Source organism: Mustela erminea, chromosome 17, assembly GCF_009829155.1.
Source record: "Mustela erminea isolate mMusErm1 chromosome 17, mMusErm1.Pri, whole genome shotgun sequence".
NCBI classification, from domain to species: Eukaryota; Metazoa; Chordata; class Mammalia; order Carnivora; family Mustelidae; genus Mustela; species Mustela erminea.
In genome coordinates, this window is record NC_045630.1 from 11,599,822 (window position 1) to 12,136,681 (window position 536,860).

Here is a 536,860-nt window from a genome sequence, read left to right on the forward strand (position 1 = left end):
TCTTTGGAATTATTGATGTGAGTGGAGCTTACAACAGAATTTTTTTTTTAATCAGGAGAAGCTGGAGTTTGATTTTTCTCTCAACAAGGTTTTCAGGCAAGCTGGTAAAAGATGATCAAAGTCGCAATCACTGTCTCTTGCTCAAAGTTCTGCCAAACCTTTGCCCACCTGACTTAGTCCCTTGCAAAATCTCCCAGGATTAAAATCAAATTCTCACAGGTCGCTTTGGGTAAAGTGTAATAACGAGAAGTTGAGGAAAGAAAGGAATCACGTCAGACCCGGGCTGGTCTGAACTGAGGTCTGCTGGCCGGAACGGACATAAGGGTCCCAGAGAGGAGCTCACCTCGGTGGACGGCAAGTGTGGCCAGCTGACAGCTTGCAAACGGGTAGAAAGAGAACTAGAAAACACATTCAGGGCCCTGTGTCCTTCTTGCTGGTCTGGGCGCCGGGGTGACAGAGTTCGTGGGGAAGTAGAGGCAGACAAATTTGAACGGAGTGATGAGGAAGAGGTGCTCTACGCACTGAGGCAATTAAGGGGGGAGGAGAATGGGGCTGAAGAGACTGCAAAGGCCCTGAGGCCCTCCAGACCTTGTGGCAAAAGGAGGATGAGCCCGAACACACAGAGATAAGACCTGTTCCACGTACAGGAGCCGCGCTGCCCACCCCCCCCTGCCCCTCTTCCCACAGCCCTGCCTTCTCCTTCCCCCTCACCCGTCACCTACACTGACTCAAGCTGGAAACACAGGGCCAGTCACGGAGGGGAGTCATTCGTCGCCCAAGACAATGGTGGAAGGAACACAAACATGTTAGAGAGACAGCCACACGTGCTGGGCGATGGCTGGTATCACCTCCAAGGAAGGCCAGAGGCTATGGCAAGCCTGCCCTCCTGTTCCCTCAGTTCCTCCAACCCCTCCAACCCCTCCCAGTTATTAAATCCAGAAACCCAGATGTCATCCTTGACACCTGCCTTTCTTCCCTCCTCCCCCCATGAAATCCTTCACCAAATCTTGCCAGCGTCACAGGGAAAGTTCTCCCAAATCCGCCCCCTGGCTCCCTGGCCACCTGTGTGCCCCTGCCTCGTTCTGGTGACTCCAGGGCAGGAGCAGAAGGGGATACCCTTAGACATCCAGGAGGGGCGGGACAGGTGACCACGGCAAAGGGGTGCCCGAGGCCAGCGGGGGAAGCAGAGCCCGAGACAGGTAGAGGGAGCGGGTGCTTGTGATTTACCTTAGGGTTATTCTCAGGGAAATCCTGTAAGGGAGGAAGGAAAGGTCAGATAGGAACAGGGAAAGGGAGCACCAGGCAAGGAAGTGGTCAAGCCCAACTCGGGTGAGGATGGGGTCTCAGATAAGGTCTAATTCAGGTGATGACGGGGGTCTCAGGTTAGGACTAACTCAGGTGAAGAACGTGATCTTAGGTAAGTAGTCACATGAAGTATGTGGTCTCGGGTGCGGGTCTGATGCGGGTGAAGATAGGATCTCCAGTAAAGTCTTAGAGGTGAAGAATGCGATCTTAGGTAGATCCTCCTCAGGTGAAGATAAGATCACGGGCCGGCTAACTCAGGTGAAAAAGGCGATCTCAGGTAAAGTCTAACTCAGGCGAAGAATGCCGTCTTAGGTCAAGTCTAAGTCAAGCGAAGGGTGTGGCCTTAGATAAGTCTGACTCAGGTGAAGTTGGGGTCCCGGGGAAGGAATAACTCAGGGGAGGGGAGTGGTCTCAGGGAAAGGCTGCTGCAGGGGTGCTCTGGGATGTAACCTGCCCTGAGGCCCGGGGCCGGCGTTTGTGCCCCCCTCCCAGTCAGTCAGTGTCCGGAGCTGCCCCTTCTTTGCGGGGAAGAGGGTTTGGGACTCTCAGCTGGGCAGCTCCCTGGGCAAGGGGAGGCAAAAGGGCTGCTGTGGGCTGTCAGCTGTGGGCCCTCAGCAGCTGGGAGGAGGGTCTGGGTACCACCGCCTCTGGAACAGAGGCACAGCCAAGATTTCTTCTGCAAAGCGCGTACATGGGAGAGTTCGGATGATAAAAGGAAATGGAAGAATGAGGCTACGTGAGGGTAGAAGGGAGTTACACTTAATGCCTTTTTCTTTTTTTTTTTTTTTTTTTTTTTTTTTTTTTTTTTTTTTTTGAAAAGAAACACACCCTAGAGTCAGAATTTGGAGTTAGTGAAATGAAGAAGCAAGGGCTCCTTCTGGCTGTGACAAGATGACAGCCACGCCCACTCCAGCGTCATCCTGGCTTATCTGGACCCGGGAAGAGCTTCACGCTGTGGTGACTTCTCCCGCAGAGGAGGGGGGCCTCCCCAGTGTCTGCTTTTCTCTGAATCTGGCCATAAGAGGGGTCAGAGAGCCCTTTTAGAAAAGGACATTTTTCTCTATCATCTGCCTGCCCCACGACCTCCTGCTTTGTGGCACCATGGCCACATCTGTGCCTGGGACATTCCCCAATCCCAAATGTCCCTGGACTGTGTGTGCTCTGGGCTTTGTCTTCACCCTTCCTTGCTGATCTGCTCTTGGCTCGTTCCCACTGGCAAGAGACGCCTTCAGCAAGTTGGTGTGATTCCTTTCCCGGCCATACCATCTACCCTTCCTGAGTAGTACCAACCTGTATAGCCCCCAAGTACCATGATGGAGTCCCGAGCACTTTCAGGAGCTCCTGGCCACCTCCTCCCCTGGCAGCTACCATCCAAGGCTTGTACAATATATTTTACTCACCATCTGTGGTTGGCCAACCGGGAGATATGAAAGAGACAATAACATGTCGTGGCTCCTTGGTTGCAAGGAGCTGACCCAACAAAAGGAGACGTTTGTTTAAGGACTCTCAGCTCACAGAGTAGATATTCAGTGTCCCACACTCCCCCACCCACCCTGCTCCCTAATCCGTTGCTTTGACCTCAGCAGCTTTCACATCTGGGACCACTGACCCTGGAAACTATCAGCTCCTGAGTGCAGAACAGGCTGCCAGGAAGCGCTCCCATGGTGCCCTCTGGAGGCCGTGGCTGGGTATAACCTCCCAGACGACAGGAACTCCCTAAAGCCTGCAGAAGGAAAGAATGCAACCAGCCAGAGCCCCAGGGTATGATGCCAAGGAGGTGATTAGGACCCTCTCCCCAGTGTATACACAACATGAATCACTCTGACACCCGGAGAAAGTTATGTGTGCACTTCACGTGCTTTAGGGGTAATCAGCCCGTCTGGAGGTCTTCTGACTTTAATGGTCTCTCGCCACTACTTTTCTATACATTCACCCCCTGGGTCACCCATTCAGGAGGAAACAACGTTGAGTCTTACAGGGAGTTGCCACCGTGGTTAAAGCGTCCCACCAAGAGGCGGGGGAAATCCTGGCCCTATTCTCTGTTCCCTTCTCCCACATAGGAAGTCCATAGACCCTCTCGCATTGATGCCACGAATGGTAGTGGGTGCTTGTGATTTACCTTAGGGTTATTCTACCCTCACGTAGCCTCATTCTTCCGTTTCCTTTTATCATGTTTATTCAGCATTTAGTAAATGGCAGGTACCATGGGAAGTACTAGGTGATACAATGTGGCATTTGTGGGCTTGGGGGAGGAGCGCACATGGGTCCACTTAATGGGCACACATGTCATTAAACCGTGCTATTTGCTGAGAGGGCACCGGATGTTCTAGAGTAGCTAGCAGAAGGACGTTACTTGCAGGTCTGGGAAGGTTTCTGTAAACAGGTGAGGTCTGAGCTGCCCTTTGAGAGGTGAATGGAATTAGACAGGCAGAGGGGAGGGGTAAGGAAGAGGCTGCTGGATGGCGGGGACAGTCAGGCAGACTCCTGAAGGCAAGAAAGAGCTGGTCTTGTCTGGAGAACGGGCTGCTGGGGCCCCAGGGAGCACCCACCTACCTGGTCTCCATCCTAAGAGCAATCACAAAACACCAAATGATTTTAAGCAAGCTGTTGTGGATGCTTGAGGGAAAGAAAGCGAATATTTAGGGAGGAGGCTAGGCAAAAGGGAGATCTGGATGGAGAGAGAAGTGGCGGTGGGGAGGAGTGGGTGATCTAGGGAGTATTCCGGGCTTGAAGGTCTCGGTAAGGGGGCGGAGCTGGGGAACAGCCCCGCGACTCTGGCGTGTTCACGTCCCTCTGTCGCTCGCACTTACCACAAACGACCTGCTACCGTCACCGTCCTCCTAAGCCGTGATGTCAGCAGGTCGGGGACCTTGTTTTTCACCGCCTACATCGGGTGCCCCATGAATGCTTGCTGGGTGCGGCTCTGTTCCAGGTTCTGTAGTTCTGAAGTCCCCCGGGAGGTGGCAGCACGCGAACACCAGCAGGCCACTGCCCCCTCCACACCGCGCCCCCACCCCCACCTGCGCTTTGTCTCCTGCAGCCCTGGCTTTTGATCCCCCTGCGGAATTTTTCTCCCATCCCAATTCCCAGAGAAGACCTCTTTCCCAGCCTTTCTGTGCTGCCTCTGTGGTGGGTGTCACTTCGCTGGGGAACTTTGCCTGTGTGGCCAGGGCCGTGGTTTTCCCGAAGCTTCGTGGTCCCGGTTCCCGCCTTGCACAGAGCACGCAGGGGAAGCCGATCGATGGCGCGGGACGGTTCTTCTCTCCTCCGGGTGCTGCAGCCGGGGCATCCTAGACCGCGTCTACACCAGCCTTCCCAGTCATATCAAGGGCAGGTGGCAAGACCCAGGTATGGAATGCCTCACCCAAGTCAGAGGGTAGGTTTGGGCCTAGGAAAGGGGGTTTAGGGTGAGTATGGCCAGAGAGAGGGGAAGCCCGCTCCTGAAAGGCGTTGGGAGGCGGTGCGGCGGGGCAGGGGTGGCGCGGGAGGGGGGAGCAGGCTCAAAGGCCCCCACCGGAGGAGGACCGACTGGCAGGACTGACTCCTCCTCCCTGGGTATGGAAGGAGGAAGGGTGTTAGGCAGATAAAAAGTACACGGAACAAAGACCTAGAGAGGGACACAGGAAGTTGAAGGTCAGTTTAGGGACACATGGTGGGGGGGGGACGGGGGGGGGGGGACGGAGGGTTCTGACCACCTCTATTTTGACCTTAGTGTGTACCTTTTAAGTGATCAAGTTCTTCTCTCCAGCTTCTCTCTTAACTCAGGCAAACACCCCCAGTGGGAACCACAAGTACCCTCCAAGCAGTAGGGACTGCCCTGGCCAGCAAGACCCCATATGACCACCCCAAGACAGTGATTGATCTGACCTTCCCTGGCCACCTGAGCGGACCCACTGACCTTTGTCTCACATTGTCCTTATATAAACCTAGATGTATTTTCAGCACTTTGGAGACCATCTTTCAGATGCTAGTCTGCTGTCTTCCCGCCATTGGCCTTGCTAAAATAAATCCCTTTCCTGTTTCACTCTGCTCTCCGCCTTTGATTTTGTCCGCAAAGAGGGAGCCACTGAACCTGGTCTGTCTGGAACCTCTGGAGTCAGGGGCTCCCACCCCCAAAGCCCCAGCTATAGGAGGATCACAGGTCAGATTCCAGAACCATCTTACCTAGTGCTGGGGATTGATTTCTATAGACTAGTGGAAACGTCTGGGGCCATATGTGACATGCAGGACTCTATCCATCATCGTTCAGTCTTTGTCACTAAGGGAACATGGGGTGAAGGGCTTCGCTGTGTGGGAGACACAGCAAGGTCTCCCGGCCCAACCGCTGCTGTTCTCTGCCAAATGCTCATGGCTCAGTGCTGCCCCCCCAAACCTTTTAAAATATTTTATTTATTTATTTGTGCCTTAGATGGGGATTTGGGAGTTTTTAGACCATATCGATGGCACTTGAATCGGCTATCTCAGCTGGAGAGAGGACAGAGAGGGAAGCAACCCGACGCAGGACTGGCAGAGGAGGAGGAGGACACGGGGCGCGGCGACAGCAGCCAGACTGACGGGCGGGAAAGCGGGCAGGTGTGGTGTATGGACGCGGACGCAGGAGAGGCCGTCTCGGGTGTGGAGGCGTCAGAGATGCCAGGAACCACAGGGACTCATGGCCTTTGCGGAGGCAGGTGCAGGGGAGGGTGGGGTACGGGCTGTGGGGGCTGAGGGAGCAGAGCAAAGTGCAGCTCTTGGAAACTCTGCTCTGTAGGGAGGGGAGAGGGGTGGGAACCAGAGACCGCGGCTGCCCTCGGGCGATGAGGACATCCCTGACTTTGCAACTCGCTCTGATTTCCCGCTCGCTCAGCATCCTTCTGCGTCTACCCGGATTCCAAAGTCACGTGGCCCACGGGCCAGAGCCACTCTGACTTAAGAAGCTGGCAGGCTAGTTGCTCGGCCATCCCCTCTAGAATGGGGTTGGCTCCCGAAAGCTTGCTGAACTGCAAACCGCTCCGGCAAGGTCAATGTGGAATTGCCACCTTCAAGAGGCTGGATTGCGTGGCGGTCTCCATGCCGGGGCTGCCTCTCTCCCGCCTTTCTCCAGCTGTCCCTCCGACACACACGACTTGTTTTCATTCCCACACAACCTCTGAGACTCAGTTCAGGCTTCCCTCCAGAAAGCCTTCCGGCAAAGAAACATCGGGTTGAAATTGCCTAGGGAACGAGAGGACAGGAAATCCATCCTTGGGAAGCAGTATTTTCTGGATGTTTGCACGCCAGGTGGGACAGTTGTGCAAAAAGGACCCTGTCCTTGAAGAGCGTGCATGGCGGCTCTCCGATCACCTCCTTCGACGTTCGGAAGAGGAATGGTGGTTACATTCGGCCTCCGTGCTCTCAAAATTATTTTTTCATCCTCGGGGCTGGCACACGGTGCACAGTGCATCTTTGTTGAATAGATGAATGAGCCTTTATTATGGGACTTGGGATTTTCTAGTTTGTATGTGTCATTTTTCTCCTCTAGATTGTGAGCTCCTGTGTCTCCCATCTGTATCAGAGAGCACAGAGCTTTGCACAGAGTAGGTACCAAGAAATGTTTATTGGCTGGAAGAATTTCTAATCTGCGTAAGAACATGCATGCGCACCCACCCACGCGGGTATTTTAAACTTGCCTCCTCCCTCCCCCACATTATTTTTTCCATAGGAAACCAGGTGAAAAACCCATTTCTTGTTATTGGTTTTTAATGGGCCTGAATGTTTCTGCAGGCTTCCTCAGCACGGTGCTCTGGCCCCCACCAACAGGCTCCCTCTGCCTCCACAGAGCTTCAGAGGGATGTGAGAAGTAGTAACACCCGTGTGTGTGTGTGTGTGTGTGTGTGTGTGTGTGTGTGTGTGTGTGTGTGGTGGGTGGGGGAGTGGGCGGTCCACACGAGGGCACGCAGAGTTGCTCTGAGAAGTGGGGAACCGGTTGGTAGAGACCCAGCTGTGCACCTGCTGGGGGTGGGGGTGTGGTAAGGTCTTCGGACGCTGCCCAGCCGACCTGCAAGTTTAACTTTATTAAATTCGCCCGCGAGTATGTTCATTTTACCCATCGGTCACAAAAGGGAGACACCCAGTGGGTACTGGTCTAGGCAACTCTGCCCTTTTGCACAGACAGAACTCCCCTGCCTCCTCCGACTTTTTCTGCTTGCCATGGAAACGGGTTTCTCTAAGGAAGGATGAGGTTTTCAGGCAAGGTTAAGTGGGAGGATGAGTATTTTAATATATATATTTTTTGCCCCTAGAGGTGGAATGAGCCTATCAAAGAACAGAAGGCAGGTCCTCAGTGCCATAGGTGATTTCATTTTGGAAGTTCTCCGTGATGCTGGGAAACTGGGTCAGAGCAAGGATGACAGCCCCTCACACCTGCTTGGTGAGCTCAGGTCCCCTAAAGGCTTTGTCTTCTTTGGTGACCAGCCCTCCAGCCTTGACCCCGCCCCTTTCCCCCACCCTGGGAACGAGCACCAGTGGCTCATGAACTTGACTTCAGCTTGCGTTCTTACTGCTTCCCAGGTTTGTGGGTGACGCCAAATATAGTTCAAGGTCAAAGCCAGGGAAGGGAGTGCCCTGCGTGGCGGTTCTCGCTTCTGGGCTTCCTGCCTCTGGCTCCGACTGACTCCACAAACAGGGGTGGAAAAGCCTTCCACTTTAATGATCCATAGCATGAATTTCTTCGGACTAGCCTGATTTCTTTCCTGCTCTCTTTGGAGGGAAGGGGAGAGTTGTTCAAAAGCACGTTGTGTTTATTCCCAAGGAAAAGAGCTGGCTTCCTCTTTAGTTCTTTTTCTGCTCTTTTGTTATTCGTAAATTCCAACGCTCCAGCCACCAGCTAGGCAAATTTACAAGTTATTATTAGCAGCTATGTGGAAACCTCACAGTGGAAATGTTTTCTGATAGAAGCACGGGGACGTCCTTTGTTAAATTATTTCAGAAAAACTTCCTTGCTTTGCTGAGTTCCAGCTGCTCTCTGTTCCCCCAGCTCATGGGCAGTCGCTTATAGCTTCGAGAACTGGCCTTTTATTCAGGCACCCTGTTCATAGTGGTTGCTTCTAGGTGGTGGGAAGGCAGGTTGTAAAGTTGTACTTAGACAATTCTGTGACTTTGTCAGAAACAAAAGAAAAGCCCTAAAATCTGTTGCTTTCCATCCTCTTACAGAGGTGATGCTGGGTCTGTTGCTCTCTCCCCTCCCGAGCAGTTTCCTCTGAGCACAGGGAGATCTCTGTGTTCCGGTTTTCCCACCTAACAACCGTGTTTGCCAGCCATTCTTGCTAGACCTGGAAGAGAACCACCGATGCTAAAGATTAAACAACAAAATAAGGAGATCGAGTGTCCCCAGGGACCTCTCTGCTGAGCCCCACCATAGATGACTAGTGTTGTCCAGTGGCTTTGCTCGGTTCCCAGGGAGAAGCAGGCTCAGGAGGTGGGCAGAACCTACAGGACCTGCGGGGAGGGGGCGAACTCGGGGTGCGGGGGAGCGGGGGGGGGGCGGGTATGATGGCGCATTGCTTGATACTGAGGGAGCTGAGGACATGGGGCTGAAGTGTTGATTCCAGAGCCTCAGGTTCTAGTTAGACTTAATTTTTTTTTTTTTAAGATTTTATTTATTTATTTATTTAAAAAAAATTTTTTTTTAAGGATTTTATTTATTTATTTGACAGACAGAGATCACAAGTAGACAGAGAAGCAGGCAGAGAGTGAGGAGGAAGCAGGCTCCCTGCTGAACAGAGAGCCTGATGAGGGGCTCAATCCCAGGACCCTGAGATCATGACCTGAGCCCAAGGCAGAGGCTTAGCCCATTGAGCCACCCAGGCACCCTGAATCCTTTCATATTTTCAAAAGCATTTCTAGGCTGTAAGTTTGCTAACAGTATTTCTCAATATTCCATAGCATAACTGGTGTTCGAAGCCAGTTTCAGGGTATCCTAATTCTACTACCCATCATGCTAGCTGTTCCCATGGCCCTTTGTTGCCTTCAAGCTGGTCGAGTGTCTGGGCGTCACTGGTATATACCAACCACTCAGTCCCTAGAGTCCCCAGGGTTTCTGAAGCAAGCCTCCATGCACAGTGGTCCAGCTAGCTGCACCCAAGAATTCTTGGGGTTCCAGCGGTCTTCCCATGTGATTCAGAGTTGAGTTATTGGTGACACTCATGGAATTGCTCAGAAATGGAAAAATCCCTGATATGTGTGTCCTGTGCATTGGAGGGGCGGGGACTTGGGGGGCATTGGGAGGGGCAGCCTTCATTTTCATAGCTCAGTAAATTTCCCCCAAATAATATCCGCTTCTAACATTTAGCACTGGAGCGAAAACCAGTAATCTAAAATCTTGACCAGCAGGAGCAGAGGGAAAAGGGTTGGTAACATAGCGTTTTCTTGTATCGCAATGGAACTTGATTGTTGCTGTGGGACTTTATTTTTAGAGAAATGGAGAGTGTCTGGACGGGGCTATGGTTAAAATTTTTGTCCTCCTTTCTGTAAGATAATAATTCATTATACACATAGAGTATTGTACAAATCCTTCTGATGTTCCTAAATCCTCATATACAGGAAAGTTGAAACAAGAACTCTCTTAAAATAGCAGCCTTCTCTTGCACACTTTGAGAGTATTTTAGAAGTCAGCCTATCCTCACTGATGCTTACACAATCTTTTCTCAGATAGTCAAATTAGAGACTTCACGACTTTCCTTTCTGTGAACTATGGGGGCCATTTGACCACTTCTCTGAAGAGACACAGAGACACATTATAACTATTTGTCATGAAAAAAAAAAAAAAAAAACTTGAGAGTTTATCAGTGGTCCCTGACATTTGTGTTTTAATATACCTCGCCATTAGATGGCAGTGTAGTAACAGACATGACAATTTGGGGCCTCTGGTCACCCATTTTAAATAAGCTGGTCTGGTAGAATTGTCTACTAGACTCCATGGAAAGTCAGATGGGGACTGATGCTATGAACTTACTCGTGGAAGCACTGTTACCTCCAGGTCTGGAATAATTATCATGTTTTGTTTGTTTGTTTTTAGAAGGTTTTATTTATTTGAGAGAGAGAGCACAAGCAGAGGGAGCTGGCAGAGGGAGAGGGAGAAGCAGGCTCCCTGCTGAGCAGGACTGTGCATTGAGGACCTGAGGACCCTGGGATCATGACGTGAGCGGAAGGCAGATGCCTAACCTACTGAGCCCTCCCAGGCTCAGAACAGCTTTGGACTTCACTACTTTTAAAGATTTGGATGTCCAAATGTATAATTTATCACTGCTCCCTGATATCAAATACAAGTACGTATCTTTCCATGAGAATTTAATTTCCTTGGGACGCCTGGGTGGCTCAGTTGGTTGGGCAGCTGCCTTCGACTCAGGTAATGATCCCGGTGTCCTGGGATCGAGTCCCACATTGGGCTCCTTGCTCAGCAGGGAGCCTGCTTCTCCCTCTGCCTCTGCCTGCCCCTCTGTCTGCCTGTGCTCACTCTCTCTCTCGGACAAATAAATAAAATCTTAAAAAAAAAAAAAAAGAATTTAATTTCCTCTTCCTCACGTCGATGTTCTCCTTCGTTGATGCTTAAGAAGCAAGCAAGGCTAGGGTTTGGCAGCTCCTCTCCCACATGACGTGTGACCTGGACAGGAAGCGGTGGCTTTTCTTGTCTTCTGTCCCTCCTCAGTATTAACAGACCCCTGCTCTCTGACGTTGGTGTCTTCCTTCTGCCACAGCTCAGAGGGCGTTGTCAGGGATTCTGTGCCCTGAGACGACAAAAGAAAACCAGGCCAAGGGGACTTACATGGAAATGTAAACATTTTGAGGAATGGCAGGTTTGGCTTCATTTCTCATGCGCTTCAGATTCTCCAAACAATATTAGAAAGCGAATGGAGCTCTCCATGGCTGGCAGAAGACAACACCCAAAAAAAATCCGATGAGACCTAGTTTCTGTAAAGATAGTCCAAGAAGAAAACAAAATCCTCAGCAATGGAGAAAACAGAGCAGCTTTGCATGTAGGAGTTTTCCACCTTAGGAACCAGGGTGACAGATGGTATCTCCGATGGGCCCCGGGGGTGTAGCTCTGCAGATGCCATTCACCTGTTTGGGTTCTCACTCCTCACCGCCCCCCTGCCCCCACCACATTCAGTCTCCTTTAGGACACGGGCCCTGTGGAACTGTCATTCACTGGGTCACTGCCAAGGGCCCCTGTTGCTGCTGCTCAGCGACAGGCTGTTACGCACCGCCCCTTTCTGTTGTAATTGTCACTGTCAGGAACCAGCCCGGCACACCCTGAGCCTGGGGTGCTCACCTGCCTGGCCCTGGGCTCTGAGTCAGGCCCATCCTCACCACCCTGGGGTAAGATGTCAAAGCCAGAGGAGCAAAATCCTAGACACCACCCCCTTCACCTGACCTACCCTTGCCAGCTCCCAGGAAGGCTTCTGCCATCCCAGATGGCTACTGACGCCCCCTCTGTTCCCTTCCTGTGGAGTGGCCTCACTATCCTAGATTCTGCTGTCTTCAGGCGCTAGAGAGGGGAGCCCAGCTCTGGGGCCACAGAGGCCATGCTCCTCGTGGGGCCGCAGTGTCTTTGCCAGCATCCCGGCATCAGGGAGGACCTGCAGGAGTGGAGATGGGTTTAGGCCTGAAAATAGGGCCGCCCTGCCTCCCGGGGCCACTCTAGCCAGCCGTCTGTGTTCCCACTCTGAGGAACACACACCCACCTTTCTCCCCCATCTGTTAGGAAATCACTTTTCCCAGAAAGCAGGTGCTTCCTCAGGCCCTGAGAACCCTATTGTCCTGCCCCTGGGCACATGTCTGGGGCCACACTACCAGGGATATTCCTATGGGAGGCGGAGCCTTCATTCTGCTCTCTTCTTTATCACGGCTCTACCCGGGGGCCTTATCTTCAGCCATGTCACGTGGGGCCTCCAGATATAGACCATATATAGCAATAAAATTTATTGCATTATAATTGCATGCAGTGGTATGTGGGTGAGTGTTTAATAATCAGCTTTGGGTGGGGAAGTGAGAGAAAGCTCTAACTTGCGACATTTGCTCAATTCCGCTGCAGAAATACCCTCCCCATGGCCAATCGCAAGCTACCAGTGTGATATTCCAGAACTTGGGAGCTGGGAAGACACACAGCAGCTCCAGCCCACCACTGACAGATGCGAGTTACCAGAGCTTCTCTGGTCTTATTCCAAATCCAGACAGGTCTAGGAGGTGAGGAGGTCAGATGGTATTTTTTTTAATGGTGTCATAATACTTACTGTTGAATATTAAGAATTACAAACTATAGCTTTTACTTGAAAATGCAAATTTAAAAATATGCAGAGGTGGCTCAGTTGACAGTCTGCCTTGGGCTCAGGTCGTGATTCCAGAGTCCTGGGATCGAGCCCCACTTCAGGCTCCTTGCTCAGCGGGCAGCCTGCTTCTCCCTCTGCCCCTGACTCTGCTCATGGTCTCTCTCTCTCTCTCAAGTAAATAAATAAAGTCTTTTAAAAAATTAAAATTAAAAAATAAAAAAGTATGCATTAGTTTTCCATACTCTATGAGATATGATCTCAAAATGATGAGAAGCTGAACTCGAAGCGAGTTGGTAACACCATTAATAGGTGAATACTAACACTGTTTTCATGTGAGGGCCATGTACTCAGAGTGGCATGCCTGGACACTTCCTGAGGGCCGATGGTATTACTCCCACCTTATAGACGACTCTCACGTGCCCCACGCCAGTGGCTGGTTGAATAGTATAGTCATTTGAGGCACGTGTCGCACAGACCATATGCAGCTTTTCAAAGGAAATGTCCAGAACCTGGTTTTCACAGCCCTTAGAAACCCTCACCTGTGAAGGGATAGAGAAGGTTCCAGAAAAAGGAGGGCGGGGGCATTTGTTAGGAAAGCCATGACTGCACTGGCCTCTCCAGGAGGGATGGGGCTGGGGCAGCTCAGGTCCTGTGAGAGAAGGCCCACCCTGGGACCTGCGTTTTCGGAGCGGCTCAGAGAGCTCCAGCAGCAGTCTTGGCAGTGGGAGGAAGTAGAGAAAAAAGAAAACAGGGCTTCATTTGGGCAAGAACTGCACCCCGCAGAGAGCGGGGACCAACCTGCATGGGACTGGGGATGGAGGCAGCAGGCCAGCCCAGGTCTGGAATTTGATCCAAGAGTTGGCCTGAGACGTAAGGGGATAAGGAAAGCCTGGTGGGGGTTTAGAGGGTAATGTGTGTTGGGGGGGCAGCCAACAATCTGAGGATGGCATCTGGGTGCCTAAATGAGGCTGAAACAAACCAACAAGCAGACCCAGGAAAGAGTCCATTCAACTATGTGTCATGGGGTCCCCTGACCCCTGCTCCCTCCCACTCAGCGGGGCGAGGACTGCTGTGAAGCCCCACCTTGGAATGAATCTTATAGTGTCACTCTGCTGGATTCTTGGCCCAGCACCTAATTTCTGAAACAAGACTGTGTTTCTGATTTGAACCTCCGTCCATAGGATGACCTCATACCTCAGAGCCAGCAGAAAAAATTCTGGAGTTCATGGGGTTTTTTCATTGAAGGGCAGGAGCGAGCGATCCCTGTGAAATATTTTGAAGGAGCCGCGGGTGACAAAAATAAAGCTGCTTTTGGATCGAGTCTGAAGAGCCGCGCCGGTGCGTTGTGGGTTTGGTGCTGGAAGGGAGCGGCCGGCCTCTGGGCCCAGCCTCCTCCGCAGAGCCCCTGGGGGCGGGCCCTGCGGTATCGGAGCCGCTGGGAGGAGCCGGGCCAGCCCCAGGCGACTCCATGGGAGGGGTCACTTCAACCGACTCTGAACTGTGGTAAAGGCTGAGTTTAAAAATGCAACTTTCAATAAGAGGAGACGTTTGCAGACGGAGTCACCGCCTGAGTCAAACATCCCCTGGGACAGATTCCCACTCCCATCTGTGGTCTGTGCGAATCTTCTCCCAGCCCCCTCCCTGGCTCACAAGGGGTGGGGATCGAACACGCACCCTCCCGGCACCTCCCGGCCCAGCCTCCTGCAGAAGCCAGCTCTCCGACCGACCCCACTAACCAGATCGCGCCCTGGGACGTGTCCGAGGCGGAGGGAGAGACCGCCGGGCTTGCAGGCCGGGACTGGTTCCTGTTTGCTGACTCTGCTCCCGGGGACACGCGTCCAGCTCCTCGGGGATGGAGTCTGGATAAAAGATGTTAATAGAAAGCGGAATTAACGTGCAACAAACACCCGTAAGCATGCTGCCGGGGCGGCGGCTGCGGAGATCTTGGGGTCTTGTCGGCGGCGCCGCGCAAGGGCTGGAATTTTTGCTCCGCTCTAGGCGCTGGGACGTTTGCACAGCGCGCGCGTGCGCGCGTTTGCGGGCGGGTGTGTGTGTGTGTGTGTGTGTGTGTGTGTGTGTGTGTCCGTCCGCGGGCTGCAGCTGGTGTTGATGGGGCAGGAGCGCTGAGTCACTGGCCGTTCAGTGGCTCTTACATCACGTTTCATTGTCCTTTCTTCCTTTCCAGGCTTTTAAGGGCTCTTTCAGTGTTTTTGTTTGGCTGCGTGTTTGTCTCTAGCTTAGCTCCGGCTGGAAATCGGGGTGTAAAATCCGAAAGGCCTCGGGCTTCTGCGCAAAGCCGCGCGGAGGGGCCTGGGCCCCGCGGCAGCTGAGAATGCCCAGCACCCCAGTTCCTCGCTCGCGGGGCGCCCAGCCACTGAGGCGGCAGGTGCCGCGGGCGGGGCGGGGATGGGGGTGGGGGTGGGGGGCTCTCCCTGCTGTGCGGGTCTGAACTGGGGCTGATGAGTTTCACAGTGCCCGTTTTCGTTGTTGTTCAGGCCCCCTTTTAGCCCAAGTGTAACAGGTGGTGTTAATTATCTGTGTGACATAAATTCTTGGAGAGCTGGCCTCTGCAGAGGGCCTTACACATTTGTTTAAAGGACTGTTTGACCCAACAAGCTTGCCACTGCACTGAAAAAAAAAAATTGGTTATAAGAATACCTATTCATTATGGAAAAGTTGGGGGCGTAAACAAAAAAGCTTAAGGGATAAATAAAAACTATCCATAATCCATCACTGGTTGGGGGAGAAATGATCGCTGTTAACATTTTCATATGTAATTTTTCAATGTTTTTCCTATATATGAACTGATATACACATACATTTTACATATTTGGATCCATATTGTACATTGTTTTTAATATCCTATGAATATATTCTTTTTTTTTTTTAAAGATTTTATTTATTTGACAGACAGAGATCACAATTAGGCCGAGAGGCAGGCAGAGAGAGAGGAGGAAGCAGGCTCCCTGCAGAGCAGAGAGCCCGGGCTCTATCCCAGGACGCTGGGATCATGACCTGAGCCTAAGGCGGAGGCTTTAACCCACTGAGCCACCCAGGCGCCCCACCTATGAATATATTCTTAGTCCTTAAACCATATTCTAGAAGCGCTACAAATTAGCCTGGTGTCAGCAAAGAGATGTTGTTATGTCTTTGATTGTTTTCTCTGAGGTCAATTCATTTCTTTCTTTCTTTTTTTTTTTTTTAAGACTTTATTTATTTGACAGAGAGAGATCACAAGTAGGCAGAGAGGCAGGCAGAGAGAGAGAGAGAGGAGGAAGCAGGCTCCCTGCTGAGCAGAGAGCCCCATGCGGGACTCGATCCCAGGACCCTGAGATCAAGACCTGAGCCGAAGGCAGCGGCTTAACCCACTGAGCCACCCAGGCGCCCAATTCATTTCTATTTGTAGGATCTTTCTCTTGCCAAGATAGCCTTCCCCATCAAGTCCCACCTCTGTGGGGTTGCTGAAGGATTTGGGGTAACCATCTCTTTTTCTCTTGGCTGCTGAGAAATTCCCAATGGGCATCTATCCAGGTCAGGGATTCTCAAACTGGAGGGCCCAGCAGAACCTTCTGGAAGGCTCAAAAGAGGGTGCTGAGCTTCATCCCCACAGCTTCAGATTCAGCAGGGCTGGTGGAATGGTGGGCTGAGCTCCCCAGTAGCATGGCTGGTGCCTGCCCTCCACTGAGACTACCGATCGTCAATTTGATTACTCCAAGTCCCCTCCTGGTGTTCTTGGCTACTTGTCTTTTCCGTTAGACTCTTTATCTTGTCTCCAGGCCCTTGCCTTTTTTTTTTTTTTTAAGAATTATTTATTTATTTTAGAGAGAGAACGCATAAGTAGGGAGAGGGGCAGAGAGAGACAAGCAGACACTGCACGGCACATAGAGCTCCACGTGGGGTTCAATCCCAGGACCCCGAGATCATCACCTGAGCTGAAAGCAGACTCTTAGCTGACTGAGCCACCCAGGCACCCCTCCAGAGCCCTTGACTTTAACTGCTACTTATGCTGTTCCCTCGTTATGTCACCCATGCATACAGAGGACATAAATAGTTTCTGTTTTTTTTTTTTTAAAGATTTTATTAAATTTTTTTTGAGAGAGAGAGAGCGAGCTCATGGCCAAGTAGGGGGAAGGGCAGAGGGAGAGGGGGAAGCAGACTCCCTGCTGAGCAGGGAGCCCTGGGGGCTGGATATCAGGACTCCCGGGGATCATGACCTGAGCAGAACCTAGATGCTCAACCGACCGAGCCACCCAGGTGCCCCCAGAAACAGTTTCTTAATGGAGGATGGGAACCCAAGTGTTTGGAGGGCCTCCCAGTAGCCTCCCAGTACCCGAGTGTGGAGGCCAGAATGATCTGTCCTTCGACGTCACCGCATCACATTCTGCTGGAGAGCTGACTCGAAAGGAAATGCACAGACGCCCAGACGATTTGTTAGAGGAAGTGACACATTATCCTCTCCCAACATCTGGTAATTCCTGAAAGACAGTCAGTCCCGATAACAGCGCCGCTCCCCAGAAGCCTGTGCCTTCTCTTCTGGGGGAGGTGTGTGTGGGGGGCAACCAGGGAGAACAGAGTCTATTTTTGGTGTCAGCCCCCAGGTGGGGGGGGTGGTGGGGGGAGGCCTGAGGAGGCCTGAGGAGGGGGAGCAGGGTCACCAGTGCCACAGTTCTGCTCTGTGAGCCAGCAACACACACTTCCTTCCTGTCTGAACAGCAGCCTCTGAAGTTCCAAATCCTCCAAGAGAACTGAAAGGAATGAAAAATGCCATCCTGGGCCGGAAGGGCTGGACACAAGGGCAGATGGACCGATGACCCGGGGAGAGGAGATTGGGCAGAACACCAGGTTGAGGTTGCAGCAAAGAAGACCAGAGCTGGGTCAGGTCAAGTGGCCGTCCATCATGTACAATGATGACTCAGAAGGACCCAGAAGGGTCTGGCTGCCCCTGGGCTGGGAAATGCACACTAGCTTTTCGGCCCCAAGGCAAAATGCCACATGCAGACAGAATAGGAGGGGGCAGTGAGTGGGGTGCCTAACTTTCCCAGGTTCATTGATGTCACATAGGTGAGGAGAAGCAAAATCTTGAACTCCGAGATTGGGAGAGGGGTGGGTATCTCCGGACTGACCCCTGTTTGGCATCTAGACCAAAGGAGCCACCTGACATCAAGGTCTGAGAGAAGCTAGTCATGTTCTCCTTAAATTAGCGCAGGCCTGGAGGAGGGGTGGGGCGGACAGGGGTGGGGAGGGCACCTCGGCCTCGGGATCCAAGGGCATTTGTGGGGCCAGGCCCTGGTTTTGTTTCAGCCAGAGCACTCTGGTGAAAGCATCCTGGGAATCTGGCCTGCAAACAGAAAGAGCATTTCCTTGTGTGGGTTTCCTGTTTAGGTCTGCGTAGAAACCCAGAGGATCGCGTGGCCTCGTAAATCCTCTAGACATTACTGATAGAGACGCTCTGGCTAGAGGCCATGGGAAACTTGCGCCCAAACAGAAGGGGTGGAGAGCACATTCACTCTTGGGATTCTGGGTGGGTTTCAGGCGTCATGTTTTGGGATCTGTAAATAGAGGGGGTTGGGGTAGCAGGCATGATCATCAAGGTCCTTCCCAGCTATGACCTCAGATTCCACTTTTCCCTGGAGGGTCACTGAGCTCTCGCTGTCCAGCTCCGTAACGGGGGGTCTGCCGGGCTGCTCACCCAACAGAAGCTCCACGAAAGCTTCAGGCAAAGAATCAGGAAGTTGTTCTAAAAGATCCTTTAGGTTCCTTCACAGAAAGAGGGTACTTTTGAACTCTGGTAATTCCCAGACTTTCCTAAACACATAGTTTATTCCAAAAATGACAGACACCAAGATCAGGAGCGTTGTGGCAGCCTTGCTTCTGGGTTTTGGCCCAAAGCAAGTTTACGGAGCAGACCCCAACCAAGGTGCTACATAAAGTGTGTGTTAGGAGACACTGCCCAATTTCAGGGCTTTTAGAAACTTTCTTAAAACTCAGTTTCTGCATCTGGCAAATGGGCATTCGGCGTGTTGGCTTAAGGGAAGGAGCCATGTTTTCATTTTTACTCTAAAGCTGAACCCCTAGATTCTCTGGCACATTCTACATGGAGTCTGACCAGGCCTTAGTAAAGCTAGGAAAGTGATTGAGCAAGAATAGGATTTCTGGCCAAAGTTTCTTGGGTCCACCATGCTTTGTCCTAGTGACGATGTTTTCCTTGTCTTACCCCTCTGTGTTTTCTTGTTTCCTCCTTTGTCCCTGTTAACATCTTTAAAAAAAATAATAATAATATATATTTGTCATGAGGACCTGTCCTTTTTCAGGGGGGAAAGTACTACAATGATACTGGAATAACACAAGGTTCAGCTCCTTAGTCTGGAAAAACAACTTTTTAGTAAGTTAATTGGATTTTCTACCAAAATGTGGATAAAGCCACTTACACAGTAATATTTCCCAAGACAAGTATGCTCCGTTAGAGTTCAGCAGTGCTCTAGTCTTAGTTCTCTCAGGCAAGAATTGTGATGTTTGTAACCCCACTCCCTCAGTCATGTTCTTACAGGTAGACAAATCTGCAAAGAAAAAGTTCTTCCTAGGTCCCATTCTGCCATTTATTTCCCAAATTTTGCTTTTTATATATCTGAGATATATCCTTTTCCTCTACTGACTCTGAACTGGGTTTTCGCTCATGGTGTGGGAGGAGGGTAAAACGATACAAAGTTCTAAGTTTCCTGGGTCAGCCCTCCCTAGAACACTGGTTCCAAGGAAAGTATTTTCAAAGGGGATTCCTGTGGCCCAATATGCCTGGCAAATGCTGCTGACTTTGAGAGACTCTGATGTGTTCAGAGCTCGGGAAATTCATGCAATAAAGAGACGTGTTTTCCCAGTACTTCAGGATCTCAGTATTTCCCAAACTTTTCTGATTCAGAAAAACTCTTTTTATACTCTATCTATAGGATCTGATGACAAAAGAAGGAGTAAGTGTTCCACGGGACACACTTTGAGAAATGTTCCTTTCAGCCGAAAGGTAAAGTTTACTGTCTTATATTTCGTGCCTGGGGGTATAGAGAGAGATAGGTATCAGTATGTAATGGGAAAGTTTCTGCTCTTTTCAGAATTTTAGCAGGCAACAGATGAAGATGAGTGTAGTTATGGAGAATTTTCCGTAAAAGAAATATTAGAAAAGAAACACACTGAAATTTCATTTGTGGCTACTGGTGGCTGGTGGAATGACAGGCATTTTTTTTTTCCCTTCTTCCTATCTTTGTTTGACCCATATCTTTAACGATGAACACGAATTAGTTTTGTATGTGGGGTGAGAAACAAAATAAACTTTATTTTTTATTTTTATTATTTTTTAAAGATTTTATTTATTTGTTTTATTGTATTTGTTTGAGGGAGGGAGCACAAGCAGGGAGAAGCATCAGAGGGGCAGGGAGAAGCAGACTCCCCGCCGAACAGGGAGTCCAATGCAGAACTTGATCGCAGGACCCTGGGATCATGACCTGAGCTTAACGCAGAAACTTTACCAACAGAGCCATCCAGGTGCTGGTACATAAACTATATTTTTAAAAGAAGCATCACTATCTGAGGTGCCTGGGTGGCTGACTCTGATTTTGACTCAGGTCATGATCTCAGAGTCGTAAGGTTGAGCCCCAAATAAGGTTCCATGCTGGGTGTGGAGTCTGGTTGAGATTCCCTCTCTCCCTCTGCATTCCTTACCCCCAGCTCTCTCTCTCTCTCTCTCTCAAAGAAAGAAGAATCATCAATATTCAAGGTTTTTTCCATTTGTTCTTAAAATACCCAATTTTCTACAGAAAAGCTACTGGGTATGTCCTCCTACACCAGTCATTTCTCCCAGTGTGTTTGGGGTCTGCAAGCCCCTGTCTGCTAATGTTCTGGGGTCTGTCCTTGGAGTATATAAGCTCCTTCAGATTTGAGAGGAAGTCAAGCCGTGCATGCTCGGTGGGAGGGTCAACCCAAGAGCAGGAACTGGCCCAGTTGAGCCACCATCCTCTGTTGTTACTGGATCATGTATCCAAGAAGGAAAAGTTGGCATATCAGTCAAAATTCTTGGTTGCAACCAACGGGAATCTTCCGACTGACCTGAGCAGAAGAGTTTATTGGAAGAGTATGTGCAGCTTGCAGAATTGGTGGAAGGGCTCGAGAACCAGGTGACTGGAAATGAACAAAATCACAGGAGGAGAGCACAGCCGAGATCTTCACACAGGGTGGTCTGCTCAGGATGCGGCCACTGGTGCCATCACTGCTGGACACTTGTCATAGTGCCGCTGGGCTCTGCCACCTCCAATACTAATGGCCTAGCTGTTGGACGCTCAGGTCTACCACATCATGTCCCAGACAGGGCCTCTGAATGGCTGAGCCCAGAAGATGTGATAGTTTCCTAGTTACTGGGGCAAAGATAAAAACTCTGTCCTCTTTGGCTTCTTCTTCTTCTTCTTTTTTTTTTTTTTTTTTAAAGATTTTATATAGTTATTTGAGAGAGAGAGAGTGCACAGTGTAGGAGAGGGGCAGCAGGAGAGGGAGAAGCAGAAGCCCTGTTGAGCAGGGAGCCCATATGGGGCTCGATCCTGTGACACTGTAATCAGGACCTGAGCCGGAGGCAGATGCTTAACCAACTGAGCCACCCAGGCACCCCTCTTTGGCTTCTAAATTCGGGGAAGGAGTCCTGCCTTCCCTCTCTTCTGGGGCTCCCCTCATACAGGAAGTTCATTTATAAGCTTGGTAGGCAAAATGACCAACATGCCTAATATATTCTGTAAAAGGGCTGCTAGGCTCTTGGAGAGACAAGGCAAACAGAACCAGCCACGTCCAGAGGCCATCTCACCCTCTGGAGCTGTGCAATGAACGGCCTTCTCTCCACTTGGGTTCCTAAGACGGAAAAACTTTTCAGTCAGTTGCCCCTCAAGAAGAAAAGACTTCTTAATAAAAACCGCACTAAGCAATAAGACAAGAATTAGCATTTTGCAGAGGAACCAGGAGGCAAGTGTGGAAGTCCTATCTGACTCGGTCACTCTGTGAGTCAGCCACATGGATTGCCTGTAGGGCACCGACCGAGAGAAATGGAGGAATAACCAAGCGCTGGAAGGATTGCTTTTTTTTCTCTGAAGAACTTACGGCTTAGGGAAGCTGATTACATAGATAATGACTTCAGAGAAAGGCCTTATAATCACAGGAATGGGAAAGGAGTAGACAGTGGGAACGTGGATCTTTCACTGACTTCCTCATCCGGGAACATCTCTTTCTGCTCGAGAGTGTCCAAACATTGGGATTGAGTCCAGAGACTAAAAGATGAGGTCCAGACAGAGAGTCAACAAGACTGTGTCTGCTGTTAAAATCTTAGATGGGCTTGATCACGGCTGAGTTTGGAGTCTTAAGAGTATAACTGGAAATCAGGGATTAAAAAATGAGAAAAATCCCTTTGTTTTGGAACTAATATGGAGATGATTTTCTTGGAGTAAGTAAGGTAACCTTGAGAACCTCAGGAAGTTGACTTTATGTAAAATGTCTATCTTATCATAATTTTCCATGGCAAATTGTTTCTCTTTTGCTTATTGCCTGTCAAGACACTTGCATAGCTTCCATTATTGATGGGATCTTTTTTTTTTTTTTTTTTTAAGATTTTATGTATTTATGTGTGAGAGAGAGAGGGAGAGATCATGAGCAGGGGTGAGGGGCAGAGGGAGAAGCAGACTCTCCGCTGATTAGGGAGCCCGACACAGGACAATTGGCTGGTCCCCAGGACCATGACCCGAGCTGAAGGCAACTGAGCCACCCAGGTGCCAGTGGATGGGACCTTTGAGGACCATCAGTATCTTCAGCGAGAGGGTGTTTTCCACCTCATGTGAGCAGACTCTTCCGTCGAACTGGGACCAAGACTATACTTCCCAGAAAGGCAAAGAAGAAAACAAACCAAGTTCATTTCCTTAGGTAGAAGAAGTTCTTACACATTTGGCAGTGGGGTCTGAGTCTTCCTAGAAATGCATTCTCAGAAGAGAAGCCGAGGTCTTTAGGAATGTGAGAAAGCTCCTTTCAACAGCATAATTATGTGCAGGTCTTCCATCACCTGGAACTAGATTCCGCTGGCATAATCAAGATTTAACGATCTGTTGTAAGAACACCAAATGGGTAATGAAAAGTGAAGAAATGTTTAAGAACTCAAGGGGTCTGTTGGAACTGGAGGCCCATCTGTTCCTGGGAAGGTCGAGACAAGGCACGTGATGCCTCTTTCTGTAACTCCAACATTTCTCCACGGAAACCTTTGAAGGAAAAAGGTCGCAAAAGAGTAGATTGAGGGACTGAAGTGGAGACGGTGTGGGAGGGTGGAGGGGATGTTCCACTTTTCCCTTCACTGTACAGGCTGTTGGGAACAGGTGTTCTGTAAACCAGATTGGAAGGAATTTCTAGAGTCCAGTGTGAGGATAATGGCCTTTCACCTTCAGCTGTGCCCTTGGGAGACTGGACAGTGAAGAGTAAGCAGAAGATCTCAAGGAAGAGCCTGTTGGCAAAACTACACGGACGAAGGAGCATGGGGACAGGGACTGTGTTTGTGCTCATGCTCTCTGTAACACTTCGTATCTCGGGCCAGGGCCCAGGAATTGAGTGTAGGCACAGAGCGTCTTCGTTCTCAGTTGTGTTAAAACGTGGCGCCTGTAATCAGATGACTCCGGTGTCGTCCTACTTCCGCCCCTTCTAGTGGCTGTGTGACTTTAAGAAATGACCTAACCTTTCCGTGTCTTAGTTTTACTACTTAAAAAAGGAAGAGAAGACTACGACCTGCATTACAGGATTTTCATGAGTATTAAATATGTTAATTCACGTGAAGTCCTTAGAGCAGTCCCCGGCACAGGAAGAACTGTAATCAAATAACTGTGTGATACACGTCAGGCTTCAACCATACTATAGCTATTAGCTTGTGCTAAAACGAGGGTGACATTTCTAATCTACAAAGCTTTCATAGGACATCTAGGTAAACTTTCATTTAGATTAAGCTCAGAAAATGCCACAGCCCCTTACTTCCGTGTGACTAAAGTTCCTCACGCGTCTCTGTGGCGGGAATCATTAACTCACACCCAGAATACTGAGAGATTGCGAGTGTAAAAACCTTATCAGCAGTAAATTCTTTGTTTCATTAAAGTCTTCCCTAAGCAGCTGAGCGACACAGTTGAAAAGCAGCTGTCCTGGGTCTGAATATTTAGGATCCTTAAAGAGGAGTTCTCCAGAGCAGAGATACCGTGGTTCTCCCAGTGCCTCTCACACATGTCTCCCCAGGATTGGGGGAGAACTTGAGAATGTGTAAATTCACGTTTTTGTGGACTAACATTTTAGTTTTTTAAAAGTCACTTGTTTCCCTGACTGGGGTCTGTCAGAATTGCTTTTCCTTTACAAGGTGTTGGTGTGAAAGGAATTTGAGGAATGTTGGTGGGGTAGACAGGACATGGGCTTTGAAACCAGACAGATCCATGTTCCCACTCTGTCTCTAAATGTACTCTCTGGGAGACCCGGGACAAATTACTTGGCCTCTCTGAGCGAGCTTTCATGGCCTCATCTGTAAAATGGCGATAAGAAGACATCTATAAAATGGCTGCCCACTCCTCTCTGTAAATTATTGAACACATAAAACTTCTCTCCCACTATTCTCTCCCTTAAAGAAAGAAGAGAGGACTTACTCTGCTTTCTTGAAGGCAAGTAAAGAGAGACTCAATTGAGGCATGAGTTGGGCTTGTCCTGGAGACCCAGGGATTCAGACAGGGGTGGTGTGATCGGCCGAATGCCCCTCCCGCCCCCACCCCCACCCCTGGTCCAGGTGACCCCTAGATGCAGCCCAGAGCACCCTCATGAGAGCCAGGCATGGCAGACCAAAGAGGCGAAGGAGTGTGACCAGAGAAACAGATTGGAGGGATGTTGCCCCAAGCCAACGGACGCCTGTAGCGTCCAAACCTCAGGAGGGAGCGCTGGCCGGTCAACACCTTCATTTCAGCCTGCTGCAACCGACTTCAGAGTCTCAGTCTCCAGAACTGGGAGAGAGAGAGGAGGAAGCAGGCTCCCCGCTGAGCAGAGGGCCCGATGCGGGGCTCAATCCCAGGACCCAGAGATCATGACCTGAGCCGAAGTCAGTGGCTTAACCCACTGAGCCGACCCAGTCACCCAGACACTCTGGCATTATTCTTTTAAACAGATTCAAATGGTGGTTGTAGGGCAGTCACCTGGTATGGTCTTGCTAGGCGTGGGGCAGGATGCTGCTGTGGGGAACAGCCCTGACAGGCAGAGACTCTCCAGAAGGAAGGCCATAGATATCCCCAACATTTGGGCTTTCAAATTTGGCATCCCCCAAATAGAAATGGATATGTTTTCTCTCCTCTCCGTGTCACCCCTCACCACAGCATCCTGGCCCTTCCTAGGGGTGGCATCACGTGACCGATGATGGAACGGAAGGAATGTTTTGTGGATCTTGGGGCCTGTCCCCATTGCAGAGCCAGTTAGAGAAGGTAACCTAAAATCCATGTCAGTTGTACAGGGATTTTTATAAAGAAGAGGACGTCTTACCTTCCCAACTCTGGCTCTTCTGCAAATGTTACATCATCATGTCCTTAGAACATTAAACATGAGAGCCATATTCTGCTCATCAGTGTCTTGGGCAATGGGCTTGCATGTAAAACATAGACGATGATTTTGTGCTGACTCAGTAAAATTGCTCCTTTACACGTAAACCTTCTCTTCTTTCTAGGCATTCAAAGCACACAAGAGACATTATCTGGTTATCTCCCAACACTTGTGCTGGGTGGGTAAGTAGCAGGTGTCATTATTGTCTCCATCCCATCAATACACACAGATCCCTTTCCTGGGGATTATTTGCCAGAAGCCCCACTGGCAAAAGGAGCCTCTAGAAAGAAAGTGACTGGAGTCTGAATTTAAAAAAGAGAGCTTCCGACTGAGGCAACTTCAGGCCCCAGTACTGGGATAATTCCAATTTCAGGCATTCTTGGACCAAGGAGGCATGAAAAGTTATTTATCTTTCTTTGTGGGTGTAGAGAGGGAATGGGGTAGCAGATGATTTATTTAAATCAGTTCAACTGTTGGTACCATTTAAATGTTCAGCATCTGGGGGCGCCTGGGAGGTTCAGTTGGTTAAGCCTCTGACTCTTGATTTCAGCTCAGGTCATGATCTCGGGGTCACGGGATCGAGCCCTGTGTCAGCTTAAGACTCTCTTTGGCCCTCCCCACTTTCTCCCTTTCTCTTAAATAAATAAATAAATAAATCTTTAAACAAATAAAAATAAATAAGCGTTCAGCATCTGCAGGGAACTTTGGTATATATTTCTTTACCTGATGGCAGTGGCGTTACTAAGCATAACTCACTAGGGTGAGACCAGCAACAAAATCTGGAGTAGGAATGTGATTCTACTTTTCGGCTAGTAGAAGCACTTCTGCTATGGTGATGAAACCATTTAGCACTGCAAAGGTTGGGGTTAGGAGAAGGTCTTAATTTTTTGAATCTGTAGAGTAGGCACAATATTTACGTTAACCCATGGCTAGGAGGATAAAAGGTCATGTACATGAATATAAACAGGTAAAATGCTATAGAAAAACAAGATATTAGGAAGGTTGGACCAATACAAGTATAGGCCTTGATGCCTTAATACAGGGTTGTATTTTCTTTTCTTTTTTAAGATTTTATTTATTTTTCTGACAGAGAGAGAGAGAGCACAAGTAGGGGGAGCTACAGGCAGAGGCAGAGGGAGAAGCAGACTCCCCGCTGAGCAGGGAGTCCGATGTGGGACTCGATCCCAGGACCCAGAATCATGACCCGAGTCAAAGGCAGATGCTTAACAACTGAGCCACCCAAGTGCCGGGGTCATATTTTCTTCTAATGAGTCTATTTCCAATGAGGCGTCAGTGCCAGGAACATGCCTTTAAATCTGTACATTATTATCTCCCCAGAAAAATCAGGAGAAGAGAAAGTGAAGAGAGGAAAGCAGGCCTGGGGCTACAGATATATCAGAAATTTTTATAAAAAATGTGTCAGGTATGAACTCTAGTGTGTGTGCTGGAATTCAAGTGTCTATCTTGTAGGGGGCAGGAGGCTTAGACAATCAAGCTTTCCTGCGCTTTCTGGAATGTGGACCCTTTGCTGAGGATCTACTAGGTAAAGAATTCCACAGGAAGTGTTTGTTGAGTTACTCATAGCTAGAACTTAGCTGTGGGTAGGCCAGATCTCACTGCGCATCGGTGCCGTCTCTCCAGCCAGATGTGCGTACATTAACTCAAGTGCAAACCACGAGATCTGAACTTGAACCTTTAAAATGGCCACCAGTTCCACCGTTCTTGTTTACTAGGACTGGGAGTCCTCGTCAGAGACAGGACCCAGGAGGGATAATGGCGAGAAACCCAAAGGGATATCCACTTTAAAATAGCATCTAAGGCACCGAAAGAATTCTGGAGCTCGGAATCAGCCCCTTACCTCATAGCAACATGTACAGGCTTCCAGAGTTAAATGCAGATCAGATTGGAATGTATGGGCTTCTATTTTTTGGTAATGACACGTTATGAGTAGAAGGGGGGCAATTTTCTTGGACATTCCTCTAAAACCAATGCACTTGCAGTGGCTGTTTTTGGTTTTTGAAGCTATCTGAACCAGCCAGGGCTCACTGCCCTCTCTGGACGCCAGGACACTGGGCCACATAGGCCCTTTGTCCAAGGACTATCATTAAAAGCAATAATCATTCCTTTCACTCGCATATGTTAGCCTCTTTGCGAAGCAGTCAAAAAAAGCAGATTTTCGTGCCTTGTTCTTGTTTTTTTTCCCCTCTCCTGAAGTAATTTAATGATAACATTAGAAAAACAAGTATCTAAAATATCATCTCGGGCCCTCGCTCCGCCTCCAAGTTGGAAGGATCTTGTAAGGAAGGAATGAAATGTGTCTGTTCCTCTCATCTGACTTTGAAAAATCCATATCCTATAACCTGAAAAGGAAAAATAAACAGGGCCCGTGAAATTCTGTGACAAAAAGGAATGAGAATGTTCTTTAAACACACGCGCGTGCGCACACACACAACACACAAAACAAGACTGAACTGTGTTCTCTACAAGTTTGAAGGCAACATTTGCCAAAATCTGTTTTCTGGAAACTTTCCCCTAGACCTGGCTCCCACCAAGTGGCTTGGCTGCAGGACACAGGCTTGGAAGACTGTGGTTTGGAATGTGTGAATGTTAAACTCAGACATTGTTCCTTCTTTGTAACAGCAACACGCCTTTGGTTCTGGCCGTGTCTAGGCTAGGCTCTCTGGTCCTGCCTGGTTTCGTGTCTTGCAGCAGGTCAGTGCTGCCAAGGAGGTCTTGGTACTTTCGGATCGTTTTCTTTCTGACCAGCACTCGCCCCTTTCTCACGATGCCCTTGAGAACCTTGAGGACGCGATTTCCATGTTGAAATGCAGAAATGACCGCGTGAACGGAAAATGACTTGCGGGAGGCCACACAGCAAGCTGGAAGAAGAGTCTGGAATGGGATTCGGAATTCCCACGCCCTCCCCGGGTCTGTAAACCGGGTCCCCTAAGCAAGGTTTCCTAAGACGCTGAGCCCGTAAACACGTGCTGACCCACAGGCAAGCAGCTGAGACCCCAGACTGCGAGTCCCCACGGGGACGGATGCCTCGGTGGGATGATGATTCTGGTGGGGGCGGAATGGCCACGAATTATCCTGGATTATTCTAATTTAGGACGCATTATCATTCCGAGAGAACACGGGTAACATTCCACCTGATCGCTGCTGTGAGATTTGCTCAGCAAATGACAAACATAAGGTATGTTATAGGGACATGTCATGTATGTTGTGTCTTGTCCTTAAGAACAAGACACAGGAAGTAATAGAATCAGTGGGTATTGTATTGGGGGAGCTGTCTTCGAGAGGCACCACTACGCCATTATTGATCCTGTCGTTCCCTGGGTCATGTTTTTAATCATGTGATGTATGACCTGTGACCTGAGACAGAGTGGGGGTGTCACCACAGGGACATGGTCTGTATAACAATCAGCCAGATTACCCACCTGCTGCAACGGGAGACATGCTGCCCCTGGGAAGGAGGCAAATGCTGAAGTCACTTTTCCTGGATCTTGTTGGTGAGCAGATCCCTCTGCCTCAGTGGCATGTAGAACCGTTTAGGAAGAAAGTGGAAATGTGCGTGTAGATGAGGAGAGTGCGCTGAAGAGTGTATAGAGGGGAGCGTGGTGGCCTGAGAGACTGGGCATTCTCTGCAAAATGCTTCCTAATTCCAGGAAGGCTTCCTGATGAAGGAGGGTGTGGAAGGCAGTGTGGGACACAGGAAAGGATCAGCGGGTGACAACGAGCCAGGGCAGTGGGAGGTCAGGGAGGACCAAGGATACTGTCAGCAGTCATCTTTGTCTAAAATGAAAACCAGAGCCACACCTGTATTATTTAGAGCTTGTTGTATGCATACATTTTCTAAGTGAATTGTTTGTAGATGCTTTATGGTATCGGTTATTTTTATACTATTTCTGTGTGGTTCATAAAATCAGATTAAAACCATCTCTTGTTTCTATTTTTTAATGTCTTATTTATCTGAGAGAGAGTGAGAGAGAGAGACAGAGTGAGGGGAGGTGTAGAGGCAGAGGGAGAGAGAGAATCCTCAAGCAGATTGCATGCTGAGTGTGGAGCTGGATGTGGGGCTCAATCCCGGGACCCTGAGAGCATGACCTGAGCTGAAACCAAGACTTGGATGCTGAACTGGCAGGCACCTAGGTGCCCCTGAATACTACACTTTAAATGGGTGAAATTGTATGGTATGTGAATTATATTTCAATAAAGCTGTTTAAAGAAAAGTGGTTGGTTGTCCCTATTCTCTCTGCTACCCAAGAAAATATTTTCTGGACTTGAGAATGCCAGACATGTTTCAAGGTGGGGGTATCACACTAAAACCAGAGATACTGAATAAAATTCTTCCTCACTGAATGCTGGTCCATGTATCACCTCTTCTGTTCATCAGCCTCTAGTCTCCTGGCAGCCCCTTTAGTGGAAAATTACAAGTCTTCTCTAAAGAATCTGTCCAGCCTTGAGAAACGATCTGATGACCCCTGTATGGGTGGGGGAGAGGTGTGTCTTCTGATGACATGTCCTGGCTATGTGGCTCTGCAGCGTGACCCATGGTTCACAAGCCCCACATATGCATACAGAGTCCAATCTGTTTCTTCATATGCTTTTCTTACAAATAAGTGGGCATCCAGAAGTCCCCAGACATTTGAGGAAAACATACGAAAACAGAATACGAAACAGAAAACACACAAACAGGAAAAGCTATTTGGATGAATCAGAGATGAGGGGAGAATAATAATTCAAAAGAAAAGCTGTAATTAGTACCCTCTGAGTGATAAGGGAAGATTTTAAACTCATGAAGTTAGACTAGGATACTACTAGAAAAAAATAAAAAAGAAAGAAACACCCAGGGTGGTTTTCTAGAGCATAGGGCTATGAGCTGCAAATAAGAAGGGCCTGCTGAGTGCCTACCAGGTCAAAGGGAGATAGAGTCACACCAAGGCACAGCCACAGGAAACTTCAGAAGACTGAAGACAGGGAAAAGCCTCCAGGAGAAGAAAACAATATGAAATACATAGAGAATCAGGAATCAGAGCAGCAACCATTCTCCTCAGTCTCCCTGGAAGTCAGAACACCATGGAACAATGTCCTCAAAATTCTGACGGAAAGCAACCTCAAACCTAGAATTTTATACCCAGACACACTCTCAGTTAAATGTGGAGGTAGGTTAAGGATCTTTTCAGACATATAAGTTTTCCAAGTTTTCTTCACTGAAAAGGAAGATAATCCCAAAGAGGAAGATATGGGATCCCTGGAACAGAAGATCCAACCCAGAGGAAGTTCAGGGAATCCTCTGGATGATGGGAAAAGAAGAGTCCAAGATGACAGCTTACAGAGCAACCCATCCTGATAGAAGTAGATCAGGAGTTTCCAGGAAAGGCTTCTTCACGAAGATGAGATTAATGGATGAAATTCATAGTGGGGGGCTAATAGCAAAGACCTGAAATTGACAAATGACAAGGGAGCAAGATAAGCCTCCTTTTTAGAAATATGGAAGTAATCATTAGAAGGATCTGTCAAAAGTGTTGCCGCTACTGTGTAGAAAACAAAGGTGGATTCAGAAAAATGCTGATTTTCATAATAGGCCTTATAAATTGCTCGTTTTCAAAATTACATGCAAGCATCATTTGGATAAAAATAAAAGCGAGTTCCAGGTTTGAGTCCTGGTAGAGTTTCCCCCACCCCTCAAAAAAAAGGCGACAACAATGAGAAAATGAACAGCTGGATTAAAAATAGGCCAAAGCCCTTAACAGACATCTGACTGAAGGTGATCTACACATGGCAAACAAGCTGATGAAGAAATGCTTCATATCCTCTGTCTTCAGGGAAATGCAAATTAAAACAATAACTCCGCTACATGCGTATTAGAATGGCCACACTCCAGATCACCGATGGTGCCAAGTGCTGTTAAGGATGTGGATGGGTAGAAAACCTCATTCATTGCTGGTGGGGCTGCAAAATGGTGTGACTCCTTTGTAAAACAGTTTGGCAGCTTCTTGCAAAATTAAATGCAGCAATCATGCTCCCTGGTATTTAGCCAGAGGAGGTGAGAACTTATGTCCACGCAAAAACGTATGCACAGATGTGTACTGGAGCTTTATTCAAGAGTGCCCAAACTGGAAGCAAACAAGATGTCCTTCAGCAGGTGACTGGATACATAAGCTGGGGTCCATCCAGACAATGGGCTATCATTAAGCACTAAAAAGAAATGAAGCCATGAAAAGAAACTGGAGAGCCTGAAATGCACATTACCAAGTGAAAGAAGCCAATCTGAAAAGGCTACACAGGGCATCACCCCAACTCTGTGACATTCTGGAAAAGGCAAAGACAGTGGAAGATCAGTGGTGGCCAGGGGTGGGGGAGGGGCCCAGAAGGCACCTAGGGCAGTAATACTACTCCGTGTGATAACATAATAGGTGATACATGTCATTATATATTTGTCAAAACTCATAGAATGTCCAACATCAGGAATGAACCCTAATGTCAACTATAGACTTTGGGTGATAATGACGTGTCTGTGTAGGTTTGTCACTTGTAACAAGTGTCCCATTCTGTGGGAGGCTGTGTGTGTGTGTTGGTGGGGGGTGGTTCAGGGAACATATGGGAAATCTGTACCTTTTTACTTTTAAGTTTCATTATTTATTTATTTAAAATTTTAAAGATTTATTTATTATTTTGAGAGAGAGAGAGTGGGGCAGGGCAGAGGGAGAGAAAAAGTCCCAAACAGACTCTCTGCTGAGCACAGAGTCCAACATGGTCGATCTTAGACCCTGAGATCATGACCTGAGCCGAAATCAAGAGTCCCATGCTCAACCGACTGAGCCACCCAGGCACCCCCATCTATTTAATTTCTCTAAACGTGGTCTCCACACCCAATGGAAGGCTTGAACTCAGGACCCTGAGCTCAAGAGTCACATACTCTACCCATTGATCCATCCTGGCACCCATAGAAATCTGTACGTTTTGCTCAATTTTGCTATGACCCTGAAAATGCTGCAGAAAAGAAAGCCACTAAAATGGATGAGTAGGGGCACCTGGGTGGCTCAATCAGTTAAGCATCTGCCTTTGGCTCAGGTCATGATCTCAAGGTTGAGGAATCCAGTACCTAGTCAGGGTCCCTGCTCAGTGGAGAGTCTGTTTCTCCCTCTGCCGCTCACCCTGTGCATGCTCTCTCTCTCTTTCTCTCTCTCTCTCTATCTCTCTCAAATAAATAAATAAATCTTTAAAAACAAAAAAAACCAACCCAAAACATGAGTGAATACATTTAAGAAAAAGAATAAAATGGATGACTACGGCCCTAATCTACCGAGCAGGTACTACTCTGGAAAAGAAGGAGAAAAAACCATAGCTATTTTGAAAACATGTATCTAAAGCTCGTTCTAGAACTTGGTGTCCTGGGTGGGGTAATGCCTACAGTCCCCTCACAGCAGTGTCCAGGCACAGCCAGTTCTGCCCCAGCGTGCTGTCCACCCCTCACGGTGCAGGGCCTTTCCTCCACTCATCTGCAGAGACTTGGGATGGCCTTAGAGCACTAATATTATTTAGAATAACATGGAGTCTTTACACTGAAAGGGGCTTAAAAGAGGTTAAGTAGGAACTCATTGTTTAACACATGACAGTCCTGGGGCTCAGAGAAGATAAGGATATTCAAGGTAGAGAAGATCTGGGGGCAGAATGTGTTTGCCATCCATCGGCTCATGGACCCAAGGAAGATGTGATGGTAGCGTCCCTGTGTTACAGATGAGGGGAGAGAGGCTTTGGGGTTTGCCAGAATCTGCTCTGACAGCGGAGCAGCTGGTCTACCCTCGCACCTGTCTGCATAGGAATAAAGCTGCTTAGTGACTGTATTGCTTGGTCATTTGTTGTGAATTTTAACCTCACACTGGGCAGTTCATCCCTTCCCACGGCTGTTTTCCAGCTTCCCCACTCCAGCTCTACCTTGCTCTGAAAGTGCCCTCCTGTAATCAAAGTGACTGAATTTTTGTCTCATCCCAGCATTCTGAACGCTTCTTGTCGACAGCCACTCTAATGTCTCCTTGATTCACGTCCAAATATGTCACCCAAAAAGATTTACCTGAAAACCTGATGCTTCATTCATTCATTGCTGTATTTTTTTTCAAGATTTTATTTATTTATTTGAGAGAGAGAGAGAGAGAGAGAGCATGAGCAGGGGGAGGGGCAGAGAAGGAGAGGGAAGCAGGCTCCCTGCTGAGCAGAAGTCTGACTCGGGGCTCCAACCCAGGACCCTGAAGTCATGACCTGAGCCGAAGGCAGACATTTAACCGACTAAGCCACCCAGGCGCCCTGATTTATTACTTCTTTCAGCAAATACTGAGTACTGACCGTGGGCGAGGCCTTGGTGTACAGTGAGTCTAGCAGATGAGCAGGTCCTGCACTTCTGGGGGAAAGACAGATGTGAAATAAGCCATCTGATTGATCCTTAGAATTACAAGGACCTGAGATAAGAACACACAAGGGTTTGTGTGCTAAGAGCCTAAACCTGTGTGGCCGGAGTGTGGTCCATGAACAAGAATGTGGGAAGACATGAGGTTCCACAATTAAACTGAAATCTGATCAGGCAGGACCTAGGAGGCCATGTAAGGAAGTTTTATTTTCTGCTGGATGCAAGGAGAAGCCAGAGACGGTTTTACAGTATGTTTTAAAGACCTCCCAGGCCACGGTGGGGAGCACAGGAGAAGGGGCCGGGAGGAGAACAAGTTGCAGTGTTCCAGTTGAGAGGTCGTGGGGCCCTGGGGACGGAGAGCCATGGACAGATCTGTGAAGCGCGCGGAGAGTGGGATCGGTGGCATTTGGTAACGGGTTAGCTCTTATGAGCAAAAAGAGGAGGAAGTTTGCAAAGATGACTCCTGGGTTTGTGACTTTAGCACAGGAACAGATGGTAGTTCCATTTATTCAGATAAGGAGGATGGGAGGAGGAGGCTCCCGAGCTCGATTTTGGACCAGTTGAGTGTGAGATAGCTGAGGAGGCAGTTGGCTGTGTGAGCCTGGAGCTCAGAAGAAAGGTCTGGGCTGGAGATAAAAATATGGGAGTTAACAGCCTTGGGGTGATATTTAAAGCTGTGGGACTGGGTGAGATCACCGGGTGGGGGGGCAAGTGTAGGGAGAGCAGGGACACTCTCCCCTCCCCCTCCTCAAGGAGAAGAGAGCCGATGGCCTCTAATGACAGAGCTGGAGGGGAGGAGGAAGAGCTGGCAGCGGGATGAGCCTGGGCAGGAGGGAGGAGAGGGGCGTGGCTCATGGAAAGGCCTGGGGCCAGTTTCAACACTGGTGCAGACAACTGTGCTGAATGCCAGTGAGTGTCCAGCGGAGACCAGCAAAGGACTGGTTTTGGCATTGGGACAGTGGATGCTAAACCTTCCTCCCATCCTCCCAGAACCCCGACTGCGGGCATCTCCCGATTGTGTGCTCAGCCATGACACACTGGTCTAAGGTTAACCGTGGTGGGAGCACTCACACACTTAACCAACACTGTGGACCTTAACAAACACTGTGAAGAGGGGCACTTCCTGTAATGAACAAATCCAAGGAGACTAACAGCCCTACAATGTACTACATGTTAATTAATTGACTTTAAATAAAATATTTATTTTTTTCTTGGAGAGACACCCTTAGCACCGTGACTCCATTCGTAGCAGAATGAAAAGGGAACCAACCTTCTCTGCTCTCTCTGGTCCTTACAGAACGCTTTCAGAACTTTTTCCATGAAAATAAATGGTCTTCCAAGAAACCAGCTGAGTGTCAAAGCTTCCCTTGAAGGGAGCTTTTACCTTTGCCACAGGGCTTTCTAAAGTCTTAGACTTTTAGTCACTAATCTTCACAAATTTGATGCAGACCAACAGGAAAAAAATTCAGTGTGGTCATATGAGGAATTTCTTCCAACTCTGAGCGAGCCGTAAGAAATTCCAGGAAGCATAAGCAGCAAACCACACTTCATTTACTCCTGGGTTTATTTACTTGGTAGAAATAATCATTAGAAGATTCCAGAATTCAGGGGCTGAGAGTTGACATTTTCACCATCTTGCTTTTTCATTTAAAAGAGAAATGCTTGCTATTCCATGAATATGTAGATAAGAAAATTAACTGGAAGGTGGAAAGTTTGACATTTTCAACATGATGACAACTGGATTAGATCATTTGGTAAACAAGCTAATTATTAGATACTCAGGTGTTAAGATAAAATCACGTTTTAGCCATGACTGGTAGTCACAGACTTGAGTCTTGGTCTTGCCGTAAAGTGAACCAAAGATTGACCCGAATGCACTGCAGACTTACAACCTTAAAGAAGTCAGCGTGCAGACCTAGCCCAGACGGTTCTGAAAGCTTGTTGTTTGACATGTTTTTACTCCAAACACACAGCAATGACCAACGGAATTTATCAAGCCGAAAAACTAAATAAACACTTCCGTCGCCCAGAATTGGGACAGAAACACAAAGCTGTGAGGGAAGTGGATCCCACAAGCTTCCTGGGCTCTAGGTCTGGAATTGGCAATATTAGCCAGAATTTGGATTTTTCCAAAGTAAATTAAAATAAGATTTCTGTGCCGAGATCAGAGACTGAAGCCAGGCTCCCTGCTTGAAGCCAGAGGCAGAGGCAGGCTCTTCCTACTCATGAAAAAAAAAAAAAATTCTGCTATTTTCTGCCTGGCCTACAGCTTTCAGCAAACTGGGGACTTAAGGGAGAGAGCACCCAGACAGAACACTGCCACGTGACTAGGAAGGGAAGCAGTCCATCGCCTGGCTCGGTACCCAGACCTGGGTTGTCCTCAGTATCAGTATCAGTATCAGTATCAGTATCAGTATCACTGTGGGCCACATTTCTGAAGCTCCATTAGTAGACTGGTCTGAACTGGCATCTAGGGAGCCAAGGGCAGGATGAAGGCAATCAGAAAACCCCACTAGACAGGGAGGGGAAAGCACGGGTGGTAGAGGGGAGAAGAGGAAAAGAGGCAGAGAGAGGGAATGCAAGCCCGTTCTCCAAATGATCTCCACCCAAACCCAGTGCTGAGAAAGGTAGCCAACAAAATGAAACACAAATTGATTCCCCTTGACACTAATTCTATGGCTCCTTCGGGGAAGAGGTATAACATGTTTAGAACATTCAGGATACATGAAGGAAGAGCTTCCATTTTAAAAAGAGCCAGAACATGAGAAGAAAAAGACCAGCATGAATCGAGTCAGGACGCACGGGTACTGAAAAGCATGACTTAGAAACCTTGGAAATGAAAAATAGAGTGATCAAGGGACTTCTGGGTGGCTTAGTCCTTAAGCGTCTGCTTTTGACTTAGGTCATGATCCTGGGGTCCTGGGATCAAGCCCTGCATTGGGCTCCCTGCTCGGCGGGGAGCCTGTTTCTCCCTCTCCCTCTCTCCCTGATTGTGTTCCCTCTCTTGTGGTCTCTTTCTCTCTCTCTCTGTGTCAAATAAATAAAATCTTAAAAAAGGAAAAAAGAAAAATAGAGCAATCAAAACAAAAGTCTAATAGATAAGCTAAGCTCTAGACAGGAAGGAGTTCAAGAGAAAATTAGGGAATTGGAAAGAATGCTGAGGACCTCCCTGAGAAATCAGGACAGTGACAGGGGATGAAAATGTAGGGGGGCAGATAAGAGAGAGGATGGGCTGATGGTCCCCTGCCTGCATCCATGACAGGAAGACTGAGCCCTGTGGTGGGAAGCAGTTCCCAAGAGGTACTGGCTCAGGATTTTCTATAATTAACCATTTGAGGTCTGAGGTGGGAGGGTCTATACTGCATACAAGAGACATATTTAAAACAAAACAATACAGAGAAATAAAAAATGAAGGAATAGAAAATGATTCACAGCAGAAATATATATTTTTAAAGATTTTATTTTTAAGAAGTCTTTACATACAACCTGGGGCTTGAATTTAGAACTCTGAGACCAAGAATCACATGTTTTACTGACTGAGCCAGCCAGGCACCCCACACAGTAAAAATACTAACAAAAAGAAAGCTGATATGGCTATCTTCATATCAGATGCAATAAAATTTAAAAACATAAAACATTAATAACAACCAAGAGGGACAAAAGATATATTAACACAACATGCTTCATAACATACAGTCATAAGCCTGTAGGCACCTCAACAACTGGCCATATTACAGAGAAATTTACCAATCCATGATAACGGTAAAAGATTTTAAGACACTTCTCACAGCTCTAGCAGAATAAAAAAATTAACAACTACCCAGAATATCTGAACATAAGATTTTAAAATTTGATCAAATCAAGTATTGAATATGTATAATACTCTGAACCAATCAAATGAAGAATCTATACAGTGTATTCTTTTAAGCTATCAATGGAACTTTTACAAAAGAAATTTATCACAATATTAGATTAAAAAGGTAGTCTCGACAAATTTTTAAGAGATTGATATCTTACAAACCATAATCTGACTAGAACTCAACTAAACCAACATCAACACTAAAAATGTAATTTAAATTTCTGCATGTTTTGAAGATTTTATTTATTTGAAAGAAAGAGAGAGTGAGAGAGAGAGAGCATGAGTGGTGGGAGGGGGCGAGGGAGAAGCAGACTCCCTACTGAGCAGATTGCTCGACGCAAGGTTGGACCCCAGGATTGAGATCATGACCTGAGCCGAAGGCAGACACTTAACTGACTGAGCCAGACAGACACCCCAATTTCCACATGTTTTGAAGTTTACAAATTCACAACCAAATAACTCCAGGCTAAAAAGGAAATCAAGATGAAAGTTACAAAAATGAATCATGAAGTATCTAGTGGTAAATATCTGTCCTTAAATGTATTTAAGAAAACCAGATTGGGGGTGCCTGGGTGGCTCAGTGGGTTGAGGCCTCTGCCTTCAGCTCGGGTCATGATCCCAGGGTCCTGGGATCGAGCCCCACATCGGGCTCTCTGCTCGGCGGGAAGCCTGCTTCCTCCTCTCTCTGCCTGCCTCTCTGCCTACTTGTGATCTCTGTCTGTCAAATAAATAAATAAATAAAATCTTAAAAAATAATCAGAGAAAGCTTTATTAAAAAAAAAAAAAAGAAAACCAGATTGAAAATAAACAAGTTAATCATCCAACATAAGAGGTAGAAAAATCATAGCGGGGCCACCTGGGTGGCTCAGTGGGTTAAACGTCCGCCTTCAGCTCCGGTCATGATCTCAGGGTCCTGGGATTGAGTCCCGCACTGGGGTCCCCACTCAGCAGGGAGTCTGCTTCTCTCTCTCCCTCTGCCTCCTCCCTTCTGCTCATGTTCTCTCTCTTTCTCTCTCCAATGATTAAATAAAATCTTAAAAAAGAAAGAAAGGAAGGAAGGAAGAAGAGTAGGAAAGAAAGAGAAAGAAAGAAAGGAAGGAAAGAATTGTAGAGTAAGAAATGAAGAGTGGAGAAGGAAGGTGTATTAGTTAGTTTCTTAGGGCCACCATAACAAAGGACCACCAACTGGGTGGCCTGAGCAACAGAAATATATTGTCTCTCAGTCTCTCAGTTCTGGAGTCCAGAAATCTGAGACTCAGGTAGAGGCAGGGCCATGCCCCTTCTGAAGGTGTGGTGGAAGGAATGTTCCAGGCTCCTTGCTGGCTCTGGTAGCCTTGTAGGCACCTCGCTCCAATTCTCTGCACCTGGCATTCCTGTGGGTCTTCACAACTTCTTCCCTCTGTCCAAATTTCCCTCCTCTTATAAGGACACCAGTCATGTTGGATTAATGGCCCATTCTACACCAGTTTGACCTCATGACACCCTGACTAATCACACCTGCAATGACCCTTATTTCCAAATAAGGTACATTAGGAGGTACAGGGAGTTAGCTTCCATTTTTGGGAGAGAGATGGGGCACAATTTGACCCATCACGGAAAGCATGGATAAAAATAAGAGCAGAAAAGGCTGAACTAGAAAGCAAGTCCGTAGAAGAAATAAATACAACCAAAAGTTATTAGAAAAACGTGTAGCATGACTACACAGTCTTTAACAAGACTGATCAAACATAAAGGCTTAAACACACAATATTAGGAGTTAGGAGGAAGATACAGACTGGGTTTATAAAGTCACAAGTCACTGCACCCTGAAAATGAACACTGTGAGTAACTTCATGCCAACCAGACTGAAAAGTTAAATAACGTGGATCATTTTCTTGAAGATATATAGTAGTAATTTGATGGGAAATTCGGAGTCCCATTTGATGTGCAAATTCCTATAGCAATCTTTCCCTTTGAATGGATCCTGACTGGATAGTCAGTGCTCTCTTCTGGAGTTCATGTTTTAGAAAAAGAAAATAAAACAAAAGTGAGAAAGAATGTGTAATTGAATAACGGACTATGTCAAATGAAGGCCAGTTCCACTCACTTAACCTAGCGGTTCATCTTACCTGGTTTCATACAACAATGACAGCAGTCTTGTAGCAACAGGCCAGCAAAGGAAAAGTGACATCGGTTGGATTTAAGGGCTCCTGCACAAATATGGCTGTGGAGTTCACCCATATACTTAATACACAATCCAAACTCACATTTATTTTAAAACCCATTCTGTAAATCTTGGACAGGGTAGCGTTTCAATCTGTTTTAAAGACTTGGATGGGGGCGCCTGGGTGTCTCAGGCATTAAGTGTCTGCCTTCGGCTCAGGTCATGATCCCAGGTCGGGGGATTCAGCCCCACATTGGGCTCCCCACTCTGGGAGAGGCCTGCTTCTCCCTCTCCCACTCCCTCTGCTCATGTTCTCTCTCTCTCTTGCCTTGTCTCTCTCTGTCAAATAAATAAATGAAATCTTTAAAAAAAAAAAAAGGACTTGGTTGGGTAGATGACCATATAATATCCTTATTTATAATAGCTACATCTTTTCTCTTGACTTGTACTGGACACTATTTTCAGGCTTTTATTTTTATTTTTTAATTTAATTTATTTTATTTTTTACTATTTAGTTATTTATTTATTTGAGATTGAGAGAGAGAGAGAGAGAGAGTTAGAGAGTGGGGCACCAGCAAAGGTAGAGGGAGAGAAAAAGTCTTACGCAGGCTCCATGCCCAGTGCAGAGCCCGAAGAGGGATTTGATCTCACAACCCTGACATCATGACCTGAGCCGAAACCAAGAGTCAGATGCTAAACTGCCCGAACCACGCAGGTGCACCTATTTTCAGGTTTTCAGAGGAAAACCAAGGGACGGAGAAATGTGCTCGTAGCCCGTGGGGGGCTGTGAAGTTAGAAAAACAATTTCTAGGATCTTTTCATTTTAACCATTAAATAAACATTTAGTGCCCCTGTTCACACGGAGCACGTATGTTTACCTGCTCTAATCTTTTTCTGCGGTTATAAAAATATACGAGTAAGAAAATGATAATGGGGCTGCTGACAGATGCTTTGGCACAGCTGCGGACGACGTATTTCTCTCTATATTCATAGTCACTCTCGAGATAGAGATCTGCAAACCTGCCAAGCTGGTATTCCACGGACGCTCTATTTTCTGTCTGCTTCTTAACAAGGGACTCCATATTCCTCGTACGATCTGCATTTTACTTTAACTACCGGGTTCTTGGCTTTGCTGCTTTCATACTGATTTTTCAGTTTCAGACTCCGACTTGCTTCCCCTCCCCCATCCCTGAAAGGCCCTGCCATTTTATTTATTGTTTACTGAAGTGAGGCTCTCACTCGGGTTTTCACCCATGACAGCCTTTTCCCAAAGCGGACCCAATTAGTCGAGTCATTCTTCAGCTCCACTTAAAAGCCAGAGTTAAGTGCAAATACAATCGCTTCCCTTTTATCTGCTTTGCTTCTCATATATGATGTAAAGTATCAAAAATTACCAAAAGAAACCACAAAAACTCTCACGAGCCAAAGCAGTCCCGAGAAGGAAGCGAGCGGAAGGCATCCCACTTGCGGATTTCAAACTATACTACAAGGCCGTGGTAATCAAAACAGTATGGGATTGGCATTAAAATAGACACATAGACCAATGGAACAGAATCAGAAGCCCCAGAAATAGACCATGTACATCCGGTCTAGTAATATTTAACAAGACAGCCAAGTATAGTCAATGGGGAAAGGATAGTCTTTTCAATAAATAGTGCTGGAAGGGCGCCTAGATGGCTCAGTTGGTTAAGTGTCTGCCCTTAGGGCAGGTCATGATCCCAGAGTTGGGAGTTCGAGCCCCGGATTGGGCTCCCTGCTCAGTGGGAAGTTTGCTTCTCCCTCTGCCCTTTACCCAGCTTGTGCTCTCTCTCTCTCCCTCACAAATAAATAAATAAAATCTCTTTTAAAAAATGGTGTTGGAAAAACATGATTAACACCTGCAGAAAAATGAAATTGGACTCCTATCTTACACAACTAAGAATTAAACAAAAGACCTGAAATCATAAAACTCGTAGAGGAAAACATAGGGGGAAGATCTCCTTGACATTGGTCTTCATGATATTTTGACAAAACACAGACAACAAAAGCCGAGATAAATAAGCAAGACTATAGCAAACGAAAAAGCTTCTTTACAACCAAAGAAACAAGTAACAAGATGGCAGGACAAACTATGGAATGGGAGGAAACGTTTGGCAGTTTTCTGTCTGATAAGGTGTTCATATCCAACACTTATAAACAACTCATATAACTCAGTAGCAAACAATTAAAAAAAAAAAGGGGGCAGAGGGACTAAAGAGACTTTGTCCCAAAGAAGACTTGCAGATGGCCAGCAGGCACACGAAAAGGTGTTTGACATCACTCATCATCAGGGAAATGCAAATTGAAACCAGTGGGCTGTCATCTCACACCTGTTGAGACGACTATCATCAAAGAGACAAGAGACAAGTATTGGCGGAGGATGTGTAGAGAAGGGATCCTCGGGTACAGTTGGTGGGAATGTAGACTGGTGCAGCCGCCGTGCACGAAGATAGGGAGGTTCCTCAGTGAACTTCGCAGAAGTTAACATCTTCTGGAGCAACTAACTAACATAAAAACTGTTTCAGTAGATTAAGAAGGGTTACATAGGGGTGCCTGGGTGGCTCAGTGGGTTAAAGCCTCTGCCTTCGGCGCAGGTCATGATCCCAGGGTCCTGGGATCGAGCCCTGTATTGGGCTCTCTGCTCAGCAGGGAGCCTGCTTCCTCCTCTCTCTCTGCCTGCTTCTCTGCCTACTTGTGATCTCTGTCTGTCAAATAAATAAATAAAATCTTAAAAAAAAAAAAAAAAGAACGTTTACATATCCATGGCCCAAATCATGTTCAACAAGTAAAAACTAAAACTATGCTAAATATTTGAACTTTTCGTCAGTATTCCCTAAGTGAAAAGGAATTCTTCCCTATTCATCTACCCACAATAGAAGGTAAATTTCAAAACCTGGAAGGACTTTCAAAGCATATCGATATCTTTATCAGGTTTATAGTAATTTTAAGACCTTTGTAATAGAAGCTACAGGTAAAATAAAAGCATACTAGCACTCACTGAAAATTTTTGTTGAAGAAAATAAAATAAAGTAGAGCTACTGTATGATCCAGCAATCCCACTTCTGGATATGTATCCAAGGAAATGGAAAACAGAATTTTGAGAGAAATCTGCCCGCCTGTGTTTAGTGGAGCACTATTCACAATAGCCGAGGTATGGAAACAACCTCATTGTCTGTCAACAGATGGAAGGATATAGAAGATATGATATATACATGATATATAATATGTGATATATGACCATATATATCACATGGTATATAATATCACACGTATATATACTATTTAGCCATGAGAAAGAAGGAAATCCTGCCATTTGGAACCACATGGGTGGGCCTTGAAGGTATTATAGTAAGAGAAAAAAGTCAGACAGAGAAAGACAAATCCTGGATATCACTTATGTGTGGAATCTAAAAATGCCAAACTCATGGAAGAAGAGAGTAGAATGGTGTAGAATGCTGGTTAGCACAGGTGCTGGGGAATTGGGAAAGAGGGAAACATTGGTCAAAGGGTGCAAACTTTCAGGTATCAGACGGATTAGTTCTGGGGATCTAATGTACGGATTATGGTTAACAATACTATATCACATACTTGACAGTGGCTAAGAGAGTATATCTGGAATGCTCTCACCCCGAAACAGAAATGGGCAGTATGCGACATGATGGGGATGTTAGCTAATGTTAAGTGGTGATCATTTTGCAGTCAATAAGTTTATCGAATATTGCACACCTTTAACTTACACAATGTTATCTGTCAGGGAAGTTGGGGGAGGGGCAAAATCTAGTTATTGTTTTTGGGGTGGTGGTGGTGGCTTTTAATTTTTTAAAACATTTTTTGGGGGATGTCTTAGAATTATGTAATGCTCAGGAGCACGTTATAAGGTGGTTGGGCTGTGGTTTCTCTTCAGAACTAATCTCACTATTCCATTTTCTGCACACACACAGCTGTCCCCAGACCTTTGCTTGTGTCCATCACCCCACCTGGAAATTCATGTCTCCTTTTTCCCTCTTATTCAGTTGCTAAAGAAGCGGAGACTGGGGCCCTGACTCACCCAAGGTCACACAGTGAGGGCATAACCGAGCCTACAGATGATCTCTGGACTCTTGGTTTTCAGGGATTTCCTACCACACCCCACTCTGCCTTTCAAGGATTTGTTATTTGAACTTCTAAAGCCTATTTCAGAGAATTTCTTGAAAACTGCAAATAGAACTATTCTGTCCCTTTTTGAAGTTTTACATGCTTTCATTGTACCTCTCTTAGGATGCTTATCACCTTTTATTTTGTGTTATGATGATTTGAGAACACACCTTTTCTCCCCTCTGGGAAGCATGGAGCTCCCTGACTACTGGCATTTGCTTGATTCATTCTGTGTCTTCATGTCACCTGCTCGTATCAGTAGGTCCTCAGTGTGTATTTGTTAAAGCAATCAAATCCCGGTGGGATTTGGGAAACTTGTCGTCACAGGAAACATATAGGAACCAGCTGCAGCAACACACCAATGTGTTTGGGGGATTCTTTGATGCTCGGCTATCCTGCCTTTCGCTTCACACTTCCCTGGCTCTAGGCCTGCACTGCCCAAGAGAACTTTCTAGAATGAAGGAAATGTTTAATATCTGTGCTGTCCAGGGACGCCTGGGTGGCTCAGTGGGTTGGGCCTCTGCCTTTGGCTCTGGTCGCGATCTCAGGGTCCTGGGATCGATCTCCTCATTGGGCTCTCTACTCGGCGGGGAGCCCACTTCCGCCTCTCTCTCTGCCTGCCTCTCTGCCTGCTTGTGATCTCTGTCAAATAAATAAATAAAAATCTTTTAAAAAGAATCTGCACTGTCCAAAATGCTACCCGCCAGCTACGTATAGCCGTTGAACATCTGAATGTGGCGAGACTGAAGAACTGAACACTTAATTTTATTTAATTGTGATGAATTTATATTTGAATAGGTATGTGTGACTAGTGTCTACCATATTGGATAGTTCTAGACTGTCTTGGCAGCCCATTTGTATAAATCAACTTGTCTTGTCCCTGTGAACTGGATTGCATAATTGCCTCCTTAGTGAGAAATGATACTCTTGTCCTTCAGGCTCTGAGCTTCCTGATTCCACACTTGATGTCCTTCCTTCCGTGCCAGGAGAAAGATGAAACTTACAAAGTTTTTCCTGGGAATTCTGGGTGGCTCAGTCAGTGAAGAGTCTGCCTTTGGCTCAGGTCATGATCCCAGCATCCTGGGATCAAGTCCTGCGTCGGGCTCCTTTTCCCTCTGCAACTTCACCTGCTTGTGCTCTCTCTCTGACAAATAAATAAGTTAAATCTTAAAAAAAATAACAAAGCTTTTCCTGAGGAGGCCAGTCTTCACTGACCACCCTTGCCTCCCATCCTGACTCCATCTGCAATGCAGAGATATAATGCTGGCTGCCATTTTGAATTTTAGTATTTCCTAAATAGATCACAAACTTCTTTCATGCAAGGACCACCCATTCCGTATTATCCAGATCATCTCTGGTGCCTGTCATAGAGTCAGCTATATTGTAAATGTTCTATAAATACTGATCAATTGATTGATTGAAGGTAGACAAAAGGAATCTAGTATGAGCAGGAAAAGTTTCTGAGACGTAGAAGGGATGGGGTGTCTTATCTCGGGATTTACTTAGCACCCTAAAAATTACAGGTCTTTTAGAAATTATTTCTCTTGGGGCGCCTAGGTGGTTCACCCGGTTAAGTGGCCAACTCTTGATTTCAGCTCTGGTCATGATCTCAGGGTCCTAGGTTCGAGCCCTGAGTCAGGCTCTGTACTCAGCGGGGAGTCTGCTGGCGGATTCTCTCTCTCTGCCTTTCCCCCTGATTGTGCCCCCCCTAAAATAAACAAATAAATATTTTAAAAAGAAATTATTTCTTATTTCCTATAATTTTTTTTTTATTGCAAACACCCTTTAGAATTATTTTTCCAGTCATCTAAGGAATTCAGTGCAAACCCTTTCTCGGGTGGATGGGGGGATGGGTGAAATAGGCGATGGGGATTAAGGAGTGCACCTGTCATGACCGACACGGGGTGATGGATGGAAGTGCTGAATCACTATATTGTACACCTGAGACCGATATTACATGGTATACTAACTAATTGGAATTTAAGTAAAAACTTAAAAAAAAGCCACTTTTCTCTGAGTACCTATGTGACAAAATCTGTTATCTGTTTTGAATGTATTCCTTTCTAATAGGGTTTTCCATCATAGGAACTTTCTAACGACATGGACGAGCTTTGTTTTAGAGAATTGCCTGAGACGTTGAGGGGTTGCTAGAAGCCCCAAACAGCACATTTGGTGGAACCGGGGTTAGAGTGTGGCTGTCTGGCTGTCTGTTTGTTTATTTTTTTTTATTATAAAGATTTTATTTATTTATTTGTCGGAGAGAGAACACAGCAGGGGGAGCGACAGGCAGAGGGAGAAGCTGGTCCCCGCTGAGCTGGGAGCCCAATGCGGGACTCGATCCCTGGACTCTGGGATCATGACCTGAGCTGAAGGCAGATAGATGCTTTAACCAGTGGAGCCACCCAGGCACCCTGACTATTTAAAACCTCCCCTGGAAGGTAGGCTCTTGAACACATACAATGTTTTCCTTCCTTGGTGATGAGGAAATTGAACAAAAGTCCCTATGTCTCTGAAAGTACTTTGGCTCACCTTTCCCTCGTCCTCCCAAATTACACTTTAGCAAAACTGGACTCCTGGAGGAATCGAACTTATGGCAAAATTCCTGCTGACCACACCCTGGGTGAGACCGCCACGGGTCGGGAAGGCCCAAGGCTTTAACTCTCACTCCTGCGCAGCCACGTGGCGGCCTGCCTGCACTCCAGCCACTCGCTCACGGTGCCCAAAATGTGAAACGAAAATAAGGAGCTAGAGGGAGTTGTCCTTGTGGGACAAGAATGTCAGCTGGCACCGTTTCATCACATTTTTCCAGCTATTTTGACATGTGTTATATAAGGGAGCCGATTCCAAGACAAAACAAAAAATGAAAGCCTTCTGACTACGGAAGTGCAAACAGAGTAAATTAGATCTGGCTTTTCCTTTTAACTTTTTATTTACATAGGATGGGTTTGTTGAAGCAATGGCTTTTGACGTCTATGCAGCCACAAGTCTAGTGTGGTAGTCCCCCTGACTTACTATCTGTTGCTCATTTTTATTCCTGCAAACTTCCATAAGTTTCAAATATGTTTTCAATTTGCTGAAAATTCTTACGAATCCTTTGCACACATGCATATGTACAATAAATCACTTTTATAGGACCAATCAAATCCGGCATTCTTTTATAGCTCACGGTGGTTCAGAGTTTGAAGGCCGTGGCCTTGTTCTGAGCTTCAACTTGAGGTTCACAAAATAGGTGGGTCAAAGGTAAAGGTTCTGTTTACAGGTTTTTGACCAGACTCATCTAGATTTAGTTCGGAGTGACACAGAGAAAGTGACTCATCCCCATTCTGGCTCATCCCCATTTCTATCAGGGCTAAGGGAGACTATATAACCGATGTAGAAATAACAAAGGTGACACTGATCTGGTCATTGCTGGTGGCGTGCTACTGGTATAAAGTTACCTTGAAAATGCCCACGGGGTCCAAAGGAGACTTGCATTTCTAACCTCTCTCCTGAACTCTAGGGTCATTTGTATCATTTCTACTTGAGTGCCTGACTGTCTTAAACATAACATAGGAGAAGGAACTCTCAGTGCTACACCCCTGAAACTTGCTACCCCCCACCCCGTCTGCCCCATTTCAGTTCGCAGCATCGTTACGCGCCCGGCTGGTCATTCTGAGAGTTTTGACAAACGTGCACAGTCTGTAAGGTACACATTTTGACAAATGTACACCAGCATAATTAAGACATGGAATTGTTCCATTATCCTAAAATATGCCCCCGGACTTTGTATTAGGTGTCCTTCCTCTTGCTTCCAGCCTTGGAAACCATTCAACCATGTGCTGTCTCTCTGGTCTTTTCCAGAATGTTATGTAAGCAAAATCGTACAGTTTTCATCTTCTTTCTGGTTCCATCACTTATCAGTATGTATTTGAGATTCATTCATGTCGGAGCGTGTTTCAATACATCATTCCCTCTCATTGCCCCGTAGTAGCCCTCAGTATGGAATACCGTATTCCGTGGAGTAGTCGTGGTATGGATTACCGTATTCCGTGGAGTACTATTCAGTGGTGCCACAGCTGCCCATCCACTCGCCCACTGAACGGCCTTTACGTTGTTTCCAGGTTTTGGTGATGATAAACAGAACTGTTAGGAACATTGACTTACGTGCTTTGAGTGAACATAAATTTTCATTTCTCTCTGGGTAAATAGGAGTGGCACTGTTAAGTTGTATGGTAAGTATATTTTTAATTTTATAAGGAACTGCCAAACTGTTTTCCGGAGTGGCTGTACCATTTTACATTCCCACTGGCACTGTGTAAGAGATCCGGTTTCTTTTATTTTTCAAATAAAAATAAAGTGTGTAATGATATCTGTTGTGGTTTTAACTTGCATTTCCTTAGTGGCTAATGACGTCAAACATCTTTTTGTGTGCTTATTTGCCATTCATATATCTGCTTTAGTGAAGAGTCCAAGTCCTTTGCTGTTTTCCAGTTGGATTGTTTGTCTTCTGATGGTTGAGTTTAAAAGGTTTTTAATAGTATGGCTAGAAGTCCTTTGTTTTTTTTGTTTTTTTTTTTTTAATGTGTGGTTTGCAAATATGTTCTCCCAGTCGCTACCTTGCCTTTTAAAAAATATTTTATTTTTTCGAACTGTTTTGGTTCATAGCAACATTGAGCAGAAAGTACACAGATTTCTCACATGCCCCCTGCGTGCCCTACCCCGCCCCTGGCACACACACAGCCTCCCCAACCAGAGCGGGACACTTATTACAAGTGACGAACCTACACAGACACGTCATTATCATCCAAAGTCCATAGTTGACATTAGGGTCCACTCCTGGTGTTGGATATTCTGTGAGTTTTGACAAATATATAATGACATGTTTCCACCATTATGTTATCACACAGAGTAGTATTACTGCCCTAGGAGCCCTCTGGGCCCCTCCCCCAACCCCTGGCCACCACTGATCTTCCACTGTCTTTGCCTTTTCCAGAATGTCACAGAGTTGGGGTGATGCCCTGTGTAACCTTTTCAGATTGGCTTCTTTCACTTAGTAATGTGCATTTCATGTTCTCCTATGTCCCTTCATGGTTTCATTTCTTTTTAGCGCTAAATGATAGCCCATTGTCTGGATGGACCCCAGCTTATATACCCGTTCACCCGCCGAAGCATGTCTGGGTTGTTTCCAAGTTTTGGCAATTAAACTTGCTCTAAATTTATAACAGCACTTTCCTCATCAGAAGTTTGCAGGCTGGCGGGGCTGTGGGTCAAAGTCCTCTCCCACCACAACAGCCAGGGGTTTGTTGGCATGTGACCAAAGCAAGGCCAATCAGAGGCACAGAGCAGAAGTTTTTAATTTTAATGAAGTCCAGCTTATTAATTCTTTCGTGCTGTATGTAAAAAGTCATTGGCGTACCCAAGGTCATCTATGTTTTCTCCTGTATTATCTTCCAGGAATATTATAGTTTGTGTTACAGTTTTAGGTCTGTGATCCATTTTGAGTTAATTTTTTTGTGAAGAGTGTGAGGTCTGTGTCTAGACTCATTATTTTGCATGTCAATCTATAGTTGTTTCAGTACCATTTGCTGGAAAGACTATTCTCCATTGTATTTTGCTTGGTCCCTTGTCAAAGGTAAGTTGAATATATATATTATACGTATATAATACATATATTCAATTTTCTTCTTTAGTCTATTGATGTGATGGCCTACATTAATTGATTCTCAAATGTTGAACCAGTTTTGCATACTTCAGATAAATCCCACTTGGTCATGGGGTATAATGTTTTTTAGGCATTATTGAATTCTATTTGCTAATATTTTGTTGAGGATTTTTACATCTATGTTCATGAGAGATATTGGTCTGTAGTTTTCTTTCTTGTGATGACTTTGTCTGTTTTGGTATTTAAAAGATGTTAGTCTCAGAATATGAATTAGGAAACATTCCCTTTTTCAGAAGTCATATCTTCTGAAAGAGATTGTAGAGAATTAGTACAATTTCTTCCTTAAATGTTTGGTAGAGTTCACCAGTAAGTCCATCTGGGCCTGGTGCTTTCTATTTTAGAAAGTTATTAAGTATTGATGCAAATTCTTCAAAAGGTCTATTCAGATGTTTGTTTCTTCTTGTGTGAGTTTTGGCAGATGGCACCCTTCAGGGAATGGGACCGTTTCATCTAGATTGTTTAATTTGTGGGCACAGAGTTGTTCATAGTATTCCTTCATTATCTTTTTAAGAGATCTTATGTTAGATTTAATTTGCTCTTCTTTTTCTTGCTTTTCAAGGTGGAAGCTTCGATTGTGATTTTAGATCTTTCTCTTTTTCTAATATATGCATGCAATGTTACAAATACTGCTTTCTATTGAGATATCCTCAAGTACAGAGATTCCTTCTAATAAGTCTATCGAAGGCATTCTTCTTTCTGTTACTCTGGTTTTCTTTAATTTCTAGCATTTCTTTTTGGTCCTTTCTTAGAATTTGCATATCTCTACTTACTTTGCTTAGCCATCATTGCCTACTGTCTACTTCCTCTATTAGACACCTAACATATTTCATCCTAGTTGCTTTAAATCCTGAGCGGATAATTCCAACACCCCTGCCATATCTGAGTCTAGTTATGATGCTTGCTCTGTCTCTTCCAACTGTGTTTTCTGTCTTATGCTGTGTAAATTTTTCTCAGTGGGCAGACCTGAAGTACTGGGAAGTATTGTAAATAGGCTTTTTAAAAAAGACTTTATTTATCTAAGGGGCTCCTGGGTGGCTCAGTCTGCTAAGTGCCCGCCTTCAGCTCAGGTCATGATCTCAGGGTCCTGGGATTGAGTCCTGCATGAGGCTCCCTGCTCAGTGGAGAGCCTGCTTCTCCCTCTCCTTCAACCTCTCTTCCCTGCTCTTGCTCTCTCTTACTCTATCTCAAATAAATAAATAAATAAATAAATAAATATCTTAAAAAAAAAAAGATTTTATCTCCCTCTGAATGGGTCCACCTGACGTTTTTACCCCCAAACTTGTTCACATTGAGTCTCCAGTACTTTGTCAATTACAGTTCCGGTTCCTATACAGGTTCTTGTTTATGGGCTTCCCCTCAGATAAGGTATGATTCTCTGCATTCACCTATCTCTCACTCCAATTTTTGTGGGCAGCAGTTTGTCTTGTGACCTCACTCCTCTTATGAGTCTATTAAAAAACAAATTTTAACTAGTAAATGTAAAGATCTGACTGTCTTTATTCAACAGTTCATGAGTTGGGAATCCTACCTAGCAAGTAGAAAGAAGGTCCAAGAGCTTTACAAAATGGAAGGTTTTTATAGGCCGAAGGGAAATGGATTAGGAAGTGGAGAGCAGATTATTTCAGGTAAGCTCCCTGCCTTCCCTTTGGAGAAGGCAGGGGTCTCATCATGCGGATGATGACCTCACTAGTGCCTCCAGGAAGCTCCAGACAGGTTTGAGATTCCACTCATTGGAGAGGCTGAAACTGTTTTAGGATAGGTATTAAGTCTTGGTGGGGCTTAGCACGAGTGACTCCATTTTGGGCCTGTTGTTTCTTTTTAACAGATCTGAGAACACCAGTTGACTTTTTACTTTGTTCAGCTCTGTGCTTGTTGTTAGGATTGAATTTCCAAGCTTCTTACATACTGGACTGGTGATGCCCTGTCTATTAATCCTCTACATTTTCTCTGAGAAAGTGTTTCTTAATTTTCTCCAAGGGTAGAAATTCTTAATTTTAATGAAGTCCGTATCTTCTTTTATGGATCACGTTTTTATGTGCTATAGCTAAGAAATCTATGCCCGACTCAAGGTCATAAATATTTTCTTCTGTTTTCTTCCAGCAGAGTGCTGTTTTTAAGGTGTAAATCAGATCACACCACTCCCTAGCTTAAAAGTCTCCAAGGATTTTCCCTTATATTTAGAATAAAAGTCTAAATTCTTATTCCTAATTGACAAAGCACTGTGCGCAAGGTCTTGCCTTGGGCTTCTTCTCTGACCTCTGCCTCCTACCCCTTTCTCCTTCATTCACTCCACTCCAGCCACATTTGCTTTCTTGCTCTTCTTCATACCCTCCTTGGAGCCCTTGTTCTTGCTGTCACCTCCGTCTGGATAACTCCCTTTGTTAATAAGGGCCCAAGGGTACAAAAGCACCTGCCTCTGGGGATCCCATATAGAAACGTTTTGGCAACTGGCTGCTGATAAAATCCAAAGGCAGAGAGACGAGTAAGGAATTTATTTCAAAGAAGACAACAGTAGAAAGATAGCAGACTAGTGTCTCAAAGACTGTCTCCAAAGTGCTGAAGAGTCTTCTAAAGTGTTTATATAAAGAAAGTGTGGTACAAAGTTCCTTGGGTCCATGCAGGTGAGCAGCAAAGATCAGGTCGATCATTGTCTTGGGTGAGTCGCCAAGAGGTCTTGCTGGCTTGAGGCAGCCCCTATTGCTGGAGGGGATGGTTTCAGTTCCCATGGGGAGATGTTTGCCTGGAGGGTCTTTTGCTGAAGTTAAGAGATAAGCTGAGAAGAAGAATTTAATCAATTAGAAGGTACAGACTGAGGTCAGAATGGAGGTGGCTGATGGTGGCTTTTCACAAGGCTCACTTCTCAATGTTTAGGATTCGGCTCAAATACCACCTCCTCTGGGAGGCTCCCTTCCACCAGTCTGTCTAAAATAGGACCCAGCTTTCACTTGCGATCCTGCTCTCTCTCTTTACTTTCTTTCTAGCACTTATTGTTATCTGGAGTTACTTCATTTATTTGATTGCTTGTTTTCTTGCCTACCCGTGCCCCTAAAATGTAAGTTCTTTAAGGGCGAAGGATCCTCTGTTCCGTTTACTAGTATGTTTGCTGAGTCAAGAATGATATCTGATATAGAACATTTGCTTAGTAAATACATGTTGAAAAAATGAATTACATGTTCCTGAAGACTGTATCTAAAATGTGGGGAAACACAAAATATAAACTTTGGCATAAAGGAGAAGTGTGAGATAAGAACCGAGTGGGGTTTGTTTTGAAGCAAAAAAAAAGAATGGAAATTTTCAGCAGGGCTCTGGAGAGAGGAAGTCTGTTGGGCAGGGACACCGCCAGTTCCAAAGAATGGTGACCCGGGCTTGATTCCCGCCTGCAAACAGTGTCTACGCAGAGACTTTCAGCAGCTGAAGCCCACTGCCTTCCTCTAGGGCAAGAGTTCTCTCAGGACCTTGAGCTTAGTGCAATTTTTAGGGACCCTTCTGAGCTTCATATTTTTGCCTCTAGCTTAATTATTGACAGGGACAGTATCTTTTGATCCATAATTAATGGTTTGATTAGTATTAGCATCAAGATAGACATATAGCTCAATGGATAAAATTGAGGGTCCACAAATAAACTCTTACATTTATGATCAGTTGATTTCCCAAGAATGCCAAGACAGCTCAGCGGGGGAAGGAATAGTCTTTTCAACAAACGGTGTAAGGACAACAGGATATTCACATGCAAGAGAATGAATTGGATCCCCACCTCACACCATTCACAAAATGGATCATATCAAAATGAACTGAACACTACACAACTCTTAGAAGAAAGCACAGTGGTAAATCCGTATGACCTTGGGTTAGCCAGTCGTTTCTTAGATATGATACAATGGAGTCTTATTTGAACATAAAAGGGGAATGATCGGGGCACCTGGGTAGCTCAGTTGTTAAGCATCTGTCTTCGGCTCAGGTCCCATGACCTGAGGGCTCCCTGCTCAGCAGGGTGTTTGCTTCTTCCTCTGCCTCTTCCTCTGCTCCTCCCCCCAACTTGTGTACACGCATTCTCTCTCTCTCTCTTTTAAATAAATAAACAAAATCTTAAAAAAATAAAGGGGGAATGATTCACACTACATACTGGTACATACTACCACATGGATGCATCTGGAAAGCATGTTATGTGAATGGAACCAGCCACAAGAGACCACGTATTTTGTCACTCTGTGTCCAGAATAGACAAATGTATATAGAAAGAAAGTACATCAGCGATTGCCTAAGGCTGAGGGAATGGGAGAGGGGGTTAGGGAGGGGATACCTTTCTGAGGGACAGCAATTTCTAAAATTATTGATGATTGCACACTCCTGTGAAGTTGCTAAAACCATTGAATTGTACACTTAATGTAGGTGGTGAGTATCGTGTGCGAATGATACCTCGTAAAGCTAATGCTAAATGATTTTAAGTAGAAATGTGTGCCTGGTGGGGTGCTCAAGGGCACAGTTGGTTAAGCGTCCAACTCTTGGTTTTGGCCCAGGTCATGGTCTCAGGGTCTGGGGGTCGAGCCCCGTGTCCAGCTCCGCACTCGGCACAGAGTCTGCTTAAGGTTCTCTCTCCCTCTCCCTCTGCTCCAATGCCTGGCTCACTCTCTCTCAAATAAATAAATAAATCTAAAAAAAAAATGAGAGAGTCATGCCTGGTTTCAGTATCGCATTCCCCTCTCCCCCTCCAATTACTGAACAACGTCCATGTGCTACGTGCTCAGATGCCAAGACAGATAAACCACGCCGCTGCCTTTGAGCATCTGAACGCACACTTAAGTAAAGAATGCAGACACTTCAACACAGAAATTCAAATTCAAGCAAAGTGCTGTAGGATTCAGGAAGGCAGAGCAAGTTACCATGCCTGAAATATTAGAGAAGAGTTCAGAGAAGGTGATGGACAAGTAGGGGTTTGCTAGACTATGAAAGAAGAAAGAGGGGTCTTGGGAGGAGGGTGTCCAGGCTCAGAGAGCAGAGTGTGCGAAGGCAGGAAATCCCAGGAAAGCCTGGAGTGTTCGGGGGAAGAGCGCATTCACTTGACAAGAGGGTGCGTAGACTGGCAGAGTGAAGAGGTTAGTCAGAATGATCAGCAAAGCTAGGCTGACGGAACCAACCATGGATGAAATCCCAGCTTTACCTGACAGGCAAAGGGCAGCCAGATAAACAAGCCAATCAGCCTCTCAGAAGGAAAGTAACTCTGCAGACAGTGCACGAGGGGGCTGAGCAAGGAGAGGCAGGAGGCAGGGAAGCTGGTCCAGAGGCTCTTGCCAGACATGACAAGGGAGGGAGCGCTGGGAACGGTGCTGGCCTGAGACAGGCTGATGGGATGTGGGAGTGGTTGCCCTAGACAGAGGCGTCTGAGATGATGGGAGTGTCTAACCTCAGGGGTGGGGTGGCTGGAGGCTCAGTTCCCTGCCACCGCGGTGTGGCGAGAGGGCAGGTGTGACCAGAGGACACCATGTTGGATGTGGAATGTGCTATGCCTGCAAGATGTCTAGATGGCATGTCCGGGTGGTTGGACAAGGTACCTGGAGCTCGGGGGGAAGAAGCTCAGCCCCAAAGACACAGATCTGGGAGTCTGTCTTCTTTCCTTCCTTTCGGTTTTATTTATTTATTTTTGGATCGAGAGAGAGAGAGGGAGAGAGGGAGAACATGAGCAGGGGGCGAGGCAGAGGGAGAAGGAGAAGGAGACTCCTCATTGAGCAGGGAGCCCAATGCAGGACTTGATCCCAGCACCCCAGGATCATGACCTGAGCTGAAGGCAGATGCTTAACCTACCAAGCCACTCAGGTGCCCCCAGATTTGGGAGTCTTAGTCTATAGGTGGACACTTTAGTCTCAAATCAGATGCATCACGCAAGGAAAATATATTGGATCAAAACAGGAGGGACCTAAATGGGAGACCCACTTGAAGATGCGACAGAGAAGGGACCATTTGGGGCAGGAAGAGGCCCGCAGGGAAGGGCCGTGGGGAAATCTGAAGAAGGGGTGGTAGCCATCCCTAAGGAGAGAAAAAAGGATGAAGCTGGTCCTGAGAAGGCTGAGAACAAGAGGAATGTGTCGAAATGCTCGAGACCAGGAGGCTGGGAGCAGGACCGTGGCCGCCATGGGTGTGTGGTTGTTATGGTGGGAAGAACAGGGAGCTTGGAGACCTTCCACTGTCTTGTAACCTTGCCTACTAGTGGTCTTTCTAAAATCACTTTTTGATATTTGTGTTACAGTATAGAGATCATCAATAACAAACAAGCAGTAGCCTTCTTTAAAGTGTTAGAGAATGCCTTTGGAAGTTTATAGCTGGAAAAAAAAAAAGGTGTTTTTTTTTTTGTTAGAATAGGAATTAGAACGCAGACATTGAAATATGTCGAAGTATTTTTGTTGTGGTGGTGAATAGTCCTCGAATTGTTTCTGCACTCCTTTTCCTGCTTTTTCTACCTGCAAATCCCTCTGCACTTGGGAGACTGGCTTGTATTTCCTTGAATTACGCACAGCCTGAAGGAAGGTGCTACCCATGGAGGTATTTTGTCTTATGCAGCAAATCACTTTGGAATAAACCATGCCAGCTGACAAGTGCCAACACGGTCCCATGGGTTTCCTGAAGGTCACGTGACCAACGTGCTTGTGAAAAGGTGTCATTTCCAGGAGACTGGTTAATTACAGTGTTAACAGAGCATCGTGTGGGACGAAGTAAAAAACATGGCTCCTTGTGGGCTAGCCGAGGCTCAACGAGAGATCGGTTGTGTGACCCTGGCCAGGTCATTGTTGTGTCCTTGGTTTGGTCTCTTCATCGGTAATCATGTGTAAAAAGAAGGGCTGGATAGGAATCAATGATCCTGGGACTTATCTGGGGGTTCTTGTTAAATATATAAACTCCTGGCCATACCCCCCACCCACCGGACTAGCCTCTATCAACTGAACGTGGAAAGTGCAAGTGTAACTGGAGCTCTCTGAAGCCCCTCTAGCCAGCAAACCAACCGGACATTTCCCTGATGCCCTGGCCCGAGTGAGTCACTGCTGGGAGGTTTGTTGGAAGCGCTGGGTAGAAATATGCATTAGGGGGCGCCTGAGTGGCTCAGTGGGTTAAAGCCTCTGCTGTGGGCTCATGTCATGATCTCAGGGTCCTGGGATTGCCCCGCATTCCTGCATCAGGCTCTCTGCTCAGCGGGAAGTCTGCTCCCCCCTCTCTCTCTGCCTGCCTCTCTGCCTCCTTGTGATCTCTGTCTGTCAAATAAATAAATAAAATCTTAAAAAATATATGCATTAGGATGGCCATTCCTGAGCTGGTCACTTATGCCTACGGAGCGTGGCGTGGCCTAAGGAAGAAGCCACTGAACAGTGTGGCCCCTCCATGTCTGCCTCCCCTTCCTCTGCTGACCCCGGACACGGTCCTTGGGGGACGTGGGCACTGGGGCATGGAGGGAGAGACTGGCAAGGCACTGAGGAATGTATTCTATGTGACGGCGTTGCGCCTTGAAAACACAGCGATGTCACCCAGCATTCTCCCTGCAAACAGAAGGCTGGTCTTTTCGTTATTTCAGTCCATTCAGAATGGTGTTCCTCATTAGGGTCTCCTGAAAGCTCTGTCCAGAAGAGCATCTTTAAGCACCCACTGGATAGCCACGAAGCCACCGAAATAGGCATCATTTCCACTCTGCCGAAGCTTCCCATCAGGGTAGAAAAACATGTCGAAGGGCAGACAAACAGAGCTGCAGGACACGGTCAAACATAAACAGAGACCTTACCCAGCAAATACACGTAATTTGAAATATTGACATTCTGAACTGGGAATCGGAGTGGTTCTTATGTTCTGGGCTAAGATGGTTGGAGCCGTCCAAGGAAGGGCACCAGATTCACTACCCTCTGTAGAGATTGGATTATTTCCTCTTCTCCAGTCACCCTCTTTCTACATTTCAGATTTTAAGCGAGCTCATTAATGTTGATCAAGCTTGTTCTAATTTCCAAGATGTTACACACTGGGGATACAAAAAAGTTGCCATTCAGTGACTAAACAATGACAAGTATTGGGAAAATCCCACAGCTTGTCACCAATATCGGGAACCCTTCTTGTGAATCCAAGAGGTCCAAACTCCAAATAAGCATGTAAATGTTTGGATCACTGTCTAAAGTCAACTTGGTCTCCAAGGCTTACCCAGGATTAGTTAAAAGCCCAAACTAGTTTATTCCTTGGGAATTGCCTTAATTGTCTTATTGTAAATTAATTGGATTTTTTTTTTTTTTTTGGGGTCAGATGAGCTGATCTCATTTTGACTGGAAGCTGTTTTTTCCTTCTCTTTCTATTTGTGGGAAGCAGCAGGCCTAAGTAGATCAGCACTGCAGTTTGTGTGTATGGATACCTAATGTTTCATTTTCAGGCATTTTTAGGTAGGAAAATTCTGGATGTGATTCTGTCCGCAAAGTCCAACGCAAACCTTCCGTGAGTCTATGTTCAATATCTCTGACTTTAGAGGTCATCTTTTAGAAACAGCCGGGTCTCTGGCTCATCGGTCCCTCTGAAGATCTGTTATGAAAATAGCAGTGAGCCAGGGCAGAGAAAGTGGACCTTGAATCCTCAAGATGTTTCCCAAGGACCTAAAGACTACAACAACCAACATCTTTACGCCATTTAATTGTGCTCACAGCAAAAAGCTGCCTACTGAAGATTGGATGCATTCGGTCAAGGACATAATAAACATTTTTTCCATATGTTGGCTGAAACTTTATGGACCTATAATTTGATTTTCTGAGATGTAATTTGATTTCACTCGCTGCCTTAATTCTAGATTTGCCTTACGGCAAGCAATAAATTGGGTCTTACCCCAGCCTTGTCCAAAAGGCTTTCTTAACGCCCCCAAGCTGCATGAGATACCTCTTCTCAGAGCTCCCAAAATACTCTACCCATTTCAATATTGCTATTTCTTTCTTCTTTCATAACCATAATTATCTTTATTTATCTGACTCCACTACTAGACTGTGAGATTCTTGAGGAAGCAATATTAAATTGTTTATCTCTTCCTTGCTTGGCACAAGACAGATGTTTAACAAAACTTATTTATTTATTTATTTAGAGATAATTTATTTGCGAGATAGACAGAGACAGAGAGAGCACAAGCCGGGGGAGGGGTGGAGGCAGACGGACAAGCAGACTCCCTGCTTGTCCCATCCCGTACCCTGAGATCATGACCCCGCCGAAGGCAGAGGCTCAACCGACTCAGCCACCCAGACCGTCCTAACAAATGCTTTTTATTTTTTTTTAATTTATTTTATTTTTTTAAAAGATTTTATTTATGTGTTTGACAGAGATCACAAGTAGGCAGAGAGGCAGGCAGAGAGAGGAGGGAAAGCAGGCTCCCTGCTGAGCAAAGAGCCTGACGTGGGGCTGGATCCCAGGACCCTGGGATCATGATCTGAGCCAAAGGCAAAAAGGCTTAACCCACTGAGCCATCCAGGTGCCCCAACAAACACTTTTCAAATACATCGTTGAATACACAGGTGCATGTATGTGTGAATGAATAATGGTTCAAGGATAAACCAATCACAGCGCAGCAGGATTTAGCAGTCCTGTGGGGGTGACAGAAATCCCCGTCTATGAGGGACAACCAAGGATTGGTTATCAAAGGTGATTTAGATCCCATTTTTAGTATATGTGCTGCCGAAGCGAGCACTGATTTAGATCCCATACAGGCTATGCATGCGGCGCCTGGGTGTCTCAGTCAGTTGGTTAAGTAGCCGACTCTTGATTTCAGCTCGGGTCTTGATCTCGGGGTCTTGAGTTCAAGCCCTGCACTGGGTTCCACGCTGGGTGTGGAGCCTACTTAAAAAAAAAAAAAGAAAGAAAGTATGATTCTGTGTCATGAATTCTATTTTGGAGAGATGAGCTCTGGAGAAGGTAGGGTCAAGGGAGGATAGGTGAGGACATAGAGGCAAATCGAGGGGTATCAGGCCGAGCAGGGGGAACAGTGGGCCTTTGACTCCATGTGACTGAGACCCGGGGAAGCAAGAGCAAGAGAGTAAGTGGGAGGGTACGGGGTCTGGGACCTGGGGAGCCTTCTAGATGAGAGACTTTGGTCCCCAGGCATTTGTCACATCATTGGGAAAAAATGGTGAAGGGTTGGGACCTTTGGCATTGGTCTAGAAGCCCTGCCTGGGGCTCAGGGGGCTGTCACAACTGTCACCAGGCAGATGGACCCCCAGTGATTCATCCTGCAGGAGGAGGACAAGTGTCCACTGTCACCTGTCACAGTGAACACAGCAATTTAAGTCACTGGATTCCATGAAAAAGAAACTTCTAAACCCTGAAATTAATTCCCTGCTTCATTAATTTCCTTTTTAATTTTATTTTTTGATCTCTTTAATTTATTTAAAAAATATTTCATTTTTTTGTTGGACACAGAGAGACAGCAAGGAGATACAAGCAGGGAAGAGGGAGAAGCAGGTTACCTTTTGAGCAGGGATTCTGATGCGGGGCTGGATCCCAGGACCCTGGGATCGTGACCTGAGCCTAAGGCAGATGCCTAATGACTGAGACCCCCGGGCACCCCTGCTCTATTTATTTTCTAATGCTGAACTTTGGTAGTCTCCTTCTCTTTGCCACAAGAATCTACACACACACACACACACACTCACACGCGTGCGCGCCTATGGGCACACTTTCAGTTCCTGCAAGCTCGCCGCTTACAATTGAAACACTGATTCAGGCATTGATAAGGAACCCAGGGAGCAGGTATGTGACCCCAGGACAAAGTCTGCATATGTTATGGTCAGATCAGAAATGCAGAAGGAAGAATGAGGTTTATTTCTTGCAAAAGAGGTGGTTCCTATGGATGAAAATAACGCCCCAGGGAGTCCCACCAAAACGGCAGGGATTTGATCCAAAAAGTAAATTATCAGGACAAGTTAAAGCAGAGTAGAATTATCGAGCCTCGACGGGGCCTGCCTGTGCATGGCTAAGGTATAATTTAACACAGACCGACGTATGCTTTCTCGTTACAGAGCATGTGGTTGTCTGGGCTTGATGATGGTCTGCGTTTCTGTTTTAGATAAAAATTGGAGCTTCCCTAGGCTGATGCGGTAGCCTGTTCAGAGCCAGCGGACCTTGGAGCGGGAGTGCGGAGGGAGGTCAGCTTCTATCCACGGTGGCTGATGGGCTGCTCTCAGGCGATGGTGACCTCAGATCTTGAATCATTCCTGCCACTTTTACTAATAAATATCTCACCCCGTGCGTGTTTCTGGGCATCGGGTGATCGGGCTTGCTCTCTGTTCCACTTACTGAGTGCCGCTCAGAAACCACACTGGGTTAGCTGCAGACAGCCTTGGCCATGGCGCAGGGAAAATGGTCTTATTTCCTTACATTTTAAGGCCAAGGCTTGGGCTGGTAAGAAGAGGATTATGCCAGACCCATGTTATTTCCTTTTGCGCCGATGGGAGCAGGATATATGGCTGTGGGTGGTGGAGAATGGACGGTGGGGGACAGAGGAGTGGCCCTTATGAACATGAATAAGGCCGACGATTCTAGATTCTACCTCCCAAGCTACCCTAAGCCAGAAGCTGAGAGGCTGGCAATACTATTATTAGCCCATTGAAAATTCCTAAACAACGCTTATCGGTGACTTCTTATCGACTCAAGGACGTCCTCAGGGGTAAGTTCTTTATCAGCAATTCAGACAAAGATATTGAAAGTATTCACTAAATTTGGAGAGGGCCCCCATTTGCAGGGAGGGGATGCCATCAACTTGAATCTTAGCAACAGAAAGTGGCATGACTTTGGAAAACCAGAAATTTTGTCTATGAAAACCAAAACTGGCTCTTCATCTCAGCAGAGACAAAATGCATGTTAAAATCCTTGGGAGTCAGGGGGGTCAACCCAAGGGGGCCATGAGACCAAAGTGTCACGAACACAGGACAAAGTGCTCCCCCATCAGGCCATAAACTAAACGAGTTAGCGACGCCGTACCATAATTAAAACAATTCGCTGTGATCGAGGCCAGATGCAGGGGGTATACCACACCAACACCAGAGATCATCTCTTTGTGGTCTTTAGCATTCTTAGGACCTGGAGTTCATTTGTTATGATCCTACTTTAAAAAGACCAAACAGTCTAGACAAAGACCCTCATGGTGATGGTAGACGTGACACACAGAAGGATAAGGAAAGCAGGAGCTCCTCACAGCGGAGATGCCGCTGGGGCCCTGCCTTCGGTGTCCCCGACTCGAGATAGCATGGATAGATCTTCGGTATGATTTTTCAACTCCCTCCTGCGGGGTCAGATTTTTACAACTCAGCTTTCCTGAATCATGAAAAAATAGGTAAGCTGCCGGGCTAAAATTAGCCGCTAATTATTTGCGGAGCACTTCCCTATCAGGTTCTCCTCGTGCTTGCCCTACTTTGCTTTGTCCCTGGCTGTAGACACCATTTATCTTTTTAAACAATGGCAGAATGACAGCATCACTTTCTGGGCCTGAGATGCAGGCTTCTTTGGTACTGATTCCAGCCAATTACTGCTCTCCGCTAAAATGCTAACCTGTAAATGAGAGAGGGAGCAAACCCAAGGTTCTTGGCCCACATTTCTGGCCATTAGACGTTCCTGGTAGCAACGTCTGGTGCTGGTCTGGGTGAGGGCAACCTCCTCCGGCCTCCTTGGTGCCCTGTGCACCCCCTCTGTCGGTTTATTATATTTCCATACGTGCTTCTGATTATCTGTTTGTGCCCTAGATAATCAAATTTCATTGTACATCAGATCTCCTGGGGATCCCATGAAAACCCAGATTCTGGCTCAGGAGGCTTGGGGTGGGGCTCGAGAGTCAGAAGTCCATGCTGTTCGTCCTGCGGAAAGCACCAGCACCTCCTTCAAAGCAGGGCAAAGGTCTTTTGATTTTTTTTTTTTTAAGATTTATTTATTTATTTATTTGCAAGCGAGAGAGAGAGAGAGAGAGAGAGAGAGCAAGCATGTGCTTGAGCAGGGGGGAGGGGCAGAGGGTCAAGCAGACTCCCCACTGAGCAGGGAGTCCCCTGCAGGGCTGGATCCCAGGACCCCAGGATCATAACTCAAGCTGGAGGCAGACAGTTAACCAACTGAGTCACCCAGGCACCCTCTTTTTCCTCTCTCTCTCTTTTAAAGCTTTCTGTTGAGTGTAACTTACATTCAGAAAGGTGTACAAATTATCGTATTTCCCCAAATGAAACACTCTTGTGTAATCAGCCCCCTCTTCCCCCTGCTGAAGAATTAAACGTGCCCCGTCCGGTCACCATGTTTCTCCAAGGATAGATGGAATCTGATCTCTTTCACTTTTGCTGTTCCCTACAATACCCAGTGAATGCACTTGGCCACGACCCTTCGTTCAGGGACACATGAGGTTTTCTGGGATAGATACCTACACCCAGCCTGAGTTCGATTTCAGTGGCAGTCTGGTGCTCCACAGGAACATGAGGGCTTTCTATCTCTTTGAGGACAGGAAGATTTGGCCTTCAGATGGCTTTCGTCTAAGGAGTCAAAGGCTGATGAATGATTGATAAATGCTGCCAACAGTCTTTAAGTTGTTTGACTTTTTCTTGTTGTCAAGCTGAAACAGAGAAACTGTGACCAGTGTCCCTTCAGAACCTGAAGTAGCTTCGTTTTTTGCATAAAGTCTAAATTTAGAAACTATGACCCAGCAATTTGTTGAGAGGAAGTAGGCCTGGAGTTTGAAGAAATTCTAATTCTAATTAAAGAAATTCTAATATTCTACTTTAGAACCTGAGGAGCGTTTCCTGAAAATGGGATGGGTGAACTGCTGTCTACTGTCCTGAGGGAAAATACCCCTACTGCTAATTAGGGACAATAATTTGGCCAGGACTGGGGTTCCTTTTTTTTTTTTTTTTTAAAGATTTTATTTATTTATTTATTTGACAGACAGAGATCACAAGTAGACAGAGAGGCAAGCAGAGAGAGAGGAGAGGAAGCAGGCTCCCTGCTGAGCAGAGAGCCCAATGTGGGGCTCGATCCCAGGACCCTGAGATCATGACCTGAGCCGAAGGCAGAGGCTTAACCCACTGAGCCACCCAGGCGCCCTAGGACTGGGGTTCCTAAAGCAGTATAGGGCAACAGCGTTCTTCTGGGCTTTTCCAACTGCGAATCTGCTCAGCTCTTCAGATGGGTTATGCTACAGGTGTTTACAGCACACAGAAGATGCACCCAAAGATGTCTTTGCCCATAGTGGTAGGACTACACGGCCGAAAAAAACAATGTGTCTTGTGAAAACATGACTCAAGCTTTGATAATTCCATTGATGAAAGATTTACAATGGACTCTGTCCCAGATTCTAATTTCACCATTATCTATAACTGCAGATACTGAAATCTTCCTTGGAACCCACCGCTACCAAAGAGTTCTTTGAATTAATAATTGTAAAAGGACATGAATTTCCTAAGTATCTGCAGGTAATTTTTGTGTATAAGATTATTTATGACTTTACAAGGCTGCTTGTTGAGGGATCCATTTTCAAATGATTGCTGGCGTATTCTTATTGGTCTCCAATTGTTGTGATTAAATGGGAAATAGATGATACTTTCCTTTCTAATTCGAGCAAATTCCCTGGAGATAACCCCCAATCTAAATTTCCTGCACAAGCTGGCTTGGCAGGCCCACTGCAAACATTGGTGTCCAAGCACTCCTTAAGTAAGATCGAAGCTGGTATGTAAAAATACACAGTATTCAGGAGGCCAGCACTTGGTTCTAGACATCTGAGGGATTAGCACGCAGATTAGTAAAATGATCCGTGTACACATTAAGGCACATGCATTGTCGGGAAGCTGTGTTAGGGTTATGAGAGTCGTTTCTTTTTCACGTGCATGTGTTCACTTAGAGAAGGTGCCTCTGTTACTAGATGCAACCAGAGCTCATCTAATCATTGGAAAAGATCCGCTGGGGGCATATCATATGTCAAGGGCTATAGCAGGTGCCAAGGACATGGACATGAGTGCGAGCAGTTCCCGTCCTGCCATGATCCACGGTCTACCTGGGAAGACAGAAGGATAAGCAAACGTTGGCAGTTAGGGTGAGAGCTTTCAAGATGCTGCGTCCTGTTTTTATAAAGAGTGACTAACCCAGAACTCAACACAGTAAATACTCCAGTGAAGAATGCATATCCTCTAATATAGGAATGTTCTAAGAGGGTCCAGTGGGGACCTAAAGGGGAATACTTATCAACCCAGCCTGGGGTGGCAGGGGGGGGTGGGGGAGGCCAAAATCAGGGAAGTCTTCATAGAGGAAAAAATAAATTGCTGGTGTGGTAGGCTGGGTAACAGCCTCCCAACGATATCTGTGTCCTATCTCCAGCACATGTGATACGTAAGGAGCAAAAGGGACTTTTGCAGATAGGACTGACTTGAGATGACTTGAGATGGGGGGGATTAAGTAGGTGGGCCCCATGTAGTCATGGGGTCCTTATGGGAGAGATGCAAGGGGGTCTGAGTCCACAGGAGGTGAGAGAGAAGCCTGGGGGATTCTGCCTTCGAGCTTCCAGAAAGAACCAGCCTTGGTGATCTCCTCGACTGAAGAGTTAATGAGATTGACTTTAGACTTCTAACCTCTGAGACTTTGAGATAATAAAATGTATTGTTTCAGGCTGCTAGGTTTGTAGTAATCTGTCACAGTAGCAATAGGAAACCAAGACACCAGTTCACTCATTCCCTGGAACCCGCCCTTCCCGGTGATTTCCTATACACGCAGAGACTCACCCAGGGCTGTGGTCTCTCAGCCCGATGCCCTTTCTTCCAGGGACTTGGACCCTACCTCAGTCAGTCGCTGTGTTCTCCAGTGTCCCCCCGTGACATGACTCATGACCGCAGGTCCTTGTAACTTTCACTCTCCAGGCTCCCATTCTGACCGCCACTTCCTGTTTGTCCAGCACTCTCTCTAGAGCCCGGGGCCCGTGATCCTGCGGTCCCGCTGGATCCTCCCATCCCCTGGCCCCACCACCTGTTCACTGTCCTTCACCCCCGATGTCCCCGCTTCCCTCCTAACCCGATTTAGATTTCTTGGGCAAGCATCACAAGCATTCCCTTGCCTCTCTCTCGCGTTGCCCTTTATTTGCTTGCCAAAATTCCACCCCTGCTTACATCCGATTTTCTGCCTACACCTTGTCTGCCCTGGGACAGCTGCGGGCGACCGAAGAAACATACAGCCATGCTGCTGGGTCTAACTTCACCCCCTCCCCTTCTCCCCAGCTAACACACCCCTCCCTCTCCTCACCCCTACCCTGCTTCTGATCTCAGGAAATGGGCAGTCAGCAGAAGGCTCCCGCGTGCTCCCACGGTCGCCCCTCGCCGCCTTCTGCTCTCCTCCCCACACGGGCTCGTCCACGCCCCGCTGTGACTCCCGGTGGGCTGTCTGTGCTCCTGTCACAAGCCAACCGCTCCATTCCTGCACCAGCTCCCGCCCTCTGTCCTCTGCTTGGGAGCAGCGCTCCTCACATGACTTCCGTCCTCTCCAATGTGGTCATTTCTCATCTTGGATTTGGGGTCATCCCTGTGTCAGAGCAAAACCCCTCTTGTTCTCTGTTTTCTCTCCTTCCGTTCCTCTCGAACCCACTCTGGTCAGGCTTTCTTTCCCACTGCTTCCCGGAGATAGCTCTGGTGGAAGGAGTCTGCGACTCTGGCTGCCAAACCCAGTGGTCAGGCCCCATCAGAGTTCACTTTCTGGAAGCGCTTGACACAGCGATCACACCTTCTTTCTTGAAACGCGGTTTTACTGTGGTTTCCGGGATACTCTTTCTTGATTCTCCTGCTCAGCTGATGACGACTCTCTGTTTCCATGTGTCTCCCCAACCTCTAGACACCTGGAGACCCTGGGTTCAGGCCTTCTCTGGCTCTACCCACTCCCCAGGGATCTCATCCAGACACACACTTTTTGGATGCTCACTGCTCCCACATTTGTATCTCCCATTTTTAAAAAAGTTTTATTTATTTATTTGAGAAAGAGAGAGAGAGCGTGAGCAGGGAGGGGTAGAGGGAGAAGGAGAGATTCTCAAGCAGGCTCCGTGCTGAGCGTGGAACTCAGTGCAGGGCTCGATCCCACGATCCTGAGATCATGACTGGAGCCACAATCAAGAGTCAGACGCTCAACTGACTGAGTCACATATGCGCCCCTGTATTTCCCTTTTGAACCTCCACTTATTTTTTTTAAAGATTTTATTTATTTATTTGACAGAGAAAGATATCACAAGTAGGCAGAGAGACAGAGAGGGAGTGGGGGAAGCAGGCTCCCCACTGAGCAGAGAGCCCAATGCGGGACTCCATCCCAGGACGCTGGGATCATGACTTGGGCTGGACGCAGAGACTTTAACCCAGGCGCCCTGAACCTCCACTTTTAACATCTAGCCGCTACCTCGACATCCCTCCTTGGATGGCTAAGAGGCAGATCAAAAGTCTGAGGCTGAGCTCCTGCTTGCGGCCTCCGCTCTGGTGATGGACCACTACCCTTACTCCAGCTGGGGGGTTCCTGGCCTCAGGAGATGGCCAGTCCATCCCTCCAGAGCCTCCAGCCTCAGTTTTGACTCTCCTCTTCTACGCACATCCTCGTCTAATCCATCAGCAAGTTCGGTCAGCTGTGTCTTCATGATTCCTCAGGACCCAAGCACTAACCACCACCTCTGTGTCTGCTACAAGCACGGAGAGTCCAAGTCCTCTCAGCCCCGCTCTCCTGGGTTCCTGCACTGGCCTCATTGTTGATCTCCTTGTTTCCACCCTGGCTCCCTGTCCCAGCAAGAAGGCTCCCTTTTCAACGTAGAAGCCATTTAACAAACATTGATTTATTTACTTATTTTAAAAATTTTATTCATTTATATAAGAGAGAGAGCAGGCAAGCAGGGGCCGAGGGAGCCCCATGTGCATCTCAATCCCAGGACCGTGGGATCGTGACCTGAGCCAAAAGCAACCGCTTAACTGACTGAGGCACCCCAGTGTCCCTTAACAAGTATTTATTGATGGAACATGGGCTCTGTCTGAGTGGCGAGGGCCTGTCACGTGTCTGCTATATCTCTAGATGCCAAACTCTCAAGGCCAAAAGGCTGAAAATGGTCTGCCCCTTTGACCTCTTGTGCTCCAAGCACACCAGTCCCCTTCGGTCCTTCGAAGAAGCCAAGCACGCCCCTACCCCCAGGACTTGTATGGGGGGTTCACTCTGCCTGGAATGTACACACCGCCAGCTTTCTCACTTCTCTCTGGGCTCATGGAATCAGAGAGAACTTTGGAAAATAGCACTGTCTTACCTGCAAGCCCAGCACTCCCTGCCCCCATCCTCCCCTGGATACTTCCACGCAACATTCATTTATGCTCTGACAATATTATTGTATATTTACTTGTGGATCCATTCATGGCTTGAGTCCCTCCGCTAGAATATAAAGTCCATGAGAGCAGGAATTTGAGGTTTTTTTGCTCACTGCCAAATTCCCAGTGCTTAGAATACTTTCTGGCATGTGGTAGATGTTCCCTAAATACTTGAGGAAGAATGTATAGGTTTGGCAGATAAAATACGGGATGTCTAGTTACTCTGGACTTTCAAATGAAAGACACATGAATTGTTTAGTAGCAGGGTTTCCCATGGAATATTTGGACATACTTACACTAAAAAATTATTGGTTGTTTATTAGAAACTTAAATTTATTTGTGTGTCCTGTATTTCTCTTTACTTAAGATGGCAATTCTATGAACGAATGAATACTTAATGAGGGTCTTGAAGAATCTTCCGGAGGAAGACAAAAGCTAAGAAAAGACCTTCTGACAAAAGAGTGAATTTGCAGAGTGCACAGGTGTGAAGGCAATAGCAGCACTCATTCAGAGAAGAGGAATTTTGAAAGACTGGCCTATTCTCAACTCTGCCAGAATTACTTTGTTGGAAACTGGAATTTGAAAGGGTCAGTTTCAACACTTGGATGGAACATAAGTCTCATCTTTATAGAGGGGTGATATTAAAAGTTTATAGGAAATTCAGAGGACAGAATCTTTGCTTCTTCACTACACTTCTGTTGCGGGGAAGGAAATACAAAATACCATGAGAGCATCTGGGGGTGGAGGAAGACATGTTTTTGCTGTTTCAACCTTGGAATTACGCGAAGCCCCATCCACAGCCACCACATTATTAACACCGCTGATATTCCTAGGCCCATGTCTCTGGGCGAAGTTTCCTCCCTTATAATGGAGGACGTTATGTGCCAATTAAATCTTTTAGCCCGCGAGAGATGTGGTGACACACAGTGATGTTACCGTGTGGTGTCCGTAGGCCTCTTCAAGACTGAGGCACTCATTTACCCCACTGTCAGGAGTGTTGATGACTGGCTGCTCTGGTCTGAATGATTTTCTGTGAATTGCCATTGGCCAAAGAGAACCACCTTGCCCAAGTCATGCCCTCGATCTAGGTGGTCCCCAACCCAGCTGAGAACTCACTATGGGACCTGCTGAGACCCGCACCAAGATGACAGAACAGCTCATGTCCTCCCTCTCTCAGTCTTTCATCCCTCTCTCCTCTTCATGTTGATCTCATGACACTCCTCCCTTTATAAATCCAGTGTATGCTGATTCCTGACTCAGAGCCTGCTTCTTGGACAGCTTGACCCAGGATGGTTGGTTTCGGGAATGATCTGAAGAAGCCAGCTCTAAAATGGATCTGGAGCTGGGTTACTAACAAGTCCCCAGCCACTGGTTCTTCCCCCTCAGCTCACACCTAAGGATCATGGAGGGTCTCTCTGACCTGTTGATGGGGAGGGAAAAGGTGATGCTGAACTCGCGGGGTCTGCTTGGAGTTTGGATTCAAGATGAAAAGGGACCCTTCTGCACTACTCTGGAGGGAGACCCAGAAAAACAACGAAGGACATCTTACCAGTTGGCAGATTTCTGGAGAGTGTTCACATCTACTCCCAATGATTAGTTTCCCTGACAATGTTAGAAGATTGGAGGCAGAGACATTTGTAGAAGAGACATGCTGATGGACCAACAGGCATGACCTGGAGCACGAAGTGTTTTGAATCCTACAGTTCATGCCCAGCAGAGAACATCCACCTTGGACAAGTTCCAGAACCAAGGAGAAGTAACAACAATGGATAGTCATCAGCCACACCAGTGATGGCTCAGTGGGTACGTGGACAGATAACCTTGGTGGCAGGGATGGAGGCTATGCATGAGCTCAGAAGTGTGGGCTCTCACTCAACAGGGCTGGTCTGGAACTGCCAAATATCCAACCTACCAGCAACATAAGCCCACTCTGAGTCCCCCGTGCAGCCCCATCTTTCAAGGAGACCCTTTAGCCACTTGGTGCCAGGTTAACTACACTGGACCCCTTCTACGTTAGAAGTGGTGGCAATTAATCTTGGCAGGAATCAGTACATCCATATGCCCTATCAGTCTGAGGACCCACCTTATAGCAAAAGGAATATCAAAGTGGACACACAACCATGGGATGAACTGAACCTTGCCAGCCTGCTAGAGGGGTGGGATGGTCTTTGAAGGGGCAGCCAAGGCTCGGGCTTGGAGACAATAGCCAGCCAGGATGGGGTATCATCCACCAGGTTGCAGATCATACCCCGAATCAGCGAGCACTGTGTGGTGCTAGGTCCCCAGAGGGAAGAATATGCGGGTCTGGGAAACAGTGTGACGACAGGAACGGCTGTGTTTGTCATCACCGTCGGTGACTAATGGGAATGTGTACTTTCTGTCCTGGTGACTCTGGACGCTGTGGTCTTAGAGGTCTTGTACCTAGAGGGGGATCCACTTCCATTAGCAAACACAGCAATTGTTCCTTGAAACGTTAAGCTATAGCTGCTGCCCAATCACTTCAGGCTCCTGATTGTGAGAGTCAAGAAAAGAAAAAGAAATCATCATCCTGGAATGTGGCGTATTGGGGACACAGCAGGGGTCGTCGACTGTGATCCTCAGAAGGAGGTGGGGCTGCTGATACACATGGAGAAAAATATGCTTGGAAACCACATTGCCTCCGGGAGAATTTCCTTGTATGCCTTTTCCCAATGTCGATGGGAACATAAGGAATAGCTTGGAGGACCACAGGGGAAGAAAGGGAAAACTGAATGTGAAGAAATCAGAGAGGGAGACAAACCATCAGAGACTCTGCACTCCAGGAGATAAACTGAGGGTTGTAGAAGGGAGGGGTGTGGGGGGATGGGTAACTGGCTGATGGGCATTAAGGAGAGTACGTATTGCATGGAACACTGGGTGTTATACGCAACTGATGAATCGTTGAGCACTACATCAAATTAATAATAATAATAATAATAATAATAATAATAACACCACAGTCACAGCTTGAGAAGGGCATGACAACCAGGGTCTCAGGGTGAGAGTCAAGGGCACCCTACAAAGTAAGCCACCAAGACCAACAGAGCTGCTAACCAAGGGTGAGAGGACTCTAGAACAGGTGGTAGAAAAGGGAAATGACCTGTTGACACCCAAGGATCCATTGCTCTGGTGACAGAAGTTGCAGTGTTTCCTCTTTTAAATTTTCCAGAAAAAGAACCAGTCTGAGTCCTGTTTGCAGAACTTGCTTTACAAAGAAACGAATGCAGGCAGTTAGTAGTTAATCCTGGCATATACTGTCCTCATCTTCCCTTCGGGACGGAGATACCATTTCTCCAGCTGTTGGAAGTGCTGGCAGCTGAAGGCTCTCAGCTGAGTCACTCTCCAGAAATGCTCTTAGTCCCTCGCCCAAGAACATACCCTTCCAGGGGCCAGTTTCCAACCAAAGGCCGATAGATGCAGGTTACGAATGTCTAACCCCTGGGCGTCAAGGTGGGACCAGACAGGCTCTGCATGGGTCCCCTTGAGCCGCAGCCCGGCTTTTACGCACCCCACTTCAGCTCCTTCCTCTACTTCTTTCGCTTGCCATTGGTGCTGATCCCAAAGACACTCCCCAGTGAACTTCCTGCACACAAATCTGTTTCACACAATCTTCCCCTATATCCCAGGGGATGTGACCTAAGAAAACATTGTTGCAAATTTCGCATAATTTATGGCCAGGCAGAGTGAAATAATATGAGGAACAAGCTGGGGAAAGAGTCATTATCTGATAATTCACAAAGGAAATGGCACAGAGGCATTGGGCGAATAGCGCTGAGAGATAAGGAGAGTGTTGCTGGGTTGAGCTTTCCAGATGGGGACAAGACTCCCTGTTGAGACTGTTTCTAGAAAAGAATCAGAGTGACAGTGGGTGAAATGGAAGGTTTGGACCATGAGGATTATACGAGGCAATGCCCTAGGAGAGGATGTATCAGAGACATCTCTGTCCTACATCCTCTCAGCCCACCTTTTTATCCTAGCCATCGATACGACTGGTGTGATGTGGCTCACATCTTCGTCGATGAGAACGTCCTCAGTATCATGCAGGTGCAACCAGAAACACACCTCTCGGTTTTGTTAACAGCATCACAAGTCATGAAAAGGAAAGTGATAGGCTCAGATTAATCAAATATCCACCCAAGCCATAAAGCCTCCATGGTTGTATTTTAAAAAGGCTCTTGTCTTCTGTACCTCGGGCCCAAGATTTAATAATAAGGATACAGAGCTACAACACATAGTAATGCCAGAGTCAGAGCCCTAATAGGGACGAGTGTTCCCTGGGACACAGAAAGCAAACCTTGGTTTGGATGAACTAGAGAAGCTTGAGCCTCCCAACTCCCCTGAACTCTCCAGGTTGGCGGAAGTCACTCGCCACCCATGCTAGGGAAACCTCTTCTCTCCTAGAGAGACTTCAGAGAACTTGCTTGAGGCTCTTGACTCATAGATGAATGTCCTCCTCCAGATCTCCTCCTGTTGCCTTTTGTTGCCTCTAGATCTGACTATAGGTACTGACGAGAAATGGGAAGGCATAACTAGAGGTGGAACTTGAGGGAGTTGGGCTAAGGAGGGCAGGATCTAAAGCTGGGGGCGGTGGGCCCGGGGGAATTCATTGACCTGAGAGTGTTCTGTGATTAGGAGTTCCATTCAAATCAGTTCTAATATGTTCTAGGGTTGCTCAGACATATTGGCCGACCTGTGGTAAATGCAGTCAAGATGCTGGAACTATCTTCTAGAGTATTGAGAAGGACGTTAGACAGCTCGAGGAGATAGAAATATAGGAATGGATTTATTATATGGTATAGAGGACCCATCCCTGAGCATGCAGTCCATGGAACCTTCACTCCCCTGAAGCAATAGGGATGTGCTAATGAGGGCCCCCAGCTTCTCTGAGAAGCCCAGTGATGGTTATCTTCCACGGGGCGGAAGTAACTATGGGAGATTCTGCCATGGAACTGGGCTCTCCGGTAGGAATGGAGGTGAGAGGATTCTGGAATAGCAGAGCCCAGGCGTAGCACTGGACAGACATGGGCAGGGTGGATGTCACAGAGCCGGGCAGTAAAGGCAGAACCTAAAACAGGGGCCTCTTCTCACAGAGTTTTGTGGCACTGGCTAATACATTGACCACTGCGACTCTGGAGAGGCAAGACAGACGGATAGCTGACTGAGATGCTTCTTCACTCACATAACCAGAAAAACTCGAGAGCTCGGTGAGCGGAAGGCTAACATCAACTGCAAAAGGGGAAAATCACGACCCGTCATCCAGTTTCCAGATCTGACCTAGTTCTCACTCACTGAGGCCACTGACTGAAGAGAGGACCAGGACCACTTGAGAAAGGAGCCTATGAAGCCACTACAGGAATAGACATCATTTCCCCTAACTCTTCCCGCATTCTTCCATGACCTGTGATCATGTGCCAGCAGCATAGAGAAGGAAAAGGGAAATTGCCAGACATTGAGGGGGGTGGTTATTGGATATAAGGGACTCGAAATACCATTACAATCCCCTAGTCACGGTAGAAACTCATGGAAGCCAGGTGATAAATGGAATCCTGCATAAGCCCATCTGACATTGGGTCTAGTGAGTCTGCAGACCCTCCTGTGGTTACTGTCCCAGTCCCCAAGTGCATAATTTGGATGCATGTACCTAAGAGCGAGCAGAATTCTTACACTGAAATTCCAATCAATGGAGTACGAGCTATTATGGTAGGAAGGAACACATGGACGTCCTTAAACCTGCTCCCCTTCCAGCCAAGATAGTAAATCAGAAGCAATTATGTATCCCGAGGAGAACTGTGCAGATAAGCCATGGGATGCAAAGGTAGTTGCTTCCATCACATCTGCATTCAATCCACCTGTACGGCCCTTGTGGAGACCAGATGGACTAAGGCAGGTGGTGACCAGGGCTTCCCAGCAGCTCCTGTTGTACCAGATGTTATATCTTTATTGCAGTGTACTACACTACTGGCTGGCTCTTGAAGGACAGCTGTGGATGTGGGAAACGCACTCTTTCTAGCCTGCCAGTGGCAAAGGAAGAGCAGGACCAATTTGGCTTCACGAGGCAGCCACCGTCTTGCCATAGGGTTGTGCTCACTCTTTTTCCTTTCATGACTACACAGCCCACAAGCACCTGGACCATTTTGATCATCCATGGACGCGGGCTATCATGCTGAGCTCTTAGATTAATAACATCACACTCATTTTGATTCGGAGAGCAGGAATTAATGCAGTTTTTTTTTAAAGATTTTATTTATTTATTTGACAGACAGAGATCACAAGTAGGCAGAGAGGCAGGCAGAGAGAAAGGAGGAAGCAGGCTCCCTGCTGAGCAGAGAGCCCGATGCGGGGCTTGATCCCAGGACCCTGGGATCATGACCTGAGCTGAAGGCAGAGGCTTAACCCACTGAGCCACCCAGGAGCCCCTAATGCAGATTTTGAATGCCCTAGTCAAACACATGCGCGTCAAAGGATGGGAGATCGTCTATACCGCAAGGACTCACGGGTGGAAGTCGATGTGACTGTAGACAAGCTCCAAAGATTTACAGCCACCTTCCACCGAGGTTAAGAAAACTACTGGGGAGATTGGGTCCTGTTATTGTAATTCACCTGTAACGGACAATATACGGAAAAGGTCCAGAGAGGGTGGTCTATAGTAGCCTTTCATGTGTTTACTGAGGTGCTTCCTGATTTTTAGGGTTGGCCCCAGATCTTCTCCAGTTAAGGAACAAACGAGCGCGAGGCAACAGAAAAACCTCAGAAATACACATCTGTTGTTGTGTTGGGCATAATTCTCTAGTTGTTGGAAATGGCATGGTTTCCTTACAAGTGGGTAAACAGCCGCTGTTACGTTGAGACACAAACATCGGGGGGTGGGGTGGGAAGACGCATAAAACAATAGGAAGGAGTGTGCAATCAGATGTGAGAACTGGCACCACACCGCAGGTCAGAAGAGGACGCCTGAGTCGGCACTGGGGTGGTGGGGTCCCCGGGAAGCAGGGATGCCCAAGGAAAGACGGGGAGAGGGAAAGCATGGAGGGAAGGGGGAACTGAGAGCAGGTGAGTGTGGGAAAGAGGGAGGAGTGGGGTGTGTAAAAGGCAGATGCAAGAAAGAATAGAACAAAAGACACTGTGACATTCATTGGAAGAATGTCTAAGCTGAGTGATACCAAAAGACTGAGCTGCCTCAAAAAAATTATGAATGCCTTTCCCAATACAAAATCAATTGTTTCTGGGGAAAGATGGTCCCAAAATTCTCTTGAAATTTTGTTTTCACAAGTGACTTTTATCACTTTGCTTTTAGAGCAAGTATTCTAGACATCTTGTAAAATACAAATTCATGGGGAAAAAGAATGCAACCCGCAATTGTACCCTTCAGAGATTAATTGCATCAAAATGTTGATGTTTACCATCCAAAGTTTTTGTGTGCATGTATTCTGTTTTAATAAAAACAGGATCGTGCTGCGTAAGAGAATTTCTTTTCAAAAGGCATGGCTTTCATCCGGGAGAAGAACAGTAGTCCTTCCCTCAAATCACATTCAATTTCTAAAAGGAAGTCAATGGACGACAGAAAATCCCTTCTGGGATTATTTTTTATTTGAATCCTCCACATCCTATTTTCTTCTTCTGGAATGTGCTGTATCACCGCCGTGCGAAGCCAGGGCTGGGTCAGGCTCTTTCCTGCTGCCGAGCTCCGCGGTCCCTGCCATGTGATGCTACCAGTGGCTTGCTACAGCTGACCCAAATATTTAATTTATTTTTATGGAGCCTTTTTCTGGAACAAGAAAAAAAAAAAAAACAATAGTGTTGGGGGCTATCTTCCACAAGATGTGAGAAGGAAGCGGTGTCAGTCTTGGAGAATGCCGGTGCTCCCACCAGGCCCTGATGGCAGGGGTCTGCGGCTCAGGGCCTGTATCTGCACCGTGGTCCTATTTAAGACCGGCCAGAGGCCAGGGAACAAATGGGGTGTATCTAATGACTCCATGTCATCTTGCCTTCGTATTAACTGTGAGATTTCGAGCGGGTTACTGAAGTTCTCTGAGCGTCCGCTCCCTTTCATCAGCTAATGGAAATAATACCCCTGCTGGGCCGTAGTGGAGAGCACCAAGTAAGACTGTATGAGCAGAGAGCAGGCATTTCCTCCCCAGGGGCAGAAACAACAAACCACTCATTCTGCAAACTTGTGCCCTGCCAGTAAGAGGGTTTATGGGGAAAAAAACAGGATTAAGACTGGTGGCTGAAGAACCCATGTAACTTTGTTGCCAAAGGACTAATGATAATGATCCCCACCCTAATACAATGCCCTCGAGTTACACTCCTCCTTAAAAAAAAAACTAAGTAGGGGTGCCTGTGTGGGCTCATCGGTTAAGCTTCTGACTCGTGATTTTGGCTCAGGTCACAATCTCAGGGGCGTGAGATCAAGCCCTGTATTGGGCTCCACACTCAGTGCGGAGTCTGTTTCAGATTCTGTCTCTGGCTCTGCCCCTCCCCGGCCTCGGGCGCCTCTCCCTTCCTAAAATAAATAAAACTTCTTAAAAATAGTAAGTGTAACTTGCCTTTAAGGAGAGGGGATGGCTGTTTGATGGAAAAGGGTATGACTAAGACTAGATGCCGCCAAGTTATGGAGATGAGGGTGAGTTGCACTCAGATTGAGGAAAGCTTCCCGGTGAGCACATCCCAGACAGAGCCAAGAGGAAGACAGCGGGGTGAATGGGCACCTTGTTCAGCGCTGGATGACTTCATGACTTCCGGTGATTAAACTGATTAAATAGTGTGCATTGAACTGTAAAATATTAACATGTGTACCCTGAGCTGCAAAATGTTGACATGAAAATCACATACGAATCAAAGCAATCTCAGTTATGTCTATATCTCCCTACTTACCATTCATATATGAGCTAATTTGCATTACATACCTAGCAGTCGGAGCAGAGCAGACTGCACTTGGTCCAGAGGCTGGCTCGTTGCAGATGCTCCTGGATGATTGTGAAATCATTGCCATCATCATTAGGCTCATACGCATCATCAAAATGATCATCATATGTATGAATTCTCTCTAGTCGGGAATTCGGAAGAGAGAAGAAAGTTAATATATAGAACCAGCATACAAGGGACCATAAGGAGAAACCATCCTAAAACAAGATTTTGACCCCAACCAGAGGCTTAGTGTAAGTTCCTGTTAAAGTAGGAACCGGTTGTAGGAAGCTGGCAGTTTTGAATTCCAGCTGAGAGTGACAAGTGAGAGTAGAACCAGATGACTTTGGGGATATATCCACACGGAGGTTGGAATTCAGCATTTCTCACAGAATCTTCTTGTGGCAAAATGGTACGGGTTGGGTTTATGTAGTGTCCAAAATGGGGAACACAATGGGGCTCTCTGATTTTATTTTTATCAGTCATCGACTAAGATGGGATTGTGAGTAAGGGGAAACTGAGTCTAAGCCCTCTGTTCTACATACTTTCAGATTCAACATTTATTGCAAAAGGTCATGGAAAAATAGAGAGCTATGAAATTTTGTGGTAGGAGGCAATAATGATGTTAAGGTCTAAAAACCAATTAGACTTCACTTAGAGTCTTCTTCAAATATTAATAAGAGCCTCTATATCACAATCTACTTAGTGTCACATTAGTTCAACTCTGCTTACACAAACCCTTGTCCCAGGTTGTGTTGGAGAAACAAGAGGGCCCGAATGGTGGAAAGGATCAGGGGTTGGTAGTACTTGGTTTCTAGAAACTATCTGTAAATGGTATAACACAAAAGTATGGACTTAGACATTCAAGAACCAGGAAATTCCAGAGTTAAGGTTCTTTTTTTTTTTTTAAGATTTTATTTATTTGACAGAGAGAGAGATCACAAGTAGGCAGAGAGGCAGGCAGAGAGAAGGGGGAAGCAGGCTCCCCGCTGAGGAGAGAGCCCAATGCGGGGCTCGATTCCAGGACCCTGAGATCATGACCTGAGCCCAAAGCAGAGGCTTGCTTAACCCACTGAGCCACCCAGACGCCCCAGAGTTAAGGTTCTTATACTGATTTACTATGTAGCACATTTAACATGGTTTATAATAGGCCTTGAAGAGAGCAACCATAATGTGTTAAGCTATAATAAACCACTGGAAGGGAAAGTGGGAAGACTCACTTAAGCCTGAAGAGATTGAATGAGTCTTGCTATGAAAATCTTTGGAATCTCTTATACTTTGATCATGTATATTCCTTACCCATAGGCTTCATTACTATCATTTTTTTCTGGGTTTAGATAGAAGGCATACCAAAAGAAAAAGTGATTGTTTTGCTGAAGTCAAATTCCTAAATTAAAATTTTTTTTCAATCAGGAAGCCTTAAGTCAAAGTTCTTGCAAAAACCTATAAAATGTTCTATTTTGTGCTTGTTCTTAAATACATTATTTAAATCTTCATGACTTTAGATTGGCTTGATTTCCCCCCCTTCCTCCACTGGGAGTACATTCCTGCCAAGTTGGAAGTTTGTAACAATCATTTTTGAATGACACAAATGCTAAAAAAATCTCAACTGTCTGTCTGCAATAGGAAAAATTGTATTTCTTTCACCATTGTTTTACTGCAAGCTCATGAAGCTATTTTTATAAAACTATTTTTTTTTCCACGGGGGAAGAAAGTTCAGTACAAATATGTTGACTTAAAACCTGAAGTAGATTTTTCTAGGAAGGTCTTCAACAGATGAGTGACTATATTATAGTTTTAAATAATATTACTCTAAAATATTTTTGGTTTTGATTTTCACTGACTTGAATGATTTGGGCAAGGTGACTGGTCTTTCTAAATTTCCTTTTCACAAAGTAAAACTGACTATAGTTTATGTAATAGACTGCAGTAACTATTGTTATTTGTCGGTCTGGCAAGACTTCCCAACACCTTTGTGGGATTAGTATTTCCTGCCCTAGGAGTCCTTCCCTGGGATATCTTGATTTGCAGCCTAAAGAGGAACAGCGTTGCCTCTGAAGTTGGGTGCTACAAGCATATGAAGGCATGGGTGGGTGGGTAGGAGGGTGGGGACGTGGCCATCTTCATCATGAGCTAAAGCCCGTCTATAACAGAAGAGGATAAAATCGAGCAAACCAGAAATCAGCAACATATGGGCAGATAGTGGTGGTGAAGCCAGTGTAGCGCTTGTGAGTAGGCAAGGGGAATGAGACATTCCTTGTCTTCTTTCCAGTTCCAGGAGGTCCCTGAGGTCCAGATCAATCCTTTTGATCTACGAGGTACCCCATTATCCAGAGCCTTATGAACTAAGACGCTTAGCTTTGGATGCTAAGCAAAATGTAGAGTTACATTTCTGATATCTGCAACCCAATGAGTCATACACAACACAATGTCTCTTAATTCTGTTGCATAGAGTTGTATATAGGACAATTGTTCTCAAACCTGAGTATGCATCAGAGTCACCTGGGTGGGGAGGAGGGCTCGTTAAAACAGGGCTGGGCACCATTCTTGGAATTTTGGATTCTGTCAATCTGGGGTGGAGCCCTGAGAATTTTTATTTCTTTCTTTTTTTTTTTTTTAAGTTTTATTTATTTGAAAGAGCGAGAGCGCACGTGCGCATGAGTGGGTGGGTGGGGCAGAGAGAGAGGGAGAAGCTGCCTCCTTGTTGAGCAGGGAGCCTGACACAGGGCTGAATCCTAGGACCCTGAGATCATGACCTGAGCTGAAGGCAGACTCTTAACAGACTGAGTCACTCAGGATCCCTGAGAATTTGTTTTTCTAACAAGTTCCCAAGTGATGTTCATACTGTTGGTCCAGAGATGCTGGTGAAGGGTTAACATGGACCTTTATGCATCCACAGCTCCTAAGTAAGGGGTATTCTCATTAAGCAATGAACTCCCCATCATAGAATGTGTTCAGGAAACAGCTGGATGAAAAATTTTCAGGAATTATGCAGGAGAAAAATTATATCACAGTGAAAAATTGTGAAAAATTTTTCACAGTGAAAAATTATATCACAGTTGTGAAAAATTATATCACAGTGATATTTTATGATTTTTAAAAATTTCTTCTAGGTGTGAGCAAAGGATTAAAAGAACACTCCATCTGATTCTTCCAAATAAAAGAGAAACACAGGAAAACTGAGTGTGTTCTTGCCACAAAATTAGACTTTTTTAGTAAACTAAGTACTGTTAAGTATTTCCGTATTGACTTTGGGAAAAATACACTGGTATTGTTTATCCTGCTCTGCAGTAAATCAGCAAATACACATTTAGCCCCTATTCAAGTTTGCTAATAAAGCAGATTTATTTTGTCCTCATTCCCAAAACCCATGTAATAATTGTACAAATTTTATAACACATTACATAACACACATGATATATACATGATTATATACATGACATATACATGGTAGACACAGGATAATATACATGATATACATGATAACTATAGCCACAGCTTATTTTAGAAAATATTAAAAATTCTAACTTGAGGAGGCAATTGATTTTTTACCAGTTCTGGGAGGACAGTCTTGCCACCGTTACCAATGGTTAAACCTAATGGTTAGTCTGCCAGAAATATCATGAGTGTGTGGGGGGGAAGCCTTTGTTTCCTTTTAAAACTTTTTAAAAAGGCAGAGTGTATTGAACAAATGTGATAATGACAATCTTGTAGCTTTATTAGGAATGGTTATATTTTTATTGTGTTGCGACCACCTTTTAGGGTGATTTCTTTATTTCTAGCATGGGGATTGTCCATTTTTGAGTAATATACTCTTATATGCAGCTAGTGGAATCAGGATGGACATTTCTATTGTGGGGCAATGTCTTTGATGTACTGTTGTTAAATGTGTTGAATCTCACCTCTGAGTGACCATTTCTTAGAAACCATTCTTAGAGGTATGAGTGTCAGTAATAATTCTTTGATAAAGAAATGTGATACAACAGATTACTGTCTTTGTGTTTTGAGACTTCAAAAGTTTAACCAGGCTATATGAGTCTCACGATACTTTTTTTAAAAGAAAGTAATGAAAATGAAATAAATGTCAATATGCATGCTTTTGAAATTGTACGTATATGGATCTGTAACCTACTAGCTTTGCCACTTTGGCCAAATCTCCAGCTTCCTCAAGCTCCCACAAGCTCAGTTTTCTCATCTGGAAAATGCAGAGTTTGGATTGGATGTTCTCTGTATTCCTTTTAAAGCTAACATTCCACAGTCTTGTGGGGGTGGGGTAGCATAATGATTCATCAAGTTTTCTTTAAACATATCTCAGTTTATAGAAGTTCCTAGAATTCAGGAGCTGGATCCGTTCCACACCTTTCTTTAGGAAATGGAGGCGCAAGAGAAAATGAGCAGTACGGGACTAAACTTCACAGGGAATGGTTACTTCAGAAAAGGAGAAAATCTGAAACTCTAGAGCAGGGCGGAAATCTGTGTATCAGAACTGCGGGTGTGTTGGAGAAGTGGTCGGGGAAGACTGGTGTGACCCGTTATTTATGGACGTCCTCGTGGCTCCAAAAGCAGCAGATCGCTGTGGTTTTTCCATGGAATTTCACCATATGCTCTGTGGCAGCTACATTATTAACTCTTTTATATATGGGGACATGGAAATAATACAAGACCATCATTTCAGCAGTTTTATTCAATGAGTCAGTGTTAAACATCAGATTTAAAAGCTTGATTTTAAAAAATATTTTATTTATTTATTTGACAGAGACAGAGAGAGAGAGAAGAGAGGACACAAGCAGGGGAAGCGACAGGCAGAGGGAAAAGCAGGCTCTCCACTGAGAGAATCAGGACTTGATCCCAGGACCCGGAGATCATGACTTGAGCCAAAGGCAGATGCTTAACAGACTAAGCCACCCAGATGCCCAGATACTGGAAAATTAAAGTAGAGGGCCAGTGTTAGCTGAGTTTCCTTTCTTATCAACATGAAAACTAACTTTAAAGGAAATAATTGTGGGGGAACGTTGCGTTCTCACTATTTACAAAAGAAACCATTCAAAGCACTCCGCCAGCTCACTTCCAACTGCTGTTGAAAATAAAAAAACAAACTCAGAATCACAAATGAGATTTGGTACAGTTAAATATAAACCAACATAATTTGTGTGAGCGCAATTAAAATGACAGGTAAACCGTGTGTCAGTAAATGCAAGATAGAGAAGATTTTGTGCAGAAAGTCAATATACATTAAGTCTGGGTTTCCTGGTTTGAAAGGGATTAACTAAACTCAATAGAAGTAAAGCCAAAGAAAACATACACTTCATCTGTGGAGACAGAGAAAATGCTTAAATTTCTCTTGGTGATGGCATATGGCTAGAGGATAATCAGATCCTTGCAGGGATCTGTTCTTACATATTCACTTAATGATATAAAACACCCAGTCTTTACCACTCTTTTGAGCCTCCTGGCGTAATTCACAGCAGATAAAAGAAACACTTCCTTTGGCAACTTTTAGCTCTCTAGCCAGAGAATCTGCTGTTTGATATATTTAATAAAACAGTGAAGCTTGATATTGAATTTCTACAGAGCAGAAATATCCCAAGAATGCCCAGAGAAAAAATAAATAAGAATATGATTCTAGTAGAGGAATTGAGACAAACGTGAAGATGGAGGGACATCAAAGTAGAAATAAATTAGACTAGTTTCACATTCTAAACATTTTAAATTACTGGGAATTTATTTTATGTTGGCATCAATTTGGAAGATCATACGTCTGCAAATCTACAATATAACATAAAAAAGGAATTGTTTATATCTTAAAATGGATTATTGAAATATGCTTGGCTATCTTTTATTGTCACATTTATAAATGGATTTGTACAATAATTGTGGCTATAGGAACTGCTTTGATAAAGCCTACAGTTTGGGCACGATAAATTTACAAGGCTAGAGGAAAGCGAGAGAGGGCCCAGAGGAGTGGAGGGAGATTCAGCAGACCATGCCTGCAGCATATGGGATGGTCAACAAAATGGAACTTAGGATCAGCCTCTGTAGGCTTCCTTCCACACTCTGTATCACTTACCCAGGATCCTCATATGGCTTCACGTGTCTGCCCAGAAGAACACAGTTGCATTAGCGATATGTTCTTTCTGTATTCTTGATGCTGTAGCACTGGTGGCCTTGTGGGCCTGGGGAACTCCTCTTTCCAGAGTTAAGCAATTTCTGGAGATAACAACCTGCCTGTCAGCACACTTTCGATATGCAAACCATACCCTGCCACTCATTTTCTTTGACCACGCTTCAGCCTGGGACACTATCCTGTCCTAATCACCACGGGGCCAGGTACTGGACAACAGGACATTATCCCTAGAGCCCAGGGCCTGCCAAAAACCATTCAGACTCTTATCATACGTTTGTAGTGCTTGCTTTCCTTGCTTCTCCCATTCCTTTCTGTGTTAAGGACAATAAAAGCTCCTGCCCACGGCCCCCCTCTCCTTACTTGCTCATCTTACTTTGGTACTGCCCTGTGTGGACCTGTACTGTGTGGGATGGTGTGGCGTGGCTCCTATTCCTAGGGGATAGTGAATATAATAAAAAATTTAAAAATTCTTCCTTCGTTGTAATCATTTTCCTACTTGGTCAAAATAAGCCCCAGGGACCTTTGTAGAACAACTGTGTTAAGCAAATATACTGAGCTTTTCAACTTTCCACCTAGACTGTTGCAACTTAACCGATTTCTCCAAGGTTCCCTGTTAACCTGTTATGTCCTACAGTCCCTAGGACAACTGACCCTCACTATCTTCACTCAGTATTAATGATGCTTTGACTATGATGTTGCAGTGGACTGTTCTTGATGGCCCCGCAAAATTTCCTATTCTTTTGGAAAATGAGAAATTTTTCCTTTCTCCCCAGATTAGTCCTTGGTTAGTCCTTTCTCTGTCCGATGGATAAGTGTGCAATCAAACGAAGTCAGCTGGGTATGGTTTCTTGACTTTTGGTCCTTGCATCATTTGACCCAAGGATCAAAAATGTTGGAGCCTGGGTTCCTGGGTGGCTCAGTTGGTTAAGTGTCTGCCTTTGGATCAGGTCATGATTTCAGGGATCCTGGGATCAAGTCCTGCATTAGGCTCCCTGCTCAGTGGAGAGTCTGCTTCTCCTTCTGCATCTGCCTCTTCTCACCACTTGTGCTTGTGTTCTCTCTCTCTCCCTCAAATAAATAAATAAAATATTTTTTAAAAAGTTGGAGGGGTGCCTGGGTAGCTCAGGCAATTAAGCATCTGCCTTTGGCTCAGGTCCTGATCCCAGGGTCCTGGGATGGAGCCCTGCACCAGGCTCCTTGCTCAGTGGGGAGCCTGCTTCTCCCTCTCCCCTCGGCTCATGCCCTCTCTCTCTTGCTATCTCTTTCTCCCATATAAATACATAAAATCTTAAAAAATAAAAAGTTGGAGCTAATTTGCCCTGTGATTAGCACCTAGAAGGAATGACCAGTTCTTGCCAACTGGATTTTATAGCTAGACCAATGATTCTGCCTTTCCTTTGATTTTGTGCACTATCTCGGAAGCTCACAGCAAACCCCTTCCAGCATTGGTTTCCGTTACTTGCAACCACAAAAATCCCAACCAATACTCATGGATACAGGGAATAGAACACTTCATGCAAACGTGACATGCAAACGTGCAAAAGTAAATTCACAGAGATTCCTGAAAGTTCAGGACATGTCAAGAGAGTTTACGTGTGAAAGTATTTTATAAAACATAAAGTGGTCAGTTGCACTGGCCTCTCGTCCTTCTGCTCTCCTTTCTCACCCCACCCCTTACTCTAAACCAAACGCCAGACTTTGGTACAGACACACAGGTTGAAGGATAACTTATTGGCCATTCTGTATCTGCGGAGAGAAACCGTATGCTGAGCTGAAATGTTTGGTATCTGCAGTCAGGTTCCTTCCGGACTCCTCCCTCTGGAAAGCCAGAGAAAGGAGATGGAACCTGAGCCCCCATCAGGATGGAGACTCACCCAGGACTTTCCCATCCCTTATGGAAGGGTGAGGTTGCTGCTGTGATAAACATTCCCCATCTCCTTTTCACAGGCCTTTCCCCCTACCCATTCTGTGACTTTCTGAGAGGTCCTGTGATTCTGCCTGGATCTAAGGGACTGAGGTAGACAAATTTATGCTTTGAGGCAAACCATCTCTTTTGCTGTGTCCCTTTTGATCTTTTGCTTCACATCTGGTGGATATGACTGTCCACCCAGAGGAGTGAAAAGGTCTGAGATTCAAGTCCAGGTTCCAGGAGAAAAATGTGAAGTAAGCTTTTGGGTCTCTTTAGGTTTGAGGCTACTCAGACTGAATTTGAGTTCTCTGCTAGGAGATGGGACCAAAGCTCCAGTCAATGATAAGGTGACTTGCTGTATTTTTTGAGCATGGATTTGTCGTGGGAATGTCATGAACAGGGGTGGAATTTGGGAATTTGGGCTGTCCTGGCATTCGAGTAAAATCTCATCCTTAATAACTCATCCTCAGGTCAGTCAGTACACATTATCTGTGGTTTCCAGCAGTCGGCCATTCTAATGCTTAGACTCCGTGCCCTGTGGTTTGGCCTCTTGACATCTGAAACATCACCTCCCATATCCTTAACATCATACTATCACACCCACGTAATTAAAAAAAAATATTTTATTTATATATGTGTGAGAGAGAGAGCAACAGGGAGCATGAGCGGGGGAGGAGAGGGAGAAGCAGGCTCCTGGCTGAGCAGGGAGCCTGATGTGGGATTTGATCCAGGACCCGGGATCATGACCAAAGCCGAAGAGAGACTTAATCCACTGAGTCCCTGAGGAGCCCTCCCCACGACCATGTAATTTTTATTATCCATGTGGTAGATGGGGAAATGGACACAGTTGTTCCTAGTTTTCCATATCTGTGGCCTGTATCATGTGTCTTCATCCATTCTGAGAAGTTCATTTTCCTACTCTCTGAATCTAGGTGGGACCAGTGACTTTGCTCAGGCCAAGATGATACGGGGGCAGCGAATGCTGTGCCAGTTCCAACACATTTAGAGGCCTGTGTGCTTCTCCTTGTTGTATAGGGACTCTTGCCTTTGCCATGTGAACAAGTCCTGGCTAGCTTGCTGGAAAATGTGAGACCATGTGGATAGGAGCTCAGTTGTGCCAGGTAAGGCTCTGGACATATTCGAAAGCCCACCCACCATCGACAAAACTGACCTATAGCTGGCCCAGCATAAGAACCACTAAGCAGAGCCAAAGCTGCTGGCTCTAGTGTCTCGAGCTGTAGAAAAGTTTGCATTAAGCTGTGAAATTTTGGAGTGGTTTGTTATATAATAGCCCCAATTGCCGACTGGTAAAATATGTTATTTATTATTCATAATAAAAAATAGACTTATCTAGCAATAAAGCCAAACCTGAAGTCAACAAGATCTGGGGTGTCTGGGTGGTTCAGTCAGTTAAGCGTCAGACTCTTGGTTTCAGCTCAGGTCATGATCTCAGGGTTGTGGGATCGAGCCCTGAGCCGAGCTCTGCCCTCGGCCTGAGAGTCCACTTGAGATTCTTGCCCTCTGCCTCTCCCCCTTCTCATGCATGCTCTCTCTCTCCATCTCAAATAAATATATAAAAACTTAAAAAAAAAAAAAAAAGGCAGTAAGATCCTTATCGCTGGACTCTCCAAGCAAAGGCTTTGTGATTCCTATGCTGTGCCTGGGAAATAATGATCCTAGTAGCATTTTCAATTCCATGATCCCAAAAATCTGTTTTACGATAGTTTTATTTCTCTATAATTCTAAATGCAACATTCAAAAACATATTGAATATTTAACATAAATAAAACATTCAAAACATTTTGTTTTCTTCTTTCCATACATGAAACATCTGTGCATTAGCATGAAAATATCCCAAGTTAGTAAAGAACCTGTTGAGGGTGGATTGAAAAAAGCCAACTGGTCATGTGCAGACAGAGTAACAGAAGTGAAAAATTCTGGGACGCCTGGGTGGCTCAGTCGTTATGTGTCTGCCTTCAGCTCAGGTCATGATCCCAGGGTCCTGGGATCGAGCCCCGCATCGGGCTCCCTGCTTGGCAGGAAGCCTGGTTCTTCCTCTCCCACTCCCCCTGCTTGTGTTCCCTCTCTCTCTGTGCCTCTGCCAAATAAACAAATCTTTAAAAAAAAAAAAAAAAAAAGAAGTGATAAATTCTGATGCTCAGGCATCGACTTCTAATTCTAAGCCATGGTAATGTCTTTAGTATCTTCCCACCATTGCTACAGAACTTCAGGAAGTTGCTTACCCTTGAGTTTTGGTTTCATGATCAGTACGATGGGCAGGATGGTCTTCCCTCCTGAGATCTGGTGTAAGCTAATCACGTATTTCTTCCAAAGAGTGGAGAACTCAAGATAAATTACATATACATATAAAGTACTACCACATGAAGTCTCCCAAGCAGAAAATCCAAGTAAATATATCACTTAAGCCATGAATATCCCCAATCAAAAGTGTCGTTGAAGAAATAATCAGGTTAAAACATGAATGATCAAGCTGAATTAATCATAAGATATTAATTACTGTAGACAATTGTAACATGTCTATACAGAAAGCGAAGGGAAATAGGAGTTTTTAGAACTTTCAAGAGAAGAGATGTAAGTGAATGGTACTAACATGGCGTCTAGCATAAATAACCGCTCAGAGCAAGTTTCCCGACAAACAGACTTGCTTAGTCATCCATTGGATTTTAATTTTTTTCTGAAATAAAATGATTAAGTTGTCCATGCCACCAAATTTCATGATGTATATTTGAGGATTATGTGTATTTCACATCCATAATTATTTACATTCTCACGATTCTTTAAAATGTTAGTCGTGAAAACACGCAGCCCCAGAACCTACTGTCATAACCATTTCTAAGTGTACAGTTCAGTAGCATTAAATATACTCACCTTGCATTCTGGTGGTTTCTAAAGAATTAATGATGGGTGAAATGTCACAAAGGTGGGAGCATCAGAAAAATATTTTAAAGCCGCTGCATACATGCGAGCTTAAGGCTTTGAACGGTTGAATCAAAAATGCGGCCAAACTGTGACTCTTATTTTGTAGGAGAATTGTCCCTGGGAATGTTTATGCAGAGGCTGCGTGACTCCTGAATTGGGTAAGATAATGATTTTTCCAGCTCAGAAATGTCAACGCTTGCTGCCTTGAATCCTGCTCGTGTGTTCCCTGATCACGGACTCCCCACAACAAGTCTATGCCAGCAAGCCTCAGGGCCCACCCTGTGAGGCTGCATGAGCCCTTGAGCCCCCAGAATCCCTACTGCGGTTTCCTTTTCCCTCGTGACGTTGTTCGAGTAGATGCCACTAGGGAGTTGGCGAAGCTTCTCTTCGTTCTGTCGCTATGGCCTATGGTGTCTGGCTGACTGGGTCCCGGCTCCAGCTCTGCCACCGCCTTTCACACGTGTTTCCTTATCTGGAGATAATAATGCCGCCTAGTTGGAGGTGATGCCATGAGGTCCAAAGAAAGGATGCAAGAAGAATGTTCGGGATGGACTCCCCACAAAGTATTTGCTCTGATTTTTCCATTTCTCACCGCCCTGTGGAATGTCCCAGGCATAGAGCTTTACTTCCTCCTTCTCCCAGTCACCATTTTGTTGGAAAAAATGACACGCTTGGCCTTCTCTTCTTTCAGCCCTGTCCCCACTGGATGAGGGAGTTCATCGAAATCTACAGGCATGGGCGAGTCAGGCTAACTTCATGCTGTTTGTCCCAACTCACGGACTTCACAGGAGCATATGTGAAATCATGCATTTCTTCCCCCGAGATTAGTTATGTCTAATACGTATTTTAAACTCTATATTTATTTATGATGGCGAAAAGGAAAGGAAGGTAGTGGGAAGGTAAGGGAGAAAAAAGGGAAAGACAGAAGGGAGAAGGCCAGGAAAGAGAAACGGTGTTAAAGTGGGGGAGGGAAGGAAGGCAGAAGAAAAGGGGAAAGTTGCAGATAAACAGAAACGGCTGGGAAATTTACATCGGCAGAGTTTGAAGTGAGGGGAGTGTAGAAATAAGGAGCAGCAAGAAAAAGCAGAGGAGAGAATGGCTTCTAGTCTCAAACCTCATGGCGTTGGAAGCATGATTGGCATACAGGCAGTGATCAATATATACATACTGAATGGAAGTGTTTAGAAGGGACTGAGGTGGGTAGCTTCAGTTGAAAGTGTCCTTGAGGACCACATTTGCCTCCTGATGGTTCTTTGGGCTGAGGATCTTATTCCCTGGCTGTCTCTTCCAGTGATTTTCCCTTAAAAGGCCAATTTGCTTGTAAGGAAGAAATTGTTGTTTGGACTTTAGCTCAAAGTAATAAGAATCCTCACTCTGGTGGTCAGGTCAATCCCAGCTTTGGATTGCATCTGCCCTGTGAAACATGTTTCCCAACTTCACCCTAAGCCAAAGCAGCGTTCAGACTGTTGAAGGTGTCAGAAGTCATGGTAGGATAGCAAGGGAGGTAGCTTTAGGCAAGTGGCATCAGTCCATGGCTGTTCCAGTCCCAACGCATGCCAGCACCAATCACCCTTGGGCTCTGCTCCATCGAGGACCTTACTATGGCAAGCCCAGCCTTACGGTGCACACCAGCAGTTCTGACCATTAGGTAGCAAGATTGTGATATAGGTGCTTGCTTCTGCATGTGGGGTCTAGTGGACCCAAAGGCACATTTGGCTTCCAGACACCTCAGAAATCTTCTACCTGACCCTTATTCTATGTCATGCCCAACTTGGCATCTTGGGTTTGGGTTTCTGTTCCAATTCTCTGCTGAAACTGGAGTCTGTTGCTTCTTGGCCAAGACTCGGAATCTCTTAAAGGCTCTTGCCTCTGTCTCCTCTTCTCACCTCTTTTACTAACCAATGCCACCCTAACCTAGAAGGACCACTATCATCTATAGTCTTGGCATCCATCTGACAACCATAGCTGCTTCCTCTAAGACATGGCTCTACCCAATCCCATCCTCATGGAATCAGCCACTTGCAAGATAATTCACCTACACAAGATTTCATTTAGCCACGCTCAGATTTGGTTATCGGTTCCGCAGTCCCTTCTGGAGGGCCTGATTCTTCTGTCCCAGCATGCTTCCTGCAGTACTGAAGCTGGCTTTCTCTTTCTTCCCTATTTGGAAAAATCCCCTCTGTCTTCTCTGTTGTGTGAGTAATCCAAAGCTTACCAAAAAGCATATTCTCATTCAGTTTCTCAGAGAAATGTCTCTGCTTCTTCACCTCCTACCGGCTAACCTTCCTCTTCCAACTAAAAGAACACTAATAATATGGTGATATCTTTGCTTACCCTTTATGTCTTTGGAGGATTTGTACAGTGAAGGTTGAACATTATCTACTTACACTTTGTGCTCTGTTCCTAGTGCAGTTTGGGGGCTTGGTAAATGATGATTGAGGAATGAGTATTAGAACAGTTTAACAATGGTTTATTAAAAACTGGGAATGGTTGCTCCAGTATCCTGGTTAATGGTTAGCTACCACGTTTGTGAGATGGTTAATTCCAACTTAAGTGTCAAGATTAATGAGGACAAAGTAGTGATTGCTTTTCAGAGACATTTTTATTATCTGTTATTCTTTTTTAAAAATATATTTATTTCTTTATTTTTATTTGAGAGACAGAGAGCACAGGGGGGAGGGGCAAAGGGAGAGAAGCAGACTCCCTACTGAGCTTGAAGTCCAACCCAGAGCTCCATCCTACGACCCTGAGATCATGACCTGAGCTGAAATCAAGCATCAGCTGGCCGACTGAGTAAGCGACCCAGGTGCCCCTGTGATCTGCTATTCTTAAAACTACCTATCTTATCTTATTTTTTAATTTTTAAATCTTAATTCCATGGTAATTGTCATAAGTGTTGTATTAGTTTCAGGTGTACAATATGACGACTCATCACGTCCATCCATCAGCTGCTCATCACCGCAGGTGCACTGCTTCATCTCCACCACCTGTTCCACCCCTTCCCCCACCACCCTCTTCCACCCAATCCCCCCTCTGGTAACCAGCGTTTTATGCTCTAGAGTTAAGAGTCCGTTTCTTGATTTGTCTTTTATTTTCCTTTGTTTGTTTGTTTTGTTTCTTAAATTCCATGTATGAGTGAAATCATGTGGTATTTGTCTTTCTCTGACTGACTTATTTCCCTTAGCTTTCTAGTTCCAACCATTTGTTGCAACTGGGAAGAGTTCATGAGTTCATTCTTTTTATGACTGAGTAGTACTCCATCGTAGATACTTACCGTCTCTTCTTTATCTATTCATCTCTCAATGGATACTCGGGCTTCTTTCATAATTTGGCTATTATAGATAATGCTGCAATAAACATAGGGGTGCATATACCTTTCAGAATTAGTGTTTTTATAATTTGGGGGTAAATCCCTAGTAGAGGAATTACTGGATCATATGATAATTTTATTTTTAATTTTTTGAGGAACTTCTGTACTGTTTCCACAGTGGCTGCACCAGTTTGCATTCCCACCAGTCGTGCATGAATGTTCCTTTTCCTCCACATCCTCACCATCCATCCATTGTTTCTTGTATTGTTGATTTTAGCCTTTTTGATGGCGCGAGGTGATCACTCACTGTAGTCTTGATTTGCCTTTCCCTGATGATCAGTGATGTTGAGTATCTTTTCATGTGTCTGTTGGACATCTGGATGTCTTCTTTGGAGAGGACAAAGTAGTAGTTTATTACTGCCTAGACAATTTATCGTTACGCAGAGAAATTATCTGCCCCACAGTTATCCTTGGTATCTTGCACTGGGCTCGTCATTAAATCATGATCTCACAGGCAGGGTGAACAAAAAGGTATGGATGGTTCAGAGAAAATTCAGCTCCATTGCTGAGATAATAAACCAGTAGTGATCAGTTGTTTATATAGGGTAACATGTTATCGTTATGAGAAAGAAAATTTCAAAGACCAAGGATATCTAATGTTAGAGTAGAGTAAAAGACTTAATGTGGCTCTTCTAATATCAGTCCCTAATATTCTCTAGCTTTTTCCCTGACCGATGCCATGCTAGTTTCTGAAGAAGTGGTTGGGACGAGTCCAAGTTTTGATACTTACAAAGATTTTTATATTGTTTCTTATCGTCTGCGTGGACTCTTGCTTGTATTTTATGACGTTGGGGGACTTTTTTTAATTTGAGAAAACCCCTCTTGATATCTCAGACTTCATTTTCCTGAATTTTCATTTCCTTTATTCTCATGAACGCCTGGGGTGCTCTGGATACCATCCTATTTGAGGGTTTATGTCTTGATACTTTTTTATTATTATTATTGTTACATTTTTTATCATGAGGAACATTGCTGACAGAGCCTTATTTCATTTGGCTTGTAAGTGTTGATGCTGCTACCCTCTGGGTCAGAGAGAGGTCACAGTCTGTTCTAAAACAGAATCACAGGCTCCGCCATATGATTGTGGGCTTAATTAGTCCCCCGTCCTGGTGTGGAAGCACTGAATCTTTGTGCTGAATGGAGCCTGGAGAGTGCATCTGTTCTGGGCCTTTTACCTTCTGGCAGGTGGATTCCAAACTATTCAAGAGAAATGGCTGTTGAAATTGGCTTGAAATGACTGTTTTTAAGAACTTCAGAGATTATAAGTCCACTATCTCTCTTTGTGTCTGATTTTGGGGTCTGCCATCCTGATAATGAAGTTTCTCTGTTTTTCTATCTGAAATAAATTCTATTTTAATAAAACTATTCTCTCTGGTTTAATTCTTCTTTACACGGGGAATAATTGACCAAAATTCCTGCAAGAGAATGTCTTCTATGATTTAAGGTTATAATGAAGTCATTTTAGTTTTCCCTTCTTTTGTTTAGACAATAGGGCTTAATCTAATTATTAATCAGGTAACTGATACTAGTTTCTCCAAACTTTGCTATGAGGTAGCTAGCGAAGTATTTTAGTGCTCAGGCTTTCTAATGATCTCGTCTGGCTAGTAATTCTGACCTTCCTGCCTATCAGTCCTATAACCCTGTGGAAGCTACTTAAATTCTCTAGTCCTTTGTCATATGGGTATGTTATGGACTGAATTTTGTGTCTTCACCTCCTCTCCCCCTCCCCCATTCATACATTCAAATCCTAACTTCCAATGTGATGGTCTTAGGGGGTGGAGTTTATGGGAGGGGATTAGGTCACCAGGTGGAGCCCTCCTGGGGGGATCAGTACCCTTATACTGGACACATGAGAGAGAGGTTCTTCCTCTCTCTCCTCGGCTCTCCACCATGTAAAGATACCCGCAAGACATTACCCATCTGCAAACCAGTAAGGGTGCTTCACCAGGAAGTGGATCTGCCAGCATCTTGATCTTAGACTTCTTGGCCTCCAGAACTGTGAGAAACAAATGTTTGTTGTTTAACACCTTCCTCCCCGCCTCCACCCCCAGTCTGTGTTAATTTGCTATAGCAGCTTGAGCTGAGGGAAATAATGGTGTAGTTTCAGCCCTATCAAGGTAAGATCATTCCATGAATGCAGGAACTCAGTTTGGTGTTGACCTAGAAGACACTCAGTGTTCACTGCCATTGCTGCTGCTCTATGTCCACAATACGGCAGAGGACATTTGGTTTCCCCAAACTTAATTACCGAAAGTTTTTTTTCTGTCTTTCAAAAATTTTGTAGACAAACCATCTGCCTTTCTCGAAGAAGAGTGTCTTTGTTACTTTATGCTTTAGGAATTTGGGTGTTATAATGTTAGGATGATAGGATTTTTTTTTTTAATTTAAATTCAGTCAGCCAACATCTAGGACATCGTTAGTTTCAGATGTAGAGTTTAGTAATTTATCAGTTGTGTATAACACCCAGGGCTCATCACATCATGCGCCCTCCTTAATGCTCATCGGCCAATTACCCAATCCCTCCACCACCTCCCCTCCAGCAACCCTCAGTTTGTTCCTATAGTTAAAAGTCTCTCATGGATGGTTTGTTTCCCTCTCTGATGACTTCCCATTCAGTTTTCCCTCCCTTCCCCTGTGATCCTTTGCACTGTTTCTTATATTCCACATATGAATGAAGCTGTATGATAATTGTCTTTCTCTGACTTATTTCGCTCAGCATAATACCCTCTAGTTCCATCCACATCAGTGTAAATTGTAAATATTCATCCTTTCTTTCTTTCTTTTTTTTATTTTTTACGATTTTTATTTATTTATTTGGCAGGCAGAGATTACAAATAGGCAGAGAGGCAGGCAGAGAGAGAAAGGAGGAAGCAGGTTCCCTGCTGAGCAGAGAGCCCAGTGTGGGGCTCGATCCCAGGGCCCTGGGATCCTGACCTCAGCCAAAGGCAGAGGCTTTAACCCACTGAGCCATCCAGGTGCCCCACTTTTTTTTTTTTTTTTTAAGATTTTATTTATTTATTTGACAGAGATCACAAGTAGGCAGAGAGGCAGGCAGAGAGAGAGAAGAAGGCAGGTTTTCTGCTGAGCAGAGAGCCTGATGCTGGGCTTGATCCCAGGATCATGGGATCATATTCATCCCTAATATTCATCCTTTCTAATGGCTGAGTAATATTCACTTGTATATATGAACCACATCTTCTTCATCCATTCATCTGTCGATGAACATCTTGGCTCTTTCCATAGTTTGGCTATTGTGGACATTACTGCTATAAACATTCAGGTGTCCATGCCCCTTCGGATCACTACATTTGTATCTTTAGGGTAAATACCCAGAAGTGCGATTGCTGGGCCATAGGGTAGCTCTTCTTTTAACTTTTTGAGGAAACTCCATACTGTTTTCCAGAGTGGCTGCATCATCTTGCATTCCCACCAATAGTGTAAGAGGCTTCCCCTTTCTCTGCAACCTTTGTCAACATCTGTTGCTTCCTGACTAGTTAATTTTAGCCATTTTGACTGGTGTGAGGTGGTATCTCATTCTGGTTTTGATTTGTATTTCTCTGACGGCTAGTGATGTTGAGCATTTTTTCATGTGTCTGGTGGCCATATCTTCTTTGGAGAAATGTCTGTTCATGTCTTCTGCCCATTTCTTTACTGTATTGTTTTTTGGGTGTTGAGTTTGGCAAATTCTCTATAGGTCTCAGATAGTAGCCATTTATCTGATATGCCAAGATTCTAAAAAACGCTTCCTCAGGGCCCTTGTACCTGTCGTCAAGCTCCAGAAGAGTGACAGCACTACTTCTCTTCTCAGGGATATTTCTCAGTAGGCAGTTCAATAGGGAGGCTCTTTCCTTAGGAAAAGGTCTCTTCATTTCCCTCTTGGTTAGGAAGAGAGAGTGCCTGCCCCCAGTTCTCTTGTGGGAGTTAGACACTACAGACAAAACCTGAGAGAAGGTAGCATACAGTTCCTGGTACTAGGTGCTGATGAATCAGATAAAATAAATGTGGCAGTTACCAACATTTATATTTTGTTCTAGTTACTACTTTAGCATGACCAATAATCTCCAAATGTAGCAGCTTAACACAGTCATCTTATTAGATTCATCGATCCTGGGCACCAGAAATGGGAAAAGGTATAGTGAAGATGGCTTGTGTTCTCCACAATGACCAGAGCCTCAGCTGGGAAGACTCGAGGTCTTGGTTGGAATGATTGACAGCTGGGGGTTGGAATCCTCCAGAGGCATCTGCAGACAGATGTCTGGAAGTTGATGCTGCCTAGAGCTGTTGACTGTGTTGTGTCTGCATGGGTTTCTTTTATGGCTTGGGCTCTCTCCTTGAATGGCAGCCCTGGGGACAGCTGGAATTGTTATAATACTTGAACATCTTACATGACAGTGCAGGATTCTTGTGATGGTATTCCAATGGGCCAGGTGAGGCTACCAGCCTGGGACGTGAAATGGTCACTTCCACTAGCTCCTACTTTTAACAAAGGAACCACTAAGACTGCCTAGATTCAATGTGAAGGGATACAGACCCAACCTCTTGATGAGAAGAGTGTTGAAAAATTTGTGATGTGTTTTTTCAAACATCATATATAGTATTTAAGTGTTTTTTTTTTTTAAGGTTTTATTTATTTATTTGACACAGAGAGAGACAGGGAGAGAGGGAACACAAGCCAGGGCCGATGGAGATGGAGAGGGAGAGGGAGAAGAAGAAGCAGAAGCAGGCTCCCTGCTGAGCAGGAAGCAGAACCCTGGGATCATGACCTGCGCTGAAGGCAGCCACTTAAGGACTGAGCCACCCAGGTGCTGCTATAGTATTTAAATTCTTAAACCTATTTGAGACCACCTAAGGGAATGGGTGTAGTTAGAAGAGAGGGAAGGCTTAAAGACTGGTCCCTGGAGCATCCCACTTTTAGAAAGCAGAAAGAAAAGGAGGCCCTGCCAAAGCAGACTGAGAAGGAGTGGCAAGTGAGGTAGGAGAAAAATCAGGAAAGCGTAAAAGCAGAGTAAAAAAAATTGTTTCAGAAATTAACAAGGCAGTAAACAAGTGTTGGAGAGGATGTGGAGAAAGGGGAACCCTCTTCCACTGTTGGTGGAAATGCAAGTTGGTGCAGCTACTTTGGAAAACAGTGTGGAGATTCCTGAAGAGATTAAAAATAGAGCTACCCTATGACCCTGCAATTGCACTCCTGGGCATTTACCCCAAAGATACAGATGTAGTGAAAAGAAGGGTCATCTGTACCCCAATATTCATAGCAGCAATGGCCACAGTCTCCAAACTGTGGAAAGACTCAAGATGCCCTTCAATAGATGAATGGATAAAGAAGATGTGGTCCATATATACAATGGAATATTATGCCTCCATCAGAAAGGATGAATACCCAACTTTTGTATTAACATGGATGGGACTGGAGGAGATTCTGCTGAGTGAAATTGGTCAAGCACAGAGAGTCAATTATCGTATGGTTTCACTTACTTGTGGAGCATAAGGAATAACACAGAGGACACTGGAAGTTGTAGAGCAGAAGTGAGTTGGGGGAAATCGGAGGGGGAGAGGAACCATGAGAGACTGTGGACTCTGGGAAACAAACTGAGGGTTTTGTGGGGGTGGGGGGTGGGATATTGGGTGAGCCTGGTAGTGGGTATTAAGGAGGGCATGTATTGCATGGAGCACTGGGTGTGGTGCACAAACAATGAATCTTGGAACACTGAAAAAAATTAAATTAAAAAAAAAAAGGAAAGGTGTTTTATTTAAGGGGGGCGATCAGTCCTGTTGAGTACCTCTAAAAGGTCACATGAAAAGTAGGCTTAGGATCAATGATCATTGGCTTTGGTAAGATGGAAGTCCCTTCTAACCTGGACCTGGATAATTTCCATGTGTGGTAACTGGATTCTCCAATTCTCACTTCTTCAGCTGCCAGCCCCTGGGTGTAGGCCGTGTCACCTCCAGTGTCACCTCAGGCCTGAGAGGAACACACTGGCTTCATGGGCTTGGGTTTTGTCATCACATATGGCCACGGAGTCTTGCCAAATGTTCCCTGTTGGTGGAATTTACAAGAGAAGACCACCTCTATTCTTAGAGTTCAAATTTCCTAAATAGGTCCAATAGTGAACACTATCTATACAGTAATGTTTGATCCAAAGCACATTTTTGAAAATTCCATTTATGGTAGAGCTTGTTTATGCAGAGCTCAAATGAGAAGTTTAAGCAAGAGATTTAAAGATAGATAAGATCCATTGATGAGCAAATGGGACATTAGTCTGTGAACCTAATTAAAGTTGCCCTAGATGAGTAGGGTTTGGTTGGTTGGTTTTTTCACCTTTTTGAGGGATTAAAAACAAAATAAATCTGAAAAGAGAGGAGTGAAAATTTCTCCTATGTTAAAATCAGGCACTTCAAAACCACTTAATGTTTGTTCAGAGATAAAACATTTGTTTTATCTTTTTTTTTTTTTTTTTTGTGGCAGTTTGGGTAAAACCTTGTTCTCCCTTGTCTGTATCCTCAGCCCTGCTATCACCTGTGAAATCATTTCCCAGAATTATGGTTCCCTTGGTTCAAATACATAGGTGATTTCTGGTTACCCCGACACATTATACCGGTTTCCCTCTTTTGCCTGAATGTCCATTTCTAAGGCCCAACTATGTGAACAGACAACTCTATTTTCCAGCTTCTTGGTTACAGTAGAATTCTGCACTTTCAGACGACACTTGTGTCATCTTTAAAACCCTGGGCCCTCGGGGCACCTGCTTGGCTTGTTTGGTTAAGCGGCGGGCTCAGGTCATGGTCCTGGGGTCCTGGGGTCCTGGGATCTAGCCTCGCATTGGGCTCCCTACTCAGTGGAGCGCCTCCTTCTCCCTCTCCCTCTGCCTGCCACTCTGCCTACTTGTGCTCTCTTTATCTCTCTGTCAAATAAATACATAAAATCTTTAAAAAAAAAAAAAAACCCAAACCAAACCAAACCAAAAAACCCTGGGCTCTGGGACTCCCTGGCTGTCTTCACTTAGTTGGTAAAGGATGTGATTCTTGATCTTGGGGTTGTACGTTTGAACCCCATGTTAGGTGTAGAGATTGCTTAAAAATAAAATCTAAAAATAAATGCATGAATAAATACACAAATAAAACAAACCACGGGCCCTGGCATGAACTGGGTGGGCCTGGTGTTGACCCACAGGTCCTTGGTCACTTGCTAGCTATGGATCTAAGTTCCCTAGACCTTGTTTTCTCGTCTATGACATGGAGATGATAATTTTTCTACATCCTATGCTTATGATGATTGAATAGAATAATGTGTCCAAAGGACTCAGGACAGTGTTTACCCACTGCCAGTGTTCTGTAAAGGAAGCAATTATTAATTACAAAGTCTGCCTTTTTCATAAGGTAAAGCCTTTGCAGTTGGTGTTGCTCACATTGGGAGCCAGATGTAAAGTGAGGACAAGTGGGGTTTCAACCTCAGAGAGTGATAAAGCAGGTCGATCATTTGCAGTGTCAGGATGTGCTGTGTGGAAAGGGGATGTGATATGGCATGCCCCAGACTTTGGGCCCTGCTCTCCTCCAGCCATCATTCTGGAGTAAGACACAGCAAGGTAAGGGTAGGGTTGGTGGTTACAAATATTTGCTGGTGCCTGGATTCTCTTGCTCTTAGGTTAGAATCAGAGGAGTAGATAGATGAAAAGAGCTTGCATTGGAGCCTGGGATTAGGGGCTCCTGTCTTGTCCTCCTTTTTTCACTCTACTCTCTTCTGGTCCCATTCCGTCTTTTCTTTCCTGAACGGTCTGAATAATTCCCAGCACCTTCCTATAAAACTTCTGATGATAATTTCAAAAAGATTGCGTACATCTGATCTGCAGGTCCCTGAGCAGAATTTCACAAAGAACTCCTCCAGGCTCCTTTCCCAGAGAACACCATGCCACTCCGGCTTCCCAGGAACACTTCAAGCGCTGTGGGGCTGCTGGGGCTGCGCCTTTCTTTGGCTTAAGACCGGTTTCATTAACAAGCATGTTCACACTTCAACCGGAACATTTAAAATAACACCCGCACAATGTGTTTAGTGCCTAGTTAATTATTAAGTCTCTGAGCTTGAATTATTCAAGCCAAATTGATTGGGTTCAACCTTCTTCCTTCTCTTTGTGCCTTTTTTTTTTTTTAAATAAAAATAAGTCCTCCCCTTGACTGTCTAAATAATGTGGAAAAGGTTATTAAGCAACCATCAATACCCTGGACTGTGGGTGGTACCCAACTGCTAACAGAATAGGTAGAGAGGACTGGCAGATTTACTGTTCTGTTAAAAAACATGTATCTGTATCTCACATACTTCCCCCGTTAATTAGTATTCATGGAAACCTCCCATATTTAGGTTCTTTTAAGCTTGTCTTTACAGTTATTTTCAAGTTGGATAGGTAAGTATCTTGGAGTCAGTTCTATGGTGGAAAAGCTGAAGAAAGGGCTTCTTTCTTGGCTACCCCACCTCAAGGTCAAATGGGATTGTTAAAATGTCTTGGCTTCACTATTAGCAACCATGTTGTTGAAGAACCTTTGTTGAGCCGAAGAGATGTTTATAGTATATTGCTAGGTGAAAAGAGGAGGCGATAAACCTCTCTCATTTTGTATCATTTTGTTAAAATGCGTGGGAAGAAGCCTTGCATAACCAACACCAAAACATTATTATCTGTGTTAGGATTAAACATTTCGTTTTTCTTTTATTACTTGTATAATTAGACAACACACACACATAGACGTCATGGCTAGAAATGATTCACCTTTTGTCTAAGAGTCACTCATGTGTTAACAGCACATGGGAAATAATACTGTCCTTATTTAAGCCAGGCTAGTGTAGACGTCGCAACTGTAGATTTCACGGGAAATTCATAGTGTTTTGTGGATCACAGAAACTTGAATGATTTCCGTTAGCCTTCATTTCTTAGATTTCATTTCTAGTTGCGCCTCAGCTTCCATATTACTAAGAGGTAAAAAAGATGCAGTTGTGGGCATTAGCAGAAAACATAACTGGCCCATGGGCATAGGCAGGAATATAAAATAATTATATTTCAGAGGAAAATTATAAAGGAGATGGCAATTTTGAGAGGAAATGACAGAAACGCAGTGACCCAGTTTGGTGATACATTGCACTGCGGGGCCTTCCATGAGAAATTAGTAAACAGGTCTCTTCTGAAATCAAGACTAGAAAACACCTGGAAGACCCTAAATGCTTCAATGCGTCAGGGGCCGTGGCAGCCGAACGACTTGCCGCTGCTGCCCAGCATCTGCAGTGCCACTGGGGCACACGTGCGGGGCGCGCGCATGTGTGCGTGTGCGCGCACGCGGGGGCCGGAGGTTCGAAGCCCACGGAGCCCGGTCCGGACTCCCCGCATCTGCTGAACCCCTGGCGGGGGACGAGCAGGCAGCAGCTGGAGTGGTTCCGGAGGAGGAAAGCCAGTGGTGCGCGCAGGGAAAGTTTCGGGAGGAGAGATGGGCATTGTGCCCTTGGCACACACTCTCCCGAATAGGACGGTAGCGCCCACAAGTGTGTCCCTGCATTTGTCCTGGGAATGACACACGAAGCGGTGTAATTAGACACCCGGGGAACTGCCAGTCGGCTGAGCTCAGGCACCGCATTTGGCGGGGCGGGTGGTGCGCAGGTGAGGGGCGGTAAGAGAGGCACGGTCCTCCGCAGGTCGGGGGGAAGCCTGACGCCGGCTGCTCCTGGAGGGCGCCCCTCCACCCCCAAACCCAGAGCAAACGCGCGAGGCAGGTGGTGCTCCGAGCGCGCCGGGCCAGGCCCGCTGGCGGTCCGCACGAGAGGCCTCCGCGGGTCCTCCTGCATCCCTGCGTTCCACGTCGCGGTGGCCACGGCCCCGCCGGCTCCGGCCGTCCTGTTGGGATGGGGGTGCAACGGCCCGCGGCCCGCTGAGGCCTCCGCTCTGCTCCGCGCGGGCGCGGGACCGACCCCCGCTGGGCCCGCGGACTCGGACTCGAGGGGGACGGCGCACGGAGGGGGCGGTGCGCTCGCGCGCGCCCGCGGCCGGGTCGCCATATTGGATCCGGGCGCGGCGGCGCGCTTCGGGCCGGCGCGCGCGCGGCGGGGGCTGGGGGAGCCTCGCGGAGCCCAGGGCGCGAGCGCGCCAGGCCGGGAAGGCGGGGGAGGGGTGGGACGGAGAGGAAGGGAGTGGCTGCGAGCCGGGCTGCCGCAGCCTCTGCTCGCCTCAGCGGCGGCACCCACCCCTCCTCCTGCGCCTCGTCGGGGAAAGATGCCCTTAGCCCCGGGGCGTGAAGAAGGGGGAGAAGGAGCCGCCAGCGTCCTCTGAATCCGGACCCCCCCAACCCCTCGCCCGCCCCGCGCCAGGGCGTCGGGAGCCTGGGGCGGCCGAGGGGGGAGAGCGGCTGTCCGCCCCGCGCGGCGCAGGCCCCCGGCCGGCGACCCCCGCCATGGGGCGGGCGCGGGCGGCCGAGTAGCCGCAGCCCCCGGAGCCGGGGCGAGCGCCGCCGCAGCCCGCGCTCCCGTCCCGGCCGCGCCGCGCGTCAGGCCCCGGCAGACGCTGCGAGGGAGATGAGGAGTTTCGACCGGAATCCGCGGGAGAGACGACTCGCCGCGGAGCCGTGAGGAGGAGGACGCCGGGAGGAGAAAGGAAGAGCGTCCTCCGGGCGGGACCGGGCGGGCGGCGAGCCGAGGGGCTGCCTCGGGGACCTCGCCCCCTCCCCGGCCGCCGCCGCCGCCGCGCCGCCGCGCCGCCGCCGCCGCCGCCGCCGCCGCCGCCGCCGCCGCCGCCGCCGGGGCGCTCTCCCAGCGGCGGGCGGCCGCCTTTGCAGCAGCGCCGAGCTTTTCCCTCCCCCATGTACCTTCTGGGGCTTTCCTCCCTTTTCCGTCTTCCTCCTTCCCGGGAAGTGAATTGCTGATGCGGATCGGACCCGATTCATTAATGATGCAGCCGGATTCGTTGCGGGATTGTGTTGCACGAGCTGAATTTTGAATGAAGGAGAAGAGTTGTATTTTGTTTTCTTCTTCTTCTTCTTCTTTTTTTAAAGAAGTCCTGACTCTTTGGTTCGCTGTACTTTTAATTATTATTTTATTTAAATATACGACTTAATTGTATTATTCTTTTTAAGATGTTTTAGAGATCTATTTTATGGTAACTTTCCCTCCCGATACATGCATCTGTGCGGAATCGAAGACGCTTCGGTGACGGGAGCTTCCTGGCGTGTCGGGGTGTCATTCCGTACCTGCCGTGCACGACAGTGGTGTGCGGGACGAAGGGTTTATTTTTAAAACTGCACCTTGTAACATTTAGAATCCCACACTCGTAGTGCAAACCATAATACTCACTGAAGGGAAAAGCGGCGGACCCCGAAGCAAACATGTCCGGGGAAGTGCGTTTGAGGCAGTTGGAGCAGTTCATCTTGGACGGGCCCGCTCAGACCAATGGGCAGTGCTTCAGTGTGGAGACGCTGTTGGATATACTCATCTGCCTTTATGATGAATGCAATAATTCTCCGCTGCGAAGAGAGAAGAACATTCTTGAATACCTGGAATGGGGTGAGTTTGTATTTTTCACTAAGCTCCCTGGAGGTGGGCGCTGGGCTTTAATGTCGCAGGGGAGTTACCGTGAGTAAGCTGTCCACTCTCATCAGTCTGTAGATAGGCAGATAGATGGTCCGTGTACCATGTGTTTATAACCGAGACTCAAATAATGGGTATGGTACGTACATTTAAATGGATGTGCCATGAAGGTATAGATACCAATTATTCAAGATTTTTTTTTTTTTTTTTGGCTAAGTTTTTGGCAGATATTTTCCCAAGAGTAAAACCGTGCGATTCAATTATTGCCTTGGTTTAAGGTGGAATTTAGGAGGAAGAACTTACGTTTAGAGGTCTATAGTAAGAGATTTTGAACAATTCTGTGATGAGCAAAATGGATTACTGCTCACGCCTAACGCATGGCGGAATAACACACATTCAGCTGAAAGGTATTTATTGGTGGAAGCATTCCTTCCCGGTCTTTGGAAATCACTCTTGAAAAGGGGAGGAGATAGTCAAACAAACGTCTTAGGTCAACAAGAACTGGAAGGTGGTGATCTCGGGGATTTGTTTTCATCTCCCTGTGGTACAAGCAAAGGAAGCTACTAAACATGGGCTTTCCCAAAACTGTCATGTTCTTCAGATAGCATGACATAATAGTTAAAAAATTTTGTGATAGTAGTTGGTGGAGAATGTTTGGGAACAGCTCCCACTTGAGGGTTAGACGGACTATAAATTTAATGCAGATCTAAACCGGTGAGATTTTTGTCTCCATTTCCCGAAGAGATGTGATTTCGAAGACCCGCTGTAGTGCCATAGATCAGAGATGAGCGGAGCCGCTCCATGTGACCTTCAGGCTTGAAGGCTTGGTTTAAGTTCTGCTTCCCGTGTTACACGCGAGCACATTCCAACATCCAGCGGCTCTGTTGGAACAACACACATCACCACCCACACCTGTGTTGGTACACCGGCTTTTGAGGAGTATTTGCTAAAGAAGTGTTTGTACCTTTGGAATATTAATAATTATAGTTTGTTGGAAAATGTTTGTCCTGAAATGTCTTTGTTCCCAAGTAAAGCTGTATTTTCTTGAAGTAAAAGTCAAGTGGTGACTATTTTGTTCATTTATTTTTTTATTTGAAATTTATGAAAAATTAGTTGGTTAGGTAGATAACTCATTCAAGATGGCCTATAGATAATAACTTTATGCAACTTGCCAGTATCAGAAGTTTTCTAACAAGTTGATGTCATGAGGTATTTAAAAATGTGTGTGTGTGTGTGTGTGTATGTGTGTATGTGTGTATGTATGTCTTTATAAATGTGAACAGGATGATTTTTACAAACAGACCGCCAGGCTTATACTAAGAATTCTTATACTAAGAATTCTAAACTATCTTCTCTCTTAAGACTGAGACAGTTTTGATTGACTTTGGTACTGGTTTCATATGTTTTTTATTTTTATTTGTAGAGTAAAATATTTTGCAAAACGTATGTTGTTTTGCATTCCATGTTTCCTAGATTCAGAGATTTTCTTTTTTTTTTTAGTGTTTTGAAAATTTAAAGAAAGAGTTTAGGTACTTTTAGAATTTCAGTTCTTGAATTAAGTACCATAGGGACACCCTTGACTATGATCACGATTATCATTTAGTAACTGTTCTTTCTCATCTACAAAATGATGGGAGAACTCTGTGTGTGTACCAGTAATAAATATGATTTTAAAATTGTGGTAAAAGAAAACCGTATCCTCAGTTGCCTTTTGGTTGAGTTTACATAGTTTCATGCAAGAAGGTATTTTGCTGTTTTACTAGAATAATTTATATTTTTTCACCAAAGATGTTTTCTTGGATTTTGTTTCTTATATCTCTATTAAAAAACTTGCTTATGCATATTTAGTTTAAGCCAAAAGTCAAGTAAGTATTTGGCCAAATATACTTTATTTTTCTTAATATGTTTTGAGTATTTCAAACCAGGGACTTTGCACAGTTTAAAGTAGGTTAAGTTTCAGTGGTATCCTTCGTATTTTGCCTCCTTAGTAAGTCTGACAGGATGTAACAAAAATGTACAGTCTCCAGTAAACTTGTGTTGTTTTTCTTAGTAGTAGAGAAAAAGAGTCTAGAATTTTTAAGGAATTAGTACGCTGTTGGGGTAGGCAGTGTCTAGTCAGGCATTTTTAAGTGTGAGGTCTCAAAAGTGGGAGTTAACAACCATAGACATTTGGGTAAGGACTAAGAAAAAGTTAAGAATGGAAAAGCTGTCAAAAGGTGTATCTTGAGTGATGTATTTATTATTTTTAAGTTATTTGAGAATTTAGGTTAAGAATGACAGTCTGTTCCTCCATTTAAGTATTGAAATAAATCAGTTGTTGTTTGCGTTGAACTTGATTGCTACATTTTGGGGATATGTCCTATGTTATTCTTATCATCTAACATTATATAAAGAACAGATGAAGTTTCCAGATAGTGAAATGACTTCAATTTAATTTCTTAAACATTATTTTTTTGGTTGGTATTGGAAATTTATAGGGATTGTTCATTGGGCTTAAATATGATAATTCTGATTTGCGTTAAATGATACACTTTTTAGTTTGAGTTTTAAAAGACTCAGTGTTTGCAACAGTAGAGCAGTAATAGTTAAATACTCTGTATTACATGGTGTATATTTGTGTTTGGCTGTTTACATTAATGAATGTTGCCATCTAGTTATGCCTTATTTTTATGGTGATGATAGGCAACTTTAAAAAATGGAGTCAGCCAAGGTTCTGTCTGCCTTGCTTCCTTTCTATAAGTTTCACTTTATTCCTAGTTATGGTCCATTTCACTTTTACATTGGTATAGTTAATGTTTTGTTCATTACAGTATCATGACAAAAACAACTGATATTTTACTCAGATTTGTTTTTTTTTGGTCGGGAGGAGGGCAGCATTCCTTGCTTGTGCTGATGGCTTGAGGGAGGAAATAAGTAAAGTTTTAGAGAGGAAGAAGAAATTAAGGCAGTGAGCAATAGAGCAAGGGGATAAGAGTATCTTAAGGCCATGGACCACTTAGATTTAATAATATATATTTTCTAGTTATATCCAGTAAGATTTGAAAGACTTTTGTGTCCTTGTTTTTTAACTGGTGAAATGATAATGGTTTGAATGTTTGTTTATGAAGTAATAGTTTTGATGTCAGTAGTATATAACCCTAGAGTAAGTTACAATACAGTTGTGAAAGTGAGAATAACATTTATATTATAAACTTATTTGCTAACAGTGACTAAAATGAGTGCATATTTCATTGAATTGGCTACCCTCTACTTTAAAATAGGAAATTGGAATTTTAGGGTATTCTTTACCAACTTACTTAAAGAATACATGTAGGATAATGTTACTCAATACAAAAGAAGCAAGCAAGGCTATCTATATACTTTTTTTGATGGTTTCTGAATCTTGCACTTTGTAATATTTCACTTAAAATTATCCTTAATATAATTTTATAGGTTATTTAGTGTATTCACACAAATATATCTAAATGATTAATAATAAGCTTGTTACTAGAGCACTTCAGTGGGTACTGTGGTTTAAACTTTTCACTGGGGTAGTTTTAAAGGTAATTCACATTTTTTCAGGTGTGGGTCAATTAAGTGAGGTGGAAATGCCTTCTTTAGAAGTATCTGAATCTTTTCTAGGACACCTGGTTCTTCATATCTGTGGCTCCTTACTAGCTTTATGTTAGTAGAATTTGTCATACCAAACCATCAAAGTGTTCGTTTCGTACAGATGATTAAGTTTATTTTTAAGTCCTCAGGATTGTCGTAAATGTCATTGGAGATACAGAGTGGGCACTTGTTTCCTTTATACTACTCATCTATTATTCTTTTCCTAAGAACGATAGTGAGCAAGTAGAATTTTTTGACCTAATACAATGCTGGTATGTGGTAGAAGCAAGTTCAATAAGTAGTGGCTATTTCTTTAGCATTTCCATTTGTTTCTGTTTTTAATAGAAGTATAGCTAACACAGTATTATTTTCAGGTGTGCAATACAGTGATTCAGCAATCTTATACATTACTCAGTGCTCATCAAGATAAAACTACTCTTAATTCCTTTTATCTGTTTCACCCATACCTCCCATCCAACTTCCCTCTGGCAACCACCACTTTGTTCTGTGTCGAAGAGTCTGTTTTGTTGGTTTGTTTCTTTTGCATTCATTTGTTTTATTTCTTACATTCCATATATGAGTGAAATCATTTGATATTGTGTGTGTGTCTCTCTCTTTGAAGAATTTATTGCTCTGTGAGAATGGGCATGTTAGGAGTAACAGTTTAAGAATTTTAGGAATTTATTTTTCATATGGATATGTAGGGCATACCTTAGTATAGCAGTGTAAAAACGAATAGCATAATGTTGGCAATTTTCTGAAATATTTCATAATTCCTGGGAGTTGATTAATATTATAGAGTAAGCCCAGGCTATTTTAGGGTAAAGGAACCAAACTTGGTATGAATTAATAATCTACTCCTCAGTGGCAGTCAAAAAATTGCTTTGAAATCCTTTCTCCTTTGGCACTCTTATTGCCAGTATGTTGTATATAATGGTCCATTGTATTTCATCCTATTGATTTTGATGGATTTTAAAGTCAATTTACTAAGTCCAACCAGCATTTAAAATTAAATAGACCAGGATAGAAAATGTCAATGACATCATGTTTAGAAAGAATAAGTATTTTCATGCAAAACTCTTGTGTCTTCCTGTATTTCTACTATAGATTTGAAACTCTAGTGTAGATGAAGAAAAGTTTGAAGATGAGCTTATAGATGAAAAAAAGTTTGAAACTCTAGTGTAGATGAAGCTAAAATATGTTGTTTGACAGCAAAAGGATTAGAGACCAAGTTCCTTCCCCCGCCCCCCCAAAACTACACAGGATAAATTTAGGGACAGACTTAAGAATTTAAAGAAGAGGAATTTAGGGAGGAGCAAGAAACTTTGAAGGAGGGATGGAGAACGGGAGAAAGGATGACTGATAAAAATGAGCATGAATATAGTGTTTTCCTGGGTTGCTACTTAAGTCTGCACTGTGAATAGGTATGTTTAGTTCACAAGAACTTAGTGAACAGAGAAATTGACTTCACGCCTTTGTTTTGTTTTCGTTTTTTTTTTTTTTTTAAAAGATTTTATTTATTTGACAGAGAAAGAGAGATTGCAAGTAGGGAGAGAGGCAGGCAGAGAGAGGTGGGGGAAGCAGGCTCCCTGCCGAGCAGAGAGCCCTATGCGGGGCTCAATCCCAGGACCCTGAGATCATGACCCGAGCCAGAGGCAGAGCCTTAACCCACTGAGCCACCCAGGCGCCCCAACTTTACTCCTTTGTATTGTGTGAGTCTTTGATGGTTCATTTCTTTTTCCTTTGACGTTTTTCCTTCTCTGACTTTGGGGTCCTGGATGTTGGCTAATTGATTGTCAGAGTTGGAAGTTTGTTGAACATGAGGGATGATCATATGACTTGTAGATATTGGTATTAGTTTTTTGGTTATATCTTCCCGTTACTTCAGATGAACTCTAGAGTAGATGCAAGTGAGAAGGATTTGCTGCTTCCATCAATTTTCTGTCCCTTCCTACTCATGAAACTACCAGTGGGAGTGACTTCAAGTTTTCAGAAGCTATGGCCAAGAATTGCTCCGCTGCTTTCACTGTATGTTAATGCGTCAAGAATTTCTTTACATAATTTTTGTTTTTGAATGACCTCACTGTAAATATAGGTCATCCCAGATGTAGGAATGGCGATTTTTTTGTTATCACTGCATACAAAACTCCTTTGTAGGTCGAGAGAATTTCTTTCTCTTCCCCACTGATGTCCATCAGAGCACTTGGATCACTCTTCCCAGTATTTGCTTTGTTCTTTCTTCCTAGTGTCCACCTCTTTTCCAGTTAGTACATGGGGAATGGCTAACCTTATATTGGCTAACCCCCTTTCTAATGCTTCTTTAGCTGCTGCTGTAGGAAGGCAGCACTTTAGCTCTTGTGGTAACAGAAGGTATGAAGATCTGGCTCCCCCCTCTCCCATCTTGCTGTTTGACCCTTAATTTTTTCCTCCTATGAACTGTTTGGTTCTATTTTGGAATTAGGGCTTCTTCACTCTAGCCCCATCCCTAGTTTCAAAATGTGTTCTGGAAACCCAGGGGATATTAATAGGTGCTTAGTGGTAAGGGAGGGAAGGGAGATGTTTATGTGGCTAAATAAATTTGAGAAGCTATTTTAAACAAAATTAAACATCAGAAATACTGCCAGTTATCCTAGAAGTTGTACAGTTGGTATGATTATAGAACCATATTTTTAAAGAATATCTGGAAGATGTATGGCAACCAGTGTTCCATGGAATACTCTTTGGGAAATGCACTTTCAGTACGAGGTCATGGTATTCCTTGTATGAGGATTAGAAAGAGAGATAATTTTGGGATACTGTGTGGTTTGAGAGAGAATCTGAATCAGAATAAATTTTCTTTTACTTAGTGGTTGTGGATTTTTAATTGTCCATTGTGCGATAGTCATGCGAACTGAGAGAGAAACTTGATCGTGGTGGTCTAGCACAAGTGTGATGGTGATGAACAAGTACATCTAGGAAAAGCACCTTATAAAGTAGAGTGAAATTAGATACAGAGTAATCAACCAATGCTGTCAGCTCCTACAGTCTTTGAAATTACTGAGAAGACTATTTATGACCTTTTCTTGGTCTAATTAAACTTGCTTTTCAAGTATAAGAACTCACAGTAAATACAGAAATTCTCACTTTATCTTTTGTAGCTTTAGTTACTATAGTTGTTTATACGTTGCAAAAGTGTTTACCTGAAATAGTTTTATTCATTACTTAGTGATATTTAAGAGGAAAAGATCAATGACTTGGCCAGTTTTAGAATTCATTACCATACTAACTGTTGTTTTTGTAAGTTACAGTGTTTTAACTAAGCTATTGGTTTCAGACTGTTGAACTAGTGTGGAATTTCCATATTACCCATAACATATGTATGAAGCTATGGGTTTCAAGTGCCAGCACCTATTTATATCTGATGTAAAGAAACCAGAAAATACAATCCTTTTATTAAAGAGAAAAACATACATAAATAGGCATACCTTGGAGATACTGAGGGTTTGGTTCCAGACCACTGCAATAAAGTAAATATCCTAATAAACTGATTCAAATGATTTTTTTTTGGTTTTCCAGTGCATATAAAGGTTATGTTTACATTACTGTGGTCTACTAAATGTGCAATAGCATTATATCTTAAAAAAGGACATACCTTAATTAAAAAAAGCTTTATTGTTTAAAAATGGTAGCCATCATGTGAGTTTTCAGCGAGTTGCAATCTTTTTGCGGCTGGGAGGTCTTGCCTCCATGTTGGTGACTGCTGACTGGTCAGGGTGGTGGGTGCTAAAGGTTGGGGTGGCCGTGGCGATTTCTTAAAACAACAATGAGTTTGCCTCATTTCATAAAGGATTTCTCTGTAGCATGTGATGTTGTTTGATAGCATTGGAGCTATGGGAAAATTTCTTTCAGAACTGGAGTCAGTCCTCTCAAACCCTGCTGCTGTCTTATCAACTTAGTTTATGGGATATTCCGAACCTTTGTTGTTGTTTCAATGATCTTCACAGCATCTCCAGCAGAAGTACATTCCATCTAAGAAACCACTTTCCTTGCGCCTCCATGAGAAGCAACTTCATCCGTTCGGTCCCATCGTGAGTTTGCAGCCCGTCCGTGCCGTCCTCGGGCTCCGCTCCTGATTCTCGTTCTCCTGCTCTTTCCTCCCCTTCTGCAGTGACTTCCTTCCCTGAAGTCTTGAACCCCTCAGAGTCCTCCCTGAGGGCTGCAGTCAACTGCCTCCAAACCCCTGTGAATGTTGATATTTTGACGACTTCCCATGAATCACAGATGTTCATAATGGCATCTAGAGTAGATGAAACAGAAAGGTGAATCCTTTCCAGAAGGTTTTTTATTTTCTTTGCCCAGATCTGTCAGAGGAATCATGCTCTGTGACAGCTGTAGCCAAATGAAATGTAGTTCTTCAGTATTAAGACTTGAAAGTGCAAATTACTTCATGATCCATGGGCTTAGAATGGATGTTCTGTTAGTGGTCATGAAAACAACACTAAGCTCATTGCCCGGCTCCGTCAGAGCTCTTGGGTGCCCAGGTGCATTGTCAGTGAGCAGTAATGTTTTGAAAGGAATCTTTTTTCTGAGTAGTGGGTCTAAACAGTGGGCTTAAAAATCTTCAGTAAACCAGGTTGTAAACAAATGTACTGTCATCCAGGCCTTGTTACTCTGGTCACAGAGCACAGGCAGAGTAGATTTGGCATTCTTCTTAAGGGTCCTAGGATTTCTGGAATGGCACTGGAGCGCTGGCTTCCCCTTAAAGTCACCAGCTGCACGAGCCCCTCACAGGAGAGTCAGCCTGCCCTTCGAAGCTTTGAAGCTAGAAATTGACTTCTCTCTGGTTGTGAAAGTTCTAGATGGCATCTTCCAGGGCAAGGCTGTTTCATCGACATTGAAATCTGATGTTGCATGTGGCCGCCTTCATGACTTCTCGGAGCTGGATCTTCTGGAGAACTTGCTGCAGTTTCTTCGTCAGCGCCTGCTGCTTCAACTTGCACTTCGAAGTGTCCAGACGACTTCTTTCCTGAAGCCTTGTGAATCAGTCTCTGCCAGGGTCAGACTTTCTTCTGTGGCTCCCTCACCTCTCTGAGCCTTCCCAGAGTTCAGTCAGGGCCTTGCTCTGGGTGAGGCTTTGGCTTAAGGGAATGTTGGCTGATGGCTATGTTGGCAGAAGGCTGATGGCTCTTCTGTCCAGACCACCGAAACGTCCTCCGTATGCGCTGTAAAGCTGTTTCGCTCTCTTCTCATTCGTGTGTTCACTGGAGTAGCACGTGTAGTTTACTTCAAGAACTTTTTCTTTGCTTTCATAAGTTGGCTGTTTGGTACAAGAGGCCTGGGTTTTGGCACGTCTTGGCTACCAACATGACTTCCTCACCCAGGTAAATCATTCCTGGTTACGATTTAAAGTGAGAGGAGGCTTTTCCTTTCACTAGAACACTTAGAGGCCATTGTAGGGTTTTTCACCAGCCTAATTTCAGTACTGTCGCATCCCATCATGGAGAATAGGGAGGCCCAGGGAGGGGGACAGAGACTGGGCGATGGCCTGTTGGTGGAGCAGTCAGAACACACACATTTATCGGCTGAGTTCTCCGTCTTCTGCAGGCAAGGTTCGCAGTGCTCCTAAACAGTTACAACAGTAACATCACAGATTACTGGTCCCTGGATCACCACAACAAATGTGATAATGAAAAGTTTGAAATACAGCAAAATGTGACACAGACACAAAACAAATGCTTTTGGAATAATGGTGCTGATGTAATGTTGCCATATATCTTCAATTCGGAAAAAAAAAAGAAAAAGAGAAATAAAGACTATCTTGGAAGCACAATAACCTGATGCTATGTCACAGTGCCTTTGACATTCACTTCATATCACCTTATCTCGTAGGCATTTCATCATCTCACGTGGTCACAAGAAGGCTGCGTACAGCACAATGAGATATTTTGAGAGACTCCGTTTACAGCCATTATAACTTTTATTACAGTATAGTTTTATAATGGTTATATTAATTATTAGTTATTGTTAATCTCTTACTATGCCTCATTTATAAATTAAGCTTTTTCATAGGTATATACGTATAGCAAAAAATGTAGTATATATAAGGTTCAGTACTCTGCAGTGTCTCGGCTGAGGGGGTGCTGTCCTGGAACAAGGGGGGATGTTGGTAATTGGTGCTGTTTCAGCCCGATGTGAGCAGCTCTCTGATTACCATAAACTTCTCTGGATATGAGGGTGGCAGATAATAAGACTAGAGGATAATTCTGTTTGATTATTTAAAGACAAATTGCTTATAGGGGGACAGATTAATTAGTTCTTCTTCTTTCCCCTCTGATACACATTTATTTTTCCCTTCTTCCCCGTCAACACTGTTCTTCTCTCCCCAAATCTAATTATGCTTGAAAGTACTTCTTATGTGGTTGAAAACAGTCTTTTAAGAGTACATGTGAATTAGTTCAGTCATGTGCAGTCATTTAACTTTAGGTTTTATTTCAAATTGCTTAAACATCACTGTAGGCTTAATCAGTGGAAAAAAACCCCCACCTATTCTGTTTGCTCTATTCATAGTGATAAAGCTTAATTAAATTTACTTAGAGTTTCCATGGTGAAGATCTGCAAGTGGAATACCTCAACCCGAAATATTCCTTTCTAAACGAATATACTGGTAAAGAGCAAGGGCTTTGGATTCAGACTGACTGCTTTGGTTATTGGCTGGATGATTTAAGCAAGTTACTGAGCCTCTCCCTGTTTTATCATCTGTGAAAAAATGGACATAATAGTAATAGCTTATTTTGCAAAAGGTTGAAAGTTGATTTAGGTTTATTCCTTTTCTGGTGATTTATATTTCCTTTTTTTTTTTTTTTCCTGGTTTTCTTTTTCTTTTTTTTAAGTCTTATATATTCATTTGAGAGAGAGCAAGAGGAGGGGCAAGGAGTCAAGGGAGAGGGAGAAGCAGACTCCCCGCTGACACCCCCGCTCCCCGGTGGTGGGGCTCTATCCCAGGACCTGGGACCACGACCTGAGCAGAAGGCAGATACTTAACTGACTGAGCCACCCATTTGCCCCTTTTATCTGGTTTTCTAAGTTTTTGTCTAGCATTATGATAAAGGAAGAACTAAAACACTATTGTTTTGGTAAAGTTTAATTGGATTGTGTAGCTGTATTAATACTGGGATGTATTTCATCAGTAACAAATATTTATCTCTTACTGATAATATTTTATTTAAATGATATTGGCATTGGAGATGCCTTTCATTATGTGACTGTGCCAACAGCATCTTATTCCTTCTTTTAGAACAAGATATTTTGCATTGAACATCTTGTTATTAACTGAACTATTTTCAGCAGATATCAAGCCAGTACCTATTCTTTGCATCACCAACAGCAAATATTATTACATGGCTAGTTATGTTTCATTTTTATATTTATATAGCTCCAATCTGCAAGTGAGTTGTACAGTTCTAGACCTCGACTCAAAAGATGAAAATAATCACGAAAGATCATTGAGGTATTGTTCACTTAGGACTTTTTGTGGATTAAGGGTTATGCAGCACCCGTAAGTACATGTTGTGGTCTAGCAGTAAGTATGAAGAAAATGAACAGTATATACTAGTGTTTTCTAAACTATATTTCAAGGGATATAAATGAATATTATGAAGATTAAGAGTTCAGTGAATATGTAAGATTGAGAAATAGTTTTATTGCATCTTTGGCTATTACAAAACTCATTGTCAGAGTAAAAGTTTTTTAAAAATTGTGCTGTAGGGGCACCTGGGTGGCTCAGTGGGTTAAAGCCTCTGCCTTCGGCTCAGGTTGTGATCCCAGGGTCCTGGGATCGAGCCCCACATCCATGGGGCTTTCTGCTCATCGGGGAGCCTGATTCCCTTCCTCTCTCTCTGCTTGCCTCTCTGCCTACTTGTGATCTCTGTCTCTCAAATAAATAAATAAAAATCTTTAAAAAAATTATTAAAAAAAAAAAGTTGTGCTGTACAGAAACCCTTTTTAACCTGTTTTACCTAGAATTTGCCTCAGTCATTTGTCTTTTGAACCTTTTTTATGAGGAACTTTAACAGTTTGGGAAATGACTGTGTACTAGACTCAGTAGGTGCTGTCAGAGCCTTTGAACTGCTCATGTGACAGAGGTTGTTACTAAAATCTATCACATGGTGTTTTGCATATCGTCGCAATTTACATCAGACTCCAAAGGTGGAGGATTGAATGACTTGCCTTTATTCTTTCTCTGCTTAACATTTTTTAGCACTGCCCTTTGTAGCACCTAGAAGCTGTAGTCTTTTATTCGGTTGAGCGTGGAGGTCTGCACTGGATGGATGGATGTGTGTTTACATTAAGACCCCGTACATGCTTTTGAATTCGTGTGTGCAGTTACTCGTTTGCAGAGATGCTCCTGCTCAACCTAGTCGTTTCTGTTTTCCGTACAGCTTGATCGTTTTTCAGTGCAGCTGCCTCTCTAATCATTGCATTGGTCCAGAATTCGAGAGATTGTGTGACTGTAGGGAAACAGAACAAAGCTAAGCAGACTTTATGAGGGTTTGGTAAAAGCAAGATAGTTGTTCTGCTGCAGCCAGGATCCCATCCTTAAATATCTGGTGTACTGGGAGTGGCTAATGCCCCAAGTTGCTTTATTAACAGCAGTTAAGCATTTATATCTGTTCTAAGATTTAAAAAAATGCTTGTTTGGAAAGATGAGGAAAAGCTTGCAATGGCTAAAGCCCCACTTTAAGATTGTATTGCTAGCTAAGTATGGCTTTGCCCTGACCAAAAATTATAACTAAGAAGCATTTAAAAACAGACTGAAAGCTCAGGGATGTAGTCAAGCTGACATACTGGTATGATACCATAAAGTTTCTCCATGCTCCATACTTATAAAGATTTTCCTAGAGTTTATGGTTAAAGCCACAGTAGTGTTTGCAAGTCTGGTGTGATTTCTCTTTCTGCCTTTTTGCTGCATGCCTTTGTATGTGTCACCCCATTTCTCACGGATGCGTGCTAAGTTAACAGTTTCCCCCCCTTGCTGTGTTACATTGCATCAGGTTATGATTAAGTATGATCATTTTTGTTTCTTTAGCCTGTGTTCCTGTGGTAATCTCAGTTAAGTATGGGTTATCCTGATTTTATTCAACTTCTGTGTCTATCCTGCTCAGTTGACTTGCCTGTATTAAACATATCTAAATAGATCCCATTTCTGGATCTTACCTTATTAATCATGCTTTTGTTTCTCCATTAAATGCTGAGTAATGTATAACCTCATTATTACCTGTGTCCCTAACCTGACAATATTGTGAATCCTACCCAGGGCTTTTGTTTATTTTTTACTTTATTTTTTAAAAGATTTTATTTATTTGAGAAAGAGATTGTGAGACAGAGCAAGCACGGGGAGGAGCAGAGAGAGAAGGAGAAGCAGATTCCCCCGCTGAGCAGGGTGTCTGATGCAGGGCTCAATCCCGGCACCCTGAGATCATGACCTGAGTGAGCCAAAAGGAAGATGCTTACTTGGCTGAGCCACTCAGGTGCCCCAGGCAACTGTTTAGTAGATGGATTTTTTTTTTTTTTAAAGATTTTATTTATTTATTTGACAGAGAGAGATCAGAAGAGAGAGGCAGAGAGGCAGGCAGAGAGAGAGAGAGGAGGAAGCAGACTCCCCGCTGAGCAGAGAGCCCGACGCGGGACTCGATCCCAGGACCTGAGCCGAAGGCAGCGGCTTAACCCACTGAGCCACCCAGGCGCCCTAGTAGATCGATTTTTAAAAAACACAACGTGATCCTTTGATCATATCAACATCCTGCTTAATATCCTACAGTGACTACTAATAGTTTTTGGAATGACATTTAAACTCCTTAGTGTGACATACAGAATTTTTAACGATACAGTCTTTGTCTGTTTTCCTCATCTTTTTCATCATTTAAAAAACCCCACAAATTTGAAACAAAGAAAAATTACAGAAAAATTGCAAGTTCAGTACAGTGTCTTTTCCTCTGAACCATTTGAGAATATATTGCCTATTGATTTCCTATCATTCCCAAGTATGTTTGTGTGTATTTTATATATTTTCTTGTATAACCATGATGCAAATATTAAAATCAAGAGATTGACATTGATGTGTTACTATCACTGTCATCTAATCATCAGGCCTCATTCAAGTTTTGTCAGTTTTGCTGATAATATTTTTATAGAAAAAGTTCAGAATCACATGTTGTATTTGGGTGTCATGCCTTTTAGTATTCACTCAGTCTGTACTAAGTCTTCAGACTGAGATTTCTCAAGATTATGGGCCAGTATTTTGCAACACTTGTAGTAACACTAAATTTGGGTTTGTTTCCTCATGATGATACGTCTTTGGCAAGAATATCCCAGAAGTGATCCCATGCAGCCCTTTTATGGACATCCTTTTCATCTAGTTCAGCCTTCACGATCCTGCTCTGGTCCACCATGGTTTTTGTCCCCACCTGTGCTTACTTTGATCTTCCCCACCTGGTGGCTCGCGCGTGCGCGCGTGTGTGTGTGTGTGTGTGTGTGTGTGTGTGTGTTTATAATTTTCTTTATATTTATTTTCCATTCTCACCTTTAAAGAACTTATTTTTTCTTAAAGATTTTTTTTATTTGTCGGAGGGGGAAAGAGAGAGTGTTTGAGCAGTAGGGGGTAGAGGGAGAAGCAGGATTCCCACCAAGGAAAGAGTCTGGTAAGGAACTTGATTCCAGGGCCCTGGGACCATGACCTGACCCAAAGTCAGAGACTTAACCAAACAAGCTACCAGATGCTCCTCACCTTTAAAAAATCTTTAAAAATTCTTTGCATAATTCATATATAGTGAAATTTACTCTTTTTGGTGTATATTCTGTGAGTTTTAACAAATGTAGTGCTCTAGCGCAGTCAAGATGCAGAGTATTTCCATCACCAACAGCCCCCCGACCTCCGTCCAATTCTCTGGTACTGCCCTTTTGTACCACATTCAACTTTTGCTGTAGCTGTAATGAAGTGTTGTCTCTACTACTGATTAAGGCACATCTTTGACTATTCCATGATTTTTCTCTCATTGGTGAATTTGTTTGGAAATTTGTTTTCTATACCACCCCCAATCCTCCTACACATGACACATGGTAGGCATTTGGTAATGTTGATTGAATGAATTAATGCCATTATACTTGCTGTAGACAAGACTGAAAACAATATATTTGATTTTAAAGCATTGCATGAAAATCATATTTTTGTATGTCCTGGACTTCTTTTCTCATTGGTTTATGTTATTTTATTTCCAAAGTGATTGTATAAGTAGTGGTTTATAATCCCCTCCCTTATCAGTTGACAGTCGGTAAACAAGTATTTTATGAAGTAAAGATAAGGAGAAGAGGGTGCTTAAGGAATAAGATAAAATCAAATTTTTAATTTTTTAAGTTAAAATTTTTTTACATCAAGTATGTAATGTTTAATCTTACCTGCACAGTGTCTTATAAAAACTTTGAAGTCTGGTGATTATGAGTTGAACACACAAATATAATTCATTCTCTTCTATAGTTTCCTAAAACTAGAGTAAAGGAATTTTTAAAAAGTAATAAACCTTCACAGATGAGAAAAACAGGAGAGATGCTGTAGCAGTGAAATTACGGAAGTTGAAAAGTGGGCAGATGAACGAGCTGAGAAAATTGAATCCTCAGTAAGAGTGAAAGCTGAGAGCTTACCCAGTTTACTCAGCAGAATCCTCAAAAGTCTTAGAAATTGGTCTCTTAAGGAACCTCTGAAAGTTGAGGTGTGGGTGGGACTAAAATATGGAGGAGTGACTGAAACTTCTGTAACCAATAGGAACTCTCAGGCCCTTCCCTACTGCGTGCCAATGGGCTACTATAGTCTTTGCTCCCCAGAGACTGGGTGGTTATTCTCAAATAGAGATTCTCTGGGTTGAGTGATATTAGATGTAGTTTAGGGTGGGCATTTCCTACTGAAAATGGGGTTAAAGAAATGTTTATTTACTTCTGCTTGGCTCACAGAATGCTGACAGCAGGACTTCATCACAGAAACAGATTTTAAGGGGCGCCTGGGTGGCTCAGTAGGTTAAGTGTCTGATTCTTGATTTCAGCTCAGGTCTTAATCTCAGGGTGGTGAGTTCAAGCCCCACTTTGGGCTCCATGCTGAGTGTGGAACCTACTTCAAAACAAAAAGATTAGCAGAGTTTTCTTGGACATCAGGGACCCTTTACTAGAGGGCTGTGGCGGTCACAAGACAGTGATAGTCCTTGTTCCAGAGCTTCAGATCGTCTTTTCATTTTCTCATACTTAATATGGGATGAATAGAAAAGCATGAATAGGAAACCAAAGATTGTCAGTTATCCAAGGAAAGTCTCTACTGCATAAGGCATAGCTCCAGACGAGCAAACAGACAAGCAAAAAAACAACTTATGCGAAATAGACTCACTTCAAAAACAAAACTATGCATATTCTCAGAGATTAGAGAGGATCCTGAAACAAATCAGCATGTCATAAAAAGGAAAAAAAAAGAAACATAAGTTCTTTGATATTAAAAATGTGATAGCTAGAATTAAAACCTCAGCACAAGAGTTGGAAAGTAAAACAGGAAAAGTTTCTCAGAAAATAGAGCAAAAACTGCTAAGAGAAAAGACATAGAACATTATAGGCCAATTTAGGAGTTCTGAGTAAAAATCTGAATTACAGGAATTTCAATAGGGAGAGCAGAGGGGAGAAATTCATCAATGAAATAATTCAGGAAAATGTTCTAGAACTGAAGGTTATGAGTTTCTCTGTAGAGGGGCCCCACCCAGCACAATGGATGGAAATAAACTCACATCAAGACTCGCAGTCAGTACGCTGTGGAATTTTCAGAACTTGGGACAAACAACAGACCCAGACAGTTTCCAAAGAGAAAGAAAACAAAGGATCAGCAATCAGAAAGGCTCTGGACTTCTCAGCAGCAAAGACTGGAAGCTAAAAGGCAATGTTAATGTTTGAAGACAAATGATTTCCAGCCTGAATTCTGTACTTAAGTTCTTAGTCAAGGGTGAGAATGGGTTAAGGTCATTTTTAGACATGCAGGTTTTTAAAAAAATTTACTTTCTGCAATCAGTGGACTCCCAATAGGGTAAGCAGCCCCCCATCCAGGCTTACTTAGGACCAAGAAGTTGCTCCATATTGGGGACTTGAGCGAAAGCCAGGAAGATCCTAGGCAGACTGATGAGGAGGTCATCCTAGCTGGAATGAAACAGGAGAATGAACTAGGATGAGGAAATGTAGGCTGTAGGAAGCAGGAGGCCCAGGACGGGAGAGAGAAGAAGGGGTTTGCTAGGATGATGGTGAAGGGAGAATGCAGAATAGCAGCTTTGCATCCGGCACTGAGGTCAGTCAGTCCAGACAGGAGAGACTTCGACACTGATGTGGATAGACTTCTTGAGAGGAGATTTGGAAGTCTGGAAAATGAAACAAATGTGAAAGCAATTATTAAGAAAATAAAAACTTGTATAGGAAAGAAAAATAATTTATATGGTTATAGTAATGGAAGCACTGAATTTCAAACTAACCAAAATTTAGTGAGGATGGTGGTGCTTACTGGGGCTTGATGTTTTACTTTTTCTTTTTTAAAAGATTTTACTATTTGAGTGAGAGAGAAAGAGACTGTGTGTGTGTGTGTGTGTGTATGTGTGTGTGTGTGTGCACGCGCGCGCCAGTGTGTACATGCAGGGAGGGGGCGTAGGGGGAAGGAGAGGGAGAGAATGTCAAGCTGACTCTGTGCCGAGTGAAGCAACATTAGGGCTCGATCCCACGACCCTGAGATCAGGACCTGAGCCAAAACCAAGAGTCCAAGGCTTAACTGATTGAGCCACCCAGGTGTCCCCGATGTTTTTCTTAAAGTGACAATCGAATCTGTGTTCAAGAATAACTAATAAAAATGATAACTTAAAAAATAGCTTTAGTTTTTGCAGAGTCAGAAAGTCCCAATTACCTTATTCTTCTCATGACCTTATTTTCAAACTTTTCTAAGTCCTGTAACTGAGGAACTCAGAACTGGATATAGTAAAGGGGGGATTTAGAATTTGTCAGGATATTCTTCGAGCAGATCAGTCTTTTTTTCCTTCTTTAGTGATAATTCTCATAGATGGTAATTTGTAAATAGTATTTATTACCTGGGGAGGGTAGTTTATTCCTCAAAGAGCTGTGTGGGATAAATTCTATCTATTTCCTGATACCCAGATTCTTCAAAGGTTACCCCAGCATACACATAGTACTCATTGTTTGTGGAATTGGACACAGACCAGAACTCTAACAGCAGTAAGGACAAAATAAATCACACAAGTGACATATATGGTGGATATAATGATCACTTCTGTCAACTAGTAAGCAACTAGGTACCGGGAGAGGGGCCATCAGAACTCCAGTCAGATACACAGCTGTTAAGGCAGCTCTGTTTCAGCAGTAATCGGCTGCTCTTGAGTCTTCTGAAATCCAAGTTGGTCCTTGCAAGTGAAAAAGAAAAAAAGCCTCACTTTAAATGAGTCTTCTTGTAATGAATTTCACCCTTTCACAGAGAAGATGTTTTTGAAACCTAAATGAGCTCTCCTTTTCATTTCTGTTTTAGGGCCGAGTCAAGAGATTTTGTTCAGGGGATTGCTGAGACATGGGCCTAACTAGGAAACTGGTCTGATTTCTGGCTGCTCCTGGGTCAGGTTTCGTTTTTAATGTGAACATTAAGATGCATATTAAAAAGCACACCCCAAACAAATCATTATTGCGTTATGGCTGTGGTCTGAATGTTAGTGTCGTTTTCAAATTTATACGTTAAAATCCTAACCCCCAAAGATGATGATGGTCTTTGAAGGTGGTATACCCTCAGGAATGGGACTAGAACCTTTATAAAGGAAAGGGGCCACAGAGGACACAGTGAAGCGGTGCCAGCTTGCCACCAGGAGGAGGGCATTTGCTGGAGTGCACCTGCGCTGGGGCCTTGATTGTGGAGTTCCACTGTTGCAGAACTGTGAGAAATACATTTCCGTTGTGTATAAGCCATTCAGTTTGTGGTAGTTTAGTACAGCAGCCCAGAGGACCGAAACATTAACATAATACTTTGTTTCCTTGCATTAGATGTTCTTCTGATTCGTTTGTTGACTGCTTCTGTTGTTCAAGGTTATTTTGATTGTTTTTCAGTTTGTTTGGTCACTTATTTTGTTGGGGATTGTATATTTAAAAAGTTCCAAGAAAAATAAATAAATACAAAGTTCTGGGGGCGCCTGGTTGGCTCAAGCGGTAGAGCATCTGACTCTTGATCTTGGGTTTGTGAGTTCGAGCCCCATGTTCACTTCGGGTGTAGAGATTACTTAAAACAATCTGGGTGGCTCAGTTAAAGGTTAAGTGTCTGATTCTTTTTTTTTTTTTTTTTTTTAAAGATTTTATTTATTTATTTGACAGAGATCACAAGGAGGCAGAGAGGCAGGTGAGGGTGTGGGAGGGAATCAGGCTCCCCGCTGAGCAGAGATCCGGATACGGGGCTCGATCCCAGGACCCTGGGATCATGACCCGAGCTGAAGGCAGAGGCTTAATCCACTGAGCTACCCAGGCATCCCTAAGTGTCTGATTCTTGATATTAGCTCAGGTCATGAACTCAGGGTTGTGGAGCCGGCTTGACATTCTCTACCCATTCTGTCCCCCCACCCCCACTTGCATTTTCTCTCTCTAAATACATAAAATCTTAAAAAAATAATTAAAAAAAGCTCTGTATTTACTCTTGCATTTTACCTAAAAGGAAAAAAGAAAACATTGAACATAGTAAAGCCATATGTAAGATAATTATATCTTAAAGTGGTGATCATTTTTAAGTTTCTAGATTTAATGGCTTTACTTAAAATGAGAATTTAAAGTAGATACTAAGAGTGTTTGGATTGCAACATCCGTAGTTTAAAATAGTTACTTGGGGTCAGGATAAGGTATTTAAGGTAGTCTAGCATGTTTTGATTTCAGTTAGGTATGTCCCCGAAAAATACAACCTCAACCATCCCATTTAAAGAGACAAGGAAATGATGTAATATAACTAGTATTTGCAAATGATAAAGGAATTTTCTCCCCAGCCGTGGTGATACTTCCTTTGCAGCAGTGTCTGACTTATGTTTCAGTTTGAAAAGAGATGAAGATAACTTTTGTAAGAGTATGTAGGTTTTGTTTTTTTGTTTTTTTTTTTAAAGATTATTTATTTGACAAAGATCACAAGTAGGCAGAGGGGCAGGCAGACAGAGAGGAGGAAGCAGGCTCCCTGCTGAGCAGAGAGCAGATGTGGGGCTTGATGTGGGGCTTGATGTGGGGCTCGATCCCAGGACCCCAAGATCCTGACCTGAGCTGAAGGCAGAGGCCTTAACCCACTGAGCCACCCAGGCGCCCCAAGAGTATGTAGTTTTACAGTAGGAGCTATTGGGATTTTAAACAGCTTTAATTGTTAAATGTTTATTAATACCAAGATTTTTCAGGTAAAGCAGTTTTAACTTTTTTTTCCCCCTGAAATTGCATGTGTCCCAAACTGTATTTGAGTCTGAATTACTTGTTTTGAAGATCCAGAAATCTTTAAAAAATACTGAGGAAATGCTTAGTTCAGTTCACTGTCCTTTCACAGGAGGACTTTCACTTTATTTAACTGCTTCAGGTGATTTATATTTCTTCTTTAACGTGGTTTGTTTCTGAAGGTCCCCAGCCTCCAGAATGTGAAATATATATATATATGCGCGTGTGTCTACACACACACACACACACACACACACACACACGATAATATATAATACCCTAGCAGATTGGATATGGAGGTTTGTAGATGACCAGTGTATTGTGCTCAGTTTAGACTAATTTTCTTTAAGTGTTTAGGCTCTATAGCACCAACATACAAATGTCACTTGTCTATACACATATTTAGCTAAATTAGTAAAACTAACAAGCGATTTTCTTTAGGTTAATACTACAAAAAAGGATACGGGGTGGGGTGCCTATGTGGCTCAGATCGTTGAGCATCTGACTCTTGATCTCAGCTCGGGTCTTGATCTCAGGGTGGTGAGTTCAAGCTCTGTCCAGCATGGAGCCCACTTTAAAAAAAAAAAAAAAGATATGAGGTGAGTGAGGGCAATTATATGGGTTGAGTTTCTGATACTATTTGGTCATAATTTAACTTTGGTTATTTTGTGTACGTGTGTGTGTTGGATGTCATCTAAATGCTTCCTGTTCCCTGTGCCTTGGAAATATGAATTTGGTATGTGTGAAGTATGAAGTATGAATTTGGAATTGTGATATAACTCTGAGGAATTATAGCAGAAGAAATATAAATCATATCAAGCAGTTAAAGTGAAAGTTCTTCTGTGAAAGGACAGTAAATGAAGTAAAGATCCCTTTGGAATGAATTTTTGCAAGTGGTCTGATGTAGATGTAGAGGTCTAACATTCCTTTGCGTGTGGAAATCCAATTATCCTGGTATAATTTGTTGAACAGATTATTGTTTCCCCATTGAACAGATTAGCATCCTTTTCAAATATCAACTGCTCATAGATAGATGGGTTATTTCTGGACTCAGTTCTATTCTGCTGATCTGTATGTTGGTCCTTATGGCCATTACCACATACCCAATTTATTATTGTAGCTTTGTGCCAAATTATGAAATTGCAAAGTTTAAGTTCTCTCACTTTGTTCTTCATTTTCAAGAGTTTTTTTTGTTTGTTTTGTTTTTGTTTTTTTGGAGATTTTATTTATTTGACAGAGTGAGGGAACACAAGCTGGAGGAGTGGGAGAGGGAGAAGCAGGCTTTCCGCCAAGCAGCAAGCCTGATGCGGGGCTTGATCCCAGGGCCCTGGCATGACCTGAGCCAAAGGCAAATGCCTAATGACTGAGCCTCCCAGGCAACCCCTCTTTTTCAAGAGTTTTTGACTATCCTAGTCTCTTTGCAGTTCCATGTGAATTTGAGTCTAACAGTCTTTTCTGCAGAAAAGACTATGGTAGGGCTCACCTTCTTTATTAACAGACTTGACTGACTGTGTTCTAGCTTTCTTTGCTGTTAGTTGTGGCCGCATGACTACTTCTGGTCAGTTGATGTAAGCAGAAGTGATGTGTGTTATTTATCAGAAGTTTTCTGAAAAGAGGGGGGCTTCCCCCACCTTATTCCCTCCTGCTGCACAGAACACGTGATGTCTTCAGAGCTTGGATCATGAGGATTGGGCATGAGGACCATGCTTGCTCCAAGGATGGCATAGCAGTGAACTGAAAACATCCTGGATTCCTGACATCTTTGTCAAGCTCCCTTACCAGCCTTGGACTTTTTAGCTTCAGACTTACTTTACTTGAAAAAGAAATACATTTTTATTTTGTTTGAGCTATGTTTGAGTTTTCTGTTAGGTAGAGCTGAACTGAATCTTAGCTTACATACTTTTCCTCCTATATTAATTTGTTATGTCTTCTTTGTGTGCAGTGTGTGAAGGGAGTAAGGAAGAGAATATATTGCCAGAATTGCTGGGACTGTGACTAATTTAAAATTTTGTACTGTATATATATCTTTAGTGAATTTAACTCTTGGAATTATTTTTCCTTAATATGTAATATTAAAATATTGGCCCATAGTAAGTCTTCAATAGATATTAGTTATCATTGTCACCAACACTATATAATTTTTTTTAAAGATTTTTATTTATTTATTTGAGAGAGAGAGAGAAAGAGAGAGCACGAGGGTGAGTCAGAGGGAGAAGCAGATTCCCTGTCGAGCAGGGAGCCTGACCTGGGACTTGTTCTTGGGATTCCAGGAGCGTGACCTTGAACCCAAAGCAGTTGTTTAACCCACTGAGCCACCAAGGCACCCCAATATTGTATAATTTTAGTCTGTTTTTCTATATTGTAGAATTTTCTTTTATTATTATTATTTTTTTATTATGTTCTGTTAGGCGCCATATAATACCTCATTTGTTTTTCATGTAGTGTTCATAATATTCATAACACCCAGTCTATTTTGTATAATTTTCATGATTCCCATTTTCCAAGTCTGCTTAATATTTCACTAAATAGATACACAGTTATTTATTGGCCATTACAATGTTTTTTCAATACTTAAGCTATTTCCAATTTTCTTTTGCTATTATAAATAATGCTGTTATAGACTGATCTGTGTATAAATGTGATTTTATTATAAGCTAGGGTCATTTTTCAAAGCAGCTTTTACAATGAACTAGTGATGAAAATGTGAAATAGGTCTTTCTAAAAAATGACTTCATCATAATCTTGCATATCAATCTGATGGCTATTGGGGATGCAGACTTCTTTCACAATAAATCATATTAGTCACAGGTTGTATGAACTGTGCTGATAGAATATTCATTTTAAGTTCTGTGAGCTGGAGGATTCAGCTTGGTTGACTTCCCTTTTTGTGACAATTTTTAGAAATTGTAAACAATAAGGATTAATGGGGCGCCTGGGTGGCTCAGTGGGTTAAAGCCTCTGCCTTCCGCTCAGGTCATGATCTCAGGGTCCTGGGATCGAGCCCCGCATCAGGCTGTCTGCTCAGCAGGGAGCCTGCTTCCTCCTCTCTCTCTCTGCCTGCCTCTTTGCCTACTTGTGATCTTTCTCTATCAAATAAATAAAATCTTAAAAAAAAAATAAGGATTAAAAGGTGATTGAAAAATACCAGTTTCAAAAAATATATATCATAGTCCCTAATTTATAACACATATTTTTAAATTATGTATGTTTGTCCTTGTTTGATTAAGATATTAACTTCCCTACCAGAGCAGGGACTATGTCTGTTTTGCTTATCACTTCATTCCTAATATCTAGCACAAGTCTTTGGTGTATTGTAGTTACTTAGATGTTTATTTGATAAAGGAAAGAATTGGTGAATGCACAATGGAATAGATAGGCAATAAAATAAAAATTATTTTAATACAGTCAAATCTCAACATTGTCATGAAGAGAAAACTTCTGGAACTCCTACTTTAAAGCAATTTTGTAGAAATCAGGAAAGAAATAGAATTTGACGAAGAGGGTAATCTAAATAGCAAAATGTTTAAGTCTGTAGACTTTTGGTTTTGTTTGAATGATAGTGACATCCATGTAGAATGTTTAGGAGGGAGAAATATGGACCAGAGGTCAAAAAGTGTTCATTAGTTATGACAGTAATAAATCCAAACAGTTATGGAATGCTTGCTTCATGCTGGATAATTGTATTGGTTGTGGAAGGTAGAAAGAACTATCATCATAATAACATTAAAATGTTTTTAACTCCCATAATCCTCTCTGTAAGTCCAGTTTTAACAAATTTAGAATTTTGATTTTAGTTTTCAGTGGAAAGTAGTAAGATTATGACCAAATTATCCTAAAATCTTTTGAATTTTCACTGTATCTTCTAGGTAATAGGAGATTTGAATTCAGTGAGTTTTATTGGTGATTCATTTGCTATCAAAAATATTTTCAAAATTCTTGTTTTACTGCCATTCTGTCAAGAATAATTGGAATAATATCATAATGTTACCTATTTCACTTTTATGTCCTTTAGGATAAAAATGTGGAAACACTTTTGTATCTATAAAAATAGAGATTATATTTAGTGATATGTAGCTATCATTTGAAATTTGAAACATTATCTTAGACTTTTTATTCCTTCTTTTAAACAGTGATATTTTCAAAACTACTTTAGCAGGCCTATTATACACCTCAGGCCTTTTGGTTACTTTTAAGCTGTCTTTCCTTTAAAAGAACTTGAAATGAACTTGAAAGGAATTTTGTGAACCTTTGTACTTTATTTCTTGAATTTATGATTCTATAGCAGAAACAGGTCAGATTTCTAATGGTACAAGTCCTGATTTTAGTGGTTGGAGTAAAAAGAAACAATTTAAATGCCAGTACAATAATAAGAAAAGGTTGTTGATTAAGCAGCAAAAATGGGGGGTAGTTGATGATGTACTTTTGACTATACATAAAAACCCAATGCAAACTCATTTAAATAATAAGGAATATCTTAGCGAAAATATCAAGAGTAGAGGTAGGGTAAGCTGCTTGGTTTGGTGGCTCAACAGTGTTATCAAACATCCAGGTTCTTGTAGTCTCCCTGCCGCCATGATGTAGTCTTCTCTTAACGCCTGTTTTCTCCAAGGTTGTAGGATGGCACTGGAACAACATCCTTGTTCGTGGAAGAGAGAGAAAGAGAGAGATATGGCTTTCTGTAGCCTTTTCAAGATGAACAAGACTTTACCTTTCACAGAAATACCCAGAAAGTCTCCTCTCCAGTCTTGATGGTCGGAATTAGGTCTTATGTCTATTCTTGAACTAGTAGTTGCATTGATGGGATTATTAAGGTATTTGTGGGCTGTGTGAGGGAAGTTTAAATAATAATTGGATTCTCTTTAGGAAGAGGGAATGGATTCCAGGTAAACTATAAACAGTCTCTACTACATTTGGCTTGTATTTTGCAATTTATTCATAGCATTTTCTTTAGGGATTATTAATGCTACAGTAAAGTTTTATGGTGTTCTTTTCCTTTTCCCTGACCAACTCAGAGTATGCCTTCTCTAATGTGTGGTTTTGATTTAATGATTCTGAGTCAGTGTTATTGTGTGGAAGAGAGAAAAGGATGCACATAGATATCTGTCGTTAAATTTTAATTTTAAAATTGCAGACAGTCATTAAAATAATAGTTTTCCAAGCCTTGTCATCTTCTGCTGACTTACCCTCTCTGAGTACCTATAAAATTTGTTTATGGTGCTCGTTTGGCAGCCAGTATGAATTATCTTGGATTATTAATTATCTTTTTATATATGTCACCCCAAGGATCATCTCTTACTGTGTCTCTAACACAAATTTCAGTGTGTATATTTTGCTACTGATGTCTGCAGAAGGTGTGGTTAGGAGGTCTGTTTAAAATCAATTCAATGAATATTTATTGTGTATAATAAATATTATATGTATAATGGAGTGTGGGAATTATGTGTATAATGGAGTGTGGGAACAATAAAGATGAACAGCATGTGGTTCCTGACCTTGAAGAATGAAGGAGCATGTAAGTGCATTAGAGGAGGTGAGAGAGAGAGATTGCTTTTGGTAAGGAGAGTGGGGAATGGAGAAGGGTCAGTCATGGAGGTGACATTGGAGCTGACTTTAAGGGGTGTTTTGTGAATTAGAGATAGGAGGAGGGCATTGTAGATGGCAGAGAGGAACAGTGCAATGAAGAGTACAAGAGAAGGGAGGCAGGAAATCTCAAAGGCATGTGCTTGGAGCAGAGTGATGGAATAGTGGGAAATAAATTGGAATGGTGAGTTGGGGCCATTTCAGAAGGCTTATTACGTAAGTTGAATTTAACTCTGGACAGTAGAAAGCCATTGAATATATGTTTGTTTTTAAAGCAAGGAGGCTTGGAAATTGCTGTCTACCAGAACATAAGTAGCCTTAAGATTTGTAGTCTTTTGTTCCAATAGAATGTTTTTGGAATATACTAATTAATTCATATAAACAGATGTTTACTGCATACCTCTTACATGGTGGGTACCAATTTCTGGAGATACAACAATGACCAGGACAGGCAGGGTTTCTGCTGTCATGGAGCTTACATCATAATTTGGGGTGGGGGTTAGTCAGGAAATAAACATGAAAATAAATAGAATTATTTTAGACATGAGTAAGAGCTATAAAGAAAATAAAAGTGTGCCAGGACAGAGTGTTGTGGGTGGTAATTTAGATTGGTTTTAGATTGGTTGGTCATCAGACAGGGCTCATGTTTTTGGCCTGGGCAGCAGATGAGTAACAGCAGCCTAATATTTATTATTTACAGTGTGCCAGGCACTGTCTAAGCAATTTTTGTGGATTATCTTACTTAATCATCACCAACCTTGCAAGCAGGCCTTTCTAAGAATAGCAGCCTTAGGCCTCTGATGCTACCTCTTTCCCGCACAATATGACATCGTAATATTGGGTGGGAGAGTGACCATCGGGGAGAGTTTCTTGAGATTGTCAGAATATTGTGTTCCTATGATATGCGTGGTGATGGAATTTAATTAGCTAGTATGTTTGTGATTTTTTTTCTCTCTCTAACTGCATCCAGCTGCCCAGTCGCAGGTAGAATTGCAGTTTTAACCAGGGTGTGCCAAAATAATTTGACTTGTGCAAAAACGGAGTTGCTCTTTTTTCAGTCTGGTCTGAGACAGACACCGTGATTTCTTGGATTTGATTCTCAGTTGGTAATCTCATGGTATGTTCTAAATGATTCTGTCCCTAATGATAGGAGCATGCAAGACTCACAAAAGGTAGAATTTGCATGGAATAACCCGGCTATCCTCAAGAAAAGCAAACCACCAGATCCTGACAGCTTTTCTTTGTGATTTTTTTCGGGATCCTTCTACCTGGTTTGGTTATTTCAGGGCCGGAGGGTGGAGTTTGACTCTGTTACTTCAGGGAGAGGTAAATGGAACCAAGAATGCAGATTTTGGTTTGCTTTTTGTAGATTTATGTGATTATTGAAGAGTTATTTGTCAAGTCCTCAGAAGATGAGGTTCTTAAGATAGGGTATACATCCAAGTTTCTTACTCATTTACCACTCTTCCTGAATTAAAAAATACTAGAAAATGTATGGAAGAACCAACTAGCAAGATTCTATTTGTGATGAAAATGTTTGTGCTGCAGGTTTGTGCTATCTACTTTCAAAATGCTTTACTACATTGCTTTACATAACTAATGAACAACCCACAAACTATTTCTTTCTTCTATAACAGGAAATTAATGTATAGAAATTAATGCCTTCTTTTGCCCTATTAGCTATGATGATACAGTTTGATGGGAATTCAACAGTACATTTTAGTATTTTTTAACTAAAATTATAAAGACTTTTATTTCCTACAAAAATTACTGATTTACTTTTCTGCATTTTATTCTCCTTGAAATGAAAAGCTAAAGTTTTTTTTTTTTTTTTTTTTTTTTTTTTTGGCATGGCTTTTTCACAATATGTGTGAACATTTCCAGACATTATAATTCAGTTAACTCAGGTTGGAGACCAGGGTATATGAATCTTAAAAATGCTTCCCTGTTGATTCTCACTGATTTATTTATTTATCCTCCCCCCTCCCCGCCCCGCCGCCACTTCCCTGTTGATTCTAATGTCACTTCTGATTAAGAGACCTGGTTCCAAACTGGAGAATGTCTGCTTAATCCTGATAAGTTTTGGGCCCTCCATTAATAAATCTGTGTAGGCATTTTGTTTTTCTTATACAAGAATCAGAAGAATTTGTCCTTTTGGGCCATGTGCCTGGCTGGGAGGACTGGAGAGGACTGTTTGGACCATGTTTCTCCACCTAGAGTCATATGCCAGAGAATCTTTTTGTTGGCCTAAAACTAAGTGGATTTCTAAAGGTTGGGAGAGCTTCGATTTTTAACGAGAAACTCAACTAGTTATTGCTCTAAAGTTTCGGCCTTGGGGACTTAGTATTTTTGGGAAAGATTGAGAAAACTAGAACACGATCTTCAGTGCTGTTAAGTTTTGGCATTCACTCTCCTGGATGTGATGGTGAGTAGAAGGATTGATAATTTCCTGTTGAACCTCAGATTTGAAGTTACATACTTCCCGTGTGGTTGGCTGGGAAACTGACACCCAGTACTTGTAACATTTTCTCTGTGATATTCTAAATTTCAAATTAATTAATTGCAAATAAATTTCCAGATTATGACAAGTTCATAAGTTGTGAACTGGTTGAACTTTAGTTTTTCATTTCAAGGAGAATAAAATGCAGAAAAGTAAATTAGTAATTTTTGTAGGAAATAAAAGTCTTTATAATTTTAGTTACAAAATACTAAAATGTACTGTTAAATTCCCATCAAACTGTATCATCATAGCTAATAGGGCAAAAGAAGGCATTAATTTCTATACATTAATTTCCCATTATAGAAGGAAGAAATAGTTTTTGGGTTGTTCATTAGTTATGTAAAGCAATGTAGTAAAACATTTTGAAAGTAGATAGCACAAACCTGTAGCACAAACATTTCATCACAAATAGAATCTTGCTAGTTGGTTCTTCCATACATTTTCTAGTATTTTTTAACGCAGGAAGAGTGGTAAATGAGTAAGATAAAACTTGTATAAGCTATTATTACATATTTTAGTAAAGTGTTTCACAGTGATTTATGAAACCTCATTTTTATGGTGGGTTAAATACTTCTTGCTCACTTATATTTCTCTTGTTTATGTGTGTATAGAAACCCTATATAAAATTTTTCTATATCATTTAATATCAACAGATTTACAACTGTTTGCTCATTAAAAAAAGTGATGGAACCAATTTATATGCATCTTTTCAGGACGTTACTCTTGCATTAATATGTGGGTCATGCTGCTTAGACACTCCCATTCTGCCACTAAAATAGAATAACGGAAATTTTTCTTTAATTTGCAGGAAAGATTAAGTTAGTGGGTAGGATTTTTCTCAATTTAAAGTTTTCCTCTTGTGACTTTAAACATAGGTATTTATTTTTAAAAGTTGAAATAAAAGAATACGTAACAGAATTTACCTTTATCATCATGTTTATATGTACAGTTTAGGGTCATCAAGTGCACTCATGTTGTTATGCAGACATCTCTGCCATCTGTTCCCAGAGCTTTTTCCATCTTCCCAAGCTCCAACTGTTCCCATAAAAATAACTCCCACCCCGTGGCACCTGGCAACCACCATTCTGTCTCAGAGTTTCACTCTTCTAAATACCCCCTAGGAGTGGAATCCTACTATGTGTCCTTTTTTGACCAGCTGAGTTCACTGGCTCTGTGCTTGAATAAATGCAAGAACCATTAACAAAAAGTGAAGTGGTGTTCTGCCTTTCTGCTGTTTGCATTTTACCTGCTCCTAAGCAAACAGTATTACTATTGTATTTTTTATTCTTTTAATTATTTTTATTAACATATAATGTATTATTTGCCCCAGGGGTACAGGTCTGTAAATCATCAGGCTTACACATTTCAGAGCACTCACCATAGCACATAACCTCCCCAGTGTCCATAACCCAACCCCCTTCTCCACACCACTACCACCCCCCAGCAACCCTCATTTTGTTTTGTGAGATTAAGAGTTTCTTATGGTTTGTCTCCCTCCTGATCCCATCTTGTTTCATTTTTTTCTTTCCCTACCCTCCAAAGCCCCCACTCTGCCTCTCAAGTTCCCTGTATCAGGGAGATCATATGATAATTGTCTTTCTCTGACTGACTTATTTCACTCAGCATAATACCCTCTGGTTCTATCCACGTTGTTGCAAATGGCAAGATTTCATTTCTTTTGATGGCTGCATAGTATTCCATTGCATATATATTCCATGTTTTCTTTATCCATTCTTCTCTTGATGGACATCTAGATTCTTTCCATAGTTTGGCTATTGTGGACATTGCTGCTATAAACATTTGGGTGCACGTGCCCCTTTGGATCACTGCGTCTGTATCTTTAGGGTAAATACCCAGTAGTGCAGTTGCTGGGTTGTAGGGTAGCTCTATTTTCAACTTTTTTTTTTTTTTTTAAAGATTTTATTTATTTGTTAGAGAGAGAGAGAGATACAGAGCGCAAGCACAGGCAGACAGAGTGGCAGGCTAGAGACAGAGGGAGAAGTAGGCTCCCTGCCGAGCAAGGAGCCCGATGTGGGACTCGATCCCAGGACGCTGGGATCATGACCTGAGCCGAAGGCAGCTGCTTAACCAACTGAGCCACCCAGGCGTCCCTCTATTTTCAACTTTTTTGAGGAAACTCCATGATGTTTTCCAGAGTGGCTGCACCAGCTTGCATTCCCACTAACAGTGTAGGAGGGTTCTCCTTTCTCCACATCCTCTCTAACATCTGTCTTTCCCTGACTTGTTAATTTTAGCCATTCTGACTGGTGTAAGGTGGTCTCTCACTGTGGTTTTGATTTGTGTTTGCCTGTGATGTTGAGTGCTGTTGAGCACTCTTTCACGTGTTGGCCATCTGGATGTCTTCTTTGCAGAATGCCTCTTCATGTCCTCTGCCCATTTCTTGATTGGATTTTTTGTTCTTTAGGAGTTGAGTTTGATAAGTTCTTTATAGATTTTGGATACTAGCCCTTTATCTGATATGTAGTATTACTATTTTTTTTTTAAAAGATTTTATTTATTTATTTGACACAGAAAGATCACAAGTAGGCAGAGAGGCAGGCAGAGGGGGTGGGGGGAAGCAAGTTCCCCGCTGAGCAGAGAGCCCGATGCGGGGCTCGATCCCAGGACCCTGAGACCATGACCTGAGCTGAAGGCAGACGCTTAACCCTCTGAGCCACCCAGGCGCCACTGTAGTATTACTATTTTTAAATACTTTATTATTATTATTTTTTTTACTATTTATTATTTGTATTTTTAAAATAACTGTATTAAGCAAAATGTTTGATCACCGCAAATAGTAACAGAGAACCCATTGCTGCTGTAGGATTGTATTTGAGAAATTCTGTTGCCTTTTCTGCTGAGCTCCTATCAAAATTTTCATATCACACATGTGTAGTAATAGCTATGTAAACACTGGAAGTGATTCTGCTGGTTTCTATACAGATATTTTGGGGTGTTATGTAAACAGCTGTTTAATTTTAGTTTAAGCTTCTAAGAAGTGTGGCATAGGAATCATAAAAATAGTCATTTTCAGGAAATCGCTATTCTCACCCTAAGAATATTAATATTGCATTCCTAGGCAATATTTACTCACTCACTTTTAATTTTTCCTTTAATCATTATAACTCTTTCTTACTGACTGCTTTGGTTTTATCTAGAACCAGGTGGGTTTTCTCACTCTCCTTTTTATATTAAGGGACATGTTGTGCCCAGGGTGATTTCTGAGTTCATGTTAGGACCAGAGCAGAAATTCAGGTCTCCTGAGATTCTGGGCAGTGTTGTGTCCCACTCTTGTTCCCTGCCTCAGGCTTTGTTCTCAAACTCTTAGTTCTCTGAGTTGGAGAATTTGTGAAAGCTTTAAATCTGAGTGGTGGGTAGAGGTGCTGAGAGGCGAAATTGCTGCCTTTGTGCTCAAGGCAGGGCCTCTGGGTCCCACTACCCCCAGCTTAGTGCAGACACAGGGTACTTGCCACGAGCTGGAGGTGAGCAAGAAGGCTGCTTCTCAGGGGCTCAGGTCTACTGGGCCTTATAATCCAGCTCTTAGCCACAATCACAGAGGCTGGGACCAGCTGTGGTCCTTGGCTGGCTGACTGCCTCTGTCCCACAGTTCGGGGAGCAGCCTGGTGGTGTCTTCAAGAGCTATGTTCTGAGAAGTTGTGGAGGTCCCTAGGCCTGCCTGGGGTGGGAAGTAGAGACAAAAAGGGAAGCTGAGGGACTCTGAACCCAGCTACCCCTACCTGGTTCTGGGTAAAACCAGAGCAGCCAGTCAGGAAGAAGCATTCAAAGGACTTTTAAAAAATTGAGGAGAGAAGATGGAAGAGCGTAAGGGACCCTCATTTCATCTGGTTCCTTGAATTCAGCTAGATACCTGTCAGATCATTCTGAACACCTGTGAATTCAACCTGAGAGCTAAGGAAAGAATTGCTGCAATTCTACAAATAGGAAAGTGACTGCTTTTTGGAAAGACTTTTTAAAAATTAAAAAAATAATAATATTTTTTTTTAAACTGTAGCATTAAAGGGGTTTTGATAGGACACTAGACTGACTTTACTAGTTTCACTTGGCTTAGATTCTTCTGAGCTCAGCATTCCTCACACAAGTGCCATGCTATTTGAGGGTACAGAGGCCTGGAATTTGGGAGAGAGTGGTGGGTAGGAAAGCAGCAGACTGGGCACTGTATCTGGATTTTGGGAGAGGCCCTACACAGCTGCTGATGGAGCCTTGACCACAGGGAGCAAGTCTGTCTCTGGGACCCCAGAGGCAGTTCTGCCTGGACAGACAGCTCCAACACCCTGAATCACACTGTGCTGTGCTCCCTGGCTGGCAAGCTCACCTTAGTGTGAGGAGAAGAGGGACAGGGCTAAGAGCATGATCTCTGTTTCCAGCCAAGAGAGTCCCTTCTCACAGACTGCAGCTGATCGCCATTAGAAAACAGATTCTCCAGGGTGGAGTCCATTTTTAAGGGAACATCATTCACTTACACCCAAGAATTAATATCAGATTAACATTTTTGTTAAAATAAAAATGATCAGTTTCACTTTTTAAAGGCATCTATTGACATCTTGACGCTCCGGATTCTGGTAATCTAGTGTAGTAGTCTTCGACCAGGAATTTGTACCCAGGGTGCATGAAGACTTCCTAGGGGGTATGTGGGTGCATTTGGTTTCATGGGGACCCCATTCCAAATCCTCAACTTCCCTTAAGTATTCTCTTTTAAAATCCATCTGTTTGAGAACACTGCAGTCTGCTGATTTTCTTTTTTCACTCCCATTTCAGAATTGCCCATCTCCTGCTTTATAAAGGCATACTCCTTACCTGTCTTGAATTTTGCTGTGCTGCCTTGCTTTGATTGTGAAAATCTCCTGGTTGCAAAACGAAAGAGACTGTTTGAGAATGCATGGCTCCTTAGGGAGGGCAAAACAAAAAGAGCTTCTAAAAACGTGGGTGCTTTGTTTCATTAGTTTATAAACTAGTGGCAAAGTTCTGTCATCTGTCATCTTTCTCAGAACTCTGAAACAATATGTTGATACTGGGTTATGTAATGACACATTCCTTTGAAGTAAAAATTAGAGTCCTACTTTTTTAACAGAAAATAAGTCTTATTTTTGCTGATTGGTTTGATAGTGAGGACTGGCTTTGCCAGGTGGATTATACTGTGGACATATCCCATAAATTTTTCATAAGTTTAAGTTTTTGTTGGAATATTCTTTAGAGCATATATGCAATGTGAAATACATTGCAAATTACACCATTTGCAACAATTAAATCTATAATTAAATATTTGAGCTGTGATTTAAAATTGTCAAGGGAATACATTGGTATTTCAAAACCTCTGCAGAGACAGTATGTGAACAAAAATATTTCATGATCACTGTCAGAGTGTCATAGAAAAAGGCTGGGTTTTAGAGTCACTCTGTGTGGCCCAGCTTTGAATCCTATCCCTGGGAATACAGGCTTTAGAAGTTGACTTAAAACCCATTTAAGGGGGCACCTGGGTGGCTCAGTCGTGAAGTGTCTGCTTTGGTTCAGGTCATGATCCCAGGATCCTGGGATCGAGTCCCTCATTGGGCTCCCAGCTCAGCGGGAAGCCTGCTTCTCCCTCTTCCGCTTCTCCTGCTTGTGTTCCCTCTCTCACTGTCAAATAAATAAAATCTTTAAAACAATAATAACAACCCATGTAAGGGTTTTATCTGGTATATTTATTCCTAGTTTTCTAAGAGGTTTAAAGCTTTTTTGGTTATTTTAATATAAATCTATGACAAATTTAATAATTTTGTTTAATATAATTGAATTGCGTTTTATCATTTTTTTTGCATTTCATAGAGATAATCGTATGTTTTTTTTATCTTTATTTCATTATTGTGGTGATTAACATAGACATTTGGATATTGAGTCAATCTTGCATTCCTGGATTAAACTTAGTTTTGATGTATAACATATTTCTGAATTTGACTTACTAGTGCTTTGATTATAACTTTTTTGCATTGTGTACACAAGGGAGATTAGCCTATAGTTTTATTTTTCTATAATGTGTATAAGGTTTTGGTATCAAGATTATGCTGGCTTCATAAAACAAGTTGAAAAGCATTACCTCATGTAATGTTGGTGTCATTTCTGCTTCAGGTGTTTGAAAGTTTGGCAGAATTCAGTGATCTATTTCGTCTGGGGTTTCTCTCTGGAAAGATTTTTAAGTAGGAGTTCAATTTCTTTATTAAATATAGAATTCAAGTTTTCTATTCTTGTGAGAAGTGAGTTTTCCTAGGAATTTGCCCATTTATCTTACTTTTAAATTTCTTTGATAAATTTGCTCAAATAATGATCTTCAGTTTAGTCTCTTAAGACCAGTAACTGTATACATTTTTTCATTTCTAATATTGCTTATTTATGTCTTCTCTTTTCCTGATCTCTTTTTAGAGATGTGTCAGTCTTGAGAAGGAACCAATATTTTGTAATGTTGATTATATCTATTTCTGTTTTATTAATACCTACTCTCATCTTTATTATTTTCTTTCATTTACTTATATTCTTTTTTCCATCTTTTAAAGTTCTGTGACTAACTCATTAATTCTTATCATTTTCTTTTCTAATATGAGTTTTAAGGCTTTAGATTTCTACTTGCCACTATGGTTATATCCTACATGTTTTGTATGTTGTCTTTTGATTATTGTTTCCTTTTAATTGTTTTCTAATTTTCTGTTTTCTTTATACTGTGAGTTGTTTAGGGATATGTTTTTTTAAAAAAATTTTATTTGTTTGAGAAAGAGAGAAGGAGAGCACAAGCAGAGTGGAGTGGCAGGCAGAGGGAGAAGCAGGCTCCCTGCCAAGCCACGATCCTGATGCAGGACTTGATCCCAGGACTCTGGGATCATGACCTGAGTGGAAGGCAGGTGCTTAACCAACTGAGTCACCCACACATCTCAGGGGTATGTTTTAATTTCCAAATGCCTTTTTAAAAAAAGTCATTATTTTTAAAAAATTTCCAAGTTTTTGTATTTGTATCATGGCCCAGTGTTCAATATATATAAAAGTTGCATATGTTTTTAAAAACAATGTTTCTTCTGTAGTTGTGTTGTATCTGTGTCCACTAGACTCAGCTTGTTATTTAGATTATTTAGATTTTTGTCTGCTTCAGCTATTAATTACTGAGAATCTTTATTAGTTGCCTGTCTTGATGGCACATTTGCCAGTTTTTCCATGTAACTTTATCACTTTTTGCCCATTATATATTTTGGGCTAGATTAATTAAGTACATAAAGTACAGAAAGTTTGGAATTATTACTTCTTCCTGATGAATTGCAACTTTTCTGCAGTGAAGGAAGGTTTTGCCATAATGGGATTTTTTGCCCCTAGTGTGAGATCTTTTTGTATTTTAACTGTAGTGTGTAGGCCATTTACATTTATTGTAAATACAGATTTGTTTGGATTTACTTCTACCATATTTTCTCTCCTTTTTAAAAATAAAACTTTAAAAATACTTATTTTTCCGTAAGTTCCCACTGTCTTTTGGATTAATTCAGTATATTTTCCTGAATCATTTTCCCCTCTACTTGTTTGAATGACATACATTCCATTTCTCTTCCTTCAGAGGTAACCAGTTGAAACTTACACGAGTAAGTTATCCAAATGTAAAATGTAAAGTTAATCATCGTCTCTTATGCCTCTCTTAAAGATTCTCTCCTGTGACTCCTAGTCTCTATTTCTTTTAAGGAGAGACAGACTCTGATTGGGATAGCTTGGATCAGGTGTCTCCTTCCAAATCATAGCTATTGTAAGGTGTGGGAGAGAGGGAGAATTTTAGTAGAGATATTGTCCCTGGGTTCCTCTCTTATCTCTTTCATACCTCCTTCCTGTTTCTTGCACCATACATTATTGACTTTTATCACCATATTCAGGAGATATCTAGTACAAAATTGCACCAAACCCAAATGTGTATAATTCCATAGGCTTTCAGTAAGACTTCCACAAATCCAGAGGCATGTGTGTGTCTGTGGTGGGGGGGGGGTGTGTCTCTTCCTCTGACCCTTCCTTCTCCTTATTCTTTCTTTCCCCTTCCTCTCCACTTCACTTCCCCCTTCTGTTTTGTATATGTGAATATTTGAAATCTATCAAAGCAAGTCCTCCCCACCCTAACTGGTCATGTCTCCATGGCTGTGCTGTTTCAGAAGCCTTGGGTTATGTATGTCTCTTTCCTTGTTAGTGTTTACCTGGTTGAGAATTCCTAGGAAACTTTGAATGGGTTACCAATGTTCCATGGTTATAATGGACTATGACCTAATACTCAGTGGAGGTTCAGGACCACGGACAGATGTATATGAGCCACCTGTCTGTCTCACACCCAAATGTTTTGGCAGGATAAGACATTCTGTGGAAGTCACCACTGCTCATCATTATTTTCATTTCAAGTTAAACTCTTTCCCATTTTAATCAGTCATCTTACAGCCAGGTCTTGCCATTTTGACGTTTTCCTTTCCTCTGCCTATAAAATACTTAACACTATCTTTCCGTTAATATATAAATTAGTATCTGTGAAGAAATGAGAGATAGGTCAAGATATTAGTCCCAACATTTACACAACTATTTGGTTATAGTCTGATTTGGAACTCAGGTCTTTCTGAATGTGAAGACAGAGCTCTAAATTACTTGGTATACTTGATTTAAGGCTGTTTGAATGTGTATTTTAAATCAGTTTGTACTTACTCTAAAAAATTATTTACCCATTTGTCCAGTTTTCTATTACAATGTCCTCTCTCTATTCATTTTCTTACTGCATTGCAAGAGCTCTTTGAATTTTAAGGATGGCAGCCCTTTAACAATCATATTTATAGATATTTACCTGATTTGTATTTCATCTTTCTTTTAAATTTAAATGAGTATTTATAGAGATATATGATTAATGAAGATATTATGTAGTCGAATTTATGAGGTCCTGTCTCAACCTTATATGTGCTGCTGAAGTGAGCACAGTCTGTACCTTATAGAATTGATCAAATCAAGTATACTAATGTATTCGCGAATCTTACTGATTTAGAAGAGGCACAGTAGATGAACTAGAATGCTAGTTTGGCAATTTACAGTAAATACTATATCAAACATGAGTCATCTATGTCAGCCCCACCAGTGCTTTTTTTTGTCCCCCTTTGAAAAAATTTTATAAGAAGTTTACTTAAACAATGGGATTGGAATCAGGATAGTTACTCTAATGGATTTAAGTTCTGGTAGTCCATGTTAGGAATGACATGTCAAGTAGATTAATATTTTGTTCATTTGTCAACACCCTGTCTACTGTGGGGGGAAAAAAATCAACCTATCCATAGGTTTCTCACAGGTATTCTCTCTTGATCAGTGTCTTCCTCCTGGAAACATTTTTTCTTTTTCTTTCTTTTTAAAAAATATTTTATTTACTTATTTGACAGAGAGCACAAGTAGGCAGACAGGCAGGCAAAGAGAGAGAGGAGGAAGCAGGCTCCCTGCCAAGCAGAGAGCCTGATGCGGGGCTTGATCCCAGGACCCTGGGACCATGACCTGAGCTGAAGGCAGAGGCTTAACCCACTGAGCCACCCAGGTGCCCTCTGGAAACATTTTTCTTTAGCAATTCTTTACCATCAGATCTTGCTCTGAATTAGCAAATAGTTAAATATTTAAAAAAATTTACATGTTGTGTATGAACATGTTTATTTAAATTGTTCAAATGCTACAGAAGTATAAGTAAAATGTACTGAGCCTTTTTATATGCCAGTTATCCTGCTAAGTATTTAGTTTTCTTATTTAATTATAAAACAACCTATTGAGGTACTCAGATACTTGTACACCAATGTTCATAACAGTGTTATTCACAAAACCTGAAAGTGGAAACAACTCAAGCATTCATTAACTGATGAGTGGATAAAAAGACTGTCTTGTATGTGTATATTTATAAATTACATATAAGTAATATGTATTATATATAAATGGAATATAATTCAGCCATAAAAAGGAAGAAGTTCTGATACATGTTATAACATGGATGATCCTTGAAAACATGCTAAGTGAATAAGCCAGCAGTAAGCTACATATGCTGTATTCCACTTGTATGAGGCACCTAGAACAGGCGAGTTCATAGAGAAAGAAAGAAGATTATAGGTTTCCAGGGGCTCAGGGAAGAAGGGAAATGGGAAGTTACTGCTTAGTAGTTGCATAGTTTTTGTTTGGGTGGTGAAAAAGTTTCGGAAGTAGATAGCAGTGATGGTTCCACAACACTGTGAATGTATTTAATGTTGCTGATGTATGCTCAAAAGTGGTTTAAATGGCATATTTTGCTTATATATATTAACCAGACTGAAAAAACAACTCATTATCTTCGGTTCTATTATCTCCATTTTGTAAGTGAAGTTTAGAAAAGATAACTAATATGTGATCTTGTAACTAATAAAATGACCAATCTTAGCCTTGAATCCCGGGTCCATCTGACCTCAGATTCCATATTTTTAATCAATAATTTTAGTCAAATAGCTCTCTGCTTTAAGTAATAAAAGTGAAAGTCCTTCTGTCCTATTCCCTCTTTCCATTCTCTTTCACAGATGTTATTTCTATTTATTACTTGACCTGTACCCTTTTAGGCCTTTTTCCTGTGCATCTACTTAAATATGTATGTTCATTTACAAATGTGTACACTGTTTCTTTTTTTAATGTAATTGTGGTAATTTTCTACATATTATTCTGTGACTGCTTTTCTTATTAATATGCCCTAAAGATGTTTCCTGGTTAATTCACATAGGTCTACTGCATTTGTTTTATTGACTGCATAATTTTTGTCATGTAATTTATGGTATAATTTGATACGATTTCCTTACCTGTTTCTGGATTTTTGTTCTAACATACGGTGTTACAGGACTTGATCGTGTATCTTTGTGTATTACTCAAGAGTAGATATACAGAAGTGGGGCAAATGGAATGCCCATTGAAAATGGAAAAAAGTTATTGCAATGTTTCTTTCCCCAAAAGTGGATACCATTTTAAACTCCCAGTAATGGTATATGAACATGCCTGTTTTTCAGGAACAGGGGTATTATTAATCTTTTTTCCCCCCTTCTTGTTCCTCAGTCAGTAGTTATTACTTCAATATATAAATCTCTAATTTACTTCCAGGTGTTGGACATTTTTTCACATGGTTTTCTTCTTTTTAATTACTCATTTGTTTATCCTGCTCATTTTTCTAACACTAGTCTTTTTCTTATTATGTAAAAACCCATGTTCTGTGTATTAATTCTTGTTAAATAAGCTTTTGAAGCAAATACGTTTTTTCAGTTTTTTAAAATTAACTTTGTTCACATTAACTTTAACCTTAAATAAGACTTAAGTTTTTATGTGAGTAAATTTAGCACATTTTTTCTTTTATGGCTTCTGGCTGTATGACTCTGTTGGCTAGGAGAGTCTGCACTTCAAGATTACAGGAATATGCCAAGTACTTTTTCCCAGCAGTACTACAGTTTTTATAAACATTTATTCCTTCAGTGATGGTAGTATTTTTTGGGTTGTGTGGAGTATGGATTGATTTTTTTTACCCCCAAGTAGTCTGTCTTTCCCCCACTGATTTAAAATTCCTCTTGAATTTACACTAAATTTTCAGATAATTATGGACCTATTTCTGAGCTTATTTTTGTTTTGTTGGTCCAGGGTTCAGCAGAATCTGACACATTGGACAAATGTGGCTCATGGCCTATTTTTGTACGTAAGGATTTATTGGAACATAGACCTGCCCATTTGTTTATATATTGTTTGCTTTCATGATACAAGGGCAGAGTTTTGACGAAGCCTAAAATACTTAACTGTGGCCTCTACAGAAAATTTGCCAACCTCTGTATTATTAATCTGCCACCCTGCCACATTCTTTTATTTATTATAGCTTTTGTGTAATGTTTTGATATTGGATAGGAATAAATCCATACCTATCTACTGTCTATGATTTAAAATATTTTCTTGGTTACTTTGCATTTTGTTTTGCTGCTAAACTTTAGAAACTGCTTTTAACCTCAATCAAATATCATTTTGGGATTTTTTTTTCTTTATTTTTTAAATATTTTATTTGACAGGGGGGTGGTGGGGAGTGCACAAGTAGGCAGAGCAACAAGCAGAGGGAGAGGGAGAAGCAGACTCCTCGCTGAGCAGGGAGCCTGATGTGGGATTCAGTCCCAGGACACTGGGATCATGACCTGAGCTGAAGGCAGACGCTTAACTAACTGAGCCACCCAGGTGCTCTCGGGAATTTCTTTTTAAGCCATACTTTAAAAAATAAAGATTTTCAAAGATATTAGATATATTTTAATTGTAATTTTGCTGTTTTAAAATATTTGATTAAGTTACTCAGTACTAGCCATGGTGCCTGGCACATGGTAGATGCTCAGTGAATGTGATTTTATGAATTGTCCAGAATTCTTTGTACTTTATCTTTTGCTTCAGACTTTCTGTTAGCTTCATTAATAGATCTCTGTCCTTAGCTGTTAGTGTCTATGTGAATTGCATACACATACACGATAGATGATACAGACCAGGTTTTATGTTTCTAAAATGATTAAGGGCCAGGAAATATTCCTAAAACATTAAAATACCGTTGTAATACTCCATTTTTCCATAGGCCTTTGATTGGTATGTGATTTAAGTTTTAAGAGACCACTGGGTTCCCAAATTAACTTGATTTTGTAGAAATATATATTCTGTGTATCTCTATGAGTAACTGATTAAAAATGAATTGGAGATCATAGGGATATCATTCATGAATTATTTATGTCATTCAACATTAAATATGAATTCTTGGCTGAAGAAGCTATGTAAACATAGTCTCTTAATTTTCTTAGAGCAAACTTTATTTGATGCATTAGCTTGACTAACTTTTCTTTCCTAAATTTGCAATAGCCATTTTAAGTTTTACTTCTCTTATTATACCTTCCTCAACAACTTCAGGTCAACATTTTCCTGCCCTTTCTGATCTACTAAAGACAGTATGCTAGAGAGTCTGGGTTTGAATCCCAGTTCTTTCATTTATTTGACCAAAGAGCCAGCAAATTCCTCAAAAATTAGTCAAAATATAGTAAAAAGAACAACAACAACAAAGAATACTAAACGAAATAATTTAAATTCTCTTGCTTCTGTTTTGTTTCTGAAATGAAGCTATTGATCACACCTATCCTTATGAGTTACTATGAGGCAGGTTTTATTTTATTTATTTTATTTGTTCATTTTATTTGTTTATTTGTTTATTTACATGTAATGTGTTATTTGCCCCAGGGGTACAGGTCTTGAATCAACAGGCTTACACATTTCATAGCACTCACCATAGCACATACCCTCCCCAATGTGCATAACTCAGCCACCCTATTCCTACACCCCCACCCCTCCAGCAACCCTCATTTTGTTTTGTGAGATTAAGAGTCTCCTATGGTTTGTCTCCCTCCTGATCCCATCTTGTTTCATTTTTTTCCCCTTCTCTAACCCCCATGACCCACGCCCCCCACCCTGCCTCTCTAATTCTATGAGGCAAGGTTTTAAATAACTTGTCACATAGTTAACTTTTAGTGAGGAGTTATCATTACTATTTTGTGCTGATTTTAAAAAATTATTACTTTGTGCTTTTTTTAAAAAATGGTTTCCCGTAATGTAGTCTGGGTGTCCCAGATCCTTTAAGACTAGGGATAGAGTAAGGATTTTGCCTATACTTTTTTTTCTTTTTTCTAATTTAAAGTCTCCATAGAGGAGAGAAGAAAGAGGAATGTAAAATGCTGTTCTTGTTAAATGGAATGAATCTTAACATGATGAATACTATTCTGATGACCTAATTTGGGAGAGGTTAGAAAAGTGCTACAAACATGTATAGTTTCAGTTAATAAATGTAGATGTAACATTATTGACTAGGGTGGAACTTGACACAGTTTCCACAGAATATTGTCTGTCACAGGATAGAATTGTGTTTCAAATTTGTGCTTAATATTTGTAACACTTAAGGTATGCTTATTAGCTGTAAGTTACTGTGACTCCCAAGTAACAATGGGGGAAAGCACAAGGACATTGACTGTTAAATGAGAAGTCTTGAGGCAGGCAATCACACAGTTGGTTCTCCAGCTCAACAGTTTCAGAGTTAGATTATCAGGGCTTTCCGCTCATGGGTGCAGGACAGCTCCTGGAAAAGCACCATCAGTGTAACATCCTAAGTAGATAGGAAGGGAGTGTTCGGGAAAGGGCTTCCTCTTTATTCTTCTTACTTATCAGGGAGAAAAATTTCTCAGAAGTCCTCAGGCCCTTTACCTCATTGGTCACAAGCAGGTTGCACACGGAGACCTGACCAGACTATGGGAAAAGGGGTAAGGGGGTGGCTGTGGTGGGCATATATCAACTATAATTCAGCATCTGGGAAAGAGCATATGGCTACCCCTCCCCACCAAATCTGGAGTCCATTAGTGAGGAAGAATAGTTGTTAAGAGGTAACTAGACTGTTCGTCATGATGCCATAATATTCATTTATTTTACATTGATTTACAGAGTAACAGGTTAAAGTACTGAACAAAACTGATCTATTCCCTTGAATTCATGAGGCTTTTTCTTTTCCTTGTCATTTTCCTTTTCAGTTATGCTGTTGGGATATTATGTAGGCATTTTCTTGTAGCATGAATGCGCATGATACATCTTAGAATTTAAAGTACCATCTTCGGATCATCAGATTTTAAAAATACATATGTTTTGAGATCCTTAGAAGAAAGTAGTTTAGCTTAAAAATGTTTTATTCTTGCAACTTTGCCTTAGTATTTCTAGTTTCAGAGAAAAGTAGAATCTGGGGTCCAGAGAGTTAGTACACTTAAGATCCAATAAGTAATAAGTGGCACTAATTATTCTTTTAGTAACACCAACTAGTAACTCTTGAATTCTTATATAGTCCAGGTACTTAACTTATTATAGATCTTCAACTTATGATGGAGTTACTTCCCACTAACCCATCCTAATTTGAAAGTATGCTAAGTTGAAAGTGCATTTAATACGTCTAATCTGCCGAATATCCTAGCTTAGCCTAGTCTACCTTAGACTTGCTCAGTACACTCACACTAGCCTACAGGTGGGCGGAATCCTCTAAGGCTAAGCCTGTGAAAGTGCTGAATATCTGATGTAACTTATCCAATACTGTACTGAAAGTAATTGCAGTGATGGTTGTGGGGCTGACTGGGAGCTGTGGCTGCTGCCCGGCATCTCAGGACAGGATCTTATCAGTAGCCCAGGAAAAGATCCAAAATTCCAAGTATGGTTTCTACTGGGTGTATGTTGCTTTCACACCATTGTAAAGTTGAAAATTGTTAAGTTAAACCGTCTTAAGTCGGGGACCCTCTGTACTTAGGATTCGTTGTTGATTGCGTCTCTGTGATTGAGGATTACGAGGTACAGGTGCCTGTGCAGGTGCATAAAGTCTGCCTTTTCAGTCTCACAGGTGCTGAGGGTCAGTCAGACTAACTCCTCAGAGCTTTGATGCCAGAGCCTACACTTTTTTATTTTATTTTTTTAAAAGATTTATTTATTTATTTTAGAGAGCTTGAATAAGCAAGTTGGGGGAGGGAGGGAGAAAGAGAGAGACTCTTTAAGTAGATTCTCTGCTCAGCAGGAAGCCTGATAACGGGCTCAATCTAATGACCCTGAGATCATGGCCTGACCTGAAACCAAAACTCGTTCGCTTAACCCACTGAGCTGCCCAGGCGCCCCCCAAAGCCTACACTTTTAACCATTCTATTTTCATATAAATGAAATTCTTCCTTTAGCCTTTCTGTGTAAAAAGTGATATAATGAAAATTGCTAAAAATCTATACATTAAAGTAGCTGCTTTGTTACTTGCAGTCACTTGCTGTTACGAAAGTTGCATCTATTGTAGGAATGGGAAAATTTTAGATTAATTATTAGGTGAGATGTTTTTAAATCTTTGCAGCATATTTAAATTTTGCCCTATCATTTGAACACCATATTCTGAATTCCTTATTGTTCTTGCAGTGTGTCGTGGAAGGTAGAATTCTTGATGCTGGCTACGGTTAGAGGACGCTCTCAGGATATCCTGTGTCTTGAAAGGCTAATTTTTTTTTTTAAACCTGGTCATGTTTTCTTTGATGACATATAATTTGGTTTAAATTTAGACTTAATAGTAAATACTGAAATATGTCTGTATATGTAATACCCTTTAGAAAATGTCCTCAATCCAAGTTCATGAGATATCTAGTTAATCTTTTGTATGATATTTAAAACTTGAAGTATATATGCTTTTTCTGGGAGGAGTTCATAATCATATACCATATTCTTGAGGAGGTCAGGATTCACCCTGTAACAGTACATCCTCCCATCTTCCCTCTTGCTTTGGAGTTAATGGTTCAGAGTGCTTGTAAGTTGGTGATTTAAGTGATGTGATATGCATATGTGACAACATAACATTAAATTTCACTATTTTCATTTCTTAAAGTTTATTTGGTTAATTTCCACAATTAGTTTCCTTATTATTTATATTCTATCTCTTTAATCATTGTTATCCACTTACTTTTATGGTGTTTTCAGATTATACTAATCTCTTGAGTTCCTGGGTACTAATCTGTTTGTTTTGATGGCCAACTTTCCATTATAATGGACTATTTCCTCATCGGTTTTAAAGTTTTAGTTTGTGAGCTCGCTGTTGGATTGGGGTAGATTTTTCTGGGTTGAGTTCTCGTTCTCCTGAGTGCTTTTACTCTGTGGGGTAGGGACTAGATTTCATGTTAATTTCTTGGCTAAGGATTCTTTTACCATGTGAGCAGTGTAGACTCCGAACTTAGCTCCTACCCTGGGCTGCCTTCCTGGCCAAGATTCAGAATTTTTGTTGTTTCCTTACATGGAGAAAGGGTCCTGGGTTCTTTAGTCAGGGGTTTCGAGTCTAGTTCTCTGCCTCTCTGAGGTCACTAGCAATACCTCATGATTCCTCGTCCATCTAGTAGGACCTGTGTTGAGGGCCAGGATTCCTGTAAGCCTCTTTTTTAAAATTTAAATTCAGTTAATTAACATAAAATGTATTATTTGTTTCAGGGGTACAGGTCTGTGATTTATCAGTCTTATGTAACACCCAGCGCTCATTACAACACATACCCTTGCCAGTCTCCGTCACCCAGTTACCCCATCCCTTCATCCCTTCCCCTCTAGCAACCCTCAGTTTGTTTTCTATGATTAAGAGTCTCTTTTGGTTTGTCTCCCTCACTGGTTTCATCTTATTTCATTTTTCCTCTTTTCCCCCATGATCCTCTGCCTTGTTTCTCAAATTCCACATATCAGTGAGATCACATGATAGTTGTCTTTTTCTGATTGACTTATTTCTAGGTCTTACCCTCTAGTTCCATCCATGTTTTTGCAAATGGCAGGATTTCATTTTTGATTGCTACATAGTATTCCCTTGCACATATATGTATACGTGTGTGAGTGTGTGTGTGTGTGTGTGTGTGTACACACCATGTCTTCTTTATCCATTCATCTGTTGATGGACATCTGGGCTCTTTCCATAAAGCTTTTTGCAGGGTTTATTACTGTGTTTAAAATTTTGACTGGAGTTCTCTCTGTAGTTTTGGCTCCTGGAGATTTCTTTCTCTCTCTTCTCTTATTTGAGTTTGAATATGTATATAAAATTTCTTATCATTGTCTATTTTATTCAGCATTTCTGTGTTTTATGTGTGTGTTCTGTGGTTGTATGTGTGTGAATCTGTTACCTTTAGTTATTTACTAAATTGCCAAAACTATATGGACTACTTTGAAATTTCTTTGAATAATAACTCAATTACTAAAAATTGAAAAAAACCCAGTCTGTCAAAGATAGTATTTTAGGTGCTTAAAAGTGAGTAAGAGGGGCGCCTCAGTCTTTTTCATCTTTTTCATATGATTTTCTCCTTTGCCTTCTACCTTCCACGATTTTCTCCTTTTTCATCTTTTTCATATGATTTTCTCCTTTGCCTTTAGCCTCTGCTAAAAAGCTAAGCCTCTGCTTTTGGCTCAGGTCATGATCTTAGGGTTTTGGGTTCAAGCCTGGAGTCAGGCTCTCTGCTCAGCAAGGAGCCTGCTTTCCCTCTGTCTCTGCCTGCTTCTCTGCCTCCTTGTGATCTCTGTCTGTCAAATAAATAAATACAATCTTAAAAAAAGAAAAAAGTGAGTAAGATGTGGTATTATATCTGCTTCCAATTATCTGTAGTTGCCAACAATCGTGGAAACATACTACTTGTAACTTTTTTCTTTGTAGATTATAAGGGGCTTGTGTCTGAGACATGTGTGAGTGTGAGTGTGTGTGTGTGTATGTATTCTCTTCAAAAATATTTAACTGTATATTAATTTTAAAGTTCCCAATTTTTTTTTTTTAAGATTTTCTTTATTTATTTGACAGAGATCACAAGTAGGCAGAGAGGCAGAGAGAGAGAGGGAAGCAGGCTCCCTGCTGAGCAGAAAGCCTGATGCGGGGCTCGATCCCAGGACCCCGAGATCATGACCTGAGCCGAAGGCAGAGGCTTTAACCCACTGAGCCACCCAGGCGCCCCCCCAATATGTTTTATTTGAGAATCTAGACCCAGAATTCGCTACAGGTGTTAAAAGCTTTAACGTGGCTTAGAAGCTCGACTTGTCATTGTGCCCTTGCTCATCCTTTTGCGTGGATGGTTGCGTCTTCCTGCCCTTGTGTGGTTCTGCCTCTCCCGTTTCTCCGCTGCATTTGAGCCACTGCACCCACAGGGGAAGGACGTGCCATGGAAAGGATAAGGGGGAGGAAGATGGAGAAGTTTGAAAGGAAAGGGAGAAGCAAGGAGCCGGGGGAGGGGAAGCTTAAAATCTCTGTTCCAGTACTCCCTGTTCTCTTCCAGGCCTCTCTGCGCCTTTGGGCCCTGCCTTTATTCCCCAGCTGCTCACTTGTACCTCCCCTTCTCCACTTCCTTTTTCTGTTGGAACCTCGGGCTTGATTCCTTTCTCAGTCCATGGTAGCTGTCACCGGTGGCTCGCAGCCAGCAGCCCGTGTTCCTCTTCTCAGGCCCGGACAGCAGCTGTGAGGAGGAGGGAGGCTGGAGGCCGGATTGAAGGAGCCTCCATGTTTAGATCTACATTCAGCAGGGACGAAGGACTTCAAAACTTTTGGGAAGAAAGAGGCAGCATGGAATACTAGAAAGGCTTTGGAGACTGACCCGTCGGAGTTTGAGTCCTATCTGTGTCGTTGACTGGCATTGTGAACTTCAGCAATTTATTTTACCTTTCTGAACCTCTTTTGTCCCCCCCCCCCCTCCCGGAAAATCAGAATAATATTACTTATTCTGAATGATAATGAGAGTGAGAGATAATGTAGGACAAGTGCTTAACATGGTTTTTGACTTAGCTTATAGTGAAATGGTACTTGCTAAGATCATTATTATCACACAAAGTTTGTCCTTAGACTGAGTCATTTTGTAGCGCAGAAACACTTTAAAAAATGGGGTCCATTCAGACAGCAATGAGGAATATTTTGAAAAATACCATATTCTTGAAATTGAGACAGGTTTTCAGAATTTATGTAAAACAGTTACTTCCATGTTGGTGTGTCCTTCTCTGAGGTTCTGTGACTTCCTAGTGAAGTCACATACTGCTCATAGGCCTCAGAATAAATAAGTGTTCGTAACATTTACCATAAGGCATTTTATGACAAGTAGGTGTTAGTTTGGATGCTACTGTTGAGTAGCTGTGAGTGGAAAAGCAGGTTACTTTCCATAACATTCAGGGGTGTTGGAGGAATTCAAGTCAGGACTGCAAGCAAATGTCCAGGAATCTCCTGGAGCCTGGCATAAGAGAGAGCTGGCAGAACTCTTGTCATTCATCTGTGCTTCTCTTTGCGCATGTGCTTTGCCGTTCTCTCTCCATCTTTTTCATATGATTTTCTCCTTTGCCTTTAGCCTCATGGTGGAATGCTTGCCCCAATACCTACTGAGTGTCGATGCTGCTACTTACAGCCCTCTGCAGAGACTCTTTCTGAGCACAGTTTTAAATGATTTGTTGTACAGTTTTGGTCACTTTTCCACATGGCTTCTTCTAATGGAGGCTCCGCGATGGACACTTGACCTGAGAATCAGGGAAGGATTTTCAGAGTAAGGAAGGGAGGTGGCATGACAGACATTTCACAAAGAATGTGCCACAAGTGAAAGCCCTGAACTGTACAGCATTAAAGAAAGTCAAGGTATTGTTATCATTAGATGGTGTAGTGCTTTGTGAAATGTCACTGAATGTAACATGTAGTCAGTAGAGACGTTTCTCCTGTCTAGAAGTACAGCAGACTAGTTAGATGGCCTTGATTTTTGTCAGAGATAGTAATATAGCTGTTATTAAATCTTTTCCAGCTGTTGTAATGAATATAGTTTTTTGTTATTGTTGTTATTGGTTTTTTTGTAATTTGTCTTACGTAGCCAAAATGATTTTACTCACACAGAGTGCCTGAGATGGCCTTATGGTGGATAGATTTCATGGCTTTTTTCCTTATTTTTGTTAAATATTGCTAATGAAATTTTGGCAGTAAGTCGGATGTATAATCAATTATTTCAAATGCAGCATAGAAATAAGAAATAATCAAGTAATTGAAATTGTGAATCATCTGGTTCTATGTCAAAATTTCATTGAATTTTTGAACTCTCAGCTCTAATGTAGTAGAACATCTTTTAACCTATCTCAGACATTGTGAATGGAGTGCTCACTAATACAAATTACTTGTTTTGGTTCATTTTCTTTATACTATTTGAATATCATAATAACTATGTACCTTCTATAGATACTTACCAGTTGTAGTCCCTTGTTCATTTTTAACCACAAATTAGAATAATTAGAGATGTAATTTATCTGTTTCTGGACTTCTGATTTAGCCTTGGGAGGAAGTCAGTTATGGGAGAATGATACCTTTGTTTTGTGATCCTATTATATAGTAGAAATCAAAGCTCCTTTTAAGAAATCAAAGCTCCAGTACTTAAAAGTATTACAGATTGGTGTTATAGTTTTTTTTAAGGCTCCCATTTTCAACTCTCATAGGCCTGTCTGCATCAACCCAACTTAGCACCCCCTTTTTTTTTTTTAAGATTTCTTCCTTAAAAAACAAACAACTTTATTGAGATATAATTCAGATACCAAATAATTCACTCATTTGAAATGTATAATTCAGTGGTTTGGGTATATTATACTATTATACTATATTATATATATATATATATATATAATTATACTATATTATACTAATCTTTAACATGTGGTAAAGGATATGTAAGTTTGCCATTTTAACCATTTTTGAGTGTACTGTTCATTGGCATTAATGGCACTCACAATGTCATACCCATCACCACTATATTTAAGTCCCAAACTTTTTCATCACCCCAAAGAGAAATTCTGTAAGCATTAACCCCCATTTTCTCCCCTTCCCCAGCCTCTGGGAACCTCTGATCTATTTTCTGTCTCTCTGAATTTGCCTGTTCTAGGTAATTCCTATAAGTTGAAGCAAACAGTTGTCTTTTTAATGTCTGGCTTATTTCACTTAGGATAATGTCTTCAAGATTCATGCATGTTTAAGCTTTTGAGGAACCTCTATACTATTTTCCTGAGTGGCTGTACAAGTTTGCATTCCTGCCAATAGTGCATGAGGGTTCCGCTTTCTCCATATCTCCACCAATACCAGTTGTTCCCTGCATTAATTTTAGCCACTCAGTGAGGTGGTATATCATTGTGGTTTTGATTTGTATTGTCCTGATGATGAGTGATGTTGAGCATCTTTTCATGTGTCTGTTGGCCATCTGTATTGTCTTCTCTGGAAGAATGTCTGCTCATCTTTTCTCCCCATTTTTAAATTGGATTATTTGTTTTTTGGGTATTGAGTTTGAAAGATTCTTTATAGATTTTGGATACTAACCCTTTATCTGATATGTCTTTTACAAGTATCATCTCCCATTCCGTAGACTGCCTTTAAGTTTTGTTGATTGTTTCCTTTGCCCTGTAGAAGCTTTTTTTAACTTGAAGAAGTCCCAGTAGTTCATTTTTGCTTCTTTCCCTTGCTTCCGGTGATGTGTCTAGTGAGAATTTGCTATGGTCAAAGTCAAAGAGGTTTCTCTGTGTGTTTTCCTCTAGGATTTTGATGGCTTCCTGTTTCACATTTAGGCTTTTCATCCATTTTGAATTTATTTTTGTGTATCGTGTAAGAGAGTGGTCCAGTTTCAGTCTTTGCGTGTGGCTGTCCATTTTTCTGAACACCATTTACTGAAGAGACTGTCTTTTTTCCATTGGATGTTCTTTCCTCTTTTGTCAAAGATTAGTTGACTGTATAGCTGAAGGTCCTTCTCTGGGTTCTGTATTCTTTCCATTGAGCTATGTGTCTGTTTTTATGCCAGTACCATACTGTCTGGATGACTACATCTTGGTAACACACCTTGAAATCTGGAATTGTGAGGCCTCCAGTTTAGTTTCTCTTTTTCAGAATTGCTTTTGTTATTCGGGGTCTTTTGTGGTTCCATATACATTTTAAGACTGAGCTCTGTGAAAAAATGCTGGTGGTATTTTGATAGGGATTGCATTAAATGTGTAGATTGCTTTCTGTAGTAGGACGTTTTAACAATGGTTGTTCTTGTAGTCCATAAGCATGGAATGCTTTTACATTTCTTTGTGTCCTCTTCAATTTCTTTCATAAGTGTTATGTAGTTTTCAGAGTACAGATGCTTTACCTCTTTAGTTAGGTTTATAACTAGGTATCTTACTGTTTTTGGTGCAATTGTAAATGGGACTGATTGGCGTATAGAAGCGCAACACATTTCTGCACATTAATTTTATATCTTGCAACTTTGCTGAATTCATGTATTAGTTCTAGCAGGTTTTTTTGTTGTTGTTGTTGGTGGTGGTGTTTTGGGTTTTCTATGTAAAGTATCATATCATCTGCAAATAATGAAAGTTTGACTTCTTTCTTGGATGCCTTTTCTTTTTGTCGTCTCATTGCTGAGGCTAAGACTTCCGGTACCATGTTAAATAGTAATGGTGAGAGTGGACATCCTTGTGTTGTTCCTGACTGTAAGGGAAAGGCTGTCAGTTTTTCCCCACTGAGGATGATATTAGCTGTGTGTCTTTGTATATGGCCTTTATGATGTTGAGGTATGTTCTGTCTGACCCTACCTTGTTGAGGGTTTTTATCAAGAAAGGCTATTGTATTTTGTCAAATACGTTTTCTGCATCTATTGAGAGAATTGTAATGATCTTATCCTTTCTTTTATTAATGTGGTATATCATGTTGATTGATTTGGAACTATTGAACTACCCCTCCAGCCCACAAATAAATCCCACTTGATTGTGGTGCGTAATTCTTTTAATGTACTGTTGAATTCAGTTTGCTAGTATCTTGCTGAGAATTTTGGCATCCATGTTCATCAGGGATATTGACCTTTAATTCTCCTTTTTGGTGAGGTCTTTGGTTTTAGAATCAAGGCCATGCTGACTTTGTAGAATGAGTTTGTAAGTTTTCTGCCATTTGTCTTTTTTGGAGCAGTTTGAGAAGAATAGGTATTAACTCTTCTTAAATGTCTGGTAGAATTCCACTGGGAAATCATCTCGCCCTGGATGTTTTTTGTTGGGAGATTTTTGACTACTGATTTGATTTCTTTGCTGGTTTTGGGTCTGTTTAAATTTTCTATTTCTTCCTGTTTCAGTTTTGGTAGTTTGTAGGTTTCTGAGACTTTGCCGTTTCTTCCAGGTTGCCCACTTAGTTGGCATATAATTTCTCTTAGTATTCTCTCATAATTATTTCTATTTCTGTGGTGTTGGTTGTGATTTCTCCTCTTTCATTAATGATTTTTATCTATTTGGGTTCTTTCTTTTTTTGATAAGTCTGGCTAGGGGTTTATCAATTTTATTAATTCTTTCGAGAAACAGCTCTTAGTTTCTTAGCTCTTAGTTTCATTAATCCGTTCTTTTTTGTTTGTTTCTATATCCTTTTTTTCTGTTCTAATCTATATTAATAATTTCCCCTCTTCTGCTGGCTTTAGGATTTATTTGCTGTTCCTTTAGGTGCAAGGTTAGATTGTGTATTTGAGACTTTTCTTGCATTATAGTCTTAGGACTGCCTTTGCTGCATCCCAAAGGTTTTGGACTGTCATGTTTTCATTTTCATTCAATTCCTTTTTTTTTCTTTCTTTCTTTTTTTTTTTTTTTAAATTTCTTCTCTGATTTCCTGGTTAACCGTTCATTCTTTAGTAGGATGTTCTTTAACTTCCATATATTTGTAATTTTTCCGAATTTTTTCTTGTGGTTGACTTCAAGCTTCATACTGTTGTGGTCTGAAAATATGCATGGTATGATGTCAGTCTTTTTGTACTTGCTGAGGCCTGATTTGTGACCTAGCATGTGATCTATTCTGGAGAATGTCCATGTACACTTGAATCTGTATTTGTGTATTCTGCTTTAGGATGAAATGCTCTGAATATATCTGTAAAGTCCATCTAGGTCCAGTAGGTCATTCAAGCCCATTGTTTCCTTCCTGATTTTCTCTTTAGATGATCTGTCCATTGGTGTCAGTGGGGTGTTAAGGTCCCTACTATTATTGTATTATTATCAGTGAGTTTCTTTATGTTTATTATTAATTATTAATTTATATATTTGGGTGCTCCCAAGTTGGGGGTGTAAATATTTACAATTATTAGATCTTCTTGATGGATAAGACCCTTTATTATGATACATTACCCCTGTAGTACATTTCTATAGCTCTTGTCTTTGTTTTAAAATGTAGTTTGATATAATTATATATATATGTGTGTGTGTGTATGTGTGTGTGTGTGTATTTCTTTTGAAATATATATACTTCTTTTGATGTCCATTAGCAATGATAAATGGTTCCCATCCCCTCACTTTCAGTCTGCAGGTGTCTGTAAGTCTAAAATGAGTCTCTCGTAGGCAGCATATAGATGGGTCTTATTTTATTATCCATTCTGATACCTTTGTCTTTTGATTGGAGCATTTAGTCTGGTCACATTCATTATTGAAAGATATGAATTTAATGTCTCTGTGTTACCTGTAGAGTTGATGTTTCTGGTGATATTCTCTGGTCCTTTGTAGTCTTTGTTGCTTTTGGTCTTTTTTTCCTCCAGTCAGAGTCCTCAAAATTTCTCGCAGTCCTGGTTTAAGTGATCACAAACACCTTCAGTTTTTATTTGTTTGGGAAACTCTTTATCTCTCTATTCTGAATGACAGTCTAACTGGACAAAGAATTCTTGGCTGCATATTTTTCCCATTCAGCACACTGAATATTTTCTTTCACTTCTTTCTGGCCTGCCAAATTACTATGGACAAATATGTCTTCCCCTGTAGGTTAAGTACTTCCCCCCACCTTGCCGCTTTCAGGATTCTTGCCTTATCTGAATATTTTGTGAATTTGACTATGATATGCCTTGGCGATAGTAGGCTTTTGTTGAATTTATTGGAAATTTTCTGTGCTTCTTGCATTTTTATATGTGTGTCACTCCCCAGATTAGAGAAGTTTTCAGCTCTAATTTGTTCAAATAAATCTTCTGACCCCCTTTTTCTCTCTTCTTCTTGGATTCCTGTGATATGAATGTTACTAAGTTTTAATAAGTTGCTGAGTTCCCTAAGTCTACCTTTGTGGTCAGTTACCTTTCTTCCCCTATTTTTTTCAGCTTCATTATTTTCCATAATTTTATCATCTGATTCACTCCTCTGCTTTGTCTGGCCTTCTTTTTATGACTAGCATTTGGGACTGCATCTTGGTTATAGCATTTTTTTTTTTTCTGGTTACAGCATTTTAAATTTTCTCCTGACTAGATTTTATTTTTTTAAATTTCTGCACGAAGGGATTCTTCTTGTTTTCTATGCTATTTTTGAGCTCCGCTAGTATTCTTATAATCGTTTTAAATTCTAGTTCAGACATCTTTCTTCTATCTGTATTGATTTAATCTTTGACTATAGTTCTACTTCCTGTTCTTTGTGTGAATTTCTCCATTTTGTCATTTTGTCCAGAAAAGAAAAGAAGAAAGAAAATAAAGGCAAAAACTAAAATAGAGAAATCCAAAGAAGAAACAAACCCCAAACAAACCCAGAACAACAACAACAAAAAACTAGATCCTGGGTGTGTTTTGGTCTGCTTGTTAAAAGCTTCTAAATCCCCCTCCCCCCAAAAAAGAGAGAGAAAGGAGAAGAAACAAAAATTAAAAAATATAAGTATATATATAAGTTTAAAAATAAAAAATGAATTAAAAATAATAAATGAAAAAATAATAAATAAAAAGTAAGTAAAAAGGAAGATGGATCCCACTTCCCCTAGAGCTGAAATTTTGCAGCCTTTTAGGATCAATAAACTATTTGTGGTCTTCTGGGGGAGGGGTCTCCTGAGCAGATTCTCAGGCGGACTTGTTTCAGTCAAAATGGACCTGCGAGGTGCAGGGAGGTGGGGCTTGGTGTATGCGGCTCTGGAATCCACTACGTGGTGTTATTTTTGCTCTCTGAAGCCTTTCAGAGCGCATGGATGGGATGAATATGGCGTGCCCAACTCTCTAGTTCTGAAGTTGAAAGTTTGACCCCAGACTCTTCAGTGAGCCTTCACAGAAGAGCAGTCACTCTTCTTGTGTCTCTATTTCCATCTGAACCTTGCATTCACCCTGCCTGTGTCTGAGCTTTTTTTGGTCTCAGGCATGTGATTGAGTTTCAGGACTCCAAATTTTAGGGACTTCTGGGGTATCAACCTGTGCTGTTCCTCTGGTGAGGGACTCACTGAGCTTTTGCCATTTGCGTGGTCCCCAAGAAAAGGGGTTGCAGGATCATGCAGTAGTTCACAGTTAATGGCAAAACAAAACAGTAGGTGGGCACCAGGACCTGCTGCTCCCAGCCAACTTTCCTGCTTCTGTGCCTGGCAACAGTGCAGCTTGTTGGCACCACCCATTCTTCTTGTGATCCAGGAGATCCTCAGACTGTGCTGTCACTCCTGGGGCTCTGTTGGGCTTTGGCACTTGAGTTCTTTTAAGCCAGGCATGTCCCCCACAGTAGCAGACTTCTAAAAGTTCAGATTTTGGGTTCCCTGGGTTGTAATACTTGGTAGTCTCAGTAAGCAGGCTCCCTCTGTGTGGCCATATCCACAGCTATATCTCCTTCAACTTTCCACACTTCTTACCTTCCAAAAGGTTGTTGCTTTTCTACTTTTCTACTTGTAGACTTGCAGTTTTTGTTCTCTCAGTTGTCCAGTCGATTTCTTGGGTGTTCAGAATGATTTGCTAACTATCTTTGTTCAAGGGATGAGACAAGCTTAGGGTACACCTACTCCTCTGCCATTTAACTCCTCTCCTGAAAAGCTCCTGAGTAGTGCTTCTTAGTAATATGTGTGTAGAAAATGGTTTTGAATTAAGTAATCCTCAGTAAGATTGTTTTATTTGAGGGATGAAGTTGCTTGCATCATGTATGTAGTAGATTGAAGGGCCTGTGATCAACCAGTCATATATTCTTTTCAGGAACATGTCTTCAGAGAACTTAAAAAAAAAAAAAACAAACTTCTTTTTTTTCCCCCCAAGTATGCATTTGTTTTTGAGGGAGAATGCATGAGTGGGAGGGGCAGAGGGAGAGGGAAAGAGAATCTCAAGCAGACTCCTCGCTGAGCATGGATCCCAGTGAGGTGTTTGATACACGATCCTGAGATCATGAGCTGAGGTGAAATTGGAGTCCACTGTTTAACTAGCTGTGCCACCCATGTGCCCCTCAGAGAACTTTTTTTTCTTCTGGTGAATAATGACTAGTAATGATTTATTTTGTCCCAAAAGTTGTTCATAGTTCAATTTTTCATGACCAGTTGTTTTCATCTAACTCGATCACTGAAATTAAAGGTATATCATCAGGTTTAGTTAAAGACATCGTAGTTTCTCAGATTTGAAAAAATACTCAATTGTGAAAAAATTCTGGCCAAATAACTCAATTTTTGAGCTAATCATATTTATTAACATAAATATTGATTGATTCACATTGTACAAACTAAAAAATTTTTATTAGAAGTTTTTCCTGTGAATATATATAGCGTATAAGACTTTTTGTACAATTCAAAAGATGATAATAAAATGAACATCTCTTTGTCCTTTGAGCCAGCTTAAGAAATGGGATATTAACAGGATCTTAGAAACACCTGTGTGTCAGTGTATTTCTCTTTTTTCTCCAGAATAAATCGTACAATGAAATTCCTTGCTTTTCTTCATAGATATATCACTTTGATAAGTTCCTATAGAAGATTATTTATTTTTGCCTGTTTTTGAACAGTAGGTAAAGGAAATCATACTGTATGTTTTTGCGACTTCTTTCTTAGGTAGTGTGTTTTTGAGGTTGCTTATGTTAACCTTAAAAATAACCTTAAAAATAGTTATTTTACCAGCAAAAAAAAAATAGCAGAATTGCAATTTGGGGTATGCAAATTATGGCAAAACCATAGACAAATCCAGCAAACAAAGGAGAGGAACAATACTTTATGGCTAATAAGGAGGAAGTTGAGAGTTGTTTTGAACAAAAATCTTTTTTGAAGCAAATCAGGAGTTCAGGGTGATAGTGGTTTCTCCCTGGCTGAGCTGCAGGGGTGGTCATTTCTTGTAGGAGATGCAGTACTCATCTTTTCCTGTTGGGGACCTGTAATTCATGATTTGAGTTTTTCTTTTGGGGTCTGTTATTGGCAGTTCTTCCTGTAATTGATACTGAGTGGGACAGCTCCCCTTTCCAGCCTTTCCTTCTTCTTTTCTTCCCCCACTTTTTCAGTCACTTTATTTTCTTAATTTAAAATCAACTAAATTAACATATACTGTATTATCTTTTTCAGAGGTAGAATTTAGTGATTGATCAGTTGCACTTAATACCCAGTGCTCATTACATCACATGCCTTCCTGAATGCCCATCACCCATTTACCCTATCCCCCCGATCCACCTCCCCTCCACCAACCCTTAGTTTGTTTCCTGCAGTTAAGAGTCTCTTATAGTTTGTCTCCCTTTCAGTTTCATCTTATTTTTCCTTCCTTTCCCATGTGTTCATCTGTTTTGTTTCTTAAATTCCACGTATGAGTGAAATCATATATTTATCTTTCTCTGACTTATTTCACTTAGCATAATACCCTCTAGTTCCATTCACGTTGTTGCAAATGGCAAGATTTCATCCTTTTTGATGGCTGAGTGATAGTCCATATTTCTTTGTACCACATCATCTTTATCCATTCGTCCATCGATGGACATCTGGGCTTTTTCCATATTTTGACTGTTGTTGACGTTGCTGCTGTAAACATTGGAGTGCATGTGTCCCTTTGACTCACTATGTTTATATTCTTTGGATAAATACCTAATAGGGCGATTTCTGGGTCATAGGGTAGCTCTATTTTTAACTTTTTGAGGCCTCTCCATACTGCATACCAGTGTGCATTCCCACCAACAGTGTAAGAAGGTTCCCCTTTATCTGTATCCTCACTAGCATCTTTTGTTTACTGACTTGTTAATTTTTGCCTTTCTGACTAGTGTGACCAGCCTCCCCTTCTGCATCCAGAATTCACTGTAGTGAGGTTTCCCTTTATTAATTTTCACTTAAAATAGCTATGTTTCATTTATTTTCACTTCCTTTTATTACTTGGATGTATGAATGAACCAGTTTATTTATCTTCATGTAGATGGACATTTGTTTGCAGGTTTTCATTATTATGGATAATGCTGAATAATATGGTCTTCCAGTTGCATACATGAGGGTTTCTCTACATGCTATTATATGTTGAAGATGGAATCTCTGGATAGCAGGATATGCGTATATTCCATTGAAATAGCTAAATGGGAAACTTAAATATAGTGCTTGTATTCATTTACATTCCCACTAGCAATGGACAAGATATTATTCCTCCCAACACTTGTTTTTTTTTGACTATTTAATTTTTGCCAGTCAGATGTATGTGAAATTGTAGCTCATTGTGGTTTTAGGTACAGTTGTTCAGTTGCTATTGAGTTGGCTGTTGGTATATTTATGGGCCATTGGAAACAAACCAATTGAAAAATTGTGTATTTCATAGAGAAGTACACAATTTTTCAATTGGTTTGTTTTACTTATTTTTTTCATTTTTAAATTTTTATTGAAATTCTAGTTAGTTAACATACGGTACAATATTGGTTTTTAGAGTAGAATTCAGTGATTCGTCACTTAAATACAACACAGCGCTCATCATAACAAGTGGTTTGTTTCTTTTAAATAAATTGGTAGATGGGCATGTAAGAGATGCAGTACTCATCTATTCCTGTTGGGGCCTATAATTCATGATTTCTTTCTCAAGTTTTTCTTTTGGGGTCTGTAACTGACAGCTAATGATTTTTCTTTTGGGGTCTGTAATTGGCAGTTCTTTGTGTAATTGACACTGAGTGGTATGGTTACCAATCAATTTCCAGTTATATGTGTCACAGTTAAATTACTTCTAGTTAGTGTCTTGGTTTTATGGTGACTTTTGATGAAAAAAATTTTTCTTAAAGGTTTATTTATTTTGAGTGAGAGAAAAAGGGAGCACATGTGTGAGTGAGCACGGGTGGGAAAGGGCAGAGGGAGAGGAGTCTTAAGCAGACTCTCTGCTGACCTTGGAGCCTGACTTGGGGCTTGGTCTCATGAAGCTGAGATCACAACCTGAGCTGAAAGCAAGAGCTGGACTCCTACCTGATTGTGTCATGCATGTGCCCAGATTAAAAAATTATTAATTGTCAAATTTATTAATTTTTAAAATAAACTATACTTTATCTTTGTTAAAAAATTCTTCTCCAACCCAAAGTTCTAGTGTCCTGTATATTGTCTTGTAAACAACCTGGAATGACTTTGTATATTGTGTGAAATACTATTCCAATTGCATTCCTTTCCTGAATATAACCATTGTCATGTGTTAAATAGTCCTTTCTTTTCCCACCATTGTACTGTGCCAGTACTATTATAAATTATATCCATATGTGTATGAGTTGCTTCTGGGCTCTCTGTTTGGCCAGTTTGCCCATCTTCTTGCCAACACATACTATTTTAATTACCCTAGTTTTATTATAAGTCTTGGTTTGTTAATAGTGCAAGTCTTCATCCTTTTTCGATCATGTTTTTTGTTTTTGTTTTTGTCAAAAGTATCTTGATTATTCTTGGTTTCTTCATTCATCCTTGTAAATTTTAGAACTCGCTTGTCAGGTTCATGAAAACCCCGAGTTGGATTTTGATTGTAATTACATTAAATTGCAGATATTTTGGGGTGAATTGACCTTTTAACGATACTGTGCCCTTCTGTCCAAGTACTTTTTGTTTGGGACTTGAACATTTTCCAGGAAGTATTTATAGTATATTAAGTATATATATTTGTAGTATATTAAGTATTTGTAGTGTATTTGTAGTATATTAAGGGAAGTAATGTAGTATATATTTGTAGTATAGTATATACATCTTTTGGTAGATTTATTGATAGGTCCTTTTAAAAGTGCCATCATAAATATCTTTCTAGATAATTTCACAAAAATGTTTTTGATGTATAGGAATGAAATTGAGTTCTGCATAATATTTCTATCCAGCAGCTTGCTTGATTCAGTCATTGCAGGCATGAGGCATATTGCTTTTTTTGTGGGTTTTTCCCCTTGTGCTGTACTTTTCATCTCCATGATGTACTTATTTTATAACTGGAAGTTTGTGCCTCTTAATCTCCGTCACCTATTTTGCCCCTCCTCTCATCCATCCCTGGCAACTACCAGTCGGTTCTCTGTAATTAAGAGAGTGTTTTTGTTTTTTGTTTTTTCCCTGAGGGTGGTTATGTATTTGAAATAATTTATTTGCATTCAGAGTAGAGAATTCACTAAAGAATATTATCTATCTATACATTATTTCATTTTGAAGCACATTTTTATGGAAGATGAATTTTAATACATAAATTTCTTAAGAAATTTTTTTTAGTGTAGTTGATACAAATGTTAACATTTGTTTCAGGTGACAACTTGCTGATTCAACTTCTCTTCATGTTATGCTGGGTTCACCATAAGTGTAGCTGTCATTTGTCACCACAGAACACTATTAAAATATCATTGGCTATATTTGCTATGGTGTGTCTTTTATTCCCATAACTTACTGATTCCATCGCTGTAAGTTGTATCTTTGCTCCCCTTCACCGATCTTCACCATCCCCCACTCCCTTCCCCACCGGTAATGATCAGTTTGTTCTCTGTATTTACAGGTCAGATTTTGCTTTTTGTTTGTTTATTCATTTGTTTTGTTTTTTGGTTCCATGTATGACTGAAATAATTTTCTATTTGTCTTTCTCTGACTTATTTCACCTAGCATAGTACCCACTAGGTTCATTCATGTTTTTACACATGGCAAGAGTTTATCCTTTTTATGGCTGTGTAATATTCTCTCTCTCTCTCTCTCTCTCTCCCCCACTGTCTGTCTCTCTCTCACACAGACACAAACATACACACACACGCGCACACACACCCACACACATACCACATCATTATCCATTCATCTGTCAGTGGACACTTGGGTTATTTTCATATCTTAGCTATTGTAAATAATGCTGCAGTTAGCATAGGGATGCATATATCTTTTTGAATTAGTGTTTTTATGTTCTGTGGATAAATAGTAGTGGAGTTACTGGATCATATAGTATTTCTATTTTTAATTTTTTGAGGAACCTACATATTTTCCAAAGCTGTTGCACTAATTTGCACTTCCACCAACAGTGCACAAGGGTTCCTTTTCTCCACATCTTTACCAATACTTGTTACTTCTTCTCTTTTTAATAGTAGCCACTCTGCCAGGTGTGGAGTGGTATCTCACTGTGGTTTAGATTTGCTTGTGGGGTTTTCTATGTAGATAATTACATCATCTGTGCATAATAACAGTTTTCTTCCTTTTCAATCCTTATTTTTATTATTTCTTTTCCTACTCTACTGACTGTATCATTATTAAACTGTTTAGTAGGAGTGATAATAATGAAGGTTTTAATAGAAGATGTCCTTATTTGCCTCTTGATTTTAAGGAGAATATTTTTAGCATTTTTCTTTAAAGTGTTAAGTTTGCTATTCTGCTGCTGCTGTTGTAGCTATCAGTTATCAGGCCATGGAAGTTTCTTTTGTTTCTCTTTTGTTTAAAGTGTAGTTTTTATTTGAATCTCCCTGATGGCTAATGATGATGAACATTTTTTCATGTGTCTGTTAGCCATTTGTATGTCTTCTTCTTTGGAGAAGTCTCTTTCATGTCTCTGCCCATTTTTTTGATGTGATTATCTATTTTGTGTGTGTTGAGTTTGAGGAGTTCTTTGTATATCTTGGATATCAGCCCTTTGTCTGTACTGTCATTTGCGAATATCTTCTCCCATTCTGTGGGTTGCCTCTTCATTTTGTTGACTCTTTCCTTTGCTGTGCAGAAGCTTCTGATCTTTTTTTTTTTTTAAGGTTTTATTTATTTATTTGACAGAGATCACAGTAGGCAGAGAGGCAGGCAGAGAGAGGAGGCAGAGAGCTGAGTAGAGAGCCCGACGTGGGGCTCGAACCCAGGACCCTGGAATCATGACCTGAGCAGAAGGCAGAGGCCTTAACCCACTGAGCCACCCAGGTGCCCCCAAAAGCTTCTGATCTTGATGAAGTCCCAAAAGTTCATTTTTGCTTTTGTCTCCTTTGCCTTTGGAGACATACCTTGAAAGAAATTGCTGTGGCCAGTGTCGAAGAGGTTACTGCCTATGTTCTCCTCTAGGATTCTGATGGATTCCTGCCTCATGTTGAGGTCTTTTACCCATTTCAAGTTCATCATCATTAGCCATCAGGGAGATTCAAATCAAAACCACATTGTGATACCACCCCCTATCAGTTAGAATGGCCAAAATTAACAAGACCGAAAACAACATGCATTGAAGAGGATGTGGAGAAAGGATAACTCTCTTACACTGTTGGTGGGATTGCAAGTTGGTGCAATTACTTTGGAAAACAGTGTGGAGATTCCTTAAGAAATTAAAAATAGAGCTTCCCTATGACCCTGCAATTGCACTATTGGGTATTTACCCCAAAGATACAGATATAGTGAAAAGAAGGGCCATATGTACCCCAATGTTCATAGCAGTAATGGCCATAGTTGCCAAACTAATGGAAAGAACCAAGACGCCCTTCAATAGACGAATGGATAAAGAAGATGTGGTCCATATATACTATGGAGTGTTATGCCTCCATCAGAAAGGATGAATACCCAACTTTTGTATCAACATGGATGGGACTGGAGGATATTATGCTGATATGCTGAGTGAAATAAGTCAAGCAGAGAGAGTCAATTATCATGGTTTCACTTACTTGTGGAGCATAAGGAATAACATGGAGGACATGGGAAGATGGAGAGGAGAGGTGAGTTGGGGGAAATTGGAGGGAGAGATGAACCATGAGAGATGGTGGACTCTAAGAAACAAACTGAGAGTTTTGGAGGGGAGGGAGTAGGGAGGGTGAGCCTGGTGGTGGGTATTAAGGAGGGCACGTATTGCATGGATCACTGGGTGTGGTGCATAAATAATGAATTCTGGAACACTGAAAAGGAAACTTAAAAAAATTGCTAAAAAAGGTGTAGTTTTTAAAAAATCGCATGAATGCTTTTATAATTTTATTGATCTGTGTTTGTATATAGAAATATTTCTTTCTTTCTTTTTTTTTTTTTTAAGATTTTATTTATTTATTTGTTAGAGAGCGCGAGCACAGGCAGACAGAGTGGTAGGCAGAGGCACAGGGAAAGCAGGCTCCCGGCTGAGCAAGGGCCCAATGTGGGACTCGATCCCAGGACGCTGGGATCATGACCTGAGCTGAAGGCAGCTGCTTAACCAACTGAGCCACCCAGGCATCCCAGAAATATTTCTTAAAATATTGAATTTTTTTTCCAATTTGTTTATGTGCTAAATCACATTAATCAGTTTTCTAATATTAAAACAACTTTCATTCTTGGGATAAACCCAACTTGGTCATGTTATTTTATTTATAAATTGCTAGATTAGTTGATAATTTGATGAGACCTTTTGCATCTATTTTTGATGAAATGGGTTAGCTTTCCCTCTTGATTTATTATTTGGAAAATTTCATTAAAATGGGAATTACATCTTAATGTGTTTAGTTGAATTTGGAGGTAATGCTCTTCAGGATTGGTCTTTTTTTGTGGAAGATTTTTACACTAGTGATTCAGCTTATTTATTAGATAGTTCATATTTTTAATTTTAAAAACACAGTTACTCATTCTAGGAATGAGTTTACTTCTATATTTTCCAATTTATTGGCATAAGCTTTTAATGATATTCTCTTACCACCCATTTAGTCTCAGCAGCATCTGAAGTTTTGTTCAGTTTCTCATTCCCAGTATACATTTTTCTGTTTTTATTAGTTTTTTTTTTCAACAAACTGTCCTTTGGCCTTGTTGAGCCTTTGTATTCTTTGCTTATTTTCAAATTAATTAATTTTACTTATTTTGCTTTCTTATTTATTTTCTTCTACTTTATTTTTTTGGTCTAATATTTCATGGTCTCTTTAATACCTTAATTTTTAAGTTGTTCTTTACCAGTGTAAATACTGAGAGTTCCCCCCTGCCCCAGTATATACTAGTTTAGTCTGATTTTGTTATATAGTATGTTATTATTACTGTGTAGTTCTGAGTATTTTCTAATTCTTATTAACTTCTTCCTTAATATTGGTTTAGGATATCAGAGCTTATGGTTTTTTCTGGTAACCTTTCTGTTATTGATTTCTAATTTTATTATACTCATATAATTTGGTTTTTATGTTCTCAGTACTTTGGAATTTTTTGGAGGCAGCTTTATGTCTTGGCATGTTGTCAAAATTTGTAGAAGTTCTGTGTGTATGTTTTAAAATGATATTCTCCAACTCATAGGTGGGGCATTACATGCATGGTGCTCATTTTTTTTTTTTTTTTGTCTTTTTGGGTTATCAATTACTGAGAGTTACAGTAAAATCTATGAAGGTGAGTTTGTTTCTTCTTCTTTTTTTTTTTTTTAAAGTTTTTTTTATTTCTGTATTTGACAGAGAGAGATCACAAGTAGGCAGAGAGGCAGGCAGAGAGAGAGAGAGAGAGGGAAGCAGGCTCCCTGCTGAGCAGAGAGTCCGATGCGGGACTCGATCCCAGGACCCTGGGATCATGACCTGAGCCGAAGGCAGTGGCTTAATCCACTGAGCCACCCAGGCGCCCCTGTTTCTTCTTTTATGTCTGTCAGTTTAGCTTTACGTATTTTGAGGTTATGTTGTTTGGTCCATACATGTTTAGAATCATTATGTTCTGGTTATCCACCGCCCCCCCCGCCTTTTTAAGCTCTATGTATGGCTCCTTTAAATCCTTAGTCTACTAATGCATTTCCCCCTAATATCTCTTTTGCTTATTATTAATATATCTAACTTAGTTATTTCGTGGGAGGGGAAGGGTTAATAGTAGCTTCTACTTTTTCTGAAATTTTGCATAAATTTGGGGAAGAACCTACTAAAACAAGAAAAAACTCACAGAATTTTATGGAGGGCCAGCAAATCTAAATATTATGTATTTGGAAGAATTACTGTAAAATATGCAAACTTCCAGCCGTATTCGTAAGGAAAAACAATGAAAAAAGATACAAATATACAGTATTAGCATAGTTTTAAAAGGGCACAAAAATAAAATTGTTATGTTCCTTAAAAAAAAAGACAAAAGAAAATTATTTTACTTTATCCCAGTAAATTTGAAAATTTCAGTGCAACATATGAATTTGTAGAGAAGTATAACATAGTTGTCACAAGAAGAAATAGAAAATATGAAAATGACAATAATATGAAAGTCAGCTATTAAAAGTCCACTGGAAAGACGTTTTCATTAACATGTTTTTTTTTTTTTTTTTTTTTTTTTTTTTTTTTTTTTTTAAAGATTTTATTTATTTATTTGACAGAGAGAGATCACAAGTAGACGGAGAGGCAGGCAGAGAGAAAGAGAGAGAGGGAAGCAGGCTCCTTGCCGAGCAGAGAGCCCGATGCGGGACTCGATCCCAGGACCCTGAGATCATGACCTGAGCCGAAGGCAGCGGCTTAACCCACTGAGCCACCCAGGCGCCCCTCATTAACATGTTTTATCAGACCTTATAGTCAGGGTCTCCGCTTTCATCTTCTCTTTGATTTTTTTTTAATATTTTTATTTATTTGTCAGAGAGAGTAAGAATGTGAGCACAAGCAGGGAGAGAGTAGGCAGAGTGAGAAGCAGGCTCCCTACTGACGGCAGATTCTCAACGACTGAACCACGCAGGCGCCCCTCTACTTTCATCTTCTAAAAGTTTTCTGGTTTTGTTTATCACCTTGAGATCTTTAAACAGACTGTATTTTGTGTAGACACTGAAAAAGGAGAGAAAGCTACTTAAACATACTTAATGAGGTTTATTGATCATTGGTCCCAAACCAGATGAAGACAGTATAGAAAAAAAGATAATTGTAGATCAACATTGTTTATGAACACAGATGTAAAATTTTAAAAGCAAAGCAATGACATCTGTGTATTAAATAAATTCATTACAACCAAGTATGATTTATATCAAGGTCTATAAAGATGTTTCAACTTTTAAAAATCTTAAGTAATGTACTAAATTGAAAGAGTGAAATAGGAAACCAAATCCTCTTCATGGAGATTGTAATTAAGTCATATCAGCTGTGTATGAGAATACCTGTTATTCATAATTCAAACACCCACAAACACTTGGTGGTTTCACTTTTTTTTTCTTTTTGCGGGGGGTTGGGGGGAGTTGGTGGAGGTGCGCATTTGATTGGTAAGTAATAGAATATTTCTAGTTTGTTTGCATTTCTCTGATTTCTTGTGAGTGCCATTTTCTGTTTATTAGCCATTTGTATTCACATGGAACATTTTAAATGGAAAAGTAACACTTATTGCACAATTTGTTTACTTGAGGACAGGGACTATTTATCTTTTATATCTCTAGAGTCTTATAAAATGGCTGGCATACAGCACAGGTATTAGAATGTACTTTGTGAGTGAATTGAGTAAATGATTAGTAAAACTATGAGCCTTCAGAAGAAATTTGTGGCTTAACTCATTTTTGAATGTCTAAAATAGAATACTTTGCAGTACCAAAGAAATGGGATTTTTACCAGCAGGTTTCAGAAAATAAAGAATAGATAGGATTGTTTTTAAAATTTCTATTAATGCTGAAGTCTCCCATAAAACTTGGAAAACTCATAAAATCCTAATTACACATAATTGTGCAGTACTCATTTGTAAGTGCTTTCAGGGAATATGCTACTGTATGGAAAAATGATTTTTTCTTTTGGCATACTATCATCCTTTGTATCTTTGCTAAAAGATCATTTTAGCAACCGTTTATGTACCTGGATTGTATAAATTTCATTTATAGAGAGAATTTCATTTAGTTTTAAAAAATAGTTTCTTTGAATCATTGAATACCCCATCAAAAACTAATGATGTACTATATGTTGGCTAATAGAATTTAAATTAAAAAAAAAAGTTTCTTTTCCTATTCTGCAGTAGTGTTTCAGGTGTTTGAAAATGCTCCATTTTTGATTTTTTAGATAAGTAGGATGTTACCTAAAAGAAGGTATATGTGGAATTACTCTAGATTACAAATAACTGTAGTTGTCTGTGATGAAATGCTGTTTTTGGATTTAGGGTCGGTAATGAGAGAAAATTATGGAGCATATACTTTATTTGGGTTCAGGTTATTTGGAAGTCTTGAGGTAGGAGGAATATAAAGTGAGGTAGAAGCTGTATTTAAAGAACTGCTAAAGGTTATGTTGTAGGCTGCTGTGTGATGTTTTTTAGCTGTAGCTGGCAACTGGACCAGCACTAGACTCATACTGGCTGACTCCACATCTTTATTTTTATTTTATATATTCTGTACCTACTCACCTTAACCATGTATTTCTGAAATGCTGATACAGAAGCTGGGAAAGGGAGGGACACAGCCTCAGATTACTCCTGGATGGATAGATGACTAATCTTCCTTGTGGTTCCCTTATGTCCCACCTACAACTTTGCATATAGTCTGTTTGTCAATAAGAATATTTCATTAAATATTTCCACCAGTTATGATGTATTTCCGTTTGGAACCCTGACTGGTACACAGTGGCCATAGTCTCACCAATTTGTCTAGTCTGGTTTGTTCAAAAACCAAGGTGCCTTAGTAATTTTTTCAAAGTGTTCACTTCATTTGGTGCCATTGTTTTGTGTGTCTCCTTTTTCCTAGGATGAGCTCCTCCATACCGTCATTCAAATTTGATATTCCTTTGATCATCTTAGTTGTGTGAATTCCAAATAGCCAACCTCTATTTCCTTTCCTTATTATCTAAAACACCTTCTAGTAGAAGTCTCTACTAGACTGAGATATGCAGTGTGGAATACCCTTCCTTTTTTTTTTTTTAAAAGATTTCATTTTTTTTTTTAAAGATTATTTATTTATTTATTTGACAGAGAGACATCACAAGTAGGCAGAGAGGCAGGCAGAGAGAGAGAGAGGAGGAAGCAGGCTCCCTGCTGAGCAGAGAGCCCGATGCGGGACTTGATCCCAGGACCCTGAGATCATGACCTGAGCCTAAGGCAGAAGCTTTAACCCACTGAGCCACCCAGGCGCCCCCCCCTTCTTTTCTAATTTAGTAGGGCTAAATACCTTCAGAACAAATCAATTTGTAAGGACTGCCTCGCCTGTTTCACTCTCCTAATGCTCAAATAAGTATTACTCTTGCCCCGTGGAGGGAAGGGGACGAGACCTTTATCTATAGACCCTTTAATCATATTACTCCTTTTTTTTGTGAGACCGAAGAGGGACATGAAGGGAGGAAAGGAAGACAGGTTGACATTTCTCTTAGAGGCAGCAGAACATACATTGATTTTAAGATTTTTTAAAAATGTCAGTTTATCAGCTATTATTAATAGGGTGTCTGAATTCCTTGTATGGTATTCAAGGCCAATTACATTTTCCACTTTCTGGGTCCATTTTCTTTGCCTTTCTTCTCAAAATTCTGTAACAGCAGTGGAATATTTATTGTTATCACCTCATGGTCATTTTCTTGCCTCTCTGCATTTGCTTATATTGCTCCCTGTGCCTGGAATGTCTACACTGCAAACCCAGGCAAAGTAGCAGAGTTCTACTTAGTCCTCAAGGTGCAGTTCTGTGTTATGTCATCTGTAAAGTATTAGTGTTCCATTCTCACCTATCTTGAAGCACTTTATATTTACCTCTCTTAGAAGTTTCATCCCACTGTTAAATTTTGTATGTGTGTCTACTGTCTGTCTGCCCTGAAGACTTAGAACTTCCTGAAGAAGGAAGGTATCATACTGTACTGATAATTGTTCAAACTTCGGTGAGTGCCACCATGTTTTATATAGTGTAGACTCTTGCTAATGGTGTTAAAAGGGTATATACATGAATGAGTGTGAAAGAAATCTGAATTTATGTGGTTGGAATTGCTGAAACTCCTTCCATGAAATTTGCTTTTACTTCTTGGACATTTGTTGTTAAAATAATATGTCTAGCATTGAGTGTTAGAATTCTACGTGAAAATGAATTGACCTCCTTTGTACATTGCTCTTACTTTGCATTATTTCTTATGTTATTAGGTGTTTAAAAGTATGTTTATCACAAAAAATGTAATTCACATGCAAGAAATAAAGGAAATTGTTTTCTTATGGAAATTAAATGTATTTCTTCTTAATATAGTTTGATGGGATTATGAGGTATTTTGACTTCATTCTTAATTATCATTTGAATGTTTATTGCTTAAGAAATGCCATTATGTATATACCTAATTTAAGTAATTGATGTTCTTTTGTTTCAGCCAAACCATTTACTTCTAAAGTGAAACAGATGCGCCTACACAGAGAAGACTTTGAGATACTGAAGGTGATAGGTCGAGGAGCTTTTGGAGAGGTAAGAGATAAAGTTTTTATTAAAGTTCTGCTAATTGTTGTGGAAAAAATTTTATACAGTTTATGAGAGAATTTAACTGAAATATGATGTCCTTGCTATCATTATATGATCAATCAGAAAATATATTAGTGTTTGGATGAAATATTTCTACATGGAATTTTTTTCCAAGATGTTTTTCTTCGCATGTCAGTGGAAGTTTCCTTGTGCCGGTACCACAGTCTTACATACTCTAGATTAAGAAGTCTCAATATCTGATACTGTAATTCCTCCAGCTTCCTTCCTCTTCTCCTCTGTTCTTGGCCCTTGATATTTTTATAAAATTTTACACTGAATGTTTCAGTTTCGGAAATACTCTTAAAAATCCACACCCATACATCTACTTGAATTTTGATTAGGATTGCCCTGAAATAGGAGATTAATTTGTAGATAATTGATACTTAATGATACTGAATCAGCCAGTTGATAAAGGAATGTGGTATTCTTTGTTATTTTAATTAGAATTGTTAAATTTCATTTTCTAGTTGTTTTTTGCTAGTATTTAGAAATATCGTGGAGTTTTGTTTGCCTTCATACCTAGCAACCCAGTTGATTTTACTTTTCAATTATGAATTGTGTTGGATTTTAAGAAAATGTTTTATCGGCATCTTTTAAGACACTTAAGGCTTTTCTCCTTTACTCTGTTAATGTGTTGAGTTACAACGATTTAGTTTCAAATGTTAAACTAACCTTGCATTTCTAAGATAAGCCCAACCTTGTATTATCTTCATGTCTCATTGCACTTAGCTTACTCTGTGTATGTGTGTGTGTGTGTGTGTGTGTGTGTGTGTGTGTTCAGATTCTTGGAGAGAAACTGGCTTGTAATTTTCCTACTTAAAATACCAATCAGGGGCGCCTGGGTGGCTCAGTGGGTTAAAGCCTCTGCCTTCGGCTCAGGTCATGATCCCAGCGTCCTGGGATCGAGCCCCACATCAGGCTCTCTGCTCAGCGGAGAGTCTGCTTCCTCCTCTCTCTCTGCCTGCCTCTCTGCCTGCTTGTGATCTCTGTCTGTCAAATAAATAAAATCTTAAAAAAATAATAACAAAATAAAATACCAATCAGATTTTGGTATTTTGGTTATGCTGGCCTTTCTTACTGTTCTCTGGAAGAGTTTGGGAAGATTGTTATTATTTCTTCCTTAAATGTGTAGAAGATTCCACTTGTGAAACCATTGGGCCTGAGGCTTGCCAATAAGACAGTTTTAATTTCTTTAGAGGAAATCAGATTGGATTTTCTCTCTATATGTTAGTTTTGCAAAGTTCACCCATGTCATCTGATTTTTCACAGTTATTACTATACTTATTATTTTTACCTCTTATTTTTTCATTTTTCATGCTAGAACTTTATCAGTTTTATTTTTTCAATGAATTAACCTTTGCCTTTTGAATTTTTCTGTTGTATATTTGTTTCATTAATTGCTGCTTTTAATATTTTCTTCCTTTTATTCTCTTTGTTTTTTTTCCTTAAGATTTTATTCATTTATTAGAGAGAGAGTAGAAGGCAGACGCTTAACCAACTGAGCCACCCAGGTGCCCCTTTTTTCTTTTCCTTCTTTTCCTTTCGCGGGAGCATCAGCAGGGTAAGGGTAGAGGGAGAAGTGGGCTGTACTTTCTTTTGTTTTAAGTTGCTATTCTTTTTATAACTTTTAGAGACAGATAATTAGAGCATTGGTGTCTAGCCCTTTTTTTCAAATGTGTGTTTAAGACTATACAATTTCCTCTAGACAGCTTTATCTACAGCTGATAAGTTTTGATATGTCATATTTTCTTTGTTATTTTGCTCAAAATACAGTGTGATTTCTAATGTGATTTCAAATTTCCATTGTGTTTTCTTTTTTTTTTCTATTAACTTAGAAGTTTGTTGATCAGTTTCTAAATACTTGGAGGGTTTTCTAAGTGTATTTCCTTTACTGAGTTGCAGTGTAATTCCATAACAGTCTCTGTGCGTGATTTCAGTCCTTTGAAATTTGCCATGCATTGTTATATAAATATTAGGTTAAAATCATTAACCTTGTTGAAATCTTCCACATCCTTACTTTATTTTCTCTGCTTGATTTGTCGTTTCCTGATAGAGGATTTGTTTAGTCTTTATTTCTTTTATTTTTCACTGATAACAAATATAAAGTTATTGCATCTTCCTGGTGATTAACTCTTTTAATCATAATAGAATGATCCTTGTTGTCTCTAAATAATGCTTTTTGAAATTTTCCTTAATTTGATGTGACTAGAATGATCCTAGGTCTTTTTATTTGTATTTTCATTAAATATCTTATTCCATGCTTAGAGTTTTAGCTTTCTATAATCTTATGGTATGTTTACTGTTCAGTAGAATACAGGTTTGGTTTGTTTGTTTGTTTGTTTTTTTAAGGGAACTCTACCCCCAGCTTAGAGCTTGAACTCATGACCCCCAAGATCAAGAATCACATTTTCTACTTTGTTTTTTAAGATTTTATTTACTTATTTGACAGATCACAAGTAGACAGGGAGGCAGGCAGAGAGAGGGGGGAAGCAGGCTCCCTGCTGAGCAGAGAGCCCCATGTGGGGCTTGATCCCAGGACCCTGAGATCATGACCTGAGCCAAAGGCAGAGGCTTAACCCATAGAGCCACCCAGACTCCCCTTTGTTTTTGTTTTTTTTTTAAGATTTTATTTACTTATTAAGAATCACATTCCCTACTGACTGAGCCAGCCAGGTCCCCCAGTTTTTATTTTTTAATCCAGTCTGATAATCTCATCTTTTAATTGAAGTTTATAGTCATTTGACTATATGTAATGGAATTATTTATTACTATTTGTTTTCTATATATCTTCCCATTCTGTATTATGTGTTTAATTCCTGGTAATGGAGTATTTTAAATTATTCTCTCCCTCATTTATTAATTTCTTAGTTTAACTTTTCATTTGGTTTCTCTAGAGATTGCCATACGTAGTCTTGGCAAATTTGTATTTTGCTAATTCTGATTTATCTGACTTAAACCTTTTTTGGGCCATTGCTTTTATGTCTTCAGTAGTACATATATTTAAAACCTCCAAAACTACTGGCTCTGTTCCTTTAGATGTGTTCATATATTCACATTTTTCTCTTGCTTTTTATAGTCACAGACTTCCCTTTGATAACATTTTGACTTAAAAATTCCTTTAATTATTTCATCCTGTCTGATGATAAACTGCTTTTATTTGTCTGAAAATACATTTATTTTGAGGTCTTAAGTTTTTTAAAAAATTGAGTTCTGTGCACACCTGACTCAATGGATTTTTACATTTGCATGTACTTATGTAACCATTACGTACAATAGGTACCCACTGCCTCCTCTCTGTGAGTAAGCACCTCCATATTAATTATTTATGCTTACTTTATCACTGTTGATTTATTTTGCCTGTTTTTGAATTATTTATTAATGGAATTATATAATACATACTCTTGTTTCTGGTTTTTTGCTCAACATGTGTGATTCATCTTGTATTAGTTCACAGTATTCCTTTGTATAAATACACCACAAGATATTTATTCATACTAATGTTGGTGGGTATTCAAGTTGTTTATAATTTTTGGCCATGTTAATGTTGCTATGAACATTCTTTTACATGTCTTTTGGGAGACAGAGACACTCATTTGTGTTTCATATAAACTTAGGAGTGGAATTGCTGGGTGATTGGATAGGTCTGTTTAGCTTTGGTCGATAATGCCAGAAAATTTCCCAAGTGGTCACCAGTTTGCTGATTTTTACCAAAAAACCCACCAACAGAGAAGGTTCTAGTTGCTCACAACCTCACCAATACTTGGTTATTTATTTGTTTTTAAAATTTTAGCAAATTTTTTGGAGGGTGAGTAGTAATATTGGATTACAATTTCATTTTATATTTTCTCTTAAGTTTTTAACTTACACCCGTTTTCATATCACTGTAAATACCTTAGATTTTTTTGTGTGTGTGTGAAGTGCATATTCTGATGTTATATTGGGAGTGGGTGGCGGATTGAGAGTGGGTTGTCTGACTTACTGGTATATTCTGGGTATAGGTGCTTTATTGGAGATAATGTGTGTGTATGTGTGTATTAAATAAAATATCTCTTCCTTTCTGTGTCTTGGCTTTTCCCTCTCTATATGGATCTTTTATTGAAGAGAAGTTTTTAGATTTAGTAAACTCCAGTTAATAAAATTTCTTTATTGTTAGTCCTTTTGTGTTCCTTTAAAGAAGTTTTTTTTAAAACTCCCAAGGTCATGAGGATATTTTCCCATGCTAAAGTCTATAATCTTAAAAATAAATTTTATATTTTAGACTGTTTTCCATCAGATTTATAATTGTGTGTTTCTTGAGGTATAAGTCAAGGCTCATTTTATTCTTTGTAGGTTTTATACATTTATGAGTGTTTGATGTTTTCAGATGAGCTTTAATAGAATTGTTTTCTAACTTTGTACTAGAATAGAAATGCAATTGATTTTTGTATATTCATACTGTATTTAAGAATCTTGATATATTCACTTATTCTAGATTATTAATATGTAAGTTTTTGAATTTTTCATAGTTGTATTTCCAAATAATGACCGTTTTTTTTCCCTTTCTGAACTTTATGCCTTTTATTTCTTTTTCATATATTACTGCAATGGAGAGGATCTTCCATAAAATGTTGAATTCAAGTGATGAAAATAGAATTTTTGTCTGGTTTGTGATTTTAGAGTGAAGTACTCAGTATTCTACTATTGCATTTGAAGTTTGCTGCAGATTTTTTGTTTGTATTGTTACTCTTTTTTAGGCTGAGGTAGTTTTCCTTCTAGTCCTAGTCTGTTTAGAGTTTTTGCCATGCATAGAAGTTAACCTTTATCAAAAGTTTTTCTATATGTGTTTTGTTGATATGATTTAACTTCTATGTTTGGTTACTGTGGGGATTATATTGGTTAGTTTTTGAATGTACCAATATTACATTAGTATATAAATCCAACTCTGTGTATCATTTTAATATACATAGTTTGGTTTAATTTGCTTATATTTTGTTGAGCAGTTTTTTATTTACATGTATGAGAAAGATTGGCTTTTAATTTACCTATTCTATTAATTTTTTTATATTCTGGAATGATATGCTTAGGTCATAGAACAATTTGGGAAGCGTTCTTGGTTTCTCAGTTTTTGAAAATTTGTATAAGATTATTATTTCTTGGAAACTAGTTAAGCCATCTGGGAGTGTGATTTCTTTTTTCCTTCTTTCTTTTTTTTTTTTTGATTGTCTCTCTCTTTTGAGGTAAATTTTATGTGTTGAAATACACGTATTATGTGTATGTATGATGTGAGTTTTGACAAAGAGATTCACTCTTATTGAAGATATAGAACTTCTCCATCTCCCTAAGAAGTGGCAACCACTGTTCTAAATTATAACTGTGGCTTAGTTTTGGGTTTTTAAAAATTTCATGTAAATGGAATCCTACCATATGTACTTTTCAGGGTACAATTTCTTTTGCTCAGAATATGTCTGTGAGATCCATTGTTGTGATTGAATGTATGAATATTCCCTTTTTTGTTGCTGATGAGTGTACTATTTTATTAATATACTACAATTTATCCATTCTTATGTTGATGAGCATTTGGGCTGTTTTTAGTTTTTGAGTATTAGGAATAAAATTGATACGCATATTATTGTACAAGTATGTATGGAAATACATTTATATTTTCCTTTGGTAATATTACTGGAACAGCACTGCTGATGGTAGGTGCATGTTTAAATTTAAAAGAAACTGGCAGTTTTCTAATTGGGTTGTACCAATTTATATTCCTACCATGTTCCATAGGTCTCACCAATACATTCTCATTGTTAGTCTAGCGAGTATGTAATAGTATCTCATGGTCTTAAATTGCATTGTTATTTGGATTTGTGTTGTATGTCAACATAGTAATGTGTTTTTGTGGCTTATTCACCATTCTTCTATCTTCTTTGTGAACTATATGTTCAAATATTTTGTTCATTTAAAAAAAATTGATGTATTTGTATTTTCATTATTGTAGGAATTCATTATATTTTATATTATAAGAGTCCTTTGTCAGATACATGTTTTGTCAATATTTTCTCACAGGCTGTGTGGTTTGCCTATTAATTTTCGTAAGAAATGTTTCCTTATGAGCAGAAGTTTTAAATTTTGATGATATAATTGAAAATTTTTTCTCTCATTATTGTTATTTTTTTTTATTCTAAGAAATTCTTGTTCATAGCCAGGTCACAAAGGTATTTATGCTTTTCCCATTAAAGCTTTATAGTTTTGCCTTTTCTGTTTGGATTGGTGATCCATTTCCCACATTTCCCAGTTCCATTTCAAATTAATTCATGTATGATGTCAGATAGGCATTGAGGTTCATTTATGTCCCAATGGATTTCCAGTTGTTTTAACACCATTTGTTGAAAAGCCTGTTTTCCGTCTATTGAATTACTTCTGCACCTTTGTTTAAAAAAAAAAAAAAAAAATCATCAGTTGACCGTATAAGCCTGGACCTTTTTCTGCTCTTTCTATTCTATTTCATTGGTCTCTTTGTCTTTCCCTATGCCAGTTCCACACTATCTTTTTTTTTTTTTTTTAAAGATTTTTATTTATTTATTTGACAGAGATCTCAAGTAGGCAGAGAGACAGACAGAGAGGAGGAAGCAGGCTCCCTGCTGAGCAGAGAGCCCAATGTGGGGCTCAATCCCAGGACCCTGAGATCATGTCCTGAGCTGAAGGCAGAGGCTTTAACCCACTGAGCCACCCAGGTGCCCCAGTTCCACACTATCTTGATTTTTTTTTCTTTTGCTTTATACTGTAAAGTTGAGAGCATGTAGTGAAGTCTGAGTGTAAGTCCTTCTACCAGGTTCTTTTTCAAAATCGTTTGAACTCTTATAGAACTGTTGGATTATTGCATAAATTTTAGAATCTATGTCAGTTTCCATAAAACCTACTGGTTTTGAAAATGAATTTGCATCAATTATAGATTAGTTTTGGTAGGACTGACACATTAACAATGTTGGGTCTACTAGTTAGTCCATAAACAATGTTATTTCTCTCTTCCTTTTTTTTTTTTTTTAAAGATTTTATTTATATATTTGAGAGAGAGACTGTGAGAGAGAGCATGAGCAAGGAGAAGGTCAGAGGGAGAAGCAGACTCCCTGTGGAGCTGGGAGCCAGATGCCGGACTCGATCCCGGGACTCCGGGATCATGACCTGAGCCGAAGGCAGTCGTCCAACCAACTGAGCCATCTAGGCTCAGTTTTTTTTTTTTTTTTTTTTTTTAAATTTAAAAAGAGAAACAGGGAGAGCATGTGTGAGCTGAGGGGGGTGGGTGTGCAGAGGCTCAGAGGGAGAATTTTTTTCCTTTAATATTATTTATTTACTTACTTGACAGAGAGAGACACAGTGAGAGAGGGAAGACAAGTAGGGGGAGTGGGAGAGGGAATAGCAGACTCCCCTGCTGAGTAGGGAGCTCCATGTGGGCCTGATCCCAGGACTCTGGGATCATGACCTGAGCCAAAGACGGATGCTTAAAGACTAAGCCATCCAAGTGCCCTGGGAGAGAGAGAATCTTAAACAGGTTCCACACTCAGTGCAGAGCCTGATGTGGGGCTTGATCTCATGACCCTGAGATCATGATCTGAGCCAAAAACTCAATGACTGAGCCACCAAAGTGCCCCTCTCTTTGTTTTTTAAAGTGTATTTTAATTTTTCTCAAGAATGTTTTATAATTTTAGTATATAAGTTTTGTTCGTTCTTTTAATTAAATGTATTCCTAAATATATTATGTTTTTTGGTGCTATGGTAGATGACACTAAAATTTTTTATGTTCAGATAGCATGCTGCTAGTATGTAGATATATCACGGATTTTTGTATCTAATATTATTTCCTAAATTCACTTATTTTTAAATAGTTTTTTGTTATTTTAGTTGTTGCTTTCTTAGATTTTCTTTGTAAACGATCATATCATCTGAAAATAGGGACAATTTCCTTTTTACTTTACAGGCTTTATACTTTCTGTTTCTTTATCTTACTGTACTAGTTTGGACGTATAGTACATTATTGAATAGATGCCAGGAGGATAGGCATCCTTACCCTATTCCTGAGCACTGGGAGACAGGACTCAGTGTTTCAGTGTTTGTGTAGGTGCCTTTTATCCTTTTGAAGATACTGTCTTCTATTACTGGTTTGCCGAGAATTAAAAAAAAATTTCCTCTCTAATGGGTGCTGAATTTTGTCATATGCTTTTTGGGCATTTACTGAAATAATCATATAGATTTGCTCTTTTATTCTGGTAATATGGTGAGTCACTTAGACTTTTTAAAAATAGAATTTATTTTTTAGAACATTTTTATAGCAAAATTTATAGCAAATTTGAGTGGAAAGTACAGGGAGTTCCCATATCCCCCCAAGCCCAACTTGTGCTCAGCCTCTTCCACTGTTGACATTCTGCATTCTAGTGATGCATGTGCTATATAGTCTGTGAGTCTGCACAGACACAGTGTTATCAATCGATGTCCACAGTTTACACTGGGGGGTCACTCTTGGTGGTTCACATTGTATGGGTTTGAACCAATGTATAATGGTACATATCCATCCTTAAAATATCACACAGAATTGTTTCACTGCCTTAAAAATCCTCTGTGCGCTGTTTTATCATTCCACGCTTCCTTTGTCTTCTGGCTATCCCTCATCTTTTTACTGTCTCCACAGTTTTGCCTTTTCCAGAATGTCCTGTAGTTGGAACATATAGGAAGGTAGCCTTTTAGATTGGCTTCTTCCATGTAGTAATGTTCATTTACATTTCTCTTATGTCTTTTCATGGCTTTTGATAGCTCACTTCTTTTTAGTGTTGGGTAATACACCATTGTCTAAACAAGCCTCTGGTTTTATTTATCCATTTACCTACTGAAAAATATCTTGGTTGCTTCCAACTTTTGGCAGTTATGAATTAAGCTGCCATAAGTACCCATGAGGAGATTGTTGGGTGGACATAAATTTTCACTTCCTTTGGGGAAATACCAAGGAGCATGATTGCTGGATGGAATGGTAGGAGTACTGTTAAAGTTTTGTAAGAAACTACCAAAATGTCATACTATGTGGCTGGTACCATTTTGCATTTGACTAGCAATGAATGAGAGTTCCTGTTGATCCACATCCTTATCAGCCTTTGGCATTTTCAGTGTTTTAAATTTTGGCTATTTTAATAGGTGTGTAGTTGTATCTCATGGTTGTTTTAACCTGCAGTTCTCTAGGTGATGTTGAGCATATTTTCATATGCCACCTGTGTATCTTCTTGGGTAAGGTGTCTGTTAAGATCTTTCGCCCATTTTTTTAATGGGGTGGTTTGTTTTCTTTTCTTTTCTTTTTTTTTAAAGATTTTATTTTTATCTATTTGATAGAGAGAAAGATCACAGGTAGGCAGAGAGGCAGGCAGAGAGAGAGGGGGAAGCAGGCTCCCTGCTGAGCAGAGAGCCCGACTCGGGGCCTGATCCCAGGACCCTGAGATCATGACCTGAGTCGAAAGCAGAGGCTTAACCCACTGAGCCACCCAGGTGCCCCAGGGTGGTTTGTTTTCTTAACGTTGATTTTTAAGAGTTCTTTGTTTGTTTTAGATAATTGTCCTTTATCAGATGCCGTCTTTTGCAAATACTTCTTCTCAGGTTTGTCTTCTCATTCTTGTGACAGTATCTGTCATAAAGCAGAAGTTTTTAATTTTGGTGAAGTCGAATTTATCAGTTATTTCTTTCATGAATTCTGCCTTTGGTAAGTGATTGATTTTTCAAATGTTAAACTCATCTCTGGGATAAACTCCAGTTGGTCATGACTTACTGTCCTTTTGAGATATTGCTCTATTCAGTAGTTCCTTTGTGTTTTCTTAGCTATTTTCATATCTATAATTAATGGAGAATGTTTACCTATGATTTATTTTTTATAATGTTGATGTCAATTTTTGGCATTAGTTTTATGCTGGACTTAGAAAATGAACTGGTGGAGGGTTTGCCTTTTTTTTCTTTCTTTTTTTTTTTAATATTTTATGTATATTTGGTATTTTTTTCCCATTAAGTGTTGGATAGAATTTACCAGTAAAACCTTCTGGACTTGGGGTTTTTTGTGGGCATATAATTGTACTAATTTAGTTTCTTGATGGTTATAGAACTATTCAGATTTTCTGTTTTATATTGTGTCAGCTTCAGTAAATTTTATTTTTCATGAAATTTGTTTATTTCATTTATGTTTTCAAATGTAAAGTTGCTTATAATATCCCTTTATTATTTTTTTGACGTCTGTGGAATATGAGGTAATACTCCATCTTTCATTGCTGATGCTTAGGTTTTTTTCCCTCTCATTCTTTGTTAGTCATGTTAGAAGTTGTTTAGTGTTACTAATTTTGAACAAATCTACTTTAGGTTTATGGATTGTCTGTATTTTTGTCACTTATAAAAAAAGATTTAGAGAGAGTGCATGTGAGCAGAGAGAGGAACAGAGGAGGGTGGAGAGGGAGAGGGAAAGGAGAGAATCTCAAGCAGATTCTGGGCTGAGTGTGGAGCCCAGTGCAGGGCTCGATCTCACAACCCTGATATCATGATCTGAGCCAAAAACCAAGAGTCAGATGCTTAACTGGCTGAGCCCCCGCAAGGTGCCCCTATTTTTGTCACTTTTTAACATAATTTTTTTTCTTTGTTTCTTTTATAATGCTTTCTTTGGATTTGATTTGCTCATCTTTTTTCTAGCCTCTCAAAAACTTAAACTTAGATCTTTCATTCTTTTCCATTCCAATTTCAGCATTAAAACTATAAATTTCGGGACTCCTGGGTGGCTCAGTTGGTTGGACGACTGGCTTTGGCTCAGGTCATGATCCCAGAGTCCCGGGATCGAGTCCCACATTGGGCTCCCAGCTCTATGGGGAGTCTGCTTCTCCCTCTGACCTTCTCCTTGCTCATGCTCTCTCTCACTGTCTCTCTCAAATAAATAAATAAAATCTTTAAAAAAACCCCTAAATTTCTCTCTGAGCAGGGTTAGGTGTATCCCACAGATTCTGATGTTATATTTTCATTATCATTCATATAAAAAAAATGATCTGATTTTCTCTTTGATATCTTCTTTGATTAGTCATTAAATATAGCATTTACTTTTAATAATTTTGAGACTAAATGGGTTATCTTACTGTTACTGATGTCCAAATTATGTTTGTTATGTTTAGACATCATACTCTTAAGTTTTCAGTACTTTGGAGATTTATTAAAATTTGTTTTATGGTCAAAATATGATTTATCATTATGAATACTCCATATGTACTTGAAAATAATTTTTATTGTTTGTTTGTTGATTATATGCTTTTATGAATGTCAGGTCAAGGTGGTTGATGCTGTCAATAAAATCTTCCATACTTTGGTGTGTTTTGTTTAGTTCATTTGAGAAAGGAATATTAGAATCTTCAAATACTATTGTGGGTATGTCTGTTCCTCCTCCTCATGCATTTTGAAACTCATAAAAGGTGCAAACAATTTCTCAGTTTGTATGTATTTCTGATATATCAACTTTTTTTGTCATTATGGAGTGTTTCCTTTTTTGTAAGGTAGTATGTCTGTCTGATAGTCTAGTTTGTTTCATATTAATATAGCCACCGTTTTTTAAAAAAAGATTTTATTTACTTATTTGACACAGAGAGAGAGACCACAAGTAGGTAGAGAGGCAGGCAGAGAGAGAGGAGGAAGCAGGCTCCCTCCTGAACAGAGAGCCCAATGTAGGGCTTGATCCCAGGACCCTGGGATCCTGACTGGAGTCTAAGGCAAATGCTTAACCATCTGATCCACCCAGGCATCCTTTCTTGCTCTCTTTCTGCCTTTTTTGGGGGTTACTTGAATATTTTTTAATGTTCTCTTTTGATTTCTGTATTGACTTCTTTGCCAAACAATCTCTGCATTATTTTCATAATAGTTGTTCTTGAATATGGGTCCTTTTTTCCCCATTCCAAGAACTTAGCATCTTTTAAGTGTCACAACAGTCTTATTTTTACAGAAACATCAGTGTCAGTCAGTTTTCTTGTTGAAAATTTTGCTCTCTTTCTTCTACCTTTCTACTACTGCATAAACTAGAGGGTGAAGTCACATAAATTGCCCAGAATTAGGGTCAAACGAAAATGAATTGGAATGACCCAGACACGCACACATATAATTTTTGCCAAAAAGCCTGTATCAATTAGGTGTAAGAATTAAAAAGGAAGAGTTAGAACTTCAGTTTGGAAATATATTTTGATATATCTAAAAACTATATCTAAAAGCCCAAAGATAGAGCTAAAAGCTACTATAAAACTAAAGAGATAATTCCATACTAATTTTACATATACACAAGTTGTGAACTTTTATATGTATGAATAACTGTAGTTGGAAGTTAATGGAAGAGAAAAATTTACAATGGCCACATCATAAAAGTGTTAATTATTTATAAATTAATTAACAGGTTAAATAATTCCAGTAATATGGTAATTACTAGGCTGGTTCTTAAGTTTATACAGGAAAATATTAAGAATCAACAGAAAAATGCTTAAAAAATGGAGCGGGGATAGAACTACTGTATATTAAAACGTGTTATAAAGCCTCAAGAAATAGCACATGAATAAAAAGTCCAGAAATGGGCTCACATACACATAGTAATGTCTAGTAATGTCTGCTAAAGGCAGTCTCTCCAGTTAATGCAAAAGAGAAATTTTAATACATGGTCTTGATAAAACGGGATAGCCAGTTGGAAGGGTCCATTTGTGGATCCAGATAAAATTCATATTATATATTAGGACAAACTATGAATGGATCAGATATTCAAGTGTAAAAAATAAGACAAATAGAATGTAAGTGTCCAGAATAGGTTGAACAAGCTATGGTATAGCCACACAGTGGAACACTGTACACCTGCGATAAAGATCTGAGGTCCCCAGGATATATCGTAAAGTGGATAAAATAGGCTGCGGGTCAGGTCATGATCCCGGGATCTTGGGATCAAGTCCCATGTTGGGCTCCCAGCTAAGTGGGGAGTCTGCTTCTCCCTTTCCCTCTGCCTGCCATACCCCCTGCTCGTGCTCACTCTCTCTCAAATATATAAAACTTTAAAAAAATAGGCTGCAGGATAGTGTATATATAGTAAGCTGTTTTTTGTTAAGAGGTAGAAATTGTACAATTCATACTTGTATTTCATAAAGTAACATTTTACAGGGACAAGGGGGGGAGGGTGTACAGGTAGACACTGACAGGAGTAGGGGTGACCCTTCTAGGTAGAAACATTTTTGTTTCTACCTAGAAACAAAAATGTTGGTTTTTGTTGTTTTGTTTGGTTTTTGAAGCATTTGCTTTTTATTGAATAATAAATTCTTTTTGAACTTATTCTCTATTTCATAAATCACTAGAAAGTCTTCCAGGTTAAGATGAATTAATCTGCAAGTTCTGCAAATAATTTAAGGAAGAAGTCAGTCTGAATGTAAACTTCCCCAGATAGAAAAGTGGGACCATTGCCCAGCCCATTTGATGAGGCTAGAATAAGCTTGTTTCTAAAACCTGACTGTTGAGTTGGAGGAGGGCACCTTAGGAATGCCTGTGATTTGATTTCATCACGAAAGTCAGGATAATGGTTATCTCTGGTGAGAAGGTAGAGGTACGTGGGTAGATTCTGGGCTACTACAATGTTCTATTTCTTGATCTCCATTTTACTTATATGTTGTTCACTTTAAAATTGTGTTTAACTCTACATTTGTTTTGTCTTTCTGGATGTTATAATCACAAATGTTATAAAGTAATTTGTAAAAAGTTATAATAATCCATGTTTATCTAACAAATGAGCTCTAAAATATATATAGTAACAACTGATAACATTTCCATAAGGGAATACAAAAATTCAGAACAGTTGAAAATAGAGCTTTTAACTATCCCTTCTCAGAAACTGGCTAGTCAAGGAGTTTAAAAAAACAAAAAATCAAGACTTAAGAAGTTTTTATTTTTTGAAATAGGACTTTTTAATGACATATTTATTCCATTCTGTGTTAAAACGATTGGTAGAGTAATGCAGTGATTTTTAAAAATGGAAACAACTAGCTTCTCCTAAACTCGTTTCACGAAGGGATTAGAGGCTGTCAAATTGGTATCCAGTAGGGACGCACTTGCTTTTGTTTAAGCTATTCTATTGGGGTTTATGTTCTGCAACTAGCATAGCAGTTCTAGTCAGCGTTGGAATTGTTCATTCACGTGATCAAGTCCACCGCAAATAAAACTTCTTTTTAAAAAAAAAGTCATGCCACAGAGAAGAACAGAAAGGGTGTGCCATAGTGGAAGGTTCAACAGATTAAGGGACCCCTGGACAAAGTGGCTTTCTTCACTTAACAGTCTATCATCTCTCCTCTTCCTCAAAGTCTAGAAAATAACCACTTGGTAGGAGGTTCTGTATATATGTAGGAATTTATATCATTGTTGGGAATTTCATTTTCCATCGCTTTAGAAAACCTGAAGTCAGACCCTTCCGGTTCTCACACAGTTTTGCTCAGTGGAGATGTTCCTGGACGGAGAGTTTGGAGGTTGGTTGCAGCAGGATTTGGAGCAGCAGGCACTAGTCTACGCAAAAGTCCTTATTAGGAAATTGAAAGGGCTCACTGTTCCGTCAGCAGTAAGGATCAGTCCATGGAAGAGGCCGCTTGTAGCCAAGGCTGGTTTTTTTTTTTTTTTTTTTTCCTGTGTAAGGGAGCTCTGTTTAATCTTAAATAGTATACAGGGTGTGGTCTGGTCTTGTCTTTCGGGCTCCACCGCGCACTAGCCACCATCCGAGCTCTTGAGTCTTATCCGAACTCAAAGAAGAAAAGGAGTTCCCACCGCCATCCTCACCTTAACCCAACCAGCCTTATAAAAAACAAAAACCAGGCTGCAGTAGGCCACAACATTTTTGTGGTGCTGATCAGTACCTGAGATTCTGACCACAATCTCTGATTGATTCCTCTGAGAATTTGAAGAAGCAGTTGTCACCCCAGTCTGTTTTCTAGGGGTGACAGCCAGCCGGTGGGGGACGGCATTCTCCGCGGTCCAGTCCGGGAGCCAGGTGGTGTGGCCTCCCTTTACTTTGCTGCTGACAGAACATCAAAGACGGCCCGAGTTGGCCGACATAGAGAAGGCTCCCTCTGCTGGGCCCTGCTTGTAAGCACCAGCTGTGAGTGTCGTGCTGGAAGGAAGCTGGAAACTGTAGCGGTAGCTTCTTACCCCTGTAGGACCGGGGATACCCCGGCTTACAGACCTCGCTGCACTTGGGAGGGTCTCTCCACTTCCATCGCCTGGTGGCTGAGAGCCATTGAAATAGTGCTCACGTAGGGGGATAGAGTAGGGTCTGCAGCCTACATGGGAATCATGATGAGGCCATCTGAGACCAGGCCTTGCTTGGTCCAGAAAATTCAGGCTCCAGAGGGAAGGCCCTCATACAATCATCCTGCACTACTCAGTAGAGGAGCAGCCTTCAGCAGGCCCCGAGCTCCCCGCTGGCATCGGAATGGGTGTGAATGCAGAGTTGGTCAGAGCTTGTGGCCCAAAGAACTGGGAAGAAACACAGGAATTCTGTTGCTGATATCTTTTGAATGTTTAGAAAGTTCAGCCACTATTTCTAGATATCAGAGTTTTTTAGGCAGACTCATTTTCTTAGCAAACTGTACTCTTTGAGGCAACTTTGGTCGATCCAGGAAAGGCTCAAGCACTCCGTTTTGCTGATGTCCCCATATGGAAGCTGAACGGTTCATCTGCAGGGGTGCAAAATAGGGTCTGCTTTAGTAAGCAGCACCACCAGGCATAAAAGGATGACTAGGGCCCACCACACTTTGGGGTCTGGATCCTGGATTTACTGAAGCTGTGGAGACCCTGAGTCTACAGTTGCCATGTCCAGTCCCAGTACCTGCTTCCTGTAAACCTAGTCTACCATTGTTGCCACTGGGATAAGATGTAAAATATTTTAATGACATGATTAATAATATTAAATATTAAATAATAATATTAAATAATAATAATTAAATAATGACATGATTAGATAAGTAAAGAATTCTATATCCAGTAGAGAACACACATTGTTTTCTAGCACATACTGATCATTCTTAGAATTTACCTTGGTCTTGGGGCACCTGGGTGGCTCCGTCGGTTAAACAGCTCCTTTGGCTTGGGTCATGATCCCAGGGTCCCAGGATCTAGGCCTGCATCAGTGTTCCTGCTCAGCAGGGAACCTGCTTCTCCCTCAGCCCCACTTGTGTTCTTCTGCTCTCAAATAAATAAATAAAATCTTTTAAAAAATCTTTAAAAAAAATTTACATTGTTCTAGGCCAGAAGGGGTGCCTCAGTAACTTCCAAAAATTATTATTATGAAGCCCAGTATCTGACCTTAAAAAAAAAACAGTTAGAAATTTGGGGTGCCTGGGTGGCTCAGTGGGTTAAGCATCCGACTCTTGATTTTAGCTCAGGTTATGATCTCAGGGTTGTAAGATCAAGCTTGTGTCAGGCTCCAAGCACAGCAGGCAATCTGTTTGAGATTCTCTTCTCCTTCTGCCCCTTCCCCTCCTCACTCTCTCTTTCTCAAATAGATAAGTCTCTTTAAGAAAAGGAATTAATACTAGCTAAAAATGACCTATATGTTTATACACTTGAAAGTATAGATCATAAGGGAAATTATAAAGTAGTTAGATATGAATGAAATTGCATTTCCAAATTTGTGAGATACTTAGAGATTTATAACTTATAATTAATTTAGCAGGAAACAAGAAACTTTGGTAAGTGCTGTGGGCTGAATTGCAGCTCTATCCCCAAGCCCTCAAAAACATTTGTATATTAAAGTTGTAACTAAGTACCTCAGAACATGACCCTATTTAGACATAGAGTCTTTGTAGAGATAACTAAGTTAAAATGAGGTCATTACTGGGGGCCCTACTGTACTATTAAGGGTATCCTTATAAGAAGGGGAAATTTGGACACAGTCATGGACAGAAGGAAGATGATTTGAAGATACAGGGAGAAGTTGGGCGTGTCAAGCCAAGGAGAAAGGCCTGGAATAGATCCTTTCCTCATGACACTCAGAAGTAACCAACCCTTTCACCTTGATCTTGGACTTCTGAGTCTCCAGAACTGTAAGAGAAAATATATTTCTGTTGGTAAAGCTACCTGATCTATGATACCTTGTTATGCCAGGCCAAGCAAACTAATACAGTAATAAATGACCCACATTTTAATTCAGAAAGTTGGAAAAAGAACCACAAAGTAAACGAGAATGAGACAAATACTAAAAGTAAGGCTGGAAATTTGTTAAATAGAGAGTAGTATTACCAAAACCAAAATATGGGTTCTTTAAAAAAAAATTAGTGTATTTAAAAATTGCTGGGTCATGGCTCATGATTATTTCAATTTCAGAAGCATTAAGTTTAATACATATCTATTTAAAAAACTCTAAAAATAATAAAGGGGATGTCTTTAATTTGCTGAAAGATATGTGCCAAAACCTAAAGCAGACTTTGAATGGAAAAACTTCAGGTGCATGTCATTTAAGATCAGGAACAAGACAAACATGGTTAACACTGTTAGAGCATTTTGTGTTACTGGAGTTCCTGGCCAGTATGCTAGGAAAATAAATGAGTTAATAGGTTTGGAAGGGAAGTGATAAATCTGTATTTATAGATCACCTACACATAAAAATCTACAGAGGCAATAGACAAAATACATGTATTAGTAAGATAATTTAGTACTTCTCAAATAAAAGATCATTTTATAAAAATCAGAATTCCTATAGACACAAAATAATCAGCTAGAAGAGATGATGATATAAGATACCATTTGCAAGAATAAAAACAATCAAGAAGCAGGATTTAACCTGACCAATAATGACCACGATTTACAAGGAGGAAAATTTAAAACTCTGTTAGAGTATATCATAAAGATCTGAAAAACAGATACTCTATAGTCAAACATGGTATAACGTATTTGTAAATATGTCCATTCTCTCCAGAGTAATCTATAAATTCTATGAAATGCCAATCAAAATCCTATAGAATATTTTGAGAAATTTGACACACTAAGTGATTTGCAAGGAACTTCTCATTCTGATTATGACACTTGCTTGTATCACTCTACCTTTTCTGCTGAAAACGACTAGAAAATCTTGAGTAAAATACAGATTTATCTGAAAGTGTAGAACTGTAAAATCAGTTCGGACTCTGGCTGTGAGTCAGAGAAGTAGGTCTATTGAGATGTGAATCTTTAGCATTTTAGCTCTACCTTTCAATTGAAGGCAGTTGTCTAGGGGCAGAGAAGCTAAAGAAAACTTTCAGAAATCTCGCAGCTCAGGGAGAACAAAAATTAGAAATTAGAGCTCAATAAAGAGGAGGGCTCTGTTAAATATTCTAGGTATTTAATTGGGGCCCCTGAAGGGTTACACCCCTTAGGTGGAAGGACAAATGGAAATAGGCCAGCCCTCACAAGATGGAAACTTGGTTGTAATCAAATCAATCCCAGATTGTATTAAGGTGATCTGACCCTAGGGTAGAAATAAAACATACAGTGGCTTAAATTAAAACTCAGTAGGTTTCATAGCAACCACAGAAAACTGAAGAGAGGATTAGTGGATTGGAAACTAGGTCAGAAGAAAATATCTAGGTTGAAGTATGGAGAGAAAAAAGTGGACAGAAAATTAAAAAATAAATTAGGATTCCTATTAGACACAGTGAAAAAAATTAACATGTATGTATTTATAGTTCCAGAAAGGAGACAAGAGAGAAAATGGGACAGAAACAGCATCTGAAGAAAAGAGATAATCTGTGAGAGCTTTTCAAAGCTAACTAAGAACAGAAATCCACACATAGATTCAAGAGTTCCTGTGACTCAGTGACAGGATAAATGCATCAAGACATATGATAGTAAAATTTGATATGTCCAGGCATGTGATAGTAAAATTTCTGAAAGCTAAAAAATAAAATAAAGTGAGGGTTTTAATAACAACTAGAGGAAAAAGGACTTGTAACTTCCAAAAAGCAATGAGAAGACAGTTCACTTGACAAGGGAAACGATCAAGTTGAAGATAATGGAAAATTGCTCAAAGAAGCAAACATGTCGATCTATGTTTCTATACCCAGCAAAAATATTTATTTTAAAATGAAAGCAAAACTATAAAATATAGTCAAAAGCAATTAAAGAAGACCTCGACAAATAGAGACATTCTGTATTTGTAGGTTGGAACACTTTATACTGTTAAGATGGCAATTCTCCCCAAATTGATGTAATCCCTTTCAAAACCCACACTTTGACATGGTGATTTTAAAATTTATGTAGAAATTCATGGGACCCAGAATAATTAAAATGATTTTGAAAAGGGACATAGTGGGAAAACTCACACTTGCTGATTTTAGAATTCATTACAAAGCACTAGTAATTAGGGCTGTGTGGTCCTGGTTTAAGGATTACATATCAGTGGAATACAATTCAAAGTCCAGAAAAAACCCCACATGTCTGTGGTCAGTTGACCTTTTCTTTTCTTTCCTTTCCCCTCCCTTCGTTTCCTTTCCTTTCCTTTTCTTTCTTTTTAAGATTTTATTTATTTGAGTTAGAGAGAGAGAGCAAGATTGGGCCAGGGGTGGGGGAGGGCCAGGGACAGAAGTGGAGGGACAAGCAGACTCCCTGCTGAGAGTGGAGCCTGATATGGGGCTTGTTCTAAAACCTGAGGTTATGACCTGAGCCAAACGTCAGTTGCCTAACCAACTGATCCGCCCAAGTGCCCCAACTTGTTTCTTTTTTCTTTTCTTTCTTTCTTTTTTATTTTAACTTTTATTTATTAAGTAAACTGTACCCCCAAAGTGGGGCCCAAATTCATGACCCCAAGATCACGAGTCGTGTGCTTCACCAACTGAGCCAGGCAGGCGTCCCTGGTCAGTTGATTTTTAATAAGGGTGCCAAGAACATTCAAGGGATTAAAAAAATAGTCTTTCAACAAGTGGTGCAGGAGCAGCTAGATACCACATGAGGAATAATGAAGTTGGACCCTACCTTATACCATGTATAAAAGTAACTCAAAACAGAGAAGAGAGCTAAAGAGCTAAGAGCTAAAACTTAGTTAAGAGCTAAAACTGTGGAACTCTTAGAGGAAACATAGATATAAATTTTTGTGACCTTGGGTTGGGCAATGGTTTCTTAAGTATACATCAAAACCAAAGAAAAAAATAAATTAGATTTCATCAGAATTAAAAACTTTTGAACTTCTAAAAAACACTATTGGAAAAGTGAAAAGATGGGAGAAAATATTTTCAGAGTAAATATCTGAAAATGGTCTAATATCCAGGAACCTATAAAGAACATTTGCAACACACCAGTAAATTGCAAATAACATAACTAAAAAATTGACAACTAATTTTAATATGCATATCTTCAGTGAGATATATGAATGATCAGTAAGCACATGAAAAGATGTCCAGCATCGTTAGTCATTTGGGAAACACAATTCAGGGATTAGGGGATATCACTATCATCCAGCAAGATGGCTGTAATTAAAAAGACGGCAAGCTTTGGTGAGGATATGGAAGGACTGGAACGCTTTCTTGTACCTTGCTGGCGGGAATGTAAAGTGTGCAGCTGCTGTAGAAAACATACAGTCCAGGGCACCTGGGTGGCTCAGTTGGTTAAGTGTCTGCCTTCGGCTCAGGTCGTGGGCCTGGGGTCTTGGGGTTGAGTCCGGCATTGGGCTTCCTGCTCATTGGGGGAGTCTGCTTCTTCCTCTCCTCCCTGCTTGTGCTCTCTGTCACTATCTCGGTCTCTCTTGAACAAATAAATAAAAAAAATCTTTAAAAAAAGTTCAGTCCAGCAATCCAATTTTCAATCCAGCAATCCTATTCCGAAATTTATACCCAAGAGAAATGAAAACAAAGCATACACACAAAACCTGTATGTGAATATGCATAGGAACCTTCATCATAAGAGCCAAATAAATAAATAAATAAATGAAAATGGGAACAGTCTGTGTGTTTGTAAACTGAAGACTGTGAACACAGGTGGTCTATCCATCCACTGGTATCTTGTTCAGCCACAAGGAAAGAGATACTTGTATCTGCTGTGGTGTGGGTGAATCCTGAAATCATGCTAAGTAAAATTAATCAGACATAAACAGCCACTTATTAGCTGTTCTATTTGTATGAAACATCCAGAATAGGCAAATCCATAGAGACTGAAAGTAGATTAGTGGTTTTCAGGGGCTGATGGGAAGGGGGCGTGGAGGCATGCTTGCTTCTGGGTATGGGGTGTTTTGTAGAGAGTGATGAAAATATTCTGGCATTAGACAGTGATGATTATACAGCCTTGTGAATATACTGAAAACCAGTGAATTGTACACTTTAAAAGGGTGAATTTTATAGTATATGAATTATGTCTTAATTTTTTTTAAGTGAAGACAAAATAAAGAACCTTTAGGCAAAGAGAAAACTGAGAAAATCTGTCATCAGTAGACTTACACTAAGGGAAATACTGAAGGGAATCTTCTGGCAGAAAGAGAATGATCCTAGATAAAGCACAGGGATGTAGGAAGGGCCAGAGAGCTTCAGAAAGGGTAAATGTGGCTTTTGATGACGGCATAAAATAGTCATAGTAGTCCACGTATGTACATTTAGGTTACATGACCACAATGGCACAGTGGGTAGGAGATGGGGAAGTGGATTAAATGTACTCGAAGATCTAATGACTGTCTGGGAGGTGGTAAGAATACTAATTTGAATCTGTAAATTGTAATCTTTAGGATAGCCAGTGAAAGGAAAATACTAGTATGTATAATGAGTTATAGAGGTGGAAAATAAATGATGGGAAATACAGCAGATAGTGAGCAGATAGGTTAAATCAAAATTTTAGTATACCCAATTTTTAAATTTTATTATATCCCACTGTCATAGCTTAGTATGGCCTAATTAATTGCTTTTATGGATACAGAGCAACAATGGACAGAAGTAAAAGGGTACACATGGGAGCCTCATAGTAGGAGATTTTAGCACACTGATTAATATCTCATAGAAGTAGGCAACAGTAAGGAAAAAAAGATGTGAACAGCTACAAACTCAGTTGATGTAGAACACTATACTCAACCACCGATGAACCCTCCTTTATGTCCAGTATATGTGGCGCGTTTAGCATTTACTAGTGCATAGATGTGCAATTAATTTTTTTGTATAAGGACCTTATGTCCTGTGACTGTTACAAATCTACTTACTAGGTTTGGTTTCCTGTTCTGTTTTTTACTTTTCATGCTGCGTAGTCTTTATTTCCCGTCCCTTCCTGCTCTCCAGGCACTGAAGTGCAAGATCAGTCTCCAGAGTCCAGGGTGAAAGCCGGCTGTGCTTGCTTGTCCTCTAGGATTCTTAGATGTGCTTCGTTTTGAGACTGTGCCAGGTTCCTTCATCTCATCTATGAAAAGTGTTTAAAATGTTGTTCTCATAGTTTATCACATTTATGTTGTTTAGGAAGCTTGTTCAACATACGTAATCTTCCATACCACCAGAAATAGACTCAAAGTATGTGCGTCCAGGTAGCTGTAGTGGTTTCCAGAGTACAGCCTCCCCACTGATTACTAGTGGACAAGTGTCTTAATTCACCTTCGTTCGTCATTTGGACAGAAGTGGAGGGAATTACTCCTCTTTGCTTTTCAATACTTACGTCTTGACGCCAAGAGAGATGGTAGAACCTTTTTGCTTTTGGGGTAGAGTATTTCCATTTCCATTTACTCCTAACTTCTGAGCCCTAGGGGACTCAAGAGCAGAGTGAATTTGTCCACACTCTCAGCTCTTTTGATACAGTTCCTCCAGATACTTTGAAATGACTGCTGCCTTATATCTAAGGCCAATATTAATGGGTCTGTGTTTTCAAAGAAAGCAGAGGTCCCTGCTGAACAAAATGTATTTCCTTATCACCTGTTGCTTCTTTAAAATCATTCCATGGGCTCCTGGGTGGCTCAGTCAGTTAAGCATCTGACTCTTGATTTTGGCTCAGGTGATGATCTCAGGGTCACGAGATCGAGCTGGGCATTAGGGTCCATGCTGAGTGTGAGATTCTCCCTCTCTGCCCCTTCTCTTCCGAGTAAGTAAGTAAATGAATAAATAAAATCTTAAATCATTCCATATATGGAAGTCAGTGACATAATTGATGGCAGAATGCAATCCATAAGGAAACTGAATGGGAGAATGAAATCTGTCGGTGGAATGCATTTATAAAAATGGGAGTAAAGATGTAAGATACTTTTATCTTTCTGATGGGAAAGGGGAGAACCCCTGTCCAACTGCTTCCTAATATATACACTTTTAACTTCTCAGTTGCTTATTTCTGTGCTTAATGTTGGTCTTCTCCAGTGGGCTGCTAGTGAAGGCAGGGATTGAATTTCTTTATTCATTATACTAAGTACTTAGCACAATGCTTTTAAACATAATTTTCCCTATTAGATTAGAAGCAGAAAAAAATGAGGCTCTTTTTTTCCTTTCATGATTCTCTGTTATGACTAATGAAAGTAATACTTTCTAATCATGTACTGTAATCCAAATATGTTCCATGCCCTTGGTTAGAGTCACTGTCTAATTAGCAAGAGGGAAAATGGCACATGACCTTGAGATCTACTTCTAACATTTTCAGGCTTTTCTTTCTAATGTTATTTCTATTCATGGATAGTAAAATTGGAAGTTTTGTCAACACTTATATCTAACTGGCTTTTCTTACCAAATAGTTTTAAGTCTTCTCCCCATGTGTTGAAATATTTCTTGGCAAACCTGGTTTCTCATGGCTCCATAGAAGTCCATAATGTGACTGTTCTGTAATTGACTCAACGGTAACGTTAAGCTAGAATGTGTGCTTTGTGAATATAAGGATATTCATTTCTCTGCAGTACTGAGGCACTTAACTACAGAGTCTAGGACATGCTAGGCATTCAATACGTATTTGTAAAATGAATGAATGAATATTTAGGTGGTTATATTTTTTCTGTATTATAAAGGATACTCTTCATAGTGTGTCTGCACATGATGCTTTCAGTGCATTTCAAATGATTTTTAAAAAAAGATTATTTATTTATTTATTTGACAGAGAGAGAGAGAGAGAGAGATCAATCACAAGTAGGCAGAGAGGCAGGCAGAAAGAGAGAGAGAGAGAGGAGGAAGCAGGCTCGGCAGAGAGCCTGATGTGGGACTCCGATCCCAGGACCCTGAGATCACGACCTGAGCCGAAAGCAGAGGCTTAACCCACTGAGCCACCCAGGCACCCTCAAATGATTTTTTTAAAAATATTTTATTTATTTGTTTGACAGGCAGAGATCACAAGTAGGCAGAGAGGCAGACAGAGAGAAAGGAAGGGAAGCAGGCTTCCTGCTGAGCAGAGAGCCTGATGTGGGGCTTGATCCCAGGACCCTGGGATCATGACATGAGCCAAAGGCAGAGACTTTAACCCACTGAGCCACCCAGGTGCCGTGCCCCTCAAATGATTTTAATAAATAATTGGTTGCAGAATTAGAAGAGGATCTTGCTGGTTGTAAGGGTATGGCCAAAGTTATAGGATTTCAGAGTAGTTTTCTTTTCTCTATGAAATAATTTAATCAGTGGCTATTTTTTTAATACTTTGATTTTATAAGTTTTCTATAATTATATTCTATTAGAATCAAAAGAGGTTTTCCAAAAATTTTAATTGAAGTGAATTTTCTTCAATTGAGGGAGCAGTTAGGGATCTTATGAGTGGAATATAGAATTTCTGGTGGTGGTGGTTGGAAGATCACTGGAATATGAGTAATGGGCCGTGCTATGCTAAGGAACATTATTCGGTGGGAATGGGAGAAGACCAGAGGGCTGTAGGTAGAGGCACGAGAGTTGGAACAACCAGGAGGGGTAGTACCAGTGATAGTGTTGAGGAAGGAGTGGAGAGAGAAGAGACCAGAGGCATGGAAAGCCTGGATTTCTCTCCTCATCCCCACATCTAATTCACCACCAACTTAAATACTTATCCTAAGTATTTCTTGAATTTTCTTGAATTTTTTCCTCTCTTCCCCAGTTGGGTCATTGGTGTCTTTAACCTCAGCTTCTCGTTTCTTTCCATCCTTGATTGAACCCACTCGCCATAAAGCTGCTAAAGCGATCTAAGTAAAGCCAGCTCTGAGGAATGGCTTCCTGTTATTCATATTTTAAGTTCCTAGTGATGAACACATCATGCAAGCTCTTCCTTATTGGGATACTTCAGCCTCATTTCCTTCTATTCTCTGCCAGGGGAGAAATCTTTCCTTGTCCCTGAACATCCTCACCCCTCTCCCCTACACAGGTATTTCCAGCTTCTGTTTCTTGCTCATCTGTATCCCCTTCCCAGAATCCCCTCCTCCAGTCAAATCCCCCAGGACTCCCTTCTCCGGGGTGCATTGTGTAAGACCTCAGGTGTCAGTCACCTCTTCCAAAACACTTTAACAGATGTATTCACATAGTACCTCCCTCCCCCACTCTCACCTTTTGGGTCAGGAATCTGTCTTCTGTGCTTTTAAAAGGATCTTATTTTTACCTCTTTCAGGTTGTCCTGTAATTCTTCAGGTATGTTTCCCACATTAGAGTGTGAGATTTTTGAGGGCAAGAGCTCTTTTATTTTTGTATTCTCAGCAGTTAGCATAATGTCTGGCATATTATCAGGTGGTCAAAAAGGTTTTTGGTATCATTTTCTAGTTGAAATAATGAGGTGTTGAACCAGGCTGGTGGCAGGTGGGAGGGACAGATTGGAAAGAAGTCACTTGGTTGTCAGAGATGAGCTATGGGTGGAGCTCATGGACGATTGAGGTGTGCAGCTTAGTATGTGAGTTTGCTATATAGATAGGTTTTGACTTGCTGAATTTGAAATATTTGCTGAATAGTAGGCAGTTAGAAATAAGGGCATCAATATTAGGAGATCAGGATTTAGGAGTCATGAGCGTATAGACTCATGAGCTGGGCACTTGGGGTAGATACACAAGTCAGGAGAGGGGAGGGCATCTAAAAAGCCAGAGTAGGGGTCGTTGGGGAACAGTTATCAAGTCAAAGAAAAGTAGGAGAGTATACTGATTGTCAGCAGTGTTTGGTGATGAAGAAGGTTTGAAGCAGATGAGAAATGAGAACGGGAGATTTTATTTGGAAATTAAGTCATTATGGATCTTGGAGAGAATAATTTTGGTCGAGTAGAGGGAAATAGAAACTAGATGGAAGTAAGTGATTGTAAGAGGCTGGGAAGCAAATAAATGAGGAGCAAGTGGCAAGAGCAAGCGCATACTACTCTTTAAAAATGTGCTTCATGGAGAAATGATGCGTTATGGAAAAGGGATGTAGTAACGGCTCCTTGAGGAGAGGGTGGTAGTGGGTCAGTTTTTTTGTTTAATTTTTTGGTTTTTGGGTGAGAGAAGGTCTCGGAAAAGTTTACCAATTGATATTCAGGAAGCGGAAGAAAGGGGTGCTTGAAGTCTAGAAAGAAATCTTTAATGGAAAAAGGGTAAGAAGGAAGGAGAGGGTCTGGGATCAAGATCTCAGGTGGTATCATTAGCCTTGAGAGTCATGGGGACATTTCTTCCCTGGGTTAAAAATGAAAAGAAGTGAGGATATGTAGAAGTACAGAGACTTTTAAAGATGGTATGAGGGAATGCGAAGGATCTACTTTCTAGGAAGTAGGTCCCCAGGTCTTTAATTGTGGGGTGACAAGTAGATAGGACAGGTGGCACAGGCCATTTTAGAAGATTGGAAAGGGACAGAGAATTAGTGGTGGGACTGAAGATAGATTTTAGGGCTCAGTGGAGGTTGAGCTATGGAAGGAAATAAAGCAATAATAAAAATATTTAAATAATTTTTTTCCATAAAATAGACTGGAAGAAAGGATAGGGCACTAAAGTATTATTGATACTTATACAGTGGGTTAAGTGAGGCCCATAGCCAAGTCCAGGGATGTTTGCCCTACAGGTCTGCTGCTTGGGTGGGTTAAAGGGCCGGGGCATGTGCGGGACACATGGCAGCGTGGCCGTGGGGACCGGGAGCAAGTCCCGCCTGGCCTGGGCTTCTGCCGTTAGATCTCCAGAGTCAAGTCAGAGTCCCCAGCGCACGACTGAGGGTATTTGAGATTTCGTGTGAGAAGGTTTCTTCCCCCCGCACCTTTCTTTCCTTTCCTTTTTTATTCTTGCAGTATATGAGTATCAGTAAAATGTGTAAATAAAAGCAACAGATTGCATGTAATTTATTTTAAGACTGAATTTTGAATAGAAAAGTAGTATTGCTGGATTCTGAGCTCTTAATGCATAGTTATTCATTCCTGATAAAAGCGCTCTGGCGGCCTTTCCCACCCTGTATTTCTCAACCCAGAGATTCTAAAATGCAGAGACAACCCTTACGAGGTAGCTATTTCTTCCAAGGTATTTTGTCTTCTCTCAGGAATTTGTAAGTAGGTTTATAGATGCCTCTAGCTCACCTCTGGCCTGGATATCTGATAGGAGTGACATTTCTATCAATTATGCTTTTTCTTAAAAGAAAAAAATGATGAAAATAAAAGCAGAAGTTAGGGAACTCCTTCAAGAAATGCATACATCAAGGGAAACACTAAATGAGCCGAGACCTAATAAAAAATCAGCAGCTCTACCAGTTAAGAACCTTCTCACTACGACTCACTTGTCAGTTACTGCTTAACTTAACGCTGGGTTTTCCTTTTTGCTTTCAGGAAAACCTTTAACTTACGCCCTGGGTGTTGCGTGTCCACAGCTTCCTGGTGGCTCACCGCTTCCGCCTGCTCCAGCCTTGCTCCGGCAGCTTCAAGGCTTCTGGGCTTCAGAGCTTGGTGGGAGAGCTTGCTGCTTTGGCCTGCTACCCCTGCTTCAGGTGTCAAAAAGCTTTTAATTAGCCTGCTTCCTCTACATACTACAACTAGGCCCTTCGGTGTCTGCATAGCCTAGTCCTAGTGTCTGAGGGAGAATTATTTTGAGCTGTTCGTTCTTCTGTAAACATTCTTGTACCCTGGTTCTCTGGGGATTCGAGGGAGTAAAGGCAGCATGAGGTTCTCCTGCATGGTTGACCTTTGACTGCCCCGCGCACACAGGGCTGGTTCTCAGTCCACTGGCATATGCCGTGCGGGGCACGCTGTGTTTGTGCAGCCTTTGTCTGTTCTGAGGGGTCGATGCCCGTCCTGGCCCAGTTTTTAAATGTTCTGATGGTTGCTACTGTATGTATAAATTGTGTCTCCAAGGAAAGGATACCTCCAACTGTTCAGTGAAATCTTTGTAGTGTTTTTAGTTTGCTTGTTAAAGAGACTATTTTTCCCCCCCAGTAAATATTTGAACACAAACCTATCACTGACGGAGCATTATAAAAAACAAGCACACTGATTTCCATGCATATTAACAGGGATGACCGTTAACATGTCAAAAGGTGCCAAGATGATGGGGTGATGAGTGGGAGATCTCTTTAGGGCCTGTAGAAGGTTTAGTACTTACAGTAGTAAAGGGCAGTAGCTGTCACCGGGGAGTGAGTGATGTGGGACTGCCTGGAGGGCGGTGTGGGAGCTCAGCCCAGTGCCAGGCACAGAGCACGTGTTCTGTACATGAGGCTTGTTCTTGTGATTTTATCATTAGTAGTAATAATAAATGATGGTAGACATTATACATTGGAGATTTTTAAAGAAAGGAGATAAAGACGAAGTTGTGAAGTGAGACTTTAAAAGCCACACATGTCATTAAGAGAGCAGCATGGGATAGAATAATCCCAGACACACTTAATCTTAAAACACACAATTGTTGGGGCACCTGGGTGGCTCAGTTGTTGGCGGTTGCCTTTGACTGAGGTCCTGATTTAAGAGTCTTGGGATCGAGCCCTGCATTGAACTTTCTGCTTATCGGGAAGCCTGCTTCTTCCTCTCCCACTCCCCCTGCTTGTGTTCCCTCTCTCAGTGTCTCTCTCTCTGTGTCAAATAAATAAATAAATAAATCCCACGAATGTGTGTCTTACCATAATGGCTTATGTTTTTAAAAATATTTATTTATTTATTTTAGAGAGCCAAAGCATGAACCAGGGGAGGGGCAGCAGGAGAGAGAGTCTCAAGCAGACTCCCCGCCGAACATGGAGCCTGACCTGGGGCTCGGTCCCACAACCCTGGGATCATGACTTGAGCTGAAACCAAGAGTTGGATGCTTAACCAACCGAGCCAACCAGGTGCCCCATAATACCTTGTTTACCTCGAGTTTCAGTGTCAGTTTAGTAGTGTACTTGAAGCTGATAATATTGATGCCTTAATTGTTTGTTAAATAATAAGAGCAAAGGGGAAGAGGAAGCGGGAGATGGTATAGAACGTGTGGCAGAGTAGTGACTGTTCAGGAAGGAACTCTTCTCAGTTCAGTTTGAGAGAGCATATCATGTGATTTTACTGGGGGAGTTTGAGAGAGCAGATCATGTGATTTTACTGGGGGAGACTACTTGAGACCTGGGAATAAGTGCAAAGGCCCTGGGTTGGGATTGAACCAGGTGAGCAGTGTGTTTGGAGCGGAGTGAGCTAGGAGGAGAGAGCATCCGAGATCTGGAAGGTCAGAAGACCAGAATATGTTGGCCTTGTAAGTTATAGCAGGTTGACTTTTACTTGGAGGTTTGGAGCAGAGGAGCGTCACCAACTGAGATACGTCGAAATGGGATTGCTAGGACTGCCAAGGTTGAGAATAGATCCTGGGGGTTAAGGGCAGAAGTGGAGGGGCCGGTAGGGCCATCCAGGCTGGATGCAAAGGCAGGTTTGTTGGAATGGGTCAGAGAAGGTACAGTGAATTCTGGATGTGCTGAGTGTAGACTAGATTTGAGAACTGCATGTGGGAACTGTTTTTGGAGATTGAAATTCTATTTAATACAGTGGGATAAATCCTCTGTTATGTGTTGTAGCTGTAAGTGCAGACACTTAAACTGTGTGTAAGAACTCATTCGTTGATGTGTGTTACTTACTGACTTCTTCCTGTCATGTTGGCAGTTTTTCCAACATTATAGTTCTTTCAGTATGAAGCCTTTAAACAGGCATGTCTATGTTTGGCATTTTTTAAAAACTACATCTTTGTTTTGTGTTAAATTTGTGGTCTTCCAGTCTATACCAAGAGTACTATTTCTTTTGATCAAATTAAGTAAGAAAGGGCATTTTAACATACATGACCTCTTGTATATCAGTTAATGTGGTTCTTGAGAATCTAGAACCTGAAGTTACAGTCCTGGGAGGAGCCTTTTTTTCTGAGTTTTTCCTTCTACTGCCACAAACACGAAAATGATCTGTAGTGTTAGAGGAGAAAAGCAAGATGAGTTTTATTTTACTTCAGCATTTCATCAGCTTCATGGTCTTGTCTTACTATGTCATCAGCTTAGGCATTCAAGAATATTTCCTGAACTGACATTTAAAAATTTCATTACATCCCACCACATTCCAGAGAAGGCTGAAGGCAGCTCATGAACCTGTCATAGGTAGTGTGGAGAACGGTTTTCACGGTGCAACATTGTGGAACTCTGATGACCACATGTGTGCAGCATGGCCCCCACCAGCCACACTAAGCACCCAAGTAATTGGCGGTCACTTCCTGACCACGGTGAGGTGTGGTATGTCACATGATCCCATTCCGTGCTTCAGATTGTGCCTGGTCCACACAGAAAATACAGGAAAGGGACGAGAAATCATCTCACCGAGAAATTCCTGATCTTTCAACATTTTGGTGCCTACCTTTCTCTGTATTCATCTGGCATAGGTATGTATTTTGTGTATATACAGAAAAAAAAATCCGTATGCAAACTTTAATAAACTTCTTACCAGTGAGACATTCTGCATTTTTGCTTATTAAATAGTGTTCCTTAACAATATTTTTAAAAATATGATTAATTTTCTGTTTTGTGACATATTTACTAAATCTCATCTTTCAGAATATTTTTTTTAAATATTTTATTTATTTATTTGAGAGAGAGACAGTGAGAGAGAACATGAGCGAGGAGAAGGTCAGAGAGAGAAGCAGACTCCCCGTGGAGCTGGGAGCCTGATGCGGGACTTGATCCCGGGACTCCGGGATCATGACCTGAGCCACCCAGGCGTCCCATCTTTCAGAATATTTAAGTTATTCCCAATATGTTACTGTTGGAAACCACCACTCTTGAATAAATGTTGTGGCTTCATTTTTATTTGTATATATTTCCACTTGAGGATATTCCTAACTATATTTCTATGTATCAGGGTACCAAGTTATTAGAAGTTGAAGAGGTCGGAGTTTCCCATTTCACAGTTAAAGGAATTGAATAAATTGGAATATATAATGTCTGCTGTGTGCTGGGGGGTAGGGCAAACGGAAGGTTAAGAGATTGGGCTACAATGTGCTTATTTACTAGCTAATAGTACCTGGGGTTATTGGACACTGCTAAGTAGTAAGCACTTTCTACTTGTATGAATTATTTTCATCTTTGTGACAGTTATATAAGATGATTACTATTAGTAAGACTGTTACATTGATGAGAAAACTGAAATTTTGAAAGGTTGCATTATTTGCCCAGAGCTACACCGCTAATGGCAAAGCCGGGATTAAAACCTGGGTGGTCTGGCTGCCGAGGGCATGCAGTTTCCGCTATCCTACCGCTAGCACGGCGGTACGTGCTAGCTCAGCGTCTGAGTCTTTAGGACATGCTCATTCCCCGCACCGTGCTATAGACCAGAGGTGGTTTTGGTTCCAGTATTGTTTAGATTTTAGAAAGGTGATTTAGTACACATGCTCTGTTTTATGAAGGACTCCCGTTGGGGTTTGGAGCAGCACCTGTAAAGCAGACGCATTGGTGTTTCTACAACGAAGCATGCTTGTCTTTACACTAAATGAGATTTAACCCCCCCCCCCCAAAAAAAACTATAATTAGCCCAATGTCAGTACCTGCTGTCAAATGAATTGTGAAAACCTTCTGGCTTTAGCATTGCAGGTAAGGGATTGTGGGACCTACATAGAAGTCTCAAAAGAGTGTCCGGCGTAGAGAGCACACTTAGTGTGTGCTGCTGGGTACTACTACTATGACTCTCACCAGGTATCATCAGAGCCTTACATCCTCAAGCGCAGAGAGCTGGTGAGACTCACAGCTAGGAGTAGTCTTTCTCATAAGGACCCGAGGAGGGGAAATCTTAAGTCTTAGAGTCTTTCAGCCATTCTTCCCTAAATCAGAATAAGGACGGCTTAAGCAATAGATAGATGTCCTGAATATAAGTGTGTTAAGCTCAGAGCTCCTGTTGTCTGTCTGTACTCTCAACGTACAGTGTGAGTCTAAAGAGCAGCTAAACTTGTGTTTCTAGCCTTTCAGAGGTTTGGCTCTTGATGACAGCCCCCATTTTCTTCCCCCATCTTTTTGGGGATATAATTGACGTATAACATTGTGGAGGTTTAACGTGTACCAAGTGATGATTTCAAACATGTGTATATTGTAAGATGATTACCATAGTAAGTTACTATCACCTCACTTAGGTTTTTTGTGTTTTTTTTTAAAATTTGTGAGAACATTTAAGATCTTTTCTCTAAGCAACTTTCAAGTATACAGTACAAGACTGCTAACTATAGCCACTGTGCTGTATATCACGCCACCAGAACATATTCATCTTACAACTGGAGCTTTGTACACTTTGACCAACATCTCCCCATCTCCTCTATCCCCTGGCAACCCTCATTCTATTCTCTGATTTTATGACTTGGACTCTTCTAGATTCCACATATAAATGAAATCATACAGTAGTTGTTTTTCTATGTCTGGCTTATTTCACTTAGCATATTCTAGTTTACATAGTATTACACAGTGATCTTAATTATGTGATCTTACTACCCTTATTGCAGTCTGATCCAAATATAAAATTACTAAATGCTCCTAATATGTACATTTGCTGTTAAGATTTTAAAATTTTCCAGATTCATCCATGTTGTCATAAAAACAGGATTCCCTTTTTTTATGGCTGAATAATATCCCATTGTATATGTGTGCCACATTTTATTTATTCATTTGTTGATGGAATTCAGGTTGTTTCTGTGTCATAGACAGCCCCCTTTCTATAACCCATGAACCCACTGGGAGAACAGTTTAACCGATCCATCATTTCTGCAGATAGGACCAGAAATGAGTGAAGACTAAAGTGATTGCACTTGAAATCGAGCTATTCCTCTTTCCCACCATTTTAACTGATAAAAAATTGTAATCACAAGTCATTATAACCGTTTATGAGGATTATCAAGAAATATTCTATTTTATATACAGTGATTTTAATTATATGATCATATTACTTTTATTGCAGTCTAACCCAAATATAAATTCATTAAATGTGCCTAAAATGTACATCTCCCATTAAGATTTTAAAATTTTTGATACTTGAGTTAAACCTATTCTCTGTCCTCGGCAATAGCCCTTTGAACTATTTGAAGACATGCTATGTATAGTTTGTCCTCTCCTTCTTCATGTTAAGGTAGTACTTGTCCTCCTCTTCCTAGCCCCCAGGAACTGGAAACAAGCTTAGTCTCCCGCTCTGCTGTGCCTTCGCAGCCCTGCAGTGTCCCCTGTGAGCTGGAAGGTTCCTCTGAGATTAGCTAGTCACACCGAAGCAGAGAGGTAGAAACAGCAATGGAATCAGTTTGTTGAGGCTTATTTATTTATATTTGTCAGTTTTTTGATCCCTTACTAAAATTCAAAATACAAAAAATACTTGTTCCTTTTAGTGTTGGAAAGGAATGTGTGAAGTCTACAATTTGTTGAGCTGTTAGCCTTAACCTGATCTTCAGGAGTGGTTTGTGTGTGTGTGTGTGTGTGTGTGTGTGTGAGTGTGTGTGTGTGTGTGTGTGTGTGTGTGTGTGTATGTGAGAGAGAGAGAGAGAGAGAGAGATAGGGGTTGTCGTACAGTGGGTAAGAATATGTGGTGTGAAAAATAATATCATTTTCAGTTTATTTTATATTATTTGATTCCCATGAAACTTATTTGTTTTGGCAGCTGCCTTCCCTTATAGCATTGTGTTGGAATTTGGCACGTGGTATTCACTAAGCTCTAGTTTATTTCAGTGTTGTACATTTTAGTAAATTTCCTAGTGATAGTAGATGTTGAGTTTAAATTCCAGAGCAGAGAACTTGAAAAGGAATGTATAATATACAATCACTTGATACAGGGTTAAAAATACATGTATTTATTTGGCACATGTTTACTAATGTAACTTTTTCAACTGACAATATTATTTGATTTCGGATCTTAGAGTATGAACTGCATGGAAATCATTGATAATGTTGGTATTTATTTTCTTACAGAGAGGAAAAAGAAAAATGGATGACTGAAAAAAGTTTTATTTGTTACATTGTCATATATTAAAAGTTGTATTTCTTTTTCTAGGTTGCTGTAGTGAAACTAAAAAATGCAGATAAGGTATTTGCCATGAAAATATTGAACAAATGGGAAATGCTGAAAAGAGCTGAGGTAAGATTTTAATTATTGGAATATTTAAATAATGTTTCAGAAATAATTTTAGAGATCTATGAAATTATAAAGCCAATAGATCCTTAAATATCATTTAGTAACATTGTACCTTTGGTGGCATTATTTTTAAGACCTAAGACAAGTTCCACAATTTACAATTGTGATATAGTGATGATAAAAGTTATAATTCATAAAAAAAAAGTTATACTTCCTGACATTTAGCTCATATTGCCTGAACGCTGGATGTGGGGCTTGTATATTTATGTGAAAAGGAGGTGTGGAAACCAGTTTATTTTATAGGAAGAAATTTTGCAATAATGGATTTCCAACTTGACGTAACTTGTTTATATTATTCCACATTTATCCATGTTGTGCTCAAAGTGGAAGTCAGCAGGAATTTTGAATGTGCCCTTTAAGAAGTCTCTCTCTCGGGCACCTGGGTGGCTCAGTGGGTTGGGCCTCTGCCTTCGGCTCAGGTCATGATCTCAGGGTCCTGGGATCGAGCCCCACATCGGGCTCTCTGCTCAGCAAGGAGCCTGCTTCCTCCTCTTTCTCTCTCTGCCTGCCTCTCTGTCTACTTGTGATCTCTCTCTGTCAAATAAATAAATAAAATAAAATAAAAAAAAGAAGAAGTCTCTCTTTCTCTTTTTTTTTTTTTTAAAAAAGATTTATTTATTTGACAGACAGAGATCACAAGTAGGCAGAGAGGCAGGCAGAGAGAGAGGGGGAAGCACCAAGCAGAGAGCCCAATTCAGGGCTCAATCCCAGGATCCTAGGATCATGACCCAAGCCGAAGGCAGAGGCTTTAACCCACTGAGCCACCCAGGCTCCCCAAGAAATCTCTTGATTGCTAGATACACAGTTAAATTTTTGTTTTTTATATTATTTGAAGGATGGTAGTAAAATCTGCCAGTGTTTTTATGTTGATGCTGGATAGCTGGTATGGTCTGGTTGGAACTGACATTACACATAGATTTGGGGGGATTCTGGGGATCTCCTGCCGTGGGAGATCATGGTGAGTGGCCAGATGGGGTAGGGCACTCAGGGGCCTCAGGGTGGAAGTATTTTAGTATTTGAACTTGTAGGAGGATCAGACTGTTGCATAGGCTCAACAGTAGCTCTGGAGGTTCGGAAGATCTCTCTAAGAAGAAATTAGCTCTTTGAAATCTTTCTTTGACTCCGGGCCACCTCCCGCAGGACATGGCATTGGGATCGTAGAGCTTCTGCAACTGAGGCAGACTGTGAGGGAGCTGACAGAGTTGTCAGAAGCTGGAGCAACAAGTCTTATTAGTAAGAAAGAGTAAATAAATCTGTTCTAATTGTTTCATGGAAATCATAATTGTAGTCCATTTAGTGTTTCAGCATTAGAAGTTTTAAAAATTGAGTTAAAGTTTGCACTGTTTTCTATGAAGTTGGTATGTTCTGGAGAATTAGAAGAAAAAGGAAGGATCACTGGGTTAGCTTACATTATAGAAGAAGTGGCAAAATTGAAGATAAAACAAGGAATTGGAAATTAAATTATTTTGTTGAATTAACATTAGTATATATATTCCCTTTCTAGGATGAGATGGAATAAATGTATTTCTTCCTATCCCTCCCATTAAGAACAGTTTTAAGGACCCTGGACATTATATAGAAAACAAATTTAAGGAGATTCTGCAAGGCAGAGAGGAGGAGGTGGACTTTGGAGCCTGAGAAGCAACACTCATTCTGTGAAGCCTGTATTATTCCAATAGAAGACCTGACAGGGACCATACAGAGAAAATTAAAGGCCAGAGTGCCTCATGAGCATGATACAAATAACCTTAACAACATGTTAGCAAATAGAATTAAGCAGTGTGTAAAAAGACTTGTGGGTACAACATGACTGAGTGGGTTTTACTTCAGGGACACAAAGCTGGTTCAGTATTTAAAAGGAGCTCTCCTTAAACTACCTGAAGGAGTGCATGTATTGCACGGAACACTGGGTGAGGTACATAAACAATGATTTTTGAAACACACACAAATAAAATTAAATTAAATTTAAAAAAACTGCTTGAAACTTTCCTCTTTTAGGAAGAAATTCGACACTGAAATTTTTGCATAGAGCTTCATTTTGAAGTAGAGTGGAATTGTATTTCTGTGCTTGACTTATCAAGTCCTTTTTTAAACACATGTTTAAATAGGGTTTTAAATAGAATAGAGTTTTTTTAAACATATGTTTAAATTCTGGCCATGACTTATCCAGCTTTGGAAAACTGAGCCTATCAGTGATGTTTAATAACTTACAGTTAAGCAGCGAAATGTCTTGATTTTTGACCTATGCGTTGTTGATGCTTTAAATACTTTAATTTTTTTTTTAAGATTTTATTTATTTATTTGACAGACAGAGATCACAAGTAGGCAGAGAGGCAGGCAGAGAGAGAGAGGGAAGCAGGCTCCGATGTGGGACTCGATCCCAGGACCCTGAGATCATGACCTGAGCCGAAGGCAACGGCTTAACCCACTGAGCCACCCAGGCGTCCCGATGCTTTAAATACTTTTTCAAAGATCTACCCCTGACCTGTTGGCTGCATTTATTTCCATTTAAGATATATCACAAATAAATGATTAGTGAGACATGTATCATTGGAAGGTAGCGGGATACCCTCTCTCTTTCTGTACCTGGGCGGCTGAGTTTTGCTAACTAACTTTATGGGTACAGAGGTCGCTGTCACTGCCCGTTTATCATTCACAAACTCTGTCAGTGCGTCAGCAGTCCCTTCCCTTCTCCTGATCTGTGATGGCATCTGAAGAAGCTCTATGACCTCCAGTAACCCCTTGTACATATTTATTACATTTTCATCTATTTAGATACTCTGTTTTTAACAGGAGGATGTTAAAAAATGTTTTAAAAGGGGAACCCTCCTGCACTGTTGGTGGGAATGCAAGCTGGTGCAGTCACTCTGGAAAACAGCATGGAGATTCCTTAAAAAGTTGAAAATAGAGCTACCCTATGACCCAGCAATTGCACTACTGGGTATTTACCCTAAAGATACAAATGTAGTGATCCGAAGGGACACGTGCATCTGAATGTTTATAGCAGCAATGTCCACAATAGCCAAACTCAGGAAAAAGCCTAGGTGTCCATTAACAGATGAATAGATAAAGAAGATGTGATATATATATATATATATATGAATGAATGAATGGGAGTATTATGCAGCCATCAAAAGAAATGAAATCTTGCATTTGCAGCAACGTGGATCGAACTAGAGGTGTTACGCCAAGTGAAATGAGTTAGTCAGAGAAAAACAGTTATATGATCTCACTGATAGGAGGAATTTGAGAAACAAGACAGAGGATCATAAGAGAAGGGAGGGAAAAATGAAACAAGATGAAACCAGAGAGGAAGACAAACCATAAGCGACTCTTAAACTCAGGAAACAAGTTGACGGTTGCTAGAGGGGAGGTGGTGGGGGGATGGGGTAACTGGGTGGTGGACATTGGGGAGGGTATGTACTATGGTGAGTGCTGTGAATTGTGTAAGACTGATGATTCACAGACCTGTACCCCTGAAACAAAAATACATTATATGGTAATAAAAAAATTGTTTAGTTTTTTTTTCTTAAAGGTATAAGTAGACATTATTATAGCCTTTATCCACATGGAGTGATGAACCTTGTGCACGTGCATCGTGGTTTGGTTAATATCGATCTGAAACAGGGTTTCTCAGCAGTGGCACTTGTGACATTTGGGGCCAGATGATTCCTTGTGGACCCTTGTGGGGTCTGTCCTGTACTTTGTAGGATGTGTAGCAGCCTCTTTACAGTAGATTGTCGTAACCCCCACATCCCCGGTTCTGATGACTGAGGACAATGTGACCTATTGAAGCAGAAAAGGACACAATGCTTTACATCTGAACTCAGTATCTGAGGCATTAATAGGGATAGTTTAACACCTAAGTACTTATGAATAGAGTCATATGATGTCTAGGATTTGCTTCAGAAAAAACCTTGTACGTGTACACATGTGTATTCTTATGCATGGAGGGAGGGTGGTATGTGAAAGGTGCTGGACAGGAGTTGAGGGACGGGTTGAGGGGGAGGGGGTGTTGATGAAGCAGGATTGAACAGTAACATCATTGTTGAAGTTGGTTGATGAGGATGTTGTAGGGAGGAGGGGGTTGTACTCTTCTCTCTTGTATGTGTTTGAAGTTTTAGGTCACAGTTTATATTTTTTATTTTTTTTAATTTATTTTGTCACTGAAACAGTTTGGAATAGATGAGAACGTACTAATGTTTAATCTGTTGACAAAATGTCTTTAGAGCTTTGTTGACTTTGGAGTCCCTAATCAGACGTTTACTAGAATTTAGCTGGAATGTCTGTGAGATTCCAGAAAGCTGTCATAATAAGATAGTCAGGAGCAAAGAGTCTTTTTGGCTCTGACCATCTTTACTCAGAACCATTAGCAGCAAATGAAAATCGTAGGTCACTTAAATTCTAAAACACAACTTAGCAGTGAGTGTGTCAAGCGGTTCTCTTTTACTGCAAAAGTGAACCAAAGCATAATGATGTTGATTTTAATAATCGAATTGTCAGGTCAATCTGCCCATTTCTTTGGTTTAAGGTTTAATTGTTTTAAAATTTTTCTCTGGTGCTATTCCGTGCATGACTTTGGAAGCTTCATTTGATCAAATAAAATTTATGGGAATACATGGAAAAAATTAAGCTGCCTAATTAGGGGATATTAATGTTAATTGTTTTGTATATCTTGGCTATTGAGTTTGTTTTATGGCAAATAAGTAACTAAGCCCTCCCTGCCTGTCAATCGAATACTGGGTGATGGCTTTTCAGCGTGCATGGACATGGTGCAGCCGTTAAGAATTAGGTAGTAGGTGAGTCTCTACTGATGTGGCAAACTGGTCAGTATATCATTACTTGAAAAAAAAAAACCTTACAGAGCACTGTGATCTGATTTGTATAAAGAAAAGAAAAACGAGGGGAAATGGGGTACCACACGAATATTGTGTGTGTGCATGTGCATGCACATGCTTACAGAACATGCTTACAGAGACCCAATTTTCTGAGAAGATACTTTGCAGAGTTATTGATGGTGACTTCTGGACACACAAGACCGTGTGAGTATGAGGTATGACTTAGGAGACTTGGGTTTCACTTTACCTTTCAGTTCTTCTTGAACTTGCTGACGTAGTAGATTTTTAAGTTAAAACTTTCAAGATGACAGATTATAATGTATTGTATAAAATTAGTATTTTTTTAGCCACATATTTCTAAGTATCTCTGGATGTACCTTTGTAATAGTGAAAATATGGTCTCAGAATAAATTAAAACTTTTACAAATCAAAAAGGAAAAGACAGTTCATTAGAGAAAATGGACAAAGGGAGTGAACAATTCAGAGACAAAATTCAGATGTCCTGTAAGCATGCGTGGAGCTGTTTATCTCTATGGAGAATTGGGAATATGTTGATGAAAAAAACATTGAGGTGTGGTTTTATACCCATCATATTGACACATTTAAGAGTCCAATAGTGCCAAATGCAGTTGAGGATGTGGGGTTGGGTAAGGGAGATTTCTATAGTGGGGTGAGAATAGTAATCAGTACACAGGAGAGAAAATTGGCTATGTCTAGTAAAGTGGAAAATGCTTATAGCTAGCATTTCAACTTCTAAGTATATGCCCTGGAGAGGCTCTTGTACATTTGTACAAATACATTCATTGCAACATCATAAAAACAAGATTGGAAGTAACCTATGTTTTCCTTGTTGGTTTGTGTACATAAATTCTGGTATATTCAGACAAGCAAATGCCATAGCAGTTGAAAACAGCCATCACTGAGTAAGAACTAATCAAATTGCAACAGGGTAGATAAAATTGTAACATTCATGTAAACTTTCAAAATGTAAAACAGTTGTGGTGTTTTGGACACATACATGTGTGATCAAAGCATATGAAGGGAAGAGCCTAGTATGCCCTAGGATTATTCATTTTATCAGGAGGAGATAGGGAAATGTATAAGGAAGGGGAAGACTACAATTTACTTGTGTTTTATTTCTTAAAAATAAAAAGAACAGAAGTAGAGATGGCAAAATGTTAATGTTTATATTATCTAAATGGTAGGTTGGACTGTGGTCATTAAATGCATGCGTGCTTTTTTTCTGTTTTTTTTTTTTAACTATAGCAGTATTTTTTAATATAAAATGTTTTGAAGTGTACTATTCCCATTGTCCACTTTCTGTGACAAAGTCTGATATGACTTTTCAACTAAAAGGATGTATTCCTTTTCTAGGACAGGAAGTATAATAAACATATTCCTTTTCCAGGACAGGAAGTATAATAAACATTTTCCTTTTCTAGAACTGAAAGTATAATAAACACATTAAGCCATTGTTTGCATAATATATATATACATATATATATAAAGTGTCCTCTGATTAAAAAACATCTTTGTTTTTCCTTTTCAGACAGCATGTTTTCGTGAAGAAAGGGATGTATTAGTGAATGGAGATAATAAATGGATTACAACTCTGCATTATGCTTTCCAGGATGACAATAACTTAGTAAGAATCATTTTTTATGTTTCTACATTCTTATTAAATTTTTATTGGCAGAATTTAGCATTATGCTCTTTTAAGCATTTTTAAATGTAATTTTTATTTAGAAAACCACTGAATTTCACAGCGTATAAATTGTGTATTTAATATGTCCCCCAGCCCCGGATAATTTGATAGCTTCCTACTAGAATTTTTTATGCTTTTTAATAAGCAAGTCCAAACTAAATCCAGACATTTAAATTCTGTAAGAGGTGCTCAGGATTTTTCTTTTCATGGTTTTCCCAATATATTTTATTTGTAATAGTCTATCACTGCTGGATTTACATATTTTTCAAAGTGGCCACGTGCTGCTTGAAGTAGAGAGCCACATGTAAAATTGAGGCTGCGTCTGATTTTCTATGGACATTATGAACCACGTGATGAAAGAAGTTGGGAACAAGGTCAGAGGAAAATCGAAATCCGAGAAGTGCTACTAATTGAAGATTGAAGGGGTAAAAAGAAAGGAACAGGAAATGAAGGTGGAACCCGCCATCACTGGGCCTGCTGTTCGAGGCTCTTCATCTTCGAGCCTGAATTTTCATTTCATGGTTTTTTAGCATACGTATGTTGAATTCCTGCTGTGTGCCAGATACAACACTGTGTATCAGGTTATAAAATTGGTAAGATAGGGGGACCTCGGTGACTCGGTCAGTTAAGCGTCTGCCTTCGGCTCATGGTTGTGATGTTGGGGTCCTGGGATTAAGCCCTGTGCTGCAGGGCTCCTTGCTCAGTGGAGAGTCTGCTTCTCCCTCTCCCTCTGCTACTCTTTCCCACCCCCCGCTCATGATTTCTCTCTCTCAAAATCTTTAAAAAAAAATTAATAAGATTTCTTACTCATGTGATAGCTGTTTATTGGATATGTGCCATCGGCTAGGCACTGTTTTCTAGATTCTGGAGATTCAGGAGTAAGAAAGACAAAGGATCTCTCTTCTTACTGTTCCAGACAATAAATCCAAAATCAGGCAAATAATATTCTCAGATTATTTCAGATGAAGAAAGTATAACATTTATTCAAACGAGGACTATTCTAAGACAAATACAAATTAGCTAAAGCAAGAAGGAGAAGTGGCAGAGAGGGCTTGGTGAGCCAAAGTGTGGAGGTTGAAGCTTGTTTTGTTCACACCGATGGAGGGTCAAATAAGGGGCTTGGAGATGGGGACGGAGAGTTGAGAGAGTCACATCATATAGCACCTTACATGTTAACGGTAAAGAAATTAGACTTTCACAGCCATGTTTTTTGGGTCATGGAGCTCTTGGGTATTTTTTAGAATGACTTTCTATCTGTAAGCCCCGACAGTGAGGCGTAGAGAAATGGAACGGCCCTGACTGGTCTCTTAGCTTCTTCCTTCTGCCTTCTGTCATGCTCACTCAGGTGTCCCTCACAGAGCCAAGTGTCAAACGGCTGTTTGAGGACCTTGCGGAGTTGTGGCAGCAAGGGACAAGATGGGTGTTTGGGGGACGAGAGGAAGCCAGTGTGATCACAGCGGCAAAACGTCAGGAGTACAGAATGGCGCTTCCAGAACTGTAGGGCGGCGCACTGAGGAGTTTGGACCAATTCTGAGTTCGAGGAGGGCCTCAGGGGAGAGAGTGGGTGAATCGGAGTTTTCCAGCGTCTGACTTGGGGGATTCGGTGCTTAGCAATGGATGAATTGAGTTGGAAAATATATTTGGGAAGGGAAAATATAGAGCAGAGGGAGGGTGATGGGTTTAATTTGATGTGCTTTGGGTTTGAGTTGTCATGTGACCCACGGAGGGGGTTAGGGCTCCTGAGGGTAAACAGCATTGTATCGCCTAGGCAGTCCTTATTTTCTGGATCAGCTTTTGGCCACCTATGGCCTGCAGTGCAAATTTGGCTCACCACCTATTTTTGTACAACCCAGCTAAGAATTTTCACATATTTGAAAAAAAAATATTTTGTGACATGTGTTATAAAATTCAGATTTCAGTGTTCATAAAATTCTGTTGGGACAAAGCTGTTCTTGCTGATGTGTACATTGTCAGTGGCTGCTTTTGCACGATGATGGCAGAGTCGGCCCATTTGACAGCAGCTGGCCCCGTGACACGCAGACACTGCATGTGTGTGTTACTCTCAGTGGGCTCAGCGGCCTACAAATTTCAGTGACAGTTAACAACTTGATAGCATTTCTGATGGCGTACGTCTTGCGATCCGGTGACATTTTATTATTCACGTCATTAATAGCGCACATGCAGACGTCACCAAGTCCGCTTTGCAGGCCCAGCGCAGTGCGGACGATACTGTTAACAAGTTAAATGCCAGCCTGGTGTGCCCGGGCTGCCACACCACAGCGGGCCTGCTGGACCGGCCAGCGTCCGTGGTGCCTTCCCAGCTCCCAGGAAGGCAGCAGTCAGGAAAATAAAAAATACAAAACAGTATCTTTTCACCGCAGAACTTCTTCACAAAAACCAAAATGAGCTCTAGTGAGCTTCTGAGTGGCTCATTTGTTAGCCAGGCAGGAAGACCATGTACCAGCAGTGAGTGAATTCAGTCACGTTTGACTGCTGCAGCCAAAGGAACATGTTCACAGAAAATAAACTTGTCTCACAGTATTCGCCTTTTGGGAGGACGGTTGCTTCAAGAATGGGGAGTGTTGGGAGCATGAGCGGTTGTTCTGAAAACCAGGAAGTGATTCTGAGCAGTCGCTTTTGGCTCTTGAGGTAGAAGAGGTTACAGGTCCTGCTCTTTTGTTGTGACTTGAGGAGGCGTGCTGAATTTGTGGTCCTGAGGAATCAGCCTTTGCTAATACTTGGTGTGGGACAATTATAGCCAATCGTATTTTCAGAGACGTTGAGGAAACCCTAAGTTGCTACAACCTGCCTTGGGATTTGCTAGTACGTATTATAAGAGAGAGTGGTGAAAGTGGGTGTGGAGTAGGAAGGGGCTTCATCAGACAGACTTACAAGTTATGTAAAAATATCAAGCGCCCAGAGCCCATGGATATTCATTGTCTCCTTAATCAGCAGGTAGTTTGCAGCAAACACTTGAATCCATCATTTGTTACTGAACCAGGAATATCACTGGTGGACTTCATTCAGTCTTTCGGAAATGAGTGTTACCATATCGATGAATTTTCGTCAGAAACCAAAGCTAAATGTCCTCACTTGCTCTTCGCTCAGCCATTCAGTGCTTTTGCAGTGTCAACATTTTGTTGCAGAGGGCCAAGATCGAAACATTTCTGAACAAAAAACCTCACCCTCACCCATTAGTATAAAATATTCAATAGCTTTGAAATTAGCTTTTCCTGTAGACTTGGTATGTTTTAAAAATAAGTTTTGCCTAAAATTGTAAGACAAAACAGCACTTACATCCAAAACTTACACTCTGGCGAAGTCATTTTGTCAGCGAACATTGTTGGAATTGCAAGTCATGTCAAATTGCTTTATCTAATTCTCATGCCATCAAAAGTAAAAAGAAATGAGATCTCTATTTCCACACAGATTTGCAGCACATAGACCTTTTGAGCTCACACTACAGTTAGCAGCAGTTTCTGGGATTTGATGCATGTGCTAAGGAAGTGTCTGTCCATAGTTCAAAAACCCAGTTACCGGCAGGTGTGACCTTCCACCTAACCTTTAGTTACAAGTAACGAATCTGCAGTGTATCAACATGCACTGAACACAAGTATCAGGAGAAAAATCGAATAGCATTCTCTAGACGCCTTCCAAGTAAGGAATGTGCTCTATTAAAATTAAACGCTCACGAATTGATACCAGTAGCCGTCATTGCAGAAGACATTTTCACATGAAACACATAAGTGCTGACACTCATTTCAGGTCAGCACTTGCAGTGGAACATTACCATAGATTCTGATGATGGGGAACACTGACTTTGAGCCCCAATGAAGCCAACGGTCATACTCTCCTACCCCACAAAAAGAATTACATTTTTCTGTTAATACACTTGTATTATAAAACTCACACTCAATTATTATTTAATTTTTACTTTTGCCAATAAAAATCTGTAGAAATTTGTTTTCTATCTTATTGTATATCTGGCTTTTTCTTCTGGGCCATCCACGCTTGAAGTGTTTACTATCTGGTCCTTACAGGAAAACTGGCCGGCTCCTATTGTAGATAACGGTGAATACTAGTAGTAAATGAGAATAACTGATGGGTGCTTGTACAGGGAGAAAAGTTTACCGAGAGAAGCCTGAACTGGAGGACCCAGTAAGGAGGAAACTAATGGGAATGTTCGAGCAAGAAAGAGAGTCCAGGTTCTATACCATGGAAATGAACGAAAGGGGAATTGGTCGTGGTGGAGGGAGATGGTTTCTCAGCCGTGTTAGACAGATTGGAGTGGTTTTTGAAACATAAACTGGAAATATTGTGCCTACACACAAATCCTATATTTCAGCCTCAATGGAATACCTCCAGTCCTGGACATTGTCTGTACTCCTCTGCTCTTTGCCTTTATTTCTGTTCTCCCTGGTACCTTTCATGCCAGTGCCCATTCCTCTCAGTCGGCCTGTTGAAGTCCAGCTAATATACCAGAATTGTCTAAAAGTCTTCTCCAGAATTCTCAGTTGGAGCTAATCTTTCTCACTGTGTTTCAGCTCGACACTACATTTTTTTTTTAGTACTGCCTTTAGATGAGTAACGTACATATATGTGCATCTCTAATTTGGGGGTACAGCTTAGGCTAAAATGTACTTAAAGTGCTGTGTAACTTAGTAGTCATGGAGCTGATCTGATTTCAGGCAGGTTCAGGGGTTCAAACAGTGTCATCACATTCCTTGTCTTTCTGTCCTTTACACACTTGCAGAGTGTGAGAGCAGCTTTCAGACTTCAGATCGTGATCGGCTGGTGGGTCATAAACTCAATTTAGTGGGTTAAAACCAGCATTTGAAAACTTTAATAAGGGGCGCCTGGGTTGCTCAGTGGGTTAAGCTTCTGCCTTCAGCTCAGGTCATGATCTCAGGGTTCTGGGATCGAGTCCCTCATTGGGCTCTCTGCTCGGCGGGGAGCCTGCTTCCTCCTCTCTCCCTCTCTGCTTACCTCTCTGCCTACTTGTGATCTCTCTCTGTCAAATAAATAAAATCTTTAAAAAAAAACTTTAATAAAATAGAAAATGATGGAGTTCAAGCAAGCAATAAGAAGGATTATTGCTTCATGACATTTATTTCTTTTATAATATGTATTGAGTCATCATATAAACTGTGTTATTGTGGCTTTTAGTCAGAATTGTTTAAAATTCATGATGTAGAGCTTTTCACATGCTAGTTGCTCTATTAAATTGAAAGGAGGGGTATTTGACTTGGATTTACCATACGTATGTGAGGTTTTGGGGATGAATGTATCAATTCAAATATACTCTACATAGGTTTGTCAGCAAAATTTGTAGGAGTAAATTAAACACAATCACGTACTTGGGTAGCAAATGTAGAGCAGTTTATTATGATGGATTTTTGAAAGCTTTTAGGTAATAAGAACTTAAATCCACTCTTACAGTGTTTTCTGTTGTAGGGAGGTGTAACTCTATAGAGTTACGGATTGCTTAAAAATCTGTATTTTGGGGCACCTGGGTGTCTCAGTGGGTTAAAAATCTGTATTTTGTTATAAACGTAGAAATGTATAGATGCAGAATAGTGTCCAAATACCAGATTTTGTATAGCAAAATTTTGCCTAATTTTCATTGACAGCCTGACATATCATTCTCTCTCTTCTGAGTGTAGCCTTACCTGTTCCCTTTGCATTGGACATTAGAATTAATATTTTTTTCCCCCAGAGGCATTTCTCCATGAGAAATAGTCTCTATATACCAGTCATTAATTATATTAGACTAAGTGTTACAATGTAACTGGAGCAGGACTGAAATTTACTCATGTGGTCAAATCTCCTGTAAATTGCCAATTTTTCTTATTTTAGGGCAAGCTTGTGGTATGGTAGTCTCAAGAGTAGAACTTTTGAATTAACTTGGTCATCATCAAAGATTTGCTTTCAATATTTATAGAATATTAGAATATAAAATCATTTAGAAATCTTGGCAAGTGTAGTTTTATACTTATTTCCAAAAAGGAAATTTTATTATACAGTTATTTTCCAAAATAATTATTATCTCTGATACCCCTGAAGTAGCCAAATAAGTAACACGGTCTGTAGTGTTACATGATTCAAGAGGCTGTGATGAATAATTGCACTTTGATTTATAACCTGCTGAAATATCTCTGCAGCCAGTTTGTGAAAAAATATATGGAATCATAGCAAACATGCATTTTTAGAAAACATTTTATTTTATTTTTTTCAGTGTTCCAAAATTCATTGTTTATGCACCACACCCAGTGCTCCATGCAATCCATGCCCTCCTTAATACCCACCACCAGGCTCACCCAACCTGCCACCCCACACCCCTCCAAACCCTCAGTTTGTTTCTCAGAGTCCACAGTCTCTCATGGTTATGTGCATTTATTTGCTTGAGAAGAATTGGTGTAATTTAATGAATGATCTTAAAATGCAATTAGAATATCTTTTTCCTTAGGAAAAACTCATTAAATACAAACCTGCTTAGTTGCATCGACACGGTCCCATAAAATTCTTATCACTTTGATATCATTTAGAATATTCTGAATCAGTGACATGTGTCTCTTCTCCATATTTACTTGTCCTCTGTTTCCTATTTAGATATTTTATGCCGGAGGGGGGAAAAAAGCCAGGGAAATATTTAAAACAAAAATTTTTATTTCTTGAATTAGCATTTGTAAACTGTTTAGAGGATGAAAGACATTTGTTTATTTATTTATTTTTTATTTATTTATTTTTTGAAAGACATTTAAATGTTAGTTTGTAGTTAGTCATATGAACTCCAGACTCTACTGGAATCCAGTTTGTGCTCAAGATAGCAGTTGTTAGGAGGAAGTAAGGGGGTGAATACAGAGTGGGCTCTGCGGATTGGCTGTTAATGTCTTTGACAGCAGGATGACTAAAAGAGCTTCCAGTTCTCCCTAAGAAGACTTCTAAAAGCATATCTGTTCTAGGAGATGGTCTTTCTCTGCAACACAGTTCATGTATTGTATGTTTTCAGATGTTGTCACATTGTTTTTTTGGAATGTAGTTTCTTACAAAGCACAAACTTGGAAATAAAGATTTTTTTTTTTAATTAGAAATTCAGAGTTGGAAGTCTTACGGTATGTTCTATCCATACGTAGGGGTCTGTTTATTTTGGAGGGGTAAAAGATGGGTAAAGACTCAGTCTGTATCCTTATTTTCCTGGAGGTTCTGTACATACTTGTTATGTCATGGATGTAGTCAGCTTTTTTAACTGAGCACTAACTCTTTGAGTAAAAAGGAACCGATGTAAGGATCAAGATCCTGAGTTCTGGCTTTCTCACTGTTTTAGGGTATGTTTGGTCAGATCCTTTGACTTCTTATGCAACTGATTCCACACCCAGGAAGTGGGCATAGCAGCTGTAATCCCTGCCTGCAGCATAGGGCCCTTGTGTTAATATCCCTGTACCCTCATTCTGTGACTCCTGCACTTTCCATGGTCTGGTCTCAGCTCTTCTTTTCATTCCTCCCCTATATGTGTACAGATTTATTCATATGTGCGCCTGTTCTCATCTCATCTTGGTGTGAGTGAGATATTTGCCTGTGACCTTTTGTCCCATCGCCTTGGCCTTTGCAGAATTTTACTCCACTGGTCAACTTCATTGTGACTAGCTCCTTTCCCCTCTACAATGCAGAGGTCTAGGTATGTAAAAATAAGGTATATGTTACTACAGCTCGCTGTTGTCCTTCAGAGATCTCATGGGCATATTTATTTAATTACCCCGTTTGGTGACTGTGCAGGATTCCACAGAATGGACATGTTGGATGGATGCATTTAATGGTTTTCTTGGTGGGCTCTATTCATACTGTTTCTGATCTGTTGCAGTTATCAAAGTGCTGTGCAGCAAATATACTTGCCCACCTGCCCTACACTGTATTCCTAAAAGTGGAAATGCTAGATCCAGGAGTATGCACCTTTTAAATTTCAGTAGATACTGTGAAGTTACTCTGCTGAGCAGTTGTAGTAAGTCATCACTCCCAAGAACTCGGTGTTGTTTCAACTCACACTATTCCCAAAGTAGGAATGGTCTCTTTGCTAACCTAATGGGTATAGAATGGTATCTCATTGTTGCTTTGTTTTTGGCCATGTGTTAATTGGCTAGTTGTATTTTCTCTTAGGTGAATTAACTGTTAAGAGCTTCAGCCTACTTTTGTTGGATTGCTTGCCCTCTGCCCTCTTCTTAGCAGTTGGTGGGAGCTCTTTATGTTAGGATTGTTATCTCCTTGGCATATCTATGGACATTACCTCTCAGTCTATATTTTTCTTAAACTCATTTAAAGGTATCTTCTATTGGGTACTATTTTAAAGATAGTTTATGAGTAGGAGGTTCTTGCAACAGGTATGATGTATTACTGAGGAATCATAGAGAGCAACCGTGGCCCAAGAGCAGATCCAAGGTGTTTCATGTCTTAAATTATGATGAGGGAGTATTAGGGGACAGAATGGATATTTTACAACTTGTTTTAGATATTTGACTCTCCATAAATAAGTGAATAGTTTTCACACCATATACAAAAAGAAATTCTGGATGAATGATTGAATCAATGAATGAAAGAACCTGATTCAGAGATTAGGATATTTTCCATTTAGAGCTTGCAGCAGCAGCTTCTGCTTATTTCTGTCACGGTATTTATGTTACACTGAACTTGACCACTGATTTGTGTTTTCTTCTCCATAAGGTTATAAATTCCATCAAGACGGAGCCACATCTTACTCATGTAGCACCTTGTTGTCTAGTGTGATGGTAGTGCATATTGGGTACTCCGTATCTGTGGAATTGTGAATGAGCTTCTTTGTCCCTCACTTGTTCTGTGCTCTATCTGCCATTCCCAAGGAAGTTTTGTACAGAATAAAATATAATATGGCAAGCTCTTAACCCTTAAAACTGTAACGGTAATACAGTCAAGACAGGCCCAGGACCTGGATTAGGGTAGGGATAGTGGGTAGTGTAGAAATGGATGGGCTCCACAGACATTTAGTAGGAAGTAGACCCAACAAGACCTTGGTGATTTAGTTGAATGTTGTTCTGAACAAAGGAGAAAATAGAAGACGGACTTGCAGCCCTTAGAGATACTCACTGGGATGTGTACAGAGAAAAGGAGATCTTTTCCCTTGTGGAGTTTTTATTTGTCTGCTGTTTCTGATCCATTTTGTCTCCCTAATACCAAAACCAGATTGCAAGTGTAGTTCATTTTCAACTCCTTGCTTTTCTTTTGAGAATTTTCTTTTGTGTTTCTTGCTCATTGCTCCCTCCAGTTGCTGAATTCTGTCCTAGTAACAGCTAATTTCCTCTGAGAACAAGGTAGGGAAATAACATGAGCAGGCAAAGTCAGAACTCTGTTCAGCAGGCAGCCCGAAAAGGAAAACAGAATAATGATGTATTTATAATTTTTTTATGCTATCTCAAGGAGGTTTTGTTAACCAGAGAAGAGTTTCAGTAAGGCATGTGGAGAAACTGAAAAGGACTGGACCCAGGGGCTCGGGGTTTGTTAAGGGGAAGCACGTCATAGAATATGGATGAAAGTAGGGGAGAGACAATGACACAAGGAGCCTCACTTTTGAATGTGGCAAAAATGTTGAGATGACAGTTTTTTAGCAGTTGCCTGGTAGATGGTTATACTCAGACTGTAAGAACCTGGTGTGGCAGGCACGGCTGTTGCACATGTCAAGACAGGAAGCTTTTGATGGAGGAGACTTTTGTCTTTTTGTCCTCTGAGGTTTTTTTTTTCTCCTGTGTTTGGTACCAAAGAGTCCTGATTGACACCTAGGGACTGTTTGTTGAAGGGGTAAGTTACATTTTATGATTTTCTATGTGTAAATGTTTGATTTCAGTTTCAGTAGGAAACTTTTTTATTTGAAAAGTTTTTGCATTTGCTGTTCTGCTCAGAGAACTTCTTTTTTTTTTTTTTTAAGATTTTATTTATTTGACAGACAGAGATTACAAGTAGGCAAGAGAGGCAGTCAGAGAGAGGAGGAAGCAGGCTTCCCGCCGAGCAGAGAGCCCGATGCGGGGCTCCATCCCAGGACCCTGGGATCATGACCTGGGCCAAAGGCAGAGGCTTTAACCCACTGAGCCACCCAGGCGCCCCTCAGAGAACTTCTTTAAGATGGTAGCTATGGATTTCTTCCCTGCCACCATTACCACTTCTAGTGACATGTTTATGCTAATTAACACTGTTCTGTTACATTAAATTAGTTTGCTCTAATCTTCATGATGGAGTCTGTTAAACATTAGGCCTAGTAAATAGAGCAAGGAAACCATAGACCAGGATTTGAAGTAGATTTTTCCTCTCATTTTCAAGGATTTAACAGTAAAATTAGTTTCTTTTATTTAACAGAAATTATACATGCTTATAATTAATTTTAATATATAGTAATAAGAATATGGATTTTCTCAAGACTCTTTAAATTTTAAATGTCAAGTTGGTGATCACTGAAGTAATATCTTTATTTGGTAATAAAATAATTTTAACTTCAAGGTGTTATAAATGACATTAAAATATCTTCTGTTTACTGTCCTTCATGCTGAGTGCTGTACTCTGAAGAAGGTATCATTATTGTAGGTCTATAGATGAGAAAGCTCTAAGAGACTAATTTTTCAAAAGCCGCTTAAAACCCAGAGTCAGAATTTGAATACAGGTATCCCTGACTACAAAGGCCATCCTTCCACTGAGTCTCTTTTTCACTCACCTTAAAAGAATATGTATGATGTGGAAAACACGCACGTACATATGTGATGCATGTTTAGAAAGCCATCTAGAAAATACTGAAAAGCTATGAGACCACGGGTAATCTAACAATGCAGGGCTAATCCCTGTGAACATTTTAGCATGTACTCCTTCTCTTTCTCTTTTGGCAAACACACATGGTCAAGGAAGTCTCCATGTTTTCATTTATGTCACCCACTGTACTCTCTCAGTACTGCTTCAGTGATGACATTAGCTGTGTGGGTTTTCCACTCATCGGAGCGTCCTGTGACACCAGCAGAGCCCCCTGCAATTTAACTCAGTTCCGATGCTCTCTCTACCTGGAGACAACACCAGATCCCAGAGGCTAAGCGTTCAAGTCCTACGAGACTCCCTCCTCACCCCCCAGTTACTTGTGCTTCTGAGTCACAGAGCAGAGGTTCCCATGATCCACTCCTCAGAAACGGTTAATTTGCCAAAGCTGCTCCCCGGACTGAATATCCGCTGTAGGAAGGAGGTGCACAGGCACCCTGTGATGGAGAGGCGCAGAGCTCACGCCCTCCGCAAAAGTGTGCCAGTTCTTCCAGCACCACTTGCCACGGTTGCCCAGCCGGAAGCTTACCAAGCCCCATCTTCTGGGTTTTTATGAATGCTTCATTAGTTAGGCATGATTGATCAAGTCATTGGCCATTGATGATGGATTCAGTTTCTAGCTCTTCCCTAAATTTCCAGCCTTCTAATTTTGGCTCCCTTGGCAGCCAGCCCACACCCTTAGATTATCCAAGGGCTTTCCAAAAGCCACCTCATTAACATAAACACAAGTGTGGTTGAAAAGAGGTTTGTTATAAATAACAAAAGCCACCTTTGTCTTCTCCCTTAGGAGATTTTTTTTAAGTATTTTTTTTTTATTTATTTGAGAGAGAGAGCTTGCTTGAGCAGGGAGAGGGACAGAGGTTGGAGGGAGAAGCAGACGACTGTATGCTGAGCAGGGACTCTGACCCTGCTCCATCCGGTGTTACAGGGTTGCAGGGATCTTGCCTCACAGAGCTGAAGAATGAATCTCCCAGACACAAAAGGGTGAAGTGATGTGAAAGTTCATTAAGTGAAGGTGAGAACAGAAGGGAAAGTGAAAGCTCTCTAGAGTGAGAAGGGTCCCAAATGTCTGCCACTGAGGGCTTTTAGGCAGGTCTTTTATTGAGAACTTGACCAGGTTGCTTGGGGCCTTGAGATTCTTGTGCCATCTTGGTCTGAACGAGGACAATCGATAACACCCTTACTGACTGACTGACTTTGAGGTTTGGTAATTTTCTTTCTTTCTTTTCTTTTTAAGATTTTATTTGTTTATTTGACAGAGAGATCACAAGTAGGCAGAGAGAGAGGGAACCAGGCTCCCCACTGAGCAGAGAGCCCGATGCGGGTCTCAATCCCAGGACCCTGAGATCATGACCTGAGCTGAAGGCAGAGGATTAACCCTAAGCCACCCAGGCACCCCGGTTTGGTCATTTTCTGTGATTCCCTGTAGCCAGCATAGAAAAATACTCCCTAACATCTGGGGCCAGGTGGTCTGGTCTATTCCCTGATCTCTTGTTCACTCTTTCAGAACCTAGCTAAGGGAGCCCTATCTCTTTTTGCCTACATCTGAGTCCTTTCCTTACTCACCAGGACCCTGGGATCATGACCTGAGCCCGTATGACTGGACCACCCAGGTGCCCCCACTTAGGAGATTCTACGGGTTTTTTAAGAGCTCTGCCAAATATATATATATTTCATAAATATATATATTTCTTATAAATCATAATATCCTACACCTACACCCATAACCATCCATATCTAAAATTAGTTGACTTCTACTTATACTTACCTAAGAAAAGTCCATTCCGCTATTTCTGCACTATTAGGAGTGGAAAGAGAAATATGTATATGATGGAAATTATTATATTCTCTATATTAGTGTTGACCCAAGTGTTGATTTGATAAATTGTTACCAGTCTAACTGGAAATAAGGAAAATGTTAATGATGATGAAAATGAACTTAACATAATAAAAGAATATCTTATATTCTGAGTTACTTTAATCACTTTTGGAGAATTAATACATTGTTTCCTCAATGAAATGTTGATAAAACTGCAGCGTATTGTTATAGGTGATGATGGTGATGTTGTTACTTCGCAAAACACAACAACAAAACAAGGGTAATTCTATCTTATTTCCTGCTTCAGGTTTTTAAATTTTATTTTACTGCTTCCTGACATTTACAAGCCTTGTCACGATCATCTTATGCAACTTCTTGTAATTAACAACAAAAGTATTTGACCCAGTGCTATTTGACTTCGGGTTACATTACATTTATTAATTTTTCACCTTTACTTTTTATTGAGTCCTTTTTTTCTTTTCTACTTCTAGTACCTGGTCATGGATTATTATGTTGGTGGGGATTTGCTTACTCTGCTCAGCAAATTTGAAGACAGATTGCCTGAAGATATGGCTCGATTTTACTTGGCCGAGATGGTGATAGCAATCGATTCCGTTCATCAGCTGCACTATGTGCACCGGTGAGTAAGAGGCCACACAAGAATGGGTTCTGTGAGGGCCAGCAGAGATGTCTTTGTGGGAAAATGATACTTTTGATGGCCATGGGGTAATTTTTTCTCTGTAAACTGTCTGACAGGGACAGTGATTTATTTAAAGTCTTCCTCACAAATGTGTGTTTGTATACAGTTTAAGATGAAATGAAAAGAAAAAATTGAACCTCTTTAAAAATAGTTTTTTATATGGGATTATTCTTTTTTTTTTTTTAAGTTTTTATTTAAACTCCAATTAACATACAGTGTAATACTGGTTTCAGATGTATAGTATAGTGATTCAGCACTTCCATTCCATGCACCAATAGGTGCATTCCTTAATCCCCATTACTGTTTCCCCCATTTCCCACACACTTCCCCTCAGGTGACCAGCAGTGTATGCTCTGGAGTTAAGAGTCTGTTTCTTGATTTGTGTCTCTCTCTTTTTTCCCTTTGCTCATTTGTTTTGTTTCTTAAATTCCACATGTGAGTGAGATCATGGTATTTGTCCTTCTCTGACTTATTTTGCTAATCAGAATACTTTAGCTCACTTCTTATCGCTGAAAATGGTAAGATTTCATTCTCCTTTATGGCTGAGTAATATTCCATTGTATATGTACACCACATCTTCTTTATCCATTCATCTATTGATGAATGGGGCTATTTCCATAGTTTGGCTATTGTAGATAATGCTGCTATAAACATCAGGGTGCATGTATCCCTTTGAATTAGTATTTTTGTACTCTTTGGGTAAATACCTAGTTGTGCGATTGCTGGATTGTAAGATACTTGCATTAACATTTTGAGAACCTTCCATACTGTTTTCCAGAGTGGTTGCACCAGTTTGCATTCCCACCAACAGTGCACAAGGGTTCTCCTTTCTCCACGTACCGGATTATTCTTATAGCTGTTGACACAAGCTAAAAATTTCCTTCTACATAAACAGCTCATAATAATTTATGTGTAATAAAAAAATTTTAAATGTATTGCATACTTTAAAAGGCAGTCTCACATTTTAAAAGGAGAGAGCATAGGAAATGATCACAGAGTTACTGGTGAATGAATCATTCAAATTAGGAAAGCTTCGGGTTGTGAGACCATGAGAGAGAGTGACGAGGCGCTAGGAAGAAGCAAATGGAGGACCTGCCACTTCGGAGAGGGCAGGAGCCATCCTCTGAGACGTCAGCACGCGTCCGAATGAGGCAGAGGGTTTGCTGTGACCCACTTTGATGGGTCTACTCCAGGGCTTTTGAATCCGTAGGGTGGGTGGGGCTGGGAATTGGCATTTCTGACAGGTTCCCAGGTGCTGCTGCTGGTCCTGCGACCAGACTCTGAGCCTGTCTGTTCAGTAACACAGCAGTGCCTGTTCATTTTAAGTGGTGGCTGATGCACGTGATCTCTGTGAAGGACAGGAGCCCAGGTGGAAGAGAAAGTTTCTGTTTTAGTGTTGCTTTTTTTTCTTTTTTTTAAGATGTGGGTATTTTCAGCTGATTAATTTACTTAGTACTGAACTTCTAGGACATTAGAAAAGGAAGAATATTTTGATTAAAAATTTTGTATTTAGGAGATTTCAGTTTGGCTACTGCCTATTCATATGCTTTCCCCTGTTGATACCTAATAGTCACAAAGGTTTTTTTTAAAATAAAACCTAGAATATACTTTATAATATAAACCATGAATATACTTTTTATAATGAAAATTATAAAACACAGTGCAGTTTTTAAGATGGTATTATGGTCTTAAGAGCAAATTACGGAACGAGAAACTAAAGTGCTTTTGTTACAGGAACTCAAGATCCCAGCTGAGAACTGTCATTTAAAAATATTTTTTTCTAATTTTCTCTAAATTTAATTTTATTTTTTCAGTGTTCCAAGATTCATTGTTTATGCACCACACCTAGTGCTCCATGCAATACATGCCCTCCTTAATACCCACCACCAGGGTCGCCCAGCCCCCCACTCCCTCCCCTCCAAAACTCTCAATTTGTTTCTCAGAGTCCATAGTCCCTCATGGTTCATCTCCCCCTCCAATTTTCCCCAACTCACTTCTGCTTCCCTTCACCCGTTATCTTCTGTGTTATTCCTTATGCTCCACAAGTAAGTGAAACCATATGATAATTGACTTTCTCTGCTTGACTTATTTCACTCAGCATAATCTCTTCCATTCCTGTCCATGTTCATACAAAAGTTGGGCATTCATCCTTTCTGATGGAGGCATCATTGTATATATGGACTATATCTTCTTTACCCATTCGTCTGTTGAAGGGAATCTTGGCTCTTTTCACAGTTTGGCAACTGTGGCCATTGCTGCTATGAACATTGGGGTACTGATGACCCTTCTTTTCACTACATCTGTATCTTTGGGGTAAATACCCAGTTGTACAATTGCAGGGGCATAGAGTAGCTCTATTTTTAATATTTTGAGGAATCTCCACACTGTTTTCCAAAGTGGCCGTACCAACTTTCATTCCCACCAACACTTGTTTACTGTTTTGTTAATTTTGGCCATTCTAACTGGTGTAAGGTGGTATCTCAATGTGATTTTGATTTTAATCTCCCTGATGGCTAATGATGATGAACATTTTTTCATGTGTCTGTTAGTCATTTGTATGTCTTCTATGGAGACGTGTCTTTTCATCTCTTTTGCCCATTTTTGACGTGATTATCTGTTTTTTGAGTGTTGAGTTCGAGGAGTTCTTTATTTTATTTTATTTTTTTAAAGATTTTATTTATTTATTTGACAGAGAGAGATCACAAGTAGGCAGAGAGGCAGGCAGAGAGAGAGAGAGGAGGAAGCAGGCTCCCTGCTGAGCAGAGAGCCCGATGAGGGACTCGATCCCAGGACCCTGAGATCATGACCTGAGCCGAAGGCAGCGGCTTAACCCACTGAGCCACCCAGGCGCCCCCGAGGAGTTCTTTATAGATCTTGGATATCAGCCCTTTGTCTGTAGTGTCATTTGTGAATATCTTCTCCCATTCCGGGGTTTGCCTCTTCGTTTTGTTGACCGTTTCCTTTGCTGTGCAGAAGGTTTTGATCTTGACGAAGTCCCAAAAGTTCATTTTCACTTTGGTTTCTTTTGCCTTTGGAGACATATCTTGAAAGAAGTTGCTGTGGCTGATGTCGAAGAGGTTACTGTCTATATTCTTCTCTAGGATTTGACAGATTCCTGTCTCACGTTGAGGTCTTTTATCCATTTCGAGTTTATCTTTGTGTGTTGTGTAAGAGAATGGTCAAGTTTTATTCTTCTATACATAGCTGTCCAGTTTTCCTAGCACCATTTATTGAAGAGACTGTCTTTTTTTCCACGGAATATTTTTCCCTGCTTTGTCAAAGAATATTTGACCATAGAGTTGAGGGTCCATATCTGGGCTCTCTACTCTTTTCCACTGGTCTATGTGTCTGTTTTTGTGCCAGTACCATGCTGTCTTGGTGATCACAGCTTTGTAGTAAAGCTTGAAATCAGGCAATGTGATGCCCCTAGTTTTGTTTTGCTTTTTTTTTTTCTCAACATTTCCTTAGCAATTCAGGGTCTCTTCTGGTTCCATACATATTTTAGGATTGTGTTTGTTCCAGCATTTTGAAAAATGCCAGTGAAATTTTGATTGGGTCGGCATTGAAAGTATAGATTGCTCAGGGCAGTGCAGACATTTTAACAATGTTTATTCTGATCCATGAGCATGGAATGCTTTTCCATCTTTTTGTGTCTTCTTCAGTTTCTTTCATGAGTGTTCTGTAGTTCCTCTTTCCCCTTTCATTCATAATTTTATTAATTTGGGTCTTCTGTCTTTTCTTTTGGATTAGTTTGGCCAGTGGTTTATTGGTCTTATTGATTCTTTCAAAGAACCAGCTTTTAGTTTCATTAATGTGTTCCACTGTATTTCTAGTTTCTATTTCATTGATCTCTGCTCTAATCTTGATTATTTCCCTTCTTATGTGTGGGTTGGCTTAATTTGTTGTTGGTTTTCCAGTTCTTCAAGGTGTAAAGAGAGCTGGTGTATTTTGGATTTTAAAGTTTTTTTGAGTGAGGCTTGGATGGCTCTCTTTTCTCCTTAGGACCACCTTTGCCATATCCCATAGGTTTTGGACTGCTGGGTCTTCATTCTCATTGGTTTCCATGAATTGTTTAAGTTCTTCTTTGATTTCCAGGATCCAAACATTCTTGGGCAAGTTGGTCTTTAGCTTCCAAGTATTTGAATTCCTTCCAGACTTTTTCTTGTGGTTGAGTTCCAGTTTCAAAGCATTGTGGTCTCAGAAAATACAGGTAATAATCCCAATCTTTTGGTATTGGTTGAGCCCTGATTTGTGACCCAACATGTGGTTTATTCTGGAAAAGGTGACATGTGTGCTCAAGAAGAATGAGTATTCTGTTGTTATAAAGTGGAATATTCTGTATATATCCATGAGGTCCATCTGGTCCAATTTCTGCTTGGATGATGTGTCTGTTACTGAGAGTGGCATGTTAAGATTCCCTATTATTAATGTATTCATATTGATATGACTCTTTATTTTTTGATTAACCATTGACTTATGTGGTTGCCTGCTTCCATATTGGGAGCTTAAATATTTACAATTATTAGATCTTCTTGGTGGATAGACCCTTTCACAATAAAGTAGTGTCCTTCTGTATCTCTGACTATAGTCTTTAGGTTAAAATCTAATTTATCTGATATGATAATCACTACCCCAGCTTTCTTTTGAGACCCATTGGCATGAAAAATGCTTCTCCATCCCTTTGCTTTCAGTCTGGATGTATTCTTAGGTTCCAGATGTGTCTCTTGTAGACAGCATATGGACGGGTCCCGTCGTTTTATCCAGTCTGCAGCCCTGTGCCATTTTACGGGAGCATTTAGGCCGTTCACGTTGAGAGTGATTATTATCATGTTGATATGTTTTTATTTGCATGTGAAGTCCTTGTTGCTATAGATTGTCTCTGTAAATTTCTGTTCTGTGTCACTCTTGGGTTCTTTCTTCTTTTATAGAACCTGCCTTAATATTTCTTGTAGTGCCGGCTTGATGGTAGAATACTCTTTTAAACCTTGCCTGTCATTGGAAGCGCTTTATCTCTCCATCTATTTTGAATGTCAGCCTTGCTGGATAAAGTATTCTTGGCTGCATGTTCTTTTCATTTAGTTCCCTGAATATGTCTTGCCAGCCCTTCCTGGTTTGCCAGGTTTCTGTGGACAAGTCTGACATTATTCTGATGGACCTTCCTCTATATGTAAGGAATCTCTTCCCTCTAGATACCTCAGAAGCTCTTGTCTAAAATTATGGTTCGTCAGTCTCACAATTAAGTGTCTTGAGGTCTTTCTAGATTCGTTGATTTTGGTTGGTGTTCTTTCTGCCTCTAGGACCCGAATGCTTGTTCCATTTCCCAGACGGGGAAAATTTTCATCCAGAATTTGTTCAGCTATATTTTCTAATCTTCTTTCTTTTTCCATCTCCTCAGGGATCCCAGTAATTCTGATGCTGGAACGTGTCATGGTGTTATTTATTTCCCTAATTCTGTTTTCATGGCTTCTAAGCTGTTTGTTCCATGCCTCCTCCTGATCCCTTTTCCTCTATCATTTTTGTCTTCTAGATCACTAATTCTATCTTCTGCCTCGGTTACCCTAGCTGTTAGAGTATTTAGATTAGAACGGATCTCATTGATAGCATTTTTAACTTCTGCCAGCTTAGCTGTCACTTTTGTGCCTAAAGAGTCTATGTTGTCATTAATGGTTTTCTCCAACTTAGCTATTGTCTGGATAATTATTACCTTGAATTCCCTTTCCGACATACTGTTTATTTCTGTATCCAATGGTTCTGATGGAGAGGGCACAGTCTCTGAATTTTTCCTCTGTTGGGTGTTCCTCCTCCTAGTCATTTTGGTGAGAGGTGGTGGAGGGAATGTGTAGTTGAACATATCAACCACGATCCAGGCAAGGTGCAGCCTGAAATGTTTCAGAGCAATAGGAAATCACCACCAAAAAGAAAGAAAAAAGAAAAAAGAGCGAGAGAGAGAGAGAGAGAAAAGAGAAAACCCAGCCAGAATGAGACCCAAAAGTAAGATTTATAAGGTATATAAACAAAAACAAACTAAAAGATTGACAGAAGTAAATGATAAGAAAAAAAAAAAAAAAAAGAACCCAGCCAAAATGAACCCAAGGATAAGATTTATAATATCAGAACAAAAACAAGTACACTGAAACACCGACAGAAGAAGAAGATGGGAGGGTGGTTATAAATCCTCGATGTGGGCGAGGAAGGTTATTTTGTTTCTTCCTGGGTGTATCTTGATGTCTTTGTTAAAGGACTTAACTTTCCAGGGATAAAGGGAGATTAAAACTGGTTTATATATAGGGGTAGTATTGATTGGGGAAAGCAGATTACCTTGAAGGTTATATCTATATGTATATTAAAAAAATAGAAAAAATTAAAACACAGGTATATGTAGGAAAAAAGTTCAAGTTAAAAGGTTATTATTGAGTATGTTGTATTAAACCTCTAGTTGTAATGGTAAGTAGGTTAGAAAAATTAAAAAGAACAAGAATTGTGAGAACAAATTAAAAAGAAACTTGTATCTATGAAGTATACAGGTGTTAGAATACCAGGAGCTTAAGATATTGTTTTCCCTTGATATTGGGGTTTTATAGTTTTATGGTAACCCTGTGGTGGTTGTCCTCTCATTCTTTTGGCTTGCTTTCTTGGGGAAGCACCTGCCGTGTTGTTTTTCAGTCAGTCTTGCTTGGGTTGAGTTGTCCTTCCCCTGTCAAGGGGCTGGGTTCTGTGGAAACTGGGTTTTAAGACTTTTGTTCTCTGGAGGTTTTTGTTCTTTGGTGACTTTTCGCAGCAATTGAGAGGTTTAGTGGAAAGCAAACGGCACTCAGACCTCTACCTGAGAGAGAAGCCTCAGTCTGCTCTCCTCTGGATGGCCCAGAACACACAGACTCCCCGTCTGCAAACTCCACTGAGCCATGCAGCCTCCCGCAGGCGCTGTGTACCCCCAGCCACTGTCTCAGGGTTCGCCTGAGGCACCCGCTTGTCTCTGTACCTCCCGTGTTACTAAAACTACGAGTGATACTGGTCCAGGGAGCTCATTTCTGGTGGTTGCCTTTGCCGGGACAGCTTGTCTGGGGTTCAGGCCCACACATGGTGTGCTCAGTCCCCATGGTTGTGCAGGTCGGAGAAGGCTGCCGCTGAGGGAGCCGGACCAGAGGTCGCGCCGGGTTCTCCCAGGCTCAGGCTGGGAGTGTCCAGACACTCTGGTGGCAGCAGGCCGGGATCCTCAAGAGTGCTGGCTGATGCCCACACCAGACTCTCTCATGCATGGCCGGGAGTGTGGCCAGGGGCTCAGGGACCATGGACTGGAGGCCCCACCACATTCTCTCTGGCAGGGTTGGTCGCTGGCTGTGGCTCTCTTGGGTCTGTAGGCTTAGGCCCGTGCCCGTGACCGCCAGATTCCATCAGTCACCCCTTAACATCTTTTGCTCTTGTTGAGTGCCTTCAACCAGATTCCGAGCTAATGCTTGTCCCCAAGCACAGGGCACTTTCGAATTGGGGTATTACTCTCCAGTGGGTCACTTCTGGTGGCTCCCTCCTATGGCCCTCGCCCCGCAAGGATGACAAGACGCCCCAATTCGGATGCATCTTCTCTCTCTTTATTTCCGCAAGTCTACACACTTATATACGCTTACATGATCAATCAGCGAGCAGGGTACAGGAGGGAGCGAATCAGGCTGTGCACCTAAACGAACAACTTCGCTAGCAACCAATACTGTTTACTTCCTCTTTGGGCGTTCCGCTTAGTCTCACGAGGCAATCCTAACCTGGCAACTAGCCAGGCGCCATCTTTTAATGGCGGAGGCCGCCCTGGCCAGGGGCCTGCCTCTGACACCCTCCCCCTTCTGCTTATCCTCTGATACCCATCTGCTCGTTCCCACTCAGCTATGGCAAATATTCTTAACTGATCATAGGACCCTTTCATGCCAACTGTATATACGGTCTTACAATTCTTCTCAACACTGCATTTTAGATGACAACTATCTTTCTGATGTTGACATTGGAAATCCATTTTAACCCTGAGCCCTATTAGGGCTCTATAGGTTGAATACCTATAATTTTACCGGGTACTCTATGTTAAATGAGTCCTGTTTATTCCATTGTTGGATAGCTCTCATGTCATAGGATTTTACTTTATGTTAAGCTGAATTTCTTTTTTACCTTACATTGTTCCTAGTTTTGCCTTCAGAACCACATATAATAGTCTAATTTGTCTTAAAACTCTCCTGCCTTCTGAAGTCATCATTCCTCTAGGTTAAACATCAGCATATTTGTACTTTCTTTGTTATCAAAATGGACATACACATTCCCTTTCCCACTATCTCAGATGCACATGTCGATCCTCACCTTGTGCCCATTTCCGTGCCACCCTCCCTCCCTCCTTGCCTCTCCCTTTACTTCTCAGTGGACATGCTCCGGTCTATCAGTGCACTTCTTAAAATGTGATTCCTGTTTTCTGGAAAGACTATTTCAGCAGATGCTTTACTGAGGAAATGTTCATTGAGTCTGTTTTTATAAATAGCACTGTGCTAAATTACATAAAATTTTAAGTAAGTATAATATATAGTCCTGACTTGTAAGAAACTTCCAGCCTGTTTGGGGACAGAAAACACAAGACATAAGTAAAAACTAAAGTAGTAGACTTTAAATAATCATTTAGGGCAAAAGTATAAGAGATGGAGTGAGCCCGGATTGTGAACTGCCATTTGAGCTATTTAAGCAAATTACAGTGCACTCAAAGAAATGAGTAATAAGCTTAATAGATGGTGATTTCCAGTGGTTACTTAACTTTTAACTGTGTTACAGATTTTACCTATGTTATTCTAACAATAGTGCTGTTATTTGGGTGTCATCTACAATGGATGTGACTCCGTTCTGTGAACGAGAAACCCAGCTTCAGAGACACGAGTCCATAGTTAGCATAACCTAGGTTAAAATCTGAGTCAGGCTGATGCTGGAATTTATGTTCTTGACATAACATCTTATTGCTCATAAAAGTATGCTTTCATGATGGGACTTTGCAGATGAGGAGGCTTTTTGTAGGCAGAGCAGAAGGCGTTCTAGCGACCAGGGATGGCGGGAGATAAGGTTGTAGATATGCAGAAGGTTGGTTGGTAGGTGGTTCAGCTGGAGAAGAAAGCTCATGTTAAGTTGAGGAAGAGCAATTTTGGTTCCTCTTGTGGAAACACTTGAGTACCGTGCTGTAGACTTGATACCGTGATAGCCATCAAGCTCCAGGTAACTTAAGGAATGAAGTGTTTTGTTCAAACATTGTGTTAAGTTAGCTGGTTTTACAGTAAACTTCACATCAAAGTTTTCAAGGTTTGCCAAATTTCAGAATGTTTTATAATTTTGAACTTCAAGTATATGGAATTAGAGAATACAAAAAGGGAATAGAGGAGATGGGATGTGTTCAGGGAAGGAAATATGTTTTCCCTTTGTGTTCTTTTTTTTTTTTTTTTTTAAGATTTTATTTATTTATTTGACAGAGAAAGATCACAAGTAGGCAGAGAGGCAGGCAGAGAGAGAGAGAGGGAAGCAGGCTCCCCGCCGAGCAGAGAACCCGATGCGGGACTCGATCCCAGGACCCTGAGATCATGACCTGAGCCGAAGGCAGCGGCTTAACCCACTGAGCCACCCAGGTGCCCCTTCCCTTTGTGTTCTTTTAAAACAAGTTTATTTCCAGACTTCCAAAATATATTCTTTGTCTTCTAATAGGGCATTTTCTGATGAATATTTTGTCTTTGCTTCCGCATGGTTCTGTGAGAGGGAAATGAGCAGTGGAAAGTAGCAAGTGATAGGAGTCGTCAGTCCCACATGCTTGGCTTCCAGTTGCTCACCACGTTGTCATATTTTACTCAAGAACATTTGCAACTACCTTTGAAATTTCCAGAAATACACTTAAAAAAAAAAAAAAAACAACCAATGTAAAACAGTATTTTGCCTGTTTTCAAAGGAGATGTTAGTTAATATAAGATGAAAGAGGTATGGATGGGGACATGAAAATAGGAATTAAAGAGATTGACTCTGGCTAGCTTTAAAGTCTATGTCCAGACTGGGGCGCCTGGGTGGCTCAGTGGGTTAAGCTTCTGCCTTCTGCTCAGGTCATGATCTCAGGGTCCTGGGATTGAGCCCCGCATCGGGCTCTCTGCTCAGCGGGGAGACTGCTTCCCCCTCTCTGCCTGCCTCTTTGCCTACTTGTGATCTCTCTCTCTGTCAAATAGATAAAATCTTTAAAAAAAAATCGAGGTACAGACTGACAATAAAGTAAGTAAAGTAAAATAAAAATGTTTTCAAGTAACACTGGGTAGTGAAGAAAGCATTAGACGAGGTGCCACGAGACTTATTTACTGTGCTTGCTCCTCCACAAGCTTCTGAAATTTAGATGCCAAATGATTTGTCCTTGAGATTACAGCAACTTGGAACTTTTTCTAAAAAACAGTGGTCTTCCTGTAAAGATTAAAGAATGCTGCTTATTAAAGTGTTAAAGACTAGTTGCTGGCACATAGACCATTTCCGTGTCATTGTATTTTTTTAAAAAATATTTTATATATTTGTGAGAGAGAGCACACATGCAAGCACACCCAAGCAGGTGCAGCAGCAGGCAGAGGGAGAGGCAGGCTTCCTGCTGAGCAAGGAACCTGTCCTGGGATCTTCCTTTTTTTTTTTTTTTTTTTTTTTTAAAGATTTTACTTATTTATTTGACAGACAGAGACAAGTAGGCAGAGAGGCAGGCAGAGAGAGAGGGAAGCAGGCTCCCCGCTGAGCAGAGAGCCCGATGGGGGGCTGGATACCAGCCATCCTGGGATCTTGACCTGAGCTGAACGCAGGTGCTTAATTGACTGAGCCACCCAGGTGTCCCTCCTTGTCATTGTGCTGAGACGTGGAGAATGGTGCTGTAGAGATGAGTACTTATAGGGCTCTTACTGTGAGAGCTTACCTTACTGTGAGAGCTTCTCCCCTTTCACAGGAGGCCAGGAAAGGATGCAGTGGGGTTGAGGAGGGAAGAAAGATGGTCCCCGTAGAGCACTTGCTGGTAGAACGCCTAATGAATATGAAACCTTTTCAGATTAAAGATGTCTGTTCTCCCTAAATCGATCTGTAGGTTTGATGCCATCCCTTTGAAAATCCCAGCAAGGGTTTCTTTGTTTTGTTTTGTTTTTTCCTTCTATCCAGGTGAAAGTATTATTGTTAGGCTACCCTCCCTTAACAACTCTAGCTCCTGCTTCTCTTTGTGGAGCTGCATTCAGGCCTCAGGCTACTGGCTTGGCCCTACACAGCTCTACTTAGCGACGCAATAATGCCATCTTATTTTCAGTGTTTTTGACAGCTCATATAGGTTTTTCATTTGGAGGATTTATTTATTTATTTATTTATTTAAATATAAAAATAAGCTCGCTCCAAAGTTTATGTGGAAATACAGTGAAACTAGAGTGGCTAAAATGGTTTTTGAAAAAGGAGAATAAAGTAGAAGAAAACATCAGAGAGCATCTTCTGGACTTAGGGTTTAGTCCTCCTCCTTAGTGAGGAGTTCTTAGATAGGACATTAAAAATTGATGAAGTGAACTTTACCAAAATGAAAAACATGTATACTTCTTAAGGAGCAGGTAGGAGGCCAAAAGGCAAGCTACAGAATGGGAGAAAATATTTGCAAACCATATGTATGATGAAGACCCTGTATCTGGGATATATAAAGAACTCTCGACATGATCAAAAAACTTCAACTAATCCAGTTATAGAATGGACAAAAGACACAAAGAGACATTTTGCCCAAGAGGAGATATAGATAGCAACTAAACACATAAAAAGCTGTTCAATATTAGGCATTAGAAAAATGCAAACTAAAACTATAATGAGATATCAATGAGAAGATGTTACACTGCTAAAATAACAAATAGTGATAATACTAAGTGCCAGTCAGGATGTGGAGAAAGTAGATCTCTCACACATTGCTGGTAGGTATGTAAAATGACTTGGCTACTCAGGAACAGTTTGAAAGTTTTAAAAAAAAGTAACATGCACTTACCACGGGACTCCGTGATTACATTTGAAGACATTTATCCCACAAAAGTTAAAACATATATTCACAGAAAAACCTGTACCTGAGTGTTCATAGTGGCTTTCTTTGTAATAGCATAATACAAGAAGCAGCCTGCAAGTTCTTGAGTGGGCAGCGGGTTGCATACCTCCGCTGTACCTACTGTATGCATACAAGGGAGTGCTCCTGGCAGGAGGAGGGGCAAGTGGTACTAATTACGCACAGCAGCCTGGGTGGGCCTGAAGGGTGTTACGCTGAGTGTCAAGAATTAAATCTCAAAGCGTATGTACTATATGATTTCCTCATACCTAACTTCTTGGAGTATCAGAACTGCAGAGTTAGAAAACAGATGAACGGTGCCCAGAGGACAAGGTCAGGGACAGGATGGGGAGTGAGGTAGCGTGTGGTTGTGTAGTTCTTTGTGGTGATGAAATGGCTGTGTATCTTGAATGTGGTGGTGGTTTTATGAATTGACACCCAGGATAAGATTGCATGGGACTACACACATGTGCATGTGCGGATGAAAAAAGGATACAGACTGAGAAGGTCTATAATCTACCATTAATGTCTCTGTGTTGGTTTCCTGGTTTTGCCATCGTGCTGTGGCTGTAATGTATGTTGTTAGTAGTGGAGAAGCTGGGGAGAACGGTGGACTCAGCGTTCCATTTATGCAATTACCTTTGGGTCTGTAATCATATCAAAATGAAAAGGTTTTAAGAAAAAAATAACTCTATTACTTCCTTTTCTAAAGTCTGAAAACCAAGCCCAAGAAAGTCTCCATCATGTCATACCTGCAATTTGTGTAAATTTGGGTGAATTCATAGATTGCTAAATTTGCTTAGGCTCCTGGCCTTCCGGGAAGTGATTTTTCTTACCCTCTAAAAGGCTGCAACCTGTAATCCACGTACTTGGGTGTCATTGGCAGATAGATGATGCGCAAATCACAAGGTAAGCTGAGGCCACTTAGTGAAACAGTCAGTACTGAAGCAGGTCTAGGACTGAGCCCTGAAGAACTTTGGTATTTTGAGATTGGGTGGGGTAGGAGTGGCCAATAAAGCATACTAAGAAGGAACATCAGGAGGAAATAATAAGTGTGGATAAGGCATCTTATGGAAAATCAAAGTAAATCATCTTCCCCTTTATGTTTAGTTACATTAATGTCTTAGCTGGTGCATTTCAAACATGTATCTTTTTTTGTGGATACTAGTGTCCTGGGTATTAGGAGTGGGAGTGAGATCTGCTATTTAGTAAGTAATATGGTTTTATGTAAGTACTAGTACATTCTTTACATTCAGTTAACTGTCTTTTGAAAAAAAGACCAATTTCAAGAAAATAACTTCTGCTTCACAGTTGTACCCAAGTTGGACAAAAATTTTTAATTTTGTAAATTCATTCACAAGTCTTGTTCAAAGAGTCCTGTCTTACCAGTATCCTACCTACTTTCTTGGGTGGGAATGAAATATGCTTACCTGTAATAATAGAGAGCAGTTGAATGACAACAAAAACAGGTTTTAAAAAAAAGCAAAATATAATTTTTTAATATACCTAAGCACTGTGGAAATATAGAATAAGAGAGTAAAGAGGAGGTGAACAAGTGAATCAGGAGGACCTCTTGGAAAAAGCCAGTCCGTTGTAGGAAGTAGATAGTTCAACAAATGGAATTAGCTTAGCTGAGGAGGAGGACCAAAGTAAACAAGATATGCAAAGAATGACCATTAAGATTCAGAAGTAAAGTTTTACCATTATTTTAACGTTCAAGGTATCACTTGAATACTTAGAAAAATACAATATAAAAACATTGTTATAAGAGCATATCCATTTTTTAAATGCTTTTAATAGAATGGCTGGTTTTGGTAGTCATTAAATACTTTATTTTTGATCTATCACCTCAGGTTTGAGACTTGCCATGGATGCACTTTGATTTTCAGCTAAAAGTCTGAATACCAGCATTTCCATTTTTGATTTCCTGAATAAGAACTTTGCATTTTAAGAGTGTCTTTCTTTTCAATCATTTATTTGCTTAAATGCAAAATTTATGTAAGAGATTATTTCTAACAACTAAACAGTATCATGTAGCATATGTCTGACTCTGGTTGATTAAAGTACAAGCCAAATGTTGGGTTATAGTAAATCAAGCTCTAATTATAGGTTGAGAAAAAAAAACCCAACTTATTTCTAAATATGTTAATTAAACTCAGCAATAGGCTTGGTGTTCCAATAGTCAGCTACAACATCAAGTGTGCTAATAATAATGAAAGACACAAAATCCTACTAGAACAACAAAAAAAGTAAGCTTGATCTGGTTAGAATGGTATGTTTGATTATCCTGTGATGTAGTTTTAGATGACAAAAATGGAAAGATGAGAATATTTGTGGTGTTTTAAAGAATATGTAAATAATCAGAATGTTAATTCTGATACCAAAATGTTACCAGCTGGTATTGTGTGTTCTTCAGTAGCCAGGATCTTATCTTGATTTCTGTTTCTCCTATAGGTTTTATAATATCACCATTTTAAGAGTGGTGCTCATGCTGTCTCCAAACTAGAAGGACCTTATTAGAAACTGCTTTGATAGCGAAGGGAAAGTCATTGATAGTGGGCAGATTGTTTTGTCACAGAGGTCAGTGATAATATAAAGTATTTAATGCTTTACGCTTGTTGATTAGTAAGAATTAGATATGCATATCTGGGGAGAAAAGTTCCATTATTTTAGATCACCTATCATTTTACAGTTCTTAGTGGAAATAGGTGTCCATACAATTAGGTAATGGTAGAATATGAAACTGGTTTTTAAAAATGGAGAATTCTCTCAGGGCGTCTGAGTGGCTCAGTTAAGTATCTGACTCTTGGTTTCGGCTCAGGTTGTAATCTCTGGGTTGTGAGATCAAGCCCTGTGTGGGGTCTGCACTGGGCATGGAGTCTGCTTGAGATTCTCTCTCTCTCTCAAAACAAACAAAAAAAAGAATTGTCTCTCCATTTTAAACCCTTCATTTAAAAAAAAAAAGATATAAAAATAACAAACTTTTCTTTATTGGCTCCACTCTTAATAGTATTAGATGTTGTCTTTGGTAATTAACATTAATAGTAATCATTGATATGTTACTGGCTCATGACTTATTCCAAACTTTTCACCCAGAGGAGGAAAGCGTGATCTCTGCCTTTTTGTACTACTTGCCATTGATATTCAGAGGATCTTCATTAAAAAATGCTGTAAGGGGATGCCTGGGTGGCTCAGTGGGTTAAGCCGCTGCCTTCGGCTCAGGTCATGATCCTGAGGTCCTTGGGCAAGGAGCCTGTCTCTCTTTCCACCTCTGCCTGCCTCTCTGCCTTCTTGTGTGCTTTCTCTCTCTCTCTTTCTGACAAATAAATAAATAAATATTTTTTAAAAATGCTATAAGATTTCATTATAAATAGACTTTTTTTTAACAGCTTTACTGAGATGTAATTTACATACCATACAATTGAGTCAGTTAAAATGTACAGTGATTTTTAGTGTATCCACAGATATGTTTAGTCATCACCTCAGTCTGTTGTTGTTGTTTTTTTTAAAGATGTATTTATTTATTTGACAGAGATCAAGTAGGCAGATAGAGAGAGAGGAGGAAGAAGGCTCCCTGTTGAGCAGAGAACCCGATGTGAGACTCGATCCCAGCACTCTGGAATCATGACCTGAGCTGAAGGCAGAGGCTTTAACCCACTGAGCCACCCAGGAGCTCCTTAGTCTGTTTTAACCATTTTCCTCACCTGTACAGAAACCCTGTACCCTAAAGTTCTCACCTCCCTGTTCTCTTATTTCCCTAGCCCTAAGGAACCATTAATCTGTCTCTCTCTGTAGATTTGTCTATTCTGGACATTTCACATCAATGGAAAGCTAATGGGTGTCTCTCGATGGACTTCTTTCACTTAGCACATTGTTTTCAAGGTTCAGTCCTGTTGTAGAGTATACTAGAGTGTACATCTCAGTTTAACCACGTTGTCTGGTAAAACTAAAATGCCAACATTTTCCAGAGATTTTTGACAGAGTCCATAGTGTGCCACGGGATCACAATTATACACAGTACAAGCCAAAATTAGTCTGTCAGGAAGTGATTGAGTCTCAAGAGAAAAAAAGTGGACTGATAGCTCAAGATGACCCAGGTCAGATGACCTAGGTTTGAATTGGAAAAATTATCAAATAAAAGCTTTAAAAAAGTATTTACTTTAAGCATACTTCATGAAATAAAGGAAAACATTTAAAATGAATGAGATGATAGAAAATTTCAGTAGTGAAATAGGAAAAAAACAAAATGAAACCTTCAGAATAGAAAAATACAGTATCTCAAATAAAAATTCACTGAATGGCATCTGTATCAGAAAGGAGACTCATAAGAGAAAGTCAGTGAAACTGAGTGTAGATCAACAGAAATTATTCTTTGCAAACTAGACATGGAAAGATTGTAAGAATGAACAGATAAGTGATGAAAAGATGTAACATATGTAATTGGAGCCCCAGAAAGACAGAACAGGGCAGAAAAAATAATGGCTGAAGATGTCCCAAGTTTGGAGAAACATAGGAATTTAGAGAATCAACAGTCACAGCAAATCAAAACCATATAAATTTGACAAAGCACCTCCAAATCAAAGTATGGAATACGAAGGATACGAAAAGTCTTGAGAGCATCTAGAGGAAAATAATGCTTTCCATACTGGGGAAAAACAATCTGAGAGAGCTCAGATTTCTCATCAAGACCACAGGGACTAAAGAATAACTGAACAAAATGTTTACAGTACTGGAAAGAAGAAAACTATCAACCTAGAATTTTATATCCAGTGAAAATTTCCTTCAGGGATGAAGTTAGAAAGAGAATATTTTTAGATACATGAAACCCAAAAGAATTTATTACTCAAGACCTTCCTTATCAGAAATGCTAATTACATATTTCAGAAGGAAGGAAATGTTAGCAGAAGGAAATGTGGGGCTTCAAGAAAGAAGAAAGAGCATAATACATGGTTTTAAAAAATTGTGTGTATACAACACTTTTCCTCTTAAATTCTTATTTTTTTAAAGATTAAAATATCTTTCTATTTATTTTTAAGCAATCTCTGCATCCAGTATGGGGCTTGAACTCACAACCCTTAGATGAAGAGTTTCATGCTTCACCAACTGAACCAGCCAGGTCACACCTCTCTGGGGTTCTTTAAAACATTTGACTGTTTAAAGAAATTTGTTTTGGTAGATAGTCAGTGAGCAAATTATGTATGACAACTGGAACATAATGGATAGAGATAGAGCATAAGCAAATTCTGGTATAATTATAGACCTTTAAACATTTTTTTTTTGGGGGGGGAAAAGGAAAAAATCCTATGAGACAAAAAGAATAAGTGACTAACATAACATTTTAAAAAAAAAGTGATTTACAGGGGCAAGAAAATGAATTTATCATCAGACAATTCAACAATAAAGGTTTATGACTGAAAAACAATGTGTTAAATATTTATGATGTCCCAGAAAAGAGAACACAAACATAATCACCTTTCAGGTATAAAGAACACTCACAAATGTCGTCAACTTGCAGGAGCCTGGGGAATGTTGATCCCATGAATTCTTCCTGAAGAATCTAGTAATCTGTTAGAGAATGAGCTACAGACAACCAAAATGACAGGCAGACATCAGCTTAAGGACTGGAGTTGCTCATTAAGTAGCTGTAGAAGTGAAAACAGAAAAGTTAAGAGTGAGCAGGAACAGCATTTACGGCTGTTTGCTCTCGGAATGGACATAGGCTGCAACCATAAAAGGTGGTGACAATTGGGAGAATTTGTACACATTTTTTTCAAAGTGTTTTCAGTCATCAAATTTATGGTGCTGGCATAAATAATGTTATTTTGAGATTGTTGTGTGTGAATGTGAAATAAAGCAAATGCGTGATTATGGGGTACTCCAGTTCACTTCTATTATCCCCTGTGTCCTTAAGAGTCAGGCCTGTTGGTGCAGAAGGAAGGGGACACTGATGTGAGATCAAAGAGGACAAGTATAAACTCTGTAGTTCTGAATTTGAATTGGAAGTATCAGAATGAGCTACTGAGGTTTCCATAATTTGCAAGGACTCCTAGAATTTCCTGAAAACTTCTCTGCAGTTTATGATATGGAGAGGGTACAGATTCAACTCAGCCAAGAGAAGAAGCGCATGGGGGAGAGTTTAGGAGAGCGCTGGTATCATATAAGACTGATGAATCACTGACCTTTACCTCTGAAACTAACGATACATTGTATGTTAATTAATTGGATTTAAATAAAAAAAAAAAACAAAACCAGAAACCTTTACTTCTGGCACCTGCAGGTACAGCCCGGTCCTGCGACCCTACATCAGATAGGGAGTGCAGAGTGAGGAGAGAATTATTTCATCTTACCAGCATCCTCCCTCACCTCCTCTTTTCCCAGGAAAGTTGAATGTACAAATTCGTACATGTTACCTTGAGCTAGGCCTGACTCAGGAATCCTTTTTATCACTGTTACTGCTTCTTGTTTTGTTTTTGCCTTGAAATTTACTTTGCATGGTATACCAGCCTTTTAGTAATGGTATCCATATGCCTCTGATTTTCTGTGATCTTATTTTTACTCTTTTCATTTTGAGCATCTCTTATGTGTGCAGCAATTAGTTGCGTTTTTACTTGCTGATCTAAAAAAAAATCTCTGTCACTTAAACACTGCATGGAATAGGGTGCCCGGGTGGCTCAGTTGGTTAAGTGACTGCCTTTGGCTCAGGTCACAATCCCAGAGTCTCGGGATCGAGTCTCACATCAGGCTCCCAGCTCCATGGGGGTCTGCTTCTCCCTCTGATCTTCTACTCTCTCATGCTCTCTTTCACTCTCTCTCTCAAACAAACAAACAAATAAATAAATAAATAAAATCTTCTTTTAAAAAATCACTGTGCAGAAAATAAAGTACTAAATAAGCCTTAGGTGTTATTTTTATCAGGACAATATAGAGATTTAAAGAAGTCCGACTAGGAATAGAACTGTAAGTATGTTGTAGATTTAAAAAATAGTAACAATACTGTGAGCAACTATACTCCAGTAAAATTTTGAAAATGTGGATGAAATGTGCATTAGAAAACCATAAGCCACTACAGTGTACTCATGAAGAAATAGAAATCATGGGAATAACCCTAAAAACGTTTAAAGAAATCTAGTAACGGGACATTTTCCTTCCACAAGACTTCAATCTCTTATATCTTTAGGCATTTTGTACCTTCTCCCCCTTTATTTTTAACATTGAAATACACATGATAAAATTCACACATGGCAAATGTGCTGTGCTGAGTTTTGACAATGGATACACCTGTGTGGCCATCATCACAGTCAAGATGTATAATGTTTTTATCACCCTGAAAATCGCCTTGTGCTCTTTCCCAGTTAAGCTCTGTTTCTCCAGCCATGAGTTGCTCTTGTTTCTGTCCCTATAACTTAGTTTTTAACCTGTTCTGGAACGTCTTATAAGCAGAATTCTACATAGTGTATTCTTTTCTGTCTGATGTGTTTTTATCAACATATAGATTTTTGAGTTTCATTCAGTTTGACGTATATGACAGTAGATGTTTCTTTATTGGTTGGTAGTCTTCTCTTGTATAAATATATGATAACTTGTCCACCTCCCTGTTGGTGGCCATTTGAGGTTTTTTTTTCCCCCCCTGGTTTTGAGCTATTACAGACAGTATAGCTGCTACAAATGTTGTTTTATGGATAAAGTTTTTTTTTTACTCTTAAGAAAGCAGTAATTGAACCCTGTATAAATTATTTCAGAAAATTTGAACATTTTTGAAAAATGTAACACCTTGATAACAAAACTTGTGAAAGATAGGGTTTATAGAAGAGAGTGTTTATAGAACAATATTACTTATGAATATAAAAGCAAAAATCCTAAAGAAAAAAACAATCAAATTCAGCAGTATAGATGTTATATTTGTCAACACTAATAAGACAGACTAATTTTTCAATTTAATTTCTCTAAGATTGGATGCTTTTTAAAATAATGGCTTCTCTAATTGTAGTTGCGTGTTCTCTCCTTTAGGGGCACATGATATAGTGGTGCATCTTTATAATCAATGGAATTTTACACTCCGTGATGCATGGTACATTTAAAAAAATTGTCATGTGGGTTTCATTCTAGGATGCCAGGAAGTTCCAACATTAGAGCATCTATTAGTGTAATAAACTATATTAATAAACTGAAGGAGGAAAACCATAAAATCTCAGTACTAAAAGTAATAAAATTGAATATCCATTCCTGATACTTTTAGCAAATTAGGAGTTGAAGATAATTCTTATAAGCTGATTCTGAATTTCTACTGAAAATCTAAACCAAGGATCATACTTAATGGCGAAACATTAGAAACATTCCCTCTAAAATTGAAAGCAGAATGAGAATGCTTCTTTGAAGAAAATCCCATTCACAATAGCAACAAAACTGTAAGGTACCAAAAACTATAGGTAAGAAAACATAGATACATAGTCAATAAAAGATAAGTAATAGCTATGTGGATAATAAAAGTTCTCTGCAGAAAACTTTCAGTATTATTGAAAGATATACAAGAATACTCAGAAGTGAGATACACCGTATACATGGATGGGAAGAGTCTTCTTATAAAGACATCAGTTCTTTTAGATTAATATATAAAATCATTGTGATTCCCATCAAAGTCTCCGTGTGTCCTATTGAACATACTCAGTTGATCCTAGCATTCATCTGGAAGAGCCATGACATTTTAAAATCCTGGTCCGCAGGAGTAAAGAAGTCATTACAGAGCTTTCATAATTAAAATAGTGTAGTATTTGTCCAGTTATAGGCATATACATAGGATGATCGTGTATCTCAGTTTATGCTTATTGTTCTGGTGATTATTAATAGTCTTCCTTTTCCCCTGGAGACTGTTAAAGGAAACTGCTTTAGGACGTTCTGAAACAGACCCACTTGGTTTGCAACCTCAATGGTGGGAGAAATCAGTGGTTAAAGGATGTCGTTCAGTCAGTGCTGTTGGGACAGAAGGAAATGGGATGGGCCTTTATCTCACACTGCATGCAAACTTTTATTCCAGAGAGACTAAAGACTTGAAGTGAAAAGCAAAACTTTGAAACTTATAGGGGAAAATATGGGACAGTATCTGTAGGACCTCTGGGGAAAGGTAAGGGAAATTTCCTGGGACACAAACCACAAATTATGAGAGTAGAATTGTGGTTGCCAGGGGCTGGGGAAATAGAGAGAGGTTGGTCAAAGGGTACAAACTTCCAGGTACAAGGTGGATAATGTCCACCTTGGGGCACCTGGGTGGCTCAGTCAGTTAAGCTTCTGACTCTTGACATCAGCTCAGGTCATGATATCAGAGTCATGGGTTCGAGCCCTGCGTTGGGCTTGTCACTCAAAAGGGAGTCTGCTTGGAAATTATCTTTCCTCCTCTCTCTGCCCCACCCATCCCATTAAATAAAAAGAAATGAATAAGGTCTGAGAAGCTACTGTATAATGTGGCTATAGTTGGTAAAACCGTGTTGTATGACTGAACTTTTCTAAGAGATTGGAAATTAAACATTTTACTGAAAAACACCACCAAAAACAAAAGAACACATGAGGAGTGTGTTAATTAACGCAACAGTGAGAATCCCTTCACGATGTGTATTATCTATCAAATCATCATGTTGTATACTCTAAATATATGATTTTATTTGTCAGTTATATCTCAGTAAAGCTGAAAATAGTGAAAAAGACAAAAACAAATCGTAAATTAGAAGACTACATTGACATTAAATAATTTTTTTACGAATAAGACATTATAAACAATGTGGGAAAATAAGCCCACATGCTGAGAGAAGAGATTTGTAACACATGTAAACTAAGCTTGAGTAAACAGAATTCCTGAATATTAACCAAAACCCAAAAAACAAACAGCACACACACAGTGTAAGAAAATGGCAAAGGATATTAACTGGCATTTTACAGAAGAGGAATGTGAGATGACTAGTGATAATGTAAAAAAGATTCTTAAACTTAGTGGTATTCATGATTATGAAGTTGAAGACGCACATGTCTTTCATCATAGCAGTCCCACTTCTAGATTTGCAGCCTGGAGAAATGTTCATAGATGAGCACTAGGTGACATTGGTAAAAATATTCATTTCACAATTTTGTGTGATAGCAAAATAATCCACAATCTAAAATTATTGAGAACTAAATTCTATAATCAGGAGAACTGATAAATTTGGTCCATGGAAGTATTCCATATAGCAGGTAAAACTAACAGACTAGAACAATGTATGTCAACATGGGTAACATGTTCTAGCCACAGTATTAGAGTAAAATAATATTTCTAAGGCTATACACAGTTTTTGGTATCAGTTATAAAGTTTAAAGACATTAGAAAGATTCATAATCTTATGGTTGTATACATGTCCTAATATAAAATATGTATGGATATAGTAATTGCCAGGGTTGTGGTTGCCAACCTGTGGGGAGGGGTGAAGGAGATAATATGAAAGGGTAATGGGATACTTAAGGAGCATCAGTACTATCCTGTTAATTATTTTCCATTTCATTATTGTTATAAATATAACTTATTTGTCTACTTAATAGTTTCTATTTGTCTACTTTAATAGTTTCTATTTTAAAAATACCCTGAAATATTATTGATGATTATGAATCCTTTCACTGTTTTCCTTTTCTATAATTCCTTTAGTCCTCTTTAAAATCTGAGAAATATGCCAGTAGCAGTATGTGTAGTGACTATACAGCTTAATATTTTTTAAAATGAAAAATAAAACACATTCTTTATACTCCTCTAAAAATGGTTTAGGTAATTTCTAAGGTTCCTTCTAGCACTAAAGTATCCTTCTTTGATGTTTCCAAACGACAGAAAAAATCTTTTTTTAAATACACCATTCTGACCACAGGATAAATTCAAACATTGAGGATAATGAAGCCAATTTCCTATTAAAGTTGTTTTCAGTCCATCTATCTATTAGTCTCTGTTAAGCAGTCATCTATCATCTTCAAGAGGTGTCACCAAACTTTTTCTGAAGAGGCCCAGTAGGAAATATTTTAGGCTTTGAAGCCCACACTGTCTGTAGTCAGAACTACTCAGCTCTGCTGTTGTAGTGGGAAAGCCTGCCATACATAATACTTTTATAAGTGAATGGATGTGACTTTATTTATAATAAAATTTTACTTGCAAAAATGGGCAGTGGGATGGATTTGGCCTCTAGGTCAGTATTTGCCAACTCATGATGTTCAACACACAAATTACTTCCATAGTATTATCCTTTCATTACAGATGAGAGGCATAGAGACCTTAAGTGGTATCATTCAGGTTAAATTAAAGGACCCTTATGTAAGGAGACATACCTACAGAAATTCTGCCAAGGTCAATCTCAAAGAGATTACTGTCTGTCTTTTCTTTTAGTTTTATGATTTCAGGTCTCACATTTAGGTCTTTCATCCATTTTGAGTTTATTTTTGTGTGTGGTGTAAGAAAGTGATCCAGTTTCACTCTTTTGCATGTAGCTGTCCAGTTTTCGCAAAGCCATTTATTGAAAAGACTATCTTTTCTCCATTGTATATTCTTGCCTCCTTTGTCATAGATTAGTTGGCCATATAAGCTTGGGCTTATTTCTGGTCTCCCTGTTCTGTTCCATGAGCTGTTTTTGTGCCAGTACCATACTGTTTGCATTACTGTAACTTTGTAGTATATCTGGAAATCTAGGATTGTGATATCTCCAGCTTTGTTCTAAGTATGTCTCCTCAAGCAAGGGAAACAAAAGCAAGAATAGACTGTTGGGACTGCATCAAAATAAAAAGCTTTTGCACAGCGAAGGAAACCATCAACAAGATGAAAGATAACCTGTTAAATGGGAGAAGATACTTGTAAATGACAATATCCAGTATGGGGTTAATATCCAAAATATACAAAGAAGTCAACCAACATAATAACAAAAAACCAAGCAGTCCAAAACAACAACAACAACAACAACAAAAAACTAAAAAAAAAAAAAAAAAAAAAAAAGGGGGCGATTCTTTTTTTTTTTTTTTTTTTTTTTTCAAAAGAATACTTAATAATGGCCAAGAAGTACATGAAAAGATGCTCAACATCAGTCACCATCAGGGAAACACAAATCAAAACCACAATGAGATGTTACATCATACCTGTCAGGATGGCTGGGATAAAAAAAGATAAGAAATAACACGTGTTGGTGAGGGTGTGGAGAAAAAGGAACTTTTGTGCACTGTTGATGAGATTATAAATTGGTGTAGCTGCTATGGAAAATATCATGGAGGTTCCTCAAAAATATTAAAAATGGAGATACCATATGATCCAGTAATTCCATTCCTGGGTATTTACCCAAAGACGCAAAAACACTAATTTGAGAAGATATGTGCACCCTTATGTTTATTGCAGCATTATTTGCAGTAGCCAAGATACAGAAGCAGCCAAAATATCCATTGATAGATGGATGGACAAAGAAGATAGGGGGTGTGTGTGTGTGTGTGTGTGTGTGTGTGTGTGTACATACATACATATATATATGGAATATATATAATGGAATATTAACCATAAAAATAATGTTTTTGCCATTTGTAACAAAATGGATGTACCTGGAAAGTATGCTAAATGAAGTAAGTCAAAAAAAGATAAATACCAGGTGATTTCATTTATATGTAGGTCTAAAAAACAAAACTAATGAACAAAGAAAGAAAAAAAGTAGACTCTTAAATTCAGAGAACAGCCTGAAGGTTGTCAGAGGGGAGGTGGTTCAGGTGATGGATGAAATAGATAAACGGGATTAAGAGGTACAGACTTCCAGTTACAAGATAAATAAAGAAAGAGATGAGGGAAAAAAAGGTGACCCTAACCACATGATAATAGAATTGTTTTTGTATATATGATGTTCATAGATGATTTTTTTCCTTCCTCTACATGTAGAATATATCGAGAGGGTCTGATCTCTTAGTTTTTTGGAATTCATCTTTAGATGGTGATTAAAAAACGTGTTGCAGGGTCTTTTTTTTTTTTTTTTTAAAGATTTTTATTTATTTATTTGACAGAGAAAGAGCGATCACAAGTAGAGAGGCAGGCAGAGAGAGAGAGGGGGAAGCAGGCTCCCTGCTGAGCAGAGAGCCCGATGTGGGGCTCGATCCCAGGACCCTGAGATCATGACCTGAGCCGAAGGCAGAGGCTTAACCCACTGAGCCACCCAGGTGCCACTGCAGGATCTTTATAGGAATCATTTTATGTATTTTTGCCAGGATTTGCAACCCTTTTGTTTATTCAGATGTAGAAACAAATACAAAAACTGGTGTGATATAATTTGTTGTTAATTAGATTTGGATATCTTATAAGCTTTTGACTTAACAGCTATAAATAGCTTTATATAACATAAATTACTACTAAGCAGTTGTGTCAGTTGTATTTCAAATAAGTTTTATGAAGAAATTTCTTTGCAGTTACTTTGACCGGAAATAATTGAAAATTTATTTATTTACATTTACATTCCAGGTCTATGAACTATATTTTTCCCTCTCCAATTTCACGGGCTAGACGATAGTACATTTTGTGTATGTCAAGTAATTACTTCTCTTCTCTGTATACAGAAAGTAGGCCTATCATGGTCATATTGGAATCTGTGCAAATCTAAATTAATCTAAATTAATTTAACTGCCTGGAAGGGGGGCCTGGGTGGCTTAGTCAGTGATGTGTCTGTCTGACTCTTAGTTCAGTTCAGGTCATAATCTCAGGGTTGTGATTATCAGGCCCCGTGTTGGGCTTCATGCTGAGCATAGGATCTGCTTAAGATTCTTTTTCTCCCTCTCCCTATGCCCCACCCCCACTTGCTCATGTGCACACACACTCTCTCTCTCTTAAGAAAAAAAAAAGATGACAAACTGCCAAAAAGCAGTTTTTTTCAGAACACTGAAAGTACATGTGTTTACGAATGTTTTCATATGAATCAGAGCCAGGATTTGAGCCCATAGTTAAGTAGGTGTTCTTAGAGTATTAGTTTTAAAAGAAGTTGAAGTTTTCAGACGAATTTTTATCTTACCAAGTAAATAGTTATGTTTATTTTTCTCAACTAAAAATTGAATGTGTCTCTCTTTTCAGGGACATCAAACCTGACAATATATTGATGGATATGAACGGACATATTCGATTAGCAGATTTTGGTTCTTGTCTGAAGCTGATGGAAGATGGAACGGTAAATAAAGATGAATCTCAAGTTATTTTGTCCACAGATATCTCCCTTGCTACTTGTCCTGTTTTAGAAACTATTTATATTTTCTAAGTATCCATCCATCCATTTGTCTTTCTGTGCTCCACCTTTTCCCACAATGGCATTAGGGATACTTACTCATAATAAGGTTTGTATACAAAGTCCAATGCCATTTTTAACTGCTTATATTAATGATGTTATGATTGATACAGTGTGTCTTTTATGAGAACCTTATTTGTTTTTTTCTTTAGCTGCACTGTTTATTGTACTTGAGGTATTTTCACTGTTTTAGAGAGGTGAATAAAACAAGTCCCACATGGGAGAAGAAAATGTGATTCCTTCTTCACCTTTATTTTTTTAAATCTTCTTTCCTAGTTGTCTAGTTTTTTTGAGGGACAATATTCAACAAATGAATGCTTTCATCAGAACATTTCTATGTGAATTTAGTTTCACATTCCCATTTGGTTTACTTCTACTAACCCTTGGTCCCTCATATAAACTTAAAGGATTATATGTCCCAATTTTATTCCTTGTTTTGTTTTGTTTTGTTTTGTTTGTTTTTACTTCAGTTTCCTGGCTGTATAGCACAGATCCAAGTATATGTAATTTCACTTGGCAGAAATTATTTTGGAAAGCAGTTTAGTATAATATATTCTAAAGGCCATGAAAATGTATATTATTTTGGACCAGTAATTGGACTTCTGAAAATGTATCCTAAGGAGATAAACTTTCAAAAAATTGGGTTTTATGACTTCTACTTCTGGCCATGATCAAAGGAGTAATTGGTACCAAATTGTCCTCTCACTATAAAAAACTGTAAAATTGTACATAATATATGGGACATCTGTTTTCAGGCAGTGGACAACAGGCAGCGTAAGACTGTTATCTTTGAGAGATATGAATTCATGAGATGTACCTTACCATTTCCCAGTAGGTACAGTTTGCTGGCTCTTGATGCAGAAACCTAGTGTTAGAGGTGAGGGTAGCAGTTCTCCAGAGCTGAGTTAGTTAGTCTGCAGTGTTTAACACTGGAGAGAAGGAAGTTTTTCAGAGAGAGGGCCTAAAGTATGCCTATGGGGCTATCTCCTGCAGGTTGGGCTGTACAAAAGCAGTATAAGACAGCAGATGTACCAAATAATAGATGCTGTGTATCTGAAAATTGAACAGGTTTCTGAAAATCAAGTGGTGCTGGAGAAGAGAGAGTACATGGGTACATTGGAATTTTGGCCCCGGGGAGCTATTTAACACCTTTATACTATGTAAGACTTACTCTAAACCTGTATAACAGTCTAAATCCAAGTCCTGATAAAATTCATTGAGTTTGAAAGTGGTCTTCTAAGTCAGGGGGATTGAGATGAATCTTAGAATTTCTGCAGATCTGGCCCCAAAGAGTGTAATTGTAAGCTAATCCTTGTTTAAGGAGATCAAGTGTTTTTTTTTTTTTTTTTATCTGCTTCAATAATATTAACATCTTCAGTGGAAGATAATACAGTTCATACTGTCTATAATAACTTTTTCTGTCAATGACCAACATTTAATCAGAAATCACCAGACCAAACAACAACGGGGATAGGATAGGGATTCTGTTACAGACTTAAAAAAATAAAAGTTGTCAGTAGAAAATTTGACAGCACAGATATTGGACTTAGAGACATAATAAAGCTATCATAAATATGTTTTTTAAATAAATATGTCTAAAGAATCAAAATGTAGTCTTACGATGGCTCAGATAAGGAATCTCAGCAAGAAAAGAAATCAAATGGACCTTTTTAGAACTTAAAGTGTTGTAATAGAAATAAAAACTCACAGGAGAAGATTAATGGCAGATTAGAGATGAGAGAAGAAAGTGCCAGTGAGTTTGAAGACCAGTCAATAGTGATGATCCAGTCTGAAGAACAGACAGGAAAAGATTGAAGCAAAATAAATTCAAGCTCTGGGGTCCACATGATTGGAATACCAGAAAGAAAAAAGAGTGAAACAGGAACAGAAAGAATTTGTAGGGTTGATGGCTCAGACTTACCAAATGTGGTGAAAAACACAAATCTAAGAATCTTAGTGTACCTCAAGGTTAAAAGGAACCACACAATTAAACTCCTGAAAATTAAAGGTAAGAGGAAAAAAATGGAAAGCAGCCAGAGTTAAAAACGTGTTACATACTTTGGGAAAATGGTAAGAATAACCATAGGCGTCTCATCAGAAATAATATCTTTAAAGTGCTGAAAGAGAAAATAAAAATCTATAGACCAAGAATTCTCTGCCAAGCAAAAATATTCGTCAAAAATGAAGGTGAATAAAAGACATTTTCAATTAAGTGAAAGAGATTACTCTCCAGCAGGCCTGGATGCTCAAGAATGTCCTTTAATCCAAAGGAAATGGTACCATTTGGATAATTAGATCAGTAGGATAAAGAATATCAGATATGATAAATAAGATCTGTAGGATAAAGGAAAAAAAAGGCTTATCTTTCCTTCAAAATATACATAAAAGCCATCTGATGAGTGTGAAAAGCAAAAATAATGGGGTTATGGTATTTGTAGAAGTAAAGATCTATGAAGGCAGTAACCATGTGAATGTGTCCGTGGAACTGCGCCTCCATAACCTCTGTGTCTCTGTGAAGCATGAAGTAGGCAGCTGATCATGGCAGGTATGAAGCAAGAAGGGAGGGCTGGCTGAGTTGAGAAGACACAGATTCAAATCAGGGAGGCTGTGGCCTCAGGAGGTTTTGGATCAGAATTCTGGAGAGCAGAGTGCTACAGTGAAGAAGAATTCCAGGAGAAGAGCTAGCGTTTCCCTGAGTCCTGCGGGTCATACGCCCCTTAGACTCAAAGCTGGGGCTCTTTTCCTGGAGTCTGATAGGCGGCCTTCCAAATCCCTGTGCATTCCAGAATGTGGTGAGGACTGTTTCTGTCTGTATGAGTTACCCCTGGTCAAGTATATTCCTTGAAATCCTGGTGTGTCTTCCTGCTCATTCATTCTTTGCTGATGATCTCAAAATAATTCTCCTGGACATATAGCATGTTTATCCTCCATTTAGAAAATTATAATGAACAAGCCTTTTTACTTGTTTTATTTCCATTTTATTTTTATGTTTTTTTAAATCAGAGTGATCTATATGTATTTTAAGGAGGCTTGTCATAAAAATTGCGTCCCTCTGTCCCATTCTTTCTGCCTCCAAATCTCCTGTGCTAGAGGCAGACATTTGAGAGTCTTCTGGCTGCTTGTTTTGTAGCTTCCTTTACTTACATATTTCTTGTTATCATATTTGTGCTACTGTCTTTTGATTATTTAGTACTAGTTATTACCTCTTAATTTCCTACTGTCTCACCCATCCCATACACTTTCTATCTTCTTAGAGTTTTCTTAAATCCTGTTCAATTCTTTATGACTCTATACAAATATTATTAATAATTTTGCCATTGTGTTCAGTTTAATTACAGTTCTTTTCTTTTTTTTTTTTTTAAGATTTTATTTATTTATTTGACAGAGAGAGATCACAAGTAGGCAGAGAGGCAGGTAGAGAGAGAAAGAGGAGGAAGCAGGCTCCCTGCTGAGCAGAGTCCCGATGCGGGACTCGATCCCAGGACCCTGAGATCGTGACCCGAGCCGAAGGCAGCGGCTCAACCCACTGAGCCACCCAGGCGCCCAATTACAGTTCTTTTCTTGAACACTTTTTGTTGTCCATGGTGTAAGTGAACATTTTGTCTTGTTTTCTATATAACTCTCACCAGTTTATCCTCAAATTTCCAAGCCTTAATTCCTTTCTCTCTCAGAAACATTAAGTAACTTAATGGTTCCCTTTTATTTTTGGAGGGAGCTGTGCTGGAGTCTTGCCTTCTCCCTGCTCATCCAGACTGTTCTGCTGGCTTGTTGTAGCACTGTCCTGCCAGGACTATCCTACTCTTCATAGTGGGATTCACTGCATGGCCATCAAGCAGTGGATCCTCTCTTTCCTGGGTCCCATGTCTGACTTCCTCTTTATCTGGTAGTAGCTCTCAGTAGCTCTCCTGAGAGCTACTTATGGAAGTAAATATTTTATAATCTTGCACGTGTGAAAAATGCTTCCACTTCTACCCTCATATTTGATTGATAATTTGTTTGGGCATAGTAATGTAGATTTCAAATGATTTTTCTTAGAATTTAGCAGGCATTGCATCGTCTTCTAATTTACTGTTGAGATATCTGGTGCCATTCTAAATCTCAGTTCTTCTGTTAAACCTTTCCTTCCTTTTCTAGAAGCGTTTAGGATATTCTATTCTTCCCAGTGTTCTGAATTGTTATAATTATATGTCTTTGTATGGGTCATTATTTATTACCTGGGCAGCTGCCTCAGTTTTAGCTTTTCGTAGATTTTGGTACTTTGTAAATCAGGTCTCAGCTTGCTTTTTGGCTCTCATGTATGAGTTGAAATTATGCCATCTTAATCACTGCACCTTTATAAGAAGTCAGTTTCTGGGAAGGATGTCCTGGTGTACTTCTTTTTCTTCTTCTAAGATTGTGTTAGCTGTTTTTGGCCATTTGTTTTTCCGTATGCTTGTTAGGGTTATATTATTGGTTTATATATATACCAAGTATACACAAATACCCCTTCAGAAACAGAAGCTTGTAGACTTGCATTGAATTTAGAGGTTAATTTTGGAGAAATTTATGTCTATAACAGAATTTTTGTTTCCACAAACATGATGTCTCTCTCCATTATTTAAGGTTTTCCTTTATGTCTGTTATTGAAGTTTTATAATCATGTTTACAGTAAATCCATTACCTTTATTTGTTAAATTTGTTCCTAGGCACACTGGATTTTGGGGGCATAGAGTATTATAAACAATAACTGTTAGAGTTTCAGTTTAATTGCTTGTTGTTTTGTTGAGGACCACAGTTGATTTTTGTATTCTCATTTTGAAACTAGAAAGCTCAATAAATTTTTTATTCAAAATAATTTATAGATTGTTTTAGGTTTTGTACATAGACAGTCATATAGTTCACATTAACAAATGCCTATGTGTGCTGTTTTTTCCGTGTATGCAGTCAATGACCTTCAGTGCAATAATCAATAGGTATGGTAATAGGGAGCTCCTTTGCCTTGTTCCTGATGCTCATGGTGTTTTTTCTGTAGTTTCAAATTAACTATGATATTTGCCATAAGCTTTTGATAGATATCCTTTCCAAGATTAAGGAAATTTCTGTTTCTTATTATGAAATTTCTGTTTCTTATTAGCATAAGAATGTGTTGTTATGGTTATTATTGTTGTAATCAGATGACTTTTCTGCTTCCATTGAGATGATGATATTAGGGTGTTTTTCCTTTAATCTGTTAAACTGATGAATGACATAGAATTTCTCATGTTAAATCATCTATTCTTTGGCCAAACATAACTCTGTTTTGAAGATGTATTGATATTTTTGAACAAATTGTTCGAATGACTCTACTAATATTTTATATTGGATGTTACCCGAGAGTCACACTTCAGATTGACAATTCTGAGATTGCAGTATGATATTTTTTTTGCTCAAATCATTCTTGTCTGAGTTTTGTATTTGGGTTATCTTAGCCTTGGAAAATGGACAGGGGAGTAGTCCTATCCTCTCCCCTTACCAATTTTGGCTTTAGAACAAGTTTATATAATACAGAGGTTGTCTATTTCTTATGAAATTGGTAGAACTCACTTTTAAATCACCTTTGCCTTGGTTTGGTTTTTGTTTTCCTCTTGTTTTTTTGGTTTGTTTCCCAGGTAGATTTTATACTATTGATTCACATTTCTTAATGGTTATAGGTCTCTTTGGTTTTCTATTTCTTCCTGAGTCAGTTTTGGTAAGTTATATATTTTTTTTCTATGAAAATTGTCTATTTTCTCTGAGTTTTCAATTTTGATGGTATAATGTTCATATTGTACTTTTCCTAACTTTAAAATCTGTTACTTGTGTAGTTTTGTTGTTTTTTCAATCCTAATGTTGTTTGCTTGTGCTTTTCTTTTCTTTCGTCAGTTTTGATATTTAGAGCATTTTACTTTTCAGTTCTAAATATTTTCCAACTTTAGTTAGAAAACCTCTGTGGACCATTGATTATTTTTAATATCTTTAGTATTAATTATTTGGTTCTTTTTAGTTTTATTTTACTGGAGAATGGGTCTATTTAATAATCAGTTTTTTTCTGACATTTGTCAAGAGTTACTTTTGCTTTATAACAGGCTAGTTTTTATAATGTTATTTGTCTGTTTGAAAATAATACACTCTTTTTAATTCCTGGGTCCAGGTTTCTATGTGAGTTCGTAAGATTGAGGTTCTTAGTTTGTTGTTCAAATTTTTTATATTCTTAACAGTTTTATTTCTTTCTGATATATCATTTGTTATTTAAAAAGTCTTACCATGATACTGAATTTATTAATTTTTCCTTATTATCATCAATGTTTACATAACCCTTTGTAGCTATGTTGTTAGGCATATTATTCAGAATGTTATTCTGAGGTATTTTCGTTTATAATTATGTTAATGAATTTTTAAAAATCTTAATAATGATTTTGCCTTTAGAGTCTATTTTAACTGATAGAAATATAGCTACCTTAATGTTCTTTTAATGTTTGCCTTATATGACTTATGCATCCTTTTACTTTTAACCTTTCTGTGTCCTATGTTTAGATATCTTTTATATCTTTGCTATAAACTTTTATATCTTTGCTTTTAAGTTTTTGCCAATTTTGAAAAATATTTGTTCATTTTGAATTTTTCTTTAATTTTCTTTAATTTTTTTCAGTGTTCCAAAATTCATTGTTTGTGCACCGCACCCAGTATTCCATGCAATACATGCCCTCCTTAATACCCACCACCAGGCTCACCCAACTCCCCACCCCCCTCCCCTCCAAAACCCTCAGTTTGTTTCTCAGAGTCCACAGTCTCTCATGGTGTGTCTCTATTTGTCATTCAGTTTTTACAGTGCTGTCTTTTAATAGGTAAATTTAGTCCATTTATAAATCTCATGATGATCAATATGTTTGTATTTATTCTTAGTGTTGATCTTATGCTATTTACTGTAGGTTTTGCTTATTTGTTTGCATGCATGCTTTATTTCCCCCTTTTCTGCCTGCTGTTGACTTGGTCAAGTGTAGTTTAATTTCTCTTTTTATTTACTTTTTTGGAAGCTATACATTCTATTTCAAATATTTTAATGTTTATCTTTAAATTTTTAACATTTATGGTTTACCTGAAGTCTAGAGTCAGTTTCTTACCATATTTCAAAGCCAAACAAAAAACTTAGTTTATTTTATACTATATGCAAAAATCAACTAAAAATGAATCAAAGACCTGAATATAAGAGCTAAAACTATAAAAATCTTAGAATATATAGGGCTAGCTTTATTACATTGGGTTTGGCATTGATTTCTTGGATATGACACCAAACAATAGACAACAAAAGAAAAAATAGATAAATAGGACTATACCACCTTAAAAAATTTCTGTCCACTGGAGGACACAGTCATCTTAGTAAAAAGGCATCTAATGTAATGGGAGAAAATGGTTGCAAATCATATGTCTGATTAGGGGCTAATTATCCAGAATATGTGAAGAACTTCTACAACTCAGTAACAACTCAATTCAAAATGAGCAAAGTACTTGGATAGGCAATTCTCCAAAGAAGATATGCAAATGGCCAACAAGCTCAACATCCCTAGTCATTAGGGAAATGCAAATCAAAGATACTACCTCACACTCATTAAGTGGCTTAATTTCTTCTTACAATTAATTAATTTAATTTAAATGTTAAAAAATTTAAAATCCCACAATAAAACAAAATAAGAAGTGTTGGTGAAGATATGAAAAAATTGGAGCACCTGTACTCTGTTGGTAGTAAAGTGTAAAACGCTATAGCCACTCTGAAAAACAGTATGGCAGTTCTTCAGAAAATTAAAAAATAGAATTATTGTGTGACCCAGTTCTTCTACTTAGGGATATATACTTCAGAGAATTGAAATCAGGGACTCAAAGAGGTATTTGTACACCATATTCATAGTATCCACAATGTCCAAGAGATTTAAGTAACCAAAGTATCTATCAGCAGATGGGTGGATAAAGGAAATGTTGTATTTAAGTACAATGGAAAATTTTTCAGGCTTAAAAAGAAGGAAATTTTAACACATGATACAACATGGATAAGCCTTGAAAATGTAAGTGATTTAAGCCAGACATAAAATGTCAAATACTGTATTATTTCATGGCTGTGAGGCACCTAGGGTAGTCAGACTTAGAGATAGAAAGTACAGTGGTGGTTGTCAGGGCCCAGGATGGGGCAGGAGGTGGGCAGGGGGCAGTTAGTGCTTAATGGATGCCAAGTTTCAGTTTTGCAAGATGAAAAGAGTTCTGGAGAAGGATAGTGGTGACTGTTGCACCACAGCGTGGATGTGCTTGATGCCAATGGAGTGCATGCTTGGAAATGGTTGAAATGGTAAATTTCATGCTACAGGTATTTTACCACAATTAAAAATAATGATTAAAAAGTAAGTAAAAAATAAAGATGAGAGAACAAGAAACCAACCACTTGGATCCTACTTGTTCCCTCGGTAACACATTACTGTTTTCTGGTATTTTAGTTCCACCTGATTTTCAACCTTTAAATAGTTGTTCCCTCCTCCTCTGACAACGTGTTTCTCCTCTTTTTCCTACTCCTCTCAATCCCCTTCGTCTTTGTCACTATTTTATCCAATTAATGACTGTATGTATGTTAAAGTTTAGTAATACCTTTGCTCACAATTGCTTCTACTACCACATCTTCCACATGAGTTAAACTTCTTGTTTCCTGAAGTGTGTCCTTATGTTTATCTGGAAGAGTGTGCACATGGAAATTCACTTACTCTTTGTGTGAAAAATACCTGTATTTAACCCCCATTCATGTATCATAATTAGGTGACAGTTATTTTGTCTTGTCACTTTGAAGATTCAATTCCATTTTCTTCTCACCGCTGTGTCAATACCAATAATTCAGCTGCAGTCTCCTTGTCATTCCTTGGTAGGCAATCTCTCTATATTCTTTACTGTTTTGAAGATGTCTTTGCCTTTGGTACTCTGCAGTTTAACTGCAGTGTGGATAGAAATGGATCTGGTTTTATTTTTTCATATCTTTTACCTATTCACTTTTTATTTTTTTTTATTTCAAGGCTAGCTTTTTGGTTTTGTGGGGGTTTTTTTTCCTATTTCTAGAACTTCATTTCATTTTTTTTCATTTCTCCTATGATTTTTATATTTTAAATTTTTAATCATTTTAAAACATAATTCATGTAGAATTGATAATTGTCTAATTATATTGCTTTGATTTCTGATTTTTTTTTTTTTTTTTTTGGTAATGGACTGTTAGCTCATCTTCAGTGGGCTTTTATGTGTGAGAATTACATGCGGCAAGGTTTGATCATGTGTCCTGTAAAGTAGTGAATTTTGAATAGTAGTAGTTTTGAATTTGTTATGCCAAGTTTTGGGGGTGTACCTTACCAGGTGCCAGTATTTTTGCCAGTTCCTTGGCTTGAGGACTTCTGGACCCCAGAAGCACTGTGATTCAGAGTACCCAATGCTGGGACTATATGGCTGAAAGTGATGAATTTTGGGAGGAGCAATTCTTCTTCACATTTCAGCCACAATCAATACGGACAAAGTCTCTTTCTCTGAGTGGCAGATTTTCATAATTCACCTTTTTACTTACCCTCTAGAGTAAAGGCTATTATTATAGGGGGTGGCCTCTTGCTTCAAACCTCACATAAGCTGAGGACTGTCCTCTCATCCTCATGGATATATTAAAATCCAAGTATCTAGAAAATGAAAACCAACATTCCCCAGCCCCAGTCCTGCTATAACGCTTATTGCTCTGGTTCTCAAACACTTCTTGATAACCAGCCCCTAAGTATTTCTTTTTTCTGTAAGGGCTCATTTATATATTTATTAAAAAAATGGTTATTGTATTTTATCTAGTATTTTTAAGAGTTTAAGTGCAGGAGTTTTCAAGTTACCTTATCTCAGTATTACCAAAGAGGAAGTCTATTCTAAGGGTTACTTAAGAATGATTTTTTTTTCTAGAAAATCCAGAATATTAACCATTATTCTACCTTGAGAATATTCTTTTTTGATACGCTTCTTTAAAATGTACAAAGAAACAATTTTATTTCAGAGTACTTTGCAAGATGCATGCCCAAGATCATTTATATTGATTATTTTCTCATTTACATCTAACTTCCTATAATTACATGCCCAGCTGTTTTTCTCTACTGGGACTTTATTTTTTGAAGAATATGTTTCAAACCCCTTTGTAATTTTTTAAATTAATAGATAGTTTGCAGTATATTGTTAATAATTATTTCCTTAGTTTTCAGTTAAGGTGTTTTAAAATAATTTCTGGGTTGCTCAAAAGTATTGGCTTGTTTTTTTCAGGCAATATTTTCCTTTTGACAAATGTAGAGTTTTCCTAGTTCCATTATTTATAGGAATGTGTTGGTTAGATAATATCAATAATAAGAATGTTCTGTACTAAATACCCAGTTTGTTTTTAATGGCTGTGATGTTCAAATCCTATCGTTACCCTAAATGTAGCCAATGAAGTACCATCAATAATAAAAATTCTATAGTATTGTGAAATCTGGAGGACTGTTAGTGTGGAGATTATATACAATTGAACTTATACGTACAAGGAGGCTAAATTCAGGTATTGACAAAGTTGTAGTTTTGAAATGATGTCTTGTGTATGTGAGTAAGTGTAAATATTTTTAATTAATTATTGTTTCTAATATAATAGATTACTAAAAATGTGTGCACTTCCTCAGGTCCAGTCCTCAGTGGCTGTTGGAACTCCAGATTATATCTCTCCTGAAATCCTTCAAGCCATGGAAGATGGGAAAGGGAGATATGGACCTGAATGTGACTGGTGGTCTCTGGGGGTCTGTATGTACGAAATGCTTTATGGAGAAACACCATTTTATGCAGAATCTCTGGTGGAGACATATGGAAAAATCATGAATCATAAAGTTAGTATATTTTACTATTCTTCAATTCAGTGTGGTAAATGATACAATAAATTTGAAGAAATGTGATAGTTAAAAAAATATTTTTTTAAAAACAATGAACATTCTAATTTCTATGCTAATAGGGGACCTGACAAACGTGAATAATCAAAACCCATTAATTATACATAAAATTATTAGTTCTTACCTTCTCCTGTATTTTATTAGAAATGCTAATAAATAGGAAATTGGTCTCTTCAGTAGAATAACGAAGCGGGTAAGTAGATAATTTATATTCTTACTACTATAAGTATACTCATGACTAGAATGCATTTAAAAAATTCTCATCCTCAGCCATCATAAATTAAATGCAAATCAAAATAAAACTGAGATATCCTATTTCCCCCTGGCAAAGATGAAAAGAAAAATTCTACTCTGTACTGTGAATAACCCGGTAAGATGGGTATTATTGGACATTGTCAATAGGAACTGATGTAACCTTTCTGTCAACAAGTCTGTAAAAAAGCATCTAGAGCCTTGAAAAGGGTTAGAACTTTGAGCAACTTCAGGTTTAGGAATCTGCCCTAAGGAAGTACTCAGTTGAACCAAGATGTATGTGCGAGGATACCTGTTCCGGTCTTCTTTAGGATCAGTGCAGTGAAAAGAGTCCAGATTCACCACAGGAGCAAAATAATGGAGGCTTAATCCATTTAGTTCCCGATGAAATAGAAATAAATTGTAATAAAGAGAGGAGGGTTCTGATTGATCGATTTCAGAAGACTGTGAGCTGTTGGAACACCTGGAATAGGAAGGTTCCATAAAAGGGGGTGGGGGGACAGTTAGGATCAGTTGCTTCATGTATGTATCAGTCCCTTAAAGCTCTTCTGTGCAGCCGGTGCTCTTCTGCCTGGCTGCAAGGATAATCTGCTAAATAGTCATGGAGAGTCGGAAGACAGCTAGGGGACAGCTAGCTACCGCGTTGTAAAGAGCACATAAGTCATTTCAGAGAGAAATCAGTGAGAGGTGGGGGCTCCGAGCTGGATTCTGGAGTCAGGCCACTCTTGCAAAAGCTCTTCGGTTTACTAGTCGTGTGACTAGGAGTGACTGGCTTGAACTCCCTGGGGCTTTGGGTCTCTTCTGTAAAACCAGGATAATAGTGGCACCTGCCTTCAAGGATTGCTGTGAGGATTATAGGCATTAAGTGAACAAAGAGTTTCCATGAGTGTCAAGTGCATGGTCCGTTCTTCACAGGTGTTTACTGTTGTTACTTAATGCTTGGTTTGTGGCATATATGAACATCATGAGTCATATACACTCTACTGAAATTTTGAGTCAGTCTACTTTTAATAAGTTCTCTTCATTCTGATAGCAGTTTAAGGTATTTTAGCATTCAGTTTATTCTTTCTACGGTGCATGTGTGAGTGACTAAGTCACATATAAAATTAAAAGTTCATTTAGAAAAATACTCTTTTCTTTTGTAGTATGAGTACTTTGTACCAGTGTACACTTATTAGACATTATTTTAAAAAAAAGATTTTATTTATTTATCAGAGAGAGAGAGGGAGCGCGAGCGAGCACAGGCAGACAGAGTGGCAGGCAGAGGCAGAGGGAGAAGCAGGCTCCCTGCCGAGCAAGGAGCCCAATGTGGGACTCGATCCCAGGACGCTGGGATCATGACCTGAGCCAAAGGCAGCTGCCCAACCAACTAAGCCACCCAGGCGTCCCTTATTAGACATTTTAAAAAGATTTTATTTACTTATTAGACAGAGACAAGTAGGCAGAGAGGCAGGCAGAGAGAGAGAGAGGGGGAAGCAGGCTCCCTGCTAAGCAGAGAGCCTGATGCAGGGCTCGATCCCAGGACCCTGGGATCATGACCTGAGCCGAAGTAGAGGCTTTAACCCACTGAGCCACCCCGGCACCCCCACTTATTAAACATTTTTAAAAGAAAATGCATTTTTAAGAAAATAAATGTTAATTGATTTATGTTTTGTTCCTATTATTCTGTGTCTAGGAGAGGTTTCAGTTTCCAGCTCAAGTGACCGATGTGTCTGAAAATGCTAAGGATCTGATTCGAAGACTCATTTGCAGCAGAGAGCACCGACTTGGTCAAAATGGAATAGAAGACTTTAAGAAACACCCTTTTTTCAATGGAATTGATTGGGATAATATTCGAAACTGTGAAGCACCTTATATTCCAGAAGTTAGTAGCCCAACAGATACATCAAATTTTGATGTGGATGATGATTGTTTAAAGAATTCTGTAAGTATGACATTGCAATGTGGTTTTGAAGCAATTTTATGGACCTCCTTATCAATTACCAGACAGTTATCGTGGCTTCTAGTATTTATTTCCTCATACATTGAGAAATTGAGAGAGTTCACTGAGGTGAACATGTTTATTTATGACAAGGAGCAAGATTAAACTTCACGTATTTACCAATTAGATCAGTTATGCCATGAGGTTTCCTAGGAAAAGGAGAAATCAGATGCTTAGAAAAGTGGATTTCGTGATGGCAGAGTGAGAGTTTGGCAAATCTCTCCTTAAAAAGCTCCATGATACTGGACAAATTGTCAAAAACAACCATTTTGGGGCTTGACAACTCAACCCAAGGGAAAGAAATTGAGAAGCATTTATTCATGAGAAACTGAACTTTGGTCAAAAACTGTCCCACCCCATTCCTTCAGCCTAGTTGGGGCCATCGAGCTGCTGGCAGGAGGCTGACTTGATTTGGAGAGCTCCCATACCCAGTGGTATTGCCACTAAAAGTAGTAAATTGGTAGGAAGGGAAGTGGGGAAAATTCTATAGCCTTGCTATCCTGAGGTTGTAAGCTCCTTGGGGCTAGTGGCAGACTAGCAGAGTCGCCAAACGCTGGACCACTTTTAGCTTGTGGGCTGACATAGGTCATCAACCTCTGCTCTACAGCTTTAGGTTACACTGTTATAATTTAGGACAATAAGAACATAAAATTTTATAGATGTTGCCCTTTTAGCCTTCTTAATTTGAGCTTTATTTTTTTCTTCCATTATTTTATTTCTTATGGTTTTAATTCTGCACTAAAAATTTGTATATTGATTTTCTATCACTGTTCACTGTTCAGTAAATGGCATATGCAAAGAGGTAAATATTTTTTCTGCTTCTTTCTCCCGACCTCCAAAAAAAAAAAAAAAAAATTAAATGGACTTTCCTCATCAGTTTTTTATTATATAAGAATTACATTTACTGTAAACAGAAATTTGCATCTTTCCAAATTAAATACATAGTACAGTCGATTCTGATTATGGTAGTTACATGTTCCATAAAGTTCCTGTGTGTGCTGTAGTTGTGAATATTGAACCATTGTTCCTAGGGGGAAATACAGGGGTAGGTTCTTTTGAGCCTCTGGTCATTTCATTCAACCAGTAGTACATAACCTTGTTTTATGTATGTTTTTCTTTAAAGAAACCTTATTGAATACATATATTGTTGATTAATTCACAGCAAGTTCACAGCCAACAGCAGTGTAACTTGAGCCTGAGCAAAGCTTTTCTAACACACATACGTATTTGTCAGGCACATCACAGCTGTCTTGCTTAGAAACCATCTAGATGGCCGTTCTGTGCTATGCGTGGAGGACATTTTAAACAACACAGTCACCCATAAAAAGCAGAAAAATCTGAAAGACGTGGCACATGCAGACCTTGGAAGGAATATTTTTTGTCGTATCAGAGCTCAAACAAGAAGGCAGAGTGTCTCCTTGTTCAGTCCCAGCTGGAAACTTAGGCATCAGGCAGCTCAAAAAAATGTTTTTGTTCTGCATGTGTCTGTTAGTGATTGCAGAAGCACTGTGAATATTGATTTTGGGTTACAAATAATTTTTAGCGATGAGGCAAATATGCACGTATGCATACATGAATAATCACTGGGCTTTCAATGTCAGACTTTCCATCTGGAGTTTAATTTTATTAGAATATTACAGTGGCAGTGCTCTTGTTTGGGTTCTAGATCACTGCACATCTGCACCAGACTTAATATGTGTTTCTAAATTGAACAGCCGTGTATTTCCTATTGATCGTTAATATTATAGGCCAACCTACAGATCACGTTTATTTATTTCTTACCAGATGTGTTTTCCTCCTTCAGGAAACGATGCCCCCACCCACACATACTGCATTTTCTGGCCACCACCTGCCATTTGTTGGTTTCACATATACTAGTAGCTGGTAAGTTGGAAAAGTTAACATAATTTGGACAACTTAAAACAAATTAAGATAAATTTAAGAAATATATAAGGAAGCCTTGTAAGTCAAAACAATTTTTAAATAGAGGCCGAAGCTACTGCTTGACCAAGTTAGATGTTCTGTAATGAGTAGAACATAGGAGAATCTTGGGTCATTTTGGAGGAGAAATGGAGCTCACAGTGTTCCTGTTGGCACTGGGGCAGGAATCGAAGTGTCTTCTGTGTTAGCAAATACACTCCAGGGGCCAAGTGCCAGCACCAGCCACCTTAGCCCTATTTTCATGGACCACTTCCCCGTCCGCCTTCCCTGGTGTAAGCAGAGTATGATTGTCCTCAGTCCTTGTGTGCCCTCCCTCAGGTCCTTGACTGCCTCCTGGTCTCCTGCATGGTTCTGCTGAGTTGACATCATTAGTACAGTTCAGGTTTCTGCTCAGACCCATGCAGTTCAGTGTCCAGAGAAAAGCAGGTCTCACCTTCCGTGGTCATGATTACCAACCTCTAGGACCCTTCTTGTGCCTGTGCCCGCTCTTCTGCTCTCCCTTGATGAGCTCACTTAACCTTGCACGGAGAGGTGGAGGCAGGCAGTGTTCACATGCTCCTCTGCATGGTCCTGCCTGCCCGTCTCTGTACCCAAGCACTCGCCTGTGCAGACGCCCGGTAGGGGCTCCCAGTCAGTCCTGGCCTGTGTGTCTCCTCTCAGGCTGGGCTTCATAGCTCCTTCCCATCATAGCACTGCCGTCTCTTACCTTCCAGGCTGCTTTCCTGACTCCTCACCTTTCTGGCCAGTCCTTCTCTGTCTCTACAGCTGAGGCCTTCTGACCTCATCTCTCTGGGCCCCACAGCTTCGTCTTGGGACCCTTTCCACTGATAATGTGGTGCACTCCCAGATATTTGCTGGCGATGCCTGAATGTGAGACCCTTCTGCTCTTTCCTACTTAAAACCCACCCAACCACCTACCTCAAATGTTTATAATCTCGTCTCCTAGATTTCTCTGAACCTGTCTGACTGGTCCTGCTAGAAGATAAATCTATAAGGGAACGTGTCATTCCCTTATATTCCTCAGCCTTGAAATTGTGACTTCCTGGCAAACTGTCTTCTGCAGCATCACTCCTGGCGTGATACTTGGTGACTGTAAAATGCACTCAGCAAACCTCTTACTGTTTAGGACCCATCGCCCCAGTCTCCCAACTCCAGCAGCTCATATCTTAATCAAAACCAGCACTCTTACAAGACCCTGCATGACTGGCTCACTTTCTCTTTCCTACGACTCTTAACCTTGCCGACTCTGCTCCAGTCACACAGGGCTCTTTTCTGGCCTGGGACCATGCCAGACCTATTCCTGCTTCAGGCTCTTGCGCTTGTGTTCCATCGGCTTAGAATGTTCCCCTCCCCCCAATATCCCCCCCCCCCCCGCCCCCCCGCCACTACCCCGTTACTCCCTCTGGACTTTATTGGGAGTTCCTGGCCACTTTATCTAGATTTCTACTTTTTCCCCCTCAATACTACCCCCACCCTTTCCTTATTTTGTCCTTAGTATTCAGCACTGCTTAATGCCCTAAATATTTTACTTATCTCATATGTTCCTGTCTCCATCATGAGAACAGAAGCAAGTGGCGATTTTGCTCCCTACTAAATGTTCAACACTTCAAGTATTTTTCATTAAATTATATTGAATTAAAGGAAGCATTTCACTTTTGAATCCAAATTCTGATGAAGAGGACCATGGTGTGTGCTTTTGACTCCTGTTTCACTTACGTGGTCACCTTGTGTTCAGTAAACATCATTTTATAATGTGTGGTTATTGAAATTTAAGATAATTTGGACTATTTATTAATTTTATAAAATACTTCTAAAAAGTGGTCTGTGTTGAGATTTGCACACAATGTGTTTTCCTGTCACCCTACACAGTTGACTGTAGCTAGATACCGCAATCCGTGTTTTAAGTAGATAGCTGCAGAAGGCTCTGTTTCTTGAGACGTTCTTTTCTCTGTGAACTCATGTTTTTATGTTTCTTCAGCGTTCTTTCTGATCGGAGCTGTTTACGGGTCACAGCCGGTCCCGCGTCCCTGGACCTTGACGTCAGTGTCCAGAGGACTCTAGACAACAATCTGGCGACCGAGGCGTACGAGAGGAGGATCAAACGCCTTGAACAGGAAAAACTTGAGCTGAGTAGAAAACTTCAAGGTAAACAAATGTTAATGATGATACCTTTTCTTTTGGAGTTGGACTCAGTTTGAAGAACTGTTGATTATGAGGGGCTGTTTTATCTTGAAAAGAAATTTCTGGAAAAAATCCAGTTGAAGGGGCACCTGGGTGGCTCAGTGGGTTAAGCCTCTGCCTTCAGCTCAGGTCTTGATCCCAGGGTCCTGGGATTGAGCCCCATGTAGGGCTCTCTGCTCAGCAGGGAGCCTGCTTTCCCCTCTCTCTCTGCCTGCCTCTCTGCCAACTTGTGATCTCTCTCTCTCTGTGTCAAATAAATAAATAAAATCTTAAAAAAAAAAATACAGTTGAAGACTCATGCGGAAAACAGAATAATACTGTTTATGTAGACTCATGACCTTAACAGTATGACCTGGCGTAGCGTTCATTTCCCCACAGGTACATATGTGCGCACATGAACTCGTCTGGGGAGGAGATGGGGCTGCTCCCGGGAAAGGAGCCCTTCCCATCCCAGTGTAGCCTTGGGGATCACTGTCCTATTTCCTCAGCCTTGAGATTGTGACTTCCTGGCAAATATCTTCTGTTGCATCACTCCTGGCGTGATACTCGGTGATTGTAAAATGCACTGGGCAAACTTCTTACTGTTCTGACTTCTCTTGTCTCTTGATTCTTATACGTCCAAGGATCTTGTCCTCTGCTCTACCTAATCCGCTCCTGTCTTGAGACTACAGTATCCAGAATTCTTTATTAATCTCAATTTCTTTTTTCTTAAGTCTTCTTTGCTTTTTAAGATTTTATTTATTTGTCAGAGAGAGAGCGTGCACACAAGCAGGGGTAGCAGCAGGCAGAAGGAGAAGCAGGCTCCCCACTAAGCAGGGCGCCCAATGTGGGGTTCGATCCCAGATCCTGGGATCATGACCTGAGTCGAAGGCAGAGGCTTAACCGACTGAGCCACCCAGGTGCCCCTAATCTCAACTTCAAGCAGACTCTGCATTATCTCCTGTCCGTAGCTAGTTCACTCCCTTGGGTGACTCCTGCATTCCTTCTGTCCCACTGGTACCTGGAGCTCTGTCCCCCTCACCCTGTGCCCTCCATCCTTCCATAGTCAGTTGTAATCAGGCCCTTACTCGGATACTAACATTCGTTGCTCTGACGTCTGTCTGTCACACTCCCTTGCCAGAACCGCAGCCCTGTTGACCTGCATTCTGTCTGAGACCGTGTGAGTGAAGGTAACAGTCTTAGGACAGGCAGGTGCCGACTGATCCCACTTGAGATTCAGGAGGATGGATCTTGAGTCCCATCTCAGTCAGTGAGTGCTGCCCAGCCGTCCTGCTTCCCAGGCTGCGGCTTCTCACCTGTCAGCATCTGACCCAGTTGAGGATCCCTCACCCCCCCACCCCACCCCTCGCAACAGCTCTTTCTTTTTTTGTCTTCTGGGACACTTGAATCTCCTGGTTTTCTTTTTCCTCATAAACCAGTTATTCTGTCTCGCTTCCTGGGTTCTCCTGGACTTTTTGGCCTGTGCATGTCGGGGTCCCGCACAGCAGTCAGGCTCTTAGGTGTTCAGCACTACAACCTTCCAGGCGTCTTTAAGCCCTTTCCTTCTGTCACACCTCCCATCTCACCTGTCACAAACCCGGGCAGCTCTGGCGCCAGAGAAGATCCAGAGTCCAGTCCCCACTGGGGCCGTCACCCTCACCGCCACCATCACCCACCTTCTTGTAACCGTTTTCTAGCTGCTCTCCCTGCCTTACCTCGCCACCACCTCCCCCACCGTTCCTTCTGTTTCTAGCCTCCTTGGGCTGTTCTTTCCACAAATCAGGCATGTCCCCACCTCAGGGTCTTCGCATCAGCTGTTGCCCTGCCTTAAATTTTCTTCCTTTGGTGTCCCATGACTCCTTCCCCTACCTCTTTCAGGTCTTTATTTGAGTGTTACCTTGAAATGAGGCCTTCCTGACCGCTCTGTTTAAAACGTAATCTTGGGGACGCCTGGGTGGCTCAGGTCGTGATCCCAGCGTCCTGGGATCAAGTCCCACATCGGGCTCCTTGCTCGGCAGGGAGCCTGCTTCTCCCTCTGCCTCTGCCTGCCTCTCTCTCTGCCTGTGCTCGCTCACTCTCTCTCCCTCTATCCCTGACAAATAAATAAATAAAATCTTAAAAAAAAAAAAAGTAATCTTGCTTTATCTCCAGCACTTACTCTCCCTCTTTCCTCCTTTATTTTCTCCAGAGCAAAGGACAAAACGTACGATTTGTTTTACTTACTCCTTTTGTGAATGAAGGAATGTATGAATAAATAATCAAAAAACTTGTAACTCTTAAGAGTGAAAGAAGTAAGTTTTACAACAACAAAATTTTGCTGTTATGCTTTTATAGGCTCTGTGGAGAAAAAAACTGCAGACACCAATAAAACAGACTGATTCTATTTTCAATAAGTTGCTAAGATCTCTGCATGTGGATTACTACTTCTTTGTGTTGAAAGTTGTTAGTTTTGACTTTTTAATGCAATATATTTACCGTATATCATTGTATAAATTTACTATGTACACCTTGTTAATTCGGTACATTTATATATTGTAGTAAAATTGTAGTGATGTTTGGTACTTCTGGCGCGTACATAATTACAGTACAGCATGGTAATCTGTGTTTATGACACTGTGCATTAGGTCTCTGTGACTTATTTACTACTTGTTGCGAGTTGGTACCCTTAAACCACATCAGTCTCATGTGCCCACTCCTGCCCCATCCCCTGGTAACCACAGTGTTACTCTCTGTTTTTCACAAGTTTGACTTTTTAATTTATTTTTTTAAATTAAATTTTATTTTTTCTGTATTCCAGGATTCGTTGTTTATGCACCATACCCAGTGCTCCATGCAGTACATGCCCTCCTTCGTACCCACCACCAGGCTCAGCCATCCACCCCCACCCCCCAAAACCCTTAGTTTGTTTCTCAAGAGTCCACAGTCTCTCATGGTTTGTCTGCCCCTCTGACTTCCCCCAATTCACTTTTCCTTTCCTTCTCCTAATGTCCTCCATGTTACTCCTTCTGCTCCACAAGTAAGTGAAACCACATGATAATTGACTTTCTCTGCTTGACTTCTTGCACTCAGCATAGTCTCCTGGAGAGGATGTGGAGAAAGGGGAATGTTCCTCTACGCTGTTGGTGGGAATGCAAGTGGTGCAGCCACCTTGGAAAGCAGTGTGGAGATTCCTTAAGAAATTAAAAATAGAGCTACCGTATGACCCTGCAGTTGCACTACTGGGTATTTACCCCAAAGATACAGATGTAATAGGTTTGACTTTTTTAGATCTCACGTGTAAGTGATGTGCTGCAGTTCTTACCTTTCTCTGACTGACTGAGCATCCACCATCCATATTGTCACAAATGGCAGGAGACTTTCCTTGCTCGGGGCTGAATAACATTCCATTGTGTACTTATACCCCATCTTTTTTAACCATTCATCCATTGATGAGACTTTAGGTTGTTACCATATCTTGGTTATTGTGAATAAGTTAACATGAGAGTGCGCGATCTCTTCGAAATCCCACTTGCATTTCCTTTGAGTCTATAACCAGGCGTGGAATTGCTGGATGGTCTGCCAGGTGGATTTTTAATTTTTTTCAGGAAAAAATTAAAATAAAGTAATGTTTTCACTTGTGCTTGGACCAGTTTACATTTCCCCCAACTGTGTTCCCTTTTCAATCCATCTCCGTCAGCACCTACTGTCTCTTGTCTTCTTGATAGCCCTTCTGACAGTGTGAGCGTCAGTCATGACATTGTGGTTTTGATTTGCATTTCCCTGATGATGAGTGATGGTAAGCATATTTTCATGTGCCTCTTGTCCATTTTGAAGTACTCTTTGAAAAAGCATCAACTTAGTTCTTCTGGCCGTTTTTATTTTTTTTTTTCCTTTTATTTTAAAGATATTGTCTTTATTTTTTATTTTTTTTTAATTTTTTATTTTTTATAAACATATATTTTTATCCCCAGGGGTACAGGTCTGTGAATCACCAGGTTTACACACTTCACAGCACTCACCAAAGCACATACCCTCCCCAATGTCCATAATCCCACCCCCTTCTCCCAAACCCCCTCCCCCCCAGCAACCCTCAGTTTGTTTTGTGAGATTAAGAGTCACTTATGGTTTGTCTCCCTCCCAATCCCATCTTGCTTCTGGCCGTTTTTAAATTGGATTTTTTTTTTGTCATTAAGTTGTACAAGTTCCTCATATATTTTGAATATTATTAGCTCCTTATCCGATATATCACTTAGAAAAGTTTTCTCCCATTCTGTAGGTTGCCTTTTCATTTTGCTAGTTGTTTCTTTTGCCTTACAGAAGGGAGCTTTGAGTTTCATGTAGTCCCATTTGTTGATTTTAGCTTTTGGTGTTTGTGCTTTTGGCATCATATCCAAAATATCATTGCCAAGACCAATGTCTGGGAGCTTCTAACTTATGTGTTCTCAAAGTCTTGCTCTCAGGTCTTATGTTTAAGTCTTTGATCTCTTTTGAATTGATTTTTGCAAGTGGCCTGAGAAGAGCCCATTTTCATTGTTCTGCATGTGTTTCTCCGGTTTTCCCAGCACCATTTGTTGGAGAGATTATCTTTTCTCCATTGGGTGTTTTTGGCTCCATTGTTGAATATTAGTTGACCATCTATGCCAGCATTTCACCCTGGGCTCTCTGTTTTGTTCTGCTGCTCTGTGTGTCTGTTTTTGTACCAGTAACATGTTGTTTTATTACTGTAGCTTTGTAATATAGTTATTAGGAAGTGTGATGCCGCTAGCTTTGTTCTTTTTGTCGGGGGTGCTCTGTCTCTCAGGGTCTTTTGTGATGCCACAACAAATTTTAAGGTTGTTTCTTCTATTTCTGTGAAGAATCCCTTGGGAGTTTTGATGAATATTAAGTCTGTAACATGGCTTTGGGTATTATAAATGTTTTAATGATATTAATTCTTCTGATCTGTCAATATGCAATAGTTTTCCATTTGTTTCATCTTAAATTTCTTTCAGCAAAATCTTACAGTTTGTATTGTACAGATCTTTCCCTTACCTGGCTAAATTTTTGCTGAGTATTTTGTTGTTTTTTGATGCTACTGTGAACGGGATAGTTTTCTTTCTTTTTCAGATGTTTCATCATGACTGTAAAGGAAAACAGTAGAGTGATATGTATTGATTTTGAATCCTGCAGCTTTACTGAATTTGTGGTCAGTTCCAAGAGTTATCTTGGTTTGCTCTTTGGGATTTCCTGTATATAAAATCAACAAATAGGACTAATATTATTTACTCCTTTCTCATTTGACAGACTTTTATTTCTTTGCCTTGCCTGACTTCTCTAGCTAGGACTTCCAATACTATATTAAATAAGAGTGGAGAGAGTGGGCATCCTTCTTTTGTTCCTGATTTTAGAGGAAAAGCTTTCAGTTTTTCTCTATTAAATGTGAGGTTAGCTTTCAGTTTGTTGCAAGTGGCCTTTATTTTGTTGAGCTATGTTCCTTTTATATCCAGCCTGCAAAGGGTTTTTATTATGAAAGGATGTTGCATTTTTTCAGATGCTTTTATTGTGTCTATTGAGATGATCATGTGATTTTTGGCTTTCATCTTATTGGGGTGATATATTACATTTATTGATTTGCATATGTTGGACCATCCTTGAATCCCAGGGATAAATCCTGTTTTTCCTGGTATATAATCCTGTGAATGTGTTCTTGAATTCAGCATGCTAATATTTTAATGAGAATGCTTGCATCTATACTCACCAGGGATATTGGTCTACAGTTTTCTTGTGGTTGTCTTTTCTTGTTTTGGTATAAAGGTAATACTGGCCTTATTGAATGAGTTTGGAAGTGTTTTGTCCTCATTATTTTAAATAGGTTGAGGAGGATTGTTAATTTTTCTTAAAATGTTTGGTTGAATTCACCAGTGAAGCTGTCATTTCCTAAGGATTTCTGTATTGGGAGGTTTTTGATTGCTGATTCAATCTCATTACTCGTTATTGGTCTGTTCAGACTTTGTTTCTTCCTGATTCAGTCTTGGTGGGTTGTGTATTTCTAGAAGTGTATCCATCTCTTCTAGGTTATGTAATTTCCTGGCCTATAATTGTTCATAGTTGTCCATTATGATCTTACATATTTTGGTTGTATCAGTTGTAATGTCTCATTTTAAATTTTATTCTAGTCTCTTTTTAAATTTTCTTTAAGATTTTATTTATTTGACAAAGAGAGAGAGAGAGATACAGTGTGCACAAGCAGGGGGAGCAGCAGAAGCAGAGGGAGAAGCAGGCTCCCTACTGAGCATGGGGCCTGATTCGGGACTCGATCCCAGGACCCTGGGACCATGACCCGAGCCGAAGGCAGACGCTTAAATGACTGAGCCACCTAGGCACCCTCTCCTTTTTTTATTAGTGTAATTAAAGCTTTGTTGGTGTGGTTTATCTTTTCAAAGAACCAATTCTTAGTTTCTTTGATCTTTTCTGTTTTCCTGGTCTCTGTTTCATTTGTTTTTGCTCTGAACCTTATTTTTTCTTGTCATTTGCTAACTTTGGGGTTAATGTGTTCTTTTCTAAAGGTCTTTGAAATATAAGTTAGGTTATTTGAAATCTTTCTAATTTCTTAATATGTTCATTTGCTGGTATAAACTTTCTCTCAGAGCTGCTTAATCCATCCATTCCACAAATTTTATGTGTTGCATTTTCATTTTCATTTGTTTGAAAAAATTTTTTATTTCTTTTTATTTCTTCTTTGACCCAGTGGTTGTTTAAAATTATTTAATTTCCACATATTTTTAGATCTTCTCACTTTCCTCTTGATTTCTAATTTCATACCACCCTGGTCAGAAAAGATAGTAGAATTTCTTCTTAAATTTTCTAATATTTGTTTTGTATCCTATCATAGGATCTGTCCTGGGGAATGTCCTGTGTGTGCTTGTGAAGCGTGTGTATTTTGCTTCTGGTAGATGGAATGTTCTGTAATGTCTGTTCAAAGTCCATTTGTTCCAAAGTTGGGTTCGATTGCAACATTGCTTTGTAAATTTTCTGTCTGGATGGTTCATCTGTTGCTGATAGTGCGGTAGTGAAGCCACCACCATTATTGTACTGTCTGCTTCTTCTTTAAGATCTGTTAGTATTTGCTGAATATATTCCAGTGCTTGCGTGTCAGGACTGTACATATTTACAATTATTATATCTTCTTAATGTATTGACCCCTTTATCATTATGTAATGATCTTTATCTCATTTCCATTTCTGGCCTGAAGCCTATTTTGTCTGATGTAAGTATGGCTATCTCCACTTTGTTTTGGTTTTCACTTGCTTGGATACTTGAAATATTATCTTCCATCCTTTCACTTTGAGCCTGTGTGTATCTTCCAAGCTCATGAGTCTCCTTTAAGCAGCATATACTTGGGTCTTGTTTTTTTGTTTTTTATTTTTAGAGAGAAAGAGTGTGCATTTGCACAAGCAAGGGGTGAGGAAGGGTAGAAGGAGAAAATCTAGAGTAGACTCCATGCCTAGTTTGTGGCTCCATCTCATGACCCTGAGATCATGACCTGAACCAAAATCAAGAGTCCAGTGCTTAACCATCTCAACCACTCAGATGTGCCTTGTTCTTGTCTTTGTTTTGTTTTTAATCCATCCAGCCATTCTGTGCCCTTTTTATTAGTGACATCAATCCATTTATGTTTAGAGTGATTATTGATATTTAAGCACTTACTACTGCTGTTTTTATGTCTTGCCTCCTGGTTATTTTGTCTCTCTATTGTTTCTTTTATTTATTTTTTTTTTTTGAAGATTTTATTTATTTATTTGAGAGAAAGAAAGAGATAGAGATGGCAAGAGAAAGCACAAGCAGGGAGGGAGAGGGAGAAGCAGACTTCACACTGAGCGGGGAGCCCAATGTGGCACTTGATCCCAGAACCCTGGGATCATGACCTGAGCCAAAGGCAGACACTTAAATCGACTGAGCCACCCAGGTGCCCCTCCATTGTTTCTTTTAACTTTTGTTTCTCTCTACCTTCCAGTTGGTGATTTTCCATGATAATATGCTCCTTCTTCCCCTTTATTGATTGATTGATTATGTTATATTAGTCACCATATAGTACATTATCAGTTTTTGATGTACTGTTCCATGATTCATCGTTTGCATATAATGCACAGTGCTCCATGCAATCTGTGCCCTCCTTAATACCCATCACCAGGCTCACCCATTCCTCTATCCCTCTCCCTTCTAAAACCCTATCTTTGTTTCCCAGAGTCCATAGTCGTCTCTTATGGTTCATCTCCCACTTTATTTCTCCCCCTTCATGTTTCTCTTCCTTCTCCTAATGTCCTCCATGCTATTCCTTATGTTCCACAAATAAGTGAAACCATATCATAATTGATTTTCTCTGTTTGACTTATTTCACTCAGCATAATTTCCAGTCCCATCCATGTTGATGCAACAGTTGTGTATTCATCCTTTCTGATGGCTGAGTAATTCCATTGTGTATATGGACCACGTCGTCTTTATCCATTCATCTGTTGAAAGGCATCTTGGCTCTTTTCACAGTTTGGCTCTTGCGGACTTTGCTGCTTTTAACATTGGGGTACAGATGGCCCTTCTTTTCACTTTATCTGTATCTTTGGGATAAATACCCAGTAGTGCAATTCCTGGGTCATAGGATAGCTCTATTTCTTATTTTTTGAGGAACCTCCATACTGTTTTCCAAAGTGGCTGCACCAATTTGCATTCCCACCAACAGTGTGAGAGGGCTCCCCTTTCTCCGTAACTACTCTAACATTTGTTGTTTCGTGCCTTGTCGATTTTTGCTAGTCTAACTGGTGTAGGGTCTTATCTCCATTTAGTTTTGATTTGAATCTCCCTGATGGCTAATGATGATAAACACATTTTCTGTATCTGTTCGCCAATTGTATGTCTTATTTGGAGAAGTGTCTGTTCATCTCTTCTGCCCATTGTTTTGACACGGTTATCTGTTTTTTGGGTGTTGAGTTTGAGGAGTTTATTTATAGATCTTGGATATCAGCCCTTTGTCTGTAGTGTCATTTGGGAATATCTTCTCCCATTCTGTGGATTGGCTCTTTGTTTTGTTGACTGTTTCCTTTGCTGTGCAGAAGCGTTTTATCTGAATGAAGTCCCAAAAGCTCATTTTCACTTTTGTTTCCCTTGCCTTTGGAGATGTGTGTCTTGAAAGAAGTTGCTGTGGTCGATGTCAAAGAGCTTACTGCCTATGTTCTCCTTTAGGATTCTGATAGATTTCTGTCTCACATTGAGGTCTTTCATCCATTTAGAGTTTATCTTTGTGTATTGTGTAAGAGAATGGTCCATTTTCATTCTTCTGTAGATAGTTGTCCAGTTTTCCCAGAACCATTTATTCAAGAGACTTTTTTCCATTGGATATTTTTTCCTGCTTTGTCAAAGATTAGTTGACCAGAGAGTTGAGAGTCCATATCTGGGCTCTCTACTCTTTTCCACTGGTCTATGTGTCTGTTTTTGTGCCAATACCATACCATGCTGTCTTGGTGATCACAGCTTTGTAATACAGCTTGAAATCAGGCAACATAATATCCCTAGCTTTGTTTTTCTTTCTCAACATTTCCTTAGCATTTTGGGGTCTTTTCTGGTTCCATACAAATTTTGGTATTGTTTATTCCAGCATTTTGAAAAATGCTGTTGGTATTTTGATCGGGATGGCATTGAAAGTATAGATTGCTCTGGGCAATATAGGTATGTTAATTCAACAAACAAATGTTCAAAAACAATGTTTATTCTTCAGATCCATGAGCATGGAATGCTTTTCCATCTTTTTGTGTCTTCTTCAATTTCTTTCATGAGTATTTTGTAGTTCCTAGAGTATAGATCCTTTACCTCTTTGGTTAGATTTATTCCCAGGTATCTGATGGTTTTTCTTGCTATTGAAATTGATTCTCTAATTTATCTTTCCACAGTTTCACTGTTTGTGTATAAGAAAGCAACTGATATCTGTGCATTGATTTTGCATCCTGTCACATTACTGAATTGCTGTATGAGTTCTGGTAATTTGGGGATGGAGACTTTCCAATTTTCCACATAGAGTATCACGTCATCTGCGAAGATGCCAATTTGAATACCTTTTATTTCTTTTTGCTGTCTGATTGCTTTTGCTAGGACTTCTGGTACTGTGTTGAACAATAGTGGTGGGAGTGGGCATCCTTGTCCTATTCCTGATCTCATTGGGAAGGCTCTCAGCTTTTCCTCATTGAGAATGATACTCACTGTGGGTTTTTCATGGATAGATTTTATGAAGTTGAGGAATGTTCCCTCTGTCCCTATTCTCTGAAGAGTTTTAATCAGGAAAGAATGCTGTATTTTGTCAGGTGCTTTTTCTGCATCAATTGAGAGGACCCATGTGGTTCTTGTCTCTTTTCTTATTTATGTGCTCTATTGCATTGATTTGTGAATGTTGAACCACCCTTGCAACCCAGGGATAAATCCCATCTGTTCATAGTGGATAATGTTTTTAGTATATTGTTGGATTCTGTAAGCTAGGATCTTGTTGAAAATCTTGGCATCCATATTCATCAGGGATACTGGTCTGAAATTCTCCTTTTTGATGGGGTCTTTGCCTGGTTTGGGGATCAGGGTAATGTTGGCTTTGTAAAAAGAGTCTGGAAGTTTTCCTTCTGTTTCTATTTTTGAAACAGCTTCAGGAGAATAGGTATTATTTCTTCTTTGAATGTTTCTTAGAATTCCCCAGGAAATCCTTCAGACCCTGGACTCTTGTTTTTTTCAGAGGTTTTTGATCACTGCTTCAGTCTTGTTACTGGTTATGGGTCTATTCAAGTTGTCAGTTTCTTCCTGTTTCCTTCTTGGTGGTTTCTAGGTTTCTAGGAATGCATCCATTTCTTCCATATTGCTTAATTTATTGTCATATAGCTGTTGATAATTTATGATAATTGTATTTATTTCTTTGCTGTTAGTTGTGATTCCTCCCCTTTCATTCATCATTTTATTATTTGGGTCCTTTCTCTTGTGGCCAGTGGTTTATTGATCTTATTGATTCTTTCAAAGAAGCAGCTTCTAATTTCATTAACGTGTTCTACTCTATTTGTGGTATCTAATTCATTGATCTTTGCTCTAATCTTAATTATTTCCCTTCTTGTGTGTAGGTTAGGCTTAATATGTTGTTAATTCTCCAGATCTTTAAGGTGTAAAGATAGTTTGTGTATTCGGGATTTTTCTGTAGTTTTGAGTGAGGCTTGGATGGCTATGTATCCCACCCCACCACCACCGCCTTTGCCTTATCTCACAGGTATTGGATTGATGTGTCTTTGTTCTCACTGATTTCCATGAATTGACTTAATTAAGTTCTTTGATTTCCTGATTGAGCCAAACATTCTTTTTTTTTTTTTTTAAGATTTTATTTATTTATTTGAAAGAGAGAGAGGGAACACAAGCAGGGGGGTGTGAGAGGGAGAAGCAAGCTTCCCACTGAGCAGGGAGCCCAATGCGGGGCTCCTGGGGCTCCTCCATCCCAGGACCCCAGGATCATTACCTGAGCCAAAGGCAGACACTTAATGACTGAGCCACTCAGGCACCCCTGACCCAAACATTTTTGAGCAGGAGGGTCTTTAGCTTCCTAGTGTTTGAATCTCTTCCAATCTTTTTCTTGTGCTTGAGTTCCAGTTTCAAAGCATTGTGGTCTGAGAATATGCAGGGAATCATCTCAATCTTTAGGTTTCGGTTGAGACCTGATTTGTGATCCAGTATGTGGTCTCTTGTGGAGAAAGTTCCATGTGTGCTCAAGAAGAATGAGTGTTCTGTTGTTTTAGGGTGGAATGTTCTGAATATATCTATGAGGTCCATCTGGTCCAGTGTGTCATTCACAGCTCTTGTTTCTTTGTTGATCTTCTGCTTAGTTGCTCTGTCTTTTGCTGAGAGTGGAGCGCTAAGGTCTCCTACAGTTATTATATTATTATCAATGTGTCTCTTTATTTTGGTTAACAGTTGGCTTATGTAGTTGGCTGCTCCCATATTGGGGGCATAAATATTTACAATTGTTAGATCTTCTTGGTGGATAGACCCTTTCAGAATGATTTAGTGTCCTTCTGTATCTCTGACTACAGTCTTTAACTTAAAATATAATTTTACTGATATGGGAATTGTTACCCCAGCTTTCTTTTGAGGCCCGTTGACATGAAAGGTGCTTCTCTACCCCTTCACTTCCAGTCTGGATGTATCTTTGGTTCCAAATATGTCTCTTGTAGATAGTAGTCTTTTTATCCAGTCTGCAACCCTGTGCTGTTTTATGGGAGCATTGAGGCCATTCATGTTGAGAGTGATTATTGTTAAGATTCTATTATCATCATGTTGCCTATGAAGTTCTTGTTTCTATGGTTTGTCTCTGTGTATCTCTGTTCTGAATCACTCTTGGGGTCTTTCTCCTTTTATAGAACCCCTCTTAATATTTTTTGCAGGACCAGCTTGGTGGTCATGTGTTCTTTTAGTCTCTCCTGGCCCTGGGAGCTTCTTACTTCTCCATCTATTCTGAATGACAGCCTTGCTGGATAAAGAATTCTTGGCTGCATGTTCTTCTCATTTAATACCCTAAATATGTCTTGCCAGCCCTTTCTGGCATGCCATGTCTCTGTGGATAGGTTTGATGTTATTCTGATGTTCCTCCCTTTCTATGTAACGAATCTCTTCCCCCTAACTGCCCTTAAAATGGTTTCCTTGATTCTAAGATTTGTGAGTTTTACTATTACATACCTGGGCATTGACCTACCCTCCTTGATCTTGGGGGATGTCCTCTCTGCCTCTGAGACACGATTGCTTGTGTCATTCTCCAGATTGGGGAAGTTCTCGACTATAATTGTTTTTTAAAAGATTTTATTTATTTATTTGACTGACAGAGATCCCAAGTAGGCAGAGAGGCAAGCAGAGAGAGAGGGGAGGAAGCAGGCTCCCTGACGAACAGAGAGCCCAATGCAGGGCTTGATCCCAGGACCCTGGGATCATGACCCGAGCCGAAGGCAGAGGCTTTAACCCACTGAGCCACCCAGGCGCCCCTCTCGGCTATAATATGATCAAATATATCTTCTAGTCCTTTCTCTCTCTCCACGCCCTCAGGGTTCCCAATAATTCTGACATTGAACGTTTCATGGCATCATTTATTTATCTAATTCTGTTTTCATGGATTTTAGGCTGTTTGTTCCAGGCATCCTCCTGATCCTTCCTTTCTGTCAGTTTGTCTTCAAGATCACTAACTTGTTCTTCTACCTCATTTACCCCAAGTGTTAGTGAATCTAGATTAGATTGTATCTCATTGATAGCATTTTTAAGTTCTGCCAAATCTGCTCTCTTCTGCCCTTAACAAATCTATGTTGCCATTAATAGTTTTCTCCAGCCTGAATTTTGTCTTCATAACTGCTACTTTGAAGTCTATTTCTGACACCTTGCTTTAAATCCATATCTGTTAGATCTGCTGGAGAGTCTCTTGTCTCTGGATCCTTTCTTTGTTGGGAATTCCTCTAACTTGTCATTTTGTTGAGTTGTGGTTGAAGGGTTGTACAGCCGGAAATACCAACCACTGTCCACGCAAGGTGCACCCTGGGATGTTTCTGAGCATTTGGAAGTCACCGCCAAAAAGAAGAAAAAAAAAATCCCAACCAAAATGAGCCCCAAGAGTAAGATTTTTTTTTTTAAGGTTTTATTTATTTATTTGACAGAGATCACAAGTAGGCAGAGAGGCAGGTAGAGAGAGAGGGGGAAGCAGGCTTCCCTCTGAGCAGGGAGCCTGATGTGGTGCTTGATCCCAGGACCCTGAGATCAAGACCTGAGCCAAAGGCAGAGGCTTTAACCCACTGAGCCACCCAGGCGCCCCCCCCCCCAACAAGAGTAAGATTTATAAAGTATAACACCAAAAACAAACAGATAAAAAGACCAACAAAAGAAAAAGAAAACCCAAAATAAAAATAATGGCTGGGGGGAGGTGACGGGAAGGTGATTATAATCCGTTGATGTGGGCGAGGAAAGTTATTTCAGTTCTTCCTGAGTATATCTTTTTATCTTTGTTTGAGAACTCAACTTTACAGAGATATGGGGAAATTAAAATTGGTATATATATATATATATATATATATATATTATTGAGTCGGGGGAAAAAGGACTACATTGAAGCTTATATCTATATGTATTTTAAAAAAGGAAAGAAGTATATGTATGTAAAAGTTCAAGGTAAAAAGTTACTATGCAGTATGTTGTATTAAACATCTAGTTGAACCAAGAAGTAGGTTTAAAAACAAAACAAAACAAGAATCATGAGAAAGAATTAAAAAAAGAGAGAGAGATAAAAGTTGTATCCAAGAAATGTACAGGCTGTGAGGCAATAACAGAAGCTGAATATACTGTTTTCTCCTAGTGTTGGCATTTTACAATTTTATGGGGACCCTATGGTTGTTGTCTTCTTGTTCTTTTGGGTTGTCTTCCAGGGGCGGGGCCTGCCTGCATTGTTTTTCAGTTAATCCTGCTTGGGTGGAGTTGCCATACCCCTTATCAAGGGGCTTGGCTCCATGTAAACCAGTTTATCAGGTTTTTGTACTGTGGAGGCTTTTGTTCTCTGGCGGCTTTTCACCCCTTTTCTATGGAGGGAGTCAGAGCAAAGTAAACTGTCTGCACCCCGACCTCTGCTTCAGAGAGAGGCTTCAGTTTTCTCCTCTCTGAGTCCTCCAGAAGACAGACTCCCTCTCTGCAAGCTCCATTGACCACTGCAGCCTCCTACAGGCGGTTTGTGCCCCCAGCGACCCTCTCAGTGGTTGCCCTAGGCCCCCGCTTGTCTCTGACCCCCCCATGCCACCAAAACCACAGTGATACTGGCCCAGGTGAGCCTGCCTCCAGTGGCTGCTATTCTGGGGACCGTGGGCTCCACTCCCAGCCAGGTCCTCTCAGGCGTGGCGGCAGGGCCGCCAGTTGCAGAGACCTCTGACTAAAGTTCGCACCAGGTCCTCTCAGGTGGGAGGGGTAGGGAGGTTCCATGGTTCCAGGAAGGCGGGTGGGCGCTACAGCCTTCCTGGAACCATGGGCATAGATCCGTGCCTGTAGCCCTCCGTCCCAGCAATTGTCCCTTAAGCCCCTTTGTTCTGTTTGAGTGCTGTTACCCAGTCCCTTTCCCTCTCACACCACCAGTCTCCAATCTATTGCTGGTCCCCAAGGACATGGCACTTTCGTATTGGGGTATTACTTTCTAATGGCTTGCTTCTGGTGGCTCCCTTCCCCTTCTGTGTATCCTCCAAAATCTTTCTGCGCAATCCCAACTCCGTCTTTTGTACCTCTTGACCGATGATCCTCTGCCCCTGTAGAGATCCAAACGTGTATGTTCTTACATCTCAGGCTGATTTCGTGGGTGTTCACAGTGCTCTGGTAGATATGCAGCACAGTCAGGGGACTGGTTGAAGTAGTCCCCTCCTCCTCCATCATCTTGCCCCCCCTCCTCATCTTCTCATCTTAAATGGATGGTTGCATTTGTCTGAATGGGTAAGGGAAGTCCTCCTTCTCCCGTTTTCATGTTTTGCGTCTCTGCTCTTGATTTTTGCCTTGTGGTGAGCATGAGGTTAGCATAAAATGTCTCCTGGATAAACTCGTCCTTTCGCTGCTGAAAGCAAGTTACATTCATTCACCTATAAGGGTTCCATCCTTTAAGACACCCCTTTCAGGGACACCTGGGTGGCTTAGTTGTTAACTGTCTGCCTTCGGCTCACGTCATGATCCCAGGGTCCTTGGATCAAATCCCACATTGGGCTCCTTGCTCAGCTGGAAGCCTGCTTCTTCCTCTACCTCTGCCTGCCAATGCTCTCTCTCTCTTTCTCTCTCTGACAAATAAATAAATAAAATCTTAAAAAAAAAAAAGATTCCCCTTTTATATTCCTGGTGTTACAAATTATCTTTATTGTTACGAATTTTTAACCAAGTTGTAGCAGTTATAGTTTTTGTTTGTTTGTTTTTTAAAGATGTTATTTATTTGAGAGAGCATGAGAGGGGTGAGGGGCAGAGGGAGAACCCGACTCCCTGCTGAGCAGAGGGCCTGATGTGGGACTTGACCCTGGGACTCCAGGATTATGGCCTGAGCCGAAGGCAGTTGCTTTACAAACTGAGCTACCCAGGTGCCCAGTTATAGTTATTTTTAATGCCCCTTTCCCTTAACATTTATGCTGCATTTAAATATGTAACACTATTCTGAAAGAGTTACAGTACTCTAATTCTGAATGTCTGTTTATCATCTTAATCAGAATTTTTTGTGCTTTCATTTTTTTCATTTCAGTTTTAAGAGCTCTTTTCAATAAGGCAGGTCTGGAGCTGGTAAACTCCCCCAGTTAGAGTTTATTTTGGAAAGCCTTTATCTCTCCTTCATATTGGAAGGATAGCTTTGCTAGATAGAATATGTTTGGCTGGGGGGTTTTATCTCTCAGTACTCTGGATATATCATTCCACTCTCCTGGTCTGTAGTTGTTCCTGGGAGATCTGCTGGAACCATCATGGGTGGAGGTCGCCTCCTTTTCCCCCAGGTTGCCTTTAAAATTCTTTATCATTGACTCTTGACTGTTTCATATAAGGTATATTAGTGAAGGTCTTTTTACATTGAGGTGGGAAGGTGTTCTTTTTGGCAGTGTGGACGTACATGTCCAACTGTCTCCCCAGTTTGGAGACGTTCTCAAGAATTATTTCTTTAAATAAACTACCACTCAGCCATGGTGTCCCCATTTTCCTTAGGCTTTCTTGTCTAATGGAGTATGATAACTCTTGTAGCATTTTTTCACTTCTTAAAAATCTCCAATCTCTCTCCTCTCTCACCAGAATCATTTCTAGATTCCTACCTTCCACATTGCGTGTTCTCTCTTCCATCTGATCTGCAGTTTCCAATGCTTTCTAGTGCACTCTTTATCTATATACTGAGTCCTTCAGCTTCAAAATTTTTGTTTGCTTTTCTCATAATTTCAACCTTTTTGATTAATTTTATTCCTCAATTCATTGAAGTGCCCTTCTGAGTTTTCTTGTAGCTCATTGAATTTCTTCATAACTGCTATTTTGAATCTTTTATCAGTGAGAATACAGTGTTTGTGTCTTTGAGTTTGTTGGATAGGCCTTTTCTTTTTGTGAAACCCCATTACTGTGGTTTTTTTCATAGTGTATCATGAAGTGAACCTCTGCTGTCATATTTGTAATAGCAAACACCTGTCCGGCTTAGGTAAGGTTTTGTTTCCTTGGATTCTAAGGGTTAGGCGGGTGGTCAGGCAGAAGCCTTTCTTTTGTTGTCCAGAAGGTGGCGCTGTAGCACAAGTTTTTGGTTTCTCCGGTGCTTTAACTGGGAATGGAGCTGAGACCAGGCTGGTTTGCAGTTTTCATTGAACTCAACCTACATTTGGTTTCAAATATCACAAAGAGCCTGGCTAGGGTGCTTTCTTCCTCATTCCGACAACTGTGGGAGATTTATTCTCCCCTGAAGCCTCCTACCTCCTGCCATTTTGGTATCTGACAAATGTGTGGATTGGGACATTGGCCATGTATTAAAGACAGACAGACTCTTTTCCTCGGGCAAGACTGTTTCTGAAATACTCTAATACTGGAGGAGCCTTCAGTCTGAGTTTTAGAAGCTACTAAATTTCCATGTAGTCTCCAGGTACTAATTTATCATGATAAAATAGTGCCACATATTTAGGGATCTTGAGGTTTCCAAATTGTTTCTGCAGCCCCACTCATTCTCCAGAAGTTGTCATGTGTTTTCATTCCCAAGTGAGATCCCTTAATATAGGCAACCTGAAGTCTAAGCCTGCTCACAGAATCAGGCAAAATTTAGAAGTCAGAGGTAGCTGCCAGTCCTCTCGCCTCAGCATGGCCTGAGCCTATCTGTTCTATCGTACTTACTCCTCTTTGCTTTCTCAGATATGTGATTTCTGTAAAAATAAGATTTTTGCAAGTTATGTATTTTTACTTTTTCTGGCAGGAATGAGAGACCTGGTGCTTCCTACTCCTTCCTGAATGAGAAATTCCTGTATACCCAGCTTTTTTGATGTTTTATATTACCTAACATTTCTTAGAAACTATCATTATATGTGATTGCTATCATTTGCACCAAGCAAGCGCAGTGAAAATGTAGGATCGTTGCCTTTTTATATTAATGCCTGTTTCATGCAGCGGCGTAGGTTTACATCAGGCTGCTTCATCCATTTATCAGCTACTTGTTGAACACCGACCACCCAGGACCTATTCTGCACATGACTGCAGATGTAACAGTGAGCAGAAAACGAGAAAAATACTTGCCCATGCAGTGCTTACATTCTACTTTGAGGAGACCAAGGCAAAATGAAACACAAAGCAAGGTCATAAGCTGAGAATGAGGAAGATGGAGAGTATATCAGATTTTTGATGAGAAAGAGAATATGTGACATGGTCAGTTTAGAGAAGAGAAGAGTAAATGGTCTGGGGACACAGCTGAGGACTGCCAGTCGTTGCCAAGCTGTTGGATGTCAGAAGACATGAATTTGAAGTGACTGTGTGTTCTTCAGCCTCTTTGTCAGCTTCTCGGGTGGGAGCACAAGTCGGACAGTCAGAGTCTGCGAAGACTGGGGCCTTCTAGGGTGGGAGTCGTGGAGGAGAGGAGGGCCAAGAGATGGAAGGTGCGTGTGCAAAGCAGGGATTGTAGTGATGGACCTCGGAATCTAACTTGGGTAAATAAGGAAGAAAAGAGAAAAACGGAGTAGTGATTTGCGCTCTTGGTGGGAATGAGCATCACTAAAGTGGTCGCTGGAGTAGCAAGCACACTGTAAAGATAAGAGATAGAGAATGGTATACTTAAAACCAAGTACAGTTACTAAATAATGGAAAAATGTACAGTAGCATTTCTCAGTAGGTGGACTACTAGCACTCGGGGCAGGGTGATTCTTTGATGAGGGAGACTTTCACATTTTCTAAGATACTGAGCCCTCTTGGTCCCCAGGCACTTAAATACCTTTAGCCATCTCATGGCCACACCTGTTTCAACACCCACACTCCCTGCTGCATACGCACATAAACATTTCTAAGCTCAGACGAGGTGAGAACCATGGGTCTAGGGTATGATCCAATATGGGTCTAGGGTTTCCTGGTTTTGCTGGAGATCAGCTAAGTTGTTTTGGGCTGCAAATCATAGAATTCTTAGATAATACAGATTTGTTATCTCAGGATGTTAGAAATTAGTGCCAATAGTGAGATTAGCTTCTCTATGATTGTCTTGGCTTTCCTCTCATGATTCTGCCATATGCCAAAATTCCAGATCATGTCTGCACACATGTGGAGACCGAAAGAAGGCTTGCTTCCTTTCATCCATCTGGGAGGCCCCCTAGTGGACTTCTTATCAAGGGACTATCGTTCTCACCAGGTCACATACCTAATTCTTAACCAGTATTGGCAACATAGAATAGGTCCACCATGATTGATTTAAACCATCTTGAGTTTTGACTGGTCTGCTTTGTTAGTGTGCCTGAATTTGGTTCACAAGCAAGAAGGAAAAGCCCCAGCCGTGTTTGTATGGGGGATTTGTGTGCCTGAGAAGCCAGAGTGGATTGTCTATTTTTGATGTTACAGTCACTAAGAATAATAATAAAAAGGGTTGTAATGAAAGAAGGGCAGTCAGTAAACAGTGTGTGAAGTTGTTAGTCAAAGAATAAAAAAGACAATGGATAATAACTTCAGCAGGTGAGTAATGGGCATTTTAGCCCATTACTGGACTAAGTAGGAAAGTGGACAGAGGTAGGAAAGAGGAGCCAGGATAGCTACCTACCTCCATACCCTGCAGGATGTGGAGTCTAGAAGGAAAAGGAGCTGTTGCTAGTATCCACCGGATATCTTTATGTTTCCCTTTTTCTTCTTCTAACTTAGATATCTTTCTAATATGTGTGTGTGTGTGTGTGTGTGTGTGTGTGTGTGTGTAATTTTTTTTTTTTTTGAGAGAGCATGTGTATATGTGCGTGTGTGAGTGTGTTGGAGGGAGGGGTGGGAGGGAGAGAGAATCTTAAGCAGACTCAGCACTGAGCATGAGCCCCACATGTGCGGGGCTTAGTCTTACCACCATGAACTGAAATTAAGAGTTAAGTCGTTTAACTTACTCCGCCACCCAGGTGCCCTCTTAGATAATTGTTTAAAACAAATAAAGGATATTCTTTTAAAAATAGTAAGTACAAAATGCATTGATATTTACCATGTTTTGAACCCAAAAAGAAAAGACTAAGAAGTAGTTATTGGATGTAGAAGATCATGGTTGGATACACCATAAGTATATTCAAATTAACTAATATTTATGCATACAAAGTTCATGATACTATTCTCTGTACAGATGGTGAAAATTAATTAGAAAATCTCCCTCCTCTGAAGGCCACAGTATTTTGGAACTCCGTGTGTGTGTGTGTGTGTGTGTGTGTGTGTGTGTATGTGTGGTGTGTTTGCTACCTCTGTCCATCCTGTAAATCCCAGTCTACTAAAATGTGCATTACTTGTCTGCTGGAGTTATGTGTGTATGTGTATGTTTGTCTCTGTGTGTGTGTGTGTGTGTGTATACGTGTGTATATATATTATGTATATGTGTGTGTGCACATATACACATGTACACACATATTAAACATCAGTAATACATATAGTAATAATATGTAAGCAATAATATAGGTTACATTAAGACAATATATAAATAATGTAAGTAGTATAAAACAATAAGTAATGATTTGCACTAACCAAAAATTATGGTGAAGTAATTAAGGTAGAGGCTTATTATTTCAGACCCTGCATAAGATAGCACAGTAACTATTTTAGGACAAAGGTGGTTCATTTCTGATAAATTGTGTAAAGTTTTCTTTTTTTCCGTATCTTCTGATAATATCTAGGACTAAACCTCAGTAGAGTTAATGTTTCTTGAATACCTTGCATCTTCTGATTAGAACCACAAGAATAATCTCTATCTGAACAAAATCAATGAGCCAAAATCATCTATAGGTGGGCCTCAACTTTCATAACTAAAATTTGGAGGCCAGCATTTCTGTATATCGTATACACTTGACCCTTGAAACAATGTGGGTTTGAACTGGGAGGGTCTTATGGATTTTTTTCCTTTGTATAAATAAAGTACAGCCAGTATGTTTTCTCTTCCTTACGATTTTGTCAGTTACATTTCCTTCTTTTCAGCTTGCCTGATTGTGAGAATATAGTGTATAATACATACAGCATACAAAGGATGTGTCAGTCAGCTGTTGTGTAATTGGTAAGGTTTCTGGCCAGCAGGACTCAGTTGTAACTCAGTTGTTAAGTTTTTGGGTCAGAAGTTATACACAGATTTTCAACTGCATTGGGAGGGGGGCAGGGCCCCCAAACACCCCACCCCTGCATTGTTCAAGGTCAACTGTAACAACATCTCTAAACCTCTCTTGACACACCAGACTCTGTTTTTAATGCATCATCTGACACAGGAAGTTTTGGGGGTTATCACACAATGACACTTCCTACTAGGATGAATGGGGGCTGAACGGTTATTGACTCACTGGTAGAATTCACCAGCAGTGTTTGACATGGAAAATCTCACATGGTAGTAGGCAGAGCCTCTCCTACATCTATTACACTTTTAAAGAAACATGCATTGGAATTTTGAGACTTAATTGTGATGTGTTTACATGCTTTTGTTGCTAGGTAGATGTTTTGATCAGAATTCTATAAGGATTTCTCTAGAAAGAAATGCATTGCTCTTAGCTTTAAAAATTTTAAATATGGCCATATTTCTCATTTTTTTCTTTCATTCTCTCTTTTTAAGAGTCAACACAGACTGTTCAAGCTCTACAGTATTCAACTGCTGATGGTCCGCTAACAGCAAGCAAAGATTTAGAAATAAAAACCTTAAAGGAAGAAATTGAAAAACTGAGGAAACAAGTAAGAGGTAAATTTCTGTAATTCACTATTAATTCAATTTAGTAGTTTTTTGAAAAAATGTCTTACCGACACAAAACATTTATTGAGTGCCTGTCATGTGTTACATGATATGAGCTTTAGAGCCGTGAGGGAAGAGCAAGTAAGAATGGTTTCTGCTGGGGGGGCCCGGGGGGCTCAGTTGGTGAAGCATCTGACTCTTGATCCAGCTCAGGTTATGATCTCAGGGTCGTGGGATCGAGCCCTGTGTGGGGCTCTGTGCGCAGTGGGGAGTCTGCTTGAGATTCTCTCTCCTCCCTCTGTTCCCCAACTCCTCCAGTCTCCCTACCCCCCAGATGTGCTCTGTCTCTCTCTCTCTCAAACAAAAAAGCAAAACATGTTTCTGCTTCCAGGAAGCTCATATTTTGGTCTGGTGAAAAAACACATTTGCTGTACATGTGGAAAGGCTGTGAGAAAAAGAAGCATAGGTACATTTAGGAAGGGCACCTGACCATGGTTGAAGTTAACAGAGATGATGTTTGGAAGACTTGTTCGTTTGTGACATTTAGTTGGAATCTGTCTGGCTGAACACATATGCGAATCGGGGAAGGAGCGTTCGGAGTGAGGAAGAAGGACAGTGTAGGCAAGGGAACCACATGGATGCGGACATCAAGGCATGTGAAAATTTATTTTCTTCCTAACAGTTCCTTTCAGCATATTGATGAGATTTAATTAGAATTAATTTGAACAACAGTTGCTATGCCTATTACATCCATTCATGCGTTTATTCTGTTCCTTCATCAAATATTTATTGGGCATCTGGTGTGTGCCAGGTATTGTTTTAGTCTCTTGGGAGGCAGTACCAAACAAAATTAGTAAAACCTTTGTTTTGCTGGGGTGGAAGGCACACAACAGAATTCAAACAATAATTGTATAACTTTGTAAAAGATACAGCATATGAGAAAGGTCAAGTACTTAGACATAGAGAAGAATAAAGCAGAGTGGGTCAGAAGTATAAGTATAAAATTCTATAATTTTAGGTAGGGTGGTGTGAGTGTAAGCCTCATTGAGGAGAGAGGTAACATGGGAACAAAAACTTGAAGAAGGTAAGGGCTTAGCTATGCAGTTAAATGGGAAATACATGTCCCAGGCAGAAGGACCAGCCAGTGCAAAGGCCCTGAAGTCAGAATCTGCCTCAAGAGTACAGTTAGGACCCAAAGGACAGAATGGCTGGAGCAGGAGGAACAAGCAGAGGAGAGTGGAGGAGGGTGAGGCCAGAGAAGTAAAGGGTTGGGGAGAGCTTGTGGTCCGATCCCTAGAGCCTCACCAACTGTTAAAAGGTTTTTGGCTTTTTCAGTCAGTGTAATGGGAGCCTTTTGCAGTGGTTAGAGGCACGGCACCTTATCTAGGAAAAGGTACTAGTTTATAGTTTATAGTTTAGCTAGATTGTCAGACCTCCAGAAATACCATTTTAAGACCAAAATAAGTGAAGGAGAAGGAAGAATCTCATATAGGGTCTTTTATAAAAAGGACTATGTAAAATGCCATGTTAATACTTTGCTTGTGTTAAATACACATGGAGCTCTTAAATTTGATTATTTATGCTGTTATTTTTAAAGTGGCTGTCTTCCTAAGAGATATCTCTTTATCAGATTTCTGTAGCTTTATCTTTCTAAAATTAAGTTAGGTTAGGAATATGATAAGCAGAATCCTTTGCTTTGCTATGAACAGCAATTCATCAATAGCAGTGAATGTGTTAGAGTTCTTTGACATTGAAAAGGCAGCAGAGCACAAGACCAGCTGGGGTGGTCAGTGATTTATCTTTAAAGAGGTTAAATGGTTTGGGATGACTTCTTCATAAGCCCATCTTACTTATTAGCTCAGAAGAGTGTTTGTCTTTTTTAATTGATTCCTTAGGATTTTCTATGCTGATCATCATGCATCTGCAAATAGTAACAGTTATATTTTTGCCTGTTTGCTCTGTATACTTTTTATTTCCTTTTATTGCACTGGCTAGAATTTGCAGCACTATTTTGAAGAAGAGGGTGAGAACAGACATTCTGGCTTCCTGAGAGAGGGGTAGCATTCAATTCAGTCTTTCACTGTCAGGTGCAATATTAGCTACAGGTTTTTTACTGACACTTTACCAAGAAAGAAGTTCCCATTGAGTCCTATATTTCTAAGGGTTTTTATTGCAAATGGTTGTTGAAATTTGTCGAATATTTTTTTTTTGCATTTATTGATAGGAATATGTGATTTTTCCCCCCTGTAGTTAACCTGTTAATATGGTGGATAGATTGGTTGATTTTGAAATATTGAACCAAATTTATATCTGTAGAATATACGCATTACTGGTCATGGTGTGTAATTATTTTTGCATATTACTTAATTTTATTCCTAGTATTTTGTTAAGCATTTTTGCATCTATATACATGAGGGATATTGGCCTTTGGTTTTCTTTCTCTTTATTTTTACTGTCTTGGTTTTTGTTCTTTTGTTTTCTTACTGAGATATAATTGACATACATTATATTAGTTTTAAGTATACACATAGTGATTCAGTATTTGCATATTTCATTAAATGATCAGCACAGGAAGTCTAGTTAACTCCCAGCAGTACACATAATTACAGAATTACAGAATTTTTTTCTTGTGATTAGAAATTTTAAGAGCTGTTCTCTCTTATACATTCATTTTAAATGTATAGTATGGTCTCATTAACTGTAGTCCTTGTGCTGTACATTATACCCCTAAGACAGACTTATTATATAACTAGAGGTTTGTACCTGTAGCACCTTTATTTACCCCTTAACTTTCCCTGCACCCCTGCCTCTTGGAACCACCAATCTATTCTCTGAATTCAGTTTTGTTTCGTTTTTGGTTTGTTTTTATTTTTAGATTCCAAATGTGAGTGAGATCATTACAGTATTTGTCTTTCTTTTAGTTATTTCACTTAACATATTTCCCTCAGGGTCCATCAATGTTGTTGGAAATGGCAAGGTATACTTCATTTCAGTGGCTCGGTAGTATTGCATGTACATATACCCCACAGTTTCTTCATCTGTTTGTCCATCAGTGGACATTTAGTTTGCTTCCCTGCCTTACGAATAATGCTGCACAAAACGTGGAAATGCATGTATCTTCGCAGTTCACTGTTTTTGTTTTCTTTGGATCAATACTCAGAAGTGGAATTGCTGAAACCTGTGGTAGTTCTGTTTTTAATTTTTTGAGGAAACTCCTTGCTCTTTTCCAAAGTGGCTACATCAATTTACATTTCCACCAGCAGTGTGCGAATATTGCCTGCCCTTTATCCACATCCGTGCCAGATCTTCTTATTTCTTACTTTTTGAATAACAGCCATTCTAGTAGATGCAAGTTGATCTCTCACTGTGGTTTTTATTGGCATTTCCCTGATAATTTCTGATGTTGTTGTACCTTTTCATGTATCTATTGGCCATCTATATGTCTTCTTTGGAAAAAATGTCTATTCAGATCCTTTGCCCATTTTAAAAATTGGATTATTTGTTTGCTATTGAGTTTATGAATTTTTAACATACATTTTTGGGCTACCTGGGTGACTCAGTCGGTTAAGCATCTGCATTCAGCTCAGGTCATGATCTCGGGGTCCTGGGTTTGAGCCCCATGTTGGGCTCCCTGCTTGGTGGGGAACCTGCTTCTCCCTCTCCACCCCCCCAACCTCCCCACTCATGGTCTCTTTCAGTATCTATCTCTCTCAAATAAATCAAATCTTTTAAAAAATAAAATATATATATATATATATTTTTAAAGATTTTATTTATTTATTTGACAGAGATCACAAGTAGGCAGAGAGGCAGGCAGAGAAAGAGGGGGAAGCAGGCTCCCTGCTGAGCAGAGAGCACAACTCAGGGCTCGATCCCAGGACCCCGGGATCATGACCTGAGCTGAAGGCAGAGGCTCAACCCACTGAGCCACCCAGGCGCCCCAAAAAGAAAATATATTTTTAATATTAATCCCTTATCAGATAAATGATTGGTGAATATTTTCTCCCATCCGTTGGTTTCCTTTTTATTTTGTTGATGGTTTCCTTTGCTATTTGGAAGTAAGTTTGATGTAGTCCACTTGTTGATTTTTGCTTTTGGTGCTCCTTGTGTGACTGTGGTATCAGTGTAATGCTGGCCACATAAAATGAGTTTGGAAAGATCTCCTGTTCTGTTTTTTAGAAGAGTTTGAAAAGGATTGGTATAATTCTTTTTTTAAATGTTTGGTAGAATTCACCAGTAAAATCATCAGGCCCTGGGTTTTTCTTTCATCGTTCTTACTCATTATTGGTTTGTTCAGATTTTTTAATTTATTCACAGTTCAGTCTTACTTGGTTGTATGTTTCTGTCAATTTACCAATTTCTTCTAGGTTATCCAGTTTACTGGCATGTGACAATTCATAGTAGTCTCTAGTAGTCTCAGAGTAGAAATACAAATGCCTTTGTATTTCTGCGCTGCCCATTTAAATGTTTCCTCTTCATTTCTGATTTTAATTTGTATGAATTCCCCCCCTTTTCTTTTAGCCTACCTAAAGTTTTGCCAATTTTGACTGTCTTTTCAGAAAACAATCTTGGTTTCTTTGATCTTTTCTTCTGTTTTCCTGATGTTTATTTCATTTATTGCTGCTCTGATCTTTGTTAACTCCATTCTTCTGCTAACTTTAGGTTTATTTGTTTCTAACTGATGTTTAAAGTTAGGTCTTTGAGACCTTTCATTTTTTTATCACCATGAATTTCCTTTCTAGAGCTACTTTTGCCATATTCTATGAGTTTTGGTGTATGGTGTTTCCATTTTTGTTTGTTACAAGATTTTTTTTTTTTAAGATTTTATTTATTTATTTATTTAACAGACAGAAAGAGATCACAAGTAGGCAGAGAGGCAGGCAGAGAGAGAGATGGAAGCAGGCTCCCGGCTGAGAAGAGAGCCCGATGCGGGACTCGATCCTAGGACCCTGAGACCATGACCTGAGCCTAAGGCAGAGACTTAACCCACTGAGCCACCCAGGCGTCCCTACAAGATTTTTTTTATTTCCCTTTTATTTTTGTGATCCTTTGGTTGTTCAGGAATGTATTGTTCAATTTCTGTACTTTTATGAGTTATCCAGTTTCCTCCTTTATTGATTTCTAGTATCATAATTTTGTGCTTAGAAAAGATCCTTGGTGTGATTTCATTTTTTGCTAAATTTCTTAAGACTTGTTTTATAAGCTAATTTTTGATGTATCCTGGTTCATATGTGTTTGGGAAGAATATATCTTCTGCTGTTGGATGGAACATTCTGTATGTGTCTGTTAGATCCATTTGGTCTATACTTCTCATTCAGTGTTTCCTTATTGATTTTTTTTTGTCTGAATGATGTATCTGTTGTTAGAAGTAGGGTATTGAAGTCCCCTACTATTATTCTATTATCTGTTTCTCCCTTCACATCTGTTGTATCTGCTCATTATATTTAGGTGCTACAATAGTGGATGCATATATATTTACAATTACCCTATCTTCTGTGACGAATTGACCTTTTTTTTTTTTTAAGATTTATTTATTTATTTATTTGACAGACAGAGATCACAAGTAGGCAGAGAGGCTGGCAGAGAGAAAGAGGAGGAAGCAGGCTCCCCACTTGAGTAGAGAGCCCGATACGAGGTTCGATCCCAGGACCCTGAGATCATGACCTGAGCCGAAAGCAGAGGCTTTAACCCACTGAGCCACCCTGGCGCCCGACAAATTGACCTTTTTATTCTTAGACAATAACCTTCTTATCTCTTGTTACTATTCTTCACTTAACATTTATTCTATCTTAGCTACCCTTGTCCTCTTTTGGTTTCTACTTGCATGGAGTATCTTGTTTTGTCCCTTCATTTTGAGTCTTTGTGTCTCCTTAAAGCTGAAATGAGCCTTTTATAGGCAACATATGGCTGGGTCTTGTTTTTTAATCCATCCAGCCACTCTAGGTCTTTTTGTTGGAGAATTTAATCCATTTATATTTAAAGTAATTATTACTAGGTATGGATTTACTAATGTCATCCTTTTAATTGTTTTCTGATGTTTTGTACTTCCTTGGTTTCTCTCTTCCTCTCTTACTGGCTTCGTTTGTAAATTGATTTTCTGTAGTGTTATGCTTTGATTCTCTTCTTTTTATCTGTTATATACCTCTTGTAGCCATTTGCTTTATGGTTAATGTGAAGCTTACATAATATACCTTAGTTGTAACAGTCTGTTTTATGTTGATACCAATTGTTTATTTTCCTGGTTTATTTTATAATTACTTTGATTTGAAAGTTGATTTAAAATTTTGATTTGAAAATTGATTTGAAAAATACTTTTGATGAACAGTATTTTTATCATATGTTTTAGAAACACAAAAACAATATATGTTTTAGAAACACATATTTCCTTCAACTATAAAGTATAATTTAGAAAACTGAAAAGAAGAAAAAAATCCTTGCAGATTTACCCATACTTTATATACTATGCTCTTTCTTTCTTCCTGATATTTCTGAGCTCCTTGTTCTGTCATTTGTTTTCTCTTTAGATAATTTCCTTTTACCATTTTTTTTAAAGATAGCTCTGCTATCAGCAAATTCTCTTAGCTTTTATTCATCTGAAAATGTCTCAGTTTTCTCTTTATTACTGAAGAGTATTTTTGCAAAGCATAGGATCCTGAGTTGATAGTTCTTTTATTTTCAGCATCTGAAAAATATTGTACCACTTTCTTAGGACTGTCAAAAACTAGGTGGGGATACTCACCACTATCCAAACGAGGAAGGACCCCCTAGTTTTTGAGGAGAAATTTGCTATTATTCTGAGTATTTTTCTTTTTATCTAAGGTGTTGTTTTTGTCTGACTGCTTGCAAGGTTTTCTCCTTTTATAGTTTTCTGATGTTTAATGGTGTGTTTTGGCATGGATTACTTTGGGTCTATTCTGTTTGGGATTCATTCATGTGTAGGTTTATGTGCCTTGCTAAATTTGGTATGTTTTTAAACCTTACTTTTTTGAATACTTTTACAGACCTGCCTACTTTCTCTTCTCTTTCTGGGACTCTGATGACATGGAGGTTAGATCTTTTGTTACCAGCCCACAAATATTTGAGTCTCTTTTCATTTTTTTTTTCATTCTGTTTTTTCTCTGCTGTTCAGATTGGTCATATCTAGTATTTTATCTCACTGATTCTTTCCTCCAATCCCTGTTGAATCCATCCACCCAGATTTCCATTTTATTTATTTCTAAAATTTCCGTTTTGTTTTTTGTAAACTTCTGTTTCTTTGCTGAGACTTCTTGTATTTTTGCCTGGGTCTTCTGTTGTTGATTTATTTCAGATATATTCATAATATCTCAGTGAAGCATTTTTGGCATAGCTATTTTAATGTCTTGTCAGATATTTTTTAAAAGATTTTATTTATTTTAGAGAGAGAGTTGAGAGAGCATGCTAGCAGGGGGAGTGTTAAAGGGCAAGAGAGAGAGACTCTTTTTAAAGATTTAAAATTTATTTATTTGACAGAGAGAGAGAGAGATGATGAGAGAGGGAACAGAAGCAGGGGGAATGAGAGATGAAGAAGCAGGCTTCCCACTGAGCAGGGAGCCTGATTTGGGAGTTGATCCCAGGACCCTGGGATCATGACCTGAGTCACAAGCAGATGCTTAACCAACTGAGCCACCCAGGTGCCCCAGGGAGAGAGAATCTTAAGTGCACAGCCAGACACGGGCCTTGTTCTTATGACTCTGAGATCATGACCTGAGCCAAAATCAAGAATCAGACACTTACCAATTGCACCACCCAGGTGCCCTTTGTCAGATGCTATTTCTAGCATCTCTACTATTTCAGTGTCAGCATCTCTTGATTTTCTTTTCTCATTCAAGTTGAGATTCTCCTGTTTCCTGATAGGATGAGTGATTTTCAGTTAGTGACTCTGAATCTTATTTAAACCTTCCATTTTAGCTGGCTTTTCCCAACACCACTCCAGCAGTGGTGGATTGCTAGGTGGAGATAAAAGTTCAGTTTTCCCACTAGGCCTCCCTTGACACCCAAAGAAGGGCTCCCTGTTCTCCCTGGAAGAGGTTGGGTATTCCAGTCCCCCACCTAGGCTCCTCTGACACTGTGGTAGGCCTGGCCTTACTACTGTTGGGCAGTGGTGGACATTCTTGCTTCTTCTGACATCATCCCAATGTGGGGACAGTGGAGAAACTCACTGCCATTTGGCGGGGTATGGAAGTGCTAGTTGGCCACATGGTTTCCACTGACACTGCATGTGGGATGTGCTTGTTAGCAACCAGTGGAGTTGAATATTCTGGCCCTTTGCCAGTCCTCTCTTCACGGTGTTTTGGGCACCTCATCATGCCCTTATGGGATTGGAACTCTAGCTCCTCACATATCCTTTGCTGATGGAAGTGGTCATGGGGGCCAGTTGTGTGTGATGTTTAACTTGAGTGGAATAGTTACTTCCTGAAAGTGTCTGTCTTGCTAGTTTGCTCCTTTCCTGGTACTTTGGGTATAAAGTGTAGGCTTTCATTGGGGCATGTTGGCATTTCTGGGTTGCCGGTTTTTTGAGCTCTTGTGTCTAGGAAATATGAACCAGAAAGAAAACCCAGGGAACTTCCCACTGTGTTGGTCCAGCATTCCTGACACCATGTCACATTCCCTTGTCCCTGCCAGTCATCCTTGTCTCTCTAAATTTCAGTCTTCTCATGTTTGCTCTATATATGATGTCAGGAGTTTTCATTGCACTTAATGGAAGGAGAGAGAAGTACATCTCTTCCATCTTTCTGGAAGCAGAGGTCCCCTGAGTAAGCTCTTCACATGCAAACCCCATCACATCGCAGCTTCAGCATACATGCTTAGATGTCTTCTGTGGAGCCCCACTGGCTCCAGGATGAGAGTAAAGTTTCTCATTTTTTCCCAAGGTCCTTCATTATTGCGCATGTATTTGCCTCTCCAGTTTCTTGTCTTGTTACTTCACCTCAGCGGCTAATTCCCGCCATAGTGAGCTACTCTTAGGCCTACTTGATCACCTTCAGAGTTTTTACATACTTCGTGTTGTTTTAACTCTTTTCTTTCTCCAGCCCCTCATTCTTCCTTCCTTCCCTCTTTCCTTCCTCATTTGTTCATTTTTGCTTCTTTGTTTGCTGGAAACATTCTTCACCTGGCAAACTTAGATTCCTCTATAATACATTTTACCACTGACCTAGTTTCTATTTGACTGTTGCTGTACTTCCCTCATCTCACTACTAGACTGTGAGATCTTGAAAGTAGGAACTTTGACCATTTTATTTATTGTTATGTCCAAGTGGTGGAAAAGCATGAAACATACAATCCCCCAGTCAGTATTTGTTGATAAGTGAGTGACAAAAGTGGAACTTCACTCTTGGAAACCTCTGATTGCTTCCTGGGGTTTCCCTACCTTGTGTATTTACGGGCAGTTCCCAACACACTCATGCCTTACGTACGAATCAGTGGTGCCTACATGGAGTTACCATTGAACTCCTGTTGTCTGAGATTTCCTTCTTTACTTTACTCCTTCCTTCCCCCTAAACTCATGCTTCTGTGACTGCTCTTCACTTCTGATGATTGAGCTGTTCCCAGGAGTGGGACAGAAGCACTGAAAATGACATTGAGAGAAAGGGAAAATCCTCTTTTTAGTATTCTTCCTTCCCAGCCTCTCTCTTCTTGGCTGTGTGCTGGTCTCTGTGCCCTCCATTGCACTTCATCTCTTCAGTATCATTTGTTCATTTTTAGACCCTTTTTATTTTGGTAAAATGCATGTAACAATTTTTAAATGTACAGATCAGTGGCATTAAACACATTCACATGCTGTGCAATCATCACCTGCCATCTCTACGGCCTGTCCACGGCCTGCCCTCTTCCAGAACAGAAACTCTCCACCCCTCAAATGCCAGCTCCGCATTCCTCCCATCCCCACCCCCTGGTAAGCCCCTGTTCTCCTTTCTGTTTCTCTGAATTTGACCAGGACCTCATTTATGTGCAAACAATATCTGTCATTTTATGACTAACCTATGTCACTTAGCATAGGGTCTTCAAGGTTTATTCATGTCCTAGCTGATGTTAGAATGTCCTTCCTTGGAAAATTGGTCAGCCACATGCAGAAGAATGAAACTGGACCATTTCCTTACACCACACACAAAAATAGACTCAAAATTGATGAAAGACCTCAATGTGAGACAAGAATCTGTCAAAATCCTTGAGGAGAATGCAGGCAGCAACCTCTTCTCAGTTGCAGCAACTTCTTCCTAGAAACATCGCCAAAGGCAAAGGAAGAAAGGGCAAAATTGAACTATTGGGACTTCATCAAGATAAAAAGCTTTTGCACAACAAAGGAAACAGTCAACAAAACCAAAAGACAACTGACAGAACAGGAGAAGATATTCGCAAATGACATATCAGATAAAGGCTAGTATCCAAAATTTATAAAGAACTTACCAAACTCAATACCCAAAGAACAAATAATCAAATCAAGAAGTGGGCAGAAGACATGAACAGACATATCTGCAAAGAAAGACATCCAAATGGCCAACAAACACATGAAGAAGTGCTCCACATCACTCGGCATCAGGGAAATACAAATCAAAACCACAGTGAGAGACCACCTCACACCAGTCAGAATGGCTAAAATTAACAAGTCAGGAGATGACAGATGTTGGCAAGGATGTGGAGAAAGGGGAGCCCTCCTAAACTGTTGGCAGGAATGCAAGCTCGTTGCAGCCACTCTGGAAAACAGTGTGGAGGTTCCTCCAAAAGTTGAAAATAGAGCTACCCTACGACTCAGCAATCACACTACTGGGTATTTACCCCAAAGATACAAATGTAGTGTATCTGTGGGGGCACGTGCACTCCAGTGTTAGAGCAACAGTGTCCACAATAGCCAAACTGTGGAAAGAGCCTTGAAGTCGAACAACAGATGAATGGTTAAAGAAGCAGTGATATATATATATATATCTCTATAGAGAGAGAGAGATATATATATACACACACACACACACATATATATGTGTGTATATATGTTTATCTGTATATATATATATATATATATCTGTGTGTGTGTGTGTGTGTATATATATATATATATATATACAGATATACATACACACACAATGGAATATTATGCAGCCATCAAAAGAAATGAAATCTTACCATTTGCAGTGATGCAGCTGAAACGAGAGGGTATTATGCTAAGCAAAATAAGTCAATCAGAGAAAGAATTATCATATGATCGCTCTGATACGAGGAATTTGAGAGGCAAGGCCAGGAGGCCGTGGAGGAAAGGGTGGGAAAAAATGAAACAAGCTGGGCTGGGGAGGGAGAGAAACCATAAGAGACTCTTAATCTCAGGAAAGAAACGGAGAGTTGTTGGGAAGTGGAGGGGAATAGACACTGGGGAGGGTATGTACAATGGTGAATGCTGTGAATTGTGTAAGACTGATGGTTCACAGACCTGTACCCCTGAAGCAAAGAATACATTATATGTTAAAAAAAGATTGTCCTTCCTTAATACAGCATCCTACTGTGTATATGTAAACACTCTGTGTTGTTTATTCATTCATCTGTTGGCCAGTGCTGAGGTGGCTTTCTCCTTTTGTTTGTTGTAAATAATGCTGCTGTGCACATGAGGGTACATGTCTTTGTTCAAGTCCCTGCTTTCTCTTCTTTTGGGCACATAGCAGGAAGTTGGATTCCTGAATTTATATGGAAATTCTGTGTTTAACATTTTTAGGAATTGCCACCCCAGTTTTCTACAGAGGTCGTACTATTTACATTCCCACGAGCAACGTTCATTTACTCTTAATTCAGTCCGTGAACATTTTTATGGACTTGCTACTCTATACCAAAAATTATAGTAGGCACCAGAGGCATAGTGGTCAGGCGGAGGGTAATTATCATCTGTGTCTCATTCGTAATTACACCCACGCTGCCTTAAACATTTGACATAAGAGCTAGAGATAAGCATAGGCTCCCTAGGGACTTGCCCGATGAGTGGCCCTGACTATACCTGTGGCTGTTTAAAACAAAACAAAACAAAAATCTGTCGAAATCACCTTGTAAATGCTGTTCTTCCAGCTACTTTTTAAGCCAGATCTTTGTGTGAACAAGTAAGCATCATCAGTGTCTATCTTTTCTTTCTCTATGGCAATGTTTTATAATGTATTTAAACTCCTAGAAGAGTTAATCTTTGTAATTACTTAAAATTTCTTTTTAAAATCTGATTTTCTCATCACGCTCCAAGCTCCCAAGAGGGCAAGACAGAGTTTCCTTGTGTCAGCTAAATAGAAATTCTTCCTCTTATTAATGTTTCTCCATGAGAAGAGAAAGGAATGGTTTCTTCCTTCCTAAATAGAAAAGTCACTGTAACCTCTAATGTGCTTTGTATCCCCCTTTCTTTTGTTGCCTCGAGATGGGTGATTTGTTCCTCCATGCTCTGTCTCTTCAGCACCAAACTCTCTTTCTCTCCTCCCTTTCTCTGTCTCTATCCCACACACACTACATCATGTAAATAAAGGATGAAAGATAGTGAATGGGGGGGGGCAGAAATAGGGGAACCTGTTTTGCCCCATCATGATTCGAAGTCAGATCTCTAAACACCTCAGAAGTTCTGCATTATTTTAGGAGTCAGAATGTAAGGAAGAAGCTGTGGATCAGGACGAGGTGCTTTGATGGTTCTACCCCTACTCCCTGCACCGCCTTCCCCCCTTGCAGTTTGCCTGGGCTCCACTCTGAGTGATTCCCCGAGCTCCCATTTAACCTGTCACACAATGTGCATTTCATTTCTTCTTCATTTATGTCTTGAAGGGTGTTATTCTTGTCTTTCTGACTTGGTCATCTCCTCTGGACAAGAGACTCCATTCTCTTATATGCCACACAGTGCAAAGAAAACTAATTTTTTGTGTGTTAATCCCTTATTAAATCCTCATTGCTAACAGGTTGAATCTGGCAGTTGTGCTAGCAGCCATGAGCTAAGAACCATTTAGTTGGGATGAGCTAACCCCCTTTGCTAGTACTGCTTCTTCTATTTATTCACTAAAACTGGTTTTTAATTACTTCATCTAAATGCTATGGCTAATCATGGTGCATGAGATATTTTTTGGTAGTCTTGGAGGATTTCTTTTTTTTTAAGATTTTTTGTTTGTTTGTTTATTTGACAGAGCACAAGCAGGGGGAGTGGGAAAGGGGGAAACAGGCTCCCTGCTGAGCAGGGAGCCCCATGTGGCGCTCAACCCCAGGATCTGGGAATCACAATCTGAACCAAAGGCAGACACTTAACCAACTAACCACCCAGGTGCCCTGTCTTTGAGGATTTCTTTCAAAATTTTAATCCAATTCACTCTGTTGTAGTAATGTAAACAATTCCTGCAACTTAGCCATTTTAAGTGGTTGGCCAAAATTCAGTGCATTCTGGATTTTTTAGATTTGGGTTTTTTATCTTTGGGGAATGCAAAATTCTGTGTATATCAAATGCAAGAATAATACTTCTCTTCATATGGTAAGATTTTATAAATAATTGAGTTCGTCTTCTCCATTTGGTCTACGTGAAACATGAAAATGTGACATAAAATTTATATATATACCTAACAACTCTGCTGCAAAGCAGCCGAAGCAAAATGGCTGGGATAGAACTGGAATATAACCTACACTGAAGGAAGACAAGAAACCAGCCTTGAAAGTTGTCAAAGCTATCCCGCAGAATCATTTTGCCATAAATTTTATGTGATGCAGACATTTTATGAAACACTGATTTCCTTTTGGTTTCTAACAAAAAGCAGTTGAGATAAGCGAATGACTCAGTAATTTGCAAAAAACTTTAACATGCTAGGGAAGAGCTCTTCAGAGCGCAAGAAAGGAAGTGGATATTCTCAGAAGGGATTACAAAACAGGCCATATGACTCCTTCATCCTGACATACCTTAACCGTAAAATGGGATTGATGTGAGCCATGTTCACATACTCAATTTTGACACCAAATAACTAGAAATAACGAATTATTGAATTCTAAAAAAAGTTTAAAACTTTAACAGAAAAATATCACTTAAAAATGTTCCAAAGAAATTAGTCAAACAAAATTTCCTACGTGAAATGCTAAAATTTGAGAAAATGATAAAATATAATTTTCTGAATATGACTACATACCCTATGATCTTTAAGAGTAAACATCCTATGATCCTTTAGTGAAACATTCTTCAAGTGAAACATTTGTTTAGACTATTCAAATTATACTATTAGACAAAATGAAAACTGGTTAAATGAAACTTCGCAGATACTTTTGAAAATTGGTAAAAAACGATCATATCCCTTAATGTATTTAGACTTTCAAAATACGTAAGATAAACAAGCTCTTTAATAAATCTATGAGCTTAGGGCACTAAATATCAGTAAATTATTTAAGCAATCTAGCACCATTTAGTATATGTTACATTAGTGCATTTTAGTGACTTTTTGACCATGAGACTTACCTATACTCGTGAAATGGTCTTTTCAAAAGGACTGGTATATTTGAAACACTACTTCATTTATTGAAAGCATTCAACTCGGTGTGCAGTATTTTGTGCACCTGTTTCCACACTTGAATTTGCAAGACCTGGGAATCTTGTTCAAATACAGATCTGATTCATTAAGTCTGGGTAGGGCCCAGGATTCTGCGTTTCTGACAAGCTTCCAGAGGATGCTAATGCTCCTTGCCTGGAAACAACATGCAGAGTAACAGGGTTGTAAAGAATAGAAAATACCGGGTTCAGAAGTCCACAATGAATGTGTTTAGATTTTTCTGTTTTTATGGGCTTTAGTTCTTTAATTTGCTAATTTACTTTTGATGCCAGGAATATTTTATATCAATTTATTAACATTTATTTAAGAATGTATCAAAATTAGTGATTTTATTTTGCTTCCTAATACCTCTTCTGAAGTGATCATGTTAAGTATTGTTTGATAACCTTATTTTTCCAGTTGGAAAGGCTGATGCGGGAGTTCTGAGCTGTCGTCTTTCTTCAGATACTGACCTCAGGCTAGATACTCAGTTCCCTAGGCCTTAGTTTCCTCTTCTAGATCAGAGGTTTTCAAACACTTGCTTTCAGAAATCAGAGTATGTGCTTCAGATGAGTACTGGTGAAACAGGGCTGTGGGTCTGCACCCATTACAAGCACAGCCCTCTTAGAATAATTTGACGAATATAGGCACACGAATGCTAATAAACATCCATAGAAGAATGCCATTTTGTCAGTTTAGTTGGCTTTGTCATTTTTATTACTTTTAAGCTTTTAATTGGTTCTAAAGGTACCTTGTTGGAAGTCTGGTCATCTTTTTCTAACAGAAATGTAAGGCACTTTTGTACGCAGGTTTCGTGCAGCTCCATACTGGCATTAGTTTGCACCGTCTTTACAGTGAACTTGCTAAGCACTTAATTGTTCAGAGTCATAGTCATAGTGGTATGCGGTGTCCGTAAGCCAAAACCAAATACAGAATACTTTATTTTTAAATAAAATTGGTTGTGTTGAAACCTTGATTTCAAACATTTGTTTTTATACAAATAGTAAAATAACCACCATCTTCTCTTTTTAGAATCAAGTCACTTAGAACAACAGCTTGAGGAGGCCAACTCTGTGAGGAGAGAGCTAGATGATGCTTTTCGACAAATCAAGGCTTATGAAAAACAAATCAAAACACTACAACAAGAAAGGGAAGAATTAAACAAGGTAAAAATACGTGGATAGATTGTTAAAGCTGCTTTTGAATTCTTAACCTTGTTTAATTTGTATACTGAAAGCTTTCCTAGTAAATTACAGTAACATAAAGTATATTTTGTCTGTAAAATATCGGTTTAAAGATTTAGGAATTATTTTGGTGTATTTCATTTGATTAGTGGCTAGTAATGAGGTAACTTTTATATTCTCAAGATTTTAAAGTTCAGAATCATTTGTTCTTTTGAGAAGTTAATAATCAAAGGACTTAATTAAAAGTAAATGTTGGGCACCTGGGTGGCTTAGTTGGTTGGGCAGCTGCCTTCGGCTAGGGTCATGATTCTGGAGTCCCCGGATCAAGTCTCACATCGGGCTCCCCGCTCAGTGGGGAATCTGCTTCTCACTCCATCCCTCTCCCTTCTCATGCGCGCTCTCTCTCTCTCAAGCTCTCTCTCTCTCAAATAAATAAATCTTTAAAGATAAATAAATGTTATTGAAAAATATTAAAAAGAAATAAGTAAATAGTAAGCCATAGTTAGTATCTATGGAAAAATTTAAAATATAGGCGTATTTTCATTGTGATTTGCTGATATGAACATTTTAAAAAGATTAAAATAAAAATCTTTTAGTGTTTTAATTATCTTTTAAAATGTCAGTTTATCTTTCGAAGCATGGATGAACAAGCTAAATTTATTTTCATAAGAACTTTATGTAACACTCAAACAGTATTGTGACCATCAATAAAATTTATTAATGGTCAGACACTCTAACACATTCAGTAGGGTTCAAATAATATTCAAGCACCAGAGAATACCTGAACCACTCAGTGTATATATTTTGCCTTTCATTAACAAATAAAATAATGTTGGAATTAATACTAGCCAATAAAATAAAGAAATGAGTGGTTTTTGGCGTAGTATAAATTGTATTCAATGATATAATATATAATTGATGATATTAATGAATTTCTTATGGATAGTAAGAACTTAAAGTTTCAATACTGTAATGATGTCAATTCTCCTGAAATTACAAATTTATTAGAGACACTCTAACACATTCAGTAGGGTTCAAATAATATTCAAGCACCAGAGAATACCTGAACCACTCAGTGTATATATTTTGCCTTTCATTAACAAATAAAATAATGTTGGAATTAATACTAGCCAATAAAATAAAGAAATGAGTGGTTTTTGGCGTAGTATAAATTGTATTCAATGATATAATATATAATTGATGATATTAATGAATTTCTTTTGGGGAAGATTTTAAAGTCTTGCTGTCAGTAAAGAAGTGGAGGCAATTAAAAATAAAACCGGGGCACCTGGGTGGCTCAGTGGGTTAAAGCCTCTGCCTTCGGCTTGGGTTGTGGTTCCGGGGTCCTGGGATCGAGCCCCGCATCGGGCTCTCTGCTCGGGGGGAGCCTGCTTCCCCCTCTCTCTCTGCCGGCCTCTCTGCCTACTTGTGATCTCTGTCAAATAAATAAAATCTTTTTAAAAAAAATAAAAAATAATAATAATAATTAATAAATAAATAAAACAAATAACCTTTTGCTGAGGAAGCTAATAAAAAGCTAATAAAAAAGACTAACAGAAAAATCTATAAAGATTAAATTGAATTGGTTAGTATATTTTTACTTTTTCTAACATATCATGTATTATTTGTTTATTATTACTTTTTTCTTAATGCAGTTACAAGCAGTGTGGTATACAGATCTATTTAAATTCATGGCCAATCTAATAATATTTTGAATTTATAACATGTTCTACTTGTTTAAATAATATTATAGTAATATTAAAATGGTAATCACTGTACCAAATTTTATGTCAATCATTTCCTTATGGAAAAAATTTTTATTACATATTAGTATACCTCTAAATAATATATAATCAAATATATGTATGTGGTGACAGATGGTAGCTACATTTCTCATGGTAAGCACTGAGTAAAGGATAGAATTGTCTAATCTCTATATTATACATCTGAAACTACTATAACATTGTATGTTAATTACACTTCAGTAAAAATAAATAAAAATGCCAGTGCCAAATACTGATTATAATCTGATACATTATTTTTGGAAAGCTAATTTGCAATAAGTATCCAAAGCCTTAAAGTACTGAAATACTTGATAGAGTAAACTCCATTTGTCAAAATTTAAGAAGATAATCAAACATTCAAAGATTTGCTCACAGAGAAATTTCTCAACACATTGATAAAGGAAAAATATTAGAAACAACTGAAATGCCCAACCAATTCATATGATGGACTAGTGAATAACCATTGATCTTGCTGGCTAAAGCATTTTTAATGTCATAAGAAATTAAAAAAAAAAATATATATATATATATAAAAATTTAGTGTTGCTTTTTTCCGAGCTTTATAAAATGGTATATGCAATTTCTTGTAGTTTTTTTTCCACTCATTATATTTCTAAGATTCATCCAAATAGCTATAAAACATTCATGTAGTTGCTGTATAGTATACCATTATGTGAACACTTCAGAATTTATACCATTCTTTGTGTACAGATACTAAGGTTGCTTATACTTGACAACTACTGTAAATGAATATTCTTGAACATATATACTGATCTGTACACACTTACTTATACAAACATGAGTAGAATAGTTGGGTCATAAATAATGAAAATACTCTATTTTTTATTATAATATACTGATTTATACTTTAACTCCCACTACCTAGTGTATATTCAATAGAACTTCATATTATTAGGTATATTATTTTGTCCAACCTTAGTTGAAATTGATATTTTAGGTCTAGAATGATATTTTGTTATAAGGTCTTAACTTCTCTAATTACTAATGATGTTGAATGTCTTACATATGCCCATTTCTCATTTTTATTTCTTTTGTGAAGTGCCTCTCAGTATCCTTTGTATATATTTTTCTCTTGGGTTGTTTGTCTTTTTCTTATTGGTTAGCTAAGAATTCTTGAAAACTTCTATATTAATCTTTTGTCAGTTGTGTATGCTACAGATATCTCCCAGTTAGTGGCTTATCTTTTCACTTTCTTTATGGGATTTTGAATAACAGAAGTTCTTAGTTTCAATGTAATCAGACTTATTGATCTTTCTTTTTAAAGTTTTGCTGGCATGTGTAAGGAATATGAGGTTAAAAATTCTGGTTTTTTTTTTTAAGTGTTCAGTTTTTATTTTGCAGTTTTGAAGTTTGGTCTTTCATATTTAAATTTTTAATACACTAGAAATTTATTTTTTGTATCATGTGAGATAAAGATCCAATTTCAGTTTTTCCTATGTAGCTAACTACTTACTCATTTACTAAATAACCCATCTTTTCCACAGTGATGTGTGATGTCACCTCTGTTGTATGTTACATTTCCATTTATGGATGAGTCTGTATCTCATTCCTTAAAAACTGTGAAGGGATTTTTATTAAAATTGCTTTAAATTTGTAATTTCAGGAGAATTGACATCATTACAGTATTGAAACTTTAAGTTCTTACTATCCATATTTATGAATATTATTCTAAATGCACATACAGATTTCAAGAGCAGAGTATAGTATTGTGATATATGTAGAGCAGAAATAACCACATCCCTCCGCTGTGTGCTAATTCTTACCTCTGGGGGCAATGCAATGAGAGCTGGATAGATAAAACATGACATATATGGGAGTCTGTGTTGTGAGTCTGGGTGTTTATATAAAGGGAGTGGCGGATGCTTCCTACCCCTGCCCGTCCCCCGCCCCAGTCTCCACCCACCTTTCTGAGAGTCTCCTTGGAAATGTCAAGAGAAGGATCTATAACTCTGGAATATAGATCAGTCACTCCAGTGGAAAGATAAGCCCAGAGTCTCAAGCTCTATAAAGAGGATCCCTTCCTGATCCAGGCTCCTCTGCCCACCCCTTGCTGAAGCATAAGCACATACATTCAGGAGTTAAATCTCTCTGGAGTTTCTCATTTTAAATTAGACATAAATTACAAGACTTCCTTTTAGTCCAGATTCCAGGTTTCAGTAAAATTTGTTGACAAAGGCCTATCCATAGAAAAATATAGAAATATTTTCTCTAGACTCCCACAGTCCTTCCACAAACATGGTATATCTCTTCATGTCTTTAACATCTTTTAAAATGTTTTTCCATAAAATTTTATCCATGTCTTATTTGCCTTTCTTTAAATTTATTATTCTATTTTTTCAATGTGATCAAATTTATTGATCGACCATTTAAAATGGTATTTTTAAAATTATATTTTCTTACTGATTTTGTTCCAGCAACATTACTAAATTCTTCTTAATTGTACTAATATATTTGAAATTCTTTATGGTTCTCTGCAAATAATGACAGTTTCGTTTCTTTTTCTGTTTTTTATGACCTTTCTTATCTTTCCTTGTCTTGCTGTATTAGCTAGAACCCACAGTACAGTGTTGAATAGAACTCGTGATAGCAGGCTTCCCTGTCTTATTCCTGATTTCAAAGAAAATGCCTTTACTGGTTGACCACTAATAATGTTTTCTGTAAGTTTTTGGTAAATAATTTTTATCAGGTTAAGAAAGTTATCTTCTGTGTTCCTATTTTGATAATCATTTTTATCAGGAATGGGTATTGGACTTACCTAATATGCTTTTTTGTACAGTATTGCAACCAATTTCTAGAAGTTTGTTGATATATATTGTTGTAATTATAGGACTGTTCTTCTTTAGTAACTTGGTTTGGTAAATTACATTGGTGAATTTTTTTTCTGATGTTAAACTATTTTTGCATTTCTGGGTTAAACCTAAATTTCATGTGTATTATATCCTAAATAATAATATGCTAGTATATGTAACACTTACATAATAGCACTGTTTATTATTATTATTCTCATTTTATAAATGGTGAGACCAAGCACAGAGAAGGTCAAGCGCACTTGCTTAAGTTCATAGAGCTAGAAAGTGTTGGAGCTGGAATTTGAATACAAGGAGTCTATCCAGATTTCATGCTTATCTGCTTTATATGTCACTGGAGTTGATTTGCTAAATTTTTGTTATGTTGGATTTTTTGTTTGCATCAATATGATTGGCTTGTACTTTTTTTCTATTGTTCTGGTGTTTTTACGATGTCAGGGTTGTTTTGGTCTCATAGAATGAGTTGGGCAGCATTGCCTCTTTCTCTTCTTTATAAAAGTTTGTGTAAGAGTAATGTTTATTCCTTGAAACACTGGAGGAGTCACTTGTGTAACCCTCTGAGTTTGGAAATCCTCTCCTACTGAGGGGATGGGGAAAGTTTTTTAACTATTTATTTAGGTACTTTAATTATTATAGGAGTACTTAGGCATTCTATTTCTTCATGAAACAGTTTTGATAAATTGTATTTCTGTAGGAATTCATTCATTTCAAAAGCTAACAAATTTATTGACAAAGTTTTTCATTAGATTCTTTCATTAGCTTTTTAAAATCTCTTCAAGATTTGTAGTTATAACCTTTTTTCTGAATATTATTTCTTTTTGCATTTATTCTTCTCTCCTTGTTTGATCTCACCAGATATTTGCCTGTTTTATTATTTTTCTCAAAGAACCAACTTTTGTCTTTGTTGTTGTTCATTATTCTGACATTTCTGTTTCATTAGTTTATGTCCTGATTTTTATTATCCTCTCATATTGGCAGAAGCATTAATGTGTTCTGACTCTTTTTATGGAAAATTTCATTGAATTTATCTTTTTCTTTGTTTCAATACAAGGATTTCAAGTTATAAATCTCCCCCTAAGTAAACCTTTTACTGAATCCTCAAGTTTTAATATATGTACTAAAGACTTTCATTGTTTTTTGTTATTTTCATCTTGTTTTTAGTTCTAAATATTTCAATATTCTTTCACTTTTCTCCTTGACCAGTGAGTTATTATGGCATTTAGCCTTTTTATTTTTGATTTCTGTTTAAAAGTGATGATATTAGAGAACTTGATCTTTAATATGTTCTTTGAAATCTGCTGAGACTTATTTCATGGCCTAGACAGATTGTTACATTTTTCATTTTTTATTTATTTATTATTGTTATTTTTTTCATGGCCTAGACAGATTGTTACATTTTTCATTTTTTATTTATTTATTATTGTTATTTTTAAATAATCTCTATACCCAACATGGGACTTGATCTTGCAAACCCTGATGAGGAGTCATATACTCTACCAACCAAGCCAGCCAGGCACCCCATTTTTTAATGTTCACTATGTGCTTGAAAAGAATGTATGTTGCAATATTGGGTGCAGCTTCTACATATAATGCTTGATCATCCTCTCTATATTCACTATTTTTATTTTATTTTTTTTTTTAAAGATTTTATTTATTTATTTGACAGAGAGAAATCACAAGTAGACGGAGAGGCAGACAGAGAGAGAGAGGAAGGGAAGCAGGCTCCCTGCTGAGCAGAGAGCCCGATGCGGGACTCGATCCCAGGACCCTGAGATCATGACCTGAGCCGAAGGCAGCGGCTTAACCCACTGAGCCACCCAGGCGCCCTATATTCACTATTTTTAAACTGCTCAGTTTATCAATGATCATCAAATCGAAATTTCTCATTATAGTCATGTATTTACCAATTTTTCTATGATGTTCTTGCAATTTCTTTGTAATCTATTTTGAGTCTATCTTGTGGAAAGCATAAAAGTTTAGAATAGCATTTCTTTCTAGTGTTGAATTTTATCATTGTGTGGGACATTCTCTATCATTAATACTTTTTCTATTAAAATCTAGATATTATTTTTAATTTGGTATAACAAACTTCACCCTTTTATATTTGTTTTGACTATCAATGTGTATAGACAAGTTTCTATCAAATTTCTGCTTTATGTTTGTCATGCTTTTTTTTGTGCCTTTGTTTCCTTTCTTGCCTTTTTAAAATTGTGGTAAATACTTGTACTATAAAATCTATCCTAATCATTTTTAAAACACACCATTCAGTAGTAAAAGTGCAACGAATCTCCAGAACTTTTTTCATCTTGCAAAATTTTTTCTTGAATTTTGATTGAAGTGTTTGTTTTTCTTCCCACTTTACTTAATACTTGTTTTAATAGTTTCTAGTAGTTGCTCTTGAGTTTTGTCTTACATATTTAACAGAGTCTAAATTTAATATCTTAAACCACACCTCCCAAACAATTTAAGGATCTTTAACTCTGTTACCTCTTCCAAATGCCAATGTTTTTTATTAATATTTTACTTATATCCTTTTTGTTTGGAACAAACAAAATATTTTGTTTATTTGTTTGGATACGGATGAGACATTTTTATAATACAGTCTCATTTCATCCATGTGTTTGTTCACATTCACATTTATGTTTACCAGTTTCTTAGTCCTCCATTTCTCTGTCATTAGACTTTGCTTTTTTTTTTTAATTTTTTTTTAGTACATCATTAGTTTTTGATGTAGTGTTCCATGATTCATTGTTTGCGTATAACACCCAGTGCCCCATGCAACCCTTGCCCTCCTTAATACCCATCACACGGCTTGCCCATCCCTCCCTTCCCTGCCTCTCCCCACGAAACCCTCGGTTTGTTTCCTGGAATCCATAGTATCTCATGGCTTGTCTCCCCCTCTGATTTCTGCCCCCTTCATTTTTCCCTACCTTCTCTGAATGTCCTCCATGCTATTCCTTATGTTCCACATACAAGTGAAACCATATGATAATTGTCTTTCTCTGCTAGATTTTGCTTCTAAAATTATTTTTCTTTTTCCTAAAGTAGACCTTTAGAGGTTTCTATTTAGTGGAGATCTGATAGTGATAAGTTCTGTCAGTTCTTGTTTATATGAATATAATTATTTAGCCTCATACCTGAAAAGAAATTTAAATTAGTTAAGTTAAAATTTAAGGGCACCTGTGTGGCTCAGTCGTTAAGTGTCTGCCTTCAGCCTAGGTCATGATCCCAGGTCCCGGGATTGAGTCCCGCATTGGGCTCCCTGCTTGGTGGGAGGCCTGCTTCTCTCTCTCCCACTTCCCCTCCCCCTGCTTGTGTTCCCTCTCTCACTGTGTCTCTCTGTCAAATAAATAAATAAAATATTTTTTTTAATTAAAATTTAAAGTTAAAATACAATTTTAATTACTTACATCATTAGAAACATTTCGCCCTGTTTCTATTGTTACTTCTTAGTCTCTCTTCTTTTGTTTTTGTTTTTGAGGATGGAAATTCCTTTGTGATTTGTCTTTTTTTGCTGACTTCAAGGACATTTATTTTTATTTGGTGCTACACAGTTTTATTTTTTGAAAGTTTCTGGATTTGAACTTTAAGATTTTTTCTTGCTTCATAAATGAAGAACTTACTGCATTGATGAATTCGGGTCTTTAATTTTAACACTTATATTTTTATATTTCTAAATGTTCTACACAGTTTTATAAATCAGCTTGGTCATTTTTAGTAGTCTTTTTTTTTTTTTTACCTCCTCAAATGTTTCATATGTACCCATTTTATATTAATATTAGATAATTCTAATGTTCAAATATCACTGGAGTCTGTTTGCTCTTAAAAATCCTATATTTCATTGAGGCTCTTTACTCAAAAGCGATTTGCATTTTCTTTCGCCAGAAGGCAGACTTGGTGCTTTAACTCCAGGTTTTTCACTTTGATATAGGAGTTTATTTAGCTTTCTTTCCTTGCTTCTGGACTGAGGTTTAATGTCCACATAAGAGCATTCCTTATTTTTTGTCATTTGTAATGATATAGTATAATTTTTAAAAATCTCAGAAGTATCCATTCCATTTCACAAAATCTTTATTTTGACCATTGTATCTGGTGTTCCTATACTCTGCATTTATTTGTAGAAACTAAGATACTGGCAGATTGAATCAGCTGTTCATCACAATTAGCATCAGGAATCGAGAATATCAACAGAGCACCCTGCTATTAATATCTGTTCAGAAATAGCTGATTTCTTTTAATTTTGTCCTGAGATGAATAATTTTGGCTCTTCTTGACTTCACGATAGCTACTTTGATGGCCAAAATTGGTTCCTAGGTTGCAGAATTGGTAACTTATATTCTTTTTACAAAACTGTAGGAACTAGTCCAGGCTAGTGAGCGATTAAAAAACCAGTCCAAAGAGCTGAAAGACGCACACTGTCAGAGGAAACTGGCCATGCAGGAGTTCATGGAGATCAATGAGCGGCTAACAGAATTGCACACCCAAAAACAGAAACTTGCTCGCCATGTCCGAGATAAGGAAGAAGAGGTGGACCTGGTGATGCAAAAAGTTGAAAGCTTAAGGCAAGAACTGCGCAGAACAGAGAGAGCCAAAAAAGAGGTTAGTAGTCAGGCAGATTTTCTAGTGCCCGTGGGGTAGTGATTAAAGCTGCTTTTTCAGATTAGTGGAATAATGTGTATCTCCTTCTTTAATTTTTGAAAACCCTGTTTTGTTTTGCTTTGTTTTAGTTCAGTAATTTTATTAAATACGAATTTCAACATTTGAGTTATCTTCTTGTTACAAGGTAAATTTCCATGGGGAAAAGGATTTTATTGGGAATACAATTATAACCATGACATCTGCTTTTTTCATTTTATTTTAAAGCTGGAAGTTCATACAGAAGCTGTGGCTGCTGAAGCATCTAAAGACAGGAAACTGCGTGAACAGAGCGAGCACTATTCCAAGCAACTGGAAAATGAATTGGAGGGACTAAAGGTAGTGTCTGATTTCACATTTGTGAAGTTACATCAATTTTCTTTTCTTTAGGCTTAAAAGAAGTGTTAGTTTACGTATTCTCTTTGACATGGAGTAAAAACTATCTATCCTTCAAACCTAATCTTAATTCTCATTCCTAGTGGGAAGCTGATGTAGACTTCAGCATCATTCTGGAAAGAAAGGGAAGGTTGTATTTAATAAGGAGAAGAAATCTATCGGAAAATATCAATTATTTAGGAAGAACTGCCCACCTGGACAAGATGTATCAGTAATCTGCATGGGGTGCATTGTTAGATACCCAGACCCTCATCTTATAAATGACATAGGAGAGGCTAAGGGGTAGCTCCACAGATACTTCTGTTACATGGGTGAGACAGTAATAGGCATGGGCTACCACATCTGAGCAGAAGTGCTTACAAGGGAGATCCTTGTGCCTGCTCTGGAGTTAGACTGCTTGGTTTTAACTCCTACCCTCATCAGTTACTAGCCATGTAATGCTGCAAAACACTTACATCTCTCTGGACTTTAATTTTCTTATCTGTAAAATCCTATCTCATTGGTTTTATTTAAGGAGTATATGCACATATTTGTAAAGTGCTCTCAGCCTTGATAATGTGTATGTCAAAATGAGAGAATTGGGATTAAACTGACATCCTATTTCTGCAACACTAAATTATAATCTGAACATGATCCCTGCCTTTTCTCCACTCTGACCTTAGCAAAACTGTCTCCTCTATGCTGCCCACCAGCCTTCACCTACACCCTCTACTCGCATAACCATGTATAGTCTAGTCTTACTCATCCGGCAAATATAAGAATCAAGTTGAATGTCATCTCAGGAAGTCTATGCTACTTTAGAATTCTGTTAATAACTTTAGCATAGATTTTATTGTATTTATCCACAAAATGTCTCCCTGCCTAAACTGTGACCAAACTTATTGAAAACATACAGGTATAGTACTTTTAACCTGGGTCAGGGCTAGATTTTAATACTTGTTTAATAAATGTGTTAAATCAATGAATGAATGTAGAATTGGTCAGAACTTTTCTCTGACAGTTGAATATCAGTGGTTGCAAATGAGGTTTCTCTGCTATAAATATAAACTCTAGATTTTATTTCTTATTTTTAGGCATTGGTTTATTTGTTTTTAATTTTTTGGTTTATCATATTGCACAGTCATGAGTCATGGTTAGCTTTCCCAAGCAGAGGTGTTTCTTCTCTGTACTTATGCTTCTGGGACAGTAGTAGTCTATGGAAGTCATTAAATTACTGACTCAAATAATTTTCAGTCCGTGACTGTTTTGTTTCTAGCACTGTTTTAGGTGATTTGGGTAACAAATAATCATAAAGTACAGACTGGAAGGAATCTTAGAGATTATTTGCAGTTGAGGAAATTGAGACCTAGAGGTGTTAAGGATTATGTCATCAGTAGAGTTAAGTACAGTTTAAATACGGGTTTTCCAACTCAGTGCCACATTCTAGCTACTAGTCTTTTTTTTTTTTTTTTTTTTTTTTTTGGTAAGAATCACTGATGCTCTGAAAGTTTTGAATAACGTGTATTTACTGACCACTCAAATGCTCATAGTCTCTTCTGTGGAGAGCCATCCAGCAGATGCAAGGAGTCACGTAGACGAAAATGCCTGAAGATTGAGGAAATGAGAATGATTGGCTAGGTAGGGTTTGGGTGCGCTCGTGGCTGATACATGAACAGCACCAGGAGCCAAGAGAGAAACGCATGATTACTGCTTGAGAACAATAGAGCCCTGCGCGGTTACGTAAGGGTCCACGAGGAGACCGCGTGCACAGGGCAGTGATTGGATAGTCGGGCTGGACCGCCTACATGTATATATTGCCAGAACTTGCTTGTAGAGGGAGAACAAAGAAACCCTAATAAAGAAGCTTGCCACTCATCACGTCTGCGGGTCGTTCTTGCTGGCGAGAGCGACACTCTTCTGTCATTTATAAGTTAAAATTAAAAATAGAACTACCCAATACATAAGTAAATGCATTTAAAATGCTTTTCCCAGGACCTGGCAGAAAGTAAAAGCTCAGCAAGTGTTGGCTGTGATCATTATACTCCTGTCATTTCTTGAGGATATATTTTTTAAAGATTTTATTTATTTATTTGCCAGAGAGAGAGAGCACACAAGTAGGTAGAGCAGCAGGCAGAGGTAGAGGGAGAAGCAGGCACCCTGCTGAGCAAAGAGGCGAATGTGGGGCTCGATCCCAGGACGCTGGGATCATGACCTGAGCCGAAGGCAGATGTTTAACCGACTGAGCCACCCAGGTGTCCCTCTTGAGGATATTTTCTAAAACTGGAATTTCTTGGTTTAGTTTCTTCTAAACCTATTTTGGTGATTCTAAAAGTCTATAGGAATCTTCAGTCTACTAGGAATACTTTTCAATGGAATTGAAGGGAGAAATAATTATTGAATAACAGAAAATTCAGTATCCGATTTTCAATACTGCATAGAACATACAGAGAGAAGATGAGTTAAGGTAAAAAGTCTTGAATAACACTATAACCAACCAGACCTTCCACTCAACAGCAGAACGCATATTATTCTCAAGTGCACATGATATATTCTCCCAGATGAGGCTGGATGTTAGGCTACAAAACTAGTCTCAAAAATGTAAGAAGAGGGGCACCTGGGTGGCTCAGTGGGTTAAAGCCTCTGCCTTCAGCTCGGGTCGTGATCCCGGAGTCCTGGGATCGAGCCCCGCGTCGGGCTCTCTGCTCTGCAGGGAGCCTGCTTCCACCTCTCTCTCTCTGCCTGCTTCTCTGCTTGCTTGTGATCTCTGTCAAATAAAAAAATTTAAAAAAAAATGTAAGAAGACTGAAGTCATACAAAGTATCTTCTCTAGCCACAGTGGAATGAAGCCAAAAATCAGTAACATAAGAATAACTGGAGTGTTAAAAAATATATATGTGGAAATAAAACAAGATACTCTTAATTAATGATCAAAGAATGACTCAAGGGACATTAGAAAAATACCTACAGAGGAATGAAATTAAAATACCACACTGGATGCAGTGAAGGTAGTGCTCAGAGGATGATTTGTAGCTGTAAGTAACTATATTTTTTAAAAAAGAAAGGTCTCAAATTAGTTGCTTAATTTTACTATCTATGGAACTATAAAAATAAGAGTAAAGGAAACTCAGAGCTAGCGGAAGGATGGAACTAATAAAGATTAGAGCAGAGTTAAATAAAATGAGAATAGAAAAATAATGAGAATGAAACCAAAAGTTGATTATTTTGAAAGATAAACAAAATTGACTAACCGTTATAAAAGCACACAAATTCCTTTAAATGGCTCAAGAAAAAAAAAGAAAATCTAACAGACTTATATCAAGTGAAAAGATGTAGTCAATAATAAGGAGACTTGTGGCAAAGAAAAGTCCAGGGCCAGATGCTTTCACTAGTGGACTGAACCAAACATTTAAAGAGTGAACACCGATCCTTCTTAGACGCTTCCAAAGATAGCAAGAATAGGGAGAACTTCTCAACTCATTCTTTAAGGTCGGCATTACCTTGATACCAAAGACATCTTAAGAACATTACAAGAAAAGAAAATTACAGACCCGTGTTCCTAATGAATATAGATGTGTGACTCCCCAGCAAAATGCTGGCAAACTAAGTCCAAAACCATATTATAAAGATGATGCACCATGACATTGGTTCATTTCAGGAATATAAGGGTGGCTCGGTGTAAAAATATATATATATATAAAATACATTAATAGGACCTGAGAGAGGGGATGATTATTTTACTTGAAGCACATAAATCATTTCACAAAATCCAATATCCTTTCATAATGAGAACTCCCAAAAAACTAGGAATAGAAGGGAACATGTTCAACATGATAAAAGATATTTATGAAAAGCCCACAGTTAACATTATACTCAATGTTGAACAAATAAAATCTTTCTCCCTAATATTAGGAATGAGACAAGGATGCCCATTTTTACTGCTGCTCTGTAATATTATACTGGTGTATTTAGCCAGAGGAGTTAGACAAGAAGAAGAAATAAAAAGTATCCAAACTGGAAAGGAAAAAGTGAAACTATCTCTGTTCATAGATCACATGATCCTTTATATAAAAATATTTCAAAAGAATACTGCCAGTTTTCAGTCCAGCATTTAAGAAGCTTGGGAGCCACTTTGTTTGAACAAGTAAAAAGTTGAATAAATAGAAAAATCAGCAACTCTTCTTATACCTGTAGGAGAAATGACATCACAGGACAAGGTGCTGCCCCTAAATTTGGAGGCACTCCCAGGTAAATACAGAGACTCACAACTTACCAGAGCAGAAACCTTTGTAGGCATCAGTGCCAGTGTTTGGAAACCTGAACTACAACTGGGAAATCATTAGCGGCTCAGTGTAGACAGGTCTGAGATATAAAATCTCCAGAGAACCCAGTCTTGGGAAGGCTTCTGTGAGTTTTACTTCCTGGACCTCTAATAGGTTCTCAAAACAAATTTCAGAGAAAAATCCCCTTGTGCTAGCAGTAGGGGAAAACATTTTGAAATATGCCAGAGTAGCCAGTTCCTCTTAACAAGGTCTGCTCTCAGGAGAAACTCTTCAACCAGAACTGAACTTGCTGGAGTTTCATCAGAGCCCAATGGACTTGAGAGAAGGAGAAGACCAAATCCCAACCTGCTGTGGTCATCCTGTCCAAACCGTGGGGGAGAGAAAGGCTGACAGAGTTGTCTGATGTTGACAGTCCAGAGGCAGCAGCTCAAGAAAAGACTGATATCTGTGCTCGCTTCGGCAGCACATATACTAAGAAAAGACTGATATCTAATCCTAGGACTACAGAACACTTTCCCTTTCCCCACAACTTACTGCCACATTATTAAAAGCCTATTTATAGCTGTTCCTTTTACCCAGCACATCATGTGCACCTATCAACAAAAAATTAAGATATATTGAAAGACAGAAAACACAGTTGGAAGAGACAGAGCAAGCATCAAAACCAGACTCAGATATGGCAGAGATGTTGAAATTATGAGATCGAGAATTTAAAATTATGATTGATTGATAATGCTGAGGACTCTAATGGGTAGAAAATATGGACGAATAAGTGAACAATGTAAAAAGAGAGATGGAAATTCTAAGAAAGAACCAAAAAGGAATGCTAGACATAAAAAAAAAAAAAAAACTGTAACAGAAATGAAGAATGTCTTGCGGCACCTGTCCAACTCAGTCGGAAGAGCATGCAACTCTTGATCCTTGGGGTTGTGAGTTCAAGCCCCAGAGTGGGTGTGAAGATTACTTAAAAAAGAAAAAAGAAAAGCACAAAAATAAATGGATATGGGGTATAGCCAAAGAAAGAATTTCTGAGCTTGAGGATGTCTAAATAGACATTGACAAAACTGAAAGGCAAAAAGAAAAAAGATTGGTGGGGTGGGGGGGGACCCAGAGGAGAATATCCAAATACTGTGGAGCAACTATAAAAGTTGGGGATGGAGATACCAGAATGAGAAGAAAGAAGAGGACAGAAGAAATGTTTGAAACAATAAGGACTAAGAATTTTCTCCAAATTATTGTCAAACACCAAACCACAGATCCAGGAAAGTCAGAGAATACCAAGTTGGAAAATGCCCAAAGAACTACACCTAGATATATGCCATTTTCTAATTGTAGAAAGTCAAAGATAAAGAAAAACCTTGAAAGCCAAAGCAAAAAACAAAACAAAACGAAACAAAAAAACCCAAAGGATATAAGACAAGGATTACCCTTACTTCTCAGAAACTTGTGCAAACAAGAAGAAAGGAGACTGAGATATTTAAAGTGTTGAGAGGAAAAAAAAAATCAACCTAGAATTTTGTGTCCTATGAAATTATTCTTAAAGTGAAGAAGAAATACTTTCTGAGACAAAAACTTGAGGAATTTCTTTCCAGTAAACCTGCCATGCAAGAAATGTTAAAAGGATTTTTTTTAGAGGGAAGGAAAATGATATAGGTCAGAAACTTGTATCTACATGAAGAAAAAGCATCAGAAAAGGAGTAAGCAAAGGTGAAATAAATAGAAACTTTTTTTCTTATTCTTAATCTAATAGTTTGTTCAAAATATTAATAACAGTGTATTTGTATACATACACACAAGCTTATATGTACTTGTATTAAACTAAATGTATGAAAGCAGTGATTTAAAGGATGGGAGGAGGAATTAGGATTATTTCATTTTAAGGTATTTGCACTACTCATGAAGTTGTAGAATGTATTTTGAAAGTGGACTTGGATTGTTGGAAATACTGCGAACTGTATTACAACCACTAAAAAAGAAGAATCCTCAGAACAGAGAGAAAATAGGATCATATAAATTGTTTAACTAAAACTGTAACAGACAGAAAAGGAACAGAAGAAAAAAATAGGAATAAAGAACAAGGACGGTAAATGGAAAACAGTAGCAAATATGGTAGATATTAATCCAGAAATATCAATAGTCACTTGGAATATCAGTGGTCTAAGTACATCAGTTATAAAACAGAGATTGTTTCAGGCTGGATCAAAAAAATATCCAACTGTATGTTGTCTTTAAGAAGCCCACTTTAAATATAGACAGATATAGGTTAACTGAGTGAAAAAAGACATATTATGCTAACACCAATGAAAAGAAAGTGGGAGTAGCTATATTAATTGCATAGTGGAATTCAGAGTAAGGAAAGTTTTTAGGAATAAAAAGGGCATCACATAATGATAAGAGAATCAGTTCTTCAAGAGGACATACCAAAACTTAACATGTAGGCATGTATCAGTGCGATATCAAAATGTGTGAGGCAAAAACTGATAGCACTGCAAGGAAAAATAGATGAATCTACCATTATAGGTGGAAACTTCAACACCCCTGTTTTAGAAATGAACGAATCCTGGGACGCCTGGGTGGCTCAGTTGGTTGGACGACTGCCTTCGGCTCAGGTCATGATCCCGGAGTCCTGGGATCGAGTCCCACATCAGGCTCCCAGCTCCATGGGGAGTCTGCTTCACTCTCTGACCTTCTCCTCGCTCATGCTCTCTCTCACTGTCTCTCTCTCAAATAAATAAATAAAATCTTTAAAAAAAAAAAGAAATGAACGAATCCAGGAGCCATAAAATCAGTAAGGTCGTAGATGAGCTCAACAACATCATCAACCACATGGATGTAAGGCATATCTATAGACTACTTCATATAACAGTAGAATGTGCATTCTTTTCAAGCTCACATGGAACATCTACCAAAGTAGACCATGCATTCTGGTCCATAAAACAAACTTTAACAAATCCTTAAGAAATTTAAGAGAATAGGAATCATGCAGTGGCTGCTCTCAGACCACAGTGGAATTAAACTAGATGTCAACACCAGAAATATAGCTGGAAAAATTCCAAAGTAATTCTAAATAACACATGAGTCAAAGAAAATATCTTGAGAAATTTTAAAATATTTTGATCTAAATAGAAATGAAAACAAATTTAACTTACTAAAATTCGTGGGATATAGTGACAGCAGTGTTTAGGGGCAGTTTATAGCATTGAATGCATATATAAGGAAGAAAAAGATCTAAAATTAATCCTCTTAGCTTTCACTTTAGATACTAGAAAGAGAAGAGCAAATTAAACCTGAAGTTAACAGAAGAAGAAAAATAATAAAAATTAGAGCTTAAACTGATTAAATTGAAAACAGGAAACCAGTGGGGGGAAAAATGAAATCAGAGCTTATTCTTTGAAAAGATAGTAAAATAGGTAAGTCTTTTGTCAGGCTAATTAAGAAAAAGATCCCTTTCATCTATTTTTGAGAGTAATTATATCAATAGCCTTCTAACATTAAACTGTTCTTACATTTGGGAATCAGTTGCTGGTATAATAGAATTTCAATACAGCAATGGATTAGGATTATTAATATTTTAATAACAAGTTCTGTTGTTAAATTTATACTGGGATGAGTCTGTCACTTTATTTTTTGTATGCTCTTTTGGTTGGGTTTTGTTTCCAGGTTATGTTAACTTTATAGAAAGGAATCTCCTTTTTCTTTGTGCTCATGGAAATAAACTTTTGAAATCTGAAGGAATTCTTCTATAATACGTTCTTTGTTATACTGTAGCTTTATTAATGCTTTATTTTATTTTTCAGCCATTTTGAGATAGTTTGGTTCATTTTCATTTTCCAGTAAAAATGTCTTTCAATCAGATTTTTCAAATTTTAAGCATAGTGAGTACTTTATATAAATTTAATAACTTCCCTGGATACTTGAAAGGAAGGGGATTACCTTTCAATATTAGTTTATATTATTTCATATGTTTGCATTTCTCTTAATGCTATTTCTCGTTAAAGTTTTCTTCTCTTTTCTGTACTAAATCTTTTTGCAAAGAATAGGCTTAATTGTTTTGCGTGCTGTACTTTCTGCTATATTTTTTAAACTCTTATTATAAAATAAAATATGGATAAAACCAAATATAAAGAAAAAAGACACTGCTAATATTGGAAATCAAAAGGTGACATCCCTACACATCCCATGTACATCAAAAGATTAATAAAGGAATACTGTGAATAACTTTATGCACATAGATTTGATAACCTAGATGAAATGGACGAGTTCCTTGAAAGACACAAGCTGCCAAAACTGACACAGAAGAAATAGTCTGAAAGGATTCTGTCTATTAAAGAAATTGGATCAATAATTAATAACCTTACAGAAAAGCACCAGGCCCAGATATGTTCACTGGTGAATTCTATAAAACATGTGGAAGAAGTCATACTAATTTTCTGCAATCTCTTTCAGAAGACCGAAGCAGAGGGAATATTTACTAAGTTATTCTATGACACCAGCATTACACTCATACTAGACAAAGACATTATATGAAAAAAGAACCGCAGACCAACATGCCTTATAGATGAGAAAATCCTCAACAAAATATTAATAAATTGACTCTAACAATGTGTAATAAGAATTACACACTATGCTTTTGTGGGATTTTTCTCTCATGTATGCAAGCCTGGTTCAACTTTCAAAAAATCAATGAATAAAATGTATCACACCAATAGACTAAAAAATAAAAATCACATGATCATCTCAATACAGGCAAAGAAACCATCTGACAGTATCCAACATCTATTCAAGACAAAAACGGTCAGTAAATTCTAAACCTGATAAAGAATATTTAACAGAAAATGAGCTAACATCCTACTTGTGAGAAACTTGATTCTTTCCCACTAGAATCAAGAGCATGGTTGAAAATATACCTTTCACCACTATCTTTCAACATTGTATTGGATGTCCTAGCTAATGTAGTAAGACAAGAAGACAAAATAAGAGGTATGCAGATTGTGAAGGAAGATGTAAAACTGTCTGTTCAGGGATGGCATGATCGCCCGTACAGAGAATCAAAAGAAGTTGATGAAACAACTGAAACTAATAAGCCATTATAGGGAGGTTGCAGGATAGAAGGTTAATACACAGAAGCCAGTCACTTTCCTGTATAACATCCATGAAAAAGTGGAATTCGACATTTAAAACTCTATTAAAGTTAGCACCCATAGAAATGAAATAGTTAGGTATAAATAAAGTATGCAAAAGAGCTGTGTGGGAAAAACTATAAAACTGATAAAAGAAATCAAGGAAGAACTAAATAAATGGAGATCGTCCGTGTTCGTGAGTAAGAAGAATCAGTATCAAGATTCAGTTCTTCTTATCTTTACCTGTAGATTTAATGCATTCCTAATCAAAACCCCAGCAGGTCCTTTTGTGGATGTCATCAAATTAGACCTAAGGTTTATACAGAGAGATGAAAGGGCCTAGAATAGCCAATACCATACTAAAGGAAAAGAATGCAGTTGTAAGACTGACACTACCTGACTTCAGGATTTACCACAAACCTGCAGTAATCAAGACCATATCATACTGGCAAATGAATATACAGACAAGTCATTTTTAACAAAGGAACGGAGGCAATATAATGGCATAAAGATTGTCTTTTCAAGTGGTGCTGTACAACTAGACATCCAAATAAACTGAATGAATGAATGAATGAATCTAGACATAGAACTTACACCCTTTATTAAAATTAACTCAAATGGATCACAGACCTAAATGTAAAACATGAAACAACAACATTCCCAGAAGATAATATAGAAGACTGAGATTACCTAGGACAGTGACTTCTTACTTACAGCACCAAAGGTACAATTGATGAAGTAAAGAATTGATACATTAGACTCCATTGAAATTAAGTATTTCTGCTCTGGAAAAGACACTGTGAAGAGAATGAAAAGATGAGGCACAGACTGAAAAACTACAGACTTATCTAATAAAAGACTGTTATGCAAAATATACTAAGAACTTTCAAAACTCAGTAATTAGAAAACAAACAATCCCAGGGTTGCAAGACCAACTCACACAGTAGAAAGTTGTGTTCTATATGCCAGCAATGGATAATCCACAGAGGAAATTGTGAAAGCAGTTTGTTAAAATAGTAGCTAAAAGAATAGAGCTCCTTGGAATAAATTTCACCAAGAGAGTGAAAGACTTGTGTACTGGAAATTACAGAACATTGCTGAAAGATATTAAAGGAGACATAAGTAAATGGAAAGACATCCCACATATATGGTTAGGACAACTTAATATTGTTTAGATGCCTGTGTTACCCAAAATCATGTACAAGTTCATCACAATTCCTAGTAAAACTCCAATAACGCTTTTTACAGAAATGGAAAATATCTTGAATTTCATATGGAATTGCAAGTGGACAAATGCCCCAAGTGGACAAACAGTCGGGCAAAAGAAAAACAGAATTGGAGGACTTAAACTTCCCAATTTCAAGAGTTACTACAAAGTCAGCGTAACAGAAGGACTCTGGTACTGGCTTACGAATAGAAACACAAGCCACTGGAATAGAATTCAGAGTCAAGAAGTGAACTTTTGCATCTATGGCCAAGTGATTTTTGACATTGTCCTAAATCTGTTCAGTGAGGAAAGAATAGTCCCTTTGATTTATGTGCTGTGACAACTGTATTTCTACATGCAAACAAAGTTGGACCCCTAGCTCAGACCATATAAAACAATTGACTCAAAATAGATCAACCTAAATATAAAAGCTATAACTACAGAACTCTTAGAAGAAAACATTGCGGTAAATATTCATGACTGTGGCATGGATTCTTAAATATGACACTGAAAACGTGAGTAAAAAAAATTTTTTTTAGTAAATTGGACTTCATCAAAATAAAAAAATTGTGTGCATTGCATCAAAGGACATTTTTTAGGAAATAGGAGAAATTACTTGCAAATCAAGTATCTGATAAGAGTTTGATAACCAGAATATGTAAACAGGTCCTACAATTGAACAACAAAAAGACAAACTACCCAATCAAAAATTGGGCAAATAACTTGAATAGACATTTCTCCAGAGAGGATATTTTAATAGACATAAGACCACAGAAAGATGTTCAGCATCATTAGTCATTCAGGAAATGAAGTTAAAACCTGGAGAGACCAATCCACACCTAATAGGATAGCTAAAATTGGGCAGAGGGAGGGAGGAACAAAGCAAGTCTTTGTAAGGATGTGAAAACAGTTTGGTTGTTCCTCAGAAAGGTAAACATAGAGTTACCACATGACCCAGCAATTCAGCTCCTAGGTATGTACCCTGAAGAATTGTAAGCAGGGTCTCAAAGAGATACTTGTATCTCAAAGAGATACACCAGTGTTCTTTGAAACATTATTACAATAGCCAGAAGATAGAAACAGCTCCAGTGTCCATCAAGAGATGCAGAAGCAAAATATAGTTTTTACATGCAGTGGAATATCATTCAGCTGTCAAAAGGGGCGACTCTCTGATACGTAGCCGAACATGGATGAATCTTGAAAACTTTACGCGAAGTAAAAGATACCAGGCCAAAAAAAAAGCAGATTTCGTATGATTCTATTTGAATCAAGTATCTAGACTAGGCAAATTCATTGAGATAAAAAGCAGAATCAAGGTTACCAGGGGCCAGGTAGTGTCGGTAATAGGGAGATATTCTTGAATGGTTAGAGAATTTCTCTTTGGGATAATGAAAATGTTTTGGAAATACATAGTGATCATGGTTGTACAACATTCTGAATGTAATTAATACTTAGTAAATCCTACACTTAAAATAGTTAAGATGGCACAACTTTATGGTATATGTATTTTACAACTTAAAATTAAACTACATAAACCATTGAACTGTACACATTAAATGGGCTAATAGCACGGTATGATAATAGTATCTCAGTAAGGCTGTTTTTTAAAAAACAAAACAAAACAAAAAACTTTTCAGTTCTTGTGATCATACGCTACAAGAGTTTTTTACCCTGCTGTATTAGTTTGCTGGGGCTGCTACAAATTACCACAAACTGGGTTGCCTATGAAATAAGAATTTATTGTCTCAATTATTCTGACTGGATGTCTGAAATGAAAGTGTTGCCAGGATTGATTTCTGATGGTTTGGATTCCTTGGTTTATGTATCACCTGGATCGCTGCCTTCTCCCTGGGAGCAAGACTGAGTCCAGATTTTTTCTTTTTATAAGGACACTGTTATATTGGGAAAGGGCCCGCCCTAACGACCTGTTTTAAGTCAATTACCACTGTAAGGACCCTACTTTTCTTTTTTTTTTCCAGCCTTATTGAGATGTAATTGACAAATAAAAATTGTATATATTTAAGATATAAAATGTGATGTCTAGATATATGTATACATTGTGAAATATGTACCACAACAAGCTAATTAACATACCCTCATGCCCTCACTTATTTGTCTTTTGTTTTTGTTTTTTTTGACTGAGAACAGTTAAGATCCACGCTTACAGAAATTTCAGGTATATGAAACAGTATTGTTAACTTTAGTCACCCTGCTTTACCTTAGATCTCCAGAACTTACTCATCCTACCTGTGTGAAATTTTTGTACCTTTCCAACATTCTCTCATTGCCCCTGCTCCCCCCTCGGCAACCACCATTTTACCCTCTGCTCCCAAGAGTTTTTAACTTTTAGATTCCATGCATAAGTCAGATCATTCAGTATTTGAGACCGTTCTTTAAAATAACACATTCTGAGGTTCTGGTGGCTAGTGCTTTAACAAGAATTTTGGAGGGACACAATTTAACCCTTAACATGTGTATTTTTCACTTTCTTACTTTTCATGTGATATAAGCATTTACACTCATTACATAACTGTCACAGCGTTTTAATGATTACAGAAGGATATCCACTCAATCCAGTTCTCTGCTATTGAATATTTACGTTTCACTTTGGCAACACTGTCATTACCACGAATACTTTTGTGCATTGCTTTTTTAGTATTATTTCTTAGAACAGATACGTGGAAATGAAGTTGTCAGGTCACTTTCAGGCATTAGATGCAGGCCACAAATTGTTGCAAGTATAAAAAGAGGCATTTCTTGCCTTACTAGTAGATTGTTAATCATATTTTTTGTGTGAATTATTCCCTTATTTGCCTTATTAAATTTTAGTCTGAATGTTTCTCTTACAATTCATATAAACTCCTCACATAGTGAAAATGATACTTCTTGCATTTTTCCACAACTATTTATTTATTTATCATTTGCCCTTTAGTTTTGGTCTTGTTTCCTTTTCAAATCACAGAAGGTTTGTTCTTACTTTCCTCGGTGTGTCTTTTATTGCTTCAGAGCTTGGCTTGTCCTTTTCTTAGTTTGTTCAGTATGTAATTCTGCCTTTTCCTGGATGTTTCTGTTGGGGTTAAAAATATTTAACTCTAGTCAATTATACTTCTGTATGCTTCAAATATATTTAAATCTAAGTTACTTGGAATTCGTTTTGCTAGGTGGGATGTTGTGAGAATCATTTTGCTCTTTTGGTTGCTAAATTGGCAGTTCCAGTTCCATAATTTAATCACTGACTTCCTCAGTGATTGAAGATTTCTCGTATATTGAATAATATATTTTGGGATAGAGCTCTATTACACTAAGAGTAAGAGTATACTCTAAGATACTCTAAGATAGAGTCTTATCTAGAGTATACTCTAAGATAGAGTATTTTGGGATAGAGCTCTATTACACTAAGAATTTATTAAAGGTTTGTACAGTATGTTCCAATATCTGAAAAGAACATTCTTCTCTCTTCCTCTTTACTCCCTTTTTCCCCCAAGATTTTCTTTGGCATTTTTACAAGTGTATTTTTCTGATACACAGCAACACCTGTGTGCCATCTCCTATATTTAATTTTTTATTATATTTACAAGGAATATAACGAGAAATGCTAAATACCTGTGCATTCAATCTGTCAAGTAGTAGGTATTTTTCCATTTTGTTTCAAGTCTTTTACATCTTTTTAAAAGACTTGTCCTTTCTTCATATAATTCAGATTACTCACTACTGTTATTCTTTACATGCATGTATTAGTTTCTGATAATTTTTCTTTGATTGTTTTTGCTATTAACAATGAAATTTTTTACTGTGTTTTGTTATTGCTCATTCTGCTCCCAAGAAGTATTGTTGATTTGTGTTTATCTTACCTGCAGTTACTTTACTCAGCTTTATCAGTTATAACACTTTTTAGTGGATTTTTTTACATCTTATGGGCAAACAGTTCTATGGAAATTAGAATGATTTTGTAACTTTTCTTTTTAACACTTCTTTCTTGTAACTATTGCACATGTTACTTGCTCAGACAGCATACCTAAAAACTAAGTAAGAAATAATGACAGACACCCTTTTTGTAATTATTCCTTAGTTTCTTGTGTTTTTCCGGTGCTTCACCAGTAGGTATTACTTTGTCTGATAGCTGGAATATAGGTAAAGAAGAATCACTTAACTGTTTTTGTTTTTGTTTTTTGTCTTATTGCAGGACTCAGGCTAGTATTTGGAATGGGTATTGGATTTTCTCAAATACTTTTAGACATGGGTACCTACTGAGATTATTTACAGATTTATTTTAATTTAATTCATTAGCATAATGCCATCTTTGTACATTATTAACAATTTTACTAGTATTAAATTACCTTTAATACCTGCAGTAAGACCTATTCTTTTGGGGTAGCTCGCTCTTTTTTAACATACAGTTTGATTTTATCAGCATTTTGACTTTTTTTTACAGTCTTAGCAACAAGTGACTTGAGTCTATGACTTGTTCTGGTGGTATTTTTGTTAGGTTTTGATATCAGGGTAACTTTTGCTTGAAACGTTGGTGTATGTTGCTGCTACCCCAACAGCTAAACTACACGAACCAGAACAGCAAACTAAAATTGTTCTTTAGATGATGAAAAAAATGAGAGAGCATATAGGTAAGTGGTCAGGACCATAGTTGTTGAGTGAGGCCTCATTCTGTGGTGACACAGAGAGCCAGAGTCGTACTTGCTATGGCTCCTCCCGGTTCTGGTGGAGCGCTGTGTGCCAGGCTGCCCCCATGATGCTGGATGGTCCGAGTGTTGGCATGCAGTAGGCACGACACCACCAGTAGTGCTGTAGTCAGTGGTTAGATAGTATAGTGGGTGCCCTAGAGATAGTTCTCCAGCCCAATGGGTGTCTCTGGTTTTTCTTTTTTTTCTTTTAAAGTGTGCTACATAAACAATGAATTCTGGAACACTGAAAAAATAAAATTAAATTAAAAAATAAAATAAAATGAAGTATGTACCTCAAATGTGAAGAAGGGGGGATAGTATTCTTTCAACTTTAAATCAACTTCTGTTAATAGGTTTTCAGCCCTTAAAACTGTTTTCATAAAAGGACACAGTGTCCTCCAGAGCATGACATAAACCCACAGGTTCTTTGGGTTCTAAAACTTATTGGTAATCACCTGGGAAAATAGCCTATAGCAGAGTAACAGAAAAGTTCCAAAGCTCAGGAGATCGAAAGGCATAATCTCGGTCTGTTTCTGCTCACCCTTTAGCCACTGTCTGGAAGGTGCTTTGGACTTCACATTTTCCTTGCACCTAATTACTGAGAATATATTTCATCCTAATTTCTTAAAAAGTTGGCTTTCAGCTAAATTTCTTGTCCTTAATGCCCTACCTAAATGCCAAGAAACCTATCATTTTTTCTAGTGGATGTGAAGATGTTTGATTAGACCTTTGTCTTTCTCACTGGACCATTGGAGAAGCTTTTTGTACATTCTAGCTCTGTCATTCCCTACCCCACTAAATTCTCTAAAGGCACAAACATACTTAAAATTCTTTATTGGTTCCACATCAGAAATAGGATCCGTTAGATTTTTCTCTCACTCCATACACCAACAATAATTCTATATACATTAGAAATATAAATATAAACAAATAATTATATAACTTATGAGCAGAAATTACAGATATATAATCTGCTATAAAACACAACACAAAAAGGAAATACATACTGAGAAAACTATTTGGAATATATTGCCAAAAAACGGTGAATAGCTTTAATTTAAAAAAAGTATTATTTATGTGATAATATACAAAAATAATATTGAACTATAAGAACAGTTCTTTATTTATAGAAAGCAATTATTTGATATTTTATTATTCTTATAGATGAATCAATTTTTTGTTATTACTTCTGTAGCAAAAACAAATTAGTTACTCACCAGGACTGTGCAGCATAGAACATCAGCAAGAGATAACCAAACTAAAGACTGATTTAGAAAAGAAAAGTATCTTTTATGAAGAAGAATTGTCTAAAAGAGAAGGAATACATGCAAATGAAATTAAAAATCTGAAGAAGGAGCTTCATGATTCAGAAGGCCAGCAACTTGCTCTCAACAAGGAAATTATGATTTTGAAAGACAAATTGGAAAAAAACAGGAGAGAGAGGTAAGAATCAACTTATTTACTCCTCTAATAAATATTTCCTGAATGCCTGTTGTGCCTGTGTGTCAAGGGCTGGCGATACACGGGCAGTCCACATACCGCAGTCCTAAGGAGCCCAAAGCCAAGATCGGTAAATAGGAGATTATACTACATCATGACAGGCAGCAAATGGGACAGTATAAGTACAGGCAAAATGCAGGAGCTCCCAAAGATGAAGCACAAAGGGTGACTTTGGTATGTCTGGGTTTTGTGGACAAAACCAAAGAAAGAAGAAATTAATGGTGGAAGAGTGTCCAGACAGGGCTAGAGGAATGTACTGGGGTGGAGAAGAAAAGCAGGGAGCATGGTACATTCAGAAGACTAAGGCTGTTCCCCATGGTGGAGCCACAGAAAGGCAGATGAGAGGGTGAGAAGTGGGTCTGCAGAGGTTAGTAGACTGAAGATCATGAAGCAGAGCAGGGAGTTTCGACGTCATCCTAAAGCCATTGAAGGCAGGTGACAGGGTGGTACTCCTGGTTTTGAAAGATCACTCTTGTTCCTGTGTGGAGCAGGACAGAGGGGAGCAGACGGCAGGTGGGAACCTGGCTTCGAGGGATGATCAGGCCCGTAGGTGCTGACTGAGAGTGGAGGGAAGCATGTGGGCTCAGAGGATCCTAGAGAGCCAGAACCTGGGTGCCATGATGGCCAGGTGGGAGAAATTGCTAGTGATGCTCCTGTTTCTGGATTTTAGCTGAATATATGCTTTTGTTATTCTCAACTTATATTGGAAGCCAAAATTTATTTAGTTTGGTCCATTCATTCAACAAAAAAATGTTTAGGGCCTTTGGTGGATAAAGCAACTGTTCTGTTATAGGCCCTGGACTGTAGCAGTAGACAGACAAAGTCTCTGTCCTTACAGAGCTCTCCTTTATTTAGGTGAAAGACTACAAACAAAATAAGTAAAATATGGAATATATTAGGTAACGATAAATGCCAAGAACACAAAATACAGCACAGGATGGGACCGTGAAGCTCTGAGGGGGCAATTAAGTGTCGTTATAGACTGGTCTGGGGAAAGAATGCTGAGAAGGTAATTGAAGTAAGGGCTGAAGAAAGTGGGGAGGCATCTCTACAGATGGAGGAGAAGAATGCTCTATACAGAGAACAGGCTGTTAAAAAAAAAAAAAACAAGAAGGCAAAACTATGGAGACAGTTTAAAGAGCATTGGTTGCCCGGGCTTGGGAGAAGGCAGAGGTGTTTGGGAGGATGTCCAGGGCAGCGCAGCTCCTCCGCATGATGCTGTGATGGGCGTGTGTGTGTGTTGTCGAACATGTGTCCCAACCCAAGCAATGCGTCCACTGCAAGTCACTGACGGAACCCATGCTCCACTCTGCTGGGGGTGGTGTTGTGGGGAGGTTGTACCCATGTTTGGAGGCTGGGGGTATGTGGAAAATCTCTGCTATGAACGTAAAACTTTTCTAAAAAATAGGTCTATTAAAAATAATAATAATAAGGAGGCCAGTATGGCCAAGGTAGACTTAAGGGGAAAGAAGAGTAGGAGATGAGTACAAGAGGGAGCCAGACCGGATCGGGCAAGGCTTTGTGACGGGTGACTTCTGGTTATTCGATCGGGAGAAAACCATTGCAGAGATGTACTGCAGGATTTTGAGTGGAAAACTGACAAATACTGGGTTGTGTTTTAACATGGTTACTCTGACTACTGGGTTAAGACCAGGCTGACTTAGATAAGAGAAAAGCCTGGAAATGATTTAGAAGTAGTCCAGGCCCAGAAGGATGGTGCATTGGCTTAGGGTGGAAGCAGCAGTGGTGGTAAGAAGAGTTGGGATTCTGATACTCCTTACAAGTAAAAACACTGGTTTCTGCTGTGGACTAGATATGGAGTGAGGAAGGAAGAGGAGGAATTAAGGATGATACTGAGGTTTGGGGTCTTAGCAGTTAGGGGACTGTAGTTACCATTTAGAGAGAAACACTTACATTTGAGATGCCTATTAGACACCCATGTGGAGATGTCATGTAGGCCATTGGATAGATCAGCCTGGATTTTAGGGCTAGAGAAAAAATCCTGGGAGTATTTTATCATTCACATGGTATTTAAAACAGACTCTATGAGATTACTTAGTAATTAGTAGATAGAAAAGAGGCCCAGCACTGAGCGCTGGGGTGCTCCAGTCTTTAGGAGTTTGGAAATGAGGAAGAAATGGCCACGTGGACAGCTGAGAGTGATAGGAAGAAGACCAGACCGATTTGGTTTCCTGGAAGTCACGTGATGAAAGCATATCAAATCCATCTACGTTACGTGAGATGAGGTCTGGATCGAGACGATGAGGTGCCCAGGCAGTGACAGTTGAATTTAACAATATGATGCTCACTGGTAACTTTGATAAAAAACAATTTCAGTGGAAAAGAGGGGCAAAAGCCCCAAAGTGGGATCCAAGACTTGAAGGAAAGCAGTTGGAAATTAAAATAGTAGTTGGAATCTCTTAAAAGGAAGCAGTAGTTGGAGGAGAAATTGATCTCAAAAGAAGTTATTTTTGCCTTTTGTTTCTGTTTTTAGATGGGAGAAATAACACCATGTTTTAATTTGATAGGAATTATCCAACATGGGGAGAAAAGTGCAGAAACATGTACTTGAACAGGTGTATAAGTGGAGGGTTTGGGCTGAGCTGTGCTTTTCACCCAGAGAAGGAGAAGAGATAGTAGAGTGGATGAGGAAGGTAGATAGGGTGGTAGGAACTTGTGTGGCGCTTTCCTGAGTTGGGCATGTTGAATTTGAGGTGCTCTGTGAGACGTCTTTGTGGAGATACCAAGTCAGCAGTTGAAGGGAGCCCAGAAAAGCTTCAGATTAAATTCGGCGTTCATCAGCATACCAGGTCATTGGACTCAGGTGGTACAGTGGGTGAACCAGCTCAGGGGAGGTGTGCAGAGAGAAGGCAAGCTCTGGAACGGAGTACCTGGGAGGATGGGCATTTACCGGAAGGACGGAAAGAGGGGGGTCCACAAGGGCAGAGATGGAACCTGGAAACCAGGCGTGGCATCACTGAAGCCAGGAGAAGATAGCATTTCAAGAGGGAGGAAACGGGCGACGGTGTCAAAGGTGGCAGGTAGATTGAATATGATAATGAGACCATGGCCCACTGTGAGAACAGGTTGTTTGGGTGGTGGCGCGCAGAAGCCAGATTTTGTGTGGTGAGGAACAGTTAGACGATGAGAAAGTGGGTACAGCACACCCTGTCAAGGCTTCCAGGTGGTTCCCAGTGAAAAGGAAGGCAGGGAATTGGCAAATGAAGCATGACTTAGGGTTCAGGGAAGAGTGTGTTTGTCTTATTTTCATATGGAAGAGACGTCAGCTTTCTTCAGTGCTAGTAGGAAAAAATAGGAAGAGTTTTACTTAGAAATTTTACTCAGTTCATTTGTGTACATATTTTTTTGAAAGACTTCTTTGTAATTTCTCAAATTTTTCTCTTGTTTGTTATTTGGAGTTGCTTCTGAATCAAGAAAGATTTTTCTTTTAATTTTATTTAAATTCAGTTTAGTTAACATAGAGTGTATCATTGGTTTCCGGGGTAGTGTTTAGTGATTCCTGAGTTGTATGTAAGACCCAATGTTCATTACATCAAGTCCCCCCCTTCGTGTCCATCACCGACTTACCTGCCCCCCCAACCCTCCCCTCCTGCAACCCTCAGTCTCTTTTCTACAGTTAAGAGTCTCTTATGTTTGTCTCCCACTCTATTTTCATCTTATTTTATTTTTTCTTCCATTCCCCTATGATCCCATTTTATTTTTCAAATTCCATGTGTGAGTGAAATCATGTGCTTCCTCTGTCCGACTTATTTGCTTAGCATAATACATTCCAGTTCCATCCACATCCTTGCAAATGACAAGAGTTCATTTCTTTTTGATGACTAATATTCCTGTGTGTGTGTGTGTGTAAACACACACATCTTCTTTATCCATTCATCCATCAGTAGACATCAGGGCTCTTACCATATTTTGGCCATTGTGGACATTGTTGCTATAAACATTGGGATGCAAACATAACTGAAGTTTGGCTATAGATAATTTTTTTAAAATGGCCTATTTGCCTGTACACACAGGATGATTTATTTTCCCAGAATTTATTATTTAAAATGTAATTTTATTTATAATATAGTGATGTAAGAGATTTTTAAGATCACATTTTTTAAAATCAGCCATTACTTAAGTTCTTGGTTGACTTGGAATTAATCACATGAAATTTCCCAGAACAGATCCATACTGAATTTCATTTACTGCTAAGATACAAGCCTCTTTAAATTTTTTTTAATTGAATACAAGGTGACACACAGTGTAACCTTAGTTTCAGGTGTACAGCATGGCAATTCACCTTCTGTCCAGGTTATGCTGTGCTCACCAGTGTAGCAGCTGTCACCGTACGACACCATTGCAGTATCATTGACTAGATTCCCTAAGCTGTGCCTTTTCTTCCTGTGTCTTATTCATCCCATCACTGGAAGCCTGCCCCTCCTGCTCTGCGTCACTCATTTTGCCCATCCTCCACTTCCCTTTCCTTCTGGCAACCATCAGTTCTCTGTATTTATGGGTCTAATTCTCCTTTTCATTTGTTCATTTGTTTTGCTTTTTAGATTCTACATGTGTGTGAAATCATATGGTATTTGTCTTTCTAGGTCTGGCTTCTTTCACTTAGCTTAATACCCTTTAGGCCCATGCATGTTACCACAAATGGCAAGATCTCATCCCTTTTTATGGCTGTGTAATAGTCCATTGTGTATGTATATACCACATCTTCCTTATCCATTTGCCTATTGATGGACACTTAGGTTGCTTCCCTATCTTTGCTTTGTAAATAATGCAGCAGTAAACATAAGGGTGCATATAATCTTTTCAAATTAGTTTTGTTTTCCTCAGGTAAATACCCAGTAGTGGAATTGAATCATACAGTATTTCTATTTTTAATTTTTTGAGGCACCTTCATACTGTTTTCCACCATGGCTTCAATGGTTTGCATTCCCACCTACAGTGCATGAGGGTTCCTTTTTCCACATCCTTGCCAACCCTTATTTCTTGTCATTTTTTTATGGTAGCCATTTTGACAAGTGTGAGGTGATATCTATCTCATTGTGGTTTTGACTTTCATTTCCCTGACGATCAGTGATGTTGAGCATCTTTTCATGTGTCTGCTGGCCATTTGTATGTTATCTTTAGAAAAATGTCTATTCAAGTCCTCTTCCCATTTTTTAGTTGGATTACTTGTTTTTTTTTATTGATTTGTATACATTCTTTGTATATTTTGGATTTTAATCTCTTATCAGATATGTCATTTGCAAATATCTTCTCCCATTCAGTAGGTTGCCTTTTCGTTTTAATGATGGTTTCCTTCACTGTGCAAGTTTTTTACCATGATAAAGTCCCAACAGTTTATTTTTGTTTTTGTTTCCCTTGTCTTAGGGGGCATATCTAAAAAAATGTTGCTCTGGCCAATGTCAGAGAAATTACTGCCTGTGTTCTCTTCTAAGAATTTTATCAGGTCTCACATTTAGAACTTTAATGCATTTTGAGTTCATTTTTGTGTATGGTGTGGGAAAGTGCTCCAGTTTCATACTTTAGCTTGTGGCTGTCCGGTTTTCCCAGCATCATTTATTGAAGAGATTGTATTTTCCCCATTGTATATTCTTGACTCCTTTCTCACAGATTAATTGGTAAGTGTGGATTTATTTCTGGAGTCTCTGTTCCATTGATCCGTGTGTTTATTTTTGTGTCCGTACCTTACTGCTTTAATTACCACAACTTTGTAGTCTCTGAAATTTTGTAGTATGCCTCTAGCTTGTTATTCTTCCTCAAGATTGCTTTGGCTGCTTGGGGTCTTTTGTAGTGCGATACAAATATTAGGATTACATGTTCTAGTTCTGTGAAACCTGCTGTTGCTACTTTCATGGGTATTGCACTGAATCTTGTAGATTGTTTTGGCTACTATGGACATTTTTGCAGTATTAATTATTTCAATCCATGAGTATGGACTATCTTTCCATTTGCTTATATCATCTTCAGTTTCTTTTGTAGTTTTCAGAGTACAGGTCTTTCACCACCTTGATTAAGTTTATTTCTAGCTATTTTATTTACTTTTTGGTGTGATTGTAAATGCAGTTATTTTCTTAATTCCTCCTTCTCCTACTTTGTTATTAGTGTATTAGTGAAATGCCACCAGTTTCTGGCTATTAATTTTGTATCCTGCAACTTTACGGATTTCATTTATTACTAATAGTTTTTTTAGTGGAGTCTTAAGGGCTTTCTAGTTATAGTATGTCATCTGCAAATAGTGACAGTTTAACTTCTTCCTTACCAGTATGGGTCCTCATATTCCTTTTTTTTTTTTTCTTTAATTGCTGTGGCTACAGCTTCTAGTACTGTGTTGAATCAAAGTGGTGAAAGTGGACACCCTCATCTTATTTCTGACCTTACAGGAGAAGTTCTCAGTTTTTCTTCATTATGGAGGATGTTAACTGTGGGGTTTTCATAGATGGCCTTTATTTTATTAAGGTGTGTTCCCTCTAAACCCACTTTGTTGAGGGTTTTAGCATGAATAGAAAGTTTAATTTTGTCATGTGATTTTTCTTCATCTTTTAAGATGACCACACAGTTTTTATCCTTTGTTTTCTTGATGTGGTATATGATACTGATTGATTTGTGTACATGGAACCATCCTTATATTCCAGAATAAATCCCATTTGATCATGCTGAATGATCCTTTCAATATATTGTTGAATGTGGTTTGCTGGTATTTTGTTGAACATTTTTATATCCATGTTCATCATGGGTACTGGCCTGTAGTTCTCTTTTTTTTTTAATGGTATCTTTGGTTTTGGTATCAGGGTAATGCTGGCCTTATAGAATGTATTTGGAAAATATCTATCGTCTTCTATTTTTTATAACAGTTTGAGAAGAGTTAGGTATTAACTCTTCATTAAATGTCTGGTGGCATTCACATGTTTAGCCATCTGGTCTTGGACTTTTATTTTGGGGAAGTGTTTTGATTACTGATTGAATTTTGTTACTAGTAATTGGTCTGTTCAGACTTTTTTGTTTCTTCCTGATTCAGTTTGGAAGATAGTATGTTTCTGGGAATTTATCCCAGAAAAGCTAGAAGTAGTTTGTCCAGTTTGTTGGCATATAATTTTTCATAGTATTCTCTTATCTTATATTTCTGTGGTTCAGTTCTCTTTTGTTTCTGATTTTATGTATTTGAGTCTTTTTTCTTGATAAGTCTGGGTGTAAGGGTTTATCTGTTCTGTTTATCTTTTCAAAGAACCAGTTCTTAGTTTCATTATAGGTTTTTTTAAAAAATCCCTATTTATTTCTGCTGTGATCTTTAAGATTTCCTTTCTTCTGCTCACCTTAGATTTCATTTGTCTTTTTTCCCCCAATTTAGGCATAAAGTTAAATTGTTTGTTTGAGCTTTTTATTTCTTGAATTGGCCTGTATCATTGGATATTTCCTTCTTAGAACTACTTTTGCTGTGTCAAAGATTTTGGACCATGAAGTTTTCATTTTTCATTTATCTTCTCGTATTTTTTTTTTAATTTATTTGATTTCTTCATTGACCCTTTGGTTGTTTAGAATATAAGAAGCCTCTTCATCTGCATTTCAACTCAGTGTTTGAAAACTGATTCCTCTTTGTCCATTAGGTGGTTTCCAAAAAGTCTGTTAGCACTGTGTTTACCTCTAAGGGTGAATCAATTGTGCTTCTCAGAACTATAATTTTAAATAAGTTTTATAATACTAAATTTGTTGTGTATGTATGCATATGTGTATAGGTAGGTACTTAGGTAAGAAGGAAGAAAGGGCTGAATATGTCAAGAGAATTATTGGAAATTTCACTGAGGGTTTGCTAACAATCTTGAGCTGAGTATAAGGAAACATGTTGGGGCCCATGTGTTCCCTTCTTTCCCTAACCTCTTGATTTTCCCATACTTTCTGGTACATATAAAACCAAATAAGGTGAGCACAGTCATGAAGTCTACAAATCACAGATGTCTTCTCAGATTTTCAAATGAAAAGCAAAGTAGCCATTGTTAGGCAGACAAGTCAGTGAATTGAAAGGAATGTGACTTTTAATTTTAAAGGGGAAGATTGGGATTTGGTATGTTTAAGATATGTAATTTTTCAGAATTAAAAACACATGGTACAGTAGCCAATCGAGGATATGTTATTTTAACTTTAATTCCGTTGCCTTTCTCCCCCTCTTATGTTTTGAATCGTTAGTCAAAGTGAAAGGGAAGAATTTGAAAATGAGTTCAAACAACAGTATGAACGAGAAAAAGTATTATTAACTGAAGAAAATAAAAAACTGACAAGTGAACTTGATAAGGTGAGTGATACAACCTAGTTTTTATTCCCTGAGCACATGCTAAATGTTCAGCACTTTGATAGAAATTGTAGATAATTTTGTATTTGATGGCCGGTTTGGGTTTAATATTTCTCCTTATACGTTGGGTTGGTACAGGCGAGTTTTCATCACAACAGTCTGTATGGGAGTTCTGGAGAGAGGGTTTTGCTTATCTCATCATATTCTTTGTCCCATTTATTTTTCAAGCCTCTGTTCTTTATTTCACTTTCCATCAACTCTCCACACTTTTCTCCCATATTTGGTACTTACTCTTTCCTGGTTGTTGGAGGTAAGGTGATCCTTGGCAAGAGCAGGAACATTTAAGCCAAACTGGAGAAGTTTTGACAACTCTATTGTCCTGTTCATGAGGGAAAACTAATAGCTAGAAATAATACTGTTGGTAGTTAGGAATCTAGAGAAACGAACTCTGCCTAAACCACTGTAGCTTGAATAAAGAGCAGAACCATTCAGCCAGATTTAGAACAAAATGTCAAATACTTAAAAGGAATAGTTTTCCGTTTAGTAGCAGATTTCTTGAACTGCCATTATTCTGCATTTCTTTCATCAGTTCTTAACAAACAGTTGTAAAAATTCTAATATTTTCTAGACGTTTTAATCTTATTTGTATTTAAGAATGTTTGGGTAATTGTGTTTTATAATAATTTCTAGGATTTTCCTCCAATAAAAGTATTTTGTTCAATTATTAGTTATTCCAATAAGAGACTGAAAGACCATGACTAAGTAGTCATAAAAGAGAGACTCTTTATTGTCTCTCTGTTTTCCCTTGTGTTCCCTTGTGTTCTTTCACTACTTTCCCCATGACTATTTCGTTCTTTATACATTTAATAATGACTTTGTTTGTTTGCTTGGAAAGTATTTGGGAAACAACTCCATTTGTCCATTTTGTAAAGTCTTATGGAACTTATATACACAGACACCGTGAGAAGTGGCTAGAGGTAGCAGAGACAGTAAGTAGTATGAATGTTTAAAGTATGAAAAATATGTGAAGGTGATCGTGTAATTCTTAGTTATTTCCACTAAAATAAAATAACAATATTTGAGTTTTATCCAAATAGGTCACATAATTGTTATTTCATGTGTTTGACTAATATGACTATAAAATTAAATATTATTTGTCTATTAGACAGAATTTAAGGTTCTTTTAAGAGTAACCTTGATGTAAGAAATGTAATTAAACTCTAGAAGGCCTCTGCATATAGTTTCTAAACAAACTACCTAGTAAAAAATGCATATAGTTCAAGAAAAATTATATTACTTAATAATCAGTTTGTATGTAGAGCAAATCTTGTATTCACCCCTTGGTTTTATTTTATTAGTAACCATAAAGTTCTACTGAGTTTATATCAGAAATACATATTTGGAGAGAATTTGTGAGCAATACTCTTATGATTGTGATGAGATGCAAAGAATAAAAATAAAAGCCTGTCTCCTAAGTTAATAAAAATAGGACATTACCTTTTCTTGCTAAATTGAAACGTATGATGAAGGATGAGTAGAACTTTGAGAGCAAATTCATATGGTAGGGTAATATTTAATGACAAATGATAACAAGGAATTATTTATTCCCAGAGAAATAGAGATGGATCTGGGTTCTGCTGCCTTTTAAGTCTCTTCCCTACTTTTGCTCCTTTTACAGCCTTTGCTTCTCTTCCTCTTTAACTCTCAGTTCACCGTGATTAAGCCTCTTCACTGTTTCTTTCTGTTCATTCATTCTCTGGTTTAATTTGAACCGTGTTTCTTCATTAAGAGGGATAACCAGAGAATACTTTTGTCATTGCTATACCAGCTCTTCTGTCTGGGACCTGAGTGAAGAGAGCTGAATTTCTTCTCAACAGAACTTCTAGTATAGAAGCTAGAAAGCAACTATTATGTTAATTTTGAAATTTATTTAATTAATACTATGACTAGATTCTCATATTCACATTTTTAAACTCCAAAAATTAAAAAAATTTTTTAAAGATTTTATACAGAGAGAGAGAGATCACAAGTAGGCAGAGAGTCAGGCAGAGAGAGAGAGGAGGAAGCAGGATCCCCACCGAGCAGAGAGCCCAGTGCGGGGCTCAATCCCAGAACCCTGGGATCATGAGCCGAAGGCAGAGGCTTTAACCCACTGAGCCACCCAGGCGCCCCCAAAAATTAAAATTTTGAAAGAAATTAAAAAGGACTACCAGAGTGACTCAACCAGTTAAGCATAAGACTCTGATTTCAGCTCAGGTCATGATCCTCAGGGTTCATGAGATCAAGCTCAGACTCAGGCTCCATGCTGGACATGGAGCCTACTTGGGATTCTGTCTCTCCCCCTACCCCTTACCCCACACCTGCCCCTACCCCACTGCTCATGCTCTCTCTCTCAAAAAAAAAAAAAAAAAAAAAAAGGGAAAAAGAAAAGAAATTGAAAAAAAAGTTTGTTGATATTTTCAGAAGTCTCATAAGTTTCACTTTTTTTTTCTTTTTTTTTTTTTTGAGAGCGAGCACACACAAGTCAGGGGTGGAGGAGCAGTGAAGGGCAAAGGGAGAAAGAGAATATTAAGCAGGCTCCATGCCCAGCACAGAGCCCAGTGAGGGTGGGGCTTGATCTCATGACCTGAGATGATGATCTGAGCCAAAATCAAGGGTTGGATGCTTAACTGACTGATCCACCCAGGTACTCTTTTAAGTTTCACTTTTTATTAAAAGATAACTTATTGTAAATAAAATTAACCATGTATGTTAGGGAGGGAAAGTAAATGGCTTCCCATAAAGAAAAATATTATTTGTACCCTGTTCTTAAATTATTAAACAAAAAGTCTAAATTATAAAAATTATATAAAGTTACCCATTATCTCATTACCACAAAACAAATATTTTAACTTTATATGTTCCTTCCAGGTTTTGTTTGTATAAATAGTTACGTAGGTGCAGTCATACATGCATTCCATTTTCTAATATGCCTTTCACTTAAAATGTCATGATCATGTTTCCGTATTCTGTACTATACTGTACTATGCTATTCCATATTATAAGCCAGATATGTCAAGGTACAAATAGTAAAATCTTCTAATTCCCAAAATAAGCAAAATGAACAAATACTTGGGTAGACTTTACTAAGTGCAGATCCTCTTCTAAGTTATTTTATATATATAATTTAATCCTCACAAAAACTCTGTGAGGTATACACTATTACTCTTGCCATTTTATGGATGAGGAAACTGAGGCAGAGGGAGGGGGATGAGACTCCTTTCCTAATCAGAGGACCCAGGAGTGGCCAGATGGAATTTGAACACATGCAGTCTGGCTCTGCTTTTATTTAGGAATAATGAAAAGATTAGCATTTCTCTAATACTGAACAAAGTCTACTTAAAACTACTTATAACTATTGTAACATGGTCTTGCAAAAGCTGTGTTTCTTCTCCTTCCTGCAGATATCTAGCTGACATCACTCACAGATTAGTTGGAAGGACTGTCAAAAGCAATAGTAATGAAAAGTAATGTGTTGTATTAATTAGTAAAGACATTGCATCTGCAAAAAATTTTTCAAAGATAGCTGGTAGACTTCTGTCTATGCTAACATGAAGAGATTGATGAATCCTCTCAAGAAAAAAAATTTCAAAGTGTACATAACTGTCAAAAAACAACCATTTCAGAGCTCTGGGAATTAACCAGAGGATGACCACTACAGAACATTGCTGAGATAAATGAAGGAAAATCTAATGGAGAGATGTACACGGTTAATGGATCAAAAAACTTGGAATTGTTAGGACCTCAAGTCTCCTCTACTGTATACATTTAGGGAAATCCCCATCAAAATTCTGATAAGACTTTTTTGTTGGAATTGAGAAGCTTATCCTTGAATTTATTTGGGAATATAAAAGACCTATAATAGCCTTTTGCAACAAAGTTGGAGGATTTACCTGACAATCTTTTGAAACTTACTGGTAGTTTTGGTATTATGGAACCATAGTGTAATGGTCTAAAAATAAACCCTCATATTTGTGGCCAATTGATTTTCAGCAAAAGTGCAAAGCAATTCATTGGGAGAAGGATAATCTTTTCAACAAATGGTGCTGCAACACTTGGATATCCATGTGAAAAATTAAATTCTTATACCATATAAAAACATTAACTTAAAGTGGATCATAAAGTGAAACATAAGAGATAAACGTAGAAGAAAATTTTCACAATTTAGGGTTAGTCAAAGATTTCATCTATATAAATCAAAAGTATAAACCATGAGAGAAAAATAATGATAAATTGTATTTCATTACAATTTAAATACAACATTAAGAAAAGTAAAGGACATACACAGATAAGGAAGAAACATTTGCAAATCATTTACCTAATAAGAAACACATTCAAAATATAGAAAGAACTTAAAACCCAATAATAAATAATGCAAACAACCCTGTGAAAAAATAGGGGAAAATTTTGAATGGACATTTCATGAAAGATTGATGAATGACAAGCAAGTGAAAAGATGTTCAATATCATTAGGAAAGTGTGAGCTAAAACCACAGGTACATAGAGCTATACACCATCAAGAATGAGTGGAATCAACAAGAGTGACCATACCAACTGTTGGCAAGGATGTGGAGGAACTAGAACTCTACACTGCTTGTGGGAGCATCAGGTGGTTATATAGTCACTTTAGAAAATAGTTTAAGAAATTCTCAAAAGGTAAGCATACCCTTACCACATGACCCAGAAATTCCTGGAGATATTTAAGAAAACTGAAAACAGAGTCCTTCTAAGGACTTTTGTATGCATGTGCATAGCATCATTATTCGCAATACCAAACAACTGTAAACAGTCCCAATGCTCATCATCTAGTGAGTGAATGAGCAAATGAAGTTTACTGTTACCCATATAATAGAATACTACTCAGCTGAAAAAAGGAGGGAATTTCTGATACTATGGTTGAACCTCAATATTTTGGGGAGTGAAAGACAAAAAACCTACATATTGTATGATTTCATTGGTATTAAATTTCTTGGAAAAGCAAAAGTATAAAAACAGAAAACAGATCACCGATGCTTGGAACTCAGTTTGGGAGCTAGGACTGACTGCAAACCAGCAGTGGGGAAATTTCTCCTGTACCAAAATTAGATTGTGGTGATTGTTTCATAGCTGTATAAGTTTATTAAAAATCCTTGAACCATTACCCTTCTAATGGATAAATTCTATTGTATGTAAATTATATCTGTCAAAAGAACTTTTTCAGAGGTTAAGTGGCACACCTTGAGGTACAGAACTGAAATCCCTTATTATCAACAGGTATATAGAGTATGTGTTGGCATCAATAGCTTCTCTGGACCCCATTGCCTTCTGAGAAGACAATGAGGTTGGAGGTAGGATTAAACAGGGAATTACAGCTGTGCTTCTTTGGTAGAGGGGGAGAAATAAAGCTGTACTGTGACTTGTGCCAAAAAATGTCTATGTTTCACATAAGTACTGGCCAAAAACTGAGAACAACCCTGGGTCATTAGGATTCCTGATCAATTTAGATGGGGGAATTGGCCCACTGTGACCTATGGCCAGATCCAGCCCTGAGACTGTTTCTTTATGACCCATGAATTAAGAAGAATTTTTACATATCTTTTTTTTTTTTTTAAAGATCTTATTTATTTATTTGACAGAGATGACAAGTAGGCAGAGAGGCAGGCAGAGAGAGAGGAGGAAGCAGGCTCTCCACGGAGCAGAGAGCCCAGTGGGGGGCTCGATCCCAGGACCCTGGGATCATGACCTGAGCCAAAGGCAGAGGCTTTAACCCACTGAGCCACCCAGGCACCCCTTTACATATCTTTTAAATAAGTTTTTCTAAGAATAAGATGTGATGGAGCCCATGCCTGGCCCACAAAGCCAAAAATATATACTATCTAACGCATTGGAAAGTTTGCAGACCCTTGACTTAGAACATGTTTTACCCTGTATTAGTAACTGAGTTAAACATACGCACACATACGTATATATGTATGCAAATATATATATACACATATTCACAAACGCATATGTATGTGTAAAGACATTTATTGTAAGGAATTTGCTCACCTGATTATGGAGGCTGACAAGTCCCAACATCTGTAGTTTGTAGTCTGGAGACCCAGGAAGAGCTGCTCTTTCAGTAAGAGTGCAAAAGCAGGAAAAACCAACCTCCTAGTTTGAAGGCATGTAGGCAGGAGAAATTCCCTCCTATTCATCTTACTCCTTAGGGTCAACCTTTTTATTCTCCAGGACTTTGGCTGACTGGTTGGGTCTACTGTGTTAGGGAGGGTAGTCTGCTTTATTCAGTCTCTTGATTCAAATGTTCATCTCATCCAGAGACACCTTCACAGACACACAGTAATGTCTGATCATGTGTGTTGCCATCCTGCGCCCAGTAGGTTAACACAGAAAATTAATCACCTGACCACTCATCCCCACAAACTTGTAAATAGCTTTTCTAGGAAAAACCCATCTTCTTCAGGTTGAGTAATCAAAAAGAAATGAACACAGGAGCACAATATTTCTATAAACATACCCAAAAGCAAGAAAAGAATAGTAATAACTAATGCAGATTGAGCATTTACCAGAAAACTGTCACCATGAAATAAAAATTGAATGTAATTATTTTATCACAAATTTTTAAAAACTTATTAAAGCAGGAACTTGTGCTTCTGACTATGACAGATTAGTTTATATCATACCCACCACCTCACCAAGAACTGGATTTTTTTAAAAATTGCCTTAATATGGTAGGACTATTTCCTACAGTATTTATTTGTGGAAGGCATTAGGGAGAAAAGAAGGCAGCCGTCATGACTGACCAAGATCCTGCAGAGGAGTAATGCAAGGAGATGAGCCCAGCACTCAATGCTATTTTTTCCCTTGAGGCATTTGCTGATACGAAAGCAGTAGCTGAAGATCCAGGAAGCTGAGCACAGTATTCCACAGCCACACAAGTTTGAAGAGTTGAATACAAGCTTTCAGTTGGACTCATTGAAAGGCTACATTTTAGGAATATGAGTGAACCAGAAAGAGATGAAACCTCTCACTGACTGAAACCTAGCCTCCAAGTAACTCAATACCTGACCTATCTTGAGTCTAAATGCCTGCCAGAAGTAAAGGTAAATACTCTCTGCAGGAAAATGCTATACAAAGTGTCCAATTACCCCTAAAATTTGTATACAAAATGTGTGGCATACATTAAAATAGTTACCATGCATCCCAGGAGATAAAACTAAATCAGTGAAAACCAAGAGTAAAAATATAATAGCAAAAACAAAATAAGGAAAGAAAAAATGAAAAAAATTAGTTTGTATAAGCAAGCCCACAGGGATTCCCATCAGAATTTTCATAAATGAGATTTTAAAATAACTGTATGATAGAAAATGAAAGACACAAAGAATTTAAGCAGGTAACTGGAATATATACAAAAGAGTCAAATAGAACATCTAGAAGTGAAAACTAAAATAACCAAAATACCCAATAGAAGATTTTAACAACAGACTGGAAAGAGCTGAAGAGAACAGTGAATAAGTAAAAAAATTTTGGACTAAAGTATGGGTAGAGATTAAAAAGGATGGATATACATAAAAGATGATAAAGATGAAGGGGACATGACTAAAGGATCTGATGTACAAATACTTGCTTTCCTAGGTGGAGAGGATGGTCTGTGACATAACACAGTATTTGAGGAATTAATGGCCCATAATTTTCCAAAACTTATGAGAAACATTTAGGTACAAATTCAAGGAATGCCACAAACCCTAAAGGTGGTAAATAGAAATTAAATCACGCTTAGAGACATCATAGAAAAACCGCTGAAAACCAGCAACCAAAGAAAGTCCTGAAAGCAGCCGGAGAAGAAAATCACATTATATTCAAATGAGTAAAAGTTAAACTGAAGCTTGACTTCCCAATAGAAAAAAATGAAATCCAAAAAGGGATCAAAACGGAATAAAACGGAATGACATTTTCAAAGTGCTGGAGGATAATTGCCAATGTGGAATATCCTATGCAGCAAAAAATGATTTTCAAAAATGAAAGCAGAAATTAGGACTACAGAAAACTTTTCAGGACAACCTGTTTTCTTCTACAAATAAATTACAAGAAAAATAAAAGTGCTGGAGGGGAACTGCTATGGACAGAATGTGTTCCTCCAAAATTTGCATGTTGAAACCTACCCCTCAGTGTGATTGTAGGAGGAGATGTTGCCTTTGGGAGGTGATTAGGTAGTGAGGTGGAGCGCTCATGGTGGGATTATCATCCTTATGAAAGCAACCCTGGAGAGCCCCTCAAACCTTCCACCCCCTGAGGACGCAGCCAAAGACCACCATCTGTGAACCAACAACAGACATCACCAGACACTGAATCTGCTGGCACCTTGATCTTGGACTCTCTGGTCCCTAGACTGTGAGAAATAAATGCTTCATATTTGAACTATCCAATCTCTGGTATTCTAGTATAGGGGCCCGAATGGACCCCTAGAGTCTATAAATAAAAGAGACTTACAAGATACAGGAACCATTAAGCTGTGGTTACTTGTTAGTATCATGATTCAATATGATAAACTGTTAAGCTTTTTGATATTTCGAGATAACTAAAAATTTGAATAGTTACTACCTATGTGATGATATAAGGAAACTCATTAAATTTTTAAAGTATAATTATATTGTTATCTTTTGAAAGAGAGAGCCTTATTTGCAAGAGATATACACAGAAATATATATGGGTAAAATTATAGGTGTCTGGTATTCACTTCAGAATAATTCAGGAAGAAGGGATAAGAAGACAGGATGCAAATGAAATGACTGGCATTGTTGAAGTTGGCCGTGGGCTCATGTGAGCTAACTTATACTGTCCATTTTTCTATATACTTGAAATTCTATATAAGATTTTATTTTAAGAAGAGGACGACATGGAGACATTTACAGACAAAGAAAACAAAACAAAACAAAACAAAAATGAGAGATGTTGTTACTGGTTGAACCTGGGGAGTTTTGAGGCAACTGGAGAAAGTTCACAAATGTAAGAATTCAGAATAGGGAGTAAGGGGAAAGCAAAGGCAGAGGAGAATTCAGAATATTTGATGTTACCAAATTCAGTGACCAGAAGGGTATATAATAAGAAATAGGAAGACAAGCATTTTTTAGTGGAATATGGTAAGTAATCAGATTTAACAGGCAGCATCTGAGCACCTTGCATTCCTGTTCCTGAAAGTCACATGTATCTTCAAGTGTCTTAAAACTGTCTTTCAGCTCACAACTTTGTATGAGAACTTAAGTATGCGCAACCAGCAGTTAGAAGAAGAGGTAAAAGACCTAGCAGACAAGAAAGAATCTGTTGCACATTGGGAAGCACAAATCACAGAAATAATTCAGTGGTGAGTGCTCTTTTTAAATGTGTTTTTTGTGGGTGATTTGAACATATGGCGAAGTTTTCATGAATTCCAGTTGAAAAATGTTTCCCTGAAGAACATAATTTTATTAATGGCCTGTTATTTATTATTGATCTGCTTCCTTCTGTATTTTCTCTTATGTTCTTCTTTTCCCCAGCTGCAGCAAGTATCCGATGTCAACTCTCCACAGCTTCATTGAAAGCTGTTATTTCTAAGAAAAGAAAATGTTATATTAAGACGGTTGGTCCTTAAATAACCGAAGAAAATCATTCACTAGCTATAGGTTCCTTTCTAAGAACAAAATTGCTATATTTGTAATTATTTTAAGAAATAGCCTAGAGAAAAATTTCGAACCTGAAGATATGCCGTCATCTTCTTTCATAATTACAAAAGGTTGATGCACATGTCACCATAAAAACGCAAATGATTACAGTTTCATTTTATTAACTATTCTTTAAGTTCTTATGATTCAATGTAGAATGAATTACCTTAGTGACTTTTCACATTCATTATTTCATCAAATATTTCTGGTATTTATAAAAATGTGTATATTTCTATAAAACATGAAGGAAATTGAACACAACAGGGACTTTATTTTCTAAGGAAAACATATTTTTTAGATTTTTATAGTTACTTTTCAACTTTCTTATTCTTTTTGGCACATGGATGTTTAATTTTATGAAAACTAGTTTCTTTATGGATATAGACCAATCATTTGGGAATTTTAGTTTCTTGTAATCTTATTTTGGTTCTTTAAGCATTTTTTCCATTTTCCTACTTATTGCAGACTAACAGCCTCCATCTTAAGTCAGAAGTGGATAAACACTGTCTTTTTAAGTGATCTTACCCAAATAACTCAAGTATTTTGATATAGACTGAACTACAGAGCTCTTATGTTCATTCATTTTGGCTTATGAATGTGACTCTACAGTGCATAGCTAAATGAAAATGCCCAAATTGAAGAAATTGTTTGTGTCCCAAACAGTATAGTACCATTAATGGTTCATTAATGTTAAATTTATGTCCTTTTCATCAAATCTGCATTTCTGAAGCAAATTCATTCTAGTCTTTAGCCAAGTTTATAGTATCAAAAATTTATAACTCAGTTATTAATTAACCAAATGTATAATTAAACTATTGCTAAAAATGACTTGATAGAAGAAAAAGATGATCTGGCCAAAGCCCCAGTTCCTAGACTGCTGATCTTTTCCAGCAATAGACATGATGGGTTCAGATGTAATGGGAAGTGTTTCTACTAAAGTAAAGCGGCTTTATTTTTTTTTAAGATTTTATTTATTTATTTGACAGAGAGACAGTGAGAGAGGGAACATAAGCAGGGGGAGTGGGAGAGGGAGAAGCAGCCTCCCTGCTGATCCAGGACCCTGGGATCATGACCTGAGCTGAAGGCAGATGCTTAATGACTGAGCCACCCAGGAATCCCAGTAAAGAAGTTTTAAATGTAGATTCTCTGGAAAAGGGTTAGTAGGAAGTATTAAGGTGAAAGTTTTTACATGATACCATGAAACACTCATTTTAGGCTTTTCACATTCAAGTGAAATGTGCAGAAGAAATCAGGAATGCAAGCAAATCAGTTTGCATAAAGCTGTTATTTAGAAATGGGCTAATATATTAGGGTACCTGGGTGTCTCAGTCAGTTAAGTGTTCACCTCTTGGATTCAGCTCAGATCATGATCTCAGGGTCGTGAGACTGAGCATGCTGTCAGACTCCACACACTTAGCACAGAGTCTGCTTGAGATTCTCTTTCTCCCTTGGCCCTTCCTCCTGCTTGTACTCTAAATAAATAAATAAAATCTAATATATATATATATATATATATATATATATATATATATATATACACACACACACACACACTACGGTATTAGATAACTAATTAATAAAATCTAATAAGGTAAAAGTAAAAGGTATACTCCCTGATCTCAGAGTTCTTACCTACTTGAATGTTTAATCTGAGACATTCTGTCCCTGCTTAACAAGGCAAGAATCTCAGAGTCTTTCGAGTTTTTCAGTCTTGCTATATTAAAAAAAGAAGGAATGCTGGAGACAGGAAGATGGTGGTGGAGTAGAAGGGCCCTAGGCTTACCTTGGCCCACAAATACAACTAGATAACTGATGAATTATACTAAAACCCCCCAGAAACTGGACCGAAGACTGACAAAACAAACTCCACATTTAAAGAGAGAGAAGAGACCACATTGAAGAAGGTAGGAAGTGTGGAGGCATGGTTAAGGGAAGAAACAAATCCTGACTGTTGCAGAGGAGAGGTACCCATAGTCACAGAGAAGGGCAAGAGGGAGGAACACACAGCACAAGGAGAACACACTACCCATAGCCATTGTCTTGAAAATGAGAGAGGTTAAATTTCATGAGTTCTTGGAACCAGCAGGAATTGAAGACTGGAGTTTTAGAGGTCAGCAGGCTTGGCTGAAATAGAACCTGGAGAGTACTGCACTGCTCTTGGAAAGAAGGCAGGCAAACAACCCAGGGGCAGATGGCGTGGAAACAGCAATCTGAAGAGTGCCTGGGCACACAGCAGGGAGGTTATTTGTTCTTCTTGGAGTGTAGCCCAGAGAGACCGCATTCATGGAGAGACCTCTCTCAGAACAAAAGGAACTGGTGGCACCATTTCTCTCCCTGGCCCCTCAGCGTAAACACAAGGCCACCTGTAGGAAGATACTGGCTGCCTAACTTGGCTCTACCAAGTCCCACCCCCAGCTGCTCTGGTAGAACTGCCCTTCTCGGTCACACTTACCTTAGCTGTAGTGTGGTGCCCCCTCTCCCCAAAGACTAGCACAAACCCTTGCCCATACTATGTCTCCTGACCAGGCAATTTTACAGGGTCTCCAGTCCAGTGGAGGTGGTGATAGGTCTCATTTCACAAGCAGACCAAAGCAAACATAGTGAAAACTTATTACATTCAGGCCAGGGATCAAACACTGCCCACAGCAGGCAAGGAGACCCTCTGTAGACGACTGGCTTGAAGGACAGAGCAACCAAAATACAATAACAGAGCACAAGCAGCACACACTGGAGACACTCTCTAATGTATCAGGCCCTGGGCATGACATGACCCCTTTTTCATAAGGCCATTACTCTCAGGAGCAGGAGACATAACTGACTTTTCTAACATAGAGAAGAAGGCAGAGACTTAAAAAAAAAATGAGAAGGCAGAAGAATTTATCCTAAATGAAAGAACAAGATGAAGCCATGGCCAGAAATCTAAGCAAAATAGATACAAATAATATGTCTGATGGAAACTTTAAAGCAATGATCATAAAGATACTCAGTGGACTTCAGAAAACCATGGAGGACATCCACTGAGACCCTTACCACAACGATAAAAGTTTAAAAAAGAATTAGGAGGAGTGCAATAAACATGATTAGAAACACACTTGATACAATGAACAGCAGGCTGGAAGAAGTAGAGGAATGAATTAATGACCCAGAAGTCAAGGTAATGCAAATCAGTGAAGCTGAACAAAAGAAAGAAGAATTACACAAAATGAAAATAGACTTAGGGAACTCAGTGACTCCATCAAATGTAATAAAATTTGTATTTTTGGAGTCCCAGAGGAAGAAGAGCTAGAATGGGGGATTGAAAATTTATTTGAAGAAATAATAGCAATAAACTTCCCTAATCTAGGGAAGGAAACAAACATGCAGATCCAGGAAGCAGAGAGAACTCCCATCAAAATCAACAAAAGCAGGCCCACACCAAGACAGATTGTGACTGAATTTGCAAAATAAACTGTTAAGGAAAAAATCTTAAAAGCAGCAAGACAAAAAGAAGTCAGTAACATATAAAGGAAAACCCATAAGGCTTGCAGGAGATTTTTCAACAGAAACTTGGCAAGGCAGAAGGGAGTGATAATGATATATTCCAAGTGCTGAGTGGGAAAAATCTGCAACCAAAAACCTAGAGTAAGGATACTCTACCCAGCAAGATTCTCATTCAGAATAGAAGGAGAGATAAAGAGTTTCCCAGACAAACAACTAAAGAGTTCATGACCACTAAACCAATTCTGTAAGAAAGATTAAAGGAGACTTTCAGTGGAAAGGAGATACCAGAAGTGACAATATGAAGATAGGAAGCAGAAAAGCAGTAAAAAATGAGTAGTGTTGTAAAAAAAAAAAAAAGGTCAAAAAACTTATAAAAGAGGATACAAAATATAATAGCATATACCAAAACAAGGGGAGAAGAAGAGAAAAGAATGGATTCAAACTTTTAAACAGCTGTCAACTTAATATAGACTGCTGTATGCAGAAGAGGTTATATAAAACCTCATGGTAACCATGTGTCGAAAACCACTAATAAACATGCAAAAAATAGAGAAATAAACCCAAATTTATCACTAGAGAAAATGAGCTAACCATGAAAGAGAAAGACAATAAAGGATCAGAAAAAATTTCAGAAACAACCACAAAACAATAACAAAATGGCAATAAATACATATCTATCAATAACTACATTGGTTATAAATGGACTAAATGCTCCAATAAAAAGACATAGTGTGACAGAATGGATAAATAAACAAGGTCCATCTATATGCTGCCTGTAAGAGACTTAGTTTAGACCTAAAGACACCTGCAGGGGATGGAGAACCATTTATCATGCAAATGGATGTCAAAAGAGGCCAGAGTAGCAATACTTCTGTTGGACAAAGTAGACTTTAAAACAAAGACTATAATAGACAGATAAGGGTACTGTGTCATAATAAAAGAGTTAATACAACAGGAACATGTAACTGTCATAAATATGCACCAGACATAGAAGTGCCCAAATACATAAAACAATAGGAAACATAAACTAATCAATAGTAATATAATAACAGTAAGGGACTTTAACACTCCACTTACATCAGTGGACAGATGATCAAAACAACATCAACAAGCAAACAGTGTCTTTGAATGACACACTGGACCAGAGGGACATAACAAATATACTCAGAACCTTCCATCATAAAACAGCAGAATATACATTCTTTTCAAGTGCACATGGACATTCTCCAGTATAGATCACATATTAGGCCACAAAACAAGCTAATGCACTTTTCAGTACGATAGAAGGTAGGATAGCCTATAAAATTTAGTACTCTGCCTTCAAGCAGCTTATAACATAACACTGAAAAGTTTAAAAACTAATGTGACCAGATCTAGAGATTAGTTTTGAGACTTATATGTAAGTTACCCCGTGTATTACACAGTACTGATTTTCCTATGGGAGCATGGAGTAGAGTTACCTCAGACTGGGTGCTTGAGAAAGTTGGGGATAATCATTTGAACCTATAATGAATTTTCTGAAAACCCTGAGGTTAATAACAGGTCCTATATGTAGGTTGACTGATTCAGTGTTTTCATATAAAACAGTAGAAAATATGATGGTGAGTGAAGTTACTACTTTATAGTTATGAATAATGGGTAAGAATTTGAACTTTATTTATAAGAATAAGAGGGTTTTTGTAAAGGATACTGGCATTGATTAGATGTTGCATTAGGAAGACAACTCTTACAGTGGTGTTCAGGGTGACATGGAGGGAAGTTTGGGGAAAACTGAATAAATAGAAAAGACCTTGTGGGAGAAGAATTTATAGGACTTAATTATGAAGGAAGATCAGGAGATGAGGAAGAATTCGTATTTCTGAAATTCTGAGTTAGATTAAGAAGATGATGGTATCGGGGCACCTGGGTGGCTCAGTGGGTTAAGCCTCTGCCTTCGGCTTGGGTCATGATCTCAGGGTCCTGGGATCAAATCCCGCATCGCGCTCTCTGCTCAGCAGGCAACCTGTTTCCTCCTCTCTCTCTCTCTCTCTCTCTGCCTGCCTCTCTGCCTACTTGTAATCTGTCAAATAAATAAATAAAAATCTTTTAAAAAAAAAAGAAGAAGAAGAAGAAGAAGATGATGGTATCACTGAAGTAGGAAAGTCAGAGAAGGAGCCAACTTTTGAGAAGATAAAATCAATTTTGTTTGTGTTATTTTGCTTGTTGGAGAGTCAGGGCTTATCTTTAAGACTCCTCAGTACAGAAATGCACTTTTGAAGAGAGTACAGAAAGATTGTGGGTAAAGCATATAAATTTGGGGATTTGATCCCTAGTCAATAAAGCCATTGAAGTTGTTGAGAACTTTTTAAGGAGGAAAGACAAAACGATAATATGGTAAGGGCAGCATATAGAAGGTAGAGGGCAGCTCGGAAGGTGTATTCATAATCAGCAAAGGGTCAGATATCAATAATAACACTTTTATTTTCATTTATTTAAATTCCCTCATATTATTTGAACTGTTCCTCATTCATTAATCTTCATTTATGGATAATCATAGCTTGTACTGATTACAACATAGTATGTTCAGGCATTGGGCTGAAAACATAGGGGATTCTCATTCAGTTATTACAACAGTCTTAAGAAGTAGGATCATTATCTCCACTTTGTAGGTGAGATAGCAGAAAGCTAGAAGTGGGTAAATGACTTAGCCCAAGTCCCACAGCTGGTGAGCAGTGAGCTAGGATTTGAACCAAGGTCTGTTTGACTCATTCAAGTTCTAGTCACCCTGTTGTGTGTGTCCTACCTCCCTGACATTTTAAGGACCATATCTTATAGATATTCTCTGTCTCCCTTGTATGCCTCATGCAGTGGTATTAATAACTATTTCTGCATTAATTATTTGGAAGAGCATGGGAGGAAAGGATTAGCTATGGCAGAAGAATAAAATAGATTGAAATTGGCCTTGTATCGTTGAGTAGTTATTTGAATAAACTGGTTTCAGCAAACTAGTTGAAGTGGAAATCAGACCTGAGAAAGTATGTACAAGTGAGTGAGGGGTTATATACTAGGGTCATTGGATAGGAGTTGTATCACAATGTCAGGGAGAGGGACTAGGACAGGAACCTCTCTGGATTAGGAAACATCTGTATATGTTTACAGTAGTCAATGGAAATGAAGAAATTGAAAACATAAGCTGTTTTCAGAGAAGGTAATTATTTGTATATATGTGGGATGAGGAATACACTTAAATGACTTGGCCAAAGAAAAGGTGAGGGACTTACTTGCCTCTACAATTAAAAAAAAAAAAAAAAAAAAGTTAAAATGGGCACAAGTCAGCTTATCCAGATGGCCTAGAAGAAAGGGCAAGACGGTGCTAGGCTGTGGGAAGTGAGAATTTAAGGATTAAGGTTGGAAACAGACAAATAGCAGTGATTCCGAAAAGGAATTGTAGGAGACCAGGGCCCACTTGAACTTCATTGGCAGGAGTTTGTAACTGACCCGTCTTTTTCTTTTTCTTTTTTTTTTTTAAACCCTTTCCTTCATTTATTTTCTGTAGCCAAGAACATAGATATAGCTTTAATAAAAACTTGAGACTTAGTGGGGAGACCACATGGGTCAGGGAATGTGAAGGTATTCAGCATGCAAATAAAAACAAAATTACAAGAGATTGGTTTTTACTTGAAACATTAAACAGCATGACAGGCATGTACAAGAAGTCACCGCTTTCCGGAGTTAAGGAAGCCTGCTGGAAGATGCATAAGCCAACACGGCTGTGGTAGGGCGCTAAAGCGATGCTGGTTGGGCCGATTAGCCTGGCCCTTTCAATGATAATACAGTTTTCTTAAGTGTCTTTCTCGGTACTCTATAAAAGGTAATCTTCCTTCATCTCCACTTATTCTTTATACTGTAGATCGGATGATTAAATCAAAAGGTCATGGTCATTTGTGATAACCAAAGTTAAGGAATTTTAAAGGAAACTGCCTCCCACTACACAAACAATATTTTCTAAAATCATTTTCCTTTAAAATGCCATGAAAATATATACATGTATATAGAGCCTAAAGATACGTAACAAACTAGGCTGGGCAGCTTTTTACAATGATTGTATCACTTTTATTGTTAGATTCTTTTGCTTGTCCTCCAGTACACCTTCCCATCTAAGAGAAAAGAGAACCAAATCTCTTTTAAAGGGCCTCTTTTTAAGATATATGAATAGAGATATATAAATTTGACTCCTCAGGAGTTGAAATTCTAAAAGATGTTAAAGCCAAGTTCAGGATTTCAGTTTGTCTGCTGTTTGCATCAGATACTTATGGATATACCTGAAATATATTTTCCTCATTACTATTCAGTGGCCTCAATTGTATTCATGAGAACAACCAGCCTTCCCAAAGGCAAATAGTGTTCCCAGAGTGTATTAGAATACACTTCTAAGCAGACTTCAGCTCCTCTTTTTTTCTTTGTGCCAATTATAGCTTACTATATACTAATTGTTTTCATTCTTCTTTAGGCTAGGACCTTCTTTTATAGATTTTCATATGCTGGCAGTCCTTATCCTTGTCTTGCCCTTGTTTTGAAGGAGATGTAATAAAATACAAACTTACTCTTGATAAATTCTGAAATGTAGAATGTCATTGAATACAGATTGAAAATACTTCTGTCTAGAATCATAATAGTTGCATCAGCAAGATAGTTGTAAGACAGTTACGAGTTTCAGTAAGCTTTAATCTTTTGGTTGGTATTTTATTGACCATTTTAGAAAACAGAGGAGCTTTATTGCAGTACAACCCTGATTTTTGCAGAATATTTTACTTTAAACGTTCTAAATATAGGGTACTTTAGTTTTTAAAATGATGAGTTTTGTTTTCATAAGATAAAATGGCAGGACCCAATTAATGAGAAATCTTAATATTCTTTAGAAATCATGTATATATGTGTGTTTTTAATATTAGATTAAAAGAGTATTCTTTGGTTCAAGGGTGAAATTTCACTAATTTATCAGGTATAAGTCATTTGAACTTTCCTTAACATGGCCAGCTTTAATTCTTAGGTAACTGAAACAGTTTAGTAAACCTCTTCCCCCTTGTCAGGCAGTAGTGCTGTGGTAGACATTTTGAAAGAAGACATTTCAGTTATTTCTTGTATGAGGCTTTAAAAACACTGTATTTCTCACTGAGGTTTTTCTGTTTGTGTTACTTTTGTCCTTTATCTATATGTGTATGTATTCCAGGGTCAGTGATGAAAAGGATGCACGAGGGTATCTCCAGGCCTTAGCTTCTAAAATGACTGAAGAGTTGGAAGCTTTGAGAAATTCCAGCTTAGGTGCTCGAGCAACAGTAAGTTCTGCCATTTTGCCTGGAGAATTACCATAAGGGGTGGGTAGGGAGGCTCAACACACTATAATAAATTGGAACACTTTTATCAGTTTGTCTAGGGTTTAGTTCCCTGGAAGGTTTTTCATGAGAATTCACTTAGTCCAAGTGTTTGCCAGTTGAGGAAGTCATAACACATCACTGCTTAACTGTAACTTGTATAGTAGCCGTTATTGATAATAATTATGAAAAAATAAACTCCTTTATGTGTGGGTCTACAATTATTTCTGAATTTAGAGAAAAATAATATATTTTCACAAGCAGTGTTTCAGATCTGTTCTGTGATCAGAGAAAGTAGTGCTTTTAAGTAGTTTCTAAATTTACTTGCATTAGTGAATTTAAACATTAAGGAAAAAATAAGATGGGGCTAACAACAGTTATATTATTTGGTAGGATATGCCCTGGAAAATGCGTCGTTTTGCAAAATTGGATATGTCAGCTAGACTGGAGTTGCAGTCAGCTCTGGATGCGGAAATAAGAGCTAAACAGGCCATCCAAGAAGAGCTGAATAAAGTTAAAGCAGCTAACATCATCACAGAATGGTAAGGTTGAATGATAGAGTCTACTAGAATAATTTCTAAGGTGGTCAAAAAGTATTTGGGGAGAAGTTACTTATTTATTTCATATGTATCGCTTTTTTCTTTTAAGTAATATCCAAAAAATATATGAACATTTGAAAATGAATAGATGTTTTCAAACCTTATTTGCAGATACAGGATTTTAATATAACCTTGTTTTCCTCTGACTTGTCCATAAAGTGGAATTAATAGTGCTAATTACTATTTTATTATTTATTTTTCCCCTTATTGGTAAAATTTATTTGACTCTCAAATTCTCTTCCATTAAATTCAAAATTCTCTCCTTTACAAGAGTGTCATATTTGTATAAAAAAGCAACATATATTCCGGGCAAAATACAGTCATCTGGGGATTCTGGCCTCTACCATAGATCTTTTACAAAGGAGGTTTTCTGGATAATAAATTTCATAATAGTATAACAAATTCTAATTATTTCTTCCTATTCATTTATGCTTTATGAAAAAGTATATTCCTCCACAGTCTGAGATAATCCTGGATAACGCCATTCCTTCAAGCCTCATTACAACAGTAGAGCAACTTATACTCTGAATAAATTAATGATAAAATGAAAATCTTAATTGTACCCATGGTTCAAGAATAAGTCCATATTGGTGATATAGAGAAACAGTAGAAAGTTTGTGTTACAAATCAACATATAAATAGAAAAATCCATTTGGTGCTGGAATAGCAGAGTTCCAGAGGCATTCATCGTGAAAAGAAATATAGTCCCATAAATTCCATTTGTAATGGTGTGAAGCCTTAGTCCTTAAACTGTAATCATTAATGTTTTGAATCCAATTAAAGGTCAGCTGTCTGGCACCCCACTGAATTATAAACTCTTGTTACAAATAATCCAGACATAAACTAAATATGTTTTGCTTAAATGTGCTAGGATGACATTGAAAATGCAAGAGAATGTTTCCTGGAGAATGTGAATCGATCCTAGCACAAAGAGCTGCTGAATGTCATTCTGTGTTGCAGTTAGAACAAGTGTGAGCTGCCTTCCTGTGCCTGGGACATAGGTGTTTGCACATTTGCTCGTAAACCAGACTGTGAATAAAACTGGAAACTACAGATGTACTCATAAAAATGGTCCACTTTCATGGTTCTCTGTGGAAGAGTCTAACAAAATCCTTAATTTAACCTCTGATTTTATGACATTTTAAACTCAAATCATTTAGTTCCGAGTCAGCATCTTTTTCTATAAAAGGCCAGATACTAAATATTTTCAGCTTTGCGGGCCATATTGTCTCTGCCCACTCAACTGAGCTGTTGTACAAAAGCAGCCAAAGACAATCTGTGAATGAATGAGTCTGGCTGTGTTGTAGTAGAAATTGGTTTGTGCAGCAGTAGGTGACCAGCAGGACTTGTCTTTCCTGTGGTGGGTTGACTTCCCTGACTTGATGGGACTGACTAAACCAGGAAGCTCTGACTAAATACTGTAGGATGGCTCACTAACCAGCAGTAAAAATAATGACATTTTTCCTTTTTTTCCCTTACCGAAGTAAACTAAAAGATTCAGAGAAGAAGAACTTGGAGCTACTCTCAGAAATCGAACAACTGATAAAGGACACTGAAGAGCTTAGATCTGAAAAGGGTATGAGAATGTGTTTTGCATCAATCAGGGCTTATTCTGTTGTGAATGTATTTTATTACCCGAGCATCTGCGTACAGGGAGATCGGAAAATTGTTCACACTAACCATGCTGGTACTCACTGATGGATATGTGTATGCGTATGTGATACTCACTCTCGCTAGACTGGTCTCAGAGTCCTTGTGTTGTACTTAATATACCTGGCTTAAAGATTTGATAGTAACAGAAAAACTTACTTTGCCATAAATTGGACTGTTTTGTTTTGTTTTGTTTTTCAGTGCCGTGGATAATTTCACAAATAAGATATTTGTGGTTGGAAAAAAAACTATTTTTTTATACTTTATACTCTTTTTCAAATGGTGTAGGATTCACTTCCACGGTAGTTGAGAAAACAATGTATGAAGTAACTAAAGATTAATCTAATTCTGTGTTAGAAGGCAATACAGTGACGAACTGTTTTGGCACTTCATTGTTTTCTTCCACGTTTGATTCTTAAACCGCCTGCCTTGCGGGATTTCTCAGGATTTATTCCCATTTTCTTGAAAGCATTACCTGCGCATGTTTCCATCAACGTGAAAAGTAACTCAAAGTGCGTGGCGGCTATTACAGGAACTTCCTAAACTTCCTTTCCATAATGTGGGCATTAAGAACATGAGGATTTAATAAAAAGAAATTCAGAATGTTGTTTTCTCAATGAGGGGATCTCTCGTATGCAGTTACTAGAAATTCATTATCCTGGGGTGCCTGGGTGGCTCAGTCTGTTGAGCATCTTACTCTTGATCTCAGGTCGTGATTTCAAGCCCTGCATTGGGCTCCATGCTGGACATGGAACCTACTTTTAAAAAAAAAAAGGAAAGAAAGAAAGAAATTCATTGTCCTGGCAAAGTCAGTATTCCTGAGTGAATAGTGAACTAATTAATGGCTTTACGTTATGCATACATTATGTGGTTCCCCTATTTCTCAGACCTGTGACACAGTGATGTCTAGCTTGTTGGGTCTCTGTATCTGCTTTTAAAAATTGTGGAGAAAAAATAAAATTGTGGGGGAAAGAGAGGGTATCACATAAACCAGTTGACATGAAAAACCCTTAAAAGTAGTAGATGTTCAAAAAATTTTTGTCTGTTGAATTTCCTAGTGAACAGGAAAGGAAGGAACCCAGCAGAAGTGAATTAGGAACTCACACTGAGCACAAGGCTTCACATTAAATTGAGAATCAAGCAGAGTTTTCAAACATGAAGAGTGGAAGGGAGCTGCATTATTTAAGGTGTAGAGGAAAAAGAATATGTAAGACCTGGAGGACCTGTAGCCCTAAAGGCAGTTTATACAGAAGAGAGACCAGTGCAGAGTGTGACTAACACTAACTGTATCATTTTTAGAATAGATCTAAACTTGCAGAAGAAATAAGTTAATCATATTGCTTTATGAAAGCATGTTAACCTATAACTTTTATTTGGATTTAGAACATTGTAGAATAATAAAATTTTACTTTATGTTGTAACATAATGTACTATACTATTTAAATATAATATCATATTTATATAATGAAGGCAAGGATATTTTTTTCTGCTATGTTTACTAATATATCCCGGTATCTAGACAAGGTTTAGGCACATAATAGGCTCTCAGTAAATATTTATTGACTGGATGAATTTCTGAACATAGTGCCTCATCTGGCATCTGTGATGTTTGTTATTAGAGAGTAGTATGAAAGCCACACAAATTAGTTGATGTCACTTCCTAAGGATATGGAATCAAAAATGGGTGCTTGGTTGTTTCTGCTTTTTCCTCGTTAGTATTTATCATTATATACGTATTTTAAGAATTATTTTGGAAATTATGCATTTGAAGTTAATACCATAACCAGCAAATAGGCATCAACTTTTAAAACTTTACCTGAGAAAAACTAGGGTGTGAGTGATTTATTCTATCAATAAAACAATACCTGAAATCAAACTGAGGCCTTGACAAATGTTTTTTCATAACTAAATACATTTGTTTTATCACTACATTATTATAAGAGATTATTTATATTAGTGCATACTATATGTTTGCTAAGAGATTTTCAAAACAGAAACCTTATTTGGTGATAAAATTAGCTGAGAAAAATCAGACATAACCATGTTTTTAAAATTCTCCCAAGTCTACCAGGATTTACTGTGTTTCTTATGATGTGCTATATGGGAAAAGAAAGAAATTCAATACCTCAAGTCAGGAAACAAATATGTCCTGGAGACTGATATAACTGTTAAGTGGTATTCCAAGAAACAGTAATATAGCTTATTAAACATGTAGAGTTAATAGTATTGATCAACTTTAAAATATGGTAGCTTGTAAACAGCTCTTAATAGACTCAGACAGGAAAGGTTATCCATTAGAATTAGTTTAAACTGTTCTAGTTTTAAAAAAAGTTGCTGCTGTCTTCTAGGTATAGAGCACCAAGACTCACAGCATTCTTTCTTGGCATTTTTGAATACGCCTACCGATGCTCTGGATCAATTTGAAGTAAGTATTAAGCTTTTCAAGTATTCCCTGCGGTCCATTTAAAATTCACTTTGTGATTTGAAATTCATTCTCAATGAAACTGTTTTATTGCCTCCCACATGAAAGGACCTAGAATCTAAACGTGTTAGGAAAAGAGTATGTTCTGCATTCTTAATAGAAACTATAATCACATTTGTATTTAAGAAAAATTTAAGAAAGATCTAAATATGAGAGTTATAACATTTAAAAGAAATTTCATCTCTTCCCCTGAGTGCTGGCAGAACAAATCCAAACACTTGAAATAATTTTGACACTTTTCTTTTTTGTCCCAAGCATAGAGCTGCAATTAAAAAAAAAAAAAAAAAAAAGTGAAAAAGGTCAAATCTCACAATAGGGCAATGCTGGGTCTAGCTCCAAATCCTTTCAATTATTTTAGAAGTTTACAATAGGAATACTTTTTGTTAAAAGTATTACATAGAGTGTATTAGGCAGTATATCCCATAATAAACGAAATAGTGACTCTATGACTGTCCTCCTTTGGGGCTTAAATGCTTTAAGGGAAAAAAAAACAATTTTCTGATATAAAGTATATTTTTGTCTCAGAAAATTCAAGTTAGTGATTATATCTTTGTTAAATAATTACAAGTCTCTATGCAGAGCACTTTTCTAGGTGCTGGATGGAGATAGAATAGTGACCAAATTCACTAAGTCCTGTTCTCAGAGAGGTTCCATGCCAGTGGGAACAGCTAGAGGCCAAGAGATTCTGCTACTCACTTGTAATTATTACCCTTCTAAAGTGCTTCGTTTAATTTGAGTATTAATGATTTGCCATTCGCTTCATCTTACTATATTTTGGGCACAATGTATGCATTATATTTCTTTCCTTTGGGAAAAGGAAAAAGAACCACACTTTTAAAAGTAATTAATGGATTTCTAAGTTTCTAGACAAACAATGCCAATGACTGCTTTTCTCATTTATTTATTTGAATTAATGTCATTTGCCTTTCAATTGTTTTACAAAATTTTTGATTTATTATTTGTTCTTATTAAATTGCTTCATCCATATTTTCTATTTTTTATTGCTGTATTCGTTAAATAGGATTCCTTTTCTTCTTCCTCATCTTCACTGATTGATTTTTTGGATGACGTAAGTCTTTGATTTTCAAACCAATGCATCCTTCAGTAAAAGACATCAGTGAATTGAATTGAAGAATTTTGCCTAGTAATGCAGTCAGTTTTAGAAATATCATACCTGGTAATTTATTTGTGAGACAAAATTTGCTTCTTTCTTATCTGAAATATAATGAAGAGTTTATTAAACATCAGAAAGTGAAAATGTACTTTGAAAAATGCTTTGGCCATCAGAGAATCTTTATTTCCTTTCTTTGTAACAATTCTGAAGACTGGAAGGCTTATTTGATTATTGTAACTATATACATATGTTTATAAAAATGCTCATTTTTATATTTCATGGTGATTTCTAGTTCACATTCCCCTTTTTGGCACTTTGCCATTTTTCTCTGTTTGACGTAAACTTCTGGTGGTAAAATCAAATCATAATATCTGAGTACAAATCAGTTTTTAATGCTGACAGAATTTCACTTAAAATGTGGAAATGATTGCGTTAACATATGTGCTACATGCACTATAAATTGACTGCACTACCATTTTCTCTCCTAAATTAATAATATCCATTTGATAATTTAGAAGTCCCTAATGTATATTATTCATCCTGTTTACTGAAATACCAAGTGTACACATTCTCTCTATCCCGCATTAAATTCCACATTCAAAATCCTTGTCATGTCAAACATAGAACCTTTCTAGAAACTGGAAAATAAAATGGGTTCAAATGCAAATGTTCTACATAGCACCAGTTTTTCAACCAGGAAATTTTTGTATGTCTGATTCTTTGTGTTTTGCTAAACATAATTCTTATATTCAGAAAAGTATTTCGTATAATTGTCCACTTAAGAAAACTCTTGATCTAGATTTTTTTTAAAAACTTTTAAGTGATTTTTTTTCTCTTTGAAATATTATACCCAAGTGTACTCCTTTCCATTCTACATGGAAGCTATTTCATTATTCTTGAGACAGTTGTTCTAGTTAATTCTACAGTGCAATAAAAAGGATTGTCTTAAGGTATAATCGTATTTCATGTTATAATCTACTGTATGTCTCACTGTACTAAAATATTCAATATAGTATGTCCATAGAAACATCTTTCACTTGAGAGAGAATGGGAAGGAAGTTCGAATAAATGATTTTAACTTCCTTCCACTAGATAGAAAACATTCCATTTTTTTTCTAACAAACTCTTCTCTGCATTCTGTTTTCTCCCATAAAACAATGAATGTAGAACCTAGAAGTTGTATGTATTTTGACAGATAGTTTCGTTCTGCTCAACCCAAGGGCTGTAGGAATGTGCGCTGTCCGGCGCCGGCCTTGTCTCTGCTCCATTGGCCGCTGCCTCTAGCGAAGAAGCCTCCGGCCTTCAGTTTTATCCAGGAGAAGGCTTTCTTGTCCTTCACCCACTAGCCCTCAGCCTCAGTGCAGTTCACGTGTAACACTGGGTTTCAAACCAGCACAAAGGAACTCCTGTTGTTAAGGGAAAAGGAGTTGAGCTGACACATGCTGAATCTTTATGAATCAGGCTTTAGCTCTTAAAAAGCCTGGCTTTTCCTTCATTTGCTTCCTGAGTTCTCTTCTTCCAGTTTATTGGTTAAGTGCGTAAGGGGACTCAGATGCTGCCTCGACCACTTTCTGGGTGTATGGTTGGGAGTGAGTTCCCTAACCTTTCCATTAGGTGAGCGCCAGTTTGCTCATCAGAAGAGCGAGGATAATAGTAATAGTGGTACTGCCCCAGAGGTTGTGTGCGAATTTAAAGAAACAGGTGTGTAGAGCCCTCAGTAACACTGGTTATTGTTTAGTTATTCGTAATAGGCCGTTCACCTCTCTTCCTGCATTCCCTTTAGCTTTCTTTCTTGTCCAGGAATCCAATGTGGCTTAAAGGTTTCCTTGGCCTTCTGCTTGCCTTCCACCCTCGACCAGTTTGAGTCAGTGTTCTCCGCGCTTATCCAGCCACAGGATCGCTGCACAGTGAGGCTTGCATGTCAGGGAGAAGGCCAGAGTAAACTCCCGTTTAAAAAAAAAATTGCTTGTATTCTTCGTATTTTACGGCATAAACCTCTGTTTATAGTTGATGATTATGACTGCTCTTCCCAGAGTTATTATTCATTTCATTCTCAAAGCTGGAGTAGAGTGATGTTTTGAAAAATGAGATTTGATCCTCAGCATGCTTGCATTCGGTATCCGGGATGCTTAGTGTGAAACCCCACTTCTGGTACTTCCTTTCTCTTCGGCACTTGGAAGCTTAAGGAATAGAATCAACCTTGATTGTTCTTTGTGCCAAAACTAGTTAAGAGTGTTGAGCAAGACTGCCCCCCACCCGCATAGTAAGTGGATTGTAACCCTTAACTAATGCATACAACGCATCCTCTGGTCATTCTTTCTAATTTCTATTTCTGAGAAATAGATGACATTGAAGACCTGGAATTTGAATTGCAGCAGGAACTTGTAGGTTTAGTAAGGGGTAAAGCCGGAATTCAGCCAGATTGCAGAAATGAAACGTTCTTTGGTGTCCATACACCATAGATCTTGCCCATCTGCTCCCTGTGGCCTAGTGACCTCAGACTGCCCTCTGATTGTCTAGAACCGTACCACCAGCGCATCCCCTCCTCCAAAATGATGCTTTACTTTTTTCCTTAAACCTCTTTATGGGTCTATTAACACAATAATTCTTTTTACAGGAAATAGTACCCAGAATCACTCTCCCACCTCCAGTTTTTCCTCGGTGTGTTTGCTTGTTTGTTCAAAATTTAAGTGAATGCCAGAATTTCTAGCAATATAGGAACACATTTGGAGCCGTAGGCTTTCCTGTTAAGTCACGTGGTTTAGACAACTTTCTGGTGAGTCAAGTTTCCAGCAAAAGCAGCCTTGACAGGAGAGCAATGTATGTGACCCAGGTCCTCCCCCCGCCCCACACCCCCGACTCAGGTGAAGCAGAAGATGGTCTCAGCACCTTGCTTCTGTAATTCAGGACAACTTGGGTAGCTGGGCTTTTCTCCATGTAGAATCATAGGCTTCTGACAGAGAAAAGAACCACAGAAAATTTTCAGTCCAGTGCTTGTACCTGTGGTTGGTCACAGCATTCTCCCAGTAGGGGATTATTTACTCCCCCATTAGTAAAGCTTTAGGAGTCTATCTTTGTAGGAATAGAGAAGGGTTCGCAACAGGATTATGGATGACATTGTTTAGGGCAGATTGGGGGGGGTTATTTCATGGTAAACTGACGTCACTCTAACCACTTTATGTTTTGGATCAGGCATTCCCCAGTGCTGTGAGATACAAGTGACGGCAGTGAAATGGACTCCAGGGTCCTTCTGCTGTGGAAATCATTTCCTCTTGACCTTGTCTTTTCTTGAAGCCCCATACACCCAGTCCTAGGCTACCTGGGGGGGGGAGGTGACCCCATATTAGGCCACCCCCAAACAGGGTGAGGGGCAGGCGGAGTCAGCATCTTAGGCTCTTCCCCATCTGTTCCGTGCATCGCAGTGGCTGGAAGTCTGGGGATGATCAGACCAGCTTGCAAACTTTCCATCCTGTTCAGTTTATTTTCTTCTTTTTGGTTGAACCCCCAAAATACTTGGCTTGACTGTATTAAAGGTCATACTAATTATAGTCCTATAAGTGAACTACTTGTTCTTTATATTTGGTAAACGTATTGTCATTTATTAAATCTATGCCAGGTATGTTTTGAGTTTTATTTAAATTATAATTCTCCGCTCTGCTCATATGGGCCAAATTCACAAAAAATGGGAACTGCCCTCTCACCTGGCAAATGAGAATATGCCATCTCGCTTTCTGGAGTCCGTCTCACTCTGGTGTACCGAGGAGAGAGTAAACCAAGGAATTAAAGGTGTAGAATGAGAAGTTCAGACATGAAGGAATAGAGTTAGTCCCAATAGTCCCAACTGTCTGGTCCTCCTAACCCTGCTCTCTTATATCCTGGCATATGACAAGAAGTAAGTATCTGAGAGTATTGGCAGGTCAAGTTCTACTCCTTGTTTGGCTCCATAATAAAATCTTGCCAGCATGTCCTAGAATACTTAATTTCATTCCTGGCTTCTAGCTTCCTTCTCTCATCTCTTGCTTTTAGCATCATCCGCACCCCCACCCCCCCGCCCGGCTTCTTTAATTATCCATCATAACCCATCACAGAAATCTGAGGTTTGACAGCATTCTGTAGCTATATCTGGGGAAAGTTGATCAATGGGAGAATCAATGGAAGATAGAATTTTAAAATATACATTATGAAGATCTTTTAATCCTGTGACCCAGACCAGGCCTAGATCCTTGTGAGAAATTGTGGCATTCCTGATATTTCCTCTTTCCTTTTTTTTTTTTTTTAAAGATTTTATTTATTCATTTGACAGAGCATACAAGGAAGGGGAGCAGCAGGCAGAGGGAGAAGGGGAAGCAGACTCCCTCAGACCAGAGAGTCCGATGAGGGGCTTGATTCCTGCACCTTGGGATCATGACCTGAGCTGAAGCCATACACTTATCTGACTGAACCACCCAGGCGCCCCCTGATATTTCCTCTTTCAGTTCTTTTTTTTTTTTTTTTTTAAATCTTCCATCCACATATTAAATACAACCCAAACTTAAACTCTTCCATTTCAGAAGATTGTAATATGCAGTCCTTCCCTAATTTAGGCAACATTTTATATTATTTTATATATACAATATGTTTTTTATTGTTATTATATATCTTAACATATTTAGATAATCTAGAGAGAAAGAACCATGACTACCTAGTCTTTTACTCTTCAGTATCTTACTTTATAAGACCTTTGGAATTCATTAAATGAATCTTAAAATCTATTTGCCAGATTATTTAAGATAAATTACTTCTTTTGGTTTCTGCTTATGTGCTTACTTCCATAATCAACCAGAAATGTATAGTGGCAGTTTTACACCAGATATAAAATGCACAGTTTCAATGGTAAACAAAGACAGCATACTGCTTTCTAGCATATGCTGGAAGACCAGTTTCACTGTTAGTAGATAACTGTGCTTGTGAGAGTGTGTATAAGAGAAAGTGTGTGTAGTGTGTGTTCCTCCAGTTGTATTATCAGGAAATAGCCTAATTTCCCCTTCTCTATTGAAAATCTAAATATCGCTCTCTGACTTCCAGGTAGACCCTTTAAGGAAGAACATTATTCCTATGGTAATTTCATACCATTATTAACTTTATATAGTGCCAGCTTGGACACTGTTGTCCTTCATATGCAGGGCTGGTTTTGAGAGACATGTTGACTTGTTTTTAGCATAGTGGCAATATGGTTACTTTGAGCTACTCCTGCCTCTCTTCCTGGTTTCAGCACACTCCCGACTCTGGTCTAGAAGTGTAGGGATACCCAAAAAGTAAAGATATCTCTGTTTTAGACATCTCAGCACTTTCTACACTTTGTAGTTTGCACAGTGGTTGTTGCTAGGATAAATCCAATATAGAAGTAGGCCTAGAAATGCTTCTCTTGCTGTTAGAAAACAAATCCATAGTTAGACTGCACCGGGTAGAAAGCGACGAATGCCATAAGAAATAATTAGGTATAAAGTATTGCAGAATGTCAGAAGGATTCGTTCAGTATTTATGCAGGATGTTTACATCTACAGGCTTTATGATAAGCATGTTACAGATCCTCAAGGATCTGAATCTGATGGAAAAACCACACATATAAATAAATAATTGTAACACAGCTGGGAGAAGCAGGATGGTAGGAGGTGCAGACTGTCACGGAGTGTAAAGGAAAGCTCCCTGACCAGCCTAGAAGGCTGCGGCAAGGCTTTCTGAGAGAACTGAGGGCTGAGCAGGGCCTCGTGGAGGGACTGGTGTGGCCCGCAGAGTAAGAGGAGCTGAGGAAGACGGGTGTGCGCTAGGCAGGCAGCCTGTGCTTAGGGAGGGGAGTTCTGCTTAAAGCAATAGGAAGGACTGGACAAAAACACAAAAACTTCCTTAGGAAGCTGTAGGCCTTCTAATCCTGGTTTGCTGTTAGCTCTTTGGGACAACGAATTCACGTCATCCGCCTCCCAGTCTCCTAGAAAGAAATAAAGGTTTCTGCACACCAGTCTGGCAGAGTTGTACAGATGACACCGACCACCTGGAAGGGTGTTTCTTATCCTTCCAGTTTTCTCTGAGCTCCGTAGCCCCTGTAGGTCAGTTTATAAATTCCCTCCTCCAGGCCCCACTACAAATCCCCCCCCCCCCCCCCCCCCCCCCGCCACTCAGCTTCCCAGAGAACTCGGCTGCTAACCTCCGTCACGGTGTTTGTGACACTGATGGCCTGGTGTCTTCCCCACCAGTCTGTGAACCTGACCTATTGCAAACCCTCAGTAGATGTTGTGATCTGTTGAATCTAGGGAATTGCCAGAGGCAGATCCAGCTTACATTTATAAAATTCTGCTGTTCACACATCACCAAGTTCCAGACACTTGGGAGACATTTCAGTACAGATTTTACCTAACAGTTATTACCTGTTATTGCTGCTTTTTCCTAATTACTTAATCTTTAATGTCCAAAAGGTGAAGGTCCTTCTTGACTTGAACCTAACGTCTTGTCAGGTTGGACAGTATTGTTGAAGTAACTTTTCGTTTTAATTCTTCATCAGTAGTCCTGAAGGCCTAATTTAGCTTTTGTCATTTAAAAGCCTCATCTTTGAAAACCAGAAGAATTTGGTAGGTAAAAGACTGTATTTTATTAAATGCCATCTGGCAGTAAATCCGAATTATTTGGATCCTTTTTGTTCTCACGTTTTCAGTTGTTCCTCCCAACCTTTGCAGAAAAGGAACTGTCCATCGCTTGATGGAGCGTTATTTTGTGGGTCACTGTTTGCCCGGGGTCCTGTGAAAGCTTGACTGAGTCTGAGCAACGGTTTCTTTACTGTCCTATCCTCCAGTTTTTCCCGAAAATACACGTACTTTCAGCCTATCAAAAACTGTGTCTTTACGTGTATGTGGATATACTTTGTCTGTTAACACAGTGACAGCCATTGAGAGTCGCGTGTGAGTATTTGTAACGTGTCGTATTCTCCTTTCTTTGTTGAAGCGCTCTCCGTCCTGTACTCCAGCTAGCAAAGGCAGACGTGTAAGAAACTACTGCACTGTGTGTTCCCACGCCATGCCCTCCACCCTGTCCCCTTCCCTTCGTGCCTGTGGTTGCGGAACACGCTAGCGTCTCCGTGGCAGACTCCCGCCCTTACCGCATGCTGTGTGCGGCTGCTCCCGCTCTCGCTACGCTGCCTGTCTGCATTTTCTTTTTTCTTTTTCTTTTTCTTTTTTTTTTTTTGGCTTTGGCCGTAAAGCTTTAGGAATGTTCGTATAAATTTCAGTAACCAAACTACTATAAAATTATAAGATGTCTTTTTAATCTTTACTAGGGGAAAAAAGTGATCATAATATATGCTTTCCAAATTCATCATCTACAAAGTATAAATGAATTTCTAAATAAGAATCTGATATAAGCAGATATGTAAAGATTTCCTAGAGATTTTAATTATGTGGGAAAAAAGACATTGATGATACATATTATATAGAATTCAAAAGAATTTGGGGCAACTTACAGATCTTACTGATTATAATTTTTAGTAAATCAGTTCTGCAGAAAACTTTGATAGATTATTTGATGTAGTTCAGAGGAATATCCCTAAATATATTTATAGATTTGGGGCAATAATATTAATAATAAATCGTTTATACTCTAAGGTGTTTCCAAGATTTTTAAAGATAATTGTGACACTGTATATATTGATAACAAGCTATAAGCAACATCCTATGCTGATGCTGGCCTAGTATTTCTCAGTACTAAGGGGGCCAGCCACTGTCTGTATCCTGCAAGATTCCTTACATGCCCAGCATCCACCCCAACATCAATATACACAACATACACACCCCCTAGTGGAGAAGCAGGGGGTTCGCTGACATTGTCAGCTCTGGTTTTCACCAGCAACATAAAATAGTAACATGAAAAAGAAACATCTGTGGTAGAGACAAGCTTTTGAACTTTCACCTGTCAGTTTCAGAACCACTGCTATTGATCAACACCTTGATCAATAGTGTTGATTCCTATCAACACTATTGGAAAGGGGCTAAATGGTGGAATTCTCTGGTTTGCAGAGAGCCTGGGAAGCCGTAGGCGGACTGCTTCCGGTGTTCTTATCTTTCAGATGTCTGGGTGCATTGATGCACAGTAAACGTGATGAATCCTTACTTAGCATGTTTTTCCAAACCACTGTTTAATAATGAGTAAGCAGGTCAGATACCAGTGGTTTGACCAGTAGAACTATGACTTTAATATCTCATTGATTAATGACGTTTCTTAAAAGACTACTGGTTCAACTGATTTTTTTTTTTTTAATTCTTCTGATACTTAGATATTTAGTTAAAACCATTGGGCACTTGTATTCTGAGTATGTGTTAAGTGTACCCTATAACCTCCAGAAAGGAAGACCAAAACTTTGTGTGCCCAATTATATTAGGGTTCAAATCATCAGCCTGTGAATTGACTGAGTTTTTAATAAGTTCTTTTTAATGTGGTTATAATTCAGAGAGATTTTCTTTTTTCTGGTGAAGTAGAGTTATATCTCACCTGCTTTGCAGACTTCTAGGGGCCTTGGCCTGCCAAAGCACTTCTGTGAATCTTGATACAAGGAAAAATTTTTGATGGAAATACTGTTCAGTCTATATCTCCATTCTGTAGGATATGAATAAGCCTCACTTAACTAGAGCCTCTTGACGTATATGTGTTTTTCTTAAATGCAGATGGTAGGCTTGATAACCTGTTTTCCAGGCTTGCTGGAAAGCTCATTGGTTATGTATCTGACAAATTAAAAAACCACCTGTGAAGAGTGGTGATGTCTCTGGTGGAGCCGAGTGAAGAATCACTGACTCTTCAGCAGGCACAGAGAAGCATGTCCCAGGGATAGCGAGGCACCTGGATGGTCCTGGAAGGCAGCAGGCTGTAGGACACAGGCGGTTACCATTCCCAATGGTGGCCTTGACTCCAGCAGTGACATACAGTTGTGTTATATGCTGCTTTCAGACGAGCAGTAGGTAATACTTTTATAAACTTGAAATTCTTACGATTCCTACATGGCCTACAAGTGAGGTATCACTGTTCAAGGTTCACTGTGTTTTTATTTCTAGTCTGCTATGAGTTTCCATCTACAGTTTGAATACTTACATTCTTTTTAAGTGTGTTACCCAGTTAGGCATAGCCTGAGAAAGATTCGTTATTAATATTAATGCCTGAATGTAAGTGGTTATAGAAGGGTCCACAGTGTTTTCATTAATAGTGAGAAACTTTGAATGTCTCATTTTAGGTTACTCCTTTGGAATTTGGAAGAGAGATTATACATAGCTAACATGTAACTTAACTTCCTTTTGTTTTCTGAGAACATTTGTAAATTTTCCAGAGTAGATTTTCAAGTCGATATATTGAAAATAAGGAGAAATTTTCAGAAAGAGTCACAGGCTATATTATTTGTAATTAGCAAGATTGCACTTGCTAGTTGTAACCTCCAGTGATTTATTTATTCTTTGCTTTAGGGCAATAAAATACTAGATTCTCTGTTTTCCACATGATATGGCATTTCCATAATACTGTTTTTTATCATAAGCTCAATTAACTGAAAAAATTATATTAGTCTAAAGTTTGAGGTTATAAAGTGTTTCTGAGTACAAAAAAACTGGACTACTTGCCACTTTGTTTCCAAAATATTTCTAGCTAAAGCTAAAGATAATTGATGATCATTGTATTTTTCCTATTAACTTAGAATTTTATATTTACAAATACAAAACAACACGTTAGATGTAAGCTTTATTTAAAAAAAAAAAACTCTATCTAATTTGTATCAAATCTTGGCATCTTTTACTTTAAAGATCTTTTACTTTCTCAGGTTTCTTATGAGAATGTTTTGCTTATATTCAAATCTGTAATTATTTTTGGAGTAGAAAAGGCCCAACTCAAGATGAGTTGTTTTAGTTGTTTTTATTATTTATCAGAAAACCATACTGCATAATTTGAGGATTTCACCTAAAAATCCAATCTGATCCTGGGGGAAAAGAAACTTTTCTATTTCATTGCACTAGTCTAAAAATAAATTTTGTGGATTACTCAATAGGGAAATCCTAAATAGATTCAGGAAACATTATGGACTTTCTACATGACAGCGTTCTGCATTGTGGATAATACTGCTGATACTTTTTTTTTTTTTTTTTTTTGCCCAAAGAGTAGAGTGGTTGGTAAAAATGATGTTGGGGTGTAGTAGATGTTTCTAATGTCTGTTCATCAGAATAACTCCTTGAAGTAGGTTTACTTGGAAAATGAATTAGTTAACCAAAAACTAGGGAAAAATCACATTTAGGTAAAGATATAATTCTTATCTTTCTCAGTAGATTGCAGTGGATTGCTTATACTGTTCAGTTAAGTGGTACTCAGTACTCAGTGGGCCAGCCACTGTCTGGCCCAATATTTGTTTCCAAGAACTTCCTCCAGATACTGTCAGAAGGTACTGTCCAGTTAATGTTAGCTATGTATTGTTTTTCACTATTTTCTCCTTTTTATCATTTTTTTATGATCATAAATGCAATTACTGAATTGTGATATCTCTGCTATAGATGTAGATCATGTTTGTCAGCTTTTCCTGCTTCATTAATTCAAGTCATTGCTTACGTTTAGTGCTATACAGTTTTCAAAACACAAAGAATTTAACTTCCATGGTTTAAGTATATTATTAATGATTGTATTATAACCATGATAGAAGTTCAGAAGGATGGTGGTAAAAGTTCGGAAGGTAAATATAATTGATGTGCTAATAATAAGATGCTTTGCTGCCATGTTATATCTGAATCATTACCAATCATCAAATTAACCTTAGGCTGTCTGAAAAGTCTGGCTTATAGTTATTGAGTATTCTGAAAATTCAGTAAAATCAATTGCTTTTTAGTGGATAGGATAAGTCCTTATTTAAAAATATATGAATAAGCATTTGATTATAGATAAAATTTGTAACATCTTGAAAACCCATGAAAAACCAGTAACAGCTTGAAAAAAGCACGCTAATGGTAATTAACACTTCGAAATAGAAAATATGGAAGTGGTATTATATTTATATTTTTCTTACTCTTCCTGTTAAATCTCTTTTGAGATATCCTTAACACTGGCAGTAATTCAGAAAGGAAATGAAATACATAAATCTATTAATCTAACAGGTAGCTTCTAATAGCTGTTAGAAGATGTGAGAAAAAAAAAATTTAGTTTAATATTCAAAACGTTATTGCCATGAGTTTTATTCATCTTTACCAAACTTTGTTCCTTGTATTTCTAAGAAACATACTTTTGAAAAGTAAAGTAGTAATTTTTAAACTTTTAAACATTCACGGTTTTTTAAAAAATCAGTATCATTATAAATGGCATAGTTCAACTTTTTAAATATACTCAACACCATCTCAAAATATTACTAAAATATTTTTACTTATTTTTAATTTGTTTTAACAAAAACTACCTGATTTTGTTTAATCTCTGGAATTTATTTTAAGAACTTAGAGTTCCAAAAAGCTGGTATGCTAATTTTCATTATCCTGTTTTATTAGAGTTAGTAATGGAATAGTTTTTAAATCTAAGTGTTTCCTCTTTTGAATAACCAGTTTTACCTCATGCAGCTAAGAAAATCATTTTAAAATTTATGCTCATTTCTGTTTTTTATTTATGAGTTAAAAACTTGTTAGGAGCTACAGACTTTTTATAAATGACAATAATTCTAAAGAAGGGCCAAGAGGTATGTATTTAAAGCCTCGAGAGTTCTTTAAGACTCACTAATTTCTGTAACCAAGGATTAAACTTTGATGGTGTATTTTTTCCTTTGTTCAGTATCATACTGTCATCATGTCACAATTTTCACAGGGTTATGAAACATGATGGTGAATGTTTGAAGGACCAGCTATGGGGAGGGAGTGGGCGGTGGGTGGATGTTTAGGGGAGATGGTTTCTGTAGTGTACAGGTCCCAGCAGGGGGCGTGCTGACAAAATGCCTTAAAGCAGCGTGTTCTAATGTCTGCGCAGGAAGAGGTAATCAAACCATGTGCTCGCCTCTGGCCCGTGTATATTCACGGGGCTCACAGAGCAGACCTGCTTTCAATTGTCAGCGGGTATTCCTGCCTTTCTCATTTTTGAGGCGTCTTTAAAGTAACTGGACTTGGAGGCAGAAAGCCACGATATTAACTGTCCAGTCTCATTCACAGCATTATCCTTTGCACAGAAACTTATGCTTTTACCTCTTTCGCTCAGGCTACAGGCTACATTGTGTGATATGTCAGAAACTTAAATTTTACTAAAATGACCCCGTTTTGCATTTAACAAATCCCCAACTTGGACCCTTCCTTAAAACTTGATGAGCAACTTAACTTGATTATGAGGTCATTTTAGGTTCTTACTTGTGTAAAATGCATCAGGACTGCTTTGCTTATCAATTCCGTTTTAACAACCCCTCCCCCATGGATTCTTATTCAGCTGGCAATTTATGTAATGGTATGGAAACTTAGAAGGAGGAGATTTCTAGAAAATAGGATCTTTCTGCCCAATCTCCAACCCAGATTTCTATTCCACATTAATAATTTAAAAGAAGTACCTTCTCCATGACTGTCCTGCATAAAATTGTGAATTAGGCAAAACTTGTCTTAGAGGCTCATCATCTTGCTTTCACTCTCCTGTTCCTGGTCAGAGTTCCCTGTCAGGAAAAGAGATCATGTAACTCATTCTCAATGACCGTTAAGTTGCTTTGAGTACCTTTACTGTGGAGATGCCTCTGGTACCACAAAAAGAAGACTGGATGTGAAGTCAAGGAGTGGGATTCAGGCCTGGTTCTCCCACTTCATAAGCTATATTCATTTTATGAAATCAGTCACATTGCACACTTCAGAGCTGACATATAGCTAGTATGCTTCAGCTCAAGTGTTTCAGTTTTTAAAATATTCAAATACCTTCCTAGCTGATGGTACATGGCTGCTGCTCCAAGTTCCTTAGATGTCCTCCTGGAGACCCTTCTCCGCACTTCTCCTGAGCACAGTAACTAAAGGTTTAACGCCTTGTTGGGAGCCATGTGAGTCATCACCACCAAATCCTTGCCTTGTGGTTTGCCAGAAAACCTGCCTGTGCCCAGCAGAGGACTCCTGCAGGGTTAGCCAGCCCACTAGCCAGTCCCTACAAGAGTAACCATTATAATAGTAAAGGAAAAGAAAAAAAAAATGTTTTAAGTACCTACTTAAAATCCTTAAGCTGATTGTTCTGACTGAATAGTAACTTACGATCTAAGCGTTGTTCTTGCCGTACAATACAGCTGAAACGAATTCCCCAGCCTCTTTCTGAAATTGCTTTCATTGCCTTTCATTTCAAAAATGCAGTCCTGATAATTTTGAAGATTGCTGAGCTGAATGTGTCATCGATCGGTATGCTCCATAAGATCTTTAATGCTAAATTTCAACCCCAAGCATTTTGAGTTTCTAAAAATACTTGGTTAAAAGGATGCAGCTGAATATAAGTGCTGCTATTTCTACTGCTGCGGAATAAAAAGGCAGTGTTGCCCCAGCCAACACAAAACGGACAAATTAGTTTCTTTTACTTTGAAGTAATGCCTGGTAGATGACCAAATTTTCTTCTTATGAAGGACAAAATTATCTCGAACCTGCAGCACATACTCTGTTAAGTACTCGGCACTTAATTCACACATATGGTTACGTTTGTGGAATGCAAGCCAAGAACGTGTAGTAGAGACAGTGCTCGAAGTCAGAGACCGGCAGTGAAGATGGGAGCATTCTGTTAACTGTTATCTCTATCTTTGTTTACATTAAAGCTCGTGGTTATGCTTTTGTGTAATGACACATCCCAAAGGTGAATTTCAAACTGAAGTTTGCTTTCTTCTTCTCAAGGAATGTTATCATGATCATGCCTTACAGAAGTTTGCTAAGAGCTGCACATTGTTTGAAAGTGATTTCTTGGGTTTTTGTTTTTCCCAACTTATCTTCCTAGACCGATCCCGTTGAGAACACATATGTACGGAATCCGAACGTCAAGGTTAACATCCAGTCAAGGTCCACATCTCCTTCCACTTCTAGTGAAGCTGAGCCAGTTAAGGTGCCTCATTGGAGCAGTCTTGCTCCCCAACTGTTCACTTGTGTCAGGAAAGAGGGAATTGCAAAAAAACAAGTGAAATCTGACTCTTCTTTTAATCAAATGTGTTATATAATAAGTCACAATATATTGGAGATCATTGCATTTGACTGATAATGTAAATAGGACTCTAAAACCAAAGTCGAAAGATGCCCCCTCCAGATTCAACCTAAAATAGACAAATACTTATTTACTTTTAAAGGTAGTCTTTATTTTAAGTAGAGGACTATGCGGAACAGAAAGAAGGGTTATCTCACTTTTGGAATTGTCGGATATAAACTTGGTAGGCACCTGGCCGTTTCAGGTGCCATTCTCAGTAAATCTAGTAAGGTCTTCTACACAACTGTTACTTCGTAAGTACAGCTTAAAATGAAAATCGCCACTGCTGGCCACTGAATACTTTATTCTAACTGCTCAGTCAGCAAGAGGCATTCAACTGTGTCGTGTCTTTTGATAGTACAAAAACAGTGTTGTTTTGTACCTCCTGTTGGTCACTGGTTTCAAACAGCCAGTCGGCCAGTTTTCTCAACAGAGGTCCTTTCCTCACCAAGTCAGAAGCGTGTGTCATGCCTCAGGGAAGCCCTCCTGCCTCAAGATGCAATTCGGATTCTTCACTCAGCTCGCAGTTCTGACACAGCCCCTTTGTTTCCTGAATTATCTCTAGAGCTATGTCTCGTGTTCCAAGAGAAGCAGTTAGTCCACTTTGGAAAGCTGTCTGAAGTGAAGTGTGATTTGTAGTTAGATTCTGACTTGATTTTTTACAACCCTGTGACAGACTACCTCAGACTAGTTAAGTTGATGAGTCTCTGCTTTTTTTTTAATCATTGTTTTAATATTTCAAGTTTATACATCTTTTAATGCTGAAATATCTCATGCATACAGAGGTTAATAAATACACATGTAACTCACCCACAGATTTAACAGATGTGAACATTTTGCCCTGTCCTTTTCAAATTTGTTTTCAGAGAGAGAATATTTCAGAGAGTTGGAACACCCTTTCCTACACCGTTCCCCTCTCTCCTTTCTCAGACATATCTAAAAACCCTGAAACTGATGTGCATCTTCTCCTTGGTTTTACATTTCACTTCATTTATATCCATAAACAATGTATGAAAATGTTTGTTTTACATTTGTTTTACACAAACATAAATCTTCATTTCTTTCATTATGCTTTTGAGCTTTACTCATCTAGATACATGTCCCTTTAGTTGATTCATTATAACTGTTACATAATAGTTCATTGATTGAATATACCACAACCATTTATGTATTCTCCTTGTGTTAGATATTTAGGTTGTTTTCAATTTTTCTTATTACAATCAGTGATGAAGTGAACATCCTAGTATCTGCTTTTGCAGATATGCAGTTTGTTTAGCGTATATACTGGGAAGCTGAATTATTGGGCTGCGTGGTGTATGCATTTTCAACTTTAACTAGATTTTGCCAAATTATTTTCTACAGTGGTTGGACCAGTTTTCTCTCCCACCAGCAATATGTGAGAGTTCCCCATTTTCCCCCATCCTCACCAATCCTTGGTACTGTCAGACATTAACTTTAGCCAGTTTGATGGGTGTGGAGTGGCATTTTTGTTTTTAATTTGCATTTCCTTGATCTCAAGTATTCAGCATCTTTTTATGTTTATTGAGCACTGGTGGTTTGCCTGTTTATGTCTTTTGTCTGTTGTTCTATTGAATTATTTTTCCTATATTTGTAAGTGTTCTTTATGTAATCTAGATACTAATCCTTAGCTGGCTATATGCACTGCAAATATTTTCTTCCAGTCTGTGCTTATTTTAAAATTTTATTTGGTGTCTTTTGGTCTTGCAACAGTGTTTATTTTGAAGTAGGCTTATATATATATATATATCAGTCATTTCCTTTATGACTTCTGTTTTTCATATCTTTCTAAAGCAGTTCTTCCCTATGCATATGCAGCATTTATAAATTTTCTTCCATACTTTCTTCTAAAAGTTTAAAATTTTTTATTTTATATGTTTAGGATCTTAAACTGAAATTTATTGTTACATATTATATGAAATGGGGTTCTAAATCTATTTTTCTCATATGAACAACCAACTCTACTATATTTCCCCCGTTGATCTGTAAGACTCTATTTATGTATATGGTTCTGTTTGAGGTTTCTTTATTCTCTTCAGTTCTTTTTGTCTATTCCTGCATCAGAATCACATTGTCTTAATTATTATAACCTTAAAATAATTGACCTAGTATAATCAGCCACTCCCACCCACCTTTTTCTTTTTCTTTCTCTTTTTGACCCTTTAGTTTTATATATGACTTTTAGAATCACTTTGTCAGGTTCCATGTAGGACCTTTGATTGAAATTGAATTGAATTTATAGATTTATCTGAGGAAAATTGACATCTTTGTAAACGGCTCTTTCCACCTATGAACATGGTATACATATCATTTAGATGTTTTTATATCTTTCAATAAAGTTTTGTTAATTTCTTTATGAATTTACTTCATATTGCTTGTTACATTTGTTCCTAGGTACCTTAAAGTTTTTGTTGCTACAGGGAATGGAATCTTCTCCAAATATATATTCTTATGGTCTTCATGAACCCTCTTGAGCTTGTGTCCAACAGCCTTACTCCACTCCTTTTTTCCTAAACTTTTCTTGGGCTTTCTTTGTAAATTATAATGTCAGTTTTGTTTCCTATTGATTGTTTTTTGTTAACTTTTATGTAGCTTTTCAGTGTTCTTCTTTTGTCTCTCATGTTTACCTTCTTAAACATTAATTTGTAAATTGGATTCAAAACTTTTTCAAGCTATTTAAAGGTAAATTTAAATTAGAACTAAACTCACAAGCAGAAAACTCTGAGAAGCTCAATTCATTTCCATTTTAAGGTTATAGGGCATAGAAAATACTCTGTTTATGTAGTAACAAAGGCAAAGAGAGATCATCTATTTTTCTCTTGATATTTAAACTATTCTATAACTTTATTCAAAGCTAGCTTTTTCCTCTTGTTTGCTTGCTTAGCATCCGAAAATGAAGTAATTCTTTGTGCCTTTTTTTAATACTTTGCTAATTAAGTTATGTTCCTTTTCCAGTAAAATCAGTGTTTCCTTTCATTGAAAGAAATATCTTACATTAATATCATCTAAATATATGTCTTTTAACTTTTAAATTTGTATATTAAGCCCTGAATTCCAATAATACTAAATTGTTTAACTCCATTCTTTGGAAATTGATTTCTGCACAAAATCCCACTAATCAATCTCCCTCTCTCTTTTCTCTCTTTTTTTCTACATACACACATAAACACACACAAATCTACTGAATTGTATTCTATACATGTAACATGCATTCTGTATATAGAAGTTAGGAGTTAAGAGAATCTTTAAATATTTTGATTATAAATCCTGCTTAAAAAAAAATACTTTTAAGAATGTGGCATTTTCAGATGAACTTGAAAATTAATATCCTCATTTTTATTTGGGCTATATGCTGTGTTTTGTTTTCTTCTGTGGATTCTCTTTTCTGAATCATTTCTTTTTAAATTTCCAGACAAATTTTTTTTTTTTTTTTTTTTTTGCTACTTGAACAACTATTTCATTTGTAGACATTTCAGGCTGAAATTTAAATTATCAACACTATGAGAAATTTAGCTTCATTGAGATATTTTTTGCCTTATCGATGTCTTGCTTGGCTTTATTTACTTTGACTTATTTTTAGTTATGTTTGAAATAGATGGAGTGTTTCATGACATTTATTTCCTTTTTTGCTTCTGGATTCAGACTGTAGACAGTACTCCTCCTCCAGTTCACACACCAACCTTAAGGAAAAAGGCATGTCCTGGTTCAACTGGCTTTCCAGCTAAGGTACTCAATCTTAGATATAAGCATGATGTGTTCTGAAAAAACAAAAAAAACACGAATAGTGGTTTTCTTCTGCTGGTTATATTTGCTGTGGATTTTACTATTGGTTTCCTCAAAATTGCAAACATAAAAGTAAATCTTATATGACCAGAAATAACCCTGCTAAGAAAGGTAGGAAGAGTGATGTAAAGTTTGTTCTGTTTTTCTTCCATCTTTTGTCTATTTTTAATAATAATTTTAATCTACAAATTATAAAAATTGAAAATGGAGGGGCTTTACTGAAGTGCATAGTTTGGTTTGGTCAGTTTTATTTATTAGTGGAAAAGCCTGACAAGTTGGAAGTTTTCTGCCTTTTCTTTTTTTTATGATTTCTGAGCTTTTGAAAGATTACTGTTTTTAATGTATATTCTCCTTTTGCTTTATGCTCTTAAGGTTTTTTCAGATCAGTTTTGGACACTAACAAATTGAAGGAGAAATAAAATCACCGGATAAACCAATTTTTTCAAAATTCCAAACAATTTTTCATTACTAATTGTTCCCATTTTAAAATATAAAACACAGAATACATAGTAGTGAAGGAAGGTGCAACTTGAATAGACCGTAAGCACAGCATTAGCATGCACTCAAATGCATGTTGGATTCAGGAGAAAGACTACAGACCTGCAAAGTTCAAAAGAATGCTAGGGTTTTGTTTTGCTAGTTCTTTGGGGTTATACTCTTATTTTTATATCTACAGGAAAATAGCCTTAACATCATTCTTGAAGTATTTATATAAATATTTATGGGATTAAACGTTTTAAAAGACCTCTGAATTATCAATCAAAAAATAATATAAAGAGCAGCATCATAATTGTATCTACAGTTTACTGAATAGGACTATGCTTCAGACATTATCTATCTACTATATTATTATTTCTCTCACTATTATTTCTATGTGTCTAAAAGTTTCTAATTCAATTCTTACTACAGTGTTTGAAGGTATCTAATATGTCTCCATAAAGCAGAAAACTAAGGCTTAGAGAAGTTAACTTTCCAAATGTCACACAAATAGTAAACTAAAGGGTCAATATTTGCATGGAGATCTGCACATTTCTAAGTATTTCTTTTAAACAATATCTACTATTAATGTTAGATATGCAGTTAACAAACACATAGTTATACCATAATTTGAGAAGGTTTGGGGTTCTAGAAGACTCAGATTGGTATTACTTATCTGGTATAGTTAGTTCATGTAGGTAGTACAATAAATGGAAATTTCCAATGAATAGAAATTATTGCTTCTATACTTGCTGTCTTTTTTGTGGTCTCCTTGTTTCCATCTTCCTAAATTCAGTGTTTTGAAGTCTGCTATTGTAAGGAGTAGTGCTTAGAGGATGCATTGTAAAGAAGTTGAGGCCACTCAGAAGAATCTAAGATTGAAGTTGACAAACTACTGAGAAAGAGAAACATTTAGTGAAAAATTCAGGTGAATTATTTTTTCATTCTATTCAACATAACTATCACTGAAGTATTGATTATGGTAGAACATGAAGATTTAGTTGCTTATTTCAAGCTCCTGCAGTAAAATTCTAGAAACTGGAAAACAAATGTTCTCCCTTCCCAGAACAGAAAGCCTGGATAAACTGCAGAGTGAGAGGTTGGTGCATCTGAAAAGCTAATAAAAGTTACAGAAGTATAACTGGCATAGAAGAAAAACAAGCTGAATAATCTAGGCTACACAGAGCAAAATTCTGAGGCCAGAATATGAATTTAAAATAGGCACAATAAGTATCTGAATGAAACTTTTTTTTTTTAAAGGAAGTATATTGGTCACATGGAGTGGCGTAAGGCATCTAGGAAGAAAAATAATTTGCAAGTGCTCATGTGAAAATATAACTGCTGGAATAAAGAACTCAGCAGATGGCTTTAACAGCATCCGCAAACTAGATGTAGGAGAAGAACAAGTTATTGGGGTGGAAGATGACGTGGATGATACAACACATGACAGAAATAGTTTCAGTATCTCTGTAGTAGGACTTGGAAGGGGAGAGAAAAAAATAGAAGCACTTGAAGAAATAATCCCTTAACATTTCCCAGTAATTAAAGATGAAAAACCTCATTGAAATACATCATTATGTGCTAAAGAGAATAATTTTTTAAAATTTACACTTAGACACGTTATAGTAAAATTTAAGGATATCCTAGATTAAGAGAAAATCCTAAAAACTTTCAAAAACAAAGTTATCTGTAAAGAAAAATTAAATTGGTAAATTTAGTGTTCTCAACATCACTAAGTGCAAGAAAACAATTAAGATTAATGTTCAAAGTGTTGAAGAAAAAGAACTTTGAACCTTAAAATTTTAACTCAGTTGTAATATCACTTAATTGTGAGAATAAGTTAGAAATATTTTCATGTATACAAGAACTTAGTAAATTTATTATTTTAAAAACTTATCTGAAAATACTCTTTTATACATTAAGAACATACTATCAGGAAGGGAAATTAAGATAATAGCCCCATTTACAGTTGCATCAAAAAGAATAAAACACCTAGGAATAAATTTAATCAAGGAGATAGAAGATCTGTTCACTGAAAACTGTAAGACATTGATGAAAGAAACTAAAGAAATGTATTATATGTTCACAGATTGGAAGAATTGATATTGTTAAAATGTCTATACTACATGATGCAATCTATAGATTCAGTGCAGTCCCTTTCAAAATTCCAGCAGCATTTTTCACAGAAATAAAAAAAAACAATGCAAAAAATTTGTGTGGAACCACAAAAATCCCCTCAAATAGCCAAAGCAGTCTTCAGAAAGAAAAATTTGGAGGCATCACATTTCCTGATTTCAAACTGTATTACAGAGCTGTAGTAACCAAAACAGTCTGGTACTGGCAAAAAAACAGACATATAGATCACTAGAACAGAAAAGAGACGCCAGAAATAAATATGATGTATCTGTTCAGTTAAACACATATGATCAATTAATTTATGACAAAGGCATCAAAAATATACAATAGGGAAAGTATAGTCCCTTCAATAAATGGCACTGGGAAAACTGGGTATCCACATTCAAAAGAATGAAACTGGACCACTGTCTCACACCATACACAAAAATCAACTCAAAACAGATTGAAGACTTGAACTTAAGATAGGAAACCATAAAACTCCTAGAAGTAAATGGTGGGTAATCTTGACATTGGTCTTAGAAATGACTTTTTGGATTTGATATCAAAAGCAAAGACAATGAAACAAAAGCAAAGATGAGTAAGTGGAATTACGTCAAAGTAAAAAATTTCTGCATAGCAAAGAAAACCATTAACAAGTTGAAAAGGCAACCTATGGAATGAGAGAAAATATCTGTGAGTCATGTCTGGTAAGGCATTAATATCCAAAATACAGAAGAACTGATACAACTCAATAGCCCCAAAACAAGACAAAAACCAGCCACATCATCCAATTCAAAGATGGGCAGAGGATCAGAATAGACATTTTTCCAAAGAAGACATACCAAAAAATGGCCAAAGATACATAAAATGGTGCTCACCATCACTAATCATCAGGGAAAGGCAAATCAAAACCACAATGAGATCCCACCTCACACCTGTTAGAATGGCTGCCATCCAAAAGGCAAAGAGATAACCAGGTGTTGGCAAGGATATGGAGAAAAGGGAACTCTACTGCCCTGTGGGTGGGAGTATAAATTGGTGCAGCCACTGTGGAAAACAGTATGGAGGTTCCACACACAACTAAAAATAGAACTACCATATGATCCAACAACTCCACTTCTGGGTGTATACCTTAAGGAAACAAAATTACTATCTCAGAGATTATATGTGCCCCCGTGTCCAGTGCAGCATTATTTACATTAGTCAAGATGCAGAATAACTTGTATCCACTGACCGAGAATGGATGAAGAAAATGTGGTGCGCGCGCGCGCACACACACACACACACACACACACACACACACACACAAAGGATTATCATATGGCCATAAGAAAGAGGAAAATCTTGTAAATTGTGATGACACGGATCGACTTTGAGGGCATTATGTTAAATAAGAGAAAGACAAATTCTATAATGACCTCACTTATATATACAATCTTAAAAATTCAAACTTGTAGAAATGGAGTATTGGTTGCTAGAGGGTGGGGTTGGAAGATGAGGGAAAAGGTACACACTTCCAGTTACAAGATAAGTTCTGTGGACAAATGGAATACATGGTGACTATAGTTAATAACACCATATTGTATATTTGAGACTTGAAACTTGCTAAGAGAGTAGATCTTAAACATTCTCCTCACAAGAAAAAAATCACAACTATCTGAGGTGATGGATGTTAACTTGGTAATCATTTTGCATTATATGCATGTATCAAGCCATGATGGGGTATACCTTAAACTAATATATTGTATGTCAGTTATATCTCAGTAAAACTGGGGGGAGGGGGGGAGTAAGTATTCTTGGAGGAAATTCTCCATCAAAAGGAGATATAAAGGGTGCCTGGGTGGCTCACTTGGTTAAGCGACTGCCTTTGGCTCAGGTCATGATCCTGGAGTCCCCGGATCGAGTCCCACATCGGGCTCCCAGCTCCATAAGGAGTTTGCTTCTCCCTCTGATCTTCTCTCCTCCCGTGCTCTCTTTCACTGTCTCTATCTCAAATAAATAAATAGCATCTTAAAAAAAAAAAAAAAAGGAGATAGAAAGCTATGAGACCACTGTGAGAGACTTGGGAAATAGGGTGACTAAGTATCTCACAGCACGGTGCTATGGTCTGTAAAAACAAGCACCCTCACTCTACAAAAGTTGAAGAGAAAGGAAATACATAATCAAAGCTGTCCAGAATTAATGTAAATACAAACACAGAGGAGGCTAAATGTAAGGATCAGATGAGGTGAGCTTAAGCATTTTCTCGTCTGGGAAGAAGCTGCAGAGACAGCATAGCACAGTAGGTTATTGTGGTGGGTTCCTAGCAGGGCCTTCTAAGTTACTGTCACAAATTAGCTGTGTGAACTTGAGGAAGTTACTCTTCCTTGCTTCCATTTCCTCATCAGGAATGAGTACAATCATAGTATTCATTTCACTGAAATCTTCGGCGTATTAAAGAACCTTAATATTTATAAACACCTTAGAGCAGTACCTGACATAGTAGTAGCATATAAATGTTTAAACAAATATTGGTAACTTGATAAGGAAAGTAAGCACAAGTCTGAATCTTAAGTTGAAAGGAATAAATAGAAAACTAGCATGTAAACTGTCATATTTGTAAGGAAATGCTATTCGTTGAATGAAGGCAGGAAAGAGAAAAGAAAGGAAAACATGGTGACCTGGTGCTCTTAGCTGCAATAAATTGCCTCAAATCCTAATGGCTTAGAAAATTTTTATTATGCTCACAGTTTCATGGGTATGAATTTGAGAAGGGCTCCAGTGGGGAACTCTGGCAGAGGGTCTGCTGTGTGGATGTGGTCCGCTGGGAGCCGAGGCTGCAAATGTATGGAGGTTCAGCTGCGCGTGCAGGATGGCTTGCTCCCATGACAGGCAGCTGATGCTCAGGGTCTGTCCATATGACAGCCGCAATCTTCCTAAGTGGCAGCTGGCTCCCCAGAGGGAGCCTACTGTGAGAGCCAGTGAGAAGCTGCATGGCTGAAAGCAAAGGTGGATGGAAGGGAAGAAAATAAAGCAAAGCAGAGATCACAGTTACATGCTGTAATACGGGATTTAAGGTGTAAAACACCAAATGGCACGAAAGAGGACGTTGTCTGCTAATAAAGGGAATAATAAAGAATGATCATGAATGTGGATGGTCCTCACAAAGGAGCCCTAACCTATACACAACAAGAACCGAGAACTTGGGAGAGTAGGTTAGAGGCAGATTGGAGATTTTAATTCACATTCTCAGACAATATAATAGAGAAAATGCAGGACAGAGGACAGAGGGTTAATATCTGTATGCATCAAGAGCTTTTATAAACAAGGGGATGAACATGTGATAGTTAAATGGCCAAAAGCCAGGCATAGGCCAACGAAAACTTAAAATGACTGAGAGTGAAAAGCTGGTTAGACTTACGAGAAGTTGGAGAAAAGCAGAATAAAGTAATAATGAGCTACCTCTTTACATTTGTGGTATACATACCCTTGTTATCACCAGGATACTGTGACACATTATAGGATGGATATGTGAATCAGTACCATTTTTTTTAAATACAATTTTAGAACATATTAATGAAAAATATTTGACAGTGAGTCTCTAGAACCCAGTGAGTGGAGGGTAGAGGATTCTGGGAACTTGGTCTCTGTGGCAGCATGGTTTTTGAATCTCACTGAATCTCCATAAAAACAGACCAACTGGGTAGGTATTAGAACTTAAAAAAAACAAAAATGTACAGATGAGACCTGAACAGTAAATGAGAAGATTTTCCCACAAACTTCAAAATACAAACTGATAGGAAAAAAAAAAAGTCATCTGTAAGACCCCCCCATCACCACCCCTCACCATGGTATTAAACACTCTGCTAAAGAAAGTGGGATTCATGAAAATCCAGAGCCAGAAAATCGCCAAAACACAAGTATGCACTGCTGGGCATCTCGAGAACAGAAGAAACGGAGAGGATTTTGCAAGCGCCATCCTACAGGCAAGGACAAGGGAGGCAAGATGGTGGGAAGATGCGACAGTGCTGCAGTTGTCAGTCCTCAAAACTGGATAATCAGAACACCCTTCCAGATCACAGCCCCAGACTAAGAAGGGTCAGTGGGGAATGGGTTCACAATTGAGCGAGACAGGAAAGGAAAGAGAAAGTTCGGGTGATTAAGAAGAGGGGAGGAAGATCTCAGAAACCATGAGATGGTTTTGAAAAATCATTTTATGCAAAGGCATGGAGCTGGAAAAATTACTCTGGCCCACCCCTCCCTTGCAGAAGTATAGGAAAAGTCATTTCACTTAAAAAGGAGGAAACCAGTCACAGTCAAATCTCACACCTACAAAAAGAGAACAGTATATCTTAAAAAATGAAAGTGTGCCAGAAACCCATGTCTACAAAAGCAAGAAAAACTACAATCAATATTTCAGAAGAAATTAAGGAAATGATAGAAGCTGTGAAACAACAAAAATTATAAATAGCAAACCTTAGAAATAGGAGTGTTGGAGAAAGCAAGGTTTGAAGAAAGGTGACAAAAATCCAGGGAAAGGATTAGAAATTAAGATGAAATATGACTGCAAGCATACAGATTGACCTATAAGAATTTGGAAGTAAATAAACTCAACAGATCACTTATGGAAATAGTAGAAAGATTTTTAAAATTTTGTTAGATCAAGAAATGAGAAAGGGCACCTGGATAGCTCAGTCAGTTAAGTGTCCAGTTCTTGATTTTGGCTCAGGACATCATCTGAGTGGGGATTGTAGGATCAAGTCCTGTGTGGGGCTCCATGCTCCGCAGGGAATCAGCTCACGGATTCTCTCTCTCCCTCTACCTCTGCTTCTCCTCCCACTTGCACTCACATTCTCCAAATGAATAAATAAATCTTTTTGAAAAGAAAAAAAATGAGGGAAGAGGTTTAAAAAAAAAAAGGATTTAAGAAAAATGATGGACAGGGAAGAAAAACAAAGAAGGGCCAGTGTTTACATAATAGGAGTCTCTGATAGAGACCATGAAAGCAGCAGAAAATACTAAAATCTCTGTTCAAGAAAATTTTCTAAAATAAAGCAGACTTGAAACTCATAACACAGAGGCACCCAGCATAGCCAAGAAAATCAACTCAGACAAAAGAAAACATATTCCAGTAAGCTCTTGGCCTATAAAGAAAAAGGATATTGGACAAAAGTGTAATAAGTCACTCAAGGGGGAAGAAAAGAATGAAATTTTCATCAGACTTTTCAGTAGCAAGACTATGCCAGAAAACAACTCGGTAACTTTTTAAATGCCCTAGAAAAGTGTGAGTCCGAGGGTGTTTCTCCCTTTCTGACTTCTTGACAACTTTATTGAGATATAATTGATATTCCAAAAAATGCACATAGTTTAAACAATTTGATGAGTTTGAGATGTCAAAGATCTTTAAGAATTTTAGGATTTTTAAGGAAATAAAGCATCCTTCCAAAATAAAAGCCATAGAGAAGTATTAAGAATGCACAAAAAGTCAAGAATTATTGTCCCCACAAACCCTTCCTGAGGGGTACATAGAGGACAGGCTTCAGATCGAGCAGAATAATAAGGCACCCGACACCTCGAGGAGCCGGAGTGAAAAAGGGAGTCTAGAATGAGTTGGGGAATTGGTTCAAAGTCCATATAAAACACTGTTTTTGTAGCTCTCAGAACCAGACAGCTTACCCCCAACTCAGCGGTATGTTCATTTTGTGGAACAACTGAACCAGAGACCACAGATTGAAGGACACCAGGTGCAGAGGTTGGTGAGAGAGGGGAGGTGTTGAACTAGGAGTAGGGAGATCTTACAGATGTCCGAAAGCTGAAGGTGAGGCTCCAAACCCCTTTCTTCTGCTTAGCTCCCAGAATGTTGGCTGTTGGCTTTATCATCTCCCTCTTTACCTCCCATCCTGGGAAGATTTCAGTGGAGTTTTTGAAGAAATTGAATGCCTTAGGGATAATGGCAGCTGAGAATCTAGTGTGATGGGTGAGTGTGCATTGATGGCGTGTGCAAGCGCGTGCACACGCACAATATAAATAAACCTTCCAGTCAGCTTTTTTACTGACTTACACATAAATGTAAGCAAATTCCCAAAGATCAGAAGACATTTCAGGAAATCCTCCAGCAAAAGGAAGAGATACAAACAAAAATATGTCACATTCAAATGACTAGAGATCAAAATGGCATTATACTTAATAGCAAAATGGAAAGGACAATTGGAAGGTAAAGTGATTGTGAGACAGATTTTTGATTCCCTGTCAAATGTTTAATCAGTTTAGGGGGAAATAATAGCATTTTCAGAAACTGGAGATCTTCTAAAAGTGTTATCACCTATGCTCTGCTTTCTAAGTAAACTACTAAGAAATGAGTTCCACCAAAACACGGGAGGAGATGGAGAAATAGGCATAGAGTCCATTGGAGAGAGAATCACATACAGATCTGTTGACAGACTGAAGCCTGCAGCTGAGTCGGGAACAGGGAAGCCGAGGGCTCCAGGACAGTGTCTTCAGGTTAGATAAACACTGGATGGAGGAGTCTTGAAGGCTTCCTTCCTCACTGTTTGACCACGTGGTAAATAGATTCAAGGAGATTTTGCCATTCTTTTAGAGAATCTAGGGCTAATTAATGAAAGAGACCTAGAAAATTAAGTTTAAAAGAGGGACGGCATCATTGGTTTCAGAAAAATCAAAAGATTATGCAAGAAAGATGGAACCATAATGTACTTCTCGACTCACTGAATTCTAATTCCAAGTTCCTAATAACTTGAATGCTAAGTGCAAAGTTTAACCCAAGACTGTGCTTTGAAAATATTGAGGACATGAAGGGAGTGGCTGATTTAACAGTGCTCAGTCCTCCTCTTCCATAATAGGAAGTCAATATGATGCCTCAAATCAAAAAAGAGCAGGATGGGCTTGCGTCCCTCACCCACCCCACCTCTACCCCCAGATACAGAAGGAGGCAATCAGCTGCAAAAGTTAAAAGAAATTGCCTCTACGAAAGAGGACTTGGAGCAGAGGGGTGCTTCCGTTTTTATTATAAGCATTGTGATACTGTTTTACTTTGTAAACCGTGTATGGGTATTAGGATGATTCGAAAAACTAAAAACGTACATAGGAGAAAATGGGAAATTCTTTGTGGTTAGGCAATGAATGTAAGATCTCAGATCATGGGGCGCCTGGGTGGCTGAGTGGGTTAAAGCCTCTGCCTTTGGCTCAGGTCATGGTCTCAGGGTCCTGGGATCGAGCCCTGCATCGGGCTCTCTGCTCAGCGGGGAGCCTGCTTCCCTTCCTCTCTCTGCCTGCCTCTCTGCCTACTTGTGATCTCTCTCTCTGTCAAATAAATAAATCTTTAAAAAAAAAATCTCAGATCATGAGCATAAGGTGAAAATATTGCTGGTTGCTGTTACATCACAATTAAAGATGCTTGTGCAGCAAAAGCTTTGTTAATGGGGGCTAACAGGCGGTGACTCCTGGTGAAAGAAATTTGCAATGTTTAACACCAACAAGGGATTAATTTCTAGAATATGTAAGGAACTCCTACACCTCTCTGTGGAAAAATCAGAAATGCAGTTGAAAAACTGGCAGATGATATGAATAAGTAATTCCCAAAAAAGGAAATCTAATGGTTAATAAGCATATGAAGAAATGTCCAACTTCATTAGTAAAAAGTGAATAATTTAAAAATTATCACTTTATACTCACCAGATTGTCAAAAACTAAGTAAAGTAACATCAAAGACATGAAGAAGCAGGCAGCTTCACACACAGGTGTAAATCCTGTTAGACTGGGTGTCAGATCTTGTGGGGAAGGGTGGGGAGTGAATCATCAGGGAGGGGTGGAAAAAGCAATAAGGCAAAAGAAAATCAGAAGGGGACCTCTACCAAGCTCTGTGATGACATTTCGCGCACTAAAGGTTAACTCGGTTTTGTGCACCTAAGGCTTCTCCTCCCAAAATAAAATTTACTTCCTGTTTTTTAAAAGATGAAGGAGTGTATAATTACGACAAAATAATTAGAAGTGCTTAAAAGGGGGAAAAAAACCTTTTTAAAATTTTATTTTTATCCTTTTTTTATTTAAATTCAATCAGCAAACATATAATACATCATTAGTTGCAAATGTAGATTTCAGTAATTCATCAGTTGTGTATAACACCCAGTGCTTGTCACATCACGGGCCTTCATGGGGTTTGTATGAGGTAAAGACTTCTTGTCATTTATCAGTGATAAAATTCTCATGATCAACAGTGAGGGTTAAGCTTTTACCAGGGATCATAATTGGTTCTACTGTCTTGTCCCAGCTTCTGTCAAAGACCTTTTTCCTTCTCCAGTGATAGCTTGAAGTACACAACACAGACAAAATTGGAATAGAAGAGAGCCCTTCTTTCTGTCCACCTTTTTTTTTTTTTAAGATTTTATTTATTTGACAGAGAGAGATCACAAGTAGGCAAAGAGTCAGGCAGAGAGAGAGGAGGAAGCAGGCTCTCTGCTCAGCGGGGATGCTGAGGCAGATGTGGGGCTCGATCCCAGGACCCTGAGATCACGACCTGAGTTGAAGGCAGCGGCTTAATCCACTGAGCCACCCAGGCGGCCCCTGTCCACCTTTAAAAAAAAAAAAAAAAAAAAAAAAAAGATTTTATTTATTTATCTGAGAGTGAGTGAGAGAGGGCATGAGTGCTAGTCAGGGAGGAGTACAGGGAGAGGCAGAAGCAGACTCCCCACCAAGCAGGGAGCCCAGTGTGGGGCGTAGTCCCAGGACTCCAGGATCACAAACTGAACTGAAGGCAGACGCTTAACCGACTGAGCCACCCGGCACTCTTCTGTCCACCTTTTTGAATATCGAGTTTATAGTTAATTCTCAGTTTACTCCAAATGATCACATAATCTAAAAACTCTAACCTGGGTCCATGCTTTAGGTTTAATGCCCCCTTCCCTAGATTTTTTTCCTTCTTTTTCTCCTCTTCAAACTACCCTTTGGATAAGTGTTAGAGTTTAAATACTGACCAGGAGGCAGAACGGGGTCTTAGAAAGATCAAAAGGCAAGTAATCTGGACCCTAGGAGTGGATCCGTGTATCTCTCTGTTACTGCTCCTCTCTACTCCACCAAAACCAAATAAATACAAAATCCTACGGTGTAATGCCTAGAGGTCAGTGCCATCAGAATCATTATCTTTAATTACGTTGTTTTATACTGTCCTTCATTGAGATCAGTGAAACATGATCCCACACTTTAATCAGCACCTACCAGTTGATTGGCTGGTTAGTTGAATAGTGCTCTAAGAAAGCATTTTTGTTTCCTAGCATACTCGGTTAAAATTGCGACATCCTGAGTAGATCTCTTGGAGGGGAGGGCAGTGTGTAATGTGTTTTGTCAGCAATTTCATGGGTATTGTCAAGAATTGCTGTTAAGGTTTGTTGTGGCCATAGTTGTTATTACTGATACTCCAGACCTCTCTGTTATCCCTTAGAAGAAGGAAGGAAGTTGCCTCTCTTAAGCCGTTGATCAGTTCTCTTGTTGTGATAAAAGCTTCCAGAGCAATCAGTAGACTAACTTTGCCTTTTGCCATAATTTTGAGCAATTGAAAAAAATGCTAAAAATTTTACTCTGGATACTTCCTCAAAGAGCAAAAAAATAAGAGTAAACCTTGGTATACAGGAAAAATACTGAGCAATATTTTATATGATATTAGCAAACCGGGTACTTGTGTTTTTATTACAGACATGGAAGCCCCTAGTCTTGGCCTAACCGTGTCTTGTGTAGTTTTCAGGTTTCTTAAGGAACATATTCTGCATGTTTTTAAATGATCAAACAGAATCAGACAGATGTAGGCTTAAATTTTAATTCTACCATTAACTATGTATCCATGAGTAACTGAGTCTCATTTCCTTTACCTGCATGAGGCAATATTACCTGTCTTTACAGGGATATTATCTCCATTAAATGAGATGGTGCACGTGGAACACTGGCACAGTGTCCCCTCGTTGGTCGGGGGTCAGGCCACCCAGGAGCAATTTTACAGTTGGTCTGAGGGCGGTCTGTGTTCTAGATGCGGTAGAGTCAGATCCTGGTGCTGCTTCGAAGCTTTTGTGGCATTTAAATCACATATCCCATTTGAGAAGAGTAGAATTTTTTAAAAATTTTTTTATATATATTTTTAAAGATTTTCATTTTTATTTGTCAGAGAGAGGGAGGTAATAGAAGGAGAAGCAGACTCCCTGCTGAGCAAGGAGCCCAATGCAGGACTTGATCCCAGGACCTTGAGATCACGACCTGAGCCAAAGGCAAATGCTTAACCGACTGAGCCACACAAGTGTCCCGAATTTTGTTATTGTTCTTGTTGTTTTAAGATTTTATTTATTTATTTGACAGAGAGAGAGTGCGAGAGAGGGAACACAAGCCGGGGGAGAGGCAGAGGGAGAAGTAGGCTTCCCGCCAAGAAGGGAGCCCAACGTGGGGATTAATCCTAGGACCCTGGGACCATGACCTGAGCCGAAGGCAGACACTTAATGTGTGAGCCACCCAGGCACCCCCAGAATTTCATTTTAACTTAAATTTTAAAGCTTTGAATGGCCCCTTTACTTTGGCTTTTTTTTTTTTTTTGTAAGATTTTGTGTATTTGAGAGAGAGAGAGAAAGCATGAACGCGGGGAGGAGGAAGGGGGGAGCAGACTCCCCACTGAGCAGAGAGCGCCATGGGAGTCGATCCCAGGATCATGACCTGAGCCGAAGGCACACACATAACCATCTGAGCCACCCAGGTGCCAGGACTCTTTAGGTTTTGTTTGTATGTTTGCTTTTTTAAGATTTTCTTTATTTATTTTAGAGAGAAACAAGTGTAGGGAGGTGTAAAGGGAGGGGAAGAGAATCTCAAGCAGACTCCACGCTGAGTGCAGAGCCTGATGTGGGCCTCCATCTCATGACCTTGACATTATGAGCTGAGCCAAAATCAAGAGTCACTCAACTGACTGAGCCACCCAGGTGACTCTGATTAGTCCCTTTGGGTTTTTAATATAAGTTAGTCTCAACTAAAATAACTACTACTTAAAACAGTATGTCATCAGAATTCACATATTATTGGAATAGAATAGGGATCTTACTAGTTTAAATCAGTCACGCATATAAAATAAATTATTAGCCAAATTGGTTTTCAAAAGTAAGTAACTATGTTCTGAATGCTCACTCTCTTCCAGCACTGTTCGAAACACTTTATGTTCACATATCCATCCAGATAACTGTTATTGATCCGATTTTATAGAATGAGGAAAGTAAGACACAGAGAAGTTAAGTATTTTGTCCCTAGGCTCACACAGCACAGTGAAAGGATGGTTATTACAATTCATTTATTATTAAAGCGTTCTAAGGGCTAATTTGGAGAGGAGAGTATGTTCTGGAGAGCTGCAGTCTACACGGACTTAGCACCAGATTGGATAGACAAGACTCGGAGAACTTTAGTGGGTTCGCAACAAGAAGTTTCAGGCTGCTGTCTGTCTCTAGAATAATGCGTGTGTGTGTTTATCTACTGAAGGGTAATACCACCTGCTTCCAATGAGGAAACAGATTCATTAAACATGTTCTTTGTTCTTGGTCCCATAGAATAAAATACTTGCTTTATAGCAGGGACAAGAATTTTCAGTTACTCTTTGTTCTTCCTAAGAAGGTATAAAAGCATATTAAATTTCTGTATTCGTAAAGATATAAATATGTAACATTTCACTTAACTCTTTGGTGAAGAATAATTTGAAGAATTTGTAAAAATCCTGAATCAATATCTGTGAGCAAAAATAAAAAGCTACAGTTCATAACTTTTCAAATGGCGTTCAAGAGCAATTAATTACCATGTCACTTCTTATATTATTTTTAGCATAACCTAGCTCTATATCGCCTAATAAAAATATGCAAAGAGCATAACTTACGGAAAGTTGTGAGAAATGAAAATAATTCATTCGACTTCTGTTTAGAAAACATCCTGGTAGCTCGAGTGGGGCCCGGAGATTTACAGTACAGAAATCCTTTAACTAATTGATGTTTTTAATAATCGGTGTGTTTTTTATCCCTTTGTTTTACAGCGCAAGACCCATCAGTTTTTTGTCAAATCTTTCACTACCCCTACCAGATGTCACCAGTGCACCTCTCTGATGGTGGGTTTGATAAGACAGGGCTGTTCCTGTGAAGGTAAGAACAAAATAGCAAGAGAGTGTGATGTTAGAATCCTGGTGTTGGTTCCCTAAACTGTAATCACGTAGCTTTATTCCCCTTAAACAGTACGTAAGTGTCTGCTGGCTCTGCTCTTTCTGGTTACAGGAGTACAGATTATAAAGCAGGCACCTTGCTGCATGTTGAACAGGGGAGAAACCAGCTGGCCCCTGGAAACATTTTCCAGGGGAGACTTTGCTGTTGTGGCTCGTTCATCTTTGTTGCGTTATTTGGGTGAATTTATGGTTCTGGGAAAGCATTAAGCTGAGTGATAGAAGACATAAAAGTTATCCTTGAATCTGTTCATTTAACTTCCACCTTGCTTAATTTCTCTAATACGAGAAATCATTCTTCAAAAGTAGGCAGTTCGGTATCTTTCCAGAAATTTTTTTTTTTTGGAAGATTTTATTTATTTATTTGACAGAGAGAGATCACAAGCAGGCAGAGAGGCAGGCAGAGAGAGAGGAAGAAGCAGGCTCCCCGCTGAGCAAAGAGCCTGATGTGGGGCTCGATCCCAGGACCCTGAGATCATGACCTGAGCCGAAGGCAGTGGCTTAACCCACTGAGCCACCCAGGCGCCCCCTTTCCAGAAATTTTTAACTGTCTGCCACTTTGCCTCAAAAGGATACTTTATTCCCAGTATTTGTATCATTGGATTTTCCTTACCACTTGTTGACTCATTGATTCATCCATCGAGAGTTCGTGGAATTCCTGTCCTATACTTCTAGACACTGCAGTGTAGTCGTGGATGGGGGAAAAGACTGAGAGCCTGCCCTCTTGGAGCTCACATTCTGAGAGATGGGAGATCAGGGGTCATTTGAACAGAAAATGAAGTATATTTGTCTGGGCACCACTTTATTTTTCCTAAGACTTCTGAAATGTAAATGACTTAAATAATTATAATGGGATGCACTATTTGGGAATAGTTTATTTATTTTATTTATAGTATATTTATTTACAGTACCTTAATTGGGAATATACTTTTTCTAATCAAATGAAATTTATCACTATAACAATGCCTTGTGTACCATTTACTAATATATCTTATGAGAAAGGTAAAATAGTTGCTAGTTCAAATTCTAATATTAGTTTCCATTTCTTAGCCCTTAGGGTTGGAAGGGACTTTGAGGGGAAGATCATCAGGCCACATCAGAAGCAGGTGTTCCCCTTGTAGAATGTGCTTGTAGTTAGTCTGTATTTGATCACTTTGAATACTTTGAAGTAAGGGGGTGTTAATGGCATCTTAATGCAGTGCATTCTATGTTTGATGAGCTCTCACAGTCAAAGCAAAAGATCCAGATTGCATCATCTCAGCTGGTCTTGTAGATGCATGGGTTTAGAGCCAAAGCAATGCTCTTGGGTTGAAAAGTAGATTTGAAAGTTATGAGCATACAAAGTGATGAACGGGAATGGCGTTTTCCTGGAAACACACAGAGTGAAAAGAGTGCAGGTGTGAAGACAGAGCCTTAAGAAACAGCTCAGGGAAGGTAAAAGGTAAAGACAGTAAAGTAATCTGAAAAAGGAACGGCCTGTGTTATTGACCAGGAAGGTGTGATGGAAACCAAAGGAGAGAATTTGTGCAATATTTTAAGCTTTGTCCCATTTGGGATCTAGCCAGTACTTACAAATGTCATTTTTTAGGGGTGCCTTGATGGCTCAGATGGTTAAGCATCTGACTCTTGGTTTTTGGCTCAGGTCATGATCTCAGGATCCTGGGATCAAGCCTTGCAGCAAACTCCACACTCAGTGGAGAGTCTGCTAGAGATTCTCTCTCTCTCTCTCTCCCTCTGCCCCTCCCCCAGCACTCGGTGTCTCTAAAATAAAAAAATCTTTAAAAAAAATAAAATAAAAATACATGTCATTTTAAATGTATCAGAAAGAACCCTGGATAGCTAGCTACCTGGCTTTTAGGGCCCTTATCATTTCTTATGCTCAGAATCATTTGCAGTTACATGGTGGGGCTTTTTGAGGTCTCCCCAAACCCCCTTCTAGAGTCCCATGTCATGAAATTGTGCCTGTCTTTCCTGCAAAGCCTTAGAACCCTACCCTATACACTGTGGGGCCACAGTAGACTCTGCCTAGGATTTCATAAATATTCTGGTAATGTGGTTACAGCTTCCAAAGATTCCTGTCATTTTCACTTCCTCCTGATGGATTGAAATTAGATCCTGTATAGGACAATTATTTTGTTGCTTCCACTGCTATTTGTAGGTGAGATTTTTGCCTATTAGTAAAACAGTTTATAACTTGTTAGACACTTTACTTGTGAGCAAGATGTCTTATGGTAGCTTTGACAGTACCACTTCGTCTTGGCCCTCTGGTGGTTTCATAATGCCCATCAGTGGGTGTATGGTACATTTTCCTGTGTGCATACATTCCCGGGATGGTATCCCTTCAACTCCTCTCTTAATCTTTCCTAAATATTCTCCAGGACCAGCCCTTAGAGTAGGAAGTGTTCTTAGTCTACAGCCCCTTCCAACAAGCTTAAATATTTTAACTTTTTTTTTTTTAAGATTTTATTTATTTATTTTATGGAAAGAGAGTGGGTAGGGGGAGGGGCAGAGGAATAGGGACTCTCTAGCGGATTCCACCCTGACTGCAGAGCCCATTATGGGATTCAGTCCCACGACCCTGAGATCATGACCTGAGCTGAAATCAGGAGTTGGAGGCTTAACTGACTGAGCCACCCTGGTGCCCTACATATTTTGTCCCCCAGCCAGGTCTTGGTAAAACTTAGACATTTATTTTTGTTTATCCTGTTTCTTACGGTCTCAAGTTCATCATGTGCGTATCGGGTAGAAGTATCATGGCAGCGTGGTTGGTGGCTGGGGGGTTGGGCTCTGACCCCAAATGCTAGGGTTTGAATTCCAGCAATGCCACTTATGAGTCCTGTGACCCAGGGCAAGTCATATATAAATAGTAACTGTATCTCTCTTAGATTGTTAGAAAAATTAAATGCAGTCAATGAGGTTAACCATTGTTATGATCTTGGTCATAGCTGAAGTATCAGTAGTGAAACTAACAACTCCTAAAGTTTATCCTTAATTTGTATGTCTTTAATCATGGAACAGTTTTATTTTCAATAAGAAGGATTGTAAGGTTTGCCAGATATTGCAAAGATGTCAGGTAATTTCATGTCCATTAGTGACCCTGGCAAGAGAAACTCTCAGGGAAGATACCAAGTTGCAGTGAGAAGAAGCGTTAGAGAGAACTCTAGAAACTACTTTTTGGGATGCCAAGTTAAAATCAACTGTTGTATGCACAAGATTAGATTTTTTTTTCCTATGTATTTGCTGCTCTTGATTACTAATGTTAATACAGAATAATAATATTACAATAATAAAAATCTTTACAATTTCTCATTGAAATTCTTATTAGTAAGCAAATGAATCAGCTTCCCAAATGACAAAACAGTTTCTTTAAAACAAAGCCGCAGATAAGCATTCGTCTAACATAGCCCCTTGAATGTAATGAGCGCTCAGTGAATTGTCTTTTTGTAGAAGTGAATTTTTATTGAACATTGTTTTTCCCCCCCTTCCAAAGTGTGTGGATTCTCATGTCATATAACTTGTGTGAACAAAGCTCCAACTGCTTGTCCAGTCCCGCCTGAGCAAACAAAGGGTCCTCTGGGGATAGATCCACAGAAGGGCATAGGAACAGCATACGAAGGTCATGTCAGGGTAAGTATGATTAGGTTGGGTTAGATTAATCTTTTAAGGTTAATTAATGAGTGAAAATAAAGTCCAGGCACTTCACAAATAATACAGAAAATTAGGCAAATAAAATTCACCTAATAATCTGATTCATCCAGAGTGATTTGAAAACAAAAACCTGTACTTTGCTTGGAAATAAATTCCAAATTCTCTTATAGTTTTCAGTACTGCCCTTATCTTGTAACGACCAAGTGTTCAAATCTCTGTAAAGGAGTCTTTGGCACCTGGTCTTCCTGGGGAGGTGGTTGTATGCTTCTGAAGTGTGAGATCCTATCAGGCTGTTCTCTTACTTGTAATCCCGAATAGCATTTAACGTGTAAGCTGCATTTCATCGTACTCCCAAATGTGACTTTGACGCTACCGAGAAAGAAATCCATGAATGCTATTTTAATGAATTACTAGAGAAACGTAAAAACTTTGTAGAATAAAAAGCTATACAGTATTTGGAGAATGTGTTCTTACAGTTTCTCCTGTCATCGGTGGTCTGTGCGCTCCATCTCTGCTTGACGCCCCCAGAGCGGCAGTTGGGATGCGTGTACGTTGTCTTTAGGTTTCCATCCTTCAGCTATGGAGGTAACAAAGAGGGTGTGATTGACATTTCAGTGTGAGTTGTTTCTGTTTCCCTGAAGATCCCGAAACCGGCTGGAGTGAAGAAAGGGTGGCAGAGAGCACTGGCTGTGGTTTGCGACTTTAAACTCTTCCTGTACGATGTTGCTGAAGGAAAAGCCTCTCAGCCCAGTGTCGTGGTCAGTCAGGTGATTGACATGAGGTGAGCTTTCGAAAGTGAAAATATTTGTACGTTTGTGACATGGGAATAAAAAAGTGTCTAGTTTTTCATCCAGTTACATTGCCATACTTTTATTTAAATCTAATCTCATATTAATAATCTAATGTACTAATATTGCCAGAGTGATGTCATTAAAACCAGGAGGCAAGGTGTCATTATACGACAGGTTGGTGTGTGTCAAGTGAGTTGGGGCCTGGGCTCAGGGTAAAGGAGCAAAGTCTGAATCCAAAAGACCAGCATGAGATGGCTCGCCTAACGGGGCCTAATGTGTGGTGTTTCACTATTACCTGAAGGTGTGGATCCTAATTCCAACATGAGGAAGGGGAGTACAAATTCCAACATCAGATAGGCTCTTAGAGGACATAGTGAGTCGGGAAACATCTGAATGAGTGCATCTCTGGAATATTTCTGGTCTCACTCTGCAGGCTCTTCCCCGCCCCTTGGGGCGTTCTTCTTTACCTGTGCTTGTAACTCCTGCACTCCCCTGGGGGACCTCAGGAGCCCCCAGAGCTTCAGCTGCTACCTCGGTGCTGATGACTCCCACCCGGGCCTCCCTCCAGCTCTTCCTCCCACGCTCAGAGCAGGAGTGTCCAGCCATGACACACGATGGCATTTCATACGGCACCTCAGACACGGCCTCTTCCCCACAGATGCGGAATGCGGGGAGGTTGATGCAGGAGACATTAGCAATGAAAGTCCGACAGAGCCTGCCCAGGGTCTCGCTGTAGAAAGATAGAAGAAGCAAAGACAAGACTAAGACATCAAGTGTCCCAGACCAAGAGTCTGCTGCCACTAAGACTTAGGAAGTCACAAGGAGTAAATTATTGTGGAGGAGTTCTGTTTCAGGTGCTGACAGAATAGTGAAATGTCAGCTACGCTACATTGTAGGCTCATGAGCTGGGCTGCAGGAGGCAAGAGGGTGCGTGTTCTGGAGGGTTCAGATCCCTTGTCTGCATGTACGGTGCTGGCCTTGTGACAGGAGCCAGCAGTCATCGCCAGCCGTTGTGTAACGGCCGCTGCTCAGTTACTCCTGAGAGATTACTCTTGGCCCCATCCATTACAATGGCAGGAAAATTAATTTTTTTTAATTCAGTTTGGATGTTTTGTGCAATCAAGTTTTGAGGATTGCCCCATGTGTGTTATTTGAAGGTCCACCCTGAACACAACACATACACTGACTTCTAATGTTTCATTTTTCCTTCAGGGATGAAGAATTTTCTGTGAGTTCAGTCTTGGCTTCTGATGTTATTCATGCAAGTCGAAAAGACATACCCTGCATATTCAGAGTGAGTGTGTGTGCTGTAATTTGATCACTGAATTATGTGCTCTTACTGAATATGTATTTTGTCTCTCCATATAGGTCATAAGCTTACTAGGAATTACTAAATCCTGCATTCCTTAATGTGTCTTATACCATCCAATACTGGGCTGTACAGTCAGTCAGTGCTCAGTAAATACTTCATTAGTCAAACACCTATAGAAAGCATGAATATTTGGCTTCTAAAATAGGATTCATCTTGAGTGTTACTTTCGAGCCACATTTCACTTTCCAAAAAAATATAAGTTGAATAAGTGTGAGGTTTCTCAAGTTTTTGAAGAAGAGGTTTCTTTTTAAAACCTCATTTTAAAAATTAATATTTTATTTCTATTGCTTTGTAACAACTACTCCAAAACTTAGTAGCTGAAACCAGTAATGACTTATTTTTTACCATTCTCTGGATCAGCTATCCAGTTTGAGTGGGGTCAACTAGGGTCACTCCTGTGGCTACATTCGGCTCATTTGAGGCTAGAGTATCTGAAATGACCTTGCTCCTGTATCTGGGGCCTTGCTGCTGTCTGGGAGCCAGGCAGTCTCCACACTCTCTTTGAATGTTCTGCATGTGACCTCTCATTCAGTCATCCGGCTGACTTCTAAGGGGCTGGTCTGCAAGAAAACAGAAGAAGCTACCAGACCTTTCGTTTAAGGATCAGGCCAAATCAGGCGCACCTCCTGTGCATCCTGTTGGTCAGACCTGGTCCCGGGGCCAGCCTGGATCTAAGGGGAGGGGAAATAGACTCCAGAGCTTGATGAGTAGAGTTCGGGAGGAAGAATTGTTAGTAGACATCTTTGGAGGCCATCTGTCTTGCCACAGGGCAGTCTTGAATTGGTGAATTAAGACAATAGAGGTTTAAAAAAAAACAAAAAACAAAAAACCAACGCCCTAATGTTATGCTCATATGCTAAGTGTTTGTCTATGAATCTTGTATCTGGAAAATCACCAATGGAGCCTGAAGAGGCCCACTTGCCTGGAGCTGATTCACATAGTGGGACTTTATGGTCACTGCTGCTTAAAGCCCTTTTAAGAGGGGGAGATCCATATACGTAAAGTTTAAGTCTGTTCTGATTGTAAGTACTATTTGTATAGTGATAAATTTTCATGTAAATGCCAACTCAGATGATCTGATCTTCTCTCAAATAATGTGAGTTATATTATGAAGTAACAGAATGTTATTGCTGACTTTTTAAAGCAAGTTGGCAGTTGGTTTAATATAATGCTTCTGAGCACGGACCAATGAACCCCACTTGGTAGGACATGCTTGGAGACCGTGAGTCTCTACGCCAGAGTATTTTCGTATGTAAAATCAGGATCTAATAGCAATACCCAACTCGTACTTCGCAACATGCTCTGATCACTGCTCAGATAGCGCTCAGTTAGTGTCAGCCGCAGGTGATGTGTGAGTATGGATCAGGCATTTCTCAGTGATGGCATCCTGGCACTTGATAGCAAAGAAAATTTAAAAATGGTTACTAACATTTAAAATGGGATCTAGCTAGCTAGCCGGATAGTACCGGTATCTGCTACCTTTGCTTTGTCCTGAATTCTGAGGCGAAGACTAGTTACTCTCCCGATGAGCGAGGAGCGCTGAGCTCCTGTAAAGGTGTCACCTGACGAATGCGCATTTTGTTGGCCGGAGCCTGGTCCGCCAGCATCGGCAGCTAGTGCAGGGTCTGTTTCTAACACAGGCTGATTGAACTGTCCTAGGTCACGGCTTCGCAGCTCTCGGCGTCCGACAGCAGGTGTTCGGTCCTGATGCTCGCAGAGAGTGAGAGCGAGAGGAACAAGTGGGTAGGCGTGCTCAGCGAGCTGCACAAGATTTTGAAGAAAAACAAATTCAGAGACCGCTCAGTCTATGTTCCCAAGGAGGCTTATGACAGCACTCTGCCCCTCATTAAAACAACCCAGGCGGCTGCCATCATAGGTACGGACTTGCCCATTGACTGTGTTACTGTAGTTGCCCACTCACCTACCGTGTGAGCAGAGCTGGCTTACAGCTAGGAAACCCCAGTGTCCAGTGGGCCCTGTGTGCTGCCCCGGGTGTGCAGGAAGGGTCTGCTGAGTGAGCGAGGCCGCTGAGAACGTGTTTTCGGTAAAGGGGAATCAGTATACTTTCCAAGTGCATTTTCTATTGAAAAAGCCGCAGTGCTGAAGATTAACCTATAACAATCTATTTTCTGCTGTGTGACTTAGAACAAGTTGTTTAACTTCTTAAAGCGTAAGAAAAAAGATAAAGATAGGGTTCCAGTTACCTCCAAGAAGTGATGGGGAAGCTTCTGGAAGGCAAGATACGTGACACAGGGTGTGAAATGCCCTCAAAAAATGGCAGTTTATGTGTCTGGAGGTTTAAATTTTTGTCTTCTTATATACCTATCCAACTCTTCTGTTACTTGCTAATAAATAAGGAAAATCTAATTAATAGGGTTATGCCTTCCACAATTTTTCCCTCCCAAAACAAGAAACAGAAGTAGGCCCAGGGTGCTGACAAACTAGGTTTTTAATTTTTTTTCACCCTTTATTGAATAAACATTTACTACTTTTTCTAAGTATGGATATACTAATAATTATTCCGCTAAAAAAAGACCTGAGGTAACATTTACCACTGTCATCTGAAAGGAGATTTTACAGTACAAATTGTTATTGCAATTTTTAAGTTACTTATTTCAGTTTTTGCACAAATTTCTTTATTATCTTTTTTGTTCTATTAGTTCTACATAGTTTTACCTATTAACAGTGTTTCATATTCATGTCTTCCATAGATCATGAAAGGATAGCTCTGGGCAATGAAGAAGGGTTGTTTGTTGTTCACGTGACCAAAGATGGTAAGAGAAAGTTAATTAATGCAGAGTAATGTCCAACCAGATATTGTTGGACAATTCTGGACTCTAGATGCTAAATACTAAAAAGAATAGGATTTGCTTTTCTGTATTCTGTAATTGAAATTTTCCACACCTAATTTGATGTGTTTATGAATCAAAAGATATCCTTTAAAATTCTTCAATTCTCCTGAGTTCTTAAACTTGCACGTATGTGTTGTGTTTCTTTTCTCATTTATTTATCAGCTCTCCTGCAAAGACTCAGGTGGCATGCCTAGAGCTGGCTGTGAAAGATACAGCCTGATTTGTTCTTGCTTTGTTAGTGCTTGAAGAGGTAGCAGTCTTTAAAATGTGTTCATGTTGGGGGTGTTTTTCCCCCACACTTAATACACAGATTTTTTTTCCCAGGGAGAAGTAAAATACTGAGTGAAATAAAAAAGAACTAGTTTGCTAGTGTCCTATCTTCAGATCAAGTGAGATCTTGGGAAAACACTGCATTTAAACTGCGTCTGTTTGTTACCCATAGAGGTACCTTCAGGGGTGCCTGGGGGGCATAGTTCTTCAACCCCCAACTCTTGGCTTCAGCTCAGGTCATGATCTCCGGATCCTTGGGGATCCTTCGAGGTCCATGCTCATGGAGCCTGCTTGAGATTCTCTCTCTCAGCCCCTCCCCACTGCTTGTGCACACACATGTGTGTGCTCACTCTCTCTCTAAAAAAAAAAAGAGAGAGAGAGAAAGAAATACCTTTGGTGCAATATGCCTTACTGAGTTTTTAAAATAGGAGCACCGTGGTAAAGTTCCTGAGAATTTAGTGCCAGTAAAAGGTTTTTTCCTACAGATGTGGCCTGCTTTATCACACAGGGACCCTTTGCCTTGGTTGCCAGAAATTATGGTGCTGAATTTAACACCTCACTTTAGGCATGTGCAGTTACCTTATAATGGGTATAATTATACCTTCCTCTTTCTCCACACTGATTCAGAGCTCATTCTTCTGGATGTATCTGTGTCTCTATTGTAAGTTGATATATTGTTTTGAGTGTAATTGGGATATGATTAACAAATAAAACATTATTCTGCATTATCATTTCTTTGCATAGAAATTATTAGAGTTGGTGACAATAAGAAGATACATCAGATTGAACTCATTCCAAATGATCAGCTCGTTGCTGTGATCTCAGGACGAAATCGTCACGTGCGACTTTTTCCCATGTCAGCTTTTGACGGACGAGAGACTGATTTTTATAAGCTGGCAGAAACTAAAGGGTGTCAGTCCATAACTTCTGGCAAAGTGTGCCATGGAGCTCTCACGTGTCTGTGCGTGGCTATGAAAAGGCAGGTCCTCTGTTATGAACTCTTTCAGAGCAAGACCCGTCACAGAAAATTTAAGGAAATTCAAGTCCCATATAACGTGCAGTGGATGGCGATCTTCAGTGAACAGCTCTGCGTGGGGTTCCAGTCGGGATTCCTCCGATACCCCTTGAACGGGGATGGAAGTCCGTACAGTATGCTCCATTCAAATGACCACACACTCTCATTTATTGCACATCAGCCGATGGATGCCATCTGCGCTGTCGAGATCTCCAGTAAAGAGTATCTGCTGTGTTTTAACAGCATCGGGATATACACCGACTGCCAGGGCCGGAGATCCAGACAGCAAGAGTTGATGTGGCCAGCAAATCCTTCCTCTTGTTGTAAGATTCTCTTATTTTGGCTGGTTCACCTTTTTGTCCCTTTCCTTTTCCTCTATGTCATATTCATATTCATAAATATATTCACTATTAATAACAGATTGTTTTTTAAAGTCACCCTTAAGGTTTTGCCGAAGTGTCAGTTAGGTTGTTGATCTAAAGTGACTCTCTGTACTTTGACCTCGGCCGGCAGGCTTGACATTACCTTGTACCTAGTTGAAGCTAATCTTTCGATGGCATATTTTTCTTAGGTGGATTTTCAACCCGTGTTGTATTTTGAAGTAACTCTGAACAGTTATCTTCATGGTCTCCCAAAATACAGCGCTTGTGAGCTTTAATAGCTAATGACACTTGCATTGGAGAAGTTGTTACTAAGTGAATTATTTAATTGGTTATGTAAAGGTATAACGCAGCATCTGTAAGAAGTGTTTCTCTGTTTTTTATTTTTAGCTAAATAGATAGAGACTTGAGATTGCCTGTTGCTCTCTTTCGAGAAATACTAAGGCATTAGTAAATTATCAGATACTCATGGCCATCGCAGCGGACAGATAGAGCACCCAGCCCGGGAGGCTGTTTCCCCTGCTGACGCAGAGTGGGAACCAGGAAAGATTCATGACAAGTGCAAAGTTGCAGTGAATTCTCGGTTCTCTGTAGCAGAAGTACAGAGCTCTGGACAGGCCCATGGGAGGAGTATCTGAGTCCACATGCTTTGTTTTTAGTGGAAGATACTTGAACATGCTCAAATGCTGAACTGGGGAACTAGGGAGAGGTTGCCTGTGCAGTAAATACAGGAGGCCAGAGAGGATGGAATTCAGAACCCCGGGGAGGGATTTGGGGCCGGAGGTGTGAAATCTCTTCCACTGGAACCAGGTAGGAGGCGTGATGGGCAGGATATAGTTAAGTGTAAATATTCAGTGAAGAAAAGTTAGGAAGGCCATACATGCTTATTACTGAAGAGTTAGAAAATCTAAATTTAAAAAAAGAAAGAAAAGTATTTGTGATCTACCCACCCAGACCTAATTATTCTTAAAGTTTTGTGTCTTCTAAAATACATATTCCTATGTGTGGTGTCATATGTGGAATAAAGGCTGTTTGGTAACCTGGTTAGGTAATAATTTGAAGTATTACTTCTAATATGGAGTCAGAATCAGGATATCCGGCTCTTGTGAACAGCCCGACCGTGGGTGTGATGCAGGACATCAGCTTAAGTTAATCATCTCATCTCTCCTTGCTGGCGTCACCATCTGTCGCTGTTCATTCCTCTAGTAAGCACTTTTGAGCATTCGCCCCACTCATATACCTGTGTCAGGTGCGTGATCCTGTGATCCTACGTTCATAAAGGCGATGACAGGTCTCACCTAAAGATTGCTTTATAAGTCATTGCGCTGTCAGTAGCTTAACTGGTTTAGGAATCAAATCTTATAAAAAATCGTAATGGCATCCCTTGATAGAACTCGTTGATTGGAGAAGGCGAGATTCTGCCATCTGGGTGAGCAGAATCTTTCTGTATTAAAGGGACCGTCTGACCCGACCCACAGCATGTCAGCTGCTCATTTATGACTGACTTCTACTCAGAAGTGTTTTGATGCACTACTACATGAACAGTAGGATTTGGGTGGTTTTCCGCTCTACGTTATTTAGTGTAGATCTTTCAGAATGTTTGGGGTTTATGAGTTAGAAGTAATTAGCCACTGCTCCGCCTTCCCTTCTCGCAGGTTACAACGCGCCGTATCTCTCCGTGTATAGTGAAAACGCAGTTGATGTGTTCGATGTGAACTCCATGGAGTGGATTCAGACTCTCCCACTCAAAAAGGTAATTTCACATGAAAATACGGGCTAAGTGCACTACTGAGTGTAGTGAAACACTAACGTGACTAGTTAGCTGTTTTTCACTCTTTGAGCATTTTCGGGCAGTCGGTAGTTCAGCATTTAGCTAAGAGGAGAAACACTAGGAACCAAGGTCAAGCTTTTTCAATACCATACTCTTTTTATCCATTTAGTTTCACTGGATCAATAGGAATATTGTCCTAACGAGTGACTAGAATCTACCTCCAGCCTAAAATGCCAGTGTCACCTTCTACCTCAGGAATTCTGAGGGAGAATGCTGTCACTCTTTCTTATAACTGCTTTTCACGTAAGGGGATGCAGGCTTGAATCCTGAAGGCAAAGAAGGCAGGGTTTCAACTTTATGAGATAGTGTCATTATTTTCCAGAGTCGTTGTACTGATTCATATTCCCCCTGGCAGGACAGAAGATTTCTTGTAGATCCACATCTTCTCTGACCTTGCCATTCTCAGAATTCATAGTCTTATAACCATTATCAGTGGTTGTAAAATGCTATCTCACCGAAGCCTTAATTTGCATGTCCCTAATCTTTCTATGTTTATTCATTCTTATTTCTTTTTCTGTGAAACCCTAGCTATGCTTTTTGCTTATTTTTGTTTGGCTTCTTTTTTTAATTAATTTATTGAAATTCTTTATATATTACAAATATTGAGTTAGTAAATATGGGTTAAATCTTCATTTGTGACCTATCCATTTTGATTATTTTGTTCAACATTTACTTTAGTAACAATAAATTATATTATTTTTCTGAAAACACTGTTATAAATCTTTTTTTAGATTATTTAAATTTAAGTTAGTTAACATATATAGTGTATTTATTACTAGTTTCAGGGGTTATTGTTAGAAATTTTCATGTCGGGATATGTAGCATTCTTATCCTTTAAGCTTATCTTTTTTCTGTTAGGAAACTTTTGTAACTCAAGGTCTTAAAGTAGGACCTTTATTCCAAAAGTTTGAAAGGTGTGACTGTTACATTTATGTCCTTACTCCCTGCAGAGTTGGTGTTTAATGTGTGGTGTGAGGTAGGGGCTCTATTCATCTGTTCTGTGTACGTGAGCAGTTGCTCTGTCACCATTAACTGACAGCCTCCCTATCCCCAGTGATAAGTTACACTCTGATACTCTGTCATATATGGACATATAATTCTAATACATATTATGTATCATATATATCTAATATAATTCTAATCTCATTCCTAAAGTAGCTACAATGATATCTTCTTAGTATAAAGATTTAGTCACTAATGGATTTAATTAAGATTTAAATGCATTTCTGCTATTTTCCCCCCAGAATATTCTTCCTTTAAAATGTAGTCATTATAACTTTCTACTTCAAATTAGATAATTTTATACCTATTTCCCATCAGAATTAATGTTAATTTTTTGTTGATTTTCTGAGGGAGCTGTATTTTGAAGAGGAATGATAGATGGAAGTTCTCGATAATATGTGCTTTCTAAATAGGCCAGAAGTTTTATGATTTCATTTGAAAGTTTTATTGAAGTACTAATTTTATTTTTTTATTATTTTAGGTTCGACCCTTAAACAGTGAAGGATCATTAAACCTTTTAGGGTTGGAGACAATTAGATTAATATATTTCAAAAATAAGATGGCAGGTAAGAAAATATACTCTAGGGGCACCTGGGTGGCTCAGTGGGTTAAGCCTCTGCCTTCAGCTCTGGTCATGATCTCAGGGTCCTGGGATCGAGCCCCGTATCAGGCTGTCTGCTCAGTGGGGAGCCTGCTTCCCCCTCTCTCTCTGCCTGCCTCTCTGCCTACTTGTGATCTCTGTCTGACTTGTGATCTCTGTGAAATAAATAAATGAAATCTTTAAAAAAAAAAAAAAGATTTTAAAAGAAAATATACTCTAATGGTTAGCTTCAGTGGAAATGTTCGAAGCTGACTGCCTGAAGATAATAAGTGGCAGAAACCAGATTTAAACTTGGGTTTATCTTACTCCAAAGTCTGTGATCTTGGCCACTGTCATACTCTCCTCGGTCTATTAAGACAAATGTCTGCCTAAAAAGGCATTCTGTTTAATCTCGCATAGCTGTCTACACAAAATACTGGTTTCTTATCTACCTTGTTATTTTTCTGTGGGGGACTGAATTAAGTGGCGTAAGGATAGCTATAGTTGTCTTCTATATTATTGATATTATAAAACCCAACCCAGGTTTGTGGCACTGACCTTGTGAGATCTCATCCAGAGCTCTGACTGGGGACTTCAGGCAAACATCTTCCGCTGATGCATAGGGCTCCGAACTTCAGAAGTGTTCGTTTCAGCACGGGCAGGGAGGGCAGAGAGGAGGGTCCCAGGAGCACCAGAATCGGGAGCAGGGAGTGGGATCCCCAGGATGGGAGGTCTGGAGAGGACGAGGATGGTGTCCACAGTCGCTGCTGGCCTTCCCATTTGATGTCCCATTTGATGTCCGACATCTGGAGGCGCTCTGATGTCTTAGCGCTCTGGAGGTTTCTGGATTGACAGACTGCTGGCTGTAAGAGAGGTCTTCCAAAGGGAGAGTCAGAATTTAGAAATGATTCCCACTCAGTGGTGGATCCACCATGAATCTAATGACACTGGAGCCTAAGGCCTCTCACCACCAAGGGCCTGTACTTCGTTTTCTGTCCGTCTCTTAGAGGAAGTCCAAATACTGGCAGAGGATCAGCTACACCCACTTCTCACTGTGTGTGGCTGTGATGATCATACAGTATGTCCATGTCCCAGGTCATGCCCGCAGGATGAAGCCTCTTTCCGCTTGCATTCCCCACGCTCTCATCCTTCTGCTCTGAGCTGGCGGTGGAGGCAGAGCCTAGCGAGGGAGGACCGGACAGAATTTCAGCATAGGTGTCTTGTCCTTGGGAAAAGGAGCGGACCCCATTCCCCGAGGCCCTTTCTTTTTCTCTGTATTGCTCTATCTCTCAGGGGCTCAAAGTGGTACTGCAGCCTTCTGGGCCTCCCACATTGCCCACTCCGCCATAACTCACCCAGACCTGCTCCGCCCTCATGAGTCTCAAATTCTAAAACTGTTTCAGCTGGAGTGAAGAAAGCTAGCTGGTGAAGCTACATTACTCCGATCCAAGAAGAACATTGCTTTTCCGCTTATCAACTGCCCTGGCTTGCCTTGCAGGCTCCCGCCTGTCTCCCTTTTTCTCACTTCAGCTTTGTGGCTGTTAAAAATGCTGAAGATTGGCTTTTCTCCTGTTCCTTATTTAGAGAATGGCATCCATCATGTTGTGTGAATACAGCTGTCTATTTTATTCCTAGAGTGTGTTCACATATTTCAGCAGGTCTGCGGAGTCCTTGGCGGATGGTTTTGTTTACTTCTAGGTATTAAAATTGAAACCGGATGCATATGAATAAGGATGGTCTCCTCCCGGAGATGGGAAGAGTAGAAATAGCAAGAGTCTCACCTTTAGCAAAGGAAGCTGGTGGGAGCTGGAGCTTTTGTCCTTAGTCCGCATCTGACAGAGTGGGTCTTACAAAGGAAGTGTTTCATCATATCAAAATACTTTTAGTTGTCCTTTACAAGAATAATTTACCCATTACACCTGACACCACATAGCTTCACGGAGGAGCTTTTGAACCAGTGTCTGGAAGGCAAGAAAAGACAGTGCAGAGAGATTGCAGTCGGGGGCGGGGCGGGGGCGTGGAGAGCGGCAGGACCCCCAGGCAACTGCGTTTTTCTTGTCTTCCACTAAAATTGTGCCATTTTGTGTTTATAAACGAATCAAAGTGAAACTGTACTTAGTAAGCAATATTTAACTTTTGTGTATACCTGTTTACATATATCTTGGTTTAAATGATTATTTGCTGTATCAACACACCACGTGTAAAAATGAGAATTGCATAGGTTGCACAACTGAATGTGTACCGTTTTAGAGATGAACAGATGAGAAGCATTTTCACACCTTAAAGAGCATTGCCATTCTTGGTGTTTTTTCTCACAGAAGGGGATGAACTGGTGGTTCCGGAAACGTCGGACAACAGTCGGAAGCAGATGGTTAGAAACATCAACAACAAGCGGCGCTTCTCCTTCAGGGTCCCGGAGGAGGAAAGGATGCAGCAGAGGAGGTGTGCGCGCGGCGAGGGCTCCCGGTCCGGGTGGGCGCCGCGGTGGTGATGCCAGAATTGGACTTGGAGGGCAGATTTGAGCTCTGAAAATCTGTCACCCATCTGTGGTGTCGATCATGAATGTACTTCTCAGTGTAATTTTAATAAGTCCTCCCCCAAGTGTGAGTACGAACTGGATTAAAGTACCATATTGTGATTCCTTGCTCTGTGTCTACGAAGTATTTACAATTCTTAGACTGTGGGCCTTTGTATAATCATATATAGAGCACACAGCTGCGTGTGGTACATCTGTTCCTTCGGGTTAACTCTATTCATGAGCAAACAGCCCAAAGGCTTGTAGTATTTCCAGACCCATAGAAAAACATCGCCAAAGTGTTACCAGTTATTTTAAAAGACATACACAAAATGGTCAGAACTATCTGTAAAATACAGCTTTGATATGTAAGTGCTAAGAGAAGCCTATTTTCCACCAAAATGCTCAAGGTCTTTTATTTAAAACAAATTTCTAAGTCAAGTTTTAATGGAGTATATTCTATCCTTATTAAACATGATTTCACAGTTTTATTTTTGTGAATAAAGAATGCTTAACTTTTTTCTGAAGTTGTCTAGAGCGATCACAGAAAAAATGTCTAAACAGGTGTTTTATCTTACAGAGAGATGCTACGAGATCCAGAAATGAGAAATAAATTAATTTCTAACCCAACTAATTTTAACCACATAGCACACATGGGCCCAGGAGATGGGATACAGATCCTAAAAGACCTGCCTATGGTAAGAGAAATGAAGAGGGAATGAGAACAGGGTTACAAGTGGGGCAGAGGGGAAAGCGTACCTGCGTGCCTAAATCTGTACATAGATTTAAGAGGAATCGTTAGTATGATGATGTTTGTGTCCATACATCACAATATGTGTAACATGCTTGATGATATATACCCGATGAGAAAAACACAACATTTGGGCTTCTGTGAGAAACCAAACAGTTCCAGTTCTTAGTTGCACACCCCACAAACTTGTCCAGACTTACAGTTGGTGGTGGAATACACTGCCGGATTTGGAGAGCATCTGTACCAAGGCTCAGAGCTTGCTTGTGACATCACTAACATTTCACTGCGTTTTAGCGATTCTCTACAGGTATTTGGCCTCTGCCCCCGCCCAAGAGAACCATGTTAGGTGGGTCATTAATGGCCACACCTCTTACCTGGTTGGCCAAGCAAATCTTTTTCCTTTCCCCGGTTATAAACATGTTGCCTGGTCTGTCTTACACAAAAGTACAACATGGGAAAACTTGTTTTTCATATGAAGACTGGATTCTTAGACCCATTATGTTGAGATGAAGAATATTAGTGGAAGTGACTAATTTTCCAGGCTTCATTTGCACTTAACATGTCAGTATCACAATAACTCAGCAAATTATTGAGACTTTTAATAGGAGCCTTTTGATCATGGGTGGTAGCATTAGATTTGTGAATGTAGACCCAGAGCTTTTTCTTTTTCTTTTCTTTTCTTTTATTTAGAAAAAAATAAGAAAATATTTATGTATTTATTTATTTTTATTTTATTTTTTTACTTTATTCCTGTGGAGTTTTCTTTCATTTTATTTTATTTTTATTAACATATAATGTATTATTTGCTTCAGGGGTTCAGCTCTGTGAACCATCAGTCTTAAACAATTCACAAAACTCACCATAGCACATACCCTCCCCAATGTCCATAACCCCACCACCCTATCGCTCTCCCCCGACTCCCCTCCAGCAAAGAGACCCCTGAGGTTAGGGGTCTCTTATGGTTTGTCTCCCTCCTAGATCCCATCTTGTTTCATTTTTCCCTCCCTTCCCCCACAACTCCCCTCAAATTCCTCATATCAGAGAGATCATATGATAATTACCTTTCTCTGATTGACTTATTGCGCTCAGCATAATCCCCTCTAGTTCCATCCACCTCATTGCAAATGGCAAGATTTCAGGTTTTTTGATGGCTTTTTCTAAGGGAGTCTGTCCTCTAACCACATTACCAGCTCTGCTGTGGTCAGAGATTCGAGGGGTCTATCACTGATAGGAAAAAAAGCCAGGAGATATAGTTTTATGTGCAGTCAAGTTTTTTGAAAATAATAAAGTTAAGCTTTTGAAGGTAGTCCTGCATTTGTTTCACAAAAGAAACAAAAAAATCATTGAGTCTGAGTTCCTCATTGGAAATACCCCGATTAACCAGTCGACCCTGTTTGTGAACCAATACAATGCTCTTACTGTCACCACCAGGGCATTATGTTGACCTGGTTATAGGTCCCCTCTTTTAGGAAGTAAACAGTAGCCATTTATCCTCTTGGAATGGGGATTTCTATTAGCTGTGCTGGATAAGTTATGAACAAACTGTTCAAAAAAAGTTAAATGTAATAAAACTAAGGAAAAAAATCGAACACTAAATATCTTAAATATTAAGCTGTTACATTTACCTATCATATTAAAACTTAGGGGTTTTCACGTTTTTGCCTAGGAATGAGATTTCAGATTTCTGTCCACTGTTTGCCCATTCTGAGCATGTGTTTAAAGTTCTCAGGCTGGTTTTCCTTTATTCTCAAGTAAATGTGACATAACCATAAAGTCCAAAGCCTTTCTCATTTTAAAGAGAATTTTTACATTTTGGGAAATGTTGGAAATGTATACTATGTTATAGCTTATACTTGATAGCTCAAGTACTAATGTACCATTTTAATGAAAGTTTTAAAAGATTTTGGAGGCATAGAAGGAGGCAAATTTCGAACAGGCGTGTGTTGCAAAGCAGTGTATCAACAAATACAAAATTACTTCAGTGGTTAACAAGGTTTTGATAGATATTATACTTTTTATTTATTTATTTTAAGATTTTATTTATTTATTTGACAGAGACACAGCAAGAGAGGGAACACAAGCAGAAGGAGTGGGAGAGGGAGAAGTAGGCTTCCCGCTGAGCAGGGAGCCCAAGGTGGGCCTTGGTCCCAGGACCCTGGGATCATGATCTGAGCCAAAGGTGGATGCTTAATGACTGAGCCACCCAGGTACCCCTGTATTATACTTTTTTGATTAAAATTTCTTTGACTTGTGCTTCATTTTGGTGCACAAAAAAAGAATATATGTAGTCTTATATATTCCCACAACATAAGAATTACAGGAGCGCCTGGGTGGCTCAATGGGTTAAAGCCTCTGCCTTCGGCTCAGGTCATGATCCCAGCCAGGGTCCTGGAATCGAGACCCGCATCGGGCTCTCTGCTCGGCGGGAGCCTGCTTCCCCCCACCTCTGCTGGCCTCTCTGCCTGCATGTGAACTCTGTCTATCAAATAAATGAATAAAATCTTTAAAAAAAAAAATAAGAATTACAGAAAATTTTTCTATACATTCTATTATCTCCCAGAAATTACAGCATTCCCTTAAGGTGAAATACTTCAAGGTTTTATAAAATATTCCTCTGCTGAGTGGCCTTCTGCCATCAGGTGAAAAACCAATTTGCTAATGTTCTAGAATTTTTTCAGACCTTCACACACATAAGATTTGGTCACCACACACCCTGATGAATGAGCACAGTGAAAAGAAAGGTCAGATTTCAGACATCGTAAGAACTTTTGTATCAGAGCCTCCCTCACTCCACTTTTTCTTCCTTTACCCTTCTACCACTTAAAGTAAAAGAAGTCTTTTGTTTATTTATTTTTGTTAACAATAATGTCTAGTCTTAATTACTGAGCTGAACAAGCTCAAACAGTGTTTCCTGAACAAAAACCTGAAGGTTTTTCCCGCACCTGACTGCATGACATGTGGCCTTCTGAGCAACCACTTGTCCCATTAGATCCCTTGGTTTTTAGCATTTCTTGTCACCAAGAATGCTAACCCATGACTGCCTTGTTGGCTCCTTCCGTCATTGACACACGTGCCCCTCTGCCCTAGAAAGCAGTCCAGTTTTTAATGTTTCTTCCAGGCCTTTCTTCCCTTGTAAGCACATTTGTATTTCCAGGACGAGAAGTTGGTGTACCTTTTGAAACCTGTTTCTTCGCCTTAGTTTTAGTTTCACTGGCCTTCTTCCCTTTACTAGAAAGGGACGTACATGCCGGGGCTGTTTATGGGAACCCACTTCACCACCTAACCAGTATTTCTGATACACTGTCCACCCAGACCCGTGCTTGCCTTGGGGTAGACACTGGTAAACAACACATTGGTATGCACGTCTGAAGAAAAGTAGTGATATGCATGTGTGTACCTGTGTATATATATGCTTACTGAAAAGCTTGTGATATTTTAATATGGTCCCAGGTTTTGATATGTCCTTCCCGCTGAAGTGAAATTATCTGTTCTTTAATGAACAATTTCCAAAAATCAAGATGAATTAAATTCATATACCACTAACATGTCAGAAGGGCTGTCAGACCCCAGAGCTCCATGCTACCATCCATGCGAGGAGCAGCACGTACCCCAGACATTGTTGTGTTTTAACTCATATCAGTACTGCTTTCCTGGGACATACTTACGAGCTTAGAGAGTTTATTGAGTATCTTTGGAAGCTCTTCTGGGTACCAAAATGATACTGATAGAGGATTGTTTGCCTCATGAATGTGCAAAAGATCATCAGGCTGAGGGAGTCTGGGTCCAACAGGAGCCCTTTACACACGTGTGTGCAGGACTTAGAAGTACATACTGCGTTAGCTTCTTGAATCCTGCTTGTCGTTTGCTTTTTTTTCCATAGTGGGTGCTCGCAACAAAGGGCAGGTTTTTCTCCCATTGAATACAAGAAAAATAGTTTATCTCCAGAAGATTTGGTTTTGGCCCATGACCTACCTCCTAGCCTTTTGTCCATTCCTAGAGTTGTTCGTGAAGACCAGGTTTCTAGCTCAGTGACCCCTTAGAGCTCCACAAAGTAATACTACTACTTCAAGTCAAAGTTATATTGACATCAGTGAGTTTTTTTCTCTTTAGATAACCTTGGAAAGCACTGGTTCACTCACATCTCTAAACCATATGTTATAGGAGAGATTTTGTTTAAGTCTTCATAAGTTACCAGGTTTTGTTAAGCAAAGCTGGCTCACCCCAGCTCAGGAGGGCATAGGTTCTGCTAGCTTTCTCCCTGCAAGTCCTTCCCTCCCACCCCTGAACCCCACAGCTGCTTTCCGGACCTGAACCATGAAAATGCCCCCAGAGACAGGCTGGGTGCTGAGTAATCTGGGCTCCCAGTCATCGTACCTGAAAAACTAGAGTTCTCCATTTGAAAAGCCTTGTCAGGACCTTTAGTATTACGTTATTTTATGTTTCAGTACCCCCAGACATGGAAGGGAAGATTTTTTTCCCCCTTGTTAAAAACAAACGTGTTCTTTTGGGTGTGTATGTGGAGACCGGTTTGGGCTGCTGAGAGTCCTGTCACTCGTCAGGGTCATCCTCAGTCCCACTGTGCTCCTGTCAGAAACAAGAGCAGTAAAAACACACACTGGAGTCTGTACGTCCCAGGAAACGGCTTCCGGTTTCCACAGAAACAGCTTCATGGCACTTCTCGCGAGAGGCTGGTTGTGGGATCACTGCTCTTTTACTTTCTTGCTTTGTTGGTATGTTTTTGCCATGTTTTGATTTTATCACACAAGAAAATTCTGAACTAAACTCTGAAAGTCTCCTTGCAGCTCCGGAAGTCCGCTTTCTGCTTCCCTGATGCAAGTAATAATAAAAATAATAATAATAGTTTTATAAAGCAAATGATCTTTTGCACATCAGCTCTTTCGGTTACTGGCAGGAGGACTCCAAAATTTAACTCTCTAAGGTCTGAAAGTATTTCATGAAGGACTCAGTCCTGATGTGAGACATGTCGTTTCTGCTGCATGCATGCTGTGAAATGTCCCCTGTGACCAGTGGCTCCATTCTCATGGCCTCACGACTTCTGTTCTTTCTGTCGTTTTGTTAGCCAGGCTTCCCTTATCCATCCCCTCATCATCACTCCGGCCTGATCTCCTCTCCGATCAACTTTGAGCACATCTATCACATGACTGTTCATTCCGCTGAAAAATTTCTCTCTCCTGATTCCATAAACCCTGAGTATTCCCCGTCTCTGCGCTCTGTCCCTGGTACACCAAGCTTTATGCCTCTGAGGGTATGAACAGCCGAGTCAGGGGTTAACTTCACTAACTGTGTGCGGACCTCTAGCTGGCTTGATCAGTAACTCTGCGGGGGGGCGGGGGGGCGTTTTCTGAGCGTGAGTGTCGGCCTTTCGCCTGCTTCTCTTCTGCCAAACCTCGTTCTTCTCCTCCTCTTCAAGTTCAAGTTTGTTTCCTCTTTTGAGGAAAAACATGAAGACGGGAGGATTTCTCTCTCAGTTTTTAGACAGTGAAGGAGGTATTTTTATGTTTCATAGAAGATTTTTCCATCATGCTTTTCCCTTTCCAGATGCCATCATTAAATATAGCCCCTGCGTGGGTCCTTATTCTGTTTAAACAAAAAAGGAATCCCAGAATTTTCCCATTTTTTAATAGTTCATTAGCCTAGAACTGGTTTAATTCAGAGAAAATATTTTTTCATTTAGTGGCATTCAAGTCTGTGGTAGGGCCTAGCCACAGGCCTTCTTTCCACAATAAACCCCTTTTGAGAAGCTTAAAAATCTCCCAGGTAAAAATTATAATAGTATTAAGGAGTCACAGGATAAATTAGAAAAAGATGATAATCTCACTAGTCTTTGAGGTGCTGCTAGGCCTTTAATTCCAGCCAGAATCCAAGATATAACAACTAAACCAGAGAGAGAACTAACACAAAGGGACGGAACCGGGAAGGACGGTGGCCGGAGAGCTGGTGGCCATTAGCAGATTGTCCATACTGCCATCAAGAAACACATACTTAGCTAACTCCTCAAGAACGTTTTCTCAAGTGCATTTTACAATATACTTGGATTCTGTCCAATATACAATATACTTGGATTCTGTACTGCAAACCCGGGTCCCGCAGCACCCTCTGACCAGCTTTTTATTTGCATAGAAAACTGTAGGCTTTTTGTATTTTTGTTGGTCTTAGAAAAGTACCCTAAATTTTAATGTTTGAAATGGCATTGCCATGAAGCTGTAATGTCATTGAAGTGTCTTATTTGACACAATAAGATTAGCGATAAAAATAAAGCTTAGTTTGCTTGGTAACAGATGGCAGGGAGTGGTTCCAGAGGAATGTTGTAGAAATTAATTGGCCAGGAGTTTTTCTGTGAAAGATGGCAGAAGTGTTCTGTAAGTCAGTCTTCTGCTGGTTAGAAACACTGTCGTCTTTAAGTTTTCCTCTAATTCCAAAGCGTATTGGCACGTGGAAGACACCAGCAACGGTGGTTTCCTGTCACTTTATGGAAGTTGTACTCCAGCTGAATGAATGGTAAACCGTCTTTTGTGGGGGTTTTTTTCTCACAAAACTTGTCTTCTGTGAGTCGGTTTTTCATTGCTTCAGTATTCGGAGTTACTAAACCACTGGTATATTTTTACAGGCCCAATTTATGCTGTTTTTTCTAGGCTAGGACGCCACCAAGGTGTCGTAGGGGTTACGACAGAAACAGTACAAGTTTAAAGGGTGAAACTGACCTTCCCATCTCTGTCGATGGCTGCTCTGCTGCACTGTGTGCGTGTCTCTGGGGTCTCAGAGGTTGCTTCTCTGTGTGTGAGTGAATGTTAGAATGCGGGCACCGTTTCAGTTTTGTTTTATTTTCTTGGAGAAAAAATAACACACCAAGAATTAAATGGACTTTGCAGACATGATACATGAACCGAAATGGCGGCGGTTGTGTCTGCGGCCGGCCGGCTGCCTCTCAGCTGGCACAGCTCTTTGGGATGTAGGACTGGGAGTTCTTCACGTGATACTAACGTGTGTTCTCCTGACTGCTGACCTTGGCCAGTTGTTAGTTGTCTTGACACAACCTTCTCTCAGGCGTCAGCCACCCCTCCTTCTGGTCTCAAACATTTGGGTCCATCGAGGCAGCCAAGTGCTTTCCGTTCTCAGCCAAGTCCAGACAGCTCGTCCCCACGCCTCCTCTCTAGCCGAGTGTGACTTTCAAAGTACTCGGGCTCACTTTTCTACCTGGAACCCCAAACCCATTCCATGATGTGATGGAAAACTTCTCAAACCAGGATGGCCGAGTGAGAGCATCCCGCCGGCTGTGGTGGCTCCGGACGGGCTGTCTGGGACCCAGAGCGTGGCTCTGCCAGCGCGGGGGACTGGGGTGGGGACGCCCCCCCCCGCCCCCGGTGTCACCCCTACAGCATTTACTGGAGGAAAATACACCCCTCCCTGCCTTGCCTCGGTGTGGCCTTATTCTGTGGAGCTAGTGGAGCCGTCCTGGTAGAAATCTCGTAGGAAGTGGAAGCTTTGCTTCCAATCTCTGCAAATGTCCATGTAATTCTGCAGTCCGCTGTCGCTCCAGCCGCTAATTTTTACTTAGCTGCTCTCACAACGAAGAGAATTGTTATGTGCTGATAACATTTCAGTGTGTGTAAGGATGAGCACTTACGCTGGGTGGGGGTGAGCTTCCTTCTGTCGGGGTGCTGAAGTTCAGGGGCCGGAGGGATCATGCCCTCCCTTGCTCTGTATCACTCTGGTCAAGGTCATTTTTTTATTGAAACCAAAGTGAGCGGTAGATGCCGCGGCAGAGAATCACTTTCTGGCTGGCTGAAGAGTTTCTCTTTGTGCTTTGTTTTCAGAACCCCCGGCCCCAGGAGAGTCGCGCGGTGTTCAGCGGCTCCGTCAGTATTCCCTCCATCACCAAATCCCGCCCTGAGCCCGGCCGCTCCATGAGCGCCAGCAGCGGCCTGTCAGCGAGTAAGTGCCGCCCGGGGGTCCCCCACGACCCCTGCCCGCCGTCGCCTCCCCCACGCATGCACACTCCCTGGGGGGCCTAGTGAGCACACGAGCGCCTGTGGAGAAAACCATCACGGGCCCCGTTCGAGCTCACGGTGCCCCCGCGAGACGGACACTTCATACCACAAGCTGTGGTGATCGAGGCTTTGAAGGAAATAAATGGGCCACCGACTCGGAGTAAGGAGGTGTAGCCAGTGGGGACGAAGTCACACTGAGGGGAATTAGGAGGGTCACGGGCCCTCCCTAGGGGTGAAGGCCTGTTGGAGTCGTTTTTGACGACTTGAGAGAAGGCCCGTGTGGCTACCTGGTGGCGGTCAGACAGGGACCCGCAGATAACGCACGAGCGGTGGCAAGAGGCCGATCAAGCAGGGTCGTGCAGAGCAAGCTGAGACATTTTTATTTTATTAGAAACGCAACTGGCAGCCTCTAAAGAATTTGAAGGAGGGAAGGACCTTTATCCAGTTTACATTTTTAAAAACATCCCTCTGACTGCCGGATGGAGACTGGACACAGGGCAAGAGTGGGGCGCACATCCCGCTGGGGCTGTCCGAGTGGCCGGTGCAGGGGACAGGCCCGGGGACTGCGGTGGAGGAGGGGAGAAGGGAGACACTCTGGGGTTAAAACAGTAAGGCCTGGCGGGGAGTTCGCTGTGGGAGGTGAGGGACAGGGAAGAGTTTCAGGTGACCCTTGGTTTCCTGCGGGAGCAGAGTGGGGCCAGGGTTCTGGAAGGTTCAAGATCATAGCCGGAGCACAGAAGGGGAGGATGTTTGTCCGGTGAACATCCAGTAGACGGCAAGTCTTCCGCTGGGGCGCAAGGGGGACAGTCTCTGGGCCCGAGCACCTGCGCTCACGGGGCTCGCCGCCCTTATTGCCGGCCTCTCTCCTTCCACCTGAGCCGCGGCACCTCCTGCACTCCGCACAGAACCCTGCGCTCGGGGGCCGAGAGAGGAAACTCTGCCCGTGCTGGGCTTCCGCTCTGCTGTAGCAGGGAGCGACTTCGGGGCAGCAGGGGCGTCACGGGGGGTTCACTGTCTGCCTGAGAGAAAGTGCCTGGCCACTAACAGGCGCCTGCCTCGGAGTGAGAGGGGTGGACAGAGGCAGCGTTTGACTGATTGCAGCAATTAGAAGTTAGCCTTGTTGAAATCGGAGATCGTTGGTAGTTCCTGGATCATAAGCAGGGAGCTACGTCACACACTCATCATGGCTTCCCCAGTCAGGGGAAGATCGCTTATAGCCAAGGGCTGCTTTTCTGACACTTCCTCAAAAGCAGCATGGTGTTGGCCAAGAGCTCGGAGGTTGTGAGTGGGGGGCACCCCCAGAAGTGCAGAGCTGAGGCAGCCACCTCTCCAGGAGGGCCACAGTGAGGGGCCTCTGTCCCTGGTCACTGTGTCCATCCACTAGATCTGCACGAACCCCGCAGGCCTGGCCTCCTTGAGGAAGAGGAAGAGGAAGGCCCTCCCAGGAATCCCAAGGGGCATCTGCTGCGTCAGGTGCCTCCTGCTGGCTTTGAGAACAATCCAGCTTATCAGAAGGTTCCAGAAGGTTCCAGAGGACAGCTAGCTGAGAGAGACACAAGAAGTAATAGGGAACCCTGTTGTCTGTCTCCAGAACCAGAAGCACAGATCTTCCAGAGCCAGACTTGGGATGGCTTCACAGTGTGAAGTAAAAGCCACACGGGGATTCCCACTATGGCTCTGCTCTGCCCCCCACCCCCCCCAAGGAGGAGGACCCAGTCCTCCCATCAGCAGCAGGCTTGCTAGGGAGCCTGGCCTCTCCTGAGGTCACACAGACTCAGACACCTCGCCACCTAAGCCAGCGCTCTTTAGAAGAGGCCGTGCCTGAGTGTATGGCCTCAGTTAGCCAGGACCATGGTCCTCAGACCGTCCCCACGCCCCTTTTGCTGGTCAGTCAAAATAGCCCTGCTGTCACGTGTTAACACCAGAGTGGAGGCAAGGAGACGGCAAACGGGGGGCAGCCGGGCACAGGCCCCCGTGTGCACCTGTGGGTCACACCGTGTTCTCCGTGTACCCAGGGCTGTTGTTCCCCCAGATTCCCATACGGGAGAAGTTGTTCTTGTGTCCCCAGATGGAACCGAGACTCAGAAAGGTAACAGAGCCTGCTCGAGGCCACGCAGTCAGTAAGCAGAGCAACGGAAGCCTCTGGTGGTATGGATTTCTATTCAGAATGACAAAACTTACACAAAAATAAAATACCATTTCCATGACACTGAAGCGGGCGCTGGATGAGGTGCGCCTTCAGGAAGGCCGTGACCCAAGGACCCAGAAGAGTCCCCTCAGCAAAGTAAGGCGCGCCTCCGCGGCGGCCGTGAAGAGCAGCATGTGTCTAGTGAGAGACCCTGTGCGGCAGGCGCTGGTGGCAGCTTCCCGGGGAGCAGGAGGGCGAGCCCCTGGCTCCCAGCCTGAGGTGCATTCCAGAATCCCCACAAGAGGCTTGAACAGGGACCTCTGAAGTTCTGCCACAATAGGGCCCAGGCATGGGCATTCCCAAGCTCCACGACACATGCTTGGTGTCCACGCGGCATTGGGAGCTGGGGTAGGAGTCATTACGGTGACACACGGGCTGCCTGCAGCCGAGGGGGCCTGGAGGGAAGCGGCCAGGAGGCCCCGAGCACAGGCATGTCAGGCAGGTTCCTGTCCGCACAGATGAGCACCCCATGTGTCCGTGGTCGTGAGGTACTTGAGGTGCTCGACACGGTCCTCTTGACACAATTACTGAATTCTTAGTGTGAAAACACAGTCTGGATCCTGTATGAAAACCTCAGCAGCCTCTTTAGACCCATGGTCTTAATATGGAAGCTCAAGAGGATTAAAATGTTTTTTAAGCAAAAGCTTAAGGAGGAATACTGAGAGCTTTATATAGGTACGAACAATTCCCCAGAATTTCCAAGGGATTTTTGTCATCCTTTTCCCTCCTCCGAGTGGTGCTGGCCCCTCCTTTGGGTGCCTCAGCTCTGAGACCAAACTAGAGTATGAATTTGAAGAAACTCACCTCACTTCTGTATTCAAGTACCAGGCTTTTTTCCCCGTGGAATGAAAATGCTTCTCTCGTGTCCCTTTACTTTTCATGCAAATTTTCCAGCAGTAAAGTGATGGCTGCAGAGGCCAGTGGCCTTGAGAAACGGTGTCCCTCAGCGGCTGGCCCCAGGGTCTGCCCAGGTCTCCCCAGTCCGCGCGCTTTCTACAGGGCCGTCCCCTTGTCCGTCTGTGTGCGAAGCCTCACCTGAGTGCCGTCCCGCAGGGTCCTCTGCACAGAACGGCAGCGCGTTAAAGAGAGAATTCTCCGGAGGAAGCTACAATGCCAAGTGGCAGCCCATGCCCTCCCCGTCAGAGGGCTCCTTGTCTTCCGGAGGCATGGACCAGGGAAGTGACGCCCCGGCCAGGGACTTTGACGGAGAGGTGAGTGGGTTGTGGGCAGCATCAGCGTCTGATCCGGAGAAGTCCTGTGTAGAGGACTTGTGCCCTTACCGAAGTGATGCCACCACCTCAAGAGTGGCCTCCGCTGCAGCCAGGGGTCAGGATACAGGGACACGCTTGGCAGGAGGCGGGTTGTGGTGGTGGGGGAGGTCCGGCACGGCCGGTTGCCTGGGCTGTGCACTACACTAAGGCACAGATGTTCTAACAGCTTCTGTGACAGGGACCCACATTTCTAAAGTCCTACAGAAAGGGCTGCTATCGTTTACCTGCTAAACGTTGGCTATCTTGTCTGCCCTTTTTTGGCCTCAGGAAAAGGGCTTCGTTAGGGACAGTAGACCGTTTCACACCAGCTTACTTGCTCGGGGTGGCCGCAGGTCACCTGTGTGGGGCTGAGCCCCTCTCGTGCCTCTCGGTCTCACGAACATCCTCTCGGGGCCCCACAGGACTCGGATTCCCCAAGGCACTCCACAGCTTCCAACAGCTCCAACCTAAGCAGCCCGCCCAGCCCAGTGTCGCCCCGGAAGACCAAAAGCCTCTCCTTGGAGAGCACCGACCGTGGGAGCTGGGACCCGTGAGTGGCTTCGGCGCTCAGAGCGGACGCCAGAGCAGCTTCTCCCTCTTGGCCCCTCCACTGCCCTGTCTCCACGTCCGTCCCCCGCCCCTGCCTGGAAGGCCCAGGGCCGGTGGCAAGAGCAGGGTGGGGGCTCGGGGACACGGACGATCACACCTGCAGCCCAGCTCCCTGCACCCCCCACCCCGACTTAACAGCAACAACCATCAAGGCAGACTTCCACTGAACAGCTTCGATGAGTATCGATTCCATTTCATACACTCAGAGTCGCTTCCCATCATCGTGTCCCCCTCCCGAAGGTAGCTCGAGTAGACAGACCTCGCAGACGTGCGCGGGAAGAGCGTCAGGCAGACTGGTTTCCACGGCAGAGTCACGGCGCCCCGGGCAGCGTGTGGGTCCCCCCGCCGGCCCGCACCCTCCTCCAGCGCCCACAGCCAATGTCGACCTGATCGTTGCCAGTAAATCCTTATTCACTAAAACAGTGCATATTTTACTACAATACAGAGTTTAAATAAGTACACAAATGTAGAGGTTAAATACTGAATGTATATAGTAAAAAGAAGCATCTTGTATTCAGCAAAAGATGGATTCCTATATAAGAGAGAGATCATTTAATTTAAAGAAATGTGTTGTTTCTCGTCTGTTTTCCAGCTAAGTAATTTAAAGGGTAGGAAGGCCTCAAGCTGACATTCTAGACCTCGGTAGATGGAGAGCGCGAAGAGTCAGAGTTCCCTCTCTGGGCTCGGCCACGGTCCCCGGGGGCTTTAGGAAAACATTCCGAAACCCGGTCCAGCCGCTCTGGGCTGCGGCCCGAGCCCAGGCTCAAACCTTAGAAGCCTCTTCAGCAGCAGCGTCAACAGGCGAATTTACTTCCAGGTCTTTCGGTAGCGGTAGAATTTGAACCACACTCCTCAGTTTTTACTGTATTTTGGTATCTCCTGCAGATGAATGTAGAAATGCGATCACCTCCCGGCCCCTCCGCTGAAAGCATGCAAGGGAAGTTGTGGCTTCTGAAGGTCCCTGAAATGCTTCCCACAGGTCCTTTCCCTGGGGGCTAACCCTGTTTCTCCCTGCGTTGCCTCAAGGTGTCCTTGGCCCCAGCCCCCCTCAGAGAAGCCTGAGAGATTAATTACCAAATAATAGAAAACCTCAAATGCAAGGACTTGAACAGCCTTAACCAAATACTCTTTCCCGCCCTGGTGGCAAACAGAAGCCTGAGCCGCCAGGCAGGGTTCCCCACGGCACCCCTGCTGTTCCCGCCGAAGCGAGCGCACACCCCGGAGGGCCGCAGTCCTTCACAGTTAGTTCCCAGTTAAGCACATGAGCAGAGAAAGAGAAATAAAAATATCTCATGGGAGTAAAGAGAACCTGGCTCGCTTCCTTTTTATCTAAATTTCTCTGAGAACTAGCAGTGAGCGCACTCTCGGCTTCGGTGAGCGTGAACCGTGTCCCCCTGTGGCGCCTCCTTCTCAGCCCCTGAGGCCCGGCGCGGGGAGAGAGGACCCGCGGGGCCGCCTGTGCACGCGGACGACTGCCCATCCTCTCTGCAGCTTTCCGCTTTAGGGAAAGGCATGTCGTGTGAGATGGGGTTGGGTCGCCAAGGATCAGACCTTGAGCTTGGTACCCCCCGAGGACCCCGTAGCCCCGAGAACTTGGCACTTTCCTGAGGCGAGGGAAGCCCGCCACCAAGGGCCTGTGGCCAGTGCCTCCTGTCCTGACCCTCCCTGGACCCTCGCCTCTCCCCTCCCTGTCTTCCCGGCCCTGAGTCCCAGGACTCCGCACTAAGCCATTCGTTGAAGCTTTGACAACTACGTGTGGGTTTGTGTTGCCTGTAGGTGCTTATTTTCCAGAGGATGCTTTTAGGATCCAAGCGTCCCCCTGCCTGAGGTGCAGAGAACACTGCAGTGAGTCACAGCAGAAAGGAGAGAGCCCCCAAAGATGGTGATGACCCAGGGACCCTGGCACTTTCCGGTAGGTCCCTAGTAGTCGTGAGTCGTCATAGAGCAGCCTCGGATTGGACCCATCCTGACAGCAGGAGTTTGGGGGAGAAACAGTGCCACGGGGAGCCGCTCGGGGCGGGGGTGGGGGGCGGCTCTTCCTGCGATAATGACCCTTCTGGGCTTATCCCCTCTCAGGTACGAAGCAGTTACCAGCAGAAGCTTCTGAGAAGAATGGTCTAGAAAAGGCAGGGAATGGGTGCCAGGGAAACAGGAAACCTGCTGATGGTTCAGAGGGGTCAGGAGCCAAGATCAGGGAGGAAGTACTGCTGCCCCGAGTCCTGCTCTCTTCTCTTGTGGGACCTTTTAAAATCACACCCGGCAGCAGGCGCACGTTTCATCGTAGGAAGGACAGACCAGTGAGACGTTTCTCGGCTAGTCCGTGTGTGTTGGTACTTGGTGCTATCTATGTGCAGCCGATTTGTTGTCTACCCTTGAATTCTAACTAAGTCGTGTGTGCTCTGGGTATATAAAAATTATATATATACACATACATTTCTTTTTGCCAAAAACAAAAGCCTTCCTCCTCGTCAAGTGCTCGCTAAAGTAAATTTCACTCTCGGGGTTCTCGGCCCATGCGCACACCCCTGCGTCAGCGACGCTCGCCCGCTCCCGGGAGCACGGCGGGAAGGGTCGGGGCCGGCGCTGGAAGGGCCAGCCTGGTCGGTTTCCCACGCAGTCCTCATACCCAGGCTTCTGGGAAGAATCTGAAATCCCTGTTATGTTTACAGCAACAATCTGTCGTTCCTGGCCGGCTCTCAGCTTCCCTCTGCCTGCCGTATGGTTAGGGTCCTGTCGTTCTGCTACTCAGTGGCCACGTCGACTTCTGTGAAAGCCCGGCTGCACTTCTGTGCACTCTCGGGTCTCCTCCAGAAGAGCCCAGGAGGGCGCGGCGGGCATCGCCAACGCCCGGCACGGCAGGGCCATCTGTCCGTCCGTGGCGGCAGTCACTCAGGCTGCGCCCTCCCAGCTGGGCAGACAGGGAAGCAGGCGGGCCCCCGCGCGCCCCAGCCCGGCCCCCGAGTGAGTAGGTAAGCTGCATGACCGATCGCTGCGCCTGGTAGACCTCTTCCCTTGTTCTGACTCGATCACGAGTCCAGATTCTCCGCAGAGTTCCTTCTGGATCAGAGGGCTGGCTTCCGCTGGAGCCTTCGGCCTCTTAGCGCTGGCCAGCGGGCCGGCCCTTCCCCCTTTCCCAGGGACGAGTGCCACACGCGAGGTGCCGCATCACTTATGGGGGCCACTGACGAGAACAAACCTGGAAACTTCATGAAACAAATTTTACCTGCTTTTTTATTTGATAGTGTAATAACATTTATTTTATAAATTTTTTAGGGTTTTTTTCCTCATTGTAATATTATTGTACAGTTTTGCATGGCCTAGGTGTAATCATTTTTTTTTTGTTTGTTTAGAATATAATGCTGACAAATCTGTGTATGGAAGGGAAACATACTGCTTTGGCCTATTTCCTTTTGTTTGGTTTTATGCCCTCGATGTCTTAGGGAGGTTTATAAGCGATTCTCTGCTACCAGACAATGGTGTGGATTCTTTTGCACAGAAATATTTAAGGTGGGATAGTCAAAAATGTAACAAGACTCCTCGCCAATATTTTATGTTGGTATCACTTAATATTAACCAGAATTTGATGTATTGCAATAAAACAGGGAGCTGTTAGACCTGACGGTCTTGTCTTTCTTTCCCTGACGGAAAGGTCTGAGCCGCGGAGGAAAGGTGACTGACTCTCCTCGTCTTCCTAGATCCTGCTCCTGCCAGGCCCCCTCCTCATCCAGTGCCCGCCTTAGCCTGCAGAAGGACGCGGGAGTAGTTTAACCGGGGACTTGTCCTAGTTCCACCCCGTAGCTCAGGTAAGGGCAGCATTCCATTCTCGTCCGGCCAGCATTTCCAGAACACGCATCAGGCCGTGAGTGAGGCCTGGCCTGCTCCGTGTGCACCTGCCCCGCGGGGGACCCTCTGCACAGCCAGACCCCCACCTGCTGGCTGTCGCATCTGCTTGCTCAGGCCAGACGGCAGGCTGGTTTGCTTCTGCTGTCCACGGGCCACTGTCTCTGCTCTCGTCCCCGACTTGGTCAGAACCGCCCGTCTGGGGAAGCGTGGCCAGCCCGCACCAGAGGCCATCTGAAGCCGGCTGCACCTGGTTACCTTGAGGCCCCTCCCTGGTTCCGAGTCACACACGAGGACCTTCCTGACCTTTCTTGGCAGGTCACTGCTCTGTCAGAGCGCCTTGCGGGAGAGACAGTAGCGCGGCAGGTGAGCGTGAGCTTAGCTCTCCGTTAAAGGCCAGTGAAAGCTTCCGCTTTGCGGGCTTTGTGGCCACTCTTGTGGCCTCACATGGCCTTAGCGTGGCAACAAATGAACACAGCTGTGTCCCCAGATGGCTGTACACGTAGGCAGAGGGCCCGACCGTGGACCAGTTTGCCGACTCTTGGGGAGCAGAGAGGGCGCTCGGGCCGTGAGGCTGCCCGCCCCGTTCCAGGTCCGAAGTCCGGGGTCCCGGCCTTCACCAGCCACATTGCTCCTGAACTCTGCCAGCCCCCGAACGTCCCAGAAGGCAGAATATATGTAAAAAATGCACAAAAACGGCCTTCCAAAGGGCCGTGACTGCTCTGACAAGGGTTCAGAACAGATGGCATCAGGCGCCAGGCCCCCAGCTGCTGTCACGGAGACCAGTCAGACCTCCCATCCCGTCCTGGAGCGGTGTCCTTCACCCCCTGGTGCACCGGTCAGGGGGTCCCGCGGCAGGGCTCCCCGACGCCCACGCTAGTCTGCTGCGGGGAGGCATCCCCAGCCACAGCCTCTCCCCCTGGGAAGCAGGCCAGGCAGTTGGCTCTTCCGTATGCGGGGTGGGGTACAGGAGGCATGCGCTGCCCGCCCCCTCCTGGAAAGGAATTTGGGCTGAGTGTCCAGATGCATCTAGAGGTGGCCTGGAGTGTGACATGACCTCGGGCTGGTCACCCATCAGCTCGGCGCCCACTAAGTGTAGAGAAATTCACACCACAATGCTAAGAGGATGCGTTTTTGTCTTTTTTAATATTGAAACAAATCAGACAATTACAAGAATTGTACAAAAATTAACAGCCTGTGGTGACCTCTCGGGTCTAACCAGGTGACACTGGCACAGTCATCTTTTTCCATGAAAGCCCCTGGGCCTGGAGGGGGCAAGAGGGGCCTCCACACACTGACGTCTAGCACGGACTGCTCCTGACCCCTTCCACAGGTCCAGAAACTTCCACTTGTCCAGAGGGCACAGCCCAGCCCAAGAGCAGGCGGGGCTCATGCAGGGAAGCAGTGCTTGTGGGCACCGCTTGGAGACAGGCTGGAACAGAGGGCATAAAACACAATCTCCTAGAATCACACAAGCCTCATCCTCTACGTGCGTCCAAGAACATCCAACAAGGCTTCTCCGTATTTCTGGGGGCGGGGATCCCCTGGCAGGCCCGCCCCCACCCCCGCTAGCATTCACAGGACGGAAACTGCCCGCCGACAAGGGAGGAACCTGCCATCGGGTCTCTGCTCCGTACAGAGGCTGCGCACACACCGGGCAGCGTGCCTGGGGAGCCGGGGTGCCGGTGGGCGCCGGGCTCAAGCGGAGGGCCGCGCCGCCTGCCGCTGGTAGTTGCTGTAGGCCTCCTCGAACATGGCCTTGCAGGGGAAGCGGGCCTTCAGCTTGGAGCAGATGAGGAAGGAGCCCCCCATCTTCCTGTGCAGGGAGTAGGTCTCCTCGGGGGGCGGGATGAGCCGGTGCTTCAGCATGATGGGGATCAGGTTGTGGATCTTCTCGGTGGTGCTCTGCGTGCCGAAGTCGAAGGGCTCCTCCGAGGCGAAGGCCTCTCCCAGGATGAGGATGGCGTCCAGGTGGGCGTCCTCCATGGCCTGGAGGGGGGCGCAGGGGGTGGGTGGGAGCTCTCCCAGCAGGCGGCGTTGAAGGGGAGAGGCTCAGGGGGGCATCTGAGCATTAAACTGACGTGAGGGGCCCCGCAGCTGGCCAGGGGAGCCCGCTGTGCGCCTGGGGCTGGGGGAGGCCGGATGGGCGGGGCCCGGGCCCAACATGGGGGCTGAAGCCGCATGCCTGGAGGCTTGGCTGTGGCCTCTGCACCCTTCTTGGGGGAGAAAGGGAAAGGGCTGCTCTCGGGGAATTCCAGGGCCAGTTCAGGGCACAGGAACACAGACTGGCACCACCCATTTAAAGCGCTTAAGACCCAGCTCCAGCCCCTGCCAGGCCACCCAGACCTTGGAAGGGGGGCCGGGCTGTGCCATCCGCCCACGCTCACCGGGCCCCAGCTCCAGAGGTACTGGTCTGCAAGAGGGGTGCCTGCCTCCCGACCCTCCTCGAGGCTCCACTCATGCCCTCACCCCCCCACGCCCAGGACCTCGGTGGAGGAGGGGTCAATGGAGGCCTGAGGAGAGGCCTCGAGGGTACCAGTCAAGGTCTGGGGAAAAGCAGCCCACTGCCCACCCTCCCCACACACGGGGGTCTGTGGAGCCCAAGAGGCCATGGGGAGCTGACCTTGACCTCATAGCCAGTGAGGAACTTCATCTCAATGGACTTCTTCAGCACCGCCTCCCTGTCCCTGTCGGCAGCTGCCCTGATGATCTGGACGGACACCCGGGAGGACCGTGAGCCGCAGGGGAGGAGGTGCTCCCGGGCGGCCAAGGAGCCCAGTGGCCTACCCCCCACCCTTGTCCCCTTTGCTCCTTCCAAGCCCCCCGGCCTGTGAGCCCAACAGTTCTCCTCTTCACCCACAGTCACTGGGGGTGGGGGACAGCAGCCCCGTCATTCCCCACTCCTAGTGTCCCCAAGCCGACCCCAGGCCCCAGCGCCGGCCAACCTGAATGTAGAGGTCGGTGAAGGATCGGTCGTATTCCCGAGTCGCCCCGAAGTCCAGAAGAGCCACCTGGGAAGGGGCAACACCTCAGAGGTTTAGCCTGGTGGAGAAGGGGACCCCCGATCACAGAGACCCCTCTCCCAGGCAGCTCCCATGGGCTCACCTTGTGCAACTGAGGGTCATAGAAGAAGTTGGACCAGTTGGGGTCCGTCTGCATGAAATGGAACTCGAACAGCTCCCTCAGGCACAGGACCAGGATGTTGTAGCAGATCTGGGGGAGAGGGCAGGGGCAGACCCGGTCACGGCAGTGGCAGGCCAAGGTGGGGCCTGGGGAACCCCCTCCCATCCTCAGCACTCCTCGGGTCGCCCCCCCCACTGCCCACACGGGGACTCCTGACTCGAGGTTTTCCCCGGCAGGGGGAACGCAACAGCCCTCTCTATCCCCTTCATTCCCACAAGGGCACTTGGGGCCCAAGACCACGGTCACACACACCTCGTTCCGGATCTCCTGGCTCAGCCCCTCTGCCTGGTCCAGGGGGAAGCCAGACACCAGCTCTGTGGTCAGCACATGGGGGCTGCACAGCTCATCCACGATCTCGGGCACGTAGAAGAAGGGGTGGTCCTTCAGCAGCTCCCTGGTGGGCAGCTGGGGGTCACACCTGGCACCAGAGCCTCCCCCGCATCCCGGGGATGACACTGGGCCATGATCACTGCCACCCACCCTTCAGAGCCATGGGGGCCTTCACCACCCTCCCCAGGGGCCTACGACCTCGAGCAGCCCCCGTGTGTCCCCTGTGGGAGCCACTAGCCATGAGCCACACCTGAACTTGCGGGCGCAGGCGGCCTCCCGCTGGTAGTCACACTCCAGGGCCAGCTCCCGCCGCAGCACGTCAATCAGGTGCTCGGGGAACAGGCCTGCGCCGGGGAGGAGGATGTCAGCGGGGGCTGAGGGCTCCCCAGGGTCGCTCCCGTGGGTCCCCAGAGCCCGTCCCGCATGCCTGCCCTTGACCCGCAGCCGGTGTCGGACCTTCGGGAAGCACGTTGCTCATGTTCAGCACGGCCATGAGGTTGTTGACGTCACTGTTGATGCTCTGGGCCACGCCGGGGTACTGTGGGCAGAGCAGAGGGGTCTCGGGCAAGTGGGGCCGGGCCATGCAGGGGAGCCCTGCTCTCCCAGCCTAGTCCCCCCCAGACCCCATTCTCGGGCAAGTGACAGATATGACGCTAGGATGCTACCAGAACCCCCCCCAGGTCCCCTCATGACTTCTTTCTCCCCTGTCCCCGCCCCCAGCAGCCAGAGTTCCCCCCCTCCCCCCCCAGCAGATGCTTGCTAGTCCCCTGGCCCCGCCCACACTAAGCTCGCAGGGAGGCCATTCTACCCGCGTGCTCAGCAGGTCCTTCCCGGGTCCGGTGCTGAGCAGACCCAGGCATTGCCCTGGAGACGGGGGGTGCAGGGTGCAGAGGCCCCAACACTGCAGGGCCTCAGCCCGGCCCTCTGCAGCTCCCCCGGGCGTGGATGCACACACCGGCTGCCTACCTGGATCTTCATGGCCACCTCGCGGCCACCCTTCATGCGAGCCAGGTGCACCTGCCCGATGGAGGCGGCCGCGAAGGGCCTCTCCTCGAAGTACTCCAGCTTGTCCCGCCAGCCGGGGCCCAGGTCATTGTTAAGTGTTTTCTGGTGAGAGGGTTCAGGGAGGGGCCGTGAGTACAGCCCGTGTGCAGGACACCCTGAAAAGCATCCCCAGGCTGCACCCTCCTACAAGCTGCCGCAGCGGCCCCCCAGAGCAGGGGGGAGGGGCAGAGGACCCAGATACCCGCCCCCCGCAGGCCCCGTCCGCTCACCGTCATCTGCTTCAGTGGCATGAAGTCCGCGCTCTGCCTCACCCGCTCGAAGATCTTGGCCAGGTGGGGGTTGATGAAAGCATCATCTAGAAGGTACCAGAAATTAGCAGAGGGCTAACCCCTCAGAGAGCAGGCACAGGGGTCAGGAGCAGACCAACCCCCTCCATGGCCCCCGGGGCCATGGATAGAGGCTCCAGGGAGGGCACAGGGCCACGGGCCGGGCTGCGTACACTCCAGACGCACCACGCCAACAACGGAGGCCAGAGCCAGCCTCTCCCCAGGGCGCGGAGGGCATCTGCGCACCCCAAGGGCCCCAGCGTGGGGCAGAAGGGGCTGCGGCTCACTAACGCACCCAGGGACCTGAGAAAGTGGATTTCTTAGAAATAACAGACGGGCGCCTGGGTGGCACAGTGGGTTAAGCCGCTGCCTTCGGCTCAGGTCATGATCTCAGGGTCCTGGGATCGAGTCCCACATCGGGCTCTCTGCTCAGCAGGGAGCCTGCTTCCTCCTCTCTCTCTCTGCCTACTTGTGATCTCTCTCTGTCAAATAAATAAATAAAATCTTTAAAAAAAAAAAAAAAGAAAGAACAGGCAAAGCTTTTTAGGATTACAGAAGGGGCAAATTACAGAAATAAAGCATAGTAAGATTCCAGACACACCCAGAACCTGGCCACCTACAGAGAACCGCTGTTTTTCCCTTCGGACCCTATGCCTAATGTGCTGCTTTGGAGCCGTGGTGGCTCTGCCCAAGGCCACTCCGGTCAGCTTTCCTCCCGCAGTGGTGGCCCACAGTGGGAGTGTGGCTGCATTGGCAGTGACGGTGTTCCGAAATGATTTGCCACAAACCATGGGCAGGAGCGCCACGGCCTGCACACAAGTCCCGTAAGCTGACGCCCTGGCTCCCTGCTGCCCGCTCTGGGCTGCTCCCGTGTGTCTGGGCCCCCGAGGAGGCTTCCGGGCAGCCGGGCGTGCATCTCTGACCCTGGCCGTGGGAGGAGTCACCACGTGGGGGTCGTGGGCTCAGACACACCCCGCCTGCCCTGGGGATTAACTCTATCCCACACCCTCCCAGGAGCCTCGCGGCACACCCGCAAGGGGACTTGTCTTCAAACCCCCTCCCCTGCAGGAGCCAGGCCTCTGGGGCATCCCCACCGCGGCCCCCAGCCCTTCTGCTCAGCCACTCATCCTGGCCTTCCCTGCTGAGGCCCACGCACCCCGTGTCCCCAGCATCCTGCCACGACAGGCCTGCGGCCGCCCCCCAGCACCCACACGAGGCAGCAGGGGGTGTGGACAGCAGCAGGCTCTCACCAGCCTGGGAGAGGCCAGGACCACCTCTAGGTGCCGAACACCCCCAGGGAAGCAAGAGCAATCACCACGGACGCCCACTTTAAGGTCCCTGAACATCCCGGCTGGTCAACAGCCAGGAGAGGAGCAAGAGGGGCCGGTGGTGGGGGGCGCACACCCATCCCTCCCGAGTGACCCCCCCCCAGGCCGCGCACTCACCCTGGATGCTGAGCATCTGGCCCAGCTTGAGCGCCGCCCCGCGCACCTTGCACAGCGTGCGCACGATCCGCTCCGCGTTCGCCTCCGACAGGAAGGGGCTGGAGTCCAGCACGGCCTTCTTCCCTGCGGGCAGGAGCCGGGTCAGCGCCGCCCGCTGTCCCCTCCCGGGGCGACCGCAGGCCTCACCCCGTCCACCCCAGGCCGTGCGGCGAGAGGAGGACGAGGCTGGGGCTGGGAAGCCACGCGCGCCTGTGGGGCAACTGCAGCTTGTATCCTCGCTCAGCCTGGGAAGCCAGGGAACTTGGGTGCACCCAGCGCCGTCCCCAGGCTTCAGCCTCGTAAAAACAGGGACGATACAGAACTTCGGGGGGTGGGGGGGTTCTCAAGTGCAGCATGAAGGAACGGGAGCCCTGACGCAGGCTCCAGCCTCCTGAGCACCCCCGAAACCAGCAATGCAACTAACACTCCGGGGTGTCATGCAACCCACCCACCCCAGGCTGTGCAAGGGCTTCCAGGGCCACCCGGGTCTCCCAGGCCTGACCAGAAGCTGCCTGACGTACGCACACACACGCTTTTACACACGTGGAGCCCTTTCCTCGGGATCTGTCCCAGGGGCCTGATGGGAGCACCACCGAAGGCCATGGTCAGTGGCACTAGGGAACGGGCACTAGGAAGGAGGAACCTGGAGGGACCCATGTGAGGTCTCCGTCACTGTCCCTCCCCCTCACGTACAGGACAAAGGTCATCTGTATCCCTGAGATCACAAGGCAGCTAGCCGCAGGTGGGGGCCGTTGGCCGGGTACAGAGCACAGGGTCAAGGACAGCACTCGGCCGCTGCTGTCTGCCTTCCCCCTCGGCCCGTGGAGGCACACGAGGTGCAGTAACCTCAGGGGTGCAGATGACCTTTGTCCACTACGACCAGGGGTGGTGGGCTGCGGGGTGAGGACACAGGGGGGCTGCTACCGTGCAGCCACAGGATGTCAGGGCCCATTTTGGCGTCCATCCACTCCCCCCAACCCCAGCACGGCCCAGCCCCAAACCGAGTCGGCCCTGGTCAGAAGGCCTCCCCGCCAGCTCCTCCAGCCCTGGGACACCCGCTGCTTTCCCCGCACTCTGTCCTGCGAGCCTGGTTAGATCTGTGCCCATGGCTGTCCCCCACGGTGCCTCGCACTGTCCTCAGCCCAGATCATCACAGGTCTGGCCCGGTGCTCCGAGCGCGGGAGCCACGTCCTCCGGGAAGGAACAGGTCGGGTGGCCAGTGTGCCCCCTCCACCCCGGGCGCTGCGTCCAGCCCGGCCTCTGACAGATTGGGGGGGGGGGGTGAGGGGGGCAACATGGGCACTAAATGGGAACTAAGCCCCAGGGACACTCAGTTTGCAAATAAGAAGGTCCCAAGAGCACCTGCGGATCTTCTGCCCTCCCCACCCCGAGGGCAGTTGCATGAGGCTGGATCCGCCCCAGAAGCTAGGCCAAGAAGGGGCCCCACACCACCCCCTTGCCCTGAGTCAGAGCTGAGGGCAGGGGGGGACCCTTCTGTGTGCACTGCCACCCCCCAGCCCCTGGGCCCCTGTGGAAAGGTGGGGAAGAGGAGGGGACGGGAAGAGGCCGGGGAGGAGGCAGAGCTGTGCTCCCGGCACACACAGCCTTGGGGCCTCCTGCAGCGCTCCTGAGACGTGGGGACGCAGCCCCTCGGCCGTTCCAGGCAGCCCCTCCCCACGGCCGGGAGGTAGGTGCTCCCGCCTGGGCATGGCCGGTTCTGAGAACCGCCTGGTAGAGGCCGACCACGGTGGGCGGCACCCACTCAGGAGAGGCTCTGCTGGCGCTGCCTGAGCCGGGCTGGTCAGTGTCCTCCAGGCCACGGGTTCGAGCCCACTCGGAGCTGGAACGCGCCTGGGGGGTGCCCAGGCCCCCTGACCCTGGCTCTCAGGCCATGCATGGCCCCTAGGCCCCTTGACCCCCAGGCAGAGTCACCACTTCCCTGACGAAGGTCACCAGCTGTAACCTTGGAGCCAGTGCTGCCTCTTTTCCACTTGGCTGAGGTGCCCAGAGAGCAGCCAGTTTCTGGGGGTGGGAGGCGCGGAGAACATGGGCTTTTCGTTCCAGAGAAAGCCAGGCTTCGTTTCCCAAAGTGTCTCACAGCTGACACTAAAAATACCCTCACTAAACCCTCTCTGTCCTCCGGCCCCTCCGGTTCCAAGGACACTTGATGCGCCCTGGGCACCCCATTCTCTGGCCTATGGGGGCGGGCCAGTGCCTTCTCTCCACAAGGCCCCTTGTCCCCACCGGAGGGTCTTGTAGCTGAAGAGGGGCCGTCCAGGTGTGAGGCAGGCCCCCCTCAGGGTCCCTAGCCTGGGCTCCGGGGGTCACCGTGCAAGAGCACAGTGGGGCATCCCCCACATGGCCTGAGAGCCAGTCTGCCGAACCTTCTCCGCGGAGTCCTGCCCCAGCCTTGCTACCCAGACTGGGGGGACTGACGGTTGTGACTTCACAGAATGGGAGGCAGGGGACAGAGCTGTGGTGCCCACCTCAGAGACAGAGGGCTTGGGGTGAGGGGGGCAGCTGCGGGTCTCGGAGGCAGGGGCACCGAGGGCCCTGAGGGGCTGGTCCAGCAGCACAGACAACCCCCCAGCCCCGCAGAGCAAGGTGGCCGCAGGGCCAAAGCCAGTCGGCAGCGGGCAGGTGTGCTGGCCACCGGAGGAGCCGGGGGAGCAGGGCCGGCGAGGTAGAGCAGCCCTCGGGCCTCAGACGACTCCGGGGCGCCGTTATGCGGAGCACAGGCCAGGAGGTGGCTCCTGGAGGCCCACATTCCAGGAACACGGGGGTCTGGGGGTCCTACGGGCCCAGGGCCCAGCTCACCTGAAGGGTCGTCTGGGCGGAGGCTCTTCTTGGCTACCTCGGCCAGCGCCCCAAAGCCGAGACCCACGGCCAGACCTGCAAGGAAGAGAAGGGGCGCTGGGCGCTGGGGCGGGGCCTGCCGCCGCCCTCCATCTGCGAGGCCCTGAGCTGCGGCCCCGTACGGCCACCGCTGCAGCTCCCCAGCGACCCTCGCTGACGGTCCCGACGCTCTGAGAAGGGGGAGAGGAGGGACGTGCGCTGTTTCCGAGGCGCCGTCTGGCCGAGCCTCCTCCAAGCCCTGCTCGCTGGGCGGCCAAGGCCCGAAGAACGTGCACCAGTGGGACGCGGTTTCCCAGCACAAACCCCACACAGAGCGGCAATGGTCTGCGCGCCGAGGACAGCCTGACCCACGGGCACCCCCCAGAAAGCAGCCAACCACGTCAGCCTGGAGCGCTCCACCACTAGAATCGCCCCGACCCCACTGCCGCTGGAAGGAAAGACGTCTGTGCGGCGAGAAAGCAGTCACTGGTGGGAGTCAGAACATTCTGCCACGGCAAAGGCCAGCATCTCGGGTCCAAGCCGTGGAGACCCACCGACAGGGCCCGGCCGGTGTGGACAGTGGTCTGAGGACAATGGGGGCAGCAGAGAACGTCTCATCTAAAAAGTGTTCTGCAATCTTCAGAATCAAAGTCCATCCACACCCCTTTTGTCCAGAGGTGGGGAGTGCCGACCCCAGCTGGCGGGGAGAGCCACGGAACCCAGCAGGTGCCACAGATGCCACACAGAAAGCCTAGGGCCTACAACTGCCTCTACTTGAGGTGCAGTTCTCACTGGCCGGGGGGCACTGTTAGCAAAGGGTGGAGGACATGTGCGTGCGCGCACCGGCCACAGCAGAAGGGACATCAGGGACCCATGGCAGATGCCGAAGACCAGAGGCCCTGAGCCCGTGGCAAGGCGGGGCGCAGCAGCCCCACGCCCAGAGGCGTGAGCTCCCCCAGGGCCCGCTGCTCAACAGGTGAGGAAACCAGCACGTGCTTCTCTGTCTTCCCAGTTCTGCACAATCATTACTTCTTACTGTTTTGAAAAATATTACTGAATTTATTGAAAATTTTATTTAGCAAAAAATAAGAGCCAACAAATAACAGAACAGTAATTTTTAAAACCCAAAGATAATAATTTTTAAAACCCAACTTTACAACGTTTTTCTGCAAATCATCTTAGCAGCCCTCGGGCAAAGGTGCAGGAAGGGGCTCAGCCCCCTGGGTCATGGGGAGGACTCAGTCCAGCGAGAGCCAGAGCTCCCAGTGGGGCCAGGCCGCGCTCCCTCTGACTGTCACTGCTCCCGTTCAACATGGTAACAACAGTGCTGCCTAGAAAATGTACAAGACCAGCCGCGTGCAGAAGGGTAAATTTTCTAGGAGGCACAGTAAAATGGAAAAAAAAAAAAAAAAAAAAAAGCGTGCAAAGTCAATGAAGTCAATGTGCATCATGTATTTTACTTAACGTGATACAACTGAAATATTACCAAGTCCCCTCGTGTGTAAAAATTACCCGAGCTACATCACAGTTCTGTGTTGGTTTTGTACTGAGTCTTCCGAATCTAGCGTGTACTGCCTTGCTCCGAGCGCCGCCGAGTTGGGCCCCACATGCTCCAGGCACCCACATGCTGCCCAGTGCAGGGTGAGCCGAGCTCCAGCAGCCACAGGAAGAAGCCAGGCACCCAGAAAGCTCGGGACCCCAAGGCCATCTGGGTGCCAGGGCTATTTTCACTCCGACCAGCTCCAAGGGCTCCGGGCTGGGAGCAGCCCTGCCATTAAACATTAACTCCACGGGTCCCACCTGCCCGCCCCACCCAGCGAGGTCTCTGCCTTTGCAAAGTGAGTGATAACAAGCAGGGTTAACCTTCGAACTAGTGACCTCCACCAAGGTCTCTGCATCTAGATTCTTCTCCACCTACACCAAGTCCAAAGACAAGCCTAGGGTTAACGGCCTGGCCAGTTAACGCCAGTTAAGAGGCGGCCCCCCCAGCTCCCCTGCCCATCGTCCCCCTTAGAAGCTCTGTCACACCCTTCCCCGGCCATTTCTAGGCCGCTGGGCAGGACCAGAGCTCTCCAAGGACAAGGACCTGTCATTAAATCACAAAAAGAACGTTCCACAAAGATGGCATTAGGCTCCTTCCTGGCCTGCGAGCTCCCAGGCAGCTGGAGGCTGCCCGCTGAAAGGCCCCCCACTGCGGCCAGCCTAGCCACCCTGACCTTGGCCTCAGGAGCTCCTGCTCCTGCGAACCAAGAATAACCCGCCTTCCCCCAATGGCAAGCTTCCAGCCATTCTCAGAGCCTCACTGAGAGGGAAGCAAAAGCCCAGCCAGGCTCTTCCTTCTCCCAGAACCAGGCGGTGCCGGAGGCCTCCGCTGTACTCCGAGGCCTGGTGAGGACGCCCAGAGCCCCACTTGCTCACTCCATGTGTAGCCTGTGCCCTTGGGCCCCACCTCAGTCCCCGCAGCGCTCAGGGCGGCGCCCCCCTCCACACTGGACTGGACCACCAGCCTGGCCCACACCGCCTGGCAGCAAGGCCGGCCAGATGACCGGCAGCCCGCGGAGCCAGCTCTGCAGCCCGGGGGCGGCCGTCGGCAGCCTGGCCTTCGTCCTGGTCGGCGGGGAGGTGCCACCCCTGCCAGGAAGGCTGCTGGCCTTTCTCTCACCAACAGAGCTTTTGTGGCCCAGAAACGCCGGAGAAGCAGCAGGCTTCTCCCCAGAGACAGGAGGGCCCCGGGCCAGCTTCCCAGGCCCCCAGCCCCAGCTCCCCCTCCCTGCAGTCCCCCAGAGGTCATCGGAGCTAAACGAGGCCACCCTGGAGCAGACTCTGGCTTCGGCCCAGACAGGCAGCAGAGACCGAGAAAAGGAGAAACCAAACACCCTCCGACAAACAGCACCGCTGGGAAGTAGGCTTGGCACAAGGTGCCCGAGCGGGAAGCAGCAGCTCTACCTGCCAGAAACCCCAGGCTGTTTACAGAGCAAGGATCACGGGGGTTTCTGTGGCACGGCCCCGGGCCAGGAGATTTCCACCGACAACAGACTGTGTGCCAGGCTCCCCTCTGGGCCTGTGCTGTCGTAACGCGCCTTCTAAGCCAGAGGGCACACAGAGGCGTGGGGAGGTATAACGCGCCTTCTAAGCCAGAGGGCACACAGAGGCGTGGGGACCTAAGGACGCTGGCTTTGCAGCAAGCTGTTCCTGAGTCCCAGCCCTGGGGGACAGCGTAGCCTAGGAGCAGGGACAGGAGGAAGGAGGGTTGTGGAGTCCCCTGGACGGCGTGCCCCCAGGCGGTCAGGAGTTGCCCCTCCCCACGCCCAGCAAGGATGCCCACCGCAGGCTCGGACTCAGCTCAGGTCCCTGCGCGGTCACAAGCAAGCACATGGCCCTGGGGAAGCGGCCATCACCGTATCCGCCCTCACCTCCCTCAGAGGTCCTCGGGGGCAAAGTGGACTCCTGTGCCCCTTTAGATCAGCTCTTGAAGAAGCAGAAACCGTGTGCCCACACCCCCGCCACCCCAGCTGAGCGGGTGCAGGGCGGGCACCGGCTGCCAGAGGAAAGCAGAAGCGGGCGGCAAGTGCGTGCCCCCGTGGGCCACCCCACGAGCAGTCAGCCCTGCATGCGGCCTGCCAGACCCGGGACCTCCGTTCTCCGCGGCCTCGATGACGGTCGAGCCCCAGTGATCAAGCCACGTGAGCAGAGGCCTGACTTTAGACAAGCAACCCGGGCGCATGGAGCCCGAGGGCCGGGCACACGGCTCTGCCACACAAGACCCGAAGTCTCCCCTCCCCGTCAGCTCCCAGCCCCAGCCATAGGCCTCATGGCAGCACCCCCGAGGGACGGTTCCAATCGGCTCCTGGGCCTGCCTGCGCCCACGGAGATCGGTCACCAAACTCGCTCCTCAACTTCCCATCCCTGGTCTTGGGAGCCTGTGCGCTGCATTTCTGCGTTACGAAAACATGAGAATAGCTGATGGGAATTTGATTTGTTTTAAATGTTCTCGGCAAAATTAAAACCAAAGAACCAAATACACCCAGTCACCCTTGTGCTTGTTTGCTTACTGCCGGGATGGGGCCGCGAGAGCCCGGGGTGACAGCACGACGACCCCAGGGCGCACGCTGCTGCTGAGCCACCCCACAGCCACCCCCGCACACCTCCACCCTCGCACCCGTTTTCCAACAGAGATGACACTCTTCTGTGGCCTCGTCTCTTTCTTGATATGTTTGTTCCTTTTTTACTAAGACGTTACTCAGTTTTCACATCGGGAGGCCCGTGACTAGCAGCAGAAACACACGTGGACACCTGGCGGCACATTGTAACCGGACAGAGGGTGACATGCACCCCTCCCCCTTCCTCAAGTCAATGCTTTTTTTTTTTTAAACGGGCTCCACACCCAACACGGGACTCAAACCCACAACCCTGAGATCACGTCGACGCTCTTCTGACTGAGCCAGCCAGACACCCGTCGTGAACTATTTCTTTTAAGCAAAACATTTTTCTGGGAATAGGGATCACTTAACCTTTCACCTTCTAAAACTACAAGGGTTCCCAAGGGTCCCTTCACTCCACTTGTCACTCCTGGCCCAGTCTTACCACGGCTGTCGCCTAGACCTGATTCCGCCAGCCCGTGCCACACATCGCCCTCCCTCTTCCCGCTCCTGCGCCTCCGGTTCCCCCCGGCCTGGTGCCCTCAGCAGTCCCTCACTCCTGCCTCCCTGGCGGAGGCCTGGTCACCACAACCGTGGAGGAACCGCCTGGCTCCTTTGGAGAGCAGCCCCTCTGCAGGGGGCCTGACCCACTAAGGTCTCCTGTCGCCCTCCAGTCCTGCCTCAGGTTCCATACACACAGGAGACAGGAAGACAACTGCTCTGAAGCACGAAGTGGAAAAGGACGGAAGATACGAGAACATGGGAGACACGGACATGCAATGCAGATGCAGTCATGCAACGCATCTAACAAATGTCGGGGAGAAAACATGGTAGAAGCCACACCGGAAGAAGAAACGACCAGAACTTCCCAACGCCCATGAAGGACATTAAGCCACAGGTCAAAAGAGCCTCACCAAAGCCAATGTAAGACCCCTGACTTCCCCGGGCCCACGGGCTCAGCCGCCCACCCTGGGCTCTGTGTCAAGCCAGCTGTTGGCAGGCCGCAGTGTCAAGGCGCTGGAGGACCCCTGTAAGTGGTCTGACATGCACATGGGTTTGTCTTCCTGTCCACGGGCCCCCTGAGGAAGTCTCTGGCACCAGGCCGGCCACCCATGGCGGGCTTCCAGAGCCTGAAAGTAGGCCTTCGAGAGGTCTGCTAAAGTCCTGGAACCAATCCGGGTCACCGGCCCCTAGGAGAGCGCCGACCCAAGGGAGCCAGGTGCTATACCCACAGAGGGCGAGGCCACCAGGCCAAGCAGCGTGAGCGGCCTCTCCAGCCCCAGAAGTGCCCCTCCCTCCAGAGCAGCGGTCACACGGGGGCCTCGTGTCCACGGAAGCAGGCCCCCAGCTTGCTGGGAAGGCAGCCTGCTCTCCTCCCTAGCCCTGCACGGCTCCCAGAGGCCCCCAACCAAGGTGGGTGGGGTCCGCCTCCCGAGATCGGGACACTGTGCAGGGCAGGCAGCGGCCGGCAGAGCAGAGAAGGCAGGAATAGGGTGGGTAGGGGGCGGCTGACTCAGCCACACAGCCAGGATCCACAGCATCACCCCCCTTCCCTCTTGGCAGGGGGCCGGGGAAGGCAGGAGGCAAATGAACTCCAGCCACACACTGGGGAGAAAATCCCTCCCTGCTGGGTGTCATCAGTGCCTCCAGGTCTTGAAAGTGACCTGGACAGGGAAGCTGTCTCCCATTCAGAGGAGGAGACAAGATCGTGATCTCCCCAATGGCCACAGTGTACAGATGAAGCAAGAGACCAGATAGACGGGCCCGACCCACCAGCCACTACACCGTGTGGGAGGGAGTCTCCCAAGGGTGCAGCAGGGGTTTTCCTTCCCTCCTGCCCCACTGACCACTGTCCTGAGTCACAGGCAGCTGCAGCAGATCATCGGGGGGACAGCTGCAGGCCTCCCCTCACTGTTCTGCTCCCTTGGATAACCACACCCTGGGCTCCACTCCCGCCAGGCCAACGGCTCCAGCTGGGTGCAAGCAACAGATCCCGTGCGTGTTAACCCTTTTCCCCATAATATAAATATTCTGGCTCTGCAGTGTCGTAAGGTGCTCCGTCCGGCAGTGTTCTCGGGGCCTGAGCGCGCTCAGTGGGCAGTAACTACTTGCTCCAGCACCAGGGAGCACGACTACTGGGAGGGCAGAGCCCACGCCACCACCTTCTGGACAGCAAGGTCACGAGGGCCAAAAAGCAGGTGCTGAAAGTCCTGCTCCGTGGGAGATGAGGTGTGATCTCCTCCTGCCCGAAGACAGGACTGGTCTGAACCAAAGGAGCCGGTGCAGGGAGGCGGGGTGAGGGCGCACTCGGAGAAGGGGCGGAGGGAAACCAGGCCTGGCTGAAGGTCATCTCTACATGTAAGAGAGGATTCCTGTTCCAGACGTCTGATCCCAGGACCCGGGGCGCCCTTCCACCCGATCCATCCATCGGAGCATTGGGCTGGGCCAACAGCGCACAGCGCATGCCTGTGCGGGTTTTGAGAACGAGTGCGCGAGGACAGGTCTCAGAACAATACCTCTGGGCCCACCACGCGCTGCCCAGGGACGGGGGCCTGAGGCAGAGGCAACATGTCTTAACCTTTGTAAATTCTGGGCTTTTCTCGTTGGCGTCTAGAAAGACCATAAGCCACAGCTTCTCTGCCAGGGCCCTGCCCTGCTGTGGCAAGAAGGAGTGTCGTGGGGCCTAAAGGAGAAAAGCAGGTTCCGTTCATGCGCTAGGAGAGCCCCACAGACCTACCTCACTGCGCCGGCAGGGGGCAAATCCAACAGAGCCCCGTGGGTGACACACGTCTGATCCTGGGTTGTCTCCCCCCATTTGCTGCACGCTCCAGTGACCGTACGTGCCGGGGCTTTGCAGGACTTCACAAATATGTGTTGGTCGTCTCCATATTCTTTTGGGGTTTTATGGTTTATAAACTTTTTTGTATTGAGAAAAATAGCCAGAGCATCTTTGACAGAAAGTTCTACACCAGAAGACTCTGGACCACAGCTTGGTGACCCCTCTTACAGTGGTGGGGGTCCTGAACCCTCCTTTCTCTTGGGGTCCCCTCTTCTATTTTGGGCCAGATCTTCTGTCCCAAACACTTGACTCCCACCCCATCTCCTCTTCTCCCAGAAAAGCCCCCTCTCCCCCGCGACACACACACATTTAAGTCCTGAAGAAGCTAAGAACACTCCAGCCTCTGTTCCCAGTCTCCAGTGTCAGGACCATTCCCCGCTGGGATTCGTACTAACACACCCACACCCATTACGGGATGCATCAAACCTACTTAAATCTTTAATCTTAGGGGAGAGAGAAGCAGAAGCAACGGCGGGTGGGGAGGGGCCTTCCATGTAGAAGGTAGGGCTCGGGGACCAGACGGAAGATGAATGTACAACCACATCACTCAGGAATTTCCATGCAGGTGCCAGAAACTTTGGTCAAAGTGGCCACAAGACTGCTTAGCGGGAGGACGAGGCAGCTCCATGCTAACTAAGCACTAGAAACCACAGCTTTGTGTGCGATCCTGAATTTAGGGGGTGGGGGCCGGGGGGGCAGCTCTCTGCTCTTTCCCGATGCCCTCCTTTCGGGAGCTGCAGGACACTGAGCCCCCGGGGGCTTGAGGGACTCCTCCTCTGGGCAGTGTTTCCTGGGGGGCTGACTCTGCTGGGCTGGGTACTTCCTTTCCCACTTGCTAGTGTTTCTAACACACACGCTGACCCTTCTCCCTTCTCTCTTTACCCTGGGAAAGTAAATGAACACATAAAAACTTACTGGTTCTCGGAATCCCTATTTTATAAAAGGAAAACCTGGGCAGAGCCCAAGGTCGTAAGGAAGCAAGGCTGGAATTATAACCTGTGATCCTGTGACAACTAAAGCCCAGTTCTGACCCCATCTTTCATATCACTCCTTAACAAGACCTCATATCCACGTTCGCCCTGCTCACATCTCAGCCATGACACCCCCCGAACCGAGGTGCACCCAGGACTCCCACCCCATCCACGTCCACCAGCTGGATACCTGCCGCTGACCTTCTCAAGGTCAAGCCTGCCTCCCAGGGGATCTACAGTGATCCCTTTCCTTCATGCCCATCCTGCAAAAAATCCCTACACCTGTTGGTCCACATCACACCCCACAAGGGGAAGAAAGGTCAGAAGTGTTTTCTAGAAGAACAAAGCAGGAGTGTTACCTCACTGTGTTTAGACAACAACCCACCAGTAAACCACAAACTTCGCAATACAGTGAACCACATGTATAAAACAGGATGTTTGTAGCTCTGGAGAAATAGCGGTACTTTGCAACACAAACAGTTCTAAAATCTATGGTATTAATTCTGATCTTCTATTCAGTTTTACTCTGTTTTTTAAATGCCAGTCCTGACCCACTGAACTGATTTCACACTGGCTGAAGGGTCGTAACACACAGCGTGACCACCTCGGGGTATAGCTGAAAGCCCAGAACTTTCTCCAGAGCCAGAACGCCACGTGCTCCCCAGACCTGGATACTCCCTGCCATCACCCTCCCCCTTCGAAGTCCTACTGGAGGGGCCAAGTGCTGAGCAAAACCCCAGTGTGCGCTTGCTGAGGACGGATCCAGGCCCCAGGCAGCTGCAAGCATGGGCTCCGGAGGCTTCTGATCACACAGGACACCTGCTCACTCTGATCCCATCCCAGGTGGGGTCTGGCCCCAGGAAGCCTGCCCCGGGGCTTACTGAGGCTGCCTGTCTGCCGCACACACCTTCCCACAACCCCCACCCCCGCTGCGCTCATCTACCTTGACCCCCACCCCCCACCCCAGCGCCTGGCTTCTGCCCCCTCACCGGGAACGCACTGCATTCTGTCAAATTCCATTTGCCACCACGACCTCCTTCTGACCACTTTTCCCAAAGAGACCCTCTACTAGCCTCACCCACAAAGAGCCCCCATGAGAGGATCCACCCCACTCCAAACCCATCAGCCGAGCGAAGCCTATGTGCTGAGCCCCGTCCGGAGCGGCGGGAAGAGGGCTGGAGAGAAAGACCACAGAGCGAGAAGGGACAGCTCCGGCCTCAGACTTGCTGGGCAGAAAAGCGGGCCTCCACGCAACACTCCAGTAACTGCCGCCCACCCAGAAGCCCCTGTGGGAAGCAGGGAAGTGCCCAGGCTCCTGTGGGGTAAGGATCCCTGGAGGCCACCAGGTTCTCAAACTCGTCCCAAGAGCGGCACGCTGGGCAGTCACAATGCTGCCTGAGGAACTGGTTGAATCCAAGTCCACGTGAGGAAATAAAGCCACGTCTCCGTCCTAAAGGGCAGATGGTACCTTGGACTAGACTCTGTAGCAGCTAAGCAGCAGCAGATGCCAAATTTTGGAACAGCAACGGAACAAAAGCTTCGAGAAAGTTCCATACAATGAGTGGGCTCTGCATATCGGGAAGACCAGCAGCCGTCACTCAGTGTCAGAGACCGCACGCGGGTCCAGCTCCGAGGGCCAGGCTCCCGGGGGCACAGAGCCAACCCCAAATGAGGAGCAGGACGGCATCTCCGGGAGGAGCGGCGGCAGGGCAGGGCAGGACGTGCGTGACGGCGGTATACGGCGGGACACGTAGAAGCCCACCCGAGCGAAGCGCCAGACAAGCAGGTCAGGGTGCAGACACACACAGCGACCTGCATCTTGCGGAAAGGACAACGTGAGGTCACAGCAGCAGGTACGAGGGCTTCACTCCAAAATCATCTTGTGACTCAGCACAGGTGTACTGGACACAACAGGACTCAAAGCTCCAAAGAAAAGGCGAGAGCTCCCAACCGCAGACTCCCCGACAGACCCCAAGGCCACAGCCCTGCTTAGCCGTCCACTGACGCCTGCCAGCTTGCGGGGGGTCGAGCCAACGATCCCTGAGAGGCCGGTCAGGGCAAAAACCCCTCTGGGAGCTCGACGGCTCCGTGAGGAAGGTTGACTGCCCAGCCCTGTCCCGGCAGCGCGGCTCAGTGATAGGAGGGAAAGGCTGCTGCCGCAGACACGGTCCCCCAGGGGTGACAGAGGCAGAGTGGGATACAGTCACCGGACCATGCCCCAGGGAGAAGGGTCAGGAGCAGCTGAGTCAGGCACCAATGGCCTCCCCGGGACCCCTCGGGTCCCTACCCTCTCCCACCTCCATGCAGGCCCCGTGGTGGCCGAGCGGATGGCCCAGGGCAGGCGAGGCGGCCAGGGTGCACACAGCCACCTTACCTCCGAAGTTGGCCAGCCGCCCAATCCGTGTAACCGGCACCTTCCGCTCCCGAGAGTGCTCGCTGAGCTAGAGGGGGCAAGGAGAGAGACCGCACGGAATCGGCGGACAGGACGGGACGAGCCGGCAGCGGTCCGCGCAGCCCCCCACTGCTCCGCTCCACCCCCAAAGGCGGCCGCTCCACCTGGCGGCATACTCCACCCAGAGGAGGCCTCTGTGTCCCCGAGAACTCCAGACCACGGCATCAGAGAACGTCCCCAGAGGAAGGACTGACACCAGCGCCACCGGGAGCAGTGGCCACCCCAGTCCCACTCCACCTGGCCCTCCGGGACGCACCATCTGCTTGTGGGGCTTGCTCTCGGGGCGAGCCTTGGCCTGCCGGGCCTTCTCAATGTCCTCCGTGGTAAGGCCCCCCACGGGGGGCTGGTCCTGGTGGAAGAACCTTCGCGGTAGGCCTGTGGCAGCAAGCGCGTGTCTGGGGTCTCCAAAGAGCCTCCCAGTGACCATGCCCAGAGGGGAGGCAGCCTGGCCCGGGAGCCCGGCTTCCCTAAACGGTCCACTGGCCACGTAGGCTGGAGCTGGGCCCTCACTGCCAGTGTGATCCCAGGGTGGGGGCGGTGACCGGTGAGGAGAGGAGGCCCCCGAGAAATCTGTAGGGGCCCCCGCAGTCTCAGGCCCAGCGAACTCTGCTTCTGGGTCGTCGAAGCTCTCGGCATAAGGCTCCTGGCGCTGATCCTGACCCTGTGGGGAGTGAAGCCAGCATGAGAAAAGCACCTGTGCCCACCCCACGCCCTACACGGGACGGCCCATGTTCCACCGGGTAAGCAGCCCTCAGCCAGATCTGTAGGGGAGCTCCTGCTGCTTCCCAGCCCGAAGCCAGGAGACCCAGGTCCCGCCCGTCTCCTGACAAGCCCCGCTCCCTGGTCCTGGGGAAGCCAGACAGCCACTGAGCACCTGCAGGTGCCTCGCCAGGCCCGGGGGACGACTGCCACACTCGGGCAGCAAGTTCTTCATCTGTAAAGGGAACTGGGGTCTGGGCCACCAGTTCCCGGGGGGCTGTCCCAGCTCTGTGAGGCACCCGGAAGGACAGCAGGTCTCCCGAGCCAAGGCCCCTGCTGTGTCCTGATTCACCATCCTGGCCTCTCCAAGAGCTCCAGGCCAGCCCCTCCTGCCACCCACTTCCGCCAGCCTCCTTACCTGCACCTGCCCCAAAACCAAGCCGATCTGCTCCGCAGCCGTGGACTGCAGGGCCCTGGCTGCCACCAGAAGCTCCCCGCCGAGGCCCAGGTGTTGCAGGTGGGTCTCCACGGCTGCCTGGGTCAGCTTGGCAAGGCCTTTGACCAGCATGATGGTGTCCCCCAGCATGGCGGCCATCCTGGAGGGCTGCAAGAGAGCAGGCCAGTCAGGGGGTGCCCCACACTCAGAGCAACTCCACCCCAAGGTCTGGGCAGAGGTATCAGCAGGTCTGGTCCTGCCACTGGACCCCTCTGGTGCAGGTTGATGGACAGAGAGGACAGTGGGGGATGGGGACAGGGCTCTGGGTCGTAAGAGACACCAAGGCATGGAAAGGTGAAGTGAGTTACCCGAGGTCTCCCAGCAACCAAGTGGCAGAAGAAGGACATGAAGCCAGACGCCCTGATTCAGCCCAGCGCTCTTTCCCCTGGAGCCAAACTAGGTGGGCGAGGGAGCGTCCACCCTGAAGCACCTCCCTCTAGGACCCAGGGCGCCCTGACCCCAACCCCTCTGGGCTGCCCATCCCGACCCGGCTGCCCATGCTCTGCCTGCCCGGCGGGCCTCTGACAGACACCCACAGGTCCAGGGACATGCAGAGCCCCCTCCCCACCCTCAGGCTCCACGAATGGTCCACCGTGGAGTCTGCAAACTGCAGTCCAGCGCCCTCCATCTGGGAAATCCAAAGCAGCATGAAAACCAAGAGCAGCAGACACGGGACGGCCAGGAAAGCCCCGGAGCGCAGCGCGGGCGGGCCTCTCCGGATCCTTGTTGCCTCGCGCACACCCATACTCTTCCCTCTACTCCGTAGCAGTGTAAAACGCGTTCCTTCGTGTTAGCCAGGGCCAAAGAGCCAGAGAGCCACCGTACCCAGGGCTGCCTCCCAGGGGAGCATGTGCGCTCGTTCCCCAAGTATTTCCTACAGCCTACACGGGGCTGCGTGCGGGGGGCCGGGGGGATAGGGTCCCAGTGACATGCTGGGGCTGAAAAAACCCACAGAAAGGAAAGGAGCAGCAGGGGACCCCAGAGAAGCAGCCGGGGAGCACTCTGGGCTGGGGCAGGGAGGAGCTGGGACCTGCTCCAAGGAGGGGTGAGGCCGGGGGGAGCCCAGGAAGGGCCGGGTACACCCTGGACAAGGGGCCTGGACCAACAGGAAGGAGGCTGCGGGCACAGAGACGTGCAGACTCCGAATTCTCCTCACGCGAGGGAAGGGAGGCTCCGACTCTGAGGACCTCCAGCATAGCCCCAGCGGCCTCCGAACACAGCTGGCTGCCTCCAGCCCGCCTGTCACAGCGGAGCAGCTGGGGTCAGCCCAGGGGTCCTGCAGGGACCCTGAGCTTGGGAAGGGTGCAGCTACTCACATTTACAAGGAGAAGGAAGGCACAGGAGCCTGGAGAACAGAGACAACCCGCCGTCACCTGCCTTTGCCACTACCATCAGGACAGCAGCCATCAGGCCCCGGGTGGAGCGCTCTCCACTCGCCATCATTTGGTCCTTCAGAAACAACTTAGTGACACAGGTATCACTGCGCCTCCTCCACAAAGCCAGAGTGGTTCACGATCCTGAATGGTGTCCCGAATAGTGGTCCTGGGGTCTGACCCCGGCCCGCTCTGCCCTGTGCCCACCACACCAGGCTGCCTTCCTAAGCGCTTGGCCCACTGGCCCTGGGGCATCCCCTCAGGGATGCGCCCCGGTAAGGCACAAATGAACTGCCTACACCCTCATCAAAGCCAAGGAGGTTTCTGGAAGGTGACCATAGCCTTAAAAAAGATGAAGGGGAGAGGCTGGCTGGGCCCATCACCTGCTGCCATCACACCCAGGGCTCTGGTCTGGGATCCCACACTTTACGGCAATAAACAAAGCTGAGCCCCACAGACCAATGCGTAGGCCTGGAGAGAGAGCCCATAATGAGGGCTCACGCAGGGCTCTGCCCGCGCTCAAACTGCCAGCCCCCGGCACACAGGCACACAGGACGCAGTGCCCCTGCCCGGTCAGCCCACAGACCCCAGCAAGAGAGAAGGTTCCTGAAGGAGATGGTGGGGACATACAAGGGTGGATGGAGACTAAGCCTCAGCCACGTCTGTTCAGAAAGATCCTTGCTGGTGGCCCAGGGCACCCACTATACCCCACCGTCCCCAAGTGCCCCAAATTAGACCTTTCCCGTGGTCACCTCTCAGCGCAATCCAGCTGATGAGGGCACGAGCTTCCCACCCACGAACCACAGTCTCCGATAACTCCAAAACCTCAGCTTGTCTGCTAATGGATCCCACATCTTCCACAGACCCTCCGAAGACCTATTTAATTCAGACTTTGTCTCCAGGTGAAAATTAATTCTCCCTGAATTTCTCATGCAAGTGATAAGCATGAACAGAAGTGTCCCTAGAGCAGAGCTGAGAAGTGACGTGGGGCTGGTCTGCCCTGCCGGCGCTGACCTCACCCGCCCCCTGCACAGATCCACAGGCGATCCAACTGGAAGGCCAGCCTCCGGCCCTGAACGCTGCAGACACAGGCCTGGGACCCACTAGAGGCCCGTCTTCACTCCCCGGCTCCTGAGCGCGGTGGCAATGAGCACAGCCCCCAGATGGGCTGGGATTACACCCACTACACAAGGATGCTTTGGAAAAGTTCCTGAGGGAAAAAAATGCTAAATAGACCAAAGTTTTTTTAATTCCTGCATTTGGGAGAAATGAGTAACAATTCTCCTGACTTGTTCAGTTCATGTATACTCCTTTCAAGGGGACAAATGAGTAAGTCACCTAAAAACAGTCCACACTGAAAACTGGCTGTGGGGCGCCTGGGTGACTCAGTTAAGCATCCGACTCTTGGTTTCAGCTCAGGTCATGATCTCAGGGTTCTGGGACCGAGCCCCGTGTTGAGCTCCGTGCTCAGCAGGGAGTCTGCTCGGAAGTCTCTCTCCCCCGACTCCTCTCCCCCGACACCTCACCCACACCCCTTGGCTCAAATAAATAAGTCTTTAAAAAAAAAAAAAAAAAAAACTATTTAGTTATGCCTTCTTTTCTGTGAACGATAGCGTCCTCATCCCCCGCAAAGCTGGGATGGGCCCGAGTCTGACCCCGAACACAGGCACCAGGGCGGGGAGCTGGGCGACTCCAGCTAGCCCTCTGCTAAGTGCCAGTGGGATCAACATCGCAGAGATCCCACGGTCTTGCTCTTGCTCGCTGGGGGGCAAAACCTGCTGTCCTCAAATCACCAGATGCTACTAATCAAAACTTGGTCATTTGGGAGCCCATTCACATGTGGATGGCCACGCCTGCCTTCACTTTGACAAGTATTTATCTCTGGGCTCCTCCAGTCAGTACAAAGTCAGCCCTTCACACCTAATCAACACCAAGTACTTCTTTTTTTTTTTGAGCTAGGGACAGCAGGAAGAGGCACAATGGCCAGAAGGCACTCCCAAGGCCAGAAGGCCTTGCCCAGAAGTACCAGAGCAGCTGAGCGCGCGGCTCTCTGCCTGCTTGGTAGGTGGACCCCAGAAGTCCCTAGTGTCACCACTCTCCCCCAAGAAAGGGACAGTCAAAAGTGCTGGGTGAGCAAACAGATGTGGGGGGATAGCACTCCTGTTTGGGGGTGCCTACTAGGTACTAGCACCAAAACAAAAAGGCATTCAGTGATCCATCCCACATTCCAGAAGGCTCCCCTTGGTGCTCGGGGCTAGTCCCTGCAGGCCCTGGTGACCCTGCCCTTGGCCCCAGGGCGCCCACAGGTGTAATGCCAGGCAGACACTTCTATAGTGGGACAGACACCAGGGAGAAGGCCAGAGGCCAGCAGAGGCTGACACAGAAGGGTCAGAGGCAGAGGCGGCCGCAGATCCCCCACAAGAGTCCTAGGAAAAGGGACGTGGGGTCCCAGCTCTGCCAAGGCTGTGGCCACTAAGTGTGTCACTCACTAGTTCCTCCCTCTCCAGAGGAGAGAGCTCTGGGTGGCTCCCCTTTTTGGTCCTAACACGCTAAACTGCCATAAAGGATGGAAATAAAGAGCTTATCTGGAGAAAGAACAGAAATTGACACAGCTCACCACCCCCAGGGACAGAGGCTGGAAAACACAGTCCCCAAGTTCCGAGAATGCGCCAATGACCCCTCATTCTCCGACATTCCTGGGGCTCTCAGGACACGAGCTCACTCCTGGTAGAGGACAGACTCACCGTGGGTCACTCGCCTCTCCTCTTGAGGGGGCCACGGGCTGGAGACCTGGTGGGGATGTACCAAGCCAGGAATGGATCGCCTTTGTGGCTCTAAAACATGGCGTGGCCAAGCAGCTCGGACTGACCTAAGCCAGGGTAGTTCTATTTCCGAAGGCGCAAACCCCGAGGGGCCCCAAAGCCTCAGGGTGGCTGGGAGAAGGACCCCAAAGGAAAACTCTTTGTCTTGGGGAATGCGTGAAGCTTCATCCAGCCATCTGCCCCATACACGTCACCCCCACGACACCCCCATGTCCCATCGGCATCAATGGCCCTCACCTCCCCCCCATCACTCTCCCGGACTCCCCATCCTGAGGAATGTGACCACCACCCACTCCTCTCCTACTAGCAGGAGGACTGCCCCAGCCCCAAGCTGACCCTCCTGCCCCCAGTCCCCAGCCCCTGCTCCCAAAGCAGTTCCAAGCTCTCCGAGGTTCCTAAGGGGCTGAAAGAACTCTCGTGACCTGGCCACCCCACAGCCCGGTCCATCTCCCTGTTCTCTGCACTCACTGGGTCCCAGTCAGGCCAGCCCAGCCCTCTTGCCGGCCTCAGCCCAGGAGCCAGGAGCACACTTTCCGCCCCATCCCCGCTCCGGGCCCAAATATCATCTCTTCTGGGACACCCTCCCCCAACACGTCCCACCCCAAAAACCCACACACGCACCCCCTGCCCGCCCCCCAGCCTGTTCTTCCCCCAGCACAGCAGTGCCCGCTGTAAATCTGTCTGAGTCACTGCTCCTCCCTGAGGGGCTGTTGGCCAGAACCACACCTCTCTTTCCGGCTCCGTCTCCCGCTCCCAGCTCCCTACTCAACACAGAGCAGGCAGGTCATAAATACTCGGAAACAGAATGAACTCAACAGGTCTCTCGAAGGCTCAAACAAGCTGCCGTGTGTGGGACGGGCTCACACCTGCTGGCTGTTTTATCTAGATCCAGAATCAGAGGCCCCCGGGGGGTGTGGCCGGAGGCAGGGTGCTCAGGCTTCAGCGGGAAGCAGAGCCCCCCAGGCGGCTTGCTGGGCCAGACTGCTGGGCCCTCGGGTCTGTTGTGGGCCTGGAAACCTGCCGAACTCACACATTCCCAGGTGCTACTGCTGCCCGGGCTAGAACCCCACTTTGAGATCCCTGTTCTGGAGGATGAGGGGGGAAAGGGAGCAGAGGTGGCCCACGCAGGGGCCTGGTGGCAAAGATCCTTCCCAAGTTTCTCCCTGCTGCCCTTCCCCCAAAGCCTGGCTCTGTGGACACCCTCCACCTGCCCTTTCTTTTCCTGTTACTGCCTCAAGAAGCTGGAAAAGAAATGAATGAGCTTAAAGACAAGGAGCCTCAGGGCCACCACAGGCCTTCCCGACTGTCACCTCCCACAGGGCTGCTGAAGGTCCTTTTCCAGAGGCCCCAGGGCGGGGACACCGGCCCCCTCCCAGCCAAGAATAAACTTTACTTTGGTCTGGAATGTTCTCAGTTTCCAGCCTGCATGGGCCCTGAAAAGTTCCTTTACGTGCTTAAAACCTTTCTTCTTTTCTTCTACTCTGAGTAAAAGAAAAGAAACACCAGGTGACTGTTTCCCCAGGGGACTGAGAGGAAGCTGTACATCAGGAAGAGACCACCTCAGGACCCGAAGCCATAAAATTCTGCGGCTGTGCCCTTCCCCTCGGCCATCCAAATCACGTCCAGGGGCCAGTACTGGAGTCTCGCAGGGGCTCTAGGCCTCGGGCCGGTGAGGGTGGTGAGGGCGACCCACGGTCTCACCCGCAACTTGAGAAACAGCCAGGGTCTCACCCACAACTTGAGAAACAGCCTCCCGTGCTGGCAACTTAACACAAAAGGACGGACCAGGAAGACACAGGGACAAACAGCCCCTGCTGTCCGTCACCCGCAGCAGGGTCTGGAGAGTCGCCTTCCTGCTGGGGGATAGGCTATTAGGGCCCCGCAGTCCCCACAGCTGCCAGTCACCCCCAGAAGCCCCCAAACCTGCACATCGCCCAGGAAGTCCCCCCTTCCCCCACAGAAAGAAGCCGGCCTCGGGACAGCTTCCAGGCTGAGCACCTCCTGTTCCCTTGGAAGCTACTTCTAGACCGGAGGGCTCTTTCTTGGAGCTGGTGAGAAGCGCAAACGCGTGTGCTAGCACACACAAGGGCTTGCTGGGCAGCAGGCACTCGGACTGTCACCGGGTCCCCAGATGTCCCCATGCTGCAGTGCACTAACCACAGCTGCTGTCCCTGAGATCTACCATCCACCGGGCTGTAAGCTAAGTGTTCCCTCAATCATTCTTACAAGCTCGGTGCTGTTACCATGTCCATGTTTGAGATGAAGGCACTAAGGCACAGAGAGGTTCCGTAACTTGGCTAAAGTCACACAGCTTGTAAGAACTGGAGCCAGGAAAGACTTGAGTCTGTCGGCTTTAATAGGTAAGAGGAAAACCCAAGCTGAAGAGCGCTGGGTACCCTGGATGGTACCTCCCGGGAGATTAGCACGCTCTCAGGCTTCCCAGGGTGCTGCCTCCAGGTGGGCACTGGGCCGGGGTGGGTGGCTCATGGAAGCAGCAGGAGAAGCTCCCCCCTTTAAGGACACCCAGGGCTCTGGTGCACAGGGAGTGGGTTGGGGGGTGGAGGGGTCCTGAGCGGTGCCTCCTCCTTCTGGTAAACAAACGGAACTGACTGCAAAGGGGCCTTTTAAATGCCCACCCGTCAAGCACGGGGTCCTGACAGCAATTTCATTTTCTGACTAAAACTCCCCAAAATTTTCTGCTTAAAACCTGCAAACAGTGCCTGTCCCACAGAGATGCTCCAGAGCCAGGCGCCCCAGGTTCAAATCCTGCCTCTGCTGCTGAACTGAAGTCACCCAAGTGTCTCTTTGTGCCAGTTTCCCCACAGGAGCGGGTCAGGTAACCCAGACAGCAGCACACAGGGCGCCGAGGGGCCGGCACACGGAAGGCTTCGTCACTGTGAGCAGAGACGCTCTGGAAGGAGGTTCAGGCTCGGGAGAGGAGATAATCCCACTTATTTATACCCCGGTGCTCGGGCCGGGGACAGAGTCGCATCCGACTCCGTCGGACTCAGGGAGGGCAGTCCAGCCCCGGCGGGGGCAGGCGGCGGGGGAGATTGCTGTGTGACTTGTTGCTGTGGTGCCCAGGGCGTGCTTAGAGGCCAGAAATAAACACCCACTGGTGATCCTTACCACCGTCAACGCCTCTCCCAGAGGAGAAAACAGGAAGCTTTCACGGTATTTTATGGGAGGAACAGTACTGGGGGGGAGGACTCTGATCCCCACGACCTCTCTGTCTGCACACACCACACACTCTAGCACCTAATAACCATCCCCAAATCCATTTCATCACGCTAAGCCCCTGCTCAGATGGCTCGAGCTATCTAAAGGATCAACAGGAGACGCCCAAGCTCTGGGCCTGAGGTTGGAGGCAGCACACTCACGACCCAGGCCTCCCAACCAGCCTCTGCTCACCCCCGTGCCACAGCACGACTCTGAGCACGGCTCGGAGCCCCGAGCCCCGGCAAGCAAGCCTGCCCCTGGACCCCAAGCCGCACCCCACCCCCTTTGAGGCCGGGAGAGCCCTGTATGCAATGAGGCCAGCCTTGGGGCCTGGGAACCAGCTCTGCCCTGACCAGCCGGCCAATGCAGGCCTGCTCCTGGGCCACGCGGGAACCTGTTTTTCACCTGGAAATCACAGCAGCATCCTATCTAAGCAGGAGAGGCAAAGTACCCCGAAATGTACAGACACACCACATTTACTAGAGAGCGTGAGCTGACCCTTAGCTCTCGGGGAGTCTCCCCTCACTGTCCTCATCTTCCAGGCTGGCCGGGTCCTGCCCTGCTCTGCACATCCCTCTCTGGCACACAGATGCCTCTTCTCTCCAGCCCAACTCCAAGTCCCTGGTGGGAGGCTCCTATATCTGACCCCGACTCCTTCCCGACCCACTGATCGTGACCACATGAACAACCACTGTCACTGCACGGTCACGCAGGAAGATGGACAGGACCCTGGGTGGGGACCTGGAGCTGTGGTCGAGGAGTTTCCTCTCAAGTGAAATCAGGTATTGAAATGGGTCTGTTGAAGTGCGCAGGCTGGGTCACAACCTCACAGACTTGTCCACACTCTGAGCCCTGCAACCAGTGACAGTGTCAGCTTCCATGGCAGAGGGGGCTTTGCACGTGGGATTCAGGTAAAGATCCTTAAGAGAGGGGATTACCAGCATGGGCCCAACTGATCGCGGGGTCCTCACGTCCGTGCGAGGGGGGACAGAAGCAGCGGCTGGAGGGCAGAAGTCAGACAGGTGGGAGGCCAGCCATCCCCTGGAGGCTGGGAAGGCCAGGGTCACTCTGCCCTGGAGCCTCCAGAAAGGACAGGCCACGCTGACATCCCAGCTCGGGCTTCTGAACTCCAGAACCGTCAAATAACAAATCTGCAGTGTTTTAAGTTGCTGGGTTTGAGGTAATCTGTCAGAGCAGCCACAGGAAACGAATACGGAGTCTATTTTTTTTAAAGGAAAAAGAAGGGCAGGCTGTATTCTAGCAGATCACTCTTGGGTCACCCCACAAACAGCCCTGGGTGCCAAGCATGTGCCAAGTGCTGTGCCTGGGGCTGGACTACCCCGGAGCCAGCTCAGAACACACTCCTGTTCCCAACAGCAGGGTCGCGCTGGCTCTCAGGACCCAGGTGCCCCACGCCTTCTGAGGCTCGGTTCAACATCCGAACCACTCCTGAGGGTCCACTGCCCACAAGGCACCGTGCACAGCCTAGGGGCGCCACAGAGCCCACGGAGCAGGCCCCACTCCCAAAATGCTTTTCACCAGCTCCACGCTCTTCATCTTCCAAAACACTTCCACTTCACATAGACTGCTCCAGAGAAATCGCTTTAGTCACAAGCGGCAAACACAGTCCCCTCTGTGTGCCCATCACTTCACTCAACTCCCTGCCCTCCCACAACAGGTGCAGTCCCTACGCCAGAGCGGGCAGCGAGCTCAGCAAGGAGCAGACATCTCCGCGGCTCCCAAGGGCATCAAGCACTGGGCCTTCCACCCTGGTCTGACCGCAGGCTCCGGCCCTTTCCTTGCTGCCCACGAGGCGGAGACGAAAGCAGCTAAGAGACCCGCCCCCAAAGTAGTAAATCAACATTTTAAATCAACAGTCTCCTGGAGACACAGGAACTCTGGAGCTGGCAGGGATCTCAAGGGGCAACTGGCCTCTCAGAACTGCCCCTTCTGGAAAGCTCCCAAGGTACCTGTACTAAAAGCATCAGCTTCCCAAAACCAGCAGGCCCAGCCCCTCAGGGCCAGCTTGGTTCTTGTCTCAGACACAAAGGGCAGAGAGAGGCAGAAGCCCCACGCTGAAGGCCACCTCACAGTGTGCATGACCCAGAAGGTGACACTGGGCACACGGTCCTCAGATCGCCACGAGGACTCCCAGTACCAGCCTTTACTAGCTGCCCTTCCACATACCACACCAAGCCCAGACAGGGACGCTGCCGCGATGTGTGCATACAAAGCCCAGGGCTTTTTAGAACTAGGGACCTGGCCCAGACAAGAAACCACCCTTGACAGACAACTGTACTCAGGGACAGAAACGGGAAGAGGATCACCGGGGTTAGGTCACCCCCAATGCCCCAATGCTTCTGCCAGAATGGCCTCCCCCAATGCACACACACACATACACATGCATACACACACAAACGTACACACACGCGCGCACGTGCGCACACACAGGGGTTTTCCTACCTCCATGTGCCTCCTACCCACCCCCAGAATACCACTTCCTCTGCCCAATGACAGAGTAGTAGACCCTGCAGAATGACAGGCCCCCACCCTCATCTTCGTCTAAACTCCCGCACCTCTTCATGGCCTGGGGTCACCTCCAGCTGGCCCGTGTGACCGTGCAGCAGTCCGTCTCCCTTGCTGCACGGTGAGCTCCTAGACAGGGGACTCTCTTACCCAGTTCTCCATTCCCCAAGGGGGCCGCCCCTGGAGCTGAACACCTGTCTGCACCCACGGTACTTGCTAACTGATGGAGCCCCGACACCTAGAACCCAGGCGTCCCATCCCCAACCACCCTGAAACAACCCACACACACACACAGCGGCAGCCCTGTGCTCACAGGGTGGGGGTAGAGGACGAAAACCTGGGTGCTGGCACTGCGTCCACGGCCCCCAGGGCACCCATGCAGGATGAAGCACCTCTAGTGCTTGCTGTCCTGCCCCACTCCTTGCTTACGAGAAATCGAAAAGAAAAAAGAGGGGCAAGACGGCAGGCCTGGCCCACCAGCACAGAGGTCCACACTGGTCCCACCTGTATGTGGGGACCGCCCCGCGCTTTATCACATGCTGGCAGTGAGCATGCGTGGGAGCGAGAGCCACAAACTTCTCCCCGACCTCAGGGACAGGACATGTTTGCTCCGGCTCCCATCAAATAGTAATAGGACAATCTACTCCAACCCCCACCCTCCTGCTGGCCAGGGCAGCAAACACACCAGGCAGGAGGAAGGAACTGCAGGCCTGACCCCAGGCTCTGGACCTCACCCGAAGAGCTGCATGTGTGTGAACGGTCCCCACGACCTTGCATCCAGCCCCACTGATGGCAGGATGTCCCCACTGGGCCTCTAGTGCCCAGATGGGGGCAGTGTGGGGACGGAGGACGGATGCTGAGCCCCCCCACTCCCAGGGACACCCGCCGCGTGTGACCTCGGGCACACCCGTTCTCCTTCTCGGGCCTGTGCTTCCTCGTTTCCTTCTGTTCAGAAACCCACAGCGGTCCCCAGCTCCCAGAGACTAGGACCCATGCATCCCTGGAGCACAGGAAGCTGTTCATCCCTGGCCAGGGCTGCTCTGCACACGCAGAGCTCACAAGGTCTGGGAAGAATGCTGCCCTAGAACCGAGCGCCGCCCCGTCCAGGCACCACAAGAGACCTAGTGGGGAGACAGACCCTGGGGACCAGGGGGTGTCCAGCCTGGGTCTCTTCTGCCTCCAGGAAACCCACCACCCTGCCTCTCCACCACACTCGTTCACACTCATGCACACACTCATGCACCTGCACTCACAATCACACCACTCGCCACACGCACGTACTCACACCCCCACTCGCACTCACACACATCCACATGGGCACACACTCATGCACTCATGTTCACAACCCACTCACATACCCAAGCCCACACTCCTGCACCTGTACTCATACACATGGACACCCACCAGGGTACACACTTATGCACTCACGCTCTCACACATTCATGCTTACATACTCACCTGCTCTCACATTCACACACCCATGCACTCTTGTGTACTCACACACCACCTCACACTCCCACAACTCACGTACTTGCACTCACCTCTGCAAACATGCACACTCGTGCACTCGCAAAGTGGCACACTCACACACTCAAGGACTCACACACATACTTGCACTCACATGCAATCACACGCACACTCACTTGCCCACCAGGAACCACCAGTTCCTCAGCAGCGGGCAGAAGCAGGGCCTGGTGGGCGGGAGGGCACAACAGGACGCCCGCCCCACTTTCTCTTCCGGCGCCCCAGCCCGCGGGGCTCCCATCCACTCAGCCTGCAGCTGCCTCCTTGCTCCCCCAGAGGCAATGTGCTGCGCGCACCCCCTCTAGCTCACGTCTCAGAGCCCTCGGAACCAGCCCACCCCTTCCAGCCCAGCTCCTCCCCGCTCCTCCAAGAGGACGCTCCCCACCCAGCTTGCTGTTGCTTCACTCTCTCCTTCCAGGAATACGTTCCCTCTCACGTCCAGCAGCCCTCTCTCTCCACCTTCCTGGGCCAAATATAAAAATTCCCCTGCTGACGGCTCCTCCCTGTTCCCAGAGTTGCCCTAGGTCTGTGCATCCCCGCTGTCAGCCGGGGCAGGCCATCTCAACCGCCAAGGCGGTTCTAGAACGAACCCAGTTACACACACACCACAACACCCCTCGAAGTCCCACAGGCACCAATGAATGGGCGCCCTGTAGTAGGATTATGTGACCATTTAGATTTACTTATTATGAGAGCGAGAAAGTGTGTGTGCAGAAACAGGGGCCGGGGGTGCAGAGGGAGAGAGAGGATCTCACACAGACTGCACGCTGAGCACAGAGCCTGATGCGGGGCTCGATCCCTCCATCCCAGGACTCCAAGATCATGACCAGAGCCAGCTGCCCAACCGACTGGGCCACCCAGGTGCCCCGACATCATACATGTCTCTCAAACTGCACAACTACTTAGTAGGAAGGGTGAACCCACCACACACAAATTAAATCTTAACATAAGGTGGGGGGGGGGGGGCGTGGAGTCCCAGAAGTACCTCAACCCCTTCGTGTCTAGAACATCACCGTCTGTCTTCCCCCAAACCAGCCCCTCCTCCCGCACCCCATTTTCTGCAGGGACACCGCCATCCACCCCAAAGAGCTCCTCCCCACAACTAGAAACCTCAGGCGTCCGTGCCCAGCCAGCCACTTAATCTGGACCTCCACCCGCACAGATCTCTATACTCTCGAATCCACGCCTCGCATTCCACGTCCCTCCTGCCTCCTGGACTCAGACCACACTCACTTGTCACAACCAGCCTCACTGGTATCCCTGCCTGTTCTGCACATACCAACCCACCTTGGCACTCTCCCCACAGCAACACCCTCTGGCCGCCAGACCTTTGCCCCGCTGGCCTTAGCCTCTAAGCACTTCTCTCTGGGGTGCGGGGCGGTGGGGGGGCGCACCCACCTTTCAGGCCCCAGCAAGCACTCTCCCAGCCTTTCTCCAGCAGAACCAGCTTGTGTTCCACCCTGGGTCCCCACAGCAGAGGGCCAGTACCCTCTGTGGGTCCTGTCGAGAAACAGCCCCCGGACTGTGCCCATATCAGGGCAGGGGGCTCACACTCACTCTCTGTCTCTGTCTGTCTCTCTCCGGGGCCCTCTGGGCTGCCGCTGGACTCAGGAGCCGCGGGTGCTCAGCAACCCTTCTGGCCTGAACGGAATTCAGCTGGAAACTGCCACAAGTACAGAGCCAAGCCCTCCTGGCCCCCGACCCCAGTGCTGAGAGAAAATGTGTGGAAGCACTGCTCGGCCTCACCTGAACTCACCCAAACCATAAGGGCGGGGCACACAGTGGTCGCTGGACCGCTAACAGCCCCCAGGAATGAGTGCCTAGAAACTTCCACTGCAACTTAGCAATGCCGAGCCATGTTTACTGCTGGGAAGTCTGGGAAGCACTGACCCCTGACCCTACCCCTGCCAAACTCCTGCCTCTCCCTGCTGAAATCCTGCTCATCCTCAAAGCCCCCCCAATGCTCCTCCTCCAAGAAGCCTTCAGTTTCCACCCAGAGCTCCTAGTCCAAACCACACTGAGGGCCCTTACTATAAGGCCCCCAGTTCAGGGACCCAGGAGCTGTTCACTTCGATATTCCCAGTGCCGTGCCTGACGAGGTCAATCCATCGAGAGGTGTTCAGTGAGGAGTAAAAACCAGATCCGCCTACGGTTCCAGAGTGGGCTCTTCCTCAGGGGCAGGGTGTGGAAGGGCACCGACCCTCAGGGCACACAGGGATTTTTTCCAGGTTTGGACCAAGTGTAGTCCTTTTGCCCCAGCCCAGGTAGGATATGAGGACATTTAAAAAAACAAAAAAAAACAAAAAAAAAAACACAAGTCTAGGGTTCTCGGGACAAGAGCACAGTCACTATTCTATAATACCCCAAAATGTAAATCTGAGCGAAAAACACTTGGCTCTCTCATGAATCTTTTCTACATGCACCCACTGAAAATAAATCATTCCCAAGTATGAAGAATAAAAAGACATTTTCAAGGTCATTTCCAACTTAAAATACTCTGTGGGCCCCTGACCTCAAAGCAAGAGGTCAAGGGCTCAGGAACCTGGAACCCCACAAGGAACAATATGCTTGCGGACAGGCCAGCGGGTACCCATTCGGCTTGTAAAAAGTGTGGGCAGAAGCCCCCCTCTCACGTCCTGTGCCCAGGGTACTGGCCCTGCCTCAGGGTCCCCGCACTTCGCCCATCCCAGAGGAGCCACTCTTGAAGATGTGGACCTTGAACGCCCCACGCCACTCTCTCCCTTCCACTGGCTCCAAGTTCCTGGCCGTTACTCCGCAGGAATGTACGAACTATTTCCAGACGCCACTGTCAGATCAAGACAGCGCTCATCTAAATATTCCTGTCTAATTTTGCACACAGCTCTTGTTTCAAATGACAAAGATAATGACTCAGTGTCCGTAGCTCTTGGCGGAAAATTATCCTACCAAGTTTGGACTTCTCTAAACTTCTTTTTGAGAAAGGAGAAGTGACCTCTCTGTCCGGATCCTTTTCCAGTGGCAACAAAGGGAGCGCAAAAAGACGGCCTACCTAACCAAGGAATGTAACGGGAAAACCCAGGTACACACCCATAGGATGAGTGAACAAGACAGGGAAATTCATGGGAGGGAGAGGCTTAAGATAGCCTTCCCTGCTCTATGCCATAATCACTGTTCTTCAGCTATTCTGCCTTCCCCATTGATTTGGTACTTAGAACTTTGGGAAATAAACTCCAGGTTATATTTAGGGCAACATCTAGACTCAGACGTAAAGCATCTTTCTCTGCATCTTTGACACCGATGCTTCCATTGACCACAGAGGACCTTTACAAATGATACATGTGTCCGTGCTGCACGCTCTCATGGAGGGGCACACAGCACGTGTAAACACCCCCACACGTCAGCTTGAAATGCAGCCAGTTACTCTGCACACCCAGGGCCGGCCCCTTCCCACATCACAAGACACAGGAAAATGACTAAGGCATCACCTTGTGGATAACGGAGTTGGCCTTTCTGCCAGGGTTCAGAAGCTTGAACTTGTTTGATCACCGTTTAAAAACTGTCCCATGGTTATTTCACATGCCTATCCCCCACCCTCTTGCAAAGTCTCCAAAGACAGAAACCACCAGCCTTCTCCTTTTGCACTCTGGACCCAGCCAGTCACTGCCTTGCATCCAGCAGGCAAAGTGGATGCCCATGAGTTTCTACCTCCTATCGCTCTCCTGTCCCTCCAGGTGCAGAGGTGAAGTCCCCTTGGAAGCCCATCTATACGGCTTCTATCCCTGGTTTAGGGCAGGGGGCACAGCACTACCCTTTGCCAAACTTCTCAACTACTCATAGGCAGGTCCCAGCACGCCCCTCTGGCAGCACTGAAAGACTCTTAAGAGTCTTAGCTCAATGGTTCTCAAGCAAGGGCGATTTTGACATTTAGGAGACATTCGGCAACGTCTGGAGAAATACTTGGTTGTCACACTAGTGTGTGTGTTGGGGTGGGGAGCTGCTTCCAGACTCTAGTGGACAAAGCTCAAGTCACCCTCCCACAGCAAAGAACTGTCCAGCCCAAACGTGGAGTCTGAAGACTGGAAAGCCCTGTCTCAGGCGACACACAGGAATATGCTCAGACCATCTAGGTCACTTTTCCTCTGAGGTGCACACGTCAGGCCATAAATTATAATAACCCTTGCCTGCATTACGTGCAAGGCTGAACAAAATACACAGAGCCAACGCCAGAGTCTTAGGGATTCTGCTCCTGTGAACCAAGAGCACCCCCTTGTCTCCTCTCAGAAGAGCCCTCCTGGAAGGATGACCTGTCCTTCCACAACAGGACAGCGGGCAGGCTGGTATCACGCATACTCTGGGCTCCTTTGGTCACCACTTAAGCTTGGCAGGCCCGGCTCTTGGGTCTTGTGTCACGCACACCCAATGCCCCAGGAAGCAGGACATGTGTTCCCATGGGCTGTGCCCGGCCAGTCGAGAGCCTCTGGCCCTTCAGGAGGCTGGCACTTCTCTGCCACGTGGAGAGCCCCAGCACCCAGGCCTGACCTGGCAGCATTCCTGTCCCCGAGGCAGACAGGCACACTGCGTGTGGCGGGGGGCTGGGGCTAGGGAGAGGCAGCCGCTCAAGGGAATTTAGCCCAAAGGCCCAGGAAAAGCGAACGGAGAAAAGGACCAAGAAGGGGCCCTTCTCCAAGTACACCGCGAACCCCCGTGAAACCCGACAGCGGGGCCGGGCCACGGGAGCGAAGACCCTGGGACAGCTGGGCCAGGGGGACGACCGGGCGGGGGCTCCGAGGAGGCAGGCGCGGCGGGCGGACGAGCGGAAAGGCCACGGGAAGCCGCCGCCGTGCAGCGGGACGCGGGGAGGGCGCGCGCGAGTGTAAGGCGAGGCCCGCTGTGCCCCCGGAGCGCGCGGCAGCCAAGCGCCGCAGCCTTACCCCGCGGCAGGAAGCGGAGCTCCGCGGTCACCTTCGCGCCGCCTGCGCGCGCACGCCAGCCGCAGCGCCGGCGCCGCACGCGCCCCGGATCTGTTTACCGACTCGCCCGCGCCGGGGCTCCCGGCGTCCGCGGCCCCGCCCCGCGGGCGCTCCCATTGGCCCCACCGCCTTGGCCGGCCACACGCTGCGCGGCGCGGGACAGCGTGCTCGGCCCGTGCGCTCGCGCCGTGGCCAATGGAGACCGAGGGCGGAGCGAGGGGAGCCAATGGGAGGCTGTCCAGCGCTCGCGGGCAGAGAGGAGCCCCCCCGCACCCCCGCGTAGTACCCTCGGCGCTGCCCTTCGCCCTAGTTGGGAAACCGCGACTGCGGGCCGCGCGGAGGGGAGTTCCCGGGGCCGGGCCGGGGCCGGGTCCAGGGCGGCGGGGCGTGCGCCCTGGGACCGACCCTCCGCCAGCTCTCCGCCCCAGCCGGAGCTCACAGCGCCTCTCCCGCCTCCCGCCCTGCCCTCTAGATACTAGTTTGTCCTGCAGTGGGTGTGTGCATACCACCCCCCCACGCAATAACCCAAGACGCAGTGCCTGGGGCGTTCGGGTGGGAAGCACGACGCGCCAGTAGTCCTCGGGCGATCTCCAGAATTCTTCCGCAGGACACAAAGAGAGACGCACATAGTTTTTTCCACCAGCAGGCAAACCCAGTGAGCGACCTCTCACCGTTCACCCCATCCCCGCCTCTCTGCTTCCGTTTCCAGCGAGGTTCATGGAAGCGTTACCTGTATTCATTTTCTCTACTTCCTTCTGTCCCTTTCTGCCTGAACCCATCCGGTCAGCCCTCCCCCCGCCCACCCCCACAGCAGCGCACCTGGGACCTCCATGCTGCCAGAACCAAGCAGTCGGTCCGCAGGGCTCATCTAAACGGTCCCTGGCAGGTGACACAGTGGGCCACGCCCTTCTGTTTTCTCGGTGGTTGCCCTGCGATGTAAGTAACATCCTGGTCCAAGTTAATACGAGCTTGATTTCAATAATACACAGTGACTTTGTTCCTCTATAGCTCCATTCTCAAACCTTCCCATGTTGGTATTGTCCTACAATTACAGCTTTATACGTTACCCACCCCTACAGATGATGTATTAGTGCTTTATGCAATTAAATCAGGCGGAGAAGTAAGAGCTACAAACGAAAAATACACTTGTGCTGCCTATTACATTTACCTATAAGGTTTCCTTTAGCGGGGTTCCTTGTTTCTTCATGCAGATTTGATTTACTGTCCCTCCATTTCAGCCTAAAGGATTCCATTTATTTTATTTATTTTATTTTATTTTATTTTATTTTATTTTATTTTATTTTATTTTATTTTATTACAGGGCAGATGTGCCCCAGTCATGAAAGCCCTTGGTGCTTGCTTATCTGGCAAAGTCTTTTTTTTTTTTTTTTAGATTTTTATTTATTTATTTGACAGAGAGAGAGATCACACGTAGGCAGAGAGGTAGAGAGGCAGACAGAGAGAAAGAGGGAGAAGCAGGCTCCCTGCTGAGCAGAGAGCCTGATGTGGGGCTCAATCACAGGATTCTGCGACCATGACCTGAGGGGAAGGCAGAGGCTTAAGCTACTGAGCCACTCAGGCACCCCCATCTAGCGAAGTCGATCTGTCCTTCATTTTTGAAGGATAGTTTTGCTGGTTATAAAATGTTTAATTAAAAGGGTTTCTTTCCGGGGCACCTGGGCGGCTCAGTGGGTTAAAGCCGCTGCCTTCGGCTCAAGTCATGATCCCAGGGTCCTGGGATCCAGCCCCACATCGGGCTCTCTGCTCAGCAGGGAACCTGCTTCTTCCTCTCTCTCTGCCTGCCTCTCTGCCTACTTGTGATCTCTGCCTGTCAAATAAATAAATAAAATCTTTAAAAAAAAAAAGAAGGGGGGTTTCTTTCCTCCGGTGCTTTAAACAGATCATGCCATAGCCTTCTGGCCTCCATGGTTTCTGATGAGAAATCAGATGTTAATCTTACTGAGGATCTTTCTACCCCATGAGTGGCTTCTTCTTTGCTGTTCTCAAGGTTCTTTGTTTTTGTCTTCTGATATGTGTCTTGGTATTGAGCCTATTCTATTGGGGCTTATTCTATTGGAGTTCGATATACATCTTCGACATATAGATTAATGTTTTTCATTAAAATTAAAATTCATTAAAGTTTTCTGACATTTTTTCAAATACTCTTTTTTAAAGATTTATTTATTTATGATTGGGAGAGAGAGAAAAGAGAGAGAAGAGAGAGAGAAGGGGGGAACAGAGGGAGAACAGGCTCCCCATTAAACCCATGTGAGGCTTGATCTCAGGACCCTGAGGTCATGACCAGAGCCATAATCAAGAGTCAGACACTTACCTGACTGACGCACCCAAGTGCCTCTCAAATATTCTTTAGTGCACTCTTTCCTCTCTCTCCTCTCCTTGTGGGACTCCTGTAACATGTATGTTGGTATGTTGGATGATATCCCACAGATTTCTGGGGCTGGGTTCATTTTTCTTCAATCTCTTTCCATCTGTTTCCTTGAAAGTGGATCGTCTGAATTGATCTTTCTTCAAGTCAAGATGCTTTCTTCTGCCTGCTCAAACCTGTTGTGGAAACATGGGGGTGAATTTTTCATTTTAGTCCATGTTTTTCTCAACTCCAGAACTCCTATCTGATTTTTTTTTTAATCATTTCTATCTTTTTACTGATATTCTCTATTGGGGGAGATAACATTCTCAAAATTTTATTTCATTATTTAAACATGGTTTCATTGCCTCTTTAAATATATTTAAAATAGCTGATTTAAAGTCTAACTAGGAGGGGCTCCTGGGTGGCTCAGTTGAGCGTCCAACTCTTGGTTTCAGCTCAGGTCATGATCTGAGGTCAAGCCCTGCGTGGGGCTCCCTGCTCTGTGGGGATTCTGCTTCTCCCTCTCCCATGCCCCCTGCTTGTGTTCCTCCCCCATCAAATAAAATAAATGCAATTTTAAAGAGAGATTTATTTATTTGGGAGAGAGAGCAGTGCCAGTGGACAGAGAGGAGCAGAGGGAGAGGGAGAAGGAGAAACAGATTCCCTGCTGAGGGCAAAGCCTGAGGCAGGGCTCCATCTAACGACCCTGAGATCATGATCTAAGCCCAAGTCAAGAATCGGAGGCTTAACCAACTGAGCCACCCAGATGCCGCTCAATGTTCCTTTATATATAGGCAAAGATACACACACACTCATATTCTATTGCAGTCATATTATACACTCCATTGTTTTTTTATTGAACCTTATAGCCTGAAACTTTCCAAATTTGTACACAGAGAAGCATCCTCACTCTTTTTTCAATATTATGTTATATGGACAAGCCATAATTTCTTTAACTAACCTCCCACTGATGGACATGCAGACTGTCTCTACTCTCGCTACTTCAAAGAGCACTGCAGTGAATAACCCGGTTTTTGAAACGTGGTGAGCTTGGACCTCGGTGAGGCTGGGTTGGTGGGCAGAGCCCATGAGTGTCCTCACTGTGCTCAGAGGCCTGACAGGCATGACTTGCTGACTCCAAGATTCACCACACAACCACCCCCACCAAACACCCAGTGGTATGAACAGATCATTTCCTGAGCGCCGGCGATGGAGCACCACACACCACCATCTGAGGAGGTCACCAGACTTGGGAAAATCCAACACAGTCCTGCTAAGAGAATCGCTTCAAGGAATCCCCAAGCTTGTTCAATGAAGGGAAGAGTAATGACTGTAATTAGCCAAGTGCACAATTGGAAGGAATTAAGCACATTACAGAAGTGGCTCAGCAGCCTGCGACTAGAGACAGCCCGACCCTGCCCACGAATCACGCCTGCCCATGCTCGCAACACGCTTCTCAATGGTGTATTATTTCTCTTTTTCACATTAATTTTCTGTCAACATACTGCCGCATATGGGCATTAGCGACAGAAGCCAAATTTTTGGTTTGACTTTTTTTCTATTTTTAAACTGAGATAGAATTGATACGAAGTAAAAGGCGCAGATCTTAAGCTATGTCACCAGTTTGTATAAATGAATGCAGAACAATTTCTTTCCTTCCAGAATGTTCCTCCATGCCCTCTTCCCAGTCACCCCCCACCTTGCCCCAGGCAACTGTTCTAAGACGATTTTATTAAGGAAAAACAGCTAATTCTACAACAGGGATGGGGAGGTAGAAAAGCGTGAATCAAAAAAGGGCGGGTAATTCATTCTCCTGTCCTTAAATTCTTGAGTTAGTGTGGGAAGCCATCCTGGTTGCTGAGTATGTATCTGACTTTGTTCTCCCTCAGCCACTGGATACTTTTTTAAAACTTTTTTTGGGGTGGGGGGTGCCACCTGGGTGCTTCAGTTGATTAAGAATCTGCCTTCAGCTCAGGTCAGGATCTTGGGGTTCTGGGATAGAGCCTCACCTTGGTCTCCCTGCTTAGTGGGGACTCTGTTTCTCCCTCTGTCCCTCCCCTGCCCCACTCAGGCTATCCATCTCTTTCTCTCTCTCTCTCTCTCTCACTTTCATTCTCTCTCAAATAAATAAATTAAATATTAAAAAAAAATTTTAATTCACCTGTATTTAGAGTAATTTCTAGCTTTGGGCCCCCAGTTCATAGATTAGAGAAGCAGCCACATGCTGGAAACTGGAAGCTGTGAACAGAGCCAAACCGTGTGTCGACGACTCGCACCCCATCCCTCTGAGACATACAGAACCAGGGTGAAGACAGCAGGGGTGTGAAGAGGGAGTTCAGGAAGGAGAAAAGCCGTGTGCCCAAGGCAAGGAAGAAGCCTACAAGGAAAAGAACTGCAGCCTGGAGGTGAGGACAAGTCCAAGGGCACACGCAAGGCTCCACTTTGCCAGTGACTGAGGAGGTTGAAGGTCAATGTGAACTTTCAGTAAAGAGCAGAGAAAGCCTGGCTCCCTCAGGGGAAACAAGCAATTCCTGCTGGAGAGCTGGGAACCTTCTGGGGGGAGGGCAGAATGTCCCACTGGTGATTGAACTTAGGGTTTTGTTTTCTTTTTCTGTGCTGGTGCAAGAGATGATCTCAGTCACCTTAGTCGTGGCAAAGCATTTCACCCCGAGAATCCCAGGGGTGTGTGCATGGGGGAAAGGGTGAGCAGGGAGGCAGTGGTAGGAGCAAGAACAGATAATGGTGGGTATTTCAGCTGACACGGCAAAGCTCGCTGCCTCCCAGTGCTATGGACCCCAAGGAAGAGTAAAGTTCAGGAGTTCTACATCCATGGGGATACCATGTCCAAGGCACCTCTTATGCAGAGTCCCCAGGGCAGCGGGTGCCTGGGTGGGAGTGGGGAGCTATGAATTTAACAGAAGAGCAGAGCTCTGAGATCATGGCTCTGGACCACAGGGAAGGGGTACTGTTGGCCAAGCTCAGAGTGATAACAGGGCAACTGTCCTTTCTGAGGGGTCACAGGGACCTGGGGACTCACATGACTGCCAGACTAGAGACCAGTGGTCCCCGCTTGCCTCTGAAGGTCAGACTGACTGTGGCCCCTATACAAGCTGCGTAAGCCTCTGGGTTTGAAAGACGGACTAAACTTGCTGCTAATCAGGCAAATGGGGAATGAAGCTGCTTCTTCATTGGGGAAAATATAAGGCAGGATTGCCCCACAGTCTGACTTTGTGGGGCAATTCAGGCCTCATCTAACCCTGAGATCTCTCTGTACTGAGCTAACACTTCCTGCTTTAATAGCAACTTCTAGAACTTGTGCTCCAACTAACCTGGGCTGCCATGCTTACTGCTTACTGCTCCCCTGGCCTCCCATGCTCTCCCTTCACACCTGCAAGCCTCATACTCCCACGCACTCTCTAAGACCTAATTCCAATGTTACTGGCTACGTGGTGCATCTCTGGCCCCTCAGCCAGCTGCAGCCGGTCTCCTCTAACTGTTACAGGACTGCATTTTAGTATGTGCATGCCTCTTTCTCCCATTACATCCGGTAGTGTATTGGAGTTAGGAGCCAACTCGTCTTTTTATATCTAATACATTGTAAACTGTATGATTTGATATCTCCCATAGTGCCTTGTACCTAGGAAGTACCCCTTCTATTTATTTATTTATTTATTTTAAAGATTATTTATTTATTTATTTGACAGAGAGAGATCACAAGTAGGCAGAGAGGCAGGCAGAGAGAGAGAGGAGGAAGCAGGCTCCCTGCTGAGCAGAGAGCCAGATGCGGGACTCGATCCCAGGACCCTGAGATCATGACCTGAGCCGAAGGCAGCGGCTTAACCCACTGAGCCACCCAGGCGCCCAGTACCCCTTCTATTTAATAAAAAATTGTTGGGGTGCCTGGATGGCTCAGTGGGTTAGGGCCTCTGCCTTCGGCTCCGGTCATGATCTCAGGGTCCTGGGATCGAGCCCCGCATCCGGCTCTCTGCTCAGCAGGGAGCCCGCTTCCTCCTATCTCTTTGCCTACCTTTCTGCCTACTTGTGATCTCTGTCTGTCAAATAAATAAATAAAATCTTAAGAAAAAAAAATTGTGGGATGCCTGGGTGGCTCAGTTGGTTAAGCGTCTGACTCAATTTTGGCTCAGGCCGTGATCTCAAGGTCGTGAGATGGAGCCCAGCGTGGGGCTCCATGCTCAGCACGGAGTCTGCTTCTCTCCCTCTGCCCCACCCGCTGCTTGTGGGGCCTGCTCTCTCTCAGATAAACAAATAAAATCCTTAAAAAATTGCTTTCAAGGTGTGGTAGGCATTGGGAGTGTCTTTCCAACCCCTCTTGCCTTCCCCCTCGCTGTGTAGTCACCACCAGTGCAAGAGGCCTTGGCGTCACCCAGTTCCAGGCCCTATGCCTAAGCCCATCTCAAACCACTTGCCGCAGTGATAGGTTTTTTGGAGGCTGAGCCAATCCGCACGTGGATGGCCTGTCCAGAGCACTTGGCCCTGGGTGGTCGAACCAGAATAAATTTCAGGACTTGTGCTCAGGGGTTCCTGGAAGCGAGAGCCCCGCGCTCCCCAGACTCGTTGTCAAGAAATTCCAACTAAGCTGTCGAGTTCCTGCAGAGCCTCTGTTTACCAGCATTGGGGACCAGGAAGAAAGCCCGCCTGGAAAGGAATCCAGCCCATGAAGGAGGCCAGGGCAGAGAGAATCTGAGAGACAGAGTGGAGCCCTGGTTAAAACCTACTGGAAGCTTGCCCTAACAGTTACCTTTGGAGCCGTGTGAAACAATAAATCCTTTCCATGGTTTCTCCTACTTGCCCCCCAAGCGTCATCCTGACCAGTGTACTGGGAATGCAGTACCGTGGTGAGTACTGTGGGCTCGCACACATGTGTGCGTGTGCACACACACACCCACCCCACCTTACTGGGAGGCAAATCCCCCCCACACCTCCTTTGGTAACAATTAATAAGACAAGGAACTGATGTCTTCTAATAATTTCCTGTGTTAAAAATGATTTTGGGGCACCCAGGTGGTGCAGTCTGTTGGGTGGATGCCCGACTCTTGGTTTCCGCTTGGGTCATGATCTCAGGGTCGTGAGATCAAGCTGTGTAATAGGCTCTGTGCTCAGTGAGGGCTCTCATTGAGATTCTCCCTCTCCCTCTGCCCCTCCCCTGGGTTGTGCACGCATGTGTGCTCGCCCTCTCTCAGATAAATAACTAATGTCTTTTTTAAAAAATGATTATGCAATGTTAACCTGAATTCTTAAGACTATCCCAGACTCTAGCAACTGTTAACAAATTATAAAATTTTTTTCCATTAAAAGAAAATCAGTAGAGGGATGCCTGAGTGGCTCAGTTGGTTAAGCTTCTGCCTTGGCTCAGGTCATGATCCCAGGGTCCTGGCATCTAGTCCCATATCAGGATCCTTGCTCAGCAGGAAGCCTGCTTCTCCCTCTGCCTGACAGTCCCCCTGCTTATGCTTGCTTTCTCTCTCTCTCTCTCTCTCTCTCCCTCTCTCTGACAAATAAAATATCCTTAAAAACTTTTAAAAAATAAATATATTGTTTGTGACCCTTTTTAGTAAAAGTAATAAAATCAGCTTGGGTTTAAAGTATATTTACTTGTTTTTAGTAATGTCTACACCCGCTGTGGGGCTCGAAACGTCTTCCTACTGAGCCAGCCCGGCGTGCCCCAAAGTCAGCTTCTACCTTAATGTGAAGTTTGTACTTTTCAACATTTTCCTCAAAAGGTGAAATGGGGTTCTAATACTTGGGAGGAGATACTGACATTTTTCTTGATTAATCCCGTGCCTTGACGCTATTTACAACTTTAAGATTTTCCCAACCTGCTTGTTCACTTGCTTTCTTGGCATGCGCGTCCCTGGGCGTCTTCTCTGGGGACCGAGCTCCTCATGAGCTGGGACCCTGTCTTGCATCTCCAGTCTCTTTCGTAACCCCCTGCTGTTGGGAGCCCCAGTGCTGGTGCTGGGTGGATAGACCGTGGAAATTTCCACAGCAGCTGCTCGGCCCCAGCTCCCCCCACCTGGGACCTGGCCCGAGAGTCCTACCAGCCCAAGGACACTGAGCCTGGCACTGGTCAGGCCCTCAGTCTATTTATGACTTTTTATCTCAGGGTTTGTGCCTTGGTACTTTGCACTCAGGAAACCTCCCCCTCTCCACACCAGTCAACATGCATGCTTATCTGGAACAGAGGAGAAGAGCGGGTCTGATAAACTCTCTCCCTCCGCGGCCGAGTGCATGGCCCCAACATCTCCAGGCTTTCAGCTGGGGGCCTAAATCCTTCGATCGAAATGAAGGACATTTCTGACATTCAGACAAGATAGCTTTATGACCCTAATGAGCCTACTCCTGGATCTGTTTCTTGAGTGCTTGTCTTCACTGGGGAACGTTTCTCTTTTTGGGGCAGGGAGGGACGGGACCTCTTCCTTACTCGCACCATCCATACCCCTGAGCTCTGAGCATCGACCCCTCAAGGGCTCTGTGGGAGCCACTCAGGGAAGAGTTGAGTCCGTGAGCGCCCGGGAGCCCCCGGGGCCGGAGGAGCTGGCCCCTTTCTACCCCAGCTCTCTCCTCCCGGACAAGGAGTGAGAACAAGGGGCCGGGAGCCAGAGAACCCAAGAACAGGGCAAAGCTCTGCCAGGGCACCAGGTCCCTTAGCTACATGACAGACCCTCTCAGGCCTCAGTGTTCTGAGGCGCCAAATACCTGACTACCTACCTAATCCTTAGTTTTGCCTTATGATATTATGATTTTTTTTTAGCAATGGCTAGGTTGATGGCATAACTCAGATGTCAGCTGAAGCCTCCCTAAATAAAATGGGTTCACATGTCCCCTCTACATCCTGTGGGACTCCAAATCCTCCCCAAAAGTTTGGCCAGGGTAGAAGGTAGAAGAAGGCTCCCATCCACGTGGTCACCTCTGGCCCTGAGCTCTGGCAGCTGCCAAGTCCCGTCAGTCTGTGGGCCGTCCTGCTATCGGCAGGCTGACCCGGCCAGAGCCGGCCAAGCCCTTGAGGGGAATGGAGGATCTCTCTGACGGCTGCACCATTAGACACCTCTGCTCCCCAGGATTCTTCCGTCATCCCTGCCTCTGAGGGCTTCTACCAGCTGTCTCCCCTCATGGGGTGGTCCAGTTTTTCCCTGTCCTCCCCTGCCCATTTCTGCTAAATTCTTGCCACAGGGACAGTTCCATTTCCTAGAAAGCAGAGAAAATGAAGAGGAGCACCATTTCGGATCAAATTCCACACAACCAGGGGTGTGTGTCTGTGAGGTGAAGCGAGAGAAAGCTCCCAGTCATCCAGGAGTCTGGGATAGCTAGGGGAGGGCCTCCGGGACGCTCAGGTGTGTGCCAAGACTTAGGCAGAGAATCCCATGATATTTGGAGAAAACGTAAGTGTCACTGAGTTCATGATCCAAGAAGAAAGGAAGGATAGCTCAAGCAGGACTAAATGAAGTTATAAATTGCAGAAGGTCCCCAAGAGGGGAAACCACCAAACACAACAGTAGGTAGGTGAATGGATCAGCAGGTATGCAAACCCGTTGGCAAAAGTGCTGGCATCTTCATCACGGGACTTCCGGGGTTGCCCTGAGGGATGTGGCCATTCCACAGAGCAGGTTGTCATGGGCCAGGCCTGGCAGCGGGTACGGGCTCTTCCACTCATGTGCCATCGGCGGGCAGTCAGTCACACGGCCGGCCACCCAACCGTGGGGGTCTGGGGGGATATAGTCCGGGTGTGTGCTTAGAAGCTGGAGAAGAACACAGATTTTGTCCAGTGGTTGGCAGTCTCCGCTACATGCTGGTTCCACTGTCCTCACTAGGGTGAAAGAGACACCAGCGTGGAAAATAGGAGAACCACGTGGGGAAGAAGAGCTGAAGCTCCAAGGACAGCAGAAGGCAGCAGGACGGCCTGGGACGAATGTACCGAGCGGACTCGAGACCAGCTGACCGCAGAAGTGCTGCTGGAGGACCGAGGGCCGCCCTGATTTCAGAAAGGCTGGGAAACTGGGATCACAGAAGCAACCTTCTCGAACATTTGGAAGAAAGCATGGGCCACGAAGAGCCAGCATGTGGTGCAGGCCAACTTTCTGTCCTCTCTTGCAAGAATACACTCTAACGAGGTTCCTATCCTTAGACTTACTAATCCCCCTTCTTCAGGAATCAATGCCAATTATGAACAAAGCTATTTCGGACCAAGACGTGTTATCGATGCTTTATTTACAATAGCAAAAGAACTTTGATACAACCCAAAAGTACAGCAGTAGGGGGATGGTTGTGCAAAGTATTAGTCACTAACATAACGAACTATACCACAGCATTTCAGACTGTTTGGGAAGAATGTTTAATAAAAGCAAGTACTTATGAAATGCTGTTAATGAAAAAGAGTCAAGCTGCAAATGTGAGAGAAGGTACACTCTCAGAGATGGGAAAGATACCACCGCAGAAGGAAGAGGAAGGCGTGGTGCCGGACTGGGGGGGCGGCGGTTGTCTGCAGTGGCCACATTGCGGGTCATTGTTAATTTCCTCGACGTGTTTTCCTGCATTTTGCCACCGCAGGCATGAATGACTTCTACAAATAGAGGAAACAACAACTATTTTCTTTAAGAAACAATCACCAGGCTTGCAGTGCAGGGCAATGGCACGTATGTGGGATGTGTGGATCTCAGAGGGCATCTGGCAAAGTCCGCCACTCTGGAAGTGCAACTCGATCTCTCTACATACAGATGGCTGATAAGCACAGAACAAGCCTCTTTAGTCTAGAGTTGGGTCTCCAGTGCCAGGAGCAACCCCTGTTCTGCTCAGAATCTTTGCCTCTGCATCAGGAAGACCTCTAGATGTGCACTGTCCCATGTGGGATCCGTTAGCCATATGTGACTATTAACACTTAATCAGGGATCCATACAATTTATAACCCAGGTCTCAGTCACACTAGCCTTATTTCGGGGACTCACGAGCCACTTATGTAGGTACCACGGTGTGCAGCTTAGCTGTAAAATGCTGATCCAGGCGTAATGCCTGTCAGTTTTGCAGAGGGGACCAGCTTCTTCACCACCAGCCTCCCAGAAATTCACCGTGGGCTGGTACAACAACACAGGTTTAATCAGATGAACTTGAGCAGATATAAACATACAATCTGGAGCCTCTAAAATATACTTGCTGGTGTATGGCAGAATTGTGGGGGAATTAATTTTGGTTAAAGACCAGCTCCATATAGATCTATGGGGTAATGCATCTCCCCCAAATGATGCGCTCTTGGGCTGAATTAATGAAGTAGAGGGTTTGGAACGAGGGTCAGATCACACGGAGAGTGTCAGTGTCTTTCCCTCAGTGGTGTTTTCAGAACTGGAATTGGTGCTAATGATTGAAGGGAAAAAAAGCAGTTTGTGTCACTAGGCACTGCTATGGGTTTAAGCAGATCCCAGCTGCCTAGGACAGGAAAGCCTGGTAAAAGCTCAGCTGCTAGGTTTTAGGGCGTTGAGCCTTGTTTACCAAAATGATGAGTCACAGGGGTAAAAGAAAGGGCAAACCTGGTGAGAAGCTGCAAACCAGTGCTTGGGCTGGCGGGGGTGGGGGGTGGGGGGTGGGAGGGGGACACCAGGAGACAAGGCAGAGCAGCAGCCGGGAACCTAGTGAGGCTGAAGGTTCTAGAGCAACACCGCTGGAGCTATAAAAAACAGCTGTCATCAGAAGTCTTGATGGGAAAATTTTGTTATTGTGTGTCAAGAACTTTCTATCCTGTGACCTTGTCCAAAAAAGGAAAATTCTTCTGTTTTTTGATAATGCGTGACTTCCTACAAGGGTAAGTATTGTATGATAGTGGAGTGGACAGAATGGTGTTCAGTTTTGAGTATAACAGTGCAAAAGGGTTGCCGAGTTACCTAACACAAAAGAAAAAGTGGATAAAGAGTGGATAAAGCTCCAGGAACAATGAAGACCAGAGGATGTGAGAAGTGAAACTGAGTGTGTGCCCCAGGGAGGAAGGGGAGGAATGGGAATCGGGCGGCAGCTTGAGACAGGGAGGACTGTCCAGCAGGTGGCAGGGGCCGTGGGAAGCAGCACTGAGGGGTGGAGATTCCAGAGCCAGGCTGATCTGGCTGATCTGGCGTCCTGGTGCTTTCTAGCCTTGTGACCTTGGGCAGATCACTCAGCTCTTCTAAACCTCAGTTTCTTCAGATTCAGGAGATAAGGACGTTTGCATAGTGTTATTGCGAGAATTAAATAAGATAATGCACACTTAGTGCTTATGACCGTGCCCGGCGTGCAACAAACACTTCCCCACTGTTACCTGCTGCCTGTGGTGGGGACAGAGTGCCTTGTCACTGGATATCCTGACAGAATCATTATGATCACTAATGGAAAGAGTCACAGGACAGACTACTGCATAGTTAGGAGGTGTTGTGCTGATACTAACCACCTAAAAGTTAAAAGGGATCATGTGCAAAGGTCCTGTGGTTAATCAGTCTGATCAACTCTGGAACAATCAAAGTTGAACAGTTTCTTGACCCTGTGCCTTCTCTGAGCCTTTAATATACGACCTTGAACTTTAAATGCCCTGTCATCCTTGGCCACAGAGCCCTTTTTCACAAAACATATTGAAGGAAGAAAGCATTTCAAAGGCACTTTAGAAAACACTGAAATCAATGACCTGAGGTCCTTTCAGACCCTGGCATCTGAAAAAGTTATGAATTTCAAATGCAGTTTCCATTTGAATGTTTCCAAGTTACTGTTTATCGAGCACTTACCAGAAGACAGGCACTGATTTAACCCCTTTAGAGACAAAAAGCCCTATGATCCTCCGGCACACTCACGACCTTCTCCCTCCTCCCCTTTTTACTGGCGCCAGAGGGAGGGGATACTGAGACCAGGGTGAAGCCGGTTGGCCCAAGGTCACTGAGCTAACACCCAGTGGAACTAGGACAATAACCAGCCTGCTCCTTGCTAGCTATATACTGAGGACAAAATCCAGCCTGGGGTTGCCATTAAGGCAAGAGGGAAGGAACATGGCGCCGCAGCCGGAGTCTTGGGCCTTGGAGACCCGTCTTGCAGGTTTCAATGGCATGATCTTTGTACCGACCGACACTGGAGCCCGCTGTCTGGGCCAGTTTGCTGTACAGTTGTTAGGAGAGGAGAGGCCGAAAGGAGGGGAGGGATTATCTGTGTGGCGTGGCCACAGGCTTCCTTTCTCATTGCTAGAGGTGATGAGAAGCGAAACCCCAGCTTTGTGTGAAATCCGCGTATACCCCTTCCCCACCAGCTTCATGCAGGACAAGATAAAGGGGAGGTGGGGTTCCTCTTCTCGCTCTCTCTCCTCCCCTCTTCCCTGCGTGGTAACAAGGGGCGACTTTCCAGGCAGGATGCCCTTCCCTTGTGCGCAAGATGAGGAGAACTACCTCTTACAGGGTGAGGCTGAGAATCTGGAAAAGTAGCTTCTCCGCTCGGCTACTCACGATGACAAGCGAGACTCATTCATGGACCACGACAGCCCCGGCCCTGGGATCACGTTCTGGCCTGGGCCTGTGATTGTTTCAGGCCTCTCCCGGCTCCCCGGCTCAGAGCATCAGAGCATGGAGCAGGCCTGCCACAGCCCACTGGGCAGAAGCCCAGAGCAGCAGGTGGCACCCCGCAACCCGGCTCCGGGAAGACTCTGCTGCCCCCGTGTGGCCATCCCGCGGGGGCGCCCACGGAACGGGCCCCACCAGACGCGGACACTCCAGAGCAGAGTTACAGGCAGAATCCAAGACTCCCCTGGGTTTCCTGTAGCCCCAGAGAGCAGCGCCCTTCCTGCACCCCCACGATGGGCGCAGGATCCCACAGATGGGTGGGGACGGAACGACTGATGAGGTCCCACAGTTGGTGGCTCCTACGGACAGAGGTCACCTCAGTTAAAACCAAAGCAGACCAACGACGAACAATCCAAAAAGGAAATTAAGAAAATAATGCCATTCACAACAGCATCAAAAAAAATGAAATGCTTAGGAAGAAAATTAACCACAGAGGTGAAAGGCTTGTATGCTGGAAACCACTAGAAGAAATTAAAGAAGATATAAGGATACAGGTAGATATCCCACGAGCATGGATTAAAGAACGTTAAGGTGTCAGTACTGTCAGTACTACAGCAATCTGTAGATCCAATGTAATCCCTATGAAAATCTCAACGACATTTTTTTTTTGCAGAGATAGAAAAAAATCCTAAAATTCAGTGTCTCAAGGGACCCCCAAATAGCCAAAACAAAACAATCTTGAAAAAGAAGCAGAGACACCCCACACTTCCTGATTTCGAACTTTCTATAAAGCTATTGAAACAACAGTGTGGACAGACCAATGGTACAGAACAGAGAACCCGGAGATGAACTCAATGTGAAGCGTCAAACAATAAGGCATGTCAGGACCACTGAACGGGGAAAGGACAGTCTCTTTGACAAATGGTGCTGGGAAAACCGGATCTCCGCATGCAAAAGAATAAAGATGGACCTTAATCTTACATCATATGCAAAAATTAGCTCAAAATGGATTACATAAGACCTCAAACCATAAGACTCCTAGGGAAAAAAACATAGGGAAAAAGCTTCATGACATCGGACTTGGCAATGGTTTCTTGGCCATGAACCCAAGCACACAGTTGACAAAAGCAAACATAAACATAGACAAACAGGACTTTATCATTCTGAAAAACTTCTGTGCATCAAAGGAAACTATTAAGAGTGAGAGAGAGAAAGAGCACAAGCAGAGGAAGTGGCAGAGGGAGCGGAAGAAGCAGGATCCCCACTGAGCAGGGAGCTGGATGGGGGGCTTGGTCCCAGGACTCTGGGATCATGACCTGAGGTGAAGGCAGATGCTTCGCCAGCTGAGCTGCCCAGGCACCCTGGCAAAATACATAATATTTTTTTAAAGATTTTATTTATTTATTTGACAGACAGAGATCACAAGTAGGCAGAGAGGCAGGCAGAGAGAGAGGAGGAGGCAGGCTCCCTGCTGAGCAGAGAGTCCGATGCGGGGCTTGATGCCAGGATCCTAAGATCATGACCTGAGCTGAAGGCAGAGGATTAACCCACTGAGCCACCCAGGCGCCCCAAAATACATAATTTGATAAGAAATTAATACACGGGGCGCCTGGGTGGCTCAGTTGGTGAAACGTCTGACTCTTGATTTTAGCTCGGGTCATAATTTCAGGGTTGTGAGATCAAGCCCCATGTCAAGCTCCATGCTGGGCATGGAGCCTACTTTAAAAAAAAAAAAAAAAGTTAATACCTAGAATATGCAAACAGCTCCTACAACTCAACAACAAAAAATTCGATTTAAAATGGACAAAGGACTCGGATAAGACGTTTCTCCAAAGGAGATATATAAATGGCATACAATCTCATGAAAAGATGCTTGACATTAGTCATCGTCAAGGAAATGTATACCCAAAGCACAAAGAGCTACCGCCTCACAGCTGTTAGGATGGGCACAGTCAAAAAGAAAATCACAAGTGCTGGAGGGGATGTTGAGAAAGGGGAACCCTCGTGCATGGGCAGTGGGATTGCAAACTGGTGTAGTCATTGCCTAAACAGAATGGAGGCTCCTCAAAAAGTTAGATGAAACTACTCCAGGATCCAGCCACCCCACCTTTGGGTCTATACGCAGAAGGACTGAAAGCAAGATCTCCAAGAAGTTTCTGCACATCCATGCTGCCTGCAGCAGCACTTACAGCGGCAAAGACGCTGTGCAGACCAGACATCCACGGACGGATGAATGGAGGAAGAAAATGTGGTCGGTCGATACCATGCAATACGAATCAGCCTCCAGAAGGAAAGAAACGCCGTCACAGGCCAAGATACACAGGACCCCGGAGGACACTATGCTGAGTGAAGTCGGTCAGCCCCCAAAACACGAATCCCGCACAACTCCACGTATAGGAAGGATCTAGAGCAGCCAGGATCATACAGACAGCAGAATGGTGGCTGCCAGGGGCTGGGGAGGGAAACAGGAAGTCGCTCACTGGGTAGAGTTTCAGTGTTGCAAGATGAGAAAGTTCTGGAGACCTTCCTCGCAACTGGGTGAGCTGTCTGACACTATCCCGGGGCAAGTGTGAGATGATTAAGATGATACATGGTCAGGGACAGGGGTGTCCCAGGACCCCAGGCACAACACCCCCCGCCCCATCACGCAGGCGCTATTCCCAGGAGAAGAGAGCAGGGCATGGCCCACAAAGCTGAGCTGGCCAGTTTATTTTCTAACGCTGAGCCAAATGGGGCGGAAAGGTAAGAAAGTTGCCGTAGCAGGTGCTGGTGCTTGCCAACATACGTAGAGCCTTCCCCGCTCCGCTCTCATTCCTGCCTCACAACACAGCTGTGATTCACGCAGGTGCCCATCCTGACCCCATGAGACTCAGGGTCACGTCCCAACTGGTGTTTGCTGGCCCTGACAGCCCCACACTCATCACCTAGGGAAGAGACACAAATCCCACCAATGGGATTCAGGGGGAAATCTGCCTGGGGCAGGGGCCACGAATGATTTTCACCAACCTCAAAAAATGACATGGGAAGGTTCATTCTTCCCCTCTCCTTCCCCTCGGCTCTGCACACCTGGCTCTGTGCAGGGGGCAGGAATGCTGGAGAGGGAGATGGGAAGAATGAGGGAATTATCGATGGGATTTCACTGAACTGAATAAACCAAACCAGACCAGTGTACCCCATTCTTGTCACGGGAGAGAAACTCCCGACTGCGTGAGCCCCCTGGAGCCCAAACTAAGCCAAGCTTCACTAGTTTAACCAATTTGTGACCCTCCACGAGGGCGTGAATGTGCCTGCAGCCCAAGTGTCCGGAACATCTGACTTCTTCACACCTGCGCACACGGGGTTAGCTGAGTCCCCCCCGCACCCCCGCATCCCGCAGCGGGGCCTCCTGGAGTCGGGGAGGCTGGCCTCCCCACACGCACGGACACCCCTCCCCAGCTCTACTCTGCTGCTGGTTTTGCCACCCTCTTGCCTCTGGCCTGGGCTTCTGGAAACTAAAAATTCTCTCAGTGGACCAGACTCCAAGCCCCTTGCGACCAGACACTTCTCATTTCTGCATCTCCACGCTGCCTGGTTTACACCAAGGATGGGTACGTTCTCTAGGATGAATCAGTTAATTGCCTCCTGCAAACAGAGCAGATCATGCCCAGAAGAGTCCCCATCCATGGTGACGAGTCCCCCTCCACCCAGACTAGCCCCTGCAAACTACCCTGGACACACAGGGATCCCAGTAGGGCCAAGCCTGGGGCAGCGAAGTCCTCAGCAGGGGGCCAGGGTAGGCAGAGCGCCCCCTGGGGGGAGGGTCCTGCCCTCCCTTCTCCCAGAGTTCCGTATCCCTCACCCGCCTTGTATTTCATTCTGGTTCAGAAATCATCGCACTTTAGTCGACAGCGGGAGCAGCCTTGTCCGAGCTTCTAAAAATCATTAAAATGACTCAGCCGTGGAATCCCTAATGTGTGGGTGTTTAAGATTTTATTAGAAAGAGAGAGTGTATGAGTAGGGGGAGCAGAGAGAAAGAGGAGGGAAGAAGCAGGGGAGCAGAGGGAGGAGGAGAAACAGACTCCTTGGTGAACGTGGAGCCTGACGTGGGGCTCGATCCCAAGACCCCGAGATCACGACCTGAGTGGAAACCAAGAGTCGGATGCTTAACCGACTGCGCCACCCAGGCGCCCCTGTCACTATGCGTTTTATGTCTTTCGCTTTATGCATGAGAGACACTGAGGCCCAGAGAGTGGAACCGGACAGCAGGTGGCGGCTACTGGTGGCAGACTAGCAATCAGCCTTCAAGGCACCAAACTCCCATGTGTTTGATTGTGTTCGCTCTCCTCTTGTTAGGGAACTGTGACCAGAGGAGAGTCCCACCTGCGCGTTGGGTTTACTTTAGGAAAGCCTTCGTTGCCTGATGAGAAGAGACGGGGCCCTGGGTCATGTGGGGGCGGGGCTTGTCTCCACCTGCCCCCCACCCCATAAGCTCACCTGGAGCGGGACTGGGAGAGGAAGCCAGGTGGGAGGGAGGGGACGCCCCTGAGCAGCCCCGCCCTCCAGGTCCCCGGTGCACAGAGATGGGGTGGGGGTCATGCTCAGCGCCCTTCCTGGTTCCTCATCCACAGATCCCACCCTTGGCCGTTTGAGAAGATGTAAGAGAGGAAAAGAGGAGGTGGACCGCTGCGATGACCATGGAGAACACGGATGGGATTCTGGGAATAAAAGCGCCTTTGTTTTTCCCGGGAGATCTGAGAAGACGCTGCCTGTGTAAAAAGTGACAAGCCCGCTGCGGGCGAGGAGCAGGTGGAGAGGAAGGGTTTGGGATGTTTTAGAAACGATCCGCTTTCCTCGCACACAGAATCCTGTAAGCGTGTCCCAGTGACCAAGCCAGCTGGACACGGGGTGGCCGTCACTGCGCAGCCCAGGCAAACAGCGAGCCCCCCTGCTGCAGCGTGTCGGTCACAGTAACGACACCCCAGTTAGAACCACATGATGGCTGGGGCTCCCGGCCTGCTCAGTCTGTGGAGCGACTCTTGATCTTAGGGTCATGAGTTCAAGCCCATGTTGGATAAGAAGCTTACTGAAAATAAAAATAAAAATATAGAATTGCCCCAAAATAAAATGCTGCGAAGCTGAAAGATGGGTTGTAGAGTGTGGGCGGGGAGGGGACACCAAGGGATGGAGAGCAGAAGGGAACTGTTTGGAGAAGACTAGAACAGTCCGAGCAATCTGACCAAGGTCTCAAAGGATGAAACTCCCGCAGAGTGAGAGCAGAAGAAATCCAAGGAGAACATTCCCCGACTGTGAGCAGACACACAGCTTCTGTGGCAGGACGGCAGGGTTGCGGACCATGGGGGTGAGGAACTCTGGTCCCCGGCTTCTGGAGTCCTCAGCACACATACTGTGCAGGGTGCATCCACGGCACAGAGTCTGCGGGCCCGGTGAGGTCACACCTCAGCTCCTTTCCCTCCCTCACCACGCGGATGCTGTAATTCCTATCCAGGTGATGTTAGCACACCTCCCGGTGCACGAGGATGAAAGGTATTAACCACACGAACTCATGTAGCACGTGCCTGGGGGCATCGCCTCTCTCCGAGAAGTCCCTGGCCACTGCCTCAGGCCCAAAGGCGCCCCATGTCTCCCCATCCCCGCTCCCGGACTGCCTCACAAACCACTGCCAAGCCCTCTGGCCATTCACTCGGACTGGATCTTCCCTCTCCACCGCCATACAAAGCTGTCCGGAGGTCCTGCGTCCGACATGTGACCCTTCCTGAACAGCCAAGGGGAAAATGGGGATTTGCAGGGCCCTTCCTTCCCAGTAGATGGCCCAGGACACCCCCGCCTCATTAACTCAAAAGAAACCCCCATTTCCGGATCACAGGCCACAGGCGCGTTTCTACACTGGATGGCTGGTCAGCTTGCGCTCCTGGGGGGCTGTGCTGCCTGAAGCAGGAGACGCAGGGGCCGCAGGTTTGGACCCCATCCTGCATCACTGCAAGGCACGGGTGGGCACCCCGCCTTGCCTGGATGGCAGCATGGCTCACCTCCGGCTCTCTCTCTCCCACCTCATTTTACTTCCAAGATGACCGTCTACCTTGGTCCCCATGGTTACCACCCAGAGCCCATTCCCACCTCCAGGACCCCGGGAATGGACATGCTCAGGAGGACCCCCAACCTCTCTTTTCCCCAGGAACTTCTCTGTTCCACCCACTTCGCGAGGTGTTGGCCTGGGAAAGCTCACATACCTGTGGGACAGGACGTACCTACCTGTGGGCCGCTCCCCCCGGCCCAGGGAAACCTGGCAATGTCTGGACAGTTCTACAAGATGGCACAGAAAGGGGAGGCTGTTCGATAAAGAGGGCTATAGATAGAGACAAATAAAACTCAGTCCCTCACCAAATACAATACATACACATAAGTTTCATATGTATAAAATATCCTCATAGGAAGATTAAAAATGTTTTAAAGATTTATTTATTCATTTCAGAGAGGGCAGAAGGGCAGAGGAAGAGAGAGACTCTCAAGCAGACTCCCCACTGAGCACAGAGTACTGAGCACATAGTACTGAGTACTTCGTACAGAGTACTGAGCACAGAGCCCTATGTGGGGGCTCGATCGCAGGGCCCTAAGATCATGACCTGAGCTGAAAACAGAGTCAGATTTGTAACCAGCTGAGCCACCCAGTCGCACTGAAAATTAAAATTTAAGCTTTTAGAAAGCCTCAAGAGTAGGGAAGGATCACTCAAAGAAGCCTCAAAAGCATAAGCCACCAAAGGTAAAGGATGGACATGTATAATAACAGGAACATTCAAACGCGACTTTGGCACCAGGGCAGACCATGAGGGAGATAAGCCACCGCCTGGGAAGCACGTTCAAAATGCCTGTCATTGACCAGACGTTAGCATCTCTCCGGAACATATATTTTAACAGACGTAAATACCCATGAGGAAAAGGCAAGTTGTCCCAATGGAAAGTGCGTGAAGGATAAATAGATACGGGAACTCGGCACAGCCAGAGCATACGATGAGACGAGGCTCAGGCTCGGGGCAGACTCAAACCTCAGGGACAGAACCCCCACCCGATCAGCAAACATGAAAAATCCGAAGATGCCGAGTGCAGGTCCAGCTGGGGAACCGGGGGGATCCTGCCGGAGGACAGAGGGTCCCAGGACCTTGGGGAGCAAGCACGACCATGCCGTCAGCGAGGGGACCACACTCACCCGGGGTCCCTGAAACAACTCTCCCCGCAGTCTGATTCTAACCCAGACACCCCACCACACCCACGGCATCTGTCCACAGCATAACAGGTGCACGGCGGTCGGTCACACAACGGAATGTGAAACAGTTCAAGTAACTGAACCAGAGCTTCATTTACGTCCATGAACGTCTCAAGAACCAAATATGAACGTTTCAGAAGTCGTCAAGTGAGCACGGTGTGGGATGTGTCGTTTCTGCCGAGTGTAAAGAGCGCGCCGGCACGCAGAGCCGTGCTGAACGTGGAGGGACGGATGTGAGCTGCGTTGGGGACAGCAGAAGGTGGGTAGATGGCCCTGGGGCTGCAAATGGGACTTTGGGATGATAAGGTTTTATTTCTAAAAACAAATCTGGAGCAAATACGGAAAAACACTAGGACTAGTTGGCGGATGACATGGGAGTGGGGGGCTTGGCTCGTGCATCCCGTTCTGTTCCTTCCAGAATATCTGAATCATCTCTCTGTCCTCCTCCCCCCACCCCATGCTCGGTGTCAGGGTCCCAGACTCCCAGCCCCTGACACGGCCTCCCCAGGCTGGGTCTCCTCAAGTAGCTGTTTCCCCACAAGGGGCTGCACTCTGGGGCTGCTCACGTTCACCGGCTTTCCCGACTTGGCCCTTCCTCGTGGGCCAGTTCCTCTCTCCTTCCTGGTGGGTTGCTGGGACATGGCGCCCTCCAGCCTCTGCCTGAGCCCCTAAATGAGGCTTGCACCCCAGCCCCCGCGCCAGCCCTCTGACAAAGACGTCTCCACACCTAACAAATCAGAACTTACCAAAGCTCATCTTTGGGGACCCCCCACCCCCCAACTACTGTTTTGATTGCCAAACTGAACAAGTTAACCCCAGGTCTTCCTCCCCTTTACCACCCGGGGCCAGCCCTCTTCTTCTGAGACCCCAACCTACTACCGGCTTTCCGGGCTGTGATGCCATCACCCTGGGCTCTGACCATGACCATGAGTCAGTCAGCAACGGCTGGTGCCCAGATCCCAGAAAACACCACCAATGCCCGTCTGCACCTGGCCTCCGGGCTCCCACATTCCCTCCGCGCTTCTACCAACAGTCCAGGGAATGGCAAGCTACACCAAACATCAAAACAGTTATTTCTCTCACAATAGATCGCCAGCTGCTTGGCTCTCATGCCATTTGGGAAATGCGGACGCAGGGCTACCGGTCAGAACTGCAAACCGGGCCCTGCATTGGCTCAGTGGCTGCCCGGCCACGCTGCCCTGCACCACCAGTGGCCACCAGCCCTGCCCTGAGCACCCGAGCCCCGGCCAGATGCATCACTGAGATTCTCTCCCTGGCCTGGGACGATGGGACAGGAAAGGGAGAAGCCGACCGGTCCACGTCCCCGGTCACAGCGCCCAGAGATGGACACGGGAGGGATGACAGTGGGTTCCAAACGTGGGCCCCTTCCCGGCCTCCCACAGTGCACTGGTTTGCCAAGGAGTGATGCTGCTTGTCTTGGCTCTGCACAGCCCGGCTCAGGAAGCCCTGGACGTGGAGAAAAGAGTACAGACAGACAGGAGCTGTGAACCCTCTCCTTTGCAGTGGGGCGAATCTTCCCCCCGTCCTCTTCCTACACACCCTCCCAGGCGAGGTCACAAGACGCAGCGAGCCGGGTCCACACCCACACACATGCCCAGGTCCAGCATTCCAGGAAGATTCACCTATTTATTGATATTAAGCCACTTCCCAGCAGTAACTGCTGTAACAAGAACAGGACTCGGTTTCTAAAGGTAATAAAATAACGATGACATCACAGACAAAGCGTTGGGGACATTACACGCAGGGCAAACTGGCTTTCTTCTCCTGCCAGCGCGGGCAGGTGCTAGGTGCCACCCCGAGCACGAGCTCCTGGTCCCTTCCTTCGCTTGGCCCTCGAAGCATCCTGGGCTGTGGCGTGGGGTGGGTGACCTCGCCACACCCTCCCCACGTGGCCCAGCGGTCCAGGGCGCGTCCCGACCAACTCCCGGTGCTTCCAGCCAGTGAGCCATGGTCAGGTGACAAAACCAGTAGCACCAGAAAGTTGGTTCTTCCTCTTCGCCAAGTAAACACGACACTTCTTTTCTTTTTCTTTTTTTTAAGGAAAGAAAAGTCTTAAAAATATATGGCACTAGAGTGTAGAACTACGTGAGGGCCCCCATGACAGCCTCCCATGGCTGCCGGCCCCGTCAGATGTAGAGCTGATGAGAAGCCAAGGTGTCCATGAACGGACGCACCAGGTTGTCGGTGGAGAAGTAGAAGATGAGCCCGAACGTGATGGAGATGGGGAGGGCGGGCAGCGCCTTCTTGAACACAGCAAGCAGCAGGAGGGTCAGACACAAACCCTGCAGGACACGGAGGGGAGGGGGGTGGTGACCGCCAGTGCGGATGGCGGGCAGCGGCTGAGGTCCAACCCCCGGGTTCTGGCGTCCGCAAGGGACGGGTCGGACAACAGCCCCAGACATCCGATCTTCCCGGGGCCTCTCGAAGCTCTGTGCCGCGCCAGGGCGGGGGCGCTCACCCTAACACCTGTATGCTCTCGCGGGAGCCTCCTGACTCCCAGACCACCGCCCCATCTGGCAACAGCAGTGACATGCGTGACCAGCGGCCGGCGGCCTCCCCTTAAGGGAAGTGTATTCGTAAAGAGCTGCACAAGCTCCATGGAAAGGCCGGGGAGGGTCTCGGCAGTTAGGATCTCGAGGAAACCAAAGATGCCATGTGACCCATCCCCTTGGAAGTGGCCGACGTCCTGTCCCGCCCTGGCCAACAGGGCAGTGGTGCAGGGAGGGGACAGGGGATTAGAAAAGCTGCCCTGTCCCCGGGGAGGGCAGGCCTTCAGGTCAGTCTGGGGGTCTGCTACCCGATCCCTGACATGCCCGGGGCCACCGGGCTTCACGGGGCTGGAACATGAAGCACACGCTGCCCGGAACTTCTTTGATGCGGTCCTCCTGGGGCACTTCCCGCATCGCGGGTGTCCGGCCACACCGAGTCACCACTGGGATTCAAAGTGACAGGGCCCTCCCTGTCTCACAGACATCGTGAGACCGCACACAATGTCAGCCAAGCCTCGGCGTGGCCACATGTGTGGTCCCTGACGCCGGAGTCCCTCAGCCACACCTGCCCGGCCCGGACCCTCCTGTAAGCCTGGTCTCCTCTCGAGGGGCTTCCTGGCAGCCCTGCCCAGCCCCCACCATCCTGCCCCTCCAAGGGACAGCAGCCTCTGAAACTCTCCTTGGATCCAGGTTCCCCCCCAACCCGGGGAGACAGGGCAGGGGTACACCCAGCCCACTCACAATGAGGATGGCCACGAAGCATGCCAGCGTGGTGTTCCAGTCCCCGCTGCCCGTGGCCGCTGCCTTGCCCACCAGCACGCTGTAGAAGATGAAGTCCCCCAGGCCGAGCTTCACGCCCCCTGTGCAGGGAAGACAGAGAAAGCCCCTCAGCGTCGGGAGCCCCAAGAGGAAGGGGTGAAGGCAGAGGCCAGCCCACAGCCTAGCTGCTCTGCCTGCTCCAAGGGATCCAGGGGACCGGGGACCTGAGTCCTGAGGCCCATGGGGTCCAGACAGGGCAGGGTTGCTGCCAGCCCACCTCACCTGGCCTCTGGGGCAGGGACCCGCTGCTGTGGAAAACCAGCAGCCAGGGGTGCGGGTGGGGAGGGGCCGCTGGGCTGGGCCACCTGCCATCCCGGCTGTGAAAAGCTAGCATTTCTGACAACTGGGGTAAAACTGGTGCTTGACACTTAGTTAAAAGAGCAAATAAAATGTACTTGCAGGGGTTGGTGGGAAGCTGTACAATTTAGGGCTAACTTAGAAATATTTTTTAGGGAGGTTAATTTCACTCCTCTCCAGCCACAAACACGGCGGTGAGCGCCTTGGGCGACCCTTCCTGGTAACAAGAGATCAGCGTATTTGGTAATTAGCTTATCTCTGGCTGATGGTAGCTGAGAACCGACTGTGCACAGAAGACTTTGTCTCCTTCAGGCGGGCCTGCCCCACCCGGTCCTCCTTTAGAGGCCGCGACTGGCAGCAGACGTTTACCTAACGGGGCTGCCCGCACAGGCCTGCTGCCTGTCCGCCCCTCTGCTGCCTCCTGTGGCTCACAGGGGCTCCCTGGTCAGGCCAGACCCCCGCAGGCTGGCTCCAGCCCCAGAGAGGAAGCAGGCCTCCGGCTCATCATCTCTCACAGCCTGCTTTCCTTCCTTCCTCTGCTCTCTGTCCGTCTGTCTCCACCACGCCCCTTACGGTGGCCGGTCAGTGTCCCTCTCGCTCACACCCACCCCCTGCTCTCCACCCCCGCTGTGAGGCTCTGCCCTTCCCTCTCAGATGAGCTCCGTGCTCCCAGCCTGGGCCTGTGCGAGGCCCAGAAGCCACTAAGGGCTCCCCACTGCCTCCAGGACAGAGTCTCAGCTGCACCCCAAGTATGAGTGCAGCATAACCCCCAAGGGCTGGCCCTCCACAGCTGCTCCCGGCACTCCCCGACGCTCCCTCCTCCTTCCTCAAGCCAGTGCCAGCGCTGCTGGGACATGAAGAATTTTCTGGCCTTTGTCCCTGGTCCCTGGGAGGGAGGCTACATCCTGGAATTTCCCAAGTAATGGGAGCATCTGTTACTCAGGAGACCCAGAACCCTAAACTCTTGAGTGAGAGGACCTGGAGGGGCTGCTCCACCAGAAAGACTGACCTTGGGAGAAGGGGGCCAGGACTAGGCCCAGCTGGCCTCTGGGGGGACAGAACAGGCCCGGAGCGAGTCACATCTGTGTAATGCAACCCAGTAAGACTCTGACCCCTGAAGCTTGATGAACGTATCCACATGCTGGGGGGTGGGTGGTGGTGGTGGTGGTGTGGGGGGGGCGGTGGGGTATGTGTGTGTGTGTGTGTGTGTGTGTGTGTGTAACCCGTCCTCATGCCTCCCGAAGAGAGCTCTCCTGGCCCGCAGAGTCGTCCTAGGGGACTACTGCAACTGGAGGGGTAAAGGGGCAGAACTGGGTAGTGACCCCAGGGCGAGACAGGGAAGGGCCTGTGTGGAAGACGGCCTTGACGACAGGTCCAAGGGCACATGGCCAAGGGGGCTGCAAACAGTCTTTCCACCAGGACAGAGACGCAGCCCGCCTGCTTTGTGCCGAGTCGCACATGGGACCCTGTGTTCCACAGCCCATGGTGGCCTGAGCGTGGGGCAGTGCTGTTAGTGGCTGTCCCGCCCAGCCTGCCTGAGCCCCGAACCCATACCTTGTGCTCCCATAGCTACACTGGGCCCTCCTACAGGCCATACAAGTGCATACTAGGAGGAATTCTCCACAGCCTACAACCCTGCCCCCACTGGGTCATGTCCTTCCTCCCACAAAACTCAAAACCCTCCGGCGGCCCCCTCACCGGGCATGGTGCACAGGCCAGAACCCCCCACTTCCATCTGGGAGGCCCTCTGAGTGCCCAAGAGCCTCCCAGTCCCATGTCCGCACCTCTGATCTAGGGTTCCTTCCTGGCCTTCCTCTAACTCACCCTGGACTGTGGGCCTCTGCCCTCTGTACCCCCACTCCCACCCCTGTGTCCCCTGCTCCCGGAGCTCAACCCCTAGAGCTCAGCTCAGAAGTACCCCCCTCAGGTAACTTCCCCAGGGCCTGAGACCAGGTCAAGGAGCTGGGTCACTGCGCTCTGGCACCCTTGTTCTCCCGCATGGTCCTCCTGGGCCCAGTGGGGGCGATCAGAGCCCCCAGCAGATACACCCGAGCCAGGCCTGGATTCCTGCTCGCACCCAGCGCGGTACAGACACCACCCACGCCTGCTCCCGTCTGGTAAGCGGGAAGAGCGCCCGTCGCAGCCCGGCGTAGCCAACAGGACACCACCTCTGGCAGGCTGGTCCTGGAACTTCTGTGCCCACCTCTGACGTGAGGGGGGTGCTTCTCCCCTACACCCTTCCCTGACTTCAGGGAGCCCCAGCTCCACCCCTGCCCCCACCCGTGGGCCCACGCAGACCCTCTGGGCCTGGGCAGCTTACTTTCCTCCTCTTCCTCCAGCTCGTCCCCTGGGTAACCAGGCAGGGGGGGCTCAAAGACTTCCGGGTACGAGGGCTCCCCAAAGCTGTCATAGGAGTCTTCTTCTGGGAGTCCGCGAAGAGGACCGAGAACCGTCACGGTGTGAGGCAGGAGCGGGGGGAGGGAGAGAGACAAAACTCTAGTCAGAGGGCTCTCTGAGCTCAGGGCTCCCCCAGTCCTCACCCGTCAGTCAGCGCCCCCTGAGACAGACAGAAAAGCTCTCTGCTATGTGTCGTGAGGAAACGGGGGAAGCTGGATGCCCCCCCAACCACACACACTCAGTCCCCGGCTCCTGCCTGTCCAGGAGGGTTGTTTTCCCTTCCGCCCCTCCCGGCTCTGCACCCCCCAGAGAGGGCAGCCCCCGACACTCACCCATCTCAGGGTCGTAGGGCAGCTGAAGGGCTCCCTGGGAGGAGGGGTCCAGCTTGGCCATGCCCACCGTCCACACCATGGCGGCTACATGAGAAAATGTTGTGTGTCAGGCGCTGCTGAGTGAGGCTGCCCCCGGGGCCTGGAAGGCAGCATCCCCAAAAAGCCCGCACAGGACTGTCACCTCCAGTGGGGACGCGTCTACGCCCCTTGTTTGGGGGCCTCTGGGGGAGAGGCCCAGACTCAACAGATATGGGCATACAGTGCCCTTCCTGGGCTTTTTTTATACCCACGTTGTTGGGAGACAGACTCCAGAACCGCTTGTCTTCCGGCCCTGAAACTACCCTTCCCCCGCCCGCCGCTCCCCCATTCTAGCTCCCGAGTCCTCTCGAGGCCCCATACAAGTGGCAGCGCTGACCCTCCATGACGCTTCGCTCGCTCAGCGTGTGGCCTCCAGGCTCATCCACGCGGCCTGTGGCCGGACACGTCCATTCTCAGGACTGAACGACACTCCACGGTGCATTCACCGAGTGTCGTTCACCTGCTCGGCAGTCGACAGATACGGCGTGGCCGCAGTCCTCGGTGACCATGTGTGATGCGGCTATGGGCACGGGTGTGTGCATGGCTGTGGAGACCCCGTGTCCGGCTCCCCTGGCTTCCGTCCAGGGTGGGATCACTGGGTCGGGAGCACTGACTGGGCTCTCTCTGGCCCGGAAAGTCTCGCCTCACCTCCCATCGCACACGTGTCCCCCCATCTCCATCGGGCGGCCCCGTGAGTGTGCCTCGTCTAGAACATTCCCCACGTGGCAATGCAGCCATGGTGGCCCCACCCTGTCCCTCTCACTGCGTGGCAACTCCAACCCTGATGTTGCTCAGATCCCAAGACACACAGACGTCCTTGATTCTTTCTTTCTCCTGGTCTGTACCACAAGCATCACAAATCCTGCCAATCTGGCCTCCAAAGTATCTTCAGAATGCATCAGTGTCCTTGGCCTCAATTGCTGCCCCGGGGCCACAGCCATATGCCCCCACTCCTGGGCTAGTCACCCCCAAACCTGGCTTCTCTCCCACTCTTGTCACCATGCCGTTTCCTCTCCCGTCAGCAACTTGAGTGATCCTGCTAAAATATTCATGTCAGGTTGATCCAAAGCCTTCCAGAGCATGAAGCTCACTCAGGAGTGAAAGCCGAGTCCTCGCCATGGCCGGCAGGGCCCAGTGCCCCCTCACCTGCCTCTCCTCCCTTCTGCCCCCCATGGCTTCAGCTCCCCACGTACTGGGCTGTATCCACCTCAGGGCCTTCTGCTGGAACTCTGCCCCCAAACTTCCTAACACAAGTCTCAGGTCAAATGTCACCTTATGACAGAGGTGTCCTCGACCACCAAACCCAAAACAGCACCCCTCCCCCCCCAAAGTCCTCGGCCTCCTTGACACTTCATCTGTTGACCAAGCACGTCTCCCCTCCAAGAACGTGTGCTCCCCCACAGCACAGAGACGGTGAACACAGGTAAGAGCCCCATCTCAGCCCACCACACGTGGTCTCTGTCTTCCTCAAAGTGGCCTCGAACCTGCTTTTAGGCGGTGGGCTCCCCACCCACAGCTCCCACTCCAAGCTCCATCCTGCCTCCGCAGACGATCCCCAGCACTCGGCGGCAGGTCTGCACCTGCAGGCGGCGAGCCCGGGGCATTCGGGCTCACTCCTCAACCACGCCCACCGACAGATGGGCGGGCAACGGGACCCCAGGGCTGTGAGCCCCGTGATGCCCGGGGCCACGTGGGTCTTCTCTCCTGCAGCACCTCGGAAGCCCAGCACGGCGCTTGCTGCGGAGTGTGGGTCTGACGCTCGTCTGTCAAACACACCCATCAGTCCAACTCCCTACACTCCGGCCCCCACAGCCGGCAGCAGCCCCGGGTGCCTTCCCTTCAGAGACTTCCGCCAGCCATGGAGCCGTGGAGGAAGCCCAACAAAGAGCAGGTACACCTGCGCCCCCAGACCCCCGCCCTCGAGAGCCCCTCTCCGAAGCACCCTCTCAGGAGGGTGGAGGGCGGGGCGGGTGGCCGTGGGCAGTGCCTACCACACGCCACCGGATGCTGAATGGGCCACAGCTGGGGGGCGGGCCACGTTCCCTGCAGCCCCGGGTGGCCCTAACTCTCTCAGCATCTTCTGTGTGAAACTAAGATCCAGCCAGTCTTTGTCCTTGGCAGGCGGGCCTCCCCTGGTTCACCAAGGCCACCCCCTCCTCTTAGACCAGTGAACTCTGAAAGCCGTGGCCAGGAAGCAGCCCCTGGTTTCGACCTCGGGAGGAGATGTAGGGGTCACTCACAGGAGTATATCAGGGCAGGAAATATGGGCTCGTTCCTCTCCTGGGCGGTCTCCACCAGCATCCTCAGTGGCCCTTTGGGGCACAGCACAGCCACGAGATCTGGGAGAGCAAAGATATCAGGGTATGTGGCCCATGACATTTATTCCCAAGCAGCCCCCAGAGAGGGGAACTGGCCCACGAACACTGGGGCAAATGCAGCCCAGAGCCCCAGAGCGAGGCTCCGAGTGTGCCCTGCGTGCCTACCCACAACCCGCTGGCTTCCAGCCCCGACCTGGGGAACCCACACCGGCTGAAGCCCAGAACAGAGTCTAAACGGGTGGACCGGAAACAAGGAACCGCCGAGTGGCTCAGGGCCCCAGTGGTGGGCTTGTCGTCCGGAAGCTCCCATCCCCTATCCTCAAAAGGGAAGTGACGGGGAAAGAGAATCACATGAACCCTAGTCACTGAGCCGCTAATGAGCAGTTCTGGGCGCTCGTGATTCACGGCCCCGCGCCTGACCCTACGGCTGCTCTGAACAGATCTCCTAGTGTGTCCAGTGCTCACCGGTGTGAGTGCTCCCCAGACGTGCAAACAAGAGTGAGCGTGCCCACGGCCCCAGGCCTCACAGCCCCCATGTCTCACAAAGGCAAGCCTCTCAGAGGGGAGACTGTCCAGCATTCATTGGGGAGGGAGGCCCCTTTCAGCCCCTGCCACCTGTGGGCCCCAGTAAGGAGGACTCGACCCCTGGACACGGCCCCCATCGCCCACCACCAGGCTCAAAGCCCACCTGCGTCCACCTACCGTACACAGAGATGGCGCCCAGAATGACCCAGGCGGACCATTCCGGGAGGTACTTGATGAACACCAAGGCCATGAGAGCACTGATCATGATGAGGTAGGCCTGCTGCAGCACGAGGGGGCCCTTCCAGTGGATGCACACCATGCCCACTGCCCCGAAGTTCCAGACAGTCAGGAACAGGGTGGGGTAGTCCATGGCCACATTATAGGTCTTGAGCACTTCCCTGTGCGACCAGAGTCAAGCATGGGCGGGAAAGTCAGTGGAGAGGTGAGACCCCCAGCTAGACACAGTTCAACATTCCCTGCTCCTCAACCACTAAACCCCCAGCTGGGTCCTTCCGACCTCTGGCTTCATCACGAACACCCCCTTCCCCGGTCTGTGGGTCCTACAATGAACCATGTCAAGTATATTCTGGAACAAACTGGTGACTGTGCCAATGTCTCATCCTTGGGTTGGTTCATGTCCACCTGCACTGGCACAACCTAGAAGACCCTCTGCCCAAGAGAAAGGTCCTCCTGTCTCTCCAGTCTCTCCTGGGTCAGGCCGCCTTTCGAGATGGAAGGCAACAGAGAAGCCCACGTTTCCCACAAACAAGCAAGCACCCAGGCCCGGCCCAAAGACGAGAATGTGAATCTTAAGGGGTCTGTACCCCTCTTGGGTTCACAGAGATCGCCCTCCATGTGGACTGTGCTCCTTTAAATCAGGAACGAGAAAGGGAGGCGTGGCCTGCCACGGGGCCCAGGGGAGGAAGGACCGGGTCAGAGCAGTCATGAGGGCAGTGTCTGGAGCCTGGTGGGAGGGTGACTTACCCGAGGTAGATGTAGGTGAAGAGAAACAGCAGCATCAGGGAGGACATGATCAACCAGCCATGGATGAACTAGACAACAGAAATGGGCAGGATGGACACAGGCCCCAGCTTCCCGGGACTGGTGCCCAAGCTTCAAGAATCTCCGTTGGGCTCCTCCATGACCATGCTGGAGGTACGGAGTGGCCGTTGTGACTGATAAAGAGGGCAGAGAAATCCAGAGTCCTCCCCGGGTCCACTGGCAAGGGCGTGCAGCAGGACCCATCAGGTGCGAGCAATCAGAGCCCTGTTCCCTCACTGGGGTGGGGGGGTGCGCTGGAGAACCCCCCCACCCGGCCGAGTGAGGGTCACACCTCGTAAATGTATATACATGTAGTCAGGTAGTCACACGTACGAGATAGGGAACGTCAGGGCAAAGTGACGGGAGACTCGCTGGGGTGCTAAGTTAAAGTAGTCACAGCTGTCTTTGGGGGAGCTTTCTCTGGTCACCCCAGGAACCGGAGGGTCTACTCACAGGTCCTTAGAGAGACACGTGCCTGCTGTCCTGGCCAAAGAAGCAGATCAAAGATGACTGTAGGCTGGTCCTAAGCCAGTCCCCTAGCCAGCTGTCAGGGTCACGGTGGAGTCACTGCCACCAGCCTCCCCCCATCAGTCACCTGCTTGGGTCACTGGGGACCTCAGTGGGAACCTGGTCTACCTGGAAGGCAGGCGGTGGCCCAGCTGCCTCTGGGATGGGCTGACCCTCCTCGCCCCAGCGGCCTCCGCCCCCCAGGACCACCACCACTGCTCTCCTGAGTGTCACAGAACCCGCAAGGACACCTTGCCAATCTGCCTCCGCCAGTCCCGGGACGGGTTGCCTGACAGCCGCTGACCACAGCAGTGGTGTCCTTCTGTAGCCCCTGAGCCCCTGACTGGCTTGTTTTCACAGGCCCTGTGGCCTCTGCTCCGACCACACAACACCACGATGCTTCCCAGCCCCATTGGCTTATTTCCACAGGTCATCATTCACCGGTCAGCTTTGGCGTCCCAGCACTTGCAGCAGCCCTCCTGTGGTCCACCCCTGCTGTCATCCCGGCGGGGACAGGTTTCTGCCCTTGGGCTGAGCCTTGTCTGTGCTCCCCACCTGCACCCAGAGGGTGGCAGCCAGCATGAGGACCGCTTCCAACCAGCGTGTCATTCTTTCAGGCCTCAGGGGTTCAGACCCTAAAACCTACATCCAAAAGCTCATGGCCTGCCTGGGGAGGGACAATGCCCCTGCTCGGGCCGAGTGAGGGGGTCCCCTGGGGCATCCAGGGTCCTCGCCACAGCTAGGGGTCCGCCAGTCCCCAGGCCTCGGAGACCTCAGCACGGCACCTGCATAGTCAGCTAAGAGGGAAACAAGGAGGTCGAGTAAACCTGCGGCGAAGTATGGGGCACAGGGACCCTAAAACAGAATATCTCGTTTCTTCTGAAGAAGCAGCTAAATAAAATTAACTCCCGAACGTGAGAAGGTGCGTGGCGAATGCTACAGTGGCGAATGCTACAGTCAGGGACGGGGCAGGAGGGGTTCCGCACAAGCTCCAAGGAAGGGGCAGCAGGGAACCCCCACGGGGGTAGGGGCTGGAAGTTACGTCTAACAGTAGCGTCAGCTCCTTCTCAGGCAAGAGCCTTGGCAAGTATGCAGCAGCAGGGGGCCGCGAGGACAGGACGGGGCAGCGGGCAGGATGGACAAGATGGGGCAGTGGGCTGCAGACAGAACAGGGCAGTGGGGAGCAGGCAGGGCAGACAGGATGGGACAACAGGCAGGATGGACAAGGCGGGGCAGTGGGCAGGATGGACAGGATGTGGCAGTGGGCAGGACAGGTCAGCGGGCAGGGCTGGCCCTTACCTTGTAGCAGCGGTACTTGTAGAGCACGACCAGGAAGATGGTCATGGCCACGATGACACTGATCATGATGAGGGTGTTGAGGACGGAGTTGAGCAGGCGCTGGCCCACAGAGGGCGTGTCCTCGGTGAATGGTGTGTAGATGCTGAGGGAGATGGCGGGCTGCAGACTCTGCTCCCTGCCTGCTCCATAGGGCCTGCCCATGAGCCACCCAGCCTTAGCCTGATGCCTGAGCTTTGAGCAGAAAAGGAAGGGGCCCCCCCCAGGCCACCCCCTCCCCAAGGTGCTCGCCTGCCCTCCCTGAGGCCTCCCGCCCGCACCTCCCCCTCCCCCAAATACCCCCCAAGGCCTCCCTCTCCCCGAGGTGCTTTCCCCCACGCCCGCCAGGCCTCCCCCTCCCCAAGGTGCTCTCCCACCCACTCCCAGCAGGCCTCCCCCTCCCCGAGGTACTTTCCTGCTCTCCCCTCTTCTCCAGGCCAGGGCGCCCAGCAAACCCCCACACCCATACCCGACCCAGGGCAGGCCGGCAGCAGGGGCACCTGCAGCCAAGAGAGGCGAGAGGCCGTGCCCTAGCCCCTGCCCTGTCCACCCTGTCTGCCCTGGACTGCAGAAACTTCCTGCCCGCTGAGCACTCACCTTCCCTGAACACTGTCTGCTGGGCCCCCTCCCACTGGCTCTGTGGCTGGCCCAGCACCAGCCTGCCCCTTTCTTCAGAAAAACCAAACCAAAGGGAAAGGAAACTAACTAAAGACACTAGAAACCAAGTTCGGAGAAGGTAGTCAGAGGCAGGCGACTGCCCCAGAGCAGCGGGCCAGGGAGCAGAGGGTGCGCCCCACTTGTCCGTGCTGCTGCCTTCCACTACAGGGATCCAAACCTCGCTCCCTGGGCTGGAAGCCAACTAAGAAATCTCCTGGACCCATGTGGGTTTCCGGCCACAGGAGTGGCAGCCCAGAGAGGAAACCAGCTGTTCGGTCACATGGGGTGGCACCCTGTGCCCGGGACCCCACACCCAGAGCCTGCCCTCTGCCCCGTGGCGGCAGCCACGGTTCTAACTCGCCCTGTTCTCCTAGGGTCAGACCCATTATATAAACAAGGAAACTGAGGCAGAGAGCGGTTAGGGAAGGGCCTGCGCAGGTCACACCGCTGGCAGGCGGTGGACGGAGCAGAGCATGGAGTCAGACAGCTCTCAGCCCAGCTCTGCACAGGCCCCTGGCGTGGAGCTGCGGTGCTGAGACCCTCCCCCCGACCCTGCCCTGCTCCCCAGCTTACAGCTGGCCGTTCTTCTCCGTGTAGAAGCGCACGGACTTGATGGTGGCCACCACTACAACCATGCAAAGCGTCACAGGCACAAACAGCATGATCACGTGCTTTGCCCCATATTTGAGGGTCAGCTCCTCCTCCAGGCCCGATGGCTGCCCGGGGACCCCACTGCACATGTAGCGGTCGGCATCCTCGTCGAGGTCCTCCTCGCTATCCTGGCTTCTCTGCGGAAAACCGCTCGGTGAGGGCCATGGCACGCCCCCGTGGTGGGCTCTGCGGTGCCGGGCACGGGTATTTTGGAACTGGAAGAGTGCAGTTTGAGTGTTGCTTTCCAGACGGAAGAACCAGCCTAGGGGGCTGCGGTCTAGACGCTGCAGGGCTGGGACGGCAGGGCACTGGAAACATTTACGAGATCAGCCGGAGACGCTTCAGAGCTGGCACACGCCACCGCAAATGCGGGAAGGGGCCACAGCAGCCACAGGAGAGGGCAGCTTGCAGGCCCAGGACGTGTGGCTCAGGAGCCTGGAGCGCATCTAGGGATCTCCCCCCTCCCTCCATTCAGGGATTCAGATGCCACTCAGTTCTGTTCAAGGAGCCACAGGGATTTGGGAGGAGACTGGCCAGGTGACAGAGGAAAACAGATTACACTCACTAGAAGAGTCAGCACCCATGAGGACCCTCTGACTGTAAGACGCTGGGAATTTGCAGAGGAGGAAATTGCTTGGAACTCCCCTGACATGTGCAAAACTGGGCATGAAGAACTGGAAGCTGCAAACCAGACTCTGATGGGCTAACTGGCACCAAACTCCTGGTGGGGTGGGTCCGTGTTCTGGGAGGGTGGGAGGGCAGGACCCCAGCACCTGCTGCACCAAACCCGTCTGCAAGAATTTCTGTTTGGGAATCGTGCCAATTTAGGGTCACTCGCTGCCTCGTTAATTACATTAACCGTCAGAGCCATGGCCAAGCAAAACACACATTCAAAAGGACCTTTGCTTCAATACTGGTTCTTTGCAGAGAGAATTCCAAGCTAGACTCTCAGCTAAGAAAAGGAAAAGTGCAAAGGAGGTGTTAGGAGTGGCTGGTGGTGGCATTAAGCTGAAGAAGCCAGAGACCAGCTCACTGGGAACTCAGAGCATGGGAGAAATGAGCTCTAATTTCAGCAGTGGGGGCTAAGGCTGGCTGGCAGGAAAAATTCCCCATGAAAGGTTTTAAATACTATAATGGGCAAAATGGAGCTGGGGTTTCGGGCAACTCCAGATGTTATTTTGCCTTGCCAGGGTGGGAGGTAGGAAGGCTAGATGACTCTCCCCCCAGGGCACCCCGACTTATGATGTTTTAACCTCATGTCCTGCAGAGATAAGATCGGAATGTCTGCATGCCCCCAAATTCACACATTGGACCCTAACCCCCAATGTGATAGAATGTGAAGGTGGGGGTGGGTCTTTGCGAGGGGACCGAGTCGGGAGGGTGGAGCCCTCCTGATGGGATGGGTGCCCTTACAAATGGACGCCAGACACCTGTACCCCGATGTTTATAGCAGCCACGTCCACAACAGCCAAACTACGGAAAGAGCCCAGATGCCCACGGACGGATGGATAAAGAAGAGGTGGTATAAATCTACAATGGAATATTACTCAGCCATCAAAAAGAACGAAATCTTGCCCTTTGCAATAACACAGGTGGAACTAGAGGATAGGATGCTAAGCGAAATAAGTCAATCAGAGAAAGACAACTATCATATGATCTCACTCATATGTGGAATTTAAGAAACAAAACAGAGGAAGATAGGAGAAGGAGGGAAAATAAGACAAAATCAGAGAGGGAAGCAAACCACAAGAGATTCTTCTTAATCATAGGAAACAAACTTGGGGGTGCTGGAGGGGAGGGCGTGGGGGGATGGGGCGGCTGGGGGACGGGCATTAAGGAGGTCACGTGACATAATGAGCACTGGGTGTTTTATAAGACAGATGAGTCATTGACCTCTACCTCTGAAACTAAAGAAACAAAATAAAATTAATGGGCCCCAGAGAGCTCCCTGGCCGGCCCACCACATGAGGACCGGGACAGAAGACCCAGAAGAACCAGATGCTGGATCTGTAGGCCCCCTGCGCTCGCACTTCCCAGCCTCCAGAACAGTGAGAGGGAGACTTCCATGGTCTCTAAGTGCAGCCAGCCCAACCGTCACACACGACTGAGGTAGATGCTCGTCCCATGGCTCCTGGGTCTGGCCGCCGACCCTCCATGGTGCTTCCCCTGCCACCCCAGGCCTGGGCTCCCCTCCCAGCATCCTCCCTGCATGGCACTTGTGCCAGAAAGATGAGCCCACGGGGCTGGGGACAGAACCGTTTAGTCCGCAGCAGACTGCGGATGTGCCGTCCAGTCCAGAGCCCTCACTGACCGGGACCCACCGCCCACCCTGGGGGACCTACCCTGGGGGACCGATTCTCAACTCTACTTTCCCCTCCCTCCCGCATCAGGGCGTGCCTGGGTTCCACCCATGAGGGCCAGGAGCCTGGGGCCTCTGACCGCTGGCAGGAACCTACCCATTGGGCAGCACTCTCTCTGTCCTCCAGGCCCTGCCGGGCCTCCTGGCAGCAGCGTGGTGGGGGGCTTTCAGCCGACATCAGGGACGTCCTCTCGTCACACACTTCTTCCTCACTGTCAGAGGCCATGAACGTGAGCATGGCCCTGCCTCGGGAAGCGCCTAGAGAAAGGAGCACAGGGTACCTCTGTCCATCTTCCTGCAAGGCAAAGGCAGCAGAGGACTGAGGTGGTGGCCAGAGGCGGCCTGAAGACCTGGTCACAGGTCCTGCCTGACAACCACCCAGGATGCTTGGGTCGAGTGGCTGCTGGAAAACAAGACTTCCCAGGAGTTGCCTCTACAGCAGCCACCAGAAGGAACGGCCGAGGAGACCCAGGCCACCGGAGAGAGGCCCGACTAGAAAAGTCGTGGCTACTCCCAACTGTCAGCACGCTCATTCATTCAATCAACAAACACATGTCGGGTGCCTGTGGTGGGACAACAACCACACTGGGCTCTGGGGATAGGAAGATGAGCAAGAAATACATTTGTCCTTAAAAAAAGAAAGAAAGAAAGAAAGAAAGAGCAAGAGACACACCTCTGGGTGGTTCAGTCGGTGAAATGTCTGTCTGCCTTGGGCTCAGGTCATGATCCCAGGGTCCTGGGATCGAGTTGACCTCCCTGCTCAGTGCAGAGCCTGCTTCTCTCTCTCCCCTCTGCTCACGCTCACTCATTCTCTCTCACAAATAAATAAATAAAATCTTCCAAACAAAAACAAAACAGACCAGCAACCATCCCATGTGACCAATTATGCGATCTAAGTGTTCTAAGAGGTACAGAAACACGACGGAGGGTCACTCTCAGAGATCAAGAATGTTTTCTAGAGAAGATACCACCCTTGACAGAGACAGAATTTTCCAGGTGGGAGGAAAGGGCAGAAGGCATGAAGAACAGACACTCCAGGTGAGGCCTGGTGCTGCCAGGGCGGGCGGGGGGCTGTGGTGATAGGAGGGTCTCCCGAACTGTGTTAGGATATTTGGCAACCCTGGAGACAGAAGGGGAGCTTCCTGTCCCTGAAGACAACCGTGGGAGGGGGACAGGCTCTGCCTCAGGGGCAACAGGCTGGACGCCAGTGAGGGGGGCATTGGGAGGATACCCATCCGCTCTGGATGTGGGGATGAAACAAGTCAGAATCCAGGATGACAGCCAGGCACAAAGCCATGGGCAGGGGACAAGCATCTCAGGGGAAAGACAGAGTCTGGTCCAGGAACTTGCTGAGTGAGAAGGGGTGAGATGGGTTAAAAAGGGTCAAGGAGTCTGGGGCGCAGGGGAGCAACGAGACCAGGAGAGGTGGGGTCTGTGTGTGTCTGGTAGGAAAGTACAGCTGAGGGACCCACCAGGAAGGCCAGGCTGAAGGGTCTGACCCGCAGGGAGGCTCGCCCCCAGCTCCACGGTGCTGACCCAAGCGCAGTGTCCTTCCAGCAGCAGCTCCAGGAAGCTAGGGCGGCAGAAGGGCCTGGAAGAGCTTCTGACAACGCCTGGCAGACCTCGCTGTCCCTGCCAGCTTCCCGGGCAGGCCTGCTCTCCCCATAATGCCTCCCAGAGGCCCTCGGGGCTGAGCTACGGGGCACCGGGGAGAGAGGACCAGGCCTGGCCTCTGCTGAATGCCTGCTTCCACGTCAGCTCCCCGCCGGAGCGTGTGACTTCCAAGGGAAGCAGGCAGGTTCCTTCTCTCCCCAGGCAGCTCTGCTCACCCTGACAGGGCCTGCAGCCCAGGCTGTGGCCAGGGTTACTCCTGAGTGGAGTAACCTCTCTCTCACCTCCACTCCCCCAACTGCAGGCCAAAGGCAGAGCCTGCATTAGGATTAGGACCTGTGACAAAAGGCTCCCGGTCAGTCTCACAGGGGCCTCAAAATGAACCAGCTCCAGGGTGCCCGGGGGGCTCAAATCGGTTAAGCATCTGCCTTTGGCTTGGGTCATGATCCCGGGGTCCTGGGATTGAGCCCCACAGCAGACTCCTTGCTGGCACAGAGTGTGCTACTCCGTCTCCTTCTGCCCTTGCCTCCACTCATGTTTCCTCTCTCCTTCTCTCTCAAATAAATAAACAAAATCTCTATTAAAAATAAAAAAAATGAACCAGCTCCCCTGATGCAGGGCAGACAGAGCAGAGCGGGAGTCGAAAGAGAAATACCAGATGACGTCACTCACAGGCAGAATTCAAGAAACAAAACCACGCAGCACACAAAGAAACAGGTCCCTAAACAGAGACCCACAGGGTGGTTTCCGGAGCGGGGAGAGGGGCCCACAGGTGGAGAGGAAGAAGAGATGCTTCTTGTGATGCATGCTGGGAAACCTGCACACCAGAGACTAATACCGCAGAGCCCGTTAATGACACTCTACTAATAAAACAGAAAGACAAGAGCAGGAGGACCAGCAGAGGAAGAGAGAAAAGTGCCAGAACAGGGAGGAGGCCCGACCTCCTGCAGTTAAGGTCAAGAGGAGGAGGAGTCCGCCTGCCGTTGGGTCCAGTTGTTGGGGGGGTCCCAGGTCTCAAGGATTTGGAAGGATGAAGGCCAGGAGCAGCTTCCCGGGTGGAGACCGGGGGAGGCAGGGCATCCTGGGAGAAAGACGTGTGGGATGGGGGCCCTCCCAGACCTGCCGCTGGAGTGTGGGGACCTAGCAGTTAGCAGGAAGTCTGGAGGCCCCAGAAGGCCGGAACCACCCTCCACCCCAAGAGAGGAGCAAGGGCTGAGGCCCGCAGGGAGGAGCCGGCCAAGGCCAAGGCTTCCGGACAGAAGAGGGGTGTGAACAGAATGAGGGGAGGGGGCTCCTCCCTCTTCGCTGTAAGCCCCCCCCCACCCGGGCACCAGCCTCAGCTCAATGCCATGGGAGGGCAACCAGAGCCGGGACCCAGCACAGTGAACCCGAGGGAGCCCAGTCTGAGGGGACCTGAAACTACAGGGGGGCTCTCTCAGTACCTTGTTTTCTAGCACACCGCTTCTGCTGGGGGTAGGAATTAATAGTGCAGTTAGGACCCCTCTTCTCTCCCTCTCAGGCCCCTGGGGTGCCTGCAGGTGATCTCCACAGTGACTGGAGGAACAGATCCAGGTCCCAGGATGGAAAGCCTCACAGCTGCAGCCCCCTCCCCCTCCCCCCGGGGCTCCCAATGACAAGCAAGAGGGGAATGGACAAACAGGGAGCGCAGATGCTTCTTGAAAGAAGGGGAGCCACGGGGGAGAGCGGGGACACAGAGGAGGGGACCAGTCCTTCCAATTTCCATTTCTTCAGCCACTTGCCAGCAGCTAACAAGACAGTCCCCAGGGGCCACTTCTGCCTCCCAGTGTTTCCCTGGTGTCCCCAAAGGACACCTGGCAAGGTGAGCTTGAAGAAAGGCTGTCAGAGCTAATTCAAGCTTGGCCTCCTTGCCCGAAAACAAAGGCTCCCTGGGTAGATTCTTCCCTAGCCTGCCCTGATGCAGGGCCCAAGACTCCCAAGGATCCTGGATGGCAGGCCCCAAGTGGGTTGTGGCTGCCAGAACAAGGGCTCTATCCAGTCCCAAACCTCTGGGCTTGCTGACTGCACAGGGACAGGTGAGTAGCCTTCAGACCCCTGAACACCTGACGTGGGACTGAGTACTCAGAAAAGGCTGGGTCACTTAACATGCTGTTTCTCAAGGTCCTGGCCACCTGGGGTGGGGCTGTTGGGCCACCACCCCTGAGCCCAGAGCACGCACCGCATGCTGTGACAGGGGAGCTGGGTGCTGCTGTTCCTGCCCATTTTACAGATGGGGAGACAGGTCTGCAGTGGGATAGGTTCAAAGTGCCCCTTGTACCCAGGCAGTCAGGGTCTGCAGTCCTGAACGCTCTGCTAGACAACGGATCCCCAGCTCCATTCTGACCAAAGGTCCACAGCTCTGCACCCTGAGACGGCCCCCAGCTAAGAGTCTCTCCTGGGGCTGCCCGGCTCTGGAACCCAAGCCCAGCCAGCTGCCAAGCCCCCAGCTCAGGACTCTAGGACTCCTGTTACAATCCAGCCCCCATCCCCTGGCGCTGCTCAGCACTACTGCCTCACTGGATCTGGGAGTGAAAAAGAACGCGCCTTCTCCTGAATATCTCTCTGCTCAGAGAGCCCCAAAGCTCTCTCTTCCCACCAGGGAAGCTGCAGGGGGAGAAGGCAGTTCCCAGACGCAGAGGGTCCCCAAGTAATGCCCACCACTGCCGAGGGCATCGAAACACTACGTCTCCACGGTCCAGCACCAACAACCTTTCTGAAGGCCGTTAACAGGGGAAGCTTTCAAAACATTTGTACCTTTGGATCTTGAACTGCTACTTCTTGGAATCTGCCCTAAGAAAATAATAAAAGATTTTCATAAACACGTTTGCTGCAGTTGTTTACGATGGTCCAAAAAGTGCAAATTACTGAAATCCCTGACTCTGGCCTAGGACACGTCCAGTGTTCAACGTAATGTATCTAAAGGTTCACATTCATGACCATCTGAACATTCTTTGAGAACGTTGGTGTATGAAGGGCTGGCAAGGCAGATCACAAAACACCAAATGAAGTTAACCTCTGGATGCTGAGACTGTGGGCCATTTTTTCACATTTTCCTGCATTTCTCAAACCTTCTATTATAAACACGGATTGTGCCTGTAGTCTTTTTTTTTTTTTTTTTTTTTTTTTACGTAGGCTCCAGCATGGAGACCGGGGCTTGAACTCACAACGCTGGGATCAAGACCAGAGCCGAGACTGTCAGATGCCTGATAGACTGAGCCACCCAGGCACCCCGAGCCATTAATTTGGTAAAGGGAAATACGGAATATCAACACAGAGACAGAGTTCCTTCCCATCCTGCCACTCCTGCGTGCCCTCATGGGATTGGTGGGGGGAGGGGGACAGGTGGACCCAAGGCCCCTCTTTTTACCTGGCTCCTGGAGAGCAGGGCAGCTGGGAAGTACTCCTCTTGCTTCCAGGTTGGAACCGAAGCCTGACGGCACTCCGAAATCTCGGGAGGGGAAAACCACCCCCCAGATGGATGCGGATCAACAATCTTACTCGATATTTGTCCACATCAGGGCGCCAGTGACGTCAGGATCGCCCGTGGGAGGAGGACTGGGGCGGGCGGGGGCGGGGCGCAGAGGCTCTCACCGCCACCCCCTGGCAGGTCCTACCAACCACATAGCAACCAGCCCTCCTCGGGCTGGGAGGGGGCCGAGGAAGCCTCCAACGGCGGCCGAGGGGAGGAGGGGCAGCCCTTCCCAGGGACTGCGGGCTGCCTGGCTTGCGTTAGGTGCAAAACCCACACAGCCAGAGAAGCCACCACTTCCTCCCATTAATCAGCTGAATGAGATCGAAAAGCTGAATTAGCCAAACCCAGAGAATTCCCCCAGAATGCCTGTGTCAGCAGCTCCTGCGGTTATTAAGGAAACCCCGTGACCCATTTCCCTTGACCTTCTCATTCCAGAGACAGACTGTAAAACGCCATAGTAACCAAGAGCTCCTCCTTGGAAAAAGATGTCAATCGCTCCTCCAGAAGCAAAGTGGGAGTTAACTGCATTTACCTTGAGCAGGAGGGGCGACAGAGGAAGGTCAGGGTCCTGCAGCAGGCCGAATTGAACCAGGAGCCCCCACTTTCAAAGGGGGTGGCTCAGGTTTGCACAGACCCCTCTCTAGGGTCACCCATACCCCGCAGGACTCCCAGGAGGTTCTCACTGCCTCCCTCATACCTGGGAGTGGTTTGCAAGGGACAGACTTCCCTCAGGAATTCCTGTGTCTCCCTGTCCCCCCCGGCCCAGGGCAGCCAACCTTGTATTTGGTCCTGGTTGGCATTCATCCCTCTCTCTGGCCCCCTCAGCCCAAACTGGGATGCACCATCATTCACCAGACGGTTCTCCCCAATCCAGGGAGGCAGCCTTGGCCAGAGTGCCTCCCTGCAGAGGGCTGCTCCACCCTCCCAGACCAGAGGCCCCGGGGGAACCCTGACGGAGCCTCCGAACCTGGACCCAGGCTCTCCATCTACCAAGGTCTGCCGTCTTATACTCAAAAGTGCCCAGAGCCCAGGCAGACCTCTGCCGTGTCCTGAAGTAACCTGGAGAGGGGGCAGTTTGGGAAAAGCGGCAGAGGCCATGGCCCTAACACGCCACCTTCAAGGAGGGCCCAGGATAAAAGGGCTCTTTTTAAGCGAGAAGCAGCGATCCAGTCACCTAGCTGTGGAACTTGAACACGCTCCCTGGGTGCATGGCCCGAGACAATTGACTCATCTGGAAAGGAGCAGAATGGACACACCTTGCAAGAGTCCTGTGAAAAAGAGGGATAATGTGTAAAATGTCCAGCACAGAGCAGGTGTTGGGAAATAGCAGTTACCGTGCAGACGGAACATAGGTAGCGATACAGCGGGACGGGAGCGAAGCTGTTGATGCCCCCTTGGAAAGTAGCACGTGTGCTAAACCACTAAACAGAAGAGTTCAGCGGCCAAGGTCACCCCTCACCCAGGGCCCCAGGAGACACGGCTTCCACCTAGCCCCAGCTCTCTGGCAACGTAAGCGCTTTGTCAAAGGCGAGGGCACATCCACAGGACAGACGCCAGAGCTGGCACGGACCTTAAAGGCCATCTGGTCAGTGCCCTAGTTTGTAGTTAAGGAAACTGGAGCCCAGAGAGGCCAAAACCTTGGCTGCAGTTCAGGTCGGCCAACTGCCTTGAGCAGCTATTCCCCGCTCACCCAGAGTAACGCCTGAGACTCGCACACTCTGAGCGGCCCAGGGCCATGGTCACACAGGCCCGGCACAGCACCCCAGGGGGGCTCTCTGGGGGCACTCTCATCCTTAGGAGGCATGTCTTTGATATATAGCTTCTCCAAAACACAGACAAGAGGTCGCGGAATTACAAACGCCTCCTGATCAGGACTTCACTCCTCTCTCTCCTGCCCCCAGCCCCTCACTCCTGCTTGGGGGCTGCTCTGCCTTCCGTCTGTCTGCTACTAGGGCTCCACATGGTGGGGAGGGGGCTGGAGTCTGCATGCTGCTTCTCTGGGTGGGTTCAGGGTGGTCAAGTGTCCTGCTACGCACTAGTCCGATCAATAAGGACACACTCACGTTCTCTGTCCGCAAGAATACTCATGAAGGGAACATTCTGAAGATGGAACATTCACACAAAAAAATAGGATACAAAACTTCACGCCCAGCTTCCTGCCTCCAACACTTTCTTAAAGAATTCTATGTACGTGCTGGAACTGCTGCAAGGAAGCGTATGCTGACGGGGGTTATCTTTGAGCTGAGAGCAAAGGGAGGACCTTCTAAAAACTAGTTCCTAAATGTGTATTATCTTTATCTCTGTAAAGCCACAGATCTTCTGGTTAAGGTACAGAAGAAAGGTGAGCACCCTTTCCATTTTTCTTCCTGTGCTCCAGAAGACCATACTGTGGCAAAGGTGAACGAGCAACCCATTCTCCCAGGCACTGAAGAAGCTGGGCAAGGCTGATCTCCTCCCTAACATCTGGTCTTTCCCCAGACTTGACCACGGCAGCCTCGAAACCTCCCTGCCTGGAGGTCAACACCGGTTACACGAGGCTTGAGGCCCATGTCTGATCAAGCTCCCCTCGCGGGGCCTGGCCGGTGGAAGCTTCTGCCAGCCTCAGAGCCCTGACATCCCCTCCGCCGGCCCTCCCCGCAGCCACTGGAGTCGGAGAACAGGTGGGAATACTTGCAGAAACACTGGTTGTCTTGCCATCCCCCAGCTAAACAGTGTGCCAAACTCAAAGCAAGAGCTGTAAACCAGCCAAAGATATCTTCAGTAGAAACACACATGTGATCTACCCACACAATGCTTTGGTCTCTTTAGAAGAAATTATTTGGGGGCACCTGGGTGGCTCAGTGGGTTGAGTGTCTGACTTCAACTTAGGTCATGATCTCAGGGTCCCGGGATCTTTGAGTCCCAAGTCAGGCTCCCCCCTCAGTGGAAAGCCTGCTTCTCCCTCTCCCTGCGCCCCTCCCCCCACTCGTGCTCTCATGCTCTCTAATAAATAAAATCTTTTAAAAATTATTATTTTTATTGCTTTGTCAGGTAGCTACTAACGGAAAGCACACTGAAATGTCCAGGGCATAGGGCAGGGACACAGGTAGGGAGTGAACGTGGGAGGCCTCCCTCTGCAAAAACTCAAAAGATTAAGACCCAGCCAGCTGGGTTCAAATCCTGGTGCTCTAGTAACCAAAGGCATCTAATAGGACAAGTGGCTTAACTCCCTGAGCCTCAGTTTCCCATTACTGTAGTGGGTAAAAATAACAGCTACTTTCGTGTGGCTGCAGCTGTAGAGAGACACTGTGTATGACACTCTTCAAGTTCACCATCAGTAATGCCTGTGGCGCCCAGCCGGCTCAGTAGGATGAACATGGGACTCTTCACCCCAGGGTGTGAGTGCGAGCCCCACGTCGGGTATAGTGATTACTCAAATAAATAAAACCTTAAAAAATAAAAATGAAAAATAACTCAGAGGCCAAGGGAGGGGAGGCCTCTCGTTTGGCAAACCCGTGTGTGTGGTGGGACTGGGAGCAGCCATCGAGGTGCTGAGGGGCAGGTGACAGGCCTGGCAACACACCCCAGACCTCCAGGTAGGCGAGTGGCAGCTTCCAGCCAGGTACTTTCTTATGCTGCTCCTTCTCCGATAGACAAGAACAGGGGATTCGTTTCATCCATACCCCTGCCCGCTGCATGCCCCAAGACCCTAGACTTGGCGCACAGCCACCTGGACACCAATCCATGCAGAATTTTCCCTGAAACCCTGAAATGACTTCTAGCCCACTCTGCAGCAAATGTTCCTCCAAGCCCCCCCGCTTCCAGCCCTAGACCTAAAGGCTCCTTCCTTCCACCCTGCCTGTCTGCTGGCTGGGTGGCTGAGGCTGCAGCTCCGAGCTGACCCCAGGACCCCTGCCCCTTCACCAGCTGGCTCCAGAAAACACAGCTGCTGACACACCTGCCTGCTCCCACACGGCCACCTTCAGGCAGAGGGCCCCCTGAGGCTCCCACACCTGAAGCAGCTTATCCAGAGCCTTTAATTACTGCTGAAAGCACTGGAGGCTCAGGTGTCTACAGAATGGACATCAAGGGCACCACACCAGAAGCCAGGGTCGTCCTGATCAAGTTACTGTCCCTCCCGCCCCAAAGCCCAGGCTGACCATTAGGGTGGCTCTCCAACTGCTCTGGAGGGGATCCTCTCAGGTTCTCCATCTGTAAATGGGGACGCCGCTAGTCCACGAACCCACAGCTCATTCCTCAAAAAGGAAATACTCATTAATTCAGCAGACAGCAGCATTTCATCCAACTCTCCAAGGGCTGAGGTCTGGTGCCAGGGCTGGAAAGCAGACTCCCCGCTTTGCGGGTTCTGAGCCTGGCTCTGCTCTATCCCACCTGGGTGGCCTGGACAGCTGCGTTACCTCTGTGGGCTTTCTTCATGAATAAAATGTGGGGTGGGGACTGGCCTCTATTTCAGTTTTCTTCAGCTTCAAAAGCTTGATTCTGGGAGTCTCCCCACCGCTGTAAAACGGCCGAGCACCGGTGATAGCGAAATCGCTGGCTCCAGGCCCAGATCTGCGGTCGGTTCCCCACCCTGGCAGTCAGACCCTCGCCTAGCCCCTGCTTCGAAGGCCCATCCGCCTGGGAGCCAAGGTGGCCCCAGCGCGGGGAGGGCGCCGTGCCCGCGCCTCCCAGACCCACGTGCGCTGCTGCTTTAAATGCCCGGCCCTCCAGCGGGCCGCACCGCGCCTACCAGCAGCGGGCTCGGGCCGCGGGGAGGCGGACACAGCCCCGCGCAGGCCCAGGCCTGGGGGCCGCTCCCCGCACTCCTCCCATCCCCGAGGTCCCGGTCAGCCCCCGCCGCCGCCGCCGCTTCCCCGCGCGCTCCCCTTTCCGCCCCTGCGCCGGCCGCAGAGGCCGGACAGGCGCGCGCAGGGACCGCAGCCCCGCGCCGGGGAAGGGGCCGCGACCCGCCGCGGTGAGGGGCTTGCGGGGGGCCAGCACCCCGCCCGCGGGTCGCTGCGGGAGACCAAGCCCCGCCCGCACGCCCCAGACCAGCCAGCTCACCTGCTCCGCAGCGGCGCTGCGGCGGTGTTTACGCCGCTGGCCGAGCGCCCGTCCCTCCCGGACCCCAGCGCCGGCGCAGACCCCGCCCCGGTCCCGCCCCGGTCCCGCCCCGGTCCCGCCCCCTGTCCCAGCCGGGTCCCGCCCACGGCGCCAGCCCCGCCCCACCTGGAGCAGAGCCAGTAGGGCCTATAAGTGGCGCGCGCTGGGGCCTGACCTGCTCTTACCGCGCGGTGGGGATGCGGGGGCACACCTGGCATCCGTCGGGCACTGGCCTTAGAAGGAGCGGAGGCCGGGCCTGTGATCGCACAGGGGCCTGGCAGCTCCGTGGAGCCGAACACATTTGCTTGGAGGACACTTCTTTCCTTGTAGTGTTGTGTCCCTGGTCTCCCCCTTCCGCCCTCCCAACCCCCCAAGGCTTTGCTCCCATTAAGTTAGCACTAGTGGCCTGTTGTGAGCTAACATCACGAGAATATTCCTGCTCTATTTTCTAGAACCTCAGAGCCACCGGGAGTTCTAGATTGTACAGGGATGAAATTACTACCGATGACCTGTGAGTTGGCCAAAGCAGTTATGACTCCTGGATTTGGGGGTCCATGGGGCAAGCTGAGATTGTGAGCAATTTGACATTTCCGAATGGCTTGCTTTTTTAAAAACTAAGGTAAAATTCGCATAACATAAAATTAACCTTTTCTTTTTAAAGATTTTATTTATTTTTAAAAAGATTTTATTTATTTATTTGACGGAGAGAGAGATCGCAAGTAGACAGAGAGGCAGGCAGAGAGAGGAAGGGAAGCAGGCTCCCTGCTGAGCAGAGAGCCCAACTGGGGACTCAATCCCAGGACCCTGGGATCATGACATGAGCCAAAGGCAGAGGCCCCAACCCACTGAGCCATCCAGGCGCCCTAAAATTAACCTTTTTAAAGTGTACAGTGGCCTTTAGTACATTCACAGTATTGTGCAATCCCAGCCACCTGTTCCTAGTCTGGAAACCTTCCCGTTACTGGAAAACCTCCTACTCTTACACAGTTTTTTCATCGCCTTCTCCCCCAGCCCCTGGCAATCACCAATCAGCTTCTCTCCCATGGATTTATCTATTCTGATGTTTCATATAGATAGCATCATACAATATGTGACCTTTGGGGTCTAGCTCCTTTGATTAGTATAATGTCTTTGAGGGTCATCCTTCCTGTGGCCTGTATAGCCTTCATTATATCATAAATAATAGTCTGTTGAATGCACATCCCACTATTTGTTGATTACTCACTGATGACATCTGGGCTGTTTCCACCCTTTGGTTATTGTCAGTCCGGTTACGGTAACCATGTGTGTGCCTATGTTTGTTTCAGCACACTTTTCAATTATTTGGGGTATACAGACCGAGGAGCTGACTTTTGGATCATATGGAAATCCTATGTTTAACTTTTTGAGGAACCACCACACTGTTTCCCACAGAGGACGAACCTTTTTACATGGATGAAAAATTTTACATCAATAAAGAGTTGCAACTCAATAAAGAGTTGCAATTTCTCCACACTGTCCAACATTTGTTATTTTCCATTTAAAAATTATTATTGTTATTATTATTATTGCCTTCCCAGTGGGTATGTAGGGGTAACACATTCTGGTTTGGGTTTGCATCTTTCATGGGCTCATTGGCCATTTAAGTATGTTTTTGGAGAGACCGCTATTCAAGTTCTTTACCTATTTTTTTTCCTTTTTCCTTTCCTCACCTTTAAATTTGGTTATCTTTTTGTTGCTCAGTGGTATGAGTTCTTTACCCATCTGGATACCAGACCTCATTTAATGTACACATGCCTTTAGTTTTATTAATTCCAGATGATATTTTTTTCTTTCATTGCTTGTACATTCAATGTCCTATCTAAGAATCTGTTAATAGTCAAATCCAAAATCATGAACATTTGCTTCTGTGTCTTCTTCTTAGAGTTTTTATAAGAGCTCCTATATTAAGGTGATTGATCCATTTTGAGTTAATTCTTGTATGTGGTGTGAAGTCTGGGTCCAGCTTCATTCTTTTACATGTGGATATCCAGTACCATTTGTAAAGAGATTGTTCTTTCCCTAGTGAATGACCTTAACCCCCTTGTCAGAAATCAATTAGCCATAGACAAAAGGGAAAAAAATGTTTTTCTAAAAGCAGTTTCAAAGCGGGGCACCTGGGTGGCTCCGTTGGTCCCACTCTTTATTTTGGCTCAGGTCATGATCTCAGGGTTGTGAGATTGAGCCCTGCATTGGGCTCCTTGCTCAGAAGGGAGTCTGTTCAAGAATCTGTCCCTCTGCCCCTCCCCTCCATGCTCTCTCTCTCTAAGATAAATAAATAAATCTTAAAAAACTAAGAAAATAGGGGCACCTGGGTGGCTTGGTCATTAAGTGCCTGGCTTCAGCTCAGGTCATGATCCCAGGGTCATGGAATCGAGCCTGGTGTCTGGCTCCCTGCTCAGCCAAGTAGCCTCATAGTATTCCCTTCTAATCCTTTCCCCCATTATAATGGGATTATAATGATGCCCCGACTTTACTTCTTGATTTTAATTATTTGCATCTTTTTTCTTTTCTTCTTAGTCAGTTTTAGCTAAAGATTCATCAATGTTGAGATTTTCAAATTTTTCATTTAATTTGTTGTACGTTTCAGCTCCAGAATTATTCTATTTGGTTCCTTGTAATAATTTCTATCTCTCTTCATATCCTCTGTTTGTTTATATTTAGATTGTTTTCTAGCTTCCTTTAGTTTTCTGCCCAAAGCTTCTTTCAGCTATTTGAGCATATTTTTAAAAAATTATTTATTTGTTTGAGAGAGAGAGTGAGCATGCACACAAGTTGGGGAGGGCAGAGGGAAAGAGAGAAGTAGACTCCCTGCTTAGCAGGGGGCCTGACTTGGGGCTCAATCCCAGAACCCTGGGATCATAACATGAGCTGAAGACAGACACTTAACTGATGCAGCCATGTAGATGTCCTGCTATTTGAACATATATAAGAGAGTTCCTTTATTTATTTATTTATTATTGGTGGGCAGCAAAGTTTATTGAATGATAGAGTACAAAACTCCTGAAGAGGGGAGGGCACCTGAGAGAGTTACCCAAGATAATTCCTTTAAAGTCTTGGTTTTAGGAAGTCTAAAATCTGGGCTACTTCCAGGATGATTTCTGTCAATTTCTTTTTCCTCTGAATGAGTTATGCTTTTCTTTTTCTTTGTTTGCTTTGTAACTTTTTGTTGAGACTTGCACATTTCGAATATTATAATTCTGGAACTTAGATTCTGTTCCCCCTTTGAAAGTTTTGCTGTTATTTCTCATTAGGGGTTATAGTCATCTATTTGTTTAGTGACATTTTCAAATTACTATTATTATTTGCACCCTGTATTTCCTTATCATGTGTAGTCACTGAAGTCTCTGTTCCACTATCTCATCAGCCAGCAACTGACCAAACACAGATTTTCTTAAACACCTGGAGTGTTTAAACAAAAAACAAACTAAAAGAAAACACTCTTGGTTTTTTAAGATTGTCTCTGAGCTGGACATTTCTGCTGCACCTAGCTAAGACACCTGCCAATTTGCCTTAGCGTTTATTTCCTACTTTCATGGGTCACAGATAATAGCCAAAGGTGCAAGCATAGGGTCCTCTTGAGTCTTCTCTGAGAATGTTTATGGCCCTGGACACATGTTTTATAGTCTAGACTCCTTAGTATATGAAGTAGCCCTTCAAAACACTTCCTTCCCCAGTATCTTCCTCCTCAGTCTCCTTTTCCCCAGTCTTTCTGGTTTTCCAGTTGCTTATCCCATCTGCCCTCCCTTGCACAAGACAGCTAAATGCTTTCAAAAGACACTACCTGGAGAGCTGCTCCAGCCAAAGGATGAAGCAAAGGTCAGCAATCCCTCAGAGAACTGCCAGCCAGGTCAAAATGCACAACCACATTTTTTTTTCAATGTTCTTAAAGATTTTTATTTGTTTATTTGACCAACAGATCACAAGTAGGCAGAGAAGCAGGTAGAGAGAGAGAGAGAGAGGAGGAGGCAGGCTCCCTGTTGAGCAGAGATCCCGACGTGGTGCTCGATCCCAGGACCCTGGGATCACGACCGGAGCCGAAGGCAGAGGCTTTAACCACTGAGCCACCCAGGTGCCTCTGCACAACCACATTTTTGAGAGCAAGTTCCATATCAGGACTCCAGGGACTCTGGCTGTTGTCCCCAGGGCTGTTGCTGGGCTGGGCAACAGGAGACGGTAGGCAGGTAAGCAAAAATGTTGCAACATTTTCTTACTGAATTTAGCTGTTTTTTTTTTTTTTCCTTCATTAATCATTCCCCTGCTTGCTCTAGGTTTTTTTGTTTTTTAATAAGGTTCCAGAGTTCCAAAAAGAGAAAGAAGGAGGAGGAGGAGGAGAAAGGCTGATTCTATCACTGTTTGCCAGCTTAATGGTTGCTTACATGGAGGAACTGATGCTTGGAACTTCTTATCTGCCGTTTTCCATGATATCTTTCTGAGTAGCCTGACTTTTAGCACTGGTCACTATAGATTGCAGTTTTCTCCTGGATACTGTGCTCTCCTTATTTCCCTTCTGTCTGTGGCTTCACCTCCTCTGCACATCCTCGTTTCCAGGCCTTGAGGGTTGTGGGGGGTGGAGGTCCTGACCTTACTGTGTAAACTCTTCCGGGGAAATCCAACCACTCCTAGACCTGCCACCTCTGTGTTGATGAAGCCCACCACTGAGTCTCCAATTTAGTCCTTAGAGTCCCGGACATATGGATAACTGCCCACAGACTGCTCTGCTTAGAAATCCCACAGGCCATTCTAGTAAATCCGTGGAAGTTCTGCCTAATAGGATGAAACAAGAAGGGGCATGTCCTTACTCTCATTCTTCTTGCTATCTAGAGTACAGAGGTGGTAGCCAGAGCTCAGGCTGCCATCTTGGAGTGTGACAACCATGAGGATGGTGGAACACGAAATAGAAAAACGTTCTGATGATTGTGGAGGCATTAGCTTAGAACTGCTTCCCTCCTTAGATTGAGGGACTGAAAAATAACCTTTATCCTGTTTAGGTAATTGTGATTTAGTGATTCTCTCACAAGGAACTAAACAAAGCTTACTTCATATTCCGGGCCTTTCCCGCCGCCTTCCCCTTATGCCACTGGCTCCACCAGCACAGCGTTTGCTGCAGCTATTTCAAGGGCCTATTCACTTGCCTCCTTCACTACCTGAGAACATCTCCAGAGCAGGGACTGTCCCTTTCTCAGATTCTTACTATGCGATCATCTTCTTTAAGGCAAGAAAGGGAGGGACTGAGAATGGGCATTGGCTGGATCCCAATGACATGTGCTTTACAATGTATTTGTCCTGATTGTTGGAGCAACTCTGTGAGGGGTGGTGGTGCATCGTTCGTGTTCTCTTACATAAGGGGAAATGGAGGTTTGCAGAGATGAAGCTGTGCCTTAGATGTGCGTGGGTGACGAGTGGCAGCACTAAGTGTAGAACTCAGGTCTGCCTGGCCTGACACAGCAGCCCTTTCTCCCCAGCTAGAAATTTCCATGTCAGGGCAGTGGCGGTGCCAGCTTGAGGGATCCCTGATGAATTAATTCCCTTCGTGGTTCTCCTTTGAGGTCATCGCTGTCAGCTGCTTTTCACGTGCTGATCTGTGAGGGATAGGGAAGCTCCTTCCTGAGCCTGCTCTCCGTCTGTGATGGGATGGCCGGTGCCTCAGGTTTTGGCATTGGGGTGGGGGACTGTGCTTTCTTTTCACCCTGGGAGATGGTGAACTTGAGAACCAGGTGCACCTGGGTTTGAAATCCATTTCTTCTGCTTAGTATTGTCTGATCCAGGACAGGTACTCAGCCTCTCTGGGTCTCCATTCCTCGTCTGGGAAGGGGATAATGATATCTGCAGAAGACGGTGGGGAGGATTAAAAAGTAAATATGATAACATCGGCCTCCAGCAAATATGAGCCATTCTCCTGCCTCTATCGCCTGCCTCTGCTGGAGGTGGGGATTGGACAGACTGTATTACTGTTCAAAAACACTCTGCACCACTCAGTTCTGGGGCACCACGCCCTTCTGTTCTGTTGGATAGGACTGGCAGTGTGGCCTTGACCAATGTCAGCAGAAGGGCTGTGTGACAGCTCTGGACAGAAGCTCTAACATCCTGGACATGTTTTCCCCACTCTTAACCTTCTGTCAGGAGACCAGCTGTGTTCCAGAAAGATGCAGCTCCACTAGGCTGGACCCACAGCTAGCATACAAACCCACATCCTTCTAGTAAACACATTTGCATTGTCACTGACCCACCGACATTCGTCACTGTAGACTAGCCTAGGCTGATCTGATTGATACTTTTGACATTTAGCATCCTACAGTTCCATACAATATTTTTCTTTGTAAGCTTTTGTGGAAGGTTCATTTAGTTCATTTATGGTTTTGATGGTGGGTACTTCAAAAATAAGCAGTGACATCTTGTTCTAGAACAAGCAGTTTTCTTATTATAAAAATTGTATTCTTTGTAGGAGACACTTTTTCCATCTTGGGTCTTTTGCTATTATTTCTTCTGCAGTTTTTCTCCATTTTTACCTGAACATGTGCTCTTTGTTCCGAGTGATATATGTGGTCTCTTAAGAGGTTTTCAGGGCACCTCACATAGTAGGGGGTAGCATTCTCCATCTTACACCCCAGACAGTTGTATAACTAATGGGACCTTTTCTGGTCATAAATCTATAGAGTCTAGGTTTGTTTAATGCTGAAAGAATTTCATCACTAAGCACTCTGCTCCTAGCAAATACTAAGTTATCAGTGTACTTATGTGGGGATTAGACCAGGTCACCAGCTTTCTTTCTTTTGGGCAGGTCCTTCCATAACTGGAGGAGGAGTGGGTCACAAGCCAGCTGCTTTACTTCCTTCTCCCCCATTTTCCAAGGCAGCTATTTGTATTTAAAATTATGGGGGGAATTCTTGAAGTTTAAAAAAATGTTTACTATAATTCAGGGCATTTCTGGTTATAATAATGACAGAACAGCCTATACGAGTCTAATCTTCTAACAGACAACAATGATATCTCAAGACAAAATATTTTAGAAATATATCATGTTAAGGTGCTGAGGAGTAGCTAGAAGCAGACAGAAACTTGGTGGGTATTTAACTCTCGAGAAAAGGAATTGCACTATGAGAAGTTTTCTGTGGTTTTCCCCGGGAGGCATCACCAGTCTGTGACAGCATAGGGCAACTAAAAGTCAAGCAGGAAGGCTTATGAATCTGAGGAGAGGTACCCAAAACCCAAGGGAGGAGCCACAAGGGTTAAGCCCCCAGATCTGCATATAAACTCCCTTTGAATCCATGGCTGTGCCCCCAAGCTGTATTACTAAGTTACCAGAACTGAAGAACCTTTTATCATGATGAAAGAGACAGTTCATCAGGAAAACATCACCCTTCTGTGTATGTTCCCAGAGAGCTTCTAAGCACTTGAAAGAAACACAGAGAAGTGAAGGGAGAAATTAAAAAAAAAAAAATCATAGCAGGGGCGCTTGGGTGGCTCAGTAGGTTAAAGCCTCTGCCTTCGGCTCAGGTCATGATCCCAGGGTCCTGGGATCGAGCCCCACGTTGGGCTCTCTGCTCAGCGGGGAGCCTGCTTCCCTCTCTCTCTCTCTGCCTGCCTCTCTGCCTGCCTGTGATCTCTGTCAAATAAATAAATAAAATCTTAAAAAAAAAAAAGAAAAAATCACAGCAACGCTTGGAAAGCTTAAGAGATCTCTCTCAGGAGTTGATAGAAGGAGACACGTGCACGCACACACACACACACACACACACACACACAGCAATAAAGAGAAAGACTCAAAGAGTCCTGTGTTGATTTTCCACAGCCACTATAACAAATCACCACACACACAATGGCTTACAGTTCTGCAGGCCGGAAATCCAAAATTAGTTTCACTGGGTCTGCTCCGTGGCCTTTTCCGGTGCCCAGAGTGGCCTCCTTGGCCTGTAGCCCCTCCCTCCACCTTCAGAGCCAGAAGAATATTCTTCCTATTCCTTCCTTCTTCTCTACAGTCCCAGGTCCCCCTGCTTCTTTCTCACGGGGACACGTGTGATCACATTCAGGGCCCGCCTGGGTAACCCGTGTTCATCTCCTCAAGACCTTTCACTGTCTCTCGCACAAAGCACCCCTTTGACAACACTACTCCTGTGTGTGCCCTTTGCTCTCACAACACATTCACAGCCCTTCTGACACCACCTGTGTGGGAGCTTTCCCCACACCCAGAAGTTCTGTGCAACCCCAGCTGCGTGCCCTACACTGTAACTCAGTTCTGACCCTGTCCACCTGGAGATCACGTCAGACCCCACAGGTGAAGGGGTCAGACCTGGGAGACCACCCCCACTGCAGACGCCGATCACAACTAGTAGATCCTCAGGTGACCCACAACTTCTGCCCACCTTGGCTGTAAATAGAAGGTTCTTGGGATCTCCTTCCCCTTGGACGTAGTTATTCCCCAGAAGAGCTCACAGGGCTCAGGGAAACACTTATCTACATTTCGCAGTTCATGACAGGACGTGATAAGGGGTACAGATGAACAGGCAGGTGAAGAGATACATAGGGCGAGGTCTGGGAGGGTCCCAAACACAGGAGCTTCTGTCCTCAGGAAGTTGGGGTGAGTCAACTTCCACGTGGATGTGCTCACTGACCTGGAAACTCTCTGAACCCCAAACTACTGGGATTTTTACGGAGGCTCCACTATGGAGGGGTGATGGATTATGAACTCCGTTTTCAGACCCTCTCCACATTTTCCAAAGAAGGGAGTCTGGTGTCAGAAGCATTGTGGGTGTGGTAGTGGGGAAGGAAAGGGGAAGACGGAGCTTTTCTTTAGCCTTTTAATGTAACACTCGGGTTGCAGGGATTAGGACACATTATAGTTGGGGGGCTTTATTGGGCTTGCTGCGGATCAACCTCAGCTATCAAATACTCAGTTCTATCCCACATGCAACACAGTCACCCCATCTTGACACCTCCCCAAGTCTCAACCTATGACAGCATCGACTCAAGCCCCATGTCTAAAGACCTTCAGTTCAGAAGTTCCAATGTTACTGTGTGTGTCGTCTTAATCAGGTGAGGGTGAGACTCGGCATGGTCCATTCTGGAACAAAGTTCCTCTCCACCTGTGGACCGGTTAAAACTAGAAAATGAGTCATCTGTTCCCAAAATGCAATTGAGGGACAGACACAGCAGAATAGGTGTAGACATTCCCATTCGAATCGGGAGAAAATGGAAGGAACTAAGGAGTCACCGGCCCCAAGCAATTGGGAGCAAATCCGACTGGGCATACTCCACTGGGTTGCAAGACCCAGGGGGGGTCCTTTATGACTCGAGGCCTCCCAAAATCACGTTCTTTTTTTTTTTTTCTTTAAAGATTTTATTTATTTATTTGAGAGAGAGAGAGAAAGAGAGAGAGAGAGCATGAGCAGGGGGAGAGGCAGAGGGAGAAGCAGGCTTCCCGTTGAGCCGGGAATCCAATGTGGGTCTCAATCCCAGAACCCTGGGATCATGATCTGAGCCAAAGTCAGACACTTAACCAACTGAGTCACCCAGGCAGCCCTCATGTTTCTTTTACTTGAAGGATAGCACATGCTGGCAGCTGAGTGGATTTACCAGCCTGCTTCCTGCCTGTGGAATGCAGGGTCTGGCAGCCTTCACTCATGGAATCCTCTGCCCCTTTCAGTGGCTAAGGGGACCCACACATCACACAGTTGGTCTCTCCAACACCAGCAAGTGGTTTTCCAGCCACAGCTGTGCCCTCCTCTCCAGACTCTGCTTTCTGGGCAGCAAGCAAATCTCTTAATTTTAGATTCTTTTACAAACTGGGTAGCCTGAGAGTTTCCCAAGTCATTAAGTCTTGGCTCTTTTCTCCCCCCCAGTTTATTTAGTTGAGCAAATCTCTACCCCCAGCACAGGACTCGAATGGGTCTTAAACTCATGGCCCCAAGGTCAAAAGCCACATGTTCTACCAACTGAGCCAGCCAGGCACTCCACATGTTGGTCTTTTTATCTTATTTTTTAAAAAAATTTTAATTTATTTATTTGAGAGATGGAGATCACACATAAGCAGAGAGGCAGACAGAGAGAGAGAGAGGAGGAAGCAGGCCCCCCGCTGAGCAGAGAGCCCGATGTGGGGCTCGATCCCAGGACTCTGCGATCATGACCTGAGCCGAAGGCTGAGGCTTTAACCCACTGAGCCACCCAGGTGCCCCTGGTCTTTTTACCTTAACAGTTCTCCCCCTCAGTGTATCTGTTACCTTTCACATTTTGCTGTAAGCAGAACTTTTTTTTTTTTTTTAAATTGATGCCTGAAGATTTTTTTTTTTTAAAGATTTATTTATTTCTTTGACAGAGAGAGAGATTACAAGTAGGCAGAGAGGCAGGCAGAGAGAGAGAGGAGGAAGCAGGCTCCCTGCTGAGCAGAGAGCCCAATGCAGGACTCGATCCTAGGACCCTGAGATCATGACCTGAGCCGAAGGCAGCGGCTTAAGCCACTGAGCCACCCAGGCGTCCCAGAACTTTTTTTTTTTTTTAAACAAATATTGTCTATTATAGATATTGAATTCCCAATTTATACATCTTCCCACAAACACAACTCCAGGGCCAGATGGTTTCCCTGGTAAATTCCATCCAGCATTTAAGGAAATAATAATGCGAATCTCACCCAAACCTTTTCAGAACAGAAAGAAGGAAGGAGTAGTTTCCAATCAGTTTGATGATGCCTGTAATAATCTTGAAACCAAAATGTGACAGAGATGCTACGAGAAAAGAAAATCACAGACAAATACCCCTCGTGGACATGGATACAAACATTTTCTTTGGGTCTTTGTTTATTTGTCAGAGAGAGAGAGGGCGCGCAAGTGAGCACAAGCAGGGGGAGCAGCAGGCAGAGCAGACAGAGGAGAAGCAGGCTCCCTGCTGAGCAAGGAACCCGATGTGAGACTCGATCCCAGGACTCTGGGATCATGACCTGAGCCAAAGGCAGACAGTTAACCGACTGAGCCACATAGGCATCCTGGATACATGTATCTTTAACAAAATATTAACAAATGGAACCCAACAATATATAAAAAAGCAACGCATCATTCTGAATGGGATTTATCCTACGGGTGCAAAGTAGGTATCATATGGAAAAACAATTGTCATTCATTGTATGAACAGAATAAAGAGGAAAAAACCATGAGACCATCTCAGTAGATGTAGAAAAACAATTTGAAAAGTTCAGTACTCATTCATAATAAAAATCTCAGAAAACTAGAAATATGAGACAATTTTCTCATTCTGATAAACATTATCTGTGAAAAACCTATAAGCAATAAAGGTAAAATATTGAATGTTTTCCCTTAAGACTGGGAAGAAGGCAAGAGTATCTCTTCTTAATTCTGTTCAGCCTTGTCCTGGAGCCCCTGATGTTTGCAATCAGGCAAAGAGAAATAAACACAAGGTATGAAGATTAGAAAGGAAAAAGAAAAAACCATATCTGTCCCTGACATATCCATCTGTAAGGCATCTACAAAATAATCACTAGAACAAATCAGTGACTAATAAAATCACATAATACAAAGTCAACATACAAAAATTAAGTGTATTTCTATATAGTTACAGCGAGCAATTAGAAATGAAAATTTTAAAATCCCTTTTTAATAACATCCAGAACAAGAAAAAGGTACTTCAGAAAAAAATTATCAAGATACACACAAGAACTCTACCATGGGAACCATGTGACAATCATGAGAAAATTCAAGAAAACCCACATAAATGGAGAAATGTATCGTGTTGTTGGATTGGAAGATGTTGCTTCTCTTCAAAATTATCTATAAACTCAATGTCATACCAATTACGGTCTCAAATAAAAAATCGTTTTGGTAGAAACTGACAGGCTGGTTAAAGGAATCCTAATGGAGAGGAACCTGGGTGGCTTAGTCAGTTGAGCCCCCAGCTCTTGTGTTTCAGCTCAGGTCATGATCCCAAGGTCATGAGATCCAGCCTGGCACTGGGCCCCATGCTGGGTGTGGAGCTTGCTTGGGATTCTCTCTCTCCTTCCCCCTCTGCTGTTCCACCAGCTGGCAAGCATACACACGCGTACTCTGTCTCTCAAAAAAAAAAAAAAATTGTAATGGAAATGTAAAGAACCTAGAATAGCCAAAACAACCTTGAAATAGAACTACGGATTTCAAGACTCCTGTAAAGTTCTAGTAACCAAGACAAGATGGTATTGACGTATAGGCAAATGGATCAATGGGCCAGAATAGAGTCCAGTAGATGATTGATGCCAAGGTAACTCAATAGGGAAAGGAAGGTCTATTCAACACCCGGTGCTGAAACTATTGGATAAATATATGGGAAAAAACGAACCTGGTCCTCTATCTCATAGACTTAAATGTAAATGCTAACACTAGAAAAAATTTAAATGATTATTTTCATGACCTTGGAAAAGGGAACGTTTTCTCAGAGCAGACACATGCACAAAAACATTAAACATAAAATTAAAAATTCATTAAATTAGACATTTTTGAAATGAAAAATTTCTGCTTGTTGAAAGACACCATTAATTAAACAAAAAGACAAGTCAGATTGTTGGAAAATATTTGCAGTACATTCTATATCCAGAATATATAAAGGACTCCTACAAACAAATAACAAAAACAGCGAGTTAAAAATGGGCAAAAGATTTGACCAGATATCTAACAAAAGAAAATATAAAAATAGCTAAAAAGGGCATGAAAAGATGTTCAACATCGTTAGTCGCCAGGGAACTGCAAGTCAAAACCACAAAGAGATACCATTTGCTACCCTCCAGAATGACTAAAATTAAAGAGAGTGACAATGGCAGATGTGGTGAGGGTTCCAAGCAACTCGAACTCTCAGGCTGGGAGGAGGGTAAAATGAAAACTTGGAGAACATACACATCCATCTGTCCTAAGACCCATACTTCCGTTCCTAAATATTTATCTAAGAGAAATAAAACATTCCGTCCAGAAACAACTCTTGAACAAGAACACTCATAGCAGGTTTATTCATAATTGCCAAAAACTGAAAACAGCTTCAAAATCTATCATCAGAACGGATAAACAGATCGCGGTGGGATACTTAGCAATAAAAATCATATCATGACAGCCACCTGACTGGCTCAGTGGGCGGAGCCTGTGCTCGTGATCTTGGGGTCATGATTCGAGACCCGCAATGGATGTAGAAATGGCTTAAAAAAAAAAAAAAACCTTAAAAATGAATAATGCAGTGATACCTGTGCAACAACATGAGTAAATCTCAAAGATATCCGAGTGGAAGGAGCCAGATACAAGAGTACTTACTGTACAGCTCCATGTATGTCAAGTGTAGGAATGGGTGAGAACTATCTACAGACTAGAAACCAGAGCAGTGATTTCCTGGGTGGGTGCAACAGAATGGAAAGAGGTCTTCTGGAACCTTCAGCCCATTAGAACAGTACCTTCTGTCAAAGTCGTGGTGGTATGGGTATATATACACTCACCCAGATCCACTGAACTGTATATTTAATATCCGTGTTTCACTGTATATAAAATTTAACCTATGAATTATAGATAAATATATGTAACATATAAAATGTATATAACATATATTTTTATTTGTAATGGGCACTCCAACACCTGAAGAAGTACTAGTTATGATACGGATCAAAAGCAAAATAAAATACATCTCCCTGTGATTTTTTTCCTCTTTCCTTGGCCACTGTAAACATATGATACCTTAAATTAAAATACATGATGAGGATTTTCGAATGTTTTATATTGACTTTCCTTTGACCTTTTCATCTCTGCAATTTAAGCTTAAAAATTTTGCCCAGACAGAAATTTGAAAAAAAAAATTTTAATTTTTTTTCTTCCTATTTCTTCTTAATCTGTCCAGAACCCATTTGGAGGGGAGAATGGCTGACTGTAATGGGAGAGAGAAAAGGGCTTTCTTTTCACAGTGACATTCCTTCCCCCAGCTCCTTGCTTCTAGGTGTCTCCTTCTGGCCAAAGAGAAGAGGTGGCAGCTGTTGTCAGAGAGCTTGAGAGTATCAGCCTCTCCACAAAGGGGCGCTTGTTCCTTTCCTGCATGTGACCATCTTTCTCTAAATGGCCTCATTTTCTGATTAATACAGTTTGAAATTAGCCTGGTTCCTTGAAACGAAAACAAAGGTACAGTTCTGAAAATGTTGAGAAAAGGACAAAACAGAAATCATCACCTGAAAAAAAAAAAAACCACCAGGAAAATCCTCTAAATGGAATAGAAGCATCTGGTAATATCCACGCAGTGTTACAGATGTGATACATGCAAACCATCCAGCCGTGAGTGCTGGATGATGGGCTCCGGTCTGTGGCATCGAACGTGGGAGCTGCGGTGCATGGAAGCAGACGCAGTGAGAGGGGCCCCAGTCTGACTTAGGAGTTATTTTGGGGCTGGGCTTAGGGACACCTACACTTTATCGTCCAGCTACGGAGCAGCTGGTCTTGGCATTAGTTGAAAAGAACACTCATGTCTCAGAGCCTTTTCTGAAGCCAGATCTGCATGGTCACCACTGCCAGCAGCAGCAACTGGTTCAAGTGCAAGAAGCAGCCAGGCAGTCATTGTTGACCTCCCATGGATCTTTCCTTTCCTTTTCTTTTTTTTTTTTTAAAGACTTTATTTATCTGACACACAGAGAGATATAGAAAGAGAGAACAAGCAGGGGGAGGCAGAGGGAGAAGCACACTCCCCACTGAGCAGGGAACCCGATGTGGGGTTCAATCCCAGGACCCTGAGATCATGACCTGAGTGAAGGCAGACGTGTCACCAACTGAGCCACCCACAGGCCCCTGATCTCCCATGCATCTTCCCAGCACGCTTCTGCAGGGTGTTTCAAGCTGTGAGCCAGGATTATTTGGAATTGGGGAATGTTTGAAAAATCATCTGCAACTCATAGCTAAATGGCTGTTACCTGCTTTATTCAGTCACTAGGAAGGGCACTGCATGGATGTCTGGCTTAAAGTACTTTCTGGATTTCTTCTGCTAAAGATGCTAATTGAATCGGCATATGATCCACAAGGTGGACAGCAGCTCGGTTTTCTTCACTCACATTCGTTGGCTGTGAATGACTTTTGAGTGTTTCCAAAAAGTCCATCCATCCCCGAAAGAACAAAGGTCTGCCAGCAAGGAAGAAATGACGAGAATGTGCTGGGATCACTGTCTCGAAAAGCTATGTGCATCTCCATGTTCATCGAAGGATTATTTATCTAGCCACAGAAACAACCTAAGTGTCCATCCACATATGAAAAGAAAAAGAAAATGTGGTGTATCCAATGTATATACACCAATGTGTATACACACGTGCGTGCGCACGTGCACATGGTGGGGAGGTGTTGGGAATATTATTCAGCCATAAAAAGGAACTCCTGCCATTTGCAAAAAACAGATGGACCTTGAGGACATTATGTTAAGTGAAATAAGTCAAAGACAAACATGCCATCCTAGTTTCATCTGGAATCTTAAAAAAAAAAAAAAAACAACTAAATTCAGAGATACAGAGAACAGACTGGTGTTTGCCAGATGTGGAATGGGGGCAAGTAGCTGAAGGGGGTCACACGGTAAAGACTTCTGGTTAGAAGATGAGTAAGAGCTGGGGGTGTAACGCCTAGCACAGTGACTATTGTTAATAAGACTTTATTGCATATTTGGAAGTTCCTAAAAGAGTAGATTTAGAAAGGTCTCATCACAGGAAGCAAATCACAAACGCAAGAGGTGATGGGCATTAAGAGAGCTTCTTGTAGGATCATTCTGCAGTAGATACAGGTATCAGATTGGTGTGTTGTACCGCTAAAACTGCAAGGCTGTATGTCAGTTGCCTCCCTTTCTAAAGGGGAGCGTGCTGCCCACCCCTGAATATTTGCCGGTGGAGTTTCAGATGGACATCAGGTGGTTGGTAGCTCTCCCCACGGAGATCATTCTCAAGAGGCTTCTCTCATTTGGACACATCAAGCCTACTGGGCTGGTCGTCCCACTTCCTCTGTGCGCCAACACGGAACATCCTTCAGGGTTTTGTCTCCGGCACCACGCGAAGCACCAGGGGCTGGTCCTGGACATCACTCCCAGATTTCCCCTCTGCTGGAAGTGGAAAGCCAATGTCAAGCCCGCTTTTGACATTTCTGCACTCTTGCAGAATTCTCTCTTCCTCTCTGGCGCCCACTGGATGGTTGTGAGGATGGTGGGTTGATGGAAACACAATTTTCCAACCTGAAAAGTGACTCCGTTCCTTCCCAGATGACTTTAGAGCCACGTTTTCTCTGCAGCCCTGATGAGGGCAGAGTTCCTTCTCTGGGCCACGCACCTCTCCGTTCCTGCCGTTCCTCCAGGCCTCCAACAACGTTCCTTCAGAGCAAAGGCCCTAAGATCCTGAAATGTTTAGCTACCTCTACTTTATTCCTGCCCACCTGCCACATGTTCACTGTCTTTCTGCTAAGCGTTCTGTTCTGTACACTTTTATTTATTGAAATTTTGAATAACTACTTGTTAATATAAAATAGACTTCAAAATATATCCAAAAAACCCCTGTAGCTTTTATCTAGAACATTTGAATTTTGTTTATTTACTTTTAATTAGGCTTCATGTCCAGCATGGACACCATCATGGGGCTTGAGCTCACGACCCTGAGATCAAGACCTGAGCTGAGACTCTCGGTCGGATACTTAACCTAACCGAGCCACCCAGGCTCCCCTACTTCATATGATATTTTTAAACTTATGATATTCTAAGATTCCCAAATGACAATCTCTTTCTAGCCCAAACCTCTCTTTCTGTCTTTTAAAAATTGTTAATTTATTTTTAGGTTGTGGTAGAATACACATAACATAGAATGTACCAGTTCAGTGGTGGGAAGTACCTTCCAGCTGTTGTGCGAGTTTTCCATCATTTCCAGAACTTTGCTTCTTGTAATTCCTCAGCTTAGTTTTGAGAACAGTTTTAGGTTCACAGCGAAACCGAGCAGGACGTACAGAGCGTTCCCATACATTCCTGATCCCCACCCCCACAGGTCCCCCTGCCACTATGACATCCCACACCCCAGTGGCATGTTTGTTACAACAAACCGATGCTGACATATCATTACCACGCAAAGCTCTGTAGAATGTTCTCGTCTTGCAAACAGAAACCCCTTACCCCTTAAACAATAACCCTCCACGCCCCTCTCCGCCAGCCTGTGGTGACCACCGTTCTCGTTCTTTCTCTGCAGATGCAACTACTCTAGGTACCTCATGCGATGGAATCATACAGTATTGGCCCTGCTGGGTCTGGTTTATGTCACCGAGCTTGATGTCTTCAAGGTTCATCCCTGTCGTAGCAGGTGTCAGACTTCATGGCTTTTCAAGACTGAAAGAATCTTCGGTCGCGTGGACAAACCACCCTTGGTCTGTCCCCATGGCTATCATGAACAGTGCTGCTATGAATGTGGGGGTACAGATATGTCTTTAGATCCTACTTTCCGTTCTTTGGGGCATATACTTAGAAGTGGAACTGTTAGATCGTAAGGTGATTCTATGTTTGAATTTTCGAGAAACTACCATACTATTTTCCACTGCGGCTTCTCCATTTTATGTTCCCACCAACAGTGCACAAAGGTGGCAGGCAATTTCTCTCTCTGTCTCTCTCCTCCCATTCTGTGTTTCATAGTAGGCTTTGTCACGTGTGTGAGGTGGGGTGCGTTTTTACTTTGTAAGTTTTTATGAAAAGCCTAGTGTCTTTCAATCACAGTATCTGTTTTCTCTTGAATTCTCTGTAGGCACCTCCCTGTTCATCTGCACATTTTCTTTCTCAAAATGTGCTTCCCTTTCCGTTTTTAGAGTAACTGAGTTGGCATCTTCAGACAGGAGGACAATTTCACCGGCAGAGACATCTGCCTGCAGGGACAGTGCCTGGACCGACGTAGACAAACTTCCCGGTTTAGAAGTTCCCCTCTCCTGAGGGTCTGTGCTAAAGCTCTGCACGCCCAGGAGAAGGACCTGCAGACAGATGGCACCTGGACGTATTTACAGGTGAGAATGTCACATGTGAGCATCTAGTGGTAGGCTTGATCTCTCCAAGAATAACGAGAAACCGCCTTAAGCTCTGCTCCTTGATTGACTAACCGCCAAGTGATTTTAGAATGGATTGCTGTGATGTCCACTGTTCACACCACTAGAGGGCAGCCGGCTCCTTTGTCCAGATCCCTCCTTGGCAACCCAGGGAGGCCCCTTGCTCCTGTGGGTTGAGACAGGCCTCTAGGGTCTATATTTCCATCCTTTATATCAGCCTTGGGTGGTCAGGCCCAGAGATCTCACTGAGTCAGGGAACACACATCCCCTCATGGGGACCTTGGCCCTGACCCTCTCAGGGGAAGCTGGCCACCAGGATAAGTAAACAGACCAACTTCCCCAGTCCACGCAAGGCCTGAAGCCCCCCTGCTCGGATCCCTCACCGATGGTGTGGCCTTCTGGTGGTACTGGGACCATGCAGGCTTTCAGAACCACCGGTAAAAAGAGCAGACCCACAGGCCCCACCCTTGGGGGGAATTCAGTCCAATAAGTCCCAAGAATCTGCTTTTTTTGGCCAACACCGTTTGATTCCCAGGCAGAGAATCTGTTGAGAAACTTTACACTGGACTCCTGCCCTGTAGGTGTCATTTGCTGAATCTGGAGTTCAAGTATAGATCCTGTGTTCCAAGAGGGAAAGACCCGTGCTGGAGTGGCTCAAATCTTAATATTTCAGTGAGAGACCCAGTCTCTTGTGTAATGGTTGGCCTCCCCAGCAGGTCCCCATCTCATATCTGGGATGTGGGGTCTCCCAGAAGCCCCACCTCAATTCTGACCCCCTACTTTCCACTCAGGACCCTATTTTTCTTTTTTCTTTTCTTTCTTTCTTTCTTTCTTTTAAATTTTCTTCCCAGATTTAGTCCATTCCCATTGGAAAAGTAGGACATGGCCCTTACGGTGGCCATTCCCATTCTCTTGCTGTCTTTTGAACTTGATCTTCATTTCCATTCTGGGCTCACAGGGTTGTAACTCATGCACACAGCATGCAGAAATGGATGTGTTCCTAGGCTAAGCAAGATCAATCAGCTTCTGATAACTCCATAAATGTTGGCCTTCCTGTCCCAGAGCACTGGCTTCTTGGTCAACAGGAGGAACCCCAGGTATGGGTAGTCAGTTTGTCTCTCACCGCGGGCTCCCCAAGATATTTCCCTTCAGAAGGCCAGATGGTTTGCCCATGCACAGCATGCCGCAGGGCCTCCTCAGTGCAGAGAGAGCCCTTCCAGATACTGCCCCACAGTCTGGTTCCAAACCCTTGAGCCTTAGCCTGAGCAACCACCTGACAGAACTGAACTCACGCTGTCTGGATCGCCTGGTTGGAAGAGCAGGAAAAACAGCAAAGGTCAGAAGCTTTCCTTCTCTTTCTGAAGGAAGAATGCAAGCTTTTTCTAACAGGGCTGCCAGGGGTGGTCCATGGAGGTTTCCCTTTGCACAAGCCTGCCACTATCTCTTCGTCTTGAGCCAGCCAGCTTGCTAGGACATTGTGTCAGTCACTTCATTTTCAACATGATCCCATTCTCATCTTTAATGAAGGACTTTGGCTTCCCAAGTAGTTTCTTTCCATCCCTTGGATGGATGTATGCTCAATGTAGGTTCTCCCTGGGGGCCATCCAGATCCAATGTCTCAGAGCAATACCCGCTGCCTTCCACTGGGAGTTTGGCCAAGTCTATGAGATTTTGGGACAGATTGGGCCACAAGGCCCCTCTGAGCATGGTTTCTGAACTCTTTTGACCATGGCAGGATGAGGAATTGGAAGCTACAAAACAGGGAATATTTAACACCCCCTCACTGCAAAGGACAGATCATCTAAGCAAAAGATTAACAAGGAAATAAAGGCTTTAAATGGACCAGATGGACATTACAGATATATTCAGAATATTCCATCCCAAAGCAACAGAATACACATTCTTCTCTAGTGCACATTGAACATTCTCCAGAATAGATCACATTCTGGGTCACAAATCAGGTCTCAACCAGTACCAATAGATTGGGATCATTCCCTGCATATTTTTAGACCACAATGCTCTGAAGCCAGAACTCAATCACAAGAGGAATGTTGGAAAGAACTCAAATACACGGAGGCTAAAGAGCATCCCATTAAAGAATGAATGGGTCAACCAGGAAATTAAAGAATTGAAAAAATTCATGGAAATAAATGAAAATGAAAACACAACTGTTCAAAATCTTTGGGACACAGCAAAGGTGGTCCTGAGAGGAAAGTGTATAGTGATACAAGACTTTCTCAAGAAACAAGAAAGGTCTCAAATGCACAACCTAACCCTACACCTAAAGGAGCTGGAGAAAGAACAGCAAAGAAAGCCTCCACCCAGAAGGAGAAGAGACAAAATAAAGATCAGAGCAGAAATCAATGAAATAGAAACCAAAAGAAGAGCAGAACAAATTAACAAAACTAGGAGCTGGTTCTTTGAAAGAATTAATAAGATTGATAACCCCCTGGCCAGACTTATTAAAAAGAAAAGAGAAAGGACCCATAT

General features: G+C 43.0%; 3 protein-coding genes and 1 long non-coding RNA gene across 34 annotated transcripts; 1 reads left to right on the top strand and 3 right to left on the bottom strand.

The window, feature by feature from the left end:
• Positions 1 to 28,050: 28,050 nt before the first annotated feature.
• Positions 28,051 to 30,243, bottom strand: LOC116576444. The gene is made up of 3 exons (XR_004280160.1): positions 30,114 to 30,243; positions 28,640 to 28,994; positions 28,051 to 28,078 (listed from the first exon to the last, which is right to left on the bottom strand). It is a non-coding gene; the product is annotated as an uncharacterized LOC116576444 (long non-coding RNA).
• A 72,110-nt stretch (positions 30,244 to 102,353) lies between these two features.
• Positions 102,354 to 431,791, top strand: CDC42BPA (CDC42 binding protein kinase alpha). Of its 15 annotated transcripts, XM_032317316.1 has the most exons (40): positions 102,393 to 102,570; positions 171,563 to 171,654; positions 206,014 to 206,097; positions 212,542 to 212,637; positions 225,820 to 225,968; positions 252,170 to 252,263; positions 263,066 to 263,266; positions 265,254 to 265,502; positions 267,364 to 267,443; positions 269,479 to 269,645; positions 291,409 to 291,531; positions 307,071 to 307,204; positions 316,191 to 316,433; positions 316,698 to 316,808; positions 333,323 to 333,570; positions 341,824 to 341,929; positions 351,181 to 351,305; positions 360,332 to 360,437; positions 360,867 to 361,015; positions 362,557 to 362,648; positions 365,071 to 365,147; positions 366,226 to 366,273; positions 373,291 to 373,329; positions 380,266 to 380,370; positions 384,166 to 384,249; positions 398,930 to 399,035; positions 402,600 to 402,736; positions 403,399 to 403,538; positions 404,761 to 404,842; positions 406,580 to 406,796; positions 407,632 to 407,694; positions 408,787 to 409,380; positions 411,093 to 411,190; positions 412,752 to 412,836; positions 415,169 to 415,292; positions 415,946 to 416,063; positions 421,197 to 421,382; positions 423,952 to 424,069; positions 427,367 to 427,524; positions 427,986 to 431,791. In XM_032317316.1, the coding sequence occupies exons 1-40, from the start codon at positions 102,393 to 102,395 to the stop codon at positions 428,115 to 428,117; spliced, it is 5,538 nt and encodes a 1,845-aa protein (XP_032173207.1). In that variant the 3' UTR covers positions 428,118 to 431,791. The 15 variants fall into 15 exon arrangements, with proteins under 15 accessions (XP_032173222.1, XP_032173207.1, XP_032173214.1 ...); XM_032317323.1 differs by lacking the exon at positions 421,197 to 421,382; XM_032317320.1 differs by lacking the exon at positions 380,266 to 380,370.
• A 1,343-nt stretch (positions 431,792 to 433,134) lies between these two features.
• On the bottom strand, positions 433,135 to 469,254 carry COQ8A (coenzyme Q8A). Its single transcript, XM_032317332.1, has 15 exons — positions 469,146 to 469,254; positions 452,694 to 452,879; positions 451,833 to 452,237; positions 451,499 to 451,565; positions 441,158 to 441,232; positions 438,302 to 438,424; positions 436,800 to 436,885; positions 436,492 to 436,632; positions 435,982 to 436,063; positions 435,776 to 435,869; positions 435,448 to 435,589; positions 435,118 to 435,225; positions 434,958 to 435,023; positions 434,636 to 434,722; positions 433,135 to 434,001 (listed from the first exon to the last, which is right to left on the bottom strand). Exons 2-15 carry the CDS (start codon positions 452,868 to 452,870, stop codon positions 433,711 to 433,713), a joined length of 1,944 nt encoding a protein of 647 aa, XP_032173223.1. The 5' UTR covers positions 452,871 to 452,879; positions 469,146 to 469,254; the 3' UTR covers positions 433,135 to 433,710.
• Positions 469,255 to 491,947: 22,693 nt separating this feature from the next.
• PSEN2 (presenilin 2) lies at positions 491,948 to 516,376 on the bottom strand. 17 transcript variants are annotated; one of them, XM_032317342.1, is made up of 13 exons: positions 516,291 to 516,362; positions 511,143 to 512,515; positions 510,530 to 510,565; positions 506,244 to 506,404; positions 503,710 to 504,002; positions 502,444 to 502,636; positions 500,581 to 500,648; positions 499,774 to 499,994; positions 498,994 to 499,092; positions 496,676 to 496,759; positions 496,267 to 496,368; positions 493,572 to 493,690; positions 491,948 to 492,623 (listed from the first exon to the last, which is right to left on the bottom strand). In XM_032317342.1, exons 4-13 carry the CDS (start codon positions 506,382 to 506,384, stop codon positions 492,468 to 492,470), a joined length of 1,476 nt encoding a protein of 491 aa, XP_032173233.1. In that variant the 5' UTR covers positions 506,385 to 506,404; positions 510,530 to 510,565; positions 511,143 to 512,515; positions 516,291 to 516,362; the 3' UTR covers positions 491,948 to 492,467. The 17 variants fall into 17 exon arrangements, with proteins under 17 accessions (XP_032173233.1, XP_032173224.1, XP_032173226.1 ...); XM_032317333.1 differs by lacking the exons at positions 510,530 to 510,565; positions 511,143 to 512,515; positions 516,291 to 516,362 and adding exons at positions 508,084 to 508,213; positions 508,699 to 509,051; positions 509,089 to 509,305 and having other exon boundaries at positions 506,244 to 506,420; XM_032317335.1 differs by lacking the exons at positions 510,530 to 510,565; positions 511,143 to 512,515; positions 516,291 to 516,362 and adding exons at positions 507,662 to 508,213; positions 508,699 to 509,051; positions 509,089 to 509,305.
• Positions 516,377 to 536,860: the final 20,484 nt, after the last annotated feature.

Bases quoted from the DNA above. Each gene is read 5' to 3' on its own strand.
- CDC42BPA (XM_032317316.1), top strand. From the start codon at position 102,393: ATGTCCGGGGAAGTGCGTTTGAGGCAGTTGGAGCAGTTCATCTTGGAC. The intron at 267,444-269,478 runs GTAAGTTGGAAA...ATGTTTCTTCAG, and splicing joins TTCACATATACTAGTAGCTG to CGTTCTTTCTGATCGGAGCT. The intron at 404,843-406,579 runs GTGAGTGTGTGT...GAACTGTCCTAG, and splicing joins ACATACCCTGCATATTCAGA to GTCACGGCTTCGCAGCTCTC.
- COQ8A (XM_032317332.1), bottom strand. From the start codon at position 452,870: ATGGCCGCCATGCTGGGGGACACCATCATGCTGGTCAAAGGCCTTGCC. The intron at 436,633-436,799 runs GTGAGCGGACGG...CCCTCTCACCAG, and splicing joins TGCCACTGAAGCAGATGACG to AAAACACTTAACAATGACCT. The intron at 435,590-435,775 runs GTGTGGCTCATG...GCTGCCCACCAG, and splicing joins GCCTGCGCCCGCAAGTTCAG to GGAGCTGCTGAAGGACCACC.
- PSEN2 (XM_032317340.1), bottom strand. From the start codon at position 506,384: ATGCTCACGTTCATGGCCTCTGACAGTGAGGAAGAAGTGTGTGACGAG. The intron at 499,995-500,580 runs GTAAGTCACCCT...CTGGTCGCACAG, and splicing joins TTCACCTACATCTACCTCGG to GGAAGTGCTCAAGACCTATA. The intron at 496,760-498,993 runs GTGAGTGACCCC...TTTCTCATGTAG, and splicing joins TCCTGCCCTGATATACTCCT to CCGCCATGGTGTGGACGGTG.